Source organism: Apiospora kogelbergensis, assembly GCF_038363985.1.
Source record: "Apiospora kogelbergensis strain CBS 113332 chromosome Unknown utg000002l_segment0_segment0, whole genome shotgun sequence".
Taxonomy (NCBI): Eukaryota; Fungi; Ascomycota; class Sordariomycetes; order Amphisphaeriales; family Apiosporaceae; genus Apiospora; species Apiospora kogelbergensis.
The window spans coordinates 4,565,213-5,094,516 of NW_027117419.1; the positions used below are offsets into that span (position 1 = coordinate 4,565,213).

General features: G+C 53.0%; 200 protein-coding genes across 200 annotated transcripts; 91 read left to right on the forward strand and 109 right to left on the reverse strand.

Annotated features, from left to right (window-relative positions):
- Positions 1-10,164: 10,164 nt before the first annotated feature.
- On the reverse strand, positions 10,165-10,473 carry PG998_004401 (uncharacterized protein; the record flags this gene model as incomplete). The annotated part of the gene is made up of 1 exon (XM_066871219.1): positions 10,165-10,473. The coding sequence occupies one exon, from the start codon at positions 10,471-10,473 to the stop codon at positions 10,165-10,167; it is 309 nt and encodes a 102-aa protein (XP_066734969.1).
- Positions 10,474-11,613: 1,140 nt separating this feature from the next.
- On the forward strand, positions 11,614-13,051 carry PG998_004402 (Clavaminate synthase-like protein; the record flags this gene model as incomplete). Its single annotated transcript, XM_066871220.1, has 5 exons — positions 11,614-11,848; positions 11,907-12,137; positions 12,203-12,288; positions 12,361-12,524; positions 12,577-13,051. The coding sequence occupies 5 exons, from the start codon at positions 11,614-11,616 to the stop codon at positions 13,049-13,051; spliced, it is 1,191 nt and encodes a 396-aa protein (XP_066734970.1).
- Positions 13,052-13,182: 131 nt separating this feature from the next.
- On the reverse strand, positions 13,183-15,869 carry PG998_004403 (uncharacterized protein; the record flags this gene model as incomplete). The annotated part of the gene is made up of 5 exons (XM_066871221.1): positions 13,183-13,295; positions 13,361-13,580; positions 13,658-14,011; positions 14,084-14,259; positions 15,275-15,869. The coding sequence occupies 5 exons, from the start codon at positions 15,867-15,869 to the stop codon at positions 13,183-13,185; spliced, it is 1,458 nt and encodes a 485-aa protein (XP_066734971.1).
- Positions 15,870-16,411: 542 nt separating this feature from the next.
- Positions 16,412-17,839, forward strand: PG998_004404 (uncharacterized protein; the record flags this gene model as incomplete). The annotated part of the gene is made up of 2 exons (XM_066871222.1): positions 16,412-16,603; positions 16,664-17,839. 2 exons carry the CDS (start codon positions 16,412-16,414, stop codon positions 17,837-17,839), a joined length of 1,368 nt encoding a protein of 455 aa, XP_066734972.1.
- An 846-nt stretch (positions 17,840-18,685) lies between these two features.
- On the forward strand, positions 18,686-18,988 carry PG998_004405 (uncharacterized protein; the record flags this gene model as incomplete). Its single annotated transcript, XM_066871223.1, has 1 exon — positions 18,686-18,988. One exon carries the CDS (start codon positions 18,686-18,688, stop codon positions 18,986-18,988), a length of 303 nt encoding a protein of 100 aa, XP_066734973.1.
- Positions 18,989-19,813: 825 nt separating this feature from the next.
- On the reverse strand, positions 19,814-20,188 carry PG998_004406 (uncharacterized protein; the record flags this gene model as incomplete). The annotated part of the gene is made up of 1 exon (XM_066871224.1): positions 19,814-20,188. The coding sequence occupies one exon, from the start codon at positions 20,186-20,188 to the stop codon at positions 19,814-19,816; it is 375 nt and encodes a 124-aa protein (XP_066734974.1).
- A 648-nt stretch (positions 20,189-20,836) lies between these two features.
- On the reverse strand, positions 20,837-22,308 carry PG998_004407 (uncharacterized protein; the record flags this gene model as incomplete). Its single annotated transcript, XM_066871225.1, has 3 exons — positions 20,837-21,706; positions 21,782-21,912; positions 22,020-22,308. 3 exons carry the CDS (start codon positions 22,306-22,308, stop codon positions 20,837-20,839), a joined length of 1,290 nt encoding a protein of 429 aa, XP_066734975.1.
- A 690-nt stretch (positions 22,309-22,998) lies between these two features.
- PG998_004408 (uncharacterized protein) lies at positions 22,999-23,664 on the forward strand (the record flags this gene model as incomplete). Its single annotated transcript, XM_066871226.1, has 1 exon — positions 22,999-23,664. One exon carries the CDS (start codon positions 22,999-23,001, stop codon positions 23,662-23,664), a length of 666 nt encoding a protein of 221 aa, XP_066734976.1.
- Positions 23,665-23,837: 173 nt separating this feature from the next.
- Positions 23,838-26,298, forward strand: PG998_004409 (uncharacterized protein; the record flags this gene model as incomplete). The annotated part of the gene is made up of 2 exons (XM_066871227.1): positions 23,838-24,272; positions 24,367-26,298. 2 exons carry the CDS (start codon positions 23,838-23,840, stop codon positions 26,296-26,298), a joined length of 2,367 nt encoding a protein of 788 aa, XP_066734977.1.
- A 115-nt stretch (positions 26,299-26,413) lies between these two features.
- Positions 26,414-28,436, reverse strand: PG998_004410 (uncharacterized protein; the record flags this gene model as incomplete). The annotated part of the gene is made up of 2 exons (XM_066871228.1): positions 26,414-27,608; positions 28,030-28,436. The coding sequence occupies 2 exons, from the start codon at positions 28,434-28,436 to the stop codon at positions 26,414-26,416; spliced, it is 1,602 nt and encodes a 533-aa protein (XP_066734978.1).
- Positions 28,437-28,760: 324 nt separating this feature from the next.
- Positions 28,761-29,477, reverse strand: PG998_004411 (uncharacterized protein; the record flags this gene model as incomplete). The annotated part of the gene is made up of 1 exon (XM_066871229.1): positions 28,761-29,477. The coding sequence occupies one exon, from the start codon at positions 29,475-29,477 to the stop codon at positions 28,761-28,763; it is 717 nt and encodes a 238-aa protein (XP_066734979.1).
- Positions 29,478-30,170: 693 nt separating this feature from the next.
- PG998_004412 (uncharacterized protein) lies at positions 30,171-31,416 on the forward strand (the record flags this gene model as incomplete). The annotated part of the gene is made up of 3 exons (XM_066871230.1): positions 30,171-30,530; positions 30,606-30,662; positions 30,859-31,416. The coding sequence occupies 3 exons, from the start codon at positions 30,171-30,173 to the stop codon at positions 31,414-31,416; spliced, it is 975 nt and encodes a 324-aa protein (XP_066734980.1).
- A 315-nt stretch (positions 31,417-31,731) lies between these two features.
- On the reverse strand, positions 31,732-33,367 carry PG998_004413 (60S ribosomal export protein NMD3; the record flags this gene model as incomplete). The annotated part of the gene is given in 3 exon segments (XM_066871231.1): positions 31,732-33,084; positions 33,099-33,216; positions 33,291-33,367. The coding sequence occupies 3 exon segments, from the start codon at positions 33,365-33,367 to the stop codon at positions 31,732-31,734; spliced, it is 1,548 nt and encodes a 515-aa protein (XP_066734981.1).
- Positions 33,368-35,058: 1,691 nt separating this feature from the next.
- On the forward strand, positions 35,059-36,986 carry PG998_004414 (uncharacterized protein; the record flags this gene model as incomplete). The annotated part of the gene is made up of 6 exons (XM_066871232.1): positions 35,059-35,198; positions 35,272-35,411; positions 35,461-35,553; positions 35,651-35,893; positions 35,961-36,057; positions 36,125-36,986. 6 exons carry the CDS (start codon positions 35,059-35,061, stop codon positions 36,984-36,986), a joined length of 1,575 nt encoding a protein of 524 aa, XP_066734982.1.
- A 925-nt stretch (positions 36,987-37,911) lies between these two features.
- PG998_004415 (uncharacterized protein) lies at positions 37,912-38,640 on the forward strand (the record flags this gene model as incomplete). The annotated part of the gene is made up of 1 exon (XM_066871233.1): positions 37,912-38,640. The coding sequence occupies one exon, from the start codon at positions 37,912-37,914 to the stop codon at positions 38,638-38,640; it is 729 nt and encodes a 242-aa protein (XP_066734983.1).
- Positions 38,641-41,390: 2,750 nt separating this feature from the next.
- On the forward strand, positions 41,391-42,556 carry PG998_004416 (uncharacterized protein; the record flags this gene model as incomplete). The annotated part of the gene is made up of 2 exons (XM_066871234.1): positions 41,391-41,996; positions 42,074-42,556. 2 exons carry the CDS (start codon positions 41,391-41,393, stop codon positions 42,554-42,556), a joined length of 1,089 nt encoding a protein of 362 aa, XP_066734984.1.
- Positions 42,557-42,759: 203 nt separating this feature from the next.
- Positions 42,760-44,034, forward strand: PG998_004417 (uncharacterized protein; the record flags this gene model as incomplete). The annotated part of the gene is made up of 2 exons (XM_066871235.1): positions 42,760-43,173; positions 43,246-44,034. 2 exons carry the CDS (start codon positions 42,760-42,762, stop codon positions 44,032-44,034), a joined length of 1,203 nt encoding a protein of 400 aa, XP_066734985.1.
- Positions 44,035-44,060: 26 nt separating this feature from the next.
- PG998_004418 (uncharacterized protein) lies at positions 44,061-44,975 on the forward strand (the record flags this gene model as incomplete). Its single annotated transcript, XM_066871236.1, has 1 exon — positions 44,061-44,975. The coding sequence occupies one exon, from the start codon at positions 44,061-44,063 to the stop codon at positions 44,973-44,975; it is 915 nt and encodes a 304-aa protein (XP_066734986.1).
- A 674-nt stretch (positions 44,976-45,649) lies between these two features.
- Positions 45,650-46,731, forward strand: PG998_004419 (NAD(P)-binding protein; the record flags this gene model as incomplete). The annotated part of the gene is made up of 2 exons (XM_066871237.1): positions 45,650-46,105; positions 46,228-46,731. 2 exons carry the CDS (start codon positions 45,650-45,652, stop codon positions 46,729-46,731), a joined length of 960 nt encoding a protein of 319 aa, XP_066734987.1.
- Positions 46,732-47,278: 547 nt separating this feature from the next.
- PG998_004420 (FAD-dependent monooxygenase) lies at positions 47,279-49,010 on the reverse strand (the record flags this gene model as incomplete). Its single annotated transcript, XM_066871238.1, has 4 exons — positions 47,279-47,710; positions 47,786-48,161; positions 48,274-48,552; positions 48,679-49,010. The coding sequence occupies 4 exons, from the start codon at positions 49,008-49,010 to the stop codon at positions 47,279-47,281; spliced, it is 1,419 nt and encodes a 472-aa protein (XP_066734988.1).
- Positions 49,011-49,767: 757 nt separating this feature from the next.
- PG998_004421 (S-adenosyl-L-methionine-dependent methyltransferase) lies at positions 49,768-51,190 on the reverse strand (the record flags this gene model as incomplete). The annotated part of the gene is made up of 3 exons (XM_066871239.1): positions 49,768-50,292; positions 50,362-50,874; positions 50,927-51,190. The coding sequence occupies 3 exons, from the start codon at positions 51,188-51,190 to the stop codon at positions 49,768-49,770; spliced, it is 1,302 nt and encodes a 433-aa protein (XP_066734989.1).
- A 475-nt stretch (positions 51,191-51,665) lies between these two features.
- PG998_004422 (uncharacterized protein) lies at positions 51,666-58,329 on the forward strand (the record flags this gene model as incomplete). The annotated part of the gene is made up of 7 exons (XM_066871240.1): positions 51,666-51,952; positions 52,002-52,293; positions 52,359-53,636; positions 53,708-56,137; positions 56,181-57,434; positions 57,473-58,040; positions 58,103-58,329. The coding sequence occupies 7 exons, from the start codon at positions 51,666-51,668 to the stop codon at positions 58,327-58,329; spliced, it is 6,336 nt and encodes a 2,111-aa protein (XP_066734990.1).
- Positions 58,330-59,010: 681 nt separating this feature from the next.
- PG998_004423 (monocarboxylate permease) lies at positions 59,011-60,635 on the reverse strand (the record flags this gene model as incomplete). Its single annotated transcript, XM_066871241.1, has 5 exons — positions 59,011-59,531; positions 59,597-59,827; positions 59,895-59,984; positions 60,045-60,297; positions 60,438-60,635. 5 exons carry the CDS (start codon positions 60,633-60,635, stop codon positions 59,011-59,013), a joined length of 1,293 nt encoding a protein of 430 aa, XP_066734991.1.
- A 1,062-nt stretch (positions 60,636-61,697) lies between these two features.
- Positions 61,698-62,748, reverse strand: PG998_004424 (uncharacterized protein; the record flags this gene model as incomplete). The annotated part of the gene is made up of 2 exons (XM_066871242.1): positions 61,698-62,311; positions 62,370-62,748. Coding segments are annotated over 2 exons (993 nt in total), but the record flags the coding sequence as incomplete, so codon positions are not given.
- A 1,361-nt stretch (positions 62,749-64,109) lies between these two features.
- PG998_004425 (uncharacterized protein) lies at positions 64,110-64,634 on the forward strand (the record flags this gene model as incomplete). The annotated part of the gene is made up of 1 exon (XM_066871243.1): positions 64,110-64,634. One exon carries the CDS (start codon positions 64,110-64,112, stop codon positions 64,632-64,634), a length of 525 nt encoding a protein of 174 aa, XP_066734993.1.
- Positions 64,635-65,064: 430 nt separating this feature from the next.
- On the forward strand, positions 65,065-66,731 carry PG998_004426 (uncharacterized protein; the record flags this gene model as incomplete). Its single annotated transcript, XM_066871244.1, has 2 exons — positions 65,065-65,910; positions 65,988-66,731. The coding sequence occupies 2 exons, from the start codon at positions 65,065-65,067 to the stop codon at positions 66,729-66,731; spliced, it is 1,590 nt and encodes a 529-aa protein (XP_066734994.1).
- Positions 66,732-67,144: 413 nt separating this feature from the next.
- On the reverse strand, positions 67,145-70,600 carry PG998_004427 (uncharacterized protein; the record flags this gene model as incomplete). The annotated part of the gene is made up of 3 exons (XM_066871245.1): positions 67,145-69,448; positions 69,511-69,814; positions 69,873-70,600. The coding sequence occupies 3 exons, from the start codon at positions 70,598-70,600 to the stop codon at positions 67,145-67,147; spliced, it is 3,336 nt and encodes a 1,111-aa protein (XP_066734995.1).
- Positions 70,601-71,357: 757 nt separating this feature from the next.
- On the forward strand, positions 71,358-75,044 carry PG998_004428 (ankyrin; the record flags this gene model as incomplete). Its single annotated transcript, XM_066871246.1, is given in 3 exon segments — positions 71,358-73,632; positions 73,728-74,427; positions 74,444-75,044. 3 exon segments carry the CDS (start codon positions 71,358-71,360, stop codon positions 75,042-75,044), a joined length of 3,576 nt encoding a protein of 1,191 aa, XP_066734996.1.
- Positions 75,045-75,172: 128 nt separating this feature from the next.
- PG998_004429 (uncharacterized protein) lies at positions 75,173-76,108 on the reverse strand (the record flags this gene model as incomplete). The annotated part of the gene is made up of 1 exon (XM_066871247.1): positions 75,173-76,108. The coding sequence occupies one exon, from the start codon at positions 76,106-76,108 to the stop codon at positions 75,173-75,175; it is 936 nt and encodes a 311-aa protein (XP_066734997.1).
- Positions 76,109-76,915: 807 nt separating this feature from the next.
- PG998_004430 (uncharacterized protein) lies at positions 76,916-80,480 on the forward strand (the record flags this gene model as incomplete). The annotated part of the gene is made up of 7 exons (XM_066871248.1): positions 76,916-77,130; positions 77,193-77,485; positions 77,544-77,881; positions 77,948-78,128; positions 78,170-78,330; positions 78,575-79,094; positions 79,144-80,480. 7 exons carry the CDS (start codon positions 76,916-76,918, stop codon positions 80,478-80,480), a joined length of 3,045 nt encoding a protein of 1,014 aa, XP_066734998.1.
- A 290-nt stretch (positions 80,481-80,770) lies between these two features.
- Positions 80,771-81,544, forward strand: PG998_004431 (uncharacterized protein; the record flags this gene model as incomplete). Its single annotated transcript, XM_066871249.1, has 1 exon — positions 80,771-81,544. The coding sequence occupies one exon, from the start codon at positions 80,771-80,773 to the stop codon at positions 81,542-81,544; it is 774 nt and encodes a 257-aa protein (XP_066734999.1).
- Positions 81,545-83,150: 1,606 nt separating this feature from the next.
- PG998_004432 (uncharacterized protein) lies at positions 83,151-83,824 on the forward strand (the record flags this gene model as incomplete). Its single annotated transcript, XM_066871250.1, has 2 exons — positions 83,151-83,646; positions 83,712-83,824. The coding sequence occupies 2 exons, from the start codon at positions 83,151-83,153 to the stop codon at positions 83,822-83,824; spliced, it is 609 nt and encodes a 202-aa protein (XP_066735000.1).
- A 105-nt stretch (positions 83,825-83,929) lies between these two features.
- PG998_004433 (RNA recognition domain-containing protein) lies at positions 83,930-84,928 on the reverse strand (the record flags this gene model as incomplete). Its single annotated transcript, XM_066871251.1, has 1 exon — positions 83,930-84,928. One exon carries the CDS (start codon positions 84,926-84,928, stop codon positions 83,930-83,932), a length of 999 nt encoding a protein of 332 aa, XP_066735001.1.
- A 630-nt stretch (positions 84,929-85,558) lies between these two features.
- PG998_004434 (Succinate-semialdehyde dehydrogenase) lies at positions 85,559-87,091 on the forward strand (the record flags this gene model as incomplete). The annotated part of the gene is made up of 3 exons (XM_066871252.1): positions 85,559-85,963; positions 86,023-86,907; positions 86,978-87,091. The coding sequence occupies 3 exons, from the start codon at positions 85,559-85,561 to the stop codon at positions 87,089-87,091; spliced, it is 1,404 nt and encodes a 467-aa protein (XP_066735002.1).
- Positions 87,092-88,388: 1,297 nt separating this feature from the next.
- PG998_004435 (uncharacterized protein) lies at positions 88,389-90,615 on the reverse strand (the record flags this gene model as incomplete). Its single annotated transcript, XM_066871253.1, has 2 exons — positions 88,389-88,634; positions 88,732-90,615. The coding sequence occupies 2 exons, from the start codon at positions 90,613-90,615 to the stop codon at positions 88,389-88,391; spliced, it is 2,130 nt and encodes a 709-aa protein (XP_066735003.1).
- Positions 90,616-91,654: 1,039 nt separating this feature from the next.
- On the reverse strand, positions 91,655-93,295 carry PG998_004436 (phosphomevalonate kinase; the record flags this gene model as incomplete). Its single annotated transcript, XM_066871254.1, has 3 exons — positions 91,655-92,119; positions 92,170-92,737; positions 93,033-93,295. The coding sequence occupies 3 exons, from the start codon at positions 93,293-93,295 to the stop codon at positions 91,655-91,657; spliced, it is 1,296 nt and encodes a 431-aa protein (XP_066735004.1).
- Positions 93,296-94,120: 825 nt separating this feature from the next.
- Positions 94,121-96,854, reverse strand: PG998_004437 (uncharacterized protein; the record flags this gene model as incomplete). The annotated part of the gene is made up of 2 exons (XM_066871255.1): positions 94,121-96,673; positions 96,741-96,854. The coding sequence occupies 2 exons, from the start codon at positions 96,852-96,854 to the stop codon at positions 94,121-94,123; spliced, it is 2,667 nt and encodes an 888-aa protein (XP_066735005.1).
- Positions 96,855-105,534: 8,680 nt separating this feature from the next.
- On the forward strand, positions 105,535-108,306 carry PG998_004438 (uncharacterized protein; the record flags this gene model as incomplete). The annotated part of the gene is made up of 4 exons (XM_066871256.1): positions 105,535-105,583; positions 105,664-105,928; positions 106,316-106,468; positions 106,749-108,306. 4 exons carry the CDS (start codon positions 105,535-105,537, stop codon positions 108,304-108,306), a joined length of 2,025 nt encoding a protein of 674 aa, XP_066735006.1.
- Positions 108,307-109,249: 943 nt separating this feature from the next.
- PG998_004439 (uncharacterized protein) lies at positions 109,250-111,210 on the forward strand (the record flags this gene model as incomplete). Its single annotated transcript, XM_066871257.1, has 3 exons — positions 109,250-109,599; positions 109,676-109,799; positions 109,915-111,210. 3 exons carry the CDS (start codon positions 109,250-109,252, stop codon positions 111,208-111,210), a joined length of 1,770 nt encoding a protein of 589 aa, XP_066735007.1.
- A 395-nt stretch (positions 111,211-111,605) lies between these two features.
- Positions 111,606-112,172, reverse strand: PG998_004440 (uncharacterized protein; the record flags this gene model as incomplete). Its single annotated transcript, XM_066871258.1, has 3 exons — positions 111,606-111,687; positions 111,778-112,054; positions 112,112-112,172. 3 exons carry the CDS (start codon positions 112,170-112,172, stop codon positions 111,606-111,608), a joined length of 420 nt encoding a protein of 139 aa, XP_066735008.1.
- Positions 112,173-114,876: 2,704 nt separating this feature from the next.
- Positions 114,877-115,899, forward strand: PG998_004441 (uncharacterized protein; the record flags this gene model as incomplete). The annotated part of the gene is made up of 4 exons (XM_066871259.1): positions 114,877-114,916; positions 114,962-115,229; positions 115,368-115,534; positions 115,730-115,899. 4 exons carry the CDS (start codon positions 114,877-114,879, stop codon positions 115,897-115,899), a joined length of 645 nt encoding a protein of 214 aa, XP_066735009.1.
- A 1,957-nt stretch (positions 115,900-117,856) lies between these two features.
- PG998_004442 (Pleckstrin-like proteiny domain-containing family A member 8) lies at positions 117,857-118,557 on the reverse strand (the record flags this gene model as incomplete). Its single annotated transcript, XM_066871260.1, has 4 exons — positions 117,857-117,907; positions 117,946-118,150; positions 118,233-118,375; positions 118,396-118,557. The coding sequence occupies 4 exons, from the start codon at positions 118,555-118,557 to the stop codon at positions 117,857-117,859; spliced, it is 561 nt and encodes a 186-aa protein (XP_066735010.1).
- Positions 118,558-119,232: 675 nt separating this feature from the next.
- PG998_004443 (uncharacterized protein) lies at positions 119,233-120,850 on the reverse strand (the record flags this gene model as incomplete). Its single annotated transcript, XM_066871261.1, has 3 exons — positions 119,233-119,343; positions 119,406-119,661; positions 119,769-120,850. 3 exons carry the CDS (start codon positions 120,848-120,850, stop codon positions 119,233-119,235), a joined length of 1,449 nt encoding a protein of 482 aa, XP_066735011.1.
- Positions 120,851-122,752: 1,902 nt separating this feature from the next.
- On the forward strand, positions 122,753-123,380 carry PG998_004444 (uncharacterized protein; the record flags this gene model as incomplete). The annotated part of the gene is made up of 4 exons (XM_066871262.1): positions 122,753-122,891; positions 122,957-123,039; positions 123,081-123,257; positions 123,342-123,380. The coding sequence occupies 4 exons, from the start codon at positions 122,753-122,755 to the stop codon at positions 123,378-123,380; spliced, it is 438 nt and encodes a 145-aa protein (XP_066735012.1).
- A 457-nt stretch (positions 123,381-123,837) lies between these two features.
- On the forward strand, positions 123,838-125,352 carry PG998_004445 (uncharacterized protein; the record flags this gene model as incomplete). The annotated part of the gene is made up of 1 exon (XM_066871263.1): positions 123,838-125,352. One exon carries the CDS (start codon positions 123,838-123,840, stop codon positions 125,350-125,352), a length of 1,515 nt encoding a protein of 504 aa, XP_066735013.1.
- Positions 125,353-125,741: 389 nt separating this feature from the next.
- On the reverse strand, positions 125,742-127,205 carry PG998_004446 (PLP-dependent transferase; the record flags this gene model as incomplete). The annotated part of the gene is made up of 1 exon (XM_066871264.1): positions 125,742-127,205. The coding sequence occupies one exon, from the start codon at positions 127,203-127,205 to the stop codon at positions 125,742-125,744; it is 1,464 nt and encodes a 487-aa protein (XP_066735014.1).
- A 600-nt stretch (positions 127,206-127,805) lies between these two features.
- Positions 127,806-129,764, reverse strand: PG998_004447 (uncharacterized protein; the record flags this gene model as incomplete). Its single annotated transcript, XM_066871265.1, has 5 exons — positions 127,806-128,080; positions 128,285-129,103; positions 129,165-129,294; positions 129,379-129,535; positions 129,622-129,764. The coding sequence occupies 5 exons, from the start codon at positions 129,762-129,764 to the stop codon at positions 127,806-127,808; spliced, it is 1,524 nt and encodes a 507-aa protein (XP_066735015.1).
- A 4,732-nt stretch (positions 129,765-134,496) lies between these two features.
- On the forward strand, positions 134,497-134,724 carry PG998_004448 (uncharacterized protein; the record flags this gene model as incomplete). The annotated part of the gene is made up of 1 exon (XM_066871266.1): positions 134,497-134,724. The coding sequence occupies one exon, from the start codon at positions 134,497-134,499 to the stop codon at positions 134,722-134,724; it is 228 nt and encodes a 75-aa protein (XP_066735016.1).
- A 119-nt stretch (positions 134,725-134,843) lies between these two features.
- Positions 134,844-135,839, forward strand: PG998_004449 (uncharacterized protein; the record flags this gene model as incomplete). The annotated part of the gene is made up of 4 exons (XM_066871267.1): positions 134,844-134,886; positions 134,950-134,978; positions 135,037-135,416; positions 135,512-135,839. The coding sequence occupies 4 exons, from the start codon at positions 134,844-134,846 to the stop codon at positions 135,837-135,839; spliced, it is 780 nt and encodes a 259-aa protein (XP_066735017.1).
- Positions 135,840-135,868: 29 nt separating this feature from the next.
- Positions 135,869-136,582, forward strand: PG998_004450 (uncharacterized protein; the record flags this gene model as incomplete). The annotated part of the gene is made up of 1 exon (XM_066871268.1): positions 135,869-136,582. The coding sequence occupies one exon, from the start codon at positions 135,869-135,871 to the stop codon at positions 136,580-136,582; it is 714 nt and encodes a 237-aa protein (XP_066735018.1).
- A 739-nt stretch (positions 136,583-137,321) lies between these two features.
- PG998_004451 (uncharacterized protein) lies at positions 137,322-138,557 on the reverse strand (the record flags this gene model as incomplete). The annotated part of the gene is made up of 1 exon (XM_066871269.1): positions 137,322-138,557. One exon carries the CDS (start codon positions 138,555-138,557, stop codon positions 137,322-137,324), a length of 1,236 nt encoding a protein of 411 aa, XP_066735019.1.
- Positions 138,558-140,253: 1,696 nt separating this feature from the next.
- On the reverse strand, positions 140,254-141,066 carry PG998_004452 (HET-domain-containing protein; the record flags this gene model as incomplete). Its single annotated transcript, XM_066871270.1, has 2 exons — positions 140,254-140,964; positions 141,019-141,066. 2 exons carry the CDS (start codon positions 141,064-141,066, stop codon positions 140,254-140,256), a joined length of 759 nt encoding a protein of 252 aa, XP_066735020.1.
- A 951-nt stretch (positions 141,067-142,017) lies between these two features.
- Positions 142,018-143,612, reverse strand: PG998_004453 (uncharacterized protein; the record flags this gene model as incomplete). Its single annotated transcript, XM_066871271.1, has 2 exons — positions 142,018-142,938; positions 142,998-143,612. The coding sequence occupies 2 exons, from the start codon at positions 143,610-143,612 to the stop codon at positions 142,018-142,020; spliced, it is 1,536 nt and encodes a 511-aa protein (XP_066735021.1).
- Positions 143,613-145,199: 1,587 nt separating this feature from the next.
- Positions 145,200-147,073, forward strand: PG998_004454 (uncharacterized protein; the record flags this gene model as incomplete). Its single annotated transcript, XM_066871272.1, has 5 exons — positions 145,200-145,230; positions 145,289-145,351; positions 145,422-145,545; positions 145,608-145,757; positions 145,837-147,073. 5 exons carry the CDS (start codon positions 145,200-145,202, stop codon positions 147,071-147,073), a joined length of 1,605 nt encoding a protein of 534 aa, XP_066735022.1.
- Positions 147,074-147,216: 143 nt separating this feature from the next.
- Positions 147,217-149,120, reverse strand: PG998_004455 (uncharacterized protein; the record flags this gene model as incomplete). Its single annotated transcript, XM_066871273.1, has 5 exons — positions 147,217-148,040; positions 148,107-148,355; positions 148,419-148,629; positions 148,686-149,013; positions 149,092-149,120. 5 exons carry the CDS (start codon positions 149,118-149,120, stop codon positions 147,217-147,219), a joined length of 1,641 nt encoding a protein of 546 aa, XP_066735023.1.
- Positions 149,121-150,143: 1,023 nt separating this feature from the next.
- PG998_004456 (p-loop containing nucleoside triphosphate hydrolase protein) lies at positions 150,144-153,203 on the forward strand (the record flags this gene model as incomplete). The annotated part of the gene is made up of 9 exons (XM_066871274.1): positions 150,144-150,188; positions 150,244-150,406; positions 150,481-151,421; positions 151,506-151,619; positions 151,670-152,066; positions 152,169-152,312; positions 152,377-152,545; positions 152,606-152,685; positions 152,764-153,203. 9 exons carry the CDS (start codon positions 150,144-150,146, stop codon positions 153,201-153,203), a joined length of 2,493 nt encoding a protein of 830 aa, XP_066735024.1.
- A 1,047-nt stretch (positions 153,204-154,250) lies between these two features.
- PG998_004457 (uncharacterized protein) lies at positions 154,251-155,204 on the reverse strand (the record flags this gene model as incomplete). The annotated part of the gene is made up of 2 exons (XM_066871275.1): positions 154,251-154,730; positions 154,806-155,204. The coding sequence occupies 2 exons, from the start codon at positions 155,202-155,204 to the stop codon at positions 154,251-154,253; spliced, it is 879 nt and encodes a 292-aa protein (XP_066735025.1).
- Positions 155,205-155,630: 426 nt separating this feature from the next.
- On the reverse strand, positions 155,631-156,080 carry PG998_004458 (uncharacterized protein; the record flags this gene model as incomplete). The annotated part of the gene is made up of 1 exon (XM_066871276.1): positions 155,631-156,080. The coding sequence occupies one exon, from the start codon at positions 156,078-156,080 to the stop codon at positions 155,631-155,633; it is 450 nt and encodes a 149-aa protein (XP_066735026.1).
- Positions 156,081-157,453: 1,373 nt separating this feature from the next.
- PG998_004459 (uncharacterized protein) lies at positions 157,454-158,658 on the reverse strand (the record flags this gene model as incomplete). The annotated part of the gene is made up of 3 exons (XM_066871277.1): positions 157,454-157,994; positions 158,064-158,358; positions 158,409-158,658. 3 exons carry the CDS (start codon positions 158,656-158,658, stop codon positions 157,454-157,456), a joined length of 1,086 nt encoding a protein of 361 aa, XP_066735027.1.
- A 2,806-nt stretch (positions 158,659-161,464) lies between these two features.
- PG998_004460 (thioester reductase domain-containing protein) lies at positions 161,465-163,415 on the forward strand (the record flags this gene model as incomplete). The annotated part of the gene is made up of 4 exons (XM_066871278.1): positions 161,465-162,085; positions 162,183-162,510; positions 162,588-162,955; positions 163,011-163,415. The coding sequence occupies 4 exons, from the start codon at positions 161,465-161,467 to the stop codon at positions 163,413-163,415; spliced, it is 1,722 nt and encodes a 573-aa protein (XP_066735028.1).
- Positions 163,416-166,454: 3,039 nt separating this feature from the next.
- On the forward strand, positions 166,455-167,237 carry PG998_004461 (uncharacterized protein; the record flags this gene model as incomplete). Its single annotated transcript, XM_066871279.1, has 1 exon — positions 166,455-167,237. One exon carries the CDS (start codon positions 166,455-166,457, stop codon positions 167,235-167,237), a length of 783 nt encoding a protein of 260 aa, XP_066735029.1.
- Positions 167,238-167,872: 635 nt separating this feature from the next.
- PG998_004462 (uncharacterized protein) lies at positions 167,873-169,043 on the forward strand (the record flags this gene model as incomplete). Its single annotated transcript, XM_066871280.1, has 2 exons — positions 167,873-168,375; positions 168,557-169,043. 2 exons carry the CDS (start codon positions 167,873-167,875, stop codon positions 169,041-169,043), a joined length of 990 nt encoding a protein of 329 aa, XP_066735030.1.
- Positions 169,044-169,918: 875 nt separating this feature from the next.
- Positions 169,919-174,449, reverse strand: PG998_004463 (cytochrome b5-like Heme/Steroid binding domain-containing protein; the record flags this gene model as incomplete). The annotated part of the gene is made up of 12 exons (XM_066871281.1): positions 169,919-170,115; positions 170,252-170,476; positions 170,618-170,830; positions 170,938-171,147; positions 171,332-171,583; positions 171,739-172,396; positions 172,453-173,082; positions 173,164-173,226; positions 173,286-173,336; positions 173,393-173,410; positions 173,464-173,809; positions 173,866-174,449. The coding sequence occupies 12 exons, from the start codon at positions 174,447-174,449 to the stop codon at positions 169,919-169,921; spliced, it is 3,447 nt and encodes a 1,148-aa protein (XP_066735031.1).
- Positions 174,450-175,001: 552 nt separating this feature from the next.
- On the reverse strand, positions 175,002-175,926 carry PG998_004464 (uncharacterized protein; the record flags this gene model as incomplete). The annotated part of the gene is made up of 2 exons (XM_066871282.1): positions 175,002-175,796; positions 175,882-175,926. The coding sequence occupies 2 exons, from the start codon at positions 175,924-175,926 to the stop codon at positions 175,002-175,004; spliced, it is 840 nt and encodes a 279-aa protein (XP_066735032.1).
- A 911-nt stretch (positions 175,927-176,837) lies between these two features.
- PG998_004465 (uncharacterized protein) lies at positions 176,838-178,654 on the reverse strand (the record flags this gene model as incomplete). Its single annotated transcript, XM_066871283.1, is given in 5 exon segments — positions 176,838-177,017; positions 177,032-177,779; positions 177,858-178,285; positions 178,339-178,482; positions 178,535-178,654. The coding sequence occupies 5 exon segments, from the start codon at positions 178,652-178,654 to the stop codon at positions 176,838-176,840; spliced, it is 1,620 nt and encodes a 539-aa protein (XP_066735033.1).
- Positions 178,655-181,528: 2,874 nt separating this feature from the next.
- Positions 181,529-183,267, forward strand: PG998_004466 (glycosyltransferase family 1 protein; the record flags this gene model as incomplete). Its single annotated transcript, XM_066871284.1, has 4 exons — positions 181,529-181,692; positions 181,719-182,087; positions 182,152-182,898; positions 182,925-183,267. 4 exons carry the CDS (start codon positions 181,529-181,531, stop codon positions 183,265-183,267), a joined length of 1,623 nt encoding a protein of 540 aa, XP_066735034.1.
- A 66-nt stretch (positions 183,268-183,333) lies between these two features.
- On the reverse strand, positions 183,334-185,328 carry PG998_004467 (uncharacterized protein; the record flags this gene model as incomplete). The annotated part of the gene is made up of 1 exon (XM_066871285.1): positions 183,334-185,328. The coding sequence occupies one exon, from the start codon at positions 185,326-185,328 to the stop codon at positions 183,334-183,336; it is 1,995 nt and encodes a 664-aa protein (XP_066735035.1).
- Positions 185,329-185,706: 378 nt separating this feature from the next.
- PG998_004468 (uncharacterized protein) lies at positions 185,707-186,786 on the reverse strand (the record flags this gene model as incomplete). Its single annotated transcript, XM_066871286.1, has 1 exon — positions 185,707-186,786. The coding sequence occupies one exon, from the start codon at positions 186,784-186,786 to the stop codon at positions 185,707-185,709; it is 1,080 nt and encodes a 359-aa protein (XP_066735036.1).
- A 665-nt stretch (positions 186,787-187,451) lies between these two features.
- PG998_004469 (uncharacterized protein) lies at positions 187,452-188,735 on the forward strand (the record flags this gene model as incomplete). Its single annotated transcript, XM_066871287.1, has 2 exons — positions 187,452-188,243; positions 188,391-188,735. The coding sequence occupies 2 exons, from the start codon at positions 187,452-187,454 to the stop codon at positions 188,733-188,735; spliced, it is 1,137 nt and encodes a 378-aa protein (XP_066735037.1).
- Positions 188,736-188,937: 202 nt separating this feature from the next.
- On the reverse strand, positions 188,938-189,378 carry PG998_004470 (uncharacterized protein; the record flags this gene model as incomplete). Its single annotated transcript, XM_066871288.1, has 1 exon — positions 188,938-189,378. The coding sequence occupies one exon, from the start codon at positions 189,376-189,378 to the stop codon at positions 188,938-188,940; it is 441 nt and encodes a 146-aa protein (XP_066735038.1).
- A 2,401-nt stretch (positions 189,379-191,779) lies between these two features.
- On the reverse strand, positions 191,780-194,112 carry PG998_004471 (uncharacterized protein; the record flags this gene model as incomplete). The annotated part of the gene is made up of 4 exons (XM_066871289.1): positions 191,780-193,246; positions 193,311-193,394; positions 193,455-193,580; positions 193,651-194,112. 4 exons carry the CDS (start codon positions 194,110-194,112, stop codon positions 191,780-191,782), a joined length of 2,139 nt encoding a protein of 712 aa, XP_066735039.1.
- A 4,426-nt stretch (positions 194,113-198,538) lies between these two features.
- On the reverse strand, positions 198,539-199,775 carry PG998_004472 (SOR/SNZ family domain-containing protein; the record flags this gene model as incomplete). The annotated part of the gene is made up of 4 exons (XM_066871290.1): positions 198,539-198,741; positions 198,833-199,436; positions 199,565-199,597; positions 199,674-199,775. 4 exons carry the CDS (start codon positions 199,773-199,775, stop codon positions 198,539-198,541), a joined length of 942 nt encoding a protein of 313 aa, XP_066735040.1.
- A 1,279-nt stretch (positions 199,776-201,054) lies between these two features.
- Positions 201,055-201,975, forward strand: PG998_004473 (SNO glutamine amidotransferase; the record flags this gene model as incomplete). The annotated part of the gene is made up of 3 exons (XM_066871291.1): positions 201,055-201,287; positions 201,400-201,628; positions 201,658-201,975. 3 exons carry the CDS (start codon positions 201,055-201,057, stop codon positions 201,973-201,975), a joined length of 780 nt encoding a protein of 259 aa, XP_066735041.1.
- Positions 201,976-203,584: 1,609 nt separating this feature from the next.
- On the reverse strand, positions 203,585-205,295 carry PG998_004474 (uncharacterized protein; the record flags this gene model as incomplete). Its single annotated transcript, XM_066871292.1, has 3 exons — positions 203,585-204,383; positions 204,467-205,045; positions 205,135-205,295. The coding sequence occupies 3 exons, from the start codon at positions 205,293-205,295 to the stop codon at positions 203,585-203,587; spliced, it is 1,539 nt and encodes a 512-aa protein (XP_066735042.1).
- Positions 205,296-205,920: 625 nt separating this feature from the next.
- PG998_004475 (cleavage polyadenylation factor subunit fip1) lies at positions 205,921-207,040 on the forward strand (the record flags this gene model as incomplete). Its single annotated transcript, XM_066871293.1, has 2 exons — positions 205,921-206,097; positions 206,162-207,040. The coding sequence occupies 2 exons, from the start codon at positions 205,921-205,923 to the stop codon at positions 207,038-207,040; spliced, it is 1,056 nt and encodes a 351-aa protein (XP_066735043.1).
- Positions 207,041-208,425: 1,385 nt separating this feature from the next.
- Positions 208,426-211,508, reverse strand: PG998_004476 (uncharacterized protein; the record flags this gene model as incomplete). Its single annotated transcript, XM_066871294.1, has 9 exons — positions 208,426-208,907; positions 208,963-209,059; positions 209,124-209,958; positions 210,033-210,290; positions 210,350-210,498; positions 210,566-211,012; positions 211,073-211,225; positions 211,293-211,320; positions 211,384-211,508. The coding sequence occupies 9 exons, from the start codon at positions 211,506-211,508 to the stop codon at positions 208,426-208,428; spliced, it is 2,574 nt and encodes an 857-aa protein (XP_066735044.1).
- A 1,468-nt stretch (positions 211,509-212,976) lies between these two features.
- PG998_004477 (uncharacterized protein) lies at positions 212,977-214,863 on the reverse strand (the record flags this gene model as incomplete). Its single annotated transcript, XM_066871295.1, has 4 exons — positions 212,977-213,088; positions 213,146-213,615; positions 213,671-214,196; positions 214,262-214,863. The coding sequence occupies 4 exons, from the start codon at positions 214,861-214,863 to the stop codon at positions 212,977-212,979; spliced, it is 1,710 nt and encodes a 569-aa protein (XP_066735045.1).
- An 846-nt stretch (positions 214,864-215,709) lies between these two features.
- PG998_004478 (uncharacterized protein) lies at positions 215,710-217,314 on the reverse strand (the record flags this gene model as incomplete). The annotated part of the gene is made up of 1 exon (XM_066871296.1): positions 215,710-217,314. One exon carries the CDS (start codon positions 217,312-217,314, stop codon positions 215,710-215,712), a length of 1,605 nt encoding a protein of 534 aa, XP_066735046.1.
- A 344-nt stretch (positions 217,315-217,658) lies between these two features.
- Positions 217,659-218,873, forward strand: PG998_004479 (pyruvate kinase-like protein; the record flags this gene model as incomplete). The annotated part of the gene is made up of 3 exons (XM_066871297.1): positions 217,659-217,683; positions 217,908-218,290; positions 218,379-218,873. The coding sequence occupies 3 exons, from the start codon at positions 217,659-217,661 to the stop codon at positions 218,871-218,873; spliced, it is 903 nt and encodes a 300-aa protein (XP_066735047.1).
- A 540-nt stretch (positions 218,874-219,413) lies between these two features.
- PG998_004480 (uncharacterized protein) lies at positions 219,414-220,425 on the reverse strand (the record flags this gene model as incomplete). Its single annotated transcript, XM_066871298.1, has 3 exons — positions 219,414-219,518; positions 219,584-220,182; positions 220,302-220,425. The coding sequence occupies 3 exons, from the start codon at positions 220,423-220,425 to the stop codon at positions 219,414-219,416; spliced, it is 828 nt and encodes a 275-aa protein (XP_066735048.1).
- Positions 220,426-220,914: 489 nt separating this feature from the next.
- On the forward strand, positions 220,915-221,825 carry PG998_004481 (HAD-like protein; the record flags this gene model as incomplete). Its single annotated transcript, XM_066871299.1, is given in 2 exon segments — positions 220,915-221,489; positions 221,504-221,825. The coding sequence occupies 2 exon segments, from the start codon at positions 220,915-220,917 to the stop codon at positions 221,823-221,825; spliced, it is 897 nt and encodes a 298-aa protein (XP_066735049.1).
- A 356-nt stretch (positions 221,826-222,181) lies between these two features.
- On the reverse strand, positions 222,182-223,714 carry PG998_004482 (WD repeat-containing protein; the record flags this gene model as incomplete). The annotated part of the gene is given in 3 exon segments (XM_066871300.1): positions 222,182-223,147; positions 223,159-223,393; positions 223,491-223,714. The coding sequence occupies 3 exon segments, from the start codon at positions 223,712-223,714 to the stop codon at positions 222,182-222,184; spliced, it is 1,425 nt and encodes a 474-aa protein (XP_066735050.1).
- Positions 223,715-228,465: 4,751 nt separating this feature from the next.
- Positions 228,466-231,304, forward strand: PG998_004483 (uncharacterized protein; the record flags this gene model as incomplete). Its single annotated transcript, XM_066871301.1, has 5 exons — positions 228,466-228,515; positions 228,735-228,886; positions 228,957-230,430; positions 230,560-230,668; positions 230,693-231,304. 5 exons carry the CDS (start codon positions 228,466-228,468, stop codon positions 231,302-231,304), a joined length of 2,397 nt encoding a protein of 798 aa, XP_066735051.1.
- A 772-nt stretch (positions 231,305-232,076) lies between these two features.
- On the reverse strand, positions 232,077-234,740 carry PG998_004484 (acyltransferase; the record flags this gene model as incomplete). The annotated part of the gene is made up of 3 exons (XM_066871302.1): positions 232,077-232,544; positions 232,662-234,136; positions 234,203-234,740. The coding sequence occupies 3 exons, from the start codon at positions 234,738-234,740 to the stop codon at positions 232,077-232,079; spliced, it is 2,481 nt and encodes an 826-aa protein (XP_066735052.1).
- Positions 234,741-235,566: 826 nt separating this feature from the next.
- Positions 235,567-236,307, forward strand: PG998_004485 (ribonuclease P protein subunit p29; the record flags this gene model as incomplete). The annotated part of the gene is made up of 1 exon (XM_066871303.1): positions 235,567-236,307. One exon carries the CDS (start codon positions 235,567-235,569, stop codon positions 236,305-236,307), a length of 741 nt encoding a protein of 246 aa, XP_066735053.1.
- An 835-nt stretch (positions 236,308-237,142) lies between these two features.
- Positions 237,143-238,389, reverse strand: PG998_004486 (uncharacterized protein; the record flags this gene model as incomplete). The annotated part of the gene is made up of 2 exons (XM_066871304.1): positions 237,143-237,839; positions 238,010-238,389. 2 exons carry the CDS (start codon positions 238,387-238,389, stop codon positions 237,143-237,145), a joined length of 1,077 nt encoding a protein of 358 aa, XP_066735054.1.
- A 1,349-nt stretch (positions 238,390-239,738) lies between these two features.
- PG998_004487 (HET-domain-containing protein) lies at positions 239,739-241,807 on the reverse strand (the record flags this gene model as incomplete). The annotated part of the gene is made up of 2 exons (XM_066871305.1): positions 239,739-241,521; positions 241,593-241,807. 2 exons carry the CDS (start codon positions 241,805-241,807, stop codon positions 239,739-239,741), a joined length of 1,998 nt encoding a protein of 665 aa, XP_066735055.1.
- Positions 241,808-242,753: 946 nt separating this feature from the next.
- Positions 242,754-243,571, forward strand: PG998_004488 (uncharacterized protein; the record flags this gene model as incomplete). The annotated part of the gene is made up of 2 exons (XM_066871306.1): positions 242,754-243,006; positions 243,090-243,571. 2 exons carry the CDS (start codon positions 242,754-242,756, stop codon positions 243,569-243,571), a joined length of 735 nt encoding a protein of 244 aa, XP_066735056.1.
- Positions 243,572-244,056: 485 nt separating this feature from the next.
- PG998_004489 (uncharacterized protein) lies at positions 244,057-246,202 on the reverse strand (the record flags this gene model as incomplete). The annotated part of the gene is made up of 5 exons (XM_066871307.1): positions 244,057-244,061; positions 244,192-244,741; positions 244,802-245,000; positions 245,296-246,033; positions 246,090-246,202. The coding sequence occupies 5 exons, from the start codon at positions 246,200-246,202 to the stop codon at positions 244,057-244,059; spliced, it is 1,605 nt and encodes a 534-aa protein (XP_066735057.1).
- A 1,086-nt stretch (positions 246,203-247,288) lies between these two features.
- Positions 247,289-249,719, forward strand: PG998_004490 (PAF acetylhydrolase family protein; the record flags this gene model as incomplete). Its single annotated transcript, XM_066871308.1, has 2 exons — positions 247,289-247,517; positions 248,491-249,719. The coding sequence occupies 2 exons, from the start codon at positions 247,289-247,291 to the stop codon at positions 249,717-249,719; spliced, it is 1,458 nt and encodes a 485-aa protein (XP_066735058.1).
- Positions 249,720-249,851: 132 nt separating this feature from the next.
- PG998_004491 (uncharacterized protein) lies at positions 249,852-251,990 on the reverse strand (the record flags this gene model as incomplete). The annotated part of the gene is made up of 1 exon (XM_066871309.1): positions 249,852-251,990. The coding sequence occupies one exon, from the start codon at positions 251,988-251,990 to the stop codon at positions 249,852-249,854; it is 2,139 nt and encodes a 712-aa protein (XP_066735059.1).
- A 1,312-nt stretch (positions 251,991-253,302) lies between these two features.
- PG998_004492 (uncharacterized protein) lies at positions 253,303-255,489 on the forward strand (the record flags this gene model as incomplete). Its single annotated transcript, XM_066871310.1, is given in 4 exon segments — positions 253,303-253,363; positions 253,434-253,777; positions 253,884-254,752; positions 254,772-255,489. 4 exon segments carry the CDS (start codon positions 253,303-253,305, stop codon positions 255,487-255,489), a joined length of 1,992 nt encoding a protein of 663 aa, XP_066735060.1.
- Positions 255,490-256,255: 766 nt separating this feature from the next.
- On the reverse strand, positions 256,256-257,925 carry PG998_004493 (uncharacterized protein; the record flags this gene model as incomplete). The annotated part of the gene is made up of 10 exons (XM_066871311.1): positions 256,256-256,290; positions 256,339-256,483; positions 256,551-256,581; positions 256,635-256,720; positions 256,786-256,927; positions 257,005-257,219; positions 257,266-257,502; positions 257,588-257,642; positions 257,690-257,712; positions 257,770-257,925. The coding sequence occupies 10 exons, from the start codon at positions 257,923-257,925 to the stop codon at positions 256,256-256,258; spliced, it is 1,125 nt and encodes a 374-aa protein (XP_066735061.1).
- A 613-nt stretch (positions 257,926-258,538) lies between these two features.
- Positions 258,539-259,392, forward strand: PG998_004494 (uncharacterized protein; the record flags this gene model as incomplete). The annotated part of the gene is made up of 2 exons (XM_066871312.1): positions 258,539-259,004; positions 259,100-259,392. The coding sequence occupies 2 exons, from the start codon at positions 258,539-258,541 to the stop codon at positions 259,390-259,392; spliced, it is 759 nt and encodes a 252-aa protein (XP_066735062.1).
- Positions 259,393-259,545: 153 nt separating this feature from the next.
- Positions 259,546-261,118, reverse strand: PG998_004495 (uncharacterized protein; the record flags this gene model as incomplete). The annotated part of the gene is made up of 3 exons (XM_066871313.1): positions 259,546-260,368; positions 260,524-260,803; positions 260,929-261,118. 3 exons carry the CDS (start codon positions 261,116-261,118, stop codon positions 259,546-259,548), a joined length of 1,293 nt encoding a protein of 430 aa, XP_066735063.1.
- A 195-nt stretch (positions 261,119-261,313) lies between these two features.
- On the reverse strand, positions 261,314-262,400 carry PG998_004496 (NADP(+)-dependent dehydrogenase; the record flags this gene model as incomplete). Its single annotated transcript, XM_066871314.1, has 4 exons — positions 261,314-261,486; positions 261,569-261,854; positions 261,959-262,222; positions 262,284-262,400. The coding sequence occupies 4 exons, from the start codon at positions 262,398-262,400 to the stop codon at positions 261,314-261,316; spliced, it is 840 nt and encodes a 279-aa protein (XP_066735064.1).
- Positions 262,401-262,766: 366 nt separating this feature from the next.
- PG998_004497 (uncharacterized protein) lies at positions 262,767-263,488 on the reverse strand (the record flags this gene model as incomplete). The annotated part of the gene is made up of 2 exons (XM_066871315.1): positions 262,767-263,190; positions 263,340-263,488. The coding sequence occupies 2 exons, from the start codon at positions 263,486-263,488 to the stop codon at positions 262,767-262,769; spliced, it is 573 nt and encodes a 190-aa protein (XP_066735065.1).
- Positions 263,489-263,841: 353 nt separating this feature from the next.
- Positions 263,842-265,391, reverse strand: PG998_004498 (uncharacterized protein; the record flags this gene model as incomplete). The annotated part of the gene is made up of 4 exons (XM_066871316.1): positions 263,842-264,054; positions 264,141-264,609; positions 264,703-265,077; positions 265,135-265,391. 4 exons carry the CDS (start codon positions 265,389-265,391, stop codon positions 263,842-263,844), a joined length of 1,314 nt encoding a protein of 437 aa, XP_066735066.1.
- Positions 265,392-265,924: 533 nt separating this feature from the next.
- Positions 265,925-268,433, forward strand: PG998_004499 (Transketolase; the record flags this gene model as incomplete). Its single annotated transcript, XM_066871317.1, has 6 exons — positions 265,925-266,035; positions 266,175-266,295; positions 266,345-266,743; positions 266,827-267,425; positions 267,500-267,686; positions 267,751-268,433. 6 exons carry the CDS (start codon positions 265,925-265,927, stop codon positions 268,431-268,433), a joined length of 2,100 nt encoding a protein of 699 aa, XP_066735067.1.
- A 507-nt stretch (positions 268,434-268,940) lies between these two features.
- Positions 268,941-271,046, reverse strand: PG998_004500 (Arsenical pump membrane protein- ArsB; the record flags this gene model as incomplete). Its single annotated transcript, XM_066871318.1, has 5 exons — positions 268,941-269,291; positions 269,371-270,500; positions 270,568-270,699; positions 270,757-270,846; positions 270,908-271,046. The coding sequence occupies 5 exons, from the start codon at positions 271,044-271,046 to the stop codon at positions 268,941-268,943; spliced, it is 1,842 nt and encodes a 613-aa protein (XP_066735068.1).
- Positions 271,047-273,158: 2,112 nt separating this feature from the next.
- On the reverse strand, positions 273,159-275,822 carry PG998_004501 (MFS multidrug transporter; the record flags this gene model as incomplete). The annotated part of the gene is made up of 4 exons (XM_066871319.1): positions 273,159-273,762; positions 273,836-274,260; positions 274,337-274,726; positions 274,803-275,822. 4 exons carry the CDS (start codon positions 275,820-275,822, stop codon positions 273,159-273,161), a joined length of 2,439 nt encoding a protein of 812 aa, XP_066735069.1.
- A 1,395-nt stretch (positions 275,823-277,217) lies between these two features.
- Positions 277,218-278,281, reverse strand: PG998_004502 (uncharacterized protein; the record flags this gene model as incomplete). Its single annotated transcript, XM_066871320.1, has 2 exons — positions 277,218-277,689; positions 277,770-278,281. The coding sequence occupies 2 exons, from the start codon at positions 278,279-278,281 to the stop codon at positions 277,218-277,220; spliced, it is 984 nt and encodes a 327-aa protein (XP_066735070.1).
- A 1,039-nt stretch (positions 278,282-279,320) lies between these two features.
- PG998_004503 (GMC oxidoreductase) lies at positions 279,321-281,492 on the reverse strand (the record flags this gene model as incomplete). The annotated part of the gene is made up of 5 exons (XM_066871321.1): positions 279,321-279,350; positions 279,413-280,194; positions 280,273-280,623; positions 280,705-280,800; positions 280,856-281,492. The coding sequence occupies 5 exons, from the start codon at positions 281,490-281,492 to the stop codon at positions 279,321-279,323; spliced, it is 1,896 nt and encodes a 631-aa protein (XP_066735071.1).
- Positions 281,493-282,627: 1,135 nt separating this feature from the next.
- Positions 282,628-284,017, reverse strand: PG998_004504 (uncharacterized protein; the record flags this gene model as incomplete). The annotated part of the gene is made up of 4 exons (XM_066871322.1): positions 282,628-282,961; positions 283,047-283,164; positions 283,480-283,750; positions 283,793-284,017. 4 exons carry the CDS (start codon positions 284,015-284,017, stop codon positions 282,628-282,630), a joined length of 948 nt encoding a protein of 315 aa, XP_066735072.1.
- A 1,842-nt stretch (positions 284,018-285,859) lies between these two features.
- On the reverse strand, positions 285,860-286,843 carry PG998_004505 (uncharacterized protein; the record flags this gene model as incomplete). Its single annotated transcript, XM_066871323.1, has 2 exons — positions 285,860-286,401; positions 286,717-286,843. 2 exons carry the CDS (start codon positions 286,841-286,843, stop codon positions 285,860-285,862), a joined length of 669 nt encoding a protein of 222 aa, XP_066735073.1.
- An 879-nt stretch (positions 286,844-287,722) lies between these two features.
- On the reverse strand, positions 287,723-288,823 carry PG998_004506 (uncharacterized protein; the record flags this gene model as incomplete). The annotated part of the gene is made up of 1 exon (XM_066871324.1): positions 287,723-288,823. The coding sequence occupies one exon, from the start codon at positions 288,821-288,823 to the stop codon at positions 287,723-287,725; it is 1,101 nt and encodes a 366-aa protein (XP_066735074.1).
- Positions 288,824-289,456: 633 nt separating this feature from the next.
- Positions 289,457-291,710, forward strand: PG998_004507 (Hsp70 family chaperone; the record flags this gene model as incomplete). The annotated part of the gene is made up of 7 exons (XM_066871325.1): positions 289,457-289,514; positions 289,579-290,383; positions 290,486-290,783; positions 290,838-291,179; positions 291,235-291,329; positions 291,363-291,373; positions 291,454-291,710. 7 exons carry the CDS (start codon positions 289,457-289,459, stop codon positions 291,708-291,710), a joined length of 1,866 nt encoding a protein of 621 aa, XP_066735075.1.
- Positions 291,711-293,397: 1,687 nt separating this feature from the next.
- On the forward strand, positions 293,398-294,333 carry PG998_004508 (uncharacterized protein; the record flags this gene model as incomplete). The annotated part of the gene is made up of 2 exons (XM_066871326.1): positions 293,398-293,851; positions 293,939-294,333. The coding sequence occupies 2 exons, from the start codon at positions 293,398-293,400 to the stop codon at positions 294,331-294,333; spliced, it is 849 nt and encodes a 282-aa protein (XP_066735076.1).
- An 862-nt stretch (positions 294,334-295,195) lies between these two features.
- Positions 295,196-297,014, reverse strand: PG998_004509 (uncharacterized protein; the record flags this gene model as incomplete). Its single annotated transcript, XM_066871327.1, has 3 exons — positions 295,196-295,880; positions 296,205-296,779; positions 296,889-297,014. 3 exons carry the CDS (start codon positions 297,012-297,014, stop codon positions 295,196-295,198), a joined length of 1,386 nt encoding a protein of 461 aa, XP_066735077.1.
- A 491-nt stretch (positions 297,015-297,505) lies between these two features.
- PG998_004510 (uncharacterized protein) lies at positions 297,506-298,714 on the reverse strand (the record flags this gene model as incomplete). The annotated part of the gene is made up of 5 exons (XM_066871328.1): positions 297,506-297,806; positions 297,883-298,025; positions 298,085-298,312; positions 298,389-298,493; positions 298,550-298,714. 5 exons carry the CDS (start codon positions 298,712-298,714, stop codon positions 297,506-297,508), a joined length of 942 nt encoding a protein of 313 aa, XP_066735078.1.
- A 626-nt stretch (positions 298,715-299,340) lies between these two features.
- On the forward strand, positions 299,341-301,144 carry PG998_004511 (amino acid transporter; the record flags this gene model as incomplete). The annotated part of the gene is made up of 4 exons (XM_066871329.1): positions 299,341-299,543; positions 299,618-299,641; positions 299,703-300,279; positions 300,341-301,144. The coding sequence occupies 4 exons, from the start codon at positions 299,341-299,343 to the stop codon at positions 301,142-301,144; spliced, it is 1,608 nt and encodes a 535-aa protein (XP_066735079.1).
- Positions 301,145-302,068: 924 nt separating this feature from the next.
- Positions 302,069-305,840, forward strand: PG998_004512 (uncharacterized protein; the record flags this gene model as incomplete). Its single annotated transcript, XM_066871330.1, is given in 4 exon segments — positions 302,069-302,233; positions 302,256-302,537; positions 302,557-303,119; positions 303,176-305,840. 4 exon segments carry the CDS (start codon positions 302,069-302,071, stop codon positions 305,838-305,840), a joined length of 3,675 nt encoding a protein of 1,224 aa, XP_066735080.1.
- Positions 305,841-307,232: 1,392 nt separating this feature from the next.
- PG998_004513 (uncharacterized protein) lies at positions 307,233-308,097 on the forward strand (the record flags this gene model as incomplete). Its single annotated transcript, XM_066871331.1, has 2 exons — positions 307,233-307,255; positions 307,809-308,097. The coding sequence occupies 2 exons, from the start codon at positions 307,233-307,235 to the stop codon at positions 308,095-308,097; spliced, it is 312 nt and encodes a 103-aa protein (XP_066735081.1).
- Positions 308,098-310,418: 2,321 nt separating this feature from the next.
- PG998_004514 (carbohydrate esterase family 3 protein) lies at positions 310,419-311,102 on the reverse strand (the record flags this gene model as incomplete). The annotated part of the gene is made up of 1 exon (XM_066871332.1): positions 310,419-311,102. One exon carries the CDS (start codon positions 311,100-311,102, stop codon positions 310,419-310,421), a length of 684 nt encoding a protein of 227 aa, XP_066735082.1.
- A 23-nt stretch (positions 311,103-311,125) lies between these two features.
- Positions 311,126-311,575, reverse strand: PG998_004515 (carbohydrate esterase family 3 protein; the record flags this gene model as incomplete). Its single annotated transcript, XM_066871333.1, has 2 exons — positions 311,126-311,286; positions 311,353-311,575. 2 exons carry the CDS (start codon positions 311,573-311,575, stop codon positions 311,126-311,128), a joined length of 384 nt encoding a protein of 127 aa, XP_066735083.1.
- A 1,584-nt stretch (positions 311,576-313,159) lies between these two features.
- On the reverse strand, positions 313,160-314,718 carry PG998_004516 (GTP-binding protein; the record flags this gene model as incomplete). Its single annotated transcript, XM_066871334.1, has 7 exons — positions 313,160-313,179; positions 313,232-313,268; positions 313,324-313,529; positions 313,590-313,953; positions 314,019-314,161; positions 314,221-314,443; positions 314,506-314,718. The coding sequence occupies 7 exons, from the start codon at positions 314,716-314,718 to the stop codon at positions 313,160-313,162; spliced, it is 1,206 nt and encodes a 401-aa protein (XP_066735084.1).
- A 397-nt stretch (positions 314,719-315,115) lies between these two features.
- On the forward strand, positions 315,116-317,523 carry PG998_004517 (uncharacterized protein; the record flags this gene model as incomplete). Its single annotated transcript, XM_066871335.1, has 4 exons — positions 315,116-315,214; positions 315,278-316,659; positions 316,857-317,055; positions 317,137-317,523. 4 exons carry the CDS (start codon positions 315,116-315,118, stop codon positions 317,521-317,523), a joined length of 2,067 nt encoding a protein of 688 aa, XP_066735085.1.
- A 321-nt stretch (positions 317,524-317,844) lies between these two features.
- Positions 317,845-319,410, reverse strand: PG998_004518 (uncharacterized protein; the record flags this gene model as incomplete). Its single annotated transcript, XM_066871336.1, has 1 exon — positions 317,845-319,410. One exon carries the CDS (start codon positions 319,408-319,410, stop codon positions 317,845-317,847), a length of 1,566 nt encoding a protein of 521 aa, XP_066735086.1.
- Positions 319,411-320,350: 940 nt separating this feature from the next.
- Positions 320,351-323,000, reverse strand: PG998_004519 (uncharacterized protein; the record flags this gene model as incomplete). The annotated part of the gene is made up of 4 exons (XM_066871337.1): positions 320,351-320,881; positions 320,938-322,347; positions 322,398-322,874; positions 322,950-323,000. The coding sequence occupies 4 exons, from the start codon at positions 322,998-323,000 to the stop codon at positions 320,351-320,353; spliced, it is 2,469 nt and encodes an 822-aa protein (XP_066735087.1).
- Positions 323,001-324,540: 1,540 nt separating this feature from the next.
- Positions 324,541-326,391, reverse strand: PG998_004520 (lactose permease; the record flags this gene model as incomplete). Its single annotated transcript, XM_066871338.1, has 4 exons — positions 324,541-325,459; positions 325,550-325,695; positions 325,801-326,162; positions 326,229-326,391. 4 exons carry the CDS (start codon positions 326,389-326,391, stop codon positions 324,541-324,543), a joined length of 1,590 nt encoding a protein of 529 aa, XP_066735088.1.
- A 767-nt stretch (positions 326,392-327,158) lies between these two features.
- PG998_004521 (RmlC-like cupin domain-containing protein) lies at positions 327,159-328,273 on the reverse strand (the record flags this gene model as incomplete). Its single annotated transcript, XM_066871339.1, has 3 exons — positions 327,159-327,567; positions 327,657-327,969; positions 328,036-328,273. 3 exons carry the CDS (start codon positions 328,271-328,273, stop codon positions 327,159-327,161), a joined length of 960 nt encoding a protein of 319 aa, XP_066735089.1.
- A 437-nt stretch (positions 328,274-328,710) lies between these two features.
- PG998_004522 (fumarylacetoacetate hydrolase family protein) lies at positions 328,711-329,747 on the forward strand (the record flags this gene model as incomplete). Its single annotated transcript, XM_066871340.1, has 3 exons — positions 328,711-328,966; positions 329,040-329,176; positions 329,271-329,747. 3 exons carry the CDS (start codon positions 328,711-328,713, stop codon positions 329,745-329,747), a joined length of 870 nt encoding a protein of 289 aa, XP_066735090.1.
- Positions 329,748-331,449: 1,702 nt separating this feature from the next.
- On the reverse strand, positions 331,450-331,746 carry PG998_004523 (uncharacterized protein; the record flags this gene model as incomplete). The annotated part of the gene is made up of 1 exon (XM_066871341.1): positions 331,450-331,746. The coding sequence occupies one exon, from the start codon at positions 331,744-331,746 to the stop codon at positions 331,450-331,452; it is 297 nt and encodes a 98-aa protein (XP_066735091.1).
- Positions 331,747-332,260: 514 nt separating this feature from the next.
- PG998_004524 (uncharacterized protein) lies at positions 332,261-333,665 on the reverse strand (the record flags this gene model as incomplete). The annotated part of the gene is made up of 2 exons (XM_066871342.1): positions 332,261-333,152; positions 333,205-333,665. The coding sequence occupies 2 exons, from the start codon at positions 333,663-333,665 to the stop codon at positions 332,261-332,263; spliced, it is 1,353 nt and encodes a 450-aa protein (XP_066735092.1).
- A 1,072-nt stretch (positions 333,666-334,737) lies between these two features.
- On the forward strand, positions 334,738-335,812 carry PG998_004525 (uncharacterized protein; the record flags this gene model as incomplete). Its single annotated transcript, XM_066871343.1, has 2 exons — positions 334,738-334,807; positions 335,043-335,812. 2 exons carry the CDS (start codon positions 334,738-334,740, stop codon positions 335,810-335,812), a joined length of 840 nt encoding a protein of 279 aa, XP_066735093.1.
- A 673-nt stretch (positions 335,813-336,485) lies between these two features.
- On the reverse strand, positions 336,486-338,856 carry PG998_004526 (uncharacterized protein; the record flags this gene model as incomplete). The annotated part of the gene is made up of 5 exons (XM_066871344.1): positions 336,486-336,720; positions 336,744-338,006; positions 338,060-338,424; positions 338,479-338,554; positions 338,609-338,856. The coding sequence occupies 5 exons, from the start codon at positions 338,854-338,856 to the stop codon at positions 336,486-336,488; spliced, it is 2,187 nt and encodes a 728-aa protein (XP_066735094.1).
- Positions 338,857-340,322: 1,466 nt separating this feature from the next.
- PG998_004527 (RNA recognition domain-containing protein) lies at positions 340,323-341,240 on the forward strand (the record flags this gene model as incomplete). The annotated part of the gene is made up of 3 exons (XM_066871345.1): positions 340,323-340,348; positions 340,441-340,754; positions 340,843-341,240. The coding sequence occupies 3 exons, from the start codon at positions 340,323-340,325 to the stop codon at positions 341,238-341,240; spliced, it is 738 nt and encodes a 245-aa protein (XP_066735095.1).
- A 235-nt stretch (positions 341,241-341,475) lies between these two features.
- PG998_004528 (uncharacterized protein) lies at positions 341,476-343,320 on the reverse strand (the record flags this gene model as incomplete). The annotated part of the gene is made up of 2 exons (XM_066871346.1): positions 341,476-343,183; positions 343,259-343,320. The coding sequence occupies 2 exons, from the start codon at positions 343,318-343,320 to the stop codon at positions 341,476-341,478; spliced, it is 1,770 nt and encodes a 589-aa protein (XP_066735096.1).
- A 669-nt stretch (positions 343,321-343,989) lies between these two features.
- Positions 343,990-344,745, forward strand: PG998_004529 (uncharacterized protein; the record flags this gene model as incomplete). The annotated part of the gene is made up of 3 exons (XM_066871347.1): positions 343,990-344,112; positions 344,229-344,596; positions 344,673-344,745. The coding sequence occupies 3 exons, from the start codon at positions 343,990-343,992 to the stop codon at positions 344,743-344,745; spliced, it is 564 nt and encodes a 187-aa protein (XP_066735097.1).
- Positions 344,746-344,958: 213 nt separating this feature from the next.
- PG998_004530 (uncharacterized protein) lies at positions 344,959-345,645 on the reverse strand (the record flags this gene model as incomplete). Its single annotated transcript, XM_066871348.1, has 1 exon — positions 344,959-345,645. The coding sequence occupies one exon, from the start codon at positions 345,643-345,645 to the stop codon at positions 344,959-344,961; it is 687 nt and encodes a 228-aa protein (XP_066735098.1).
- A 1,683-nt stretch (positions 345,646-347,328) lies between these two features.
- On the reverse strand, positions 347,329-347,667 carry PG998_004531 (uncharacterized protein; the record flags this gene model as incomplete). The annotated part of the gene is made up of 1 exon (XM_066871349.1): positions 347,329-347,667. One exon carries the CDS (start codon positions 347,665-347,667, stop codon positions 347,329-347,331), a length of 339 nt encoding a protein of 112 aa, XP_066735099.1.
- A 46-nt stretch (positions 347,668-347,713) lies between these two features.
- On the reverse strand, positions 347,714-350,918 carry PG998_004532 (uncharacterized protein; the record flags this gene model as incomplete). The annotated part of the gene is made up of 7 exons (XM_066871350.1): positions 347,714-348,427; positions 348,589-349,099; positions 349,304-349,979; positions 350,033-350,302; positions 350,394-350,611; positions 350,664-350,701; positions 350,802-350,918. The coding sequence occupies 7 exons, from the start codon at positions 350,916-350,918 to the stop codon at positions 347,714-347,716; spliced, it is 2,544 nt and encodes an 847-aa protein (XP_066735100.1).
- A 1,477-nt stretch (positions 350,919-352,395) lies between these two features.
- On the forward strand, positions 352,396-352,781 carry PG998_004533 (uncharacterized protein; the record flags this gene model as incomplete). The annotated part of the gene is made up of 2 exons (XM_066871351.1): positions 352,396-352,623; positions 352,674-352,781. The coding sequence occupies 2 exons, from the start codon at positions 352,396-352,398 to the stop codon at positions 352,779-352,781; spliced, it is 336 nt and encodes a 111-aa protein (XP_066735101.1).
- Positions 352,782-354,356: 1,575 nt separating this feature from the next.
- On the reverse strand, positions 354,357-354,937 carry PG998_004534 (uncharacterized protein; the record flags this gene model as incomplete). Its single annotated transcript, XM_066871352.1, has 2 exons — positions 354,357-354,398; positions 354,437-354,937. 2 exons carry the CDS (start codon positions 354,935-354,937, stop codon positions 354,357-354,359), a joined length of 543 nt encoding a protein of 180 aa, XP_066735102.1.
- Positions 354,938-357,732: 2,795 nt separating this feature from the next.
- Positions 357,733-358,009, forward strand: PG998_004535 (uncharacterized protein; the record flags this gene model as incomplete). The annotated part of the gene is made up of 2 exons (XM_066871353.1): positions 357,733-357,916; positions 357,981-358,009. 2 exons carry the CDS (start codon positions 357,733-357,735, stop codon positions 358,007-358,009), a joined length of 213 nt encoding a protein of 70 aa, XP_066735103.1.
- A 337-nt stretch (positions 358,010-358,346) lies between these two features.
- Positions 358,347-359,403, forward strand: PG998_004536 (uncharacterized protein; the record flags this gene model as incomplete). The annotated part of the gene is made up of 2 exons (XM_066871354.1): positions 358,347-358,926; positions 358,994-359,403. The coding sequence occupies 2 exons, from the start codon at positions 358,347-358,349 to the stop codon at positions 359,401-359,403; spliced, it is 990 nt and encodes a 329-aa protein (XP_066735104.1).
- A 696-nt stretch (positions 359,404-360,099) lies between these two features.
- PG998_004537 (uncharacterized protein) lies at positions 360,100-360,651 on the reverse strand (the record flags this gene model as incomplete). Its single annotated transcript, XM_066871355.1, has 2 exons — positions 360,100-360,268; positions 360,329-360,651. The coding sequence occupies 2 exons, from the start codon at positions 360,649-360,651 to the stop codon at positions 360,100-360,102; spliced, it is 492 nt and encodes a 163-aa protein (XP_066735105.1).
- Positions 360,652-362,073: 1,422 nt separating this feature from the next.
- PG998_004538 (uncharacterized protein) lies at positions 362,074-362,835 on the reverse strand (the record flags this gene model as incomplete). The annotated part of the gene is made up of 2 exons (XM_066871356.1): positions 362,074-362,660; positions 362,793-362,835. The coding sequence occupies 2 exons, from the start codon at positions 362,833-362,835 to the stop codon at positions 362,074-362,076; spliced, it is 630 nt and encodes a 209-aa protein (XP_066735106.1).
- Positions 362,836-365,208: 2,373 nt separating this feature from the next.
- PG998_004539 (uncharacterized protein) lies at positions 365,209-365,643 on the reverse strand (the record flags this gene model as incomplete). The annotated part of the gene is made up of 2 exons (XM_066871357.1): positions 365,209-365,487; positions 365,536-365,643. The coding sequence occupies 2 exons, from the start codon at positions 365,641-365,643 to the stop codon at positions 365,209-365,211; spliced, it is 387 nt and encodes a 128-aa protein (XP_066735107.1).
- A 196-nt stretch (positions 365,644-365,839) lies between these two features.
- Positions 365,840-366,242, forward strand: PG998_004540 (uncharacterized protein; the record flags this gene model as incomplete). The annotated part of the gene is made up of 2 exons (XM_066871358.1): positions 365,840-366,044; positions 366,097-366,242. 2 exons carry the CDS (start codon positions 365,840-365,842, stop codon positions 366,240-366,242), a joined length of 351 nt encoding a protein of 116 aa, XP_066735108.1.
- Positions 366,243-367,537: 1,295 nt separating this feature from the next.
- On the reverse strand, positions 367,538-368,233 carry PG998_004541 (uncharacterized protein; the record flags this gene model as incomplete). The annotated part of the gene is made up of 2 exons (XM_066871359.1): positions 367,538-367,998; positions 368,125-368,233. The coding sequence occupies 2 exons, from the start codon at positions 368,231-368,233 to the stop codon at positions 367,538-367,540; spliced, it is 570 nt and encodes a 189-aa protein (XP_066735109.1).
- Positions 368,234-370,038: 1,805 nt separating this feature from the next.
- Positions 370,039-370,509, forward strand: PG998_004542 (uncharacterized protein; the record flags this gene model as incomplete). The annotated part of the gene is made up of 2 exons (XM_066871360.1): positions 370,039-370,154; positions 370,239-370,509. The coding sequence occupies 2 exons, from the start codon at positions 370,039-370,041 to the stop codon at positions 370,507-370,509; spliced, it is 387 nt and encodes a 128-aa protein (XP_066735110.1).
- A 1,529-nt stretch (positions 370,510-372,038) lies between these two features.
- PG998_004543 (uncharacterized protein) lies at positions 372,039-372,563 on the reverse strand (the record flags this gene model as incomplete). The annotated part of the gene is made up of 1 exon (XM_066871361.1): positions 372,039-372,563. The coding sequence occupies one exon, from the start codon at positions 372,561-372,563 to the stop codon at positions 372,039-372,041; it is 525 nt and encodes a 174-aa protein (XP_066735111.1).
- A 71-nt stretch (positions 372,564-372,634) lies between these two features.
- PG998_004544 (uncharacterized protein) lies at positions 372,635-372,913 on the reverse strand (the record flags this gene model as incomplete). Its single annotated transcript, XM_066871362.1, has 2 exons — positions 372,635-372,816; positions 372,877-372,913. 2 exons carry the CDS (start codon positions 372,911-372,913, stop codon positions 372,635-372,637), a joined length of 219 nt encoding a protein of 72 aa, XP_066735112.1.
- A 288-nt stretch (positions 372,914-373,201) lies between these two features.
- On the forward strand, positions 373,202-373,800 carry PG998_004545 (uncharacterized protein; the record flags this gene model as incomplete). Its single annotated transcript, XM_066871363.1, has 2 exons — positions 373,202-373,335; positions 373,602-373,800. 2 exons carry the CDS (start codon positions 373,202-373,204, stop codon positions 373,798-373,800), a joined length of 333 nt encoding a protein of 110 aa, XP_066735113.1.
- A 6,732-nt stretch (positions 373,801-380,532) lies between these two features.
- PG998_004546 (uncharacterized protein) lies at positions 380,533-380,961 on the reverse strand (the record flags this gene model as incomplete). The annotated part of the gene is made up of 3 exons (XM_066871364.1): positions 380,533-380,604; positions 380,669-380,837; positions 380,930-380,961. The coding sequence occupies 3 exons, from the start codon at positions 380,959-380,961 to the stop codon at positions 380,533-380,535; spliced, it is 273 nt and encodes a 90-aa protein (XP_066735114.1).
- A 4,178-nt stretch (positions 380,962-385,139) lies between these two features.
- Positions 385,140-385,352, reverse strand: PG998_004547 (uncharacterized protein; the record flags this gene model as incomplete). The annotated part of the gene is made up of 1 exon (XM_066871365.1): positions 385,140-385,352. The coding sequence occupies one exon, from the start codon at positions 385,350-385,352 to the stop codon at positions 385,140-385,142; it is 213 nt and encodes a 70-aa protein (XP_066735115.1).
- Positions 385,353-387,753: 2,401 nt separating this feature from the next.
- PG998_004548 (uncharacterized protein) lies at positions 387,754-387,960 on the reverse strand (the record flags this gene model as incomplete). The annotated part of the gene is made up of 1 exon (XM_066871366.1): positions 387,754-387,960. The coding sequence occupies one exon, from the start codon at positions 387,958-387,960 to the stop codon at positions 387,754-387,756; it is 207 nt and encodes a 68-aa protein (XP_066735116.1).
- Positions 387,961-388,914: 954 nt separating this feature from the next.
- Positions 388,915-389,843, forward strand: PG998_004549 (uncharacterized protein; the record flags this gene model as incomplete). The annotated part of the gene is made up of 2 exons (XM_066871367.1): positions 388,915-389,057; positions 389,108-389,843. The coding sequence occupies 2 exons, from the start codon at positions 388,915-388,917 to the stop codon at positions 389,841-389,843; spliced, it is 879 nt and encodes a 292-aa protein (XP_066735117.1).
- Positions 389,844-389,885: 42 nt separating this feature from the next.
- PG998_004550 (uncharacterized protein) lies at positions 389,886-391,570 on the reverse strand (the record flags this gene model as incomplete). The annotated part of the gene is made up of 5 exons (XM_066871368.1): positions 389,886-390,356; positions 390,714-390,905; positions 391,081-391,322; positions 391,402-391,480; positions 391,541-391,570. 5 exons carry the CDS (start codon positions 391,568-391,570, stop codon positions 389,886-389,888), a joined length of 1,014 nt encoding a protein of 337 aa, XP_066735118.1.
- Positions 391,571-392,597: 1,027 nt separating this feature from the next.
- Positions 392,598-393,118, forward strand: PG998_004551 (uncharacterized protein; the record flags this gene model as incomplete). The annotated part of the gene is made up of 2 exons (XM_066871369.1): positions 392,598-392,726; positions 392,777-393,118. The coding sequence occupies 2 exons, from the start codon at positions 392,598-392,600 to the stop codon at positions 393,116-393,118; spliced, it is 471 nt and encodes a 156-aa protein (XP_066735119.1).
- A 3,416-nt stretch (positions 393,119-396,534) lies between these two features.
- Positions 396,535-396,801, reverse strand: PG998_004552 (uncharacterized protein; the record flags this gene model as incomplete). Its single annotated transcript, XM_066871370.1, has 1 exon — positions 396,535-396,801. One exon carries the CDS (start codon positions 396,799-396,801, stop codon positions 396,535-396,537), a length of 267 nt encoding a protein of 88 aa, XP_066735120.1.
- Positions 396,802-397,999: 1,198 nt separating this feature from the next.
- PG998_004553 (uncharacterized protein) lies at positions 398,000-398,824 on the forward strand (the record flags this gene model as incomplete). Its single annotated transcript, XM_066871371.1, has 2 exons — positions 398,000-398,122; positions 398,600-398,824. 2 exons carry the CDS (start codon positions 398,000-398,002, stop codon positions 398,822-398,824), a joined length of 348 nt encoding a protein of 115 aa, XP_066735121.1.
- Positions 398,825-402,343: 3,519 nt separating this feature from the next.
- On the forward strand, positions 402,344-403,207 carry PG998_004554 (inositol phoshorylceramide synthase regulatory subunit kei1; the record flags this gene model as incomplete). Its single annotated transcript, XM_066871372.1, has 2 exons — positions 402,344-402,388; positions 402,506-403,207. The coding sequence occupies 2 exons, from the start codon at positions 402,344-402,346 to the stop codon at positions 403,205-403,207; spliced, it is 747 nt and encodes a 248-aa protein (XP_066735122.1).
- Positions 403,208-404,205: 998 nt separating this feature from the next.
- On the forward strand, positions 404,206-409,211 carry PG998_004555 (sulfite reductase (NADPH); the record flags this gene model as incomplete). Its single annotated transcript, XM_066871373.1, has 5 exons — positions 404,206-404,287; positions 404,516-404,664; positions 404,736-407,978; positions 408,121-409,113; positions 409,182-409,211. 5 exons carry the CDS (start codon positions 404,206-404,208, stop codon positions 409,209-409,211), a joined length of 4,497 nt encoding a protein of 1,498 aa, XP_066735123.1.
- Positions 409,212-411,271: 2,060 nt separating this feature from the next.
- On the reverse strand, positions 411,272-412,836 carry PG998_004556 (O-methyltransferase mpaG; the record flags this gene model as incomplete). Its single annotated transcript, XM_066871374.1, has 5 exons — positions 411,272-411,585; positions 411,659-411,907; positions 412,008-412,213; positions 412,287-412,410; positions 412,479-412,836. The coding sequence occupies 5 exons, from the start codon at positions 412,834-412,836 to the stop codon at positions 411,272-411,274; spliced, it is 1,251 nt and encodes a 416-aa protein (XP_066735124.1).
- A 1,293-nt stretch (positions 412,837-414,129) lies between these two features.
- PG998_004557 (uncharacterized protein) lies at positions 414,130-415,870 on the forward strand (the record flags this gene model as incomplete). Its single annotated transcript, XM_066871375.1, has 6 exons — positions 414,130-414,315; positions 414,393-414,768; positions 414,997-415,051; positions 415,105-415,169; positions 415,233-415,263; positions 415,318-415,870. The coding sequence occupies 6 exons, from the start codon at positions 414,130-414,132 to the stop codon at positions 415,868-415,870; spliced, it is 1,266 nt and encodes a 421-aa protein (XP_066735125.1).
- Positions 415,871-416,789: 919 nt separating this feature from the next.
- PG998_004558 (uncharacterized protein) lies at positions 416,790-420,208 on the reverse strand (the record flags this gene model as incomplete). Its single annotated transcript, XM_066871376.1, has 5 exons — positions 416,790-418,297; positions 418,353-418,553; positions 418,603-418,693; positions 418,748-419,699; positions 419,781-420,208. The coding sequence occupies 5 exons, from the start codon at positions 420,206-420,208 to the stop codon at positions 416,790-416,792; spliced, it is 3,180 nt and encodes a 1,059-aa protein (XP_066735126.1).
- A 2,137-nt stretch (positions 420,209-422,345) lies between these two features.
- Positions 422,346-424,188, forward strand: PG998_004559 (phosphoglycerate mutase-like protein; the record flags this gene model as incomplete). Its single annotated transcript, XM_066871377.1, has 4 exons — positions 422,346-422,460; positions 422,519-423,474; positions 423,530-423,909; positions 423,996-424,188. 4 exons carry the CDS (start codon positions 422,346-422,348, stop codon positions 424,186-424,188), a joined length of 1,644 nt encoding a protein of 547 aa, XP_066735127.1.
- Positions 424,189-427,310: 3,122 nt separating this feature from the next.
- Positions 427,311-428,996, forward strand: PG998_004560 (uncharacterized protein; the record flags this gene model as incomplete). Its single annotated transcript, XM_066871378.1, has 1 exon — positions 427,311-428,996. The coding sequence occupies one exon, from the start codon at positions 427,311-427,313 to the stop codon at positions 428,994-428,996; it is 1,686 nt and encodes a 561-aa protein (XP_066735128.1).
- Positions 428,997-429,519: 523 nt separating this feature from the next.
- On the reverse strand, positions 429,520-431,016 carry PG998_004561 (uncharacterized protein; the record flags this gene model as incomplete). The annotated part of the gene is made up of 4 exons (XM_066871379.1): positions 429,520-430,093; positions 430,207-430,583; positions 430,661-430,783; positions 430,855-431,016. 4 exons carry the CDS (start codon positions 431,014-431,016, stop codon positions 429,520-429,522), a joined length of 1,236 nt encoding a protein of 411 aa, XP_066735129.1.
- Positions 431,017-431,629: 613 nt separating this feature from the next.
- On the forward strand, positions 431,630-433,484 carry PG998_004562 (uncharacterized protein; the record flags this gene model as incomplete). Its single annotated transcript, XM_066871380.1, has 6 exons — positions 431,630-431,828; positions 431,908-432,023; positions 432,121-432,509; positions 432,577-432,953; positions 433,028-433,142; positions 433,223-433,484. 6 exons carry the CDS (start codon positions 431,630-431,632, stop codon positions 433,482-433,484), a joined length of 1,458 nt encoding a protein of 485 aa, XP_066735130.1.
- Positions 433,485-433,943: 459 nt separating this feature from the next.
- Positions 433,944-434,339, forward strand: PG998_004563 (uncharacterized protein; the record flags this gene model as incomplete). The annotated part of the gene is made up of 1 exon (XM_066871381.1): positions 433,944-434,339. One exon carries the CDS (start codon positions 433,944-433,946, stop codon positions 434,337-434,339), a length of 396 nt encoding a protein of 131 aa, XP_066735131.1.
- A 400-nt stretch (positions 434,340-434,739) lies between these two features.
- On the reverse strand, positions 434,740-435,810 carry PG998_004564 (Tyrosinase; the record flags this gene model as incomplete). The annotated part of the gene is made up of 2 exons (XM_066871382.1): positions 434,740-435,446; positions 435,528-435,810. The coding sequence occupies 2 exons, from the start codon at positions 435,808-435,810 to the stop codon at positions 434,740-434,742; spliced, it is 990 nt and encodes a 329-aa protein (XP_066735132.1).
- An 836-nt stretch (positions 435,811-436,646) lies between these two features.
- On the reverse strand, positions 436,647-437,389 carry PG998_004565 (uncharacterized protein; the record flags this gene model as incomplete). Its single annotated transcript, XM_066871383.1, has 2 exons — positions 436,647-436,667; positions 436,769-437,389. 2 exons carry the CDS (start codon positions 437,387-437,389, stop codon positions 436,647-436,649), a joined length of 642 nt encoding a protein of 213 aa, XP_066735133.1.
- A 1,342-nt stretch (positions 437,390-438,731) lies between these two features.
- PG998_004566 (Alkali-sensitive linkage protein 1) lies at positions 438,732-439,803 on the reverse strand (the record flags this gene model as incomplete). Its single annotated transcript, XM_066871384.1, has 2 exons — positions 438,732-439,071; positions 439,196-439,803. The coding sequence occupies 2 exons, from the start codon at positions 439,801-439,803 to the stop codon at positions 438,732-438,734; spliced, it is 948 nt and encodes a 315-aa protein (XP_066735134.1).
- A 1,186-nt stretch (positions 439,804-440,989) lies between these two features.
- Positions 440,990-443,644, reverse strand: PG998_004567 (uncharacterized protein; the record flags this gene model as incomplete). The annotated part of the gene is made up of 3 exons (XM_066871385.1): positions 440,990-441,131; positions 441,515-441,962; positions 442,483-443,644. 3 exons carry the CDS (start codon positions 443,642-443,644, stop codon positions 440,990-440,992), a joined length of 1,752 nt encoding a protein of 583 aa, XP_066735135.1.
- Positions 443,645-447,969: 4,325 nt separating this feature from the next.
- On the forward strand, positions 447,970-449,391 carry PG998_004568 (uncharacterized protein; the record flags this gene model as incomplete). Its single annotated transcript, XM_066871386.1, has 4 exons — positions 447,970-448,180; positions 448,271-448,430; positions 448,493-448,997; positions 449,125-449,391. 4 exons carry the CDS (start codon positions 447,970-447,972, stop codon positions 449,389-449,391), a joined length of 1,143 nt encoding a protein of 380 aa, XP_066735136.1.
- A 426-nt stretch (positions 449,392-449,817) lies between these two features.
- On the forward strand, positions 449,818-450,099 carry PG998_004569 (uncharacterized protein; the record flags this gene model as incomplete). Its single annotated transcript, XM_066871387.1, has 1 exon — positions 449,818-450,099. The coding sequence occupies one exon, from the start codon at positions 449,818-449,820 to the stop codon at positions 450,097-450,099; it is 282 nt and encodes a 93-aa protein (XP_066735137.1).
- Positions 450,100-450,211: 112 nt separating this feature from the next.
- PG998_004570 (O-methyltransferase-domain-containing protein) lies at positions 450,212-451,090 on the forward strand (the record flags this gene model as incomplete). The annotated part of the gene is made up of 1 exon (XM_066871388.1): positions 450,212-451,090. One exon carries the CDS (start codon positions 450,212-450,214, stop codon positions 451,088-451,090), a length of 879 nt encoding a protein of 292 aa, XP_066735138.1.
- A 338-nt stretch (positions 451,091-451,428) lies between these two features.
- Positions 451,429-451,864, forward strand: PG998_004571 (glutathione S-transferase; the record flags this gene model as incomplete). The annotated part of the gene is made up of 2 exons (XM_066871389.1): positions 451,429-451,495; positions 451,554-451,864. The coding sequence occupies 2 exons, from the start codon at positions 451,429-451,431 to the stop codon at positions 451,862-451,864; spliced, it is 378 nt and encodes a 125-aa protein (XP_066735139.1).
- An 876-nt stretch (positions 451,865-452,740) lies between these two features.
- Positions 452,741-454,229, forward strand: PG998_004572 (uncharacterized protein; the record flags this gene model as incomplete). The annotated part of the gene is made up of 2 exons (XM_066871390.1): positions 452,741-452,952; positions 453,011-454,229. Coding segments are annotated over 2 exons (1,431 nt in total), but the record flags the coding sequence as incomplete, so codon positions are not given.
- Positions 454,230-455,454: 1,225 nt separating this feature from the next.
- Positions 455,455-458,991, reverse strand: PG998_004573 (nonribosomal peptide synthase GliP-like protein; the record flags this gene model as incomplete). Its single annotated transcript, XM_066871391.1, has 1 exon — positions 455,455-458,991. One exon carries the CDS (start codon positions 458,989-458,991, stop codon positions 455,455-455,457), a length of 3,537 nt encoding a protein of 1,178 aa, XP_066735141.1.
- A 1,345-nt stretch (positions 458,992-460,336) lies between these two features.
- PG998_004574 (uncharacterized protein) lies at positions 460,337-461,526 on the forward strand (the record flags this gene model as incomplete). The annotated part of the gene is made up of 3 exons (XM_066871392.1): positions 460,337-460,723; positions 460,841-461,071; positions 461,191-461,526. The coding sequence occupies 3 exons, from the start codon at positions 460,337-460,339 to the stop codon at positions 461,524-461,526; spliced, it is 954 nt and encodes a 317-aa protein (XP_066735142.1).
- Positions 461,527-462,651: 1,125 nt separating this feature from the next.
- PG998_004575 (S-adenosyl-L-methionine-dependent methyltransferase) lies at positions 462,652-463,512 on the forward strand (the record flags this gene model as incomplete). Its single annotated transcript, XM_066871393.1, has 1 exon — positions 462,652-463,512. The coding sequence occupies one exon, from the start codon at positions 462,652-462,654 to the stop codon at positions 463,510-463,512; it is 861 nt and encodes a 286-aa protein (XP_066735143.1).
- Positions 463,513-463,616: 104 nt separating this feature from the next.
- Positions 463,617-464,507, reverse strand: PG998_004576 (uncharacterized protein; the record flags this gene model as incomplete). Its single annotated transcript, XM_066871394.1, has 1 exon — positions 463,617-464,507. The coding sequence occupies one exon, from the start codon at positions 464,505-464,507 to the stop codon at positions 463,617-463,619; it is 891 nt and encodes a 296-aa protein (XP_066735144.1).
- Positions 464,508-465,018: 511 nt separating this feature from the next.
- PG998_004577 (uncharacterized protein) lies at positions 465,019-466,072 on the forward strand (the record flags this gene model as incomplete). The annotated part of the gene is made up of 2 exons (XM_066871395.1): positions 465,019-465,416; positions 465,475-466,072. The coding sequence occupies 2 exons, from the start codon at positions 465,019-465,021 to the stop codon at positions 466,070-466,072; spliced, it is 996 nt and encodes a 331-aa protein (XP_066735145.1).
- Positions 466,073-466,149: 77 nt separating this feature from the next.
- On the reverse strand, positions 466,150-467,165 carry PG998_004578 (uncharacterized protein; the record flags this gene model as incomplete). Its single annotated transcript, XM_066871396.1, has 3 exons — positions 466,150-466,307; positions 466,366-466,905; positions 466,997-467,165. 3 exons carry the CDS (start codon positions 467,163-467,165, stop codon positions 466,150-466,152), a joined length of 867 nt encoding a protein of 288 aa, XP_066735146.1.
- Positions 467,166-467,524: 359 nt separating this feature from the next.
- Positions 467,525-468,936, forward strand: PG998_004579 (aminotransferase GliI; the record flags this gene model as incomplete). Its single annotated transcript, XM_066871397.1, has 3 exons — positions 467,525-468,247; positions 468,322-468,408; positions 468,496-468,936. The coding sequence occupies 3 exons, from the start codon at positions 467,525-467,527 to the stop codon at positions 468,934-468,936; spliced, it is 1,251 nt and encodes a 416-aa protein (XP_066735147.1).
- A 480-nt stretch (positions 468,937-469,416) lies between these two features.
- PG998_004580 (uncharacterized protein) lies at positions 469,417-469,818 on the forward strand (the record flags this gene model as incomplete). Its single annotated transcript, XM_066871398.1, has 1 exon — positions 469,417-469,818. One exon carries the CDS (start codon positions 469,417-469,419, stop codon positions 469,816-469,818), a length of 402 nt encoding a protein of 133 aa, XP_066735148.1.
- Positions 469,819-469,931: 113 nt separating this feature from the next.
- On the forward strand, positions 469,932-470,495 carry PG998_004581 (uncharacterized protein; the record flags this gene model as incomplete). Its single annotated transcript, XM_066871399.1, has 1 exon — positions 469,932-470,495. One exon carries the CDS (start codon positions 469,932-469,934, stop codon positions 470,493-470,495), a length of 564 nt encoding a protein of 187 aa, XP_066735149.1.
- A 333-nt stretch (positions 470,496-470,828) lies between these two features.
- Positions 470,829-471,554, reverse strand: PG998_004582 (uncharacterized protein; the record flags this gene model as incomplete). The annotated part of the gene is made up of 2 exons (XM_066871400.1): positions 470,829-471,367; positions 471,428-471,554. 2 exons carry the CDS (start codon positions 471,552-471,554, stop codon positions 470,829-470,831), a joined length of 666 nt encoding a protein of 221 aa, XP_066735150.1.
- A 2,410-nt stretch (positions 471,555-473,964) lies between these two features.
- Positions 473,965-474,319, reverse strand: PG998_004583 (uncharacterized protein; the record flags this gene model as incomplete). Its single annotated transcript, XM_066871401.1, has 2 exons — positions 473,965-474,129; positions 474,242-474,319. The coding sequence occupies 2 exons, from the start codon at positions 474,317-474,319 to the stop codon at positions 473,965-473,967; spliced, it is 243 nt and encodes an 80-aa protein (XP_066735151.1).
- Positions 474,320-475,263: 944 nt separating this feature from the next.
- PG998_004584 (uncharacterized protein) lies at positions 475,264-477,513 on the forward strand (the record flags this gene model as incomplete). Its single annotated transcript, XM_066871402.1, has 3 exons — positions 475,264-475,433; positions 475,495-477,281; positions 477,353-477,513. The coding sequence occupies 3 exons, from the start codon at positions 475,264-475,266 to the stop codon at positions 477,511-477,513; spliced, it is 2,118 nt and encodes a 705-aa protein (XP_066735152.1).
- A 297-nt stretch (positions 477,514-477,810) lies between these two features.
- PG998_004585 (thiolase) lies at positions 477,811-479,209 on the reverse strand (the record flags this gene model as incomplete). Its single annotated transcript, XM_066871403.1, has 3 exons — positions 477,811-478,812; positions 478,902-479,082; positions 479,148-479,209. The coding sequence occupies 3 exons, from the start codon at positions 479,207-479,209 to the stop codon at positions 477,811-477,813; spliced, it is 1,245 nt and encodes a 414-aa protein (XP_066735153.1).
- Positions 479,210-479,918: 709 nt separating this feature from the next.
- Positions 479,919-482,043, reverse strand: PG998_004586 (uncharacterized protein; the record flags this gene model as incomplete). Its single annotated transcript, XM_066871404.1, has 6 exons — positions 479,919-480,416; positions 480,495-480,580; positions 480,654-480,906; positions 480,959-481,151; positions 481,347-481,529; positions 481,697-482,043. 6 exons carry the CDS (start codon positions 482,041-482,043, stop codon positions 479,919-479,921), a joined length of 1,560 nt encoding a protein of 519 aa, XP_066735154.1.
- Positions 482,044-483,947: 1,904 nt separating this feature from the next.
- PG998_004587 (uncharacterized protein) lies at positions 483,948-485,813 on the forward strand (the record flags this gene model as incomplete). Its single annotated transcript, XM_066871405.1, has 8 exons — positions 483,948-484,043; positions 484,107-484,493; positions 484,564-484,600; positions 484,671-484,738; positions 484,816-485,198; positions 485,278-485,345; positions 485,444-485,600; positions 485,699-485,813. The coding sequence occupies 8 exons, from the start codon at positions 483,948-483,950 to the stop codon at positions 485,811-485,813; spliced, it is 1,311 nt and encodes a 436-aa protein (XP_066735155.1).
- Positions 485,814-486,483: 670 nt separating this feature from the next.
- On the forward strand, positions 486,484-487,403 carry PG998_004588 (uncharacterized protein; the record flags this gene model as incomplete). Its single annotated transcript, XM_066871406.1, has 2 exons — positions 486,484-487,012; positions 487,042-487,403. The coding sequence occupies 2 exons, from the start codon at positions 486,484-486,486 to the stop codon at positions 487,401-487,403; spliced, it is 891 nt and encodes a 296-aa protein (XP_066735156.1).
- An 872-nt stretch (positions 487,404-488,275) lies between these two features.
- Positions 488,276-489,784, reverse strand: PG998_004589 (penicillopepsin; the record flags this gene model as incomplete). Its single annotated transcript, XM_066871407.1, has 4 exons — positions 488,276-488,400; positions 488,465-488,699; positions 488,722-489,416; positions 489,469-489,784. 4 exons carry the CDS (start codon positions 489,782-489,784, stop codon positions 488,276-488,278), a joined length of 1,371 nt encoding a protein of 456 aa, XP_066735157.1.
- A 3,732-nt stretch (positions 489,785-493,516) lies between these two features.
- Positions 493,517-494,975, forward strand: PG998_004590 (uncharacterized protein; the record flags this gene model as incomplete). Its single annotated transcript, XM_066871408.1, has 2 exons — positions 493,517-493,882; positions 494,013-494,975. Coding segments are annotated over 2 exons (1,329 nt in total), but the record flags the coding sequence as incomplete, so codon positions are not given.
- Positions 494,976-496,456: 1,481 nt separating this feature from the next.
- PG998_004591 (uncharacterized protein) lies at positions 496,457-499,471 on the reverse strand (the record flags this gene model as incomplete). The annotated part of the gene is given in 4 exon segments (XM_066871409.1): positions 496,457-496,951; positions 496,965-497,711; positions 497,740-498,377; positions 498,535-499,471. The coding sequence occupies 4 exon segments, from the start codon at positions 499,469-499,471 to the stop codon at positions 496,457-496,459; spliced, it is 2,817 nt and encodes a 938-aa protein (XP_066735159.1).
- Positions 499,472-500,073: 602 nt separating this feature from the next.
- Positions 500,074-500,451, forward strand: PG998_004592 (uncharacterized protein; the record flags this gene model as incomplete). Its single annotated transcript, XM_066871410.1, has 3 exons — positions 500,074-500,097; positions 500,151-500,246; positions 500,332-500,451. The coding sequence occupies 3 exons, from the start codon at positions 500,074-500,076 to the stop codon at positions 500,449-500,451; spliced, it is 240 nt and encodes a 79-aa protein (XP_066735160.1).
- Positions 500,452-501,355: 904 nt separating this feature from the next.
- Positions 501,356-504,250, reverse strand: PG998_004593 (uncharacterized protein; the record flags this gene model as incomplete). Its single annotated transcript, XM_066871411.1, has 2 exons — positions 501,356-501,957; positions 502,912-504,250. 2 exons carry the CDS (start codon positions 504,248-504,250, stop codon positions 501,356-501,358), a joined length of 1,941 nt encoding a protein of 646 aa, XP_066735161.1.
- A 1,045-nt stretch (positions 504,251-505,295) lies between these two features.
- PG998_004594 (uncharacterized protein) lies at positions 505,296-505,967 on the reverse strand (the record flags this gene model as incomplete). Its single annotated transcript, XM_066871412.1, has 1 exon — positions 505,296-505,967. The coding sequence occupies one exon, from the start codon at positions 505,965-505,967 to the stop codon at positions 505,296-505,298; it is 672 nt and encodes a 223-aa protein (XP_066735162.1).
- Positions 505,968-507,288: 1,321 nt separating this feature from the next.
- On the forward strand, positions 507,289-508,111 carry PG998_004595 (uncharacterized protein; the record flags this gene model as incomplete). The annotated part of the gene is made up of 3 exons (XM_066871413.1): positions 507,289-507,473; positions 507,536-507,838; positions 508,060-508,111. 3 exons carry the CDS (start codon positions 507,289-507,291, stop codon positions 508,109-508,111), a joined length of 540 nt encoding a protein of 179 aa, XP_066735163.1.
- A 625-nt stretch (positions 508,112-508,736) lies between these two features.
- Positions 508,737-513,484, reverse strand: PG998_004596 (uncharacterized protein; the record flags this gene model as incomplete). The annotated part of the gene is made up of 5 exons (XM_066871414.1): positions 508,737-509,041; positions 509,102-510,410; positions 510,458-511,816; positions 511,924-513,100; positions 513,381-513,484. The coding sequence occupies 5 exons, from the start codon at positions 513,482-513,484 to the stop codon at positions 508,737-508,739; spliced, it is 4,254 nt and encodes a 1,417-aa protein (XP_066735164.1).
- A 2,985-nt stretch (positions 513,485-516,469) lies between these two features.
- PG998_004597 (uncharacterized protein) lies at positions 516,470-517,789 on the forward strand (the record flags this gene model as incomplete). Its single annotated transcript, XM_066871415.1, has 4 exons — positions 516,470-516,640; positions 516,701-517,550; positions 517,607-517,680; positions 517,760-517,789. The coding sequence occupies 4 exons, from the start codon at positions 516,470-516,472 to the stop codon at positions 517,787-517,789; spliced, it is 1,125 nt and encodes a 374-aa protein (XP_066735165.1).
- A 184-nt stretch (positions 517,790-517,973) lies between these two features.
- PG998_004598 (uncharacterized protein) lies at positions 517,974-519,517 on the reverse strand (the record flags this gene model as incomplete). The annotated part of the gene is made up of 2 exons (XM_066871416.1): positions 517,974-518,560; positions 518,656-519,517. The coding sequence occupies 2 exons, from the start codon at positions 519,515-519,517 to the stop codon at positions 517,974-517,976; spliced, it is 1,449 nt and encodes a 482-aa protein (XP_066735166.1).
- Positions 519,518-523,030: 3,513 nt separating this feature from the next.
- On the forward strand, positions 523,031-526,445 carry PG998_004599 (Non-canonical non-ribosomal peptide synthetase FUB8; the record flags this gene model as incomplete). Its single annotated transcript, XM_066871417.1, has 3 exons — positions 523,031-523,339; positions 523,495-523,891; positions 523,951-526,445. 3 exons carry the CDS (start codon positions 523,031-523,033, stop codon positions 526,443-526,445), a joined length of 3,201 nt encoding a protein of 1,066 aa, XP_066735167.1.
- A 452-nt stretch (positions 526,446-526,897) lies between these two features.
- On the reverse strand, positions 526,898-527,882 carry PG998_004600 (uncharacterized protein; the record flags this gene model as incomplete). The annotated part of the gene is made up of 5 exons (XM_066871418.1): positions 526,898-527,098; positions 527,173-527,305; positions 527,362-527,554; positions 527,627-527,717; positions 527,817-527,882. The coding sequence occupies 5 exons, from the start codon at positions 527,880-527,882 to the stop codon at positions 526,898-526,900; spliced, it is 684 nt and encodes a 227-aa protein (XP_066735168.1).
- Between the last annotated feature and the right edge of the window lie 1,422 nt (positions 527,883-529,304).

The following is a 529,304-nucleotide window of genomic DNA, read 5'->3' on the forward strand; positions in this document are numbered from 1 at the left end:
TTAAAATAAAAGAATTTATAAGTTATAAATAACTTATTAATATATTTATAAACGACTTTATTAAAGAAATCGTAAAGTTATAAGATTTAAAAAAGGACGGATAGTTTATTATTTTTAATACCCCGTCCCTTAACTTTAAGAAATTATAATAAACCTTTATTATATATAGGTTTAAATAAAGGATTAAAGGTAATTATGTAATAAGCGATAATTACCGAATAACTTTTTCTAACAAGATTTACTTTATCTTTTTATAAATTTTGTATATTTATAATATATATATAAAATACCTCGCGGAGAAATTTAAAAATAATTAATTTTTATAAAAAATTAATAAAAAATTAATCTTATAATTATATTTAAATTATTTAATTAAAAAAATTAAAATAATTATATTTAATAAACGATACGCGTACTTATTAATATAAGAAAATCCTTAATAATTACGATAGTATTATTTATAGGGTTAAAATTAAACCCTTTATAAAGAGGACCGATACCTCGTTTATATATAGAAAAAGTTTAAAGCTTTAAGAAAGTTATAGATTAATAACCCTTACGAATTATAATATACCTTAAGGATAATTACTATACCTTTTAACGTTTATAAAATATATAATTAGCGGTTTAATAAGATAAAGGATTTCCGGAACTATAATTTCTTTATTATTGATAAACGAACCGTTATAACCGACTGTTATATAAAGAGCCGAATTAACGATAATAAAGAGGTTACCCTTTTATATTAAAGGAAAAATAAGTTAAAGTTTATTTATAAATTTAAATTTTAAATATAAGGATTAATAAGAATTACCGGATTAAAACTTATATTATTATTAATATATTCGTTAATGCTTATGTTTACTTTAACTTAATGAGCGACTTTATGCCGATAATAAGGGATATAAAGAAACCTTAATTATAGAAAGTAATAATCGGGAAATGAGTACCGCCGGTTATAATAAAATAATATCCGACGGGATAAGATAAGTCCCTATATATTATAATGGATAGATAAGATATTTATAAATATATTATATTATTAATAAATATTAAAAGAGTTATTATTAAAGCGTTACTTAATAATAAAGTATAAAGAAATTATATTTTATTACGAATCGTTAATAACCTTAAATTAAAATAATAAAAGAAAAGCGCTTTATACCGATTTAGGACCGTTAATAAAGGATTTATATTTTATGAAAGTAAAGAAATATAAAGGGAAGTTATAAACTTTCTAATTAATATCGGAGGATAATATAAATAAATTATATATAATATTACGGATATTGTAAGATATAATATAATTTTAAAGATACTTTAATTACGGATAAATAATCCTAGAATTAATTAGAGAATAAGTTAATTCTAGTAAGATACGCTAAGAAGAGGTTTAATTAAAGGGTAATAATTTAAAAAGTAATTCCTTAATAAACTTAAAGTATTTCGAATATATATTATTATTAAAGAATTAAAGTTAAATATTATAACGATTATATTAGAAAAGTACCGGTAATTCGAAAGCTTTTTTTAATAGGAAATTAGAAATAGGTTTACCGCTTTATATATAATAGGATTATAAAATATCCTTTAAAGATAGGAAGGAACCTTTATTTATATTTATATATAAATTTAATTAAAAGTACGAAATAATTTTAAAGGAATATATTATAAATAACTTCGAGAAAGGAGTTATATAACCCTCGATATTACTAATAAGTTTCCCTATCCTCTTTAAATTAAAGAAGAATAAAGATAGGAAACTTAAATAATATATATATATTAATTATTATAAACTTAATAAAATTATTATTAAGAACCGGTACCCCTTACCTTTAATTAGCGATTTATGAGATAAGCTACTATATATTAAAATCTTTATAATACTTAATTTATTTAATATATATAACTTAATCTGTATAAAGGAAGGAGAAGAATAAAAAACTATATTTTAAATTAAATATAGTTATTTCGAGTATTAAGTAATACTATTCGGTTTAATAAACGCTTTAATTAGCTTTTTAAGTAATAATTAATTATGTTTTATAAAAATACTTTAATAAATTTATTGTAATTTACTTCGATAATATCTTAATTTATTTTAAGAATAAGGAATAATATTAAGAATATATAAAGTTAATACTTTAAAAGTTATAAAATATAGATTTATTAATTAATTTAAAAAAAAACGAGTTCTATAAAATAACGGTTATATTTATAGGATACGTTATATCCCTTGGTAAAATCCGAATAGAACTTTTAAAAAATCGTAATAGTTAAGGAATAATTTATACTTATAAATATTATTAAAATTAGATCCTTTTTAAAATTAATTAATTATTATCGGATATTTATCCCTGGATTTAATAAATTAGCGATACATTTAATAAATTTAATAAAGAAGGATAAATTATTTTAATAAATCGATAAAGAAATAAAAGCCTTTTAAATTATAAAAGAGCGGATTATTAATAAATTAATATTTTATATAATAGATCCCGTAAAACCCTTTAAAATCGAAACCGATGTATCGGATTATATAATCGGAGGCTAGTTAAATTAGCGAGATAATAATAGAAAATTATATCTTATTATATTTTTTTAAAGAAATTAAATAAATTAGAGCTTAATTATTAAATATATAATAAAGAGTTAATAATTATTATTAAATCCTTTAAAGAATAGAGATACTACTTTAGTGGAATTATAAAATTAATAAAGGTCTATATTAATTATAAAAACTTAATTACGTTTATTATTATTAAAGAGTTAAATAAATAATAAATATAATAATTTAAATTCGTATTAAAATTTAACTTCGTTATTATTTATTATAAAGGTAGTAATAACGGAAAGGCCGATACCTTTAACTAACGACCGGATTATTAGAAGGAAGTACTATTTAAAATGTATATTATCTTTAACTATATAAGATTAAAATAATAACTTAGTACTATCTCGATATTTAAATATTATTAATTGAGTTTAATATTATAATGAATAAATTATTAAATTTAAAAAATATACTTTAAAGACCCTTAACTTCGCCGATTAGATAAAGAATAGATTTAGTATTAAAAATAAAATTATATATTATTATAATAAGATTTATATCCCCGAATAATATTAAAAGGAATTTATTAAAGAATTCTATAAGTACCTTATATATAAATATTAAAAAGTATTTAAAACTTAAAAACGAATTACTAGGTAATTTAATTATAAAAACTTAAAGTTAATTATAACTAAAGTAGTCGGCGATTATAACTTATATAACAAAGTTAAATCTATAAAATATAAGCCCTATAAAGAATTATAGCCGATCCTATTGTTAAATAAAGTATAAAAAGTTATCGTATTTAACTTTATAATTAAGTTAGTATTATTAAAGGAACCGTTAACTAAAGTTAAATATAATAATATCCTAATAATTATTAATAAATTTATAAAGTATGCCTACTTCCTCTTATATATAAAGTTAAGTGATACTAGCGACTTAACTTATATATTCTTCTATACTATCGTTAGCTAGTATAAGTTATTAAAAATAATTATTTTAAATCGAGATAAGCTATTTATTATTAAATTCTAAAAGTTATTTATAACATAACTCGGTATTAAATATAAATTATTAACGGCTTATTACCGCTAGATAAATAAATAAACCGAGCGGATAAATTAAACTTTAAAATAATATTTATAATATTATATTAACTATAAGTAAAATAATTAAATATTATTATTACTTATAATATAATTTACTTATAATAATATAGATAACGAAGCTATATATATATTACTATTCCGAGTAAATTATAAGTATAACCCCGAAATTATTTAAATACCCTTAGAAAGAGAGTTAATACTAATTACGACTACTTAAATCGAAAAATTAAAAGAATTTTAAACTATATTATAATAAGATTTTACTTTCTTCTAAAAAAAAATAAAGAAATATACTAATTAATTAAAATTAAAAGGACTAACCTTTAAAAAGGGAGAAAAAGTTTACCTCCTCTAATAAAATATTAAAATTAAATAACTAAATAATAAATTAAACTTTAAAAAGATTAAACTATTTAAAATCGTAAAAGTTATTTTAGAAATTAATTATTAATTATTATTACTTAAAATAATATAGATATACCTTATATTTTATATCTTATTACTTAAACTAGCCTTTAAAAATATAAAAATCGATATATAATTAGAAATTAAAATAAATTAATATAAATATAAAATTAAATAAATTCTCGAAAAACGAAAAAAAGGACGAAAGAATTAATACCTTATTTAATAAAAAGATTACCTACCGGAGGATAATACTTAAGAATTTAAGAAATATCTAAAAAATACCGCGGAGGAATTTTAAAAGTTTAAAATAAAATAAAGTTAAATTTAATTAATAGTAACGGCTCTAACAGGATATCCGGATATACTTTACCTTAATTTAAAGTGAAGCCCGAGGGTAGCGAAAGAACCGTTATAAGAACCGGTTTAACCGCCGCTTTATAACGAGTTTCTTCTTTCGCCTCTTTACGCTTTACGCGCTTTAACTCCTTAATAATAGAGATCCCGCGTTAAACGGCCCGTATTATCTTCTTAAATTATATCTTCTTTTATATATATAAATACTAAACTTTCGCGTTTAATTTATAATAACGCTCTTCTACTTCCTCGATCTCCGCCTTTAATTTAAAATATTAAAACGCCGCCTTTAATAAAATTTTAATTAAAAACCCTATATCGTAATTTAATTAATAATTTATAACGTACTTCTTATAATATAAAGAATCTTTAGGAGAAACTTTATATAAAAAACTATAATAAATATAATAAAAATAATTATTAAATATTTTAATAAAGTTTTTAAAAATAATTTAAATAAGAAGGTTATAAATTTAAAACTTTTTAATTTTCGGTTTCTTTAATATATAATACTTTTTAATATAATCCGATATAATAAATATATATTATAATAAAAAAAAAAAGGAGGGGATTTACGGAATACCTTTATAACGACGGGATTAAGTACTTATAACGATTAATTACTTTAAGGATAAAGTAATAAAGAGGGGAGGGATAGTATTATAACTTAACCCGATTAAACAGCTAGTACCTACTACCGGTACGGAATTATAATAACCGATATACCTTTAAATAAAATATTAGAATTAATATTATAACGACGATTAACGTTAAATTAAATAAAAAAGGGATAATATTAAAGGGACGGTATAACTAGGATAGCGTAGCTAGGATAGTAGGTATAGGATAATATATAAATACTAATTAACTTTAAGAAAGGATTACGTAACAGCTCTTAAGATCTCGACGAGATTTAGAGATCCGGCTCGATAGGATCTCGCGAGAGCTATAAGATCCCCTCCAATTAATAAAGGAGGAACTAGATATATAATTATAAACGTTTCTTATATATTTTATATAGATACTCTTTACTTTAATAATTAATTTAAATATTAATTTTAACCTATTAATAAGGTATATTACTTTAATAATTTATTATACCCTTAATTAAGTTCTATTATTAATTAAGGGATATTACCTATTATATTAGGAGACGGAGTCTTTTATACGTTTAAGTACTCTCTCATCTAGCTAATATAAACCCTAGTACGTTTATTAAGTTTCTTTAGATACCCGATAGCCGTTCGTTATACTAGGGGAGTAAGCCGGTCGATATATAAGGGTTATATTTAAATCCAGCTTTAAATTAGATTTAAAAGTAGCTAGAATATTTAAATTTATTTTTAGCTATAAAGCGGGGTCCTATATTTTTAGAGATTAGGATATTCCTTAATTTATTAGCTGTTCGAAATTTAAAAAACGGTAATTTTACCTATTATATTAATAAAGTTATTAATTATTAAAAGTAAAATAAGTTTTTAAATTCTAATTAGAACTTAACGTAAATTTTAAAAGAAAAGATTTATAAAATTAAATTTAAAATAATTTAAAACATATATATTAATACCTTAATTATATATTAAATTGAAATGAAATAACCTCTAAATATGTATTAAACAATTATATTATTACCTTATTTAATAGTTAAATATTAAACTTTTTAAAAATATTTAACTTTTAAAAATCAAATTAAAGCTTAAAGTAACTTTTAAGAGAAAAGATTTAAAACGTTAAAATTAAAAAAGTTTAGAATATATATATTAAAACCTTAAATACATACTCTAATAAAGTAAAATAAACTTTAAATATATATTAAACATTTATATTATTACCTTATTTAATACTTTAAATATTAAAGATTTAAAAATATTTAACTTTTAGAAATCTAATTACAGCTTAAAGCAACTTTTAAAAGAAAAGATATAAAAAGTTAAATTTAAAAAGGTTTAAAATATATATATTAAGACTTTAATTATATATTATGATAAAGTAAAATAAACTCTAAATATATATTAAACAATTATATTATTACCTTATTAAATACTTTAAATATTAAAGATTTATAAAGATTTTACTTTTAGAAATCTAATTAAAGCTTAAAGTAGCTTTTAAGAGAAAAGATTTATAAAGTTAAATTTAAATATATATAATAAATATATATTAACAATAAAAATATAAATTTTAATAAAGTAAAACATATTCTAAATATATATTAAGTAACTACATAATCATTTAATTTATTAATTATAATATTTAGGATTTAAATAAATTTAACTTTTAAAAGAAAGTATTTATAAAGTCAAATTAATAATACTTTAAAATATATATATAATAGGTAAATAAAATATATTTATACTTTATATTAATATATTATACTAATAATTAATATATAATTTAAATTATATAAATTTTAAAAACTTTTATTAATTTTATAAATACTTTAAACTTATATATTTTAATATTTATAAGAGCTACAATTATAAAATAAATAGCTTTAAATAACTCTTTTAGATCTTAATTTTTTTAATTAAATAACTAAAAAGTGACTAATTTAATTGACTAAAACTCAGGCCCTTAATCTTAATCTTAGTTAGTGGACTAACTAAAGTTAGTAGAAATTAGTTAGTAACTAATTTAGTTAGACTAATTTAGTCAGTTAGCTAACTTTAATCTGACTTTAATTACTGACTAAACTTAGTTATTAGTCTTAATCATTAGTCTTAATTATTTTTTAACAAGCCTGAGTACCTCGTTATTTATTAAGGGTTAGAAGGTATTTAGGGGTTATAAATATTAGCCGTCTTTAGATATAATAGATTAGGTATAAGCGTTTAGAAACGTATATCTAGCTTATTAATTACCTTATCTAAGTTATAAAATATTAAATTAAATATATTAAATTTAGATTTAATATTATTTTCCGTAAAAATACCGAAATATATAACTTTAAAGGTAATAAAGAACTCGAGCTTTATAATGTAATTTATTAAAGCTTTTATAAATAGCTCGATTTCTTTTAAATATATATATTTTAATAATAAATAAAGTATAATATTTAATAGTTAGAGTAAATAAGATAAATAAGGAGGTATATTAAATATTATAATATTATTATCCTTATACTATATCTCGAATTCGGTTAAAATATAGTTCTTATAACGGTTCAGAATTAAAAGATAGTAATAACCCTTTATTCATATTTTAATATATTTATTAAAATACTTAACTTAATTTAAACCCGTCTTATTATTAATCTAGCCGTTAGAAGTCGGTTTAATTATTTAATTATTTAATAAATTATATTCGCGTAATTAATTCATAAAGTAATATTAGTCTTAAACGATTAAAAACGGTAGAATATATTAACTTTATAAATTAATATATTTTATCGTTATTAATTATTCTTAATTATTAAATTAAATTATTTTTATTTTTTATATTAATTAGTGTATATTATAATATATATTAAACCGATAATACCTATTATAAAGCCGGTCTTATCGAAATTCTATACGTTTTCGTCTATAATATTGTACTTAGCTTTTATATTTATAACTAATATAAACTAGCCGGAAATAACCTTTATATCCTTATAAAGAGCTTTTTAATAATCGTATTTCCAATTTATTTTAACCTTTAAATCTAAATTATAATCAATAAAATATTTAATTTAATACTTACCGACGCGATTATCGTTATACGCTTTTATAAAAAAATTATTTATATTTTTTATATTAATAATATTAAGAAGTATTTTTCGGGTATTTAAATCGATTATATATTTATATAGTACCTCCTCTTTAATTATAATTAATTTATATTATTATTATCGGCATTTACGTTATAAGGTTTAACCGTTAATTCGGTAATATAGAATTGTATAAAGGATGTCGTACACTTTCGTAATAGTTCTTTTATTTAAAGGATTTATTAAATTTTACGTTATTTAAATTATTAAAACGATTCGACTTTCTTTAAATTAATTAAGTATTATAGTTATAGAGCTATTATGTATTAAAGTTTAATTAAGTTATAGAATTAAAAGAGTAATCCGCGAAGTGATATAGTCCGCGAGGTAATAAACTATATTATCGAAAGTTATATATTTTATAATTTTTAATAATTTAATTATAATATTAAAGTATTATTTAAAAGTATATATTTTATTAATTAAATTTTGAAAATAAAGGAATATTTTTATAATATAATATAAAGTTTATTGTTTTTAAATAAATTTAATTAATTTTAGGAATTTATTATTAAATTAAATTAAAGTTTATTTTTTAAAAATATTTAAAAGAAGAATATAATTTATATAATTATATTATTAATTTTATTCCCTTTATTAAAATTATATATAGGATTCAAAAAATATAGTATTTATAAAATAATAATTTTATTATTTTAAATTATTCTTTAATCTTCTAAATTAAATTAATTTATATTATAGCTCTGGAGTTCGTATATTAGGACTCCAGTCCTGTTATACAATTCTTAAAATCTATAAGGGCGTACGAGCAGCTTAGATACCGCTCTTATGAAGCTTTCTCTCCTTACCTTAAAATAGATAGTATTTAGCTACCCTTTAGTAACGCTCTTAAAGCACGCTCATTACATAAACTTCTCTACAGTTTAATTAAAAGGAGCTTAAGCTTTTAATAAATATTAAAGAAATTTAAAAGTTTAAATAAATTAAAACTAACGTTATATTTTTTGTTTTAAATAGTTTTTTTAAAATAGTTTATATATATATTAATAGAGAATAATCCTGTTAAAGTAATTTATAATAAGTTATAAAAGTCTTTTAGAAATTAATTATATTAATATTTTAATAATCTTAAATAAGAATACTACCTTTTATATAAATAGATTATTAAAAGATTATAATAATTTATTACCTAGTCCATTTCCAGAATATTTAAAGGGAAAAACTATTAATGTTTTGAAATAAAAGTTTAAATGTAAATTACTTTAAATCAAAATATCCTGAAATTATTATTAAAAACTATAATATAAATTAAATTAAAAGAGTTAAAATCTTATTAATATTTAATATTTAACTTTAAATTTGTAAAAATATGATAATTATATTTAAATATAAAATATACTTTAAAATAAATTAATATTAATAACTGAAATTTAATTAATAAAATTAAAGATTTTAAAGTATGTTAATTAAATAATAAAATAAAATAAATATTTAAAGCTACCTTTATATTATTTAAAAGATATTAAATTCGAATCCCTTTAAATATTAACTTAATTTTTATAAACGGAATAATAATAATAATAGGTTAAATTACTTTAATCTTATTTATTATTATTAATAACCCGATTAAAGAGCTTACTTATACTTTTGATTTAGAATTATTTATAAAAAACTTAATTTTAAAAAAATATATACCTTTAATCCCTTTTATAATTCTTTTTATTCTTTAAATATTTAATATTATTTATTTTTAATTATTATTAGCTTAATTCTTATATTTATTAAATACTTTATATAATATTTAAAGACTTATAACACCCCTTTTTTATTATATAAAAACTTTTTAAATTATAAAGAATTTATAATTGTTTAAATAAATTTATTATCCTTATATATATTTAAACGTATATATTAAATACGTATATTAAAAATATATTAAAAATAACTTATAAATGCGGGGATAAGTTAATAAGGGGGGGTATAATCTTAGTTATTATACACTACTAGCCCTGCTATAATAGCCTTGCTTAGCTATATCCGTCCTTCTTCGTCCACTTCTGCTTGTCGTCTGCTCCATCTGGTTTCCAAAACGAGTCTGTCCACTCACCCTCATCAGCATCCGTTGGCTGCTTTCGAACTTCTTTTTCCTTATCCTTTGTACTTGCAGCTACTCTGTCCACTCGCTCTCGTATTTTGTTCTGGTCTTCACCAACCGCGCGGGGATCGTCTTTCCCTTTCCAGTCTGGGCGGCTCTCGCCATAGCGTTTCTCGTCTGGGGAAAACCCATTGTCATTTTGCATGCCGTCGTCTCTTTCATTGATGTTGTTGTTCGACATCTTTTGGGCGAGGTAAATTGATCTGAAATTCGTTTCTGGGGTGTCCTGGTGAGTGAAATTTAGTATATTGAACGAACCCGGGAAGTATGTGGCTTTACTTTTTGAAGTAAAATATGTAATTCGTTTGTGTAGTAGGTCTCGGCTGGTCTCTTGTGTGGTTGTGCAGAGCAGAGAAACCTTCTCAGTCCGACGACGGCTTGTCTTTTATATGCGATGTCTAATCTTCAAGACGGTAGATAGCTGTAAATCCTCGCTAATAGGGAGACTTTAGTAACCCTATCGGGACCAGGGTATTATTACACTTGGGCAGTTTTTGAAGCGCTCACGGACCGGCTCAAACACTGCTAACGAATGATATTCCTGACTGAACGCCTCATCACCATGTCCGGGCGTAGCTAAAACGCCCGAAAGCGAAGCTGTGTCAAATCCCGATGCGCAACACTTACCGAGATGAATACGGAACTGCCGTAATATTGTGTGTTACAGCTTCACCGAACGCCACTCGAGGGGGCTGCGATGCGTCAATGATATCGTGGACATTGATGTGTGGTGCAACGTAGCCGTGAGGCTCCGTGTCCGTGAACGAGGTGTGTAACACACACCAATTAGTGGCTTCCGATTGATGCAGCAACTTCAGTAATGTGACCATTTATCAGGATTTTTTTATCCGGCTGCATCAGAAGTAAGACTTGATAAGGCAGGCTACCTCGGGCACTTATTATATACAACAGCCTACATGAAAACCTGGCGATCTATCGTACGAGTTGTTCGCCTTGATTGAATGATTGGGTCACATCGATTAGGCTGTATGTATCCATAAAGTCGTACTTGCATCGCTCTTGCCAGTGGCATATCTCCACCAGTGATGAGGCTTGCACACCCACCATATAGGAGACACTCTATTGTTTTGGATGGTATGCTCCCGACATGAGTATACATGTGAAAGCGGGGAACGGTATTCATTCCATTCTGGTTAAGTAACTAACTTATGAGCTGGGCGAATCGATGCAGTTAGCATATGAAGATGTCTGCTTTCCCATAGCCAAACCAGACAAACGGTCTTGACCTCACTATCAATTCGAGTCCTTTTCCAATTACCACAGTTCTCGTGTCGCTTGAGTCTTACAACGTGCCGATACCATGGCGCCGTCTCGTGTCAATGACGACGACTGCTTCACTACCGAAACGGCAGTCCAGCGAAAGCTCCAGAGTCTCAACAATCCTGGTAAATCTGGGCCATGTGCATGGGATGGCGATGTCAAGAATTCCATGCCTCGAGCTTGGGTAGGAGCTGAAGTGAATGAATCACAGTACTTGGTAGTACTGACCCTCGAGGAGAGGGAAGAGGCTGAACAGGCAGCGAGAAGTTACATAGGTGAGTCAACCTTTAACTGTATGAGGCTCCCTTGCCTAATAGTGCCCTCTGTGTATAGAATCTAAGAACCGTTTCTGCCATCTTACTCCTTCTTCCTTCCCCTTACCGACATTGGGACCGCGTCTATACGAAGCGAGAACGCGCCTTGCACAAGATCTTGGCTTCTTCGTTCTTCGGGGCTTGGCACCAGAGCAGTACAGTAATGCTATGAACATTGTCCTCTATGTAGGGATTTCCAGCTACATCAGCACCACGCGGGCGATTCAGTACCCCGGTGGCCCCGTCTTGAGTGAGTATAAATCCTCGACCCTCAATCGCGCCCCAGAGGCAACTGGTTATCTAAATTTCGCTTAGCTCACGTCGTCGACTTGTCATCCTCTGAGGATCAAGAGACGCACTACGGCAAATGGATTGGATCAGGCAACCAGAACCTATCTCTAGTGAGTTTGCTTTTTCCTCTTTTATATTTCCCTTCAAGATTGCCATGAGACCAACTGAATTGACAAATTTAGCCATTCCATACCGACAATGGGCACGTACTCTGTCTCTACAGTATGCACTCGGTCCCTGTCGGCGGTCGTTCCCGATTGGCCTCGTCGCAAAAGATCATTGAGATCCTGCAAAAAGAGCGACCAGATATCATCAGCAACCTTCGTCAAGACTGGCAATGGGACAGGTAAGTTCCACTCAATCCATCTCGCGCCTCTACCATCTACCTTTCTTACCAGTACTGACGTGCCCGGGTGCAATAGCTTCTCCGAAGACGAACCCACAAGTACCGAACGTCCACTCCTACACGAACATAATGGGCACAACTTCCTCAATTACTCCAGGAGACCTCTCATCGGCCTTCCAGACTACCCTCGCCGTACTGGTCTCAAACCGCTTACGGACGCACAAATCGAGGCCTTAGATACACTGGAGAGTCTGGCGAACCAGCTTGCGCTATCGTTCGAGTTCAAGACGGGGGACATTCAGTATGTGAACAACTTGGCGTTGCTCCATGGCAGAGAAGCATTCCAATGTCAACAGCCGATGGGTTGTCGCAGACACCTCCTGCGTATGTTTCTGAAGAACGAGGGGGACGACTTGTCACTTCCCCGGGAGCTTGATGCTGTTATCCAGGGGTTATATGACCATGATGTTGAGGAGGAGTGTTTCCCATGGTCACTCGAGCCCCTCCCATATATCTTGAGCCCCTAGGCTTCTCTCTGTAGCCTACCATGAATGTCTATGCTTCAGTTGTTCATTTGTTATATTTTCTTCACCGGGAAGGTTGGACTCTCGGAAAGATTGAACTCTTAAGTCGAATACTTTCATTTGAAAACGCTCGTTTACACTGATCTGCCTGCCATAATTCCTGTGTGCGGTGTCTGAAATATAGTTGAGATCCAATAGAGAGGCTCAAGTCGAGCTCTAGAAAGTTCCATATTCTGAAACTCCGGCCCTTTATGGAGATATTAGTATATGCGTATTATCTGAATCGCTAGCTATGAATTCGGGGCTACTCACATGCCATAGAGTTCAGTTTTGTGACCAGGTCAACCATATACTGGGTGGATGTTGCGTCCAATCCAGCGGCAGTGCTATTGGCTTCGGTAGACCAGTTGAGTGTGAGAGGATGCTGACCTTGGCATATGACAGCGAAGTGGGCCACAAGATTTTCGGCCGAGAATCGCCACTTGTCCAGCATCTCTTCCGTAGGACCTGGAATAACAAGGTCCCCAGGCCCCTATTCATGATTAGATGGATTCAACGAATTTTTCCAGGCATATTTTTGGGGATACGTCTGTAGAGGTGAGGACTCACCGCCGCATCCTGGTGCAATTTTAGCTTCCGTACTTGGTGCTGGTAACAGAACTCCAGATTGCTCATAAGGACGAACACGGTTAGGAATATCTCGAACCAGAGCTCACGCTTCCTCAGCATAATCTTCCGCTTCAGCTGGGCCAGAACAACCTTCTGTTTCTTGTTCATCAAATATAGCCACGTGAGGAACATCTCCCTGTCCACCATCACAGGCACAGGCTTGCGACCCAAGTATGGGGAGAGTGGGTGTTCATCAGAGGGAATGCCGAGATCCTTTTCTCCTCGTATTGAGAAGGTCTTTGATGCCAGTCTTGATAGAACCGCAACCTGCAGCGCGTTCGATAACATCTCACTCTATAATGTGATCAGTCAACCTTGAAGGGTTTGACGCCAGTAGAGACTGGTTCAATAACAAAAAATACTCACGTCCTTGCTGAAGCGTTTCGCCTCGTCAAAGGTATCACCAAATACAGCCCCCACACTGCCAACCTTGAGTTCTGGAAAGAGGAACTCGAAATTTGCCGCGAAGAAGCTCTCCATTGTCTTCCGCGCAGTTTCCCCCTTCGAAAGGGTGTAGGGAGGCAACGCGAGTACACGCGGACCTTCAGGAGTAGGATAGGACTTTTTTCAAGACGTCCCCTGCAGAGGGACGGAATCTCCTATACTCGAGGAAGATTGATGGCGCTGAGCTGTAGTCAAGTCCATAGGAGGGAGGGAAGAACATCTCAATCCTAGGTCTATCTTTGCCATGCCATTGCGTTTGCTTTTTTCGAACCATTGGGAAACCGTATCGACACTTCGCTTTTTTAGAATCAATCTGAGGTATGATGGAGACAAAGGTTTGGTAAACTCACCATTTCTGAAAAACATGGACGATGTCAGCTGGCCACGAAAACATGGAGATACCCATAATCTTTCCTTTCCTTCTATTTGTAAGCACCGGTCGCAGGGGCCGGGCCCAATATCTTCGCTGCACTGGTATTGGTTAGTTCTCATCACAACGATCGGATCTCGGATACACTTATTAAGGGACAACGTACTGCTTCTCTCATTACCTGGCACCTTATGCATGCTGAACTGGCTCTGACACTATTCACTTTGTCCAGCTCTTCTGATGCGTATCGTCGCTTCCGTGCCTTGGTTTTCGTGGACGATGGTAGTAGGAGTTCTGGACTCTTTGTCTCGGTTGGGTAGGTTCCACTGAGTGTGTCCGAGCCCAAGACTTGTTGAGCATCACAATCTGGCGCGTTTTGACTAGAGGCTTCAGGAACGCCCCCAATGATGTGTCCCCGGATGGCGTGAGGATCCCGGGACGAGAACTTGATCCGCCGCTACTCTCTTGATGCCTGGAATGTGTATGAGTATCATGCAATGACGATGTCCCAGATGGTGTCATGATCCTGGGGTACGAGCCGGAGCTTTCTCTTCCTTCTAGAAACCCATGTTGCGCCCATAAGTTGTCCCCAAAAATGGGGTCCCCGAGAAGGCTTTCCATCAGGTGGCTTCGTGTGTTAGGGTTTACATCTGCCAAGATGCTAGACGCCGCCCCTGTGGATATTAGCATTCCCAAATCTTCATTCCAGGTATATTTATGGGTGTCGTCAACCCTTGTATTACCGTCCAAATGGCTTCCAAGGAACTGATTGTTGACTTCTGGCTGAATGTGGCCAGAAGGGGGACTGACAGAGTCGGTATTACTTGATGACCTTTCGGAGAGGTGGAGCTCCATGCGTCGCATCTTTTCAAGGTCAGAAGAGTCTAATCTGAGCTCCTCGCTGCCTCCCACGTATGCAATGGGACTGATGTTTCCAAACACATCACGCATGTCGTCTGTTTGGATGTTCATCAACATGGTAGCACTGTTCTCATTTTGAGTGGCGGAGTTGTTTTGAGCGACCAAATCATCTGGAAGGCGGCCAGGAGGCTGTGGTATAGTGTCTGGGTGATCATCTGATATTGCTCGAAACATGTTGGTTCCCTCCCCCAACGCGTGGTGTGGTATCTGGCCGTCAGGTGGGACAACCCCATCAACACTCTGGTCGCGCTGTTGTCGAAGTGTATCAGCTTCTGTGGGCTCGAAGGCGGCACAGGGGAAGTCTCGGAGGAGTTCTTCAAGAGAGAGGTCGACCTCTGGCTGGTTGCTCCAGTCTAGCCAGTCTTCAGCCGACGGAAACAGAGGGCCGGCGCCATCGTCATCTCCCAAATCGTACATCGGGTGATTGTGTGTGACTTTGGCGGCACCAGCGTCAGTTTTCGATCAGTAAGATCGAAATCCGTCAACTGCTGACTGGTCACAAGATGATGTGCGATAGCTGTAGAGGCTGCCCGTGGAGGGAGTGTGTTCCACGCCGCTGTCCCTAGCCGTATCCAAGTGTCACCAATGAGGGACATGGATGCACACTACCCAATGGCAAACAGGTGTGAGCCCCACTCCTAACCGGTGAGAATTGAGGGAATGCGGTTAAGAATCTTGCTTAGTAGAATATGAAGTTATTACATTAGCGGGGGCCGGGGGACTACGAAAGTCACCGGTTAGAGCTAGCGAATCCCACACATATAATTGGACGTGGCAATCACTCCTCATTCAGGCTATTCAATCGTCTGTCAGGTAAACGCTGAAATCCAAATTGTCTATAAGGTAGATGATAACCCCATGCTACTACTATATAAAACCCCTTCATGTAGTGTATGTACAGCTGTTGGGAAGACTTTACTACCGGTAGTACTTACCGCGCCCTACACTTGAGATCCGCCATGACTCCTTGGAATTGCGACAATCTCTCAAACCTCCTAAAAGGCATGAGTGCCGACTTGGAGGATTTAAAGAGTGGAAAGCTTGATAACACCGCCACCTTCGCTATTCAATCTGGATTCGTTTCCAAAGCCACAGATCTTCTTGTTGCCACCTCCGATCCATCCCAGTCAGTTAAGGACATTGCGCGAGGGGTGAGTGGCCGTGAGGTTCTGCATATCTTCTATAAGTAAAAGCTGACCTATGAACCTCAGTATACAGCCTCCGTTGCCTTGCGAATATGCTTGGATCTCAAGTTGGCACATCTCGTCCCTGTTGATGGGACATGTGTGCCTGTGTCTTCTCTAGCCGAGAGGAGCCATGCTAATGAAACTATTATTGGTAAGCTTGAAAACCGTATACAAATGACAGTTGGGTGGCTAACAGCTGCATTTCAAGGTGTGGTCTTGAACCTTCTAAGCAAACGGGGTATTTTCCAACAAAAGGAGCAACGAACCTGGGCCCATTCTGCCATGTCAAAAAGCCTTCTAAAGCCTTCGTTCAACGATCTGCTAGCATCTCTGTGGGTATCCCAAGCTACGGTTTTGATGAAATGCGCGTTGGCTTGCTTACATGACATTTCAACCTATAGACTCGATGAGAGCTTCAAGAGCTGCTTCACTTTGCCGGAGCTATTGCAGAAACGCGGCTACAGGCTTCCCACTCCCGGCCACACCGCTTTCAACGAATATTATGGCTGCGATCTCGACTTCTACCGCTATTGTGCCACGGTTGATACTCCTAGAGGATTGCGATTCTCCCGGGCCATGACACATGTTGCTGAAGCCAGTCTTCGTTTCTTTGAGGCCGCATATCCTTTGCAGCGACTCACAGCCTCCGATCTAATCATCGACGTTGCAGGGGGCATTGGCCACGCATCGGCTTTTATGGCAGAGCGGCTAAAGACACAAAGGTTTCTTGTTTGTGATTACCCGAGCGTGATCAGCCAAGGAAGAGCCCAATGCCCATCACACCTGAGTTCTCGCATTCGATTTGAAGCTCACGATATGTTTGAGCCCTACGATGATCTGGATACGGGTGTGAAGGGTGCTCGAACCTTCTTTCTGAAGCAGATCCTGCATGACTGGAGCGACGAAGAGTGTATACAGATCTTGTCTAATATCCTGGACATCCTTGGGCGATCCGAAACGCTGATCATTGTCGACTCAGTTAAGCCTGAGGCGGCAAAGACAACTATCAGTACGGCCATGTCGGATTTGTTAGTGATGAGTACATTTGGCGGTCACCATCGTACTTATGCGGAGTATGTGGCTTTGGTGGAAAATGCTTGTCCCGATGCCCATGTACAGTCGAAGTTTGCGAACACCGGCCAATACGATGACTTCCTAGTTCTGGAGGTCAGGAATCACAGAGGAACCGCCCAAGACTGAAAATTCAGAGGTGTACATAGGCTTCATGATGAGCTTCCATTTATATAGTTTAATCACTACAAAATCATGGCTGAATCTCAAATGTCTTCACCCTAGGGACACCTGACTCCAACATGATTATAGTAGACTTAAGCCTTCACGTTTGCCGGGCTGCCAACTCGCCGGGCTGTTGACTTTAGCAACCTGTCAAAAAGTAACGCTACAGTACGTCAACCCTGAAATGCACCAACCGGTCAAAACGATGCCATTCAGGCGGGCAGGTCGGGCCGTGCGTCAGCCTCGGGCCACCTATGTGATAGATCACCGCGCCACGTATGGGTTCGCCAACCGGTCAAGAATGCGCTCTCCAGGCGGACAATTAAGCCATACGCCGGTCTAAAACCACCTATACGACGGTTTACTGGACCTGGGGCGCTTCGCCAACCGGTCAAAACGATGCACTCCAGGCGTAGCCAGGAGCAGAACAGATGAAGCCAACCATTGGCCTTGTGCCAACTATGCTGCGCCTAGGACTGCTCGCCAACCGGGGAGAAATTGATTATTTTGGCCCACCAGCGAGAAGGGGACACGCCAGATCATCCACACCGACGACATGGAGCTATTGGCCTCACGAGAGCTGACCGGTGATAATTCTCGAAGAGCTGCGACGCAGCAGAATTGGTGGAATACAACACTATGAGGTCTTCTATAAAGCGCTCGATGCCGTCTCCTCTGTGAAGGCTAAAACAGATGAAACCGAATCTTCATTGAGTTCTCGACATAAACACAGAAAACCCACATCTTGTGACCTACCCAAGACCCAACGAACTATACTCAGCTATCCATTCACGACATCCTAACCACGACATGTCATCTAACACCACCGATGGGGCCTCGCAGCAGCACTTCGACGCCTATTGGGTTCAGGGCGCCGGCGCCTGGTGTGAACCGGACGTAGCAGATGAAGCCGCCTATCAAGCTGCTCAGAATACTGGGCATGATGAGGGGTTTGATGCCTGTGGCGAACATGTCTCGCTCTCTGAGCATGTGCAGGGAAATGGTTCGCCAGAGGCGTTGCCCGCGAACCAACAGCTGGCCACAGGCCATAGACAGCAGCGAAGACGCGGCAAGAAGTCTTCCCACAAGAATTCCTCGAAATCTAAGAAATAAGAGCTGTACTGTTTACAGTATATATCAGTACGTCTTATTTCTTATTATTCGTATCTCGATTGCTTACTAAAATAATTGTATCTAGGTTTTTTTATTCGCTCATTTTACTCTTATATTTTAACCCTTCATTTGTGTTTGCTAGAGTTATCACAGGTAGTGCTACCTATCATATCTAGCAATAGCTCCCCTTATCTAGAGGCTATAGTTGAAAGAAACTTATAAGGGGCAGCTGCACCCAACTTGGAACCCTCTCGTGTATTATGTGACCCGCAATTAATTGAGAGTGACCTTATAGGGGTTCTTATGTGACTTATGAAAGAGAGCTAAAGCGCCTTCCTCATCCGACCAGGGTGAAGGCAGAGGTGAAGAGGTGATATCTCTTTACAGTAGTCTAGAGGGGAACGTGAAAATCGAGACTCGACTGGGATGAATACGCTTATGATCATTACGACTAAGCCTGAGGTTTGTTATCTAGGCTCGAGGGCTCTCTGTTGACACATTGGGTACCGCCTTTACCCTGCTGCTCCTGCAGCTTCCTTCCGATGTCGTACCAGCCGATGTCCCCGGATGACGAGGTCCAAATACACTATGACTCAGATCAATGAATGGGCAATGACAGGAAATCTGGAGCCCTGTCAGCAGAGAATCGCAAACTATCGCAATGGACGGAATTGGGCACTGAAATAAAAGGCTGACCTCCGGCTCGTTGGCTCAGCGAGCAGGTGGACAGCTCTAGGTGTTTTGGACTGGAGCAAGTTATGCGTTCTCATCGCACCGGAGGCACACCCGTAAACCAGAAATAGTTTTTTTCCCAATAGTTTCTTTTCAGAATTGAGGGTTACGAACATTTGGATACGCGATGCTGTCCGGCCCGCCCAAGAAGTAAAAGACGGGCTTGTGCACCTCGGCGATGGTGGCGGGGCCCTCGTTGACGGTGCCGTTTGGGAGGTTGGGGTTGGACTTGCCGCTGGACAGGAAGTCTGAGTTGAAGATGCCTAGATGGCCAACGGGCGGGTTGTCGCGCTGGTATTGCGGGCTGGTTCGGCCCGTGCCGTTGGGTGGTCCGTTGGTAATGACCAGGAAGCCGTGCGACGCGATTTCGTTCAGCAAAGGCACGTACTTGGTGCCGTTATTCTGGCAGCCGCCCTCGGCGAATAGCAGGACTGGGAGCTGGAGGCTCGGTGGCGGGAACTTCGGCATGTAGATGGTGAAGTTGGTCAGGCTTGACTCAGTGAACCACGACTGCTCCGTTGATTGGTCAGTACTTGATTGCCTAATATGCATGGAGTGCGTGCTCGAGTGGTTGAGCATCATATAGCTGGATAGGGACCGGTCCCATCAGCCTCTGTGGTGTAGGCGAGAAGGGAGACGACGGCAAAAATGGACTTGATCATGATGGCGATGGTTTATGTGAGTTATAGAAGCATGTCTTTTCCATAAACAAGAGCGGGCGGCACCATTTATGTCCATTTAGTCTCACAACTTGCATAGACCGAGGCAATTGAACGATACGGCGGATTGCGTGATAATGGGTGACTGGATAAGCATTAAGCCCCTGAATGTCTTCTCTCAGTGAATGGGATCCGTGACGCTGTATCGTAAGCGGGAGGCCTCCTTGCATTCCACATCAGGTCGATCCGCATCGGATATTTGGATCAGGGAAGTTATCATTACCGCCAATCAGCTTCGTCCATTGCAATGCAATATTTTCCGAAAGGCGTCTTGGTCGTTGTCTCGCCGGCTTCCTCCCATCCTCCCAGCGTGCCTTGAGATCCGGATGCCTTTTCCCCCTGAGCTATAATAACATATGCCAGTTAACTTCAGTAGTAAGATCTACTTGTAAATTAATTACAATATTAATCCAGCCTTGCGAAACATCTCGAAAGCCTCAAGCCATCCGTCGATTGGATCTCTCCGTTCCTTGAACCCGGCGTCCCTCAGCCTATCCAGCGACAGCTGTCTATCAAAGGTCAACCACGAACCCACGCTGTCTAGCTGCTTCCTACCCGCACCCACGCCACCCCTGACGGCATTGCCCAGGCAGTGCTCTCCAAAGACAGCCTGGTACTGCTCGACGTACTCGCTGGGCAGCGGTTCCGTGTTCGACCTGGCCTCGGGCCCTGTGCCCACCAGGCCGAACCAGGCCGCTAGACGGGGCCATATGTCTCGCATTTTGGATGGCGCGTCTGAGTCGGCGATGTTGAACAGCCGCCCGTCTCCGCAACGTTCGGGGTTCTGGCCCGCGTAGATGGCAAGGTGCGCAATGGTGCTTGCGGAAACGGGGGAGCAGAGCGACTCATAGCCTGCAGTGACACCGGGAAAGGGCACCTCCACGGCTGCAGCCTTATCCTTAGCCGGGCCGCCTTCAGCCTGTGTACGGGGACCTATTCTGTGATTGTAGGCGTATAAGGAGAGGTATTGCGCCCAGTGCAGAGCAAGGCTGAACTGGGAGCCGTTTGGGGTGAACCCAATCTTTACAAGGAGGAAATCAGTCAGTACTTTGGGCCCGTTGTATCTTGTATAATGCTCGGGGAAACTTACGATAGCATCAGGGCAAATCTCGCACCACGTCCAACTTTTGCCTATGCAGGCCTCTGTCAATACGTTCCTGAATTGGGGATACGCCACGGTCTTTGCGTAGTCGGCAGGTAAGTTGTTCACCATATCTTCCTTAAGAGGCGCAGAGAATGTGCCTCCTGGGATGTAAATGCCGTAACCCTATGCTTCCCATTCTTTGGCTCAGCTTAATTTCCATCTGTGATGCGGGGTCAAGATAAGAGTGTTCTTTCTTACACGAGTGCCGCCAGGGAAGACGACGAACTTGAGGTTCTGGCTGAGGGAGGAGACTCCGTCGATCACATTCTGGAGCATCTTCTTGTTGACAGCGACCTCCTCTTCGAGATCTTGACCTATTGCAGTAAATACTAGACATAATTTACGTTTCGTGATTAGAAACGTCATTGCTTCGTCATACCAACCCAAACACCCACCTACGTGGAGGGAGGGAGGGGGGAATAATATGGTGGCGCACCGAAATAGTAGATATGCGTGATCTTGTCCGCACTCGGCGCCTGCTGTTTGAGCGTATCGGCAAGCGAGCCCACATCACCTCGGAGGTCGATGCCCGAGACGAGACGTAGATCCGGCCGGCCCGCTTCGGGCTTCGGCCAATGGGCCTCGGCGAGGTCGATGGGGCGGTTCGCCACGGCGGTGACGCTGGCAAAGGTGCCTGGAGTCGGGTAGGAGGCAAGCAGCTGGTCGACCATGGCCCAGCCAATGAGGCCGGATGCGCCAAAGACGATTGCGTGGTTTTCCGACATGGTGGGTTGGCCGTGTGCAGCAGGATTGTACTAGAGAATGTGTCTAATCGATTTGAACCGCCAAGTTACTGTCAAGACAGTTGTCACTGCTATATAGCTGGAATGGATCTTTATGTACTAGTGACGTCTGTTGTTGATGAGCCACGGTGAGCCACTATGATTCATCCAATAGCGGAGTAGGTATTAGTTGGCGGGGGAGAAACCCCTACGCCTGATAGAGTTTAGGGGCTGTCGCGCCAAAACAAGTACCCTGCTCCAAGTGATTTCCAACCTTGTTGGCGAAGCGCGGAGAGGTTTGTATATGCCAGTAGGTACCATCGTATGGTTCACGGAAAGGGTGTCTGTTACCCAACATGTCATGTTCCTGGCTCTAGCCTAGGTAAGGGACTGAACGATAGCATGCACGAAATGCCGTTCGATGTTGGATTTGATCACTGGCAGGTGCGACAGAGTTCCGTCGGTATGGGCCTCGACATCAACCAGGCATAACCCAAAGCTAGATAAGTAGGTAGACTCGGAATGAGTGAAAATACTTCCTCTCTGGCGGCCCCAGAGATGCACGATTGAAAGCTGATCTTACTTTTTCCCCTTCTTTACCAGCATCATCGTACACTGCATCCTATATTATTAATACCTTTCATTTCAAACTCGAACGCAAAGCAGCTATTCCACAGTCTTTCGGCCTCAACAATGGCTGCATCTACAGTCCAGCTCATCGACGCTAGTGGACGCCACGGTAGCCCGGGTGGTAAGTTTGGAGGCGACCCAGGTGTCGGGAATGGAGATGGTATACTGACCCCATTAGCTTGCGAGCGGCGTTGGTATCGTTTATCTACGCGGAGCGGCCAGGCCGGCGAGAACGGACATTCCGCTGGCCATCCATCCGCCGGCGCACCTGGCACGGATATTGCTGTTCGATTGTCCTGTTCCCAAGTAACCCCAACTGCCGTCCAACTTTTCGATCGCTCTACGAAAACATACTGGGAGATAGCCAAAGACCAGACAATGGTGCTCAAAGCCGACGGCGGAGACGGTGGCGATGGTGGTCGCGGCGAGGATGGTGAAGATGGTGGCCGTGGTCGAGATGGGACCGATGCCAGCCGTTTCTGCAGCGGGACCAGTGGCGGGCGTGGTGGCCGAGGAGGAGACGGGGGCCATGGAACGAGTGGAGCAGATGGAGGCCAAGCAGGCAACATAACCGTCGATGTGGACTATGACGACACGGATCTCCTGCTGCCCCTGTCTCTCAGTGTCAAGGGGGCAGCGGAGGGAAGAAAGGCGCACATGGATCAGCTGGTCTTGGTGGTCGAGGTGGCCGAGGGGGCTCTTCCTATTTTGACCCGGGGACTGGGATGATTTACTTGGGCGGATGGAGCGGATCGTCTGGCTCCGATGGATATCGACCATCCACACAACTCAGCGCTGGCAGACGCGGAGCTAATGGTAGTGTCCAAATCGCCGTCAACAAGCGTGGCCGCGTGAAGACGTACCCGGGTGTCTACAAACTTGAGGTGCTCAGGTTCGACATCATGGACGAGAACAACGACGGCATCAACGAACCTGGCGAGCACATACTTGTTCGCAACCTGGTCGTCCGGAACGTAGGGCGCATGCCAACCCCAGCCACCCAGCCTATCAATGTTTTGATCAAGAGCACCCGATATCTCAAGCCGGTTTCGTCAGAGTCTGTACAGTTGCCTTTCGGCATCCGCCCGGGACATACGGCGGAGGTGCCAGGGGTGCTGCGAGCTTTGATCCGAAGACCACCCGGTGCTGCGCCAGTGGGCTCAATCGCGGACATCGACGTCTGGGTGCAGCTCGTCGGGACGTTCGAGCGCCTCGACAGATCAATTTCCGACTTCTGTGACCCGCGTCGTGTCAAGATAAGCTACCCTCTGGTACTGGATCAACCCATCTCCCTCGGAAGTGTAGCGAAGGGAGACGTAGTTACTTTCAGATGGCTGGTACGTCACCCCTCGTTCATTCATGTTGTCTATGTATCTAACCACTGAGATATAAAAGCTTCGCAACGTATCCCGGACAACATACGGATACCAGACGGAAAGGCCTTGTGGGACAATGTTTAGCGAGACAAAGGCCGGCCAGGAGGCCTGCTTCCTGCTGGCAGACGAGTCTCAGGGCTCCAACCAGATCAACAACATAGGGCCTGGGTCAAGTTTGGCCATCGAGCAGGAGTTCATTGTCAGCAGCGAGGCTGAAGACTTCACCTACGTAGGCGTGGAGCTCAAGCTTCGTTTGAGCGATCCGCAGACAAAGGCGATGCGAACGGTGCAAGAGCACCACATGCAGGTCCAAGTTTCCTCCCACTACCAGAAGACAGAAAATCCGGGGTACCTTCTCGTTGTCAACAGCGACACGCCCAACTACGCCATTCGCCAGACCCTCAGTTACTTGAAGCACGGCCTGCTCGCCAACGTTGATATGTTCAATGTGAGCATCTACGGCTCGTACGACGTCCCTGGATCGAGTGAGTCGGTCTTGAGCAAGTACATGGGCAAAAGCATTATCATATTTGGGAATAATTACGACCATCCTGGGGTTGGCTTCAAGAGGCCGTGGGATCTCGTGGACCCTTGGGTTGCGACGGTGCTGCTGAAAGGCGGAACCTCGCTGCACTTTTCCAACGTAACGGATCCGGCGGCGTTGTCAAGCCTCAAAGCCTGGGCCGAATTGGTCGTTTTCCCTGCTCATCGCCTGATGGCCAACCGCCAAACGTATAGTGCCAAGAACGACAAGGCCCTTGCCACCAACCTACGAAACGAAAATGTGCGTCTTGCGCAAGAAACTATCCAGGAGAAGGAGAACCCAAAAGACAACAACGAGATACTATATGATTTACCCGTCAAGCAATCCAAGCTGAACCTCTTCGGAAGTCTTGACTCCACGTTAAGCCGGCGGACCGAGACGGCTGTCAACCTCCTGGATAAAAGCCTGCCGCTCAGACGGTTTGTGGTCGCACCCGCGCCCATAGCATCTCCTCGAGTTTTGGTCGTCGAGGGTGTTCCCAGGACTGCCAGATTCACAGCTACGACTGCAAAATTCAGGAGGATGCCGCTTAACGAATCAACAGAAAGTGTATCCGTTCATGATGCATTTCTGTTGGTCGCATCGCTCCCTTATACTTCGAGAGTTCGAATGTTTTGGAACGCCGTTCAACACGGACACGAAGATGGCAAGGGCATCCAGGACAATGCGTTGTTCGCAGGGGTCGAGGGTTTCGCATCACCATCGACTGAAAAGGCCTCCTCCAGTCGACCCACTGCCTTCACTGTACACCCGCAGGTCCTCCAAGCACTCAATCTTTTCCTGCAGTTCGATCTGTGCAATGAAATCCACTTAATAACGGGTGCCAGATCACGCTTTTCTGACCCTGTTTCCGCCAAAGAGAAACTGTCACAGATGCCACTTACAAGCTACTTCTTTGACCCCGCGCCACAATATGAGGATGACGTTCAACAGATCCAAACCGTCGAGGCGGCGCAACCCCTGATTCTAGTCCTGGGAACCGTCCATGCCGTCTCCAACTCGCTATCGTCATGGCATTGCCTCCGGGCCACTTTCGCCCCCATGGGCAACCACCAGGGGCAGTTGAAGTCGCAGATCAATAACCTTGTCTTCGGCGCCATTCAGCGCACGTGCGCCCCGAGCATCGCCGACGCCGTCAAGGAGAAGTTGATGGCACGCAGCGAGCAGGTCAAGCGCGGTATTCTATCGCAGCCGCGCTGGATGCCCCGATCATATCAATGGTTTGGGAACCAGGAGCTCGTAGCGCTGACCAACAACGCGAATGGCGAAGGCGCGGGGGCCGAAGGCTGGGGTTGGATCGACCTCGTGTATTCTCCCAGGACTGGTCTCGCGTTGACAAGCCAAACGTGGAAGGAATGGGTGGATGCTTATGAGGCGGGCGTGAATGCTCGGACTCGTTCCGTTAAGGCCTCACGTAGTTATATCGGGGACATGGTCAACTAAAAGGCTGATTGTCTGTATGGATGACAACTTTCCTATCTCAATTATAATACTACCACACCGAGCCGACTTCAGCTTTATTGGACATGTTTCCGAACTCTGTGCCTTCATCACTTGGCTAATCAGGTACGTGCCAGCTCTGGTCAGAGGAAACATTCAACGAGCCTCTCTGCAAAACCTGGAGAGGCTCACTGCTTTGAAATTGATCACCTCCTGGCGGTCGAAGCCGGAGTCCCTCAGGCCCATCCTTCAATCTGACAAAGACGTGTTTCTCCATCTTCTCTTTCACGTTGCTGTTCCTTAGCTGCGTACTGGTCTCTTCATCGAGGCCGTGAAGCATTGACTCGAGCATATTGGCCTTCATGATTCGAGTCTTGCCTTTGCCAGAGCCCAGCATGACGGTTATCGAGAAGACAGAGCCCAGTACGGCAGTCACGATGGGGAAGATCATGAACTGCCATCGTATATGGATGTAAATAGTCCATTTTTGAGTCACCCCAGACACTGTGCTTCCATTGAGCTCACGTATCTGGTAAGACATCAGTCGTGCTGCGTTTTCAAACGACGTGGGGAGACTGAAAGATTCGTTAAGTGCGTCAAATATTCGTTGGGGTCCATCCTTGACTATCTCATCGATGATTGTTGTGATAGAAGCCTGTGTGATATTGAATTCCCGCTGCACATCGTTTGGTGCAACAACGTCGCTAGGAATTCGAAGTTGAAGATTCGTTCTTCCCAGAATGGTGCAAGTGAATTCGACATAACGCGAATCCAGCGAATTGCCAAAATCGTCATTGATCCACCTCTTTAGGGTGTCATTGTCGACTGTACCGCTATCAAACTCAGGGCCCATAATGGGTTGATATGAGCCGGGGACCCTTTCAAATATATCGGATAGCAAGGTCTCTTCGGTCTCTCCATTAGTCACATTTGGCTGGAAAACTTTGATGCAGAGCCGAAGACCGCACTCGGTAGCAGTCATGGCGTCGTCCTCCCATGAGATTTCTCCTCGGAAATAGCCTTCGGACGGGTGTAGCAAAATGAAGGCAGCTATGAGAGTGTCCCAATTTTGCAGGTTGTATGTGCCTTTTGGGTTGACAAGTGTCTTTCCGATCACTGTCGAATTACCACAAAAAGTGCTTCTCGAACCTGACCCTTTCCCATCCAAGCCCCAGTAAGAAACATCGTTAGAGCCATACGGGATGGTGTAGTTGGTAATATTGCCACTTTCCACAGCATAGTTGCTGCCGCAGTCGATTACTGCGTTAGGCTGTCTTTGTTTCTTCAGGTGACTTGAGACATCGGAACAGGAACTACAGAAGGCCAATGTAGAGTAAGCCCCCAAGTACAGTTTCCAGTCTGGCACGTGACCAGGGGAGGTTTGGCCAAGTTGGAGGTTGAGCCATTGATGAAGCCTAGTATGGAGCTTGTCGACATGCCCACATTAGCGCTGGTCTCGTAGCATCCCACGATGTTGAAGACCTCATGGTACGAATATTGTTCTGTTAGAAAGTATCCCTGTGCTCCGATATGGAGACCCGCAGCTCGGCCGAACATTGCGTTTTTGGTGGGGCCCCCGAAGCAAGCTGTCCTTCATAATTGATGATTGCCTGGAGGAAGGGATCGATGGAGACAAGGGCTACCGTGGTTAGAGCACCGAAAGAGACCCAGTGGCTGCATTGAACGTCAGCAACCATGAAACGACATAATGAGACTTGTGCGATTGATACTAACCGAGCCTTCAGTCGCCACAGCAGCTGCAAGCTTCCCAGCGGTCCACGACTAGCCTCGTCGATGGCCGCGAAGACGGCGACGGGGCCTGAGCGCTTACTGAACCAGGACCACTTCCCTTGGCCAAGACAGGATCCCACTACGAACGCCAGTGGCGTCCTAAACAGCACCGAGAGGATAGCTGCAACTGTGTTGAGAGAAAAGGGGGCTTTCCAATCATCGAGACGCTTTTGATCTTCTTTTGCGAGAAGAATGACCAGCGCGATCAAGGCGACCATACTACAGAGTAGAGCGGCTATCTCTGGCGCCCAGCTGTGGCTCCTTGGGGCTGTACCCTTTCGATGTTCAGTAGGCGCCGAAGAAGGGTTCAGAAGTATGCCACTGTCGTTGTTGGCGCTGTAAGCGTCCATTGCCGTTAACTCTCTTCTCTGGTGAACTTGGTGGTCCAGTAAGTTACCAGTCGCGTTCTTGGCTGTCAGATTTTCCCTCTTAACACTCACTCTTTTGATCTCTCCTGGGTCTACTTGGAAATATCGGGGGGCCAGGGGGGGGAGTAAGTAAGACCTCAGTACGTGTTTCCCCGCACGCAGTCTTGCACGTAAGTCTCTCAAGGCAGCTCGTGAAACGCCAAGTACGCAGTGTCACACAATTCCATGGCATACGAAGCTGTTCTAGGCATATCTTCTTCTGTGCACCGTAACACCAAGGGCGCAGCTGAGGAGAGTGCGAGTTCATTACGAGACATGACGCAGACTTGGCATCCTAGTTGGCGGATGCAGCCTCAAAGCTGCTTGAACTCGAATAGTGTGTCCCCATTCATCCGCCGAACCAGCCCATCCCCATCCTCGTCGACGACATATAGCTTCAACTTGTGCCACCAATGCTGACTCAGTAGCTGATACCCCACCCTTCGGGTGAGGTCTGGCAATGATATACTCCCACTCTTTCATCAGACAAGCCGAGGCCACCGCATAGTCTTTGCCACTGTGCCCGAGGTAACAGCCAGACTGGGGATTCTGGAAGCCAATATGGTTGTTGTTCTCGACGCACAGCCAATGAAACCGGGCAGCAGCTGTGGATGTTTCCTCTGGCATCCCGAAATAGACTCCGTCATCATGGTGGCGGAAGAGAGGTCGGCGACTTTCTTTGTCGATTATGATGTAGGTGTTGCCCGGCCATGGCACAGCAGAGGAACAGTAGCCGCCCCAAGCATCGTCTCCGACGATAGTGGGCAGCTGGGAAGAGTCGCATTCACTACCAAAATCTGAGGTCGTTGGCGGCGTGAGGGTTGAGTCGCATTCACTACCAAAATCTGAGGTCGTTGGCGGCGTGAGGGTTGAGTCGCATTCACTACCAAAATCTGAGGTCGTTGGCGGCGTGAGGATTGAGTCGCATTCAACCGTTGATGAGAACGTATCGGAAATGCCATCTCGCTCCGTTTCGGGGACCATCTTATGCTGGTCAAAAGGTGATTATTGAATCAAGATGTGGACGAAAACGCCGATCAAAGTGACACCAGGTAAAAGGCACCAGTAGGTAGTGGAAAGAGAAATTTGAAGTTCTGGATATTAGGTATCGAAATAGCTGCGAGGAATACTTGCAAACAAAATCAAGTGTCGTATTGCACCGTTATTGAAGTCTTTCGGTGCCTGGGACAATGTGGCTATTGCGTCTTTTTGTGAAACGTTAGGGCATGATCTTTTTCTCTTGTGAAGGCCAGAAATGCGAGACATGGATATTCGAGTGGCCAGCATCAGCCTAAACACGGGTTGGTAGATCCCCTGAATGACCTCCCACGTTTGTACGAAGCAAACACGGGTAGGTGCATAGCAATTTCTGTGCAAACACCGACTGGGTCAAGTACAGGCCCAAGATATTTGAGTATCCACGGGTGTCACTGAGGAACTTCTGTTTGAGCCTTAGGTGCCGATTCGTCAGCGTTGGTATAGGAATAGAAGAGGTGAGGCAAAACCGTTATAACTAAGGCTTCATCAAGTAGGAAGTGTTTGGTATATAGTTGCCTGTCAAGCCTGCTATCCCGAGATCGAAGTTTTTATCATTATATATACCTGAACGTCAAGACATGCAACTCAACGGATCACTTACACACATACACACACATACATTAGAGCAGACCAACCGCAATGGCAGAGGGCCACGGTGGGACGTGGGCATTTTCGGCCAAGCTGCTCTCGTCTCATCCCCCTGTAAACCGCTCTGACGTATCCGATCCCGACTCCCAGCCATCTACCTTCCGTGCCCCATCGCCTATCCCATCCGAATCCGACGAGTCACTTACCAATGTGGCGGATGACGATGATGAAGCAGTACGAGGCTACGTGCTGCAGGACGTGGAGGGTGCGGATGATCTCGAGGATTTGGAGATGGAGAGGTTTGGTTTCGGCTTCATCGATGAAGACACAGAACAGTCTACCAATGCCACTACCAACAGCATGGGGCATATGGCGCCCAGTGAGGCAGACGAAAACAGCAATAGTAAAGAGGTCAGTAGGCCACTAACTTGTACCACACTTGGTGAGAACTTGTTTCATTGACTGGAAGAAAACAAAACGAACCAGATTTGGAACTGCGACCTTTTCGATATCCCTTACGCGACCCCGGAGGCCCTGCAAGATGTGAGTATCCAAAGACACAATGGGTTTTCACATAAATCAGTAATGATACTTACCCGTATTAGCATTGCATGGAAACTCATAACTGCGCCGGAAAGGACCAACTAGGGGCTCGAGGCATCGGCCTCATCCTTTTTGTAAATTGGAATCCATGGAGCGCGTCCACGAACGCTGCCTGAAGAAGCTACGCCGCCGACAGGATGCGTTGCTTGCGTTGAAAGCATACGTGCCCCGGGCCCATGCCTTGCTTCGCGGCATGGCCGATGTCGTGGACATGCTCCTTGCCGAAGATGTGAAGAACGTTGTTGACAGCCTCTTCCAATCCCGGCGATGGAAGGTCTTGAACAGCTACATCGTTGCTCGGGGTGTTTTCGTGCTATACAGGCTCAGGCTCGCTACGTCGCGGGGAAGATACCCATCATCGAGATCAGCTCGGGGCGGGCCCATGCCTGTGCCCTCAGGGTACGGACCCGAGAACAACTGGGCAAGAGACGACAGTCCGGAAGAGATGCAGAGGGAGGCCGAGATACACCGAGAGCTCTGGGAGCTCGACAGAAGCCGGGATCTCTTCCTCCAACACCAGAGCAAAAGAAGACAGGTGCTACAGCGAGCACCCTGGGGAAAAGCACACGGAGACCCGACCCATCTCAAAACGAACATACGCCGCCGCCGCCGCCACCGCCTGTGGCGAAAGTGCACACCTAGAACCGTCTGGCTTGGTCGACGTGGGACGAAGTGGGTGGCTGCCGATCAATGAGCAACAAATCAGATGGGCTGATGACTTTCGACCTGGGTGGTCGGAGAGGTTGCTATTGAGAAGACGCGATTACTCTGCAAAGGTGCCAGATGATTTCACGAACCAGCCACCGCTCCCTAGGACAGCGTTTAAGAAAGTAATGCGAATTGAATTGGAGAAGAATGGGTTAGATGCCTTAAGTCAAGAGTGTATGTAGCGACGTCTGGCAATAGCAAGTGGTACGATCTCAGCTTTTCTGTATCACGTAAGAGTTCTAAGAGCTTGTCTTCATGAAAAATTTATTCTGCAGTAATAGGGGCTCTTAGCTTGGAGCAACTATTGCTGATCTTGTATGTCAAGTTCATCAAAGTCATCAAGGAGTTCGTTCATGTCGACACCCGGCGCATCATCATCATCGCCCTCCGTCTCGGCTATGCTCATCTCATCTGCGGCCTTCTGCCTCTGCTTCTCCTTGTAGAGTTGCACACCATGACGGAACTCTTCATCCTCCTCAATATCGCGCATGAACTGCTCGAAATCACGGTCCATGCGCTCCTGATCAGCCTTCTTGGGCAACAGCTCGCCCTCGTCCTTGGCCATGCGCTTGACCTTCCACTGTCGCTTGCGGTTGCGGCGGCGGTTGGGGAAGTGCTTCTTGACGATCATGACATCGGGGATCCTCGACCCGTATGTGTTAGACGCCTCGATGGCATCGTACTCGGGGTTGTTGAAGTTGGTGCCCGTGAGCATGTAGCCCATACACGAGTCACCGGCATGGAGCATGTTGCCCATGTGTGTCCTGGCGAAGTAAACTTTGTCATTGACGCCCAGATCTGAGGCCCTGGCTACCTGTAAATCGGCCAAGATCCATTTGCCGTTCGTGGGACCGGATGGCTCAATGTCCATGACGATGAACTCGACCATTTCAGGGGCATCGGCCAGCGTACCGAAGGGGGCTCTCCAGTAGACGGGGGCGCTGATGTCGGCCGTTTGCAGGGTGTTGGGGTCCATGACGTTGATGGAGGTGCCAACACGATAGCACAGGGCCAAGGGCGAGATGTTACCGATCTGCTTGGCCAGCTTGATGGGCAGGGCGACCAGATCATCTTTGCAGATGGGGATCAATTCGACGGCGAATGTGAATTTGTAGGACTTGGCGCCCGTGTGGTTATCTTGGGAGATGAGCTCTTGCGACTTCTTGGTACGGCAGGGGACGACCGAGTTGAGGAAGTCGACAAATTTCTCGGCGCCATTTCGGGCTGAGAAGAAGAAGTCGATGCCGTCTTTGGCTTCCTTGATGTTGATGGAGTCCCGGTGGGCGCCATGCTTGAGAATCAGCTGCTCCAAGTACAGGAAGGTTCGCTTATGGAGAACCTTTTGCCGCACCTGGACGCAGGCGCGCCAGACGTTGGCTGTGTATGACTTTGCGCATTCGGGGCACTGCTGCCAGGCGACGACGTAGACGACCTCGAATGATTGTTGCAATATGACACCATCCGACACGGAGTCTTGGATGGTCAACTTGATCTTGATACGGCGGGAATGGGGCTCGGTCCAAATGAAACTGGCGTCTATTATTCGGACTTTCTGCAGGCCTCTAAGCTTCTTGAGACACATGGACAGGAGCTCGCGTGACTCGGGGGCGGCGGTTATCCATGAGGACGGGGGAGCAACCAGCGCTCGCAATCTCTGCAGAAATGGACGGTGGCTTCACGCTGAACGCCTTGGGAAACGTCGATGTTGGTTTTGATGCAGTCGTAGCAGAGGGCATTTGTGCTGTTCTGGCCGTCGATGGGGGCGGCGCATTCGCAACAGAAGATACTGTATTGCCGAAAATTGGTCAGTTGGGGTCTTTTAGAAGGTTGGGCGTTTGGAAAGGCGATGGATTGACCTACGTCGCAGCGCCGGTCGCGTTCACCTCGGAGGAGGGCGCAATGGAGATGGGGGTATCAATATCCATTGAAGACGACATGTTGGCGAATATGTCTTCGAAATGGACAAAATGCTTGGATTGCTGCAAAAAGCAGAAAGGAGATTTGCCGGAGATGAGTTGGGATTCTCGTCGCCCACTACTCGGAAATGGTTTGCAGCAGGATATGCAGCGGCGCCTGATTCTGCTTGATTATGGCGGGGAAACGTCACTTTCGCATTTCAAAAATTATTTGCCCCTCGATTTGATAAGGCGGATAAGTGAGAAAAGATTATGGGGCTGCTGGGGAGTCATCGGGAGCCACCACGCCCTGCCACATCTTGGAGGTCTTATCGCCGACGGGGCCAAGAGGGTGTGGCTGGAACGCAAGCAGGCCACCAGCAGGCTTCTGGGTGCCGAGCTGATTGTCGAGGTACCTGGACTGAGTCCAGTACTTCTCAGTTGCGCGCTAGACACAGGGCCCGCTTCCAATCTTCACAGGCCCCTGTCCGGACCCACCTCCCTTAAGCGCCGCGCGCCAAATGGAAGTACCTGTCTGTGTACTGCCTTTTTTCTGGAATTGAAACGCGCAGCAACTTGGGAGACCAATTTTCCTCACTCTTCTCTTGCTCCCAGCCACAAGCCACAAGCCACAAGCCACGAGCTAAGTCATCAGCCTCCCAGCCACACACATTTGTTGTTCGCTACGAGATTGAAGGACCCGAACACTCAATGGATGTTCGCCCACACGGGATGTATGCGGCTCGATGCCCTCCACCAGTGAGTGAGCCTATGACCTGTTTCGCCTAGGATGCCGGCCGATCCCCACTCCTTCCATCTCACGTCGCGGGCCTATTTTCAGCTTTGCTGTGCTGTGAGTATCCTTTCCCAAAGAACGCCCGGGATGCTGCTTCCTCCTTCTTCCGCGTTACCCGTATCAGTCCGCATTCCTCCCACCAGCCTGGATTGCAAAGCTGCCTTGCCACTTGCTGCCTCGACTGCAACCCTGGCGATGCAAAAGTCCTGCTTCCAGGCCAGCGCAGTGACCCGACGACCCCGCATCAGGCATCTTGGTTACATCGAGTCAGAGCCGGCAATTCTCTCAAGTGGAGATCGTCTAAATCGACCACACCGCAAGCCCTACATTATACCGTCTTGCTCCTGTTCTTCCACCTGAATAACCCCAGGCCGTCGCTCAGCAGACGCTGTTCAATTAATTGTTTGCACGTGATATGGGAGACTACGGGCTTCACCGTTGGCTCCTGTATTGCTCACATGATGTCACCCATGATGGAGTTCAGATGTGCAACATGCGCGACTTGGAAGATGACCAAAAAGGCGTTCTTCGGTAAAAGCCTCGCCCGCCCTTCCGTCGGCAGCATCTCGCTAAGGTCGCAGCACTAGATGCGGAGTTGGTCAGATCCGGCTGGGAAATGAGGTAGGTGATGCCTGCTGCCTGCATGAGCTTAGCTGCATGCATGCTGTGGTTTGCTAGACATGCCGCCCATGTGCACGCTTGCGGGTGAATCTACGTCCCTTCCCACGCCGGCAGCCCCGGATGAGGGGGGCGATCGGATCTGCGCGCATAGATTCTGGCTCTCTTTTCTTTTCCCGTAATCACTATATATATGCAAGGTCTTCCCCCTCATCCCATGGGAAGCCTGCCGTGATGTCCTGGTTGCGACGTTGTGACCATATCCTCAAAGCCCTGGTCAGTTTTGGGTATCTTGCCAGTCTTAGCCCCCCAAAACGCCATGTTATCACATCTTGCAACCCTTGCAGGGCTCCTTTGCCTATCTGTAGCACAGAGCACCCAGGCGCCGGTGGTAGACCTGGAATACTCACAGTACCAAGGCTACTACGATCCCGACTTTGACCTGAACATCTATAAGGGGTATATACCACTCACCTTCTCGAACTGAGTACCAAAAGCAACGTGACTTGGGCAGAGGCTGATCAACGGGTAGAATACGCTATGCAGCGGCACCCCTTGGAAAGCTGAGATGGCAACTTCCCCAGACGCCTACTACGAATCGGACCCAGGTGATCCAGGCTACAGAGAACCCCCGCAGTGCCCTCAATCGCGTCCTCGATCCAGCGGAAAAGGGTAAGCAAATGAAACACAAATTTTCTTGTACTTCTTGTGCTTACTAAAGGTTCTAGGGGGCCACTCAGCACCGAAGACTGTCTCTTCCTGAGTCTATACGCCCCAGAGAAGGCAACGAAGCTGCCAGTGCTGGTGTGGATACGTAAGTCTGAGCCCGTTCTTATATAACGGCAATGGCCCTCATGTACGCAGCTGACCGGGGCTGTTTGGGGGTGAAGACGGTGGTGGATATGGAGAAGGCAGCATTGGGGAATACGATTTCCGGCAACAGTTGCCGGCGAACAACAACTCGTACATCATCGTTGGTATACAGTACCGCCTGGGCGCGTTCGGGTTCCTGTCCTCGGGCGACGTGGCTCACAATGGCGTGCCCAACGCAGCCATCCACGATATGCGGTTTGCCCTGCAATGGGTGCAAAAGTACATCCACCTGTTCGGGGGTGATCCCTCCCAGGTCACCATCGCTGGGGAATCAGCTGGAGGTAAGCTACATCTTGAAGCCCCGGCACTCCTGGGTAGATATGGTAGCTAACGATCCGTTTTATATAGGTGGGGCCGTGATGCTGCTTGCAATGGCAGAGGGTGGCAGCGACGAGCCACTCTTCAACGGAGTGATTTCTGCAAGCCCTTACTTACCCACCCAATGGTCAGTTATTATCGTACAGTAAAGAAGTCAAATTGTTTACCGGCTCATTTATTGACGATCGTAACAGGGATTACTCGGATACGCAACCATCCGAGTCATACTATCGATTCGCACAAGAGGTTGGATGTCTCACCGACGAGATTGCCGCGAACGGGTCCGTTTTTGACTGTCTCGTATCCCAAGACTCGGCCACGCTCCAGACCGCCAGCGATGCTGTCAGTGCCTCTGGGCGCTACGGGCAATGGGCCTTCATCCCGGTCACCGACGGCACCCTGATCAAGGAGCGGCCTTCGGTGCAGTTGTTATCCGGCGAGGTCAATGGGATAAGGGTCCTAACCTCGAACAACCTGAACGAAGGGGCTGTTTTCACGCCCCAGAACGTGAAGAGTGAGGATGCGTTCAAAAACTTCCTACTGATCAACTACCCCCTCCTGAGCCCCGAGAACATGACCAGTATCCTGGATCTTTATGGCCTGCCCCACGACGCGACGGACGTCTTCGTCGACTCCAACGGCCTGTCGCCGCCCTTCTCCACGACCAACTCCGAGTACGGCGTCGGCTGGCAGCAGGTCGCCAACAACTTCTACGCCGAGGCCACCTTCGTGTGCCCCTCGTACTGGCTCGCCGACGCGTACACGAAAAGGTCTGGCTCTATCGGTAAGAAAGCCAAGGCGTGGCACTACCAGTACTCGGCCAGCCCAGCCTCGCACGGCAACGATGTCCCGCCCGTCTTCAACATGCAGATACCGGCCGTGGCCAACATGCCAAAGGACTTCCTCGACGGGCTCCAGCACACTTGGGGCAACTTTATCGTACACGGGGTCCCCAGCCTTTCCCCCGTGGAATCCTTCGTACCCCCGGGATCATGCCTCCCCCCGCCCTCAACGGCAGCGCCGCCGCCACGCTCGCTACTAATGCTACTGCCATGAATGGCGGGGCTTGGCCGCAGTGGTCCGGCAAGGAGGGGCGGGACTACATGTTGAACTTCAACCTGACGGGCGGCATCCCCGTGCCGATGCAGAACCAACTTGATGGCGTCAATGTCACAACGTATGCTTATGTGGATGGTAACGGGACGGGGACGCCGTTGGAGGCACTCTTTGAGGTTGTGGAGGGGTCGGCTTGGGAGGGGAATCGAGGCAGGAGATGCCAGTTACTGGCGGATTTGGGGCCTTACATGATGGCATAATAGAAACGGTTGTGACGGTGCCAGTAATTAGAATAATGTGTGCTTAGCAAAACTGTGAGAACGCAAATCCTATTCACAATTAGGTTCTCCTTGCAGAGAATCGATGTACCACAACCACGAATATACGTTTTCTTCAATAGTTTGGGTTGAAAAGTCAAGCGAGCCCCCCTATCCATACTATAATGACACTTTCCCGTAGAAAGAAATATATAAACTGCAGGGTGTGATAAGTGGGATTGTTTATAGCATTACATCGACTGTAGCTGGGTTCTTTTACATAAAGATTTGAACAAAACTACCTGGACACACTGCCTTGGTCAATTGAGTGGCCTGCACTTGAACTGGGTCGACATATCGGAGAAAACTTTGAAACCGTTGCTTTCTGGTCCAGATGGAGATATCCAGAGAGGCGACAAACTAAATTACAGCTGTAATATCTCCGACAGAAAACATAGAAGCCACAAGGTATTGTTTTATATATAAATTCTCGTCGAACTACTTTTTTTCGTTTTTTTCTTTTGATTCGATATAATATATCGAGCTGTCAACCCTCATCGAATTACTTACCTATGGATTCTCAGACAAGGAAACATTTATTTATGACATCAAGCACGGATATACTACCGTTCAACAGGAGGCCCAGCAAATACACTACCCAAATCAACATGGCGTCGTACCAGAAATGCAAACCCACATGGGAACATATCGAAGACGTTGCCCAGGCACCTACCTCTCCCACCTTATCACGTGAGGACAAGCCGATGCCGCCCTCGCCACCAGTTACCATTTCCCCTTCCGACGAGGAATCCCAAGAGGACGAAGTGCCACAACAGTTCTTCGTCCCTGCGCACCTGCACAGAGCCACCTCGCAACGCAGCCCCAGCCAGTGGCTGGCCCTGGCCGACGGCAACGAACACACCCTGTCGTCCGAGACGCGGCAGCTCATCGAGACCTTCGCGTCGATGCAGACGAACATGGACGCGCTTTCGCGGCTCCTACCACGCCCCGGGCGCCCACAGTCCGGACCCTCGTCGTCGGCGGATGTCGTCGTCCCCTCCCTGACCGCGGCGTCGGCGTCGGCGTCGGGGCTCCAGCAGGCGGCGGCGGAGACGGAGCGCAGCCTGCGCGTGCTCTGCGGCCGGCTCGGCGGCCACGTCGAGGAGGAGATCAAGCAGCGCGTGCTGCAGCGGGTGCAGCGGCGGCGCGCGGCGGACGGGGAGCGCGAGCGGCGCGAGCTGGCCAGGCGTCAGCTGAAGGCGCGGGAGGCCGTCGGCGACGGCAAGACGGAGGGGACGGAGAGGTGCAAGAGCTCCATGTCGGCGCAGGAGCAGCGGGAGCTGACTCTGGAGCGGTCCGCGGCGTTGGCCAAGGGGGAATGGCGAAAGAGCTGGTGACCAACTCATTGGCTGGTTAGATACATTTCTGCGGAACTTCATCCCCCAAGAGAGGGCCTCCCTCGGAGGCAGGCTATGTATATTAATCTGCTTTTGTGTCTATCATGCTATTAGATCTATTGATTTCCCTACCGCACGTCACTCACCGAAGTCTGAATACCATCTGAGTTGACGGTTCTGGGAAGTAATTATGTAATGCCAAGTTCTTTCCTCTCCAACGATTGGTTCGACCCCCTGATCTTAACCGCAGCCATTTGCACATAGCCGAAACCTGCCCTACTGCTCCGCAAGAATGTAACTCACTGGCCCTTTTAAACGAAAACTCCCGCATGCCAATGCCTCGATTCCTTCTCCCTTTCCTCCAATACCATGGGTTCCTGGATGCCGACTGGCACACCCCGACATCTCATCTGCTGCAAGTGCAGAGCAGCATCAAGTGAAAAAACCCTCTACGAACAGACGCATTGGAATGGGTGGGTTGATACACGACTGGTCAGTACTTTCCAATCTCCTTTGATGCGCCTGCAACGCGCACACCAAGCAAACACGCACCGTGTTTCTTGACCCTGCACACGAACCGGGATGATGATCCAACACTCAGGCCTGTTTTGGCTGATCACACTCGATGCTGATAATCGTTCACTACTCTAATTCAATCTGACCGGAATTCCCATCTCATTCCCCTCAATCGAGCCCCATTGTTAAGCCGGCCTCGCATCGCTAACCACGTCGGCGTCTTTCCTAGGTGATGAAACCGGGGTCGTATCGTCGCGTCCGCGTCGAGCAGCGACCGCCAAGACCACGGCCCGTCCCGCTCACTCAGGTAATTACACGAGCTGCGCATACATGCCGAGCCGCCAGGCTTGGTCAAGCACATGCCCGGTCCCGCGCACTCAGGTACACGAGCTGCACATATATGCCGAGCCATCAGGCTTGGTCAGGCACGTGCCCCCCACTGCTCGAGGCCCAGTTCGCTATAGCCGTCTAGCCGTCTAACGGATCGCCAGAGCAGTCTGCTGTGCGGTGCGCCTTGGCTTTGACGCAATATCAATTGCAACAGCAGCAGGCGTATACCTAAGATACTCAGCTAAAGGATCAGCATAGCAAGTTGGCCACTTACGATTCCAGCACCGGCAATGGGTATACCGGGCACTTTGGTCGAAGGTACATTATGAAGCTTATGGTGGAGAATAAAGTCTAATGAATAATTTTAAATAAAAACAATCAAACAACGTAGCTGCGTTTCGTTTAGATCATCTAAGTGGTATATAAATTGTAGTGCAGTGAAAGAGGAGGTATTCTAGATGGTCCAGAGGTTGAGCTGCACTTTTTATATCTTGACTTTGACCTTTATTATATATGCTGGATATATCAGCTCCGATTGTCACATGCTACAACAGCACCTCTGCTGTGATTAAGTTATACGTAAAAAGTTGGACACCCAATACTTTGTAGACGTTCCAACAGATAGGAGCCTTCGGATCGATCGATGTATTCAGTAGAACAGTGTCGTTAATCCGGATTAATCCGGGATTGTCCAGCTTAGCACAGTTAGTCCCAATCGATACCGAATCTGTCCGAGTAGCCCTCAAACGTCCTGTTTAGAGCCTGTCCTTTCTTGACAAGGTTCTGCTGGTTTCGTTCCTGTAAGCCTCTTTCAGTTCAGATTGGCATATATCGACTTGTTGGTACGCCTGTGCGGGGGAGCCAACTTCAGCAACTAAGGTACGTAAGCCCTGTAGCGGGACGTTATACATGGCAACTGTAGTCCCGACTTTTGTGCAGTGAACGTACACGGTATGTATAAAAGATATGATGCTAAGATGTAAAATGAGGCTATTGATGACCCGTCCTATCGCAATATACTACTGTGATATGTTTCCATGTAACGCATACCTGTGACGCTAACTCGTGTTGATTACTCCGTGGATGTAGATAACGGCCTAGTGTAACGGCTTGGTGTAACGGCCTCGCGTAACGGCCTGGTATAACGGCCTCGCGTAAACCTGCAGGCTTCCTTCCCATGTGCAAGGATCTCGTGGGCTGTCGGAGATCTGCAGCATTCAGGCTGTATCACTGACACATGTTGAAACGGGCTGCGTGGGGTTCACAGTGACGTAGTAATCGGGATAATACTCCAGTGCTCATGTAGCTAGCCACCTATCCCGAGCGCTTCGGTATACGGTGAGCAGGTGTCAGCATTACGTGTCATTGGCTAACGCAGGCATAAGAGTTCGATTATTGTACCCCGTTCCGTGTGCGTGGTCGAAAAGTGCAATGCATAGAGATGGCCTAGGTTATCGCCGGCGTGGGGGTGGCAGGGGGAGGGGGCAGGGGGGTAACACCAGCCAGTCTAGCCAGTCAAACCGGGGAATTGCGGCATGAGGCAAGAAGGCAAGGGATGATAAGGCCGTAAGATTATAGAGCTTATGTCCAAGCATAAGCTTCGATGAAGACCTATCAATTGCCGGGCCCTAGATCTCTTTCCTCCAATCAGTACACACGGCCACGAACACACCCACACTGTAGAGAGGTGGATGATAAGCTTCGGTGGATACGCACGCATCCTGCCTTTACCGTGCGATGACATGTAAACCTCTTAACGCATTAGGAAAGGGTGAGATGGAGGCGCTGAGAATGTCCTATGCATTCATATATAGCCTCGGAAGTCTAATGGCCGACCTTGGGGGAGCACAGACAGAGATCTATAGACTCCAGCTGAGTTGGGACTGATAAGTCGCCCGATCATCATGAACTCCACCGCCAGCACTGACGACGGCAAACCGCGGGGCCCAGGCATCTTCCCGAGCCGTCAAGATCTAAAAGTGACTTGCGACTTTTGCGCCCTGTCCAAGGTCAAGTGCGATCGTGGGCGACCTCGGTGCCAGAAGTGCATACGCAGCGACCTCGACTGCCATTACAGCAAGAAGCGACGGATAAGTAAAGCGCGCCAACTCTGTGCCGACCTCGGGTCTGACGGCGACTCCAAGAGAAGCGTCTCCTCGGTGCATCTGGAGACGACGCCGGAGCGCGAACCGCAAGGCCACGTGGTCGACTGGTCGAAGGAAGCGCCGTTGATGGCACACGGCGCCGAGGACAGCACGCCCGCCTCGTCGGATCTCGCCATGTTCTTGGGCCTGCTCGACGACCCAAGCCAGATGGAGATGGCCATGCCGATGGATGTGTCACAGATGCAGCAGCCGATGGCACCCGACGAAAAGAACATGCACATCCTGGACGAAGGACAATGTGCAGAGCGCGACGAGCTGGCGTACCCCAACATGGCTTGGGCCGAACCGGGGGAAGCGGCATGTCGTCCGGAGGAATGGGCCAAGAAACGCATGTGTGCCTTGGCGGTGCCAATGAGGGGCGGCATTGCATAAGGCGGTTGTGCGCGGCCATCGAGAGCTTGTTTCCGCGCTGCCCCCGACAGGGCGGTGGTGAGGCGCAGACGCTCATGCAGGAGCAGTCGCACGGCGTCGATACGACGTTGGAGATGGGGCGGGATGCGATCGACGTGGCGCTCGAGGTGCTGTCGTGCTCGTGCTCCAGCAACGGCCACATCTTCTCGCTGCTGGTGCTCATGGTGAAGCAGCTGATGGAGCTGTACTGGAACCTCTCGAGGCAGCAGTGCCTGTTCGCGCGCCCGGGCACGGGCAGCAAGTCGCGAAGGTCGCCAGCGTCGGCGCCCGCGTCAGCGTCAGCCAGTCCCGATCCGCTGCATATCGTCATCGGCTCTTACGTCCTGGATGGGGAAGCACAAAAGAAGATTCTCCTGCAGGTGCTGCAATTGGAGATGGCCCGAATGAACCCGTTTTTTAGGGCGATCCAATCTCGGGCCGGGCCTGAAGAAGCGTTGGATCTGGTCAAGTCCTTCTGGAGCTACAAGGAAGAGCTGGTGTGTTCGCTTGCGTGAGGGGTTCTGTAGGTACTTGCCTTAGTACCTGTACGTACCTACGCACTTGTTTTAGTACCTTTTAGCACCTATGGTTTCAGCGGTCTCAGCACTTGGCACCAACTTAGACCCCAGACCCCAGACTTCTGCCCAGACTCTCCCACTAGACTCCAGATTTTAGACTCTGTACCATCAACTCTTTCTCAGAACTTGTTACTTGAACTATGAATCACGGCCCTGACTCCGAGCGCCTTGAGATACAGCCACCTCTACGCAGCTGTATCTTTTGCCGCCAGCGCAAGAAGAAATGTGACCGCCAGGAACCATGCTCCAACTGCCAGAAACTCGGTCGTGCCGCCGACTGTGCTTATCCTCCTGGTCGCGGTCGGAGCGCCAAACGCCCTCGACAACCCGTAGACCCCAAGATCCTGAGCCGCCTGGGTCAGTTGGAATCCATCATCAGCCGCCTCGGTTCCCAACATGCTTCTTCGCCCTCGTCCGACGCTTCTTCTGCCCTGCCCACCGACGGCCCGGACCGACCCGACCCCACCATCGACCAGCAGCTGGGAAGGCTAGTCATCGACGACACGAGGAGCTACTATGTCGGCAATATCTCTTGGGCAAGTCTAGGCAACGAGGTATGAAAATCTTTTCCTAACCGCACTGCCATCGCACGGGTGTAGGGAAAGAGACTGAGTGAACCATGACAGGTCGAAGAATTGCGCAGCTTATTGGCGGATTCCACATCGGAAGATGACTTCTTGCTCGAGTACAATGCACATTCGTCGACACTGGACTCAGATTCAGCAATACTCGGCTTCGAGCCTGTCTCCGCCACCCTCCAGAGATATCATCCTCTACCCTCCGAAGCCATAGTCTTGCTGCAAGTCTTCAAAGAGAATGTCGCCCCCGTGGTTAGAATTCTGCACACACCGACCATGGATTCCATGTTTCATGATGCTATGACATCACCAGCTTCATTGGACAAGAATGTCGAGGCTCTCATGCTCGCTATTGATTACTCGGCTGTAATCAGTATGCAGCCTCAGCAATGCATGGAACTCCTCAGTATGCCTCGGGATGCCCTGCTGGACAAGTATCGTTCTGCTGTCAGGCAGGCTCTGACACGCGCCGACTTGCTCAGGACCGAAAGCATCATCGCCCTACAGGCTGCGGTGCTCTACATGGAAGCGCTCCGCAACGAAGACGATAGCCGTACAGTCTGGTCGCTGACGTCGCTCGTCGTCCACATCGCAAAATCCATGGGCTTGCACCGCGATGGCACTGCATTTGGGCTGAGGCCTTTTGAGACGGAGCTACGACGAAGGCTATGGTATCACATCTGCCTTCTAGACATCCGATCATCCGAGTATCACGGCTACGAACCCATCGTGAACGGATGCGCCTTCGACACCAAGCTGCCATTGCATATCAACGACAGCGACCTAACTCCTGAAATGGAGAGCCCCCACCTGAAAGGGAGGAAGCATGCGAAATGACCTTGTGTCTCGTCAGGTCCGAATACATGCGCCTAGCATGGAAGGTAAACTACGCGCCGTCTTGTTCGGCTGACCACCTTGGCGCCGCCAATGCAGGACTCGGCAGAGAGGCTGGTCATTTGCTCGTGGGGAAGTTCGAAAGCCGCATGCAAGAGCGCTACATTCGTCACTGTGATACAAGCGAGCCGTTCCAGTCTCTAACTTCGGCCATTGCTCGCTTAATGATAGCGCGCTCAAGGATCAGTGTCTACAAAAGCCCATACCGGAACAATGCTTCGAATAGCATGGAAGAAGAGGCCAGCACGCACGACGATCTGTTTCAGAAGGTAATCGAGGTGCTCGAGATATCTTCGTTCATATTGACCAATAAAGATCTTGCCATATGGAAGTGGCATACGGTGTGTACATTCTCGCCCCATTTTGGCCCCCAATGGGCACATTCCATGCCAACTCGTGCTAAGCCGCCCATCAACGTACAGATAACCCACGTGCAATGGAACGCAGTCGCTTTCGCGCTTTCGGAGATTTGCTCCCGCCCGCCAAGCCCGGACTGCGATCGGGCATGGTGCTATGTCTGCACTTTGTTCGATGAGTGGAAGGTCAAAAAAGATTCTCGGACAGGATCGCTATGGCGGCCCATCAAGCGACTCCTGGCGAAAGCCCGGTATATACGCGAGCTTCAAAAAGTATCCGGGTCGCGTGACGAGCACGATGGTTTGCCCATCTCAACAGCGCCGGAACTTCCAAATTCTTCTGAAGGAGTCTCGGACGATTCGGGATTGGCCGGCAGCGACTGGGGAAGCTCCTCGTCCGTAAATGACATGATCAACGCCTTTGGGACGAACCCAACATACAACACAGCAGATATGTGGTGCCCGAACATCGTGGCGCCTCCTTTTCCCGTTCCAGATTCAACGTGGTTGAATAATTACCAATTCTGAATTTCAGCAACAGTCGAATGGATTTCTAGAGCACAGTACCAATATTATGTTTGATTCTATCTCAGACTCGAGTATCTAAACGGGGAGGTTGAAGGCCATCAATGGAGCCGGTAAAGCAATAGATGTCTTCTCGGCCGCAGGGCCCGGGTCCATGATAGACGAGTACCTTTAGATATCAAATAGAACAACAACAACAACAACAACAACAATCCTCTCCAGCGGATTTGGTGAAAGAGTTATCCCACGATAAGGCCCAAGCTGACCCTGAACCCCTGCGTGGGGGTGTCGATCTGCGAAGGGCAACGCAATAGGGCAAGTGCTGACTTGACACCGTTAGTGCCCGATTCCGAAACCAGCCTAGGTAAGCCTGTCAGCCAGTGGCTAACCGGCACGCGAGATCTCGCGGATTCTTCTTATGCGCCTCCGACGCGCCTCCGACCCCGCCTCCGACCCCCCGCCTCCGACTCTCGATCGCTCATGGTGGCTTCGATGGGTTCCGCAGTACCCCGAGTTAGCCGAAGCCTCCTATAAGTAACTGATCGTTGCTTGCGTGGATTTATGCACAGGAGCTGCAGTCATCATCTTTCGCACGCTAACTTCAACGCCCTTGTTTCCCCGTACCCTGCCACCCCACGCATCCTTCCCGCAAGCCATTCGATAGGATATCACCGACGATGGCGCCAGGCTGGGACATGTCCGACCCGGACGTTTTCACGAAGCCGTTCCAAGTCACCCCCACATGCCACCGCGATATCTACCCGTTCCTCTCCCCTGAGAACCCGCAGAACGCGCAGCAGGGCAAGATCGTCGTCGTCATTGGCGGCGGCGACGGCATCGGCGCGGCTGCCGCCAAGGTCTGGGCGCGAGCGGGGGCCGAGGGCGTGGTCCTGGTCGCCCGGCGGGTCGAGACGCTCGAGAAGGTCGCAAGCGAGATCCAGGCCGAAAACGGCGAGGTGCAGGTCGTCGTGGCGCCCGCTGACGTCACCGATGGGCGCGCCGTCCAGGGGGTCTTCGACAAGGTACACAGCGCCTTCGGCCGCGCTGCTGACGTGATGCTCAACGTTGCCGGCTATTCCGCTGAGAACGAGATGATCGGGGACACGGACGTGGAGGATTGGTGGAAAAGCTGGGTAAGCAGTTCCCCATGGTGGAAACATGACGACGTTACACTGTTCTCCCTCTCCCTCTCCCTCTCTCTCTCGCCCGTAATGTAATCAGGCTCTCATTCACTGATACACCTGACCCCAAACAGACCATCAACCTCAAGGGCTCGTACGCCGCGATCCATCACTTCATCCAATCCCAGAAGGACCCCAAGGCCCCTACCGGCACCGTGATCCTCGTGTCGGGCAACCGCGCGGGGCTGACGGAGCCCGGGCACTCGGCGTACAACATCTCGAAGCTGGCGCAGCAGCGGCTGGTCGAGCACGTGCACGCCGAGTACCCGACGCTGCGGGCCTTCACGACGACGCCGGGCATCGTGCTGACCAAGATGATCACGCCCGCGTTCGCCAAGTACGCCGTCGACCACCCGGACCTGCTCGGGGCCCTGACCCTGTACCTGGCGCAGCCGCGCGCCGACTACCTGCGCGGCGACTACGTCAGCGTCAACTGGGACATGGAGGAGCTCGAGACGCGCTACCGCGACGACATCGTCGCTAAGAAGCTGCTCAAGACCTCGTGGCTGCCCGTCATGCCCGTCGGAGGCGGGAGCGGGCTGGGCAACTGTCTGGCTGTGGACCAAACTAGTGCCTGAGTAGCAGGTTCTTCATATATAGAGCCCTGGAGATGGAGGAATAGACATACATAACCGTCGAAGGTTGGGAAGCTCAATTTTACTCATATTTTCTCAGATATCGCTGCCTGATTGCAGAGAAAGCCTTCCTGTGTCATTGTATTATGTAGTGACTTCCCCCATACTTTTCCTACAATCTCATCTCACGTCATTAGACTTTAACAGGGCTCAAAAAACTCGGGTGTGGTTTTGATTGAGCTCTTTGTTAGTGTTCCATCCTGTTGCTTTATAGATCAGCCCCCGGTTTGCCTTCTAGATTTCTAAGGGCATTGGGTAGAATGGCCACCTGATCGTGTGCGCATATTTTGAGACTTCTATTTATTCTTTACTTTCTTAAACTGTTTTACCCATTCCACTTCTATTCGCTGCCGTCACCCACAGTATAAACTCGGGATTCTTCAATAGCAGATCACAGTAAAGTAGCAATTATTATATCTTCTCCAATAAGAAAACTACTCTATCTGCACTGCCTCCAATCCACTGATGGCATGCATCTAATACGCTTTCATCAGATCCCCACGAGTTCCTCTTTGCTAGAATACTTTTCCGTAGACAACCGCTGTTGGAATGACGCGAGCGTCTCATCAAACAGCTTACCCCTCTCGGTGAGCGGGATGCCGTTTAGGCAAGGGGCGCCCAGAAATCCCATCATACCCCTGAACAGCCAGTCCGCATCACTCAGCGTCGGCAGCTGCTGATAGGCCGCCGCCGTTTGTTCCCCGTGTGGGAACATCTGGGTCCGGCAGATCGTGCCCGCCAGGCTCTGGATTTTGGTCGTTCGTGCCCTTCGCTGTTCCGAGTAGCTGCACAGTGCCGCTCTAAGCGCGTCAGCCGGTGGAATCTTGAGAGCCCCGTCGCCACTGACGCTACCCAGTTCGTTGAGGAGAAGAGCGACGGATTCCATGGCTTGGTTGCCTCCCTGGGCAGCGTTGGGGACCATCTACATTGGATGGAACATTCCACGTCAGCAATTAGAACAATGTGCCAATATATTACAAAGATGCGTCATCGTTACCTTGTGCGCAGCGTCGCCGACAATGACGGCGCGGCCCGAGCTCCACCGCTCGGCTATGCCCTCCTCCAGGGCCGTCTTCATGCACGCGGTGCGGCGCGCGTAGATGTCGCCGAAGAGCACCGCGGGCGCGACGCGAAGGTGGGCGACGGAGCGGCAGACGGCCTCGGCGTCCTGCTCCGGGGCCCGGTAGCGCGGGCTCCGGGACAGGGGCAGGGTCTCGCCGAGGTCCTCGAAGACGAACCAGAACACCACGCCGCCCTTGCCCGTGAAGCTGAGCACCGCCGCCCCCTCGCGGTACACGGAGAAGCAGTCCCCCTCGGCGATGCCGTCCATGGGGGCGAGATGCCGTAGACGCACGCGAAACGTGTACTCATGTCTGTTGTTGGGGGGAAGACGATACCCATAACGTGGCGGTTAGTCAGTGGACGGACTGGCTCCCTCTCGTAGCTGTCGACACAGTGGGGAAAAAAACCAGCACCAGGGCTTACTTACAATCGTCTGCTTTTGGCGAGTGGCCGTCAACCGGTTGCGAATCTATGAACCTCCGGACCGAGCTGCGCACGCCGTCGGCGCCCACTACAAGATCGGCAGTCACGACGAGGCCGTCGGTGGTGGTAATCGTGACCTGTTTCTCGTCTTCCCGTAAAGAGGAAATGCGACAGGACAGCTTGATCAAGTCCTTGCTACCGTCATCGCTGCCTCGTAGCTGGCTCGACATGATTTCCAGAAGAATCTGGCGGTCGAGACAGGTACTAGCGTACCCAAACCTTGGGTGAGTGTCAGCATCACTGGAAAGGAGACCTGGCTAGAGAGGTAATGGAGATAATCATTGCAGAGTAACGATGAGAAGGAAAACGCAACGGCGGTATAACAGAGTCACTACAAATACTGACTTGGAACGGTAGTAGCTGAAGGCGTCCGTCTGGCAGAGCAGCTTGCCATCCGCGTCCCAGTGTGCCCATCTCCTCACGGGGGCCGTGCGTCGCTCAATCTCGTCGTAGACGCCGAGCTGGTCGAGAATGCGCAGCCCGTTGGCCTGGAGGCCGATGCTCGCGCCGTCGGCCGGGGCCAGGCTGTCGCGGGCCTCGAACAAGGCGTAACGGAGGCCGTACCTCTCGCAGGCAAGTGCCAGGGTCACGCCTGCGATGCCGCCGCCGACGATGGCGACCTGGAAGTGCTGCGGCACCTGTCCCTGCGTCGGTGGCTGGGATTCGATCGAGCCCATGGTTGCACGTGTTTTCGCAAGGCAATATGTAATTTTAAGTGAGTTATGTGACAAGCATAAAAAGTACTCTTCTCCTGTCAAAACAGAAGAGGAAGAAGGAAAGAAGAGAAATTTGGGTTGCACAGGATAATGGATTGGCGGCTATGGTCGATGTTCTTTCCAGTCAGAAATTGTCCTGTCAGGGTCGGGACTTGTCGCTTCATGAGTGATGTTACGAACATGGGGAAGAAACGTAACGTCTCCAATGCAGGGTATCTCTTCGTTTGGGAAGGGGCAACACATTTACTGGACGTTCCGGTAATACACGTCATGCACCATGCATTGGAAGAGAGTAATCCCGCTTTCTTCCATACTTGGTCGGAAGCGGTCGGATTTCGGCGGACATTCTCGGAGCTGGTCGAAGTGCTGTAACGTGAGATTCAGGAACTGTCCCACCAACAATTGTACAGATCACAATAAGCGCAATATTGGAAATGATCGATAAAATACCCATACTGGATTATACGGCCTAGTGTAATACTAAGGGGAAGAGGAAAGGGGCACATGGATTTTACGTCCAATACTGCGTTTCTGAGTCTCAGGCGATTAACAGATAGACAGCGATGGGAAAATCTATCTACTTGATAGAGAGACTTAAAATCGAGAGCTCATATTGTATGCAGATTCTAGCATTCTGAAATGACAAGCAATCACTAATCACTACCCTAGTCCGAGCCCGGGCGACAGGCGACACGCCATTTCCATTGTTCGTGCCTGCTTACTGAACCAGCTTGACCTCGATCAACGCCAAAACACTGCCAAACGGCTGAGAGACAGTGATAATCCTGAGCCTGGGGTCCACCTTCTCGAGAATAGCCTCCCAGTCTTCCACGGCGCGCTCCTGGCTGTTGAAGACCTGCGTCATGGTCAGGTCGCGCACCCGGATGATGCGCTCGCTGGAACGAGGCACGGATCCCGGCGCGGGCAGCACGCTGTCCATGATGACGATGCTCGAGTTCGCCTGCATGGCGGGGACGATGGCGCCCAGGATCTTGACGCAGTTCTCGAAGTTCCAGTCGTGCAGGATCATCCGGAGCAGGTAGGTGTCGGCCCCCGCAACCGGATTTGGCTCGAAGAAGCTGTGGCCCTGGTACTGGATCCGGTTGGCGATGCTGGCATTGCCGACACCCTCTAGGATTTTGGGCCCGCCCTCGACAACTTCGGGCAGGTCCTGAACAATGAAACGGAGCTTAGGATAGGCTTGGGCGAGGGCGATGCACGAATGTCCCGTGGAGCCACCGACCTGGTCATAGAAAGCGTCAGAGGGTCAGAACGGGATGCTGGGTGAGCGTAGCAGTAGGAAGAGACTTACATCAACAACAACGCCATTCGGCCGACGTCCCCATTCGAGCCCGTTGACAAGATGCTTCATGTGAGTGCCTTGGTTCGTGGCAACAGCCCTCATATAGCCAGCGAATTGCTTATGGAGACCAGGGTTCTGGCCCAGGCGGTCGAAGAAGGAGAGGTCGTGGTCGAAGGCCACGTTGTACGCCGTGTGCGTCTTCTCCGTGTCGTAGGGCCACCGCTCGTGGGCTTCGGTCATGCCTGCCGCGACGGGCGCTGAGATATCCGTGGCGTACATAGCCCAGTTGTGGTAGTCTTCGTTGGTCGCAAACAGAGCCGAGGTAGCCGAATGGGAGACTTGCTGCGGCACCTGTTCTTCGAAGAGCCCGGTCGTCATGGCCATGCGGACCACGCTCTTCAGTCGCGTCTCTGTACAGCCAGCCTGCTGAGCTAGCTCGGTGTACAGGATCTCACCCTTCACAGGTACCAGCCTGAATATGTTGAAATGGCAAAGCCATTGAAGGCATGCAATGTAGTGATACTAGGTCCATCGAGTAAGCTTGATTGAATCCCGTCTGGAGATATGAACATACGCCTGTTTGTATGTTGATCATATAATCACTGGGACCCGTTGCGAGCTGTAGGAGCTTCAAGCACTGGTCCATGATGCGTTCTCTGGCCTGTTGGGCCTCCAAAGGCGCATCCTGTGGGATAACAGAAGCAGGGCAGTCCCGGTCAAATGAAGGCTGAACACCCCCGGTTGACTGGATATACTCAGTAAGCATTTCAACATCGCTGGCAAGCTTCCGGGTCAAATCCTCCATGGGAGACAGTGTGTCCAAGGCGTGGGGTGACATGCTGACAGAAACGTTACAGGCTAATTGTGCAGTTAAAGGTTGCTGGCTATTCAAGCAAGGGGGATAGAAAGAGCAGTGCTGACTTTTACTCTCAGCTTTGCTCGCCCGTTCAGGCGTGGGCTTTAATATGGTAGAGATAAAGATCCCAGCTACCGTTATCATTATTCATCGGCCTCTTGCGGGCTTGAAATCCCGGGGTCGTCGGACTATCGCGGAAATGTAAGTTGATAAGCGGATGTGCGTTCGGTCCGGTTCGGTGTATTCGGGTTTCCAATCTAACTCTTGGCTGAGCTGCCACCCTAGGCCCCGTTTGGCCTCGGTTGCTGACACAGAATGGCGAAACACTTGCGTTTTTGTATATGCTCAGAGATATAACATGCATTGGTACCGTTCCGTGTTAATGAAGTCAACCATCTCAACGTCGACTGTCACAAGCAAAATCAGCAACTCAACTTCTGATCTTGCAGCTGCAATCATGCAGGACCCATCGAATATCTACGTGTTTGGTGACCAGACACTCGACGTCCTGAAGAACCTACAGGGCCTTCTTCTGTCTGAGTCTGCCTTGGTGACTGAGTTCTTGGATGGGTCATTTCGTATCTTACGACGAGAGATATCACAACTACCGTCGTCCAAGAAGCAGGAGTTTACTCTACCGGAGACTTTGGGCCTTCTGCTAGAAGCTGCTCAGGATAGGAAGCGGCGACACCCGGCACTCGACAGCGCATTCGTCATTATTTATGAGATTGCTTACTATGTCCAGTGAGTCCTATCTTCCCAGATAGCTGCTCCTATACTAATAGGAGGCTAGCCTACTCGTCTCCACAAATCGCCAACACCCTCCACCTGCACCGGTTTTCTTGGGATTCTGCACAGGCTCGTTTGCTGCTGCTTCCATAGCTTGCGCAAATACCTTGCTCGATATTCCAAGGCTTGGCATCCAAGCTGTTGCGGTTGCGTTCAGAGTTGGCTACCAGGTGCATCAGAGAGCAGGGGCCTCAGGGTACGTCGAAGGCGAGTCGTGGTCTGCAGTGGTCTCTAATATTCAACATATTAAGGAAGCAGGCTTAGAAGAGGCCGTGGATAGGTTTTGTAACGAAGAGGTAAGTAGCGTCGACTGTTATGAATGAACCTCGGACTTCATAGCTTACTTGCGTACTCCTTTTAGGCTCTCGCTCCGTTGTCAAAGCCATATATCAGCGCCATCGCTCCGAACTCTGCAACAATTACAGGACCACCTAGGGTGCTGGAAAGACTGCTTTTGTTCCCTGGCCTCTCTCAGTTGAAACCAACGCTCGTTCCTATCAAAGGACCTTACCACTGCTCACAGGCGTACTCGGAGTCCGACATCGAGCAAATCCTCGACTCAGTCCTCAGCGGACTCAAATTCCTTGACCATGTGGCTGTCTTGCCATGCTTATCCTGTGCTCCATCACAGACTGTCGCTGACAAGCCGACTCTGGAATGTCTTCTGCGGACATTTGCGAGCGAGGCCCTGACCAAGCAGATGCGCATAGACAACACCATCGAGGATTTGTCGAAGCTCCCAGCAGCAAAACTGATCCCAATCAACACCCAGATGCTGCCCACCTTAGTGTCTGGAATGCGCCACAGAGGGAAGGTTGTCGGGACTGAAGAAACAGTTCCCTTGCCTATTCAACCCAATCCCGACTCAGATGCACGAAAGATTGCCATCGTAGGCTACAGCGGACGTTTCCCGGAAGCCGACGGCGTTGCTGAGCTCTGGGATCTGCTCCAGAAGGGCCTCGATGTTGTGAAGCCAGTGCCCGCGGACCGGTTCGACGGGGAAGCCCATCACGACCCCACGGGGAAGCGCAAGAACACCAGCCGAGTCAACCATGGCTGCTGGATCCGCGAGCCCGGCCTATTCGACGCTCGGTTCTTCCAGGTCTCGCCCCGCGAGGCCAGCCAGATGGACCCAGCGCAGAGGCTTGCGCTTCTGACGGCCTATGAGGCGATGGAGATGGCCGGCTTTGTCGCGGACCGAACAACGTCGACGCGGCGGGATCGCGTTGGCGTCTATTTCGGCACGACGAGCGACGACTGGCGAGAAATCAACAACGGGCAGAACATCGATACGTACTTCATCCCGGGGGGCATCCGTGCCTTCATCCCAGGCCGGATCAACTACTTCTTCAAGCTCAGCGGACCCAGCATCTCGGTCGATACGGCATGCTCGTCGAGCCTGGCGGCCATCAACATCGCTGTGACCTCTCTCTTGAACGGAGATTGTGATAGTGCGATCGCTGGTGGTACCAATATACTGACCAACCCGGACAACTTTGCTGGTCTTGACCGAGGGCACTTCCTCTCCAGGACCGGAAACTGCAAGACCTTTGACAACGAAGCCGATGGATACTGTCGCGCCGATGGCGTCGGGACCGTCGTGCTCAAGCGACTGTCGGACGCCGTTGCCGATAAAGATGTTAGTGTTCCCTTCCCGAGCCTCTCAGGTCAGCACACATTGCTATGTTTACTAACCTCGTCTCTTCATAGCCCATCTTTGGAGTCATCATGGGTGCAGCCACCAATCATTCCGCCGAGGCTGTGTCCATTACCAGGCCTCTAGCCGATGCACAGGAATACATCCTAAAGCGACTGCTAAATAAGACGCACGTAAAGCCTCACGAAGTGTCGTACATAGAGATGCATGGTACTGGCACACAGGCTGGCGATGCAGTGGAGATGCAATCGATACTGAATACGTTTGCCTGGGATCACAGTAGGGGAGCCTCCGCAGACAAATCACTACACCTGGGATCCGTGAAGTCCAATCTGGGACACGGCGAGTCGGCGTCTGGCGTCACGGCTCTGATCAAGGTCTTGCTGATGATGCAGAAGAGCAAGATTCCCCCTCATTGCGGAATCAAGGGCATAATCAACCAGCGTTTCCCCAAGGACCTGAGCCAACGTGGGGTGCACATTGCACTGACCGAGACAGACTGGAAGCGCCCAAGGGGTGGAAGCCGCAAACGAAGAGCCTTTGTCAACAACTTCTCCGCCGCAGGAGGGAACACAGCCTTGCTGTTGGAAGATGCCCCGGACCTTGCAGCCGTGGACAGCACCGACAGAAGATCACACCATGTTGTCGTCGTCTCCGCGCGGTCCGCGAAGTCTCTGATGGCGAACCTGGCAGCTCTTTCCCGCTACACCGAAGACTCGGAGTCAACACAGCACCTGTCCCAGATCTCGTATACCACCACTGCGCGCCGGTTGCATCACCAACTCCGGCTTGCATTTGTAGCGAAGGATCTCCAGGATTTGAGACGTCAGCTATCAGAAGCTACCGCCAACAAGACCATGGACAGGCCGAAGCAGACCTCCGCCAAGACATCCAGAGTGGGCTTCCTCTTTACGGGCCAGGGCGCCCAAGAAACGGGCATGGCACGAGCACTGTTCCAGGACTTCAGCAGCTTCCGAAGCGACATTCTGAGTTTTGAGGCCGTCGTGATATCTCAGGGCTTTCCATCGATACTGCCTTTGATCAATGGCAGCATCTCCGTCGACGAGCTAAGCCCAACCGTCGTGCAGCTGGGAACATGCGTTATCCAGATGGCGTTGGCACTTCTTTGGATCAACTGGGGAGTGAAACCGCAGTACATCACGGGGCACAGCCTGGGAGAATACGCCGCCTTGCACATTGCTGGCGTCCTCAGTGTCAGTGATGCTATTTGGCTATGTGGCCGCCGTGCTATGCTCATGGAAGAGAAGTGCAATGCCGGGACTCACTGTATGCTGGCCGTCAAAGCATCGACCGAGGAGTTGAGCCCGGTGATTGCGGGCACGAAGATGGAAATCGCGTGCATCAACGGGCCTCAAGATACAGTTCTGAGCGGACCCAATCCAGATGTCGACGCCATCTCAACCAAGCTCGAAGACCTGAAATATAAATCCACGAGGCTCGCCTTGCCGTTTGCCTTCCATTCGTCGCAAGTCGTGCCTCTACTCGACGAGTTCGAACAGGTAGCCTCTCGCGTTACTTTCCATACGCCCAGGGTCCCGTTCGTGTCAACACTGCTGGGTAGGGCCGTTCATTCGGTTAATGACTTCGAGTCTGGGAAATACCTGGTGAGGCAATGCCGCGAGTCTGTCGACTTCCTCGGCGCTGTCCAGTCTGGTCAGGCGTCCGGCCTCATCAAGCCCGAAGACCTGTGCATCGAGATCGGAGCACACCCGCTGCTCTCAAGAATGATGACGGCGATCGTCGGAGACGCCCACGGCAAAATACACTGCTACCCATCTCTGCGCCGAGGCGAAGATGCCTTCAAGACCATCTCGGGGTCTCTCAGTGCCCTTTACTCCGCCGGCGTGGCCCTGGACTGGAACGAGTACCATCGCGACTTCCCTTTCTGCCAAAAGGTTGTAGATCTCCCCACCTACAGCTGGGACTTGGAGAGGTGTTGGATCCAGTACGAGAACAACTGGTGTTTGACCAAAGGGGATGCCACCTTGTCGACAGCCCCAACTTCAGCGCCCCCGGTTGCGACACCGAGGCTGAGCTCTTCAGTACAGAGAATACTGGAGCAGGTGGTAGACGACCACCATGCACGCATCGTCGTCCAGTCCGACCTGCACGATCCGGAGCTTGCGCAGGCTGCCCAAGAACACGTCGTGAGTGGCCTGGCGCTCTGCTCCTCTTCGCTCTATGCAGATATCGCACACACCCTGGCGACACACCTGGCAAAGGCTCGATACCCAGAGGAGGAGAAATTCATTGATCCAGACGTATGCAACATGGCCGCCACGAGGTCTTTGGTAGTCCGGGGCGATGAGGAACCACAGCTCATCGAAGCCGTCATGGCCATTGACTGGGCGTCTGGGCGTGGGAGCATGAGCATCGCCAGTGTCGACGATGCGGGGCAGCGGATCGCTTCACACGCCACCTGCGACATTGTCTTCCAAGATCGTCGAGATTGGATAGAGGGGGTGGGCGCGCAACTCGTATCTGATTCAAAGAAGCATTCAGCAGCTACGCCGAGGTGTCGATTTGTCTCTGGCTGACAGGTTTGGCCGCGGCATGGCGTACAAGCTGTTCTCGACGCTGATGAGGTACGGCCCGTCGTATCAGGGCATGCAGGAGGTGGCGTTCGACAGCTCCGGGCTCGAGGCCACGGCCCAAGTCCGCCTGCAGCCCACGAAGGGGACCTACGGGCTCAACCCCTGCTGGATTGACAGCTTCGGCCACCTGGCCGGTTTCGTCATGAATGCCAACAACAGTCTCGACCTTGCCGAGCACGTCTACGTCAACCATGGATGGGCTCATATGCGCTGCTCGGAGCCTTTCATGCCCGACGCCTCCTATCAGACGTACGTCAGGATGCAGAGATTGGAAGAGGACAAGGACACTGCCTACGCCGGAGACGTGTATGTGCTGCGCGATGGGAAGATCGTCACTGTCTACGAAAGAGTCCAGTTCAACAAGCTGCCACGCCGAGTCTTGAGCATGATGCAGCCTTCCAACCCCAACAAGTCAACGAGCCACTCTTCGCGTCCTGCAGCGATAAAGAAGTCTCAAGTTCCCAAGGTAGCCGAACAGGTGGTGGCAGCAACAACGGCGGCCGCCACGCAAAAGGGGTATTCTCAAGAGACTCCCATTTTTACGCAGGTCCTCCAAATCATCTCTGATGAAATGGGGACAAACTTCGAGAAGCTTCCCGACGATGCTTGCTTCATTGATTATGGGCTGGACTCTCTCATGGGTTTGACCGTCCTCGGCGCCTTCCGCGAGTCCCTCGCCTTAGACGTCCCCGCCTCTCTGTTTGAAGACTGTCCCTCGAAGAAAGAACTGCGCGATTTCCTGGCCCCAACCGCACCTGCGACAAGCTCGAGGAGCAGTGTTGGCGATTCGGACGAGGACGCGTCCGATGACAGCCAGAGCGGCAGCAACGGAACCACTAGCTCTTCAGTCGTCACCCCGGCCCGGACGCCCCCGCTGAACAAAACCGAAGACACCGCGAGAGTGCTGCTACAGATAGTAGCAGAAGAGATCGGCGTGAGCTTCAAAGACTTGCGAAGCGCCGAGGACATCGCCGATCTCGGCCTGGACTCTCTCATGTCGCTCGACATTCTGGGGCGAGTCCGAGAAGACATGGGTCTCGACTTGCCCCAAGACTTCTTGCAGCAGAACTCGAATGTCGCAAGCATCAAAGATGCCCTCCGTGCTATTTTGGGCGGGGAAGACGCGGACACAGACACAGACGCAGACGAAACCCATGCAGATGAGGTGACAGCACCAGACACTTCAGCGACGACCACTAGTAGCACTTACCCCCGGCCACCTCGGTCATCCTGCAAGCTGGTGGCGGAGGCAACAATAGCACCAAACAGTCAACGAAGACCCTCTTCATGCTGCCTGACGGCTCCGGGTCGTGTACCTCGTACACGGCTCTCCCAACCCTCTTCCCGGATCTCCGAGTCATCGGCCTGAACTGCCCGTTCTTGAAGAACCCGGAGGCGCTGACATGCAGCGTCCGGGACCTCGTGGGCCTGTACGTTGCCGAAATTCGGCGACGGCAGCCCGAGGGCCCTTATACGCTGGCCGGCTGGTCCGCAGGCGGGATCCTCGCGTACGAGGCGGCGCAGCGCCTTGTGGAGGAGGGGGCCGTGGTGGAGCGGCTGATCCTCGTCGACTCGCCGAACCCCATCGGCATCGAGAAGCTGCCGCCGCGGTTCTACGAGCTGCTGAGCGCCGCGGGCGTCTTCGGCGGCTACGACGGGGGCGACGGGAAGAAGAAGAACAACCACAACAACAAGAAGAAGATGGAGGCGCCGGCTTGGCTGGTCCGGCATTTCCTGGCGACGGTCGAGGTTCTGGACCAGTGGAGGCCGCGTCCGTTCCGCGGCCAGGCCCCTACGACAAGCATCATATGGGCCAAACGCGGCGTCGTGCAGGACGTGGCGGAGAGCAGCCAAAGGGGCCGCAGCCCGGCGACACGCGAGAGATGCGCTGGCTGCTGGAGGACCGCCCGGACGATGTCCTGGGCTGTTATGGCTGGGACCAGTTGCTGGGGGACAATATTGTTTCCGTGGCGCGCATGGACGAGGCGAACCATTTCAGCATGGTGAGAGCACCGCACGCCACTGTCTTGGCAAATCTGATGCGACAGGCGCTGAGATGAATCTTGTACTGAACAAGAATGAGGACGCAATCAAGACGGTTGGTTGTGTGAATAGTGTAGCAGGGTATTATAAAAGGTCGAATCAGCTGCTGTACAGCCATAGTCACATCGTAAAACAATACACTCCTTTTCACCTTCCTTCTTGAAGGCCGCGTCAGCTCAAGAGTTTCGCTCTTGATCTGGAGTGCCGGCACCTTTCCAGGGTTGGGTATTTTCAGTAGGTAGCTGGAGAAGCCTCAGTGTATGCAGCCATGTACCTCATAACAGTCCGAAACTCGCGTGTCGCACCAGGTAATACAATGCGATAATATTGAAGACAGGGTAGATCAGCGACTCTGTTAATTTACGATTAGTGACGGTATCAGCCCCCTTCGATTCATTCTAAAGTCGCAGCTGGTGGCACCTCGTCTAAACACAACGCAGGAATGCGACTCCTTCTATTCATCCTTCTGCCCTTTCAGAAGCCCAAATTCCAAGGTCTCGGCGTGATGACATAGACTAATTTGGCCAATCACCCCCTCCACATACAATACTGCCAGTGGGTAATTATTATTACATTTTGTGACGAATCAAAGATCCCATACTAACTAGTAATGGACCACAACCTTCTGATAACACAAATAACCGTTGATGTACCATTCAATGGCGTATCGATAGATCTATGTGCAAGATTCCTTTCCCTCAATGAGCGACATTGACACCTCCCTCGCCCTTCAGTACTCTAACAGCGACGAAGGAGCATGAAGCAACAAACAGCAAGACGCCCGAGTAGATCCAGGTATGCGTCCAGGAGTCTGTCCCCAGGATGGCACCTGCAACCGGAGTACTAATAAGCACGCCAAAACTGATGGTAGCAAATCCTTGCCCCAGGCGTGTACCGACCAGAGATCGGTCAGGCGTGAGAAACACCAGGATGGTTGGCGGCAGGGACACGTAGACGCCAGAGAAGAAGCCATAGAGGACAGCAGTAGCAATGATGCTGGCTTGGCTGTCCACACGGATGAGGCAGAAGGCGATAATAGAGGTGATGAAGGAGCAAGGAATTATGGTGTTGAGAACCCCAAGCTTGTCAGCGAATATGTTGGGCAGCAGTCGGCCAAATATCGACGCAGAATTGAGAATCGGTAGCATGTAGAACCCCAGGTTTTCGTCGGTAAATTTTTGCTGGATGGCGTAGTAGGATATATAGAAGAAGGGAACGACTGCCAAAAGAAAAAGACGGTTAGTTAGATCTAAGTAGATAGGAGGAAGAGTATGGTCAACTCACATAAGCCCATATATCCAACAAGGGTCCCCAAGACGTAGGTCATGTATGGCACATCAGAGAACGCAGACCAGTCAATGAGCTTCCGCGCCTTGGGCGGTAGAATGCGAACGCGCATGACAGCCAAAGGTATAAGGAGGGTGGCTAGCATCATGAAACCGATGACGCGGGTCGCCCATGCAAAGCCGATGGCTGGCTGAAGACGATGAAAGACGATGGGATATATGACACCGCCTGGAATGCGGGATGGTTTAGCATGACCTCACTCGGACATTTCGGGTTCTGTTCAGTCACAACTTACCCGATCCACTGCCCGACGCAGCAAAACCCATTGCGAGTGCGAGTTTCTTCGAGAAGTACGTCGAGATGATGGCCACGCTTGGTACGAATACTGCAATTCGGTTGATAAGAAGACCAGACAAATAGACTTTCAGGGCTCTCTGCAACTTACGCAATCCAGTCCCAATTCCGATGCAGATGCCCTGAGCTAGGACGACTTGCCAGAGCTCGGTACACAAACTGAGCATCATCTGACCGAAAACCACCAAGAAGGAACCGGCATAGAGCAGGGCGCGAAAGTAGCCGGCGTCAAAGACGGGCCCGGTCAAAGCACCGATAAAGAGAAGGCAGAAGGTCTGGACGGAGCCGATCCACGAGATTGTTGTGGATGACGTCTGGAAGAGCTCTCCGGACTCGTAGTAGGTCTGGTACACCCCGAACGTGTTCACGATGCCCCTGTGTCCGGCACGGTCAGCTTGTCGACAAACCGCTAAAAAGGAGGGGAGGGGCCGGCGTATGGGGATGTGTTACCATGTATTGAAAAGGAGAAGGTACCCCCCACCACTTGCATCCAGGCAGTAAAGCCTCCATCGGGAGCCGAATCAGTGTCGTGAGTCGATTTCGTTGCGTGTGCGACGTTGTGGTTGTCGTCGCCGGATTCGATCGCCATTTGTTCGGCAGAGGACGTGTCGCGGAAATGGTTGGCGTTGCGTTTGTCGTGCCGTGTGCGACCATCAAACTTCTGTAATTCCATGTCTGGCATGGCGTTCCAATGACAAAAGTAGTAAAGTGCAATGCAGGGATGCTGAATAATAGCAGCCAGGAATGATTTACTACCCCGAACAATGGACAACTCGATATATACCTAGGTTGCAAGTCGGAGCGAGTAGGTTGGAATCACTAATCATTTCACGGTCTCGAGTTTTCAGTCGGCCTTCGCTTCTCGCAGACGGACCATAGGCGGGTCTGCGTGAGAAGTGCGAAAACGAGAAGGGGGCGGGGGGAAGCGGGAAGCGGGAAGCGGAAGCGCATAGCTTATGCGACAGATAGCAACGGACATAACATAGCCCCGAACGTAAAATCTTCGGACATCGCTTCTGGTATGAGTAAGCTCTTCCGTGGTCTTTGCTGATGTTTCAATTTTCTCACCGTGTTTCGGAAAACTCGGTCGTTCTAGAAATGCTCCTGGGAGGGCAGACGACGCCTTGCCCCCGCGTTTTTACCACGAGAATTCCCATTCCGGCAATTTCGCTAGTCGGGCCCCCTCGGCGAGTGATATGCTTACGGCGTCGGAATAAAGTAGCCGACCTTCTGGCTTGGTAGACTGCTGAAGCAGGTAACGGACTGCCACCCGCGCCTCGATATCTTGAAAATCGGCGCCGGTACTGGAGCCGCGACCCGGAATATTTTAAAATCCGTGAGTCCGTTATCCAACTAATCCGAATACCGCGCAGAGAGTCCGGTTTGTTATATGGGCTGGCTCCACCTGATGGCCGATGTGTAGCTTCACGATGTCGGCTGTGCCAACCCTTGCAGGCTTGCCACGGCCCGCTTTATTGCCGACAATGGAGCCGATGCACGACGACGAGCCGGTGCTGCAGGATGCAGTACCCCAAGGGTAATTACTTGTCGGTCAAACAAGAAACTTTATATCAAGGGAGAAATATTTCTTTGGCCTAGACTTCATTATTGCTTCCCCTATTCGTATTTGATTCCATTGTTCAAAGTAGTGTTACATAAGCGCACTTCGATTGCTACGTTACCAAGTCCAAATAAGTGGTAGTTTGAGCCTCGTATACCCCTGGATATAGCTTCTCTCTTACATAGATGGCCCCTTGGACGTAGCGTCCATTTTCTCCATGGCTTCCTTGGCGATACGCTTCGTACTCTCCTCCAGCTGCTCCATGTTAGAGATCTCCTCAAACCGCTTCCTCCAGTACGCCCAGCGGTCGAGGCTCCAGCCTTTCTTGGTCCCAAAGTTGGTGCCGTTGTGGTCGTACTCTGAGTCCATCTCGCCACCCGCGACTGCCTTGTCATGCAGCTCATGAGGGCAGTGCAGGATCCATTGCGCAGCGGCGGGCACAAGGGCGTCTAGCACAGTGATCTCCGCGTTAGGATCCACTTCCTCTTCCTCCTCTCCCTCCTCATCTTCTTCTTCTTCCTCTTCTCCGCCATCTTCTTCCTCATCGTTGCCTTCATCGTCACTAAAGGTCATAGCGTCTTCCATCGGCTCATCAGGAGCCTGATAGGTCGGCGAGTTCTGATCCCATGGGGTTCGCTCCAAAGCCATACGGAGACAGACGCCTCCGCGCTGGCGCTCTTCGCGCAGCTTCTCCACGCCTCCAGCTTGCGCCGTGATCTTGGCCATGAACGCGTTCTGGTTCACCCAAGCCTGGCGATTCGCTAGACGGTCGGGGTCGCTCTCCTTGAGGTCCGAAACTACATCAATGTGAAGTCAGTACTTGTATTTCATGTCTATGTCAAAGCCACAACTCACAGCTCATAGCAACCCACTCAGTCCAATGGTTGTCAAACTCGGGCAAGTCACTGAACCAGGGTTCCGGGCCTAATATGCCCTTCCCGTCAGGCAATCGCTGCAAAGCAATCACCAGAGCAGCTAGCTTATCGTTCTGGGAAGGCAGCTTCTCTACTGCGTCTTGGATAGCAAACCAAAGCCCAGCTACGGGGCTTTCGCTGAATGGCTTAAGGCATGGCTCCGCGATACGGGACGCGACTTGAGAGATCTCTTCAGGAGTTTTGGCTGTGCCGCTGAAAAGGTCCTTGAACGCGGCCAGATGCTTGTCTGATAGGGGCCGGGAGACCTGCTTTTGGGAAGCGACCCACGAGTCAATTGTAGGCTCTGTGTGCGCAGACATGTTGGGGTCGGGGTCGATGGAGGGTTGTTTATTTGTTTCGCTAAGTCAAGTAGATTGAGATTGGAGAGAATGTGAAGAGGAACGGAAAGGCTTTGGAAATTTTGGCGCTGGCGGGCAATGAAGTTAAACACAATAGAAGGAAGCGTTGAGGCGACGATGTGTCAAGTCTGGGGATTTAGTCAAACTCCAGAGCTAGTACCAGGCCCGACTGGTCGTACAGGACTGGGGTTTGGGGGCTGAGCTGACAGTGACATCATATTGATCCAATGATATGAAGAGGAGGACGCACCGCCCCAGCACTCGTTGGTTGTCTATGTGAAACAATGTTTACGCTGCATGATATGTAATTAAGGATTTTCAGCTCTTTCGCTAAACAAATACGTAAATTGTCATATGATTGCCTATCTAACCAGCCTTGAGAGGCCTAGTAAGCCACGCAAGGTAAGACGGCGAGGGCAACACCACTCAGCCTATATGCATATTTCTATCCTGGGGTATTAATCTACCTACCATGCAGATGGATCACACTAGCTTAGGATTCCTAGCTGAGGATTGAAGTTGCAGGAAGTCCTAAGGCCTAGACCGTGACGAATCGCAATAGCCGGCCCCCCACCCCCTTTATCTATAGTTATAAGAGAGAAGTTACATAAAAAAATGTTTACGTGACGTCCCGCCAATCTTAAGAGGGAGCTGGCAGGTTAGTAGTTGCGAAGCGGCGAAGTATTGCCGGTTACATACAATGTACCAAGATCGGCGACGTGCCTTTCAGCAACCCCCGAATCAATGCTGGCAATTCCGCCGAATCCAGGAATGAGTTCCTGGTAAAAGTCCTAGCTGACTGACAGAACTGATCTAATATTGTTCAGCTACGACGTCACTCCTGTCACACGAAACTGGAATATATTCATTACCGACATAAGCTTGGCAGTAATTATATGCACTTCGAGTCGATCAAGCCCAGGAGAGTATTGATAGGCCGTCAGGAAATGACAGGACAATCCTCCCGCGAGGCAGAGGGCAAAGGGATCTGAGCCATGTCCTAAGAATAGCAACTGCAAGTAGATAGATCCCAAGAGTCGTGCGTGAGGCAGACCGTATGAAGCTACTGAGACGACATGAGCTGGATGAGGCCTGACAAGATAGCATCTCGACATGTACGATATTGTAGAGAGCCACGGAGGATAAATTAAAAGGCGACGTCCCCCGATGTCGTCTGTTATCTTTCAACTCATCACAGAAGCAAACACTCAAGCATCTCGATACTTCACTACCAATTCCAACCTTTGACAGTTCTTCGCGACTCTTCTCACTTTCCAAGCCACTTTACCATTCATCATTGAAACCCTTACTACTTCGTCAACATGATCTTCCCACGCACTTTCATCACCGCCGTCCTGGCCCTGGCCCCCGTCATCAGCGCCAACCCGGTCCCGGTCGCCGACGGCAGCGTCGACCTGCTCAGCGAGCGGGCCAACACGGACTACGCGTGCCCGGCGACCAACAACGGCGCCAACCGCGACTACGCGGAGCACACGTACACGGCGGGGCAGGCCAAGGCGGCGGTGGCCGAGGCCAAGAAGTACCAGGACAAGAAGGGCGAGAACTGGAAGCCGGCGCGCGACGAGTACCCGCACTTCTTCGGCAACGGCGAGCAGATCCCCTTCCCCTGCGGCGCCCAGAAGGCCGAGTTCCCCATCAAGACGGACGGCAAGGTCTTCCCGGCGCCCTCGGGCGACGTCGGCCAGATCCCCGACCGCGTCGTCTACGAGTACAAGTGGGTCAAGCCCAAGAAGGGCAAGGGCAAGAAGCTCGAGGTCGGCAAGATCTGCGGTGTCATGCGCCACGGCCCCGGCCGCGACTTCCTCAACTGCCCTGTCAAGAAATAAGTCGAGTTTGGGGGTCGCCACTCAATGGAGTGGACAGGTCTGGGCGATGATTTCTTCCCCCTGAGCGAGAGCTCGGTGGGTACTCGTTATTCGTTTCTGTATACTATAGTTGGTCGTTTTGGACAGTCTATTTGTAGCTGAGCTTTTGGTTATGAATGATAGCAATCTGGAGAAGTTGTATAAAAATGTGAATGTGAATGTGAATGTGACTGTGGTGCTCTTTCGCCGATCGGGAATCAAGGTCCCCCGCCGGCGTTATTCGACATCTGCTCCGGCTTGGGAATTGAATAGATAAGGTAAAATTCCCCTAAATTCCAGGCATCTTGAATTTGAATATTTAAACAAGGCAGTGTAACTTGCCCTGTGTAGATAATATTGCTTACCTATCCCAGACTGAGCGCCTTAATCACCTCTCATTAGCACTGTCAATATGTTTTCCTGCCTGTATCTTCTACTGGCCGTCATCCACACTGTTACCGGGCAGATCTCCGGCGGCGAGATAGGATGGGTTGGCGAGCCCACCGACCCCGGTCCAGCTTGGCCTCTCCAGACCTTTGTGACCGAGCCTATTTTGCGGCCGCCGGTGATCAAGACGGATCAGTCAGGCCCGGCCGGTGATAACCCCATCTTCTTGGACATCCAGGGCACAGACCAACAAGCAGGCATCATCGTCTCTCCTTCGGGTTCTTTGCTATGGAGTGGCGGAAACGGATCTCTGGTCAATCTCACCCCAGAAACCCTGAATGGACAACCGGTCATGTTGGCTTGGAACGGCACCACCATCGGCCATCTGGAAGCCTATGGTTCCATTCTCATCTTCGACGACTCCTACGAGCTGATATACGATGTCAAGCTACAGGATCCAGAGCTCGGAAACGAGTGGCCGTCCTATGCCAATACGCACGAGGTCTTCCTGACCGGTCGCGGAAGCGTTGTGGTGACGACTGCCGTCCGTAAGGGACCAACCGACCTGAGCTTCGTGGGTGGGCCAACCGAGGGTTACTTCTGGGACTGTCTCATTTACGAGATCGATGTTAAAACGAATCAAGTGCTGTTCAAGTGGTCAACCGCGGACCACAACAATACTGTGCCCTTGACCGACTCACGGGCTTTGCCTTTCGGCGTGGGATACGGCTGGGGCAATACCACTTTTCCGTGGAATCCCTACCACATGAACAGTGCCCAGGCAGTCGACGATGGTTACGTCTTCTCTCTTCGGCACACGTCGACTGTATACCATGTTGTCCCCAATGGCACCGTGACGTGGCAGATCCACGTACGTCCCAACCCAACCTCTCCCACCCTTCTCATTTCTGCACGAGCCTGTTTTTGCTAATCTTCAACTCACGACAGGGTAGTAACGAAACCCCCCAAATGATCCAGCAATTCCAGATGGGTGCGAACACGAGCTTCAGTTGGCAGCATGACGCTCGCGTAGCTTCCAAGTCCAACTCGTCCCTCGAGCTCCATCTCGTCGACAATAACAATGAGCTGCCGACGCAACACAACGAGACGTACGGGTTAATCCTGACTGTCGACCTGAACAACATGAGCGTCACGGAAATGGCACGCCTGACGGACGAGAAAGACCCCCAGGGCACCTTTGCGGGCGGCTCCTTCGCTAAGCTGGACGGCGACGCCGACAGCCATTGGTTCATAGACTACGGGTTCGTGCCCGTCGTCAAGGAGTTCGATGCCGCGGGCAACTGCATCCTCACCATGCAGTTCGGGCCCAAGGAAGGCTCCATATTGTCGTACCGCGCCTTCCGTGCCGAGTGGCACGGCTACCCCAAGACCAAGCCCAAGGTCGGCGCCTGCTGGACCACGGACCGCGTCCACGGCCCCGTCACGCGCGTTCATGCCAGCTGGAACGGCGCCACCGAGGTGGCTGGGTGGAATGTCCTGTTAGGGTCGTCTTCGAACAGCAACACGACCGGCCTGACGAAGATGGGCGCCGCGAACAGGACAGGCTTCGAAACGGTCACCGAGATTCAAGGCACGTACACCTTCGTACAAGTCGAGTCTATCGGCGGCGGCAGAGCGCCGCACACAAATGTGACGAGCGAGATCATCCCTGTCGATGGTACTTGCGTTTGAAGAAGAAGATAACTTAGCTAAGAAGAGGGAAAGAAATGCCATCTACACTAAGTCTGACGAGTAATGAGAAGTGAGGCTCATAGCATGTGTGTGAACGCCGCGCCGTCTAACCCGTAGTTATTAGCTGTGGGGATAATAATTGAAATTTCCTTGGGAGTAGGATTCGCGCTCGGGAATGATCCTGACCTCCACGACAACCCCCTTATACCGACCTTACATAGACTGGACCGACGGGGAGAGAGCGCGTTTTGTGCCTCTACTAATTATCTCCACTGCTACGATACTGGAGATAGTGGACGCATGATAAGGTTGTTATACCTACGCCATCCCTGCTTCAATCGCTACCATTTCTATGGTCGTAATAATATGAGGATAACTCCTTGCTTAACAGTACGCCTGAGTTCCTAACGCTATTACTGCCGTTGTTGAGTGTTCCATTCGTTGTCACTCGAGCTCTCCCCCGCGTTACTGCATCCATCTGTCTCTTCTAGCTCTTCTTCTTCTAGCTCTTCTTCTTCTTCTAGCTCTTCTTCTTCTAGCTCCTCTAGCTCTTCTCCATCCTCTCCATCGTCTGTATAGTCCCCGTCGTCCCCATCCTCTCCATAGTCCCCGTCATCCCCATCCTCTCCATCCTCTCCATCCTCTCCATCCTCTCCATCCTCTCCATCCTCTCCATCCTCTCCATCCTCTCCATCCTCTCCATCCTCTCCATCCTCTCCATCCTCTCCATCGTCCCCATCGTCCCCATCTTCCCCGTAATCCCTGTCGTCCCCGTAATCCCCATCCTCTCCGTAGCCCATATCCTCTCCGTCGTCTCCTTCATTCCCTTCTTCTCCCTCATATTCTTCATATCCTTCATATACGTCGTCCCCGTCGTCCCCGTCGTCTCCGTCGTCTCCGTCGTTTCCACCATATGGGTCGTCTGGGTCGTCTCCTTCATACCCTTCATACCCTTCATACCCTTTATACCCTTCATACCCTTCATATCTCTCGTCTCCCTCGTCTCCCTCGTCTCCCTCGTCTCCCTCGTCTCCCTCGTCTCCCTCGTCTCCCTCGTCTCCCTCGTCTCCCTCGTCTCCCTCGTCTCCCTCGTCTCCCTCGTCTCCCTCGTCTCCCTCATCTCCTTCATGTTCTTCATATCCTCCATCTTCTCCCTCTCCATACCCTTCCTCCCCTTCCTCTCCTGCTTCTTCTTCGTACCCTTCTTCATACCCTTCTTCTCCATATTCTCCCTCTCCATATCCTTCTCCCCCTTCCTCTCCTTCTCCCCATTCCTCTCCTTCTTCTCCTTCAAATCCTTCTTCATACTCTTCTACATACCCTTCTTCTCCGCCTTCTCCTTTTTCATAGCGTTCTCCTCCTTCTCCTCCTTCATACCATTCTTCACACCATTCTTCATACCATTCTTCATATCCTTCATATCCATCTTCTCCTCCTTCTTCATCTTCATACCTTTCTTCTACGTCATCTCCGTCGTCCCTATTGCCTTCGTCCTCTCCGTCCTCTCCGTCTTCTCTGTTATCTCCGTTCTCTCCATCCTTTGATCCCTCCTTTCCCTTATCCAAAGGCTCCCCCGTATGACGTTTGTTCCCTTGGTGACCATCCGGCCTGTGTTTTCCCTTGTCGCGCAAGGTCTGTTTGCTTAAGGGACGGATCTCAGGTGATGTGCCGACTTTAGGACGCCTTATCCTCTTGCTGGCCTTGCCGTCTGTTTTGTTAGCTAGCACTCTACTTCCGGCTGTATTGCGTAGAGACGCTCCGTCGGGCGTCTTGGTCTGCATTCTATTGCTAGCTTGATCGCGGTTCGAAGACGCGCTGCCGGATTTCTTAATCGGTGTTTCATTGCTGGCCTTGCCGTTCATTTTCTTGACCGGCACTCTATTTCTGTCTGGAGCGTGGGGTAGAGACACTCCGTCAAGTGTCCTGATCCTTAATTTATTGCTGGCCTTGCCGTCTGTGTTCTTGGCCGGTACTATATTTCTGTCTGTATTGCGGCGTGGAGATATTCCGTTGGGTTTCTTGGTCTGCATTATATTGCTAGCATTGTTGCTGTATGAAGACGCTTTGTCGGGCTTCTTGGGCGGTGGTTTTTTAATGGCCTTGTCGTGACGCATCGACGCTCTATTTATTTCCTTGGTATGCGGTTTATTGATAGCTTTGCCGTGGCGCAACGAAGGTCTCTCTGCTTCCTTGGGCGGTGGTTTATTGCTGGGCTTGTCGTGAAGCACCGACGGTCTGTCTGCTTCTTGAGCATGCGGTTTATCGATCGCCTTGCCGTGGTGCACACTGTCAGCCTTATTGGCCTGTATTTCTTCCCTACCCGTACTGTGGTGTAAAGGCACTTTGTCGGTTTTCTTGGAAGTAGCCGGGGCCTTTGGTTTGACTTTCACCATGGCCTCGATGAAATCAAGACTGTTTGTTGGGCCTGCTTTCTTCCCACGCCCAGCCTTTTCCGTCGGAACTACAAGATCCTCTTCGCTCTTGGGCGACTCTGGACCTCTCAGTATTAGATCCTTGCTCTTCTTGGCAGAAGCGTAATCTTTGCCGAGTATCTTCTTAAGGGGTAGTTGAGATGGAGAAGACTGTAGTCTGATTGCAGCCTCCACCCCGCGCTTATAGTTTTCCAAGCTTGCGTGATTGATTGGGCTGTCAAATGGAAGTGGTTCATAGCAATTGTAGTTTCTCGTGTGATTGAAAATGAGATCGATTGAATCCTCCTGTAGCAAATAAGTTTAGAGGTGAACCAATAACAACAAATAGTCTTCATATGTGTACTTACATGCTTGTCACTCCTGGGCTGAGGCTTTGTCAGTAGTTTGGCAGTCGCATTGGCAAATTTCTCTGCATCCTGGGTGTGTTCACTACTTGGTCTGAGCGGGCCAGGAGTCAACTTGTCTGTCTTGACGCTCTTTGTCGACGGTGTACTCTTCTCTATCGGGATTCGAATTGAAGGTAACTCTTGCTTGCTGAGATTCTTTGACAAGGAAAGGGGTGAATTCTTGGTCGTGTTGGATTCAGGGCGATGGCCAAGGAAGATGGGTGTTGTCGGGTTAGGGGCACCCAAATCAGGGGGGGTTCTTCTTCTGTGTAGTCTTGGTAGTTTTGGGATCTTTGGGGCCTTTGCTGTTGGTTCCGGTAGACATGGCTTTAATGTCGTCCAGCTTCGGATCCCTTATCATTCCGCTAGTCGACTTGCTCTTCCCGACGTGATCCCGTTGTGTAGCCGGGATAAAAGGTGTACCCGTTTGCTCGGCGATTGAGAGGTCGCGGGCAGCCATTCTCTCGGCTAGAGGCGTCCAACCCTTGATAAAATGGAGTCGGTCAGTGTAGAATGGCTCACGCTGGCTACTCAGCCATTTCCAGGCTTCGCTTGCCCATGTGACTCCAGGGATCGAGATTGTACTGGCTGTATCTGGGTCCTGGCTCACATCGGCTCTCGCAGTTGGCCTCTCTCTAGGTAGCGGCCCAGCCCTGGCCTGGAAAACTTGTAAATAAAGTGTTGCTGACAATGGGTCACGTTGTGGATAACCGAACTCATGGGTCGTCGTGGAGGTATTTTCCTTGCCGGTCTGATTGCGCGCAGATAAGACAGTCCAATAGTTATATCCCACCGGAACGACTAGATCAAGACAGTCCTTGCAAAGCTTTGCCGTGTCTAGGTAGCTGATCTTGGTTTCGGACTTGGACATATGGAAGAACCCAAGACGACTGGGGTACGCATGATGGCTTTTACTTGCCATGATGCGGTATTTGGGGAAATGTCCGCAGGCATGACCTGGGGCTTTCAGAAGGCTCGACAGAAATTCAGCTGACCCAGCTACTGGCAATTCAGACTGTAATTTGGTAGGGGGCACTTGTCCAGAGGCCATGGTGGGCAATAGCTTGGACAACTCAGAAGCTTGTTGCCTTTGGGGGTTGTCTTGAGATTGGAAACTAGGATGGGAGCGGCAGGGTGAGTTATGATGGGGAACGCGAAGTTGTACTATTGACTATGGCGGTAGATGATCGGTATTGTCCGCACAATACTCACTCTCCTTAGTAGCCTACTGTCATGGCCTATGTAGTTAATCACTAGTGCTATTTATAGAGTCAAATAGGCGACAAAGGTACATGTTGAGTAAGTACCTCGTAGAAGTCAGCCTAATATACGCGCCAAGAATATTGGATTTGTTGTACTACTACGGAGTAAGTTGCATAATATGCAGGGGCTAAGCCACTTCGTTTAGTGTAAGGACACAATGCACACACCGGTTCAGATGTTGAGACAAGCTTTGTCCACAGCCTCGTTGGTATGGTACAAGCAGTAGTGCTCGGGCGAAGTCTGCTATGCAGTTGCATCGGATGTTGTTTGTTCTTTTTTTCGGATCGAAGTCAGGCTGTTAACCGAACAGATCCGATATTGTTTCTTTGGGCGACTATGTTGGCATGTGACTTTAGCACATAACCACCTCCTGAGCATGTTGTCTACATGATTTACTTGCCAAACAGAGACGAGATTCATACGCTGCACCAACAAACACACGAAGGCCAATCGCTACGATGGTACCCACGGCATCAACATGGCGGTCGATGACTTCAAGCCCATCAGCTATCAACGAAAATGATTACTCTTGGGCCATGAAAGTCATGGCTGGTTTCGCCAAACCCAACTCTGACGGACCATTATCCTACAAGGAAGCCACTGCTGCCCTGCACCAAATCTGTCAGGGCGGGATCCCGAATGCAACCCCTGGCCTGGTACAGGTATTGCTAGACAACGATGCGGACGTCCTCCACCAGCGTCGCAAAAGTACCAACTTAATGAAGCGAATGTTGAACCAAAACCAAGAAGACATAAGGAGCAGTTTATTCGAAGACGCCACCCGCAATTGCTCCGCCGACATCTTAATGCTGATCGCCCGCCGCGCTGACGAGTTGGCCCTGAACCAAGCTTTACCTATTGCCCTCGATCAGCAAAATGCGGAAAAAGTCAGAATACTGCTCGATACGGGGGCCGACGCATCACAACTCTGCCATGGCTTCCGCCGGGCGGTGGAGTCCGGATCCGACGACCTAGTCGAAATCTTGTTACGGCAGGTCCGAGGAGCATGCCAGGCATGTCGTGATCTCGGATTAGTCGATGCGGCAAGACTTGGGTATGCAAACAAAGCTAAAAGCTTGTTGGCGTGCGGTGCCGCTCCGTCCTTCCAGCAAGGAGCCGCACTGGTGCGAGCCATCCAGGCCGGCCACGAGGATGCAGCCATCGCTATCGCATCGAGCGAGGGGATCCGGGCCCATACAGAATTGTTGGACTTTGCTGTTGGTGAAGCATATGCTGAAGCACAGTATGCTGTATTGCGAAGGTGTTTGCAGGCAGGTGCTCGTGGGATGACCACTGACAAAACCTTGGTCCACGCCATCCGACATCGCCACTGCAAGACAGCCCGTCTTCTTGTCCAGCACCAGGCTTCCGTCAACCGAGATTCTGGAGCTGCAGTTATCTGCGCGATCGAGAGTTGCGACCCGTCACTGCTTCAAATCGTCCTCGGCGGCGAGCCTTCTCTATCTACCTTATCAGCGGCAGTTTTGCGGACGGCCAAGATTACCAATGTAAAGGTGGCCTATCACATGATTGAGTTCCTCCTGGATGCAGGCGTCCATGGAGATTGCCTGAGCCAAGTGCTTGTGCGGTGTCTAGATCGTGGAAGCGACAGCAGAAATCACGAGACTACATGCCTGCCCCTCATCAGGCTCTTGCTGGAAAAGGGGCGCGCTAATGTCAACTTCGAGGACGGAAAAGCCCTGGTCCTAGCAGTGAAAAAGGCCTGGGTCGAAACACTCGATCTCCTCGTTCATTGCCAGCCTTCGGTCCCTTCTCTCAAGGCAGCATTGGACACCGCGATGGGGAGGTCGGATCCAGACGTGAAGAACCATGCCATCGGCTTGCTGCTCAAGGCTACTTCAAATGACCCGGCTGCTAATCGGTGCTTGAATTCCATTGCAATCAAATCTGCTGCCACATCCCTTGATTATCGCATACTTCAATTTCTGGCAGAAACAACCCTTTCAGAGGCTGACGTTCTGATTGGGTTCCATTCAGCAACATCGACAGTCCACTGGACTACCCCAACTGGTCTGCAAGTCATCCAATACCTGCTGGGCATGGGTGCGTCTGGCTCTCATGTCGACCAAGCCTTTTGCCAGGCGGTAGCTATGTTCAGTCAGGATGCTATCGACCTGCTGGCAGATTACGTCAGCCCGACAGCCTTTAGTAGTGCCTTGGAGTCAATCACGAAGAATTCCAAGAACTCCAACTGGTGCAAAATACAATGCGCCTCACTGGTCAACTCCTTTATCGAAAATGGTGCCAGCAAAGATGCAGTGAACAATGCTCTCATCAACGCAGTGGATGCTGCCGTCTCAGGGGGTGGCGCAGTGTTGGTGATTGAGACCCTCCTCGGAGCCAACTCGATTGATGTTAATTTCCAATCCGGCGCGGCCCTCAGAATCGCCATCCAAGCTGGCAACGCGGATGTCCTATCAATGCTGCTGGAGAGCGGCGCCGATCTTGACACTGCGACGCGCGCATTTTATCAGGCGATCACTTTCCCACTGGATGAAGACACAGTTCTGCGTCTTCTGGACGTCATGAATCCAAAGGGTGGCCCTAGCTGTTGCCCTGCTTACCAAACAGTCACCCCTGGTCACGCTCCGCCCATTCTCCGTTGTGTGGCTACTCATCCAACCTCGGCGAAGCTGGTGGAACGACTGGCTCAGCTGGGATGCAACATGGGAGTCGAGTTTCAAGCTAAACCCTATGACATCGAAGAGCCGGCTACGATGCTCGTTCGTGCCATGATGCCGTTTCCGGGTGGTAAAGTGGCGTCTACAGGGGTAGTAGAAGCGCTGATCAATGCTCAAGGTAAGCATGTGGTGACAGTCACGAGTCCGCATTCTTTCCTGCCAAATTCTTTTCTACCCAAAATGCCGCTGCCACGGTAACTAACCCAAGCTCAGTGAACGTGAATTATGTAACAAAATACTCAAAAACCACGCCCCTCATCTTGGCTGCATGGCAACGTCGGACGGACATGGTCAAACTGTTGATCAAGGCCGGCGCCAAAACCGATCACCGCGACTGCTATAACCGCTCTGCACTGTACTATGCATCTAGTGCGGGAGATCTGGATGCCGTCAACCTTCTTCTTAAGCCAAGGCATAAACTTAACGACGGGAGTCTTCACGAGGCAGCCAGGAATCTCCACAGTGACGTTGTAGCTGCGTTGATCAAGAAAAAGCACGACGTGAACTTTCCCAGCAGCTTGCCGGAACACCAGGGCCGCACCCCTCTCCAGGAACTTGCCTACCAGTGCGACTGCCAAGGGAAGGTGACAGAGGCCGAGGCCACCATACATGCTATCCAGGAGGGTCAAGTCAACCTCTTTGACCAATGGCGGGGCAAGAATGCGCTTTTCCTCGCCCTCGAAAACAGGCAGCCAGTACCTGTCACCCGAGCCCTCCTGGACACTATCTTTTGGCGTGAGATTGACAATGGGCGGAATGCCATTACCGTACCTGACCCAGAAACTGGTCTGTCCAGGTACATGTCGCCAACTTATTACCTCAAGGCGTCCATGGACAAGGGCAATTGGGATAGAAATCAACAGTTGCTTCAACTTCTACAAACCAAGAACGCCAGCGATCGATACTACGCGCCGTTCGGACACTTCCAGCCCGACGGTGCCATGGGTCTCCCCCGAGGATATCGCCCAAGAAGACAAACGTCTCCGAGACGAAGAGGAGAAGAGATACAACCGGGAGTTCGAACACGAGCAAAAGCTGCGTCGGCAGTGGGAAGAAGGCCAAAACAGCGCCCTCATCGAAGAGATGAAGGTGGCAAAGAAGCTTGAGGGCTCGCGCGCCATACACGGTAATGAGTTACAGAGGAAGGGAGAGCTGATGGCCCAGCAGCTTCACTTATCCAACCGAGTCCACAACAATCAAATGTGGCAGAGTTCACAAAACACTTCCCAGCAACAGGACGCTTTGAGGAAGCAGAATCTACTGCTCCAGCAGGACAGGCAGATTACTGCCAAGCAGCAACAAGAAGACTTAAGGCAGAAGAATCTACTGTCTCAACAGAGCAAGCAGAAAATTGCCGAAATAGAACAACGGGATATGATGAAGACTGCCCTAATTAGTGAGAGGTATCAGCGTGCCGAAATGGCAATGGAGCTTCAATTCACAAAGCAATCGAATCAAGAAAAGCTAAGAATGATGCAGGCTAAGAACAAGCTGAGCAAGGCACCAGCTCAACAACGTCAGGCAGGATAAGGATGTAGATAGACTAACTGGGTCAAGGCAGCAAACGATCAGCGCGGAACGGTGAACTAGCATTTGAACACCAGCATAGTGTGACTAGTACTAAATGAAATACTTCTAGGGCCATGGTTACGTCCCTTTCAAGTCAAGCCCCTATTCAAGAAGATGAAGTAGAACAGTTCTCTAAGCTGAAATGTGAGATACAAGATGGGAAAGGAGAAGATGCTGATGAAAGTCATATGCATGGCAACGGGGACCAGGAAAGTAGCACTCGTGGCTATGGGGCCATGGGGGTCCTGCTGTAACGCCACCTGGAGGCAACCCAGCACCACAGTCACAGCCGAGTAGACAAAGACATAAGGCGCAAAGAAGTGGCCAAAGTACGTGCCGTAGTTGTGCGTCGTATCGAAGTAGCTCTGGCCGCGGAGAAAGATCTTGCACCAGAAGTTGAGCCGCGTCAGGCGCAGCTCCCCGTAGTGGTAGCGAGGGGCCACCTGTCGGTCCTTTAGGTGAGCGAAGCCGCCAATAAAATGGCACCATGTGTTCCACTCGACGTTGCCGGGGACCAGGCCCAGAGTCTTAGCAAGATGCAGATCCGACGGGTGCTGGATCAGGCTGGCGTAGGTACGGATAAAGCCCTGGGCCTCCTGCCATGTCTTAACCGCCGAGGCTTGCCTGGACACATGATGCCCGACAGTGGCATGGTTGGCAAGGGGGGCCAAGAGGTGCGTCTGCCAAAACGCGTGACTGAGAAGGCAACGGGGGATGGGCTTGACAAAGATGCGGTCGTAGTTCCAAACGAGATGCAGGTCAGCCCGCTCAGTGATGATGGTTTGGCGCCCCTTGACGAGCTGGTGATGCAAGGGGCTGATGTTTCGTCGATTCGACACCAGGAATAGCATGCCGTAGAGGCGCTCCAAGCGCTCCGTCGACAACTCGGCCGTGATGAACTTGAGCACCGCAGTTCTGTCGTCAAACGCTATCAGCGGGCTAGGGGAGGCGTCAGCCAGGTCCAAGACAAGTTGATCCTTTTCCGAAAACAGCAGCTGAACTGTCTCGTCCGGAGGGGTCTGCATTGCAAGTGACATGATCCGAAAAAGCAAGCAGATGGGGGTCGGGTCGAAAAGCAGGCTGTACGCAATGGTCTATTGTTATCTTGGATGATCTGATCAGACTGATAGTGTAAGGTGGCACATACAAACAAGGAGGGCACTGGATGACAGGTTGCATATACAAAAAAGGGGGGCAGTGGGTGATTAAAATAGGCATAGTATCAGGCGCCAGAGGGCCAAAGCCTCATGGACTCATACTACATTCCAAGTCTAGAAATAGATGCATCGGCTTGGCCTGCGTTGTCCACCAATGAGCCACGTGTAGGCGGCCATTCACCGAGATTTCAATGGACACAGCAAGGCTTGTTTCGACTTGCATTGATATGGATGCAGTGTTACCCAGCAAGCCAGTATTGCACACGGGATAGCGTGCATGAATGTCGACGCCACCACCATTGAGGCTGGGCAATAGGCAACTGGGCTTCAACGCCGGCATGCATATGTTTTAGTTCTTTCTTATTTCGCCCAGCTTCAGCGATGGTGGCGTCCGTACGCAGGTCGCACCGTCCTGCACGGGGCCACCCTTCACTGTTCGCGCTTAATGGATCGGTACATTGGCAGCTTGTACCGCTAAATGGGACTCATTGGAGCCATGCGGAAGGCGTATCACAAGCGTATGTTTGCTCGCTCTATCAACTTCCAGTTGCTCATGGCCTGATATCTTATATAGACTGGGCTAGTTGATGACGCCGCCTACTTACTTTTATCTCCATCATTCAGGTTTAAGAGCTCTGCAAGTACTACAACACGATTTTCCACGAGATCTAAGCCATGTCTTTGAAACAGAAGGCAGAAAAAACGTCGCTTTCACCGTCGGCTAAGGTGGAAACTACCATTCCACCCCTACCCGGCGCTGAAGAGCCTCCTGTGACACCAAACCCTTCTACAAAGTCCAAGGCCCGTCCCAATCCGGTAAAGATCAGGCCACAGGATACGGGGCTTAAGATTATGTTCGAACCACCAATCCTAGACGATATCGAGTACGAGTAAGTTTCGAATGCACTCAACCATTACTCGATACCTGGAAGATTCACTGATATGTTCGCAGTGTCGTCGCTGTACACGGCATCGCGGCATACCCACCTACCGCTTGGGAGCATCGAGTGACGAAGGTCAACTGGCTTTCTGATCCGACCATGCTTCCGAGCTCACTCCCTAGAGCACGGATCATGACCTATGGTTACCACTCTTATTGGTTTGGGGACGACGCAAGGCGCATTTCTATCGAGAGTGTCGCTACTGAATTCCTCCAAGACCTTGAGATGAAGCGATCCAAGTGCCAGGACCGTCCACTGCTATTGGTGGGCCACTGCTTCGGTGGTCTCGTTATGCAGAAGGTAAGTGAGAGTCTGGGAAGCTTGGGTATTCACGTTGCGCTATGAGCTAATGATTACTCAAGGCCTACACACTGGCGGTTTTGCACCCGGGCGACCATCCTGGAATACTAGATTCAATAACCGGCATGGTATTCCTGGGTACCCCCACAAAGGAGTGAGCAACGGCTCTAAACATTTCACAATGTCGGAAGTATACAAGGCTATCCTCGCGGCAGAAGTCCACACACAGGATAATGTCCTTCACAGTATGTCGCAGGACAACGACGTGCTTCAAGAAACTGTGCACAACTTCACCAGAGCTGTGGGCAACTTACAGGCCAGAGCACCGAAGCTCTTCTGCTTCTACGAGTCAAAGGCGACCAATACTGGGTTGGTTGCCGGGCTGAAAAAACACCCCCTGGTAAGCCCTGAATCTGTCACCTAAAGGCAGCCTTTACTATACATCAGTGTTTGACCGTTTACTTAGGAATTTGTCGCAACCGAGTCCTCAGCTACATTGAGTGGCCACGAGAAGCGTTCATTAGCCCTGAACCACTTCGAACTGAACAAGTTTGAAGATCGCGAGGATCACGGATACCAAATGGTCGAGTACCAGATCGTGAAAATGGCGGAGGCTTCGCACGACATCATCCGCCGCCGGGAACAGGGTAATTAAGAGAATCTCCGCCACACACTCATTGACGGCAAGATTGCGGTCTGACGCCCGATGAAATCACAGATAAAGCCCCTGCGAATGCAATGGTTTCCAACTTTACAAACCGAAACCATCTGCCCTCCCCTTGCGGCGCCCATCGCGAGGGAAGAGCATTTTGCGCCAAGGGGCGGGGTGTTGAAGGAGCTGGAGGACAAGTTTAACAAAACCTATATGGTTGTGTTGCGTGGCGATTCTGGGCACGGGTAAGCGCTCGTTGGTCCGGCCCTCGTTCCAAGCGGGCGTGGTTGTGATTATCGAGAAGCTAAAAGTAGTGACATCTATAGCAAAACACACATCGCTGTCGAGTATGCAAGCTACTTCCAACGCGCCCACCCCGGCTCACATGTCCATTGGGTGAACAGTGACTGTCCGATCCAATTCGAAAATTCGTATAAACAGATAGCCGAGAAACTCCACCTCAGCAGGGCAGAGGTCAAGACTAGCGGAGTTCTTGCCGCGGTTCGCGATGCTCTCAGACAAGATGTCAGTGGCCAATGGCTGATGGTACTGGATGGCCTAGAAGACCTGGAGCTCAGGGAGAGCTCCGGGCTCGATTCTGGAAACCTTCTCCAGGAATACGTCCCGAAGTCGTCCCATCGTGCCCAGATCTTGGTCACCACCCGATCTAGAACTATAGCGTCTCACCTCGCTAGAGGGAGCGCTCATTCCATTATCACCGTACCCCAGCTGTCGGATAAAGACGCATCATTCCTGCTTCTTGGCCAGTCAACGTCGAATAAAAACACGCTAGAATCATCCATTTCCACGGCAAAGAAGCTGGGCGGCTCAGCAGGCACACTGACCCTGGCGCATCTATACAGGAAGAAGACGCGCGTTAGCAAGACTTCTTTTAGCTGGAAGGAGTACCTGGACAAGATGTGTTTGGAAAACGCTCCCCCTCAAAGGAAGCCAAATACCTGTGAGAGCTTGGCAACTGATGTTTGAACTACTGCATAAAGATCATGTAGATGCAGCAGAACTTCTACTCCTAGTTGCTTCGCTGGATGTGGGGACTATTTCGAGTGCCTTCTTCGACAGGAATGAACTTTCGGTCCTGAGTAAGAGACTGGTGGACTACGGCATGATTGAGCCTTCCGCTGATCGCAGATTGGTCAACTTGACTCCGGTGATTCGGCGATGTGTTCGGACATGGCTCCGGGAAAACGATAAACAGGACTCGCAGGAGGCCAAGACGCTTTCAGCCGTGGTTTACAGATTCGACGAAACTGACGCGGACACATCCAGCCACATCCTCCCATGTGCTTTGGCCGCCATAAAGTTCCAGCCGACAACGACCAAAGGTAAGAGTGATCTCGCCGCTCTCCTCTGGAAGGTCGCCATTTACTACAAAGACCACGGTCAGAACAAAGTGGCCCATGGCCACCTTGAGCGATGTCTCAAGCTTCGAGAAGGTCACTCCCATATAGACGAAGACGTAATCCAAGAAACAAAACGGATGATGGAGGAAATCAAAGGGTGGACTCAGGTAACATCGAGAGAGTCAACGAAAGGCACCAAAAATGTAATCAACGTCAGTCCGGCATCCATAGCAGAAGAGCAGCTCCGGGTGTTGGAAGAGATACAAGGCGGCGATCATGTCGGTACTATCAGGAAGGCGAGCGACTTTGCGAAACTGGTAATGATGCACGGGAACAAAGGCACGTCCAGCCAGGCAATATCGCAGTACCAACGGGTGCTAGACTGGTGCATCAAGCATCGCGGGCCCGACCACTTGGACACGGCGCGGCAGCAGCACAACCTGGCGCTCGCCTACGAAGACAGCGGCGACCACGGACGAGCGACGCAGCTGTACCTGCAGGCGGCCCAGACGACGGAGCAGAGCCTCGGCCCCGAGAACGCGGAACAGCACCGCATCCTCGCCAACATGGCGTGCATGTACGCCGAGCAGGGCCGGGTGGGCGAGGCGCAGGAGGCTTTCGAGCTGGCCCTGCGCGGCCAGCGGAGGGTCCTGGGCTTCGACCACCCCGACACCCTGGTCACGCGACAGAACATGGCCATCTTGCTGGGCGATGCTGGCCAGCTCGACACGGCGGGCACCTGGTTGCAGGAGATTCTGGTACTTCAGGACCGACTCTTGGGGCAGCATGATCGAAACACACTGTCAACGGCTTGCAGTTTGGCTCAGAACTTCGGCTTGCGCAAGCGGTACGAGGATTCCGCGACACTGTTCAAGAGTACCTGGGAGATTCAGAGAGAAGTCCTAGGGGAAACCTACCGGGATACCTTGAAGACGCGGGCAATGCTCGATCAACTGATGCAGGCCAAGGGGAAATCGAAGAACTAGCTGTTTATAGTTACGATAAAGACGCCGCATAAAAGAAATATTCATGTGTCGTAGTGCTCAGTCGCCCATCGGAAAGACAAGGTCCCCCGCCCCTCTAACCATCCGGGGTGGGGTAGGAGCCGGAAAGAGCTGAAAGGAGCTGGAGGCAGCTATTGGAGGGTCGGCTAAATAGGTAGCCTACCCCCAAATACATCAATTATCGCAACGATTTATTAGCAGAACGTAGCGGCGAAGCGTTGCTATCGTTTGAAAGAAATAAACACTCGAAATATTACACTCAATACCCTAATATGGCTGCATCCACGAACAAAGCTGCCCAAGCCCTCAAAAGCCTCGTCCAGCGGAAAGGACGGCCACTCGTCCTCACCAATGTCTACGACCGCCTCTCGGCCCAGGCTGTTGCCGAGCTACCCCAGACCGAGGCGCTCGCCACGGCCAGCCACGCCATCGCCAACGCGGCCGGCCTCCCGGACGAGGGTCTCGACTTCGAAACCAACATCGCCGCCGTGAGGGACATCGCCGCCGTCGCGAGGCAACACGGCAAGCCGCTGACGGTGGACATGCAAGACGGCTACGGCGCCAAGCTTGAGCGGAATGTCGGCCGCCTCATCGAGCTCGGCGTCGCCGGCGTGAACATCGAGGACACGGACCTGGCCACGGGGAAGCTCTACCCCGCCGTCGACGCCGCGCTGCGTATCCGACGCGCGCTGGAGGCCGCCGCCGACCTCGGCGTGCCGGGGTTCGTGGTGAATGCGCGGTGCGATGGGCTTCTTCTGGGGGGCGGGCTGGGAGAAGTGCTCGACCGGGGGAAACGGTACTTGGAGGCAGGGGCTACCACTATCTTCGTCATCGGCGGCTCGGAGCGGGGAGGAGTCAGCAGGGGAGAGGTGGAGGAGTTGGTGAGGGCCTTTGACGGGAGACTGAATGTCATTCTGAAGAGGTCGGCTGATGGGCTGTCGACCAAGGACCTGGCCGAGATGGGGGGTGGCTCGAATCAGCGTTGGGCCTACCCTTCAGGCTGTGGCAATGGCTGCGCTCAAAAAGGAGGCCGCGGCGATTCTTGATACAAATTAAGCGTCGTAGGAATGAATCATAGGCAGCGCTTGGCTAGGCTATGCATTGGGACTTGTTGAGATACCGGTAACGATCTATGCTTCTGGAGCATTGAAGTTGATGCTTCCATTGACATTGCGAAAAAGCCCAGATTGTACTTTGAATATAAGGTGTTGTGTGAGCTGAATCTAATACATACGACCACATCCTGCTGAATACTAGGGATCCCGTCCGCTCTCCCATATATAAGCAGCAGAGAGCCGAATTAGTACTAGGGTCGGTGACGACCTGGGAATCCTCGGTGTTGTATGTTTTGCATTTTTGCTTGTCAAGTCGAGCACCACTGGAACCTGTTGAGGATTTGCTATGTGTGTGCATGGTATGCATGGATCAGTTCATCAATCACCTCGATTGCTGGAGTTGGTTTTTACTGTTTGGATTGGGAGGAGCTCAAATACGGTCTGGGATTGGCTTCAACGAGTTGTGCCGCAACGCTTGGGTGATGAGTGGGTGCAGCAGCAGCCTAGCGGCCAACTGAATATCCCGTAGCGGGTTGGTTATCTACTGCTACTACACACCATCGTCATCTAGGTATGAGCTTGGATTGCCTTGTCCCGGGATCCCGTTCGGATTTTAAAATGTGACGGACGATGCCATTGGTTCCGATATTGGTGCGGCGCGGTGCGGAGCGGATAAATCCGCACTCAGCTTTGCAACCTTGTTCCCCTGTGGGTGGTTTGGCAAACTCGGCGCTGGCGTACTGCTGATCTCAATTCAACGCCTGCGCTACTGCAGCTGTCAGTCACCAAAAGGTCTTATCCAGACTGCTGGGTGCTGAAGGAGGTTTTGGCCCGGATACGAGAAGCCATCAAATGCCGACTGTCGTGGCCAATTCCATATTTCTTTTGCAGATGGAAGTTCTCGTTTCAGCTCAAGCGTCCTGCGCGTGTAGCGAATCGTTCACAGGTGACTGAGTAGCTGCCTTGCATCGCAAACGCCGAAAATGTTCAAGCGGGCGAAGAACAAAAGTCCGCACCCCACTAAATCGCGGCTTGTGCCTCTGCCGCCCACCGGGCCCAGATAGTCCTCAGATTAGCGTCGTGATCTGGGGCTCTTTCTATCCGTCTGAGCCTGATAGCCGGCGATCCTTTGCTTTTTCCCCTTACTCGTGGAAAGGCCGGGTTGGCGGCAGGCCTTGTCAGTCCATGACAAGCAAGCAGACAAGCTACGGGGGTGCGAACCCATGGGGGAAATGAGAGCCAAATGCCTAAGGAATCATTACCAATCGCCGGGCCGTAAACAGGGTTCTAGGTAGGTAGATAGCCAAGTAATTAGTTTATAACGATGATCATCCCGCTTCTCTCTATTCTGTGACATTTCAATATACAGCCTTGCTCGACAATACGTGCCCAAACCACCGTCATGCAGCTTCCCATTCTTTGCAGTCTCGTGGCCTTTCTCCCGTGGTGCGAGAGCAACAGGGAGCCGGAAGGCCATGGATGGCAAGCAGCCAGGGCCGGAGATAGTGAGTTATGCCTCAAAGACGTCTCCATTCACAGTACCAAGATAAGCTACTGACACCAGATTCACATCAACCAAGGCCGGTCGCCATGCCCCATGCTCAACTCGCTGGCCAACCACGGCTTCCTCCCCCGCGACGGCCAGAACATCGACTCCCAGACGGCGACCTCGGTCCTGCAGGACGCCCTCAACTTCGACCCGGCGCCCTTCGTCGGCCAGATCCGCGGCGTCATGGCCGTCTCCTCGACGGGGCGCAACGGCACCTTCAACCTCGTCGACCTGAACCAGAAGCCGTTCGAGCACGACGCGTCGCTGTCGCGCAACGAAGCCTCCTCCGGCGACTCGCTGCACTTCGACCCCAAGGTGTGGGCGCAGACCGCCAGCCACTTCCGCAACAGGGACGTCATCAGCATCGAAATGGCCGCGCGAGCCCGCGCGGACCGCGTCGCTACCGCCAGCAAAACCAACCCCGACTTCAACTTGACGGAGGCCCAGGTGTCCACGACGTATGCTGAGAGTGGCCTGTACTTACTGGCTTTTGGCGACAAGACCAATGGGAACGCGAGAACGGATTGGGTCAGAAGCTTCTTCGGTAGGTAGACCCCTCATTGGATGAGCCCCGTCCATGTAGAATGTTCGCAACTGACTCGATAATAGAACAGGAGAGATTGCCGTACAATCAAGGATGGAGTAAGCCTCGGGAAACAATCTCGGCGGCGGATATCGGGGCCATGGCCAAGAAGATTGCGGCCGTCCCCGTCGGAAAGTGATCGGTCGGATGACACGGATATGTCTGTTGGCGGGGTATCGCATGGGATCTGAATGTAGCGCTCAGGCAGTTGTCATTTTTAGGGGGTATCAATCGATCTATGCTATTACAGCAACATGCTCATCACTCTTTGCGTCTTCTCGGGTAGCTTGTCCTCCCTCTTCTTAGCCATGGACGATTGCTCGAATGTGCGCCTGACCTTGGCCTCGGGCGCTGGACCAGCACTTTCTTTCTTGGCCGCAGTTTCCTTCTTCGCTTTGGCGTCCGCCTTGGTCTGCTTGGTGTCCATAATCTTGGCCTTCTCGACGTTGCGGACGAACTCCTTGTTCTCCTTGTTGGTGCGGCTGATTTCGGCGCGCATCCTGCTGGCGCGCTCGGCGGTCTCGGCCGAGATCTGCTCCGTCAGGTTGTGCCACTTGAAGCCCTTGAGGTAGAGCAGGTTCCAGATGTCGTCGCGGTAGTAGGTTCCCTTCTTGCCGCCGATGGTCCGGGCGTTGAGCAGCTCGACGGCCGCCTTGGCGTCCTTCTTGTTGAGGAACTCGACCCAGCCGTCGGTGAAGGAGCGCTTCTTGTTGCCGCCGTTGCGCACTCTGCGCGAATGCGCGAGGGGGTCTTCGGGCGACAGGAAGATGCGGTTGATCTTTCCGTAGGGCTCCAACAGCGAACGCAGCTTCTGCGGCTTCATAAAGGGCGGGATGCGTGACAGGTAGACGACGCCGGACTTTTTGATGGCCTTTTCCGTGGCGACCAAGTTCTTCTTGGTCAAAGGTTTCGACAGTCCTGGAAGCTCGCCCGCCATACTGTCATCGTCCTCCTCATCGTCGCTGCCGGCATCATCCAGCTCTTCGTCGTCGGAGCCGGATGCCGACTTTTGGGGTTGCTGAATCTTGGCCGCCTTGGACTTTCCCTTGCCCTTCACCATTTGCTCATCCTCGTCCTGGCTGGCAATGTCGTCCTCATCATCAGATGGGTGGTCCTCTTCCACCTTCCTCCGTTTCGCGCTGCGGCTGGTTCCCTTTTGCAATTCCTCCTCGGATTCGTAACCACCAACGTCCTCGTCGCTTTCATCAGCGTCAAGGAACGCGTTCCTCTTTTGAGGGGCCATCTCGGTTGAGTTTTTTAAGTGCTCGCTTCCAGAATCCGGCAAATACCAGATCAGAATTGGACTGCAACTTTCTTGTTTGAAAACAGCTTGAATTTGGATATCTGTCGACTGGAGTGAGAGTCGAATCGAATGAACTGAGTTGAGAAAAAAGGTTGTAGTGGAGACCGGCGGTAGAAATTTAGTGGACCGCCCATCCCTTGATGCACCTGGAGCTTATCGCAGTGCATTATCAGTGCATTATCGATATCGATATGGCGATTAGCACCCCACGTTAGCGCTGCCTCTATCGTTATCGGACCTCAGTACTCAGCGCGTGCCTGTTCATGTTATGTCATTGCCCCTCCAGGCCCGCCAGCCTCCAATGATCGCGGGGTTCGAGTCACCTGAATCATGAACTGGCTAGACTGGGTGCCACTGATAGATAACATCCAGTGTTAACGTGTCCGATATCACTCCGATTACTTGCTTTGCTCTTTGGACACCCACTACAACATCCAACATATTCGTCTCATCGATTCTTTTTGATTGAGAACCAAGACTGATTGCGAAGCAAAATACCACATCCCCGTTGCCTTTCAATCTTTTATTTCCCATCCTCTGAGCCACTTGCCACTCCACAGACTCGCCATCATGTCGGTTGAGGTCATCACCACCATCTCGCCCACCACCAATGAGGCCATCATTACTCGTAATGGGCTCAGCGACTCCGAGATCCAGGAGCTTCCCAAGACTTCTGCCAAGGCATTCGAGTCGTGGCGGAAAACCTCACTCACAGACCGTCAGATCATCGTCAAGAAAGCCTTGAAGATTCTTGGCGAGAAGACGGATGAGCTGGCACAGGAAATCACCGTACAGATGGGAAGGCCCATCAAGTACACCGGCGTCGAGGTCACTACTGCCATCAAGCGTGGCGACTATCTGGTCAAGGTCAGCGAGGATGTCCTCAAGGACACCGAGGGTGAGGCCGAGAAGGGCTTCAAGCGTTTCATCCGCAAGACACCCGTGGGACCCGTTCTCATTCTCTTCCCGTGGAATGTAAGTCGCCGCGCTGACTTCGTTTACCAGTCCTTACTGTCAGCTAACCATCGCACCAGTACCCATACCTTACCCTGGTGAACTCGTTGATCCCGGCCCTGCTGTGTGGCAACACTGTCATCCTGAAGCCCTCCCCGCAAACCCCCACAATCGCTGAGCAAGTCGCCAAGGCCTTTACGGAAGCGGGTCTGCCTTCTGGCGTCCTGCAATATTTCCACTGTGGCTCACCGACCATGATCGAGTCTATCGTCAGAAACCCCAGCATTGCTCACATCTGCTTCACCGGCTCCGTCCCCGGTGGGTTGGCAGTGCAGAAGGCAGCCTCGGATCGATTTATCAATGTAGGTCTGGAACTCGGTGGTAAAGACCCTGCCTACGTCCGGGGCGACGTTGACCTGGACTGGGCTGCCGATGAGATTGTCGATGGATCCATCTTCAACTCTGGCCAGAGCTGTTGCGCTATCGAGCGTGTTTATGTGGATGAGAAGATATACGACGACTTTATCAAAGCTGCCAAGAAGGTCCTTGAAGGGTACAAGGTCGGAGACCCCTTGGACTCCGAGACCCAGATCGGCCCAGTCGTTTCCAAGCAATCGAAGGAGGCCATCGCCGCCCACATCAAGGATGCCCTCGATAAGGGCGCCAAGGACGAGACCCCGGATAATGCCACCTTCAAGGAGTTACCGCCCAAGGGCAACTTTGTCAAGCCCACACTCCTTGCTGGCGTTGACCACAGCATGCGAGTCATGACTGAGGAGACATTTGGTCCCGTCATCTCGGTTATGAAGGTGAAGTCGGATGAGGAGGCCGTCAAGCTTATGAACGACAGCGAGTTCGGGTTGACCGCCAGTATATGGACAAAGGATACCGAGAAGGGCTACGAGCTAGCCGACCAAGTCGAAGCCGGAACCGTGTTTGTCAACCGCGCTGACTTCCCGAGCCCAGTAAGTCGATCATGCTATTTTGACGTCCTGTTTGTACACACAAATCAATAGCCACTAACATGCTCAATAGGACCTCGCCTGGACAGGGCTGAAGAATTCGGGCAAGGGCGTTACCTTGAGCAGGTTTGGGTTTGACCAGTTTGTGCAGCTGAAGAGCTTCCACCTGAAGGATTACCCCAAATAAGTATTGTGCACCGAGTGGTTCCCATCTTTCGGAGGTACTAGCAACTCACGCAAGGCGAGACGTCTACCAGAGAAATCAGGATGCAAATACACGTTGAAAAAAGATAAGGCGCTGTTCTGGGGCCCGAATTTGGTACGCGTAGGATCCCTTTTATCATGGCATACCAGTGAGGCTATGCGATGGGTAGTGGTTCCCCTGGTGTTTTGAGTACTTGAGCCCAATATACCCTAACAACTGCACGTAGCCGCTCAGCTTCTTATTGTTTAGCACCTGCATTCCTGTAATGAAACGGACATGTATGTTGGCTGGTTCGAGGGTTGCATCTGAACAGTCCGATACCCGGCTGAAGAGTGCCGAGGCTGCCGCTAGGCGTATAGAGCCGTGGTCCTCCTAGAAGGCTGGAGGACCAGGGTTCAGTGAATGTGCACCCTTTCCGTCACGGACATCTCTTCACTCTGTCCCGATGACCTTGACTACGGTCGAAGCGAGAACCTCCCCGATGTTCCAAAATAGATGATACATGGACTAGCCCTATTGTTACTGCAGAACAATAGAAAGCAGCAAAGGTGGCATCGGACAATGAGTTAGGAGATTCAGTGCTGCAAAGTGCTACTCTTAAGAAAGGAAAGAAAAGACAACGGAAAGGTGTCCATGGTGGACTGCCACACGGAGCCAACCACAGCGGCTCTTACGACCACCCTATTCCTACGCGACAGTTGGCATGCAAAAGTCACGGCACCCTTCCACGAGTGCGTCTACTGTCTAGCTTGTTAAGATAGGCCAGATGGCACACTCGGTTTTGGCTTGTCATTTGGGAACAAGGACGAAGTGCCAAGCTGCTGTCCAGCATTTTGGAACAGACCAGACGACGTAGTCGATTTTGGCTTGGCACTTGGGAACAAGAACGAAGTGTTAGGCTGTTGTGCATGTGGTGCAGGCGGCGAAAATAACGAGCTTGACTGTTGCTTAGCAGATTGGGTTGCTGTCTTGACCACAGGATCGGCCTTTCCGCGTGCTGCAAAGTCAAAGTGGACAGGAGACGGCCTTTTCTCCAAGTTTTCAAAGATACTAGGGAATTTGGCGTCATTTGGCTGTCCCTTCTCTTTGTTTCGTGTTTTTGGAGGCGCATCTGGCGTTGTTGATTTCCTCGTCGCTGTCGATGGCGGCCGAATGATCCCAGCAACCCTAGGCGGTGGCGGCGAATCATCCAACTGCACGACGGCAGGAGCCATGACTGCCGGATAGTCGTCAGTGGTAGCTCCATATCACGGCGAGGCATTGGAAGGGGGAGGGGGGACTAACAGCATACGCCCCTCTCACGGTACTTGCTACATAGAGCCAGACCTTCTTTCAGGGCTTCATGATCCTTCTGCAATTGGGCGCGCTCTTCGCTGACCTCGTGTGGCTCTGCAGCGAACCGTTCAAGCTCATCAAGTTCCATCTGATTCACCATCTGGGTGGTGAAGATGAGAGGGACCTCTTGAATGAGACAGTTTTCGATGGCGAGAATTATGACATTGTCGGTGAATGTGCGCAAAGCCATCTACATATGTAAAGTCATTTAATGGTTCAATACCATTGACGGAGTAATACCTGGGGGTTGTGGCAGGTTCGGGAAAAAACTCATCCAGTGAACATACCTCGTAATACGCTTGGGACTTTTCAATAAGTCTTTCTACCCCAGATTCGCTGACAATAACCTCCACCTGCTCATTCGGACGCTTGCGGCACCGAGTTGTGAGAAGCTTTCTGAACTCGGCATCAAGCGGCTGCGGATGGCCATAGTGGTAGTGGCGAAGGAGCTCACGCAGTTTCTCCTTGAGAATCAGGGACTTCTCCTCGAAGAACGGATCCACCTTCTCCGTAAGGATCGCACTCCGGGTCCTTCCATCCGGGGTAGCGATGTAGTTCAGTAATAAACCCACGAAGTAACGGGACATTTCGAGTACGAGCTGAATGTGACGCTGGGCGATCCCTTCCCAGGGCTGGCACTGATCACGGAAGAGCTTCGTAGCGAGTTGGTCGTTTGGTGTACCAGGAAACTCGTTGCCCTGGTTTGCTGAGGACTGTATCTCCAGCTCAGCAACAACAGTTTCGAAGCTCACGTCTTCCGGCTCGTCGACCTGATAAAGATCTTCCAAGAAATTGAGAAACGAAGGAAGTTCTGGCATTTGGCCATCAACATCATTATCATCATCATTGTCATCGCCCTTTTCAGGCACTCCATCCGATTTGTTGATGTCTCTGGGAAGAATGGTGCGATGAGAACCCCTGGAGGCTAACAAATGGGTAAAGACCCGGTTCAGATCTCGTACCAAGGCCCTGTACTTCTTTGCTCTTCTCTCCCATCCCAGACTCTGTTCGTCCGATGCTGGGTACAAGCCTCCAAAGAACTCATCAATGTAGTTCCCATCCACGGCATGTGACGACAACATGTGAAATTGAGAGGCGATCTTGTCCAAATGGGAGCGAAGTTCCTTTGGCGTAGATCGGGGCTCACCGAGACGCTTGATTTCGTTATAGCGATTGTCGATTTCCACTTCGATCTGCTGAATAACATCGGGAAGGCTCTCCTTGATGTGCTGAAGTAAGATACTACTCAGCTTGTCTCTGAGGCGATCTACTCCGCGATTCTTTGGGGGAACGGTCCGCCATGGGCTAGATAGGAAGTATTCGGATTCCTTCCTGTCCCTCTCATCATCCGAATCGCCGTGCTCGAGCTCGCTGCGATTCCGAAGAACATGCCATCCCAACGGCAGCTGGTTTGACTGGTGCTGATTCTTCGCCAGGCGAATGTAGGTTTCCTCCGCCTGAGAATAGGGTGGTAACATATCTGGCTTGGTAATTACGCCCAGGGTCCGTTTTCTTCCCTTGTCGTGGACCTCCAACTTGGATAGAATCTCTTGCGAGCTCAGCTGATTTCGCGCCGAGATGACAGCGAGAATGATGCTGTTCTTTTTGCTCGCATATCGCTCTACGAGACGATCCACAATCGCGCGGTCAGCCGCTGATAGGTCCTTGTCCTCGGCGTGGCCCAAGCCAGGCAAGTCCACCAGAGTGAGAGAGGGTACGTCAGGCCCGGTAATCTCCACGCGAATGACGTCTTGGGAGAGTTCAGAGCCATCATCAGGAAACACCTGGAGGCTAGCCTTCTCGATGATGCTTGGCAGAGCCGTCTTGTCAAAGGCCGTAACGCTGAAGCTGAAGAGCGCGGGATTGCCGTCTACTCTCTGTGAGCACTGGGGCTGAATCTGGACGTCGATCCTTGTCCTCGCATCGGTTCTGAGAACCAGCTCCGTCGTACAACGCGTGCAGAGCCCGTCCTTGACGGGAAAGCGGATCCCCGAGATGGATTCCAAGACCGAGCTCTTGCCAGCAGATCGGTCGCCGACTACAATAATCTGCGGAAGATCGACAAGGGGCCCAATACCGTGCTTTCGTAGTCCATCTATAGTGCCGAGGAGGGTCTTCTGCTCCTTTTGTAGCTGCTTTAGCGCATCCGTGTCGAGAGATATTCCGGCCATTGGCGGCTAGAAATGACGCGGATTAGGAATGCACAGAGGACAGTAACGTAGATCACAAGTGATCTTGGTCCTCATAAGGTTATGGAGAAACGAAATGTTGAGATGGTCCACCAGAGTTAGGTTGGGTGTTCAGTAATGGGAATACGTTTGAATAGAAGTTCGACACACTGACCGGATTACCCGTTCTTCAGGCTGGGTTATGTATGTTCAAAATGAGGCTGACCCCAATTCATATCATTAAGGTTTTCCTGGGAACCAACTGCAGCCGAGCTGGCGGTTCGGGATGTCCTGTGATTGGCCAGCTTGATCGCGTATATGCAGCACCGAGTCTCAGCCACTCAGCCGGTCAGGGGTGTTCATCCTCTCGGAAAAGCCGATCTGACAAAAGACTGGAAACTCGAAACAGTTCCGACTTTAACTCTTCACCCATTCGTCAAAGATCAGACGTGTTTCAGCACATTCTGGCGTATATCCTGGGGGTTAAATGAGGTCTCAGGAGGAAGAGCAATCAAGGGCCTTTTCCTGTAACTGGTGGTTGGTTAAGACCCTGGCAAGAGCCTAGAGCATGGGTTCAAAATCCTATTCTAGTATAGGGCAGCCACATGTAGCTAGTGGGCTGCAGTCAAAACAACACCCACAAGATTGATGTGGGCTAGGGGGCAGGAGATAGGAAGGCAAGCAATTGTGAATGCTCTGGTGGGTGAGGGAATATTGGGGCAGTATATCTAAGAAGAAGGGGTAGTGAGACGAGGATCAGGTCACATATTTCGAGTACATCATAGTCACCTATCCAGTGGATGGTAAAACCTAGATATCAATCTGGAAAGCCGCATTGGGCTGTTGTAATCTAGGAGCACCCAGTCAAACAAGAGCAATAATAAAAGGGTCTTCGGCTGCAAAAACAAGTCGGTCTATATTCATTCGTGGTGTATCTCGTAAATTTGTCTCGCCTGCATCAAATCCATTGGATCCCATTTATATTAGTTCCAGGGGGACTCCCCTTGCATTTTCGACCGTTGCACCTTTTTCTTTCTCTCGTCTAGCTCAACCAGCCGCCGTATTGATCCAAGCTCTCCTTGCGGACCCCCTCCATCTCGCCCTTGACGTCGAGCAGACGCACCATACCGCCGTGCTCCTTGCCCCAGCCCTTGACGAAGTCCTTGACCTTGGCCTCGGTCTCGGCGTCGTCGCGCATCAGCAGGGCGAGGGCGTCGAAGCCGCCGGCGCCGGGGACCACGCCGTTGTAGACGCCGTCGACCTCGGTCACCAGGGCGTCGAGCAGCGCCGTCTGGCTCTCGGGCTCGATGGGCACGCCGCTCTCGACGCCCATGGCGCGGATCAGCTCGCGGATGGCATCGACGGCCGGCTTGATCTCGTCCTGGCGGTCTTCGGCCAGGATCTGCCCGAGCGCCTCATTCTTCGCCTGCAGCGAGTCCCAGAGCTGCTTGGACGCCTCGGGCGCCGATTCCTTCCAGGCCAGCACCTTCTTCACCATGCCGACCGTCTGCGAGCCGCAGTCGACGTCGCACATGCGGATGGCCATGCCGGGGGCACCCGGACGCCCTCCTTGGTGACCTCGGTGTCCCACGTTTCCTGTTTGGTGACCAGGTCAACGACGGCGGGCGCGAAGCCCTTGGCTCCGGGCTCGGGCATGTCTTTCAGGATGGAAGGGCTGAAGCGGCGGTAGCGGCAGCTACCGTAGACGGCGGCGGCGATGTCAAAACCAGAGCCAACCTTGCCCTGGGCGGCACAGTGGGCGGCCTGGGCCAGGTTGTGCAGGATGCGCTTGCCCTCCTGACTGCCTATGTCAAACAGCTCGGCGGGCAGATAATGAGTCAGTAGCGAGGCGGTCAGGGAGGTGACGAGGGCGGCCGAGGAGCCCAGGCCAGTCTTGTTGGCGTCCTTGAGGGGCGTAGGGAACTTGGAGAAGCGGGTGGGGTTCTTCTCGGTGTTGGGGATGGTGTGCGGCTGCGAGTAGTAGTCGTTGTCGGCCAGGACAGTGAGGTGAACGGGGTCCAGACTGAAGGCGGAGCGGTGCCGCGACGGCGACACCGAGGCAATGTAGGTGAGAGCATAGGTGAGGGTGGTCTCGACAAAGGGGTTGGGGTTTATGGAAGAGCCGCTAAGTACCGATGGTGAGCATGCGAAGATGGGGGGCATCAATCAATTGGGGGAAGATGTAGCCATCATGATGCATGCCGTGTCATAAAGGGAGAGCAGGCAGCGAGTACAAACGACGGACGGGTTTTGATATGAGAAGAAAACACCATTCGGGCGGGGTAGCAGCAGCAAGAGAAAGCCTGAAAAGCGTTGACGTAGGGGAAAGGTGGTGGAACGTAAGGTTGCGCCACCCGAAACGGCCGTGTCGCGACGGCGATGGCGACAGATGACAATGACAAGAAGGCACAAGAACTTACGCATGGAGCTGGATGACTTTGATGCCGCCGCCCTCGGCGGACAGATGGTAGCCGTAGCGCCATTGGCTGTCCTGGAATTGCGGGCTGATGACGACAATCTCCTGGAGCTGGACGCCCTGGCTGGTCTCGATTTCGCGGGCGACGACGCTGATGCGGGCGCTCAGGCCGAAGACCAGGGCAGTGTAGGCCCTGTCGAGGACCAGGTAGCCGCCGGCCAAGAAGACCTTGCCCGGGGCCGAGACGGCAGTGTGTGTCGGCGCCATTGTTTTTTTTCGGTTTGTTTTACTCCGGGACAGGGTGGTAGTGCCGAGTATAAAGTAATCGGGATCGGCGGGATGTCGATCAATGGACGGAGGAAAGGGGATAATAGCAGGAAGAGGTGAGAGAGATTGGCGGGCGCAAATGCAGTGCAAGTGCAATTTGACTGGCGAACTCGCTGCTTCCTTCTCCTGACAGCCTGACTGACGCCTGCAGGGGGGGGATGCGGGGAAAAACTCGGCAACCCCCGACTCGTCCATTATTTGACATTAAGTGGATCGTGCGTGTCACTTCACCCAACGTCGTCGGCCATCACCACGACTACCATGACACATGATGATGACGGCGATACAATAGCATGCTTGGAATTCCGTGGTCATGCAATCTCAACAATCCCCCATTCGTTGCTCGCCCGGCGCCCAGAAACCTTCTTGGTGACTTGTCTTCTAGTGCATCAGGATTAGGCAACGACCAGCACTTGGACGCGGATAATGCCGTCGCCGCTGTCGTCGTGGAAGCTGGCCAAGAACCAGAAGCGTGTTTGGGTGGAATAAGGATGGTTGGTGGTTTGTCAATGTGTCCATTGCTATCATATCTACCTAGTAATCTATCTAGACCTATGCATGCATACTGAATGAAGCATATCACCGTGGGGACTGTAAATGGTCCAGGAATTACCCCTTTCTCTTTCCCTTCCTTTGCCAGCATAACTTTCATCATATCATAACAGACACCCCTGCGCGCGACGCAGTCCATCCTCTCAAACGGTGGTGCTTAGACATCGCAACGGCGGGAAGGAGGAAATACAATAATAACAAGCACTGTCCAGCTCAGACGTTGACAGCATGGTCGCCTGTCGGGAAGGCGCACTGGTACTCGAGCCCCAGCTTGACCATGCGGCCCGCGTGGAGCGTGACGTCCCACGAGACCTCGCCGCCCTTCTTGAGCGTCGCGACCGCCTTGCCCCAGTCCTTCTCGTCCTTGCCCTCGCGCCCGGGCTGTCCGGCCGGCACGCCGGCACCAGCCAGGGCCAGGCCGCGCGGCTGCAGGACCTCGATGCGGAGCCGCTCGTCCTCGCTGACGGGGACCTGATCGAGCACCGTGACGCGGGCCGGCGGGGGCTGTTTCGGTTGCTGCTGCTTTGAGGTTTCTGTGCCTGTGCCCGAAGAGGCGAGGGATCGCGTGTTGGTCAACGAGATGGTGCGCGTGTAGACGGCGCTGTCCTCCTTGTTGAAGACGCCCGACTGGGACCGGCGCACGTCGGGCTTAGGGTAGGCGACCTGGATGGCCGGGTCGACGCCGAGGCTGAGCGTGAACGAGTCGCCGGGGCTGCAGCGGGGCATGTCGGTGCGGCCCAGGAAGCTGCCGTCGAGCGTGAGGCCCGCGGGGCCGGGCAGCAGCGTCAGCTTGTTGCCGTTGCGCAGCTTGGCCTGCAGGTAGGCCACGGGCTTGTACTTGGCCACGACCGTGTGGCTGAAGGCGACGTTGGCGAAGCCGATGCGCGCCACGCGCTGCTTGGACGCCGTCGACGCCGGCGCGAGCGTCTTGAGGCCCGGCAGGTCGTACGTCGTCGTGAAGCCCGTCTCCTCGAACGTCGACTCCTGGAAGGCCAGCTCCGCCGGCGCTTCGGGGAGGATGGTCTCCTCATCAAGGTCGAGTGATTGCGCTCGGTATAAAGATTGCTCGAGACGACGAGGACCAGGAGGAGGAGGAGGAGGAGGAGGAGGAGGACCACTGCCAATCTTGGGCATGCTGAGGCTGGCGGCGCGAGAGAAGATGCTGGCCTTGGATTTACGGGCATTTTGAATACCCGTATCGCTCACCACGTTAGCTTCGGCGGCGACCGGTGCACCGAAAAGGCTTGATGTAGCAGGTGCTGGGGCTGGATCCTCCTCACAACTCGAACTTTGAAGTCTGTCCATCCCAGATGCTGGCTTTGCACTCACAGCACCAAAAAGGCCACCTGCCGCAGGTGCTTGCTGGGCACTCGACGCACTAAAAAGACGACTTCCCGTAGGCAATTGGGCTGGAGTCACAATAGCATGAGCGGATCGCCTCTGCAATGATGAACTAGAAGGGGCATTCCCAAAGAGAGCCGCACCTTGTGGAGGCGCATATTCGTAGGTCTCCGACGCGTAATAACCAGGTGCACCTCCAACCCTTCCCTGGGAGGCTGCAGCTGCAAACGGATGAACATGATAACCGAACAGATCGGAACGGTGCGGTTTCGAGTTGCTGCGCCCCGTCTGCTTGTTGGCCCAGGCGGTCCGGTGCGACTTCTCGTCACTGGAGTACATGATGTCGTTGTGGGAAAACGCCGAGCCGCCGTTGGCTCGGTATATCAGCCGCACGCGCCAGGGGTTCAGGGTCGGGATGGTGTCGTGGAGCCCGGAGAAGTCGGCCTGGGGCGTCGACAGGGTGATTTTGCAGTTGGCCCAGGTTTCCGACGTCTGGTTGGTCAGCTGCGCGTCGAAGCAGACGTGGCCGGTGTTGGCCGTCGTCGAGAGGACCATGTCGTAGGCCGGCGACCAGTACGCGTCCGTCGTGACGTAGCTGATCGAGAGGTCGCACGTGCCCGATGCCGCATCGCTGCTTTCGCCCTTGCCCGTGTCTTTCGACAAGGAAACGAGGTCGACGTCGCCGCTGGCGATGGAGTTGCGACGCGATGAGCCGGGCGTGTAAGAGTTGGCGTCCAGACTGATGCGGATGGTGTAGACCTTCTTGGGCCAGAAGGACTCGCGTTCCCTGCGGAGGCGGGCTCGTTCCTTGAGGGCCTCTTGCTGTTTCCGGTTGGCCTTTTTCTGCTCCTTCTGCCGTGCCATGACCTCCTTGCGCTTGTGCTTGGCGGCCTTTTCCTTCTCCCTCTGCGCCTGTCTCTCCAAGCGCTTCAGTTCCTTCTTGAGGCGTTGTGTCGTGTCCGCGACCTCGCGCAGTTTGACGTTGCCGTCCATCAAGTCGCTAAAGACCTTCTCCCGCTCGGCCCGATACGTGACAAGAACCTCGTCGATTCTAACCTCAGGCGCGTGCTCACTATCTGTGGTAACGAGCGTGCCGTAGGCGTTCAGGATGCCGAGGCGATCGTTCGCGCTGTTAACGGTCTCCTGGGCGCTCTGTCCCTGGTCCTCGGCGAGGCGGATCTTTTCGCGGACTTCTACCAAGGCGGCGCTTTCGGGCTCCTCAGCCTTCTCCTCCTCGGACTCAGAGGACAGATCTGAATCACCATCTTCATCATATTCGGGATAGACTTCCTCGAATATCTCACGGTTAGGTAGCAGCTCTACTGCGATGTCTGTGATGATGGCGGAACCAGTGCCTTCTACTTTGATTGAGTCCTTGTCCACGGTGGGAGTTAAGCCCACAATGGTGATTTGGTTTTCTCCGGCCTTCCAAGTATGTTAGTTAGCTGGGCTTGTGTAGGCTTGTGGGAGGGGAGATTTCAATCAGACTTACCTTAAGAGGCACATCTTTGATTTGACGATATATTTGTGCGCGGCCAGGAAACAGGGTCACCGACCGGGTTTCGAGCTCCCGAATGCGGTACTCCTGCTTGTGAGTCGCATCCATCATAGGAGATGGGCGGGTTGGTTTGCTGGTCCTGGATTGACGATGCGTGCTTGTGTGTGAAGCCTGCCTGTGCAATTAAAGATAGCAAGCTACGAAGGAGCGAAGATGGGAAGGAAAAGCACTATGGCGATCTTGTATGATGAATCAAGATATATGAACCGTGTGCCTGAGCTGTCGGGGCAATTCCAGGCACCATGCATTCCAGGCAACATGTAATTTCAGGCAGCAGCCGCAGTCACACAAGGCCAGCCTGTTCTGCTGTCTTGCCAAGGCGTAAGCAGCCTAGGCGCCCCATTGAGAGCAAAGATAACAATGGAGAGCGCGGCGGCCTCCTTGGACGATGAAGGAGTAAGGCCATTCAGTTTTACTTGATCTGAAAAAAGGATGGTGTCGAGTGTGGCATTGGTGTTAGAGGCGGGGTGGTGAGAGAGCTAGCGTTGAGCCGCTGACTGTAGGCTCCTACTAACTTGACCAAATAAACGCTGTGCCTCCCCCTTTCAACTATTGATTGACGGCATGCGACTTGGCTGCGAATTCTTTGAGCCTTTGTTTCTCTACATATCTTGTGCTATCAAGCGAGCGGCCTTATGCAATCTAGCAAGCTCTGGAACCAGAACGGTACCGAATGCCTACAAACATGGTTCTAGGGCGGATTGATTCAAGCCCGACACCGAACCGAAATGTCCCCAGTTGGATATCATCATGAGAAGGGAGTGGCTTGAGTCTCTTGCATTCGACCTCGGCCCGCCAGCGAAGGGCACTTTCAGGGACACGGCACCGGAAGGCCACTTCCATTCGCCCAACATGTCAGAGCCACTCGTGTAAGGCCCACGGCGTGGCGTGTCTTGATACTCGGTGCCTGGTTGGAGGGATGGACTCACACGATTCGCGGATGGTAGTGTCCTTGGAGGTGCCAGCTCCTTTCTGGGTTAGAAGACAGGAGCGTACAGAGCCTGTGGCTTCTCAGGGAACGTGTGCGAGCTTGAAAAGCTACAGCTGTGACATGACCGGGTGCAGCGCACACCTGTCTGGCAGCGATGGAGCGCAATTGCCATACCACGAACACCACAGAGCCCGGCTTACTACTTACATTCGGCTGCCGTTCTGGACGGGCACAGAATGCGCATTCTACTCAAGCACACGTCCTTGATTATATGTCGCGTCAATTGGCTACGTACGAGTCTGGTGCGATTTCATTTTGTGTGTGTCGGCCACCGAAGGACATATCATCTTCCTACGTTGAACGTTGAGCATGCGAGAATCGGCAAGTGACCACAAACGCGCCCACGCAAGCTACTTTGGATCTACATGGAAATCGCAAGCCACGCCAGTGATATCTTGAGAGCAGGCAAGTCCTTCGCCCACTAACGGCGCTGATTGATCTGCTTGCAGCCGGAGGGGGTGCCAAGGCCGAGACTGATCGATCTGGTCCCGGAGCGGTGAGATACCGAGGTTTCCTAGGCCGTATGCATTTTCGCATTTGGCTCCGTTCGCGGGCTTGGTTGCTAGGCCCCATCACCCTTCCACCAGTGAACTGGGAGTGAACGCTTCATTCCCTTGGTAAGCATTCGAGACTGACATCACTGGGTTATCTATCATGGATTTGTTGCATCTCAAGTCTAGATGATACGCGTATAATGTATGCATCAATTGGCAAGCTGTCGCAATGCGCCCAGGCATTGGAAACCCCGTGTGTGTGCAAACGTCGGCCCAATCGGGATCATTTCAAATTCCACTTACCGCAATTTGCGGAAGCGAAGGCAGTATGTACATGCATCATACATTTGCTGGGGCCGCGCTGGCGGCGTTTCTTTTATTTGCTTCTTTCTGAAGCCCGTCCGCTCGCCATGGGAGGCAAGTTCCGATCGCCATGGTAGCGGCCCATCGGGGTCAGGATGGCCTTTCTAGAAGCGGTGAAGGGGAACGTTTAGCAGTACATAATATTCCGGAGGATGATGGTGAGGGGTTGGCGGCTTGACTGGGAAGTTGAATTGGCAGACGATGGGAGGAGTCGCATACTGTAGATGTGCGCTGGAGTGGAGTATTTACTGGCAGCAATGCCGGGCCAAATTCCCGGCACCGGCGCTTTCGCGATCGGAGAGTTTCGACAGAGAGGGAAATTCTCTGCCCCCAGAGAAACAAACCATCAGCCCACTTCACTCACTCGTTCTACCTAGCTGGAAGAAAGAACCAAATGGGCTGATCAGGCACACATGTGACCGCACTGGGCCAGACGGCAATGCGATTATCGTCACGGAGGAGTAAGCAATTATGTTATGTCGACACGCAGTGCTGGCAGGCAGGCAGCATACAAGAGGCCCGGTTGGGATAGACAGGCTTGTTTCAGATAGATCCAAATCAGACGGCTCCTCGCAATGCACGCTCGATTGCCCTTTCATTGTTTTTGGTCTACGAGGGGATGGTGGTACGGCCAGCTCCCAGATATTGCCCCGGACCGTCTTGCGAGTGGCTGCGGGAGCTGAGAGTTGGTTTCGGCTCTCGTTTGATGAGCTGCGAAAGGACCCAACCACAGGCTAGCGTCTGTCGTCCAACAAACAACACCGCTGGCCCCCAAAAAGCATGGGCACACACACACACCCTTTCTGTCTGTCCGTCTCCTCAGCCCGAGGATCCCGTCCGTTTATTTCCTATTTCTCGCTGTCCTCACCCCATGTCGGTTGAACTAGCGAAGAGCAAGGAGACCGGGGGTAATGGTGCGGGATGGGGGGGAACACGCACACGCGCGACATTGTTCGTTCGCGTAACCACACCTAGCCACCCCGTCTGTCGTCTTCGGACAAACTTGTCGGGGTCGTGCGATCAAGAGACTATTGTATAAAACCGTGCTGCACTTGTGAATTGAACGGATTTGACTTGGTTACGTCAGCCGGTCTGTTGTACTTGGTAATCCCGTCATCTAGGTCAATCTACACCCCTACTTGCCGAGATGAGATGAGATGACACGAGAGAGAAAAACCGGAGCCAATTTCGCCAGCCTAGGGACTCCGAAGGTCGAGTGTCCCGAAATTGCCTCGAAGTGGAGGCGACCAAGAAGCCGGGACTTACGGAGAAGAGCACATACAGCAGGGGGAATCCTACATACATGCGTTGTCGTCGTCCTCGCGCGTCAGCTGATTGGAGCCAGCCGTACATGAACAAAGTCATCTATATTTTTAGGGACGGTCCAGGGAGGAGGCAATGGTGCATCAATGAATCGAAGGAGTTGAAAGCATCACACCGGGTGCAGTATTGTGCGACCGCCTCGGGCGGGCAGTGTTTTCCAAAAAAAACGCTGTTGCTATTTTCGCTCTCACCCACCCTAGGACTCTTTCCCCGGGAGTCCGTGATTTGTTGCGGCGCTTACTTCGCCAGTCGGCCACGGGGTACCTGTACACTAGTATCTTTTTCTCTTTTGATGTCCGCGGCATAATATATATTTCACCGCCGGCTACAGACTTTACCTGAAGGTTGCACCTTGGAAATGTGAATACAGAAGAACCATCACCCGGCCATTCTTGTGCACCGGCACCATGAAGCCGTCCCGATGTGATTGAATCGCGTTTGCGCCCCGAGTCCAATCTATTGGAATCTGATGCGATAGCACCTGCGATCGGAGTAAAAAGGGGGTTTGGCTGCATCGAGTGACGCCGCATGTGCAGTAGCAAGTCAGGCTGTGAGAATGGGGGGCACTTGGTGGCTGAATCTGGAATGGGTGTTCATCCTTGGGGGCGCGTGGTCTCCGGAGCCAAACTTGAAAGGGACAGGGCTGCATTCTGCTTTGCTTCGGGCGGGTGCAGGTGCAGCAGCGGACGACAACACCGCCGTCCGTTTCCAGTCAATCGATGTCAATCTGAAGTCAGCATCAGCACCACGTACCCCCTTGTTTCTGGTCTGAACTGTGTAAAAACCTATGCTATATGCTTGCGGCTGGGTGTTTGCCCTAGGTTTGAAGTATTGCTTCATGCTATTCCCCTTTTTTTTCTTTCTTTTTTTCGTCGTCTCCTCATTTTGCTCCGGGCTCGCGGTGTGCGAATGGATACCTGTAGCAGGTAGTATGCAGCAACAGCGAGCTGAGGGATGACACCATCGGCGCCAGTGCACGCCGAAACTTGACCGGCGGATAGTTGGCAGGAAACCGGGATGGTATTAAGCTAGCGCATGGGATGGGCTACAGCGAACAATGGTTTTCCCTAGTAGTCAGAATCATGACATAATAAGTAAGACCGTAAGACGGCCGACCTTGCCACGGATTCTCGGCTTGTCGTGGTCGTCCATCGCCAACTTTAGGGCAAAAGGTGCCGGAGACCCAATTTTCCAGCTCGCCGAATGATGTTGGCGCCTGTGTTGGTCTGACCAGCGATTCGTCACGGGAAACGGGGTTCGAGCTTATATCATATGCCGATCCCCAAGGCATTGGCCACGAGAAAGTGCCGCCCATAAGCCAGTTCTTCACACTCTACCTACGACGGTGGCGGAAACCGGCAAACTACATGGGGGAGCCAGGGTGCGATGCCCTGCGATGGGGGGCGTTGTTTTACGGATGATCACGGACGTATTTGACACGGAGCTTGCCCGACCCATCTCCATTTAATTTAACCAGATGCGCCCATCTGACTGGTGGCTTGTGGGGAGACCAACACGCGATGCCGCGCCATGAGACTCCATGATACTCGAGAGAAACCGGAAGGGCTTCGTGGGATGGAAGTGGGATAGTGCTGTTGATTCACCCATCCGTTCCGTACCCATCATCACCAATGTGCACGAGCGCTGGCTTTCGGGACAGACGAGAAAGAGGATATTCGTATGAAATGAGAGACACGAACGAATGAAATGACCAAACGGCTGGAATCATCCATTGGTTGGATGGGGGGTGGGTGTGGCATGGAACCGATGGATGCATGAAGCCTTCCTCTAAAATTGGTACTTCGGGGAGGGTACTCGTGCGGTCCCCCGTCCGGCTGCCAGAGGGCACAAGGGCCTCAGAAACGGGAAAATGAGGAAAATGGAAAAGACGAAGCCCCCAAAGACTCCTCGCATGGCGGCTCCACCGACTTCCGATGCGATCCACCTGTTCTTCTGCGACACTCAGTAGATTTGAGCAATGCAATCCCGAACCTTTTCTGTCCGAGGGTTGGAGGGCAGCAGGCAATTTTGGAGGAGCTTTTACTTTGTCTTGGGCCGTTTCCGGGACACTGCCAAAAACGCTGGCCCAGTTTTATTTAAATAACACCGACAATAGTTGCCGGATCATCGGCAGGGGAGTTAGGGAGTCTCATTGCAATCAATCATTTGGAGGGCGGGAGAAAACAGAGACCAGAAATCAATCCGGTCGAGTCCAGGTATTGGCTCGGTCGGCCGGGCTGACTGAGGGCGTGATACAGACCAGACCAGACCAGCAGCGAGCAACCAACAACCAACTGGGGAAGTTGTCGGCCGGGGGGTTGGTGAGGCGCCTACGTGTAGGTAGTGTAGTGCGTCGCCCGCAGCCTATGCCAAGCTGAGACGGGCGGCAGCTTTTCCCTGCCAGTGTTTCCGGGTGCTGGAGTACAAGGGCTTCCGGTGTCTCCATTCTATGCTTTCTGGAGCTTTTGGGGCTTGCAAGAGAGCCTGGGGCCACCGACCACTGCACTCACTCATCCCAGAACCAAAACCGGCGACCACCATTCCCCCGCTTTCGGTAGAGATTTAGAGAGTGAGATAAAACATATTGATGCGGCAGTAAGCGGCAATAGTAGGGGAGATACTTTGCCCCCTGCCGGGTAGTGGCCAGCAGTCAACCGCCGCATGAGTGTTGGTTTCTTTTTCTGTTCTGACCCAGACCCGGTCCGACCGAGCCATTCCTGGGCGGACAAAACAGCAATAGAGTGGATCTTATAGGTAGAGACGGACATGCAAGGCACGCCCCGGGACCGCCCAGCGTCAGCCATCACACCCAAAAGGCGAGCCCGTTTTGCGCGTCATAAAAAAAGAACTCGCAACCCCCATGTGGGTGTAGCCATGTTGGTACACACATACAGAAAGGAGGGGGGGGATAGAAAAGAAAACGAGAAGTTATCTACTCGCTCCCGTACAGCCTCCTCGAGCGCCGTCCCACGCGACCGACCGATTTGAGGCGGCGGGCGGCCCTCTACCACGCGTTGCTGGGCGTGTGTGTGACTTTAGCACTGAACAAGTATGTAAGTTCTTTTTTGCCTCTCTCGCCAATCGCTGTTGCCACCTATGCCCGTCCGGAACCTCAGCTGGGCCAAATGGAGCTTGGCTGATTGGTCCGGTACCTCGATGAGTCTAGGCCCTCCGAACAGAGACCACACCCTGCCTGCCTGACTGACAGGCGACGGCGGGCGGCCCATGGCCTGCCAGGCCTATCACTCTCTCTGCTCCCCCCAATCCCAATCCAACCCAGCTTCGCTTGCCTGCTCGCTTGCGCTTCCAGCAATCGAGTCGGTAGTACACGCGCCAGGCAATCGTGCGTGACTCTACAAACAGCCCCGGGCGACCGGGATTGCGTACGACTGACCACCCACCACCCCCAAGACAGGCAACATCGGGCTGATCGGGACTCATTTTGAACGAACGAGAACTTTGCTTTTCATCCGTTGCAAGGTAGGACTACATGCCGTGATCACTTCCGAAGTTGGGATATCGCAGGTACGGCGTTTGAGAAGAGCCCGGGAGGATTCAGACTAGGAGGCAGCACCTGCCGAAGGTTTATGCGACCGACTGACTAACCTGCCAGAGCATATATCTAATACCTCCGTCTCTTATGTACGTGTTTCTTTGTCACCCAGCCTTACCTCCAAAACCTAGATCGATCCGGAAGAGTTAGACAAAAGGACCCTTTTCAGCCCTTGCTTGATGACAGTAAATGATAAGAACATCATCATCATCATCATCATCATCATCATCAAGATGCAAATGCAATCACAAAAGAATGGACAATCAATCGCCATGTGCATTTGCACTAGCACATGTAGTCATCCAATGATGGATTGCTCTGGCCTCTCTCTGTCAAATGTCTATGTCCCGTCGCATCGGCCCATTAGCGAGTGGGAATTTACGGTGGGAGGTAAGAGAAGATGTATTTATACTTTATGCCAGCCGGAAAGTGCGCCCCTCGCTCTCTCCGTACCGAATGCAACCTCAATCTTTCCTCCCGGCTTACACACAGAATTCTGGACAGCCGCCGCAAGTACTGGATGCTATTGATGTGAAAAAAACAGAGAATACGGAAACGGCTCTTGTTGAATGTGAGGGTTAGGGGTGGTTGGTCGAGGTGTTTCTATACATAGACTGCCTGCCCGAGAGTGAGTGAGTGAGTGAGCGAGTGACTGTTCAACTGTTCTCTTGGGCGAAACACCCCCGGCAGGCTTCAACCCCCGATCCGCCCGTGCCCGCCTTTCACTTCCACGTCCACTTCCACTTCTCAGCAGAGTTTCGCCCTCCCTCCCTTTCTGGCGCGCCTGGGTCTTGGCTCAGTCGATACCGCAACGCCCCATTTTATTTCTCATTTCCTTCAATTCCTCGCTCCCTATTTTGTTTCGGCCCCGACCGGTCGTCTTTTCGCCGCCTTGGGAGCTGGGGAAATACGCTGAATTCATGTTCGGAGCCAGTGGCCAGTTCGGGGGACTTGTTGGAATTCCCATATCCATGCATGGTCGGTGGAGGGGGTGTTGTGTGGACGGTGTGCACCAAGTACAAGGAAGCGTAGACGTTAGTTAGCCCGTAGCGCCATCGCATCACACGGAGAGACGGAGCTGCTGCTACGTGCTGCTACCGCTACCGCAGTCGCTGCTGCGGCGCTGCTCTGCTGCTGTTGGCCCAGGCTTTTTCACGAACGAAAGAACAGAAAGAAGAAAAAGCCCAAGCCCACACACAGCCCAGGCCAGCCAACCCAGCTCGCTCTGACCCCCGTTAATCCCATCCCACCCCTAAAAAGCTGGGAAAGCCGTGGAGCCCGCCGCAGGACCCGAGACGCCGCCGTTGGATTCCCAGGCATTTGCAGGAAGGCGTGGTAGAGCCGGGGCTGATCTCCTAGACAGACTCCTCTGCTTCCTAGACCTTTCCTAGACTTGCTGCCCGCCCTCGCGCTCTCTGGTTTGGAAGGACTTGTCCTAACCTTGCAGAGGTGTGCGTGTGTGTGCGTGGTGTCGGCCTGGAAAGACAGGCACAATAATCGACCGAATCCATAGCCAGCACGAGAGAGAGTCCATGCCGACCGGTCTCCTGGTCGAGTGTTCACTTCACTTCACTTCACTTCAAGTTTAGGTGTCCAAGCGTTCCACCCTCGTCCATCCCCCGACCGATCTTTCCTTCTCAATTTTACCTTTCATCCACCCCCCTCTCCCAAATCCATTTGACCCAAAGGCAAAAAAACCTCCACTCCCGACCGACTCGCACACAAAATTTCCCTGCTTCTCTTCCGGCGCACCGAAGCACCACCGTCTCGGCTTTTCCATCATCACCATCTTCACTTCCAACATTCCGGTCTATCTCCGGTGTGATTGATTCCTGTGCGGATTGAACTGCTGAGTCGCCGCCTGCGTTTTTCTTTCTATCTTTTTATTGTTATCCCTACTTGGCTTTGATCGTTGGCGTGTCGCGCGCCTTCGCCTATCTCTCTCTCCCTCCTACCTAGAGGAATCCTCCTTACCACCACACATCACCATAATCAACCATCGCCATGTCGAGCGTGGCTCGCGGAACCAGTCTTCGGGCTGGCGGTGCCTGTGGTATGTATTTGACCCCTAACACGTGTCGTGCATCTGACTGTCGGCGACCGGTCACTAATCTGTCGCGTCCACCCCCAAAGTGAGGTGCCGGAAGGGCAAGACCAAGTGCGTCTACGAGAATGGACGCGCTCCTTGCAAGAACTGCGCCAAGGGCATGCATGAGTGCTATCTCCCCTCGGAGAGCATGGCCCATCACCACGGGCAATCGCCAGCTCGCGTCACCGTCAGTCGACCCAGGGAGAGCCTGCCTGGTGGCGAGCGCAGCGTCTCTGCCTCGGCGAATGAGGGCCAGCCTACGCCTGCCGCGCCTCTGACCACGCAACCCGCCCGGACTACGGGCGAGAAGTAAGTCCCTTTTTTCTACACTCTCTTCTCTAGAACTTTCGCGTCATTTCGCGTATTATGTACCGGATCTGGTCTTTGGATTGCTTCAAGTCTATCTGCATTTCTGTTTGTTCTCATCGCTCCTCGTTTTTCTCGGTTGCTGTTGGGCGTCGCACGTCGCCGGGCTTTGACTTTGATTTTCTACGTCACGTCACGTCCTCGGGGGTTTCAAGGGCCCCAAAAGCGGCGCGCCCCCCAAGTCTGGCGTGGCTGCAATGCCGGGCTGCCTCGCCTCGGGTTGTCCTTGTGCCCCCCAAGCCCAGGCCTGTGACTCGCGCCAAGCCGTTTTTACCTCCGTGTCCCACCCTAGGCCAATCACGATGCACTGACACTCTGAACTCCTTACAGGCTGTCGCCAGATCTTCTCATCGAGTGTGAGCGAGTCATCAACAAGATGCTACCGGCCTGTGTAGCATTCCACAAGCCCTCCTTCTTGCAAAAACTGAAGAGCGGCACCTTGGATGCCAGCATCCTCAACGGCCTCCTGACCACCGCTGCTCGGTAAGTTGACAACCCAATTTCTGGAATTCCTCGCCTCTTTCCCTACCCCACAATCCGGACCTGCTTTCTCCATTCATTCTCCCTGGGTCACTCGACCCGACCCTATTCCGGGTGCGACGCCAGCCAACCCTGGTCAATCGCCTTCTTGCCAAGACACCTGCCACAATCTAATCCCGTCCCATTTTTGCCCCCTTCCGTAATAAACCATCGGCACTTGTCGGTCTTACGACACGGCAAGCATATCAGCATAATTCGGTGCTGACATTACCCCTACACTTAGGAGCTCGCCGCAGCTTGCGCGACGATATGGCGGCAATGGCGGTTCGATGGCTGCCGCCGAGCACTTCGCCATCAAGACCATCAACCTTATCATGCAGAACCTGGACAACCCCGGCCTGGCCGACATCCAAGCCTTGTGCCTTCTCATCATCCACGAATGGGGCAGTAGGAATGCCGTTCGCGCGTACATTTACCTTGGCCAAGCCGCTCGCATGGCCCAGATGTACCGTATCATCGACTCCCACCGCAGCCGGCCGGAGGCTGATCAGTTCATCCGGGAGGAGTCGTTCCGTCGCACCATGTGGCTGATCTACATCCTCGACTGCTTCCTTACCAGCAGCCCCGGCCGGCATCCCGCGCTGTCCGCTCATGACATTAAGGATGTTGCCCTGCCCTGTCCCGATATGAGCTTCAACTTCGGTACTCCCATCTACGTCCGTACCCTCGCCAACACGGCCCCCCGCGGCATGCCTGACACGCCGATGCCCCTGGGCGATGTGGGTGAGTTTGGACACATTGTGCTCGCCACTCAGGCGTGGCGCAACGTCATAGAGATGCTCACCACGGTTACCGTCGAGACCTTTTCGGAAACGCAGTGCCAGAACCTGGAGAGCGAGATCGAGGCTGTGCGCCAAGCACTTCCCCAGCACTTCATGGACAAGCCCAACCACATCAGCTTGCACATCACGATGGGCAGTGGTTTCACTTTCGCATTGCTGCACTCGCTCCTGCATTGTGCGACTATCATGGTGAACCGACGTCGCCTTCTTCAGGTCGTGACGATGGACGGTTTCAACCAAGAGACTTGGCGCATGCTTCCCCACGCCCATGCCCAGACCGTTGACCGTGTCTTCGCAGCCTGCCACAGCATTATCTCTCTGCTTAACGCTCTGGAGATGAACGGCGATAAGAACACACTCACCTGCTTCCCGCTGGTCATGCTGTTTGCTTGTTTCACATCGGCCTCCACAGTTGCCTGGTTTAGTTTGAAGGGCCTGACGCCGCTTGATGTGAACGAGACGGCAGAGCAGCTGGTGCGGGATTCGATGCACTTTTTGATGGACGGTGCCGAGTCCTGGACTCTGGCCATCCCCTGGTTCCGACACCTCTCCGTCATGGCTAAGGTCCTCCGAAACGGCGGTGTCCCGACCGCTCAGCCGGCCGGAGTTGCTCCGGCCCCCGGTTCGACTAAGGACGAAGTCGCAAGCCAGCCTGGCGACAAGCCGGAAGTGATGGATTATGAGCGACCGGGATCTGCTCCGCGGGAGCAACAACCCGAACCTGTGGACCCAACCAGCGAGCCTCGACGATCTGGCTTTACCACGATCAACGGCGGATCTGCCGAGAATGCTGCCTCGGCGAACGGAGGCAGCCCGCAGCCCGCTGCGCCGGCTCAGCCCGTGGTCGACTCGCCCAAGGCCCCCTCATCCGCAGAGGGCCAGAACGTCGAGGCGCCGGAACCAGGCAACGACATGACAGCAGCCGAGCTTTGCGGAGCGTTTGAGCGGCAGCTACTGGAGCTGGATGATCTGGCAGCCTTTATGGGCGGTGGTGTATGATCTCCCCCGTCGATACCTTTTGTTGTGTGGTGCTGCCTCTCTGGTTCTTTTCCTTTTCCCGAGATGCAACTCACAACCCGGAACAATCATACTGATACCGACGTAGATTGCACAGATACCGACATAACTGGCACAAGTGCTTGACTGTACATATACTACAGCATTGAGTACTCTGGGTCACGGAGTCCATGGCGTTTTGAACAGCAGGGGACCTCGGATGGGCCCTAGGATTGGAATTACAGGCGGCGGACTCGCGGTGACAGACAGTACCCGACTTGCATGGTCCCCATAGGGAGAAGAGGCGTTATTGCGGCATTTGTACTACTACTGCGACGGGTACTGAAAGTGTGTTATGCATTTGATTTTTTTTTTTTATCTCGAGAGGGGTTTCCGACATGATACCCCCAAATCTCTCTGCAGTTGCTTTTCTTCGGCAACGAGGCAGTCCGAGCAGGATGGATTGAGACTATGTTTTGCTACATGCCATTCTAATTAATAGAAGAATGAAATATCTACCCCTGGCGTGTTGAGCCTCGGCTGATCATTGTGACCCGGTATTATGGAATCTCGTGCCAATGTATGCTGTGATACAAGCGTTGAGACCTGATGCGCTGTCGTTACGGGCGGTTGGTATGGTAGTCACGTGCTCGTCAATCCACCCATGTTCCCAGGCAGCACTAGAGATTGAATTGAATCAACTCCCCTTCTTTCAACTCAGTCAGTCAGTCTCAACATGAAACCTCGCCGCTAGTTTCCGCTCTTTTACTGGGTTCAGTCAATAACTCCATTTGTCTAGGCTGCGGGTTGCGACAGCATGATTGTGGAATGAGGGCAAACTTCTTTCTCCCTCCGGCACGCAACAACATAGGGAAGAAATCTGGTCAACGAACAGGCAGGAACGGAACGTGGTCGTCACGTCACATATGCAGGCTGGGCCCAAACCATGGTATCGTCAGGAAGTGAGGCCTCCGGTCCCCGGGGACTCAAACGGAAGCAGAACGATAGCGGCGCGCCCAGATTGACGCCGTCGCAGCGCCTGGCGGCTGCGCGCAAGGCGGGGATTGCGACGAAGGTTGATCCCGCGCGACTGGAGTATGACGACGACCAAATAACTGGCAAGGCAGCCGTGGAGCCGGCCAAGGCTACTACGACTCGCGATGCGGATGACGCTGGAGCCGGGGCGGCTTCGCGGGAGGAGAAGGCGCGTCGGGACGACGAGGACTACGAGACGCTGTACGCTTCTGAGCTAGACTTTGAGGCTTTGGGGAAAGCGGATGGGGATTTTGGTGCTCTGTAGGTGGTGCCTGTGCTCTTTTCCCAGGCTCGGCATTTCCCATGTTTATTCCAGCTGACATCTGCGTGCGAGTAGCTTGACGGTGAGGAAGCATCTTGATTTCACAGATCCGGTGGCGGTGATGCAGCTCACCAAGTCGTTGCTGAAACGGGACTTCGAACTGCGAATTGAGCTTCCAGACGACCGGCTGTGTCCTCCCGTAGGTCTTTCTCTATGATGTATTGGATGGATGGACAGGAAAGCTCCGTCATCCACTATGATAGGTTTCGAGTTCAACCTGCTGACTTGACTGACTGTCTTGTCTGCCATTGCAGGTTCCCAATCGGCACAACTACATCCTATGGCTCAAGGCCCTCCTCGACACCTCATCCCCGACGTACGCCGACGCGTACGAGCCCGGGCGGCAGGTCACAGGCCTGGACGTCGGGACCGGCGCCAGCGCCATCTACCCTCTGCTAGGCTGCGCGCAGCGAAAGGGGTGGTCATTCCTCGCCACCGACATCGACGCCAAGTCGCTGGGCTGCGCGCGGCGGAACGTCGCGCGCAACCATCTGGAGTCCCGGATCCAAGTTGTCGAGCGCAGCAGCGGCGCGGCCGACGTGCCGCTCCTCCCTCTGGACGAACTGGACAGGCGGCACATCGACTTCGTCATGACGAACCCGCCCTTCTATGAGTCCGAGGCCGAGCTGCGCGACCTCGCGGCCAAGAAGGCGCTGCCGCCCACCAGCGCCTGCACGGGTGCGCCTCACGAGATGGTGTACAGCGTCGAGGGCGAGGGCGGCGAGGTGGGCTTCATCCAGCGCCTCCTCGACGAGTCGCTGGCGCTCCGCGAGCGCGTGCAGTGGTACACGGCCATGGTGGGGAAGCAGTCGAGCCTGGGGACCGTGGTGGACCGGCTGCGCGCCGCGGGCATCGACAACTACGCCGTCGCGCAGTTCGTGCAGGGCCGCAAGACGCGGCGGTGGGCGGTGGGCTGGAGCTTCGGGACGCGTCGGCCCGCGATGCGGGCGTGTCGCGGCGGGGGCCTCTGTAGCCTGTCCCTGGCCGATGATAATGGCAAGAGCTTATTGCCCGCGACGACGGAGATGACGGTCGCGTCGAAAAAGGCGAGGACACCGGGCCTGGCGCGGCAGCTCGAAAATACGTTCTGGACGCAGCTCGAGGACGTCACCGACGGCTTGGACCTGGTCGCGTGGAACCTGGACGAGGAGCGCCTCCGGGGCGTCGGGTTCGCGGACGGCAACGTATGGGGCCGGGCGTACCGGCGGCAGAAGCGGAGGGCGGCCACGACGTCTGCGGACGGCGAGAAGAAGAAGGATGGAGCGAGGGGAGGCCGTCAAGAGGACGGGTTTATCGTGGCTGCGAGCCAGGAGGGCAGTCAGGACAAGAAAAAGGAGAAGGAACAGGACCTATCAGGGTGTGCATTCGGATTCTCCATCTCGATCCAGACGAAGAGTATTAAGAAAGGCCCTGAAGGACCGGAGGCGGCCGCGGCAGCGGCGGGGCATGAAGTGGTGGCCGTGGTCCGGTGGTTGCAGGGTGTCGACTTTGGCTTGTTCGAGAGTTTTTGCGGTATGCTCCGGAATGGGTTTGTGGCGGTCACTAACTAGTCGGTGGTCCGCAGAACCAAGAGACGCCTTTGGTAAGAAGCTGATGTTACCAGGGAGAGAAAGGGAGCCCTACTGCCCCTTAGGATAGACGACCAATAAGCCATTGTCACGAGCGGGAAGGTCTTTTTGGCATGGAAAAGGGGTAAATCCAGGCAACCTCAAGCAATCATCTCCCCACCATCGCACTGAGTGCTTTGCCCCTCGAGCTTTTGCATGGAGAGCAAGATCAAAGCTTTTGGGCACCTTAGGAAGAATAACTCGAAGTCAAGTATATGTCGTCAATTCATAAAATATCTACCGCGTTTCGCTGCGTTCGACGCGCGAGCTATCCCATCGTGTCTATAACCAGTATATATTTATATTCGTGTCAGCTCGCCGCGCTCGTCATAATGGACTTAGCACTGAGCGACCACATCCTGGCCCGCCGAAGCCGCCTTCTGCAGCGAAGCCGCGGCCGAAGTCACGGCCTGATCCGATCTAACAGTAGCACACACCCATAAGTCAGCACCACTTCTTTCTCTCTCTCTCCCAAAGCAGTACGCGAAACGAGCCACGACGAAAACTTACTGGTCGCCGTTCTGCAGCGCCGCGCCCGCGGCCTGGATGCCGGCCTCGACCTCGTCGCGGGCGTCGGCGGGCGGGGCGCCGCCGCCGACGATGGCCTGGGCGATGGTGCGGATGCCGGCGCCGGCCTGGTCGAGGCCGGCCTCGGCGGCGCTCTGGGTGGCGGCGTCGGCGATGTCGCCGGCGCTGTTGCGCGTCTGCGCCAGGGCCGTCACGATGGCGAGGCGGGCTTGGTTGCAGGCGGCGCTGCTCTGCTGCTGGCGGGGGGCGATGAAGGAGCCTGTAGGGGGAGAGTGAGTTGGGGTGATGGAGGAGGAGGGGGGCTAGGTCTACTCACGGGCTTCGGTAAGGGTGGCGGCGGCGGCGGCCAGGACGATGAGGATCTGTTGGGCGTGCATTTTGATGGTTTGGTTGGGTTGGGGGCTTTGGATGGGTAATTGGTAATAGGCTGAGGTGGAAAAGAAGGTTCAGGACACCAGGTCGCGGATTAAATAGAAGAATGATAAGATGCGATGAATGGATATGAGCTTGGATGATTGATGGTCGAATACGGTTGAAAAAGGGCAGCGACCGTCTCGTCTTATGTACTCACTTCTTCTCTCTCCCAATGTCCCACTCGCGGTCTATACTGTTAGTTTTTCTCGCGCGATAAAGAGATGGAAACCTGAATCGCTGCGCAGGGAGACACTTGTTTCACCGGGCCGTCTCTCTCAGCATGCAGCACACATGAGGTCGACCCAGAGCCCAGATCTTCGGCGGAGGCAGGGGGCGCGGATCGACAGTCGGGGGGGACGGGTAGGAGCCTGGGGTGCGGAAACTCATTGCAGCCGACCAGGGAATCCGAATGCGACTGGCTGGAGACGTCCTTCGCCATGGCTATACCGAGTGCGACGCAAGGGATGGGGGTCGCGCGAAAACTAGCGGCCGGTATGATCTACGTCTCTGATTCCCACGCCCGACAGGGCACCCGGCATGGGGCAGCCTGGGCAAAACGCCGCCATGAAACTATCGGACCAGTCAGGTTAAGCTTAATTGCAACATCAGCCGCGGCCCCCGTTCGTTTGTTGTTGTGCTGGCTTCTAGAACTCCGAAGGGGGCGCTGGTCACGGAACGTCTTGTTGTCTTTGGGACTTGGCCCAATGGTTTCGTTCCCAGCTGGACTCCGCAGCCGTTGCCACACGGGGTTTATGTCGCGAGGAAACGTGAATATACCCCGGTTTCTGCGAGCCAATCGTACCACGGCAGGTATTTGAAATTCGGGGTCCTGGTAGGAATGCAGCATGTTCTAGAGGCCTGAAGCTCGCAGCTCGCAGCTCGCTTTCGCTCTTGTTCTTCCCTAATCCGCCGCGGGGCTTGGATCCAAACAGCTAGGTTGGTCCCCCATTGCCGCAACGCCCAGTGAAGTCAATGCGCAATGGCCTCAAAGGGATCAACGAACACAGCAGCAATCTTGACTCGTAGCACTCTGGTCTGGTCCCGAATAGTTGCGGTAAAGTCGTAGAGCTCCCACGACATTGATTTTACCTACTCATCGTCCGATCGCAGGCTGGGTTTGGTTCGAAGTACAGCCGTGGTGGCTCATCCTGTTTGAGTGGCAGGCAGCATCAGTGCCGTGGCCTAGTGAGACGTGCGGCGGTCCCAGTGTGCTCGAGCTGAAAACCATCGGTTTCCTGTTTGGGAACAACCGAAAGATCCGATTCGCTCAAGACCCTCCGACAGCTCTGGCACCAAACCTGATCGACCTGGTGTCTCGGTTAAAGAGGTAGTCGGTCGCACACCATCATCGGTGTATATTCTCGGCGCCTGCATGCTATGGGTTCTTCTCAATCAGTTGTGTCCATTGAGTATACGGAATCGACCGCCTGGCTTGGTGCCCTTCTGGAGAAGGAGCTTCCCGAAGAAAAGAAAACAAAATGCAACGGATGCGGAGGGCACCGCAGGATTATGAGCATGGACAGGGAAGCGAAGCATCCCCTCCGTACTCGGTGAACGCAGGTGGGGTAACTTGTTCAACGTCGTGATAGAACACCTCTGTCCAGCATATGTAATTTGATTCACGTAGGCATCTATACATATCACTTGCGAAGCAAACAGATCTAAGAAATATAGTCAAAATGAGGCCAAACGATTATGCACCGGGTTGTGTACATCGAGGGCCAAAAAAGGAGCGAGCGTGGATCGAACACGCGACCTTAGGATAATTGCGTATAACTGCAATCCCACGCTATACCACTTAGCTACCGCTCCTTGAACTAGTTCCAGGAATAGATATCAAAAATTTCCTGTATAGCCCATTATATTCAAAACCTATTCAAAATCAATTACAGGTAACATATAGACAGAATAGTTACTTCCACAGCCTAGACCTGACTCTAGAGGCAAGACTCTTTTAAACTAAAGGGACCAAAAGAAACAACATCTGCAAACGCGTTCCATGCCGGGATAAGAAGAGAAAGCAGCAGTGTAGTTGGCCCGCATACGAGAATGGCGAGGCGCTTCTGGCGATCGCACATGAGAGTCAGAACCGGCCTCCTAAGGAGAAGGAGAGGGAAATGAATACCGAGGGGTACCTAAATTCTACAACCCAACGTGGGGTTTCGACAGTGCTGCAGTAGACACCTGCGCTACAATTGCTGCTCATTGTGTTGCCAACGCCGGCAGGTCAAATATTTGGCCCAGGAACCGTAAGCAAAAGCCTGAAGCGTATACTTCGTAAGTGTCCCAGGACGGTAGTTCTTTCATTGTGGTGTTGATACCTATTGAGTAACTGGCCCGGGAGCTTTTACGTCGCTTTTGCCTGGCAACACACAATTTCTCAAGGTTCAAGGCACATGCGATCAATTCCTACCCGAATATTGCCTTTAATATGCTTGCTGTCGAGATCGTGGCCCCTTCAAGTAGGAAAACTTGAGCCCAGAGGTGAGTCTTGAAGAAATTCGGGATGGCGCGCAATTAACCCTCCCGGTCTTTTGTTGCCATAACTACTAAGACAAAATCTTAATGTTGCAATAACGATTATATATAAGTCGCGGCTCGTTCAATGCAAATGGCTATATTTTTGAGCCATCACCAGTTTACAAACCGTACAAGACTCATGACAACATGGATGATCATAACACAGGAGATTTTTACGACTCTGAAGGTTACTATCACGAATGAGGGAATTACTACGAATACTTTGACGAAGGGATGGATAATATATCATATGCCTCTTACACCCCTACGCAGCCGTCCTACTCCTCTTCAGCTCTACCGAACGTTACTAATTACGATCCGCAATATGGTAAATCCAATCCTTTCGAACAGTCAACTCCCTACGATCAAACCGTTCCCAGCGGTAGCGTTGCCGGTTACGATGAACAGATCGCAAGTGGTTTTACCGAACATCCCCAAACCGGAGGGGGGGAGGATTTGAGTAATGCCACACCCATGATTAACGAAACCAACGTTGAGTTGTATCGGGAAGCTATAGGAGGGCCGGATAGCATATCGTGCAACGGCTGTTATTATCTGGAGATAAGCTGCTCATTCAATACCGACCAGTGGCCATGCGCGAATTGTGTGAATGGAGATTGTCTATACACTCTTTACAGAGAAGCTTGGGTTAGGCCAGGAGATCAGGGAAGCGATCCTAGTGAGGCGCCCTATGGGAGTGCGACCGACGCTGTTGATGCACCGCCACATAATTTTGCTACTGGTGCCGGGGAGCGAACAGATCCGGGACCAGGGGAAGAAAGCAGTGCGATGAGCCACCCAGGAGGTGAGAAACGTCTTAGTAGGCGGAAATCAATGACGGCGGTGGAAAGGGAAAGAGAAAAAGAATACAGGCGGAACCTTCGCAAAAAGCACAATGAGACTCCAGAGGGCGTGGCAATGCTAAGTGAGCGGAATCGGAAAGGTAAAGAGGCATAGGGCAGGGTAAAGTTAAGAGAATCTCGCAAGAAATACTTCGCAGGACTACAGGACACTAAAGAGGGCAGAGAGAAGAAACGGATATACAATAAGAGAACTTCCGACAAAGAGAAGGAAAAGAATAAGCTTAAGTCTAGTAAGGAGGGAGCTAGTTCTGGAACCCATTCAGAAGGCCGGGTGTTACCTGCAGAAGAAGCATCTGAAGAGGAATGATCCTGAGGAAGACCCAGAGGGACTACAACTAAGTTATAGGAACGGTGATCTTGACCTCAACGAGGACATATACGGCGTCTCAGGAAAAGAGAGGTAACGCTGATGAGAATGAGAACGAACGCTAGAGAAAGTGGGCAACCGCAATCTCTCGGGGCTAACAGAGTATTACTCGCCAATATATGCTTTGGAGCGCCAACGGTAAACACAAGGTCGGCATAACGCGACACTCGATGAAGACGCGGCCAACTAAGCAAACCATACCCTACAAAGAGGGTGAAGAAGCCGAAGCAACCTGTTTAGCTCGGTCGGCTCAAATAGGTCTCGTTACTCCAGCTGGCTGTTTCCCCTATTCGTCCAGCCCTACCAACTCAATACGGACGATCTCATTCGTTAGAGGATCGCCTTCTTCATATCGTTTTAATGGTTATTGGTTTCATCCCATTCGTATGTCAGTTCCCATAAGTCTTTCACTACAGCTGGTTACATTAGTCGGCATCGGCCATGTGCGAGACGTGTATGGCATTCTCAGATTATCAGGCTATTAAAGGGATCCGGAAGGGATTTCAGAAGGACGCTCGCTATTTGCAATTGAATTAAGACTTGAGCTTCTCTATATAGCCACTCACTTATTTACATGTTGCAGATACATTTTAATACATCTCATTGTCAGAGTATGACTATCGTGTGTTCCTGCCCCCTATGAAGGAAAGGCAAGCTGCTTGTGCTTGACCTTGAGGGTACCAGTGACAAGAGATGAATAAAGAACCCGGCGAGTTTAAACATCATGAAAGCTAGTAATTGATATTGGGACTTGGGAGATGCTGGGGGCGGCTTTACTCAACTGCATCCTTGGTAAGAGGCTACCTAGAGCACACCACACCACTGCCACGGTACCTGTAAGCACCACACCTTCAATGAGCCATTGGCACCTGACAAGCAGCGTAGCTATCTCTGAAGGTGTTTCCGGCATTTTGGTCAATGCAGTATGAGGTGAGTTGGTAAGTACTGGACAGCATGTCCACCAGAGGTCGCCTACCAATATAGGAGGGTATACCTCTCTTTCCACCCTCATAGCATCCTGCTCGTGGACACACCATCGGCTGGAATGACTCAAGCACTACTCGCTAGCATCGTCCTACTACAGGCCGGTTGTAGTTTACGAATGTTGTTCATTGATGCGGGAGCCCTGGAGGCACAGACCGATGTCCCTCAGCCCCTTGCTGCCCTTGACGACGATGCTGGACGGTAGCCATTGGCCAAGTACACCGAGACTCAGCCCGCACAGAGTAGGCGTTCTGTGGTTCCTTTGGGACTAGGTAGCTCCGTAAGCAGTGAGCAGTACCCTGGGCGGGGAAGGTTGCGTGGATGTCGAAGAGTAAGCCAAGGCTGCCAACGCACCTGTCTCGACGCATCCCTATGGACCATTACCCTGCCCTGTTATCGATGTTGGCAACCCATCAAATGTCATGCCGCAACGACTTCACATGCTTGTGCCCGCGCACGTCAAAGGCATTGCACATGGTGCAAAGGGGAGCGACCGGACTTCTGGGATTGCTTTTGCGAGGTCGACCACGCCACGGAAGGAGCATCACACGTCATGGGGATCGATCATGTCACCCGGCACAAACTTGGGACCAGCATCGAGTCCTGCGTACCATGGCTTTTGCAGTCAATAGCCAAGGGCTCTAATAGAGTGTATTCTTCGTGAACTCGGCAATTTTATATCCGTTTTCCTCATGACATGACAGCGTTCCATCGTGATAAATTGGCTCTACCAAAGCCTCCCGGATCAGGTCCGTCGAGGCTTTTTGTATATAGTTCCAGTCAGGGCCTGACCACAAGCTAAATACTCCAAAGCCCCTTGGCCAAATGAAACCAACCCACGTGGACGTCCACTTTCATAATCGGTTTTTTTTCATGTTCTTCATGTTCTTGTTATGTCGGTCGAGCGGCGGGTTTACCACTTGGACTCCTTGCGGTCCTGGAAGCCCTTGAGGATGGCGACGATCTTGTCGAGGGCGGCGAGGTAGGGCGGAGCTCGGCGACGACCTTGGCGTCGTCGGAGCCCAGCTTGGAGTAGAAGTCCTTGCGGTAGGGGCAGGCGCTCATGGCGGCGCTGAAGACGGGCTTGATGAGGAAGCTGTGGTGGGGCTTCAGGGTGTTGCCGTAGGCGTTGCGGAACGACTCGGACAGCTCCTCGCCGTCCTTGGCCAGGTTCTGGCTCAGTGCAATGCACGTGAAGTCCAGGCCACTGTCAGGTTAGACAATCGGGTTAGCATAGGTGGATGGTATGAGTGGCGGGATGTCAGATTGGATTGGATCAGAAAACATACCGGACCAGCCAGACCAGACCCTCGGTGGCGACGTGCTTCTTGGTCTTGAGCTCGTTCATGACGAGCTCCTGCAGGGTGGCGCTCTCGGCGGGGGCGACCAGCTGGCGCTCGCGGATCTTCTTGACGTTGCCCATCATGTCGTTCTTGACGGGGAGAAGGCGACGGAGCCGAGGGCGTCGAAGATGGTGCACAGGGACTCGGCGGCGTCGAGGAAGTCGGTGGTGGCGATGGCATTGTCCTTCTCGGCATCGACGGGCACGTCGACGAAGGACTTCTTGAAGGTGTCGAGGAGGGTACCTCCGGCGGGGAAGGTAGGGACCGACATGTTGTTGATTGTTGGTTGGGGTTGGTGATAGAGGTTGGGTGTGGTTAAGCTAGTCGGGGAGATCAATGTTAGTATGATGGAGGCATGCGAGTGAGGGGAAATGCATGTGCACATACCGTTCTTCAGAGTGACCAGCACGACAATTGGATTGATGATGTATTGGGCAAGAAGAAGTGTTGTCGAGAACACTGGATATTTATTCGGATGGAGAGCAAGAGGAACCCGTGTCGAGAGGACAGCGAATAGAATGAGCGGTGTCTCGATCAGGGGGAGGCGTGTTCAATCTAGGTGCGTCAAAAGGGGAGCTCTGGATCGTGTCAACTTGAATGTGCTGTCGCTAGCCACGACCCCGCGCTTGCTAGCATTCCAATAGAGCGAAGGGGGCTTGTTCCGGATAGGCTGAAGAGGGGCTGGCCTGGTGGGGTCCTGCCTGCCACACTTACGTATGCGTGTTGCCCTGTAATCCCGTAGCAGTGGACAGTGGACGGTGGACAGAGGCAATGCACCCACGTACATCAATTGACATGAACATGGCATTGAATCATTCAATGCGGCTATATAGGGCGGTGCACGCTGCGCTATGCAAATGCAAACAAATATCACGGACCAAGAAAGAACTAAGCCAGGCACTGGTCCGAACCGTACCATGTGGCCGGGTCAGGGTCGAGGCCGGGTTCAGATGGGAATGTCCTCCATCAACTCCAGCGCGCCCTCTCGTCCCACCGTAATGATCACGTCACCCAAAGTCTTGGTGACGAAACCCGCCTCGCAGTAGGTAAAATAGTACTGTCGTTGGGTTTGCGTTCGTTAGCTCCGTCGTTCCATTATTGGGCAAGGGGATCACATACCTCCCATTTCCTCCGGAACACGTCGATTTCGGCGTCCGTCATGCGCGGGTGCTCCCGTCGCAGCGCCGGCGCAATCGTCGACTCGAAGTTCTGCATGAACTTCTCCTTCCACAGCCGCAGCGTCTTGGCGTAGTGCCCGCCGATGTTCTCGATCTTCTCCACGATCAGCGTCCCGCGGGACTCGGCGCTGATGTGGTGGAGCAGCTGCGTGATGGCCGGCAGATAGCCGCCGGGGAAGATGTACTTTGCGATGAAGCTGCGATCCCTTTTTGTCAGCAACCGTCTGTTTGGGACCTCTGCTTTTCACGGATGACAATAGTAGCAAATGAGGGGCGGAGATGACGAAATCCCAATACTACTCACTCTTCCTTCTTTCCCAGCGCCTCGTAGCGGTTCTCCGGCATCGTGATGCACTGGAACATGGCGATGCCCCCGTCCTTCTTGAGCAGCCGGTCCATGTGCGAGAAGTAGGTGGCCAGGAACTCCTTGCCGACGGCCTCGAGCATCTCGATCGAGACGATCTTGTCGTAGGGCCGCTCGGGCACCGCGAGGTTGCGGTAGTCCATGAGCTTGACCTGGATGCGGTCGGCGAGGCCGGCGGCGCGGATGCGCTCCTCGGCGAGCGCCTTCTGCTCCTTGGACAGGGTCAGGCTGGTGACGCGGCAGCCCGTCGTCCGGACGGCCTCGATGGCGAACGAGCCCCAGCCCGTCCCGATCTCGAGCACGTGGTCCGACGGCTTGATCCGGCACCCGTCGACGAACCGCCGCAGCTTCGTCATCTGCGCCGCCTCCAGCGTCTCCTCCTCCCCGGCCGAGCCCGCCGCCGCCAGCTTCCAGATCGGGCACGAGTACGTCATGTCGGGCGACAGGAAGGCCGCGAACATGTCGTTGCTGATGTCGTAGTGCGCCTGGATGTTCAGCAGGGCGTTGGACAGCGTGTTGGTGGTGCGGGCGACGCTGGCGAGGGCGCCCGAGACGGCCGAGAACCACGTGGTGCCGTTGCCCATCGGGTCGCGGTTGATGATGAAGAGCTGGAAGAAGGCCGTCAGGTCCGCGCAGTCGAACTCGCCGAGCATGTACGACTCGGCGAAGCCCATGTCGGCGAACAGGAACAGCCGCATCCAGAAGGCGTCGTCCTTGACCACGACCTCGACGCGCGGGATCGTGTCGGCCTTGCGGACGACGGCGGCCGGGGCCTGGCCGCTCGGCACCTCCGCCGTCTTGGGGCCCGCGCCCAGCTTCTGCCCGAAGACGAGGCGCGTCCCGGCCGGCTGGTCCACCAGGAGCAGCGTGCCGACCTCGATCTTGGACAGGACCGAGACGATGGCCGGCTTGGCCACCGCCAAGGCAGGACCCCAGGTCGAGCTGCCCAGCTTGGTCCCGATCAGGTCCGCCCCACGTGTAAGTGGCCGCGACACGAAATCCGGCAACAGGGATGGCGCCATTGTCTCCCTTTTGCTTGATATATATATGTTTTCGCTTTTCTGACAACAACTTCCCACAAGAAACGCACCGGTCAGAGAGAAGGAAGGAGATCCTTGGGCCGAAAAGTAGACTGAACCAACGTGATGATGCGAAGACCAGGCGAACAGACTCCAATCCTGTAAACAGTGGCGGACGCTAACTAGTCCAAGAAGGTTCCGAGCAGGTGGCTGGCTGGGCGACTTACTTAAGCTTATTCCGTTCGACTATTCTTTCCAGAATTGCAAGTCCAAGTAATGATCAGATATATTTAGAACCCTACAGAGTTGGCGGGACAAGTCTTTAAGAACGGGTGGTGGTCGCAAGTGCAGGACAAAACCCACCCCCTGGTCAGGCCTACTACCTATGTACTTACGCTGCTTGCTGGGGTTCCATCGAATCTGCCCGAACTCCTAGCTGAGCAAGCCGAATGCGCGCCTATCTACAGCCACCACAAAGAGCTACAGCTCGCTTCCTAGCAAAAATGTGTTTGGTAGCGTAGCCGGATCTAGCAAATATGAAGCAATCCTGGCCGCATGGTCGGGCTCCGCTGCGGAGAACTAGGGACGATGGACGGGGAACAGGGATGCTGAGAACGGCTTGTGTGAGAGCCGATAGCTGACCAGAGTGGCAGAAGTTTGTTTGACTGGCTTCGCAGTAACTCTGAGGCGTGCACAAATGTCTCACTCTTCTTCTTATCAGACCGTGTGTCATAGAAAGCATCGGCGAAGGAGTCCTCAGATGACTGATCGCATGGGATCACTGTTACGCGGAAATACGGACGAGACAGGAGCTATCGCGGTGTCAAGGGGTGCAAGCGACGAGAGTATTAGTATGGAGCGCTCTCTCTTCCGCTGGCAGCTGGCTTCCACAGTATCAAAGTATGTACATGCATTGTGCGTGTAAGGAGATGCATGACGCCGATGATCTTGAGTGAGGAAACAGATAAACCCAGCTAGCACAATCGCGGAAACACCAGTCGAAGAAGAGGAGGTGGAAACAAGGGCACACTCGATGAAGGGTGAAGGGGTTTAGTGACGTTAGTGACGAGGTTACCTGTTTCGTCCTGGGCCCGGTGGGATCGGCAAGGGGGCCCGAGAGATGCTAGCGTGGCGAACTGGCAGCACAAGTCGCATTTTGGATTAGTTTCAAGTCGAGAGCCAGGCCAAAGCACTGCGACTGTATGTACAGAAAAGGGACAAACGAGGGGTTTCGCCGTGACAGCGGCCGCAGCGCAGCAAAGAGCAAGTAGGGAAAAACGTGGATCTGCATACATGCGGTAAATATGACTGGGTTGCAGCACCATCGTCACCGCCGAACTCCCGAGAGTTCCGACGTTGTGTACTATCACGAAGTGAGTAGCATGATGTTTCTATGAGTCGAGAACTCTTCCGCCCTAGCAAACGTAATGCTGTGTAACCAATCCATCTGCGGGTAGAATCTAGGGCTTGCCATGGTACTACTGGTAGTATGCCACGGTGAAGGTTCAGCCCAGTGGTTTATTCTGCGGAATATTCCGAGACCAATCTTGAGCAGCCATGCATGGGTTTGGTGCCCTGAGGAACACTCGTGATGCAATTGACTTTTCATGTTTGCTGGTAGTAGATGTATAGTAGGCCGGGCCAAGAAAAGGCGATTGACAAGAGAAGCTGAGATCGATCGCAGAGCACAAGGCCAAAGCTTGAGATCTTGGCTGCCGAAGAAGGACAAGAAGGACGGAAGAAGAAGTGGAGACAGAAATCAATCAATTAACGCGGCTGCCATGCGTGCAGGGGGTTCGGCGAACTCAACGCGACTCTTCTTGGAGCGAAACGCGTCTCCAAAAGCCGACTTTGGTACTCTACAAGCATAAATTCACCAACATCTCAATACTCTCTTCGCTCAATATGTCGCAGCCTATGCTCACCATCGCTGGAGACAAGACAGAACCGAAGAAAGCCCAGCTCCATCTTCTGCCGTGTCGCATACACCACGACGGAAACGTCGCCCCGCTAGATTCTTTCTGGAGCCCAACAACCGCCGAAGGTATGTGAAATTATGTCATGAAGGTATGCCTACTTACGACCTATCTAACCTGCTACTGTTTCTAGATGGGCCGACCAAGACAGCGTACCTGAGAGGGCGCAAGCTGCAGGGGAAGACGGTGCCGCTGCCCGCGGGCTACTACGGCGCCGTCGCCGAAAAGGGGGACACCAAGCGCGAGATCCCCGGGAGGAGGACCTGGACCTGGACGCCGACGTGCAGGAGCTGCCCGACGCCATGGAGATCGCGCCGCTCCAGAGCAAGGCCCAGTTCGACGACTTTGTCGTCTGGGGCCACGAGTCGCTGGCGGATGCCGGTGCCGACCCCTATGTCAGGGGCATCGAGGAATGGGTGGCCTTCTCGGAACAGGTGAGTTGAGACTGGAAGCTGCCCAACAGCGGCTGGCGATGGACCTTTTAAAAGAACCCCCAAACTAACTGTAAACTAATACAGATACATTCTTACCCGGCTTTGGACAGCAGTGCGAAATAGCACATGAGGTGGTTTGATTTGTTATGTACATGGGATATGGATGCATGCATGGTCACGGCGTTTATGGTGAGCTGGACACAACAAACAGGGATTAATCTGTTTTTACGTTGTAAGGAATACACTCATCTAGAATTAATGATTCAATCGAATTCCCTGCTGCAAAACAATGATCTCGGCGGTACTCGTTGGTGGTCTGTCTACCCCAGCTCGCAAAGATCCAAAGTCCAGCTGAGCTGAGTTAGTGAAGTTACTGGTTGCCTCCAGTGCAAACCAGCCTTGCCCCGCCAATCGTTGCCAATCAATCAATTATTTCGACAACTTTCCGATTGCGCAATCAATTCCGCGACCAACAACTTTTTTTCCATCAAAACGCGCCCCCGTCACCAAAACTCATCACTGCGACCATATCGCCGCGCAAACCCAGCTGGGCCCAATCCCATCCCCATCACCAACAGCCATGACGCCCGGCGCTCCGAATGGCGAGGCCGCCGTCGGGCCCGAGGGGTCGCGCCAGAAGAGCAAGGCGACGCCCGACACGATCCGCGTGGGCTGCATCGCCATGGTCGAGAAGGACGGGCAGGCGCGCCGCGCCGAGATCCTGAGCATCAAGGACACCAAGAGCGGCCGCCAGCTGTACTGCAACTTCGACAACTTCAACAAGCGCCTCGACGAGTGGGTGCCCGTCCGGCGCATCGACTTCGACCAGGACGTCGAGTGGCCCAACCCGGACAAGAAGGACAAGCCCAAGGCCGGCAAGACCAACAAGAAGGGCGCCGTCGCCGCCGGCGGGCCCCGAAAAAACGCCGTCGGCAAGAAGAACGTCGCCCAGAAGCGCCCCGGGAAGCGCGAGCAGTCCGTCACCTCCGAGGCCGTCACGCCAAACCCCTGGACCGAGTTCGTCGACTCGCAGCCCAACAAGGTTCCCTCGACGCCGCGCGACCTCGATTCCAAAGCGGGCGATACCCCGGCCACTGGCGGTGGCGATGAGATGGACGTTGACGACGACGACAACAATGCCCCCGAGGTCAAGAAAGAAGAGTTTAGCAGAGAGGCCGAGATCGAGAAGCTACGGACGGGCGGCTCCATGACGCAGAACCCGACCGAGCTCGCGCGTATCCGAAACATCTCCAAGGTGCAGTTCGGCAGGTGGGATCTGTTTCCCTGGTACTTCTCGCCCTACCCCGAAGCCTTCACCCAGGAAGACGTCATTTTCATCTGCGAGTTCTGTCTCAGCTACTACGGCGACCAGAAGTCCTTCACGCGGCACCGGCACAAGTGCACGCTGCAGCACCCGCCCGGCAACGAGATCTACCGCGACGGCTACATATCCTTCTTCGAGATCGACGGCCGCCGGCAGCGCACCTGGTGCCGCAACCTGTGTCTGCTTTCCAAGATGTTCCTCGACCACAAGACGCTGTACTACGACGTGGACCCCTTTCTGTTCTACGTCATGACCCAGAAGGACGAGAAGGGCCACCACCTGGTCGGCTACTTCTCCAAGGAGAAGGAGTGCGCCGAGGGCTACAACCTGGCCTGCATCCTGACCATGCCGCAGTACCAGCGCAAGGGGTTCGGCCGCCTGCTGATCCAGTTCTCGTACGAGCTGTCCAAGATCGAGGGCAAGCTGGGCTCGCCCGAGAAGCCGCTCTCGGACTTGGGCCTGCTGAGCTACCGGCAGTACTGGTCCGAGCAGATCCTGGACAAGCTGCTGCTCTACAACGACCGCGACGAGAAGTGCAGCATCGAGCTCATCTCGTCGGAGCTGGCCATGACGACGCAGGATGTCGAGCACACGCTGCAGGCGCTCAAGATGCAGGTCTACCACAAGGGCGAGCACAAGCTCGTTGTCACCGAGAAGATGATGCAGCAGCGCGAAAAGGCAAAGTCCAAAAACATCCGCTCCATCGACCCGCACTGCCTCCAGTGGAAGCCGCCCGTCTTCACGGCCTCCTCGAGGACTTGGGGATGGTAGAGACGCGTTGCGGCACGGGAATGTGTAAAGTAGAAAACTTCGAACAAAGAGAGAAGGGATAAGCAGGGAGTTGGGTTTGCTTGTTTTTAGCCTGGGTATATTGGAATACGGCGTTGGTTTGCTTACCGCTTGACGAAAAAAGATACCCATAGGTAGATTGTATGGAAAACACTCAACACCCGCGCTACATGAGTTGCCATCATCATCATGTCTCGGAACACCTGCTACGTTGCAGATACGCAGACGTGTCCTTAACTTGTGTTCATAATTCAAGATCATACATATACGTAACATCGTGTGCTCTCCTCCCTTTACGTAGCAGTTAAACAGATAGGTGCTTTACTTCAACTCGTCAACCCCTTTCCCACCACCGCCGCCCGCCACGACCTTCATCGGCTCCCCCGCAGCATCCGCCCCACGACGCGCCCCAGCCGCGCGACCCCGTCCTCGAGGTCCGCCTCGTCCTCCCACGCGAAGCACAGCCGCACCTCGTGCTCGAACCGCAGGTCGCCCCCGTCGCCCTGCACGGCGAACAGCCCGCCCGCGCCGACGGCCAGGTTCTCCTCGGCCAGGCAGCGCGCGGCCACGGCGTCGGCGCGCAGCGCGCCGGGCAGCCGGAACCAGACGAAGTAGCCGCCGAAGACGTCGTCGCGGCCGGCGAGGGAGCGCGTCACATTCGTCGAAGCATTTTCGTCTTCTGCCACCCGCGCCGCCGCCGCCGCCACCAGCCCGTGCCGCCGCCGGTACGCGGGCCGCAGCACGTCGCGCAGGTGCGCGGCCAGCGCGCCCGACACCAGCAGCTCGTAGACGACGGCGGCGGCGAACTGCGAGGGCGCGCCGCCGGAGCGCGTCGACCCGGTCTGCGACAGGCCGTGCGCCAGGTCGGCGCTCGACTCGGTCCAGCCCGTGCGCAGCCCGGGGCCGGCCAGCTTGCTGAACGAGCCGTTGGACACGGCGTGGCCGAAGCGCTTGCCGGGCGGGTCGTGGGGCGAGGGCCCCAGGGCGCGCTCGAGGTCCGTGAGGCGCGGGAGGAGGGCTCGGTCCAGGTCCGGCGGCGGTTCGGTGGGGGATGATGCGGTGGTAGGTTGCCACTGCAGCATGTCGTACACGTCGTCGCAGACGACGAGGGCGTCGTGCCGGCGCGCGAGCTCGAGCAGGCCCTGCCGTCGGCGCAGGCTCATGGTCCTGCCCGACGGGTTGGAGAAGGAGGGGACGCAGTAGACGACGTGGCGATAGAGCTTGCGGTGGGGGCCGGGGTCCTTGAACCGCCTCTCCCCCTCGGGCTCGTCGCCGGCATCCACCTCGCGCAGCCCCGCCTCCAGCACCCCCAAGTCGATCCCCTCGGCGTCCTCGGGGACGGCGCGCAGCCGCCCGGGGCCGCCGAGCCCCGCGTCGGCGAAGATGGGGCACGCGAGGAAGTAGCAGGGCGCGACCATCCAGACGGCGCGCGTGCGGGCCGGGTCCGTGAAGGACTGCAGGACGCAGGCGAGGCTCTGGCTGGCGCCGCCGCTGACGGCGATGCGCGCCGCGTCGGGCTCCGTGTTATAAAAAGAGGCGAGCCACGCCGCTAGCGCCCCGCGCAGGGGCTCGAAACCCGGGTCGGGCCCGTACAGCAGCGCGGGCGCCGCGAGCGCGGGGTTGGCCAGCAGGCGGCGCGAGGCGGCGTCCAGGGCCGCCGTGGGGAGCAGGCCGGGCGAGGGCCAGCCGCGCATCAGGTTGATGGGCTTCTTGGGGTGGGCTGGGTTCGACGCCATGGCGGAGGCGTTGGCTGGACGGGGCGTGGAAGATGATTGGGCCGGAGGGGCTGATGCTGGGTTCGAGGGTGATGATGCTGCTGCTGCTGATGATGCCATCATGGATGTCTCATGGATATACCGTGGTTTGAGACGGGTCATTATCTGCTGGTGTGCAAATCTGGGATGTGGTAGCTGATGGGTCGATGCGCAGCGCAAGACACATCTGGACATCACCTGAGATTCATAGAGATTGTATGTGTTGTGGATTTATCAGGGTGCCGCTGGTTTGGTGGGCCTGCCATACAAGATCGGGACCGAAATCCGGAGCGGCGGGAATGCGGAGATGCATTTCCCCAACTTCCCCTTCCCGTCACAATCGCTCCGCATGTGACTTTGTATGACCCAAAATGGCAATGGCATCCCGGAGACTACTTGGGTACAGTTGTGTGCTCATGGTCAGACTATACGGTTCGGTCAAACGTGCAAACATGCCATTGAAAATCCTAAAAGAGCGCTATAACGGGGTATAATAATGATGCACCCAAAAACGACCCTGCCAATGCTCCCCTTCTGATGATGCTACACCCACTCATAAACACAAACGTCCCAAGCTCTGTGCCTGGTTGCCGGTTCCTAAGGATGCAAAAACTCTGCTTCTTTTCTTCTCGTCCCATCTCGTCTCATTTCGACTTTTTATTTATTTCTTTGCGTCTGTCATTAAATTTCATACGGCTTGTTGTTCTTGAAGATCAAATGCGGCTTCCGCTTCGCAATGTCCAAGATGGTCTCGGCGAAGACGCCGTTGGCCCACGCGAACCAGCTCCGCGTGTACGAGCCGACATTGTTCACGTCCACGCTCTCGTGGATCAGGCCCAGCTTGCTCGCCTTGAGCACGAGAGCTAAACACTCCTTGATTTCCGTGTCGCTGTTCGACGTCTGGGCCTGGACGAGCAAGCTCATGGGCCACGCGTTTGACAGACCGATATGAGGACCTATCGCAATGGGAGTTGTTAGCATATTACATTCGCACATGATGAAAATTCGAATTTTGAAGGACGGGGTATAAGAGACGGTAAAAGAAACTAACCTCCAATGCCAGCAAATTGGCTACCCTTTATGAAGTAGGGGGTTGGACTCCTTAGCCAACAACATCTTCCGGGTATTCAGGTAGATCGGATCATCGGCCTTGAGGAAACCCATCAGGGGCAGCGCCAGCAGCGACGGGTAGTTGGCGTCGTCCATGAAGAGGGCGGAGCCGTAGCCGTCGACCTCGTACGCGAAGACGTCGCCGAACTTCTTGTGGTGCACGACGCCGTGCTCCCAGACGCCCTCGGCGATGGTGCGGCTCCACTTGTCGGCGCGGCGCGCCCACGTCGACTCGCCGGCCTCCTTGAGGATGTTGGCGGCGCGCTTGAGCTCGACGGCCATCATGGCGTTGGCGGGGATGAAGAAGCCCAGCGTGGCGGCGTCGTCGCTGGGGCGGAAGGCGGACCGCACCAGGCCCGTGCCGTTGGCGAGCGGGTTGCCCACGCCGTTGAGGTTCAGCGTCTCGGTGCCCGAGTTGGTGTTGCGCTGGAACGTGTACTCGTTGCGCTCGTACCGACCCGTCTCCGCGTCGAACGTCGGCCGCGACTGCTGCTCCAGAACCGTGAAGACCGTCTCCAGCGCCAGGAACCAGCGCGTCGTCAGGTGGTCGCGCGAGCCCGTGTGGTCGTTGAAGTCGTTGCTCAGCGCCAGGAAGTGGGCCAGGGAGTCCAGCTCGTATTTGCACTCGAAGACGGCCGAGGGCTCGTAGGCGGGGTGGACCTGGTCTTCCTGCCCGTTGTGGCTGACGGGCAAGCCGCTGATGGGAGGCGGCTGGAAGGCGTTGCAGTAGGGCGACTCGATAACGAATTCGGACTGTGTGTTGATTGCGCCTAGGATAAGTTGATAGACGGCGGGGTCTTTCTTGGCCAATGGCTGGTACGGCGACAGCTGGTTCGTCGAATCTCGCAGCCATTCCGCAATAATGTCACCTGTGTCGGCGTGTCAGCGCTCTGTAGAAGAGCTCTTCTTAAGTCCGGGAGCTTGCCATACCTGTGATAATGAAGGATTGCGGGCCGTCCCACTTCCCGGAATCAGAGGGCGAATATGTGTTCGGCTTCTTCTTCTTCTTTTTCCCGTCTGCCCCCGTAGTATGAAATTTGACTGTCGTGTCCGTCGTTGACTGAGCGTCCAAAAGTAAATATCAGCACGTGTTCCCCAGGCATCTTCTTCAAAGGCGTGTTGTGCCTGCCGCGACTTGACTAACCGGAAAGGCGTTCTCGAACAAGCGCGCCAGGTCTGGGTCCTTCATGCGCGAGGTGACGTCCTCTATCACCTTCTCGATGGCGTCGGAGTGGAAAGTTCGACATCGCGGATGGGGTCGCTGGAAAGGCAGGGCAAGAGGGCCTTCGCTTAGGGGCCGGCTGCGCAACAGAAGCAGGGCATTGTCAGCATGTTACTGGGCTTGGCAGCTTGAGGAAGAGGTGCGGGGGAGGAGGGGTTGACGTACTGCGGGTAAGTCGAGTATGATTTGTAGTCGGGACAGGCGTCATCGGGGTTGAAGTCGGTCAATGGCTTTTGTTGGGCGGCAGCTTGGTCCGACAGTAGGCATGCCAGAGCCAGAGGGGCCAGCGAGCGAAGCGACCAAGTCATGATGTCGTGTGCGCGTGCCTTGTTCTTGGAGCTCGCGGAGCTCTGTTGGTGTAGTGTTTTGTCACCTGAAGAGGGTCATAGTCCAGTGGGAATGCACAGGTTTATAGGGAATCGAGTTCTGGTCGAGTTGGTGAGGAGTTGGGATGGAGGATTGCCATGGATGTGTCCTAACTTTTTGGTGCTGTCATCGTCGGAGGGTCAGCCCGCGCCGCTTCCCCACCTGCTTGCTGCTGCTGCTGCTGCTGCTGCATCCACTGAGGTGCTTGCTGCATCCACTGAAGCTGCACCTCTAAATGCCACATGAGCGGCGGCCGCTCCACCGAGTTTCTGCAACGGGCGCCCTCGGACAGGGAACCCCTTTGCTAAGCGATGAAGCTTTGATTGCTACAATGGTCCGAGAAATAAGCCTTTGCGGCCTCTCTCCCCCCCTTGCATCCCTTGCGCTATTACTGACCTAGAAAACTCCGGGGTACGTCGCACAATCCTTCGTCTCGAAACAGACACCCCCCACCGCTCAACCACTCAACTGATGATTTTCCTCAGGGATGAGCTTGTTCACTCGCCTTCTGTCCGCCTTCTGTCCACCTTCTTTCCACCCTTAGAGATACCTTTCCCCCTCTCCTGTAAACACTCGTCTCGAATATCGCCGTCTCATACGCAGTCGGCCTTGGCACATATGCATGCCTCGGTCTTAATAGCAGAAGCTTGTCTCGTAGGAACCAAGCTTCTTCGTTAATATAAGCCGATAGCCGGTGGATAGAGTGTTGGTAGCTTTTCATGGCCCCCTCTATCGCCGTGATTCTCCCGGTTCTCAATAATCGGCCGTCAGGTGCTGAGTGAGAGGCAGAGAGCTTCTTCCCATGGCCGGCTAATTCAATCAGCCTTTGCCTTTCCCTGGCAGCTCCTTGGCTCGAGATCGTCCAAAATGTCTACACGGCGGGACGAACTAATGAGTCGGCTCGAACAAGACTTGTGCGATCAAGCTAAAACGCCCGGCAGAAACGTCGGAAAGTTGTCACACCTTGGCCTTTCCTCCCAACCACTTTGTGTGGCTTAGTTGCTTTACGGGCGTTCTCCTCAAACTCTTGGTTCTCGTGTTCTTTATGCAATGCAGCAGCCCGCCGCCAACCCCCAATCGAGTCTATTCGCGACTTTCTCAAAACCTTCATATTTTGGATTCGACTTGATCTTCGACTTTGGTGCGGCAGGGTGGGCGCCAGAATCGTGGAGTTGGCATCATGTGCCGTCGCTTGTGTTTGCCGACAGTTTAATCCTGCCTCTTTCGTTATAGACCTGAGTAGCTGATCTAGTGGGGGATGACCATCGCTATATAGACGACTCAATAGGGTCTCAATGGCATTATCAATGTCCTGGGGGTGCCCTCCGTTACCGCCATCATGGCCCAGGCTTAGCTATTGATATATGCGTCCCAGGGCGAGTAGGTTGACAAATTGGTGCACCTCTATTATACAATGTGGAGACGAAGGGACCGTCAAAGGATCCATTGCTGTGGCCGCTACCTATCGCGGGTACGCTTCAAGGTGGCAGATACTGACGGCAGGGCGCGTGGATTATCACGGCGATGGAGGAGGTCCCCCATGTCAACCTTGACGATGGTTCTTGTCCGACGGTGGCAACTATTATCCTTTCCTTCATTGATTACGAGAGAAGGAATTTATCTTTGTTAGGTTACCATGAAAGCTGATTAGATCTGTCCGTGTGCCAATCTCATCAAGGACCAAGCCCAACGACGACTCAGACCCTGGATCATGAAGGAGCCAGCTTGGACCCGGGAGCAGCGATGAATAGACTTAAATGGCGAAATGGATCGTGGGCGTGCTACTGTAAATAGCCCCAATAGAGTATTCACGGGCCCAAAAACGCACAGAGGAAGAAAGAAATCCGTGCCTCTGCCAAAAGATTACGAGTTTATGCTGAGACTTCCTGTCAGAAGTACCCAGTCCACGATCAGGGCAATTAGGCTCATGGATTCGGGGGCAGTAAGGGTCACCATTGAACAATATGATACGGCTTCCTACCCGGTATTATCTGTCTCTTCTTTGTGGTAGCAATTGCTGATGTGCGTGAGGGCGGCGCGAGTGGCATGCTTCTCGCGGTTGGTAGAGAAGCCCCTGAGATGTACAGTTAGTAACAGATCGGGGAATCTGGTTCATAACACAAAATAAGGGACCACCAAGACTGTCGCCAAATATGCTCCTGGACTCAGCGCGCATGAGCTTCAACCAAGTTGGAAACGGCTATTGTGGGCAACTGGCCAGCGAGCCCAATGTCAAGATTTCCTGTCGTAATGAGGGTGGTTAGGTCGGTAGTTCTCTTGCCTCTCTTCACATACTAAGTCTTCGACACGAGTATGAGCACTTTCTGGAAACCGTATATTCTCGTGTGCGAATATCTCGTCCGACAACATTTGCAGACGCGCTCGCGTCCTGTAAAGTGTCCGAGAGGGAGAGACTCTTGTTCCTGCAGCAGCAAGACCACACACACGCACACGTAGTCGGCGGGGCTTCGTCTTTCCCTCTGCCAATTCACTTTATGGATGATGTCGATGGGCGCCGAGTGCTCATTAAAGAGTTCAATAAGTCTCTTCTCTGAGCCAGCGAGGAATTGGATGTATGAGAATTCGGGCTTGGGGGTCTGACTAAGACACTTGTCTTCTAGAGCCCTGATGGAAATTGGTTCGACAGGTGCCACTCCTGCCTGGCTCTACCAATCATGATGCCTCGCTTGGCTCCCAGACTGAAGTGCGGCTACTGCACGTCTTTGACAGCATGTTTGCTTTTGCGGCGGCGTGCTGATTAGGTGCATGATCGACAGTGTTGGCATCTCACTGGAAGTTTGCAGGGCTCTTTTGGCCCTTTCGATTCCGGCATCCATGTTGGCAATCGATGCATCTTTTCCCCTTCACCATTTACTCGCTCTAGCTTCAGTTGGATTAAAATCTGTCGGCGTGAGGAGTGAGTGCTATTGATGGCCTCATCACTTTGGTTCTCAAGATGGCCGATCCGCCGATCGACATGCCTGCCACGTTGTGTCTCACTACGCCCAGCCTCGGATGAAGAATACGAGTCCCTAGAGATGGTGGCTTTATCAGCATCTTCAAGCTTATCCATGCCTACGTACGCCGTTCGGCTCGTCGTCGAGAGTGACACCGCCGACATTACTTGTGGGAGAGTTTCTGGATCTTCTCATTTCAAGGTGGATTCGGCGGCTGTCCCTGCTAGAGCCGCAATAGCAATCACGGTTCGCAGTAGCGCGACTGGAGCGCCTGCCATGTCGGACCTGCATTCAAAAGCAAGGCGAAATGGCATGATGGGAGGTCGATCATCAAACTCAATGGACGACTGACGATAGTGTTGGCATTAGCTACTATTCGGCAGCTTGGTGCTCATGCCATGTGGGCTGCTGGGAAACAGAGAGGGGGAAAAAGAAAGGAGAAGACTGAGAAGAGGGAGGGGAGAATACGAAAAGCAAGCATGGCATGCTTTGATGCTGCTCAGACCTGCAGCTGCACGTATGAATGCTAAAGAGCATGCATGCGAATTGCCGAAGACCATCCCGGCGAGATTGGATGTGTGTGTGACGTTAAGCCAGCCAACCCTCTGTCGACATGGCTTCTCGTAATACCAACCCGTGATGACTTCTGCCGACAGCCAGCACTGGGCGGTACTCGTATCAGATGAACAAGAACTCGCCTACCCGATTCCATTGTCTTTTTCTTTTATGAATGAAATGGTCTTAACCGGAGGGAAGGAGCGGATGGCCCGTTTGGCCGTATGGACGGAGTCTCAGGATTGACGATATCCGGTTGCGCTGTAGTATAGGAGAATCTGGAACCAGTAGGCAATGGGCTGAACCACCATGATCCAGTACTCCATGAGGCTCAATCTCCGGCCCATAGGAGATGTCTGTATGGCAACCCCTCCATCATGTCACTTCACTACGACCCTAGTCGAGTCCGTCAGACTTGTCAGGCAGGTGTCGACTACTCTGGGGCTGTATCATGTCTAGCTGCCTATACGCCGTCTTCCGCGTCTAACGCCAACGGTTTTATTGCTCTGGATACTGCCCGTACACACAGACGCACAGACAGCTGTCTGGATAGCCGTCATCATCGATCACCGATGGGTTTCGATGGACCCTTTTGAGACTCTCCGGCCTTGACTATTTACTGCCCTGCAGCAGTCCTTATTCTTTTCTCTCTTTCGCGTTATTGTTATGAGACCAACCCATCGCCTACCCGCAACCCTCGCAAGATTACTGTCGCGTCAGATCACGTCCTCCATCGCCCGTCTGTGCGGCTACCCGCGCTCCGAAATAGCCATTCGCTTCACTTCGAGTGAGGGCCGTCAGTCGTATGCTCCGTCGTTGTTGATGAGCACTGCTTATAGAAAGAGGGCACAGTCCCTTCCTCTCAATCACGAAACCCCCTCCTCCATCCAAGCCATCACCGACCAGACCAGTCATTGGCAACTTACACTCGTTTAGGGGCCTTACCGGTTCTCCTTCAGACACTCCTTTACAGCTTGCTTGCTTGCTCTTCGTGCTTTTCGCTTATACCTAATACCAATAACAACAACAACAACAGCAACCACATTCGCTCTTTTGGTGGCTATTGCCTCGCTTTTCGAAACTGGAGCTCCTCGGGGAGATTAATAGTCGTCGTCGTCGGTGCTGTTTCCTTCTCGTCCTTATTACCATCATAATCATCGTCATGGCTTCGCAATCCGTCACCTCGCTCGACATGGCGTCGCAAGTCAAGGCGCCCCTGGCCATCAACTGCACCATCTTAGTCTTAGTTATAATCGTCGTGGGTATGCGTGTCTGGACGCGGGTACGGGGCGTCGGGCTCGGGCTCGACGACGGATTGGCCGCCGCTGCTACAGTATGGCCCTTCCCCTTTCCACTCTTCTCTGACGAGAAGACCCGGACGGCATGCTAACAGTATCGTCAGATTTTGGGCATCCTTTGCCTAGGCTTACAAGGGTTTTGTAAGTTTCCTCGAGTCCGTCTCAAAATGACTGAGTAAAGCCTAACCTCTCGATAGTCAGCACAATCGGTATGGGCTACGATGCGGTGCTATCATCACCTCATTACGAAGAACGTGGGTACTCACCTGAAGTCCCCCTTTGTTATCAACAATACTGACATGATATGTGCCGCCTAGTTATCACCAACTCAAATCTAATCCTAAAGGTAAGCCACCCCTCATCTTTCATATCCCAATGACCATCCAACTAACACTCTGTTTCAGATCCTCTTCGGCTTCGATATGCTCTACGTGCACGCCCTGGCCATCATCAAAACCAGCGTTCTCTGCTTCTACCTGCGCATCTTCGCCTCGCCGTCGGGTCTGCGGCGGGTGATCCAGGCGTTGCTGGGCCTCGTGGGCGGCTGGACCGTCGCCTTCTCGCTAGCCCTGGCCTTCGTCTGCCACCCCTTGCCGTTCCGCTGGGACCCCACCATCCGCGGCGGCAGCTGCGGCAGCCAGACGGCCATGTACGCCACCCTCATCATCACCAACGCCGTCATGGACCTCGTCATCATGATGCTGCCCATGTACACCATCTGGGGCCTCAAGATGCGAGGGCCCGAGAAGATCGGCCTGATGGCTTGTTTTTCCCTCGGCACGGCGTAAGCTTCCCCTTTCTCTTAACATTCTCACTCCTCTCTCCTGTATGCAATAGGAATATACGGAACAACAATCCTGACTGATACACATATAATAGCGTCGTCGTTGCCAGCTGCGTCCGCCTCACCACCGTCTTCAACAGCAACTACGACAACTCCAACCCGACCGGCGGCGCCCTGTCCACCAACATCTTCCTGTGCGTCTTCGAGGTGCTCCTGGGCCTCCTGTGCATCAGCCTGCCCACGCTGGGGCCGCTGTACATGCGGCTGACGTCGCGCTTCGTCTCGACCTCCTCGTCGCGCCTGGGCGGCGGGCGTCCACGGTGCCACGGCGGGCGGCGGCTCTACGGGTACGGCCACTCGAGCAGCGCCAGCGGGGCAGCGGCTCGACGTCGACGGCGCCGCCCTCGCCGCCGTCGGGCCTGAACCAGCACCCGCCGTCGACGCGCAGCGCCATGAGCATGCGCGAGGACCGCAGCAGCAGCCACCACCGGCGCACGTTCGGCACGGCGCCGTCGTCGCAGCACTACTACGGCCAGCAAAACCCGCGCGCCGCGGCCGCCACGACGCGCATGGGCTACAACCACAACAGCAGCAACAACAACAACTACCCCCAGAACACGGTGTCGTCGTACGCGACGACGGCCGTCAACTCGGCGACGGTGCCCGCGGCGTGGCAGCTGCCCAACGACCCGCTGACGTTCCCGCCGCTCACGCTGCAGACGCCGCCCCTGCTGCCGCCGTCGGCGTACGCCTCGGCGCAGCACCGCGGCCGCTACCACCACCACAACAACAAGGACCTGCTGAGCGCGGAGATGACGGCCACGGCCAAGCTGTTCGACGGCAGCACCTTCTACCACCCCGGCCAGAACGACGACGGCGTCTCCTCGGAAAGCTCGCGCTCGCAAGAAGAAGAAGAGGACCGCGACTCCCGCCGCAGCGACGAGCCCTTCTCGGACCGCTACCTCGCCGCGCGCGAGCGGGCGCGGCTGCTGCAGCAGGGCACCGACGTCGAGAACATGGCGCACCTGTTCCCGCTGCCGCCGTCGCGCAAGGGGCCGCTGGCCAACATGACGCCGCCCTCGTCGTCGCACGGGCGCCACCCCAGCGGGAGCCCCCACAAGAAGGGCGGCCCGCTCGAGACGAGCTGGCTCACCATGCACGATTGACTCGCGTGGTCGGTGCCCGACCTGCGCCTCTATCTCGACCAGAGGCGCTCGTCGCGGCACCTCGGGGGCAGCACGAGCCGTCGGTCGTCTTGGTTCCTGGGCGGTGGGGGAGATCGATCGTCGCGGCATCTGAGCACGCGGGGAGCGCATGGCCGAGCGCGTGGCCGGATGGTCTTGGGGCTTAGGGGGTCGGCAGTCAGGTTGAACGGAGTCGGGTCGACTGGCTGGCTGGCTGGCTAGTTGTGTGTGTGCATGGTGCACAAATCAAAAGAACGGAGAGAGAGAGAGCGAGAGAAAGACATTTAAGGCGTTGCTTGCTATTCGTCGGGTGTTGGGATTGGTTCAAGCAAGACTTGCCGAATGCGTGCATTACACTCCTTTTTTGTTTGAGAAAGCACTTGATTGAAGTGCCGCTCGTATGAGATACCATTGTCATTCCTTAACAATTCATGGGTGTACTTTATATACTAAACCTGGGCGGGGAAAACAAATACACATATATATCCCTTATATGACTATTTCTTACATGGACATTCCTTTCATGACTATCCCTAAAACCAGCTGTGGTCCTCGTAATCAACTTTCCACATGTTGGGGGCAATGCATTAGTGGCTTAGAAAAGATCTTGCAATTGATGTTATCGAGTCTAGATGGAATGGTCCATTGGTTGGGACTGGAATGATCTCTAATGAAAAGGGGTATTCGCATTGGAAATAGTCTAATTTTGCAGGCCAGCTTCTTACGCGGAAGGCTTCAAGATAATGTTGTCGATGAGTCGCACGGCAGGTCCTCCACTGTGTCCCAGATCCTCGCCCGGCCGGGGCGCCTCGACGGGCAGCATCTTGATAGCGCCGCTGAGAATGCCGCCCTTGGCGGGGTCAACCTGCGAGAGCTCCTCCATCGTCTCCGGGTCCGACAGTGACAAATAGTCCACCTCGTACGTAACCCTATCCTCGGGCGTCAAGGCCATCTGCTCTGCCAGCGTGTCGGCCGCGACCTTCTGCGCCGCACCCAAGATGGACTCGCGGTCCAGGGCGCCGTTCCCTTCCCCATACTGCGCCTCGGCGGCTTTCAGCGCGCAATTCAGCACGGTGGCGACGCGGCGCCGGCGCTCGCCCAGGTAGACGTTGCGGGAGCTGAGGGCGAGCCCGTCGGCCTCGCGCGTGGTGGGGCCGATCTGGACGTCGACGGGCATGAGGAAGTCGCGGACCATCTTGCGGATGACGACGGTCTGCTGCACGTCCTTCTGGCCGAAGTAGACGCGGTCGGGCTGCACGACGTTGAACAGCTTCATGCAAACGGTGGCGACGCCCCGGAAGAACGTCGGCCGGCTCGCGCCCTCGAGCACCTCGCCCACGGGCGTGACGGCGACGAAGCTGCCCTTGGAGTCGACGGCCTGCCCGGGGAAGCCCGAGGGGTACATGTCAGGGGTGGTGGGGGCGAAGACGGCGGCGATGCGGCCGAGGTTGGCGCCGTCGTCGGCGAGCTCGCGGTCGAGGCGGGCCAGGGCGGCGCAGTCGGTCGCCCAGGTCTGCGGGTACGAGTCCAGGTCCTCGTGCACGCCGAACTGGGCCGGGTTGACGTAGATGCTGACGACGACCTCGTGGGCCTCGCGCGCCGCCGCCCGGATCAGCGACAGGTGGCCCTCGTGCAGGGCGCCCATGGTCGGCACCAGGCCCACGATGCGCTGGTCGACCTGGTGCGGCCGGCGCCAGGCCCGCACCGAGTCGACGGTGCGCAGGATGCGGATTCGCGTCGAGGGGATCGTTTCGCGGGAGGAGAGCTTCGGGGGGCTTTTGTTTTTGCTGCCGCTGCTGCTGTTACCGCTGCTGCAGGCCGAAGCCATGGCTCGGATCGAAATCGTCGTAGGTTGGCTGCTGCGGTTGCACCGAGGCATCGTCATAGCTGTGGTGGGGGCGGCGGTAAAGGCAGTGGCACGCGAGCTCGCGGCGCGGCGGATTGTGCGCGCAAACATGGTGGGAGACGTTATTAGTTGACGATGGATGATATTCAGGGTTTAAGAGATAAAAGTGAAAGAGATTGGAAACACGTCAGCGCCATTGCGTTGGCTCAATGGGCAGATTTTGAGGCAGGCCTGTGATGATTTGTGCAGCGAAATTCCAGGTCCAGAGGAACGAGAAGCTACTTTGGCCGCCGCGCCCTTTTGACGCACGGACCTTCTTCTCTCTTCTTTACCCTTTCGGCCGTTCACCTCCTTATACGACAGACTTGGTGCTCTACTTTCCCTGTATTTTCCCTCCTTTCCTCTCTTGGGAGCTCATGGCTTTTCTTGCAGGGCCTGTCGTCTTCCGTCGCCCTTTTACTTCCACTGCGAGACTGAGCTTCCTCTTTCTCCGGCATTCGCCCCTCACCTCGGCCGAGCGGTACTGCCTATATCTGCTAGAGACCGCTCCTTGAGTTCGGATCCCGAGACGGTATAGCTCTGGACCTGGTCTCCTCGTCGCTTTCATGCAGCGTCGCCTACTGTGGCGAGGCCTACCGGAGGCAAGACTAGCCGGCTTATAAGGCCATCTGTAGCTTGTCTACGGGCTGCGCCGGCAGCGTCTGCGATGCCGTCGCTTACCATGGGCGAAGAGCAACCGGTTATTAGAACCAGAACGGCGAGGTTCTTGATAGGCAGGCACCGCGGTTGCTCTCTTTAGTAAGGTTGTAGCTATGGGTGTGTTCAGTGGTGTAGAGGCGGGGGCAGTCTGGTGGTATGAAAAGGTCAGTCACAAAGAAGTGCTCGGATATATATTACGAGACTGAGCTATACGCGGTATCTTCCACTGATGTAGCTAATTGCTACCAAAGTGCCGCGTCTTCATTCCTCCTCTCTCCATCGCTATTCTGGCAGGCCGGGTATGGCTAGGTCCGCAATCGCCTCCGACTGCAGGAGGACGACCAGCAATGGGATTTCCCTGTTCATTTCTCTCTCGCTCGTCCGTGGGTGAATGGCTATATCAATTTGATCTTTTGCACACTATGTGCCCTAATCCACTGAGCCAATTCAATATTTGCAAAGGCTGTTGGAGATGACAGGTAGTAGCCGACTCGGCGGAAAGTCGTTCCCAAAACCTTTTCTAGGATGAGCCCTTCTGAATGGCTCGGAATCAGCTGAACCACTTCCAAACAGTACAGTGACTGGCCCTCCAACCATTCTATCTCGAAATCCCACTTCACATTCATTTTCACGATCTGGTCCAAATCCCCTGGTTCTTTCCACATAAATGAAGAGCCTGCCCAGAGCACTTTCTCCATAAACCCTGCAACTACCAGGTACCCTGCCGTCACCATACCAAATGGCACACCCTCTGACTTGAGAGATACGCAGCATTCCTCCACACGTAAACTTCCCGAGCCCGTTAGCGGCGCACTGACGAACACCCCGTGTCTTATACCTTTGGGTGCCAATTGCCATGACCAGGTGGGGTATGTATTGTCTGCCGTTGGCTGTGAAGTACACGTACGGCTTTCTCCCTCTGTCGGGATATACCAGAGTAGCATTCGGGGCAGCAGAGGCTTCCATAATCCGGCAGCATAGTCAGTCGATTGGTAACCAAGTTTGTGCCGAAACTCTTCTGCTACGGCTGAAATAGCAGGGAGCCGGTCTTCCCAGTTCGAGATGCAACGCGAGGTATATTCCTGGATCAAATCTTTCCAGTCAAATACTATTTGGTTGTGAAGACCCCAGTTGTGATTATTGGGCGGCGCCGGGCTAGTACTCCCCCATCTACTTCAATGTATTTCCGTTGCTCACATCTCCAGGCTAATTGTCCTGAGCCAAATCTCAGAAGGCGTCGAGCAAGTCTGTGTTCCTGCATCGTCCATGCTCGCGCATCGATTGGGTCGATTTCGCAGTAATAATAAGGTAGCTCAGAACAAAATACATTTTGAGAATGTGATTGCTGTGAGCCCTCGCGCCATGTAAGTTGATATACATCGAGGTACTGCGCCTCAAGGTCACGTTTGTGGAGGAATCCCTCATCGCAGTGGGCAGCTCTGGATGCTGAGATAGTGAGGCTGGCACCTCTGTAAACCTGTGACATCCTCGCTATCTCTGTCGCCTTATCGTGATCATCATCCTGAATGATGCATAAAGCATCGATCCATAGGTACAGGAGGCCTAGATCTCGCGCGACCGTAATCGCGTCTTGCAGTGTCTTGGGGAGTTGGCGGTATTCGATTCCCCTCTGCCGCTCAGTTAACGTAGCTCGTGTTGTTTTGAGCTTGTTTCTTTCTTCGCCGCCCCAACAGTAGCTCAATGCAGCGTACGAGCGAACTTCGCGGTCGCTTGTATCCTTGAGGTAAACAGTATCGGTGATATCAGGAGGTATATGAATCACTCGAGTTGGGCCGAGTTCGGCTGGTGCGGGATTTGCCTGCCAGGTACAGCATCTATGGCAGTCTCGGCATCTTTGAAGCCACTTTCTCACTTTCGTGATATTGTCATATGACCATGGGTCTTGCTTCAGAGGCCGCATATTGATGAACTTCGCGGCGCAGCTCCCTAAAGAGAATCAGCTCTTCGTAAATCAATGCGTCCAACGACTAATCAATACCTTCCAGAGCAAAGACTTCTTTGTTTTGGGTGTAATTACGAAATTCACCACCTTCTTCATCAAGCCACCTAAATGCAAGGGAGCACTTGCCATCCCTAAGTGTTGTCTCAATCTCAAGTGTTTGCGGGAATCGTTCTAAATGCGCATCGCTAGAGATTATACAATGTGCGCAGTCGGAGCGCCTTCTAAACATGGGACATCCCTGGGACGCTGCCTCATCTACCTCTGCATATGTGAATGTGTTACACATATAGCCGGATTTCCCTGCCTCTCTGCATTTGTCTAGGTCGATGACAATACGCTCACAAAATTCGCAAGAATGAGGTGTGATCTCTCCAGGACTATCCGGCAGAGATTGCTTTCTGCGGTCCATGTTAAGTAGAGGACAACTGGCTTGAATAAACCGTTATTGATACTTCGAGATCGAGCTTTCGATTAATGTTTGTATAAACCGGCTGCAAGAGCTTGACTAAAAAGATGTAATGAGGATGGTTGAACTGAGTTCCTGGGACTTGCTGGGTTCTGCTTTGATCTGCTGTGTAAAAGCGGGGTAGTCCTAGTCCTCAAGGCCTAGAGGACCCTTCAGCTTGAGCTTCCCTACAATATTCCTCCTGCTGCTGACCTTCCAGCTTTGGAATGATTACAGCGAAAGTCTGGTATTGATTACATGAAGCGAGAAGAGTCACCATCATCATCATCATCATCATGGGAAAATGAAGAAATTACGTAGACTTTCATTCATGTCTACACCCAGGGCAAAACCATCTCAGGGAGCCGTGGGGATATGCCGCCGATAGAAAGCGGCTGTTCATTGCCAACTAATGTGTACTTTCAATTAAATGCAAATCCGGACTACACCTTTCTGTCCAGACACTACTGCCCCTTCTCACTGTGCCGCGTCTCCACCGTCGTGAGCCCCAGCGTCTTCTCCGTATTCCGGATGACCTCCTCCTCGAGCCTGCGCTCCCTGTCCTCCCCATCGAGCACGGCGGCCGTCTCCTCCAAGCTGAGCTTGCCCGTCTCGACGAACAAGAAGTAGACGACGAGGGCCTCGAACGCGAGCCAGACGTCGTAGGTGATGTAGTACTTCCAGCCCGAGTTGGTGACGCCGATGGGGTTGGCGTACTGGTTGAAGATGAGGGCGAGCGCCACGAAGAGGTTGTACAGGACGAGCCCGCGCGCCCGCAGGTTGAACGGCAGGATCTCCACCACGTACGTCACCTGCAGCACGCCCCAGCCGAGGGTGAAGACGACATTAAACAAGAAGATCATGGCCAGCACGCCCTTGGCCACGCCGTCGGGCCCGCCCTCGCCCTCGGAGCCGCCCGCCACGTCGACGGCCTTCTCGTACGTCGCCTCCAGCGCCGTCCACACGACGTACACGGCCAGGCTGCCGATCGTCGACACCAGGAACAGGGTGCGCCGCCCGAACCGGTTGACGATCAGCGAGAAGGCGAGGCTCCAAAGCGTGCCCCAGAGCGTGAGCAGGCCGTTGATCAGCGTCTGCGTCTCCTGATCCTTGTAGCCGATCGAGTTCAGGATCAGCGTCAGGTAGTACGAGATGAGCCCGTTGCCGCTCCACTGCGAGAAGAAGCCGACGGCCAGGATGATGAAGAACCGGCGCCGGTTGCCGGGGGTCCGGAAGAACGACAGGTACGAAGTCGACGCCAGCGCCTCGTTCTCGAGCCGGAGCGCCGTGCGGATCTCCTCCATCTCTAGCGGGACGAGGGGGTCCGCCGCGTCGCCGTTGGCGTGGTACTTGACGAGCAGCCGCTCGGCCTCGGCGTCGCGCTCCTTGGAGATGAGCCAGCGGGGGACTCCTCGATGAGGAAGCAGAGGGCCAGCTGCATGACGCTGGAAAAGGCCTGGAGCAGCGAGGGGATGCGCCAGGCCCACGTCGACTCGATGCGGAAGCTGCCGTAGGTCGCCCAGGCGGCGACGAGGGCGCCGACCCCCCACAGGCTGTTGTAGATGGAGACGAGCGGGGCGCGCTGGGTCGGGTAGGCCAGCTCCATGATGAGCAGGGGCGCCGCCGTGATGTTGAGCGCGAGGCCTAGGCCGATGATGCCGCGCGCCGCGATGAACATGGCCGTGTTCTGCGCGCCCGCCTGCAATGCGACGCCGACCAGCATGATGGCCGCGCTGATCAGGAGCGCCGGCTTGCGGCCGAAGCGGTCGCAAACGTAGGCGCAGAAGGGCAGCGCCACGAGCTGGCCCACGCTCTGGATCGCGTTCAGGAGCGCCAGGTCGTCGGCCTTGGGGTCGTTGAACGAGGCCTTCCAGCTATCGAGCGACTGCAGCCCGTTCATCATGGACCCGTCGAACCCGGTCGCGTAGGACGAGATCAGGGAGAGCAGCAGGATCGCGTTGAGCTTGACGATGCCGGCGTTGGAGAACCAGTCGAAGATTCCCGTCTTCTGGCCCTTGACGGCGGCATCCACCGTCACGGGGACGCCTTTGTCCTCCATGGCGACTAACACCTAGTTGTTAGGTTGGTCGACGCGGAAGAACGGGTGCGGGTGAATACGATGTCGTTGCCCAGGATTTCTGATGAGAGGGAATATATCGTAGACCTTGGTAAACCGAGCTCGCATACGGCAGCAAGGGTTCCGGCAGGCTGGGAGGTTACTCAAGAATATTTACTCCAGTAGGGCGATGCATGGATAACTTTCGCGACCTTATAAACGAGCTCCTCAAGTATCATAAGTTCTTTTGGTGATCGAACGACATCTCGCTTCCAACAGCTGGCTTTATCTGTGGGGATGCCGTATCACGAGGCAGGAACCAACAGCGACAAGCATGATTATCTGGACCATGTTCCGGGATCCCCTGTTGCTCACCTCACCTATCAATCTGGGGAAGCGGAGAAGGAAGCCTGGATAGGTCGCTAGCCCCGAGATAACGCGGGCAGCTAGCCGGCCAAGCCCGGCCATTTCGCCCGGCGAGCCAAATAGTGTCGGGAGCCAGTGGCATGCTCCCGAGGCACTGAATCGTTTGCCAGTTGCTAGGCAATCTTAGCGCCGTGTTCAGCTGAAAAGAGAGTTTGAACCATCTATTCGGGACGGCGTTTGTGCTGGAAATCTCGGCTGTCATGGCCGTAGCTCGTCTGGAGAAAGTCAATTCCCTCAAGCACGGCATGCTAGGGGCTCGCGTGGTGTGTCATGAGGCAGTTCATCCGGCATTTACCGCATTTCTCATTGTAACCCAAGTCGCAAGACTCCAATTGATTCGTGTTGCAATGTTCCAGAACCAAGCAGACCAGACGAACTCCGATTTAGGGTTCAACTCAGCTTGCTGAAGTGTTTAGCCTCACAAATCTAAAAGCTCTAATTTGACGACGTCCATACTCTATTCTGTTGGCCGCGATACCTAGAAAGTGTCGCCGTGAGGCATGATTGACGAATATAAACAGCCAACAGGGGGTTCAGCCCCCTTGCAGGTGAACCCCACCCCCAGATACTGTTGACTCGAGCAGAATCGGAGTTGCCCGACACCATCACCAAGTCATGTTATGGTCCAGATCACCTACGAAAATCCACTTGCTCATGTCAATCTCGTAACACGGTCTTCTCGAGCTTCTCTAAGCTGCTTTTTCTTCTTTGCATGTCGCGTGAGGGGATGGCTCAGGCGCACTAATTTCCCCAGCTTCCAACCCCAGGAATCAGCCGCGGGGACGAGGACGCGCCAGATGCCAGTTTCGGCCGTGACCGGTGCCAATACCGGTCGCTCAACCCACTGCAGCTTCTCCGCCCTGCCCACGGTACCAGGTGAACGGTTGGCGATGGGTCACTCTATTGTTTATCCTGTGGCACCGGGGAAGATAGCCTAAGATTAGCTCAATGCTGCGTGGCGGGCTTCTCGATAATCATGTCACGCGTCATGTCGCTTCTTGCCGGCAGTGGTATATCTTGAGTGCTACTGCCACCACCCATCGGCTTTGGAGTCGGAAAACAGCAGCAGCAGCAGCAGCAGTTCTCCCCTTCTGTCCAGTCACGATGGGTTGCTCAAGTATACTCGCAGCCGCCTTGGCTGTGTCGGCCTCCCTGGCCGCCGCAATGAAGTCGCCGTCTTCGCGCCTCTCTGCATGTAAGCAGCCTTCAAGATGTTTCCGACGCAGAGACAGCAACAACTAACCAGCCCGTAGCCGCGCAAGACCTGTTTGATTACTCGATGTCTGTAGGAGACTCGAGGTATGACGCGTCATACAGTACGTGCCCAGAAGAGAGAGTCCTCCCGCTCGCCGAATACACATATTGACCGTTCCTCTTTCTTTGCAGACTTCATTTGGTACCAAGATAATGGGCCGTGGTCCACGCGCTTCACGGCCTGGTACTTGCCCGGGCTGCTGTACCGCGCTGAGGGCGACGACATCAAGAACGCCATTGCGTCCATCGAGGGAATGTAAGGCTATCTCTCACCCTACATAGGTTTTCATCGACTGCGAAGCTAATCGTGCCTTGAAGTCTTGCTACACAGATGCTAGCGGACTACAACTCACCGTGGTATGGCACGTATAAGCTGTCTCCGGATGCGCCCGATCCGACCCCAGACTCACCCTTATACCCCCCTTCCATCTACGATACCTATGACCCAAATTGGCGTGAATTCATTGGGTAAGTTCATCTCGAAATTGGATTACTCCCTTCTCTCTGTTGGGGATATCGCCATGTTGCTTGCTGACACCTAGTACAGGACTCAATTGATCCAAGTGGTAGAGGAGTTCTCCGACAAGATTGGCCCCGAGCTTGTCGGACGCATCGAAGATTCCCTCGAAGCCGCGGCGGTCGGCGGCATGCGCCGAAACGGAACGTTCCCCAAGGGCGACAACCTGATCCTGGCCTACTCGAACCCGGGCCTGATGCGGGCCCTGACGGTGGGGTGGGCGGGCCAGCGCAAGAACAACCAGACGCTGCTGGACTTCGCGTGGAAACAGGGCGAGGACCTGTTGGCGCTGTTCCGGCGCGGCGGGCAGGATGTCCTGGGCGAGTACAACGCGCCCAACTACTACGGCGTCGACATCTGGGCGCTGGCGGCCAACGCCAAGTACGGGCCGCGGGACCTGCCCATGACGGCCGACTCCAGCGTTATGCTACGCGGCCTCTGGGACGACATCGCGCACCAGTACAACCCCTTCCTCGGCAACATGGTCGGGCCCTACGACCGCGCCTACAGCCGCGACGCCACCACGCACTCGCAGATCATCTCGCTGTTCTGGTGGGGCGTCTTCGGCCGCGAGTACGGGCCGCAGCCGCCGCGGGGCGAGGCGGACCTGCTGTACGACGTGGCGCAGGGCGCGGCCTTCGCGCTCGTCATGGACGTGGTCGAGGGCTGCGTCAGCCCCGACGCCCGGGCGCTGCTGACCGCCAAGGGCTGGTGGGAGGGCGAGCGCTTCATGAACAAGACGGTCTACGACGACCTGGACTCGGACCGGCACCGCGTCGCCACGTCCTGGCTCAGCGCCGGCCTCATGGCCGGCGGCCAGACGGTCACGGGCGAGACCAAGAACCGGGGCGACCAGTTCGTGCCCGCCATCGTGCACTGGGCGGCCGACCCGAAGCACGCCCCGTTCCCCTACAACGGCTTCTTCTCGCTGTACCCCTCGGCGACCACGATCCGCGCCGAGGCCGGGCCGGGGTCCCTGACGGTGGCGTACCCCAACCGGACGGATCCGGGCGCCGACATCTTTACGTTCGCGCTCTCGGGCATCCCGCCCTCCTGGACGACGGGGAAGAACGCGCGCACCATCACCGGTTTCGACGGTGGCCTGCCCTGTCTCGACGTCAACGTCTCGGCGCCGGGGCTGACCCCGCTACCTGTCAGCTACGGCAGCCAGCTGCGCGACCACTGGTTTTACAATATTTCGTATGCGGTCCCTGCTGACTTCCAGGGCACGCCGCAGGTTCACTTCGATCTCGCGTACACCTGCTGAGACGAGCAGTCACCATAGTACAGGTTGTAGTCGAGAACGCGCTATTGCACACTCCGGGCTTAGCCCCTTACTAGTTCAAACTAAATATAATACGATAAGAAAAAACCTTCCTGTAAAATCCCCTTGATATACATCTAAGGAAGTCAGTTGCTTTCTTCGAAAGTCCCTATAACAAGACTGTCGCTTTTCTTCTGGCCCAAGTCGTCAGCATGTTTCTCCACCTTCCATTCGGCGTTGTTAACAACCAGCAGCACCTTCAACACGAGCCCAGTCCTCTCTGCTGTGTGCACCAATGCCTTCACCAGGGCCTTGCGTTGTTGGTTTATTCGTCCCGGAGTGATTTGAGCTCGCGGTAGGTAGCATTGCTCTGCACGGTCGAGGATCATCCATACTGTCGTCTTGGGATCAAACAAGGCGAGGCTCTGGACGAGGATCTTGGTGAGCGCATCCTGCACCTGATACATCTCCGCCTCGGGGTTCGCAGCTAGGCTCGAGTATTCCTCCACCTCTCTGTCCACCGCCTCGACTTCTCTTCTGCCTAACCTGTGCTTGTTCTTAAGGAGTATCCGATCGATCAACGACCGGATAACATGGTCAAAGCTATTGTCCTCTACGCGGAGGTTCAGGATGTGAGAGATACAGATATCCGTAGCCCCCTGTGTCTTCTCTAAAGAACTCTTGTCCGCGATGAGCTTTAGCGCCACTGGGGAAAGCCAACAGTGTGTGGCTCGGTCGTCTGCATTGATTCCATTCAGGACGAATACCTGCGAACCTGCAGAGTCGAGCCACTGCCTGAACTTCGGATCGGCTTCGACATGTTCGAAAGCTGAGGTATCACCGTATTCATCTTCAACGCCATATTTCCTAAGGGCCAACTGCTCTTCTTGGTCATTTAGCCGGCGAGGATTCATTTTAAGAGCAGTCCGCAACCTGCTCAGCCTTTCTGAGCATTTCCCTTCTTGGAGTTCTGTGTTGCGAAGGTTAGCCATCCGTATGCTGCTGACGGTGTGCTGTAGTCAATGAAGTAACTCACCATTGATCGTTCCTGTCAGTTCCTCTAGTATTTTCATAAGCTCTGTTCCAACTTGTTTAGCATCAAGGGTATTGGCTCGGATATTGGGAAGGGTGGGTAGGGACTTACCCTGATTTTGAGCCTTGAGCTGATGCATATTTTGATCAACAAGCTCTTCGCAAACTTGTCTAACATCCACAAGCGCCTTTCTCACAGCTCTGGCTGCGCTGTCTAGCTTGCTTGGTCCCCCAATAGCCTTGAGCCACCGCACTATGAAACACCGTTAGTACGTCTATTCATCTTAATATGTTATAGATGCCTGGGGAGACTAACCAGCTCCTTTTTGAGAGTAAAACACAGAAGCCTCCATGCAGAAATCGATAAAGCTCTGGTAGGCATCAATGATTTTGGACTGCAAGTGGCAATCCAACCCCGTGTTTTCGGTCTGGATGTGTTGGTACATTTGAAACCCTGGCAAGCGGTTCTGGATGTCGAGTAGGGTAGCAGTGATCTGATTCTCACTTTCTGTCCGGTTCTTGGCAACCTGCGTAGTCTCGATTAGGTCCGGTCCCATGATCAACGCAGAGCTCGCGTACTTACCACGAGTACGAAGCATATTGTGCCCAAAGCCATGCTTCCACAAGGGGCACCAAAGTCGCTGACCAGCTCTACGAGTGGATTGAAATTTCTCACGATGCTGTGAGCCGATGCGGCGAAGTTGGTGGCACTCTTCGTTATTCGACCAATTCCTTTTTCGTGAGTTTGGTCAAAGCCAGCTTTCGTGGTGAGCATGTCTTCCCAAAATGCATTGAATGCCTCCTGGGTCTTGATACCGAGGGCATTGCGCTCAGCATCAGTAAATCTTCGCTTGTTCTGAGCCAATCTCCTCAGATGCTCTTGTCGAAGTTCACATTGCCGTATGCGTTCCCTATCAGCCTTGTTAATTACATGCACCAAAACGACATATATAATATATATAACAGAGGGTAAATCAATTTGCACGTACCTGTTACTCTCATTTAGACTATTCTCCATTTTGGGCGAGCTTCTCGGGTCCATGAATGTAGTTTGTGGAAGACCATCGACTAATACGTGTTATCTCCACATAATGTTAGCAGTGAGGCAAGAACGACCGTGGCTTTCCGATCAGCTGTGTTGCTTGGGGTATGCATCCTGAGGTATTTCTCTCTCGTCTTCAGCTCTTGATACCGATTACTGATCCTCAATAAATAGGATTGGGGTATTATGCAAGTGGCGTACAGAACTGCCAGCCTGATTCATGGGAGGCGCAAATCTGGATCGAGATTGCTGTGTGCCAAGACCGAACCTCGTATCTTGTGGTAGGCGATATGCAGCTGTTCTCGTCCAGACCGGTCCAGACCAGCGTCTATCGAAGCATTCTGATAGACAGATGCTGCATCTCCATGGTATGCGTTATATATATTGAGAGTAATATAGCTCGTATCGTATAGGTTTCCGACGCGCATGAAGCGGCAGCGCCCCTGCAAGTTATCAGGCTGAGACAAAATTACTTCGATAGCATCGGATAGGTAGCTGAGCTGCATGTGATATTTGGTGGTGGCACCGTCGCAAAGTACTGCCATGCAGATTCCAAGGGAAATCCTTTATGCGTTGGTGTCGGTCAGGCTGAAAATGCCTGAAGGTATTTCACCGGTCGATGCAATGCAAACGTTTACGGAAAAGGATCGACATCCCGCATGAGGCTCTGCCAGAGATAGATAATGGCTTCGGCGAATCTGGTCTTCGTGATCAAACTCAGAGCCCGGGTACATCCCAGGCAAGTTATCTATAATTATACCCCTCTTCTCTGTTCAAACGGTATTTCCCTGAATTCAGCATCTAGGGGCTTTTCAATCACTCTCAATTTGTCCTAACCTACCGGTGTTTGTACCTTTGCTCCTAAGACCTCTCAAATTGCCCGCCTAAACTTTGCGTTCGGTGGTGGAAGCCTCATTGAACCAGATATAGATCACTTGGTGACTGTGTGCGCCATCACACGGTCGAGAAGCCCAGCAAGCTACTAGGGAAAGGGCCACCATGGAGAATGACAAGACCGCCACGGATACAACGCCCTCGGTCACTGTATGTATCTACCTAACGTATTTATAGTGCAACAGAGCATGCTGACACTGAGCAGGACTTGCTCGCAAAGCTTGCAGCGGTCGAGAAAAGGCTCAACGATCTGGAGCTCAAGCACAACGGCACAACCTTGACCGAATCAGCATTATCGCCACTCACAGACAAGGCTCCTGGAACTGAGGAAGCCAATGGAAAGACAGGTATCGATGGTGAGAAGGCAAGTACTGCAATCCAAACATATTGTAGTCACCAGGTCGTTAACTTATCATCATTTCCCATGCGAAGGATGAACCAGAGAGCGAGAGCGACGACCCCCGAGTCAAAGTCATCATCAGCAGGCTAGACCGAGAGACTGGAGAGCCAATCGAAGAAGACATCAAGAAGAAGGCGCCCAAGGAGAACAAGGACCATTTTGCGTTCATACTACGAAGAAAGGTCTATGACAGCAATAGCAAGAAGGACGCCAACAGTTCGGAGATTGAGATCATCAGTCTTGGCCTATGGAACCTGCTAAAGGCAGAGTTGGGACATGTTCCATACCACTTGTTCCGAGGTGAAACCCCGGCGACATTGCATTCTCCTTACGACTACTTGGTATACAATTTCGACAAGCTTCAGGGAGCCGCAAAGCCGGACTCAGCAGCCAGCGATAAGGACAAGGAAGCACGCCAGGATCTTTCAAAACTGTTGAAAATCATATCGGACGGTTCATCTGGCGATATGAAACTCGACAATTATTTCAAAGAACGGCCGAGCTACAGAGAAATGATAGTGGAGGGCAAGCGATCACCCAAGTCAATCCATTTCATCAACCTTTGGACTGCCTTTCCACCAGGGACGCTGGTGTATGGGAAGCCGTTCCAGAACCAAGACCAAGTGTTCTTGGTCAGAGATAAGTTCAAGACGTGGCCATCCAAAGAAAACGGGACAGACTATGACCCTTGGAGGCTTTTGGCCTGGTCGTATGACTGGAAAGATGGCCGTTCCGTTCGTACCGATGTCGAACTTCTGTTTGAAGAGTTTGATGGTCTTCGTCCTCTTGAATTACTTCCTTTTGCTCCTTTGGACGCACTGGATGACGCCAGAGCCGAAGAGATTAAGGCGGGTCTTATCAGCCGGGGTAAGGAATTCCGCAAAATATGCGAATGCAAAGATGACGAGCGCCTGTTCGAATACAGTGGCCAGGCTATCCCAGAGAAAAAGGGCTTTTCAGGAATGAAGGTTGACGGTGAGGAGGTCGGTATTCTCCAAACAGCAAACATAGTTTGCATTCTTTTATGACCTACCAGCTATCATGAACGAATATTGACACATCTATAGAGCATTTACGGCACCGATACTGGGTCCAGCGACCCATTCAACGTGTTTCGGCGCATGATGCTGGAGTCTCGGCAAAACACGAGACCGATTGTCCCGGTTGCCAAGTCCATCACTGTACGAACTTCAACTCAAACTTTGGGTGTAGGTGCTGATCCCTAAGCCAGGTCAAGAGCAATAGCATGGTCATGGTGGACTACGATTCGTACTTCAAATACGGCCCGGCCGCAGGCCGCAACGGAGCTTTGGAACATCCAAACTTCGATCCGCCTTGCACTTGCGAAGACTGCCGAATTAATAACACCGCGCTAATCGAACGCTACTTATTCCGACTTGATGAACCCAATAATTCTAAAGAGAAGAATTGGGAAGATGAGCAGTATCTGCTATGTCCTCCGCGAGTCCTGGGTTACATTCTCAATGAAAAGCGCTGGGCCCAGCTTCAGGTGTCATGTCTTGGTGTTCTTAAGGCAAAGACCAAAGAGGAAGCAGACCAATTTTTCTCCGAACGACTGAAGCTTGCAGACGATCTCGTCAACAAGAAATTGAAAAAGGGGAAAAGAGGTAAGTGTGTCATTTCATGTGCTTCCTACCTACCTGTACACTCGCGTAGCTCCGTTACCGCGACTATTCAGACACACAATACTGAATAAGTTCTTTCCATAGACACGAGTACAAAGCGCCTTCTATACGACTTGGTCCGGACCCACAACTCTCTATCCAAAAACAGGAGTGACGCGGATGAAGACAAGCTCGAGGTCGATGATATAATTCCCGGAAAGGGTAAAGGGCTCATTATACTTCTGTACGGTAAGTCTGAGGAGTCAAGTCCCATATCGGCGATGCCGGGGTTAATCAATTCATGCTTGGACAGGCCCTCCTGGAGTTGGCAAGACGTCGACTGCTGAGGTAGTGGCTCTGGCGACTCGCAAACCACTATTCTCTATCAGCGTTGCCGACGTGGGTACCAAAGCCAAGAACGTAGAGGCAAATCTCTCTCGGATATTCGCCCTCGCTACCAGATGGAAGGCCATTCTGTTGCTGTAAGTAAATTGACAATACAAATCCCCATCACTCTACGTGGCGTGTCTCACGGTGCATAGAGACGAAGCCGATGTATTCCTCGAGGGTCGATCTACTGGCAAGCGGATCCAGTCAGAAGAGAAGAATGCTCTAGTTTCAGGTGCGTGCGATGTGTCAAGTCAAGACTAGAAAACGAATCCTGGGAAACCCTGACTGACACTTCATCCCCTCGGGCTAGTCTTTCTGCGCGTACTGGAGTACTACCAAGGCATCATGTTTCTGACCACAAACAACATTGCGACTTTTGATATTGCCATCCCGTCGCGTGTGCACGTTGCCATAAAGTACAACTCTCTCGAGAAGGGGCAGATGACTGCCATCTTCAAACGCTTCATCGATATGTTGAAAGAAAAAGATGCGGTGGAAAGTTATGACGAGATCATGGAAACATGGTTGGAAGAGACACTCTTGAAAACTCAGTTCGACGGTCGCCAGATCCGTAATACGGTCACTGTTGCACTAGGCTTGGCACGGGCTGACCGCAACGACGGCGAAGGCAAGGGTAGGCTTACCCAGGAGCATCTCAAAATGGCGTTTGAGAATGTCAACAACTTCCATAGCGACTTCAAGTTGAACATGGAGAAGTACAAGGAGGACCAGAAAGGTATGTTGAGATAGATGGCAGTGGCCATCCTTGAAAGGGGCACGGAATCCTCAAGTCAGTCCAGGTTAAGTACGGTATATTTCCTCTCTACATGGCCTTTTACTATCTCTTAAGTATGATTATCTCCTAAATAGTTACTTTGAGTCTACCGTAATAATCATGCCTGCTCGGATGTCTGAGCGTGACTTATGGTGAAGGCTTTTCCGTCCCGTCAATTAATACAAGTCTGGAAATAGTCACCAACTATATCACCAACATTGCTTTACTCGTAATTTACCATTCAATGACGTAGTTGTATAGCCGAGAAACCACTGTCGTACCTCCTGGGATTAGCCACCTTTTCCCCTGGGAGGCACGCGATCGTACCCCTTGGCGACTTAGGGCATAAACGCATCGCTAGAGCCAACCCCAACGAAGGCAATTCAACCATCGCACAGCGCCAACCGACGCGAAAGGTGGCTGATCGGCTGAACGCCCGGCAGAAAGCCGAGGCTTAGCCTTTTCACAGAAGTACGCTGCCTCCTTAAGGCTACCGAGCGATCCCAAGCCAGGCTCCAATATGGTGTAAACTCAGCCATCATGGCTGCTTTCGAGGTATTCCGAGTCCCGCCGAGTCACAAGCGAGGTATTTTCCTAGACTAGGGAATAGTTTGGCTCGGCCATGAGATCGATATTGGTCTTGCTGACAGATGGAAGCTGGTATCTCAAGTCGCGCAGGTCGTCCGTAGTATAGTGACTCGTTTGTTTATTATCCGATATGGAATCCTGCTCCGTTTTCTAGGGCTCTAATAGCACGCCAAACATGGTGCCTATTGTTGATGGGGTGGCCGCAATGTCTCCATTATTTTGGTAAAGGCGAAGAAAGAGCTCGTACCGGACGAGCGCCTGGGAGATACGTTGACACTCGTCGCGGGTGAAGGGCGCAGAGGCCATGGGCGAATCCGCGCGACAAGCCTGTTGCTGGCATCTTTCTCTAGGTAACTCTAGGTCGTAGATGTATGATAGAATCCAGTCGAAGGCCTGCAAAAGCGATAGTATAACAATCGCTTTTCTGGGCATCTTTAGCGGAAATACTGGTAGGGCCGGTTCTGCTCCCCTCTTGAAGGGTGCGACACCAACGGGAAGCTGCCACTTGCGTCCGCCTGATCACCAGCGAGGGCTCCGGTGCTACGTGAATGCTGCACGCTCCGGACGAGACGGTTGAGGACCAAGAACTCGACCTTGAGTTTGATGCCGTATACGCAGGGCTTGAACGCTCCCTGAAGGTAGAAGAGGCCAGCGTATTCGATGCCCAGGAGAGTGCCGTCCAACGCGATAATCAGTAAGTTCATGCATACGAGGTGGACGAACAGACCATCCCTTTGGGACCAGAGACCGCGCCCGGGGCTGTCGTCGACGAAACCAACCGTTTTCAGGTGCTTCCAGGTCTCGTAGATGTACAGGAGGCTCAGCAGGCTCTCCTGGGCTAGGAAGATGGTGACCTGGACTCGGTCCCATTTCATGTTCGTTTCTGCAAGAGATGCGCCCATGTCCGTGGCTTGCTACGGTCGTGTGTCAATTAGCTTCTGGGAATTTCTGGGTTTCCAATTGAGCCCCGATTGCCTGCTGAAACTTACAGCGAGTACCCCTATCACGATCGTGGGCACTGGCAAGACAAGCGAGGTAAACAACAGGACCCAGCGGATGTATCGGAGCAGACTCGTGTCTCGCGTCAGCAGGTGCAGGCGCGAAAACAGGGTCCAGCTCTGCGGCATCACCATGAGGAGGGCGGTCAGGTATATCATGACAATGGATCCGACCCGGTCGGTCCACACGCCAAAGTCGGCCAGGATGATAAAGAGCGGCTGCAGAATCACGCCCCAGGAGCCGAGAGCGCACGACCAGAAGTATAGCCCCCGACGGCGCTTAAAGAGCACGAACAGGGTAAAGTTAAGCTCAATGCCGATGTACCATGCGATACCGGAGAAGGCGGCGATGGTCATGGCCATTGGGAGGTCATGCTTGAGGGCGTCCATGGCGGTCTAACTGGGCGGGGTACGTGTAAGGGATACGTGCATTTGCTAAGCGAGGCGTCGCAGATGGTTGCCAAAGGTGTTTAGACCGGGCTGGGGTGCTCGCTTATGCGAATTGAAGAGAACATGCAAATGGAGAAGTAAGGGAACCGGAATCAATCATATCTACCCGTAGTGAGGGGTAGCAGCATGGTGACATGCAAAAGATCGGCCTTATGGGAGGATTTGGATTGAGACAAAAGCATTGCTTCTAATTTAAGAAACGCTCTCAGCCTGCAGATACGGGTGTAAGCCCGCAGCCATGAGCCCTTCTGGTAGGTCAGTCAGGGAAACAGTCTCAGCCTTTTGGCCGGGGTGCGGATGTGTCGGGCGGTAAGCCGCATCCCCCCGTCTGCTCCCTTCTGTGCCCCCCTTCCACCAACCCTCTACCTAGCCCTGTCGCGGCTCCCAGCCCTCCTTGGCCATCTCGAAGCTTTCCATAGTGAAGGCGGGCGCGACGGTGCAGCCGACGAGGGTCCAGGCGCCGAGGCTCTGGGCGTGCTGCCACTCCTTCACCTGCACGACGGCCTGGGGCCGCTGGCCGGCCCAGAGGTCCTTGCCCAGCACGACGTCGCGGACGGGCTGGCCGTCGTCCCGCGACAGCGACAGCCGCAGCGGCGCGCCGGCGTAGTGGTGCCACACCTCGACCGCGTCGAGCACGCGGTGCCAGTGCGACAGGCCTGACTCGCCCTCCAGCAGATAGTAGATGCAGGTGCTGTTGGATTGATGCTCGGTGCTGCCCTCGGCGTCACGGAACGTCTCGATGAAGTAGCCCTTTTCGGGGTGCGGGCTGAGGTTCAGTGCGGCGATGACTTCCTGCGCTGAGCGTGATTCGGCCATTTCGAAGATGGAAGTAGAAAGTTTCTGTTGCAAAGATAGGCTTAAGAGTTGTGAGCAAAATCGAAAATGTTTGGGTTGGATTGGTGTCGTGGTGGATGAGCGTTAGGTCGAAGAACACACGCGCTGAACGTTTCTTTGCTAGAACTCCCGTCGCCTTAAATGCCAGAACCAGCTGGAAGTGCGCAGACTTTATCGCAGGGAGGATCAGTGCCCTGAGTACAGAGAAGGGATCCGACTATCCGTGGTACATGTCGTGTAACCACATGTTGTGTAACCGGAACAGAACGAATCTCCAGAGCTCGGGGACTGGTGCAACTTCATCTAAGGGGAAGCTTACGTCATCATGAATGGGCTAAAACAGAACTAACATTATGCTATTGTTATGTTCTGGTTATACCGCGATATTCATACGAACATCATCTCGATGCCGCAGTAGGTCAGGGAAAATTCAGAGGCTATATGGGGTTGTCTCGTGCCTAAGCAAGGGGTTGATCGAGTGTTATTCCTGAACGTAAGTTGGATCAAATTCTATTCAAGTCTTTGACGCTAGTAGAGAGAGTATTGGGCCTCACAAGATATAGTTGACAAAGCTGGTGGGCTTCGATACCATGAAAACCGCCACTAAATGGGGGCGTCTTAGTCCACCACGTTGGGACCGGTGTTGTTACTGAAGTTGCGTTGCATCAAGGATTCCACTTGTATTCACCTTCCCGCTCATATGGAAGGTGCCGCTTTCTGCTCTCGAAGTCTTCCATGTGAATCAAGTGAATCTTATTACGGATAAAACAATATCAGACTAGTCAATGTTTGTTATTCCAAAAGAACGGGTGCCAATATAAATCATATGGATGTACGAGACCATTTCAGCCTCGAGCCCTGGAGATATTTATATTCATACATCCGAGGCCCGAACTCAGTTGAAGGGTGCCATCGTCATATGTCACTACTAGTAACCCAATCCGCCGAGACTGGCCTTAACACGGTGTGGCTGGCTCACGAATATAGTTAAAACACTGTTCGTAGTCTGTCCATGGACGATGTAGTTAGTAGCTTTAGTTGGTAGTATTTGCATATAAAGCTAGATGCTATCCTGGTTGACTTTTTTCAGTCTTGCGTGATTATAACGATGCATATATGATGATAAACAAACTATGGGTATCGCCCTCTCCCAATGCTGCGAGAAAACAAAAGAAAAATAACAACAAACAAACAGACAGACTCCGTCATCATTTTCGCTCGTTCCTCTTCTTGATTGCGTTTAGGTCGTCATGTCATATTCCTTCCCCATTTTCGAAATGGCTCATAACTGCACACGCTTCTCTAGGTAACGTCATACGCGGCCGTTACTCTTCGTTCTCATGAAACACCCCGCTTTAAGCGGTCGCAGCAGTCGTAGCAGCAGCCGGCTCCGCAGCCGTCTTGGCGCCGCCCTCCTTCTCCTTGGACGACAGGGCGTCCCGGACCCAAGCGAACAAGCTCGACTTGCGCTTGTGGGTGCGGGGCGTCGCCGACGCGTCGTCCTTGTTCGAGGAGGAGCGGCCGGAGCCGGCGGCGGCGGTCGTGTACGCGTCGCCGGAGCCGCGGGTGCTCGACGTGGGCGGCGTGGGCAGGGCGCCCTCGAGCGGCTCGCCGACGGCCGGCTTGCGGCCCCAGACCCAGCGGAACTCCTGCCCGACCAGCCCCGCGTCGAAGTCGATCTTGATCTGCCGGAACAGCTCGTGCACGCGCTCGCGCGTCGCCAGCCCGGGCGTGTCGCCCTGGTCCGCCACGCCCAGCGCCGACTGGTAGCACACGGTGTACAGCACGTCGGCGCCCAGGCGCTGGATCTTCTCGTCCTGCAGCACGTTGAAGACCTCCTTGCCGATGTCGCGCAGGCCGGCGTCCTTGAACCAGCCGGGGAGCTTGAAGACGGGGCTGTGAGAAAACAAGGTTAGCAGGGATGTGCGCCAAGGTTTATGGTTATTATGATATGAATCAACTTACATTGGCTCACGGCCCAGGGCCATGGTCCGCCTGATCTCGTGGCCCAGGTACTCGTCGAAGGCCAGGCTGGGCGGGATGGTCTGCCAGCCGTGCCAGCCGCCCTCGTGCCAGAGGATGTGGCCGCCGGGCTTGAGGAGGGCGACCATGGCGCGGACGACGGTGGGCCACTCGTCCTTGCGCCAGGAGAAGAACTGGAGGCGGGCGTGGACCAGGTCGTAGGAGCCCTCCATGTTCATCTCCTGGGGAAGGGCTTGGTGGCGTCGCCGCCCAGCAGGCGGACGTTGGCCGGCAGGTCCTTGGGGTCGATGAACTTGGACGTGTCCGGGTCGAAGCCGTCCAGCTGACGGATGCTGGGCACCTGCTCCGCGAGCGTCTTCAGGAAGACTCCCGTGCCCGTGCCCACGTCGATGACGCGCGCGCCGCCCTTCACGGACGCCAGGTACGTCTCGATGTGAGGAGGGACCGAGCGCCCGCCCTGCATGGGCAGGTACAGGTTGTAGTGGTTGCCGTCCAGTCGGTTGGTCTCGACCTCGTTAGTGTGGTTCAGGGTGTAAAGCGGCTTGCCGCTGCTGGAGTTGCCGTTTGTGACTGCCATGACTGCCGATTTCTCGTATAAATAGCCAATTGACGATATGGACGGGGATGTGCAATGCAACTCAGAATGTGAAGGTCGGTGCGTTGGGATCCCTGGCTTTGGCGGCGCACGGATGAGGAGAGGTGCACTGGGTGGTGGCAGCTTGAGTCGGGGAAGGAGGGATGAGTGCGGGAGCTAGACGATCCTTCGGATTATGGTGGTATTCTCGGGGCCTTAGTATCCTGATACACGGGCTTTTCAAGTGTAGTTGTAGGGATCAACCTTGAAGACTTTTGTTTTAGACAGAGGTTAGAGAATTATAATCCCGAAAGTTGATCGAACTTTAATAGAGCTTGGGCCTATACAGACTATTTATATATCTATTGAGCGCCTTCAACGTGAAGCGCTTGGCGCGTGAAGAGGGGGCGGCCGCTTGACGTTTCCCTCGGCGTCCAAATGCGGCAAAGCAAGTGTGTATTCGGCCCATGACTTGGCCCATAACCGAAGCTGCAAGGAGTTCGGTTTGTCTGGACCCTTTCCCCTTCGTTGGACGCTGGCTGGCTGGCTGGGCCTCTTCTTGCCTCGGCCGCACTCACCCAGGTGGCGCGGTCAGGCTTTCCTAACAGAGATTCGCGAAGGGCAGATCAACAGTTGGTTGCATCCATATCCATACGAGTTAGGTGTGGCAGGAAGGCAGGAGGCTGGCGGAGGAACCAATGCGACTCAAGGTATCAGGCGAATGCAATGCTGCCGGTCCACCTCTGTGCCGCTCTGGCAGAGCTAGCGCATGCTAGTCAGTCTATACATGCGCTGGTAATAGTATGACATATCCCAAGGATAAGAGGCAACACGAAGACGGAATAGCTCTACTTCACCGACAAAACGCCGTTATGGGGGGTGTTATGGCAGATGGATCCAAGATACGCGCAAGCTAGGAACAGGATGATCCGGATGGAACGATAGCATCGGCATTATACCTTTACTCTCTCCCTTGATCTGCACCGGCATGCCGGAGAGTTCAGGCTGGGAAGCCGTGATGGCTGCCTGCCTGTCTCGCTTCATGGCATGGACAACATTGCTGGCAGATGGGCAAGTAAGGGAGCGAAGGGGACTTTTGGTTGTTCCGAGGGGGGTGTCTGGATGGGAGGGAGAAACGAATCGACATGGGTAATGAATTAGCAGAACTTTAAGTTTTTCAATATCTGGTGGCACTCCATATTAATTGCTATCGGTACCTTGTGGAGAGGCCTCTTCTATTGGCTGCCTACTGCATACACATGTACATAGTCAGCTCATTTATCATCTTCCATGTTTGGCGGTTGGCGGCTGGCTATCGATCTGTGTTTTTGGGCCATAAGTCTCAGGCTATTGCTTCTCACCAAGCAGAAACCAAGTCACATCACATCTTCCACCCCAGCCATGCTGCCCAGCCGATCTCGGCGCAATGACTATGATAACGATAAGCTGCTGATCCTGATCCTGGAGTTTGCTAGAGGTTGGAGGATCATCAAGGCATTCGCACAAAGCCCGCATATTCGTGGCGTTACATTTGTCTGGAAGTGTGGAGTGTTTGTGTCGGACCCCTGATAGCCTCCCTGACCCCTGGTCGGCGCTATACCCTATGCAACAGCAACATCGCAACGCTCCTCAACGGCCCGCTTGTCAGCCAAGACTCGCTCCGACTTTTCGACCCTCTCGACCCTCTCTTCTGCCTCTCGACCCTCTCTCGCTCTCTGCTAACGTACCTCTGCGGCTTTATGTACATAGCCATGTGGCATGGATGGTCAGCACTTTAAAAGAAGTCACCCGACTTTCGGCTATCATGCAGTTGGCTTCTTTTCTTTCCAACACGCGGCCGGATGGCAGTGATTTACCCGGACTGAAAATCCTCATGTGCAGATTGCATATGCACGCATTACTCGTGCACCGTCTTGGTATTCGAATTACAGCCAGTTACTCGCAGTATCGGATCACTTCGAGTTAGATCACCCAGGGATGAATCCTTCCCAGCCTGCTCTCACATCGGGCTTTCGCCGCGGAGACTGCGGAAGCGCACCCGACCCCCTGTCGATGAACGCACCATATGAAGCCACTCGAGATTTCTATTGGCTGCTCCAAGACCCAGTCCCCAGTGGGGTTAATGAGGTGAGGAAAAGGGGGCAGCCCGGAGTCCAAGCTTGTTGCAACGTGGATTGGAATCTGTCAGTCATGGCGCCCTACAAAAATGCTGCTTAACTCAAAACGAACAACCCCCATGTCCTCGGGGAACTCCCGTTGGCGAGACCCGGACCAGACCCTTGCGTGAAGAATCTGCTCTCGCTAGGACTGATTGTCGCCAATACAATTTGACCACCGGCCTCTGGTAGTTCCTCCGGAATTACATAGTGCTCGCGAACCACTCCTTTCCATCTTGAGACGAAACGCATCAATTTGAGCATGGCTTGGCCAGGCATGGAAGCGAGACAGCCCCCCACGCTGCAACTGCAGCGAATGGAGCCGCCTGTCTGCCACTTTGCCCCTCTGCTCCTGATAACCTACTTGCTTCTTTCTGTCTACATGCATCAAACTACTGGTTTTTGCCCCGAAAAGAACCAACAAGAAGAAAACGCGCAAAGCAATCCATTCCCTCGGGACCATCTCAGATGCCTGCCAAACCTTGATCAGCCCGAGAAATAGTGACATGAAAAAGACGAGTCACATCCAAAGAGGTTACTGTACTGCACATCACTAAAGCTTATTATCGTTCGGTTGTTGTTATTTTCCCATCACATTAGGTAAAGAGAAGGGCCCAACCCATTATCATAGAAGACGCCTCCACCACAGCACTATGGCGAACGGTACCCAACCTTCCGTCCCGGGCGAGGTCGGCCGGCGCCTGCTCCCCGTCATCATCGACGAGGTCGCCCGCCAGGATCCGGACCGGGCCTGGGCGTCGCTGCCGATCGACGACTACGACCTGGAGCAAGGGTTCGAGGACATCAGCTACGCGGCCTTCGCCAACGGCATCAACAAGCTGGCGCACTGCATCACGAAGGCGCTGGGGGCCGCCCCGACCGACGGCGGCATCGAGCCCATCGTGTACTTGGGCGTGCCCGACATCCGCTACTACATGCTGATCCCCGCGGCGGCCAAGGCGGGCCGCAAGGTGCTCTTCAGCTCGCACCTCAACTCGCTGGAGCTGCACCTGGCGCTCATCAAGCAGTGCGCCTGCAAGGCCATGCTGCTGTCGCGCGGCGTCTACGCCGGCGACATCCTCGAGGAGCTGCCCATGCCCACCGTGGAGATCCCGGAGCTCGACGACCTGCTGGACCTGGCCGTCAAGGCCGAACCGTTCCCCTACACCAAGTCCTACGACGAAGCCGAGCTAGACCCCTTCGTCATCTGCCAGACCAGCGGTACCACGGGCGCGCCCCGGCCCATCACCTTTCGACATTCCACCATGAGCACAGTAAGTAATTGTCCCTTTTCTCCTGTTAGTGCTTGTGTGATGTTGTGCCATCTCAGCCGCCTGCGAGTTCGCTCACGTTGACATCTCATTCTCTCAGTTGGATATGCAAACAGAATTACCCGATGTAGAGGGGCGCAAACACATGGTGTGGCAAAGGGGCGTCGGGACACGCTTCCTGATGGTCGCGTCCCCATTTCACGCTATTGCATGTATCTTAGCCATGACGGTGTATGCTTTCGGCGGCTGCATATTAGTGCCCGGGTTCCGGAATCGACCAGTCGAAGGCATCAACGAAATGTGCGACATCATCAAGTACTCGAACGCGAAGGTCGGGTTCATGCCGAGTTTCCTCATGGAGCTCATTGCGCGCAGAGACGATGCGGAGGACTACATCAAGCAGATGGATACTGTGGTCTACGGAAATGGTATGTGCACCTACCCCTTTATAATTCTTTTCCTTTCATCCGCTGTAGTGCCTACGAAATCTAACATGTATGTCCAGGAATCCTCTCCGACTTTGCGGGCGACATGTGGTCCAAGACAACGAGGATATTCGACGTATGGGGCTCCGCCGAAGTCTGCACGCCGCCGCAGCTCGAGTCAGATCCGGAGGACTACCAGTACTGCTACTTCGACGTCGAGGCGGGCGGCTGCGTGTTCAAAGAGCGGGACGACCTGGAGTACTTTGGCGACGACGGGGCGCGCCTGGAGCTGTACGAGCTGGTCATGACGCTGACGCCGCAGTCGCAGAGGTACATCGGCTACTGGGAGAGCCTGGGCGAGGGCACCAAGGCGCCCCCCCGCCCCGCCGTACCCGGAGTACCCGACCAAGGAGGTGTGGACGCCGCACCCGGACCCGGCCAAGGCCGCGTACGCCTGGCGCTTCGTGAGCCGCGTCCAGGACCTGGTGGCGGACGCGGGTGAGTTCGCTCTCGCGTTCGAGAAGGCGCTCGGCAAGCACGGCATGGTGCAGCACGCCATCGTGCTGGGCGAGGTGGACGCGACGCCCGCCGTGCTCATCGAGCTGGCCGACGGCGTGACGCGGTTCGACGCCATCGGCCTGTGGCGCGAGGCCATCGCGCCCACCAACGCCGACGTGCCCGAGGGCTCGCGCGTCGCCGAGAACCACGTCATCCTCATCGAGAGCGGCGGCTTCGTCCGCTCCTCCGAGGGCCACATGCTGCGCACCCAGACCCAGCAGAAGTACCAGGCCAAGATCGACCGCGTCTACGGCCGCGCGGCTTCCGAGATCAGCGCGAGCATGCGGCCGCGGTATCAGTCCATCATAGAAACGGTCGAGGTTTCGCGTGTGGTCGAGGAGCAAGCGTAGCCTCCTAGAGCATAGAGAAAAACAAAACTGCAAGAAAGATACAAATTGTTTGTAAGATATTTGGAGCTACCAATATAATGTATAATAGATTGAATATCAATAACTGCCTAGGTCTCTACTGTACCTTCTTCTCAATATGAATGTGTTACAGTATCTTGAGCTGTCCAGCTATGGCTTCCAACCCAAGCTCATCCGGTGACAGCCGTTTTGGGAACCCATCAGAATTTGCCATTAAAATTTCAACTGAAAGATCCATTCTAGATTGTCCCAGAAACCCTTTCTTTTTGCTCCTTGCAGTGATGACATGCTTGGGATAGGCTTCTTCTACAACAAGCGTATCAATCGGACATTCGCCTTTATTGTCGTGATGGTAGCGAGGTGCCAACCACGTCGCGAAGTTTGACCCATTGAACAGAGCATTGACCTTAGGTCATCAGCAATAAACTTCCTGAGGTATCTTGACAACTCACTTCTAGACGATCCCAGCCTGTGGGATATGTTCTCGAATCAAATGCTACAGAAGATGCCTGATGGATCGCGTCAACTGTCCACAGCTTACACCATGGCGCATTAATATTTTTCGTCATGGCCCCCAGGTGATATAACAAGGGGCCCCCGAAATATCCTCCGGGATATTAACGCCTGGCTTTGGAGAAAGGGCGATGATTCCGGCAGCATCTCCGATTTGAGATGGCATTCTGTCTATAATACCATCCGAAACTCGGGGCATGGAGCTGACTACAGTATATGGGACTATGCCGCTTGTCTGCTCTGATATAGAAACCTTAATTGTTGGTAAAAGAGGTGTTGTTGGCAAGGGTGACTTGCGCAAGATGATTGTAACAAGCGTTCGTTCAGCTTTGTCAATCTCAAGAATGCCTAATACACGTGATTAATGGTTGGAGACTATAGGGCTTTCTACTATAACATTCAAGTCTTTCTCTTTCTTTCAATCCATGTTCAGAATTCGAACTAAACAAGAAATATTACATACCTGGGAGGAAGGGGCCGCATGGGGGCGACGCATCCGACTCCTGAATTCGATACACCTGCTGGTACCTGGTGCGCCTAAAAACGTTATCCTGTTTACTAATGCACCCGAGATGAAGAACGGCTCGAGAGAAAACGTCTCTGTTGAAGTATGAATCCAGTATAGCACCATAGTATGGTGATCCCCAGCCGAGTTTGAAGGGACATAAAAGTGCTTCAAATGTGACCTGCTGACTGGAGTACCTGACAATAGGAGACGATCCCAGATTGAGAGGTGAGAGCGAATGCCGGAAACATAACGGATGGGACGCCAAGAGCGACGAGTGAGATATGGACGGCCACTCGTACGCCAGTATCGAGGAGTCTGTGGTATCTTTGAGAATTTCTTGCTGTAGCCGTTGGAAGGCTTTATCCCCTTCACCATAAAGTAGGGGCATATGAACCCCAAAGATTCCCATCAAACAATACGCAATGTCCTCTCTCCTTTTTGTCTCTCGTCTGCTTGCCCAAGACATCTTGGTGGCAATGCCAATGGAAGCCAGACGTTTCTCAATGGAAAATGAATATGGTCCTTCAGAGATTTGGGAGAGCAGGTTCCAGTTGATTTTAGTCAAGGCCTCCAATCTGTTTGCCAGCGACTTTCGAGAACCTATATGATACCACTCCTTGCCGTAAAACTCGACACGGTTAGGCGCTATGAGTTCCTGTAATGTCCAACCTCTTGAAATCCACCTGCTGTGTTCCAGGTCTTTGATGTCGTGGAAGTCTGGCAGATAGGCATAGCAGATCCTTGCCATTCTGTACCAATTGAACATGGAGTTGATGGCCTCGGATAGCTCAGCACTGCTGCTTTTGTCAATGCAGATAGTGTCAATCCAGATGTAGGCGTGCCCATCATCGCGCGCTTGCTTGGAGCTTCTCATGGTCTTCTCCGCTGCTTCCCTGGTTGTCCACGCCTGATCTTCACCTTCCTTGATATTCACGTCGTTGAATAGGATCTCATCGTCACCCCAAGTATGCGATAGAATCGCATACGGAGGAGCTTCCTCTGCGTCTGCAAAGATCTCCAAAAGGTAAGTGGATGTGTTTAAAAGCCGCATCTCGCTATGTTCCGAGATTGAATGACGGACAGAATGGTGAAACGGAAGAGAAATGAGGGGAACCTGGAATTTACCGATGACAACGGGGAGAGAGATTGGGTAACCACATAATCGCAAGTGATTTATCGATCTGGTGAAACTTATCCATTGGTTCGCCTAAATGGCCAATGGACAAGTACGTGATCACAACCCGACTTGATCGGGCGATGGTTCTAGCCAGCAAGATGCATGCGGCGACGATATTATGGAAATGAAAACCTGACCACTTCCCGTACCGGGGGCACTCTTGGTGTTTCCCGGCCGGTCAACCTGCGAGATCAAGTGTGTACCGTTTGATGCAGACCAAGATTTGCCACGATGATTTCCGTAATGTCACTCGTATCACAGCAAGGCGGGAGCGGATGACAAACTTGCCCGGAAAGCCTTGATTCTTGACACACGTTGGTGGTAGAACTGGCATGATCCGACTAAGCAATATATGTATCCCGCCATCCTAGACTTTCCCAAGATCTTGACCTGTGGGATATTAATCCCCTTTTCGATCACAGCCTTAACATCTCATGTGAAAAGTGCTGATCCCAATGTCAACTATAAGCAGCTCAGGTGGTAGCCTGAATCCCGGAGTTGGTGGCAGTATCCCTAATCACAATAACCAAATGATATTGCACCCGTTTCAGGCCACTCCTGATCACGCCAGCCACCCATACAGCCAAAGCGCCCACCCGCAAGCCACTCCTCATGCTGGTATTCACTCGACGCATCCATCTCAGGGTCATCAAGGGGCATCACATCCTCTTCCACCAATCCCCCTTCTCGGCTCTAATACTCCAGGCCGCGGGGCCCGTCAAGTGCGTTTCGCCAGCCCGACCCCCGGACCCCCTTGAGTCCTGGCCCTGCTTTCCACCCGAATCCCGCGGCCGACCTACCTCCCGCCGGTTATGACTACGGCATGAACCCGCCGCCGGGCCAACCACCAAACCTCCCACCGATACAGCCTCCGCCGCCCTATCCTTCCTACCCCTATCAGCCATATTCCGGAGGTTATTACGGTAGCGCCGCCGCCACGCCCGCACCAAAGCCAGCGCGCTGGCAGGACCGCCCCGTCGAGGTTGTGCTCCCGGACAACGTCGTGTTCCACTGCTACCGAGAAGATATTCTCTTTCACTTTCCCGCGACGCGACAGGACCCCTTCGGACGGCGACTGTACCCAACAACATACCTAGCGCGCCCGAACAACAGCCCCGTCGCGCACGCGGGCCTGCGCCTCATCTTCCGGCTGTTCGAGCAGTGGCGTCTGCGCGGGACGCCGGTGCGGCTGTTCGACCGGGTCGCGGACCTGCTGGACCGGTCGGCGGACGCGCGGCGGGCGTACTACGATGCGTGCCGGGCGTTTATCGGGGTGTGCGCGGCGCTGGACAAGGAGTGGGGGCTGGGGTGCAGCGACGAGCTGCTGCGGCAGGTGGACGAGTTCGTGCTCGTGCTGATGCAGGGCTACGACCCGGCCTACAACTCGCCCGCCGTCCTCGTCGGCCTCATCAACGCCTACTCCCAGGTCTTCCAGCCCAGCACCCCGCGCCACGTCCAGACGGTCCGCGCCGTCTGGCGCGCCCTGCCCCTGTACGCCCGGTCCGCGACGGCGGCCGACTTGTGGGGGCGCACCGCCGCGGCGCCAAAGACGTCGAGCCGCTCGGCTTTCATGCGGATCCTGCGGGATATGAGTTTGATGGTTTGATCTGATTTGATTTGATTGGCTCGGAGGCTGAGTCACCCAGGGATTTGATGCCGTGATTGCTTTTTCTTGGTCGCAGTTGTGTTGAGTGTGTGGCGCATTATATTAGAGGGGTGTCTAGTTTGTCTTGCACAAAGCTATTCTCATTGCCGTTGTATAAAACGCTTCACAAAAGGGAGATTGGCAAAGTACTGCAATGATGGAAACCAATGGAGCGGCTGGTTTGATGTCAGCTTTCCCCGCATCAGCCGTGATAAGAAGCCCCCTTGTGCGCCAGCCAGCCACAAACAGCCAACAAGCAATTCCGTCCAACCAATGAAGAGTGAATCCTTCCACGTTTCCCGCTTTCCTTGCGTCGCGCATCATAACGTGTGACCTGTTTGCTTCTTCTCCCGCCTCACTTTCTTTCCATTGTCCCGTGTCACCACGTCGCATTTCCTGTCTGCCTCTTGTCTCACATCGTCAGACCACGGCGAAAGGCAAATATCGGTTTTCACCCTTATTTCCCCTGGGCCACCAACCTTCACTCCTCTTTCCCCTGTATCCCATAATCCGTGGAGCAAACTGCAACCCTTCCCCTCCTCCAAATAGCGGCTCGGCCCGGAACCCAAAACAGCCCCATCATGAACCCGCAAACAATGGAGTACCAGCCCGCCCCAACCTCCTCTTCCTACCCACCACCGCCATCGCGGCCAGGCCCGACGCCTCTAACCAACGTCGCGGCCACCGCCCCAGCGCTCTACGCCACCGCGTCGGGCGCGGCCGGGGCCGCAGGGCCCCCGTCGGGATACCAACCGGGGGCGAATGCGGGCTACTACGCAGACAGCGTCCAACAGCAGCAGCAGCAACAGCAGCAGCTGCCGCCGCGCGTCGACGGCAAGGCCGACCGGACCATCAAGTCGGCCCGCGCCACGAGCGAGTTCGCCGCCCGCGAGTACCTGAGCCTGCTCCGCAAGATCGGCCCGGCCGCGGGCCGCAGCTACAGCGTCAACGACCCGTCGGCCGCGGAGGCCTTCGCCCGCGCGAGGTCGCAGCAGATGCTCGTGCTGGACGAGTTGCAGACTTTGCGGCAGAGCGTGGCCGTCGTGATCCGGGAGGCTGAGGCGCATCGGTGGCGGAAGTGGGTTTTGGGCGGCGTCTTGTGAGTAACATGCTTTTCTGACACCCCCTTTTGGGTGTTTCTCCCTATATTGGGTAGACTCTGGCAAGGTTGATTCCTGAACTTGAAGTCTCGGCATGTGGATGTTGAGTAGTTCGAGAGTTTCAAACGATACAAATGATGTAAGAGTGAGATTGCACGATTAACCAGAACCAAACTACAGGGCTTCTGTCATCCCCTTAGTCAGGCGCATCTTCCGACGCCCTTCCAGCAAGGACGGCAAAAAGAAAGGAGAAGGCCAAAGCAGCACTACAACTACCACAGTATCTACGAGCAAGACCAGCGGCGGCAGCGACAACAGCAACGCCATCATGAACGCGACCGAGTACGCCTTCTCCAAGTCGCGGTCGCTCATCAAGCGGATCCGCGAGTCGGTGCGGGGCAGCGGCTGGTTCCTGGGCGGGGTGGCGACCGTGGCCTTCTTCGTGCTGTCGGTGCTGTACGTGTTCGAGAACGAGGTGTCGCTGCGGGTGGCCAAGACGGTCTCGAAGCGGCTGAAGCGGCTCACGGCCAAGATCGAGCGAGGCGGGGCGGCGGCCGGCGGCAATAGCGGCGGCACTTCGCGACCCGCGGACGCGCTGCTCGATGAGAAGGATCTCGCGGTGCTGCAGCAGGGGTGGCGGTGGAGGGTCCTGACGTGGAGCGGGTGAGCCGGTGGGCGAGTCAGTGTGCGAGGGGATTCGCATCAGGGTGGTATATAGTTCATGTCAACTCTGTTATTTTTGAAACTCTCTTGCAGTATTGGTTAAGGCCAGGTATCAAATTGGAAGCATGCTGCGGCAGTCCCATTATTACCGATAGCATAGACCGACAACATCAAGTCAATTAGATGTACACTCCGTAGTATAGAGTATACTTGACACTCTGACTTGTTCTTTCTTTTTAGGTCCGAAGTCGAGCTGTCAACCCAATAAAACCGTCCCCCTTCATAACAGGAATGATTCATATGGTGTTATTTTAAGAAGTTCTATATCCGAGCTGACACGTCTCTTCTTCTTTGGAAGTACAGTGTTACCCTAAGCCTCTCACAGCGGTCTACTACGCGTTTACTATCCCTGATACCTATAATAAGTCCGGGTTCTTGGCCACTCCTTCGCGCTCTGTTAAAATGTAGAATGGAGTAAGAACATGGAAATTCCTGGGGGTGGCAGATATTGCCTAGCGACGATTCAAGTTTCCTGTTACGATTGAACAGACCTGTTTGCTACATAGCCTATAATTAAGCAGAGCTTAATGATTTTCGTTTTGGTGTTTTCATTTGTGTACAAAAATGAAAGCGGAAGAGAAGTCAAGGATATGTAAAGGGGCTGCGCGAGGCTGCGGTTGTGTATATGTATGTAAGTGCCACTAAAAAAGAGTACAACCGTGCGATAGTAAATTAGAAAGAGGGACTAAGCCCGAGAGGTGGGATACCACTCTGTTAACCACAGTTCTTCTGAGAGATGCATGTTTTATCTACTTATCCCTTAATATCTAGATATGAGCCCTTCTTGTGATCATACATTCCCGTCTATCTATATACATGCTATGATAATTCCATGTCCTCGACCTGCTCACTGAGCCTACCTGAGAGCTTGGCCACTAAAAGATGGGGGTATTTATCCTTGAGCAAGGCTTCATCATCGCTGGCATCATCCGTACTTATGACCTTGCCAGCGTAGTCAGTGATGACCACAAGCGTGACACCCATGCCACGATACCACTCGGGCTGCTGCATCATTGCTATCCAGCGCCAACAGAATTAGTTAACCATACCTAAAGCGCGTACAAACACATGCATACACGTATTTGTATGAGGTAATATGTATCCGAGACCCGGTTAAGGGGGAAGGGGAGTGGTAAAAAGACGTTTGCTTACACGCCATGTCCCAGACATTATCCCCAATGGCGACCCAGGCACCGCCGTCTGCGGGGTCGCTATGCTCGGCCAAATCCGCAAGCGAGACATTGGGCAAGGGCATCTCCACCCTCGCCACGACGCGGCTCTGGTGCTGGGTTTTCAGAGCCTCCAAAGCCATCTTGGCGGGGCGGGGGTTGGACTCGTCGTCTACTTTACTCAAGATATCAGTGGCATCTTGGCCTCCTAGTGCTTGCAGAGCGTCGAAGATCCCGCTAGTATCCCCGTCGGCTGGCGGTTTGGACTCGTATGTCAGTTTCAATACCCAATAAAGAGGCACGAAGGAGGAACTAAAAAAGAAGCAAATAAAGGAACGAGTAGACTTACGACTGATGTTGTAAACCCAAGAGTCCAAAACAACTTGGTTCGCTTGGATTTGCTCGGAAGGGATCTCGTCCACCATCCTGCCGATGCGTAGACTATCGTACGGACTCGCGAGGAGCGGGTTCGTTGCGTGTGCTTCGTTGAACGGTTGAGAAGCATCCTTTCCAGCAAATTGTTTGAGCGAATCCAGACCGCCGGGATGCGATTCAAGGTAATCTGTGACAAGGAATTTTGCGTTAATACAGTTATGTCTAAAGGGGGTAAATCGTGGAATAGCCAGCAGTGACATGTGCTTTTTGTGTTTTGGTTTTTATTGTACGTACTGCTCATATCATACACGAACCCTTCGACAGCGAAGTACACGCCCAAAGTCGGGTTGTCGTACCACCGGAGGCAACGCGCGGTAAAGGTCCTGAGGTCGGCATCCGGCCGCGGCACGCTGGGCAGGTCCATGATGGTGCCGCAGCGGTAGTTCGAGAGGACCGCCACCATCGCGGGGTAGTATCCCGGCAAGGTCTCGTCGATAGGGCCGCCTGGGGTGCTGAGGAGTATCGGTCTCCAATGTGGTGGGCAGTTGAACTCTGTTGCCGGACGTCATGAATCCCTATGTTAGTTTCTAATCATCTATAGGCAGTAGGTGAAATCTGCCTCTTCCATGGCTCTCACGACACGGATTGGGGTCAAAATAACAGAAATAATGGGGTGGAATAGACTCACGGGTTAAATCATACACCTCTTTTCCGTAGGTCTTGTACAATGGCAGCCCATTAGTCCCATCATTTTCCCGCACAGCAGCTTCGGTCTGAGGTATCGCCAATTTGCCGATCATCCTCCAACTCAGTGACGAACTATAAAACGCAGTCACTAGATCATCGTCTTGATTAACTGCTCGCGGCTGGAGGCCAATGTTGGTCATTCTCGTCACGCTTCGAAATTGAGCAGTGGTCCATTGCAGCTGATTAAGCGCCTCTGTTAACATTGGAGATTCTTTTGGTTAGCACCAGCTCGTTTCTCTTGGGATCATCCCTGATATAGCAAGCAAGCAAAGGAAGTCAGGTGGCGGACTCGGAGGAGAATAAACAGGAAACGAAAGAACGGAAGAAACAAGTGGGCGTATAACTCACCAGTCACGTCCCAGACATTTGGCAAGGAGTTTTTGTTCAGCATCACAATCCACGCGTCGCCCGCCTCGCGATGCGACCCGACCTCCGTCAGGGTGAAGTAAGGCACCGGACTGCCCTGCGGGTCCGTCAGCCCGAACCACCGCAGCGCGTCGACGTCGAGGCGGTCGCGGAGCTGCGTTTCGCGGTCGAGGTTCGTTCTATTACCCTCGGGGGTGTTCTTGAATGAAACCGGCGGGTCCTTATCTACAAGCATCTGCCGCATGCCGCCGCGCCCGTCCGAGGCTCGGTCCCAGGTCTGCCACTGGGGGTCGTAGGGGGGACCTTGAAGTCGAAGGGCGCCCAATCCTCGAAGCGGCCGCAGGCAGGGTTGCTCTGCCGGCTCTGCAGGAGCTGCGTGTGCGTCTCGAACAGGCTTTGGTGCCACCCGCGCGGCAGGGGGTCCAGACGCGCGTGGACCTTGCAGAAGCTCATGAAGGCGTTCAGCCAGTCCGTGTGCCTGTTGACGGGGGTTGCTTCTGCTTTGCGATCGAGAGGGTTCTTGTATATGGTCCTTGGCATATTGAAGATGAAACGTCTCCTTCTGTCTGTTGGGTGTGGTCTTAGGTTTGGCTCCTCTATCCTTTGGTGTTTGCTGGGGTTCTTCTTTGCCGCTTCGCTTCTGTATAGGGAATCGTTTATTTCTTTTAGTAGGTTTTCGTCTGGTGGACTATTCACTCTTCGGAGTGGCACGGAGGCACTCATGAGCAGCCCGAGCGCGTGATACAGCCACGTCCGTTTGTTCCCGCTTTGGTACAGATCCATGACATTATTGATTTCTCGAAAGCATTCCCGCTCATCCTGTCTCGCATGAGCCACCTTGAAGTTGCTAAGTGCCGAGCGCCAGGCATCCACTCCCCATGGGGAGATAAACCATTTGAACCCTTCCTCTTGGTACCACGGCCGCAGCTGAATCCACTTGAGGTGCCGGTTGTTGAAATCGAGCGTAGTGGTCCTCAGCCTATCCCTGAGCGTGTCGAGGGGCGTGTCCACGTCGAGAGTCTCTGGGCTGTTAAATGTCGTACCGTTTTTAAACCTACGCGTCGTTTTGACATATTGTGGCATCTTCAACGCCCTGGAGCCGTATTTGGCGACTTCGGTTTCCCAGAACTTTTCGCTGAGCAAGGCCGACACCCAAAGTACAGGTACAATATTTGTGTCCTCCATCTCCGGTAGGTCGGCTGGCTTGCCGCCATACCTCAAGCTGCCGCGGCCTGGGAAAGGCTCCGACAACAACGTCAGCATGTTACCTTCTGTCCATGACTCTGCTGTCCTGGAGTGGCGGCTGGTAGGTGCGGTATGAATATGCTACGTTTTGACCCCTATTAGTAATAGCTTCTTCGCCTTGATTGATATACGATCACCCTGAGCCGGAATGCGCTTACTTACCCCGCCAAATATCATATTCTCGAAAGAGCGTCCGATTTCCCTAGAGATCTCGTCGTTGATGAACTTGGTGCATTTGTCAGCCGCTAAACGGATGCCCAGTGGGTTCAGAGCCCAACACATACCGGGTCTCTCAGTAACTGGCCGTATTCGGTATGCCAGGAAAATAGAGCGTGCTAGATACAGGTCAAAGGCGATTCGAATTGGAAGCGGGCCTAGATCAGTTACTCACCATGCTTTCGTGGCAAATCTGGGTACGATAGTTAGTAGAGAGATCTTCTATGGCTTGTCGATATTACTCACTGTTTTGGCATAGGAGAACTGGACCATGCATTTTTCGGCCGGAGTTAAAGCACCCTCAACAAGGGCTCTAAGGCGATATACCGCCATTCCAAGGACTCCAACACGTTCTTCATTGCTGCCGATTTGAGGATTGTTGAGAGACCACAAGCCCATGAGGGTGTTGCCGTTACTTATGTTCCATCGGTCCGGTAGGAAACTGGAAATTATCCAGTCTTCGCCCATTCTTGTTATTTGGTCTCGGAGCTCCTCCGTCGACATCTTCTGGCTGTCCTCAGGGTCGAGGCGAATTCGTCTTTCTTCCGGTGGCGCATTCGGGTCAACATCATTAAGAACAGCGGCAACCATCCTGTATTATGAGAATTAGCATGCCGACGGGTAAAGGACGAGTAGTAATAGACATACAATGGATGGCGCTCGTCTATGAGGGTGTTCATAATGCGATTGGCCAGTTCGAGGCAGACACGAAGCTCGTTCCAGATTCCGTCGTCATCCACGCTGAAGTATTTACGTCCTCCGAGTTTACGGATATCATCTGGTATCTTGTTTTCCCACCAATTATCCCGTCGGAACCAAGGCAGCCATTTGCTCTCATCAATCACGAGTCTGCCTTCGTCGAAAGCTATCTCGTTATACACTTCATCCTCCATGCTGCGTGGCATTTGATGTCCACCAAAGTAGCCCCCGTAGAGGGTGTTGTTCAGTGGCCCAAACTCCCACGTCTTGAAACCTCCAAGCCCAAGGGTCTGTTCCTGCTCGCCCATGAACAACCTGTCGAGCTCCGCAAGTGTTGGCATGGGAAAGGGCGTCTGATCACCGGCGGGTAGAAAGTCGTCGGCATGGTATGTTTCATTCAGGTTCGGCATTTCGGGCGCTAGGCCAGAATGATCAAGGCCATCCATCCCAACCCAGGCACCACTGCTCGATTGTCCAAATCTCTGTGCCCATGGTGACAGCTGAAACTGGAACTCTTGTCTTGGATTCGCCATGGCGTCTTAGATACAGTCGGAAAACTTTGAACCTTCAGGCAACGTCTTGTGGGTGAATGAGCGAAGCTCATATCCTGTGGGTGCCAATTCGTCCACCAGGAACGAAAGATAAGCTGTAAAATGAAACGGGGACCTCGTATTTCCCTGGGGTCAGAACCGAGACAAAGGATGCATGGTATAACCTCTTCATTTGCCCAGGCGCGGAATGCGTTAATGGACAAAACAAAGACTCAATGCCAATGTCATCCATTGTGTAGATACGCAAACAGTCGCTACGAGCGTGGTAATTGGAAGTGTTCCCAAAAAGAGTAGAAGGTGTAAACTAAAAGAGCCTTATTATCCAAATACCCAATATTGGCTCTGATGAGTAGCTGCCGGCCTACTTTGTCAAACACTGATTCTATGTTCTGCCCCTTTTTCTCATCGCCTGCTATAGGGTATAAGGGCCTATATTCATATACACACATTCGATAGCTATACGTTGTGAAAGAATATTGAATCTATTAAGCTAGTGACTCGATTTCGAATCGAACAAAAGAACAAAACCAAAAACTAATTGTCTCCCCGTTCGACCTCGTCAACCGCGGCAACAATGACAGCCAAGACCGCATCACGTGCCCCCGCCAGACTGTGCGCATCCTCCTTACCGGGGACATGGCAGAACAAGACGTTAGGCCGGCGCCCGCGTACGTAGCATCCGGCGAGGCTCTCGTAGTAGATGAACCCGCAGCCGTAGAAGCCGGCCTCCATGTGCGGTCGGATTCCCAACGGGGTCGCGACCTTCCCACCAAGCTCCCTATCGGTGCTGCTACCTTTGCTACCCCTGAAAAGCGCGCCAGTCTTCAAGATCCCCCGCGCCTTGTCAGCGACAGCGTCGACATCCAGCACCGTCTGCAGGCCTACCGGCACATCCGCGCCCCAAGGACAAGGCCCCAAGTCGTCCGCCACCTCCCCGACCGCGTCGGGAACGGCGTAGTACCTCTGGTTCCGGGGCACGCCCACGGCGTCCCAGAAGTTGCTCGTCATGCCCTGCTTGAAGGCGCAGCGCTCGACCGTGACGTGGCTGTCCCAGAGGCCCCGTGCCTCGCCCAGGTGGACGATCAGCGCCGCCGCCGCAGCTTTGCCCTCCTTGTTCTCGTTCTCGTCCCGGCGTCGGTGCAGGTCGTGGCAGAACTGCCGGATGGCCCGGTACTCGGTCGGGACGTAGCCCGTCGGGGGCCGGACGATGCGGATGCGCGTTGCCGACGGGTTCTGCGCGGTGCGCGGCTCTAGGACGGGCGGCATCATCTGCGTGAGCGTGTAGCTCGTGTTGGGGTCGATCTGGCCGCCGTGTCCATCAGGATATGGCTGTTTAAAGATACAGCATTCATCAGCGTCTTGAGACCACGTTAGACCCCAAGGGAAGGCCAGAAACATATTTGCTTTTACGTACACCGAAGCCGGTCACCAGAACCTCTACTTCTTGAACCATTGTCATTTTTCCGCCTGCAAGTTTAAAACCTCAAAGACTATTTTGTACATGATAATGCCATAGAGGCTCGTATTGTGTCAGGCTGACAAGGCCCGAGTTGTCTCTATCTGTTGCTTGCTGACATGGTGTGATAATGCGGGGAAGCAATTTGCTTCTTCGCTTTGTGCTACCTCTTGAGGCATCATCCTGAGAGCATCTTTCTCAAATTGGCTTAGCTTGTTGATAGTAAATTTGGAGGGTTATGATATAGTCTATGTCTTAGATTCAGTAGCTGTGCTGACATCAGCTTTAATAGCAACATCTGTCCCTTTTCATTTCTATCGACCAATAATGCAGGGCCAGAGCAAATCCATTTCCAATACTCTTGTCTGGCCTACCAGTTGATAACTGAATGTGTTTAAGCAATTGAATAGTATTATTGTCAACGTTCAAGGGATATTGACGACTTTTCACATATTATCCTAGACCTTGAGGAGTGGCAATCTGTATTCAGCATATAGGAGAAGCACAATTATGTAGCCAGAACGTAGTCCGCCGTGTCGACGCTAATCCCTTCAATACATCGCAAAGACTAATAGACCTCCGGGGCTGAATGAAGGCGGATCCATAGGTGCTATTTCATAACATCTGAAGCGCCCCTTATCGTAATCCCGGAGTCATTCCCATTCCACCGCCACCAATTTTAAGCCTTCCGAATTCTGCAAACTCATCCCCGATCCCTGTTGACATAGTATACTAGGCTCGGGATTTCAATTTCAGTGGGGGAAAAGAAGAAAGAAGCCATTCTCGAATGACACCAAGAAATTGTTATAAAGGGAAGTTAGAGCCAAAATGGATGACATGACAGTCCTCGGTTGCACCATGAGTGAGCCTGTGCCATACCAAAGCGATGGCGAGTAATAAAAAGAGATTGAGACTTAATTCAGGCGATCAGGAAAGTCAATGCCATCGATCCAGCGGACGCTGGGCGTAAGCTTTTCGTTGCTGTCGAGATGCAAATTGCCCCATTCGGTATTGGTAAACTTGCAGCCAGGGCCTCGTGTGCACCTCGGATCTTTGAGACAGTGGTGGCTCAAGTAACAATCATAATCAAAACACTCGATCGGCCCACGGGGACAGACACTAGTGCGTGCTTTGTAACGATGTATGGCCACCTCCGGGGGGTCAGTTCGACATTATGGATGCGTTCGCAATTGGGGCGTTTGCATTTGCCCACTAGATAGTGATCGTTGCAGAAGGCGTTAGGGGCAACCTTCTCGAGCTTGGTTTGATACGTATTCTGAGCTGGAGTATTAGAGGGATGCTTGGTCGGGGGATCAATCCTGTGACCGTCCGCGTTGAAGTGTATGGTCTTGGTTGCCTTCTTCGGCTTGGCTGCGATGTCAATATTTTGGAGACTTTCAGAACCACCGGCTTTAGCGTAGCTGATAGAGACTCCTCCATTGCCCGAGCTAACGACACTCCCATTACGCGTAAGCTGAGGCTCGGCCTCTGCGTGCGTAGTGGCTGGGGTTGAGGCGGTCGAATTCGTGAACGGGGGAGTGGCTGCCGCAGGTCTGGGGGGCATCTGCTTCTCAGGAGATACGACAGGCGGGCCTCGCTGGCTTCCGAATTCCGGCTGGACTGCAGGAGCAGGGAAGGGATGAATAGGAAGACTGCTGGACGGAGAGAAGGCAGCAGGAGCAGAGAAGGGAGCAGGCGCTCTCTTGCTTTCGTTCAACAGGGGATTGGACCGAAAGACCTTGTTAAAGCTGGTAAGATCAAATGGGAGTTGTTTAAAACCCTGTTCGGCTGGGGTGGTCTCAACCAAGACAATCCTATTACGGAGTTCGGGATAGTCACTATAATCTCGTAGGTCACTGCAATGGGTCAAGTCAGCAACTGATTGTTTTTGATGCTCTGGGAAACATCGGGATGCCCAGGATTCGGATACGTACTGGAGATAGCCGTTGTCATGGCAGCATGCAACAAAGATCTTCTTACAGTGAAGATTTCTCAAATAATGGTTGAGCATTTTGCGTAGTTTGGAGTCTGCGTTCTCCTTGCCTCTGCCCACGTTCACAAAATCGACCTCGGCTCTGCTATTGGTGAACTGTTCGGCAAAGGTTCGCATATCATCGTCACGCTCGATGACGTTGGATAGGCGGAGAGACTTTGCCAAGTCGTTGAGGTTGGCGTAAGCACGCACAATGATGGATATCTCCTCAGTGTTGAAATCATGGTTATCGGTCTGGAGGTAGTCCCGGACAGCCTGTTTGATCGCCTGTGCAGCGGCCGGGCCGCCTTCTAAGGGATTCCGAAGATACGGGTCGGCAAACTTGGCTCCGTCGCCGTCTATAAGAATGGCAATAAAAGAGCCGTCGTTCTGCAGAGGAGGTCAGATTCATGGTCATAACGAATAGGTAGGAGACTCCGAACAATCTTCTGCTCCAACCGCCTCATAGTTTGGTTGGATTTGTCTGATTCCATTTGATAATCACGACGGGATTTCCGCTCGGCAGCCAGGTCACCTCTAAGCTGGTTCATTGTGTCCTCAGTGTCCTCTAATCTGCGAAGAAGTTCCTGTCACGGCAAGTTAGTCAATTGAGCCTCGTGAGGTGCGATGGTGGCCTACTTGGATAATCTTATCCTTGCGCTGGTCGGAAGCGATAAAGGAACCCATCCAAGCGGTAGCAGCTTGGAGGACCTCTTGGGTGTCCCCAATGGCCATTTCGGCCTCATTGCGCATGTCCATGGTGGCGTGGCGGATGGGAAGTGCCGAGAGAGGCTGAGGCTGAAGGAAGTCGGTGGTGCGGGTTAGCTTGCTTTACTGCCCCAGTTCTGGCCTCTCCAATTCAAGTGTCTCCCCCGGAAGTAGTGGACCACGAACTAGGCACTCGGGCTACGAGGAGGAGGCGTCGCTCGACAGTCGAAGTGAAACCCCTGACGCAGGAATTGCAGAAGTCTTGGCCCTCGAAAGCGGTGCTGTCTCTTATGGAAACGCGAGGCAAACGGGAAACGAAGCGAGAGAGTTGTTTGCTGAGTGAGGTCAATCAAGCAAAGCCCGGAAGTGGGGATGGGTTGAAAGTTCACAAAAGTGCCTGCCCGAATTCCGTTTTTTTTGGTTGGTCCAGCTTGAAGCGCCAAGCGCAAGGCAGACGTGATCGCTCAAGCCCCACGTGACCAAATACCGCTACCAATTCCACCAATTCCACGTGTTGAATACCTTGTTACAACAGTAAACCAACCAACCAACCAAAGCTGAATATAATCAGTAAGAACAGCATAGGTACCGAAGTGACTGGATTCTTCTATGCTATCTTTCCTTTCATATCCGTTTTCTCAACGCGTGAACAAAGAAGGGCACTTGCCAGAGATTGGGATCGTCGTGTCTTGGCCTGCTTGTAATCATGTACGTGGCCGCGTAAGCTTGCTACACGCCCAGACCTAGACCCGGACAGCTTTTATGGACGACACAAAACCAACATAGGAACACTAGCTGAGCCTCGATATCGTCTAGACACGTCTAGCAGCCATGGCTGTCAATCCTACAAGTTTCAAACCGCAGTCTATCGTGGCTAGATATATGTGTCAACAGTTCACGGGACTAGCTACATGGGCTAGGCAATCTAACAACAAGTGGCCAGCTTGTATAGTGACAAGCTTATGTTTCATTCTAAGACATTCGATAATACATAATCGAAACTAGCTACTTAGTAATAGTAGAAACATAGATGATATCCGCCGTAACGGCTTCAAATGCCCAGCCCCAGCAAACCTACAATCTTATGGTCATCATGTTTTCCTCTATGTGGAAGACACTTTCCCCGTGTCTATGCATTTTAGTACCACCCCGCCAATTATACTAGACTGCTCATAACTGACTGCTCGCAAATGATTGTTCACATATTGTGGCTCACAAATGGCTGCTCTTGTTGCTTCCAAATTGTTGCTCCTCTCTTTAAGTTACCGTATGCATCGCTGGGAAGTAGCAGGACTAGATCTCCGGACGCCAGATTACTGAATAGTCTTGAGCAAAGCAGTAAACAGTCATGCCAATGAAACCATCTTTCCTCACAGATAGGATTTGTTTGATGTTAGAAGCACTGACGAGAGCTTCTGGCAAGTGATCAGAAGAGCTCTGGAAATACCGCATTGGGGACCAAAGCAACGCATTGCGATGCCATAAGAGACATTTTGGCCATATGATTGTTGAGAAAGGATATGTGGAATCTGAGCAATGAGTTGATTTTAGAGAGGAAGAAGCGAAACTTAAGGAGCAGCTCTGAGATGTGACTATATATATTACAGGTGAGACACGTGGATGACATCTCGACAGTGAGTACTTTCTAAATCTGCCCCCGCACCAACTGTCACAGGGCTTTCGTGTGTTACCACCGTGCCTAATCTTTTGCGATCATCGATACGGACCAATCCCAACCTTCATTTTCACGGAACCGATATGAATCCCCGCGTTCATACGCCGGAGTGTGCCACCGCTTCCCGGAGCATGTGCACCCCTCTGAGAAAACATGTGATGATGCACCGAGCGAAACGCAATACAGTACGGTATTGCTCATCTCGTTTCTTTGCTGATCCCTTTGCACTAAATTGCGATAGGTATACGACGGAATGTTGAACCATTGATGTTTATTTGTGATTAATAAGAAACGAATCCAATGAATGCATGATCAGCTGTGTATAGTACGTGATTCTCGGTATAATCGCCGCAAAGGGTGGATGCATCTGTCGACCCCATCTCCCCACTGCGGAAAGGGGTTCACATGGTAATATTCGCCAATTTATTAACGAAAAAAGCATTCAGAGTCGCTTCGACGGTCCTGATTCTCTGCATCATATCCTGGACACGGTCCAAATAGGCAGTCCGAAGCATGATGCGAGAGAGGGGATATCGATCGGTCTAGTGGGGGAAGACAATCTTTCCCCGGAGGGGTAATCCATCAAGACCCGGAGGAGAATGGACCGCATCCTGTCACTGTCGTGCCATGTGGCGTCGCGGGTAGATATTACATGATCATCCAGAAACCCCTCTCCTAGCAAACCCTGGCTTTCCCACCCCGGATCCCTCATTCTCCTCCATTGTCAGGCTGCCTCTGGCGAGCCATGGGCTGTGTGGTAATATATATCTGGCCTTCAGTCTTGGCATTACCCGCTAACCGGGTACGGAGGCGTCGAATGGCGACATCCGCGGATGACCTGGCGTGAATCCGGGTAAATGCCAAGGCCCTGCGCCGGCCAATCGTTTGCTGTTCGATGGTTTCATTGCCGCAAAGCATAATAAATGATTTGGCCCGGTCAGCGGGAGGTTGCAGCACCAGGCGTCGCAAGATGATCCTGAAATGTTATTACTGCTGCGGAATACCTCAGGAGCGGGAAGGGCCGTGATAAACTTATGGTGTCAAAGCAAGGGTAGAATCTGCCGTCAAAGCAGGATAGAACAGCATAAATAGCCATGGCAAGCCGGAAAGGACGGCACTTTCTACCAATGCATCTCAACACCAGGAAGTCTTGGCTCGCAGTTCTTGTCCCATACTCTGTCTAATGCGGAAAGCGGCTCGTATACTACTTTACGTTGAAGACTGAGTATACCCACCCACACAACGAACCAATGGGCACCCCGAAACGCATCCTCCTCCTCACCAACTCCGAATATGGCCAAGCCAGCGTGCACCTGGCCGTCGCCCACACCCTGGCGGAGCTGTACCGGGGCGACGTGGAAGTGCATGTAGCCTCCTTCGGCCCGCTCGCCGAGCTAGTGCGCTCGGCGTCCGAGTACGCAACGAAGCAGAACCCGGGAGCTCTCCCTTCGTGTTCCACCGGATCAAGGGCACCGACATGTCGGCGGCCTGGGGCCGGCCCGAGCTGCGGCTCGAAGAGTACAACGGGCTACGCCCGGGCTTCTTCAACACGCCCAAGTTCCTGCGGCTGCTGCTGCGGCTGACGTCGCCCTGGGACGGCCCCGAGTTCGTCGCCATCTTCGAGGCGGTCCGCGCTCTCCTCCTGCACACAGTGAAGCCCGACGTGGCGGCCGTCGACCCCGCGTTCTCGCCCGCGGTCACGGCGTGTGCGCACGCCCAGGTTAAGTTTTGCATCTTGGCCCCCAACACTATCAAGGACTTCTCCATGCCGTTCCAGCCCTGGGGGCAGGCGTTGTGGAAATACCCCGCGTAAGTGCAGTCACTTTCAATATTCAAGCATGGAGATGATTACTGACGAAGTCGCTATAACCAGCCTGGCATCCGGCTTACCATACCCCTTGCCCTGGTACCTCGTCCCCCTCAACATCTACTTCATGCTCTACATCGTCCTGTACATACTGATCACCCAACCAACCCGGAACCTGACCAAGTACGTGCGCCAGCACACCGACAAGCCCGCCGCGACTCCCCTTACTCTCAACCTCCTGAACCGGTTCCCGCCCCGCGGGGTCAAGTACCTAGTAGCCAACCTCCCAGATCTTGAGTTCCCTCACATAAGGATCCCCCCGCACCTCGTCCCCTGCGGTCCCATGATCCGCCCCGCGCCATCCGTGTCCGAGGTCGATCCCGACCTAGCGTCCTGGCTTGCCCGGGGCCCTACCGTGTACATCAACACGGGCACACTGCACCAGATAACCGAATGGGACGCGCTGGAGATCGCGCGGTCCTTGCGCGCGCTGTTTGACCATGCCAGCGCAGCCCCAGCCGTACCTTACTCGGACGACGAGCCAAAGGAGGGGACAGAAAGAGAGAAGACCCGGCCGGAAGTTCTCGCCAGCGGACAAAGCCTGCAGGTCCTCTGGAAGCTGACGAAGCGCGGTGCCTATGCCGCCGCCGAGAAGGGCAGCCGCATCCACGGCGTCCTGGAGGAAGAGATCGAGGACGGGCGGGTGCGCATCGTGCCCTGGCTGCACCCAGAGCCTTCCGCCATCTTGGCCGAGCCCACGATCGTGTGCTCGGTGCACCACGGCGGCGCCAACTCGTTCTTGGAAGCGGTCAGGTGAGTTCATGCTGGGGACCAATCAGCTACATACCCCATCCTCCTGCTCCCCGCTCGTTCGGATTGCGTTTCACTGACTGCTTTCTCTACATAAACAGCGTCGGCGTCCCTCACATCGTCCTCCCCGTCTGGATCGACTGCTTCGACTTCGCGAACCGGGCCGAGCTGCTGGGCATCGGCCGCTGGGCGAACCGACGGACCTTGCCGCTCAACTCGGCGCGCGAGTTGGGCCCCGCGCTGGTCGACGTGGTCCTTGGTGAACAGAATTCCCAACACATGCGGCGGAGGGCCAAGGAGCTTGCCGCGATCTGCGGGCGCGACGGTGGTGGTAGAGTCGTGGCAGCGAGAACCATCATGGGTGAGATATAATTGGATCATGATACTAGCATACGTTTACCGAAGACTCTTGTTGGGCATTCAATCCATGAGGACTAATTAGTTGATTGCATTCCATACATCTTTTATCTCCTTTATGAGCTGTTGCTCCTCTTTACGGCGTGTACTTGCAATTATGTCCTTCATGAACTTCTCTAGTGCGTCACTGTCTGTGCTCGTTGCCAAAAGATCATTGCGACTGCTGTTGCGACTTGCAGAAACATCTTCCCCGGCGGATAATACCATGCGCACATTCTCCGCAGTCACACGGCTATCTAGCAACACATCCGCCAGCGCCAGGCCGACACGACTTCCATGAAGCCTCTGAAGGCGCTGGATCCCCGACCTCGCGCGCTTGTAAACCTCTTGGCGAAACCGTGCGATGGAGAGAAACTCCTCGATGGACTCGTTTCTGCACGCTTCGGCCCATTTGCGCCGCATCCGCGGAGAGGATAAGCTGCATACCACAGCTGCCGGTGGCTGGCTCACTCGCTGTATGACGAACCGACGCGCGAACGCCGTGTCGGCCACCACGGTCTTGAAGCACTCGGGGCAGACGGTGCAGCCGTCCGCGCAACACCACAGACGCGTGTCGCTCGTACTTCCGCGGGGGCAAGGCGACCTCACGAGGATCTGGCGAACGAAGCGGTCGAACACGCTGAAGTCGCCGACGTCGACGACTTGCGCGAGCTTCTCGACGAAGGACGCGAAGCGCGGTGCTGCCGGGTTCAGATCGCAGAGTCTCACCGCCGAGTCCGAGTTCGTCTCGGCATCCGCGAGGTCGAAGAAGGGCCCCAGCTCGCACGGCGCGATGATGCCGCAGTAGCAGGCGTGGCAGATCTGGAAGCCCCTGCAGCCGCCCTGGAGCGTATACCACGGCCCGCCCCGGATGCCTTCGCGGCTGCAGAACTTGCTGTTGGTGATGGCCTGGATCGCGTTGGTGAAGACGGCGTAGTCGTCCCTGGCCCGGGCGGCTTCCAAGGCTACCATGACAGACCCCACTGCCAACGAGCATCTGAAATTGCCGTTCGCGTTGTGGGCGTTGTCTCCAGCCTGGGTAAAATAGTCACGAAACGTCGTCATGGCCACCTTGTCCAGGAAGCAAGCCTCGCAGATCAAAAAGGGGCCTGTTTCCAGTCGGATAAACCAATCAGTGCTAGAAGTTGGCACCATCTCACCCTTGCAGTCAGGGGCTCGTAGTCGCTGCCTCGCTGCTACGAGGAAGGACGTCCAATCGCCGCACTTGGCATAGCTCTCTAATGAATAATGAATGTTAGGAATGCTCAAGATGCATTTCTTGGATTCAGTATCTTCGGAAAGTTCAGGAGTTGCCTCGAATTTACTTGCAAAAGCGGTGCCCACGACACGGTCTTCGTAGCAGGCCTCGCAGCACTCCAATCTCCCTATCTCCTCATCGACGTAACAGAGCCAACGTCGTTTCTTTTCAGGGGGTTCTAACTCGCTTCCATCATTGGGGCAGTCCGGTATTACATCTCGGCGTTTTGCGTACCCGAGGATGCCCCGAACACTCTGGCATCTCAGGGCTTGGGGCCAAAGGATCGATACTACACGTGGCACCCAGAACCGGCAACGCGACGGGGCACCTGTTGGGGGCGTGAAGCGAACAAATGAGTGCGTGAGAGATGTTCCCTTGATGTGTGTCAAGTAGCATCGAGAGCAGGCGAGGAAATCTGCTTGCGCCAGGAGTTTGTACCAGACAGTAGAGTAATAGAGGGTCTTTTGCTCCGGACACTGGAATAGGATGTCTCTTGGCGGGCCTTTCTCTAGTATTATTGGTATTCTACCTGCTGTTGATGAATCCTCTGTGCGGAAGGGACGTTGTATCTCGATCTCAGGAGATTCGTTACGTTTTCTTCTCTTGTTCACTGGAGTCGGACTCCATGTTCGTCTCCTCGAGGCGGACGCAGAACATGACGAGTCCTTGGTGGAGTGTTCTAAGACCGAAGGGATATGGTATTTATCATGCGGCCCTGCGCTTGATCTTGCTGAGACATAGTCTTCTCCCCGTGTCTTGATGGAGTCGGATCGGGACATGGTTTTCTTATTGGGGATTGGAATAATTGTCGAGTGAAATGCCGAGAGCAGAATCTGTATCTGGACCTAAACACGATTTTTATACTTGCATGTCTGCTGTGACTTCAATTGAACACAAGTAAAGGTATGGTAGACAGGTCTGTGAGCATCGTGAAGTCGCGGGAGGTGTAAAACATGCTGCTCAGTGATACACAGACAAGAGTTGGGCAACTAGATAGTGACTATCACAAAACAGAGTTAGCCATTCTCTAAAGACTTCTTCTTCCCATTGCTAGGTCGAATTGGTTGCCCTTCTACTTACCTCTCGTATATATTGAGTCTCAAAGTGCGTTCCGTTTCTCGCGACATCTTCTTCCTTCCTTCAATGAACTCGTTGCCTTATGTTGTGTCGTCTTCAGCAGAAACCGTCATGCCATTCTGCGCTCGATAGAGAGCAAGCTTTCGCTCCTCTCCCTCAGTCCCTCTCCAAGTTCGGCCATGTAGATGCCGAACGCAGAGCTGTTTGCCATCATCGGGATAGTAAAGCCAGGTAGCCCATCTAGCCCACTGCCCTTCCTTCATCTGGGTGCGCGCGCGCTGGCCAATCTTATCCTCGATGAAGTCGCCCCGCAGCATCGCAAGACGAGACGGGAAGACCCGAGAGAGATAGTGTGCCGTGCTGCAGATGTGTGGCTTATCGTGCCAGAAGAACATGGGTGTCAAGGGCACGTTGATGTTGACGCTAGTCGTTCCCGGCTCCAAAGTGGACGTGGTAACAGGAAAGTCCCGTTTCAACGTTGAGGTCAACTCTCGCAAGGCGCGGTGCTTAATAACGTCGGCGTGAACTGCGTAAGAAAGCGTACGGACGGCAGGCAGACACACGTACTTTACTGGGACTGCCGGGTCGCTCTCGGACGCTTGCATAACATGTAGCATGTTCTCAATGGGGATGTCAGTAACAATGGACCAGTCATGCTGGGCCACAAACACATAGGGTGTTTCGGTAAGACGTAGTGCTTCGCGTACAGCCAAGCCGAAGCCCAGACGCCTGGAGGGCTCTATAAAAGTGACCTGCTTATCGGACGTCTGTCGAGCTTCGAAAAGCACGCTGTTCGTAACTATGCAAGGGGAGCCAAATTCGGCCTCGCCATTTATAACCGAAGTAGGCACTTCATCCTGGCCTGGAAAATACTGCTCTAGCACCAGTTTCTTGACGTTGACCTTGTACAGATCAAAGTTGCTCGCTTGCTCTGCGGTCACTTGGCCCCTTTTGAGGCGCGCTTGCGGGACGATCTGGTCGTAGCTGTCGAAGACGACTATCAGTCGACAAGAGGTCAAGCTGAGACAGTGACGGTGGAAAGATCGGAATATGGCCTCGATGAGCTCAGAAGAGGGTGCAGATGGTGTGACAGATGTAGTGAGAATGACTGTGAGCAGATCGGACACAGATTGTGAAGCAGCCTCGGAGGATTTGGTCATTATGGCAATGCCTCTAACCAGACTCGGCGTGACTTGTTCGTATCATAATAGGACGTTGTTCAATGTCAAAGGTCAAAGCCTCCTTGATTGGGAAGCAGCAGATTTTGGATAGCGCGCAAAGAGAACTGGTCATCTAGAGGTTTGGCGGGTTCACAATGCGAAAATTGTGAGTGATGACTGAAGCTTGCGGGCGGCTTGCTGTCCAGGCGGTGTCAGATGCCAAAATCAGAGGTTTGTCTACCATTTACTGTTCACCGTATCTGGGCATCACCATGCCCATGAAGTTTCAGAAGGGAATGCCCCCTTTATTCTCTCTATAAACGTATCGCCGAGTAGCCATATATCTGAAATGGATGAGGTCTCAATCGTGTCTTGACAGAGTCTCCAATCCAGAAGAGCTGCTGGCTACTTGCATGGTTTAATCCAGCCAGTCCACTGCAGTCCAAGCGTTGTTTGCTCCCGACCCCAGGCGCACGCCGCCAGTGCTTTTTACCAGGGTCCCTGAAAAACATAACGTCACCGCCTAAAGTTGAGCCACCTTCTGCATCTTGCGACAGACATTCACATTGCGACACTCACATTCACCAGTCGCGGACCACTGCTACACACACACACACACACACACACATTGTCTTCTTAACAACACCGTTCTGAATCGCTACACCATGTCGACCCCCGACTCGCGCTTCCAAGCGCAAAACAAGACGACGCAGCAGCGCGTCTCGGATCAGACCGTCGGCCTCGTCAAGCTCTCCGACTTCCGCAAGCGGCGCGCCGAGGTCCTCGAGCAGCAGGAGCGCGAGGTGCGCGAGGCCGCCGTCGCCGCCACCAGCGGCGGCAACAACAGCGGCATCGACCGCTCGCAGACCAACACCCCCGACCCCCATGCGACCAACAGCGACGCCTCCAACGGCAACGAACAGCAGCCGGCCAAGGACCGCCAGAAGAAGAAGCTCCTGGGCAACAAGAAGCGCAAGGTCGGCGGCCGTGCGAAGTCGAAACTGAGCTTTGGCGACGACGACGAAGAGGACGGCGGCGGCGAAGACACGGGCAAAGAAGAGAAGACAGCCACCGATGGCGACAAAACTGCACCGACAACCAAGAAGTCCAAGTTCAAAGCCAACGCGAACGTGTCCATCGTGCCCCGCGCCGTGACGAAATCGGCACTCCAGCGCGAAGCTGCCGAGCGCGACGTGCTGCGCCGCGAGTTCCTGCTCAAGCAAGAAGCCGTCAAGGCCACCGAGATCGCGATCCCCTTTGTCTTCTACGATGGCACGAACCTGCCCGGCGGCGTCGCGCGCGTTAAGAAGGGCGACTTCACCTGGATCTTCCTGGACAAGAGTCGCAAGGTCGGGGCCGAGCTGGGCGTTGGGGAAAAGACCAATGCTCGCCGCGAATGGGCCCGCATCGGCGTCGACGACTTGATGCTTGTCCGGGGAGGTCTAATCATACCACACGTACGTTTGTTTGAACTGTTTCTCTCTTTCATTATGGAAATACCTAGGGTTGGAGACATTATATCTATTCTACCTATCCCGACAAGCCCCCATCGAGCATTTGCTCAAGTGGTGATCTATGATGTACGTCTGCTAACGTTCTCCCAGCACTACGAGTTCCTCTACTTCATAATGAATAAGACTCTAGGTCTCAATAACCAGATTCTGTTTGATTATAGCACCGATCCCCCCGCGTTGAGCGCTCCGACCGATGATGCTCCGGCAGAACCCATTTCCACAGCGGACAAGCGCGCCGCCAAGGTCCTGCCCGATATAGCCACCCTCGAGGGAGCTTCGGACGATCCGACCTTCACCAAGGTGGTGGATCGTCGTTGGTATGAGAGAAATAAGCATATATATCCCGCCAGCACTTGGCAGGACTTTGACCCGGAGCATGACTACCAGAGCCAGATACGCAAGGACCCACGCAGTGGCAACACGTTCTTCTATTGACCTGTTCGTTCGTAGCAAGGCTTATTGCGTCTTCATCGTCCGGGCTTGGCAGATTCTTGGGCCAATGAATGATATCGAATGGTAAATTTTGCTTGGTTTTGTTTCTTTGTTTCCCTGCGTATCAGTCAAGTGTCAGCGCTACTTCTAAATTAGAAAAGAATGCCTAATATGGAGCCACTAACTGTATCTTGTGGTGGTGCTCTCAGCCGACACATGACCATATGGCCAGGGTGACGAAGCCCATTAGCCACCACCCTGGCCAGAACATCATGCAGAACAGGTTGTTGCCGCCGGCGCCGAGGATGAAGGTGTAGAACTCGTACTCGCACTTCTTGCGGAGCCGCCTCGCGGACTTGCAGTTCCAGGCGGCCTGGCTGGCGATGCCGGAGGCGACGGCGGTCTTGAACAGCACGAAGCGGGACGCAAGGAGCGCCTGCCAGGCGACGACCTTGCTGACGAAGAGAAGGTGGGACGCAAGGAAGTAGGTGCGCAGGAGCACCGAAAGCGACACGACGCTCAGGATGCGCTGGAACTGCAGGGCCACCTGCACGGCCGGGCCCAAGCGGGAGATGACCTCGGATCGCTGGTGGCCGCCGCGCACCGAGACGTTGGGCTCCTTGGTGGAGGCGGCGATAATGCCCATCTTGGAAAAGTCCATTGCGTTGAAAACGAAGGTGTGTAAAGTGCGTATATACAAGCGCGAGAGAGCGTACTACTACTGCCTCAGGAAACAAGGAGATTTCCGACAACAACTTAGTAATATATAGATGGACACTGTCCAGGAAGGAGCAACTCGCCAACTCCCCCGCTTCAACGATGGGGGAAACATGAAGCAGATATATATGTGACTTGCTTGCTGATAGATGCCTGCTGCTCCATGGTGGGTAGAGCTTAACCGGCAGTCGAGCAAGTCATGGGTATCCATGGATTAGACGTGATGATGGCCGGGAATGGGGCTGGAATGTCGGCAGACCACAAAAAGGGCCGACCAATCGTCTTGCACGCATTCCCATGCGCCTGGCAACGACGGGCAGCTATGGGTCGCCGCGAAACCCCGCGAACATTCCAAACGGGGCAGCGAGTGAGAGAAAAAGAGGAAAAGCATAAGAAAAACAGCCCCGCGTATGGCGCCGACGCTGATACCACCATGTAGATCACACACATGCATAGACTTGATAGCGGATTCGAGCCTCACTCCATCCATCCATCCATCCATTCATCCACCGTCCTGCATGGAGTGGTTGCGCAATCCACCTGCATAATATATATAACCTACATACATGAGGTATGCATCACGTTCTGCACCACAGGCGTTTACAAGCAGCCGCAAGTCCATCACGCTCTAATGCGCTCTAGGCCCAGAATAAAGCCTATATGGTACAGTGATGTGCCATTGACTGTCTGCCCTCGAGTGTCGCACGTGGGCTGGCTTGCTTCCTCTGTCTCGCCATGGGAATAAGATCGCTCTGCTGCCAGTCCGGCTACCGACTTGCATCGGTGGAAGTCTAGATGGAGCCCACTTCCCTGTAGCGACTGGCCCACAAGATAAGATCCTTTCCTTGCCCATCAAATCATCTCGAGAATCTTCCCGAAGTGAAAGCTCACAGGCCAATGCTGTGCTTGGCAAGCAACTCTCGTGATCTCGCCCTCTCGCAATCTCTTACTGTTGGTAACTGACTTTGGTGTCCAATCCGTTATCACACTTCGCCGAAAAGCCCATAGCTCTAGTATGGCGAATGATTCCGTATTGCGCCCAGCCCATGGCTGGCTAGCCATTACCCCTCGTGTTCCATCTAGATCCCTACGCTCGCCTGTGTCCAAGCACGTATCAGGCATTGGCCAGTTCCCGCCTCGCTGCCAGCCCGGATTAGGCGTGATGCGCGCACGTTGTTGCATGCATGTGCGCAGGCCGCAAGCCCTGCTGGCGTCCCGATGGGCTCTCTCGTCGAAGGTTCCAGGAACGTGTGTCCCTGCCGCGCCCCTGATTGGCTGCGTCTTCGACAGAGCCCCAGCCTAACCGAACCTTGTTACCCAAATGGAAAGAAAATCACCCGCCGCCGTCGTCTCCGACTTTGCCCCCCGTGTCTCGGCCGGTGTGTACATTGCGTGTAAGGTTCGGGTTTCCTGATTCGGTGTTTCCTGCTGCGGCGGCCGTTTTCGGGTGGTTGAGGGGCTTCGGAGGCAAGGAAGATTGGTCGGTCGAGTCAGACGCTGCGGAGTTCCTTGCTTCAGGCTTGGGATCGTTACTGTGTCGTCTGCTAGACTCGTTGATCGTATTCTTGTGCGTCGGTCGATTGGGTTATGTCGGTTCGCTCTCCAGGCTTTGCAAGAAGGGTTGTGTGTTTTGTGAAGTGTTCTCCTCGACCATATTGATAAAGCTTGGCACACGCTCTCCTTTCGGCGATCTTCCGGCAGTTGTAAGAGGGCCTATGTGAACTCCGCTTATGTTAATGCCAATGCAGTAAGGCATCCCGGGAAATGGTTGCCGGCGAAGAGCCAATACCCTCTTTTCGTAGTAAGTTAGCTCATTTGAATACATACTTGTCCCCGGCTCGAAGTCTGCTTGATCAGTCAGATCTGGCCCGTATATGCCCATATATATCATATGAAAGACCACAGATACTCAGATCATATCACCATTACCATTATCATTACCCCCATAAATCCGTACAAATCCCCTTACCAGGGCAGGCACCAACCCAGTCACGGGAGTGTGAGTTAGAAGCACAAAACCTGAGTACTCAGCGCCGTATAAGACCACAAATGCAAGCAAAATAGAACAAATCAGAACAAGATGAGAAAAAAGTAAAACAACCGCAAATAATAGCAAATCTAAAGTGTAACTGGGCGAGACCATTTCTCGCGTAATGATGGGGGCGCAACCGTATCCGTCTATAACAATTCCCGCGTCGATGTAGCCATCTGTCGCGAGCTTCGGCTTCCCCATTCGTTGCCATATCCCATCGTGAGTCGTAAAAGTGTCTAATCACCGTCGCCAAAAGTGTGTATCGGTCGAAACTAAAGTCTGGTTTGTTTCGCAACCATTAGTCAAGTGTCTTGCAAGCAGCCAACGAGCAATTATTGCTGAGGACCTTGATCTTTGTTGGGGGAGGCCAGATGGCCATCGCCCGATAGAGATGCATCGGGCATTCCTGTTCCGAAGCAGGAGCGGCAGTACTACTGCCCTGCGCACCAGCCTGCACTGCAGGGCTGGGGTGATATTCGTTAGGATTGAAAGGTTGGTTGTGGGATGTTGGATAAGAATATGCGTCATTACCGTTGCTTGCCACCTGCCCATGCTGTGGCTGGTGGCGGGTCCAATGGGGGTCGGGCATCGGGGGTGCCGGATAGTCCCTTAGCTCTCGTGCTACCTGAAGCAATCCACCCGAACGCGTCGACCGCTGCGATCGTGGGCGCTGCCCGTATCGGCGTCGCCCGGGGTTCTGGGCTACGGCAGGACCGGGGGCACGAGCAAGCATCCGAGGATCAAGGTTCTGATGCTGGGGAATCTGCTGGGCAGCTATGGCGGCATTATACATTCCTTGGCCCGCGTTGAAGCCGTAATCTGGCATCTGGAGATGGTCTGCCTGGTTGCCGACACTCATATGGTTAACGTCGCCTAAATTCTGGGCAATAGGGGCCTGTAATTCCGGGAACGCAGGCTGCTCTTGATCGAGAAACGATAAATCATAATCCTGTTCGGCGTGATCCATGATATCAGGCTCCTCCTGGTAGGGGTAAGGAACAGCTTGCTCCTGCTGGACGGGATCCATGATAGCTTGCTCCTCCTGGTAGGGATAAGGAACAGCTTGCTCCTGCTGGACGGGATCCATGATAGCTTGCTCCTGCTGGAAAATATAAGGGACAGTATGCTCCTGCTGGGCGTAATCCATGATATTAGGCTCCTCCTGGTAGGGATAAGGGACAGCATTATCCGTCTGAGCGGCATGAGGGACAGCATGCTCCTGCTGGGCGTGATCCATGATATTAGGCTCCTGCTGGACGGGATAAGGGACAGCTTGCTCCTGCTGGGCGGCGTTGGGGACAGCATGCTCCTGCTGGACGGGATAAGGGACAGCTTGCTCCTGCTGGGAGGCGTTGGGGACAGCATGCTCCTGATGGGCGGGATAAGGGATAGCAGGCATTTGTTGAGCCGGTGCGTCTGATCCAGCAGCTTCGGCTCGAGCACGCTTTGAGGGGCGCTTTCTCTGTTTGCCAGCGTCGTTTACGCGTTTGCGCTGGATGCCCATCTCCTTTTGGCACTTTGTGGTGTCACTCTTGCTCTCTCTGATAGGCACATTTTCTAACTCCTCCTGGAGGAGCTTCGATTGCCGCGGCAATGCCATTTTACCCAAGACGATCTGGGTTCCGCCGCTCGACGTGATCTTGTCGGCATGGGCCGTAACATTTCCCTCCTTGGATAGCTGTACTATACCGGCTTTCGTGAGGGCGGTGGTTGTTTGGTTCTGGAAATTTCGACGGCGGTTGCCGGCCGCGTTATTGATCTTGCGCTATAACACATCAAGTCAGTCGTAGACGTTACTAGCAAGTTCAAACCAGGGAAAGGCTTCTTACCCGATATTCTAGTTGGGGATTCCAGGATAGCCGGGCCATATATTCGTCGCTGTCGAGGATGTTCTTGCAGATTTGCTTCGATTTCTGCGCAAATATTAGTGAGAAATCGGACGAAAAGCCTTCCCGTTAAGAGCTTGAACTCACTGTGAGGCACTCAACAACGGCGTTGAATCGCTCCATGAAGCTATCGAACTTCTGATGCTTCACCCTCGATCCCGAGTATGTCGGTCGGAGGCTTGTCTCGCCAGCCTGGGCCTTGTACACGAAGTCCTATAGCGACTCAGTAACCCATCATCGCAGCGATATTCCTTGATCGCGGGAATCCGTGGGGAGCACTTACCACCAGACGCCAGCCAATTAGCTGCAAGTCGACGTCCTGGATGTCACCTGGTGAGAGATTGCTCTCCAGCGTATTGGTTGTATCCCAATAGCCGTAGTAAATCCTCTCGACGAGGGCGTTGTCGTTCGGAGTGCGCGTGTTTCTGAGGCGATCATTCGTGCCTGGTTCGACGGCCTCATTGCCTGACGATACCCACGTTACGTACGCGTCCGAGGCATGATCCATGTTCTGGAACAGCGGCTGGAAGGCCCGTTGGGCCTGCTGTAACGGTCCTGGGATCTCGTCATCGTCGTTATCTTCATTCTGCTCCTCCGGCTGCTGGGAGTGGGCATCCGGGACATCCAAACTGGCAGACTCGAGCTCGCGGGCAAGCTCGGCTTCAAGCTCGTTATCTTCTCCAAAGAGCGAGGCCATGTCTGCCTCCTGCTCTTCCAAACTGCCCAAAGACTGATCGGGGGCCATAATGCTAATAGCTCAGCCAGAAGGAGCAAGTTGTAAGTCGAGTGGTTGGTGTATGTGAGTTCGTTTGGTTCTGCTTAAAAGGTACACTGGGTCAGGCCTAGAATTGGACGAATAATTGTGAATCAGACGAACGAACAAGCGAAAAAAGAGACGAAAGAAGAGACGAAAGAAGAGACGAAAGAAGAGACGAAGGAAGAGACGAAAGAAGAGGCGAAAGAAGAGGCGAAAGAAGAGCGGAAAGAAGAGCGGAAAGAAGAGACGAAAGAAGAGACGAATATGGAAGGTGTGAAGAGTGGTAGATGGATGGGTTAAAGAAGGAAGTTAGTAGTGGGAGGCAAAATAGTTGTTAGCTATTACTTTTGCTGGAGATTGCTGGAGATGCGGTACACTTGAATCGGACGACGATGCTTATCAGACGGAAGAAGAGACGAATATGAGAGGTGTGAAGGGTGGTAGGTGGGAGATGTATAGGGGGGAGTTTTTTATAGTGGTGTGAATACGGTTTACCTACCTGTAGTGTTTTGCTGGGAAATTTCCGTGTGAGTCGGATGAAGAAGAGAGATGGATGGGGGGAGAGATGAAGAAATAAGTTGGTAGGAGTGGGGGGAGAAAGATGGCTTATCTTTTTTTGCTGTGTTTGGGAATTTTCTGTCTGAATTAGACGAAGAATAGAGATGGATAGGGGAGAGATGAAGAAGGAAGCTGGTAGGAGTGGGAGAAGAAAGATCGCTTACCTGGACCGAGTACCTCGTCTATTCTGTCTAAGTAGACGTACCGGTTAGACGAAGGAAGGAAAGGGGGTTGTAGGGAGCATGGAGGGAAAGGAACGGCTCGGGGAGGTGCTGTGCTATAGGGAGTTGATATTTATATGGATAGTGTTGCCCATATCTCGAATCACATCGATGTAGCATATCGTCGCATTGCGTTCAAGCGAACCTAGCAGGTCGAGCCTTACCTCTTGCGTTCAATGACGACAACAACGGATGAAGAGTAGCCCAGAGAGACGTATAGGTTGGTACTTACCTTCTCCGTTCAATGACAAGAACGGAAAAACGGGGCTGGGAAAGGTGTATAGGATGAAATACACCTTCAGCGTTCAATGGCAGCATGGGACGAAGAATGGTGTATGGGAGAGTTGCAGAAGGAATTCAATGCTGTCGAGGGGTATGGGAGGAAGTCGATGACGGCAAATACGATGTTGCTTACCTGGTATGCCTGCTAAGTTTGTTCATTAGCACGAGCCCCGTATCGGACGTGGTAAGGGAAACTGGCGAGTTTGAGAGGTGTACGAGAGAGGTAGATGACGAAGGCAACGATGTGGAAGGGAAATGATGATGGCAAATGCAGTGCTGCTTGCCTGTGGCGTGTTGTTGGCCAGTAGGCTCTGGCTACTAAGTTCGCTTGCTGTGATGAGCCCCGTATCGACAGACAAAGGGAACTGGCGAAGTGGGAAGATGGAAGAGAGAGGTGCGTCACGAAAAGGGCAGTGTGGGAGGAAGTTGACGATGGAGAATGCAATGATGCTTACCTCTTCGGCTGCCGTGTTGCTGGCCAGCCGGTTCTGGTTGTTGAGTTAGCTTGTTGTGACAAGCCCCGTATCGTGACGTTCAAGAGAAGTTGAAGGAGTTGGCAGGCGGAAGAGAGAGGCGCATCACGAAATTTATAGTGTGGAGGAAATCGACAATGGAAAATGCAATGATGCTTACCTCTTTGGCTGCTGCTGGCCAGCCGGTTTTAGTTGTTGGGTTTGGTTGTTGGGATGAGCCCCGTATCGTGATGTTTAAGAGAAGTTGAAGGAGTTGGAAGGCGGAAGAGAGAGGCGCATCATGAAATTTATAGTGTGGGGGAAATCGACAATGGCAAATGCAATGCCGCTTAGCTCAGGCGTGTCTTGCTGCTCGCCGTGCAGTTCTGGTTGCTAAGTTCGCTTGTGGTGGTGAGCCCCGTATTGCCGGTCAAGGGTAGCTATCGCGGTTCGGGGGCGGGCACAAGAGACGCATAAGCAAAACCACAGTGTGTAGGGATATGAAGCAATTTGACAGCGGCAGATACGATACGGCTTGCCTCTTACGTTACGCAGACAGTCCAGGTCTGATTATTATTACGTGTGTCTACTCTGATGAAGCCCGAGGCAAGTGTGTGATGCTGTGACAAAAGAAACACGAAATTAACATGGGAAGTCTCCGTGAGGAGAGCAGGCTCAAGTCGTTAAGGATGGGAACCTGGATACGGGAAGCTGGGATACGGAGGTGTGGTCATTCAATGTGTGAACGTGTAATGTGGAAACCGGAATATTATCGTCGGTGAAGATCAGGGCTCAAGGGCGCCGTTAGGGCTGTGGAGGTGAATATAAAGAGAACCACGTTGAATTCAAAGTGTCCATCGGCGTGTGGCATTCAATGTTGCCGGCGATGTACGGGGTGGTGACTTTCTAAGGTACCGGATGAGTCGTCTTAGTTGTAGTGACGAAATCAGCGACGTGGGATGAACACGGTGAAGCCGCAGTGGAAAACACGAAAAGGAAAGCACGTAAGGAAGGCACACGCGAAGGAAGGTACGCAAAGGAAGGCGCGCAACGTGTGGGTTTGGCGCAGAAGGCGCAGAAGCAATGGAAGTTCGAGACGCGCAGAAGTTCGGACCGTCGAGGATGTGAGACGCGGGGGTTGCTAGGGGCGCCGACGAGGGTAGGCGGCCCACCGGCTTATTCGGACGATTCTTTGTTGCTAGCCCTGATACCACTGGCCGGGCTTGAAGGAGGTACAGTACGCGACTGGGCTCCCAGCTGTTCAAGAAAACAGGGGAAGAGAAGGTATGACGGCTATCTATCAAGCTAACATGCCACAGAAGTCTTGGTGGTCTCAGCCCTTCTGTACGCCGAGTTCTTAGAATGCCATGTAGCCTGGGTTCTTCAAATTATCTGTAGATCGAGGTGGCTAAGTCTTGCTGGCTAGGCTGGTAAGGGGAAATGTTCTCGTGATCAGGGCTTGCTATAAATCTTTGCTGACTTCTCTTATATATAGGTAATTCCCCGAGACGGTGTATGTGGAATGTGGTTTATCCATCTACAGCATTGATGCCGAGTAAGGAGTATCAATTACATTCTAAATCCCTTCCTCCGGCATCGACTTGTTAATATCGAGCGAGCAAACATAGAATAAGAAACGATACGCAGTCGACCGATGGATGTGGGACGGATAGTTGCTGGGATATCTTGGGACGAAGCGTCGTCTTGATACTCTAGGAGTGACAGTCGTCCAGATTCTTTGGGACGGGAAGTCGTCCGAATGTTGTGCTGTTCAAGGGCTCCAAAGGGGTAACTGAACGCCCTGAGCACTGTCAACTCCTTGACGCTACACCGAACTTGGTTTTCCACTCGGAAATCACTTGCCTTATAGGACCTTCAAGTAGCCAGGAACAACTGTTTCGGCAGTGGCTGTTTGCCCAAGATAAGCAAGCTTTGCTCAGCTTTAGAATCCATCAAATACCCATGGTTTCTGGGAGAGTGGTGTTTGATCATAACTGATAAGAACGGTTTCCTGCTTGCGGCTAGGAGACTACCTTTGGGACTTCAAGGGCGGGCATTCCAATCCATATGTAGAGCAGAAAGGGAGGGGATTTGTCTATCTGGCGCAGTATGACTTGCGGCAAGTGACGACGATGGTTCGATACAGAACTTCTGTTGTCAGGTACTGAGTAGCGAATTTACTCACAAGGGTTGACTTATTGCTCCTGGCAAAGGAGCCTGGATGATTCAGCAACTGATCCCTTATGATTCTGGTATTTCTTTCTTTGCGGGATCTGGCTGTATGACAGTGGACTAGATGACTAGCAGTAAACAGAGGTGGCATCGACGATGTAAGGACTAGGTCAGCAGAAGCAAGCTTGATGGGCTGTGACCAATACAGGCAAACAGAGAAAGTGGTCAGCTCAGATGATTGCGTGAAAAGGGCCAGAGTGTTTGACTTGGCCTAGAGAAAAGGAGGAGTACCAAATGTTTATAGGCGAAAGGCTTCCGAGCCCTGCTTGTCATCCATGATGGAAACGCCGCAGTAGTCACCAAAGGTACAGGTGAGTTAGGACCTTATCAATGGTGGCAAATCATGTGTCGTTGAGATTGGCTCTGATGCGGAGTCGAATGTGAAGATTGGGTCCTCAACGTTTGCTGGAACTGGATTGCAAAACTTCTATAACGGGGAGTCATAACAGGTAGTGACTGTGGCCAATGATACTACGACTTGCCTGGCAGCTATGGACGGTAGCTACCTAGGATGCCTTGCATCTCTGCTGGGTCCTCTATGTTTATCAATGCTAATGGGCATAATCATCAAGATGACTACGGGTATGGCAGAAGACGAGTTTCATTTTACCAGGTATCCAATTCTCCATGGGCTACTTACTACATACTGACTGACAACTAGGTATCCTATTACCATCCCCGTCCAGCCATCTTCTGGTCCGCCCGCATACTGCTGACCGAGATACCAACCATGGCCTCTCCCAGTCCTGTGCTGCACTCAGCAAGGACCTTCGCGTCGCGGAAGTGAGTCGTGGCCTTGACAATAGCTTGCGCTCGCTTGGCGGCATCGCCGGACTTGAAGATTCCACTACCGACGAAGACACCATCGCAGCCTGTGAGAGAAAGAAGAGCACGAAGTTAGCCAAGGAATTTAACGCCATAAACATGAGAGAGACAGAAGAGAAGGAAAGGAAAGAGGCATACCAAGTTGCATCATCAAAGCAGCATCCGCAGGCGTAGCCACGCCGCCCGCCGCGAAGTTGACGACGGGCAAGCGGCCGAGCTCGGCGCACTCCTTGAGCAGGGCGGCGTCGCACTCGAACTCGCGGGCGAGCTGGCGGATGGCGAGGTCGCCGCCCTCCTGGAGGGCGGCCTTGGCGCGGGCGATGTCGTGGTTGAGCTGGCGCATGTGCTTGACGGCCTCGACGACGTCGCCGGTGCCGGCCTCGCCCTTGGTGCGGATCATGGCGGCGCCCTCGGCGATGCGGCGCAGGGCCTCGGGCAGGCCGCGGCAGCCGCAGACGAAGGGGCTCTTGAAGCCCGACTTCTCGACGTGGAAGGCGTCGTCGGCCGGCGTCAGCACCTCGCTCTCGTCGATGAAGTCGATGTCCAGCGCCTCGAGGATCTGGCACTCGACGAAGTGCCCGATGCGCGCCTTGGCCATGACCGGGATCGTCACCGCCGCTTGGATCTCCTTGATCATCCCCGGGTCCGACATGCGCGCCACGCCGCCCTCGGCGCGGATGTCGGCGGGCACTCGCTCCAGGGCCATGACGGCGACGGCTCCTGCTTCTTCGGCGATGCGTGCCTAGTAGTGGTCATCAGTATTGGTCATTTGACCGTACAGCAGTCTTCGACGCCTTGGATATCGTGGCAGAATAGCTCTAGATAAACATGTTAGCTAGAGGTCGTAGTGGGGGATAAGATATGACGTACTACCTGTTTAGCATCTGTGACATCCATGATCACCTGTCCACAGCGTTAGCAACAAGCAGGAAATGGCTGGCTGGCAGTGGAATAGCAGGCATAACAAGTGTATACGTACTCCTCCTTTCAGCATCTGGGCCAAGCCAGACTTGAGCTTGAACGAGTTGTCATCTTTGGCGGCGGCAACGCCGCTGCTTCCAGTGGCGGTGTTGTTGGTCATTGTGGTATATGAAGAGGTATCAGGTATCGTGAGTGCAACGGAGAATGGAGCGTAGAGTAGCTGCGGGAGACGATGGAATAGCTAGAAAAGCAAGGAAGAGAGAGAGAAAAAGAGAAGATGGCGAATTGATGAACGGCAGTATGATCAGTGCGATAGAATGGAAGGGCGTGAGTTGATGAGTCAATGCAGCACGGCCCGAATCCTCGGCTTTGGTTGGTAATGAGTCGACGTCTTGTTAGTGGCCGAGGGCGAGGTCGAGGTGTGTTGCAATCGGGTAGATAGTAGTGCAGGGTTGCAAAGAGTCGCAGTTGTCAGTCCCGATGGAGCAGGAGAGGGAAGATCAACTGCTGATTTTAATCAGGGTATGCAGCCAGGTTCATCCGCGTTTTGCCTACTGGACGCGTTGGACCCCCAAAGTGGTAGAAAGAGAGAGAAAGCAAAAGGCAGAGTGTGTGGAAGTGTGGAGGGAGCTCGGCAGAGGGTTCCAGGGTCCAGACCAGTATCGACGACGGTTGGTATTAGCATTGGCAGGAAGATAACAACATGCGGCTACACGACGGATGAAAGTACTGTCTACATGTCTACTTGGGAATCTGCTCAAGATGCTCTGGGTATTTGGCCGGAATGGACCCTTGATTTGGAGATAGTATAGGTTCATGGTACGGACGGATGGCTCTAAAAAAACCTTATATTCCCACCGATGTGCTCAAGCGACACCCGGCTTGGCGGGTGCACGTAATAGATATTCGTCCGGTGCCTCGACTGACGGAGTGACTGACACATCATCGATATCTGTCGCCGATTCCGGCTCACCAACATTGGTCCCGAATTACCTACACCACACTGTCTGGAGCTCGGGGGGCTGCTGGCTTTAAAACCCTTCCCCGTTGCCGAGTCCATGACCTCACACCCGAGAGAGCATTTCCCAGAAGCCAAGTCCTCGCTTGGATGCAACCGACAAAAGCCGCATGTCCAACAAAACCACCCTTCCGACCATTTTCGCTAATGCACATCGGCCGCGACCATCTCCACAAACGGCAACTACAACGTGGGTACCATAATACCATACCACCCTCCTCCTACCTCCCGTCGTCTCCTGGTCTCCTGGGGGCGGGCCGCGGATCCTTACAAGCAGAGGCAGGCAAGTCAAGGGGGAGAGGGAAACCACGTTTTTACTATATCCATCTCTTGCGTACCTACCTACTTACTGGAACCCATCATTGGCAGTTAGGAAACATAGACCGATAGAGAGACAGAAACACGGCGACACTAAGTAAGAATGGCTCCTACCGTGGGCGTTCTCGCATTCCAGGGCGGTGTCATCGAGCACGTGACAGCCCTGAAGAAAGCCGCCGCCGCATTGCAGAAAGATATCGCCGTCATCGAAGTACGCTCGGTCGAAGAGCTCGAGTCCTGCGACGCCGGCCTGCTCATCCCGGGCGGCGAGTCGACTCACCTGTCGCGCGCCGCCCAGGGGGCCGGACTACTAGAGCCATTACGGGACTACGTCAAGTGAGCTACTACTATCTTTTCTTTTTCCCTTGCCTTCTCCTTCTTCTTCTACTACTGCCGCTTCTGCATCATCTATTCCGGTATCCATGTGCTGACTCGATGGGAAACCCAGGGTCAAGAGGCGCCACGTCTGGGGCACCTGCGCCGGCCTGATCATGCTGTCGGAAGAAGCGAGCGCGGCCAAGCAGGGCGGCCAGGAGCTCATCGGCGGGCTCGACGTGCGCGTGCACCGGAACCACTTTGGGCGGCAGAACGAGAGCTTCATCGGGAAGCTGGACCTAGGCTTTCTGCGTCGCAACCAAAGAAGGACGACGGCGGAACCAGCGCCGCAGCCAATGGTGGTGATGAATCATCATCGTCACCGTTCGAGGCCGTCTTCATCCGAGCACCCGTGGTGGACAAGCTACTGACAGCCAATGTGGTGGACCACGATGCCGAAGCAACGCCGCAGGACCCCGCACAGCAGAAACAGACCAGCAGCGCCCCAGTCGAGGTCCTCGCCATCCTGCCGGGACGGCACGCGTCCAACAAGGCAGCCGCGGCTGGGGAGCTGGGCCCTGTGTCGCCCGAGGGCGCCGGCGACATCATTGCGTTGCGCCAGGGAAACGTCTTTGGCACGTCGTTCCACCCGGAGCTGACTGACGATGTCCGGATACACGTGTGGTGGCTGGAACAGATCCTCGCGTAGAAGCACTACCCATAATGACTAGAGAAGACAATGATGCAACGATATCATGGCTGCATAGTTACCTCGGCCCCCATGGCTGAGAGAATTTTTGTATGTTTGGTGTTAGGTAATCGACGCCGCACATGCATGCGCAGCAGCCAAGCAGCTTCAGATGAGTCAAGTCGAACGAAGCTCCAGATCCCGAACAACAGGGCGTAGCGGGGGTTCCCAGCTTCTGCCCAGGGTCCCTAGCGGGATTTGAACCCGCCGAACTCCCTTGGCGCGGGGCTGCGGGAGCCAGTCAAGACCTCGTCTCTCGTCTCTCTCTGATCGCAGTCTCTCGACCTTCCTGTAGGAATCGACGAGGCCAGGGCCAGCAGCAGGAGATGTGAATAACAACGTCGCGAAAAGACATGAATCCGATGTTTCCAACTGCACAACATAAGGCTAGCTCCCAAGCCAAGCGATGGATCGACTCAAGAGTGCTCCTTTGGGTAACTGTAGCCGCCGCATTCGCCAGAATCTCCAGTCAGCCAGCGATGCCGACTTCATCTCTAGCTCTGCTCAAGCGCTGGCACTTGTACCCCCTAAAACCTAGTCCCCTTTCCCCCGGTTTTGCTTTTCTACCAATATGCTAGCATGACGAATGCTTTCTCAAGAGCTCTGGATATCTGATGTCTACGTATGTTTCTGCTGTGTGTACAATTCAGACGCCAATCGCCAAGATGGGCCTGAGTTGGGTTCGGATCCTGACGCCATCCACTATTGGTGCACTTGATATTTGCCAAGCAGCCGGTGTTTTTTACACTTCTTCATTGCGGCTCTCGGCGCCCGTAAAACAGCGCAATGTTCCTTGTTCGTGGATGTATCTCACTCAAATGCTTGCACCCAGGCTGTCGGGCTCACATATTGGCAATTGGATCCTTGCCATTGATCTAGGGGCTCTGCACTCTGCAGGTTGCGGGTGCGAGTGCGTGAAGACGGAATGGTGAATTCATTGTTGTGCCGTGATTACACGCTTCCAATCCCAAGCACAGATAATTCTTTCGAACGGGGCTGTCGCTATATATCTAGATACCCCTTTTCACTCCGTCGCCGACAACATTTAAACCTAGATTGCCCCTTTTCACTGTCGGCGACGACGTCCAGGTCTAAATGACCCCTTTTCTCCTTGTCGCTGACGACGTTCAGGGGGTATCGAGTCTTAAACAGTTCTTATTCTGATAGTGGTACACTGCTATGGGCAGTGTACTGTTCCCGTCTTGGACTACTTGGAATGCACTAAATGTGTTTTACGGTGTTCGTATCCTAAACATGGCATCGTTCTCACAATCTAGATCAAGGTGAAAGACCTGGAAACCGAATCACACAAATCGCTTGTTCCCTAGTTTCAGGCATATTGAGATTGAGATTGGGAAAACATGGAGATTCAAATCATTAAGTTCAGTAAGACTCCAAAATCCAACAAGCAAATCCATTTGTCCATTGCTAAGCAAAGATGCATACCTATACAGACCCATCCAACTAAGCCAGCCGGGTATCAACGCCAGAAATGAACACCTGGGAGAAGAAGAAAAACCCATGGCCCTCCGCTTCTATCATCTTCGCATGACTCCGTAATTCACCTCTTTCAATACATGCCGTTCTGCTGGCCGTCCGTCATGAACTCGCCCAGCTGCAACCGCGTCATTCCTTCCCTGGCATTACCAATGACCCCAGCCGACCGCAAGATGCCCATCTCGAACTCTCGCAGAACGGCGCCGAGGTTTGCAATCTCTTCGTCCATGGCAGTGACCCCGCCGTTCTTGGATGCCATCATGCGCTGCAGGCGCGCCATGACATTGTCCTGGACACCATGCATGTGCATCTCGATCTCGGTCAAGTTTCGCTCGTAGCCGTTCAGCTGGGACTGCATTTCGTCGGCCGTCTTGGAGAAGAAGTTGACGAGGTCTTGGCCATCGGATTCGGTGTTGGCGGTCCCAGAGCTTTGTTGCCGGCCAGACCAAAGACCGCCCGTGTGGTACTGCTGGGGGAGCTTGAGGTTGTCGACGGCGCGGAAGCTGAGTTTCGCGCTGTCCGTATCGTGTTGTATCGTGTTGCGGACGCTCTCAATGACCTCGGCGTCGGCTTCGAGCGCGCTTCGGACACCTCCGTATTTGCGCTCCACGAACTTGACATCGTTAGGGATGTGCTGCAGCATCTCGCCGTGTCCGGGCATAAAGGCGTCAAGCTCGTCTTTCTGCGTCATGAAATTCTGAATCATGCGGTCGACCTCGGTGATCTGCTTTTGTAAATCTTCATGTAGGTCGTTGAAGCGCGTCGTTCCTCGGACCATGCTGACATCGATCCTAGTACCGGGCACCGTCTGCTGGGACTGGCTCTGACCCATAGTCAGTCCAGGCATGGCAGGTTGTTGCATGGCAGAAGCGCTAGAATTTGTTAGCCAATACATCAAAACCATATGGAAAAAGAAGGTATCGCATACCCAAAACCTGGCCTCGCTTGGGATGACTGATTCATGAATGATGACGCTGGTTTGGCAAAGGCACTACCACCAAACAAGCCACCACTAGCTTGCTGCTGAGGCTGCTGTTGTTGCTGTTGCTGAGGCTGTTGTTGCTGTGTGTTTCCTCCTAAAGCTCCAAACAGGCCGCCGCCTCCGCCACCACCAAGTGTATTCGACGCTGGCTGCTGCTGCTGTTGGGTTGCGCCTAGACCACCAAACAATCCGCCGCCGCCCGTTTGCTGTTGTTGTGCCGGCTGGGCAGCATTGCCATTGGTAGATCCGAAGAGGCCACCCGACGGTTGTTGTTGTTGTGGCTGGGTGTTGTTTGCTGGGGCCGTGCCAAAGAGGCCACCGCTCGGCTTGGGTGTCGAGCTGGCAGCGTTGCCAAAGAGGCCGCCGCCCGTCGTCGATGTCTGGTTCGCCTGCGTGTTGCCGAAAAGACTGCTGCCGGCAGCGGGTGCTGGGGTAGTGTTCTGGCCGCTTTTGGGGATTGTACGAATTAGCACCGGCTGTAGACCTGGGGTAGGCTGTAAAATTGGCGGATCATCATCAACAGTAGGTTGCAGAGCAGTTAGGCTTTCTACGCTTGCAGGATCATAACGACGCAGAGCAACCATTCCTTCCATCCTTGCTCGCACCGCTTCCGCAATCTTTTCTGCTCTTCGCAGCTTTACTGCCTCGCTTTCCTCGGCCGGTATCTCGGACCGATGCTTGTACGGCTCCATGATGAAACGAAAGTATGGGCGATGAAAGGCATACTTACAACAGGCTGTTGGCCGAACCAGTGTTTATACTGAGCCCCCCCAGGACCGCTGGCTGACCTTGCGAGGGCCATACCAAGTAAGGGATGGAAGAAGGCGTTGAATCAAGGGATCGATGATTCAGGCGTTCGTCGCGGGATTCCAGAGGTCGAATGTGGTGTTGGCGGCGGATGTGGTGGGTGGCTGCGTTGAGGGAATGTTGATGGTTCGGAGGGTTGCAGGTAAACAAATAATTGTTTCTTGCCCGACTTTCCCATGCATCACCAAAAAAAGACGATTTGGGGACCTGCAGCAGCTCGGGTCGCGTTGGAACTTTTAGTAGCTGGCAGCCGCTTTAGTGGAAACAAGGAAACGACAAGGAACCAGAAGCTTCAGCCTCAATGTGATGTGGCAGCTCTCCACTGTAATGCCACAGCACCCGGAATTGGAGCTTCATGATTGGCCTGCTCTGCAAAATAAGGTTGTCAATCCCCTTGCTTCCACTAGCCACTTTTCGCTATCGATGTACCTCTGATTGATTGATCTCGCTAGAAACATTGGTACTGCTGAGACCTGAAGGCAGGCAAGGCAAAGCAAGCAACCAGCAACAACAACTGATACTCTCTCTACCAACCATTTTCTACAAGGCAAACGACTCGTCGTCTATTTCAAACAGCACACCCATATCATTCCATTTCGCACACACACGAACCCGCCAACATGGACATCGACGACGAAGATGATTTCTACGCCCCCGACGAGCCGGAAACCACCCAAGCAACGCAACCCGTAGCCGGGACCAATGCGACGGCAGAGGAGCAGCAAACCCACAATGAAGACCTTGAAGAAGGGGAGGAGGAGGACGAAGGTGCCGAGATGGACGAGGATGACGACTCGGTACGGCCAATACTGCACGCGGCGCATCTTGTTACATTGAAGCTAATAATCGTGATTCCAACAGGACGTAGACATCATTACTGAGCGCAAAGACGGCACGAAAGCCCCTCCCCCTCCATCCGCCAGATACAGCGACATCCGCAACATACCTCAACGGACAACGTCAACCGACGGCGCGTCCAAACCCGCCGCGAAGAAGGAAGACACCACCAGGTCCGCCTCCGGCGCCGATCTGCCCGCCGTCGCCACATCCAAGATTGACGTCAACGCCATACCCATACACAAAGCCACAGGCAAGCCGATCACACAGGTGAATATCGACGAAGGTAAGCACCCGCAAGTAAAAGGGCTACATGGAAAAGATGCGCCGGATAAGAAAGATCGCTTGCTAACTGAAACTCCCAACAACACAGACCTGCCAGAGAACGACAAGCCGTGGCGGAAACCGGGCACCGATCTCAGCGACTACTTCAACTACGGCTTCGACGAGTTCACGTGGGCCATGTACGCCGCCAAGCAGGAGAACGTGCGGGGCGAGTACAGCCAGGACGTCATGGCCGCCAACAACAAGAAGATGATGGAGGACATGCAGTTGATGATGATGGGCGGCATGCCCGGGCCCGGCCCGTCGATGCCCGGCATGGACGGCGGCGGCGGCATGACGCCCGACATGCAGCAGATGATGCAACAGATGATGGCCTCGGGCATGGACCCCAGCCAGATGGACGCGGCCACCATGTCGGCCATGTTCACGGGCATGCAGCCGGGCGCTGGGGGCAACGCCGCCGGCGGCCAGGGCCAGGGCCAGAACTTCGGCGGCGCGGGGCAGGGCTTCGACGGCGGCCAGAACCAGAACTTCGGCGGCGGCTACAACCAGGGGATGGGCGGCCGCGGCGGCGGAGGCGGCGGCTTTGGTCGCGGTCGTGGCGGCAGGCGGTGGTAGAAGCACTGCCCATCTTGCACTTGTGCTTATTACCAGGCACTATGTGCTATATATCCATATTGCCTGTGCTCTCTTTGACGCTTAGGCTACCCAGAACCAAGAGGGGAGAGAGAGACTATTACCCAATACACCAGATGTGGTGTTTGCAGCATTGACAACGACTAGTAATACACGAGGATGAGACCGTTCTGTTTCGGTCTTTGATGACAAAGTCACAATCATTATGACTGTTGTGGCGCCTTTAGTGACATGTCGCCGAGTACAATTGATAGCATGTCTGCATCTTCAGATCTGCATGCCCGTATGAATGGCATTGCCTGGATCTCCCCGTACTTGTCAGAACCAAGTTTGTTTTCGTGCCGCAAAGTGTGATAAGTAATATATAATGAACCTAGCCAAAGATTTCTTGTGACATAAAGGTTAGTATGGATGTTGTAAACTACGGCCGCTTCATCTCCTGGACATGGCTCGCCGACCCCCTTTTTGGGCAGCCCCTTTGATTTGATATAGAGCCACAACACCCTAGAAGCCTCGGCGATATAGCAGAACATGTGATTTGGATAAGTGCAGGTATAAGGTCCTTAAGTTTCTTAAGTGGCCATGTTACCTGGAAACGGATGCCATTGTACTCAACGAGTCCATGGCTGAGGAGATGAACTCCAACACAGGCGGCGTCCTCCCGGAAACTTGACACCGTCTCTTTGTCCTACTGTCGATTAGCAAACAGAGTCTCTCGCTTTACGCCAGTAATAACGGCTTCCCATAACACTCTCACATGTACGCAAACTTTGATGTGAATCTCGTTTGGTAAATAACACTTTCCACCATTCCCAAAGAATGAAGCAGCGGCGAAAGTGACGGCTGCTCAGCTGACCATGGGGAACAGTCTGGGCAAACATCTCTAATCCGGATAGCTTTCTCAGGACTATTCCTCAACCAAGGTGCAATAAACAGCCTCGCAGGTTTGTAACTGGTACGTAGGAATAAAAGCGCTGATCTGGCTGAGATAGGCTACCTTGCAGCGCGAATCGGGCAACTACATACATACTTGATGAGTCTCATTCGTTGGATCACCGCGACTTCTTCCCCCTCAGATGCCATACACAATATTCTATCTAATGTTTAGGCATTGCAAAATCTCCGGCGTAAAACTCATGAATTGAAATTCAACATTCATTACTATTCAATACCTCATAAGATGAACCACCCCTGAGCCTAGAAACGAAGAAAGGGAATATATCGTAAACCAAACACATAACCATCATGACCAGCCCTTTTTGCGAAAGAAGAGGAAAAGCAACACCCCGCCAACACTGAACACCTCCGCCAACCCGATCGACCGCGAACCCAAGACCCATTGGTGCGTAAGTAAGCAAGCCACCTCCTCAAGTGTACACACTCTCCGTGATCTGGTTGACCTGCAACCCCGTCTCGGCCATGTTGTCGTCCCGCAGGAAATCGAGCGGCATCCAGACGAGGTGCCCCTTGATCTGGTCGAGCTTGGCCCGCACGTCCTCGGGCGGCAGGAAGCGGTCGAAGATGTGGCCCGACTTGACGCCCTTGGGCGGCAGGAACGTGTCGTAGTCCTTGAAGGTCTTGACGTGGTCGTCCGGGTCGGCGTGGAACAGGTGGCGGAAGATCTCGGTGTTGCGCGTCGCGTTGCCCGTCCACATGTCCCACAGCTCCTCGCTCAGCGGGTCCTCGACGAACTTGTACGTCTCGTCCCGGTCGTGCGCGTCGTTGGGCGCGTCGTCCCCCGGCGGCTGCGCGTTGACGTCGTTCGTCGCGTCCAGGTCTTGCGGCGGCAGCAGGCCCAGGTGCTCGCGCCAGAGGTACCGGCGGAGCGTGGCGGCGTGGCGGCCGACCTCTGTTTTGGTCGTTAGTGTCGGCACGGGACGAATACTCCTTGGAGGATAACTTACTGGTCTGTTGTCCATCCATGACACTGGGAATGAGGTCCGTGTCCTCCATGACGATACTGAGCTCACTGTCGTGATCGCCCTGTTGCGAACGATCGTTCTAGATCATAGTTAGCGTTCTGTAGTTTCACCCCAGGTTGGCTTGTGTGTATGTGAATGCTTACCAAGTTACTAGAACCGCACACGACGATGCGGTCGTCCACGATGAGCAGCTTGGCGTGGATGTAGAGCTCCTCCTGGATCCAGTTCTCGACCTCCTCCTCGGGCTTGCCCTCCCACTCCTCGGCGCTGACGGGGCCCTGGCCAGCCATGGCGTGGTGGGCGACGCTGGGCGACGTGTTGGCGTGTTGGGAGTCGGCGGCGTTGCCGGCGGCCTCGAACTTGCGCTTGGCGTCGGTGAGCTTCTGCTGCTCCTCGGAGCTGGTGCTGTCGTGGTCGCCCTTGGACCGCGTCTTGCCCATGTGCTCGTCGGCCCCGCCCTCGACGTCGCGCACCCCGTGAATCCCCGAGCCCATGATCTCCTCCGCCTCGGCCCGCTGCACGTCCTGGTAGCTGACCCCGGACTCCTCCTCCTTCTTCTTCATCGCGGGCGTCTTGTTCAGCCGGTCGTACGACCGCAGGTTGAAGACGAAGACGTGCTGCGTCGGGTCCACGCCCTCCTTGCGGATCTGCTCGAAGATGGAGTGCTCGCCGCGGCAGATCGACTTGAACTGGTAGTCCATGATGGCTCGCGTGCCCGTGGCGGCGTCGTCGCGGAGATCGCCTGCAAATCCGGGAATAGCCGGGATGAGAATGATGACCCTAAATTTACGACCTTCCTTGCCGGCCCTGACGCAAGCCTCGACGATAGAGCGGCCTATTGTGTTGTGGATGGGCGACTGCTGATCTCCCGTGGCGGTGATGAAGAACTGGTTCTCGATATACACGAAGTGCTCTGCTTTCCGAATGATCTCGGAATAAGCGTTCTGAATGCTGTGATCCACCAAGATACCGCTCGACCTATATTATTATTCACAGGTTAGCTTATTCTCTTCTCAAATACAAGGCAAGCTGCCCCGGTTCAGAAATCGTACCAGTCAGCACTGGATCGGACGATCTGGGCATGAATCGTTCCTCGGTTGGCGAGATTCTTCGTCTCCAGCGGCGATAGCGGATGCGTAATGTACTCTCCAACAGGGTGTTTGGGTCGCTGTACACCGACCAAGTCTTCGTCCTCCCCAAGTCTGCCCTGGAGTTGCATCCAGTCGAACCTCGCGTCGCGCTTGTACTTGTCTCTCTTGACGAAGTTCCAGCGTAACACGAAGTGCTCGGCGATGTCGTAAACACAGGGTCTGTCAAGCACAGTCAGTCAAATAATTCTTCGTAGGTTTTTGGCGACAGGGGAACCAACCCGATGACGCCCATCGCCACATCGTGCCACGGCATGCGGCCAAAATCGGCTTTGCTTAGTTCGTTTGCCTTCCAGTCGTCCACCTTCTGGAAATCCATAATACGGTTGTTGTTGAAGTCCTGGCCAGGCCATACCTCGTTCGCGACACCCTACCAAAGCAGTCAGTCAGATCAGCGAGTTTTCCCAGAGATCTCCATAGTGTCGTGGAAAACCTACCTCGGGGTGCGCGTCGGCGAGGTTGTGCTGGTGAGCATCCCATCGGCCAAAGCACAGGTCCAGACCGCCGATGAAAGCCATTTCGTAGTCGATGACGATGAACTTCTCGTGGTGGGCCCAGTAAAAGGTCATGTCGGCCGCGTTCTCCAGGACGTTGTGGTCGGGATGGCGCATCACCTTGATGTTGCCGTAGCCGGGGGTGCCCTCGGGGCACAGGGCCTGCAGCGCGTGCTTGGTGTGCTCAGAGTTGCACGTCAGGGCCGCCTCGACCTCGCGGTACACGATCACGTAAATCTTGACGCCGGCCTCGGCGCGCCTCTTCAGGACCTGGTCCAGACGCCATTCTTGGTTAAAGTAGGGCGGGCGCCGGAGGAACAGCTCGGGCGATAACCACCAATCCGCAATGTAGATAGTTTCCTTGGCTGCCTCCAGAGCTATTGACACGGCCTGTGGCGTTTTGTCAGTAATGGGAACAGTTGCAATCATGCTGTAGGAAATTCCGCTTACCCAGTAGTAGTTCAGTCCATCAACATACCACTTAATCATGTTCCCGTCGTGCTCGGGGAAATATGACTTGAAGCGGTGTTGCTCGCGCATGTTGTCCCGCTTGGCGTCGGTGGCCTTCTCATGTTCCTCATCGTGGCGATGTTCAGGATTGAACTGCGCAAGAGGATCATGAGTATGGGGGACGCATTACACAAGTTCAGCAGAATCAGTTCCAACTTACGAGATTTCCAAATTTGCCGATTTGATGCCTGGCAAACCGCTGTTAGCAGTTTATACATGTCATTCCTGGTGGGGGTGGCTGGGGATCGAACTTCTTGTGAATGAGCGCGACCTTGGCGTCGTGCAGATGGCTATCCTTGAGTTTCTCCTTCAGGTGCTTCATCTTGTCGCCGAAGCTGCTCTTTTTCTCGCCATTGGAATCCTCCGGTTTAGTCATGGCGCCGTATGATGACGAGGCCACCACGAGCTATGTTTGTAGGTGCGGTATGCAAATACGATATCCAATCCAGGAATTGGAAGAGGGGGATTGGCCGCGGGCGGCTTCCGTAGGGGGTGGTGAATGCGCAACCGTCGAAAAACACACAGTCAAAGCAAACAGTTCGCTGGGTAGGTGATGGCAGGAGCAACGTGTATTGATGTACGGTACGGACTTGATAGGGGGTGAGGCAAGTTAAAAGCACATGGTCCACCGCGGTGTGAATGCAACTATATGTACGAAATCCTATCTCAGGGCAAGGAAAACATGAGTTGTCAACGATGCGTGGACAATCCCGGTAAAGCTTGCTTGCTCTGCTTGCTTGCATGTACCACCCAAAATTGCGCTGAGAGAGAGAGCGTCGTCATAGCTGCTCGCCCAGCAGGTTTGCGACGGCTGGACTTCTCGTGGAGGAGAAAGTGCCAAGCCAGGTGCCGGCAAGCCGGTGGGTACAGCCTGGAGAAAGAAAGCGAATTGTCAGACCACGCTCTCGGTGATATAGATCAGGCCCGTATTGGTGGCAGTTCATCCAGTCGTGGCCTGTCGCTTCGCCGTCCGCCAATGCACGTCGAGACTCGGCCAACAGCTGATATACATATGTACTGCTTTCGCGGGATGCAAGGCGGCACGAGATGCTTTTCCGGAACTGACTTTCTCGAGAGGGGTTGTTTTCCCGCTACCACGATTGATCTGCAGGTCTCTTCTTAGGGGCTATTCTTAGGGGGTAAAACACTAGACCAGCCCCCACCACGTAGCCATTGTCGGTGCTGAATTGTCCGTATCTTGGGTTCGTCCCTTGCGGGGTCATCACGTCTTATTTGCACCGATTGGATCCTCCAGGTGCCAGGTCTCGTTTTCAGCTTGCAACTGTCTTCGTTATGTGACCTACCAGTATATACTATACAGACATATATCACGAGAGTCGCAATCCAACCAAGCTTGAATGTGGGCTTTGGAGCGATAGTGAGGCCGTGGCTGGTGTCGGACCTTGGAAGAAAGCTTTCTCCAGGGGGTGCGCATGCAAGCGGCATGTTGTGATGAAAGTGGGCTGAGACTCGCTGACGTCACTGAAAGGAATCTAGGTTGTTGAGAACTGCATACACATACACGCGCTTAGCCAGTAATGGCACCATCCGAGGCTACATGCGTTTCAAAACAAACGAGCAGACGGAACCTACTCAATTTCTCCATCAAGTACCTTGCAACGATCGAAAATATATCAGTAGCCAAGGTTTTTGGTGTCTCTAGCTACGGTGGAGAATAACATGACAGGATTAACTCAATGGCACGCGACATGGCATTTCACCAAAACATGGGCTTTGACTATCTATATGAATGCTATAAGCTCAAGCCATTTAACTATGCTACAAGCTCAACCCGCCTACACAACCCATCGCAGTTGTGTGCACAAATGATGCCATTCCATCCATCATACTATAAAGGGCGAGGCGTTGGCGGATGGAGTCAGAGGAACGGCGGTTGGTAAGTCTGCCTCTTTCAAGACGATCTCTAAAGCAGCCAGCAACTTCTCGTCGTCGAATCTACATTGAAGTATGTTAGCCGGGAGCAGTCACCGTCATCGCCTCGATGGGACTTACCTGCGGCCAACAAGTTGGAGAGAGATGGGAGCACCTTCATATCCTTGGGTCCCATGCTGCTCCCATTGCTCCCAATTGTATTTGTCGTCGTCGTTTCTGGGTGTGTAAGTCACGTTGAACTGCTTCTGCCTATCGGTCGTGATGTGTTCGTTGAAGGGAAACACGACAGCGGGATAGTCGAGCAGGTTCCACTGAGCAGTATAACCCCAATACCTTGCCGTGTTGAGCTTGGGGGCGACCGAAGGCCCAACGGGACAGAGGATAACATCGACGTCTCGCTCATTCCACAGTTCGGCGTATGCCCTCCTGTACTCGTCTCTTTCGGCGCAGGCATCCCATAGAGATTGCACGTCGTGCTTTTTGACGTGAGTGCTGTCGAGAATCCACTTGGACAGCGGCAACATGGGTTCGCCGGACTCCTTGATGGCTTGGAACTCCTGGTCCCCTCCATCGGCAAAGTACAGTCCTGCCTGCGCATTGTCAGATAGAAAAAACTAGAAAGAAAGAACGTGGGAGAATGCGTACAATGATAGACCAAGCTCGGTCGTGGTTTTGAGGCTCCCAATGGACGACGTTGACCTTGCCGCTCTTCGACAACTTATGGGCGACCTTTCTAAGAGCCCTGGTGATTGGCGGATGAGGCAAGACGACTTTGTCATTCCACATGACCCCAACCTTGAGTGGCCTCTGGTTGAACAGACCAGACATGTCTCTCCATTCCAAGGGCACCATGTTGGGCGATCTGAGCCAGGGCTGACCGGCGATGGCTGTCCTCATGAACAGCTTGATTCCCTCCAGACTGGTCGAAAGCGGACCAATTGTACCCAGGATCGACTCGGATCCCGCCATAGTTGCAGCCCATCCCTGAACGGGTAATTTGCCTGAGGTGGGCTTGAAGCCGAAGACGCCGTTGTTGGCCGCAGGTGAACGTATGGAGCCGCCAATGTCGGTACCGATGCCGAGGATAGATCCTCTCACGCCAACCAAAGCTCCTTCGCCGCCCGAGGAGCCTCCTGACGTGAGCGTCTCATTGAAGGGGTTAGTCGTGACACTGTCAGTCTAGTTAGCAGCTATTCAGCTGTAGATGTTTGGCTTGTGCAATGCAAGACGACTAACCCATATAGGTTGCTGCTGGTCTCCAAGTGCATGAGGGTCTGCGGCTCTGTGCTCCGCACATAGAACACAGCTCCGGCGTCCCAGAGTATCTGCAACAACAGGGCATCCTCCTCGGCAACCCGGCCGACCCAGGCGACGAAACCGGCGTTCAGATCGAGGCCCTTCATGGCCATGTGCTCTTTGACACTGATGGGGATACCGTGCAGAGGACCCACGGGCTCCTTGTACTTGGCCCAGTGTTCATCCAGCTCCTCGGCCCGCTTCAAGGCTCGTTCGGGGAGCAGCTCAGTGACACAGTTGGTCATCCACTTCTGCGCCAGGCCAGCACGGCGCAGGAACGCCTTGATGACGGCGGTGGCGGTCAACTCACCGGTTGCGAGGAGCCCAGCCAGTACCTCGACGTCTATGTTAGTGACGGCGAGCTCCTCCGCAGCAAGCATGTTCGGGGAGGTCGCCAAGTTCCCAGTCGTGGCGGCCGCGGTCACGACGGCATTGCCAAGCGGGAGAACCTTAGCAATGGTAGCATCCCGGTGTCGGCGGCGATCCTCGGCGACTTCCTGCCAGGTAGCCCCGCCTTTGATGGTCTTTTTGACGTCCGACATGATCGATCGGAAGTGAGGGTTGGAATCTTGAAGAAATGGTAGACCCGGCCAGGCAGAACGTGTTTCTGCGAAAAGGACGAGTTGGTTCGAACGAACCTACCCAGAGCCTAGGTAAGTAATCGTCCTACCCCTCAGTTGTGGGAGGAAGGCGTGGCACAAACACCTTCGTTCCTTTCCTTATCAATGTTTCTTTCCCTACATCGACAGATCCCAACGCAGTTACTTACCTAAGCACGCGGCGAGCGGGGGATGTTTGCACCTGCCCCCTTACCTGCGTTATCTCCAATAATCTGCCTCTGTTGCACGGTGAATCTTATCATACTGGATGGAGTTGCTCATAGATCATGATCAAAACAGGAAGTAGATGCGGGCTCATCATGTGTGATACTACACTTATCTATGCAAGTGCGCATATAGTGGACCTCGTCCCTGGTATCTACATCCCTTGCCCCGGTTTGTGTAGTATCAGGAAAGCCACCGACACCTTCTCGGCAACTCAAGGGATGCTAACTACCAAGGTCTACTGAGTCCCTTGTACTCTATGGATGGGATGAAAGTAACACAGCGAACACACCCCAGGGAACACGGCATTCGCTTGGTGTTGAAAGTGCTGCTTCCATCAAGATGTGCGCCATTTGTGTTTGGATCGTATTGTACTGGCCATGGATACTGGTACGAATGGGATAACCGCATTCCAACTGATGAATACATTGAGTCAGATAAGCAATGATGACAAGTCGAACAAACTGTCCATATAAATTCATGCATTCCCCCTTTCTCTCCTCGAACCATGGAGTCCTACCACAACTGTCTATCTCCCCACGCAGCTGATTGGATATGGAAAGTTTACATCCCGAGTTTTTCAGCCTCTTGCGTCGCCTCTTTATCCGATCCTATGCAATGAAAGCGCGTCACACCAGAATCGTCCACCTCTCGCTTATATATGCCGTAGTTCGTATGGCTCCACGGTACCAAGTCTTTCGGCCATATCCGGAGGAGTGAGCGGGCCTTGGGCGCCAACTTCCACTCAATGGTTTCCGACAAGGTCAGCTGTCGGCCCTCGTGCTCTGGATGGACGCCATGATCGGCCAAAACCGCGATGAACGGCGAGGTATCGCTGCTATCCCCAGCGCTCTCGCAAAAAGAGCGGAACGCCTCTGCTAGGCCAACAGTAGGCGTGGAATCATGGCCCGAGACGGACTCGCACTTTTCCCTTTCGATGAGAACCGCCTCGTCCGAGTACTTGATCCTCCTTACCCCGACAAGCCGCGCGATAAGCGTCTCCAGCAGCCCCAACGCCTCCGCCTGACAAAGCGCACCATCCGAGTGCAGCCCATCCCTCTTCCCCGCGGCGACCGCGAGCGCCTTCTGCGCCGTCCAAGCGTCGAGCGCCGCGTAGACGCCCGACCCCAGCACGGTGGGCTCGACCTCGGTGCTTCCCGTCAGGAACAGCCACAGGCGCAGCCGCGAAGGCGGCGCCGCGTGCAGCGTGGACCGGGTCGCGCCGAGGTCGAACTTCCAGCGGCGCCGGTCCTCGCCGCCGTGGCGCGCCGCCAGCAGCAGCTTGGCCTCGCGCTTCTCGCTCGCGAACGGCCACAGCGGCTTGAAGTACTCGAACAGGCCCGGGTGCCACGCGCCCCGGCCCGTGCGGTGCGGCGCCGCGCACGGCCAGACTCGGCTGCTGGCGCGCGGGTCGGCGCCGTGCTCGAGCAGGAGCTGCAGGGCGGCGACGGGGACGTGGTCGCAGCCGGCGAAGTGGACTGGGTGCAGGGGCTCGGTGTGGGTGACGCTCGCCTCGTCGTCCGGGGATCGGCGCGGGCCCGCGACGGTGGGCTGGTCTGGGTTGGCGCCGTGGTGGAGCAGGAGTGCGACGATGGCTAGGTCCGGCGGGTTCAGATGGGCGGCAGCACTACTGTTCTGTATGGGAATAGGAGTAGAGGTAGCAGTAATATCGCAGTGTCGTTTTCGTTGCATCGTCTGGCACGTCATGGCCCAGTGGATGGGGTACCAAACATGGCCGTTGTACGTCAGCGCCGCTGCGTCGTTTTGGTTTGGATCCGCGCCCTCCTCCAGCAGAAACCGGACCATGGCGGCGTGGCGGTATTGGACGGCGATGGCCAGCGGATGTCCGGCGAGGCAGGACACATCTGTATCGCGCTTGACACAGGGCGCCCAGTCCGACGGATCCATGCCGAAAGTCGGCAACGCCTCGAAGAAGAGGTGATCGACCGAGGTGCCGGCTTCTAGGCTGCGCCGAGCAGTAGCTATATTGCCGCGCTGGCAGGCCCATAGCAGGGCGGAGGAGTTCCAGTTCTGTACATCGCGGGTAAACAGCTCATCCAGAAAAAGGGGTAACAGTTGCCGACAGGTCTGCCCCAGATGAAGTAGGTCGCTGAGACTGTCCACGCGTGTTGTGATGTCGAGCACCAACTCAGTGGGTAATTGCAGCATTGTTTCCTCGTTACTAGATATGTGAAGAGAGAAGAAACTACAATACTTTAGTAATTAGTAAACAAACCATTTTGTTGAATCCGGTATTAAGTCGTCAGAGTAAGCCAGTGGTCGGTCAGTTATAAGAGATCGCTAATCCCGATTCTGATGAACCCGATTTGGCCTAATTGCGTCTGCCTACAGGCCTCCTCAGATGCTACACAAACTGCACTCGAGGGCAGTTGCCTGCTCCTGTTCTGACTAAGTATGTAGTTGCCTAGTATCCCGGACGCATATGCGAGTTGTAACTCGTTGCTCATTCATCTCAGATTCGAGTATCAAGCACGGATGGCAATGGAAAAGACATGCGATCAACCCCCTGGAGGAATCGTTATTTATATAGACGGGATGCGATCTTACTAGTGAGCTTCTAGCTCTCTAGGTTCCATGTAGTTTGTAACCCCCGCCTTGTAAGCTCCTCTAAATGCTGCCTAGCACACGATTCAATAACACCATTTTAGCAATGTCCTACACATATACTTAATAAATCTTGGATATATCTATTTCAAACAAGTACGATGACAACTTCGTCGCCGCCCCGCTCCCGCCCAAAGACGGCCTCAGTAGCGTGCGGACGGGCAAGATCCGGTCGGCCATCCACAAGCAGCCGCGGTCGGGCCCCGTGCCCGTCGGCGTCACAGGCCTAGCCGGCGACGAGCAGGAGTACGGCCCGCACGGCGGCTGCGAGAAGGCGCTGCACCAGTACAGCGCGGGGCACTACGCGGCATGGAACGCGGAGCTGCCAGGGCGGGCGCACCCGTTCCAGCCCGGCGGCTTCGGCGAGAACCTGTCCACAAGTTTGGTCCACGAGGAAAACGTGTGCATCGGCGACCGCTTCCGCATCGGCCCCGAGGGCGGTGTCGAGGTCGTCGTCGGCGAGCCCCGCCAGCCCTGCTTCAAGCTCAACCACCGCTTCGCCCACGGGCAAGTCCAGGCGGTTCGAGCTGGGAGTTGCGCGAGATGACAACTCGAGAGGTGGTTCGGTATGTTTACATGATAGCCTTGACGTCGGCGATGCCATCAAGATCGCCAAGGACCATCAAGCGGTACTACCCCGTGCCGAAGAAACAGATGAAAAGGACTGCACCAAACCCTTCACGGACGTAAAGCACATTTACATTGTCGGCGGCATCGACATCACCGCCTTCCTGCATTCTATACACCGACACGAGCCCTCGACCAATTTCGAAGTGCACTACGCCGTACGCAGCAGAAAGGACGCCGCATACCTAGACCGTCTCTCCGAAAGCAAGACTACGCTCTACGCCAAGGAGGACGGAAACCGCCTGAGCCTCGCCAGCATCATACCCGCCGCCGATGCCGAGCCTCGCGCGTCGGTATACTGCTGTGGCCCCTCCTCGCTCTTTGTCGAATGCCGCCGACTGACCGAGGACACCGGCTACCCCCGCGCCCGGACCTACTTCGAGGAATTCGGCGGCGCCGCCTCGACGGCTGGGACGGGCGATCCCTTCGAGGTCCGAGATCCAACGCACGAAGCAGGTGCTGCCGGTGGCGGGTGACAAGTCCCTGCTGGACGTCCTCAACGAGGCCGGGTTCGAGATCGAGTCGTCCTGCCTCGTGGGCAACTGTGGGACGTGCATGGTGAGCTACTGGAACGGGGGAGGGAGGTGAGGTGGTGCACCAGGGCTTCGCGCTGAGTGAGGGCCTGAAGGAGGATTCCATGTTAAGTTGTGTCAGCAGGGCAAGGGGGAGGATTACTATTGATTGTTAGACCCGGTAAGGGGCCTCATCTCACCTTTCAGATGTGGCGTTTTGGTTAGGTTTTAGGGATAGGCAGGCACCTTTGACAGTAAGTATATATTTTCTAGGTAATTTATATCTTTTGATGCATATACAAGAAGGATAACATCAAGGCCTAAGGCTATCACTTGTACACGCTGTGAGATAATATTTTTTCCAGCGAAGAAAAGTATGTAACCTTGCCCACTCATCAGCCATTGCGTAAATAGTCGGTACCAGTCAATTAATACTAATTTCATATGTGCTATACATAAGTGTTCTGTACTAGTCCAAATGCTGAGTGCAATATTTTGTTAACTCTAGCCCTGCTTGAAGTTCATACTGTAGCCTCCGGTCTTCTCGTCTTTGTCCATTTTGAAGTTCTCAGTGCTCAAACCGAACGGCTTCAGAATACCATTTCCAAGCTGTTAAAAAGTATTAGCGATACGGGTCGATTCCATGCAGTCAATCATCGAGAAGAGAAACTCACGTCCTTAAGCTTCCCCCACATCTCGGCCATTTCCTTCTCCTGCGCAGCCTTTGATCTCGGTGGGAGTACCCGAAGTTGCGTCGTGACGATCCTGCGATCAGCAGGACTTAGGTTCTCCATCGCAGACAAGAGCTTGTAGTCCTCCTCGGCGCCCGACAGATTCGCCCAGCCGCCCAGCTCGCTGCGCGCCCGCGCCCGGCGCATGAGCGCCTTGGCGCGGATGCGGGCGACGTCGTCCTTGCGTTTCTGCCGCGCCTGCTCCGCCTCGGACTCCTCCTTGGCCGCGGGCGCGCTGCTCTGGGCGCCGGAGCTGACGATCTCCTCCTCGACCTCGTCCTCCTCGTTCTGGGCCTGCTTCTCCCGCTCGGCCTCCGCGGCCAGCTCCTCGGCCGCCGCCTTGTCCAGCCGGCCCAGCCCGTCGAGGGCCTTGCTCGCGCTGCCGATGGCGTCTTTCCATTGCTCCAGCTTCAGGTGGCACGCGGCGACGTTGGATTGCAGCACGGCGAGCTCGTAGTCGAGGTAGTGGGGGCATACGGAGGCGGCCTCTTCGTACTTGTTGATGGCGTTTTCGTACTTGGCCGAGGAGAAGAGCGCGTTCGCTTGCGTCTTCTTTTCGTTTGACTCGCTCAGTAGCTCCTATACCCAGGCGATATCATGTTAGCATTTAATGTGAAGCCATATTGCAAGGGATAAGCTGCTAGGTAGGGTGTCTGTTTACATGCCGCTTCTTCCTCTGGCGCGAATCTCTCGATGGGGGTGGCTACGTCATCCTCGGGGTCGGGCGAAGGGTCCTTGACTGCGCCGTCCTTGCTTTGAGCGGGCGCTTGAGCGTCGGAAGACATGTTGTGCGAGTTTGCACAAAGTAGAATGGCAAAGTGAATGTCGGTAACAGAACCCAATAATTTCGGATTCACCTTGGGCGATCGGCGTCTAGCGGGCAGCAACCAGCGACCGTGGCAGCGTGGACAGGGGGTTTTGGAGCTACCCCTCTATCGGACGAGGCGCCGGGATAAGGAGGGGCAATGAATTCAATGCCCCGCCAGTTGACTTTCTACTGACAGCCCACTGCGAAACATGGTGTGACGACGGGTATCTACAACCAAATAAATATAAAACCTTTGGCCTTTTTTTTCTTCTTGAAGTCGTTTAGATTTCTATACACAATTGCACAGAAAAAGGAAAACTCGCTCCCCTAGATTCCTCTCGCTAATCCGACGATGGCGCCACGTACAGAGTAAGTTTGCTCCTCAACGCCCTCACAACTGCCCGAATGGCTAACACACGCCTCTCCCGCCGTCTAGCTTCCCCCGGTGCGAGCCTGTCTCTTCGACATGGACGGCCTGCTGCTCGACACCGAAGACCTCTACACGCTCTGCATCAACATCGTGCTCGCCAAGTACGGCCGCCCGAGCCTGCCCTGGAGCATCAAGGCCAAGCTCCAGGGCCGCCCGTTCCCCCAGTCCAGCGCCATCTTCAGCGAGTGGGCCAAGCTGCCCGTGTCCGACGCCGAGTACCAAGCCGAGGTCGCCGCCCTGCAGCAGAAGCACTTCCCGACGACCCAGCCGCTGCCGGGCGTCGTGCAGCTGCTCGCCGACCTGGGGCGCACGCGGTACTGGGACACCTCCGCGGCGGCGGCGGCGGCGGCGGCTTCCCCCGAAAACAAGAAGAAGAACCGAGTGCACATCGCGCTCGCGACGAGCAGCCACGCCAACAACTTCCGCATCAAGACGGCGCACCTGACGGACCTGTTCTCCGTGTTCCCGTCGGAACGCCGGGTGCTGGGCGACGACCAGCGCGTGGCGCCCGGCCGCGGCAAGCCCATGCCCGACATCTACCACCTGGCGCTGTCGACCATCAACGCGGGGCTCGCGCCGGGGAGCCGCCCATCACGCCCGAGGAGTGCCTGGTGTTCGAGGACAGCGTGCCGGGCGTCGAGTCCGGGCGCCGCGCGGGGATGCGCGTCGTGTGGGTGCCGCACCCCATGCTGAAGCAGGAGTACGCCGGGCGCGAGCCCGAGGTGCTGGCCGGCCGCATGAACGAGGCCGCCGCCGAGGGCAACGGGGACGTGGACCCGGACCAGCTGGGCCAGGTCGACGACGGCTGGGCCGAGTACCTCGAGAGCCTCGTCGACTTCCCCTACGAGAGGTACGGCATGGCCATCCCGCCGCCTGAGGTCGAGGCGGGGCCCGAGATGCAGCAGGCTTCGAAAGAAGCTGTCGCCGCTGAAAACGCCCAGAGCTAGTTACTTGGCTATCTAGGCATCAAGACAAATGACAGAGCGTGATTTAGACTGGGAAGCAACGGGCACATAGAGAGAAGGGAGAGCACTAGACTAGAAATGAATATAGACATTAGACCAGTCTCATTAGCACTGAGTCCATCCATGTTCTCTTGGTTTGTCCTTTGTTTTCGAGAAGCTTCGGGGTCTATGATTTACCCAATCTTCCGTTGGTATGAAATCACACTGGTTCTTAATTCGTTACATATATTCGTGGGTTGTTCATTTCACTTATGGACTTGTGACCAGATGCCAGAGCTATCACGATTATTATGGATGGATGGGCAGCGATTAACATGTGAGGTCACTGAATTTGTAGCTCAGTAAATATCCCATAGACTAATCTTCCCATCCTTGCTCCCAGCAGCCAGCCAATGTGTCTCTTTGGCTTGTTTAATTCGCCGATCCTTGACCGTCACATCCACGAGTTTGGGAACAACGGTCTTGGCAACGGCTGCCGACTGATCATTGGCAAGCCCACTGCCTTTGTCATTTTGCGTTTTACCATCATCGGCAGCAGTTGGTGGGCGATCAAGGCTCGCAAAGGCGATGGTGTAACATCCGACCTGGTGCCATTTCAAGACGGCCAGTTCCTGCAGCGTCTTGGCCGAGTAGACGCGGATCTTGGAGTCCCAGCCCGCCGTCGCGAAGATTTTGCCGTCAGAGCGCACCTGGAGCCCCTGCTGGCCCGAGTGCTTGGTGTTGACGACCTTGGAGGGCTGCGTCCTGACCTCGACGCTCTGCTTCTGGGGCACGGGCGCGGGCCTGGGTGCGGAGGCCAGGGCAGCAGACAAGAGCGAGACTGGCTTGGCCGGTTTGCTGTTGTCGTCGTTGTTCAAACCGTTCGTCGGCACGTTGGGCTCCGCAGAGGCTGGTGATGATGTTGGCGTTTCGGGTATCGAGTAAGCGGATGCCTGCTGGGGGATCGGGTGTTTCACCACGTTGGCGTCGGCGCCAGACGTGTAGAAGAAGTCGCGGCTGGGCGACACGTCGAGTGAGAGAATCGGCTGCCCGTGGGCTTGCGACCGGTAAGACACGTCCCAGGTGGTGGTGGTGGTGCCGCCCTCCTCGCCGCTCTGCTGGGTGACCATGGCCAGGCCGTTTTCGTACCCGGTCACCAGGGTCAAAGCGCCGCTCTTGACGCGGCAGAGCACCAGGGACATGACCATGCCTGTCTTCTCGTCTTTCGGGCTCGATGCCACAGTATGGAGCCTCTTCTGGCTGGGGAAATGATATATGTCGACCTGCCCACACAGCATTAACAAGGGAGTTCTTGGCAGTCTGGCCTTCAACCTACAGATTCAGATGCTAAGGTGTTTGGCACGGCGACCAACAGCTCTTCAGTCGTTCCATCGTCGTTAGCTGGGCAGAGTCCAAATGAACAGAAGTTCATAGTGTTGACTGGAAGTATGAACAGGACCCATGGTTGGGGTCTGGGCGATGGCGAGGGGTCCAGCGGGAGCGTAGTGCTTAAAGAGGCCTCGTCTTCCTCTGCAAGTTTCCAGATGATCAACTGGTTGTCTCTACCGTGCCTAACGATAAAAATAAAGGGACTCCTCTTAGCATTTCCGTGTATTGACTGATATATCTAGATACATAGGTCGATGTAACGATTTGTCCAGAACTCACGTGATAATCTTGTCGGCACCCCAGGAGGCAATGCCGAGGATGGCATTGGTGTGCGCGCGCCACACAGCTCTCGGGCGCACGATGGTCAAATCCCACAGCACGACATATCCCTCCGCATCACCGGACGCCAGCCGCTGGTTCTCTCTCACGAAAGCGGCAGCGTGGACTTGGGCGTGGTGGCCTCTTAGCACCGCCTTAGGCTGCGGCGGGAGCTGTGAAGACATGGATGTGGCTGCCAGCGACGAAGCAGGAAATACAGTATCGTCACATTCACCTGATATCCATTGCTAGGATCGTTTCACGCGGGTCGAAAATGCCAATCGGCCGGACCGACGAAAAGTCGCGAACTCAACGCTTGGTGGTTTTTTGTTTTGTGAATTGTAAGCGGTGCGCAATGGGAAGGTCGATTTAAACATTGGAAGGCGCCGTCAAAAGTTGCCCGAGGAGATTTTGGCAGCAGCAGCCCACTAATTAACCTACTGTCCATGTCAGAGGAATTCCGAACCCCAAAATCTGATTGCCGACTGCAACCAGGCTTATTCTTCCAATGTCGGATTCCAACATCACCACCTTTGATTGATCTACTACTACATTGGATGGCCTCCCATGATTCATGCAGGTGTGGTGTCGTTACACAAATTCCAGCGCATACTCATACTGTCAGCTTTTGAATTTGCCTGCGACCGAATCTGAGCGGCATGCTGCTACCACCAATGTCCTGTCCAACTGGGCGCCACAGAACCATCCAACATATGTTCAGCAAAGGAAGCATCTGAGACGTGTCATACCAAGATGCCCGAAGTCAACTGTCGTACCACGCTAGATCCACGCGGCTGCCGTGGTGCATCAAATACTTATGTGGCCATGCGGCCTGCGAAAACAGTGTCTCGGTCGCTACATGCAAGACTTCAAGACTTCGGATGGCCATTAATAGCTGCCCGAGCGATACCAGCTACGCCATTTTGGCTCGTCCTAACTCAGCTGAGAAATTGTCATTTCCGCTGCCATCTCGTGTGCGGCTAGCTGTATGTACGTCAATTTATTCCCATGGCAATCCAATCAGACCAGCCGGATGCTGCTCCTAGAAGAAGCATACATACATAGTCTGCCCACTTCTCCAGCCAACATCAGATTGAGACAAGAGCGCCACAATACAGATCTGAGAAGAATATTTCCTGGTGATTGTACGGATCCAGAGCAGATATCGGTGCTGCTGCATCTGTCTCACCACAGACCGCATGCCTTGTTTATTTCTCTCGATGACCTTCTAATCAGCAGGTTCCCCACTAGTCGACCTGGAGAAAAAAGAGACCCCTTGCATTCCCGTTAATCGATCTACAGGGACTGAGATTTTAGCATTCAAGACCCCTGATCCTGCGTTTGGAGGGTGAACCTAAGCGAATAGCGAGCTCGGATGAAGAATCCGTGACAGACACACCTTCCTCCCTTCTTTCTTCCATTGCACCACTCGGGACCTGGCTTGAAGACGATGATGACGAAGAGCAAAGTTTACAATCGCTGCAATGACCTGCCATCGCTTGGCATCTGTTCGGTGGCTGCCCTTATTGTCGCACGCATGACAAATTGGACACTGGAGAGAATATAGGGTCGGGTCCGCTAAATTTGGGTCAAGCCATCGGCTCACGAATGTGCCGGTAGGGGATTCGCTTGATCCACCCATGTTCTTCCTCTCACAACAAGGGGTGCTTCTTTGGCTTGGCGGAGCAGCTTTGGAAGGATTCTGGGGCAATGAGGCTCTGGATTGCTAGGGATTACATCCTCTCGAAACGAAACTTGACATGGTAACTTTTAGCTGCAATTTCGTCATATCTGGATGCACTCTAGCCGGATGCCACCGATGCCACCCACCACTCTCGGTTTGTTTATGCTTCTGACAACGCTACTGGTGACCCCCATGCACCATGTTTGCTGCAGAACCCCAGCGGGATCTTGGCGGGGACGCCAGTGCTTCAAAAATCGGAGGTTTTCTCTGCTTCCACTAAATTCGATTCAGGGCTGAGAATAAGAATGTTGCGATGATGAACCACCATCATGGAAGCGGATTGACTAGTTACTGGGGCCTCGAGAGTGACACGGCAAAGCCGATGAACAAACCAGTGGTCGACGTCGTATGCGAACCAAAGACTGCATACAAACAATAGCAACGACCCAATCTCATGGGCATTCGGCAGTGGGCAAGCGCAACACCCTCGGCGGATACCGCACGCGTAACCGCTAGATGATCAAACAAGCGCATCACCACCTCGCAATTTACGTAGCTAGGTAGGTACAAACACAGCCCACCCCTAGCCCCCTAGCCCCAAAAACAATGGCATGCAGTGTACGTAGGTTGGTTGGCACTGCCAAGCTAAGAACCGTCTGCCTCCGGGAGTCGGCTGCTGTGTAGACAAAACCAGACCATCGCACGGAACCGAGAGTCGAGATACGCGATTCCGATCACTAACGGTTACAGATCATGACGCCGTGGACAGAACCGGCATAGTCTCGTATGCGCAGTGTCGTTGGCCAAAGGCACGCTATGCCAAAGGCAAACAGGCGCAATGCAGATGCAATCTATCAACTGACAAATATCTGTCTACTTATCCCATAGTTGAGACGAGACGACTTACTTTCGCATCTGGGTTGAGGCGAAAGGGCTCTCAGTACTTTGGGAGGCTTGGCAGGTACCGTTGAAACCGACGATGGGTGTTTGCGACTCTCGGCAGCACCAGGAGCAAGTCAAGCCGATGCACTTCTCTGACAAAGAGCTATTCGACACGGACCGGGAGCGCCCCGTTATTTAAACCCATTCAAGCATAACAGGGGGCCAGGGTCAAATCGAGGACCAGGAGCAGGAGTCAAAAACAACGCCTCTGGAGGCCGCTGGTTGGTCGGGAATGGTTCAATTGATCTGCATTAACTTGGGGGTCGCCCGTCTGCCCCCTCCTGGTCCACGGGGGATGCAGCGAGGGCGGGTGACAATTTACGCAGCAGTCGTAACGGATAGCGCAAGCCGCTATTGAATTGAATCCAGCAGACGGACGGCCTGACGGTGTTTTTTTTCTTTCTTTCCTGCTTCAAGCTAGACAAGCTCATGGGGCATATACTACATCATACACACTATCTGGACATTGACAGATCAGATCCAGGCCCTCCTGGCCAGGCATTGAAGCTTCTTCTTCGGCTGCCGTCTCATCCAGCACAGTCCCAAAATACCATACCAACCAAAACACGAACGGCACGGCACACGACTTCCCCGTAGTCTGTCGTCTGCCTTACATAACACACCCCTACAGTCTAGTCCAACCGATATACCACAAGCGACCAAAAAAAAAGCTTGGTAGGGAGCTTGCATGTTTCCCTTGCTACTGGGGCGTCAGACGACCGACTGCACTGACTTCATACCTGACATTTCACCTGTTTGACCAGGCAGCTCGAGGCATACCCGTCCTCTTGTATCGGTGCTAATACACACAACACAAGACTGGGAAGAAAGACGCCAGTATAGCCGGGCGCTAGGAACGAAGCTATCCCTTTCTTTCTCACACTCGCTCTCACCACCCACAGAAGAGTATCGTCATTGCGGGAAGAAAAGCAAAGATTTCTTTCCTCGGCCCCAAAACTAGCAAAATCTCTTTCAGCTTGCCTTGCGCCTTATACCCAGGACGAGTCCGATCTTGCCGATACGCCACCCCATACGTCCATATTTACTTTCCCATTCCCCCTTTTGCTTCCCACACCAGATTGAGTCCAGCCCTCTCGCAGCTGGTTTAGCTAGCTCCTCCCGTCTTCCGGCACACTGGGGCCAGCTTGTGGTACCGCACCTAGTACAAGTACTTTATGCGGGCGCTCACCTGCCTGATCGATCGGGAAGACGAATGAGAGCAGTCCATCGGAATTAATAAAGATTTAGATTGCCTACAGCAGAGACCAGAGCCCACCTAGGCCTTGGCTCGATTACTACTACTACCCATCTCCCTCCCACTTGCCTGCCAGCTTCCGTCGGGGAAGACGGACAGGCGCACTACAGCTTTTTTGTTTGACACGCTTGTTCCAATCAACTAGCGCTTCCCTCGCACGAAGTCCAAGACATTGGAGTGTATCCCCAAGTTCTAGCTTGTTCAGAGGAGCAGCAGCAGCACCAGCGGCAGCAACCAGCAACAGCTCCCAAGGAAAAAGCAAAAGGAAAAGAAGAATAATAGAAACGTGCGAAGCGGCCGCCCGTCAACAGAGACATAGTACATCATACTAGCCCCCCACACTCACACTCTACTTGTACTCGACTCCACGCTTCCCTTGGGTTTCTTCGACAATTCTTGCCTTTTCTTTTATCTCATCACTTTCCGCTTCTGGGAGACTATTCTGCGATCTTCGCTACTACTAATCGACATCGAACGTCTTGTGGCTCATCACCATCTACCCAACGGTTCCTGGCAATCACAAGATACACGTCTATCGTCTGCAGCCCTCGACCTAGTCTCGGGAACGCAACCGGTCGACCGCAGCAAGCAGCAACAGTAACCGAATTGCTATCGACGGGGCTAACAAAGCCATAATTCCTGTTTGTTAGCTAGAGCCGAAAGCCACCCAATTTCGCTTTCTCTTCGCCCTCTCTCTCTCACTCTTAGCCCAGCCAGTCCCTTTCTTCGGGACCGACCACGCCGTCTCTGCGGAGGCGTCGCCCGCGGCCCTGGCTACCTACAACACCGCGCCGAACGTTGTCCACCCGGGCTTCGGACTCGGCGCCCCTGCGCCGCATGGTGCGCACTACGCTGAGCATCCCTCTCCGCCCTACGCCGTCAGGAACAACGGTTATGTACCCGCAGCAGCAGTAGCAAACGATCCTCAGTTTGAAATACCGCCTCCAAAGCGGCAGAGGCTGTCCGTATCGGGCCCAAGCAAACTAGGCCCATCACGAAACAACCCCAACAGCAGCCCAGGAAAGGCTGCGAAGGTAGCACCACCGGGAAGTGGCATGACCATCTCGGAGGCAGTCCCGGCCAAGAGCAGGCGAGTTAGGACAGGGTAAGAACCTTTTCTCTTGTCACGTTTCTCCCCCCAGATCTCAGCTCGTCCATCTGGATTTCTTCTCCCCCCTTCACTCTCTCGCTTATCTTGTGGACACAAACATATGCTGACAGCCGGAACCTGTTGAGAACGAGGCAACGGGGCAGGCTCACTCACCCTCTGAGCCCCACATGCCTCGTTCGGCAGGTTTGCTCTATACAGATGTCTTACTTGCAGAGAACGTCATTTGAAGTGCGATGAGGCGACACCCGATTGTCTGAATTGCCGGAAGAGTAACCGGGAATGCAAACGTGGCGTGCGATTGAACTTTATCGATCTCACCTGCAAGGAGCCGCCTATCCTTCTCCCGCCCACAGACGAGTGGTCAGGTAGGTGCCTTATTGGGCCTCTTTGCACCCCTTGGTTTGAACCACGGCTTACACCTGCTCTCCTGTGTAGTTCAATTTCAAGATGAATCCAGACAAATCGCCTCGGAATACCGAGGCGGGCTTGGTCGGTATGCCAAACTAGAACAGCAAGTGGCTACACCGCCACGGGAACCTGACCAGATTCCAGACCTCAGGCGGCAGTCCTTCAACATTGCCCGCTTGGAGCAACACCATGGACCACCCATAGACCGGAGGTACTCCACCACGAACCTAGCCTCTTTACAGCAGTCGACACATTACAGAGAAAAGTCATACCCGCAATCCGACGCCTACTCTGACGGATACCAATCGAGAAGGAACAGCGATGCATCTTTCCTTGCGCTCCCCAATCCATCCACCAATAGGGGCTATGAGAGCTTGTTATTAGCCGACCCGTTCGGAGCCGGAAAGGAGGAACATCATCGCAGCCAGTCCCGGCACACGTACCGAGGCAGCGATGTGTCGACGGCGGCATCGGTAGCCGGCATGACGGTGGGCAACCCGCCCCAGTCCTTCCGCGGCGGCCACGGGCCGGGCCAGAGCCCCATCGTGCCGCCCGACACGGGCATGATGACGCCGACGAGTGACAAGGCTGGGGAGCGCGAGTACCTCAACTCGCCCGAGGAGCTGCACTTCATGCAGGTGTTCGTGGAGGAGGTCGGGGTGTGGATGGACAGCCTGGACGAGAAGAAGCACTTCTCGCGGCTGGTGCCGTACCACGCGCTCAAGTGCCCGATGCTGCTGAACGCGCTGCTGGCGTGCGGCGTCAAGCAGCTGACGGTGACGCAGCAGTTCAACGACGACAAGGCCCTGTTTTATTACGACACGGCCACGACGCAGCTGCTCCGCAGCCTGCAGAACCCCGAGCGCAACACGGCGGAGTGCGCCACCACGGCCGTCGTTTTGAACGTCTACGAGATCATGAGCGAGAAGCCGACGCAGCGCATGAGCCACATCGCCGGCGCCCGTGCCCTCATCCGCGAGTGCGGCTGGAACGCCAAGAGCACGGGGCTGGGCGCCGCCTGCTTCTGGCTCAACGTCGGCATGGAGCTGCTCAGCTGCCTCGCCTTCAACTGGCAGACGGCGTGGGAGCCGGACCAGTGGGGCGTCGACATGGACTTTTTCTCCTCGTCCTCCGAGTCGTCCAACTCGAACAACCATAACAAGGCGGACAACAACAGCAATAACAGCAACAACAATGACGGAGTCCAGGGGCTGGGCCACGGCACCGAGGAGATGTGGGTCCACCGCATGTTCTTCATCGTCGCCAAGATCTGCAACTTCCGCGCCAACATCCCCAAGTTCGAAAAGGCCAGCCCCCACGACGAGCAGATGCGCCTCCAGGAGCGCTACGCCGAGTGGCAGCGTCTCAAGGGCATGTGCGACACGTGGAACGACGCCTGTCCGCGGCCGATGCATCCGTTTGGGTACCTGTACCCTTCACAATCACGGGGCAGCAGCAGCAGCAGTGGTGGTAGACCTACTTCGCTATTCCCCAACGTCTGGTATGTCGCTTTCATATTGCCTTTTTCATCCCCAGTTATCACCATCCTCGTTGTTTTTCAGGAATGAAGCATACAATGCGAAACCAAGATTTCACGTGCCTAAACCAAAACTAACAAGCCACCTTCCAGGCTCATCAAGCGCGCCGCCATTGTCGGTCGCCTCTTCTACCACACGGCGCAGTGCCTGCTGGCGCAGATCAACCCGATCCTGGGCAAGGACAGCGAGGAGGCGCGGGCGGTGCAGCAGCACCACGCGCACCAGGTGTGCGGCATCGTGGCGCACACGCGGGACCGGGGCGTGGCCTCGGTCTCGATCCGGAGCCTCGCCATCGTCGCCGAGGTCCTGACGGACCGCGCCGAGCAGCGCGAGTGCGTCGACATCCTCGAGTGCATCGACAAGGCCACCGGCTGGAAGCTCGCCGCCGTCGTCAAGAACCTCAAGCGCGTCTGGGGCTGGGAGAAGCAGAACAGCATCGCCGGGCTCGCCGCCCAGTTCCTGCCGGGGCCCAACAGCAGCAGCACCGCCGCGGCGGCCGCGGCGCCTCCCCTGTCCGCGGCCGCGACCGGCGCCAGCCTCGCGGCGAGGGTCCCGTCGCCGCCCCTCACGGCGCCGGCGGATCGCGCCAACTCCGTGTCGGGGCAGGGCTCGGTCGGCGGCGCGGGCCAGATGATGCCCGGTCTCGCCCAGGCGCAGGCCCACGGGCCCGCGCACGCGCAGGGCCAGCCGCCGCCCGTCGCGGCGCCGCGGCCGGTGCGGTTGAGCGTGAACCCGCTCAGCTTTGCGGACTTCAGCCTGCCCAACCACCCCTACCAGAACTGGTACGAGCCGCCCAGCCGGTCGAGCTCGTACAAGCCGTCTCAGGGGTTGTTGTGAGCAGCGTCTACTGGGCTGGGCGGATAAGTCCATCCTCACCTTCCAATCCACAAACACCCTCCGTCTTCTTATTCGATACAAAGACCCTTTCCCACTTGTTGGGGGCGAGTCTTTGGACCTAATTCATCTCCCTTGTCCTCTGGGGGCTTGAATGTTTATTATCTGTTTTGTTCTTCTCTGGCGAGTGTCATGAGTGTGTGGTGGGAATGGATGTGGATTTGCATATGAATGGCTACTTCCACGGGCATCCATTGTGTTGCCTATTTAGTTGGCTTATGATTTTATGTTGTCATATCATGTTATAAACAGAGGTACGGCTGCTACCAGGCATAGGGAACGGTGTCAAGATACCATGGGGCTTTTTGCATTCCATTGATTGCTGGTTACTGAGCGGCCAAATAGTCTTTTTGCGTGTCATTTACGATATGATCACGCGGTCGAGGCGGGATCATATTTTGATCCCTTTGATTTTCACGGCGGCATAGCTATATGTTATATACCATAATAAAAACACAATAATTAAATTTGTTATCTTCTATGCAGTTGTCATGTCCGTTGCAAGATAGGATATGGCCATCCGGGTTGGTTGACGTCGGAAAGTCCTTAGTACGTGTGTTCTCCAATGTATTAATTGATAACCGTGTCTTGAATACGAAACTCCAACCAGCGCCAGGTTACCATGTAAACAATGCCAATTTCGTGAATGCACTTTGAGCTAGCTCGTGACAATCGACACAACGAGTACTATATACACACTCGCCCGACGCCCTCTTCACAACTGCGCCCTCCCCTCCAACCGCCTCCGCCTTCTCTCCTCCCTGACCGCCTTCTTGACCTGCGCGGCCTCCTCCTCCGAGAGCTTTGACAGCTTTTTCGACCCGTCGGGCGCCGTCGTGGCCTCGGCGAAGAGCCGGCGACCCAGCAGGTCCGAGAGTCGCAGCACGCGCGTGCTGACGGTGGCGCCGTCGCGGCGGTTCTTGCCCTCGCGCCGGCTCGACGCGATCTTCTCGGTGAACTGCCACAGGCGGCCCTCGGGCAGCAGGTCGCCCGTCGCCGCGTCGCGCTTCGGCATCCACTCGTGCGAGATGCGCAGCCGCGCCGGCTGCGTCTTGGCGTCCTTGGACTTCACCACGTACAGGATCCCTTCCTCCTCGAACCGGCTGTAGGCGTTCTTGAGCGTCTCCTTGTTCACGGCCTCGAAGTAGGAGAGGTCGCCTTGGTGGTAGAGGGTTTTGCCGAACTGGGAATGGACTGTTAGCAAACACTGTCGATCAAGATCTACGAGAGCGAAATTGGACAGGTACAGAAAAAGAGGGCTAGAAAAACAAAAATGTCATAGGAAGGGTTTGATACTTACCAACTGGGCGCTGTTCTGGGCCTTCGCAACCTCGATCCATACATCCTCCCTCTGATCCAGCGGCGGCGTCAGGCCGATCAGCGAGGTAGCAGCCAGCCAACTGGCCTCGATAAACGGCCAGATGAGGAAACAGTAGAAATCGTAGTTTTCGCGACCCGCCGTCCTCTCTTCGTCTGCAAGCCCCACCGTAACGATCTTGCCAGCCGGGTCGCGCGCCAGATGGATGATGCGGTCCGTCTCGAGCCCCACGAGGGTCTTTTCGAGGTTGGCGGCCAGCCCGTCGGCCGGGAAGATGAACTCGCCGCGGAACAGGGACGACAGGAACAAAACCTGGCTGCGCAGGTCGTCGTAGCCGATGTCCTGGACGGCGGGCCCGCCGCCGCGCTTGACGCGCGTGTACATGGCGGCGCTGACGAGGGCCTCGGAGATGAAGAGGTGGATCGTCATGTTGCGGTAGAAGGACAGTTGGAAGCGGTCGACGGCGTAGTACGTCGGCTCCGCCAGCCCGGACACGACGCCCACCAGGTCCTTGCCCAGCACCTCGAGCCCGCGCTCCACCACGTCCGACAGCGGCGCCGTGCCGAAGTGCGCGACGCGCCCGCCCTTGGCCCGCACCCGGTTCGACAGCCACTCGACGCGGCGCATCAACTCGGCCTTGCCGACGCCGCGGCCGCGCAGCGTCAACAGCACGGTCCCGATGAGGGCCGTCGGCATCACCACCGACACGTCGTTGATCTCGGACAGCACCTTGTAGCTCATGGTGCGCAGGAGCTTCTGCTTGATGCGGACCGTCTCGGGCGTGCGCGTCGCCATGTCGCGCGGGACGCCGCCGCCGAACTTCTTGAGCTGGTCGTCGATGTAGCCGCGCAGGCTCCAGGGCTCGTGGAAGCGCACGTCGACGCGGCCGAGCTTGAGGGACAGCACCGAGGAGCCGCCACTCAGAAAGTCGGCCAGGTTCTCCTTCTTCTTGGGCACGCCCAGCAGCTCCGTGACGTAGCCCTCGGTCTCGATGACCTTGTCGTACTGCGTGCTCACGGGGCAGATGATGGCGTCCTCGACGCGGCCGGACAGCAGGCTGTCGAGGATGAAGCTGAGGATGCCGAACTTGGGCGAGAGCAGCTTGCCCGTCCGCGAACGTCCGCCCTCGATGAAGCACTCGAAGTTGTACCCGTTTTGTAGCAATGTGTCGATATAGGCTTGGACCAGAGTCGTATACATCGAGTCGTTGCCAAAGGAGCGTCGGATCCACATGGCTCCGGCGTGCTGCAGGAAGGCACCCACGACGGGGAAGTTCAGGTTGTCGCCAGCCACCACTACAGGTAGAGCGAGGCCAAGCCGGTAGCAGATCAGTTGCATAGAGACATAATCCACATGGGATCTATGCGAGGGGAGGAAGATGATGGATTGCTTCTTCCGTTCGGCCTCCTCTGCCACTTTTCGTAACCTTAAGACTTCCTCGCTTGAGACATGAATGCCTTCATATATACCGTATTAGCGAATTGACCAAGTCATAAACATGGCCGATTACACAGTTTACGTACCTTGATGGTACGCTCTCGTCAGAAGCTGTGTTACCAAATAGTATGCCCCCCTGATGAACGTCTTGCTCTCAAACTTGCAGATCATGTCGTTGGTCAGCTTGTCGGCGACCTCTTGCAGCCCCTCGTGAATGACGGTACGACGATGTGCCCTCTTCCCCGCAAAGTCCGGGTCGTCTTTGCGCAGCCAGCCGTCCTTCTCCTCGACCTCGAGGCGCATGTCGGCCAGCTGCCGTATGCGGTCCTGTAGTAAAGGGGCCGACACGACGGCATTCTTCATCTGCTCCGAGAAGCCCGAGTAGAACAACGGCTGGCCAATGACCTTGTCGTAGGCCCGCCACCCCGTGCCCGACACATACAAGGAGACCTCGCGGAGGAACTGCAAGGGTTCGGATCGGAAGCGTGCCATGTGGTGCATCAACGCCTCCTCCTTTTCTTGCTGAGCGGGCTCGACATAGCTTCGTGGCTGTAGGGTAATCTGGTCGCCGAGTATCTGTAGGTCGGGCGCCGAGTCGCGCGTGGGATCGTCGTCTTGTGCCATTGTCGCGTTTCCGATGCCGTCTGTCTATTTCCACCTCTTATCCCATTTATAGGTTCAGAGCCCCGAGTCTCTCCCGGTGATAATGTTCGTCTATGCGGTCGAGGATACGCAGGATGCACAGTCGGTAGCCAGGATTACTGAATATAGCGTTTGTCAATGCTGAGCAGGTACGGGACTTCGGTGGCGTCACTGTCTACGAGTTGCCAGCAATATCGTAGGTTAGGCTACAGTTGTCTGGCAGAGGGCGATGCGCACATGGAACGATCTGCAGGGAAGGAATTGAGAGGCGAGACAACAAAGCCGATGGGCAATTGGTTATACGAAGAACCAGGAGAAGATGAATTGGAAAGGCTCGTTGCAATTAGAACAGGTATTATCAAACATTAGGTAGGAGGAAGTCGTTCGTGGTCAGTCATCCAAAAGCAAGTGCCAAAGGGGAACTCTCGTGATGAGTGACCCGAGAGAAAGAGAGATCGGCGAGGTGCACAGCTTCATGCCGAGGCTATCTGGACATGTGAACCACAAGCGGCGATACCTGATGCCTGAAGTGCCTGAAGTGCCTAAAGTGCTTACAATGCACAGCTAAGCTGCACCCTGCCTGTCCCCGCGTCGCTAAATTCTTGGGCCTTCTATCGTAGATCCACCCCACTACAGGTACCTGGCTGCCCCCAAACTTTATCGAGCCCAGGCCCATTGAAAGAAACATTCAATCAAGATCTTTTTTTTCCTTCTATTCCTTCTCTGAGCAATCCAACCCAACTCAACACACCAAGTCCCGCCTTCACGGCAACCAAACTCCTCTTATGCCAAAGGAGATGACAACAACATGGCTTCTTCCAACGCCCAACCCTTGACGCAAGAGCTCCTAGCTCGCGGCCACAGCCCCGACAGCGCCTCGCGCATCTACAGCGACAAGATCCAGTACCGACCCCTCTACCTGCGCGCCAACTCGCCGCCGCCGTCGACGAACGCGCGCGCCGCCCGCCGCAAAGCCCGCGACGACAAGAACCGCAAGCGCAAGTCGCAGAAGCCGAAGCCGCTGTCGGCGTCGCAGCGCCGGAAGCTGGGCTTCTACGACATCCCCAAACACAAGCAGCAGTACGCCGTCTTCGCGCCCTTGAAGCAGCTGTGGATCGGCTACATGCGCGAGGTGCTCGGCAGCAACCTGCACACGGGCGGTCTCGCCTGTGCCGCCAAGCTGTGCGCCGCCGAGTACCACGGCGCCGAGGTCGAGGTCACGCGTAGCAGCTGCCCCAGCCGCGTTGGCCTGAAGGGCATCGTCGTCAAGGACTCCCGCTTCGCCTTCGAGATCGTCACGCCCAAGAACGAGCGGAAGCTCGTCCCCAAGGAGGGTACCATGTTTCGACTGCACATACCCGCCGCTGAGCAGCAGCAAGACGCACCCGACCCAACCAACACGGACACCGCCGTTTCCGATGCCGACAAGAAAGACGAGGCGACGACAAAGAACGGCTTCACGTTCGAGATACTAGGCGACCAATTTCAGTACCGAGCGGCGGATCGTGCCAACAGGAAGTTCAAGGCTCATTTCCTTGACAAGCTCTGATATAACTCGAGCGAATCGTACGCCACATATCTACACACCTATCTACACACCGGTTTTGTCCAAGCAAAATTGAGCAGTCATACCTATCGCCCAGTCAATTTATCGGTCTCAAAACTCAAATTTGACGAGCGACTGGAACACTAGAGGGTTTTCATAGGATTCCATGGGACCTGGGACCTGGGACCTGGGCCATTGACTGCCTAGTTTTAGGCCCGCCAGTAGTGCTGCTTTGCTAGCTCTCTGTTTGCACATCAAGCGGCGGAATTGACAGGCCGTGCGTGCACGGAGGCAAATGCTCCCAATTATGTCGGAGGCACCAGCACTTGGCGGGAAAGGGGGAAAATATCCAGACGTCAATTCTGCTACGTTTCCACGCCATTAGAGTGGTACGCAATGGGATGTATAGGTGGCCAGTCTTGATGCCCGCTACTCATGTGGCAGACATGATGTCTTTGGACCGCATGGAGTATGTGCCGAACCGACGACACCATCCCATATGTTCAATCGCGCTTGCAAACTACTGTCACTTGGCTAATGGCCGGACGTCCTTGCCGCTTAAGCTCTATATGTTGCATGACAGTAGAGCGATAGCAACGCATTGTAGCAAGTGTATTGACGGCGATGCTTAAATAATAGGAATATCGAACTGGTATCTCCAAAATGAACAAAGAAATATATACGAAGATGCTGCGAAATCATCACCGAGTCCCACCCACACAATTATCATGCTCCTCTCTCTCTGACACATGGCAAAGGGGTTGGACAACAGTACCAAGAACCCAAAAAGAAACCCCAGACGCGGGGATTACATGCATCGTCCGCCTGGAATGCCTGCTTACTGCCCGTAATAAGTATCGTACTGCCGAGTATGCGCCCGTTGCGCCCGGACGAGCTCGAGGCGGATATCGGCCCGCCTCTCGCTCATCCGCCTGCCCTTCCTCCAGAACCCGCACACGGAGACGAAGAAGCCGATGGAGACGAAGCACAGCAGGATGACGGACACGGTGCCCGTCGACCCGTACTTGGGCGTCACGGGCCACGGCGCGTGCGTCGGCTTGCTGTTGCTTAGGCCGTACAAGCCGCCGCTACCCCACATGGGCGCGGGCGTCTGGCACCGGCCGCCCCCGCCCGGGAAGCACGTCGACAAGTCCCAGACGGTCATCGAGATGCCCACGGGCTTGGCCGAGACCCAGTCGACGCCCGGCGTCAGCGTGGCCGTCGACGTCGCCGTCGACTGCTCCGTCGTCCACGATCGGCCCGACACGGTCTCGCCGCGGTAGTTCGTCCAGGTGGTCGGCGCCATCTCCACGCGCATTATGCTCGCGCTCAGGACCTCGACGGTGACGGCGGCGGCGTCGGGCGCGGACCCCGCCGCCGCTGCCGTCACGGGCGCGACGCAGCCGTTGATCGCGGTGTTCAGGCTCGTTTCCCAGGCGAAGTAGTCGTCGTAGGTGGGTGAGGAAGATGAAGTGCTGGCGGCTGTGGCACCCGACGCTGGCAAACCCTCGCAGGTGAATGTGTACACCGAATGTCTAGAGTGGGGAAGGGAGATTCCCCGTCGTTTCAGCAAAACCCGGCTTTCCATGCGCCCGGGGCGGTTGGGGTCAATAGGAGATGTAGTTTGCGGAACGATGTCATACACATCATCCGAGGGTGGGGTGGAGCGGGCAGGTTGAAGAAAAATAAGACGATGATGACTTACGTAGGGCAGCATATCGCTTTTATTTCCGTACTGGGCCAGTAGGGGGTATTCACGGACTTTCGCGAACTCGTCGCCGCGCACGCCGTGGTGTACCCCACGGGACAGCCGGAATAGGACGCCGAGGACATGAGGGAGTTCGGCGCGCAAGTTCTGGCCCCGTAGTAGTCATAGCCCAAGTTGTAGTAGGCGCACGACGACCTCGTGGCAAGCGGTGTGCAAATCTGAGCCGTCCTCGTGGATGATGAACATGTGGATGAATACCTGGTGTTGCACGAAGTGCTGTACACCGGCAGGGTCACCCGGTACAGGTGCGAGAGGGATTCCATGCAATCCGGCGCCGGGGTGAAGGCCGGCGGCGTCGTGGCCGCCCCCGTCGTCATGGTGTAAGCCATCGCTCGCGCTTGGGGATATGGGTGGCTAGCAGGGATTATCTTCTATTCATTGATGGCGACCAATACCACCGTTTAACCGACAACGAAACGCATGAGGCAGCACAGCAGGCGGAATAACAGACAGATTCGCACTCATGTTGATGATTGAATGATTGATTTTTGAAATGGGAATTTCTGCGTATTCCACATGCAAAGGTTGATTCACTGAGCCGCTCCATGGGTGGTAGTATGCGGCACAGCAGGCAGGGTAGTCAGAAATTAGGCTGGCGACCAACTCAGCCTTGGCCATGAGATCTAAACGGCGTATGGAACCAAGGCAATGCCGAGCCCGTGATTTCGGTTCCGAGGCGTTTAAAAATACTTTGGCCATGGAGGCTTACTCTTGTCTCCTTTTGCCGCTTACTATAACAACCGATGGAATCAGCCTCTTGTAAGTCAAGCTCACTGGTACAGCCGCTTTTTGGAATGGGCATATACAGGTAGCCGCTGACAATCGAATGATGTTTCTTTTCGGCCCGCCAAGCATCCAATTACGCCTATTTCACTTGGGCAACAAGGGTGCTCATGTTCGGTATGGGCCGTTATACCCGGCTTGGCTCTGCCCTGTCGCATGCCGCGCGAAGCCGAAATGCCCCTTGCTGAGCGTGGCATATATATTTCGAGATCGCATTCAACATGTAGCAAGCCATACGCGATTCTATGCCCTATCGTGAAGTACTTCTGAAACTCATGTGAGCTATTAAATAAACAAAGGCATGAGATGAGCTTTACTTGCGCCGCATCTCTCAGTGATCGCGCCTTAACTTTGCTGCTCCGACATTGGCCACACTTGAACGCAAAGATTCAAATACCTGTCAGAATGCCATAGTAGCCCCTTCGTCGCCTGAGGGTGATGCTGTGTCTGTTGCAAGCTTCACTTGGGCGTTTGCGCTGGTAGGAAAAGATGACCCAGCACATCGGGTAATGCTCGCTCGGGTCTTGTTGTAGAGCAGAGAAGCGGTCTGGGGCAAGTACAAATTGATACCCTCGCGAAACTTGGTAGCTCATGTGCAGACTGGTAGCTAGGGTATGCTCTCCGTGCTTAGGTCGACAGCAACGTGTTGGTTCTGATTCTGCTTATCATCGTCGTCCTCCTCAACCAACGCCACATTATCGCCCCTCCTCTACGTTTCTGTATAAAGGCACGGAGTCAAGAGACTGGTATATATGGGTTTACCTTAAATTATACGTGACGGGGTTATACTTGGGTGGCTAAACGTCATGAACCACTGTGAGTATAAGAGTCAATAGGAAAACCAATAGTGAGAGATATCAAACATTTAGGAATGTAACCTCGTCTACCCAAGTACAATTCTTTCAGGCTTCTCGCAATTCTGCTCCCAGACCTCTTTCAGTACACGTCCAACAGCCTGTCTATACATGATACCGTCTGTTACTTTCACCCACAAGACGTTGTAGAAGTACACCTCCGGGATGCGTCGTCCATCCATCGGACCCGGGAGATCTAGGAATCTTCCCTGCGGCTGTAGACACTCTGGGTTGGATATGAAAGACACCAAGTACGGAGGTTTCCGTCCATATACCCAGTTCCCTGTACAGTCTACAGATTCCTCATAGGCCCTGTCGACCACGTAGCCAGGCGCACTGGCTGTTGAGACCGCGATCAATTCTAATTCGTCTTGCGGTTGAATTGATGCCTCATTGTCCATAACGCGTAAGGTCCCTGCCCACCTGCCCTGGCCGTCTTCTAGGCTAACAACCGGACAGCATTTTTCCGGATCGGGTTTGAACTTATAGAGTTCTGTTTGGACGACCGGGACTCTCATCATACTTAATGGGGTAGGCCTCTTTCGAACAATCGTGGCCGTTAGAATCCGTCGAGCCCGTAACGTAGCCTTAGTTGTGATGCAAGACAGTCGTACATGGTTTCTTACTGTCATTCCAGCACAACTTGCTTCGGATAACGGTAGAGGGTATTGATAAAAGGTCTCAGGCTGACTGTCATGAACAAACCCCTCTGCTTCTGGCCAGCTTGTTACGTTTCCGCAGTATCCGGAGTAAAGAGTCTTCGCGGCAGTCTTGCGGGTCCAACTGGAGGGTAGAGGTTTATTGCAGGATGTTGTGCGGTAGTCTTGAAAGCCTTCCAGCACGCTTGGCTCAGTGATCGGTTGAAGCACCCCATCATGGGAATAAGTGCACCAGTCAACAAGTTTCTTCGTGGTCCACAGATTCTTCTGCGCGATGAACCAAGAATAACTCTCTCCACTTGCAAGGCTTCCAGGGTCCAGAAGGCATTGCCAGCCAACCCAAGACCACGAAGGAAGTGAGGCCATTGGGGCGAATTTGCTTACTCCGTTGACAGGGGAGCGCCGACGTGCTTTAAAGAGAGGTTGCCAGATGAGACTTGCATCGAGAAAGAGGGAAGGTAGACCACTGATGAAACCGCCGCGGAAGCTGCTTTGGGCAAACGCATCTAGTACGCCAGAAAAGGCTGGGAGAGTATCTTGGTCATACGTCAGATTTCGATTGCTGTATCGACACACCAGCTCGACGAAGAGCCTGAAATCGGGAATTGGCGACAAAGGTCCCAGGGTTCGCCATTTGGGTTCGTCTTCAACTGAGGCGACCGCCATTCGATAGTCGGGATGGCCATCTAGCGGGGAGTGTTCTCCGCCGGGCCCGGTGAAGCATGTTTTACTTTGGCAGTCCCAGAAAAACAAATCGTCCAGGAATATCAGAGAACGCTTAGCCAGAAGCTGCTCTTGGAAGGTCCATCCACGCGAGGCCCATCGAGAGCGAAGAAGACTACTGTGCAACCTTTCCAGACTGGGGTAGCCCTTCGGTGAGTACGAGTTGTAGCCATCCAATACGTACTGGTCGTAGTTGTGCTGCAAGCCCTGGAGACCTTCGTTGTGACCAGCTGCCATGATAGTCAAGTAGGCCCCTGAGTAGATTTCGCCCATATGACTAACACGGTCCTGGGTGGTTTCGTCATACTGGACAATACACAGACAGTCAACCCATAGGTACCGGATCTTTGAAAGCCTGACAAGGTTGATAGAGTCCTTGACGACAGCTGGAATATTCTCCAAGACGCCAGTGGTAAGGTAGCCGTGCCGCCTGAAGGCGTTCAAGTTGTCTTTTTCAGCATCAGCCGTTCCACATCCGGCCCTTGCGAGCTAATAGGAGACTGCCAGGTATAGCTGAGAGCCGCATATTTCTGGTCACTGCTCCCAGGCACGATGCAGTGGTTTTCGGTGACGATGACCCAGTCCGGCACGCTATGCTGTGGTCTTTCGGAGATTGGCTCCGCGTGGCATTCACTGCCGTGGCACTCGTCGCAAACTCGAATCCATTCTTTCAAAATAGAGATATCAAAAGTGTCGGTGGAAGCCTCAGTAGCCATGTTGTGATGATTGTTATGCAAAAAGCAGCAATTGAGCCAAGGCTTGGCGGAGATCAAGAAACCGACGGTAAAGTGCTTGCGGAACAAGGTGCTTAAGTTGGGGCGTGCCAAATGCTAAGTTCAAGAAATGAAATATTTGAAAGAAGAATCACTTATTCATTTTGAGATTCGACATGTAAGGCCTTTCATGGCAGCTAGAATTGGGAATGAATGAATGAAGAATATGGCTTCTCATGATGCAGAATTGTCGATTACCTTTTCGCAGCCGTAGCTGCTCCAACTCCTCACAGGCACCTCCAATAGCAACAGCACTTCATGCAGGATCCTTGAACACATGTAGCTCAGAAGACGCACAACGGATAAAACTTTCTGCGAGCCCACCATTAGCCTTTGGGGATTCAGATGCATTATCAGAACAGTCAAGTGATTTTGGGATAGCATGCAAAGTCTAAGGTAGCATCTACACAGCCGCATGCGAGGTCAGAATCAACATGCCATCGAATTCCAGTGGCATGTTGCAATTGCTGATGTTAGGGAAAGGCCAGTCGAAAAGGCGACAGAGATATGGATACGAGGACCGGAGCCCATGTCGTGCCCTATCAGACTACGTCATCCATATTGCTATGCATTAGTACGGGGGCTGCATTCCATAAAAATGCACCTTGCTGACAAAACTAGTCGATCTCCTCGTATCCAGTAGCACGACATGCCGCCAAAACAGCCCGGGTGGACTAGGGCGGCTTACTGAGAGCCAGCCAGGCGCGCAGATCTGCATACTAGAACACGAGACTACATCACGAGGTGCTACAAGTCGGTTACTAGTTTCGCGACTATATAAAGTAATGCCATCCCCCCTAACGACGGTCGAAATACCCCATACTCAGACATCGCATCATCACTGCACTGCATCCCAGCTCACGCATTTCACTCGCTCATATCCATAATCATGCTCGGCACAGTTCTCTCGCTTGGCGCTCTCGGCCTCGCCGCCGCAGTCCCCCTCGAAAGCCGGCAAGTCGTGCCTCACTACCCGGAAACCAAACAATCCAAGGGCTTCAGCCTGGTTGCCAATGTCACAGACCCATCCAAGGACTTGAATCCTCCCATCAACCACTGGCGTCTCGCCAGCCTCCATGTAGGCGCGGGCCTGGGCGACGCCGTGCTGGAAAGTGACTTTGCGTGGACTTTCTACCTCAACGGTAAGTTTTTAGTCGATTCACTTGAAATAGTACGAAAACGACAAGCGAACAACGTGTCTAATAGTCCATCGTGCAATATCCAGGTACCGCGGAAGACGTTCGCTACGGCCGCGCCCACACCTTGGCCGACGGCGGCACCCCGCCCTTCCCGTGGGGCATCGCCGTGGACGAGGCGGGGACCTCGTACCCGGACATGGGCGCGCTGCACGGCATCAGCATCAACGCGGGGAGCGGGGAGGCGGGGATCGAGCCGGCGCGGTTCCCGGAGCACTACCCGACGCTGCTGACGACGCACGCGGGCACCTACGTGGCCTGCAACCGGACGGAGCCCTACTACCGGCAGAACTTCATCACGGTCCGCGCCGTCTTCGACACCGTCGACCCCGCCACGGGGCTGGACGTCCGCCCGCCCCTGCCGGACCAGTGCGTCGCCATCACCCTCGTGCCCCAGTGCGCGGACCTGCCCGACCTCCCGGAGGGCAGCCAGTCGAGCCACCAGTTTGCCAACACGATCAACTGCTACGAGGATGTCGCGTCTATCAAGTGGTCTGAGTACGGCCCCTGAAAAGGGGTAAAAGGTGGACTTACCCCCTTTTACGGGATTTAATGGAATCTGATGTTATGAATGGAAACCGGGGCGGAAATCACTGTGTTGTTAGCCAGTTCTTATTTATTCTCTCCATATAGAAATAGCTCATGTTAATATTACTAACAAGTAATTCTTAATACTCCGCTTTCGGACTCGGAGTGTCTGCAGTATTGCTTTTGATGAGACAAGCCCTTACAACTGGTGGACAGTTTCAGCCCGTATATACTGGATTTGCGTCACTGAGATCCCACCAACATTAGGAATATTTCAAACCAAATCTGCAATTTGATTCAGCCCCTTTATCTTTCGTCAGATAGAAATTCTGCTTTTAATCCTAGTCTCGAGTAGCTCTAATCTACATACTGCTATCATCTCGTTGGTTTCAGTACGTAATGAGTACAGATCCGCGACGAATCTAATCAAGATATTCAATAACTGTAGGTGAAACGGAAAGCAAGGCTTCACCCTAATACCAGTACTTGTGAGAATGACAAGTAACCAAGCAGGTTTCGAAATGACAGACAAGCTGTACCAATCACGATCATGCCCAACTAGCCATGAGAGACTCGAACAAGTTGCCCGGTATCTTGACGTACGCGTCGGAATCGAGGCGCTGTTGGACATAGGACGAGCTGCCATCCTGGTTCTTGTCAGGATGGTGGTAGCACTTCTTCCCCCGATCCAGTTGGCGCCGCCACAGCTCGTCTCCGCCGCACATAGCTCGACGCACTGAGCATGGTCTTTCGCCGGGACTTCTTTGAACGGGTGACTGTTGATGGCGTGTTCGCAGGCGATCACGAAGTCGATGCCCTTCACGGTAATGGACCGGCCTCGGTGCTCGTTGCAAGTGTACTTCTCTGGCCCCAGGGGCCCCTTGTCCAGACCGGCGCAGCTGCTCGCGTTGCAGCTCGCGCAGGCGCCGGAGCAGCCGGCAGAATGGGCGCTGACGAAAGAGGCCGCGTTGACGGTGGGGTGTTTCGAGTTGGTGCTGAAGTAGCAGTTCTTCGTCTTCATGTGGTAGTCGACGCTGAGGCAAGCAGGGAGGGCGCCGCATGCTTTCATGCAGGCTGCAAACGTCGGGTAGCGGTCGGGCGTTTCTTTTAGATACGTGGTACCGTGGCGCTTCTTGCAGGACATCACGAAGTTCTACCTCACCCATTAGAAGGCGGCACTTCGGGAATGGGGTGTACGTTGCTATGTACTTACCTCCCCTGTGGGACTAGCAAAGATCTGACCATCGGCGTCTGGGCACTCAGTCGAGCAACGCTTGGATTCGAACAAGTTGGGTGCCGTAGTTGGGGGGTCAGTGGCGTAGTGGTAATGAATTCCTGGCTTGTGTACAGTTGAGAAGTTACCAAAACCGAGGAACTTGCAGTTGTCGTCGGTGGATGTATCAAATGCTACACTGCGCAACCATGTCAGCCTTTTTGCTGCAGAGTATTGATCACCTCTCCGACGGGTTAGGGTGATGATATACCTGGAGCAGTTCGGTGCTAGAGAGCATTGATTGACGCAATCTTGAGGGTCTTTTGCTTTCGCAAAGCCGGTAATAATGGAACTAGCCGCATCCGAGCAGCACTGGATGTAATACCACGTTCCATCCGATCCCTCATAAGTCTTGCCATCGCCTTGAGAGCCTTTTAGCAGTGTCGGGTCTCTAAAATCTCAGTAAGGAGAACAAAAACTCACTCATTGGGCACGTAAGGTCAGTAGTCTGCTGAGGCTTGGCATTAGGCTTCTGGGCACGAGGCGGATCAGGACACATTTTCGGGACCCAGAGATGATATCCAGCGAAGGCTATGGGGTTGTGATCGGGCTCGAGCTCGCAGACGCCATCACTGGTGTGGTACTCGGCGTTCTTACATCGGGGCTCCTGGGCACATCGTTTGGCACACTCCCCTATAGAGTTGACATTGGGTATGTTCTGAAATCCAGTGGATGGGTTGCCATGGTCGCATAACAGCTCGAAGGTTCTCCCAGAAAAGGAGAATAGCTTCTTGTGATCCTTCGGGCATTCGTACGACGGTTGGTTTCCAGTCCAGCCCGAGCCGCTTCCAGTATCGCCGCTAGGGGCTCCAGTGTTTCCAGGAGGGGGAGGATTACCTGTGTTGCCTGGAGGGGTAGGATCGGGAGTGTTACCGCCAGGAGGCTTGTCTGAGGTGGGAGGTGGTGGAGGTGGGACATCACGGTCGTATACCCAAGCCCAGCTATTTCCGATGGAGCCGACACTGCCGGCTAGCGAGCGGTCGTCGTAGGATGTTGGCTTCGGTCTAAGGATGCATCTGCTATACTTCTGGTTGAAATTGGAATGGCCACACCCAGCCTTCTTGGCACAAAGATCTGCGCATTCCTCGGGCACATTCAGCTTGACGCTCTCTAGAACGGGTTCCTTGGGCTGGATTTCAGTATTGCAATGCAGCTTGAAGATCTTCCCGTTGCTGGGGACGGAAGGTTAATAGCTTTTCGGAGCTCTATTCAGGCGGGAGGAACTCACGTCGTATACTCCTTCTTGTGGTCTGCTTCATTCTTGCATTCAAGGCCAGCCGATACCAAGGCCACAACCCCGGCAAGTGCCGCGCATCGCACGACGGAGTAGAGCAGGCGCATCGTGAAAGGAATAATGGTTATAGATGGATAGTAATGCTTTGAGTGGTATTGTCTGCTTGCTGAGAGTCACCAAGGCCTGTTTTCATAGATTGTCATCTACTTATAGACGAGTTGCTGATCGCTGAATGAGCCTTCCATAGCAGAAAGCTGCAGCTGCTCCGTCTGGTTCAACCTCATCTGAAAGGGGCTATTACCTGCAGCATATGCACCTGCAATCTTGATTTTAGGGAATTGTGTTGCGGACATAGTTGCACTGAATGACCTCCCTGGTCACTGCCGAGCTCCCCAGGCACGGCATGATGGCGATAGGCCGAGTCATTCATGGCTATTCCTAAGGCCACCTATAATCCAATTGCGATGTTACCACCGTAATTACTAAACGTGTACCTCGGTTAAGACCCTTTCTCAACATCGTTGTTGCACGTGTGATAGACAGCCACCCGTTCGAGACTCGAATCTGGGGCACAATCTCCGAGACATTGCACAACAGTGATTCCTTTCACCAAACGCTGTAGGGGTTCCTGATGGAAACGTGTAGTGTCTATACGCCCGCGTTTATCCGGCATGGCTCCACATCAACGTTGAACAAAGTAGGGACCTTCCAAGGTGACACCATAAAGTAGCACATACCCTGAGAAGCACCATGTACTACCAAGAAGACCCTGACTTTCAGATGTAAGGCATGGATGATTATGTGTTTCTATCCAACCAATGACCCACATTCAACACAGCATATTACCGTCCAACCAAAGCAGTGACCACTGAGTCGCTGCGGTGTTCAAACAAGAAGAGGCTGCCTGCGCATAGTATCCCATCACCCAATACCAACAACCTCGGCATAACACCAGTCAACCCCTCTTGTGTGAGTCAACATTACCGTTCTCCATAGATCACTGTGACACATACTCGTGAGGACCTCGCGGCGGTCAAGCGGCACTATCCCGGTGAGGAGCACGGAATTTTCCAAGCCACAAAAGGGAGTACGTTTCTCTACCGTATTAAGCCTTCTCCCCCTTCGAATCCATCATTCCGCCCGCCACAGCACCCCTACAACTATCACAAACAGACGTACTTTCCTCTATTGCCATGAGACCCAGTATCCTTGTGATCTCCACGGGCCTGCTGGCCAGCCAGGCCAACGCCTTCTGGTTCATCCTGCCCTGGATCCCGCTGCCCCTCCTCTCCGTCCCCGGCCGACAGACCCAGAGCAGCGCGCCGCCGTGCCCCGCGTGCGACTGCTGGAAAACCATGGCCGACCTCGCCAAGGAGAACCGACAGTGTCGCGCCGCGACGGGCAAAGACTTCGCTTGCGGCTGTTCCAATTAAAAGCCAATTGCGCTGCTGCTGCCGGGCAAACTCGGACCAGGGATTGTTGCTTCGCACACGCCATCACCAACTAACTACAACCCAGGGCGTTTCGATACAGACGCGGAACGCGGAGAGGCCCTACAGCAACCTAATCGTCACGGCCAAACGAACTGCGGGCGGGGTGCTCCTCTCCCGAAACCTATGCCCTATTCCCCATTGTCGCGAAGAAGGGATACCCAGCTACGTCGGTGAGCTATGACGAGGCGGAAACCGAGGTGGAAGCCAGCCACTTTGGCTCTCACTCGGAGGGGGCTTAACGGAGACGAGTTGGACTAGAGAGAGCATGCTCCTTGTACCGAGGTGGTTTGGATATTGTTCACACTCTCTTTTGTTGTTGCATGCTTGAATGTACCCTAGACTTGCCAATTCTGGAGGCTAGGGAGCAACATGACTGTCTATTTTCATAATGTTAAGACCACTCTTCGCACTCACCTAGTCCAGGACATTCCTCGTGCATGGAACAGCTCGTTCAAATCTGGGTTGGGTCGCTTCAGCTCGTTGCGAGCCTTCCCAGTTCGACGCCGATATTGTCCTTGACGCCTACAAGAGGCTCTGGTCTCGTTGGGCTTCTGGGGGCGATTACCGGCTTGCGCGAATATAAGCAGCATTGCCCACGTACTATCGTGGATAGTCCACATGCAGTACAATGTAAGCACTTCATTCATGACGGAATCTGATGACGGACCTTCCGCTTTGGCACCAGTGCTTATGTCGCATCCGTCTCTCGGCGCCGAGATGCGCCGATTGCAGGGATTATGAAGCGATCAGACGTGATATATTATAGATCCCATCCCCTCTCTATTCTTTACGAGTCTTTGAAGCTAGTTGAAATCCCTTCGATACACTCCAGTAGTCTACCAGTATCAAACATGCGTGCTTTCAAGCTTTACACTGCGACCGCAGCACTGGTGTGGTACCAGCCCGCTTCAAGCGGTGCCCTCCCCCTGCGACCGGTCCCTATCATGTCGGGCTGCAGAAACACGTCGTGCCCGTCCTCAACGAAGCGGACCCTTTCTGGCCCAACAACGTCAGCACCTCGTTTCTCGTCAACGTCTTTTACCCCACGCAGCAAGAGCCGGAACCCCGCGACTGGGAGAGGCCCTACCTGGACCCCGTGACCGCGCGTCTGTATGAGCAGCAGTTCAACCTGACCGCCGGGAGCCTCTCAACCATCAAGTCCCCCGGGTTGATCCCGGACGCGAAGCCCCTAGACTACTACCACCACTACCCCGACTCCGGATCTTCCCCCCTGTCGGTAGCGCCACTGCCCACGCTCTTCTTCGGGCCCGGCGGGGGCGGTCCCATGACCGAGTGTTATACCACTCTTTTGTCGGACTTGGCCAGCTACGGCTACACCGTGCTGGCCATGGACCACCCCTACGAGCAGCCCTTCGTGCGGTACCCCAACGGGACCGGCATTCTCGGGATGCCCATCTCGTACGCGTGGGACGAACCGACGGCACTGGCCGTGCAGTCGGCGCGTGTCAACGACTCCATAGCCCTGCTCGGCTACCTACCCAAGCTGGAGGCGAATATGGCAGCGAGAAGCAAAAGCCCCTCCCCATTCAAGCTTAACCAGACGCACATCGGCATCTTCGGCCACTCCCTAGGCGGGTCCGCCGCCGCCGCGGCGTTGCTAGAGCAGGCCAAGCAGCAGCGCCGCGGCGCCGGCGACGAGCGAGCGCCGTCGTTCCGCGCGGGGATGAACATCGACGGCACCTTCTTCGGGCCCGCGGGCGCCGACGACGACGCGGAGCCCGCCGACGTGCGGCAGCCCTTCCTGATGCTGGGCTTCGACGGACACGGCACCCGGGACAGCGCCTCGGGCAACGTGTCCGACTCGACGTGGCCCGCGTTCGCGTCGCGCCAAAAGACGGCCTACTGGCGCTGGCTCAACGTGCGGGGCGCGCGGCACCACGACTTCAGCGACATCACCTACTGGAAAACGCTCGTGCCCGAGCTCCAGGATAGGGGCTTGGGTCCCATCGGCGGGGCCCGGCTGGTCGTGGTCTGGCGCGCCTTTGTGCGGGCATTCTTTGACGTCGTGCTTTTGGGGCAGACCGGGTCGCGGGCGTTGCTGGATGCCGGGGTGGATGCGGCTTGGCCTGAGAAGATCTGGGTTGGCGGCGGGGATGGCGTAAACGCATAGCTCATGTTGGAGCTCCTTTAGATGCTTCGTGCTTTTGGTAGAGGAGTCTTCTGAATCCCATAATGTGGCTGTCTTATCGTCTGATGTTTGCATGCATTCAGGCTCTGTGTCGGAACCTAGATTGTGCATTCATCACCTATTCCTCAGAAGTAAATCCATACCAATGCCTTGCTGCTGTGCGCCAGAAGTTGTGGCACTCCCCACATCCACGAACCCAGCATCGTGACCTTTTCTGAACTTGGCCAGTTTAGTCGAAGCCTCGTCGCGCATCTCGTCCAGGTTCATGACGGGTCTCGGGCCTGCCGCCGACACCGCGACCGACGACGACGGCTGGCTAGCGTGAAAGCCGTGGAACAGCAGCGGGAACAGGGAGCTCTTCCAAACGGGCTGGCGGCCCGCCTCGTGGTAGGTCTGCAGGACCATGAGGGACAGGACGGCCGCCGTGGCGCCGACGAGGGCGACGGGCAGCAGCAGCCAGCGCCAGTCGAAGCTGGTGCAGACCGTGGTGCGGACGACGTCGCCCCGGATGGTTTCCACGTCGAGCACGTCGTAGTTGCTGCCGCCCACGGCGCGGAACTTGTGGGTGATGGCCGTGGCGTAGTCGCGGAACCGGTGGTCGATGCTGGCCAGGGTTGCGTTGCCGTTGTCGTAGAGCGGGGCCAGCCACCATAGCTCGTCGCACCACAGCTCCTCGCCCTGTCGTCGATCGTGAGAACACGTCCCTCCTAGCAGCTTTTTCATGAAGGAGGTCATGGCCATGCCATAGACACTCTGTAACTTGTAGAGACACTCGTTGGGCGCCGTGTAGTTGGTTCCGCCAACGTTGACGCCGACAAACTCGCGGCCGGGGATGCGCGGGATATCGGTCCAGTTCGACTTCAGTTCATACGTGGAACCATCGATGACACATGGTGTTTTCAGCGCCGTGTGGTTTACATATGGTGAAAAGTCATGTGGGGGAGTGCCGGCCTCGACCCAGTTCTTGGGAGCTGGCACAGAGGAAACGACGTGCTCCATTAGTTTTCCACCGGTTAGCTTGGCGTGATAATTCTGCATGCATGGGTAGAAGGCGCACGTAGTTGCGATGTAGTCGGTAACTTGATTCGCGCCTCTAATATTTGCCGCGGCGTTGTGCGGACAGTCGAGGATGTTCGAGTTGTTGGCGCATGGAGCATCGGTGAAGGACATGACTGTCAAGTTTAGCAGCGCGTCTTGAGCTATGCTGCGATACTCGTCCGTAAATGCGGAAGAGGCCCACGAGAGATTCGAGTCCGTGCGGGTATTCAGGTAGATGGCCTCGTTCCATTGAGACACCCACTGCCCATTGGGTAGGGTGTAATTCACGGGCTTTTCATCCTTTGAGGTGTCCACACTCGCCTTGATCAGTGGAGTGGTGTCGAAGCACGTACTGCACATGGCCACGGACGAATGTGTAATGTTGTCGGCAAAAGCAGGAAATGTGCAATTGCCTGTGTCGCACGAGGCCAGGATCTTGGAATCGTTGCTGCTGGGATTGGTCAGAGCCTGGATCATAGCTCCCTTCATGTCAACATCGACCTCCCACTGACCGGCCGCGATGCGGTAATACTTGGCTCTGCCCGGCATGAAGTGGGCGATCGGAATGGATGCATTTGCTTCCTCCAGGATCTGGGGGCAGGCCACCGTCTTGATGGCTTGCTGGGTGAAAGGTCCAATGGCCAAAGACGAGATGGTCACCAGGGCGGCAACGGTGGCCAGAGAGGCCTGCGGGGCGTTGAAGAGCAGCTTGAAGGAGCCCGTCACGCTTCTACTGGCGCTTTCAAAGTCTTGAAGATGGCTCAAGGGGCGCGGCTCGCTGAACCAGATCCATTTGGCCTGACTGATGACCTCGGCAGCAGACACAAGCATCGTGGTGCGCAGGATGGTGGACAGCAAGGCGATCAGGGTATTGAGGTTGATGCTGAAAGGCCATCGCGGGACTTGCTGGCCTTCGTAGTGGCACAGTAGAGCGATGATGGCGGCGAGCAGCATCACCGTGATGGCAAGAGAAACAATCTCCCACAGCCAATAGCGAAAGACGTGGTGTCGCCGCGAGGGCAATTGCTGCGGCGAGTCCAGGGGGCCGCCATATTTGCCGGGTTCGTATTGCGTAGATGAGGAATTCAGGTCGCCGTCGGCTGTCGCGAAGTGAAAGTGCGATTTAGTGGTGCTGGTAGGTGTGGTCGGGTAGTCGGAGTCTAGGGAATTGTACCGATGAAATGCTGGAGCGGGCGCGGCATGCTGTTCGGCCATCCTTTCTTCAAAACCGTGCCGTCTGGCTCGAATTTTCGGCTTCAACTTTCCACACACTCCATAAAGAAAGCAAGTCAAAAGGAGTTAATGGAAAGAAACAACAGACGCGACGAGTTACTTGAGGAATTAATTCTAGAATTACATAAAGAGGGACGATCATTGAGTGGGACAGAGGAGACAGTGGACAGTCAACAGGGTCCTACAATACCACAACAACAACAAGAAGCCCAGATTTTAGGCACTAGGGGTGGCATCGGGCGCTGTAAGCTGTCCACCCGTCCGATCCACTGTCAATCGCATTGCAGAGGCGAAATCGTATTTACGAAATCAAAAAAACACATTCTGGCTGTCTGGCTGCTGGTCTGAAGCAAATGCCCGAGGAAGCTACCGACCTAAAGACCCTGGATCCATGCCTTTCTCCACTGGTACCTGGACGCCAAAAGCCCGCCCTGCACGCTGCTGAGTCGTCGCCCATCGATTGTCGATTGGGATGAACTCCTAAACCAAGTGCCCTCGTTATTTGACCCACAAGGGACTGCAATTTGTCAATGTTACCACCAACTTTTGAGTCTTCATCTTAAACGCATTGCTAGCTGCAAGCAGATCGCCTTCAACATCGAGACGGGTGCTCCGTAGTTCGCAACTGGACCCCGGCTCAGCACCCGGCTCGGCCGAACAGCCAGCCAGCCAGTGCAGCAACGTGGTTATCCTCGCTACTTACTCACCTCATGTGTGTAGCTATGACGTCAGGCACCATACCAATTTCAAAACCCGGATCACAACAATAGCGCCTACACACGCTCTCGCAGCAATGCACTTTCTCGTGGCCAGTTAGTCTGTGGGTTCGATACTTGGGCCAGGTAACCCAAAACCAAAGTTCCGGGTCGAGCACCGACCAATGAACCAAAAGACCGGCTGTGCAACCTCCATTGGCCACGTTACGGACGGCGCAGCGAGACTCCATGCTTAAGGCGACTCGCTATAGGGCAATTGCTCTGGAGGCATGCAGCTTATGCGGTGAGATCAGTTCCTCCGACGGCAACGTCGCCTAGCTATGTCGGGTAAAAGTGCCAATGCCAACAACGCTCAGCTGCGAGTGCCACGCAGCAATGGGATGCAGTTGGTTCTTCGCAGTCGTATATACATGCAATGGAGAGAGGGGTATATATGTATTGAATTTCCTTCCAGGGCGCGCCTGTGAGATCAACTTGACGTTTTGTGTTCAGCAGATACCCCGCCATTGCCTCGGAGATATCTTGACTTTCTGTATTCTTGAGAGGGTATTATTCTATCGCAGTGGGAAATTGTCAGAATGCCGTTATACACGCAACTTCCCGACGAGATCCAGAAGGTGGACGTGGTCGTAGCCGGAGGTAAGCTGCCAAAGCTCTCTAGCGTCTACAATCTCCTACGCATTTCCACTGACTTTTTCCAACCAACCAGGCGGAACGGCCGGCTGCATCGTCGCCGCCCGGCTGAGCGAGGCTGACCCGGCCCTCTCGGTGCTGGTGATCGAGGGCGGCCGCAACAACGCGGACGACCCCGAGGTGACGCACCCGCTCTTCTTCGTCGGCCACATCGCGCCGACGAGCGACCGCACCCTGTTCCACACGGGCGCGCCCGAGGCCCAGGTCGGGGGCCGCGCGCTCACCGTGCCGGTGGGCGGCGTGCTGGGCGGCGGGTCCTCGATCAACATGATGCAGTACACGCGGGCGCAGCGCCACGACTGGGACTCGTGGAAGACCGAGGGCTGGTCCGCGGACGAGATGATCCCTTACTTAAAGAAGGTACGTAATGGTTTGCTTGTTTAAACAAACGGAAGAGAACTTGGAAAGTCCGTGGCGCTCCAAAAACCGACATTGTGTTAACCATACCTCCTTTTGGGAGTAACAGCTCGAGACTTACCACGGACCTGGTAAGGCGGATGTGCACGGAGACAGTGGTCCGATCTCCGTCTCCGAGGGCAACTACACCGCCAAGCTCTCTCAAGACGAGTTCATCCGCGCTGCGGCCCAGATGGGCTACCCGGAGAAAGTCGATCTCCAGGACTTGGACAGCAACAACGGCGTCCAGCGAGCCCTGCGCTTCGTCAGCCCCGAGGGCGTGCGGTCCGACACGGCGCACGCTTATCTGCACCCGAAGCTGAAGGAGGGAAACGAAACCGGCGGCACGGGATACCCGAACTTGCATGTGCTGGTGCAGAGCCAAGTGGTGCGGGTCCTGTTTGAGGGCCAGAAAGCGGTCGGCGTCGAGTACCGTGCCAACCCCAAGTTCCAAAAGAAGAACGACGAAGACGGCAAAGACGATGGCGACAATGTCACCACTTCCGAGACTCGAAGCGTGAGAGCCGAGAAAATGGTCGTGCTGTCCGCCGGCACGTTCGGCACGCCGTTGATCCTGGAGCGGTCGGGCGTGGGCAACTCGGCCATCCTCGCGGCTGCCCAAGTGAAGGCGCCCGTCGTGGCGCACATCCCGGGCGTCGGACGCAACTACCAGGACCACCACGTGATGGTGTACACCTACAAGACGGCCCTGCCGCCGGACGAGACGGGCGACGCCCTTATGGCCGGACGACTGGACGTGGGCGAGCTGCTGCGGACCAAGGCCGACATCTTGGGGTGGAACATGCAGGATATTACTTGCAGGCTGCGGCCCACGGATAAGGACGTGGCCGCGATGGGACCTGAGTTCCAGGCAGCTTGGGACCGGGACTTCAAGCACAACGAGAACAAGCCCTTGGCGATGATGGCTAGCATTAACTTGTAAGCAAACCTGCCCCAGCTTCGCCTTGCCCCCTCAATCTTTTTCACTCGCACCCCCAGTGCATCACGAATGCTTTCCAATGCTAACCCGTTCTCACCGCCAGGTTCCCCGCCGTTCCACCCCCGACCTCAAGCCGGGCCAGTACTACAGCATCAGCACCTTCAGCGTGTACCCGTACTCGCGCGGCCACGTGCACATCCAGCACCCCACGGACCCGGACGCGCCCATCGACTTTGCGACGGGCTTCCTGACGGACGCGCGCGACGTGCAGAAGCTCGTCTGGGCCTACAAAAAGCAGCGCGAGATCCTGCGGCGCATGCCGACCGTGTACCGCGGCGAGCTGGCGGGGACGCACCCGCCGTTCGCCGCGGGCTCGGCGGCCGCGCTGCTCTCGGACGAGGCAGAAGAGCGGCTCAGAAGTTCCGACGGCGGCGGCAAGGACGTAATAGTAACGGACATTGTCTACTCGGCCGAGGACGACGCCGTGATTGAGCGGTGGGTGCGCGAGAAGGTTCAGACGACCTGGCACTCGCTGGGAACTTGCGCCATGGCCCCGCTGGAGAAGGGCGGCGTCGTCGATGCGACGCTCGGCGTTCACGGGCTCGGGAATCTGAAGCTGGCGGATCTTAGTATCGTGCCGGAGAACGTGGCGGCCAATACGGCCAATACGGCCATGGCTATTGGCGAAAAGGCGGCAGATATCATCATTCGGGAGTTAAGTCTCGGGACACAGTAGTTTAAAAAATTTGCAGAGTGCAATTGCTACAAGCAACGGCCGTCTGCTTTCCATCTAGCATGTTACAGTTTGCCTCTCAGTGCCCCTTTCGCAATCGCGAGACATCTAGGTCGCCTGCGCAGAACTTTGGCTACTACACCAATTGTCTCATAACGGGAGGCTAACAGTTTCTTAACTGCAGCATCTTATACGATGGGTGCCGCTGATTGTGGGGTGTTTCTCGCATCTAGACGACGAGAACTGTGGCCAGACAGGGGGTTTGCACAACACATAATAAAAATATTCGAAGCGCATAAAGAATTTTGAATATAGTTTGTGATAATTAGCAGAAAGTTCATTCAGCAAGTCTCTCTTCTCAATCCTCTTCTGAGCATGGTCGGAGACGAGGACCGGTGGCGCAGCGGTAGCGCGTCTGATTCCAGTCCAGAAGGTCATCCGTTCAAATCGGGTCCGGTTCATCCCTTTTTGCCCTTTCCATATACAACGCTATATCCAGTCCTCGCTTATTCATGTTTGCCTTATCGAATTCCATATTTTGGACCGGAAATCACTCAGCTTAGTGTGGCAAGATGACTCGGCTCATTCGCTAGGGGTTGGCGATTTATTTATATTTAGTTAGCGTAAGTATTACAGTAAACGAACTCGCCCCCTGACGATGGTTGAAGAACTATATGCACTATATACTAATTTACTACATGCGATCCTGATGAGGTAAGATAACCGGAAAAGTGCCATCAAAATTCGAATTACATAAAGACGTCGCAGATTATCCCATGTTACCTCCTGGAAGCACATCCATCCCTGATCGCCAGTTAGCAACGTAAACACAAGCATAGTTCAGTTACTCACATCCATCTATATTCTCCGGGGCAGTAACGGGAACGCTGCACCTGTTCTTGTCGGGTGGCATCTGCGACGGAAGACGTGAACAGTTACGAAGGTAGCATTGGTTGTCCATGGCAAGCTGTAGTGAGTCGTCTTGCCACCCGAAGACCTAAAAGTTTCTGTTAGAGAACTTCCTTTTTTCTTCAATGTAAATACAATGTTGAAACAATGCTCACATAATCTCCATGCTGACCATATCCGGTGCTTCTAATAGTTAGCATGCCCATTCCGGTTTTTGAAGCGGTATATAGTCCACTTACTCGTCTCCGGTGGAGAGGACGAACGGCTGACTCCCGTCCTCAGGCCATTCACTCTCATCATTGAAGTCCCGGGTGTCCCAATTGACCTGTTTTGGATCCAAAATATCAGCGTAACTACCCCTGTCGCCAAATTCTGACATTGGGGACATACCTCGAGCATAACTTGTGGGATCTTGACTGGATGACTTTCCGGGCATGTGCCAGTGACAACAGAGAAAGACGGGGGTCCGCCAACCGGGTAAGCAACGTGCTCCCGATGGTCGGGACTGTCGAGGCTCTTGCCATCCCAGCATCTAGATATTGGTCGTATTAGCCTCCAATATGTTACTTGCAATTAACTGATGAGTAAGGTTAATGTTGGTTGGCATACAAGGGGAAAATGATATTCGAACGGATGCCACCAGGACAAGCCTGCATCGGGAGATGGTCCGTATCCCACTTCGGATCGAAACACGGCGAATACATGCTACCGCCGAAGTTGGACTCCGAGAAGCACCGATAGCACTGTTGCATGTTCTTCCCCAGGTTCTCCGAGGTTCGTCGCGTCGAGTCGCCCGTCAGCATTCGGAAGCCCTGAGGGCGAAACTGTCAGTGGCAGGGTTCAATGCAGATGATATGGTGGAAAACCTACCGGTTTGAAAGCCGTCGTTGCGTTGGGCCCCGGCGAGGTATAGTAAATGGTAATGCCGCCCTGGTCCCCGTCGTTGAACTGGTTCGCCATCTGCGGGACGCGCTTGTAGGTGCCGTTTCGGGCTCGGAAATACAGGTTCGCCGTCCAGTAGTTGGAGAGGTCCTGGGTGAAGTGGCACGTCGTACACGTTGCGAGCTGTGAGATGTCCTCCAACGGCATCGAGGCGTTGAACGCATTCTGCTCCGAAAGCAAAATCACGAGGTCGTCAATAACATCAACACAGGAAACAAGGGAGCCGGATGAGGGATGGAAATGTACTCACACCTCCGACTATCTGGTGCATGTGTGCCGAAGGGTTCATATGGGGGTTTACGAGGCTGATCTAATCAGTGTACATCCTGTATGCTGACTTGGGATAACGCACGGGTCGAGACGTTCAATGACAACCTGGCAAAAGCAAAAGTCAGTATGGTGGGCAGCACTATAGCTATGGCATGGGCGTACCTGGGAGCATCCGAATCGCAGCATGGCCCCTTGCCCTCCTCTAGGCCCGCCCGCCAACATAGGCGCATCCAGATCGCTGCCATTATAGCTCCCGTCGCTTTGAGAGTATGCGCCGCTGGCATGCGCCGCCAAAATCAATACCGCATACCAGAACATCGTGAACAGGGTTTTATGAAGCTTCTTAAATCAATGTTTGCACAAGATGTCTTTGGCGCTTGCGAGTCAAGGGATTATGTGGAAAAGAAAATCAACAAATATTCACTTGAGGACAGCGATGATAAAGTCCTGGAGAGTATCAACCAACCTGCACATCTATTTGTCGCGAGATTATCTTGCTTTATCTATGCAAGATAACAATTTTAATTAATTGTTGAATTAGCCGTTCAAAACATGTTCGGGTATTGGACTGCGTCGACGGTACTTCAACCACTTTATCCGGCGTAGAAGGCGAATCTTCAGGTAGATCTTTCACATTCAATCGGCATTTGATATGTTCCTCTTGGCAAAAGTAAGTTGCAGTGGCAAATAGGTCGACTGCTGTTGAATTCAATGGTCTAAGAAAGATGCATTGGCCTTGATCGAAAGATGTATATCAGTCGCTGTAAACGCTGGGAAGCGAGGATAGGGGCTGACAGTGGAGTGTAACATCAACATCGTGGGCCACAGCCACAACCCGACAAGCCACATCACCAGCCATCGTCAAACAAATCCTCAGCGGATCACCTCAACCCAAAGCTCTCTTCTCACCACCACCCGCCAATCCACGACCATGTCGTCATCCGCGTATATTACCCGCCTCCCACCCGAGATCCGTCTCATGATATTCGTAGAGCTCGTCCAGTCTCTCCTTTCCTGGGACTGTGCCCCCCACTTCGAGATCACCAGCCCCTTCTACCACCTGGTCCTGCACGGCACCTCGCCGTTTGTGGGGTACGAGCCAGTCCAGAAGCAGGGCCCCAACCCGTGGGCCCTGCTGCGCGTATGCAAGCTGTTCCACCGAGAGGTCCGGCCTCTTCTCGATGACTTGGCGCCGCACATGGTGTATGACTTTCGCTACTTCCTGCCCGAGGACATGGAGGCGTGGACCAAGGCTGCCGGGGAGAAGCGCATCAGGCAGATGCGCAGATGGGTCGTGGGCGGCGTCCGGAACTGCATGTGTCAAGACAACGACGACGTGGAGGGGACGTGGAGCGACGGCGACCACGACGAGGGGAGGACGAGGAGCAAAAAGAGGCGTACGATTCTGCGTACCAGGAGGATAGCATGTTCCATGGGTACTCTATCTCGGCGGATCTCATTAAGTGGATGCCTGATCGCACCAACCACCAAGGTGAGGCCGTAGACGAAGAGTATAGGGTATTTGCCCCGTGGGAATGGGATGTCTGGGGCACTGGCCACGATTCGTGCTTCCAGAATGTCGAAGAGCCCTTAATATTGCAGATAACGCCTGGGTATATGGAACAGTGGGAGGAGCTCGGCGATCCGTTCACTACAGCAGAAATGTTGACGGATATGCAGAGCTTCATCTTCTTGGATCTTTGTCCTACCAGGCAAGCTCGAAAGGATTGGACAGCATTTGTGCGAAGGCTGAACAGCGAGAGATCCAGTACACCTAGTGATTAACATTTTCTTCTTTTCACTGCGATACAAATATTGTGGTGCTACTATATTTCTGAGAGTCTTTTAAGATGCATACCTTATCCTACCACCCCCTACCGCCCACGGGAAGTGAAGAAGGGGGTGACAAATCATGCGTCCCTGAATGCCCCCGTCTCTCTACTCAGGTCTCTCTAGTAGCTGGAATGGAGGAATCACTCTATCCTCAGTGGGAATCGGAGGAGGCTGGTCGAAGGTGTTGAGGTAAGGTCTGCCATCGACTTCAGTCGGCGGGGGCGTAGTGTGCATATCCACGGCGAGGGCAGTTGGTTTGATGGAGTTGTAGTACAGCTTGCCGTCGACATCGCCGATGAGCACACTGATCGGAGGGTATGTGAACGACTGAGGCACGACCCACAGGAAAGGCTCGGCCACCGCCAGCGTCAGGGTCCGGGCGTCGTCGGCGTTCAGGGCCCGCGGCGAGTCCGGGCACCAGAGCTTTTGCCAGGGGCCGGGCTCCCGCGCGCCGATCTGGTAGACGCAACCGGTGGAAGTGCGCGAGAAGATGCGGTCCCCCGTGTGGGTCTGCGCGTGCGTGAGGTGGTGGAGATTGTCGGGACCGTCTCCGAGGGGGGTCCATTGCTGCGACCAACAATCGGCCGGGTTCCAGTCCCGGGCGCGGGGCCTTGCACAACGGGTACGCGGCTCGTACCTGTTCATCTTGTACCAGATCTTCCCACCACAGGTGACAAGGATCAAGGTCTGGTCATAGTACTTGCTCACAACCATCGGCCAGCCCAGGTCTGCTTCTCCGCGACACTGGTCTGGAACGCCCAGGGGGTGCCAGTCGTCTCGCGCAGCAGCAAAAGTCGAGTACTGGTACTCGCCGTCTTTCAGGCCTATTAAATAGAGCTCCTCAAAGTGCGCCGCCGCCACCGCGCCAGTAAAACCATGAGCCACCATCTCCCACTCGCTCGCGAGGGAGTTATCATCACGACTCGACCTGTTCAAAAAAGGGATCCGTTTGCAGCCACGGCGTAGATTATGCGGTCCTGGTCGATATCCCCTTCAATCATAGAGGGTGGGTAGGCGAACTGGTGACTGCCGACATTGGACCACGCGCTATCGGGCACCCATTGGACCCCTCCCTGGCCGTACAATTCCCTGAACGGGGATTGCATCATATGGCCGGTCTCCGCATCGATAGCTAAGGAGAGATGACCACTCAATAGGGAAAGGATTTTGGGGGCGCTCAGGAACTTAGGCGCATTGCAATCCTCCCAGCCGGCCCCTGGCCTTCCCATATCCTTTCGCAGTAGCGAACCGTTGCTGGCCAGGCTCCAGATCCAGGCTGCGGACGTGCCGATTGCGCGGTCAGTCAACACCATGGATTCGCGGTGCCAGGGGCCATGATGGGGCACAGCGACAGCCTGATGCGCTGGGTCACCTAGTGTCGTGCCACTGTAGCTGTTGTGGTTCAGATGAGTAAAGATGGTTCCGTATACGCCCCTTCCGACATAGAAAGTCATAATGAGAGCCAGTAAGAACAAAGCCCACTGGTACCATGCGCGCTCTTGCGGCGGCGGTCTTCTCCCCGGCCAGGAAGGGCATGTTCAGGCTTAGTCGGCCCTCGCGGCGATATGCGACTGGCTTCAATAGCGGCCTTTTCAATGTCGACGGCGTTTGACTTGGTCGGTGCCCGGTCGTGGTCGCCGGCAAGTGGTTCCGGCCGTCGCCTTATTTCGTGAGACATGTTGGGTGTTTTGGTTTTCGAAGAACCACGGAAAATTCAAGTGAAGAGAAAAGAAATCGTGTTCTGCAGTTCCAGGCAGCGACGCAATCGCTCCACTCAAATTTATTCTACACGGGCTTGGCGGGGAGGGCTTCGGCGTTAGTGCACCGTCATCGAGAACTGAACAGATTACATGAACTGCCATCATGATTATTCCTAAGCAGTAAACGGCCACCCAGCGAGCCCGATGTTGAGCTTGTTCGTAGTCGTGATGGACTCCTTCATAGCTTTCAGCTCCGTGACATCCCAATTCACCCAAACCGTCTTGCCGTTCAGGAACTTCGCCTCAGGTTTGGTGATCCACAGCATGAACCCAGCCGGTAGTTGAGCTGCATGTAAACTCAGCTTAGTGTTTTGCCTATAAGGTAGCCGAGTGAAGCGTAGGATGTAGGATGTATTAAATATACTCACGTGTATCAGTTGGCACCATCTCGGGCGTAGCGCCGCTGGCTCGAAAGATCTTGGTATCGACCATACCGGGATGGACCGAAGCAAAGAAGATGTTGGTGTTCTCTGCAGCCAGGAACTCGGTGGTCTTGGACAGAGCTAGCTTGGAAACGAGATAGGCCGAGTTGCCAACGAGCATTTCGGTCGGGAACTGGATCCCTCCGGCCGCCATGGTTAGGAACGAAGCGTTTGACTGACTGGCCTTGGGGAGCAGGTGTTTCGCCAGTAGAATAGTCGATTTGACGTTGGTCTTTGTTTTCGAGATTTAGTCACCTTGCCCTTCATCCAGAAAGGCAGATTGGGGAACTATGATGATGTTACTTACTTCATAGCATTTCCAGTACTCATCGATACCCCCTGGCCTGCCGGCACAGGCGTGGTGATATACCCTGCGCAATGGACCAAGACGTTCCACGTGCCAGTCTTGGTCGCGGCGTCTGCCACAGCGGCATCGTCCGTGACGTCAACCTCGAGTACAGTTACTTGTACGCCATCTTTGGCCTTGTTGATAAGAGAGGCGGTCTCATTCAAGGTAGCCGAGGTTCTGCCTATAAGCACAACCTGCTTTGCACCAGCGGCGGCAAAGGCGAGGGCAGTTTCGCGGCCGATCCCGGAGCCCTGGGATTGCATATTTGGTCAGCGCAAGGCACATGACGTCGAGGCGATTGTAGTGACTTACCGCTCCGGTAATAATGATCGTCTCGCCTTTGTGGGTAACGCCTGCGGACGTATACTCTATCTCTGGGTAGATGTCGTTATGCCAAGTTGGCGTTAGACTAGGAAACGGAGGCTGCATTGTGACTTATGTTGCCTGGCAGTTGGGGTTCTTAGATGAGATTGAATTCAAGAAATATTTCCAAGCTGAAGAAGTGGTAAACAAGGAATAAGATGGGCAATCAGGGAGGTTCACAGACGCAGGATGGTCGTTGGTTTTGAACAGCGGGGTGATGCGGCGCAGTACAGTAGAATTCCTCCGTTCAGGTCAATTGCTCCGGTTAACTTCTTCGTTGGTTTCACACTCGGTTATCCAAGGCTTAACGTCATTATGTCTCTGACGCCAAGAAAGCTGGGTCTTAGACGTGTTTGGCTACCAGCCCGAATGCAAACAGAGGCACTGTATAGTTCTACTGCCTTGTAGCCCTGCCTATATATGTATATATGTTTAAAGGGCACAAGCTTTTAGACCCAGAGCAAACATAATCCCAGCGAACGCGCTCTTCTTTGATGCACCATTGGTCTCGCTGGGGCTAGTGGAGGTTGACGTCTCGTCCACGCCGTCGATCGAATCAACCCGCTTGGTGTCGACGTCGAAAGCGGCGCCATTCCGATACAACCAGTGCGCGTAATCAGACGGCGTGTAGGTGGTCCCGCCCTCCGTGGCCACCTCCTCAGACGTCACCAGCTTCAGCTCGTCGCGCTGGATGGTGAAATGGCCCCTCAAGTCCTTGATTCGGTGGTCGACGGTCACGTCAAAGGACTCGCCGTCCCCGACCTTGGTGACCGTGAAGGCGTAGGCGCCCGTGTTGGTCCTGGCGACCGAGGGGAGCTTGCCGTTCGTGGTCTTTGCGCTATCATAGCACTCCTGGCTGGAAAAGAGATCGTCATTTATCGTGATGTGAAAGTGGTAATTATATGAGACGCAGCCCCGCCAATGTCAGTATCCGTGTGAATGTTATGTCTTGTATGTATATGATGGGGTGTCTGGAGCAGGGGAGGTCCTTGGGTTGGAACGAACCAGCACCACTTTTCTCCATTTGCATCGTTGCACGAGGCCTCGAAGTGGCTAATCTTGAATTTTATGTCGCTATCGTAGACACCACGGGCGTTGATACTGGAGGTCCGGGCCAAGGGTAGAAGAGCGGCGAAGGCAGTCGTGTATTTCATCTTCTTGGTTGAGCGAAGGCGTAATTGTGTGATTCAATGATTATTAGTCAAAGAGCGACTAAGTTGGAGATGTTAGATAAACGAGTGAGAATATAATCTACTGATTTCAACAGAGAGAACTCGAGCAAGGGTATATCGACTTGTTATTTAAGCAAGAACGCCGGTTCAAGAAGACGGGCTTCAGTCGACTGAAGCGGTCCAATCGACATGTGATGATATACCCATCTCAGCGGCACAGGCGGGACTCGGCACACCAATAAGAATCATGGGAATAGAGCCGAGAGAATGGACCAGGTCCATCTTCGAGGTGACAATATCGAGAGGGTCGAGAACATGCATGCCCTGCTTGGTAATCACTCAGCACATATGCTTGCTTCGACTTCGTCCAGAATTTGCACCTTGATGCTCCCATTGCTGAGGTCCGAGCATATATTCATCGCCTCCATCGCCTGCTCCAACGGAAACGTGTGGGAGACGAGCTTCTTCACATCCAGGATCCCACCGCTCAGACAAGCCAGTCCAGCAGGCCATGTATCTCGATATCGGTTGATGAAGCGGAGGTCAATCTTGGGACGTTAGCCTAGCGCAACTACTGATATGGCACCAATGACTGGCGATGGTCAGACGTCCATCAAATTGGTTCGGTACTTACCTCGGCGAGAGAGATGTGCATAAAAGGCAAGTTGTTCATAACTGCCTTGCCCACCCCGATCACACAGACGACACCACCCCTTCTGACCGCAAAGGTGGCCAGGACAACACTGCTCTCCACTCCGGTGCACTCCAATACCGTCTGGGGCGCAGAGTATTCGTCAACCCCAAACAGCTTCCTCACAGCGGCGGCGTTCTCTTCAGAAGAAATACTGCGGTCAACCTGGTAGGTGATACAGCTCGGTACGTAGTCCTGGGCAAACGCCAGCCTTTTGGGTTCGAGATCGGTAATGACGATGGGATGGGCGCCCGATGCCCTCGCAGCCGCCAGCGCAAGGAGGCCAATGGGGCCCGCGCCGCAGATGAGCGCCGGCCTGCCGAGACTGAGCCCTCCGGTCTTTACGCCGTGGAGGACTACGCTCAGGGGCTCCAGGAGGGCCGCCTCCGCGTAGCTGACATTTTCAGGGATCCTACGGCGATGGTGTTGTGGCCAATGTTAGTCTTTCTTGTAATTATATCACGCTCATGAGAGGGGCTTCCCTTGGCTGAACGACGAGACGTACTTGTAAAGCCACTTTGCCGGGTGCACCTTGTATCTCTGCAGCGTGCCGTGATAGGGGTAAACCCCCGCGAACTGGACGTCGTCGCAGAGATTGTATCGGCCTTCTCGGCACAGGAAGCACTTCTCGCACGGAACGCCTGGTTCGACTGCCACTCTGTCGCCTACGAATGTGTGAAACTCGGTCAGTATAGTTCTCGGATGGAAGATATACATCGTTCTCTTCTCTTCCTTATCTCGTAGCCACATACCCACGCTCAAGTCGGTAACACCTTCACCGCATTCCAAAACCACACCGGCTGCTTCGTGCCCCAAGATGCAGTCGCCCTCCACTACCAACGACCCTATCCGGCCCGTCTTCCAGAAGTGTATGTCGGATCTAGACAGCACATAAGCAGCGCGCCTCGGCAGTATATTGGGCGTTTCGATGTCCTACCCACATATCCCCGTCGTTTTGATGTGTAACAAGACATGCCCGGGCCTGGGCTTCTCTACCGGTGCTTCCACCATCTTGATCTGGTTATCCGCCGTCACTTGCAACGACGGGTTTGGATGCGACGTCTTGGTGACATAACGGGCGCTGTTGGGAACGGCCATGGTGCAGGGGTTGTTGATCGCAATCGTAGGCGTATGAATAATCAATTGAAAGGTAAACGTGCTACTCCCGTCATAGAAGATCTGGCCTATGCCCATTGGGAAAGAAAGAGAATGATACCCCCGCGGGATACCTGCTATAGCCGTTGTTGTCCATGACCCGCAGACGATGGTCGGGATATCCCGATGTGGCAAGCCGAGCGCCGCCTCTCCGCACCTCCGCATTGGTTGTTAAACCTTCCCCCTTTTCCCTTCTGACCCCAAACGTCTCCGCCATTTGTGGTTCATCGTGACAATTGTGCGGGGAGCTCTCCCCCGCATTCCGATCATTTCCACCTCCAGATGCGACGCATGCGCTTCACATTGTGGATGCTACACCCGCATCTATCGGGCAAAATCCGACGTGTACCATGGCAGACAAATAAGGCCATATGAAGCGTACAAATCTGGCTGAAAGATTTGCCGGACTAGTTAGTTACGTAAACTTTCTAAGCCTGAAAAGCCCAAGATCGCGTGTCCTACTGTCCTGAACCCCTCTCCTATAGATGTGTGTTTTGTGCTTTTGATCCTCATGATCACACTCACTTTTGAGGAGCCATCCAACAGACGCCACATTAGGGAATTTGTCCATCATGTCTCCTGGTGTTTTGAAGGAGATAGGCGCCGCAGCCGGTTTGCCGGCCCAGAAGAATATTCCCGGTTCCCAAGAGCTGGTGAAGGCGGAGAAGAAAACGCATGACATGGTGCTGAAGACGTTTCGACTTCTCATCTCGGACTTATGCCAACAGTTCAAGGGAGGACATCCGGGGTGAGTCATGGGCTCGTTTAAAACAGAAACAGGGGATAGTGGAAGCAGAACAAGTGCTAACATCAGTTATTTAGGGGGCCATCGGCATGGCCGCCATAGGTGTGGCACTCTGGAAATATGTCATGCGCTACGCACCACACAACCCGACCTACTTCAACAGGGATCGTTTCGTACTTTCCAACGGCAAGTCGCAAAGTGCAAACGGAGATCTCTAGGGATGAAAATAGCTGATGGTGCCGAGCAGGGCATACGTGCATCTTCCAATACGCCTTTTTACATTTGACGGGCTACAAGAACATGACCTTTGACCAGCTCAAATCGTACCACTCCGAAAGATACGACGCGCTGTGTCCTGGACACCCAGAGATAGAACATGAAGGGATTGAAGTGACTACAGGGCCGCTGGGTCAGGGAATCGCCAACGCGGTAGGCTTGGCCATGGCCTCCAAGCATCTGGGGGCCACCTTCAACCGACCCGGGTTTGACGTGGTTTCCAACCACACCTGGTGCATGGTCGGCGATGCGTGTCTGCAAGAAGGCGTCGGTCTCGAAGCCATCTCGCTCGCCGGGCACTTTAAGCTAAACAACCTGACAGTTATTTACGACAACAACCAAATAACCTGCGACGGATCCGTTGATGTGAGTTCTTCAGAACATGCTACGCTCTTCCGTTGTGTATATCGACAGCCTATGTGATTGGGTTCCACCACTAACCGAATCCTCCAGATGACCAACACCGAAAACATCAACGAGAAGATGAAGCCTGCGGCTGGCACGTCGTCGACATCGAGGACGGCTGCTACGACATCGCCGGCATCGTCGAAGCCCTGGAGCAGGCCAAGCAGTCGGCGGAAAAGCCGACCTTCATTAACGTCCGCACCGTCATCGGCCTCGGCAGCAAAGTCGCCGGCACGGCCGTCGCCCACGGCGCCGCGTTCGGGGACGACGACGTCGCGGCGCAGAAGCGGGCGTACGGGTTCGATCCGGATGCGCATTTCGTCGTGGGCCCGGAGACGCGGGACTTCTTTGCGGGCCTGCCGGCGAGGGGCGAGGGGTTCGTCCGGGACTGGGAGGGGCTGGTGGGACGGTACGAGGAGGCGCATCCTGATCTCGCCAAGAGGTTCCGGAAGAGGATGAGCGGCGACTTGACGGGGTGGGAGGAACTCATCCCAAAGAGCTTCCCGGAGAAGCCGACGGCGTCGCGGGCGTCCTCGGGGCTGGTGATGAATCCCATTGCCAAGGGGTTGGATAGCTTCATGGTGGGCACGGCGGATTTGTCGCCGTCGGTGAATATGATATGGCCGGGGAAAGTGGACTTCCAACATGTGAGTTTTGAAATGTGGTTTACTTGCATCGACATAACCAAGTCGCAGACTAACGCCAATCTTTCCCTGCGAAGCCCGAGTTACGGACCAGCTGCGGCATTAACGGTAACTATGGCGGCCGTTATATCCACTACGGTGTAAGAGAGCATGCGATGTGCGCCATCTCGAACGGTCTAGCCGCGTTCTCCCCCGGCGCCATCGTCCCCGTGACCTCCTCCTTTTTCATGTTCTACCTCTACGCCGCGCCGGCAGTACGAATGGGTGAGCCGTCCGAAACCCAGCCCCATGGCTGTCCCAGGGAGGTTTTACTAACAACCATCCACAGGCGCCCTCATGCGGCTCCAAGTCATCCACCACGCCACCCACGACTCCATCGGCATGGGCGAGGACGGCCCCACCCACCAGCCCATCGAGCTGGCGGCCCTGTACCGCGCCATGCCGAACCTGCTCTACATCCGCCCCGGCGACAGCGAGGAGACCGCCGGCGCGTGGACGGCCGCGCTCTCGGCCCGGGAGCAGCCGACCATCGTGTCCACGAGCCGGCACGCGCTCCCGCAGCTCGCGAGCACGAGCCGCGCCGGCGTGCTGCGCGGCGCGTACGTGCTGCAGGAGAACGCGGCCGCGGTCCTGACGCTGATCGGCGTCGGCGCCGAGCTCGCGCACGCGGTCGGGGTGGCGCAGAAACTGAAAGAAACGCACCGCGTCGAGGCGCGCGCCGTCAGCTTCCCGTGCCAGCGGCTGTTCGACGCGCAGCCGCTGGAGTACAAGCGGGCGACGCTGCGGCGCCACGAGATGCCCGCCGTCGTGCTCGAGCCGTACGCGCCGAACGGGTGGGAGCGGTACGCCGACGCCGCGGCTTGCGTCAAGACGTTTGGACATAGCCTGCCGGGCACCGCGGCGTACAGATACTTCGGGTTCGACGTGGATACGCTTACGACTAGGGTATTGGGGTACTTGCAGCAGATTGAGTCGGACACGCTGCTGAGGCGTGAGTTTTTGGAGATTTAAAACGAGGACTTTTGACTGTCAGTAAAGGAGACCTGTAAATATGTTTTTTGCCCATGAATAACCGTTTAATACCAGATGTTCCTTTATGGAGAGCGAGACAGGGATGAAAAAGGGGCAGCGTTGTCGCGACTGCTTAAGTCAGCAAAGCTGGAAATAATCTCAAGGTCCCCTACTAGGTACATGAGTTTCGTAGTCAGTGTAGAAGGCGGTTGTAGGAAAAGGGCAGATCGATGAAGTTGATTGAAGTGTCTGGTCAAATATCTTCCGTACCTCGTCTTTGTCAGGTCTATGTGCATTAAGTATTGAAATCTATATCGCTGTACCATCTATTACTTTTAGTCTAGAAACCCCTCACCCCTGTGCTGTAATTCCATCTCATTACCCCCACCATTCCACGAGGCCTCGTCATCCCCTCCCCTGGCCCAGGTATTGACATACCTATCATCCAAGCCGCGATGAGCCGCACATTCACAACCCGTGCTGCTCTATGGAATAAAGAATTCCTCCTCACGACAGCAAAACAAACGGCGCCTCGGTCCGCATGATGTAGATCTCCCCCACGAGCACGGCGCAGCCGACCGCGGTTGCGATGGCGATGATGGGCGCGTTGACGCGGAGGAACTCAAGGCGGCGGACGACAACGCCCTTGGACAGCAGGATGTCGCGCCAGAGCAGGCCGGCCAGCGACGCGCAGAGCGCCGAGCTGAAGGCGCCGTAGTTGACGCCCAGGGCCATGCCGTAGACAGCGCCCCAGAAGCTGCGGTCCGTCGCGGCGCGGCCCCCGCTGGCCAGGATCTGCTGCCACGACTGCATGATGCGGCAGAGGAGGATGGTGGTGCCGATGTTGGTGCCCGTGAACTGGGGTGTGCTGCCGTGTTAGCGAGTGGAAGACGAGAGAAATGAGGATCGGAAAAGGGGGAAAAGGGAGACAACATACGTTACTCAACACAACGCCAAGGAAGCCCATGCCTCCAATGGCGCCTACGACACCCGTTCGCTTGATCCACGCGTCCCAGCCGTAGGCGAACACGGGCACCCAACCCCTGGTCACGAGACCCTGCACCAGGATGAACATGGCGAAGGCGAACGGCACCAGCTCGAAGGGCAGGCGGGACATGACGATGGACGCGGCAGGGAACGTCTCGCGCCACCAGGTATACGCGTTCCGGGCCAGCGAGACCAGCGTCTTTGGTTGTTCCGCCTCCTGCTTCCTGCGCCGCTCCAGCTCGCGCGTCACAGCGTCGGCATCCCACGGCAGCGACGGCTTCTTCTCGGACATGGTTCCGGCCCCAGTTCCGTCGCCCCGGGCATCTGCGGATGGCGGGGTGGTCTCCGACGACGAGTGGTCCAGCGTGGTGGTGGGCGTGTCGGCGGCGGCGGCGTTGGCGGTGGTGGCGGCCGACAGGGGCGAAGACGACGCCGACTCGCGCAGCTCTTGCTCGATGGCGGCGCGTTCCTCGGCGGCGCGGCCCTTTTCGGCGATGGCGCGCGTCGTGTGCCGGTGGCGCCAGCCGAAGAACAGGTCGGCGCAGAAGCAGAGGACGGCCGCGGGCGCCGTCACGTACATGACCGGGGTGGGGTGCCCGCCGCCGCCCGCCGTGACGGCGTTGATGACCAGAACCGTGATAAGAGTGGCAGCCATGATGCCGACGCTGATGGAGGCGTGGCGGCGGTCCAGATAGGGGTTGAGAATCTCGCCGATGCCGGGACTGCGATCCTCGCCCGCGCCCGCGTGGGGAATGTTGGGGTTCACGGCGTCCATCTCTTTCTCACCATCGGGCAACGTGTGCATGTCGATGACATGGGGCACGAGCTTCTCGTTGCGGAAGACGAGGTACAGCAGACAGGGGAAGAGGAGCGCCGCCGTGAAGAGCACTGGGACGATGATGTTGGCGGTGTAGTCAATGAATTTGATCTGGAAGGCGCCGGCCAAAACAAGATTCGTCGGGTTGGATGAGACCAAGATGGCCGAGCTGATGTTGGCAATGGCAAACTGGGAGAACACCCACGCTCGTGCCGACTCGATGTTGCTGGACGCGCGGATCATGTATGCGAGGAAAGCAGTGCCTTTGATGATGTCAGCGAGTCATGTCTGTGGATCAAGGGGGCTAAGGGAGAAGAGAAGTTGAATTACCAGATAGGACAATAGGGTCATTCCCGATTGCCGTACCCAAAGTGAAGAAGAAGCAGTAAAGGTAGAGGAAGAGCCGATGGCCTTTCGCTCCACCCTTCTGGAGCACCTTGAACGCCAGGAATCTCAGCAGACCTGAGGGGTGCAAGTTAGCAAAAATAGAGTCATGATCAGTGACCTCCGTTCACTTGCCTGAAGCATCGATCGAGATGGCAATATATGCCAGTGTGATGAAGAAGATCATGACGTCGTAGGGCTCAATGTTGTCAGAGCCAATGGTGCCTATAGAGGTAGTTGTCAGCCTGGTAACCAGTTAAGTGCCACGGAGTTTAGCGATACTTACCATCGTAGACTTCGGTCCGACCAATGGCCAGAATAGCCAACAGGAAAAGGCAGGCATACACGGGGGCCGTGATGGTGCTGATGGAGAGGTGCAACTTCACCCAGTGCCCCCTGAGCCTCACCTTCTGGTCGTGTGGCATGATGGCGAGGTGGAATGATGCGCAATTTGCTCAGCGCGCCGAGAAAGGCCTCCCATAGTATCCGCGGTACCGGTATGGGGATGTGAAACGGAAAGCTCACAATCACGTCTAGTTCGAAGCTGTTAGCCTGGCTGAAAATGGATATTCACTCATGCAGGACGGGCCAACTTGCTTGTTACGACGAAGACGACGAGGGTGATGATGGATCGCCAGCCACTGATCTGGCTGATATCGGGCGGCGGCGGTCGTTGATCGTTCATGTCCATCGGATGGTGGATGCAGTCTCCAGCCCAGCAGGCCCGGCGGGTGATCTGGTGGAGAGAGCCAAAGCCAAGCTTTTCGAAAAAGAGGGGATGCGATTCCCGTGGGGAACTTGCTGCAGCACCAACTTGTCTCTCCTTCGACCGACAGTGAGACACAGTGACACCCTATCGATGCGCCGTGATGGGTGAATGACTTATGTCTTGGCACAGCCTTGTGTTGCTTCTGGGCCGACGGAGACGGTCACCGCTGTTCTGTCCAGATGGCCGAGCCCTTCACGCTTCGCGCACGGCTGCCGCGTAAGCCTTGCAATTGAACGCACACGATGCCAATCCTGGCCGATGCGCACTTCACGATCGCATTATCGTCGCAAGAGGTGATGCCGTTTTTCGAAAAGAAGGCTGATGATATCGTAATCAAATGACAAGAAGCAACTCGCGAGGCAAGGCAGAGGTACAATCAGGGAGTAGATGTAGGGCCGCCACAGAGAGGGAATGCCGTGCCGGGTTTTGTTTGGTGCAAAATTCACCTTGGTGAGGTGATCCACCCTGGCAGGTGCGGTTCCCACACTGGGCCAGCGCCATTCATCGGCTAGCGTTGCAAAAACCTGCCCTGGGGGGCGGGGCTTCAGCTGGTAGTCTGGATCGAGGATTCTTAGGGGAGCTGAGCCGGGGCTGGGCCCAATGGAAACAGGGATAGGGCATTCGGCAGGTTGCACTGGGGGCCACAGGGGGCCACTGGGAGCCCAACTACCAGGCTATATCTTCATCCCTTGGCACTTTCGGCACTTCATTAAACTCTATTTGACTCGGCCTGGGCCATGAAGAAAGGGGGATGATGACGCTCTACGTCATTGTCCGCAGCCACAGCCATCATTCAGCCGCGTCGGCGGTGGTCGAAATAAGCCTGCAGACAGTACGCTAGAAGGAATATCCTCGCTAGATCGTACCCGCTATGGAGTTCAGTTGTACTTATTATAGGTGTCGAATGGACTTCAAAATAAATGAGCTGGACGTCACTTGCCTCTACTGAGTCTACTGAGTAGCTGGCTTGGTACATGGCTCCGATAATAGATTTGATTCCACTCCTATCTGGCCAATGCTATAGCTCTTGCATCCGTTTCAGTTAATTGCCAAGAAACTTGGCCAATAGGGGAACAACCCTTCTAGTCAATACACTACCCATGTCCAGGGAGGCTAGGGTACCACCGTCTTTGTGTGAATCTCGGCATCTGCTTAGCCCACAGCTAGTCAAGGGTCAGCCCATCGAAATGCAGATGCCTGTGTTGCTACCATGCGCTGCAAATATAGATTGTAGACCAAATCTACTGGCATGTGACTGTTCAGTAGTCAGAGTAAAGATTGGTGACACATGTTGACAAAATAAATAATACATAGTACTGGGATAATGTTAAGCCTCTGGAGACTAAAAGTAGCTTAAGTAGTGAGAATTACAGATCAAGTGGGATAAGTGGTAAGGTATAATAGGTTATATTTTCTATGTGTCCTCAGTTTGTTAAAAGGGATACTTGTTGAATAAGCCATATCGTTTGCTTTGGTGGTAGAAGTTAATGAGTGACAGATAGATGTGATATCATGAAGGTTAGTGAGAAAAACAATATACAGATGGCTCGCTCTAGCATAACAACAATAAGAGAAACACGGGAATAGGTTATGTTTCTTGGTTCGGCTCCAGGCACGCCCGCGGGATGACTGCACAGCAGGAACAAAACGCGTGGGGTGGGGGAATTGTGGCCGTGAGAAAAATTGCCGAAGCCCACACCGCTCAACAAACACTGCGCGGCCACCTCCCCTCTCCCCCTTTTCTCCATTCCGGTCTCCACCCGTGTTTTTACCTGCGAGCCGACGACTGCACCGGCAACCCCTTGCTGCTGATGCGCCGCAGTGCCGGGCCAAAGTGCCACAGCACTAGCGGCATGAGGATGGCGATGGACAGCGTGACGACGGCGACGAGGGTGTTGCCCCAGCCCTGGCCGAGGTCGGCGAAGATGGGCGGCCCGAAGAGCGGGAACGCGAACTCGGCCAGGTGCTGCATGAAGGTACCCGCGGCGTGGGCGCTGGCGGCGTACTCGGCGCCGTAGGACTCGGTCACATAGGGCTGCAGGCTGAAAAAGCCCAGGATCAGCCCGATGGCGAGGAAGAAGGCCGCGACGTCGGGCACCACGTAGTGCCACTCGTTCTGCAGCGCCCAGCCGTACAGGATCAGCGCCGGCGGGATCAGGATGGCGGCGCCGCTGTTGACGGGCAGCCGCCACTCCGGCCGGTGGCCCGTCGTGTTGTGCTTGCGCCGGAAGTAGGCCGACCAGCCGTCGATGGCGTAGCGGCTGATGTGCAGGCCGAGGACGAAGCCGGCGCCGAGCGACAGGATGTTCAGGCTGGCGCCGAACTTGTCCATGCCGTAGCGGGTGACGAAGTTCTTGTCGAACGTGGAGATGCTGACATCGTGATTCCGTTAGTATTGTCATTACTTATATGCAATATGATGCAGGAAGGGAAGAAAGTGCTTACAAGAGATACATAATACCAAAGAGATAAGCCCTGTACCCGAAGGCGAGCTGTATCGTCGGGTGGCACAGCAGCATGACGTAGGGCAGCGCGATCTTCTTCATCATCCACTCCTTCTTGGTCTGGCCTGGGACCTGGTAGGGCGTGTGCAGGGCCTGGTTTCCCGTCGACGCCTTGAGTCGCTCACACTTTTGCGACAGCAGCAAGGGGTGCAGGGTCTCCTCGAGGAACAGGAAGGCCAAGGCGATGGCCACAGTGCTGAAGATGGACGTGCCCCAGAAAATCCACCTCCAGTCGCCGTACTCGGCGATGGCGGCGCCGAAGATGGGCGCGATGGCGCTGCCCAGGAACGGCAGGTAGGCGTGCACGGCATCGCCGCGGCCGCCGATGGGCGCGGGGTACACGTCAGCCGTGAGACCAGGGGCGATCTAGATGGGTATCGGTTAGTTCTTGAATATCGAAATACCAATGGCGGCGATACGAGTAGGTGAAAGTGGGACTTACAATTTGAGGAGCCGAGGCCCCGAGACCACCGATGAAACGGAACGCCAGCAGCTGGGGCCCCGTAGTGGCGAAGCCGCAAGCCGTGTTCCAGATCATGTGCCAGAGGTGGGCGTAGCGGATGATGGGGGCGCGCCCGAAGTTCTCGAGCAGGGGCGCGATGAAGGCCGGACCGATGCCGGCGGCGAGGACTTGCATGCCCATGATGAGGCGCTGGTCGGTGCCGGGGGCGAGGTCGAGCTCGGCGCCGATGACGTCGATGGCGGGCCCGACCATGGTGGCCGAAAAGGGCGCGATGAAGCTGAACATGGACAGGATCAGGGACGTCTTGTACTTCTTCATCATGGGCCAGTTGCTGGGGCAGGCGGGGTCGTCAGGGCCGTCCCAATCGACCTGTTAAAGAAACATGTCTGTTAGTTGTTGCCTGAGGTCGTCTCAACGTTGGCTCATGGGTGGTTCCGCCACTTACTATATTCTTGTCGAACTCCGACGGCTTCTCGCTGATCTGCGTGTGCCCCTCCGCCTCGCTAAACCAAGCATCCTCGGCTTTCTCGTTGGGCGTGAAGCCGCGCTCCGCGTGGCTGTTGTCGCGGGTGCGCGTGCCGATGTGGGTGGACCCGCGGACGGTCTCGGGGGCCTGGGTCGCGCTCTCCTGGGCCGTGGTGATGCGCAGGGCCTCGAGCAGGACGCGGACGCGGGGGTCGTCGAGGTCCTCCTCGGCCGGGCTCAGGGTCATGCGGTGGTCGAGGGGCACGGGCGGGAACGGCTCGACGCCGCTGCTGCCGGCGCGGATCGAGGCGCGGGCCGTCCGGGGCGTCCGGGGCGTCCGCGGCGCGGCCCCGATCTGGGCTTCGTAGGCTTCCTCGTAGTTCTCCGACAGCCGCCGCAGCTGCTGGGCGCGCGACTGGCTGTGGCTGTGGGCGTAGCGCGGCGGGCCCCGCGAGGTGTTGGACGTGTTAGACGTGATGGACCTCGAGTGCCGCCGGTTGCGGGACCGCGAGCGGGCCCTCCTGGGCTCGTCCCGCGGCTCGACGTCTCCCCTGTACGTGCTGTCGCGCGTATTACGCCGGGTGCGGTACACGGGCTCTGGGGGCGGTGCTGCTCTGCTGTCCTCCGGGTCCACGAAGGGGTCGTGGGGGCTGTTAACGTCCCGCGCATCGGAAATGTCCATGTCCTCATCCGGGACGTCGCCGCCGCTGCCATGGCGGGCGTGCCCGCGTGGGAACAGAGGGGGTAGCTGGTGCGCCGAGGACACTCGCCGTCCTTCGCGGTGCCAGTCACGGCTCTGTCGGTCCCGCGGCGAGGTGTTGGTGCTGACCACCAGAGGGGGCCCTATGTCGCCCTCGATATCCTCGGGATAGCTCCTCTGCGCCCGCTGCAGCTGCGGTCGGCTGCGGCCGGCCCGTGAGGAAGCTCCGCTTCCAATGTCGTCGGGGCTGTCACGGAGTTGGGGAGAATCATACAAGGTGGGAGAAGATGAGAGCACCATCGTGAGGGAGGGGGATGGCTAGTAGTGAGTGTGTGGTACCAGTGCAGTCATCCGTTGGATGGGTTGATGATACTTGGACAAGAATATTCCCCAGATTAAATCCAAGCAGAGAAGACGGAATCTATGTATATATCCTAAGACGACCCAAATGACCGAAACCCCTACCCCTCCTCCTCAGGCGCAGCACCATGCCATCATCAACAATGGTCAGACGCTGTTTTGTGCTGGGGATGCATCGCCACGCGCCGAAGTCAGATTGAGCGTTTCCGAGTTTCTTCGGACCATGCTGAGGTTTGTTCTCGACACGAGATGCCGACGGCCCTAAGTGCGCGAGAACATGAGGCAGGCTAAGCTTCTTGGGCCTTCTTGGTTGATGTCACAGGATTTGTCTTTCCGGGCTCCATGGGCCGGCCATGCAATGGGCGTATTGTAAATAGTGACAGAATGCTGCTACATGTACTGTCCCGACTGAGTCGCCATGCCTGCTGGGGATTTGCCAAGTGGTCGGCAACATCCCTGCCATGCGTCGCACCAGTATTAGTCATTAGGGGCAACAAGGTAGATGCGCCAACCTTAATCAAACTGCCAGGGGCCAATCAACCGCACTAATTCTCCGATCTATATCGATTTGGCTACTGACGTATGGGGTAAAAGCCAAAGTTTGACGTTTATTGGTCTTTCCCCTAATACAGAAGTGGCTATATTGTATACTCTATCATTAACAACATGGACAATATTTATCTCCCATACGCTTGAGTCTTTGTCTCTCTTTCGATTGATTCGGTCAGTACCGTCGTAACATTGGCAGTGTCGGCGGCATCTTGTGAGAACAGCGGCAGACGGGGCGATCGGGTTGGCGTGTGTGATCGGCGGATCAGCCCAGGGGTGAGCGTGCAGGCGCCACACATTTCGGATCTCCAGCGGCCCCTCACAACCGCTGCAGTCCGTGGGGAAAGAGAGTTGTTACAAGGGGGGGACGATGACGCCAAGTCGCCACTAGACTCCGGGAGTAAATCGGGCACGCCGCGGGGGGGGATCAGATCGAGGTCACGCAAAGCCACAAGAGGAAAAGAGAGAACATCGGATGGAAAGTATCGATCGGTTGAGCTTGGCGAGGGGTATCTTGATTTCTTCTTTCGACTGCAACAGCACCACCATCTCATGAGTTGGGTGTATTAGAAATTCTGGAAATTCTTGGCTCAGTAGCTGATCTTCAGCCCAAGCAGGGCACTGGTTCTTGATTCATTGGGCCAATGCTGTCCAGAACCTCCCAACATACCGGAACCGTACTTGGCAAACGTACCACATCTTCATGACGGTGGTTTGCGGCGGCAGCAAACCTACCGTCCGTTCCGACGTATTACAATTTCGGACGAAGACCGAACTAGACCAGATTCACGCGAGCACTAATGCAAATCCAGCAGCCACACCCACCAGCGTAGTCAAAACCCACGTTGACACCTCCCCAAGACGTGCCATCTGAAAAGGAGGTCTACCTGCCATCGCAGCGCTGTTTGGCGAGTTTGAAGGGGACGACGATGAACCTCCCTCTCCGCCTGTCTTCGTGCCGTCCCCAGCCGCCGTGGCATCCGAAGCGCGGTGCACCAGCGCGACCATGGGCATGACGGTGTAGGCGATGAGACCGGCCTGCGACTCGGTGGGCAAGGGCATCGTCTTGACGGAAAACTGGCCCGTCGTTGCCGTGGGCTTTAGTTCAACGGCGCTGACGGTGGTGCCGAAGAGGCTGGCCTGAGTATACACTTGGGAATACTCTGATGCGGAGTGTGCATAACACACCGACGTTCGCACTGGGGCCGAAGGCAGAGCCTCATAGCACGGGGCATTCAGGGCATGAGCCGTCATGGAGCTGTGGCACCCGAGTCAGCATTCCTCCCCTCCCTTTTCACGATGTCTCAAGAACGACAGCATCTTAACACATTATCTTACCTAGGACAGCACATGATCACCGTTTCACCCCGGTCCATTGCACCCAGCAGTGCATGCCGCGCGGGATAACCGAAGAATGACACATCCTCAAGGCGTGCGGTTTTTGTCGTGTGGAGGGTACTTGTGGTACGATCTATTTCCAGCGTCTGCGTGGTGCTGGGGAAGGTGAAGGCGGGACCGGAACTTGTGATGACACCCTCTGCATTCTTCGTGGCCGCGCCCACGGTGGTCCAACCGTGCGGGCAGTGCAGGCCCGGGGAGAAGTAGTCGAGCCTGGCGTCGGCCTGGAGACTGTCTTTCGCGTTCAGTGCGTCAATGGCGCTCCCAGAAGGGTAGCAGTCCCCTTTTTCGGTCGCGCACACGCCGTACTGAAAGTTTCCCGGCAAATAACGTGGCCCCATCATCATATGGTCTGGGTCGGCGCTAGCACATGATGCTGGCGCTGTGTAGGTCGTGGTCAATGGCCCGGCATTGTGAAAAGAGAGATTGGATAGGGTTGTGGCAGAGGGCATTTTGTCTCTTTGCTTTTGCCTAATTGCTTGAAATTCGGTACGTCTTGGTAGATGGAAAACAAATGCTGTGCTACGTTGTCTGCCTCAGAACTTGTGGTTGGATTGTTTTGACCTTGGCGGAATACGACATGGACACGCCGCGCTGTTTATAAGGCCCTTGCTCTTCAGACCAGCACACCCTCAGGCCCTCACAGCGAATTTCAATCCAATTCGGAGCGCAAGGCCCGCGTTCCAGTCTGCAATGCACCGCTATCGTCCGGGGTAGATCTCATCGGGCCAATTGAATTGGAGAGAAATCGGCGGTTAGCCAACTATTGGCTTGGCAACAGGGGAGTGTAAGAATTTCGGGCAGGAGCAACAACATCTCGTGGCTTTCGTTGGTAAGAAAACTGCCAAGCACTTCCCAAAGCGACAAACTATTATACGAGCAGTTAGCTCGTCTGCATGCATCGTATACGTATAGCGGCGAAACCAGTCGATATAATTGACTCCCTGCCAATAGGGGCTGGGCTACCTGCCCCTCATATCATCATTTGTTATCGCAAGTGTAACCAGGCTTCGCTTGAATCTGACCCAAGTCCAAGTCATTTCATTCAATCGATGAGACCTGAAATATAGAACGAGACAATATTCTTCTGCGAAACCAGGAATATCGTATTTCGAGCACCGGGCTTTGAAAAGAAATATCGGGCTATGCAATCTCTGTGACACCTTGGGTTTTGCTAAATATCGGTTCGATACTACACGTCACCCGCACAAGAGAAACGGAAGACGCGCACCAAATTGCCGTCACAGTATCGGCAGGGGTTGTTTGGAATCGTACTTCTATCTCGCTCACTTGCCACCAGCTGCCGACACGAACGATTTGGCCAAGCAAGTTTTGAACTGGACTCTATTCGTCTGTATTTCCCTTTAACCGCCAGTGCAGAGCGCATGTGCATGGTTAGAGGAACCAGCCAACGGGACTTCAGACATATTATCCCCGTTAAAGGAGGTACCAAGGTCCATATGGTGTATTCCTTCAACAGAATCCCTGTTCTCAAACATTGGATTTGATCATGTCCGCGGCCTGAACGCACCATCAGTAAGCTTAGGAAACAGTAGAGAAACAAGAAAAAGAAAGGAACACACCTTCTCCGCAATAGCATAGACCGGCTGGCACGTGTTCGCGCCCGGCAGATTCGGCATAATGCTCGCATCAACGACGCGCAGCCGCCTGACCCCGTAGACCCGCAAAGTCTGATCCACGACGCCGCCGAGCGCGAGCGGCATCATGGCCGCGGTGCCGGCGGGGTGGTAGTCGCTCGGCAGCACGGAGCTAGCGTCGAGCCACGCGGCGATCTGGTCGTCCGAAACCACACCCGGGCCGGGCGCGCTGTCGAGCGGCCGCAGGTCTTTCAGCGATGTCTCGAAGCTGTAGCGGCGCAGCCACTTGACCATCTCGACGAGGACGCGCCGCTCGAGCGGGTTGCTGAGGGTGCGGTAGTCGACGAGCGGGGGCGCGCCGAACGGGTCCCGCGCGTCGATGTTGATCGTGCCCCGGCTGAGCGGCTGGTTCATGATCGGGTTCGTGCCGCCCAGCGTCGCGTTGACGGCGAAGCGCGCGAAGACGGTGTCCCGCGACCGCATGGCGACGGCCAGCTGCTGCATCTGCATCCTGTAGCCGGCGGCGACGGTGGGGTCCGTGCCTTCGGGCAGATACGAGGCGTGGTCTTGGGCCTCGAGCTCCTGGGAGAAGGACTCGAAGAGGTGGGGCGTGATGGCCGACAGAGGCAGCCAGCCGGCGATGTTATTGAAAGCAATGGAATAGGGGCCGGATCTGTCGGTTTCCCAAGCGTTCTCGACCCACTCCCGGAATGTGGCGTTGGTGACAAGGTCAAAGCCATTGGGGTGAATGTTTCTCAACCCCTCGACTAAGTGTCCTTAGAATCAGCATTCGAAAAAAAGCCGACAATGCGGCCATGCTGGTGTAACAGTTGAGGGGTACTTACTCGTGATGTTGGTCGCGATACCGACATGTTCCATAAAGTTCTGGCCCACGCCAGGAAGATCGACGAGCGTCTTGATACCCGCAGCCTCGAGCACTTTTCTTGGCCCAATGCCACTGAGCTGCAGTACTTTGGGGGTATGAACAGCACCCGCCGAGACAATGACCTCTTTCGTGGCATCCACAGTGAATGTTTGGTTCTTGGTGATAAACTCAACGCCTTTGGCCGCAGAGGCATCATCATCCAGCAGCACTCTGCGCACTGGTGTATCAGCCATAAGGTGGTAGTTGGGCCGTCGGACGTTTTCGTAATGCCCGTTCAGGGCGAATGACCGCTCATGCTTGACTGGGTCCACTGGTGCAGTTGATGCGAAAGTTAGAGATCGGATTCTTAACATCGGCAGCGGGCAGAAGTCAAGAGAGAAAGAAGACTTACTCAATGTAGGGAACCAGTAGACACCGGCGCGGCCGGCACCACTATCAGCGGCGTACTCCACACCTGGCATCTCACCAAAGGCGGTAACTAAGGGGTCTGGAGTTGTCCAAGTCAGTAAGTTGCTATCAGCTGTAGATGTTGGGGAACATACCTAGGCCCGGATACTGGAACGGCGGCCAGCTCGTGTAGATAGAAGCATCTGTTCCCCAGTACGACGTGTCGTACGTGATGTTGAAGCGCTCCGCGACATCCGCGGGCGGCGGCACGAAGTTGGTCGCCTTCTTGAAGTAGGGCAAGAGCCCTTCCCAGTCCCAGCCGAGCTCGTTGGCCTCGAACAGGCGGCCCCAGCGGTCGTAGTCCTCGGCCGTCCCGCGCAGGGCCGCCATGCCATTGCCGCCCGAGCCGCCGCCGACCATCCTGCCCAGGAGCACGGGGAAGGACTGGCCGCCGAGCCGCGCCTGGGGCACCGAGCTGAAGTTCCAGAAGGGCTGCCGCTGCGTGCCGCCGGCGTTGACGGGCAGCGTCGTGGCGGGGTCGGCGAACGGGCCCGCCTCGAGCACCAGCACGGTCGTGTCGGGATCCTCGGTCAGCCGGTCGGCCACCGTCAGGGCCGCCGTGCCGCCGCCCACGAAGACGTAGTCGTACGTCGGCAGCAGCTCTGACGCGTCACGGACTTGGTGGGCTTGGTAGGCTGAGCGGGGGATCGCGAAGCCAGTCGATGTGGCCACCAAGGCCGACGCCGTGGCCAGTGTCCACAACAGGGACGAGCGGGAGATAGTCATCGTCATCCTGAACTTGAATCTGATCAGCAACGAGTGCGGAAAACGGAACGGAATCAGACCGAAAGCTAGGCTGTGCCCTACAGTTATAATCGCAAGGAGAGAATCAGGAGCAATCCGTCAAGGTATTTATGTTTTCACGTCAACATTGTTTAATTTGCGGCCAAGCAACTTGTACCGGTGCACCCCCAATATGGAAAGACCCCTCATCAAACTTGACATGCATCGGCGACGTTGTGGTGCATTGGTATGCTGACATCTTGGCGAACACGGGAGTCGTTTCCTGACTTGTCTGCTACAGATGCAGATCTATTATTGCCAAGAGTTCTGCTTCTTGAAACGTCCTTCAAATTCGGCACTTCAGGTTTGACATACTCCCCTTTTCATTCAACGTCAGCAGGACGGTAGCATGTCGACGCGCTTGCCCACCCTTGGCTCATCAATTGGAGGAAAGAAATGCAGAGTCGTATGACTTAATACCCTTCCTCGCAGTGAGCTTTTGTGAAGTGAAGTAGGAGAATTCGATAGAATTGGGGTGACTTGAAGTAGGTGTTGCTTTTGGTCATTTTCTTTCCCTCTATTTTCTTTCCCCACAAGTCACTGAAGCCACGCCGGGAACCCGGAAACAGATTGCCCGGAGCAGTTCCAGCATCTTACATGCAGAAGTAAATGTCATGATTCGTCAGGACGGAGCAAAAGCCGCAGGAGATTTCTCGCTAATCAGCAAAAGCCGTGAACCAAGACGGAAAAAGCCCCGAAAGTGGAGATCAGGGTCTCCGGTTCCGTGCATGGCGGATGAGATTGGAGAACTTGGCATCGTATGCGCTGGCTGCACCAAACACATACATGCATTGGTCGGGAAGATTCTCGGATGGCGAGAATCAAATGCTACGGTGCACTTGAGAACACGTGTTGAATGAGGTGGATGAGGTTCTTGGTTATGGCTTGCATTTGTGTCATCGGAAAGGCTACCCATCAGAGACGATACTGTGTGGATCGAAAACGCAGATGATGTTCAAAAGAAGATGCAATACAGACAATATTATTCCAGCCAAACATATTGTACAACCCACGGAACCCCTAATAGCAGTGCTCTTGAAACAAGCCATATCATTCAAAACGAAGAGGGTCAATGAAAGATACGTTAGGCCGACACTTCGCTGTTCGCTTTGGACATAGTGCCCCCGCCAATGGTCCGGAGCACAATCCGTTCCTTGCTGCTGCTGCCACCGCCACTGCCTCCGCTGGCCTTGTCGCCCGACTGCTTCAGATAGCCGCTCCGCCTGCTTCGGTATCGGAGTTTGCCGTTCGAGATGACCGCGCGGAACAAGGGCAGCACCACGGGGATCGCGATGCACAGCATGGTCAGGTCGGCCTCGACCGTCGACCACACGACGGTCTGGACTGAGCCCTGGAGGATCTCGTCGCCCCAGAAGCCACTTAGCTCGAGCGTTCTCTTGATGCCGGAGGCGCCGGCGCTGTGATTTTGTTAGTAAAACATTTTCCATCTTTCTTTCTTTTGGACTGTATGCATCCTCCTTTCTTGTGGCGGAGGGGACCTACAGAATACCGAGGCTCATGGTGCCGGCAACCAAGTATTTTTCGCCGCGGGGCATCTGGAGCTGCGGGATGAAGGTCCATGGGAGGATGGCAAAGGCCACGTCGACAACCACGGTGTAAGCTAACAATCGAAGACGAGGGTGTCATTAGTTAGACGCTTCACACGACCTCTTCTGACGTATATGCAGAATACGAGGGGGACAGGGATACACTCACGGTACAGTATGTACGGATACACTTGAATAACACCACTGCAATAACCAGCTTGTTGCTTATTCCAAAGAAAAGACGTTGGCCTGCACGCCAGCCAAAACACCAAAACTTGGGCTTGAAGTGGATATATCGAGTTAATCAAATTTTCCGATGCTAAGAAGAAAGGCCCTGGTTGGTAGGCAAAACAGCTGGTTGAAACGAGGCAAAGAGTAAAAGAGCATACCAAAAGACATGACGACCATGAGGGCCATGATGACCCAAACGATAACTCGCCGCCAGACCATAGTAACCGCCATAAGCCGCAGCAACAGATGACCCAACGAAAGTTTCGCCAGCGCCATAGTGACCGTCGACACGGTGCTCGCGGTGATCAGCCACAGCACGGCCGTCGAGATGTCGGCGGCACGCCCCGCCATGATGAGAGCTTCGAAAGTCTGGCCCCATCCGTACTCGGCGGAGATTTGCAGGAGGGCGGCGGAGAGGGCGGCGAATATCTATGCGTAAAGCATCATCGTGGTTAGCTATATTTGAGAAACGAGCGCAGGAAGCGGGATGTCTGTCTTCTCTTCATCTGCAAGGGCGTGGTATCGTGATGTAACTTGAACATACAAAGGCAGAGATGTACAGGTAGTCGTCAACTCCCAGGGCGGCGAGGAGGACGACGCGCGTGTAGAGGCGTAGGAGAAGAAACAAAAGAGGACGCCCAGCATGATCCAGACAAAACTCATGGCCATTGGCGCGTCGCCACCCATGGCAAACATCTTTGCTAATTGGAAGTGGGTAAGTTGCAAAGGTTCGCTAATCGATGGCCGGAAGCAACAAATTATAGTATTAAAGGATGTTTGGTCCTGTGTTCACTCAAAAGCAATCACAGATCGCCAAGATGACCAAATCGGAGGTTCGTCCGGAGTCTTTATGAGGAGAGAAGACCGCGGGGAAAACATCGGGGCTACAGTGAAACCCATTCTGTTTTGATAAAGTACCTGTCGCCTCGGGGGAATCCCTGGCAGCCGGATACCATGATCCGTGATCTCGCCAGATTTTGAGGTGATATCGGCCTCGTTAGCCAGTAATGCACCACCTTGTTGGATCAACTACAGGGATCACCATTGCCGGGCTAGGCGCAAGGAATGTGGAGTTAACGATCTCATATTGTTCCCATATGAGTACGTGGAGACAACTTGAAAGGGGGATCTCGAGTAGTGTTCCCTGCCGTATGGGTCCCGATGGCCTCAACGAGCAGGGCTCCTCCCGGGCCGACCAGGCAATATCGAGTTTTAGCAGACTGGCGTTGCACCCTCGCGCTACAACCCCGATGAAGCCCGGAGCAGCTTCCGGCTGGGTCTATGTGACTGTGGTATTGTACTAGACAGAGTAAAGAGATTTACAACATCGGGCCGGTGAAGTTTGAGCTCATCTCATAGATGGGATTTCAGTGTCCCAGTGTCGCACGGGGAGACGGCGAGTTTCTCAGAACACAGGGCAATTGTGAATCCCAAGTATATCGGTCGTCCCGGAACCTATCGCGGAGTGAATATAAGATCCGATCTCCGATCTCTTTACTACATCAAGCCTTTCCCAGGCGAGAATTGGTTCGGATGGCTGCATGACTATCAGGGGGATCCGGGGTTATGCACAGATGGGACAAACACCTGGTAATAGATAGGAACCATAAAGTATGCTTCCTTGCTAATCCTAAAGTAGATGTATAGTTACAAAACTATACACACGCTTGCCTCAGGATTAACTACCTTGCTAAAATAAACTTTTCCTGATTTTGCATGGCTATCCCTGGTAACCGATCTTCCTCCCTGCCGATCCGGGCTTGATAAGCGAGGACGCAATTCCTGGAAAATGTGACCCATAATGCAATGGATACCGTGTCCTATATCGATAGAAAATATAGAAGCTGGATAAAAAGGGCTTTATCCCCCCTAGTGCTCCGGTCGACGGGTTTCGTACCCTGGGTGGATGTCCTCAGAGTTAGAATCCCACCGTGCCGACTCCCGCGTAGTTCTGCTATGTTGCATCGCATTACTCAGTTGTTGTAAAGCTTATTAGCGAATGCTCAGCGATGGTATCTCATACACTTGCTGTTTCCTGTAATGATACCATACCTTTTCTCAGGGGCCCGATCGGAACAAGCGCTCCCACCCCAGGAACAACAAACATTACCACCAAAGATAGCAATGCTACCAACTGTTAGGCTGGATGGCTCTCTATATGCTCCTCGGCTCTACTCTAATCGAAATGGGCCGGAACTCTGATCATTCGTCAGCCAATGTCGGAAAAGAAACAACACCCCATGATTAGACTTTTGAATATCCGCGAGAGAAAGGCACCAATGGTTCAAGCCAATGCATCTTATGACTTTCAAGATATATAGTCTACATAATTTAATTGTTATCTCTCAGAGAAAGTACGTATTAAACACCCCAGTACATAACCCCCTGAGTATTGTCGAAAGCAGGCTAGAGGCTGAAGGTAATGGAACATCAAGAGCTGACATTAAGAGAAGACGCATGGAACGGGTGCAATCAAGGGGGTAACCAAAAACCTACCACATAGCCGTCTCCCACCCTGCCCATGTCTACTCCCGCTTACTACCTAACGCGCACCGGCTGGTCAAAGTCGTACACGCTTCCGGCTGTAATCTGGTCATGGCCATGCGAAGCTCTCCCTCCTGCTTTCCCGCCGCTTTGCATCGTGCCGTCACTGTAGACGACTGGTTCATGACCGCTGATAGCCACCATTTGGTCGTTCTCGTAAGAGTATTCTCCCTGGAGCCCTCTTGCAGATGGTTTCTCTTGGTATCTCCTCTTGACCAAGAAGAACACAATAGCACCCACCAGAACGCAGGCGGCGATTGGGCCGAGGACTGCCCCCACGATCCAAACTTGAGAAGGGGCAGGTGGGTCAGGAGATCCTGGCTCGCTAAAACTGCCCGTCGCAGAAGCAATCCCGGTCGAGCTCGCTACTGTGCTTGATGATGCTGCCCTGAGCGGTATCGACGCTACATCTCGCCATAGAATAGTCTCGACAGGTGTTGGTTGGTTCTGAGAGACCGAGTCTGCGCACCAGAAATATGTGGTGGCGTTTGCAGAAGTCGTGTCAGAACTCTGATAGATGGAGAGTTTCACAACGTCTTGAGCACTGTATATAGGACGTTCATCAGTTTCTGGGGGCTATCACAACACACAGGATGCTTTGGATTCGTACCATTTGTAGCTAGTAATTCCTGTCCCATATAAATACGTTATCCATGAGCCTTGCGCGGCAAAGTATTGCCAGGCACAGGGAGATGACGTGCAACATCGTCCGACTGTCGCGGAGTTTATCGCTGTGACGACAAAGGTGGAGGCCTTATCGCAAGTGGCGATAACAACTGGTGTTGCATAACATGTCAGCTTTTATTTCTCAAATGAAGTCCACGATATGTATGGAACAAGGCCATTCATACCCGATGACTGCCCTTCAGGATAGTAGCCTATAAACTCCGACGTGCTGGCTATGGAAGAAAGGGCTGCCGTATCCGACACAGCGAAATGCTTGAAGGGAGTGGTGACGAAAGATGAGTTGGTCGACATGATTGAGCCTTAGACTGTAGAATGTTGTACCTATATGGTAATAGTTGTTCTCGCGTAGTATCGGAATGGATCGGAATATGCAAGGAACGCGGTTTCAATCTTGTGTCATCGTATTATACCTCGACGGAAGATTACTAAAACTTCTGGGAGTTCAGAATGAAATTTTCGATGGGATGTTCATGTTGTTAGCGATATTGAAACTTCTCGGACTGACAGGAAAACAAGCTAAGTATCAGGAAACAAAGCACAAAGCGTTTGTAGACATCATGCGTGGATGCTCGAGGAACCCGGCAAGGGTTTGGGTAGTTAGTCTTCTCTAGAAGGCAATACTTGTCCTAGCCCGGTCATTCAGCGAAGCCACTCGCACAGTAAGGGTCACCAAGTCACACAACACTGTACACGGGCAATCTTTGCCAAGCTCGCATCTTACCATATTTAGACGTAGCGGATGGGTGCTTGCCTTTCCACCCGACACCTTGTCGATCCCAAACGTGCCGAGTCCCCATTGGCTCGCTGTTTCAAGTACGTATTTCTATCTGTGACACCACACCTGCACTCTGTGTACTACATAAAGAATCTTAGGGGAACACCCGGCTGAAATGGCCACAGGTAACAGGGGGGCGAGCCTGGCCAATTTGAACCAGAAACCCGCCCCCCATTATCTATCTAAGCCTGCCATGCATTGTTGCAATTGTACCTGATTGTCAACGCCCTCGAATCTTACAAGGGAAAGAGGTGCTGTGGCTGGAGACTCAACAATCGTAGCTTGTCATCGTTCACGATGGGTGGCAACTAGGACTCTCTATTCAAATGATTGATATATGCATGCTTGATTTCATATCCTGTATCAGTGAACTAACGGCCTTGCTGTGGAGTCTATTATCTCTCAAGAAATTCGGTATGAGCCGGCCTATCCTCAAATAGCGCACTTAGATTAGTCCCTGTCTTCGGGAGCTCTGATGAGTTTTGTCCGTCCGCGTCCATGGCGCTCAAGTCAGAGGTTTCCCCGGCGATGAAAGGCTTTCCTGTAGTCGCGCCATTTTGAGTGTATCCGGATTCTTCATTCAATGGATTCGTCTGTATTTCTGGTTTGTCGATTGTTTGTTTCTCCGATTCGGTACCGAGTTCAGCGGGTCGGATGACCGGTTCATTTACATCAAGCTCAGTAGGCATGAAGACTAGATCTGAGCCGTCGAGCTCAGCCATAACTGTGTGCCCTGATATATGCTGGGTGATAGCTGGAATTTCCGTGATTTCCGAAGGTTGTGAAATTGTCGTGGGACCTTTGATGGTTTGTTTAGATTGTGGAGTGAGAGAGTTAAGTTCCCTGACTGCCGCGTCCTGTTCCGAGCTAGCCGGCGCTCTCCGAGACACTATGCTGCGTTCATGACTTGATACAGACCCGGCGTAAACTGTTACTGCGCTTGATGCACGCCTGCCTTTTGTGCTTGTTGAGGTAGGGACGTGAAACAGGGCTTTCAATCCGTTTCGGAGCTGTTCCGGGACAACATCGTCACAACCCGATGAGGGCGGCTTGGAGTCAGAATAGCTCTCGAAAATTGGTAGAATCGTGGTCGAAAGTCGATTGACTATGTGTGTTGTAGAGTAGCTTGGGCTATGACTATCGGTGGAGAGCGGTCGATCTGTCGAAGGCAGGTTCGAGGCTACCGGCGACACGTGAAGTTCGTAAGGCGGAGGGGGGTGCGAAGGCGAAATCGCACACGATATACCATCAGTAGCTAGCTCTGTCGTTGCTGTAGGCTTCAAGTCCAGGCAAGGTGCAGGGCCGAATCCAGCAAACTCCAAAGAACCAAGGTCTAAGCCTGGGGTTGGTGTTCGAGTCACATTTTCCGGATGTGAGTTTGCTAGAGAAATGAGCCTAGGTCGGTTGATGGTAAAAATAGCCTTACCTGAGCTTTCTTTCTTCTTCCCGCGTATCAATGACTTCAGCAAATCGACATTCTGAAATCTTGACTCCATAATATGAGTTTGTGCTTTAGGTACGATACGGCAAGTGAGAATTGGTAAATTTCCCTCTCCACTGGTGTATGACTACAGGCGTGGCTAGTTCTATATCAAGTCAATCAAATGCATGCGCCGGGTGGTCGGCCAGAGAGACGACCCCTGGGTTGCAAAGAGAATAAATGCGGGGGCTGCGTCGTGGCGTATTGGAGGCTATATTTACCCCTTTTCTATGTAGTCACACAGCGCTAGTGATCGAGCTGCATTTTTGCCGCCGTGGCTTTCATGCAATGCAAAAACTTCCTTGTAGTTCTCACAGCCTGGTGGAATACGAAGTTTCTGTCAGCCCCCATCTTTCGTGCACCACTTGGCAAGATGCCAAGGCTACAGCCTGCTTCTTGTTTCGGCTGACTACCTTGTAAGATACATGCATGCTGCACGGCAAAGGGTCAGCAAGCCACTAGGATGCTAGGGTATCACAGCTTACATGGGATGTATGAGCACCATCTTTGCTTCCACTTTGTGCTCAATTTGGTCCGGCAAGAAATTCCCCAAGGACTTTGGAAACAATCCTCAAGGCCTATCCTTTGGTACATGGCATTGGCGACTGTCGTTTAATCACTACCTTTTACGTTCGAGAGAGAATTCGGTATGGACTCCAGACGGCCAGACATTATCGTGGCAGTCGACTTAGGAACGACTTACACTGGTACGTTATCACCTCAAGCTTCAAGGGTAGATGGCAATTCATTTAACCACTCAGTCACTGATAGGTGTTGCTTGGGCACGCCCTCAAAAGAACCATGCGCTCCAAACACCAATACAGGTCATCCACGACTGGCCAGGCGTCGCGACCAGGAATGAACAAAAGGTCCACACAGCGCTGGTTTACAATTCGGACAAATCTCTCTCCTCGTGGGGTCCGCTGTGCGAAGACGATGATTGGAACAAGGAAAGATGTGAGTTCTTCAAGATCTTCCTGGATAAGCCAACTCTCGATGCCGCACACCAGGTCGGGATCAGCCAAGCACCCAGTTCTGTGCGAGACGCGCAGAAGTTGGTGAGCGACTTCCTCCGCCAAGTCTACTCGCACGTCAAGTACACCGTGGAACTTCACACCGGAATCAGTCATATCGGATGGGCGAGCCTGGCAGTCGAGTTCGTCTTCAGCGCTCCCACGACATGGAGATCTCAGCAGACGATCAATAACTTCAAGGAGGCTATTCGCGATTCTGGATTTGGAGTGGAGGGGCCAAGACATTCTGCCACTGTGGAGCTCACCGAGTCTGAAGCAGCCGCTGTCGGAACTATCAAGGGCACCACTGTCAACTTTCGGAAAGATGACGTCTTTTTGTCCATAGATGCAGGGGGCGGGACCACCGACTTCGCATTGATGCGTGTCGTCGAGGAACGAGAACCTTTCCCGCTGCTATCTCAAATTACCCAGGTTGATGGCATTGGAATCGGGGCGAGCCTCATCGACCAAGCCTTCGTATCCCTTATCAATAGCCGCTTCAGCCAATTCCCCGACCTAGTTGACATTCTTCCCCACGATTGTGCCGAAAGACTGGTCAAGAGGTAAGCACCAAGGAACGTTTCCTTTCTCTTCAGTACCGCTTGATGACGATACTCCGTCTTACCTTACCCCGTGGAAAACACTATTGACATTGGTTTATCCAGTGAACGATTCCGGATCACGAAGTATAAATTTGGGGAACATGTTTACAAGTCCTCAATGTACAAGCTCCCACTGGAAGGTGTACCATTCGACTTTGACCACCAATCGGCGCGGATAGAGTCGGGGAAGGTAGTCCTGAGCTGGTCAGACTTATCATCACTCTCTACTCACATGACTTCCTGGCTGACCTATATCAGGGGAGAGATCCAATCCCTCTTTGATCCACACATCGATCGTATCTTAGAGAAGATCCATGAACAGCTGGAATGGTTGCAATTGAATAAAATTACCAAGCCGATGGTATATCCGCCCATGGCCCTTACGCTCGGAATATACAACTGATTCTTGATGCAGAGCTACATGATCCTCTCGGGAGGATTGGGAAGTTCCAAATATGTACGAGATCGGCTACAGGAGTATCTTGTAGCAAAACCTCATCCATATGCTCGGAACGTCAAGATACTGCAGGCGATGGAGCCCCAGCTAGTCGTCGTTAAAGGACTTCTTCTAGACAGGATGCAGAGATTGGAATCGGGCTCCGTACCTGTCATTGTGTCTAGGATTGCTCGTTCCAGCTACGGTGTTGTATGCAAAACCAGGTATGATCCAAACATACACGTCAATGAGGTTGTTGTGAAAGATCCAATGGACGGTGAAAGATATGCTATTGGACAGATCGACTGGTTGATCAAGAAGGTGACCTACAGCCCTTGTACCCTCTTTGATACTATGCTAATAGTGCTCATCCTAGGGTGATTCCGTGAACACAACGAAGGCAATCACTGCGACCTTTACGAGGAAAGTCGATCCTGAGGGTGCGAGATGTTGGGATGTCAATATTTATACGTCTGACGTCGACTCTGACTTTCTTCCGAGTAGCGTTAACCATGGTAAGTGCAACCAGTTTATAGCCAAGCATCATCTGTTTCTGGGGGCCTGAGCACCGAATCCTAACCACGTTGTCATCCAGGCGCCGCAACTTTGCTTTGTACGGTTCGCAGTAACCTCACTAATGTCAATGATAACGAGTTGATCATGAAGCGGAAAGCTCGACGTTTGTTATTCATCAAAGGGAAGAAGTACTACACTTGTTGTTTTGACGTTCATGCAATTGTGGCGCCAGCCGATCTGCGATTCGAGCTGTGGTTTGCCGGAAAGAAGTTTTCTGGCAACCATGAACCCATCAAGGTCACCTGGAATGAGGAGGGGACCAATGTTCGGTTTTGAACATGCATTACTGCCATGTAACAACGGACGAAGAGAAGGGGGCATTGCTGGCTTTCTGTGATCTCAGGTTCTCCAAGTAACACCACATCCAATACATTTTGTCACACACCTGACCAGGCACACTCCGGCAGCCTTATGTAAGATCACAATACAATACCTAGTACATATTCTACAAATACAGGGGTTGCAATGCCGATAGTGCGGTGACGGGCAAGAGATGTATCAACTTCGGTCAGGCAAGTACCCTATTTGCCCATAAGGCTGCAACCTGGGAGCGCTCTGGCTTGATCAGGGAATCACAAAAGCCATCAATGAACTAAAATGCAGCTGATGGCCCAGCTGAAACCGACATACGCCACCATCACACTCCGGAAATGCCCTCGAAACCCCTGCATCAGGCTTACAGTCGCACAAGTTGCACACGATCGGGACAGCGCGTTTCTCGCGCGGCGGCCGGCGGGCTGGCTAATTCCAATAATAGATTGGTCTTAGCGTCAGGCGTTTTGTGTACAACACAACCTGTAGGTTGCTTGTTTCCGCGTGGCTCTGCCATTCCGATACTGCCTCGTCTTGTGCCACCGCCATCAAATCACCTCAACTTGATTGGAGCCCGTTCAACCTTTCGGTGACAAGGACTACAAATGTGGATCGCACTGTGACGCCCATGCCAGGTGGCGGCTGACTGAATGTTGCATCTCAGTCCGAGCCTGATGCTGTCGCTGTTGTTGAGATTTCAAGCTGAGCGATAGATTGTGGTGAATAATCTACGCCGGCAAAATCTACTTACGCGAGGCCACATTCGCAAGTGTGAAATTGCAACTGATCCATCTTCCCCTTTCGTTACCACCCATGATTTGACAGGTTGCCAAATACAACACCGTAACCATAATATCTACACTGCATTGTGCATTATCGTCCTCGTACTTTTCCATACTCTCTTGCACATCATTTTCTGCCCAAGTTCCACAGGGCTTTCTTTCGTGATTTGTCAGCATGGACAGCGAGAGCGTCGAGCGCGCCGAGTCCAGGAGTGTTGCAGTCGACCTGCCTCCCAGTATCGGGGCTAAATGTTTGGGTGACGGGGTTTTTTACATTTGCAAAAACGACAATGATTTTGCAAAAACCTTCGTTGGATGTTGTTCATCTCATCCGTGTTCCGCGGATTTGCCTTTCGGTTGTCCCGACAGCAATTTACGTGATGCCGTCTACAACGACACCACCTCAGGAACGACAAAAATGCCAAAAATAGCCTGCAATAATAAGCAAAATCAGTCTAAGGACATTTGGCAAAATTGCGCGACCACAAGCTCTCAGTATTTTGGCTGCTGCGAGGGTTTCACATGCCAGGCCTCAAAGTGTGAAGCAACTCAAAGGGGTCATGCTGTATTTTCCAACGCCACGAACCAAAATGATTTCCTCAGGTTCTTCGGAATTGAAGGCTCGGCAACCGCCAATCCCACGGCGCCGACCCAACCTAACACACCAACGTCTTCAACTGGATCTGCGAATACAACATTACCAAGTTCAGGCCCACCCAGTTCAACAGATACTTCTCAAGATACGAATATACCTCCAGGGAGCGTGGCGGGTATCGCCATCGGCTGCACTCTAGCTGGGTTACTTCTCGGGGCTCTGGTATCCTTCCTCCTCCTTCGGAGACAGAAACGCCGGACAGCGCAGCCTGAACATGTTCAGGTGCCCTACGCCCCAGGGAAAGGGGGCGGACCTTCCCCCGTCGGTGGCGGTAGGAGACGACGTGCGACTTGACCAATTCCTGCTGCAGCCCAGAGCCGACAACGAGATTGTCTCGGACCTCCGGGCCCTGGACGCCTTGATCCGACAACACGTCGAGAACAATTACCATCTGAAGCCCGTCCACCAGAGTCCAAAGTCCCTGGCACAGGCACTGCTTGCCTTGGGATTCTCTGGACACGGGCAACGCAGCCCAGATGATATTGTGCGGCTCGCCATCGAAGCGCGCACCCGATACGCGACTCTTCAGCATATCATCACACGTGTTGCGCTCCAGAGCTCTACCATGTCCATGGGTTCAGGGACATCTGTGTCGATGCTGCCGTCGTCTGTTGCTGCGTTCGCCCGCAGTGTACCCGCCACGGAACGCCATCGCGGAAACGCCGAGGGTGAGTTGGGTCTCCGATCACTGTCCCCCTTTTCTACCTTTATTGACTGAACATTGTACTGATTATATGCCTCTTCTTTACCCGCAGCCATGTCTACAGCCATGACCAAGTGGCGACAGTTGTCAGCCTTCCTGCTCCACCCCAACCGAAGCGACCGAACCCCGCTCCCTCCCCCTGAAGAGGCCGTGGCGCAGCAAGCACAGCAGCTCGCCAAAGAGCTGAACCGGTTTTTGCAGGCGTTCGTGGTGTCCGGCCGCGAGATCAACTACGAGCAGGAAGACCATTTGCGCCAGGTACTGGCTGAATGCGCACGGTTCGGCTATCTCTTGTTCTCGCAGCCCGCCGAGTACCGGTTCAACTACGACGGTCAGGGCCGACGTGGTGGGATTGTGGTATGTCCTGGGCTGGAGAGGGTTAGCGACGGCGAGGGCCGACCGTTCTCGAAGCCACAGGTTTTGTCTGCGCCTGTTGAGGATGTCTAAGATGGGAGCTGAGACTGGAGGTGTTGTCACATTTCTTGATTCGGTCACGACATATAAAGGAGGGCCTGGTGTGGGATAGGTTATGTACCTATATTTGAGGATTCCAATTGAAATTAGTTTGATTAGCTACATGCATTGGCCTCTGATGACGGTTTTGTTGGCCTACTTTGCCTAAAGGGGATGAGCTCCTACCTAGCCACCACAGTTGACAATCACTAGCCATGTGAGCCCTACCGGCACAGTCTCCGACAATTCACCATCACTCACAGTTGTTTCCGTCTGATCAAAAAAGCAGGCGTAGATGAGCCTGAGGTGAACAGCTGAGCCTGACTCAACCAAGCGGCTGTTCGAGACTCGAGATGACACATCTCAAAATCCGAATACGGATTTTCGTATTCGTTCGGTTGGTAAAGCGGGGAAATGCAATTAAGGTAAAAGGACTGTCAGGGGGCAGCCCTGAGACTTGAAACATCAACAAGGTCGGTGAGAAAAGCTTATCTTGGTAGGCAATGGTAAACGTGGCAAGTATACACAAAAAGAGCTTGAGTAGAGAATCTGCTCTTCATCAGTAGGATTATCGACGAGACGTGAATACTATCCAAGTAGTAAAAGTTCGGTTTAGATTATTGGCTTGAGACCTTTGCCCTTTGATCGCTAACTGTCATTTAAACATGGAATAGGTAGAATACTCTCGAAGAAGGAAAGCCTGATAATTCAGACTGTGTAAACTCTCGATGCCCGATAACCTAGTGCCTAGTGAATGCGAATGGCCGTCCCATGATCTATCAAAATTATTAGCTATGACAGTAACTACATAACGTAAATCCACCTCCTTTTCTGTAATGGGGAGCGTGTGTTCTGTCTAGGGGAGGACCCGGCCTCTGTAAATCGGATCTGTACTTCTAATTGATGAACTCGGCCGTCCCAAACTTATTGGGGATAGACGGTAGTTACCAATGGAAGGAACACCATCACCCGCTTTAGCTCTCTTCTTCTCCTCTCCTTCTTCGGTACTCTCACTGGTCCTCAACCCCCTCTGCGAACTCGTCTCTTCCTCCACAGCACCATCCTCCCTGACCTTTATCCTCCTCCGCGCCCCCGCAAACGACTTCCTCCAGCTCCCGACCTCGTCCGCCGGCCTCCTCATCTTGACCCACACCTCTCTCCGCAAGTACACGAACCAATAGAGGTCCCAGAAGGCCGCCGTCGCGAGGCTCAAGAACCAGGAGAACCAAAGCAGGACGAGGGCGCCGGCGCCCAGCCCCGCCCGCACCGACAGCGCCTTGCCGACGTCGTTGGCCAGGTCGCGCACCACGGCCATGGCCAGCGTGCTGGCGACGGCGCCCGTCAGCAGCGACCCGGGCGTCAGCGACGCGACGGCGATGTTGGCCAGGACCAGCGCCCGCGAGTCCGGTCGGAAGAAGACGGCGGGCGCCAGCGCGAAGTTGAGCACCGACGTCCCCAGGCTGATGTACAGCGACGCCAGGTTCAGCGTCGACACGGAAGTCCAGGGCGCCCGTCGCGGTGCGCAGGTCGACGGCGCCGGGCTCGAGGAATGGGAAGGTGATGTTCGTCGTGCCGATCACGAAGAAGCTGGTTCGGTTTTGGGGAGCCTCGTTACTTGCTGCCGACGTTGAACGGTCATCAGTTTTATCCCCCTTTTTCACGTTCTCGACGACGACCAGAGATTATCAGGAGTAACAACTTACGTTTTGTCAAATCCTTGATGCTGCCGCAGGACGTGTACTGGATTGAATTGGGATCGCCCTTGTTCACCAAGTTGCCTTGGCAGATGTTGGAATAGTAGACATCGTAACGGTCCTTAATTCCAGCCGCCTCTCTCCCCCTTTTGGACGCCTTCCAGGATGAACTGCTGGATCTGGCCGTTAACCTCCGCGGTCAAACCACCGATTAGACCGGTGATGAATTTGTCGATTCCCGGCGCCAACTTGGTCAGGCTGTCGACGAACCTGTTTTCCAGTTTGTTGATGAGACCGTTGAAGAACTGATCGATGCCATTTCTCAAGTTGCCGAAGAAACGTTTGACACCCGTGTCGGCATCGCCGGTGGCGTCATTTGTAGCAGCCGATTGCTGCAGATTCGGCAAGAGATTGCCGATCCCGCCTAAGAGACCACCGCCACTCTGACTGCCACTGCCTTGACCCGAATCTGACCCATTAAAGAGATCTGGTATGAGGTCTGGGATCAGATTTCCGATGCCGTCCAGGAGTCCGCTGGTGGTAGTGCTAGTAGCAGTGCCCGTAGTCGTGACTGTAGGTGTGACTGTAGGTGTGACTATAGGTGTGACTATAGGTGTGGCTGTAGGCGCACCGGTAGGAAGGCCCGTCGGAGTGGCAGTAGAGGTACCGTTGTTATCTCCTACTGCTTGTGCATTGTTGGCGTTTTTTACTACGATTATTCTTTCAAATATATGGGATGTATCTATCTGCGGGAGTGCCATTCAGTTAACTAAGGCGACAATTTAAACTCCAAAATAAAACATCGTCCGTACATACTCACCCCTCTTCGTTCGTTCATGGGGCACATTGACTTACACTGAGGAGGAAATAACCTGAGCTTTGCGCAACGGTCGCCCCAGAGTTGAGTAGGATGAGATGAAGCGCGAAGGCGATTGCAGAGGTGACGAGTGGGATGATGGTGATGAAGCGGAACCTTGCCATGTTCCTCGAGTTATCATCTTTTGTTGATGCGCTGCATATACTCATATACCCCTTTTCTGTGATTCTCTATGCGATACTGAAAAGGATTAAAGAATGAAAACAATCCACACGAGAGGATACCGAGGGGTTAAATATTAGCCGCGTGAGAGCTGAAGAGTCACAACCCAGTTTACTGCTTGCTGGCCCCGTAATGTTAGAAGAGAAGGGATTACCGATGCTGGCGCGAAACTCTGCCTGACGTGCTTGACAAGAAGCGGGCCACTACCCGAGCTTGGCATTGGCTTCCAAACCCTGTCTCAACGAGTCATACAGTGCATTCTGTAAGATCCGAAACAAGAACACTCAGTCAATATGTGGCGTGCAAAAACAAGCAGCACACACGTACACTAGAAGTTGGATATGTGTTGTCCTAGGGCTCAAAATCCGTGGATAATCGATGATATTATTCCTAGCTCATTCCGCCAAAATGAATCCAGAGCCATTTATTCCATTCAGCTGCTATGAGCAGAAACACAGGTTGTGGAATTGCTAGGTCCTGGCGTATGACAACTTTCTGTCGTCAGCCTACCGAGGCTCAATTCCTCTTCGGACCTTACGAGGCTTGGCACTCGAACAACCCCTGCCTCAAGACTCTCCATAAATGGTTTGAGATAAGGCACACACGCCGTTATCACACTGATGGAAAGTGTAGTTTCGTTCAAAATTACCGGGATTTTGTATCTTCGAGTCACGTCAGGGCTTGGGAAAGCTCTGAAGAAGATGACCAACTGGGCGATAGCTGCTGCGACAACCCTAAAGAGCCATAAGAATCAGCTTGTGGTGCAGAATATTCAGGGGGGGTCTGGATATCACCATAAGTATATCTTACAAGAGTCGACTGAGGAAAAGGGACAGCACAATCGCCTTTCTCTTACGGGATATCTGGACCTTCAATAGGACGAGAAGATACAGGGCAGCAATGAAGAGCTCTGACAGCATGTTGATGACAGAAACATAAGACCACCATGCCCTCTTCGAAGGTTAGCAAGTGCATTGGTGTGATTGTGAAGACATGTTGATTAAGAACGTACCCGATCAATGCAACGACGGCCGTTGACGTGGTCCCACGGCCTGGGTATCTCGCATTGGAACAACGAGATGATCGTGGACGACACGAACCAAACTCCAATGAGTCCAGATAGGCTCTGGTGTATGCAGCGAGACAGAGTGCCTCCGCTTAGTCGTTGGATGAAGACGAGAACAGACCATTTGATTATGGCAAGAGAGAGGACGAGCAGGACAGTGCTGGCGTACTCCGTCTGGTAGATTGAGCCATCATATCAGTTTAACTCGACTACGATGCCAGAGGCAAGACCAAGATAGGGGATTCCATACTTTGAGATAGTTGTCCTTCAACTCTTCACTCAAGGAAGCCCAAGGTTTCCCAAGTCCTGCAGAAACACCGAGTGCAGTCGATATACATTCCGCAAGGTATACGTTCTAGAAGATGCATTAGTTCCGCCTCCAATCAGCACTATGTAATGTGGAGATCGAACCTGTGCCAGGATTATGAGCCAATCCTCTTGAACCAATTTCCGCATAATGATATACTTCATCCCCAGCCCTACCACAGCACTGAGGGTTGCGGCCGTAAAGATGAACCATATCAAGAATTGCAGGAACTTCTCTTGATAGTCTGCTGTGTTTGTTGGGGGGATCATGTTTGCCGTGGTTGACAGGAGGCAAGGTATTGTGGAACAGTTCTGGAAAAGGAAAAAGAAAACGTGGTGATAAGGGGTTTGGTCAAACACCCCATTGAGCTGCATGTCGCAGGGAGTCGAAAGAGCCCAACCCGAAGGCCGAGGTCGTTAAACAAACTGCAGATCGTGTATGCACCTGCTCGGACCGGCTCAATTTCTTCTGCCGCAATTCGGTTACCAACCAACCGCATGGAAAGCGGTTTGCCCCCGTCAACCCCCTGTCGCTTCGACACGACCCAATCACACGGGTCTCCAATTTGTTTGCTGCAACGGTCGACCGTCATGTCATTTAGCTTGCATGGCCGTGCTGTACCTCCTTGCATGAGGCCTGTTACATGGCGCGTCTCCGATTTTTCTCGCTACGCAGCAGCCGAACTGGCTCTCTGCTCGAGAGACTAGGCTCTGAGATTTCCCATTTCCCCAAATCTCTCGGCGCCAACAACCAACATAGATATCTGCCAAGTCGCCCTATAGGCCCGACCAAGTAAATATTGGTCGCTTCCATATCATATCACCTTTGAGAAACACAAAGACATCGATATACCGAGAGACCTTTGCGACCGCCCAATTCGATTACGATCAGCACCATGACGAGCGACTTGGAAACGAAGGCGGGGCCGTATGTCAACGGACCGACTTTGGTTCGCCAATATTCGCCTACCGAACATTCTCGTGACGATGCGGCCCTGGCGCGATTGGGCAAGAAGGCCGTTCTCAAGAGAAACTTTGGTTTCCTGACTATCATGGGTTTTAGCTGTACAGTTCTGGTCACTTGGGAAGGGTGCTTGATGTACGAATCCCCTCTCCTCCCAATTCCTTCCCCTCTTTCCACGCAATTGGCACTGGCGGCTAACTGTTATACAGAACATTCCTGACGGGACTACAAAAGTAACACTCTTTATATCCCCTCTCTCTGTCAGTTAAGTCGAAGTTTACTGACCTCCAAAAGTGGCGGCCCTTCTGGCCTTGTCTACGGCTTCTTGGTTGTATGGTTCGGCACGTTCTCCGTCTTTGTGGTCATTTCAGAACTCGTGTCCATGGCACCCACATCCGGTGGACAATACCATTGGGTGTCCATGCTGGCGCCGCCCTACTGGCGACAGTTCTTCGGATACATGACGGGTTGGCTGACCATTGCCGGCTGGCAGGCTGCGGTGGCCTCCGGGATGCTCATGAACGGCACCATGATCCAAGGCCTGGTCTTACTCACTCGTCCGGAATACGCCGACCACATGCAGAACTGGCACGGGACACTCATTTCCTGGGCAGTGGTGATGTGCGCCTTTGCCGTCAACGCCGTCATCGGGTCCGTCTTGGCTAAGTTCGAGGGGTTCGTCCTGATTATCCACCTTCTGGGATTCTTCGCCATTCTGCTTCCCCTTATCCTTCTTGGGGAACACACTTCCGCCGCTGAGGTGTTCGACACTTTTTTGAATTCGGGCAATTGGCCGACTCAGGGGCTTTCCCTCAGCGTTGGTATCACCGGCGTCGTATTTGCCTTTCTCGGGGGCGACGCTGCGATTCACGTGAGTCTATATCGCCATTGCTATCGTCCAGTGTTACTCTTTGCTAATGCCCACGCTGCAGATGTCCGAAGAAATCGAAAACGCCCCGGTCGTCGTACCTCGCTCGCTCTTGTCAGGACTCATGCTCAACGGGTGCCTGGGTTTCGGCATGGTGGTGACGGCGTTGTTCTGCATGGGTGACATTGACGCGGCGCTGGCCGAGAACCCGGTCTACCCCTATATGGCCATATTCCACCGTGCCGTTGGCTCAAGCTCGGGCGCCGCTGCCATGGCGTCCATCATACTGGTCATGAGCTTCAGCGGCATGACTGGCGCCGTGGCGTCCACTTCCCGCGTCTATTGGGCCTTTGCTCGTGATCGCGGCCTCCCGGGTTGGAGAGTCTTGAAACGGGTCAACCGTCGGACCCATATCCCGTTCAACTCGGTCCTTCTGACTACCTGCGTCGCCATCCTTCTATCCCTGATCAATATTGGGAACCAGACTGCCTTCAACGCCGTCATGTCCATCTCCATCGCCGCGCTTTTCGGCTCCTACTTCTTCGCCTCCTCGTTGCTATTGTATAACCGACTCACGGGCAAGATCCAGGAGCCACTCAATGACGGTAGCCTCACCAATACCATAGGGGAAACCATTACTTGGGGTCCATGGCGTCTTCGCGGGCTCCTAGGGATTGCAAACAATACCTTTGCTTGCATTTATTTAATCTACGTTTTCTTCTTCAGTTTCTGGCCACCTATCGCTCAGGTCACCCTAGAAAACTTCAACTGGGCGGTCGTGGTGTTTACGGCGGCGATTTCATTTAGTCTCTTGTACTACGCAATCTGGGCGAGGAGGACCTACCTGGGACCAATCATTGAATTTTGATTGGAGATAAGCCCAAAGCTTTGAGGTCTTCCTTGTAGATGACACAGATTCATGGAGCCTTACCGCAAGTTTCTCGGCTGAGAAGCCCCTTTCGTCAGAGCTGAACAACGAACAGGGGTATCACAGCTATTAGGAAGCGGGACGGCATTGGCAACGTTTTAATCGAGGGGTAAGATATTCCCTCTTCATTGGTGGCCTTCTCAAGAGCCTTGTTGGCTTGTGGCTTGGTTCGGACGCCATGGTGTAGTTCATAGCCTGTTTTCGGCACGTAATATACTATGACTGCGTCCTACTCGACAAGGGTGCGCTATTTTAAGTAAAGCACTTACTGATGCCCCCAAACGCCAAAAATGACTGCTACCTTGCCGCCCCCAGTACCCCAGCCCCCATATGTAACAATATAGACGGGCCGAAGATCAGCACACAGCCGCCCGCTACGCCTGGGTGGGCAATGTGCGATGAAAGTGCACTTTGCTGTCTCTTTATCATTCCCTTCTTCGAAGTCAAATTCTCGCCAATGGTTGACCTTACAGATCATGCCACCTCCCACTTTTTGAAATACTCTTTTGCAATATGAACAACTCAATTCCTATGAGCCAGTCCACAGGACAGCATGACGAAAGACCGACTCGGGGCTCTATAGCGTACAGCGCAGTCTCATCATTACAAAGTCGCGATGCACCAACACCTACCAATGATCACGCACAGGTGTTGGACGATGTAGCTCAACTTGGGTCTATATCACTCAATTCTGGATCGATCCAGAACAGGCCTGAAGATGTTGATTCACTGCAAGACTTTCCAGACGACTGGGAAGACACAAACGATACTACATACAATAACAACAATGATCCGTCAGATCGCCTTGAACGTCTTCCAGAGCCGTGGCTGCCCCTTTGGCTCCGTCAACCTACCTTGATCAGCATGGCAGTATCACTGTTCATTTTGGCGGCTGCCATACTTGGGCTATATATAGCATCGACCAGAAACCAGGGTCTTGGATCTGCCTCTCCCAATGATAGTATTGTATATTTATGGAGGTATTTGCCAACAACGGGTCAGTTTGACAGCACCTCTACACCTCAGTTTGTAAGACACCAAAGTCTGGCAGATTCTAACGCAATTTTTCGCAATAGTGACAGTCGTACTACTTGCTGTATGGAACGGAATTGACTTCTCTACTCGACTACTTCAACCCTGGGCCAACCTCCAGAATGGCCCAGCACCGGCGGAAAGCACGCTGCTCCTGGATCTGTTGACTCCGATGCTACCAGTTATGCTTTGGACTGCGTCTAAACTCAAGACCTGGCCGTCTCTATTGACTCTATCAGCTGTACTTTCACTGGACGTCATTGCAAGTACCCAATCAAGCTCGCTGCTGACAAATACACAAGTTCTCTAACATCCAATAGCGGGTTTTATCTACTGGTCTGTTTCAGATCAATACGGTGCCTATAGTCAGACATGACTTCCCGCTACTGAAAGACGCAAATTTCGACGTTTCGGGATGGAACGCCAACGTGAACGACAACGTGACTGCGATGGTCTACTATGGCATATGGACTCAAAGGCTACCCTTGCCCGAGTGGACTTTCGACAACGTAACGCTCGAACCGCTTCGCCCGTTGTCCGATACGGCCAAAACGCCGGGGAACAGTTTATACAGGGGCACAACTAAAGGCTTCATTTCGAACATGGAGTGCGAGGAGGCGCACATCGACAGCGGCGGGGTTCGAATCACCAACGATTACACCAATATGGCTAACATCACGTTCGAGTCGCCATCGTGTAAAGCCGAGGTCGCTTTACCCCTGATAGACCCCACGACTGGCATAAAAACGTGGAAAGCCGCAGGAAGAAATCCCAACAGAAGCTTTGTCGGTACCTCTCAATTTGTCACCTGCCCGGATCGTTCTCGCAGGTTTCTAGCTTCGGTCACTTTGGTTGACAGCAACATGAGGCTTCTCCAGTCCAGGTTAGCACACGAAAGACAGCATTCCCTCTGTAGTTCTTTTTGCTAACCGTTGTCAGTTCCCTTTTCTGCCGTCCCTCGTACTCTGTGCAGAACGTCAACGTTGAGGTGGCGCTGCCGGGAAACCGGCCGAGGGTAGATTGGACTACCTTTAAGGCCGGGACCGTTCAACTGGAACATCTGGACCCGGTGGACTTGTTGTCAAACATCGTGAGTTCTGCCAGAAGCGCAGGATTTCCAACGGTGAAGCAGCCTTCCAATACGTCGGTGTACAATGACCCATTTCTCCGGGCCGCTTCGGTTTCCCTTCTGAGGGACAACCTGGATACAATTTACCTGGAACCATTTCTCGACCCCAAAGTGATGATGGAACACATTCGCAATGCTTTTTCGGGCATGGCGTCCATTCTCGTCCACAATCGAGTGCTTAGCGCGACAGAGCAATCTTTACTAGGCACATCATCCCACGACGAAGCTCGAGTCCATATGCCACCTGGCACCGCGCTTCCCATTTTCGGGTTGCTGGTGCTGTGCGCGCTGTTCTCGATTCTGCTATTAGTCCTACGTCCTCGCGGGATTGTCCCTCGCGACCCTAGGAGTATCGGTGGGATAGGCATCATATTACGCAACAGCCGCGATTTGCGGCGGCGATGCGGGCATGGCTTATTCCAACTTCGGCAATCCATCCGTGACGCTGAGTTTTACAGTTACGTCTTGCCAGGAAACAGGGCCAAGTTCGTCGTGGCCGAGATCGCTGCTAATGATCGTGAGGAGAAGCGCACGTGTCCTAAGATGGCTGCGCCTAACCAGAATCAAGAACTTTGGCAACCAATAGTGTTGGCCAATTGGTGCCGAATCTTGTCCATCGCCGTACCGCTGCTTCTTGTTGCTGCCCTCGAGTATATTCAACGCGCTTCAGACAGATCCAATGGGTTTGTTGCGATTCCCAATGCAGCCGCGGCGCATTACTCGGTCAACATCGTACCGGCGATGGTCATGTGGGCTACAGGTGCCCTTTTCTCTTCTATCAACTTCAATATATTGCTACTATCACCTTACAAGTCCATGGTCGGAGGCAAAGCGTCAATGGGCCAGGGTATTTTGAGCCACAACCTCGGACGCCTTCCCCTGGTCTCTCTTTTAGTGTCTATCCGTGATAAGCACACTTCTGCCTGCTTTTCCGCCATAGGGACAATCATGGGTACTTTTCTAACGATCGTGGTGGCTGGCCTCTACAGCGTTACGAGTATCGATGTCGAAACACAGGCGTCAGTACGACGCACCGACAGCTTCGGCATGAAATGGGACGGGAGTGCGTTCGAAGATGGCGGCGCTGCACAAGCGCTTAGCCTCATCACATGGCAGAACCTGACGTATCCGCAGTGGACATACGACGACCTCGTCTTTCCCATTTTGTCCATGGAAGGCGTGGAAGCCGGTAGCACCGAAACCGGCGGCGGGGTAAACGTGTCAGTCCCGGCGAGGAGAGCTTTCTTGCAGTGTGACGCGAGCGAGCCGGAGAAAGTGACGGTTGGTGTCCTCAGCAACCTCAGCTCGTCTTTCACCATCTTTACAGAACTTCGAAGCCGGTGTCCGGGGAGCACTGGCAGGCCCATCCCCACCAGAATCGGTTCGACTATTTCCAACCTGACTGGTGTGGGTGGGCAGCTAGGCCATCTCTGGGAGACTGCAACGATTGCCCAGGGTGGCCCATTCTCCGGCAAGCCCCCACCAATCAACAAACCAGGGTGTCACTCCTTGATCGCCTACTATGGCTCATTCCCCTCCGAGTTCACGCACAGACAAGCACCGTTTAATCTGTCTTCCAGCGAGGCCCGCGTGACGACCCTTGCATGTACTCAGCTCGTCCAGGAAGTAGACGTCACGCTGTCTCTGCAAATTCTCGCAGGCGGATCACTCGGTGTCGACCTCAACCGAGCACCGATCCCAGACGAGGGAACTGCCCGACTCGTCAACGCCGGGACGCCCGACGCTTCCAACGTGCAGGAGTACCAGGTTGCGTTTCCTATTTCCTACTATTTCCGCCCCGTGACCAGCGATGCCGGGGTGCTGCGGCGTCTGCAAACCCTGCGCGGCCTGGACGGCTTCTACCAGGCCGTCGTTCTCGGGGGAAGGGGCCGGGATCCCGACGACATGGTGGGGCGCGAGAACGTGACCCGCTTGATCGAAGCCACAAGCAAGATGTACGGCCGGTACATGGCCCAGGTGATGCATCGAATCATGCGCTCTCCGAACACGACGGGCGGGGAATCCTCGGCTTCGCAGCGGACTTTTACCGCCGCAGCTACCCACTCGCAGACCCGGCTTCGCCAGAACGTGGGGCCCAAAGTGGCGCTCCAAGTTCTCCTCGGACTCATGTCGGCGTGTGCCGTGGCGACGTGGCTGGCCATGCGCAACACCAAGTTCCTGCCGCATGAGCCCGGCAGCATCGCCGCCGCCGCGGTCCTGGTGGCTGGTAGCGATCTATGGGGCTGCGATTACTACGGGGGCCGTCAGAGTAATAGTGGCCGGGAATCGCCAGTCGTGCCTGAAGGGGCCGAGTGGATGGACGATAAGGAGCTGGCAAGGGCGGGTTGCTGGGGGAAAATGAGATCTCATGTAGATTCGGAACTCGGGACGATGGGTCGGTGGGCATTGACATTATACGTAGACGCCGGACCTAGGAAAGTTCATGTTGAGAGATTCTCTGGATGGCGGTGTTGAAGGGATGACCAGAAAGTCACTGAACCCCTAGAAAAAAGGCCCTTGACAACCAGTAGGTCATGTATTCGATGTAGCTACGTTGGAAACAATAACATGCTGTCGTCTTCTTCGTTCCTATATCATTGCGTATAAGAAACTAGGCTCACAAAGCATGGGACATACATCAGGTATTGAGTTCTGTCCAGTGTGAAATTCTAAGGTACTTGGATAATACAGCCCTCCAACCCATAAATAGAACTTAGTTTTTGACTGCCAACCTAGCAAATTTATACCTTATGTCTGTTCGATCAGCCTCGCCTCAGTCGAACCGTATGATTTCGAAAGCACTAAGTCGATTCGAGCGGTCGGCAAGGCGTTCCGCCAATTCGGCGACAGGCTGTAAATTCTCTTCTGCCCTTCCTTTTTTAGTACAACGTCAAGCTGTCAACACAACAGAAATGAAACGTGGTATAATAACGGACTCCCAAAAGATGGGCACGCGAACCAGAGCTATTAAACTTAATGGCCTTAAAATGTCTCAACGACATAAACATCTACCATATGGACCCGGATGGATTGAACTAACCTTGATGGCAGCTTCCATCCGGTGACTCAGGGCTTCCTGTACAAAGAGGCCTGCCTCACCCCCTCTCTTGTCTAGTCAAACTGTCACAATCACCAACACCACTTTCATCATTTCCTCTCATATCTGGCAATTACCATCCCCAGATCCGCACCCGAAAGCACCCCTTCCATTGCCTCTTCTGTCGTGGCAGTCACGCCAGTGCCATCTTCAATGACACCAACGCCGACAACGACACCGGTGCCAGAACCGCCGATGACATGGGCGTGTCGCTTTAATATTTATTCTCTCTGGGCCACCCTGGTGATTTTCTTCTTCATCTACATCATCCTCTACGTGATGGGCGGTTGGGAGGGGTCATACCATCGACAAGACAGCGAGAATCGACCCGAGCAAGTCGAACTACCAGTCTATCAGCCTAAAGAATGACATAAAACATGCTCTACAAGCCTTTGAAACTTCTCAGCTGGTGGCAGTCGATGGGAGGGTTTCAACAAAATAGAGCTCCCGGGAAATGAACCAACCAGGGGGTGGGAGCTCGGTGACCATGAGGGTGCTTGTTCGACTAGAAAAGTGCTCACTATTCCAAACGAAATGACTTCTGAGTCAGTCTTAAATTTGCTATGCTACACTAGATTTGTTGTATCTATAAAAAACATAATAGTTACTGGTGACTCAGGCGCTGATGGTGTTTGTATTCGAAAGTTTGTATGGATCTGGGACGCTGTGTGCTTGACATAAAGCATGCCTAAAAGCGAGCAGGAGCCTCTATATGCAATCTCATACTGCCCGCTGTGTTAATTAGATGTCATCCAGATAGAAATCCAAGAATGAAGACGGAGATCCCGACGACGTCCGTGTTGGTATCTTATATACAGATTGTGCTTCGGTCACCAAGTTTCGTTGTTGAGACCGCGGCTCTGTCAATTTCCATAATTTTCACACCGAGGGACGTGTGGCAATCACGATACCCCTTCTATTGCTGGATGGGATATCAGTAGCTTGGCTTTACCCTGGAACGACGTGCCTCAACCCACGCACACATGTCTTTGAGCACCAGAGAACCTTCAATCCACATTTTGGGCACTTCTGGGCCCTAAGAGGAAATCATTGCTTATGCCTCACAAATCATATTTTTGATTTTCTTATAAGAAGGGCCTTACCTCAGCAGAACTCCCTAAGCGTAAATAACACCCTTCTCTTTTTTCTATCGAGAAAGATCCCTTAATACCTGTTAAATTCAGTCTTCCACCCATCACTGGAAAAGACAATCGCTTGAAGACAAACATACAACGCACACCACATATCAGCCAGCATTCCTGACGCTGCTTAAGGTCATCTTGATATTCCCAGTAAGCGAAGTCAAAACAAATTGGATCGATGGTGACATCTAGCTAACATTGCAGAAGTGTAGCCTATCCCCATGATGGACGCCCAAGGACCGATGACTCCCAAGACAATGCGAAGACCCCCGGGTCTGGCAAGCCCAAGTCCAACGATTCGAAGGAGCCCTGGAAGATAACGAACCCCGCCAAATGGCGTCTCCTCCCTCACCTTCGCAAGGAGAAGACAAAGGAGCAGCTGGAAGACGAGCGAGCTCAAGCTCTATACGACGAAGCCCAGATGCACAAGCGGGCTTTCGACGCGGAGGAGCAATGCCGCGAACTTGCCAAGGACTTGGAAGAGGCCCTTTAATGAAGCTGCCGAGACCATATCGGAGCTTCAAGACGAGAACCAAGTTTTAGAGAGGGACTTAGATGAGACATATAACCTCTTGACAAAGGCAGAAGAAGACAACGATGAGCTTCACAACCAGGTGGTCAACTTGTTGCTAGTCTACCAGCGGCTTCTCAACGGACACCCTGGGCTGTTGAGAAGAATCCGTGACTAGCAATAAGGTGGCCACCTAGTTCTCAAAGGAAATTGTTGAATACAATGGAAGTCCACTTGGTGGTATATACACTTCACCCATGTCTTTACTGTCGATTCTCTATGTATGGATCTTGTGTCATAATATGGGAGAATATTCGACAACAGATGCCAATTGATGATTCCTCCTGGCGTCCCCCGTATAATACATACCCTACCTTTGACGAACCAAGCTTCTGCAATGAATAACTCTATTACCAACGCGGCAACCGCCGCGGCTAAGGTCACCAGACTTGTTTGTGGTCATCGCCTTGTTAGAGCAAAACCAGTGATTCCAGACCACACAGCCGGTGCTTGTTTCGCAGAATCCGAAACAGCGGCGATAATTACAGAGTAGCTCACGAAGTTGATTGGACCACTCTACATATGTTGGACAACCGCAAATAATTGGTATTGTCGCCGCCGTTTGACTGGTTAGGAAGCACTTTGAGGAAGAAAGTCTCCGATCAGAACTACGCTACCGCCGGCCATTCCGATGAGACGGTCCGCCAGCTCGAAGACGAGCTGGACGATTTGACGAAGACTAACAACGAGAACTATCATGAGGCCGAGGAGGCTGCCGAACTGGCCAAAACCCTAGGGAGAGACAACGACATGCTACACAATGCGTTGGAGGATACAAACAACCACCTAGTCCAGGCAGAGGAGGAAAATGAGGGGCTTCGCCATGTTGTGATAGCTTTGTTGATTCAGAACCGGCAACTGCGGAACATGCAGCCGGGCTTGTTCCGCAGAATTCGGGATAAGTGAAGCTATTATTGCTGGCATAGAACGTGTAGAGTTTAAGCACTGAGTTGATTAAATAAGAAAGGAAGAGAGCTCTGAGAAGCTGTTCTGGGATGTAACCATATTTATGTACAAGCATGGCATGTGACTGCTCTCCCAACAATTGTACTGCCAAACTCCCTTTCCTTCATCGTGGATTTTCCGTCTCAACTTTGAGTCAATGCATTTGATAACCCCCCAACAATTCATTGAGGGTAGCTCCTATCCCTGTGGGATCATGAATATGCCTTAATCATCACCAGTAACGAAATTGTGTCAGCTCAAGAGTATTTCAAAACGAAAAGTCTCAGATGTAAATTCTCAACCAGACTGGATGCTTGTGTATCACTTCCAGCCCATACCAGAGGTACACGGCCCGTAGCAAAATCCCTGGCCGAGTCTTCAACGAGAAAAGACTCCGGGAAGTGGCCATTCAAGCTGGTCCAAACGCCACGGCGTGTGAGAGTGAGGACCGGTTTACGTTTGTGCTCAATCTGAAGCATCGTGTGACTAGAACAGCAAATCTTTGGATACCAGGCCGTTCCGTGGCATGTTTTAAAGTAGCAGTAGAATGAGAAAGCGAAGGATGGAAAATGGTAGGACTCTAGCGCTGCGTGCGCTGTATGCCTCACGACGTTTATTAAGCCAGCCTTTGGCAGTCCTTTTGTTGGGGTTTCGTGACATTATACCAACATTAGAAGAGAAACCTAGAGAAAAGTTTTACTATATTTTCATTGAATTTGCTACCAATATCCCGAGACCCCGCGTCGTCTCCTTCGTCCGACAAGTGTCTGCGGTGTTGGGCCAAGTAAGACCCGTCGCAATAGATTTCATTGCTCCTCGACGAGCCCGTGCTTGACAATTGGATAAAACATCATCCGAGCGTCAGGTTTGCATGTATGACTGCCACAGAAATGATTTGCCGATAAAGATGGCGATAGTACATTGCTCGGTCGAGGTGAATAGGTGTGTCTGGATGTCGATGTTGGACAGTGCCGTAACGCAAAATCTCTCACATGTCGCAAACCAGGCTGATGAAGATGGAGACCGGCATATCTTACCCATGTCCCTGAAGATATAGATCCAGCTTCCAGATGAGTACTGTAGACAAATCCTGCGTTGCGAATGCATGCACGCAATCTGTTGGGGACCAGCCGCAAGAGCTGGGCGCCGGACTTTCCATCCCCCTCCATTAGCCCACGGCTATTCTCTCAATATTATGTTGCTGGCCGTATGGAATGTTTCAACTTGACGGGTCGAAATCGATAGCTTTCAACAGCCAGGCTGGTATTAAAGTGAAGCCGATGAGAGCATGCCCTTGCTTATTTGCCCCACAAGTTCGGATTCGATGTGATGCACAGCTCGCGCTTCATGTGCAAGAACCGCCGCCTCTGTTCGTGGGCTGCCGAGTGCCTGGCCGTCTTGGACGTAGACCCAGCACCGCCCTTGGGGGCCGCACCATCGTCAGGGACACCGGCGAGAGGCTCGGGAACCTGCAAAAAGTCCAACGAGTCGGTGTGCTGAACGGCCTTGGTGTAGATGCGGGCCATCTGCAAGTACCCATCGTGGGTGGGGTGGGTTCCGTCGTCGGTGATGTCGGACAGCTGGAGGGCGTCGGGCTCCTGGCCGGAGTAGTGCACGTCGGCCACGACGATGGGCAGGCTCTCGGCTTTCAACCGGTTGTACAGGTCCCAGTACTGCTTGTTGATGTCCAGGATCAGGGGCTCGCAGTGGGGGATGCGGCTGGGGGTCAGGGTGCTGAGGACGAACGCGGCGCGCGGCGACATGGCGAGTAGGTCCCGGATGTAGCTCTCCATGTCCTTGCCGGCCGTGTCGAGCTCGTAGTTCATCAGGGCGTTGTTGATGCCGGCGTTGATGATGAAGACGTTGGGTTTGTACTTCTTGACGGCGGGCCTGGAGCGCTCGTGGAGCTGGGACACGCGCACGCCCAGGTAGGCCTCGACGTCGTTGTCGGGGAAGTCGCCGACCTTTTGCGACCCCACCATGTTGACGGACACGTTGAGGGCGACTAGGGCGTCGCGCAGGGGCTTGCGGAAGCCCGTGTTGCCGGGGAGTTTTCGCCGCGGACGCTCGACGCCCCGAGGGGCATAATGCGGAGTGCGGTGCCATTGGCGATGCTGCCGGGGAATTGACGTCGGTCCGCTGCGCTAGTGGGTTTGGGTTTGGCTGCTGCCACGGGCGTTAGGTCAGTCCCTGTCTCGGGGGTCAATGGTGCAATGGGGCCGAGAAACTCACCGACGGCTGCTGCTTTGTCGTCGTGATGGCCTGCAAAAACGCCGGTCGCACCAAGAGCTTTGCGAAGACCATGTAAGCTTGTGTCGTCAGTCTCGAGACGCGAAAGAAACAAACCAATTAAGATGATGGCGACGACGAGGAGAAGAGACAGCGTCGCGAGCACCCGCTTGGTGCGAAGAAAGCCGAACCGCCCACCCGACGACTTGGCGCCGTCTTTTGCCATTTTGTGGTTGTTGCGAACGGATCGGATGAGGGACAGGAATGAAGAAAGGATGGTCCTCGTTCGGTCGCCAGAAATCTGGATAGATGAAATAAGTACGATGATCCCCCTTAGCCGCTTGAAACGTACGCGTACGTGGATAATCTTGGGGGCAAGCGGGTAGATGCCGCAATGCCGATCCTTGGTTATTTGTTGGTTGCCTTGCTCAGCTAGGTCGCTGGATGCCTTGGCTTGGTCTTGGCCTTGGGAGATTCAAGAAACTGAGATGGGCAGAGGGACTGACGCAATTGATCAACCCATTCGATGACTTGAGGCAGAAGGAAAACATGTCGGCAATTCGGCTTCATATCGATCATGGTTTGCTTATCATCCGTCAATTGATTGCGATGCACACAGCAGAATCATTGGACAAGACGGTGTGAGCAGTTTGAATGCACCCACCAAGCGTTGCACGGCATGTCTTTCACTGCTGAAATGTATCATTTCTTCCAATGATGTCCGACGCGAATTAGATAAGATAATGAGAAATGCGCATCAATGGATCCGAGCATGTCATCGGCTGGCGCGTCTGCCCCCCCGGGTTTATTACCCCACGGCCAGGAGTAGCTAGCGACTACTTCTGCTCCTACCACTGCAACCACCTAATTATCTGTTTTCGGTTGTGCGCCGCACTCAATCATTTAATCCAGGCCTTGCAACTTACTTTCAACACCCCCGTAATTCTACAACGATACTTAATAGCCTTAGGTTATAGCTTAATTACATAAGGTATAGAATAGTTGGAACTAAACGTACTACAACGCAGTCTAGCACACCTCACCACCACCAACTGGGTTCTAATGTTAGGAGGCCTTTTCCCACCCGAGAACGGAAGCCGGAGTAGGTACGGGGCCTGCCATCGCTGCTCGCGGTTGCGCCTGGGCGTTGGCGAGTGCAACTGGCTTGGTGGAAACCATTGTAGTGGCTTTGCCGAGTATCCAGGCCCGGGCCGGCGGCAGCTTCTATCGTACAATAGTTGCAAGCAAGCTACTACGAGCGATGCAGCATCCGGTCAAAGATTTCGAGGCTTATCGAGGATGTTAGTCCCATCAAGGTTCTTAACCTTAAGAGCCATTCCGGACTGACACAAATGGCACATCTATTCCTTGAAACGTTACAATTAGATTGCTGACCATTAAACCCTGATCAACAAACTTCATTTCGAGCCAAATATGCGGTCTGTTAGGATTAGATAACGCTTGCTAGTAATAGATATCTATAGTTAAATCGAAACTCTAGTAACCCTGGTCTACCAAACGCCTCCCAGGCGGTCGACTTGTAGGGTCGACGCCCTATCCTGCTCCCAAGCTCTTTCGTACTCTTTTGCTACCTTGTTTATCCTAGTACTTACTCAAGCTCTCGGTATCTCTCAATAATGGCGTCGATTGTGATGGCAGTTCCCATATCATGGAACGTAATGCCACAGATTTTGGCGGTCGAGGTGTTCCCGACGCGTATTCGTGGTTGATATAAGTTGGGTCGAATGGGCTAGTAGTAATACTGCTCACTATCCGCCCTTATAAGGCTGCCAACCTCAAGACGCTATGTCTATTTCTTGTTCGAAACGTCTGAAGCAGGTGGTCAGCAGGGTCTTGTATCAGACATGGCTTTGAAACTTACTGAACTGGAAGTGGATGATATCTCCGTCTTGGACAACCTGGAGAAAACAATAATCAGCTACTGCAACCTTCGGGGAGAGGATGGGTACCTACATAAGACTTTCCTTCTTGTCGGTACTTGCCGGCAGCCTTGATTGGGGCCATGGACTTGGCACCTTCACATAGATCGTGGAAGTCCTGGTAGGCGACCACTTCGGCCTTGATGAATCCCCTCTCAAAGTCGCTGTGGATAGCTCCAGCAGCCTGCGGTGCCAGGCAGCCCCTTGGGACCGTCCAGCATCTGATCTCTTTCTCGCCAGCTATATGCACAAGTCAGCAGGGTGGAGTCCACCAAAGGGCTTGGCAAAGTATGAGCATACCGGTGAAGTAGTATTGCAGGCCGAGCTTTGTGAATCCCTCAGTGATGATCTTTTGCAGCTTGGAGCCAACCTTGCTCTCCTTGAGGAACGCGGCCTGCGCGTCTGGGTCATCCTTCATGCTGTGGATCTTCTCTTCGAACTCGACGGAGAAGGGGATGATGTCTCGGGGAATGCCACCGTGCTCGGTGACCCACTTGGCAATGGACGGCAGGTACTTGCTCTTCTGCCTCAGGTAGTCCTTCATCGTCAGGTTGACGAGGTAGATGACGGGCTTGGTGGTGATGAGCTGGATCTTCTCGTTGATGAGCGCGATCTCGGCCGGCGTCCAGGTTCCATCCCTGACAGGCTTATCTTGTTCCAGCATCTATCTCACGAGCGTGAGCATACAAAAACGGGCTGAACCTATGAGGCTGAGAATTCTGGGCTTACAGCTCGGATCTTGGTCGTCGTCTCTGTGAAGAGAGGGAGCATCTTGTACTTGCCACCTGCCTTCCTGACGAGTGCTTCCTCGGCAACGATTTGCTTGTCCAGAATGTCTAGATCCTTCTTGCAAAGCTCGCTTTGGATGGTAGCTATAAGAAAAAGTACTAGATTAGCTCCGTCAGTTTGGGAGGCTTGGCTCTGAACTGACCCAGGTCCCGGACGGGATCGATCGAGTCATCGACGTGTAGTACTTGATCGTTGTCAAAGGCTCTGACAATGTGGAACATGCCGTCAACGGCCTGGATGTGGGACAGGAAGGCATTTCCAAGTCCTTCTCCTTGGGAGGCACCCTTGATCAGGCCGGCAATGTCGGTGACCTGCAGATAGGCCGGGTACGAAGATGGCGGCTTCCAGAGATCACAGAGAAAATCCTACATGTATTGGCTATTCTCAGCCATCTATTAGGAGGTTTCTACCGAGTATCTCGACTTACGTATCGAGCGTCGGGAACAGCACATCTCGCCTCGTTGGGCTCAATGGTACAAAATGGGTAGTTTTCCGCGGCGGCGCTCTGCTCGGTCAAGAGATTGAAAAGACTCGACTTCCCCACGTTGGGCAGACCAACGCATCCCATCTTCAGGTTCTTGCGAACCCTTCCGAAAGCAACAACATTGTCCGTGACGGCTTCGACCTTCTTGGGCGGCATGGTGACTGTTATCGGTCAAGCGCAAAACGAACGTGTTACTATGAAGCTTCAGATCTTGAAGTCTTGGAATCTCGGAGGGGTTGAAGGTCGAAGGAAGAAATCTATCTTTAGAGAGGGGTCGCTGTTTTGAAAACATCCACCCGCAGACTTTTAGGAAATGGCCTGACAAGAAATGGCCTGACAATTCACTTCTAGGCCCACCTAGGCGCATGGATAGAAGAATTTCAGGGTCTTGGTGGGGTTCAGTGGGAGGCCAGACAGAAGCCAGAGCCTAGACCACAGCGGTTGCTTAGCTTACTTCTTACTCGCCCGATATCCATTTCGGGGGTGCTGGGTACGTCTCACTCAGCTTCATCTTCAGCAACCCCGCAACTCCACTGCGAGGCATTGCCGACACATGCAGCGCGAACAACTAGGATCCAATGATAGCCGGCAAGCAACATCTGCGCCCCCAGCACCCAAGCAGCAGGCTTGCCGGCAATGTCGACTACGCAAGGTACGAGAACGCTATATCCCGAACGACTTGCCAAGCAGCTAACCATGCACCACGTGGCGGCAGGTCAAATGTGATCGGAACACATCCGGCAATGGCTGTGGCCCATGCCAGCGCCTCCGTCTCGCCTGCGCCTTTCCTGACATTGTCGGTGGCGGCGGGTATGATGGCTCATCTGGGACAGATGGCCTGACGCAGGCGGGATTGAGGAGACGGCGGACGACAAGGGCGTGCAACTCTTGCAAGGCCGACAAGACCAAATGCTCAGGGGCCCAGCCGTGCGCCCGCTGCCAGTCGTACGGTAGACCTTGCAGATACCCCCATGCCGCCCGAAGCACTGCGCCGCCCTCCCGGGATAGGAGGCGATATTCAGGCGATACTTTGACTTGGTCTGAGTCAGGCTTGTCAGTGCTGGAGTCGCCCACGGCAACGGATACTGCATCCGTGCCATTGTCGACCAGAGTTGACGGCGGCAACACGCGCGTGGACCGACGAATACCAGTTCCTTCATCTTCTGCACAGCGCTCTGCCATTGCCCCATCAACTCAGGCAACCACGCCTGGTTCAGTGACGAACGAAGGTGCGCTTGATAGGGAGACTATCCGCACATTCTTAGATGCCTTCTTTGATGGCCCCACTGACGCCAGCTCGCTGCCTTTCTTGCACAAGGCTACCATTCTATCACACTGGCTAGACAGCACCCTCGACGAGACACTTTTGCTAGCAATCACAGCTTCAGGAATGCATCTAGCACCGGAATTGATGGCCGAAAGTGCGACAACGGCTGAGAAGCTTATGGCACGTGTACATACGACGTTACTACGCAACATCGGCTCGCAATCGACGGCGCAGCTACAGACGCTGATGCTTTTGGTACGATATCGTTTCGCCGTCGGTGCCGTGACCGACGTATGGGTTTTGTTGTCCATTGCAGCACGAATCGCCTTCACGCGCCGCCTTAACCACGAGAACCAATCAATCGATCCAACGGAGCAGGAAGGATTGCGACGGCTGGTATGGTCAATTTTCTATCTCGACAAGGTGCTATCAGGAGGAGTGGACGACCTCGTCGTCTGTCCGCAGGAACGCATGCATATCCGCCTGCCAAGTAGTGATCATGCCTTCCAGTACGGTTTGCCATCGCAAGCGGGGTATCTCTGCGACGGCCAGATCCCTAGTCGGAGCCAAGGCATTCCCGGCAGGCAGGTAGATGAACTTGCAGGGGGCATGGATGCCGTGTCTTACACCATTCGCCTACAAGCCCTACGCGAGCGCGTCCTGTGTTACACCCAGCGCGTACTTCAATTGGGCGCCTCACCGGTCGACAGTGAGCATGAGGCGGCGGCCATCGATCAAGCACTCGAAGGCTTCCGTGCAGATCTGCCAACGGTGCTGCAGCTGACGCCGCGGCAGTTGGCAACCATGGTCCACACGCGAGAGGCCACCGGGTTCGTTATACTGCACACCAAGAGGCTGCTTTGCCGCAGCGACTTGTATCGCCTCCTAGTGCCGGGTCTGCGCGAGGCGGTTTCGACAGCCGCCCTTGAGGCCACTCCCCCGCATTCGTTGAGGCTTATCAGCGGGAATGCTTTCGCTCCGCCTTGGAGCTGTGCGAGATGTTGGCAGCCGTGCACCGCCTCGACAGCCGGCGGCCCATCCGAGATCCGGCTCTCGCCGTCGCCATTTATCAACTTGCCGCGCGCATGCACAAGCTCCGCCACCTGATGTCAATGGACAGTAGTGAACCTGGGGCCGCCGCCGAACATGTCGCCACGTTGCTCGCTGATGCCCTCAGATTGACGGGGCCGGTGCGCAAAAAAGGGGTAGTGTGGATTGACCATTGTGTAAGTTGAGACTCTCACAAGAACTATTAGCATCCCTCATCGCTACCTACTTGTTAATATGGTTAACCTTTTCTGACTCAGCTTGACAATGCCGAGCGCTATATTGCTTCCCTCAAACGGGCACAGCACAGCCAGCCTATCACCAGGCAGTCTTCACAATCCCGAGAGCAAACACCACAGGGGCCTGACCTCTCACACCAGGCGCTGCGGCAGAACACTAACAATGCTGCGGTCAATGCCGGCAGCAGCTTTTCTTACTCTGCGCAAGCGCCGCAAGCTTCACGAACAGGAGACCCTGCAATACTCGATGGTCGCCAGCGCTCCCAAGATGCCACAACCAGTTATAATATATCGTTTAACGACCAGTCATTCGTAGGAACAGCGATGTGGGATGATGTTGTGGACTACGTGGATCTGGATTTAGTCCCCCCGTCCGACCAAAATTTGCTAGCATATTTCTCCATGTAGTCGAGAAAGTTCTGTCGCACCTCTATTGCGCTGCGCTGCCCCCTGTCAGGGCCACCTACATATATATAACAACGTACTCAAATTTACGATCCGGGCCATTGATACTGCAAATGGAGGAGAAACCAAGCTCCGTATCAAACATCCAGCGCCTATTATTATCGACACATCCAAAAAATAACCAGCAAAGGAGAGGTGGCCACAAGAGAGAGTAGTAACTGTCTGATCTTACTATCCATAAAACTATGGAAGACTATTAAATATACTTACTGCATGGTTTGTAACGCCCAAAAGCTCAGAACTGGGTTTCCACCTCAATTTAGCCTAATCAGTGGCATCAACCCGGAAAGATGCGTTGATAGATAACAAAAAGCTCAGGACAACTCCCCGAAATGCGGCACAATCCTTCGTCCTGTCATTGGCCGTAAAAACAGCATCCCATTCGTTTGTAACCTCTTCGGACGTCTTATCCAGGACCGTCAAACACGATTTCACCAGCTCTGCATACCGCGTGCCCATCTTCACCGGCAACTCCTCAGATGCGATTTCGATGAGAGCGTTCTTGAGACGCTCCGGGCCAGCCCCAGTGGCCAGGAGTTCCTCGGCCCTCTCGGAGCGCCTTCTTAAGGAGGCGTAGTCTCTGAAACCTAGCTTGCGGCTCAGCATGAGGGACAGTGTTGCCCTTTCGCGGTTGGCATCGTTGTCCCGGAACCTGTAGACCAACGTCTCCCAGAGCCCAATTTCCAGCAGGCACACGCCTAAGCTGTAGATGTCATGCCCCATATTCCGCAAATGGTTGGCCGTCCTCATCCCTTGCTGTTCCGGGTGGCGGTATACGTCGTTGTACCACTTGTAGTCCATCGCGGGACGGTGGCTTGCTCGTTTGACGATGGAGTCCGAGTGGAAGAGGAAAACCCGCCCGAACCCCGGTGGGAGCTGCGCCACCTCTTCTGGGGCCCCGTTGCGATCCGCGTGCAGCCTTTCTGACTCACGTCTCTCCTGCGGCGAGCGTGTGGGGTCTTGAGGTTTATCCTCCTCCCCTGGCTTGCGCGACCTCGACCCGAACACTAGCCAGTTCCTTCTGCCAACCTGAGAAGCACCGCTGGGGATCCTTCTGATGCTGTGGTTGCTTGGCTTCTGGCGAAGATCATGCTTGGGCGCATACGAGGGCAGGTTTTTGGAGTTCGATTGCGCCTTTGAGCTTCGGGAAGTCAAAGTCCGTATGATTCCGCTTGGGCGCCAACTGGAGCGTCTTTTTAAATTCTCCGTCTCAAATGGTTCCGGCTCAGGAACGGTCGCTTTCGTTATGGGGGCTTCCGACACCTTTTCCGACACCTTTTCCGGCTTAATAAATAGCAGCGTGTCGGTGCGGATCGAACGGTGCGATAGACCGGCAGTATGGAGCTTGAGCAGTGCATCTGCCACGTCCATCGCCAGCGCGTAACGAGCCTCGATAGGTGCAGACCTTCTGGGGGACGCATTCGAATCCTCGAACAACAAATCTCGGAGTATTCTGATGCTCTTTATCTTGCTGGGGAGGAGGAACAGGGCCCGGTGCCCTTGAAAGCCTATGCACGGAAGTAGAGACGAAGGAAATGGCGCGGGCTGTTCTCGGCTTCCCTTGAGGGGCTCGAACGTCCACCAAAGGAGTTGGGGTATGTCCTTCACTTTTTCTTTCAAATCCGCGCTAGACATCCCTTTTTGAAATGACTCGACAAAAACGTTCACCTTGGTTGTTCTTTGGGCGTCGCCTTGCGTCCAGCTCGCCTCAACTTTGTAATAGCCGACAGGATAAGAGCCGCTGGGACTGTGTCCAAAGAACTCCCGGCGTTGAGGCTCAGTGAGGAAGACGAAATCTCTCTGCTGAAGCTCCTGAATATTCGGCGCCATCTCAGCCAGCGCAATGATGCCATGAATCGTGTTGAGATTCCCTCTTATCTCTTTAAACATCTCCGTCGCATCCTTCTCTCGCCAGATGGACCAAAACAGCCTCGGAAACAGATTGTCTGGATTTCGGCTCCTGATGTACTCTATCGCTTCGCCTAGGCTTGTCTTCAACTCTTCTGCTGCATCATGAAGGGCGTCTGCAACCCTTTTCTTCAGCACCCCAGACTCTTGGGAGCGCTTGACGGCCGTCTGGATGAGATGCAGCTTGGTTTCTAGGAGCTGCCCCCGAAGGTTTGGAGCGTAGAGTGCGCCTGATGAGCCATGTCGAAGCGATTTATCAACTCCCGTAGCTGGTATGCAAGGCCAATGGAGGCGTCAATTGACCCGAGGATATCCATTCTACCGACAGATTTGTATCTTGAGGCGAGAAGCTGAAGTTTTCGTGCGTTATTTGGTATGATATCCTTTTACAGGGAATGAGTAAGGCTCAAACAGTGAAAGGTTCTCTGGAAATGAGAATTGAGTTGATCCAGGGTTCCCGGTCTATTAAATCCCCTTTCATAACGGTTTCAAACTCTAGCCTGATGGGTGCTTAAGGCACGCGTAGGCATGGGCAGGGACGCAGCGTCCCCAGGCAATATTCCTGCGGTGTAACCTCCTTTCTTTGCGTTAGAAATCAGCTGCAAACATCGTGTTGAGACTCAATTGGCCTTACCCCGCTCTGATATCATTCCCATGGCTGCATGGTGGTATAAGACTGCAGCTGAATAGGACAGGCATGCACCGTGTCTGCCGGTAGTCTCCGAATTGATAGGTCACAGGTGATTTGTGAGCAACCCGCTCTCTATTCAGTTTGTCTGTTTACCGTGTTTGTACTGTACAAATGTTCTCTGTATAGTTTAGTATACAGTCAAGTACTCATTGAAACCCCTTATCGCAACCTTTACGGCTTCCACACCAGATCCCTGTCTAGTGTTGCTCTCACTTCCTGCACAATATTCTCTGCAGAGAACCCCATTAGGAATCTGTATTCTCCACTATCCACAGCCCATTTGTTGCCCACCTCCTCGTAATATGCAAAGTCTCTCGCGGAAGCGACTAGTTCGATTTCCTTCTTCTCACCGGGCTCCAGACGAACCTTTTCGAACGCGACAAGCGTCTTGACTGGGTGGTCAGCACTCTCTGCAACTCTTCCCACATAGAGCTGCACCGCGGTAGCTCCAGCGAGGGAGCCCGTGTTGGTGATAGAAGCAGTCAAAATGAACTTGTTTTGTTCCCCACCCTCTCCCTTATCTCTTTCAGCAGTCCTTCCAACAGTCTTGACTTGCAGCCCAGCCAGGTCAAAGGTAGTGTACGACAGGCCGTGCCCAAAGGGGAAATTGACCTTATCGCGCGGGATGCGGTCGTAGTGACGATACCCCACGAAGACGCCCTCCGCATAGTTGACCCGCAGCTTCCCGTCCTGCGGTCCGTACTCCCCGGGAAGTTCCCGTGCGCGGGCGCGTCCTCGATGCGCCGCGGGAAGCTGACGGGCAGATGGCCCTCGGGGTTGACGCGGCCCGTCAGCACGTCGACGACGGCGGCGCCGGCCTCCTGGCCGGGGAACCAAGCCTGCAGCACGGCGGCCACGTCGCCGAGCCACGGCATGGCGACGGCGACGCCCGTCGCGTTGACGACGACGGTCGCCCCCGGCCGGGCGCGCGCCACGGCCGCCACCAGCGCGTCCTGCCGCGGCAGGTGGAACGACGCCTGGTCGCGGCCCTCGGTCTCCCACGCCGGCGTGTGGCCCGTGAAGACGAGGGTGACGTCGGCCGCCGCCGCCGCCCGCACCGCGTCGGCTTGCAGGTCGGCGTCGCGCGCCGACGCCAGGGCGAAGCCCAGCCGCGCCCCCGTCTTGCCCTCGAGGATCTCCAGGCCGACGGCGGCCGGCGGCCGGCTGCGCACGACGACGCGGTACGCTCGCCCGGCCTCGAAGCGGTGGCGGACCTCGTCCTGCGCGACGGCGCCGAAGAGCGCGCCCATGGGGTCGCGGCAGTTGCGCGGCTGGTCGATGACGACTTGGTCGTCGACCAGGACTTGTGTCGGACCGATGCCGGTGCACGACAGGTAGTGCTGCCCGCTCTCGCGCGGCACGAAGTCGCACACCAGCTCCAGCGTCTTCCACAGCGACTCCAGCGTGCCGAGCGGCGAGTAGGTAGAATCGGGCTGCCCGTGCGCCGTCGAGCTCGGCGCCGTTGCGTCTTCTTCGTAGAATACGCGGCTGAACCCGGGGTTGCCGTCGAGACCAGTCACCGTGCCGGCGCTGCCGTCGTTCTGTAGCGCCGGCAGATAGCGGTCGGTGTGTGCCCCTTTTGCGTAGGTCAGCTCGACGCTATCGCCTAGGGCTGCCTGCAGCGCCTCCCATGGGGTGACGGAGTAATGGGCGTTCACGCTGGCGCTGCCACCGCCGTGGATCAGGGCCTCTTGGGCGAACCCGATGCACGCAATCTTGAGCTTCGTCTTCTCCCCCTCATCGTTACTCGGATCGCCAAGCGTCCGCAAAGGTAGAATGTTCCCCTCATTCTTGAGAAGGACAATGCCTCGCGCGCCGGCCTCACGCACCAGTGCGCCGTGCTCGCGAATCTCGTCCTCCTTGGACTGCGGAGTATAAGAGATGGCACTGCGGGCGTCTTCGATGGTTTTCGCGAGCTCCAGCACGTTCCGCGCACGTCGCGTGATGACCTCCTCCGACACCTCCCCGTTCCGCACCGCGTCGAGTACCCGCGGCCCCTTGCGCACGCGCGCCGGGCCGGGCATCTCGAGGTCGAGCCCCGCGTCGAGCGAGGCGGCGACCGAGTTGGTGCCGCCCCAGTCGCTCATGACGAGCCCGCGCCAGCCCCAGTCGCCGCGCAGCACGCCGTCGAGCAGCCAGCGGCTGGCGTCGCAGTGCGTGCCGTTGATCTTATTGTACGCCGTCATGACGGCCCACGGCGGCGCGCCCCGCCGGCGACGACCATCTCGAAGGGCCTCAGGTAGATCTCGCGCAGCGCCCGGGCGCCGATGGCCTCGTCCACCGTCATGCGCTCCGTCTCCTGCTCGTTGGCGACGAAGTGCTTCAGCGTCGCCGCCACGCCCGCGCCCGACTGCAGGCCCCGCACCATGCTCGCCGCCATCCGGCCCGTCAGCAGCGGGTCCTCGCTGTAGCTCTCGAAGTTGCGCCCGCCTAGCGGGTGCCGGTGGATGCACACTGTCGGGCCCAGAACGCAGGCGCCGCCCCGGTTCCGGGCCTCGCGCCCCAAGGCCCGGCCCAGCTGCGCCGCGAGCTTGGGGTCAAAGGTCGCAGCGACGCTCGTGGCTGCTGGAAAACAGGTCGCGGTGGTGTCCCTGGTCCGAACCCCGTTGGGTCCGTCACAGGTCTGGATGGATGGAACGCCCTTGCTTGGGATAGTACGGGTTGCCCAGAATGTGTCGCCCGCAAGAAGAGAGATCTGTAATAAAACTCAGTACTGTCCCCATTAAGTCATAAGTTCCGGGCCGGACTCAGGCGTTGCTTTCTTACTCACCTTCTCTTCCAGCGTCAGGCTCTGGAGCACGGTATCAACATCCATCGTCATGTCGAGCCCAGCGGTCCTTGCAACACTGGTGGGATGGGTAGGGATATTGCGTATATGACACGCCTGTGTGGGACTGATCGGGTCACGATGCGTAGAGCTTGGTGATTGGGGGCTAAGATGAGGAAGATAAGAACCACCTACCAAAGGAGAAACACTAAAACAGCGGCTTATCAATATCCTTCGGCTACCTACCTACCGATGTGACCTCTCCAGTGACACTCCACATGTCTATCTTGTGATCAAGGCTAATTGCTGTGCGTTATCGATTTAATGGATATGAGTACCCATATTGAACCGAGCCGGTTCGCGGAAGTCGGCCGGTTTCCGACGGATCCACAGCCACCACCGACGGAAAGGGGAGACTAGAAGACGAGAACACTAGGATACATATTGTAACCAATCATCGGTGACTTTAGCCCCAGCAGGCTCAAATAGCAACTTATATCCAAAATGGCCGGCCATAAACAAGTAATTGTGCCTCGAAATTCTGTCCCATTCAGACCAAACATACGATTATGGCGGCTCCGAGCATAGCGAAATGCCTTTGCGGCGCGGTGCAGTTCACTGTTGCGCCCAAACCTGATTCTGTCATCTCATGCTTTTGCCGAGACTGCAGCACTGGATCCGGTGGGACTCACCAGGTGGTATGCTTTTTATACTCTTCAGCCCCTTTTAACGATAGACTGTTGATTATATTTGTTGTCTCCCTAGATCGCAAGGTTCGCGGCGCAAGACGTGCGAGTTCTCCAAGGGGAAGACGTCATTTCACGATACGACATCCAGCGAACGTCAAGCGGGCTACCTAAGGAAAAGGCCTTTTGCTCCATATGCGGGTGCACGCTTTGGACGATCCCAGGTGCGGTCAGAGGCAAGGACGTAATGGTGAGGGCGGCGTTGTTTGAGTACGGGTGAGTCACTGACCTCTTAACATACGTTTGGAAGTTCCTCTGCAAGTCGTAATTCCATAGGAGTAACTTGGGGCTAAGCGTTATTAACCAGATGCGACACCAAGCCTACTTCCGAGATATTCGTTGCCAATCGTCCTTCCTGGGCGGTCCCATTGGAGAGCGTGGCTCAGTTTCAGGGAGCAAGGCATTAGGTAGTGACGTTATTGACTTAGATTTATTCTCGATGACAATCCCACAAGGGGAGAATCAGAAGCTATCTAACAAAGTACACGGGACTCTCAAATGCATTAACTTTCAAAGGTAGAGATGAAAACGACCGGCGGTGAAAGCCGTCTGTGGGAAGCATACATACGAAAATAAGGCCTTTAAAGGGGCATACGGAGAAAAGAAACACTTCTAAGAAACACTTCTAAGAAACACTTCTAAGTATTAATATTTCAATTCGAAGATAGATAAGAGTACACTAGGTCAACGCTACCTATTACCTATAAAGGAATTAACTGTTCTCATATTCGAAAGCACTTCTGAATCATTACTTTCATAATGGCTTATACCATCTTTGAAACCCCCAAACCTGCCAGCCCTGTATTTCATGCCACCTATCGCACGGATTAACTCCAATGAGTTGCGGGTTATGTTGTAACCTCAAGATGTTTGGACTGAGCCACTTTGGTCTGACCAGATGCAGGAGCGCCGTCTTGATGGTGGCCAGTCTCTTCAACCTTGGCATCGGTGGACTCTGTCTTTCCCTCGAAGATCTCCCGAATCTCTTCCAGCGAGTGGCCCTTAGTCTCGGGGAACAAGAAGTAGATGAGGACGAAGAGCACGGCCAGAAGGCAGCAAAAGACAATGTAGTACTTCCAACCAATGGCGCCCATGGCGATGGGGTTGACCTGGTTCCCCACGATGAGACCGGTGAAGGAGGTGATCAAGGTGACGGACAGGCCGCGGCTGCGGAGGGTGTACGGGTAGATCTCGACGGGGTACGCCTGGAGCAGCGGGGTCCAGGCGATGTCGTAGAAGAAGTAGTAGATGAAAATGAAGGCGACGACGGCGCGCCCGACGCCGGGGTCCCTGTGCGCCACGAACGCCGACGTCAGCCCCGTCCAGCAGACGTAGCTGGCGAGCATGCCCGCCGTCGACACGAGGAACAGGGTGCGGCGGCCGAGCCGGTCCACCATCATGGCGCCGCCGAAGGTGGCGACGAACCAGTTGAAGATCTGCAGCAGCCCGTTGATCAGCGTCTGGTCCTTGGGGTCGGTGATGCCGATGGTCGTCAGCACGAGCACCAGGTAGTAGCTGACGACGCCGACGCCGTTCCACTGGCTGAACCAGCCCACGATGACGGCGATCAGCGTGCGCCGCCGGTTCGCGGCGCCCCGCACCAGGTCCAGCCACGAGTTGCTCGAGTAGGCTTCGGTTTCGAGCGCGATGGCCTGCTCGATCTCGCGCATCTCGAACGCCACGAGCGGGGACTCGACGTCGCCGCCGGCGTGAAACTTGGCCAGGAGCCGGCGCGCTTCGTCGATCCGGCCGCGGGACACAAGATATCTGCCGCGGGAAATGTGTTAGAGGGAGAGCCTTTCATTTTTTGTACCTCTGGTGTAAGGGCCCGAGGTTCGAGGTTGGTCATGAACTCACCTTGGCGATTCGGGAACAAAGTAGAGCCCGCAGAGTTGAATGAGTGGAATCGCCCCCTGAATAATGGAAGGGATCCTCCAACTCCATGTGGAGGGAATTTTGAATGTCCCGAATGTCAACCAAGCGGCGAAGATGGCGCCAAAGTACTATGAGGCTGGTCAGACGGATTGTCCAAGGAACGATAGTATTGTGCCATGAAAGCAAAGAGAGAGCTTTGACTGCGGGGGAATTGGACGGTTGGTGAGACTCACAAAGAAGGTGTTATAAAGCGAGGTCAACTTTCCCCTCTGGGTGGGGTAGGCCATCTCGGTGATCAGGACCGGGCTGGGCTGAGCGACAAAGGACGTCATGAAGCCCAAAAAGGCTCTGGCAATGACGAACGAGGTGAAGTTGGGCGACAGCCCCTGCAGGATGGCGAAGCCGACGCAGCCCACCAATCCGAACGCCATGGGGATCTTGCGCCCAAACCGATCGGCGACGGGGGTGACGACGAACAAGGCCACCACTTTGCCGAGAGGATAGACAGCGTTCATCAGGCCGAGGATGGCCCCGGCCGGGTTGTTGAAGTCCTTTTTGAAGAAGGTGAGAATTTGAAGGCCGTTCATCATCGAGCCTATCATGCATCATCTCATTAGCAAGGTATAACAACAAAGTCATAATGATGACCGGTCCGTCTCACCATCATAGCCAATCGTTGCCGAGGAGAGGAGCGGCACCAGTAGAACCAGGTTCAGGTAGATGAGATGGGGTGTTCGATACCATGGCTTGGCGTCTCTGGGGAGGATCTGAGCAAGCTCGTAGCCGACAGCCAACTCGCTCTCTTTCTTGCCGAGGAGCCCCATTTTGGAGGGTGCCTGGAATACAGATAGTATTTCTGCAAGGGCAGAAAGAAGAGCAGCGGTACGATGGAGGTGCAGTCCTTTATGAATGCAGCTCGCCCAACAGCAACCAGAGAATAGGGGTTGGGGTTAAGAGCAACCCCAGACGGATACATGTGGGGAATTATGCATCCGGGGTAACAACAAAACCCTTGCACTCCACTAGCCGCTGCTCCCCGCCAGGCTCTTGACGGCTTGTAATTGCTTGCTAATCACTAAATACCGCGAACGTGCGTGTGGAGCTCTCCCGTCTTCCCCAGGCTCCAGTATCACCATTTGCGCTTTGGCTCTCCTCGTCAAACTTGGGGCCTTCTCGTCGTACGACAGCCGAGTGCAAGTCTTACCGACTTCCGAGTGTCAATGACTCGCCAGTCCCCAACATAGTGAGTTACTGGAGTTAGCACGTCACGCTCCGTTGCCGATAGGCTTCCCCAGGCCCCGTAGTGCTACTTAGTCAGTATTGGGGAAGCTTGATCAATTCGCGGACTACTTACCTAATTCACAAACTCGGTGACTCCAATAATAGTGCTAGTATAAAACAGTCCATGAAAGATTGTGCACATCGAAGGCAGTAGATGAGTAGTATACGAGTAATTCCTTTTTTCTCTTTCTTTTTCGCTCTTCGGTTCAGTATCAAAGTATGAGTTATACGAGTAATCACATTTAATAACGCTGCCTGAGCTAATAGCATGTATACTGGGTCAGCTTCCGGTTCCACGGCAACCGCTTTATCAAGGCTCGGGTCGCAACAGGCCCAGGTTTACCAACAGCGGGCGATCGCTGACGGCCACGAGATACGCCGTCTCTGCGTTGTCCTCGTTTACGTGGCGGATGCGCGACCACGCCGGCACAGCAAAGGTATCACGACTAGCCCAGTGAAAGACCATCGTCTTGCCTGACGGTGGCTCGATCGTAGTCTTGCCCCTTCCGCGGTAGCAGTGGTAGATGAAGGAGCAGCTTTCTCTTGATGGCTCAGTCGTGTGTCCCGGCGCGATGCGCTCAGCCTGTCCACCAAGAGTTTTGGATAGCGGCTGCCCATCCTCGCCGCAATAGTGATGAATGGCATGAGGCTTGTTGGTCGAGTCTAGAGCCGCGGCGACTGGACCCCAAGGGAAACGCCACGGCGTCGCATCGCGTGGTCTGTACGGGGAAGTCGTCATGTTAGTGTTTCGAGGGACAGTGGAGATAGTTGACTTCTAGTAACACAGCAATTGTCTGTAAGAACATACTCGCTCGGATATCGGCTTTCACCGTACCCCTCCGCAAAATGGGCGCGGATAAAGGTGAACACGGGCAGGTTGAGCACGTCGAGCCATATGACGGGTGCGTTGCTCTCGTTGCCGTGGTCGTGCCAGTGCCACGTAGGCGTCACAACGAGATCGCCCTGCTCGAGCGGCATCTTGGTGCCTTCGACGGCCGTGAAGCCCGAGCCCTCGATGATGAAGCGGATAGCGAAGGCGATGTGGCGATGTGCCGGCGCCGTCTCGTCCGGATTGACGAGCTGCAGACCGGCGTAGATGGTATCTGTCGTGTGTGGGGATTCTGTTTCGATTGTGCTTCGTTAGCAGTAGCCCTCGGCAGAGGCAAAGTCGGGAAACGGGCACCCACGCATGGTGGGGTTCACGAGCATCAGAACACGTCGTTCGGCGTCTTCGGCCGGCACAATCTCGCCTGCCTTGCGTAGGTGCGGTAGCGTATCGGCATACTTCCACATGTGTGGTATGGCTATGGGGTTGGGGCTTGGGGGCACCATGGCGCTCATCTTGGGCCAAAGTGGCTCGAGGTGCTGTGATGGCAGCGCCTCGAGCATGCTTTGCATTTGTTCGCCCTTGCCATTTGAGCCCATTTTGTTGGTGTTAGTAAAAAGGGCTGTGACGTGATGTAACGGGCTTTTTTCGAGTAGGACTGATCATCAAAGTTTGGTTAAAGGCAGACTCTAGGAAATTATAGGTAAGCCAGGTTCACTAGTAGTAATTAAATACAGCAGCCAAAAAGATAACCCCAGGCATCACGGCATTTGTTGATCTGGCCAAGCTGCTCACGAGGGCATCCCCACTTTCGGATTGCCCCCTGTTGGTGCTCGTCGGATCTCGGTCGGATAGACGGTTCGGTCTCTGAGGGCTCCACCGTCGCAGATGCTCCGCTCGATTCATGATAGTCACGCTCAGAAATTTATATGTCGACACTGATCTGAAGGACATGCCCAGAGTCACTCCTAAAATCACAGAATTAATAAACGTCCGAATCTACACTATACATCCTGCCCTGTAAGTTTACGTCACAATGACTTGGACACGCCTCATTCGATTTGCCGATGACAGTGGCAGGGAGACGTTCGGCGAGCCCTGCATCGAGAATGAGCAGCAGCTGATGGAGCAACTCGAGGCCAACACCCTCTACGCCACTGAATACAAGGGCGAAAGCATTACCTCGGCATTGGTCAAGGGCGAGAAGGTGCATGTGAAGTCGCTCCTCGACATCCTGCGACCGGCAGATGTGCCCATCATCCGGTGCATCGGTCTGAACTATATTAAGCATAGTAAGGCCGCTCCAGACGGAGAGAACTCTCTCCTGTATCTGGCGATGCTATACTAATGCCTCCCCGCTTCTAGTCCAAGAGGGTGGTCGCAAGCCCCCGCCGTACCCGTCCGTATTCATCAAGCCAGCCACGTCTGTGGCAGGCTACAAAGAGGAAATCCCGATTCCGAAGATTGCCCAGGACGGCACCCTCGACTACGAAGGAGAGCTCGTAAGTCCCTGTGCTATCTGTTTTACCCTTAGTTTTCGGGTCTTCGTCACGAAGACTAGATTGTGTTCGCCCTGTCTAATCAAACACCGGCCAGGCAATCGTGATCGGCAAGTCGGGAAAGAACATCCCCAAGGCGGAGTCGCTGTCGCACGTCGCCGGCTACCTAGCGAGCAACGACGTGTCGGCGCGCGGGTGGCAGCGCGACCCGGCCAAGGCGGGCGGGGTGCCGCAGTGGTGCTTCAGCAAGGGCTTCGACAAGTTCGCGCCGCTGAGCGCGATGCTGGTGGCGCCGGCCGTCGTGGGCAACGCGGGCGCGCTGCGCCTGCGCACGCTCGTCAACGGCGAGGAGCGCCAGAACGAGACGACGGGCGACCTCCTCTTCGGCGTCGAGGACATCGTCGCCTTCTGCAGCCAGGGCACCACGCTCGAGGCCGGCACCGTTATCCTCACGGGCACGCCGTCTGGCGTCGCTATGGGCATGAAGGAGCCGCGGTACCTGGCGGATGGTGACGTTGTCGAGGTGACCATTAGCGGGTTGGGTGCGGTTCGCAACAGGATGGTGTTCGACTGAGCGAGGCTGGAGCTCCGAGGGCTGCCCTAAGAGAATCGTACTAATCGAACAACTGTTCTATCTTAAAAAAACAAAAAGCTCAGCGCAGGGACTTGTCGATCCCCCCCGGGTAGGAATCGAACTGTCAACCTGCGCCTACGAAAAACCCCCGTGCCCGGGTCACGGGGGTTTTCATCCTTCCCCCTTCGACTTACCATTCGACCAACGCGGACATGCCAGCCTAATTTGATCGGGTATGGTAAGTTCCCGGTTCGGTGAAAGAATAAGCTGTAATTATGCCTTATGATCTCCAGCTGAAATGGTTACTCCTCCCAGGCTAAGCAATAGTATTTTCAGACTTGTACTTTCTAGGTTTTACAGCGGTAAACCCCTATCAATGCCATTTCCATTCAGTTACCATCATAGCGAGATAGCTGCTCGTTGAGGATGCCGCGGTGCCGAAAGTAAACAATGATGCTACAAACCTTGACCGATGACGTTGATACGGCGTCGTCCGCGATCCTGCTCTGCCCCAACAGCCGGCAGGGCATCATCACAAACTCGTCAACTACCACGGGCAAACAGACGTTTGCACCATCCAAGGCAGTCTGAGGTTTGTGGGGATTGAAGGCTTCACGTCGGCACCACGCTTCTTCACACTGCACTTGTCCGCACACGGGTCCCCTGAGCAGGCGACCTGGCAGGGCATTCTCCTGCAAGGCTGGCGCTGTCACCTTGGATATCACAGCCAGAAGTGTCGAGAACGAAATCATGCCATGGATGGAGACAATCGGGGTTCTCGATCTGCTAGATACCATCAGGGGACATAGAGGCCCAAAGTTCCCACAAGATAGCTGATATAGAGACCACATCAAAGCTAAACTTGTACAGTATCAGTGCAAGACCCAACTTATTACTTGAGTTTGTTTTGGAATCTTGTGTTCTATCAAGGCATGTGTTTCCGTGATTCACTGCCAATGTTTATAAACAATGCCATTGACCTACGGTGATCCCCCCACCTATAAGTAAGGGGATCAGCCCGCCCAACTTTGGCAGATAAGTCCCCCCCAAGGCATTTCATTGTCACCAACTGCAGTCACAAAGAAATCAAAGACCGTCCGCAAAGGATAAAGCACTCTTCCTTCTCACCATGTCTTCGTCATCCATTGCCAACAACGGTAACCTAGAGGTCGTCCCTCTTAACGGCGATGGAGCCTCTCAACCCGACAAGCAAAATCCGACCTGGTTTCTGGCACCGCCTATACCGCCCTTCAGTTCAGGCGCCACCGAAAGTCCCCTTCCTGTACAGAGGCCATTTCCAGAGCAGGTGGCGGGCGACGAGTCTAAATCATTCCCTGGTATAGGTTCATCCGCCATCTCTGCCCCGGCAGCCGTGTCTCCTCAAAAGCCAGTTCTAAGCCCCAAATCAGAAGGACTTGTGCAGGAAAGGGATATACCGTCCTTTCTTGATCTACCTCCACCGGCGACCCTTGCTTCGGCAATGGACAACAACAACGAAGATGACGAGCTTGACTTGGAGGAGCTCGGGCTGCCCCCTGGTATAGGGTCACTGTTTCGGCGTAACAGAGGGCCCGTCGACCCGAATTATTGGGCGAAGAGGACAGCCGACATGGAGAAAAGATCCGAACCTGACCCTCCGCACGAGCCTGAGCCACTCTTCGAACACGCCTTTCAGCGAGGCAGTAATGAGCGAGTGCCACGCCTACCATCCCAGCCCGATTCCTCGGAGCGCCAACGCCAGCTCGTAGATATCTGGCAGCACCTGGTCGACGAGCTCGAGTCTGAGACGCCGCACGTCTTCATGGGCCGCAGCGGTGGGTGGCACACGCTCGAGGAGTTCATGGCAGGCCAGAAGGCAGACCTGCCGTGGTGGAAATGCTGTTGTACGAGGGTCTTGTGCCCGCGCCGCATTCTCACCCTGCTCCTCCTGTTCCTCTTGCTGGCTTGCTTCTGGATGTTGACTCGGATTGCGCTGTCTGTCACAGGACCCGATATGCATACTGGCATTGATTCCCCTTACATCGCCGTGGTTAGGTCGATACAACCGATGCCTTTGCCCTCGCAAACTCCGACGACGCAGTGAGGGGGAAATTTCTTAGTTCCATGAGCCAGCCAACCTCCACTGCCTAGGTAAGATGACTCCATCTGACAGATCTGGCCTGTAAGATACTCTCATGGTTACCAGGTGAGCACGCCCTTAGCCCTCCAAATTTGTGAAAAGAAAAAAAAGAAAGAAAAGAAGGAAAACCTAAATGAACACTTGAGAATACTTGTGTATTGTCCTGGATTTCCTTAGCGTTATTATGCGAGCTTTTGTTTCCCTGTTTTAGCGAAGAGTAAAAACCGATAATACGATATCTTCGGGTATCTTGCACACGTAGTCAGAAAATAATATAATTGCAGAGTATTTACCTCATCTCGAGCCCACAGATTCCATTCAATGTTACCAACTCATAAGCAATGCTTGGTGAATGCTTTACTATATATAGATGACATGACCTAGTAACGGCTTATCACTCGATCTCGAAGTCGGGGAAATACCATCCCGTACTCCACCACTCGTCGTTTCTCTTTTTCATTCCCAACGTAGGACCTGACCTTCTAAGAAAAGATCGGAAGTGCGGGATCACTGACACCCAATCCTTCCCGAAGCAGTGGAAGGCCTCGATTGTAAACTGCTCGGGTTGTGCCGGTAAGACTCTCCATTTTGTGGGACACTTGTCACACTTGAAGGTGAACCCATTTCCGCCAGCTATGATGTCCATGTCCATCTGCTTCTGTTCTCGTGAGGTTGGTGGGCGATACAGAGACCGATTATACGACCATGACCTCTTACTGCCTGCCATACCGGTCTCTATGCTGTAAAGAAGCAGAGGACCGATCCCCCTCTGATCCGGAAGATAGCGGCTCTTTGGGGGCACCTGGTCTGTGGTGGCCTGATGCGGGCACAGTCTGAATGGCATACGCGTAATCGACGAAGAATGCATATCAGCTTCGGGTAGGCGACTGAATTGATACTTATGGCGTAGTATCAAATTACCGTTGACCCAGTCTGCGGTAGTAGAGAAGTGGTACCGCAGCTGGGGATGCGGTATCTGGAGATTTCCTGCTAGATATTCGGTGGAGGATTTACCATCGATTGGTGTCCGCTCAAAGTCACTCCGCTCAAAGTCTCTCCGCTCAAATGCTGAGACGATATGAGCCAGCAAAATATTGTACCCGCCACCCATACTGTGAGGAAGATAGTCGATGAAATTACCCTCGCAGCCCTTTGTCCACTTGGTCACTGTATGCTCAGCGGGTGGCTTCAGGGGCGGATGAATAACTTCGCAGCGATTGCACAATTTGTGACCGGGTTCTCGTAGATCACGGAGTAGAAGCTCCAGGAATGGCACCCGGCCCTGGCTGAACAAATGGTCAGTGATGTGTCTTTTGGAAAACGTTCAAAAAGACGTACAGTGCATGGTCCGTTTCGAAGTCTGTTGCCTGGAGGTCGTGCCAGGATACATCAGTACGCCCCCGTCCCTTCACATATCCCCGATGTAGGGTCAACCATTGAGTTCCCAAGAGGGCGAGAGCGAGTTTGCACGTCAGCGCAAGGCATACTGCTGCATCGATAGTTGAGTGCTTCGAAATCTCGGTCAGAATCTCGGGCGGCATCCTCCCGAGAAAAGTGTGTCGATTCTGGTCTGACTGGGCTTCATCGTCGCTGCGACGAAGGTATGAAGGCAGCTCCTTCTTCCGTCGCTTTGGGGCCGGAGGCTTGTCCACCGCATCTTGGGATGTTGTGTGTCGGGCAGCTCTCGCGGGACCCCTTCTGGTTGAAATTCTGGAAGTACTTGTGTCGGTGTTGCTGGCGGCGTTGGTGTCAGTGCGCAGCGATGAGCCACGCAGTCGTGCAGAGGCCCGTGTAGCCATGATAGGCCTGTCTTTATATCCCAGTCGACAGGTGGTAAAGAACCACACTGATTGCGTGAAAGTGATGGTGAAAGTCAAGCTTTGTTCAGTCAAACCGTGTCCTTTTATTGTGTACGCAGATGCGAACAATTTCACGGGCAATGAAGCACTCTGCTGGGTGTGCCGTGCCGCTTGGACGCTTGCTGCCTGGAGATGCCTGGAATTTAGTGTGTTTGACCTAACCTAGGAGCTCACTGGTGGGCAAGCCACTTCTCAAGCCGCATCTGACTTCAACCTCCAAACAGCGATAATCACATCGCAGGTTTTATTCACCAATTAAAATGCATTAAATTGTGGGCAAACTAGTACTTGATATAGAATAAACCATTGAAGCTCAGGCCTATATGCTGACTATTTGTGCTGGTAAAGCAAACACACACCTGCTAACAACCTGGTCTTCCCTTGTTAGGCGCACTGAGGGAACTCGTTTGGCCAATTGAATGGCTTGCGCTTTCCAAGCTAGCAGCCCTACGCGTGGGGTACTGAATATCAGATCTCCATCCCCAAGCTGGCTATGATTTGAGGATAGGTAATCCACGTATTCCCTATTTATGAAGGGGATATCTAAGGAAATAAAAGACCCACGTAAAGAAAAGCATACGTGACATGGTGTGATTTATGTTATGTTCGCTGTAATCCACATTAGGTACCAAAACATCAACAATGGGTGGTTGGGTGCAGCGCCAGTGACCGCTCTCCTCCAAACACCACCACGCCGATCATCCAGTACTGTGTCACTCCCCAGTTGAGCTTCGTCTTTCCCCATCTCACTACAGCACGCATTCAATTGTCCGAAAAGGGAAAGCACCACTGTTGGACTTGATCTGACTGCTTGCCCTGTACTGAAACAAGTTCAATCCCAAACACCAACTACAACACGTCTACACAATAAATTGGTTTCCTCCAACTCGTTCAACTCCCTCTCCAAAACAAAAACACAAGTATCAAACCATCTTTTCTGTCAAGCAAGTGACTCTAGAACTACATACTGCAGAAAATCTCCATCAGTCAAAAACCTGGCAACCGATTCACAATGAAGAACATCAAGATGCTTGTTGCTTCTCTGGCCATGAACCTCACTGGCGTCAGCGCCGTCGTCTTGGGTAAGTCGGGCTCCCCTTTCACCTTGTCCAAAACTTGCACCTCTTTTATCCCATTGTGGATGTCCTTGTCGTCTTTTGCACAATTTGTGCGGATGTTTTGGGAAAAGTGTACAACTTAAAGCCACTTGATATGCCTCTTCACAAACTTGATGAAACATTTGTCCATGAGGGATGAATAAAGCACAAGACAAAAGTTGTTTCCCTAATATTGTACTAATTCTTTCTCACTCTCCAGATAACCGCAGCGTCCCTGGCTTCATCGGCTACGTTGAGCATCTTGAGGTCCCGACCAGCACCGTTGTCTCCGAGCCGCCCGTCATGGGAGGCCATCCCCAGGGCAAACCCGACGAGCACCCCGTCGGCAACATCAAGCCCTTGCAGGAGAAGGCTATCGTCACCACCATTATGGTCACCGTCACCACTTCTGGTCCCGTCACCCTTCTGGATCCTGCCGGCTCGACTACTACCATCCTTGGCACTTATGCTGCTGAGTCGGCTGTCGTCACCACCCTGACTCCGGATGTCAGCAGCAGCGATACCACTGTCGGCGTCACGGTTACCGTCACCACTGATTCAGTCACCGCCGCTGAGGACTACTCTTCCACCGGTTCATCGTCGTCAACTGATGCTACCTCCACCAGCTCAACTGCCTCCGAGACCTCTGCCTCCTCTGCCAGTACCCAGAGCAGCGTATCATCATCCTCGTCTGCTAGCAATATCGCCACCTCCTCAACTGCTGTTTCATCCTCGACTGCCAGCGCTGCCTCTGCCACCACTTCTAGCAGCAGCTCGGGCGATACCTCTGCCAATGAGGCGACCAGCACTCCCAGTGCTAGCGATGACGGCAGCAGCACCCCTGACGCCACTCAGAGCGCCTCTCCTACCGAATCGAGCAGCTCGGGTGCTTCATCGAACTGCGTGTTCATGAACGCACTACACACGGCCATGATCTTCTACGCCATGTTCCACCTCTGGGACATGGCCTGCTTCGACCGCGTCTTTTAGGCGGGAGTTCCTGTTGTTCTTGTTTTCTTCGTTGCCATCTGGGTGAAGATGAGTGATTCGATTCATGGCTCATAGGGAAAGCAGAGAAAAGCATGGGGAAGGGGAGGAAGTCATCTGCACGAAGGTGTTGTCGGAGGAAAAGATTTGGTTTTCGGTTTAGGGAAACAAATGCATAACGCCAACACACGATTGGTGTTGTTGCAAACGGATGGACATAGCATGCATGGAGGGATTTGCATTTACTGGCGTTCACTTGGCATTATGAGTGGAACATCCTGGACAGCAAAAGGGATTTCTTTTGCCCAAGTTGCATTTCTTGCTGGGCAAACGAATTGAGATGAATAATGATTCTGATAAAATAAACTACTCAAACTGTAATATGTGCATGAGAAACTGACCTACTACTCTTACAAGTTGGCAATGAGAAGGCGACACGCTCGTAGCTTAACAGTCTGTCCAAGCACAACGATGAGAGAAATCAGATGTCATGCTCTGGATCACCAACCGTCACCATCTGTATTATTGTAGTATATATCCCATCTCATGACACCTCTTGATCTCCTCGCACCAGCTCGCTCCCCAAAGTCATCAACAGCAAATGCACCTCCATCCACACTTTGCCCCCTCGCGCCGTCACCCGACACTTCTGCCCCGTGGACGTACTCTAATCCCATCACAGCATCAACAAATCGCCATTGCTCCCCCCACCCTGCGCCGGCCTGAACACCTGCTGCGGCGCATACTGGTTGACCACGTATCCCGCCTCGTTCCCGCCCCCACCAAACGCCGAATCACCGTTATCGTCGTTGACGCCCATAGCGGCCATCTGCTGGGATCCTATCCCGGCAAAGTAGGCATCGGCGTCGTTGATGACGGACTGGTCCGTGATCCCTGCCGCCCCCGCCCCCCTTGCTGCGCATAGCCGTCGGACCCCGCCAGCCCGCCCTGGTTCGAGGTGCGGACGACGGCCGGTTGGCCGCCCATGCCGAGCATCGAGAGGTGCTTCTGGGACTCGAAGGTCGGCAGGTTCTGCGACGTCGGGAGGCGGTCCTTCTGGAGGGCGGGCGAGTCGGGCAGGCGGCGCGGGCGCGCCGAGCGGAACACGGTCTGCACGGGCTTGAGGTAGATGGTGGCGAGGGTGCCCACGTTGAGACACATCTCCTCGAGCGTCTGGGGGTCGAGCTTCTCCGACTCGGCCGTGATGGCCGGCTTCTCACCCATGACGATCTGCTTGGCCACGCTCATGTCCGTCGACAGCAGGCGCCAGTACATGTAGGCGCGGTCGCGCAGGTCCGGGTTGTCCGTCTCCTCGGTGGCCCACTTGAGCACCTTGGGCACCAGGTCCTGGCCCTTGGTCGGCCGCTGGATAAACAGCTTCACCGTCGCCGTCAGCAGCGCGAGCTGCACCTCGACCGGCTCCTCGGCGAACGAGTACAGGAAGTCCTCAAGCAACACGTCCGAGTTCTCGATGCGCGCCGCGTACTGGCCGATCACCCACACCATGGCCGCCTTGGCCTCGGGCTCGTCCAGGCTGTCGAGGTTCTCGCAGAGCGTGCCGATGATAGATTCGTACTGATTCGGGTACTTGCGGAAAATGTTGCGGATCACCACCGTGGCCTCCTGCACGATGTAGGGGACCTTAGTGGCGACGAGCTCTAGCAGTAAGTTGATGCAGCGCCGGGCAGCGGGCTCAATCTTAATGGCCAGCTTGCCGATGGCGCGAACCGCTTTGCGAACGAAGTGCACATCCACCTCGGTAGCGTACTCGCGCAGTTCTGTGAGGACCTCGTCGATGTTCTTCTCGTTGGCCAACATGAAAATCAACTCGAGTTTGGTAACCTTGACGTAAATGGGGTCGTTGTATTTGCAGAAGAAAACACGGATGTCGTTTCGTAATACCTCGGGTCGTCGCTGCAGGATGAGCAAAGCATTGCGAAGTGCCAGATACTGTACTTCAGGACCTTTAGCCAGCAGAGTCACCAGGGGTGGTGATAACTTTCGACATAAAGCCGAGATTTGCTTTTCGTCGGCAATGTAGTTCATGAGGTAAAGCACAACACGTATGCACGTCAATACTACCGCTGAGTTAGAATGTGACAGACGCGGTGCTATGCGCTCAGCCAAGAGAGTGGCTTCTCCTGCTTCTTGTGGTACATAAGACATCAAAGCCTCGAGGATATATGTTTGGCCCCATCTACAGAAGGTTAGCATTCGTTCATGGTTTCGGGATATCGAAAGAGTACTCACTCTGAACAATCAGGCAGAATAGCCACCATTTTGGACGCATTGCTGTAATCAATAGTAAGCTTGATAGCGTCGCTTCTTTCCCAGATATCCATCAGGCCTGCTAACGCACTCGCGACCACGGTTGGGTTGTCATCTCGCAGCAGCGAGTTGAGGCGCTCGATCAGGTCCGAGTGTTCTACCATGTGCCTATCATGGTCGTACAACTTGGCTACGCAGAAAGCCGCTGTCTTTCGGACGTAAGGATCTGAGTCGCGCAGCATCTGCTTGACAATCGGGACTGTGGCCTCGACAAACTCTTTGACGTGTACGTAGGACATAGTTCGGAGAGTAAGAGCTCGGACAAGGGGGTTCGAGTCTTCCATATCCTATGCGGTCATCAGCGCCTGTTGCCTTTGCTTCTGTCAAGATATGCGCCTTACCTGTTCCAAAACCGGGATGGCTTTCACAGCCAGCTCTGGCTTCATCCTCGCATAGTTTACTAGAAACAAGAAGCACCTGTCGATTTCAGTCAGCGCATGCCTCCTTCCCTGTCTCGTGCATGTAGCTCACATCTTCTTGATCTCGAGATTCGGTATGTTCATGCATTGTATTATGTCGGGGAAGAGCTGGACCATTTCGTTGTTGCTCATGGTCATATTCGCGACGATCTTCTTGAGGGCAATCTTCTTCTGCGAGAAGTTCTTGTCCTTCTTGCCACCGCTGTTCAACTCGAGGCGCAGCTCGGCCACCTTGCCCTGCATAGTCATAGGTCGTGAGCCATAGTAGGACGGGGGTACATATGCGAGAAACATGGCCATGGGAGTCGCAAGGGATTGGGCAGTGAGGAGTGTTTCATAGCGCGCGGGATGGAGGGTTGCGATCGCTTTGGGCAGCAGTGAAGCTCACGCTCCCGGACCCAGAAAGAAGACTTGGTGGTGGTGAACTGGACTCGCGAAGTGGTGTATGCAAAGTGCGATGATGGAGGGGGAGATAGCAGTTCAGCTACAAAGAGGTACAAGATCTTGCGATCGGCTTGGGGCTGAGGAAGGAATTCGCGTGGGGTCCAAATCAATTGGTTTCAGTGTGATTCATGACAATCAATATGACATTCAAGGCGCCATCGTGTGTCTCGGGAAGTAGAAAAGAGAGATTGGCTTACCCGAGCGAACAGCTTCGAGTCTCCTCCACCTTGAGCGCTCGACATTATGAGGGTGTATGGGCAGAAAACTGAAGTCTTTTCTTCCTTCCTCGGTATCTGCTATGGTACAGACGGGTGTCCTCGTTCTCTCTACCGCGTGTCTCGGCTAGCAAAGGGATATAGATGGCCGGGTCGAGGAGCTGACAGCTATCGACGGAGGGATGCGAGGGATGCGATGGGGGTCGTTTTCCAAGGATGCGACCGCTGATCCCCACGGATGCAGGAGGCTGGGTAGGAGTGGCACAGGTTGTCTAGACGTTGTGTGTGTGCGACAACCCAATAGAAGCTGAGATAGACGGGCGGCGGGATGCGACAGGGAGGTTTCGTGGAGGGTAGTCGCGCAGCGTCACGTCACATGCGCATCGTCCGCGTCGTGGATTCGTCGGTTCGTCGAAGGGCTGATCAGATCAACGGGAGCTGCTCGGTCGGAGATTCGGTCGTCAGGGGTTGCCGCTGCAGGCAATCGGCATCGTCGAAGGGCTTCGAGAGGGAATATGGAGTTGTAGATTGCTAAATCGGATTGCTCCTTTCCCGGTTCTCGACGTCGAAATTCCGGCCGGGCCATTCTCCACCAAATCCGCCCGAGCAACATGCAGGTCTAGGGGGATGCACCGTTCAACGCTATCGACATGGGGGATCCGCTACATTACTTGCTTGCATATGGCCGTTGTGCCTTGCTTTGACAGGACACCCTCCGACTTCTCCCTCCCGGTCTACATGATGAGTTGTGCATATTACCTGTATCAAGTTCAGTTGTGTGTAGATGAGTCGCTGTGATATGGTGAGCATTTGTGTTGTATCAGTCCAACCTGAAAGTTGACCCTGGACTGGCCCGCCCTTTCCTTGTCCTTGTCCCTGGGAAGAAACAAAGGAGACGAGCAAGACGAGCACAGGGATTGGACTAAAATGCCGCTAACATTTTGGTTCCCCACTACGCCGCAAGGCTGCTACAGGCGCATTTGAGAGCTCCAATTCCACTGCTCTTTTCCTCGACAGCTTCGACATCTTTGATCGCAAATCGTCAAACCCATCAAAGGCTACCTACCAGTCGCATCATTAATATTGCTTGGATAAACCATATCGGAAATGGCGTCAAATACACCCATTGCCACGTATGTGTCATTGCACTCCGACACATACACACCCTGGCTTGGTTAGTGGATTTTGCTTTGCTAACGTGAACCGCGATTTTGCTGGAATACAGTGTCTACGTGCGCAACCTCGAGGAGCGCGTCAAGCCGGAGCCTCTGAAGGCCGCCCTCGACGCCATCTTCTCCGAGTACGGCACCATCATCGACATCGTCGCCAAGACCAACCTGAAGGCTAAGGGCCAGGCCTTCATCGTCTTCGAGAAGCCCGAGTCCGCCCTGCAGGCCATAGAGGAAGTCCAGGGCTTCGACCTCTTCGACAAGCCCATGCAGCTCGCCCTCGCCCGCACCCGAAGCGACGCCACGGTCCAAAAGACAGGCAACGACGAGGAGTTCGAGCTCCACAAGCGCAGACGTGTGGCCGAGAAGGGTATGCTTACATTCCGTAAGCTGGCTACACTCGCCACAAGATCCCCTTCAGAACATCAGGAGAAACTGACAGGTCATCCCCGTCACAGACAAGAAGAAGGCCGCCGAAGCCGCCGAAGAACAGAAACGCCTCAAGCGCCCCGGCCCCGCGGCGCCCGCCGACGCGAACCGCCCCGCGAAGACCGCGCGCGGCGGTCTCAAGTCGACGGGACCCACGGCCAACACGGTCGTGCCCGACGAGTACCTGCCGCCCAACAAGATCCTGTTCGTGCAGAACCTGCCGGACGACTACGACATCGACTCGCTTACGGACATCTTCGCCCGCTTCGAGGGCTTCCGCGAAGTGCGTCTGGTGCCCGGCCGCCGCGGCATCGCCTTCGTCGAGTACGAGGCCGAGGCGGGCGCCATCTCGGCCAAGGAGCAGACGGCAGGCATGGCGCTGGGCGAGAGCAACAAGCTCATGAAGGTTACTTACCAGCGACAGTAGACGTAAGAGTCGTAGCTACACAGCGATGCCTCAATAATGATACCCACGTTTCTCACTTAGGCTTTGCTAGAAATGGGATATTTACCAAGCGTCTTTTCGACACTACAATATTATTTTGTGACAAGCAAAAGCAAAGAATATTCTACATCATTATTGTAATTTTTTTCCCTCGTTATTATGGGTAGTAGGCAGTCGCCCTCTTTATGCCAACAATCTACCAAGGTCTACTTAAGTTTCACGTAGCGCGCTGTATCCTGGACTGCCAATCCCTTTCTTCGCTCCAGCTATCCTCCCATACATTCTTAACCAGGTCGTACTCCCTAGCACAAAGCGGCGTACCACTACTCCTAGGACCCTGGCGGTACGTAATAACAATTTTCCCCGCCAAATTATCCGGTAGCCTTAACTGGAAATCGTGCAACCTCCGCGAAACCGGCACCGTCAACATGGCCATAACCTCTTCCTCCGTCGGGACCTCAACCGGCACGGAAGGGTCCGTGATAATCGCCATATCACCTTGATCAACCCCCTCTTCGAGATGAATGACCTCGCGCGCCACAATCCCCGTCAACTCAGTATCCCAGATGCCCTCCTTATGGGGCTTGAACTCCAAGAACCGCAGCGCGTGGAGCCGCACCCGTCGCACGCGGCACCTGAGCGCCGCGTAGTACAGCGGCGGGATCCAGCCCATGTCGGCCGTCGACTGCGAGATCTTGCTCGTGTACTGCACCAGCGGGTTGTAGTGCACCTCGTGGCGCGCCAGCCGGCGGAGCTCGTTGGAGTGCCGCACAATAGCCAGGAAGTGCGCCGTGTGCGCGTCGTAGATCGCCTCGGTGTGGTCGTCGGGGGCTAGGCACACCGCGGCCATGATCTGCGCCATGTAGTACATGCTGAGCAGCAGCAGGTAGCCGTAGTGTGTGAAAGGGCTCAGGGTGCTTTTCATAAGGGTTTGCGACGCTTTGTAGGTGCTGTGCCAGGTGTGGAGACTTGTCAAGATCTCGGCTTGCCGCCGTGCCATGTTCCTCTCGCGCTTGTTGCTCTGGCTGACGCCTAGCCGCCGGCTGTCTTCGGCCAGGTACAGGATGTCGTTCACCAGCTGATCGAGATGCTGTCGAGCGTCAGTGACGGAGTGGAACGTAAAGCTCGGCAGCGGCGCCGACGTGATCCGCACCACCAGGCGGGGGTATGGCATGCCCTGTACGCCGTGCAAGTTGGCTTGGACGAGCAGCTTGGTGAGGGTGTCGACGATCCACTCATCGACGAAATCGCGCGGCGGTTTCAGCACCAAGACGGGGTCAGCGGTGTCGTCACCTAAGAGAGAGTACCCTCGGAACTCCCCGAGAAGTTTGAGTCCGCTGTGCAGGTGGGCGATGCCAATGTTATATCGCCCGTTAAGGTACTCTAGATTGGCGAATACCAGACAGGCGATCAGAGCCACACGTATGGAGGCGGCAGTGTTGTTGCTCCTGGGTGTAAGATGGGGCTTAAGCTGCTGTATGGCTTTGCTGTAGTGCACGAGTGTGAACTCGTCGCTCTTGTCTAATGTATTAGATGCCGAATAAGGGGCATACTCGCTGCTGATGACGTTCTTCTGGTGGGTTGAGCTAAGCGCCAAGGCTGCGTGCATGATGGCTGGCTCATTGATGCAGGCTTGGGGCAGCAGCTGTGACCAGAAAGTAATGCAGAAGATCCCTTGCAGCTTGGTCGTGGCCTTGCACGAAAACCACTCAAAGCAGTTCTGTTCCGCGGCGCTGTACTTGCGGCCGATAGGGGACAGCCCCTGGTATTGTGGAAACAGTGCCTCTCTGGGCCGTGGCCCCTCGGGACGAGACCCGAAGCTGTTACCGCCGCCGCCCCATACACCATAGCCGTCACACACGCGGCCGGTAGATAGACAGCGGTCACATACGGGTCTCCCTTCGTCGCATTTGACTTTCCGTATTCTGTCGCGCGGGGTAATGAGTAAGGGGTAGGTTTCGTTTTACCCGAATGGTCCTTGTAAGGGAGTAGATACTCACTTGCACGTCCGACAACCTGATTTGACCTTCAGCCTGCGCGGCTTGGAAGCTGCAGGTGGCATGTTACCTTCAGATCTGACAGATGCTTGCTATATAAACGACACCACCCACTAAACCGCACGATTGGTCGCCGGCGCAGCGCGAGTTGCCGGTTTCGGTCGTTAGACGAGTCGAGCAATGTTGTACCAGTAGCCAGCAGAATATTCAGCCGAATTGATTTTAGCATTTATGAGACCGATGCGCTTCGGGAAATGCATTCTCTGCTCTTCTATTCCATCCCTGAGTAAGCTGACTTGAGGCCATTGGTCTGCTCGGGAACGCCGTCATCTGACTGGCTCCTGTCGAATATGAGCGGCGGCTCCCCTAAATCTAGTGCATTTTGGCTATTAAGGCAGGCCCCTCCCTCATCGTAGCCGGCAACAGATCATGCAACAGAGGAAACAATGTTTAACACAGATACAAGAAGAAGAAAAGACTGTAATCAAAATCCCGTTCGATGCCGTTTTTGAAAAGCCGCTTCCCCCAAATGATGTTGAAAGAATGTCAGTAGGCGAGGGATGGAAGCGCACAGCCCCACGTGGCAAACACCCACTGTGGCTAGTGTAGCTCTCGAGCTGAGGTGGGTTCATTGACTACGACATCCATCTTCAATCTATCTATCTACCTGTTCGATTGAGCCCATGCAGCCTTGCACTCAACCTCAGCTCCACGACGATCTTGCCAGCACCAAAATGTCGACAACCACCACCATACCGACATGGGTCGCCGACCTCCAGTCGCCGCCGGCGGCCAAATCCAAGAACGGCAGCATTCCTGATCCCCCGGGTTACCCGTCGCAATTGGCCGGGTCCAAGGTAAGTGCTACATCGGGTCACCAAACTACCCCATTGCTCTTCACGCCCACCACCAGAGCTACTTCTCAAAAGGATCCCTCTTGAGGCGCCTTTGGCTAACATGTCACCCCCTCTAGGACAAGAAAGCCAAGTCGACGACCGCCGCCGCCGCCGCCCCGCGCAAGCAGCCGACGACGGACGAGATGGACACGCTCAAGCTCAAGAAGGCGTGGGAAGTGGCGCTGGGCCCGCTCAAGAACCTGCCGATGACGGCCATCATGATGTACATGTCGGGAAACTCGCTGCAGATCTTCAGCATCATGATGGTCTTCATGGCCTTCAAGAACCCCATCATGGGCATCCTCCAGACCCAGCAGGCCTTCGAGCGCTTCGAGAGCGAGACCAACAAGAGCGGCCTGCTGCAGGTCAAGCTGGCCTACGTCGCGGCCCAGCTGGTCGCCCTGGCGCTGGGTGTGTGGAAGGTAAACGGGATGGGCTTGTTACCGTACGTTGATTTCTGTTGTTCTTGCTTCACTCGCTCAACTTCCCGGACTGTTACTAACGAAATTGCCCCTTCACAGCACGACGAGGTCAGATTGGTTAGCATGGGAAGCTCAGAGGGATCCCATAGAATTTGCGGTCCCCGGCCTATGATGGAACGAATGTATTGGTCTACCACAGACGCTAAATAAAAGAACAAAAAGTCATTGCCCAAGTCAATCAATTTACCGCCCAATGCCCCGCGGACTCTTTTTGCCTTTTCAAACATGTTCTACCTACCCTGGATCCGTCGCGTACTTTTTGAACGCCGTTTCGACTTGCTTCTCTTCTTGTCTTTCGTCATACCCAACATGTTGCGAGCGAATGTCAGTCAGCCTGTTCCGGACTGCGCGGACTGGACCCGGCGACAGCGCCGATGTCACTCCCAGGACTCCCGTTCGTGGCGGAGTGGTTGAATACCGGTGACGGCCCTAGATGGTCAATTTCCCCAATGATCAAGTACGGCTCGTCGCTCGGCTGCGCGTCGTGCCAGCTGGAGAGGGTCGTACGGTCTTGTTGGTTTTGACCACCGGTCGTGCTCATGATGCCATGCGGCCAGTTGCTGAGAGCCACTCTCGAATTGCGACGGCTCATCCACTCCTGCCGGCTCAGCACGACAGGGGGTGGGTGTGGTGCTGTCATGTCTCGCAATAAAGGCGCGCTCGTCACGAACTGTTGCATGTCAGGTTCGGCAACCATGGGGGTCCGAGCCACGTATTCAGGCGGGACATTGGCCGCGTCACTTTCGTGAGGCACATCGATTAGCGCGTTGAGAATAGTGGCCGGCGTGTTCACGGGAGGCCCTTGTCGAGGGACAGCGGTATCTCCGTTGATTCGATGGGTTCCATTCAATTGTCTCGGGATGACTTGAGGCATGGTTGTGTCAGTGGAATCGTCAGACTCTTCTAGTGCAGATACCTGGGAATCCTGTGTGGCCTGGCCCTCTTGGTCAGCGATGGTTGGGCAGCCCCCGTAATCAAGATGGTTGCTACTCACCTGGGGAATCTCGTCCATGATCTCGTCAATGCCCTACAAGGGTATTTGGATTGAGGATAGGTTGCTGTAGGGAGTCGCAGGGGCTGACACTCTGTGCATTATGGGTGTTACGAGACTTGATCTTTGATGTGATAGGGGGTCTGATTGAAAACTGACAGGAGGTATTCTCTGGTCCCAGACGTGATTGCCCATCAAGCTATTGGAGTGCTCTTATATACAATGGCCACTATCACTGAAGCCGACGCCGGCGCGCATGATAGCAATGTCATGAACCACCTGACTACCTGATAACCTGATACCGGTTGCTTGCAGATGATCTGCCAGTCATTTGCATTCCTGTCGTCGATCCCAGTCATGTCTGCACTGCCGTCTGAAGATATATATCATATATCACCGTGGCAATAGCAACACGCTGCTTACGGCCTAGTTCAGCGATAAGATGAGAAAGCAACGACCATGACGCCCTGGATTTGGTGATGTCAATCGACGACCGTTATTTTGGCAAGCGTCCTGCGAGTGAGTGCCCGTGTAACGTGGCCACCAACGCTCAGTGGGCGGGGAAGGCCCCGTGGATGCTGCTCGACCATCCCCGCGGGTCCAAGAAGCGCCAGATCATTGGCAGGCCTTCAGCCACAGGGCGACACCAGAACGTCATTATGCGCGCAGAGTATGATTAATGGTCACTACACCGAAATAGAACCCGCAAACGGCAATCATCTCGGGAGCGGATACCAGAAGCGAGGAGGGCGGGCGGGGGAAGCAAAGTCGGGCGACACAATGCGTTCTGCCGTCTTCAGCATCACGCAGAACCATCTAGACCACAGCCAAGATGGGAACCGCCACGAAGATCATCTTTCGCTTCGCGTGGCACGTGGCTCCTGACGGAGCTCTTTCCGCTTGAACCGCCCGGGATCCAACTACCCTCCTGAGAAGGATCGTCGCGCGCTATCCGACGACTGCCCTGTCCCCACGCACCGCTCTCCGGGTCGGCACGTCCGAATCGGCACAGAGGGAATGATTTTCAGACGTCATACATAACATGAGGAACTTGGGGGAAAGCAGGAATATGTACTCACGTGACCTGGGCCATTTGCGGTCTCGTGGCACTAAGATAGCCAGTTGGTAGCAGGATCTTTGCAGCTATTTGACTATAGGTAATAAAAGTGTTTAGGTAGACGTGGGAAGTAATAACGCCTATTTATATTCAGAAGACTTGTGGATTCATCGTAGACGAGCTCCATGCTATGCCCTTGAATGCCAGAAACCGCCTGCCATTTCGCCTTTCAAATTCGGGTTTCTTAAAGCCCAGGCAGAGCGGTGTTTCGTCTCTTACATCAAGTCATACTTACCAGATGACTTCAAGATAGGCCGATGGTATCTTTGCTCGTGGAGCTACCCTCATTAACCGAACATCCTCAATATTGAATATCGTACATTGCATGCTATTAATTCACCGTTTCCACAATATGTTGGTGGTTTCTGCGCTTGAAGGAAGAGATCTTTGGCAATCGGTGAGAATACACTTCAAGTTCCTCTTAGCGGATCCGTTGTCAGTCTTTATTCCACGGTGGCCCACCGAGTGTCAAACTATGTCGGAATACCATCTCGGTTTAACAACGGTGGTTTATACACCATGGTCTTCTGAACAGTGATATATAATAGCCAACGCTGATCGTGCTAATAGCCAAGTTATACAACCAGTCACTCGCCATCAGGCCCCAGTAAATCATCAACCCAACGAAGCTCCTTTCGCTTAGCCTTTAGGGACGCAACCACTGCAGTAGTGGAAAATCCGGTGTGCTGCTCCAAAAACATCAAGGTGCCGGAATGGCAAGATTTGTAGGCTTCCAGAAACGCAAGGTCAAACCCGCTCATCCCCGGGTGCATACTCTCACCTCCGATCTCAATCAAAAACTTCAGGATGTCTAGTCGTCCAAAGGCTGCGGCGGTATCAACAACATATCCATAATTTAGCCCATAAGAAACCCTTCCTTGGTTGATATTGAGCCCATGTGCGAGGAGAATGACGAGAACGTCCATTGTGTTGCATTCAATCGCATATCTCACAGGTGAGAAGGACATTTCTTCAGATGGGGGGGTCGACACCCGCCCCTTTCTCAATGAGAAGTCGGATAAAAGGTGGCTCTGAAAACAGCACCCGGCAAGCCATGGCCAGTATAGAGGTACGATAGCCGTATATAGTATCCCAGGTGATATTAGTGTCTGCGCCTTGTTCAATAAGCCACTCCGCAATTTCCAGTTGTTCTGTTTCCACGGCAGCGGCTAATGGCGAAGCGGTGCAAGTACCGCTCCGTTCATTAATATCAGCCCCAGCGGCGACGATTCGCTTAATTACAGATAGATCTGCGTCACACTCGACCAGGAGGACGAGCAAGGGCTTCGTGCGTGTCCTCAGGCTCGCTGAATCGCTGTTAATTGGCGTGCCCAGCTCGAGAAAGTCGTTGACCAGGTCTAAAGTGACTTCGCGATCCTTGTCGTCATCTGTTCGCCCCGTCGCCGGGCAGGCGGTATAATGGAGCATCCTCAATCGTACTTGTAGACAGTCCGAGGACTGTAGGGTCGTATTCCAAAGAGTGGCCTCCAGGACGCTCATGTTCAGACCACTCATTGCACAAACATCCGACCCGCACTGGAGTAAGAAATGTACCACCTGGTACCTGTCCCTGGATTGTGCAAGGAGTGCGTCGACCAGTAGGGAGTTTCCTTCATCGTCCTTCTCTGAATGTACTTTCTCGCCATTAGCAACCAGGGACTTAACTGCGTTAAGGCTAAACCCATACTGTATGACTTTCCTAAGTGTACCGTGCGGGAATAACGTGTGCAGCATAGTGCATGTCTCTGCTGATGGAACCCCTTGTAAATCGATCTGCCGCTGACAATGGGCCAAGATAAGATTTTGACACGGTATGACCTTCAACGCTGATACCTCGTCCCATATACCCCCATATCAGCCCCCAAAAGGTAGGCTACCGTGGCGGCATGTTCCTCGTTGTCGAGTATTGGTGGGCTAACCACTCGGTAAGGTGGGCTCCAAGCAAGCCATGCAGCCACCAGTGCGTCGATTATATGTCGACGTACATAAACACCGTAGTGTAGAAGGAAGTCAAGCATTTGCAAGTCGCCTTTAGCAGCTGCTCGACTTACCGGATCCAAGTAGCAGATCATCTCTCCGTCCCTATTCTGCTGAGATCTGTGATCAGTTGCAATCTGAGCACTCCATTTTACCCGTGGCAAAAGTCCCACCTCGGGATCCACGCCAAAGTCCAAGAAAATTTGTGTCGTCCTGATGTCGCCTTGTCCCACGACTCCCAATAGAGCCAACTGTTGTATTTGGCATTTCTCCTGTGGTGTATAGTAGTCCAAGGAGTACAAAAAGTGCTCCAAAGCTTCCACGCCTGTCTTTGCAGACGCAACACAGCCACAAACGGGCACCAATGTCTTCATAAGTACACTGCATGAAGGATATAAGCCATTTCCAGTGTTCCAAAAGAACCGGTTTAGATCATCTTTATGAAATGACGACTTCCCGCAGAGCAAAGCCCAATCTGGGGGCAACGTATTGGCGCATGCGGGAATCCAGTGAGATATTGTAGGATATAATTTCGTTCCTACTTGCAAAATCCACTGTAATACGTCGGTATTGGACACATGATACGTAGAGACCAAAAAGCCCAGAGCGTTATTCAGGTCTTGAGATAAAACGTTGTGGTGAGCAGATTCTCGCAACATCAGGTCCATGCAGGCGAGGAGGCCTTGACAGGTAGGAATGGGTACATCGGCGCTGGGCCATCTGAACCGCGACAGTTTTGGTGGTGTCCTATGCCCAATGCTTGTCTGCCATGACGCCATCAGAAGCCGTACGGTATGCTTGTCTCCTCTGAGAAGGGCGTGATAAAGATTCCTTTCGGAATTACCACGTAGCCAGGCCCCGCGGTCAATCTTCAGAGCCACTTCCATCAGAATCTTCATAGCGTTATTCCATCGGTAGATCGAGTCACGAAATATGTTATCCCAGATAGCCGCTACAGCTGGCTTTGGCAATGAGAAAAAGCGCTGTAGTAGTGTAAGGTCGGCAATCTCACCGATCCATTGCTCAATCGGGCCCTTGCATCGATCAATATCATGGCCATTTACAAGCGTAATACAGGCGGTCTCGAGTATAGCAATGGAATCATTGACGCCGAACATCCGAGGTCGCGGGAGTGTCTGGTCATTGATGTGCGGTCGCTGCTTACTCCATAGCAGCATATAGTTACTGATCACATAGACCAGATCATGCAAAACACCGGCGAGTCGGAACATTTCGTCTGGGGATAGCGTGCCACATTGCCCTTTAGTACAATCAGTACGCAATAGTATAATACTGATATCGCCGAAGACTCACAGAGGTTACAGAGAAATCGCACAAGCTCTTTGGAGGGCACATTCTCACAAAGCTCCTGGTACACTCGAATCATGGGATTGGAAATGATTTGCTCCAGGAGGGTGTCGTTCAGAGTAGTCCCGTAGCTCGATAAGGATTCCGGGGGTAATGCCGAGGATGGGTAAGCCTCTGTGTCGCCAGTGGAGACTAGAGGCACTGTCTGAGTAGAAATGAATTCGTCGGTAGCCATCGGAGCAATGCTAATGTAGCTGGGGAGTTCCTGACATTTGTCTACTATCGAAATCAGTATAAACCGCCTATTTACTAGCCTTAGGTACTGAGCAAGTGCCCACCCTCTGATTGGGTATAGGTTGCAACTCACTTCGTTTAAGTCTCCGACGATCGGCATCTCTGTGCTCCCTTCGGATGTTCTTTGACACAAGTCTCGGGTCCACTGGCTGTCCGGACAAATACACGATGCATTCGCGTCCTTGCTGCTTCATTCTTTCGAGTTCTCGGCCGACGAGAAGCCATTGCCCAGCCTCGAGGTTTTTACGAAACTTAAAGTGTTCTCGAAGAACCACTTCATAGGTCTTGACACTAATGTAAGGTCAGAATTTGCAACTTTTATGACAACAGTAGGATAACTTACTTCGTCACAGGAAATCCAAAATCAGCCTCCATTCTGGCCTTTACATCAGCCAGACTTAATCTCTCAGTCAGGAACAGTTGTTGAAATGTATCTTTGTATGCATCCCATAGGCTAAAGTCTTTAGGATCGTTGGCGCACCGGATCGGCAATGAGGATGTCATAATGAACAATCGTCTCGCTGGGCAGCTGCGGAGGCGCAATGACGAAGAAGATGGCAGGGGTAGGTGATGAGAGTGCAGTGATTTGGGAAGGCATGTTGCAGTCTCACGCTGGGTGGGAGCTCAAGCTATATAACCATTTGTTCCTGCCCATAAGCACCGGGGAAAGGACTCAACCTCCTTCGAATTTCCGGGAGGTAGCCTCACAGCCTGCTTTGAATGCCTAGATTCTGGCCAATGGCACACTGACCAAAACGGACATGTCGGCTGAAGAAGAGCCTGCAGCACTTTGGGCTAATATCTAGCCTATATGAGTTGCAGTTGGATCGCGGATGCGTCTGCGAATGACGTCCAATATCTGACCAATCATGTCTAAAAGTGGCATGCCACAGCATTTTGGTTGGCGATGCCGATACCATGGACTAGGAGATTCTACTGCATGAGGCGTTTCGAATCTGGCCAATCGATTTTGGCCGGTGGTCAGTGGTTATTTTCAGGAATCTATCCAATTGACAACAAATGCAATTCGAGTAATAGTTATCTAAGGTACACCGCCCGTAACGGCCCAATGCAGAAGCCCCAAATGCATGTATGGCAACAATATCTACTCAATGACTAAGAATGCATCTTCACCAAAATCAAGCAGAGGTTATCTTTGAACGGCACTCTGGACCGATCTCCAATTTCATGCAATATGGATGTGGCTTTACAGTAACGCGTGGAGATTTGTAAGTGCAAATAAGGCTGAGCTGGTAGCCAAGGCAGAGCAACGTGAAGAGGTCGCATGAGGAAGAGACGGCCGAGAAGCTTCTTGCGGAAGACTCACTGGAGGCTGGTTGGCTTCTGAAGTCGAAATCCTCGGTGTAAAGCTGACGCGGAACAATACGGGCTGTTGCTGCTATTCAGGTTCTGGATGCAGATGTGCTGGATGCAGTTGCGCACCTCAGCTGCTCAGCCACACATACCGCCACTTCCACCCTCAGCTTAGAACTATCGCCCCGACTAAGGGGGTAGGCACCATCCCGTGGTTGCTACACATGCTCGTGTAGAAGCCTTGTCGGTTCACAGTTGAATTACCCGCGGTTGGGGTTAACGTTGAATATTCTCTCCTATTGGGCTGACCACATTAATATGGAGCCGGCTGTTGAGCACCAACTCGACCCATCACACCCTCAATTTTAGTCGCTTCAGAACTCTGCCCAATCATCGTACGAAATATCCTATAATGGTCTCTAGTGTACCCAACCACCAGCGCTGATCTTTCGCAGCTGGCAATGCATCGAGAAACTGACGATGTATGAATTTCGGTCAGGAGGAGGTCGCGTCTGCCTGAAGAGCCCGAATAATATTCGGGGTGTGAGCTAGACACAGCTGTGTAACAACTAATACTTGTTGCACGTGTGTAGATATAAAATGAGCCGCTGCCAACCCCATTCTCGGTCACATAGCGACCATGCTATCATTAAGTTTCCTCAGAACACAGTATTGCCATACGCCCAATATCTATCTTTGTAATCAAATCTTGAATATCTGCTATTACAATGTACGATCTCGTGGAATGAGTGGCAGAGCCGATGTTGACTATCTACAGGCCTTCCGTCAACTCCAACGACGCCGTCTACGGCTCCAACTCGTGCCAGGACGCATCCTCCTCCAAGTACCGCCAAAGTAGGAGCGGGCACAACGGGCACCATGGGTCATCCAAGCTTTCGAGCAAGACTAAGAACAAGTCGAAGAAGGGACGCAAGTCCACCAAATCCGAGGCCGACAAGAAGCAGCAACAGGCCAAAGACCTCGCCGAGGTTGGCGCCCAGTTTGACAAGCGAGTTGACCACATTGCTCATGACCGAAGATTTCGACCAACATGGCCAGCAGCGACGACTATCAGTACGCTATGGCGGATGATGGCACCTTCTATGATGACATTGATCTTTCCCCTGACAATGCTACTGGGGCTTAAGGAGGGTTCTGTATCGTCGAGCAGGTTAGCTATCTGAGTTTTGTGTTGTCATGTTACATGATTGTCGTTTCTCTCGGGGTTCTATTGCAATAGCTGGTTATCTGGGTGTTAGTCGAATACGAAAGAGAACACTATACAACCTCCCCGTATTCTTCGAGTTGCGTGAACTAGGGTCTACACATTCTGACTGTGGTGTATCACGAAACGTAGGTCTATCATGTCTGACGGTCTTATCATTCAACCATATAGCTATCGGCCTCCCTTTCTCACACCATCTATCCAGTATAACGTTGGATAGTCAAGGGTTTTGCTATTATGACTGGGTTTAATTGGGGTCAATGCAGTAGAAGTTGAACCATTGAACAATTGCCAAACCACGAATACTGTCACACTCTACAATAATGAGAGTAGAGCTGAAGCATGCACCATGAATATGAGTTTGTTCATTTGAATTGTCATTGATGTATAAATGAGTAATTCTGAAATGAAAGGCCTGAGATTCGCCGATCCCTGAACCAAATAATGTATGACGATAATCCTCCAAGCAAACTCGGAATTCTCATTTCCCTTGCATTACCATGGCTATATATAAACCCTAAGTTCTCTGCCCAGAACGTACCAAAATCTGTCGTATACATCATATCCAAAAAGAAGGATATCATCCAAAATAGCAACGCTTATTGAAGCTTGATCGCTGAACCGATGATTTGAAGCACATGATGCTGATCATCCGCAGAAAATAATTAGGGATTCATCTTTCCCTCGATTGCCCCTGGCAAAATAAAATTCCAGATCCTTCAACTAAAATGTCCGAAAATCCAACACCTGCGCCATGTGCGTCATAAAATAGGGTATCTTCCGAGATAGCAACGCCGGCTGAAGATCCCCAAGAGCTCTGCAGTACAAGTAAAGAAGTTGAGTGTATATTCCGAGGAGTAATGCCAGTGTGCCAAGAAATGCCATATGCCATGAGGTTGTACGCTTTGTAGAAGCCAAATTGAACAAAGAGCCAGATGAGTGGGCTAAATAGTTGTGTAGAAGTGCCAATGTGAAGAAGTACAGGCCTGCAGAAAAGCAGGCGATTAGTCATCAAGAGTTTTGATGTGAATGTCGACATTGAGCTGGTTAGGCTCGAGCAACGGTCTTCCACCCCTGCGGTCGACATCCAGTGGTGGTTGTTGGGCTTTGGGTTGTTGACTGGAGATAGCTTGTGCGTATGAAAGGGGCGTGTTCTTATGTGTAACAGGATTGGCAGGAGCAGATGGTCGTTTCCTCCAGGCACCTTGTGCTGGCATCGAAGAAGAAGAAGCCGTCACCTTTGCCCAAGTAATCTTCGTAGCATTGAGATTGACGTTCGTGGCTGGCTTGCTGATGGGCTGAACTTGATTGACCTTGGGGCGGTGGAGTTGCGAGGCAGAGGAAGTAGAATAAGCAGAAGAGCAGTGTTGTGGCTGATCATGCATGTTGCAACCCGGAGATGCGTATTGGCGTTCCAACCTGAAGTGGTTGAGTTTGTTCATCCGTTGCTCGAATACAGAGCAATCCCTTCGAATATGTGCAAGCAGGATAGCCAAGCTAGCTTCTGTGAGCTGACGTGGCTGCCTTGGTTCCGATCCTCTATGGCCAGGCTTGTGGAAGGGGATGAGAAGATGCACAGGCACGACGTAGATGTGCTGGATGTAGATCCATGATGCCTTGGGCTTGGGCATGGTTCGGCCATTCCGGAGCTCCAATAGCTGACAGGTCTCGTCAGTGCTACTGTCCGAGTCCGAGTCCGAGCTGCTGCTTTCCGAGCCCCGGAAAGACCGGAAATCCTCGGCTTTCTTGAAGCGGTGGCACCGCTGTTTCCATGGCGGTAGAAAGCTGGTCTCCTCGCTTGCGCTGAATGCCGAGACGGGAGTGATCAGGCAGTGGTCCGAATCCTGGAATCGCTTGAGGATGACACAGGGGTGGTTGGTGGCCTTGGGATGCAATTCCTTCGAATCGATGAGGTTGTAATGGTCTTCCTCGTTCCATTTCTCATGAGATGTGAGAAATGCAAGGTGGCCGGATTCCCAGTGAACTTGAGATTGTCTGGTTCGTCTTGTCTGTTGATAGCTGGCCGAGGAGCAAGAGCTCCGCCAATCGGCCCTGTGGTTGTAGGTTTGAGAAGCCATCTTGTAAAGCTGTGAAAGCGATGAAAAAGTAGAGAAAGTGAGACTCTGGCAAATGATATAGCTGGAGCTATAAAGAAAGAGCTTGGAGTTGGTGAATGAAATAGATGAAGACGGTGACGATATTTCGAAGATATATGGAAATGTCTTGATGAGCCCAGGAGGAAATTTTGTAATCGATCTTTGAGTGATGTTCGAAAAGAAAGAGGAAATTCAACGGAAATGAAACTTGATGGAAAAGCAGCTGTTCTATACCAACCCGAGAGAAGCAGTCCAAGGAAGCCGTAGTTGAAACTTTGATTATAGTTTGGGTTAATTCTGGTTTGCAGGTGAACTCAAGACGGCGAGGAGTGTCAGCCGGTTGGCAACCCCAAAGAGCGAAGGGGGTGTTGGTATTCATGATTCGGGCCAGCCAAGGGTGAGGGTATATCATCTGCCAACTATCTGCTTTGCTTCAGCTGGGCAAAGAAGTTGAGTGGCTCGTCGGAAAACCATATTAACATGCCCAGGATACCTGAACAGTTCGCAATGGTGCGTTCCCTGACATTCGTTCGAAAGATGAGATGCTTGTAGGGCGACGACGGTTGACGGATATGCGGCGTCGAACGAAACCCAAGTGCTTGGGAATTCCATGCGTTACTCAACGTATGGTGGACCCGCATGTCATGATGCATATCTGAATCGAATGACTCATGAGCAGTAATTCTATGAATAGTTGGAAGTTGAAACTCAAAAGTATAGGTGATCGAGCAAGAATTGCACCGGTGGATATTGATTTGATCTGGCTGTACGTATCTGTTCTTCCCTCGTACGCTCAGAGATTCCGAAAGAAAGGGGCAGTGTATCGACATATGTGCCCTCCAATGCAGAATAGCGTCCAATCCACCTCAATTTTCCATGGCAATCGTGGGTAAAGCAACGGGTGATGCGTTTGCCCGAGTATGGACACATCGTAGCGCTCGTCGTTGGGGGGTCAACGCCAAGCTTTGCGGCGAAAGGCGGGCGACCCGAGAAGCAGAGAGCTTGGAGCCAAGGAAAATGTAAACCGCCGCACCAGGGAGTTGCCAAACTTTAAAGAACTAGTGAGCCACAATTCCACCTGTAGGCAAATGGCATAGAGTCATTTGGGGTTGGAATTGTAATTTCCAATGTTGGTCTCGAGATGTCATATGGGACGCTCGGTCATTATGTCCTAACCGGAGGGCCGCGATATGGATGTGAGAAGAGTTTTCCCGTTCGCACCCTGGCAAATGTCAGCGATATCCAGACAGTACGTAGAAGCCTCCATCGTATTGAATATGGAGAAACGGAGAATGGCGCCGCCTGCTAAGAAACAGGCCGGATGGCGCAGAGAATTGACCAATTGATCGTCGCCGTGAGCTCCCTTTTTGTCGTAACTCTGGCACCGGGATCTAAGTCCAGAGGGACGGACCGGCACGGGTTCTGACTCGGGGTGACCTTACCCTCGCGGCAAGTGGGTTGGTTGTGTTGTTGGGCAACGTGGGGAAGCACTGAAAGCCTGCGGGGTGTTTGGCGTGGGGGCGATCACGAAGACAGACTGTCATTGAACATGGAGCATTGAATCAATCAAAAGTTCAACGAAGTTCTTCAGTAGACTTTGGGAGTAGTCATCTTCATTGCCAAACCAGGATTGGATTCAAGTGACAAAGGGAAATGTCAATGGTCTGGTTGGTAAGCGATTACATAGTAGTAGTGCCTGCTGCTCAGTGTAGATTGGTCAGGTAGAATAGCTGGCCGGCCGCCTGCTGTCTGTCCTAGCCCGGAGTCAGATGATGTCAGATTTGTACCTTGGACTAAATTTGCTGATTGGCAGCGCCAGATACATTGGACACTATATTTCGGTCGCTTGACATCTCCAAGTGCCAAACGAGTCAGGATTGCATCCTGCAGGATTGAACATTACTTGCGCAGCAGACGGTTTTGGCAGCCACGACCATCCCTTCATGTTGCAGTCATGTTGGCATAGATTGCCAATTAGCGAGGGGCGGCAGTGTTATCCGCACCTGCTGGACTACTGGGCACTGCATCTGGGCGCTGCGTTTCTTCAGGTCTAATTGCTTGGCATTCGATTGAATTAGTTAGCAAACGAACATCGTGCAACCTTAGGTAAGTGAATCTTCAAAGGCACAGCAGAAGGATTAGAAGGATCGCCACGTTCGACTATTACCATGTTGCATGGTGGCTTATCAGTCAGTGCCTTGTTCAGTACCCCGATGCCACTGCCTCGATTAGGTACTCAATTACGCTGCCCCTGACAAAAACAAGGGACCCCAAGTTCAAGTCTAGGGCCAAAAGGGCCTAAACTAGCGCTCAGGCGCCTAATAAGCCTTCACGCCTCAGGACTGCATGCAGTTTGCAGGTAGGATTGGCTGAGGAAGGCACACACCACTTCAGACGAACGGCAGTGGGGGGTCGTTTCCATCCCCCTGAATCCTTCCTCCAAACCTGCAGTACATGTTTGACCAATCCCTTTGGCCAAACTCCGAAGTACGAGGCATTAATCGGTTTCGCACCATCAGGCAATCCATTCCTACGGATTACTTAACTTGCATACTGGATCGAATCAATAGCGACCACCAGTGGGACATAGTCTATGATGTACACGCCGTTGGCGATTGATAACGAGTCCAACGATCGCATCGATGCTAGCCGCGACACTAAACTCCTCCCTCCTCTGGGCACTTGGTACTTTTACTACACCTCGCCCAACACCCAGTCAGGTAGCTCTCCTACCGTCACTGCTGACTGCTGGATGATGAAAACCACCCAACAACACCATGGCTACTCTGCGCCTCGTTTTGATGGTCCCAAGTGACCTGAGCTCTCCCATGAGAGAAATCGATCGCGCCTCCCCTTACAAGAACCTCGTGCTTGCTAATGATGACACCGAAGACTGGTCGGCATGCGACGATGCGAAACTGCGCAGGAGGGTGCAGAACAGGCTCAACCAGAGAGCCAAGAGTAAGCAAATCCATCCACCCATCCGCAATTCAAACCCACTTCCTATTTCACATCTTATCCCCAGATAGCACTTTCTTATACATTTATTTTTAGGGAAGCGAAAAGGCTCAGATAAACTCGATGAGCCCACTGGAGCGAAGACAGTGACATTGACAAACAAGGCACCAACATCAATTGCACCAGCTGCTTCAGAGAAGAATGGCGCCTTTGAAATCCCTCGAAGCGTTGACCAGCTTCGAGGTCTCTCGCCCTCACTAGAGTCGGCTATTTGCCGGAAAATGTTTTACACAGGTATGATACCTGATAAACGACTCCATTGCAACACAGCACCAACTCATGTCTTTGTCAAGCCTATACAACCGTATGGCCATCCATTTTACCAGGTGGTGGAAAGGCCTTGCTCCAAAGCTGCCTCCAGGATCCCCTAATTATGGATTCGACACTGGCGCGACTGGCCAAGGTCCTCATGGCCCGCACACAGCACCAACATGAAAACGTACAGCTCCTGTGCGAGACGCAATCGCGCATCATACCCTGGATACGGGAAGAAGTGGCCCAAAAGCGCTTCTCGGACACGGTGCTCACGACAATGATGACCATCAGTGCCGAAACCGCCTACGACCCGTCGGCTCCCGAGAACCTGAGGCTATTCGAGACGGGCCTCATCGTCAAGCTCGGCGCTTTGGAAGTCCACGGTTGCCTAACCTACGAGACCAAGCAGTACGACCTCTACAAGCGACTCCTGATCGGCCGCGGCGGCATCGACTCGTTCGCAACCCCAAGCAACCGGGAGTTCGTACTCATGATGGACTTGCTGCACGTCAGTCGAACACTCTCGAGACCCAGCTTCGAACTGCCCCGGCTATACCGTGACGCCATCCGCCACAAGCTCACCGAGTCGCGTCCGCCCGACCTCGAGATCGATGAGTTCGGCGTTGCCGCCCCCAACGAATTAAAGGAGGCGCTGCTGGACACGAAGCTGACCTGCAGCCTTTTCGACCGGTTCGTCAGTAAGCCGGACGCTACCCTGGGCGCCATCGTCTCGTACCGCAACCTCCTGCTCCACCGCCTGCTGAGCCTCCCCGCGCGACGTCCCCGCCAACGAGATCTGCCGCCTCGCCATGCTCGTCGTGACCTTCGGCTCGACGTACCCGATGCCCATACTCGAACCCAGCCGCACCGCGGCGCACGAACTCATCGCGCGCGTCGTCGACCCTGCCTGCGTGGTGGGCAAAGAAGACGCCTTCCTGTTCTGGGCCTGCCTCCTTGGCATGATGGCGGTCGCGACGCGGGGTGGTGTCAGTCCCGCCGAGTTGGCGTACCATCACATATTGACATCCCTGATCACCCGCCTCGAGATCGCGTCTTGGGAGGATGCCAGGACGTTGCTGCGGCGTTATATCTGGCCCGAACGCATATGCGATAACGGAGGTTTCACGGTCTGGCTGCGATGCGTCGCGAGAGTACCATCGGCTTTCATTGCATGATACACCATCATTCTATCACTTGCTCATTTCAACCAAATACCCCCAGCTCTATTGCATCAATTCATAAAGATCTTACCATCAACTTAGAACTCAACTGAACATTGCTGCCTAAAACTTCCAATGTTACATGTCACAAGTACCTATGCCATGGCCAAATTCAACATCATACTCATGTCCTATATTGGCTATCTGTCTTTTGCCCCCTTGACCGAGGGGAATGCAAGACCGCTGTATCTTTCTCATCCCGGAACGGATATTCAGTTAACCCAAAGGGGAGGTCAGACCTGCAGCCTCCGCTCATGTCACGAGCCCTCATCAATGGCTCTTATCTTGCTTGCTTGGCCTGCGCTCTATGCCGCTCGAGCTCGGTCTTTCTGCTGCCTTCAGCTCACGCCAGAATCACGGCAGTGCATGCTCTATGACGACCAATCAATCAAACGTGGCGGATATGCATGATTAACCACCGGTACGTAATGCCAAAGAGCATAATACCTCAAACAGGTTGGTCATTTAAGACAGTGTCGAGCACGGCAGTATCATCGTGAAACATCGTCTCCTGACAGAATCAGATCATGGGACGAGGCAAATCCATCGTCGGCTTCGAGCTGATTCATGAGAACCTTCTCGACCTCTGGCTGGCTGGCCATCAATGAACCGCTGTGGTGGCAGTGCTTGAGGCTGGTCCGCCACGTGGCTCTATCTCGACTTGAAATGTTCGCCCGCAAAGGTTGAGCTGGCTGCAGCATCGCCGCCAAATACAGTCCCCTTTGTCATGTTACCCGGCAGCTTGACACATACTTCATGGTTCTTGTTGGATGGCAGGGCAGTATCGGCAGTTACCTTGCCCCAGTTGGGAAACCACTCGCTTTGATGCTGAATCATGCAGCTTCGTCAGCTGCTCTCCCGAATCGTCTACACCTGTGACTACGCGATAGCCCATCCAGGCGCGTTGTCCTCAGCGAGCCCAAAGGCGTATTTGATTCCAATATCCGGGTTTGCCGAACGGATTCGTGCCATCAAGGCCGTCATCAACCGGAGTGCTCCGAGTTTGATGGTAATCAAGTATCCCTGTGCCTCTCTTCTCAGCACACCGGTCGCCGGAGTTGGTGACTGATTGTTATGCATAACTGGAGCTTCCGCCTCCTGCTTCATGTTCTCCAGAATAAATGGGAGCTTCTCCGAATCTTCTCTATCGGAGAGCTGACATGTCGATTCCATCAACCGGGATAGGCCGTCGGCAATGCGCATTATTCTGGTGGTGTTCGCTCGACGCGGGACCTTGAACTGGTACCTTGCTTTTGGGACTTCGGTGGCTTTTCCTTGAACGAAGGAGCGGGTGCTCACTGTTCAAAGAACGAACACAAAAGCCCCACCCATCAAGATTTGGGACCTTCGTCCAGGTTCAATATTGGGCATATGTCCCAACATCGGGATTGTTCGGGTCCGGACGGGATCGGTCACAAATCGGTCGGGTCCATACAGGAATCGTTTCGTGGTCCCAGCCATGGCTCAAGCCTTGTTACGCGAAGGAAAACTTTTGTTTTTACTTCTTCAATGAATGAGCAGGCGAGTGTCGTGACCCTGCACCCCGTCCAGGCTGAAAACTCATCCTGCCGTGGGTGGTCAATCGCTGCTTGGCATTAATTACGCTCGATGCGATTTTGAGGCTGTAGGTCGGAGCGGGGGGGCTTTGCGGGAGCTTTCTTCAGCGAGGGGAACTTGCTTTCGCTTGATCTTTTCCTTCTCCTTGTCTTTTGATGAGCATCCCTCCTCGTTGGAAGGTGTTCTGGATTGTCCCCGAGGATACAAGACGGGCATTGGCGGATCTGATGTAAATCATGCTGAAACCCTTGACAGTGTTTGCTGTTGTGATGGGTGGCAGCTTGTAAGGGGACCCCGCACCCCGCTGGTCAGTGACACAGCTCCCATACCCATCAATTCCTGCCAAGAGCAAGAATACGCTCTTCGCGAAGCCGCCCGTGTCGTGATCAGGTTTGCGTTGAGTTGTCCCTTATGCTTCGTAACCTCATTCTTGGCTTCGAGTGAAAAGGCAGAGCTTGGCCATTCCCGTTCAACTTGTCCGTATCTTCATTTTCCACATGTGCGACAGGTGGGCGCGCTGTTGCGCTGGCCACGGCGGGCGGAACAGTAAGCTGCCGGCGTGCGCATCTCTCTGTTGAGATGGCGCCCTTCGCTGTGGGCATTCGAACGCACCCAATCATCATGTAGTCATCGTTGAAACTTAAAGCGGAAATTCTCGTACTCGACTCTGCCCGAATTGCACATAGTCAAATCGCGCCTACCGCTATGAGCCGTTTTGATGCACCACGGGCAGCAGCATGTACTTGTCCTCTTCGTCCTTATTGCTATGAATGGACTCAAGAGAATGGTGAAAAGGTGTTCTCCATGGCTCGTGTACGGTTGGCGCGAACATCGTGGCTGATCTTGTCCAGATACCTCTGAGAGAACAGGAAACTGCCATCAGGTGACCCAAAAAGCTGACGCTTGTTGACCTTTCCACCTCTGCCTCGAACCTCAATTTCTCAAGAGTAGGGGATGATCAGACAACTGGTCCGCTAGAGTAGTCTTCGGCCACAAGGAGTACACATCTCCCCCTGCAGTTGAAGGCCCTCACGCTACCCCATCCGTACGACATCGAGGTGGTGCGATTTAATAGAGACACCCAAAAGGAACGGGAAAACTCCTAAAGGCGATTTCTGAGCTGCTGGGAGTCTCAGGGCCTGACTGGATAGCGTGTAATCCCAACACAAGGGACATCCAGGGTTCTCTGCGGCGTGAAATGTATTTCTCATGAGCTTCTCGGCCGATCGTATTCCAATCGAATCGAGTTTGACACTGCTTCTTGTACTGCTTTACTCCTTGTCTACAGCGAACAATGGTGTGCTTCTTCTGAAGAGAAGCACGACGACTCAATTCAGATGTGACCCTCGCACTTAGACGTGTGACAGCACTCCCCGTGTGAATCAACAGGCCTTTGGAAGGCAGCAGCGTCACGTCCTTTCCGCCAGGAGGTTGGACGAATGCCCACAGTGTTCTCCAAATTGTCTGAACCTGAACATTGACCACAATGAATTCCGTGATGGCGTCTGATTTTCCGGAGGAGTTAATCAGCACGACTTGCTTCAAGCCGATGGTTCCCAATGAGCGGCGGGGAATTCCCAGTCGGTCTACAAGCGAGGGAGCCACAATGTTGACCTCGCTACCCTGATCAGCGTGACCGCTGTCCTTATCCAAGGCTACAGTAGTCACATCTGTACTCTGAAGTTGACCAAGAAGTTGTCAATGGCTTCAGACATGGACGTGCCGGTTGAGTTCACGAAGCCGGGCTGCGTCTCCTTGAACTGCGGGGAAGGAGTGGTCGAAAATACTCGTAGTATAGGGTATGGCCAGGGTAGCCAACATGGCAATCATTGCGATGACACCCGTGGCAGGGGCAGGGAAGGCGACAGGACGGGGGCCTTGATTGAGAGTTGTGGCCCGTCGCCGAGAGCTTCACTTTGCTTAAGATTGATAATGGCTTCTTGCACCAGGCCTTCTAACATGTATCAAGTCAGCATCTGTAACAAACAAGCACTTTGATAGGAGTAAAGCTAACCTCTGGAACCGACAATGTAGGTTAAAAGATGGCAACCGCTCACAAAGGTCATATCATCAACAATGTAACGTTATCTTGACCATTCTCTGCCTTGTAGAGGCCAGCCCCACCGTGGATAGGGGCTATGGCCCCTGTAGACGCAGCGCCGTGATAGCTACACTTGGACCCCTCGAGGTATCCAAGGGCCAGAAGCTTGTGCGAATCGAGCGCCCGATAACGGACTCGTCCAGGCACCCTTTGAGTCTTTGTCAAGACTCATTAACAAATCCAGACAATTGAGGGTTCATGTGACACCACACACCAACAGTGGGGTCTGTGAGCGAACTTGTACAGACAGATCCGATCAATGAGGCTAATGTGCTACCTCCTTCATTGTTCCCGGGAAGATCCAGCGAGGGTTTAACTTCTTTTGACGAGAATATTACCTCTCGGTGACTTGTCAGGCGATTCCGTTTTCACTATCCCTTTCCGCATATCGTTTTCTTCTCGTCCTGGGGAGGAATTGGTTGGAATTCGGTCAGAATTTGTTCGACACATTCTTTACACGATTTTAGGCGCTACTAGGACTGGAAGAAAAAGCCGGCTTAGTCACGTCCCAGAGGAGGCTTCTCAACTTGCAAACGAGCGAGAAGAAGTTAAGCAGCCAGCCGAGCAAGCCGCCGAGATCGGTTTGGCGATTCTTTTCCCAGAGGAAATAGATGTAGCAGAGGCAGAAGGTGATGAAGGCGGCAGAGCTTGGGAGGGGGCTTAGTGCAAGTAGGCAACCCCTTTCCGACTACCAAATCAATAGCCATCTGTATTGACGCCCAAAGGTTTGAATGAGCAGTAGGTAGGCAGCGCCATGCAGACGAAGATAGCGACAGCTATTTGTACCGAAGCCCATATTCAGAGCCCTGTGACCCTGTGGTCTAAACCCCGGTCGCGGGCGTAAGTTGCTGTTTGACTGTTAGAAGGCTTGCAAAGCCCAGGCTCTCTTGAGGAGCTTGAGTGAGCCATAGGTAGGCCGCACGACGCCAACGGGAGTTAAAAACGATACTCACGCCTGGAAAGGCAGCGTCCTACCTGTGGAAGTGGTGGCATTTACCTATGACGGTAATCAAGTGTCGCACAAGGTTTGGATCGACATTAATCACCACCACCCAGGTAAGGGTAACTAACAACGTGTACATCCCTTGAGGTGGCGATCTCTCTACGCCTTTGCCGAGGTCGAATTCCGGAAACATGGTGTGAACATAGTGCGATGATTGCCAGCGCTTAGTGGCAAACCCAAGCGGCATGGCAGAACCAGGACCATCTAGAAGACTTGTGATCTTCAGGTCCTTGGTATTCCAACCCAGGCTGGTGACATTGCCAATTGTGGGAGTTAGACAGATTGTAAAGAGGCTTTTTTCAGTTGAATCGTGATGATGATTGGTCTAAATGAACTGTGCGAGTTGGCTGTCAATATTGTGAGTGCCAACTAAGGACAGTTGCGTGCTCTCGAGTTTCATGGCTCTTGGTGAAGATGAACCCGAGCCATATGGTGTCATTGCGATCAAATGTATTGTGATTCAGGTGCGAACTCGGCTTGAGTCTTGTAGCTTGGCGGGTTCGAATTCTGGGTATGTCTTTTCTCGAGCGACAGGTAGGACAATCCTTGGGTTCGGCATCTGACGGAAGTGTTAGCAGACCAACATATAGTACAAGACTCATGACAGATTGACATATGAAGTGAGGGGGACTTACAGAAGGCTCTGAGACTGCCGGTTTCATAACCTATAATGCACCAAAGACGCTCACATATCACGGGCGAATGGATGCAGTTTAGCCTCATGCCCAGGAGGATTGATCGACTTTTGCTCTAAGGTTTCAAAATCGGATTTGAGTTCTCTTATACCTACTCGTCCCTAGGTCTTCTACTGATTGCTCTGTTCCCACTCTTCCATGCTGATGTTGTGGCTCTTTCGAGTTTGATGATCAACAATCGAGCGAGGGCCAGTCTCCAAATCATCCAGTTCAGCGGATCATTGGACCATTCAACGTTTATTTCGGGCATATATCCTGATGGTGATGTCTCGATTGATGTAATGTGCACCTTCTCGGTGTTCTAGTAATAGGTGATTGCGCCATAGCCAGTGTGTCCGTCGTCTGTGTCGTCTTCGTGCCCAGAGCTACTCCGGTAGGCAATATATCGCACAGTTTCAATCCTGTCAAGATAACTCTGAGTAGAAAGGCAAACACCCACTGCGCGACTGGACGACCTTGCTATCCTTAGTCTCCTTCTTCTCTTGCTTGCACCAGAACACATCAACGGTTGAATGGGAGGCGATATAATCTTCATTCAAGTCAATGCTCCGCTCGGATCTGTCAGAGGGAATATGAACATCAAAATCACAGCTGTCGTGGTAGGTCATGTTGTCGAAAGGGGGCGTAGAGTTGGACAAGGATGTCTTTAAGTGGTATTGGGGAGATTTGTAGTTCACTGAGTCCTGGCGGCGGTAAGTATGCTATCGTTCATGGGCTAATCGGTGACCTACCCCATTGTAATGAGTTTCGTGATTCTTCAGGTCCAGAAAAGACCGCATGGCTTGCTGAGGGTGTCCAAGGCTTGGCTGCCAGCAATGCCCCAGCAAAAACTTGGTCATTGTGTTGTTTTGACGATTATCCTTCTCTAGGTAGGGAAGCTCAGCATCCGGTCATCCTCGGCAGTCTTGTGCCTAAACTCCCCAATGGTAGAGTCCTCTGTGGCGTCATCCCTATTCCGAGTCGTTGTCTTACTGAGGGGGGCGCACTTGGTAGCACATCACATTTGACCCTCCACACGTCAAGTGAAGCCACAAGATGTTGCCGGTGATTCCAATTAATGCTGTCCAGGCTTGGGATTGGGATTCGGAGCCGGAGCCCTTTGGCCATGTTCGCAAAGATAGTGGGCGAACATGCAATGCTCGTGGCTCTTATTGCACCCTCTTCGGAGGTAGCGCGGGCGCTGGTGCGGTCACGGTAAGGACAGATGAGCGGTTCTTCGAACATACCGGGGGGCCCGACTGTGCGAGGAGTTGCAAAGGCCCTTGCCTCAACGCTCAGAAGTTGATCACCAGGGGCACACGAGCTGGCGGGCTCGTTCCGCGTCGAGTTCCACCTGCGTGCGCTGGATTCCGGCGGGGGCGTCGGCGCCAGTGAAGCCATCAAGACCGACATTCTGGTGACCCGGAATAGGGGAGATCAGGTGACGTCGGCATTGTAGTGGTTTTTGTTGCTGTTGGTATTAGGATCGGAGTTCGTATTGTAATTGTTTCCAGTGGAAGACCAGTGTCACCTAGGAGGACCGAAACTGCTGGTCGCCAAGGGAGGAGAGTTGAAACCTGAATCGAGAGTAGGACTCCCGCTGGAACGGCCAGCATGAGACATGGCGAAGCTAGTAATTGTATCTCCTCACTTGCTCTCTCATGTCGATTGCTTCCATTCTACCATTGTCGTACCGCTGCCTTTATCAAGGAATACTGGTCTCGTTACGCCACACGAGTGTTGCTTGAAGTAGCTTGGATGAGTGGCAATAGCGATGTTGGAATAAAAATAGATGGTTGCACTAAAGAGATCGGACGATTCCAAAAACATCGGACGAAAGATCGGACGAAAGGAAGCAAGCGATGATAGAGTGTGATTCTCACACCTGAAGTTCAAATCTTGCATGTGAGGTAACGCCATAAAGCGCACAATAAATTTTGCGCTGCCAGACATAGCTTTGCATCAGGGCTTCGTGGCGATCAAGTAAAACAACTGGACCTCCGTGAGGCTGAGGCGAAGGCCTTGCCTAGGATATCCAAGACCTGGCGGCGGGGGTGTTCAATGTTTTGTCTTCCATGAAGAGACCTTGCTTGGTTGCCACGGATCCTGGCTTGACGACCTTCTCTGCCCTTTGAAGGGCAAAGATCGTAGTCGCTGAACTCCGTCCTAGTCTAGACGGATCACCAACGGCCACTTTTGTCCGCAAGCCCTCCCAAGTCGATCATTTGGAGGAAGTCAAAGTCGTAACAAGGTATCTAGGGGCTCGTCTCATGAGGTCTTATCGCTTGGGTTTGCGCTCGAAAGGGATAGCACTGATCACCTCTAAATTGGTACTTTGATCCTTTTGGTTGTTCTGTCTGGTAAGGTGGACCCAATCCTCGAAGTCCTACTCGCCACATACACTGCCGTCGAGTTAGTTTTGGTTCCTGAAGATTTATGAGAAAGGTAGTACAGCAGAAAGAAGGAAATAAACGAAACATCTTTGCTTGCCCTCATACTTGAGATAGCTGCTACTGCACTCCAATTTGATCGGAACACCAACAATATTGTTGTTGCGAAGTAGCGAAGTAGCACTCACCTTCTATTCCAGCTTCAGCTGCACTTGCTCAGCTCCTTCATGTGTGATAGGACACGAGCGAATCGGAGAGTTGGATGATTTGACCCTCTGGATTGTTCCATGACGAAACGGTGTAATCACTGTCTTACAATTCAGGCCGTTCTTTGAACTAGAACGATAGCTCTTTTTCAACAGGATTAAAGCTCGATCTGTTCTATTGTGTACGGGGAATAGGGGTCCGGCTGTAGGTCCGGGAGCTGCGGCAACTCAAACCTTGGAGCGTTGTTCTGCTGGTCGATCGGCCGCGGGAGCTCGGGATGCGGGAGCTTGGGATGTTGTTCGATCGGCTGTGGGAAGTTGACATTCGGGATATGATTCGGCTGCTCGATTGATTGCGCGATTGCGTCTTCGGACAAATTGCCATGGGATTCCTCAACGTTGTTGTTGTTTCTCAGCTCGGAAAGCTCGAGCCATTGCGATTGGGCTCCAGGTCCTCTATGGCCTCGTATGAAGCCTCCTGAAATGAACAGGTTAGATCGTCGCAGGAACGTTATTTGTTGAATATCCGATCCGGGCTTACGCTCACGCATCTCCTTGAGCGTGATCTTCCCACGACACTCCGATGAGAGTGATATCGGGTGTGCAGTCGTGCCGTTGACTTGTGCGGTAAGTTTCTTACAAGGTGTTCCATGACAACAACCGACTGCGCTCCGAGTTTCGTAGTACTAGGTTGCATTGGATTTGTCTCGGCATATTGTGAGCAGGTAACCTGGTGGCAGGTTACCTCCGGTCCTGTTGATACTGCTCAAGGCCGAGGTCACATTGTCCACGGCTCTCCCTTGCATGGCCTTGTCACTCCGCAGACGACAGGCTTTCTCATATTTTCCCATCATGGCGAATCTTTTTCCTTTCTCAGATGACCCACACTAGACAATCATGCTTCGACTAGATCTCTCATATGTGTGCCTCTCTGGGACCGATACGAGGTGCTAGGATACCATCCCAGAGACCAAGCCATCCGCTATCGTCGGACCATCTCGTAATCGATCGAGGTGACGTCCTCATCTCACTGAGTACCCGTCATATTCATGACCGCTGGTCCCGTACCTGGTAGTTACACCATCCACTGAAGACTGGCCAGAGAAAGAGACGTGTGCATGCTCCTACCCTGACTAGCTATTTATGTTAGCAAAATGAAGAGGAAAGCGAGGGCAGCAAATAAGCCACTCATTCTGAGATCCAATCTTCCGTGGTGCAATTGGCTAGCAACGTAGACTTTCCCACAAAGCAGGAAACAAGTCTGATTAATATCCAGGCTCGTGCTGTGCTGGCCACCCTGAGAGGGGAGAAACTGCAGCGGCGGAAGTAGGGGGCAGTTGTTTGCTGGGGACGTGCAGTTCGACAGGCACTCTCAGTTGACCCCTCAGTGGACCTAAGCACTGGAAATCCCCCGCTGGAGCTTGGGCCTTTGGCGGCATCCCTTAGTTACCCATCAACCTGTTAACCCAGTGTTGAACAACCCCTTATTACGCGGGTCTAAGTTAGTGAACTTGGAACCAGAGATCGTCGAACGAGGGCACGACGTCTCGGCCCAACAGGTACGAAGCCCAGTACCAAACAAGTAGTCTCTTCCAGCCATTGCTATACTTTAGCAGGAACTCGACGGCCTGGTACTTGTGGGATCATGCGTGAAGCAACATCAACCACGGAACTTAATGATCTTCACACAAGTCCGCGAAGGTCAGTGTCGCCGGAGCTGGGGTCATCCCAGCCGACACTCGATCTGCCAAGCGCCACATGCTGGTTGGGCCGGCCTCTGCTTCTCTCAACTGTTCCATATTTGACTGCTCTCTACTGCGTGCTCTCCCTTATGAGCATAGTAGTTAGCGACCCCCATAGGTGGCACACAAGCAACCTGATCATGCGGGTCAAAGTTAGTAAACTTCGGGTCGTGCGTGAAGCGACGGCAACCATAGAACTTAATAACCTTCACTCCAAGTCCGTGAAGATCGGCGTCGCCAAAGCTGGGATCATTCAAGAGATTACTTGAAGACCCGCGGATTTCGGGAGCAGTACTGCCGCTAGCCTCTGCACTTGGGGAGCTAGGGAGCTAAGCTGCGGCACTGCTGCTGGGTCCAACGCTTGAAGGAACCATCTCATCTGGTTCATCTCGGATCAGGTAGGAATGCCCGCTGAACTTGAGCATATCAATAAGCGGAGGAAAGAAAACCAACAGTAGTCTCCCTACCAGCGGCGGTTGAAGCAGTAACAGATCAAGTTTGAAATCTGGCCCTTGAGTCCGAGTTGTAATTTGCATAGGTTGCCTTTGGTGTGGTGCCTTCCGTGTTCCCTGGAACGGGACGGCGTATGTGGTGAGAGGCCAGTACGGTTGGCTTCGATTCCGCGAACACACTGTGATGGGCCCGAGCATCGGCGGACATCTCTTCAAGCTGGCTCTGAAACAATTGTTGGCCGCCGTCTAAGTATTGATCGGCCTTGATGACTTATTGTGACGCCTGGGGTTCTGTTCGTTCTACCGAATCTCAGGTGGCGGCTAAGCGTCAATCGATGTCAGTCTCGTCGGGCCTCCGAGCTATATGTTGACAGGCCAACCAGTTTGATCTTCACGTCTCTGAATAGTTTAGCCATCTCTGGAATGACTAGATTCCAACTGAAGCTGCTGCACCTAATGGCAGCCATGACCGCTGTCACCACGTACAGGAGAATGACTCCTATACATAAGATTGGCCAAGAGCGCGGAGACGAGCGATGGAACCCACGACAGCAAGACCCTGCGCAAATCCATGCTCACCAGTGACTTGGGGAACGTCAAAAATAGATTGGTAAAGCATGTGCATCTGACAGTTCACTCTCGGTACTGCGACACTAAACTATCAGCGTGACACCAGTGCCAGATACTGACATGACACAGTTTCCAGGTATCCAGATTGTTAACCGTGTCATCATCGCCATTGATGCTCTGGTCGAATTATCTACCAACCGTCTGACGCGAGAATGTGTAATGACGATCCGAGCATTCAATAGCGATGGACCACGACGCTTGGTGATGCAGGAGAAGAAGCCCCCAAAGCTGTTCTGCTCCGATGACTGGAATGTCCGAATTCACAGTGGTCAGATCATGATCACGTGTGTCGAGATTGACATTTAATTCAATGGATTTGAATGGCGTGGCCAATCCCATAAATCACTGTAAGTGCAGTGATGCTTTTGGGCGTACCATCTGTGGCCAGGCTCCAGGGGAGACGAGGGAGACAAGAACAGGGACAAGGACCAAGAGTTGGAATAGGCAGGCGGGGCATGGATTGGGGCGGTCGGATCCAGTCTGGGGCTCGGTCTGTCTTTCGTCTTCTTGCCAACCACTAGAGGCAACTTCTCTAGAAGTTGTCCATGGCTCCTCGGCTTAGCTCTGCAAAAACCGAAGAATCGCAAGTAACGCCCATGGTCGACGCGTGTCGCATGATGTGAGTCGTCATCATCTCTTTGGCCCTTGCATCCAATGGTTGAGACCCTGACAAGAACAACATTAGCAGGGAACTTCACCACAAGTAATAAAAATGAAAACCACGAACTCACAGTCTGGTGAAAGGGAGACAAAAGCAGGAACGCGAAGGGTTCAGGCCTGCTATCCATGCTCCTGGTGATGTCCATCTACATAGTAGATTGGTAGGTCTTTGAGATCTTTCAACGCTTTTGGGTACAATAGCCTCTTATTCGAGTGCGCACATTTTGGGAGTCAGATAGCGTACAAGGTTTCGCTTCCGTTGGGTTGACAGCTTGACATCGAACCATAGAAAGGAAAGAACATGCTCATGATGGTAACGGTGACCGCCGCAGTAGCCATGACCTCCGTCGCCACGACCGCCGCCGTTGCCACGAACAGGCAAACGACTGCGGTATGAGGGACCGCGATCGCGAGAACTGCCGACATAGCCGACGAAGCGCTGCTCATATCCATGTTCGGTAATGATGCGAATATTGCCAGAGGAAAGGAAGTGGTGATCTCCGGCGGAAGCGATGCGACAATCTCCAGCGGCACTAATCCATTGAGAGATCGGACGACGCCAATGACCAAAGGAAGTAACCGGTCTGGCCATCATACTGTTACTTGGCCTCCTGTTGCTACATCATTCGCTGCTGGTGAACTTCATTGAAGCAGCGATTGCAACAAAGCATCAGCCATGCTGCTGCACATCTCCGACTGCAGAACATGTCGCCGATGTTTCCAGTTGAGGAATTCCATGCTTGGACTCGGGTTCGGGCAGGGGACGCTCGCCTAAATCATCATGCTCAATATCAATAAGCTTCATGAGCAGTGACGAGTCATATCCTAGGGTTGAGTCGTTGCCCTCAACAGGCGAAGAAGTACCAATAAGCGACGGAGTTGAATCTTCCTGTCGACGTGCATCATGCGTCATGTCCATGCTTAAACAGGCAATGAGCGAACCTGCAATGCTCATGGCCCTTGTGGCAGCCCATCTCAGAGGTGCATGCGTAGGTGGTTAGTCAACCTCTTGGTTCACTTGCATGGTAGTAGCCAGTCAGGCTTCAAGAAGCGCCCTTCTCTCTCTGAATCTCTCACCACATACAGGCGCGGGCGCAGGCCTATGGCGATCGTCTGTTGCAATAGGTCGCTCTCAAGTCCTGTGTTGGTTGCCCATGAAGCTGTCTGGTGACGACCTAACAAAAGCCATAAATTCGGTAGGCTTCTGCGCCTGCCTGGAGGCAACCGGCTGTGGTTACCCGCGGCCAGCCCCTCTCATTCTCGACGGGGTTTAGATTGTTGCTGCTGCTGTCTACTCCATCTCCCACCTGCTCGTCTAAATCTGCCCACTTGGTCGTCTTGAGAATGATGCGCTCCCACCTCTGACCCCGACCAGGAACCGCACGCTGGACTCCCCAGGGGACGGGGTCGGCGCCCTCGCTGATGGGCCTTCGCGCTGGAACCTTCGACGAGAGCCGTTCTCGAAGGAGCCACGAAGCACCACTCGCATATCCCTGGGAGGCTCCCGACTTGTTGGCCGAGAAGAACAAAACGACGTTCTTGCTATTCTCAAAGGCGTTGGCCAAGGCATCGCCCTTCTCCACGGACGAGGTCGCCCAGATGCATTCCTCGTGGCAGGTCCAGATGTTGCCGACGTCATTACTCTTGACCACAAAAAAGGTTTGTGTACGTCTCCCAGAGAGCTTCGTCCTCATGGCCATCGGGCGCGACTTCTGCAGCACTTATAACAGCGCGCTCTTGGCGAGCTCGGTCGAGGAGCTCTTTGAGGGTGTCAGTCTCCGACGAGGCGTTCTTCGATGGCCGTGACAACCTTCTTTTTCAACTCCATGCCCTCGTCCATCTCCTCGCCCATGGCCTGGAGTGTCTTGGCCAAAAGATATCGGGCGCGAGGGACGCATGTTGGTGGCCAGTATTGTGTCTTCGGACTTGCGTAGTACGTCGCGTAGGTTGCGTCTGCAATCCAACATCGTCAGCAATGGTCATCACACGCTCTGGCAGAAGAAGGACACTTACTCGGCCTCGAGGAAGCTCTCCTGGCGGTTTGCTGCATGGGCGGCCCAAAAGAGCGCACTCAAAACACTCGATGATCGTGCGCCTCTCATTCATTGTCGCGGGAGGTCTTGGGGGTGCATGCGGTCATGTGCACCCGAGACTTGGAAGAGTTGACCATGTTACGGCGGCGTTCCTCGTAGGCTGATCGGGTATGGAGTAAGGCAGCCTATACAAAAGAGGAAAGTCAGGATTGGTAGGAAAACGTTGGTGGGAAGGTACACGGACAACATACCACTATTTAACTCCGCGAATGCCGATCCTGGCCTTGTTGGCGGGCCTACACCACATGGCAAAACGAAGCGGCGGAGGCTACCAGGACGTCGCCAGCAGTCATGCGGGTTTCCAAGTCGCAGGTGCGATTCACTTCATTGTCCACCTTCCAAAGCTCGGCCACGACGTTGCTGAAGAGGATGCTGAAGCGTGAGTGATTAGCATCCAGCATTCCAGGGGGCTAACTTGTCCAAGTTCCCAACGACGCCACCACCTGTTACTCGGACGTAGCGAACGTCTCCGATTAGTGCGGGGATAGTCAGCAGCTTCTGGAGCATGCGGTTGGGCGACTCGAAGTTCAGAGTAACATACTTGATCCAGGAGGTGCCAATTTCGCTTCGGATTCGGCTACAAACGATGGGTGCGGCGATAGTCAGCACCTCCTGGAGCATGCGGTCGAGTGACTTAAAATCCAGGGTGGCATACTTTACCCAGGAAGTGCCGATCGACGCTACCACCTTTGACATGGACGTAGCGAATGTCACCGATGGGTGCGGCGATAGTCAGCACCTCCTGGAGCATGCGGTTGGGCGACTCGAAGTCCAGAGTGGCATATTTTACCCAGTAGGTGCCGGTTTTGCTTCGGGTTCTGCTGCAGACGGCAAGTTTAGCTAGCGACCGATTCCAGCCGCGAAGCAAGACGTCAATGGCCTCGAGCCGCTACAAGATATAATCAGTATAATTCGCCCGAAACATGCGGACAACTATAAGGACATCACCATACCGCATCGCAAGTGCCACCTTTGGCGCGACCGCCCGACCTGGGCTTCTCAGCACCACAACGGGTCAAGTCGGGGCCAACGAAGAACAGCCCAAGTCGGGCCTGCCTCCCATCTGTTTTGGGGGTTCATGAGTGGGCCCATCGCCGCCACCTCGGTCATCGAAGCCTGTGGCATGAAACCCAAGGGTAAAGTCGGGAACTAAATGCAACCAATCGAAACCGCGAGTCGCCTGGAGCGCTCAGCAGTGGTTTCGAGCTGCCTCGCGATAACCCTTTGTTCATAGGCACCGCAGTATTGACAGCGTCTATGAACAGGTATGGGGTGCAGTAGGGCCGGTACAAAGACCAAAGCCGATCGAACCGTAAAGACGCTTCGTCGTTAATGCCGCAACGCATCCAGTATTGCCTTGCGACGTTGGTGTGCCAAGGCCAGTACGCTGCGTCCTTGGTTCCTGGCTCTTAGTCACAAGACTGTTCTTCATTCTAACTTCGGCTTCCTTTCCGTCTAAAATGTCGTCATTGTCATCACACCCATTGCTGGTTTTGGTACCATGCATGCTTTTATCCAAGTCGGAATCTAAGGAGCCTCGCTGTTGGGCTCACTACCTTCTTCTTCTCCCGGGATGTTGGAGTAGTGCCAGGCGTGGGGCTATCAGCGACGACAGGGGCCTGTGGGATCTTGAGCGTCTTTGTCGTAGTCACGTCTGCGGGTACTAAAGATTCAGACGGCTCTATGAAGGGCGCCCGGTCGACTTTGGCCGAGGCCTGGCCGGGCCTTCGCTGCAGAGACAGTGAGTGCTGAGAACCTCGTGGGGGGTTGGTGTGCGCGGAAAGAGGAGGCGAGTCCGGATTCCTAGCTGTCGCACCCAAAGCTGGACCTCCACTATATGATATAGTGGTATGTATACCCCAATACGGCAAATCAGGCTTCCCCTGAGCTCCAGTGGTGGCAACAGTTAATGAAGGGTTGGGGCTCGAATTCTGGGGGATGCCTCCCGGGTGACAGGTGTAGAGTTTGTCAGCGTCATTGCTCTTAATGATAAAGAAGGGTGTGACTAAAGAGCAAAAGCAGAACAGTTAGCTGGGTTTCGAAGCACTGAAAGTAACCAGAAAGATGGGCATCACTGAAAGCAGAGTACAACATACCGTCGTCGTCATCACGATTAAAACTCGTGATCTTCAGAGGAGGTGACTGGTTTTGTGTGACGCTGTGTATCTCCACAGTCTCCGTCATGCGTGCTGTTTCTGACGGCATGTATGTTCAAGGGCGAACCCCTGATGAAAGCAGTTGTCCGGAGAGTGGAAATCCTCTTAGGCGCACTGCTCATACCCCTTGTTACGAACTTCTCCCGGAAGCTTTCGAGAAACGGTTTGACCGCACTTGAGTCAGCATCGGAGTTGACGACAGTATCTCTCTGTATGGGACAGACAAAACGGACGCGTTATTATTTTGTCGCTCAAATCTAACATTCAGCAATCGTGGCTTAAAAGGCTCATTTTCCGTCTCTCCCTATAAAAAGCACATTATTATTAGCTTATTTATAATATGTAAAACGGCATAAGAAGCGACTCCAAACGAGAAATAGTCCTATTTCGATCGGCCGAGAAACTTACGAGAAGTACATGGGGTTGCGTCCCGTAATTCCTTGCCAGGCGTCATCCCAGTACGGGTTAAAGGCTCGCAGTCTAGGGGCTGGCCACTGTCGGTCTTGGCCAGTCGCGGATCCTCCTTGCAGGGGTAAACATCTGGGAGGCTAAGTCCTCAGGGTGTGGCATCTAAGGGGCGGCTATGGCGGCATTGTGCATCCCGGTGCCTAAGTTGAAGTCATAGTTGGCACCTGAAGACGGTTTGTCGGGTTGCCAGTACCCATAGGGTTAACGGCGGTTGCGTCGTGGGCAATAGGGGCCTGTAAGTGAAGAAACACTTGTGATGACAGTGCTCGAGTCTGGTTCACCACTCGTTCTGCCTAGACTTGAATTCGCCATCGGCAAAGGTCGGTTGAGCTGCTTGTAGCAGGGCGAGATAGACGTTAGCTGATACTCAAAGCCACGTTCGTGGGAGAAGAAAGATGATGCAGTTGCTTACTACTGCACTTGATTCCCTTGGGTCGAAGCCCATCAAGGGTACCAACAATATCGAGATGTGTCGTTCTGGACAAGAGCTGGGGCGACAAGGGAGACCCCCTGAACTCGACGTATGCGTATTTACTTTCAAACAAAGTCAGTAACCACTCTGCTTGCAAGTTGCGAACGTGAGAAGCGCCAGAGACGTACCCTTTCCACTGGCCAGTGTACTCAACAAACCAGGGGTATAGTCACGGATGGACTTTGTAACCCCTTTGAGCCGAATTCGATTCCCCTAGCTTCGCTGAGGCTCGGAATGGTTAAGCCTCGATGGCCTATAGTTAGTGGGCACCGGTTTCTCACGGAGCCACTTGCTTAGGACAAATTCTAACGTGGTGCTGAGTTGTGTTCCAAGAAAGCTTATTCTTCTCTGCGGTGGTTGAACATTTCATCCAAGCCATTGACGGCGCCTTGACCATTGCGTCCAAGACACTGGCAGCGCCTTGGCAGACCTCAGGTTCCGGAACAGGGTGTAACTGGATCTGTACGTATTGCAAGTTCGGCATACCGTAGGCGCCGTCGATCTGTGCAGGCAGCTTGCCTAGCCCTCGGTTGAGAGCAAATACCGACTGACCTCAGCCCTTTCAGACTGTTGGCCATAACGTCTACCACGTTTCTTGTGCTTCCCCTTTGAAAGAGTAGAAACCTTCCACTCCTGACCAGAAACAAGGATGGCACATTATCGCCGAAGTTACTTCGTCGATGAAGTGAGAATAGAAGCGCTCAAGCTCGCCCCAGTATCCGGAGACGTTCCAGGCCACGTTTCGGTTATATACCCGCTTGTCCAAAACGTTTCTCAAAGACTGATAGGAAGTCTTAATCGCACGAAGAGGTGAGTTACCACTCGTCTTTCCTTTCTGAAACTTCTGCCACGGGTGCAATGGCTTGCAAATATATCTCATTCCGAGATTGGGCCCCAAGATGATTTCCTTTACGTCGTCGGAAATAGTACAATGTACCGCTTGGTCTAGCAGTCCTAAATTCTTTCCGGGGTCAGACATGTTCATTTCGCAGGTCGATATGATTGGGTACTTACTCATTTTGACCCGGGCGTCATCCAAGCATATTTTCGTCATTCTTCTCGTCGCCCTTCTTGTCCTAGACCAAGTCCCGGTCGTTGCCATTCTTGTCTAGGGGACGACAAAAGAGACATCTTCTCAGCCCTTCAGCTTGGTGAGACACAGATACTTGGCCTTGGGGAACTCGGCCTTCATCTTCTTCTGGTCCATAAGCACCCCAGTGGCGAAGTAGTAGCACTTCTTGATCTCCAGTTCCTGCTCTTGCTCCGATTTCCGCTGCCCGGACTGCTCTTAGGCGATAAAAGCTTTGGCCAGCGACTGAAATTTGTTCCTCAGCTCAATTGGTTCGAGTCAGTCTATACAAGACGTAGAGAGACTTGTCCAACCTTCAGTATAGGTGGCGTCACTATAGTAGTAGCGGCCCATGCCAGATTTTACCAGACAACCAGGCCCCTTCGTCGTCTCGTTAATAAGGCCGGTGTAGTCGAGGTGGAGGACATCGATGAAGTCGGCTGCCACACGAATCCTTTCACATTCGAACGAATCATCATGGGTTGGCTCTGGTTCGTTGGGGTCGACGAGATTGGCGATAGCAAGGCCTACGCTCTGATCATGCCTGAATCGGACCCAACGCGAGCCTGTATTCTTCTTCTGGGGATAGTACAGTCGAGAGACATGCTTTTCCAAGATTGCACCCATCTCTCCTTTGACGCGACGGCACACATGGAGCTTGTTTAGCTCCCGAGCAAGATCGAATAACGACTGGCGCCAAAGTCGGACTTCTCCAGTCGGACCATGTACGTGCTGTGATCAAATCCATGGTTTGCCTCGAGTATATCAAGCTGGTTCAACAAAAAGGCTGCAAGGTGAAGCGCCTCGCCCGTTTGTCGGCCAGCTCTTCTCGGGGGGGCCAGCGTCCGGCAAGCATGGAGGTGGAGTAGGTGGGATGCCTCCTCACCTTTTCTGTCAACCCGGGCACGCCCAAAACGTACCACGCTCGAAGCCTGCTCCCTCAGCATTGGTATCCATCCTAGCCGGCCGTCTGTCAGCGCCCGTCGGGCGACCGACGACCGGCAAGCAAGGAGGGGGGTAGGTGTGGGTCTCCTATACGGCCTCCTCCTGTTTCGCTGCCAGGCCTCATACTTCCAAACTGCAAAATACTCAAAGCCATCTTGCTCGCCATTTGTGTCCATCATGGCCTGCTGTTGGTGAAGTACAGCGAGGCAGCGATTGCAACGAAGCACCAGCCGCACTGATACGCATCTAAGCGGGATCGGTTTGTCGGTTCTTGTCCCATAGGAAGTACAAGAACCAAATGCAGAAGGCAATGGATCCGGCACAGCTAACAAGTGCGCCGCACACCTTGCGATCCAGGTCATACCAGCTTGGAAAGCCGACAGTCCCGATTTCTTGCTTTATAGGAGCACTCGGTATCCATGTACTTCTTCAAGTCGCTATCCAGGAACCCGAATACCAGCATCTTCTTCTTCAAGCCCCCGGGCAAGATCTGTAAAGAGACCCAGCTCAGGAACGCTTGAGAAGAAGATGTTGGCCTGTGTTAGATCGCCGCCAGACAAGCTCGAAGTCTCAACAGGTAGCGTTGAAAAGGCGTTAGGCGGGCGCTCCGGTGAGAATGGTAAGGGAAAATTGAAACGGCGGGAAGAAAGCCCGGGGCGGGTAAGACCTCTCTGCTATCTCTAGTTTCTTTTCTCGTGCAATTCTTGTTAACTCCAACGTCCTTCAGCCCGAGAATAACAGGAACGGACTCGGTACGAGATTTAAGCGCCGTCGTTTCATTAGAGTTCCAACGAGAATAGGATGGAATGAACGAAATAACGGAAAGAAGGGTTCGAGAAGGGTAATACTACTCTACCGTCCGATCTCCTGTTCCCTGTCTCGTGTGTTTCTTATCGTTTCGATAATCGTTTTGCGTGACGCCAGTGGTAACGGAACCAATACGCAATTGAGGGCCTGCATCTTGTGTTTTCAGAACGGCCGTGCTGTGGGTTGAGGTGGACATTCCAACCCAGGTTTTCTGGGCTATCGTTCAATGTTCAGACCGGTGCACCTTCCCAGGTTGAGTATAGGCGGAAGGTACCACCAGTGAACAATATAGTCAATGGTGGGAGAAAGCAAAGACAAATAGCACCACACCAAGACACTGGCTTGGCAAGATGTCAAAACAATAGTCCCTCCTTCTCTGTTCTGGCCTCGCCCATTCGAGTTTGTTATTCCCGACAGTTGTCGTGCTGGCGGCAGGCACTTAACCGTGCCTAAAAATCTGCGTTAGCTCTGTACTTTGAAAGACTAGGACACATACAATGGGTTTCAACTTACAGCTTCCAAACAAAAGGGGTCTCAGGCATTGGTGCGCCTCCTTCTCTCATATCATCTCAAAGGGGTTCAGCAGGAACATACCACTGGCGACTCTTTGACAAACCGGTCGCTCGCATATGTCTTCAGCAAGTTGCCAATATTAGCCTTGAAATTGTCCTTGTTTCTGGACTTATTGTAGGTTCGGCATACCAACATGGGTGTCGACCTGTAAAAGGAGCTTACTTAGCTCTCGGTTAAGAGCAAAGAATGACTGGCGCCAGAGGGAGAAGAACCTCATCAGTAGTGTGTCCTCCAAATCAAGTGAACAGCCATAGCCTGGACCAGCACACGGCCTCTCCGCCGAGCAAGTGCGAGGCCCAGTACCGATCGCCCGTTCTCTTCCAGCCATTGCTGTACTTGAGCAGGAACCCGATGGCCTGGTACTCATGGGCGTACCGGCCACTACAGGCCATGATGGTGAGCTCTTTGAGGCGAAGGGCCCATGCCTCCTTCGGAAATGAGGCTCAAAGGCCACGGCCCTCACTCTTGCAGGTTATTGGGTTGCGTCAGATCGGGCCAAAGCTTGCTTGAGAGTGCTTGTTTGGGAACCAAACTTACCTGGCGAGAGGTTTCCGAGACTGTTGCCGAGACGAGAGCTTCACTCTGCTCGGGAGTGATGATGGCTTTTTCCTTTTTTCTTTCCATCGTCTTCTTTCTTCTTCTTTTTTTCATTTTCTTTCCTCTTTGATTTTCGTTTTCTCCATTTCCTCTTCCTCCTCTCGTTATTTGAGTGTTCTCAATCCTGTTAGAACGGGACACCGTCTCCTGGACTTCCACATGCATCTCTGGCGCTCTAACGCCAGGAGATCTGGGCCCGTGTATGCCACGCCCCTATCTGATGGAAGAGTGACTTTCATCATTTCTCTATCATATCGGACCTTATAGAATCATACTGCGACCACGTTAGATTCTATGTCTGAGACATCGGCTGCATTGGAGCTCGCACTGCAGTGGTTTGCTCCACGGAAGTCTGCGCTGCACCAGTTGGCAGCCCAGGAGCCGGTACCGCAAGGGCAAGTACGACTGAAATCGACACGGCCGTCCTCTGAAATCTCATCTGACTTGGCAAGGAACTTCACGTCTTTCGACAGCTGCAAGATCCCTGCTTTACTCGATATAGCCGCGGTCGGGTTTTTGGGAGTTTCGTCGGGCGTTGTCGCTATTGTTTTGTACCTTGGGCTACAGCAAATGAAATCAGTTTTTGGCGCCACCTACAAGCGAAAAGCAGAGACGGGCTACTTACCTTTGGTTCTAGCCTCGGTTTCACGCTGTCGAGCACGATTTTGTATATCAGTAATACGAGCGGACCGGCGGTCGCGCGGGGTGCTGCCCTCCGCTGAAACGATGACGCATATGTCAATTCAAGTAAATGCCAGAACTTCGGTCCTGTTTCTGACAGCACTGTGTTTGACCTATACACAGGTCAGAATGTGCTGGGGTATGAGATAACAAAGTGTAAGAAAGAGTATGGATAAGCAGGTAAGTATAGGACATTTCCACTTACAAGTTGGTGTCCCAGGCCCCTTGGTCTGCCATCGAAAATGACAGGAGATGTGTTGCTGCGATGGAGTAGTTTCATACGACGCCTTCAAGTGGAGAGCACCCACCCAACTTGAGTGCGTAGGCGGTGCGACACTTACAACTCTCGTCGGGTAGGTTGATGTGGAAATGCATACAAGGCGAGTCTAATTCCGGCACCTGCACTAATACAGCCACAGAAAGTCAGTTTTGAATGAGGATAATCATTTCGAAAGAACGTTTGTTGCTTACAAGCTGCAGTTTGGTTCGTGATAAACCCCTTCAAAGCGCCGAGGAGATTCACAGAGGATATGGTTCCGGCTGCGACCTCGGTAGCTGCGGGAACTCGACATTCTGAACATATTTCCGATGTTCGATTGGCTGCTGAAGCCCTATGTCCAACTTTACGTATCATGGGACCGTTTGAGTACGTGGAGTACACCATGGACAAAAGTGCATAGGTCTTGCGCACTCGTAGGTCATGACTGAGTCGGACAAACGGGTTGGTGTTCGGAAGATATCTGTGCCAGCCATGCGACTATATCGGCCCTGCGGCACAGTAGTGGGCGAAGCAGAAACTGAACTCTGTTGAGACTGAAGCTGCTGCCGTTTTTGCTGCTGGTGTCCTTGTTGCTGGTGCATCCAAGAGTGCTCGCTGGGAGAAGATCGCCCCTAGCTGGACAACCGGCCGGCTGCTTTCAGCAACTGAAATGTAGCGAATTTGGGAGAGGTCATAGTTGGAATACTCTGTCTTCGTTTGTGGTGATCTATAACGAAGATGTTGCTGGGCTTCAGTTTAAGATCCGGATCGGGCAAACCCCTGCTCAAATTAGTTTTCCAGAGAATGGAAAACTTCTACCCCTGTGTCGCAAGGAGCCACCGAGACCTTTCTCCAGTTTCGTCAAGACGTAGCCGAGAGGTCGCCGGGAGCGTCGTCTAACCTTGCCGAGAGGTCGATGAGATCGTCGCCGAGAACCCATACACCTTGTTCTGCACCATGCCGGTGCGAATGAATGGGGAAGCTATCAAAGAGGGAAGCAACAGCACAGAATATCGAGCAAATAGTATTGGGGAGCGTCCACGACAAATATGCTGTCCAGTAATGCGTGGTCGTTGGTGAGAGAATGCCGTGGTCGAAAGTCCCTATCAAGTGTTAGCATTTTGTACCTAGCACATTGATGGTGAGTGATACATACCATGGGAAGTGATATCTGGTCCAACGTGAAAAAGATGATACCGCCAGATATCCTCAAATGTCACTGACGATCGGATGCAGTTTAACCTCGTGCCCTAGGAGGATCGGCTTCAGCCTTCTGGGGTTGAATTCTTTTCAATTTCTTTTTAGCTACTGTGATTTAGATTCACTGTTAATCCCCATAAAGACTACCTTATCCTCCATTCAGGACTGGGATTCCCATCTTCAAGTCTCAACAGAGACATCGTCCTCCAGTTGGGGATTCCACCTCTTGCCCGTGTGACTCTACTCGTTCCTTGATAGCAGTTCTTGGTGCTGATAAATGAACCAAGAGACATCTTGCTTTCTTTGATAGACATCTCTGTGAGTTTCCGATCTAACCAAGGAGTGCTGCTAGTTTTGGGGAAGCGTGCAGTTGCACGTCTAAGTGCAAGATTCAGGGCTGAGAGAGGTCCCTGTGCTACTCTCTCACTAAGAAGTATATCATTATTAGCTTTTCGGAAATGAGCAAAATGGTATAAGAAGCGACGCCGATCACAATTAGGTCGGCGTTCTGTCGGACGAGAAACTTACGAGAAATATAACACCCAAGGCGTACTGTTCGTATATCTTATTACGAACTTCTCCCGGAAGCTTCGAGGAGAGGGCCGGCTACTCTTGGACCATCATATTGGCTGTCGACATTATGTTTCTCTGTGGGCACCAGACGAATCGAAACATCTGGGATCTTTGGCAAAGGTCATTCCGAAATAGTCGTGAAGGAACCGGTGCATCCATTGGAGCCTATCATTGTCCTCCATGTTGTTGGTTTCTCAACAAGCCAGCGGGATAATTGCGTTACTTGAAGTTTCCGTCCCCAACTTCTACAACGGGCGCAATGCTTGGAAATATGTTGCCTCGTTGAGATTGGGTTCCAAGACGGTCTGTTTGAACCTGTAGTTGACGTGGCCCAGCTGGCCGTGAGGAGGGGGAACGCCGCTCCTCAGGGGACCAGCCGGGGTTCAGGAGGGGGAACGCCGCTCCTGAAACACCACGCCTAGCACAGGGACAATACACCCACCATCTCAACTCCTGCTGTATCCTCTTCGTCTTTGAAACCACAACGCATCCAGTATTGCCTGGCGACGTTGCCTGCCAGCAAGCGCGAGCCCTGTGGCCCTGGAACCGAGACTAAATGTTCCGTTAGCTATAAGTTGTTGAAGATTCGGTCTCAGAAATTGTACTTACGACATCGACCCCATGGCTTCTCAGGCGCTGGTGCGCCTACTCTCTTGGCTGCTTTGTATCATCATTGCCTCACTGGGAGGCACAGGAGCGATGGCGGCGGCATTGGGAGGGGCGATAGCATTTGTTTGTCAAAAAGGGGACCTGCAGCCTGCTATCACCAAGGGTCGCCAAGAGCGTCGTCCAACCTCGCCGAGAAGTCGCCGAGAGCGTCATTCAACCTCGCCGAGAGGTCGCCGAGAGGTCGCCGAGAGGTCGCCGAGATAGTCGCCATATGAAAGCACCAAAGGCACCAACAGCACTACCGAGCATGGACTTGTAAGCTACCAGGAAGAAGTGCCAGCGCTCCGACTGAGACTTCACAAGTTCCAGCTGTGCATGAAGTTACATAACATGCCAAGAATCTGCCAAGTATGCCATGTGCCCAACACGACACTCAACGACGACTTGTTCAAGTGAGCAGCAGTGTCCGATCTTCTTGTTCCAGTATTTGACATTTTGCCATCCAGCGATATGGAGCCAGTCCCCAAGTTCATGGTCGCGGTTACTATACTCAGGTAGCTTGTTGTACGATGCCATGTTGAAGGGTTGCAGTGAGGGCGAAGAAGTGGCAGTGAATGTTCTGACAGGGCTGCGAGTAATGCTGCGGCATGGGGGCACCATCAAATTTGGGGTTGATGTTGCTCATCACGACTGGTTTTGCATGTGCGCTCGTGGTGACATCAGCTGCACGGTTGTGTAAAGTGCTTTGCGTCGTAGTCTTGGCCTTGGTGACTGCATCGCCATGTGCCTCTTCAGAGTAAGCACTGCAGCGACGGCGACGGCGACAGAGGTGGCACAGATAACGAGGGCTGAGAGTACCGCTCTGGCTGCGAGTGACGTCCAATCACTGCAAGGCACACAAAACAGAGCATCTCGTCAATGTCGATGTCTTTGATCGGGTAGGCAGTGGGATAGTGCTTATACCCATGCTCGGTCTGCTGCTCTTGGTCATAGGAATGATCACCATCGCCCCGGATGGGAGAAAGACTGCGGTACGATCGGTCGTGGACTGGGATTATCGATGTGCCCTTCGCCAACAAAAGGCTCTTTCTTGGTCAAAGCATCGGCCTGCTCCCGAATGATGAATGTGGCTTGAATAAGAAACCTTTGATACATCACACGTTAGCATTTCTAACAACACAGTGCTACCGTGAATAGTAACACTTACCATATTTTAGAGCAGCTGGTCCTTTGCTGTATTCCTCCAATTTATCATCCGCGGTGGCTTCAGGGAGGAGCAGGGGACGACAAAGTGGCTTCGGCATTATCTCTGTAGTCGATTCCAATGGAAGAAGGGCCGGCGGAAAAAAGCCCAATCATGAAGAGCTCGCCCTCGTGTTAGGAGAAGAATTGCTGGTTGTCATGAGTGGAGGGTTGAGACCTGCTTTAAAGGCAAGAGGACCACTACTGGAAGGACCAGTCAGATCAGGAGTCGTGCTAAATCCTGTTGTGGTGTTGGCGTGAGCACTGGCAGAGCCGTCAGAGTTGGAAGGGGTATGGGTTCTCCAAGACCGAGTAGAGGTACACCATTGGAACTTGAGGCAATGTCGTTTCTACCATTGGCATCCGACTGGTCCAGTGTCTTTGGGCTCGTATAGTCGTCCTTGAATAAGGAACTCAAGGCGGTCGATATGGTAGCCTGAAGGCAGCAGGTACCATCACTACAATGGAGAGAGACGATAAGTTAGCTCATGGAGTCTTCTTGGGAGGGAAAAGGAAGGTTGGAAGACACAGCCTAACTCACGATGTGCAAGCTGGGGAAATCCTTCAAGAAATCGTCCTGCGTGGTACGGTACTCGTGGGTCTTCTGGTTCTCACGACACTGACCCCTGTCGTAGACCAGCTGGCCATTGGGAGGGGAACGCCGCTCCCCAGTGGACCAACCGGTTGCAGACATGGGGGCCATGTCCCGTCGCAGGCGGGCGAACTCTGGCACCGACAGTAGCATCTCGCTCCCCGTCGCCGAGAGCTTCACTCTGCTCGTGGGTGATGATCCCTTCATGCACTAGGCCCTCTAACATATAAGTGGTCAGCATCTGAGACAATCGAGCACGTTTTGAAGTGTAACTAACCTCTGAATTGGTACGAGAATCGGTAGATTGCAACCGGGCCATCGTCACATACCAACCGCTTTACGTTGCGGAATCGGTGTGAATGGGCAACGCCAGAAGACGAGGCGCCGCGAAGGTAAGGTGGGTACCCCCGACCTCTGAGCACAACTCGAGTACTAAGACCAAGTCCAAGTACTGAACCCGAATATCACAATGATCTTTCCACAGCAGGTACCCCTAGTATACCAGTTAGCCATTGGGAGGGGGGAACGCCGCTTCCCAGTGGACCAACCAGTTACACGAGGTGGCTTCGCTTGTTATATTCCGCATTCTTCATCATCGAGAGGCAGAGAGCATTTGACTTCTTGCTTGTCTCTTTGTCGACGTCTCCATTTGAGACCATGAGCAAAGCACTTAGCCAGAAACCACATGTACACCAACCGGCCGTTGGGAGGGGAACGCCGCCCCCAGTGGACCAGTTGGGTACAGGTGTTGCCAGCCAAGACTCTCTGTGCATGGGCTCAGGCTTATTGCTGAGCACGGGGCCCTTCGTCCACGCTTGCAAAGGTAGTGGGCGAACTTGCAATGCCCATGGCCCTTGTTGCAACTCTCCTGGAAACGCACAGGCACAGTAAGGGCAGACTCAGTGGCTGCTCGAGCATACCGGGGGCACGCCTGTGCGAGAAGTCGCAGTGTCTCTTGCCGCAACCGTGATAAGTTGACCATCAGGGGCCCATCTTCCGTATCGGAGGCCATCAGACAAGCAGTGACCCGGAAGATGACATGAGTCCGACATCACTTCACAATCGCTTCCACGATGAACCCAGAGCCATGAACTCGATCGGGAACCCCTCGTACACCGGCTGGCCATTGGGAGGGGGAACGCCGCTCCCTAGTGGACCAACCGGCTACTGACAGGGGGTAGCCCTGGTCGCAGAGCAGAATGGGAGTTCCGAGACCAAAGGTCGACCTGGTCGGCAGGATGTTGAGAGCAATGTCGTTGAACAAACCGCATAGGTTGATCCGCGATGATCTGCGTCAAGGACCTAACCTGGAAGATGGCGATTGGATCAGTGTCGGTTGCCAAACGAGCCAGGGCCAAGCACTTGACCGGAAACCCCTCGTAAACCAGCCGGCCATTGGGAGGGGAACGCCGCTCCCCAGTGGACCAGCTGGCTACAGGCAGGGGTAGCCCTGGTCCCGGAGCAAGATGAGAGCAAAGCAACGAGACCAGCGTCCGGCCAAGCACTTGGCCCAGAAGATGGCGAGAGGCACAATGTCAGTTGCCAACCGCCTTGTCGGGCGAGTGAAACATTCAGAGAACGTCACGTTGGAAAGGCATCAACTCGAGGGCCCTCGAGAATTCTCAGGAATTCTTGGATAAAGAATTCCGGCCAGGTGTGGTAACTGGTAGGCGCTCAAACCTATTGCTGCAGAGAGATGGGAAAGTCAGTAATGCGACCTTGAAACCTCCATCGATCAGGGATGGACCTACCCGCAACGAACATGGGATAGTGTCGATTTCCGGACTTCAACTCGGCGGTCTGGCTTGTGAGAGCTTCCTTGAGGATGGCAAGGATGACGCTTTCGGTCTTCTGGTTTGTGAGAGTAGATGAAGCTCCGTAGTTCATACCCTTAGAAGGAAGGAGAAAGATGAGGTTCTCCCGAAAAGGGCACTTGTACTTCTCGAAGTAAGGTTCGTAGAAGGCGGTCGCGCAGCAAGTCTCCAAAGTGAACAGCCTCTGGGATACCCCTGTTACTTACGCGAAGTCAGTAATGAATAATACATTCAACAACAAAGCAAATGTGAATTTACTTACCTCATCATCGAAACACTTGCAGTTTCCTGTCAAGTGATGTTCCCATTGGAGAAGAATCTCATGACCAAGGTATCTTCCTAAATCAGATGAACAGCCATAGCCTGTCCTTTGTCAAGCTCGGTAGAACCACGCTGTATGCCGGTCAACTTGAAGGCGTTCTTCTTCTGGGGATAATAAATCCGAGTGACATCCTTTTCCAGGATAGCATCCATCCCTCCTTTGATGCGGCGGCAGTTTCAACTATGAACTGGATGTCGAATTTCCAGTCCAGGCAGCGCATAAAGACACAACCTTTCCTTTCTTCTGCAAGCTCGGGCCAGCCTGACAAAAGATTCTGCGCTGTTGACTTCAATATCGAAGCAGTGCTTGGCCTTCTTGCCCTCACTCGATGTGTCACATAGAAACTCGTATGTATCGACCTTTTGTGATGTCTGCCTCGACCCATCATCATACCAAAACCAAAGGTCGTCCCTTTCGTTCACTGAAGTCTCAACTTCAATCCCGAATCAGGCTCCTTCGTCGTCTCCGTCTGGGCGCGCACATCGGCGTCGAGAGCGGCGTTGCTCGGGAACCAGGTGATCTCTACGATCAGGTTCTTTGACTTGATGTCAGGCAGGGAAACGTTGCTGTCCGTACTTCCGAGGACCTTGATCATGCGCTCTCGGTGATGACGTTTTCCTTTCATCTCCCCTCATCATTGAGTGTTCACCATCTAACACCGTCGTCCAGGAGGTGCTCGTCGATGCCCTTTCAAGGAAACACCAAATTCCCCTTTGGTACGACGGCATGTATTTTCATCGGCAAAGCCCTGCCGAAAGTAGCTTTCCGGGGAGTGGAAGACCTCCAACCCTATGTCGCGAGGAGCGTCGCCGAGAGGTCGCCAAGAGGTCGCCGAGAGTGTCGTTTAACCTCGCCGAGAGTGTCGTTTAACCTCGCCGAGGCGTCGCCGAGACGTCACCAAGAACGTCGACAAGAGTGTCGCCAAGAACACACCCTTTGAAGCCCCACCAGTTGGAGGCACTGCCATCATCTTGATCTCGGGCGGCCAGCGTCCGGTAAGCTGGGAGGTGGGTAGGTATCTGCACCCTATAATACCTCCTCCCCCATCGGTATCAGACGGGCGGCCAGCGTCCGGCGAAGATGGAGGGAGGAGTAGGTGTAGGCCCCTATAAGGCAGGCCTCCTCCCCCATAGCTGTCAAACCGGCCATGTCCAAAGTGCCATGCTCAAGTCTTCTCGCTCGTCATGGGTACCCATCATGACCTGCTGTCGTCCGGTCGTCCCTTGTAGCGACCAAGGTGATCGCTTCCGATGGCGACTTGACAAATCCAGAGCTGCATGTTTTGGCAGGTTCACTTGTCCAAGTTCTGGACGAAGCCACCACGCTTTCAGCCGCGAAGTAAAGTATCAATGACCCCGAGAAGCTGCACCTCCTCGTCAACTAGGTATGCAGGGAAGCGCTCAGGGCCATCCCAGCACCCGGGAACGACAAAGGCCGCGATTTGGTTATGTACACCTCTGCCCAGGACGTTTAGGCGTTGGCGCATAAGCACCTCCCATCTTGAATGTTTGACCTCGGACCAAGTAGGAATACCCGCTGAACTTGAGCATATCCGATATCCACTTGCCGACTTGAAAAAATGTCGGGTGGTGTTGCTGCCACCGACAATTGGTCAAGTTTTGCAAACTCATGGAAAGAACGAGCTGGGCACATGGCTGTTTTCCAGCTTACCGGCCATCGGTGTCATGACTGCCGACAAAGCCGAGCCCCCATACTCAAGCTGTATGTGGCCCGGACATAGCCAGCATTGCTCAGGCTCGATCACATTGAAGATGTATGGCGTCGGCCTTGGGCGGTGCTCAAAGGGTAGGTGGTAGCGCGTATAAAGGCGGACAAGCAGTCACCCGCTTGACACCTGCTGTTCCCGGTTCGTCTCCTGCCGGTTCTGGTACGACTGTGTTATCGACTCAGAAACCGGCAGGGCTGCTGTATCAATCACCATCGCCCCAGTTGGATCATGTTCTTCACCCGAATATACATGACATGGTGTGCTCTGCTCTTCTTCAAATGCTTCAGGGTGTAGTTGACGCCCTGGCCTCTTTCGGCGATGATGACCAGCTACCGATGGTAGTCCTGCAGCGCGATGGGCGCCTTTTCAGGCCCGCACCGGCTGCTCCTGGTATTCATGCCCCTGGTGATAGCCATTGCCGCCGTCGGAGCGATGATCATCGTGCTCCCCATAACCACCACTGTTGTGATGAAGGTCGTCGTCGCCATGTGGGTCACCTTGTCATGACCACAGCCTTTGCCATCACCGTCGCGCTCGCGATGACGGCCGCCATCGCCATGATCGTCGCCATGTGCGTCGCCTTCACCATGTGCGTTACACTTGTCATAAGTGTCGCGCTCGCCACGAACAAGCGAACTACTGCAATGGGCCAGGATCTGCGGCGTCATGTACATCCGTTGCAACGGATGAATGTTCGCGGTAGCAGCAAGTCTGTGATCCCCTTAGATGTTCTGGGTCGCACGCTTGTGAGACTGGCGGGGCCAAAGAGTAGCTCATAGGTAGAGATATCTGGGTAATATTGCTAAAACCCGTCGTGCAGATCAACGTCGAGCGAAAGTTTCTCGCTCTCGCCGCCAGAGTGAAGTCACGCATCCTGCACCCGCGTCACCTAATGCCTCGGCATCTGTTACCTGCACATCTGACGAGGAGGAGATGGATTCAGAAGGGATCACAATGGAGTTTTCCAAGTCAGTGCCAACCGTTGTAGCACGTCCATTGTAGCGACAGGGTGGTTCGGATCCTGACTCTGATGACACCACAATGCAATCCAGAATGGTCTTCGAGGTCTTTGATGCTGGTCTGGTGCTCATTGATCCAGATCTCGTGAGTGTTCCGAATGAGATGTAAAGCAATAATGCTGTCTTCAGATCATGACCTTCAGCAATGATGATCATGTTTCGATCTGAATCAGAATCAGAATCGCCCTCTTCGATATTGACAATGGCCAATATCTCTTGGTGACGAGTTGTACCTCGGCTTCCCGAAACGTTCTTGTCCACTCCATCAACTTCCTTGCGTGAGTGAAGTTCAAGCCGCCGTGAAAGATATGGGCAAGCAAGAAAAAATAAGAAGCACAAAAAGGACAACGAACAGGACAGTATCGACAGTGAGGCAGGAGGTTGCTGGGATCAGATTGTTGGATCTGCAATGCAGCCAGCCAAGAGGTGTTGAGCGACTCCTTCGCTCAGGGGAGGTCAGTGTTGCTCACTTCGATACTCTCATGCCGACCGCAACCTCTGCTGCCGAGCTCAGGCTATGGTCAAGATAGCCATGATGACTGAGGCTGAATTCTTTGCAGACGCCTTAGCTGTGAGAAAGGGACCTGCAGGAAGTGGCCGTTGTTGCACACATGGTACTCAATCACATACATATTGAGGAAGGTGGAAGGAGACAGCACTAGTGTCTGTAATGATGTGTTGGCGACCAGTGGGTGAAATCGTGGCACCATTGCCAGAAACTGGAGGGGAGGGCACTGAGTGCTCGAGCGACTGGCAGCTTGGGTGTGCAGTGAAGAGTCGTCCCTTCTTGAACTTGTGAACCTTGAAGATCCCCCGGGCCTCCTTTAAATGCAATGTCAGTTAGTATCATGATACACACATACATAAGTGGATGGGTAGAAAAGTCACTGAATGAGAGCCTTCGCTTTTCTTCTCTCGTTGCCGATCCGATAAAAGAAGAAATGAGCAATTTGTGATGTGAACTTTGAGAGGTCCACGAGGGATTTCAGTAACATACCAGGAAGATAGGCGTCGCGCCAGGTTCGGCGACAGGTGAAACGACAACTTGATGGATGTACCAGATCTTCTGGGTCCTCCTGCAGGTCTTCTTTGCCATGCGTCGAAGTCGTGGCTTTGTCTCCTTGGACATTGGCTCCTCGGGGAGCCCCTTCAGCCCATGGTTGTGATCACCGCGTTGGTTGATGCACGAATCCACATTGCCTCTTAGCGGTATCTTGAGGTTGCTGCTGGGTGAATGAGCTGTTGGTGGATTATGGGCGGACGCGCGCTGTCAATAGACTCTGGGCGGACGCGCGCTGTCAATAGACTCTGGGCGGACGCGTGCTGTCAATCGACTCTGGGCGGGCGAAGCTGGCTATTAAATCAAAGCAACGCTTGCCGCCCAGAGTCACTTCGTGCTATTTTGATGTCAGTATACTGCGGTATAGTAGGTTCAGACTCAGAGATGAGCAACTTACCTCATAGTCGCGGTGGATGTCATTGGTCATATCGATGACTCAAAATCCGCCGCAGTCATTGAAGCTCATCCTTCTCATTTGAGCCCGATGGTCGTGGGCATTCGGCGTTCTCCTATACTGCTCTCAGGACGCCCACATGTCAGAAAGGTGCTCAACCTCTTGTCCCATGACTCGAAGATGGGTCCATACACAAAGGTTGTGTCGGACATAATGGCACAGCCAGGCTTCAAAGCAAAAGCAAAGCTTGTCGCTGGTCGTCACTTAATGCTAACAATGCCGTTAGTACCACTGGCTATAGCAGATGCAGAGTCAAACAAACACAACTAACCTCATATCCCCAATCATAAAGAGTGGTTCCCTGAGGTTCGGGTTAGTATGACCAGGTGACGACAGTAAACTGAGACTCTCGTGTGATTGACATAAACTTGTTGGACCGATGAAAGGCTCGGTGAGAGTCGTAGTGACTGTACCGGCAACTGCCGTAGCAACAGGATCGACGAGAGGGTCGCCGAGAGGACATCAAGAGGTCGCCAAGAGGACGGCAAGAAGTCGCCGAGAGGTCAGTAAGAAGTCGCCGAGAGGTCGCCGAGAGGATTGATGGGACGAAAGAGATGAGTAATGATTGATACGGCGGTAGACCTGGCCATACTTTGGACGATAATCCTAGTGATAGGACTAGCGACAGGAGGTGAATAGTCACAGGCCAGAACGACCAAAGGGGAAAGACAACAAGAATAATCCATTCACTGAGGTCATCATACCACTGTTTCCTTGCATGGCACAAGATGTTAGCAAATGCTTTCTCATGGTGTACATATGTGCGGGTGTGAGTTGATGGGGGACATGATATGTGATTTTACTTACGTTGTCAGCGAATGCAGTCAACCTTCATCTCTGGGACAGAGCCGCATGTCGACCATTGCCGGATAGTTCCTTTGGAACTTTGAGTGTTGGCCCCTCGTGAAACTTGCTGCGGTGGCTCCTCCTGTTGCAGCCCAGCTGACTTTTGGGAGGGGGAACGCCGCTCCTAGTTACCAGCTGGGCCTCGTGAGGAGGAATGCTGCCCCGAAACCACAACGTTAAGGTAAGTATGGGGAAGGAACTTGACCGTGCTTGGTACGCCAAATTAGCAAGATGTGGCGGGGGCGACGGCGGCGGTGCCCTTGGTGTTGGCAGCGCTCTTGTTGTTGGTGGCGCTATTGGTGTCAGCCGTGTCCGGTAGCAACGATGTTCTAGGTAGCAGTGGCGACGGTGGGAATTGCGCTCTTGGTTACATTTGATGCATACGGTATTCTTGGTGCCGACGGCGGCGCTCTTGATATCGACGGCGCTTTTGGTATCAGCGGCCGTTGTGCTCTTGGTGGCGGCGGCGTGGCCGGGACCGAGGAAGTGGATGGGGAATCGGAAGTGACTTTGACTTCGGACAGGACTTGGGTCGTCGGCTACAGCATCGGTTGCAGGAAGCTTCTGTTCAGCTCGGTCCCCGTTTCTGTTGGAGGTCCCAGTCATGCTGTCGGTAGTGTTGGTAGTGGCAGTCGGGACGGCAATACCACTCTTTGTGAAGTACACGCCCGATAATATACTATCTCGGCTGTTCTTGAACTCACTCCACTAGAGAGTTGGAGAGTGTAGCTGGTTGATGGGGAGTAAAATCTCTTTCACCCAATGAGTAATGGTCATGTGACCCCTTAGGGATGATCGTTCGGGGCAAAGCTATGTTCGTATCTAATGGTGACTCATGGAGGTTGAAGCATGCCGCCTGGTGGAAAACCTAGGCGGCATGCTTCAACCCTCCATTAGTAGTCCTCGGGCGCTGTGTTAGTCATATTGCTCGGCAAGATCATCATGACGGTGCGGCGTTGGATAATGGGCTGCCCCAGCTACATACCTGTCCAATCGATGGTGTTGGTCGAGCTGCGGAACTTCTTCTGGTTCTCGACTCCGGTCAGAATAGCTGAATAAATCTTGCCGTTGAGCCTGGCTGCTGCAGTCGTTGGTGCTGAGAGGTTCTTCGTCATTGGGCCCCATGGGCAAAGTCTGTAGTCAACTCGACACGACGCTTTCCACAAGGGGTCGCATCGTGTTGTTGGCGTTAGTACAATGGGCTATATCATGTATATTAAAGAGACAGCAATGAAATGAGAAGGAAGTACATACCATTGTCCCGGTCAGGGGTGTTCCAGGGTCTTATAGTGAGCTGAGACAACCGTGCAACGATGTTAGTTAGTAAGTTTACTGGGACGGTCTGGTTCAATACCAGGTTTGGAAAAGGGAAATGAAGTGTGTGGAGGAGAGCAGGACGTGAATGTATGACGATGTGGGTACAAAACCGCGTGAATGCAAGACGGTGTGAATACAAGACGACGTCACTGCAGGATGCATAAGTTCCGATAATGGGTTACAAAGAAGAGAGCAGCAGTGACCAGTAAGAGGTATAAGGTAGACGATGATGATAAGAAAGCGAAACTGTAGAGACTGGCTGGATCACATGCTGGCAAGCAGAACAGACAGATGCGATATCTCACAATCTTCCCTTTTGATTCTAAACCTGTCAACTGTCAGCACGTCCTGGGAAAATGGAAGAGCATTCATTCCATGTATCACTTACTAATACAATACGAAGCTGTGGCGTGTACAGAACTTTCGAAGAGAACTTGATGCAGGTGGAAGCCATAGGTAGATGGAGAGCAAAGTCAGGGAGTGAGGCATGGACTTCTTGGGAGGAATTTAGTGGATACGAAGACATATTCTTGTATATCATCGCGGATCTCTTGGGGAGCCGGAGTGCTGAAATCGAGGCAGACAGTGGTTGGGCATACCACCTGGAGCTGTCAAGGGTACAACAACAGGACCGACTTCGCTGTTCGAGGAGTTAGTATTGAAATGTATGGAACACCGATACGAAAGACAGAGTGTACTTACGCCCATTGCACTGGCGAGCTGGCCTGCGACTGGTAGTGGTTCTGCTGCATGAAGTCGTTGCCGGCTTGTTGGTAACCTCCACCATACTGCTGCTGGCCTTGGGCTCTCTGAGGCTCCGGGGCAACAACAGCATTTTCAGCGGCTCGAGTACGCTTTGAAGCGCGCTTTCTCTGTTTGCCCCCGTCACTCACGCGTTTACGCTGGATGCCAATGTCCTTTGGCACCTAGTCGTCTCGCTCTTGCTCTCTCTGGTTGGAACATTTTCTAATTCCTCCTGGAGGAGCTTGGATTGGCGCGGCAATGCCATCTGGCTGAAGTGTCAGTAGGCGATTTCTGAAAAGTGGGAAAGCTGACGAAGCAGCAGAGCTGATGCTGTCGTTGCCATGGATTGAACATGTACTCACCCTTTGTCGATTCTGACAACGAGGACTCATCTTCTGACCACGAACCCTGACGTGGCCCAGCTGGCCATGAGGAGGGGGAACGCCGCTCCACAGAGGACCAGCCGGGGTTCAGGAGGGAGAACGCCGCTCCTGAAGCCACCACGCCAAGGTGAGCATTGAGAAGAATGATGACTGGGCTTGTGTCGGTCTCGGACATCGTGCCAACCAGTGAGGTCTAGCCAGTCCTCAAGATCGGGTTCAACATCGGGGATGACGATGTGATACCAAACCTTAACGTGACCCAACTGGCCTTTGGGAGGGGGAACGCCGCTCCCTAGTTACCAGTCGGGGTTCAGGAGGGGGAACGCCGCTCCTGAAACTACCACGTCAAGGTCGGTCTCGCGGAGGAGCTTGACTACCTTCGTTGTAGTCGCCAACGTCGTGTCAACCAGTCAAGTGAAGTCAGTCTTGAAGAGGTTGTCCAACTCCAGGAGTGACGATGTGATACCAAACCTTGACGTCGCCCAGCTAGCCTTTGGGAGGGGGAACGCCGCTCCCTAGATACCAGCCGGGGTCGGTCAGGCAGGCACAAGATGTTCTCTTCTTTGGCTCTGTTGATAAACCCGGGCAGGGATATCCAAAATGTTCACAACATCTCGGGGGGTGACGATCTCGCAAACCTTGACGTGGCCCCAGCTGGCCTTTGGGAGGGGGAACGCCGCTCCCTAGATACCAGCCGGGGGTTCAGGAGGGGGAACGCCGCTCCTGAAACACCACGCCAAGGCGAGCATCGAGAAGAATGATGACTGCCCTTGGTTTGCATGAGCTTCTGTTAGAGCCTTGTGATGCTCCAGGTGATGACATCCACAGGCGACTTGAGAAACCCAGAGCTGGACGTTCTGGAGAAGTCCACTTGTCCAGATTCTGGGCAACGCCGCCATTTTTGCAGAGTCGCTAAGGGGGAGCAAGAGCAAATGGCTGTTGGGGAGCAAAGCAAGCAAATGTTCAAAATTTCCGCTCTCTGGGGACAAGCTCTCTGGGGACAAATCAATTCTCTCTCGAGAATGGGCTGGATAGTCGTCCAGACAATGGCGGCAGCATTGCAAGAAGCAAACCAAGACACGGTTTGCAACACAAAGTTTGCCGCCCGCAGCCATCGTCTGCTGAGTTTACATCAGTATGACCGGCCAAAGTAGGAAACAGAATCCTGAAGCAAACAAGGATGACTTACCTCACTCTTTCTGTAGTGTCTATCTCACACATGAGCATAACAAACGAACTTTGCTCCTCAGAACTGCCTCAAGCTGTTCTTTCGTTAGTATAACAGGGTATGGTCAGGTGATCCAACATCAGACGAAAGTGACTTACCTCAGATCCCCTATGGATATCTGTTCCATGCATAATGAAGATGACACTATGCTTGAGAACAGAACAAGATCCCATTCTTGGTCTCAGCCACCACCAAGAAGGACTGCCACGACCACTACCTCGTGAGAAGTGGCCGTCGTCGCCCTCGGGGCAGCAGCCATGAGGGAATGGTGTAAGTCGCTGTGTTCGAGTTCAAGTCAGCAAGAAGTGGCCAAACGTGGACTTTCACCCAATACTCACCTCCAGAGAAGTCATCAACAGTACAATAGCCAGTTGATCTCATCCAATCCATCCCAGTCAGCCATTCTGCCAATTCGCTGCTCAAACCATTTGACCAAGGTCGTCCCTCCGCAGGATCTGGATCATGGCGCGGCCACAATCGGCGTCGATCTCCTGGCAGTTACGCGATCGAGTAGGAGGCAAGTAGATGCCGGTTTGCTCGTCGCGGTTGAGCCGATTGTGTAGGCTCTTCGTGCGGGTGTCGGGGCACACGTCCTTGGAGAGCCACTCGATCCGAGGGCTTGGACGTTCGGTGAAAGCCGGTGAACTGGCGGTACCAGTGCGGCTTGGTCGCCATAAAACCCCCATCTTTTAGTGGTTGACCTCGGGTCAGGCAGGAAGACGGAACCGCGCGAGGGAGGACCAGGGAGGGTCGATGCCTGAGATATAGGCGGCGACACTGATATCATGAGTGTATCCTGTGAAACCCCCATGACCAACACACCGGGCAGGCCCCAGTCACCTGGAAAAACCCCTGGGTCTCCCCAGTCACCTGGAAAAACCCCTGGGCCTCCATACCCATCTCCCGAGACGTCACTGCGGCTGCCCGAGATTTTGGCGGCAATCTGGAAAAGAACCTTGCCAAGGATATGGTAATCAGCGTCACTGTGACCCATAGTCATGACAAATGACCATCCAAAATCCGACGAGAACACTTATCAGACCAGCCTCTCTGAGCCAAATCGGAAACAGAAAGAATACAAGAAGAACAGTACAAGAACACAAAACAAACAATGACAAATGAGCAAAGTCTTGCGACAGTTGACAAGGCTGAATATCCCATCTTACCCAAACCCAACCCAGTAAGATCAGGTTTAAGGCGTACTCAGCGCCGGTCAAACTGAAGGCAGGCCCTTCTGGGGATGATACAGCCAAACGATGTGCTAGTCCAAAAGGAAACTGATCTCTCTTTGGAGGCAGCTTCACGTCTTGGCAAGGGCTCATCAGGACAGAGTAGAGATACCAGAATGAAAACCGAAGTCGTTGTTGTTGTTACGATTGGCATAGCTACCTGGGCTCTTGCACTGAGAAGATGGGGTGCGTCTTAGCAAGTGATAGGCGTTGTACAAAGGCCTGCTCAAAGCACCTCTCTGGTGAGAGGAAGAAGTCCAGAGGGAGGGTGGCCTCATGTCAGGCAAACGAACATGACCTGCGCCTTGGTCAGTTGAGATGAAGAGGCCAAGGTTGTTCTTGTGCTTACCGTCTTTTTATGATTGTTTTCACTTTTCTTTACTCATCGTTGGCAAGAGAGCAGAAACCAAATACTTCGTGAGACGCAAGTTAGTCTGACATATGCCAACTGAGATGAGATAGAAGTCACAACACCTGATGACTTTGGATTGCTGAGAACTTACCAAGGCAATGGTGGCCCAGAAGACCCAGTCGCAGATCAGATGGGTGGTGACAATGTGTCCATCCTCTCACCGGAGAGTCTTGTCCTTGGCGTTCTTGCCGTCAACGTGTCTTTCTCGCTTCATTCTTGCTCGATCAGCGTACTGATCCCAAAATGATCGGCGGAGAAAGCAGAAGAACCCTTCTCAGCGATGGGAAGGTTAGCTTCAAGTGCGTCAAGGTAGCAGTCACCGTAGTTTGTGAGCGACTTCGTGATGGAAAGACTTACCAAGGTGCTGTTCGTCTGCTTCACCTGTGACGGCAGACGTTTTGTTCTGGTGCGATTGCGGACCCAATGTCGCCTTCGCCCCAACTCATCTGTTGATGAGAAACCAACATGATGTCACTGTTGGCCGCCAAAACTGCCATCAACGGGATGAGTTCGAGAAGAACCCATGATAGCGCCAAATGTGACGTTTCATCTGTTCCTGCGATGGAAATATCCCGTCACACGTCGAAAATGGGCATGATACTGGATTGTTCTGCTGACTCGGCTGAACAAAGCCGCTTCTGGTGGGCGATACCAGCTCGCCATATACTTGCCATCGGTGACTTCGCAAATTTGCGGCGGTTGCGAAGCGACCACCACAGTTCTTGCACATGAAGTTGGCGGAAGAGGCAGTGAGAGCGGGATCTATGTTGGAGGAGGGGACGGGAGGATTGGTAGTAGATGCTCTCGCAACACTGCGGCCTGTAGCTTGACCTTGTATTGTAGGGATCTTCCGAGTGGGAGCTGGAAGAAGTCGCCGAGGAGCAGCAACTTGGGAACGGACTGGGTGGTCGTTCACCGCAGTGGGAGCAGGAAGAAGTCGCCGAGGAGCAGCAACTTGGGAACCGCCTGGGTGGTTGTTCACCGCAGTGGGAGCAGGAAGAAGTCGCCGAGGAACAGCAACTTGGGAACGGACTGGGCGGTTGTTCACCGCAGTGGGGGCAAGAGTGATGCGTCTTGGGCCAACTGCCTGACCTGACGAAACGGATGGGTTGGTTGGTCCGTCCGAACTTGCTGCTGAGGCAGGTTAGTAACGGAAGAGGATGGAAGGAGCGAGAGACGTACCTGTAGGCCATGAAGGATATGGCATGACGAAGTTCATGATGGGTTGGCCGTCATCACCAAGCTCCGGGTATGGAGATGGACGGTGACAATAATCACATCCATGACAGTATGGATGCGTGGATGGGGCAGGTATGGGTTGACCATACGCACCAAGTCGGTCGTGGTTTGCCATGATGATGGTGGATGGTGGATGGTATGAGGTGATGGAAGGGCAGAGAGGAAGAAGTCTTGAGTGAAGGAAGAGCGATGGGTGGACAAAACGCTCTTTGCAGAGGAAGACTGATGAGTGGAAGAGAAGAGCTTGACCAAACCAAGAGCGAAAGATGGACAAAAGCAAAAGCGAAGGATGAACCAAAGCATATGCAGAAGAGCGTTGATGGATGAAAGAAGAGTGGTGTTGACGGTCGAGCGAGAGGAAAAGAGAAAGAAGAGGAGGATGCGTGTGTATGTGGGTGTGTGAGAGTCGGTTTGCGGAAAAGATGCCCCAGAACCGAGAGATGAGGAAGGAAGAGAAGGTATGGTTGGGCTCCGGCGAGAGGACAATGAACTTATACCTCTCCAGATGAGAAGGAACGAACTTTCAAGGTGGGAGAGTGAGGGCTATAACGAGGAGAAGTCCGCTTTTTATCGACTGTCGACAGCCGAAAGGGCTAGACTACTGCTGCGGCTATGTGAACAAGCCGCTTTGATGGTGAGTGGCCTGGGGACCAGTCGCCGACGTGGTCAGTTCATACCTCTGAGAGTTGGTCGGGGGACGGCAGGGGGGGAAGGCGAACCCGGAAGTATCGTGGAGCACCGGGGGCATCGAGGAGCACGGGGCGGCATCGTGGACTACGGGGCACCACCGTGGACTACGGGGCACCACCGTGGACTACGGGGCACCATCGTGGACTACGGGGAGCCATCGTGGAGCAGAGGGCGGCATCGTGGAGCATAGAGCGACATCGTGGCCTTGGGGGGTGTAGAAAGAGAGAGGCTCCGGCAGCAAAACGTCCAAGGCTCCAACATATATATATGTTGTAGATTACACAGCTTCGAAAATTTATTCGTTATGCTCAGCAACATATTTCTACAGTGCAATTATCTGTCCAAATCCCAAACTGCCGGGTGGTGTTGCTCTCCGACCACCGAAGAGTCTGCCCTAGGCTTTCCTTTTGTGATTTCCTCTATTCGGTGTGTGAAGCAGCCTTCGTGTTCATATCAAGGACGAAATCTACCATTATCCCCGTTACATCGGACGGAGGCAACACTATCCATGTTCAGGCAACTGCCAGATCTTTCGAATCTTGTGACATATATCGATATATTTATGAAATATTGAGATCCTGAGAAATCTTAGGATATGTATATACTAAGAGAGTATTGTGGTATAGTTTCATAGATAAAACTTGCTCTCTGAGCTTTAGTCCAGCAGAGTGGAAGGACTTTCGTTACTGAAAGAGTCTTTGGGAGAATCTCTTCAAACTCGTACTTTGCAAACTTGATCTGCTTGTCTGTGACTGTTCGCTATTTCAAATATTGAGCTTGAAGTATTCTTTACTGCAGGCACTTCAGTGAACCTCAGCAGTACGTTTTCCCAATGCAATTTCAGCCATGTTCTTTGGGAACAGCTTATTGAAGTAGGCGGAGACCGCACCCCTTGTTAGACATGAAAGCTGGATATACAACAAAAGCAAGTGCATGCCTCATCATGGCTAACTGTGTATTCTCACCACACGCTCTTTTTCAAGAGCCACAGATGCATATTGTGACCTAGGTTCAGTTTCCCAGGGATATAACAGATCCTGTGAAATGTGTGTGTAGGCCGTCACCGACATGGAGTCAGATGATGTGAAATGTTAGCAAGTCTACCAGCGTATAAGTAATCTCAAGGAGGTATGGCATTCAATTACCAGCCTCAACGTTTGTTCTCACATTGAATGCGTATGTTGACTTGGGATCACAGACACAATCCTCCGATCTATGGCTGACAATGATCCGACTCAGTGAATGCTTAAAGAAGACAGACATTTCGGTATGAATGTACTGAGCAAAAGTGCTGCATATGCCATGCCTGTAGTTGAAAGGTGCCGCACCAGCGTGACCTTCATTTGGCTCAACTATGAGATATCTTATGTAAACGATCGGAATGAGTTACGATTAGCAGACAGGTCGAATTCAGCTTATTGGAGCTCGGATTATCAATTTCCCTATCGCCTAATTAAACGACAGTGGAAGGCGATTGAGTGCGACCATTGTACGCCATCATACACTATAGCAAGCCTATGGCCCATTGGTTTTGCTGGCCACAGTGGGACCCCACCAGCAGCTGCTGCCCGCCGTCCCAGCCTTCCAATCCCTCGCGATACAGACCTTCCATGCTCTTTTACTACTACAGACAGTGGTGCATGTTGTCAGCTCTCTGGCGAGTCGATCGGCGTTCCATCCTGGCTATTGATTCTCTGATTGTGGTCTCCAGTTGTTCGCCTACATGTCCAATAGCTTCTTCCTCAGCTGTGGCCATATCGATCGGGCTTCCTCTGGCAGGCATCCGGCTAGTGATGCCGTGAATCTGTAGGTCGTCTAGGATGGCGATGGGGCCTCTCTTGATTCGGAACGCTAGGTTTGCATACGTGGTGCCTTTCCTGGCTTTTCCATCTGCGCATCTTCTTTGACATGCTTATCGAAATCATTCATACCTGGATATAACTCGCTGGCTCCGAGACTCGTACCGACTTTGTGCATCACAGTTTATTGGCTTTCTAATCCCTACTGAGCTAGCCCAGCAAGAAGAGCAGGAGCCTCGAAAAGGATACACTGCCCATCAATGCAATGGGAAAACTGCAATCCAGCATAGTAAATCGCATTAAGATTTGAGCTCTAGTCCATCGATGTTGCGGTAGAACCAATATGCTTTTTTGGTACTATGGTCGGGACCATCCCGGAAAAGCCCATCTCACCCCAAGCGGTCATGGACATGTGGTGTTCCTTTGCATGGATGTAAATTGCTGCGCTCAACCGGTTCATGGCAAGTCATTTGATTGCTTGCAATTTCGATGTCTAGGAGAATCCTCACACTAAGTTGGCCAATCCAAGACTTTGCCATATACTCTTTTGAGTCGAATCAACTTCAAACCCGCAAGATTGTGATAGGTAGGATCAAAACCCATCATGTGGCAGAGTTGCATGTGAATCTTGAAGGTGACATAGCGCTAAAATGCATGAGTAACCAATCAGTCGTGGTGGAGGGCGCTAAAGTCCGTGGGGCCGAGTGAGCCGGCGTCATCGTTTCGAAAGGAATCTGCAATCAGGGTCAATTCTCGAAGCCTTCAAACCCCCTACTGCGAACCGCCAAAAGCCACCGCTAGCAACGGCCAGAAACAGACTTCGAGATTACAACGGTTTTGTTAAGAACTATTCACAAACATGTTGCTACCGGCCGGCGTGCAGCTCCAGATGCCTCGTCCCAAGGTTAGTCAATTCTCTGGCGTTGGCGGGCGGCGGTCGCGTGCCCCCAACAACGCCTCCCAGCCGCCCGTTAGCCAACCACCGAAGCAGCAGCATCACAACTGACCACTATCGTCGCAGACCTTCCTCGGGCTCATGAGCCTCGAGAGCGGCACCGAACTGATTGCGCTCCTGTTCCTATTCAACAAAGCGACCGGACTCTACGGATTGCTCGCCATCCTAACTGGCTTCCACCTGTCCGGCCTGCAGCTGTCCATGTACCTCTACTCGGTCGTCTCGCTCGGCATCCTCGCATACTGCCTCCCGCACATCCGAAAGCAGACGCCATTCCAGAACCTCGCCTTCGCGTGGCTCTACGTTATCGACACCGTCGTCAACACCAGCTACACGACCGTCTTCGCCGTCAGCTGGTACCTGGCCAGCAGCAAAACGGGCGGCCCGACGCCGCCTGAAGACGCCGACACGGGCGTGCCCCTGACGGCTTTCATGAAGGCCATCGACACGACGGCGAGCACGAGCTTCATCGTCGCCTTCAGCCTGATCCGCGTCTACTTCGCCCTGGTCATCATGGCCCACGCGCAGGCCGTCATCGCGCAACACCGCGACGGAAAGCAGCAGGGCTGGACGGGCAGCGAGACCCCCGAGCAGGCGGGCACCCTCTTCGCCGAGGGCACGCCCGATGGCGAGGGCTACAAGGGAAAGATCGGCCGAGCGATGATCTCGGTGGGCAGAGGTTTCTGGCTCGGCGGACAGAAGCAGGACGACGAGTGGGCCAAGAATGTCCGATCCAAGTTCCGAAGCAACAAGATTGCATCCGCTTGAGAAGTTACACGATCGACACCTGCATTATGTATTACCAATCTTCAGAGTTTATCTCTGTCGAGAGACGGGCCATTTCTCTGCTCATGAATGGCCTGTTGGATATCCACATCGGCATGACGCCATACTTGGGTTCTGGGGTATGAGCGGCTTTTGGAGGCGGCTGTCGGGAGCCGGTGTTTGTTGCAATCACCGTCTTACGCATGGCGGGATTTGTAGAATTAGCGTATATCTAGACATTGTAATGATAGCGATGAGTCTAGTTAGTAGTTTGCATGTGGGGGTCCAAATTGAGCCTGTATTTCAAAGCAAATGCATTCGTTGACAGCTGCGGAAATGGCTTCTCTTGTTCGAAATATAAACGAACTGCAGCGGCTGTCGGGGTGGTCAATTCAGCTCTCAGCCGCCCGGCAAGGCTAAATCCAGGCGACCGATTGCCGTCTTAGTGCAGGCAGGGTGCAGGGTCTACGTGCGTCTACAGGGGTAAATGGCGATTTAGGCGGAGGAGGCTCGGTCTTTTGGGATGCAAATGGCTTTGTAACGGTTCGAGGGGACGGCGAGGGAGGGGCCAGATGGTTCTCTGTTTCTGACCATAGCGAGCTCCAGGATTGGGCGGTTTCGGTGCTTAGGGGTGGCACCATGGGGGACTAGTCGCGATCACGCCATCGATCAATTGCAGCGGATGACAATTGCACCATAGCAGCGACGAAAAGTCACGTTCGGGGGGTCAGAAAACGACCGCTTTCCCGCTATCAGGGCAGATTGCGGGGCAGAGACTGGGTGAATACAGACTGTTTCTCCCCCTTGAAAGCACGCAAGACCGACTTGGAGGGAAAAAAGTGTTGTGCTCAGTGTTAAGCCGGATAAGTGTGTCCAGAAAATAATTTCCCTGACGCCGAGCCCCTCAAGACCCTCAAGTCATGCTGCCGCCATCGCTCGACTCCCCATTAAACTCGCTTTCTAGATAAAAACCTGGGGAGGAGACCGTGACATCCATCATCATGTCTTTTCTTTTCGGTTCGTCTTCAGCTCAGACGTCGGCAAAGATGGCGGACACTCAGATTCGCACGCCGGAAGAGGCAGGTACGTTGTTGCAATAAGACAGAAGCCGCCCTGTCACCACCGCTGCCCACCAACCATGTCTACAGCCCATGGCGGGGCAGTTGCTGCTGCAAGCCGAGCACAGCAAACGTCCATGTCCATGTCTATACCACCTCAGCATTCACTCCCTCAATTCTGATTTCCCAATGCATGGAGAATACCTCGCTTGAGAACTGGGCAAGCTAACACGATATACTTGCTGCCGTATAGTTGCGAGAATCGCCTACCTTTCCAGCGATGTAATTGTCTCAGTCCAGCCTTCGTTGGCCCAGGACTCTGCTTTTTCCTCCCACCTTAAGCGATACGCGGAACGAAAGGATCCCAGCCTTGTCGCAAAGGACCAAACTGCGGTCCCCGAGGTGAATACTACTCCTGCCACAACTGAACCTACATTGAAGATTCGCATTGGTTGACCCTTATTCTGCTCCAGATCCAAGCCGTCAGGCACAACAACGATCCCCTCCTCTCCGTCTTTGCGCCCATCCGATCCGGTCGCATCGTCTCCGTCACCACGACCTCCGACATCCTGATCGCATCCATTGCTCATCTCTACAAACTCGCCAACTACCCGGTTGTGCTCCACGTCTCCCTCCAGCCTTCCCAGTCGCCCGACTACTCCTCTATAACAGCCATCCGAAACTCGGGATGGACGTTTTTGCAGTCGGACTCCTTACAGGAGGCCCAAGACATGGCCATTTCGGCGCATGCTCTGGCTGTTCGCTCCGGAAAGGGTGTCATCCACTTCTTCGACTCGGGTGCTTGCGCGCACGATAAGCCCATTGAGATTGAAGACCCGGAGTTCGTACGACAGGTGCTGAACATCGACGATGTTCGCCGCTTCCAGGCCGCACCCGTCTCGGGCTCTGGCATCTACGCCGATGACGGAAGAGTCGCAGTTGCTTCTGAGCGCCGCGAGGCCCCCGCCAACGGTGCCCCCTCGGCCTCCAACGGTCTGTCAGATTCTACACTGTTGGGCGCCGCCTCCAAGGCGACGTCTTCAGCTGCGTCCGAGAAGTCGGCGAGCCAAGAGAGTGGCTCCCCGGCGACAGCAGGTGTTTCTACAGCGACTACCATTGAGCCCGAGGCTCCCATCGTCAGCTCCGAAGATATCTACAAGTACGTTACAGATATCTGGGCACAGTTCAAGCAGGCAAACGGCCGTGAATACAACCCCTTCGAGTGGTCTGGACCGGCCACTGCTGACAAGGCCATTTTCGTTTTTGGCTCCGATGCCGGACTCTTTGCCGAGGCTCTTGACTCGGCCAAGTCCACCGACGAATACGCCAAGTCTGGCATGATCACAGCAAGACTATACCGGCCCTGGTTGGCATCCAAGCTTGTTGAGACGATTCCCAAGTCGGTCAAGCGGGTGGCTGTCATCGAGCAGATTTCACGAAAGACAACAAAGTGGGGCCCCCTTCTGATCGATATCCTCACATCGGTAAAGAGTGGCTTCGGTGGCGTCGAACATGTTGTTGGCTATCAACTGGGCTACATCACCAGTGATACCATCTCTCAGGCTCTTCGCGGCGTTTTCCAGAACCTCGTTTCAGAGAAGCCTCTCCAGAACCTCGAGGTTGGTCAGCGAGATACTCCCGTATCCACTGCCGTTCAACTAGAGCAGCCCAAGCTTGAGACAGCATACACCAAAATCCTCAACCAGCTGTTCGGCAGCCGGGTCTACATGGCCAATGCCCTGAACTCCAAGACTGCCGGTATCTCTTCGACAGTTGCCACAAGCCCCGAGTTCGGTTTTGGTTCTCTCCTTGCCCGTAAGGAGCACCGCCAGAGATTTGTCAAGGAAGCAAAGAACGCCGCCACATCAAATGAGTTCATCACTGAAGCACCCAAGAACTGGCTCGCCAAGTGGGCTGCTGTAGCTGAGGATGCGCAGAAGGCTAGCGATGTTGCCGACGATGTCATTGCCCGCCTCGAAACCGATGGTTCCCAGGTTGCTCGCGATCTGCTTTCAAGCAAGGGTCTTTTCCGCAAGGAGTCACTCTGGCTTGTGGGCTCAGATGCCTGGTCATATGATCTGGGCAACTCAGGTGTCCACCATGTCCTGGAGTCAGGCGAAAATGTCAACATGTTGATCATTGATTCCACGCCTTACTCCGAGAGAGCCGCTGCCGATGCCGAGAGGCGCAAGAAGGATATTGGTCTCTACGCCATGAACTTCGGCAACGCTTATGTTGCATCAACTGCCGTCTACAGCTCCTACACCCAAGTTCTCCAGGCAATGCTTGAGGCTGATCAATTCAACGGCCCCTCTATTGTTCTGGCTTATCTCCCTTACTTCGGCGAGGCTGACTCCGCTTTGACTGTCCTACAAGAGACCAAGAAGGCTGTTGACGTTGGTTACTGGCCCCTGTACCGCTGGAACCCCAACAACGACGACAAGGGCGAGCCCAACTTCTCTCTGGATTCGGAGCGCATCAAGAAGGAGCTCAAGCAGTTCCTTGACCGCGACAACCACCTTACTCAGCTGATGCGCAAAGAACCCACTTTCGCCGCTAGCTTGGCCCAGGACTTCGGTACAGAGGTTCGGGCACAGCAGAAGCGAAAGGCCAAGGATGCGTACGCCCAGCTTTTGGAAGGCCTCTTTGGTGCCCCGCTTACCATTCTGTTCGCCTCTGATAACGGAAACGCCCAAGGCCTGGCAAAGCGACTCGGCAACCGAGGTCGCGCGCGCGGACTCAAGACCACTGTCATGGCCATGGAGGACTACCCCGTGGAAGACTTGTCTACTGAGGAAAACATTATTTTCGTCACGGCAACGGCTGGACAGGGAGAGTTCCCCCAGAATGGCTTGTCGTTCTGGCATGCTGTGAAGGATAGCACGGATCTTGATCTGGCTAACGTCAACTACTCCGTCTTCGGTCTGGGCGACAAGCACTACTGGCCCCGCAAGCAAGATCGCGTTTACTACAACAAGCCTGCTAAGGACCTTGACCGCGTTCTGGGCAACTTTGGCGGCAAGCGTCTTGCTGATGTCGGTCTTGGTGACGATCAGGATCCCGATGGTTACCAGACTGGTTACTCGGAGTGGGAGCCCAAGATCTGGTCGGCTCTTGGCGTTGCCAATGTCGACGGTCTTCCCGAGGAACCCCCACCAATCACCAACGAAGATATCAAGCTCGCCTCCAACTACCTCCGTGGTACCATCGTCGAGGGTCTGAACGACCCTACGACGGCTGCCATCTCTGCTTCCGACCAGCAACTCACCAAGTTCCACGGTACCTACATGCAAGACGATCGCGATGTCCGAGATGAGCGCAAGGCACAGGGTCTGGAGCCCGCTTACTCCTTCATGATTCGATGCAGACTGCCAGGTGGTGTTTCCACTCCCAAGCAGTGGGTGCAAATGGACGACATCAGCAACAGCCTGGGCAACGAGACGATGAAGCTTACCACTCGACAGACCTTCCAATTCCACGGAGTTGTGAAGGGCAAGCTCAAGCCCGCTATGCAGGCGATCAACCGCTCGCTCATGACCACCATTGCTGCTTGTGGTGATGTTAACCGAAACGTCATGTGCAGCTCTCTTCCCACCCAATCTAAGTACCACAGGCAAGTGTTCGCCTGCTCTCAGAAGATCAGCGACCATTTGCTGCCTGCCACAACGGCGTATCACGAGATCTGGCTCACGGATGACAACAATGAGAAGAAGCAGGTTGCGGGTGAAGCTGTCCAGGACTTCGAGCCCCTTTATGGACCTACCTACCTGCCGCGAAAGTTCAAGATCACCATCGCTATCCCCCCCTCACAACGACACTGATGTGTATGCTCACGATGTCGGCCTGATTGCAATCAAGGGCGATGATGGCAACCTTGTTGGTTTCAACCTCCTCGCCGGTGGTGGTATGGGTACCACACACAACAACAAGAAGACCTACCCTCAGACCGGTCGCATGATGGGTTTCGTCAAGGCCGACGAGGTCCACATTGCCTGCGAGAAGGTCATGTTGGTACAGCGCGACCACGGTGATCGCAAGAACCGCAAGCACGCCCGTCTCAAGTACACCATTGACGACCTCGGCGTCGATGTCTTCCGCGGCAAGGTGGAAGCCATGTGGGGCAAGACCTTCGAGCCCGAGCGTGCCTTCCACTTCCAGAGCAACGTCGATACCTTCGGGTGGCAGAAGGATGAGAACGGCCTCAACCACTTCACCTTCTTCATCGAGAACGGCCGTATCGAGAACACGGCTGAGTTCCAGATGAAGACTGGTCTCCGCGAGATTGCCAAGGTCCACAAGGGCGAGTTCCGCCTGACTGGTAACCAACATCTTATCCTCTCGAATGTAGCAGATGAGGATATGCCGGCGATGAAGGAGCTCATGAAGAAGTACAAGCTCGACAACTACCAGTTCTCTGGTCTCCGTCTCAGCTCTTCTGCCTGCGTTGCTTTCCCCACCTGCGGTCTGGCCATGGCCGAGAGTGAGCGCTACCTGCCAGTCCTGATCTCGAAGCTCGAAGACTGCCTCGAGGAGAACGGCCTGCGCCAAGACTCCATCGTCATGCGCATGACGGGCTGCCCCAACGGCTGCGCCCGCCCCTGGCTGGCCGAGGTCGCCTTCGTCGGCAAGGCTTTCGGCGCCTACAACATGTACCTCGGTGGCGGCTACCACGGCCAGCGCCTGAACAAGCTCTACCGCTCCAGCATCAAGGAAGACGAGATCCTCGCCATCATGAAGCCGCTGCTGAAGCAGTACGCCACGGAACGGCAGGAGGGCGAGCGGTTCGGTGACTTCTGCATTCGTGTCGGCGTCATCAACGAGACTACGGACGGACAGAACTTCCACGACAACGTAAGTGACCTCGTCTTTGGTCTTTGACTTTTGTTTCTACGATGCATTTGCTAACTTTCGATATGCAGGTCGCAGAGGAAGAATCTGATGAGGAATAAGCGAGTTGATGAGAGAGGATATGTGGCTTACCATCTTGACTTGAGAATGAATTGCGGCATCTATGATATCAAGACCGGCGTTCGGGACGGGGGACTTATCACATCACGCCTTAGCATAGGGAGATAGTGTATCTTGATTTATGAAATATTATATACATTCTTTCACATGATCATCTTTGTGCCTTGGTCGCAGCGACAGTTGCCATCTCATAATACTGCTTTGGTTATTAGGTTGTTACCACTTGTGACCTTGCTCTCTCCTATCCTGGTCCATATCCACCGCGTATAGCTCTCTTTCTGATTCGTGCAGGAATGCCAGGCAAGTACTGAGTGCCGCGCATCGGCGGGACGGGAGGCGTAAGCTATCTAGCCTCCTACTCGGGGATGGCCTCGTACCAAGCCTTCATTGGGCTTGTCTCGTTCTGCTCCGCAGAAGGATGTTGAGAATGAGGCATGTGGGTGGTTACTGAGAGAAAGCTGGCAATCAGTAGCGAGCGATGGTGCTCTGCAGCAAGCCCGCCAAGAAAGATACGTGTGCCATCGAGGGATACGTATGAAAGTCGCGTGTGGAGTCGCCTTGATATTTGCTACATGTCGTCGATGTGCTCCAGCGTTGATGATGGGTGTCTCCGAGTCTTTCTTTGTCTTTCTCTTCTTTCGGCCCCTCATTCGGCCAGCGGCCCCTTTTACTGCGGCTGCCGTGCGCTTCAACGTGTGATGGCAATCGCCTGGAACAGCCGCAACTGGGCAGTATGGGGTCGATTTGATTCAAGTGTATAAAAGCGAATAGAGAACGAGTTTCCAGTGAAATTGACCTTTCGAGCGGCTCTTTTGAAATGTCTTGGCAAGGCGGGATCATAGGTTCAACCTGATCATTCGTCGACATAGTCCTAATAGCCGACGTCGCACAGCCGCTTGTGCTTGATTTCGATCTATAGCTTGTAGAATACCGCCACGTCCGTCCATGCGTGGATTGTCTTCAACAGCAGCGGTGTCCCAGACTGCCTGTCTGTTCTTTGCGTATTATGAGTCGGTTCCCTCAGTCTGGGCCATCTCGAAAGTCAAGAAGCCCCAGACAGAACATGTCCACGATATCATCTGAGGGCTTGCTGTCCGCCACAACGCCGAAGCCGGCCCGTTTTCTACGGTGCCGGCTGCTGTCGCCCTCGTGGATTTATTTACCGAGCGAAGATCTGCTTCGATCAATATCGTCATCGTCGGCTCTTCCTTTTGAGGTTTTGATGTTGTTGATGCGTTCGAAGTGACGGGTCGACCGCCGTTGTCCCAAGACCATGCAGCGATGGTAGGTGACAGTCAATTGAACGATGCCCAACAAAAGTCCAAGCCGATAGTGGATATGGGAAGAAAGGCAGATGCTCCCTTGGGTTATTCACAGTTCACACAAGACGGGCACTTTTCTGTGAGGGGAAAGGGGGGAGGACCTAGAGGTGCGACTTATGGATTATGGGATTATACTGTACTTTTCGTGCTGTATAATCTCATTGCAGAATCATAAATCGCGGAGATCCTGGGCTATTTAATGTTATGGCTTGTCAAAATGTCGAGGTACAATTTTCTACGCTTCATCAAACTTCCCCCTTATCTGTGACTCCAACACCATGCGGCAAGCATGACACCTGAATTGATTGCTTATTTGACACATTAAAGCACTATTGGTCGGTTGATATACAAGCGGTGACAATAGAGGCAAGCGGAGTCCTGTTTGATGTCGGCTGCCGGGAATTGAACCCTTTGCGAGACACCTACTGCAACAGTCTCGCTGGTTCTCCTCCCAGCGGAAGTCATTGCTCGAGTTGACACCCAGCTTTCCAACCCCCAAAATCATGTATCTTATGTCGGTGAGTTAATCATTCTTGTCCATGGTAGATCGGGGGACCTTGCCGTCGTTGGCCATTGAGTTCAAGTAAAGTTTGTCTTTGTGACCAAGTTTAGACTCTTCTATAGAAGCATCACTAACCCAGGAAAATGACTTGCCCCCAACCAAGACCCTTGAGTCATCTTTTGAGTCATCACTTGTTTTCATATCAACAATCCGAGCTTCAAGCCAGCTCACACTCAATCAAGCTCTCCGTCCCATGGCCACCGCCCCAGACCTGGATGATCCGCAGGCCCGCGGGCTCCAGCAGCCGCGTCCAGTCGGCCAAGGTCCGCTCGGCCGACGAGAACTCGATCATGATCATGACGTCCAGCGCCGTAGCCTGCCAGTCGGCGCCCCGGTCCGGGATCACCTCCTCGTTGATCAGCAGCCGGCTGTAGCCGGGCGCCATGGCCGCGACCACGTTCTTCAGGATGTCGGCGCAGATGTTGTCGGGCCAGTCGTGCAGGACGGAGTGCATGTAGTATGCGCGAGCACCTAGAGTGAAGAAGAAAAGGACAAAAGGTTAGAATCCGAACGGCTGGAGTCGGATTGAGAAGGTACTACTTACCTTGGTAGGGCTGCGTCGTGTGGAAGTCGTAGGGCACTCGCTCTATCCGTGGATCTAACTCCTGGATGTGATTGATGACCACTGGCAGATCCTCCAATATCAGCTTTCCCGGGTGCCCGGGGTGTTTGGACAGGAACTCGGCAAGATCATGCCCAGTGCTGCCCCCAATATCCACCAGGAATGGAGCATCCTCGCTGGTATCTGCGCCCTTGATAAGTCGGTCCTCCACGGGGTAGATATTCGAGTCCACTGGAATGAAGAAAATGAAGATGGACAAGTCAGTGACCGGCTGCTTTTGCGAGACCCAACAACAAGTGTAGTGACAAAAGGTGTGCTCAAAAGGACCTACTCCAGCTAGGTCGGCCTTGGTGGTAGCCGGCCATGTGGTTGTTCAAGTGTGAGCCGAGGCCCAACGATTGTAACCACGTAAACACGTTCATGTCCGTCTTCTCGGTGTACCGGAGGGGTGTATCCGTATGGCTCAGTACCATCTTGTTGTCGTGGGCTTTGGTGAAGTCGCCGAACTTGCCCAAGGTGTTGAAGAGACCGTTGACGCTGACACGGTGTGTTAGCTAGCTGTGTAGTTTCTGCATGCAGCATCTTCTAGGTTATGCGCGTGGTGACTCACACGCAAGGATATCCGTCACCGATGATGCGCAGAGACATGGCTTTGCTGAAGTTGGTCGGGGCGTACTCGTCCACGCCGGTTTCGATTATGTAGCCCATGGCGCCTAGGTGTCTCATCAAGCGGGCTACGAGACATGAAAAGATCATGTTAGCAAATTCGGAACTCGAGAATAGAGTAAATATGGTATCTTACCAAGAAGCTTTGGGTCCATTTTGGTGGCTTCGGCACACTCATCGATCGTCACGGGCCCATCCTTCTCGGCCATGAAATGAAAGACGCCGGCATTGTATAGCATGGTGATGCCAACCTGAACCGAGGGCTGGGCCCAGATGTGCTTCAACATGGTCTCTCTCGGTGTTTCCAAGGCCTGAACCAGGGCTCTCGCACTGGCGAGTAGCTTGAGTCGGCCCTCATAGTCCAGTGTCGTCGTCGAGAAATGAGCCCCCTGCTCAGACATCTGTTTCAAGATGGCAGGAACGCTGGTCGGGTCGTTGGGGGATGTAGCGATGGACACGTCAGGCACGCGGGAGCCGCCATTGGAGAATGTCATGGTGGTTAGCTACTTGCGAGAAAGAGGACTAATGATTTATCGGAGCAAGTGACAAGCAATGCAAGCATGATAATGGAATTATTGAGGGGAGATGGGAAAGCAAAGCTGGCATCCAGAGTGCCTTTTACCATTTCGCTGGCTATCCCGAAGGGACCCATGGTATTGCATCTGTAGTGGATGTCTCACGGATTTGAAGCTCGAAATGGAGTTGGGTTGATGGAAAAAGTGGTGTTGCGCGATGGTGGGGGAGACGCTTGGGATGCCAATTAAGGTACTAATATGTCACTGTACCTGGTGCCTGGTGCCTTGTGATTCTAGGCCGCAATGGTCATGCCACATATGACTGGTACCTGGGAACGCGATAGGGAGTGAATTCCAATAGGATTTTGCTAGAATTGTGATGGACAGCCACGAAAGCAATTGATCATTGAGTTTATTACTGCTTTAAACAATTTCGTTTTGCTGTGCCTCCCTCGTGTGCCGAGATGACTTGATGATGGTGTGAATCACATGTTGTCGAAGCAGTGATCAGCCCACACTGCTTCCCCGGACGCGTCCTTCTCTGGGCGGGCCTTTTACAGGGGAAATATCGAGAAATCCCACTGTCACGGCACCGCACACCATGGGTCTCGTGCTTTCATCGCAATCATTCCGAATAATGTGGTTCCTGCGAATTTTGTGGCCCTTCAGCATTGACGCCGTTGCACCAGTCCGATCCTACCCAACAGTCGGCATTCGGGTGCAACCCTATTTATCTGTATTAAGCGTTTCGCCTCTGCATGCCAACGCTGTCTTGCAAGCGACCTACCTTCGCTGGCATAGACTATCTGCAAGGACTTGTAATGGGATGCTTACGGGGAATCCCCCATGCCCCTTGCCGTCAACCGGGAGCCTTGGAGACTGTGGTTGGAACATTGTCCGCTCAAAGGGGCAATTCTACCACCACCTCGCGATACAATCAATGATACAGGATGTCCTGCAAGCCCTCGGCAATGGTGGAGTGTATCCTATCTAATTGGATAGACTAGCTAGAGCCATCATGAATTGCCGGGTTGAATCCTGGGATGCGTCGAGCGGCTTGACTCTTTGGTAGACTCTCCGGAACGTCGTACATGATATAACCAATTCATGCACCCACCCTTGCACAACTCACTGTTTCTATTGGTATAAGAGTCAATTGGTCTTCATAATTGCCTTTTGTTCAAATGAGCCGCCGCTCTACCTATTTGATTACATATGTAGGCGGAAAACGTGAATGAGTACTGTATGTTTCTCGTCTCAGCATCCGACAACATGTCTTTACCCAGCGCACCACAGCCACCAGAATGGTATCTCGAGCAGGACAAGGGCCCGAGCATCTTGGCCGCCATCATCACGGTCACCGTAATCGGAACCATCTTCACGGTAACCAGGCTGTATGTGCGACAGTTTATCCGCGGCAAGTTGATGGCCGACGACTACCTCATCCTTATTTCCATGGTAGGTACTCCCTAAACTCCTGATCTAGTAACGCCGGTAAAGACCCAGTTCGGAGGCTAATGTATGTCGTCTTGAAGCTATGCGGATATGTCTCGGTCGCATTTGGTGTTTTGGCTGTTAAGTCCGGCAATGGCAAGCACTTCATCGTCCTCAGCACCGAGCAGAAAGAAGGCGTCATCTTCTGGACCATGGTCGGATTCGTCCCCGGCATCTTCTCCTTTGCGATCCCAAAGTTCGCTGTGGTCGTCTTACTCTGCCGCCTACTAGAGCCCAGCCGGCTGCATCGTATAGTCCTATGGGCAATGACGGGGCTGTGTGTAACGGTTCTGACCTCCTGCATCTTCACCTTGTTCTTTCAATGCTCGCCACCCTCATCGCAGTGGAACTTCTCAATAACAGAAAAATCGTGTATGGATAAATGGATTCATATTGATTACTCCATTGCTGTCGGAGGTAAGCGTCACTTGTAACCTAAAGCACCTGCTATCTCAACCGAACGCTGACCATGAACATCGCCAGCTTACTCTGCATTTGTGGATTTATACTTGGCCCTTTATCCGACCATCGTTCTTTTTCAGCTGCAGATGTCGAGTACGTCACCCACCATTCTTCTCTGTCTGGCCGATTCACTGCTTAGACCCCTCGGCCCTAACAATATAATATGACCTGCAACTAATACAGTGGGAACAGTGAGAAAGAAGATTGGTCTCAGTGTGGCACTGGGTATCGGTTCAATGTAGATAGCCCACCCGCGAACATTCAATGGAATGCGTGCTAACTTGAAAATAGTGCGTCAATTATCGCCATTTACAAGTGTACCCGAATCTCGACATTTACCAGCCCGGACTTTTCCTGTACGTCGGAACTCCTGCGCAGTTGAAGCCACGCATTGGGAACAGCTATCTAACTCATACCAGATGACTGTCCAGACCTCATAATATGGACCGTGTAAGTATCCCCTCCTCCCCCACGTGGCAAAACACCGCGCACTGCATGAAGAAGTGCCACTCCAGCTAACAAATCACCTGCCGACAGCGTCGAGGGCAACTCCCTGATCACGGCCACCTGCATCCCCATCCTCAAGCCGCTGGGCGACAAGCTCATGGGCTCCCGCGTGTTCTCCAGCAACGACTCGAAACGCCGACACTACGACCCCGACAACAAACCCCCAAGCCAGGGCCCGGTGGGGTCCAAGGATATGGAGTTATCAACCCAGTCACGCTGGCGCCGGCGCAAAGGGGGTGGAATCAAGGATCCCGACGCCGACCTTCTGGTGACGACGTTCCACGACCGCGCCGAGACGGAAAGCCAGGAGAACATCCTTGCTGCCCAAAAGGGCTCGCGTCAGCAAAATAACAGAGACAGCGCTATGAAAGAGGAGAAGCAAGGCGTCTTGGACGATGCCAACGGCCGCGCCTCTAGCTCGGCTGCAGATGGCATCTCCAAGACCAATGTCGTCGTCGTCACCTATGGCGAGGGACAGACCGGCGACTCTTGGAGGAAGGGGGAAGAGTTCACGTCCCTTGAGCAACGTCCATGTATAGATAAAGGTTAAAACGATGAGAGCGTTTCGCCGCCGACTTTTCATTCCTAAATAACTCTTCCGGCCCACTCTCTAAAACCCTGGTCAGTGCAGCGCATATGCAGGCAAAGGATTCACTTTTCTGATGGCCGACTCGTCCTCGTCGTCAGAGTTCTCGGCTCCGTTCTCTGCAGCCTGCCTGTACTGCTCGTATCCAAATTTCGTCGATGAGGGGGGCCACAGTCCTCCGGGCCAACCCTGTTTGTTAAGAAGAGTCGTAGTACCGAAGGATTCCATGTCTTGTTCTATCGGGTGTTGTATCCTAATGGGCGGAATTCGACCATTGAACTTTTTAAAGGGGTGATGCAGAGGTGCTCTCTCCACATACTGGGAAGTTGTTTACTAATTTGCTAGGCCGGTCGCGCTGCTCTCTGTCTTCGAGCGCCCTCCGAGAATTCATCTCAGTTCGCCACGGGTCATAGTCGTCCAGCGTAGAATTCCCTGGGCGTTTTTGCTTGACGATCTCTGGACCTGGGAGAGCTCCATTGTATGTGCATGATGTTTTCGGAAAGCCAATCATTCGTAGTCTTGAAACTTTAGTGTTTAGGTGAAATGTGTATATAGTGAACCTTGGCTCATCTTTAGGGGAGGGTGTAACAGACAGGAGGCGGCTCATTGCCTTCGACGGCGGCTTCGAGCGGCTCCTGGTGTTTGTAGCCCGGTACCTTGTAGTCATGCCAGTCTCTGAGCTCCTTGGCCTTTCAGATGTACTTCAGAAAGCGCTGTGACATCTTCCGAGTACATCCACGCACGGTGCGGCTGTTTGATCCCGTTGCTAAAGACCAGTTTCTACATATTGTAACTCCGTAGTTCCAATAGATAATGAAGTGTACATCATCTAGAAAACTCTTTTGTCTTATCCAACTCGGCTCCTAGCCGGAGTTCTCGCTAATCAGTCGAGACAGATTTGATCCAACTCAAAGAAATACCACTCTATAGACCCCCCGGCGTATGGGTTTCTTCCATCCACCTCTTCGATCGGCGGTGGACTGCACCACCGGACGCCAATCTCTTCGGCGCCCCGTATCTCAGCATCGCTCAAATTGCAACCGTCAAGCTTTTCCAGCACTTCCTCAATCCTCCCCATCCATATACTGCGCCAAAAGTCTGAAAAGGTTTCGGTCTCAAGATACTCCCGTGCCACCTCAGTAAGCTCTGTAACCAACGTTTCGTGCAATTCGAGAAGGTGTGCTTGCTCATCGTTGATAGTGGCCATCTGGTCTTCTTCTACCCTCGGAGTCCAACCGTAGTCTCTGACCAGGGCCTCCGCGTTGCAGCAGGTGTGAGTAAGACCTAAAGCCTGAAAGGTGAGAAATCTGATCGCGGCTTCGTATGTTAATACCGTCAGCTCCCCGCCACATATCCGGTAGTATTCCTCCATGTCCGACACGACTCGCTTAGGTCTGATCAGATTCCACGCTTTCATCATCCATAGAAAAGGGGTGCACCCTTCAGTTGAGCAGTAGCATTTGCAACCGTCTGCGAGATCGTGGTGCGTGAGAGTTGTGCTGAGCTTCTTAAAGCTCGTCAGGTCGTCCAATTTTGGTGGAAAGGGCCTCCTCCTTAGCGAAGCCCCAACCATGAAAAAGGCGTAGTGCGCGATGGAGATATAATTCTCTGAGCCGTCTTCGCGAGTGGAAGTTCCAGCCAAAAACTTGGAAAACAAATCCGCACCATGTTCCACTAGCCAGCAAATGTAAGCCAAATCTAATTTGTCTTGGAGACGCGCATTTCTCAGCCTCGGTACCAAATGCAAGAAGATATTCGGGCTAGGTCGGAATCCATTACGGTAGAATAGATTAGCCAGGCCGGTGTCACAGATCTCGTTATACACCCAGCCACATTGTTCAGCTTCATCATAGTTCCCGCGAGAACCATCACTGTCGACGGAAGACGTTACTCTTCCGTTCTGTGAGTTAGAAACGGCTGATTGGGGAAACACTTGCCGCGCTCGTTGCATTTCAAAGATGTACCGGCGTCTGGCGAGCTCAGATGCTGGTGACAATATGTCGCTTAAGCTGATTTCGTTGTGAGCATATCCCAAATTGCGCGCCCTCAGGCCGCAACCGGCTTCGAGCAGAATATTAACACAATCGGTGCAACCACAATTTCGACATCTTTGGTTGCTTCCGCCGTGAATACACCGATCTCCGCTGCGCATCATAGCAAGATCGATGGCGCTCCTGTCGCCAAACCTATCGAGCCGATTTAGGGTATTGTCATCTGCAACTTGCGCTAGAAGAGAGAGGACTTCAGGCTTTTCTGTTGCTAAATGGAGTGGTGTTTGCCCGAAGATATCAACCTCGAAGAGAGAGTCCGGAAAACGATTCACGATACGGGCCACCTCGTCGGGGTCGTCGCGGATCACTGCCATACTCAAAGGGCCGCAGTCGCAAGCTCCTTAATGTTAGCTTGAGCCTACAATAGAACTGATTAGCTTGCAGGTAAAACATACTTTCTGCAAAACCGTTGGAAACATTATACAACGTTGGAGTGTCGCGAAACCAAAAACATCTACTTTTAGCTTCATGCAGTGCATCTGGGGTTTCAGCAACTGAAATAGTTTCCGAGTTTGCGAGTACTAATTGTTTAACGGCCTCTTCTGTGTGCTTAGTTGGAAGGCCAACGCCGTATAGTAGAAGCAAAGGTGAAACTCCTATACTAGACGGTTAGTAATGTTTTTATAGTTACAACGGGGCACTAACCATCCTCGTCATAGGTGAAGGCTGGTACGCCATACTGAAGAAGTGTTATAATGAGTTGAGAAAAGAGTCTAGCAGCAGGTCCATCATAGTACTAGACCCAGTCAGCTTATTGTAACATCACATAACTTTATGTATAATAACATACCGCGCCAGTGGCATAATGCATTAAGCTGTCACCTCGGCTGGTGATCGCAGTTGGACAAGCTTTTTTATCGTCAAAGGACCTCGCTAGTTTCTTGATACAAGCGTTCACGAACCGGGCTCCGACCTCGTCATCTGACTTCGAACAACTAAAGGATGTGATAAGATTTATAATACGAAATGAAGGGTATGAATCGCCGTCAACAGTTGGAGAGTATGTGATATTAGCGCCGATGCTGGAACCGCCGGCCCCTGATGTCCTTGTGAACGAGGCGCCAACGACTGCGTAAAGGAGTTTTGAAAGCCCAGTGTACTTAAAAGCCACTGTTCGCTGGCTCTTCCTCGTAGACTGTATCCTGGACAGGGGGCAACTTGGCCAATGCGCTTGGCTTTCCATCTCCTCGGTGATATAAAGATGACCCCACTGTAGTGTTTTTCGGGCTGTCGATCGATGAGAGCGAGGGCATATGCATATGCGTTCCGTTGTCGAAGTGAATTTTCGCCCACGGATATGAATAGAAGAGCTGTCCCGTAGCTTGGATGGGGAAACGCCCGGGTATAGACGCTGGTAGGAATCTTGCTCTGAGGCATAAATACCGTCGCATAGCTCTCTGAGTGCAGCTGGCTTGCCTGCTACCCTATGTGCCAGGGTTTGGACCGAATGTTTGGGTACATCTGGTGGCTGAAGACTCTCGAGAAGCTTCTCAAATCGTTCAATCTTCTCTGACTGCAGTCCGAGGGTCAGCTGTAGCGAGTCGTGCGAGCGCTCGAACATTCCCTGCATAGCTCGACTACTTTCTTTTAGGTGATCCGCAGTCACAACTCGGTCGCGAATATCTGCCAGTGGAGTGATGGCGGCCGACACTTCGGACCGCAGATCAAACAGTTCGGAGCCATGCCCACGGAAACTTGACTCAATCGTAGTAAGCTTCTCGATGTTCGAACCAGCCATTTCCCTGAAATCAGATTCGTTAATACAATCTTCGTGTTCGGATCTGATGGGAACATGAATATTGTGTTATTACATCCATACTTACAGGTTTAGCCCAGTGAGAGTTAGTTGTAGGACCTGGTTGGCATTGTGCAAGCGCTGGACGACCAGCTGTACTGTCGATCGGTCGAACACATAGCTGAGTTTCTTCTTCTTACCCCGCAATCGCTGTCGCCATGTAGAAGTGTCGCAATTCGCGAGATCAGCGAGCAGAGCCTCCACAGACTGAAGCTCAGTCTCGCACGCTTGGATGCTCGCCATTATGGCATAGCTATGCTGGTTATGGAAACGAGAAGAGGCGGCCCTGACGATATCAAGACTGGCTGCGAGCGCATCGCTCTGCCGCTTCACCGATGCTAGCTCGGCTTGGCGGTTCTCGAGGGCGTCGAGCAAAGTCGCGATGCCGCCGGTGACCTGAAGTCCCAGCGACACGAGGCCAGCGACCGAGGCAGCTAAGCCTACAGCCTCGGCCATGCTTGGCAATGGAGGAACGTCTAACTGTGATATCTGCAAAGTAGATGACGATTATCAGGAGAGAACAATGTAGGGGCGGGATCGGAATGTCTATGTGCGCTGATGCTGGCATGCTGACGTGCTCAAAGGAAACTGGACGAATGTTCAACCGACTTCGGATCATGCGGGGATATGTAACGGTGAGGCTTTTCATTCTGCAGGAGTACGGCGCAGTCGGGCTGTGTATGCAGCTCAGCCTAACATCGAAATTTCCAGATAGACTTGATTTAATAGGCTGCGTCACCATCTGAGAATGGACCTTCACGCTCTCTCGCTTTCTCAAATGTGGTCTTTGAGGCTGGGCAAAGAACGCCGCTTCCTAGACTGGGAATTGCATTGCAATACGAGCGTACCATTTGGCATAGCCTCATTCCTGCTCAGTGCAGGACGGACCCGAGCTTTGGAGAAGTTGTAGTAGGGAAAGAACTAATAAGTGGGAGTTGCGATTAATTTCGTCATGGATCTTAATAATGCATAAACAAGGAAGGGTGTTGATCGTTCCTGCCATATTAATTCAGTCGATGTGATAGCCATGTTTCTGCTGAATCATGACGTTCCTCTTCTGGAAGGCATATACATATATCCTCTGAATGGGTATATGCTGATCAGCTTTCATCTAGTTCGAACAATATGTAGTAGTATCGAACATGTGAATATGGTGCAGGAGGAGCTCCTCGCAGACGAAAAGCAGCGCCCTGATTACTGTTCAAATACTATAGGTGGGCTGAATGTCTCTGATTTTGAATACCCGAGCTTGCCCCTTTACAAATAACAATTCTAATGACCTGTATCAGTGACACTTTGTAGGATGAATGAGTAATTCCTATTTGCTTCAGTTACTAGGAGCGAGTGTGAACTGCAGGTTGTGTACGTTAGGAGCTTGCTGCTCATTATCCTGAGAGGAATTTTGAGATAATCTACTCCATGACCGCAATCATGACAGCTTGACATCAGACCAAAAAAGGAGAAAGAATGACCAGGAAAAACCAAACCCTGGGCGAGGGTTGGCTCACCCATTGGTTTGCTGCGGCAAATTGCATGTCCTCCCAACACACACAAGAAAGCGTAGATGACTATGCGCAAAACTCATTTCATACTGACATTGTAATGAAGTGTTGGGACTTTGTCTTACGATGATTAATGGGTGGTAATGATTGGCGCCAGGATAAGATTTCCAACGACGCTTGCACAGGCCTTCCGGGCGTTTGATTAAGCTCTGGCCCCTTGCATCCAGCACACGGCCGATCAAAACGTGTTTCGCAGGGGGAGAACAAACTCAAACACCCTGCATGGTAGATGCTCGGAGTACTTTTATTGCCTGTTGAAGACTCGTGATCGGCTCCGTCATCGCATGCGCGTATGCGTAGAGTCTCTGGATTCTCTTTGCCGTGAGTCGTGCAATGAGGGGTCGACGTTGGCTTGAATGCGACGCCGGCCAAACAGTGCGCCAAAACAACCCCGCCTTGATCCTTCGTGGCTGCATCTCTTACGACCCAACAGTTCGCTGTCCGTCCCCATTGATCTCACGTAAGGGGGTTCTTGTTTATTTCCAATAGTCAGTATCCATGACGATCACTTCGGCTACGTTGCCGGGCTGCCTGTCCACTTACCACCCCGGAAACGGCCATAAGCGCACACGACCACCTGCGCGAAGGATACTAGCAACTGCACACTAGGATGATGTGTGCATGGAGCTTCAAATGCAGGCAGCCCCGAAAGGCCCCCAACCACCCTGCACCCAATGCAGATCAGCAGTTATCTGACTGCGATGTGAGGGGTTACACAGGAAATTGGGGAGGTGCGGCCGAGTGCCATGGATTACGGATCAGAACGGCGCCCCCGATCTTGCCGCGTCGTGCTGAACTGTCGTAAATATAAGCTGTCGCACACATGCTTCCTCAAGTAAACACAACTTCCTCAATCCTGGAAGTCGCGATTGGTTCTGGGCCACCCGAGCACTGGCACTCCGAAGATTCGTCTGAAAGATCAGCGTGGAACAGCCGTATCTTTGCTGTTGACAGTCTCCGGTCGCATCCCTCGAGCCAATCGTCGTCAATCGGTCCCTGCCAAGACACGATCTGAACCGCCAACCATCGCAATGCAGAACGTCTTGTCTCTCTCATTGGCACTGACTGCCAGAGTCAGTGCCATGGCTGTCCCAGCATCTTCTTTCGCTGGCGCTCCCACCTCGGATCTCTACCCGCCCGCAAGCAGTAGGTCGTCGATCATCCAAGCCAGACGGCGGGCTTCCCAACTGACGTACCTGTGTAGCTTCTGTCAATTCCCAGCTCTTCCCTCCCGAGTCTGTCGTCGGATTTGCCGGGCCCACACCCACCGGCATAGAGCCTGCCGCCATCAACACCGCACCCGTGTATCCATTCAACAATGAAGACTCCTCCTCCTTTCCACTGGTTGCGCCACACGCCCACGGCTCGGGTGTCGATTCGACGTTCAATATGAAGCGGTCCTGGGGCAATCTATCACCGTGGTACTCGGTGCCGTCCGCCGACTATGGCCTGCCCGACGCCAACCCGCTCATCCCCGACGGCTGTAGCATCACACAGCTCCACCTTCTGTACCGCCACGGCGCCCGCTACCCCACCAGCGACGCCGCCCCGGCGCAGTTCGCCGCGAAGATCGCCAACGCCACCAAAAAGGGTTTCGAGACCAAGGGTGACCTGAGCTTCCTGAGCACTTGGACCTACAAACTCGGCGCCGAGCTCCTGACGCCCTTCGGCCGCAGCCAGGAGTTCCTCCTAGGCCTCGAGCACCGCCAGCTGTACGGTGGGCTCCTCAACAACTTCACCGAGCAGGGCGCCATCCCCGTCTTCCGCACCGAGTCACAAGACCGCATGGTCAAGACGGCCGTCAACTTCGCCGCCGGCTTCTTCGGCGTGCCCGAGTACATGGACGAGGTCAGCATCGAAATCCTGGTCGAGGCGCCGCACGTCAACAGCTCAGGGTCGCCGTACTACGTATGCCCCAACGCCGGCGTGAAGGACAAGGGCTTCATCGGGACGGCCGTGTCCAAAGCGTACGCCGCACTCGCTTTCAATGCGACGCAGGCGCGGCTGAACTCCCAGATCTCCGGTATGAAGTTCGACGCTAAGGATGTCATTTCAATGCTGGAGCTCTGCTCCTATGAGACGGTTGCTCTGGGGTACTCTGCTTTCTGCGGGCTGTTCAGCGAAGAAGACTTTTTGAACTACGAGTACTACTATGACCTTGTAAGTAGCGTCACATCCTACGTCCGAAGAGGGCTGGACTAACATCTGGTCACAGAGATTCTACTACGAGAACGGCCCCGGTTCCCCCGTGGCAGCAGCCCAGGGCAAAGGATATCTGCAGGAATTCGTCGCCCGCTTCACGCAAGAGTACCCGACGCCCTCGTCGGCGCTGAACGAGACGTTTGATAACTCGTCGACCTACTTCCCCTTGAACCAGTCCATTTACGCCGACGCCACCCACGAGGTGGTGGTCCTGGACACGCTCACGGCCTTCAACCTGTCGGCTCTCTTCAAGGGCCCACCGCTCAGCCTGACGCAGAACGAGCGGCGTAACAGCTTTTCAACCAGCAAGGTTATCCCCTTCGCCACCCATTTCACCGCGCAGGTGCTCGAGTGCCCGACCTACCAGCCCACTAAGCAGATCCGATTCATTGTGTAAGTTCCTTCTTCATTCTCTCCCTCCCGCTACCCCTCAATACTACCATTTTCTTCCTTCCGCTAACATGTTGGTCTTCTACCAGAAACGATGCTGTTCTGCCGATCAACGAGTCGTACGCCGGGTGCGAGGCCAACCCTCACGGGCTCTGCTCGTTCGATAACGTGGTCGAGGTGCTGAAGAAGCGGATCGACGAGATCGACTTCGATCACGATTGCTACGGCAACTACACGACCAAGGCGGGTGTGGATTACAACGGCAGAGCGCCTCGGGACTAGTGCTCCTAGATGATATCTCCCACAGATCTACATAGAAACTTCATATAATGTAATACGAGTAATATTTCGACGTTCCTTCGAAGTGTCGTGACATCTCAAGCCTACGTGGTCTGACGTTACCTTCGAACCTCCTGAGAAAATATCCAAAGGCAGATGAAAACCATGCACAGTGTGACCATAAAGCAAGGCATCAACTTCGTGGTCCGCAGTAGTAACCGAGCAAGTAACTCGAGAGACCCATGTGCCTCTTTGCGATCCTCAGCTTGGCTGTCATGATCCTCCCATGGCAGCAAATGTCTTCGCCTTGCAAGTTGATTATGTGTATTGCCTTCCATCTGGTTCAGGCCGGGGTGACTTACAGCGAGCAGCGAGATAAGGCAAGACATCTGGAGAATGCCCAGAGAGGGCTCCATCCATCCACTATTTTGAGTTGTGTCTTCAGGCCGGCAGGCAGCTTGGGGTGGATGGTCGTAGTTAATGCAATAATTTATGAACACGTCAAACTCTATGTGATTGGGGATACGACGAGTGACGGTAAGTGGTAATATGATAATACGCCTGGTGATACCATCTCTGTCAAATACAAGACTCGAGTACGGGCAGTTATGCCAGTGTTGCTTCAAATTACGGTGGCTGCAAGTCAACGTTGGGTCAAGTCAGTGGCATGTGTGGTGGGCTGACAAATGAACAAACATATCACGTAGCAATGTATCTTGAAGTCAATAGGATGTGTTGTGGCAGGATGGTGTGAGGCAGGCTGTTGAATAAAATCAAACGTGTCAAGTAACAAAGAGTGCAAGGAACACATCAGGCAAGTTCATCGTCATTGAAGGCGGAAACGGGTTGTGGAAGAATCGGGTCAATTTGATGTACGTGATGGTCTCAAACCAAAGTTGCAATATAAGACAACATCGTGGAAAACACAATAAGACTGGAGGCATGGGACAGGTACTGCCATAAGCCAGACGTCGGGCAGAAGAGGGCAAGCCTCAACACCCACAAAGGTTATCGTGAAAAACACGTGAGGACGAAACTCAGATGAGAGAGGGCAACAACAAAGAAAGCACAAGCAGGAAAAGTTTTTCTTCTTCATAACCCCGCCGAAGCAAGAGATAGGATGAAAAAAAGTGAGGTCGCCGCGAAGGCAAATGTTAAGACAAACCCAGCCCGGTTTGAATTTCCTGGTGAGAAGGGAGACCATCCCCTTCACCACCGTATTCTGTTGCTCCAAGCCCGACCGGTGCTTCATATCCCATGTGTTGTCGATCCAAGCCCGCCGGTGCTTCATATCCTCGGGCAGTTTCCGAACTCCTCATACCCAGGAGTCTAAGGCGCAGTTCCCGTCCCCCTCTTGCCCAGGAGTACAGGCAGTTTACCCTCATGCCCAGGAGATCGGGCAGTTTAACCTCGTGCCCGGGAGGTCGATGAAGGTTCCCGATGGCATTGTTGAAAGACCGATGGGTGGCGTTGTTGAGAACACCCCTTCATCTGCGGATGAGATTCCGAGAAGCTAAAGCAACTCGGTCCAAGAAACTAAGGCAACTCGGTCCAAGAGCTAAAGCAACTCGGTCCAAGAAGCTAAGGCAACTCGGTCCAAGAGCCAAAGCAACTCGGTCCAAGAGCCAAAGCAACTCGGTCCAAGAGCCAAAGCAACTCGGTCCGAGAAGCCAAAGCAACTCGGTCCAAGAAGCCAAGGCAACTCGGTCCAAGAGCTAAAGCAACTCGGTCCGAGAAGCCAAAGCAACTCGGTCCAAGAAGCCAAGGCAACTCGGTCCAAGAGCTAAAGCAACTCGGTCCAAGAAGCCAAGGCAACTCGGTCCAAGAAGCCAAGGCAACTCGGTCTAAGAAGCCAAAGCAACTTGGTCCAAGAAGCCAAAGCAACTTGGTCCGAGATGCTAGAGCAACTTGGGTCTGAAGAGAAGAAGAAAAGAAAGTTGGCAAGTCTGGGAGGGAAGGCCTGTATTTATAGGTTTCTGGCGGGCCAGAATCCGTGGCTACTGATCTGATTGTGCCCTTCCGTCCCAATCGGGACAATAACTGCACTGTAAATGTTGATTTACCTGTCGGTATTCCAACAGCTGCCCAAATCCCTGATTTCTGATTGGCCGGCACAGCTATTTTCGAGTGGGGCCCCGCTTCTTTGCCCATATTCTAGGTTTAGCTGTGCCAGTGCTGCTACTGATCCTATCTGGCAGCCTTCAGAGGCCCGCAATTGGAAACAGTGTAGGTACTCATTGATTGTACCTATTCAGATCAACCTTTTCAGTTCTACTGATCTGATCTGATCTGATCTGGCTGTTTCTGTGTGTGGGCACGCAGCCCTTGTGTGATCCCAGCAACTGCCTGATGTCAGCCTCAAGGGTGCACGTGACTTGTGGATTAACCAACCACACCTGCTTGCACCCACTGCACCTCATGCAAGCACATGCAGCCAAATGGCATCTTGATTACTGCAGCATTCCAATTTCCAATTGATACGATCATGAGCCCCATCCCCCTCTCCATGGATTCACTTGTGTATGCAGTAATTGATATGTCTGTTCCCTTCCCACCCCATGGGAAGGACCCGACAATACCGACGCCAAGAGAGCATGAATCTCAACGTCGTATAACCGGGGACCCCGAAGCGTCTAGTGACCGTTGAGCTAGAACATATCAATTGCCGTGCTTGTTGGCCGTACTTGCGCAGAACTTTAACTGCAAGCTCCCAATGGTGGTGACCCCAACATGTTGCCAATTAGGCCCGTTGGTGTGCGGGTTGAAAGCCCACATGACGACAGCAGATTTGTATTGCTTTATTGCTGGCCTTCGCGAATCGCCTATCGACTCCCGATAATTGCCTGTCTGGTCCAGTCACATGGAGTAGATATCACTATTGTGCGATGGATCACTCACAGCTATGGCTGTATATTGGGGCTTCCCGCCAGCCCATGATAGGTTACATATGTCATCACTGAAGTGCTTAATTGGGGAAGGCGGGGGGAACGCAGGGGGGAGGCACAGGGGTCCAACTAATACCCACTATCATCAATGTGCGACAACTCCATTTATTAAGAGACTATCGCCCTCCTTCTTCTTACCGACAATCCTATTCACACTCTCTTACGTCCTTACTCATCGCCATGTCAGATAATTCAACACCCTTTTTATTTCGCCTGCCAGTCGAGGTTCTATACCTCGTTCTTGCGCAGTTCTGTGAGCATTGCCGCTGGAAGGCTTCAACGTGTGTACCTGTCACCCGCTTCCATCGCAAAAGCCACTGGATGCTCGAGGATCGGTACTGGGCCGACAAACAAGACCTACGGTCCCTTTCTCTGGTCTCGACCGCCTTGCGCGGGCCCGCACAAGCTGTTCTACACCATCTGTGTATGAATGGCTTCTACAATCTCCGATATACACCCTTCTTCCGCTTCGTGGGATCCGTCACCACGAACACGCCTCATCTGATTCGCAACGTCAAAGCACTCGCACTCGGCCATGGCCACGTACAGAGAATGCCCAAGATCTGGCGCCGGAACCTGGATGAGCCCGAGGCGTCTTACCTGAGAGCTTTCCTGCTGTCCGAGCCAGGCGGGATTACCAAGATCAACTTCATCGCGAAGCTGCTCGCCACTTTTCCTTCCCTTACACACTTCAGCCTGGGTGAATGCGTGGACGATTCGACCGACTATGTACCCGCCTCTCTAGAACAACTCGAGGAGTTAGCACTTACATGCATCCATGTGTGTGCAAATCCCAGGATGCGACGGGATGGGTCGGCAACGCCAACTGGCTTAGGGAAGTTGATTGCGAAAGTCCTCGCGCTCTCCCGAGGCTTACGGGTACTGATTGTCGACTCTTGCTTCGAAACCACCGCCGTATTTGGGCGCCTCGATTCACCGCCGCAGCTGCGGCTTTGCCTGGCCCAACTTCGAGTGCTCCACCTCAAGAGCGCCTGGCTCGATGCGAAAGAGCTGGAGCAAGTCATCGCCACCTGCCCCGCTCTTTGCGAACTCAAGTACTTCGAAAATTACGATGGTCCCAGTGGAGGACGAGCAAAGAAAGCGCCGCTCGGACCGCTCGAGGCTGTACAAGCCCTAGCTCCTTGCAGACAGCACCTTTGGTCCCTCGAGCTTGAACTCTGTCAACAGGCACCGACAGGCAACAGTACAAGGCCAGCGGCATCTTTTGCCTGCTTCACCGCCCTGCGGGATCTAACCGTGCAGTGGCCCACCGTCTGCTGCCCCAGCTCCAACGAAGAAGAGGAAGAGCGTGGTGACGAGTGGCAGCAGCTGCTGGTGCGGGCCCTGCCCGACAGCATCCGGTCGCTCTCCATCATCGGCTGCGCGTGCGAAACACTCCCCAAGCGGTTCGCGGCCGCCCTGAGCGGGCTCGCCGCCTCCAAGGCCAGCGGCGGCCGGTTCCTCCACCTCACGTACGTGGGCTGCGACGTGGACGCTATGATGGACAGCATGAGGTGCGACGGCAGCGGCGACGAGGACGCTTACGTGCCGCCTGAGTATCCTGTGGTGAGGAGAGGAGCCCCACGCGGCTTTCAATCGTACGATGAGGCCCGGGACAAATACGAGTCTTATAGGCTGTTCGATCGGGAGGACAGCATCCGGACGGCGCTGACCGCCGCGGGGGTGCAGAGGGTGGAGTATAGCATGGCGTGGCGGACGGGGTTTCGCTCTCGCTCATACCGTCGAGCTCAACGCCGGGAAGAAGAGATAGCTGGTTGTATGTATCGTGGCTACGAATATCAAAAGTATGGGCCGCAATTCTTTTTCCCCGAATCGGACGACTCTGACTGGGATGATGATCTTTAGGATAGCCGGCTGTAAATAAGTAGCAAACCCTGATGGTGGATTGCTGCTCTGGTTACATCTAGACGAAACGTCGATGGCATGAATTCATTGACTGATCTACTCCTATAATTACATTTCCTAGACGTCCTGGGTAGTAGTAACTGGCCATGGTATTCGAAAGATCGCTACAGCGCTTATTATTCGCGGTGCCGATGTCGATTTCGCCAGTACTCGATCGCCTAGCCCATGTTCATGTCAAAACATGGGAAGAAGAGACTAGCCAGTATCTAGCCCAGATATGCAGGAATATTGGGATTTCTCAATTGTGTACCACTCATGTCTCCGCCGAGGGCCTTGAAGATAGGTAAGCTTGATCGAGACAATCTCGGGCACGCCACAATGCAATAAGTTGATGAGGAGGTTTTGGAGACCCCCACAATCACATGTATTTTGTAACATCCCCGAGGGAACCTCTTCATGTGAAAAGTATGCAGTTGGCAATCCGCGCATTTTGCTTTTTAAATAGCATCAAACCGTCTGTAGATTATTGTTTGGTTACATCCCATTCATGCCGCATCGTGATCCCCGCCCGGCTACGATGAGGTTGTGTATCGCCCCGCTGCTGGCCCTTATTTTGTTCTTCCAAGTCCCCACCGCCGTCATTCTCGACGAAAGACTCGGCAATCATCATACTGCTCCCGCCATTGCTCCCACTGCTGCTATGCGGCGGACGGCCCGTGGCCACGGCCGTGTGTTTGTACAAGTCCTCCTCGGGACGCAAACGACACTCCGAGGAGCCGTCGTCGTGGCTGTTGGTATTCTTGCTCACACGCTCCAGGGGGATGTGTCTGCTGTCGAAGCCCCCCTTGGCGGCGTGGCTGCTCTCGGAATTCTTGGAGGCGTACGACGAGGTCGCCTTGGCGCCGAGCGCGGTGCCGGTGTGGCTGTAGCCGCCGGACCAGCGGAAGAGCGGGCGCAGCAGCGGGATGCAGGCGAGGGTGATGGCGGCGCTGGGCTCGAGGCCGCTGAAGATGTTGGGGTGCTTCATGGAGAGGGTGAGGTCGGTGTAGTCCATGCTCTTGAGGTAGTGGATGCGCACGGCGCTGACGACGCAGGTTCTGGAGAGGTAAGAAGAGGGTCATTAGCGTCTTGTGAGCGAACACGACTCCGGGGATATTGAGAAAGGAAACGGGGGGAACGAGGTTGGCTAAACGTTGTTGTTCGCACTTACAAGAACCCAAGACTGAATACCCCCACCAAGACCATCCGTTGTTGCATGGGCACCTGCAGCTTGTAGAGATTCGGAAGAGGCAGGACGAGAACCATTATGTCGGTGACGAGGTTGATGGCTCCTGTGATGGTGAAAGAAAGGACCTGGTTGCCGCAGTATCCATCCGTCATGAGTAGATCCCAGTTCTTGGAGATGGGCTGGCAAATTAGACAGCCAGCCAGGATGGTCGCCACCGCCCACGTCGCTATCAGAGCGCTCGTAGCCAAAGAAGCCAGATGAATGAAGGGTGTTGGGAACAGCTTTCGATAGAGGATCAGGATGGAGATCTTGCAGAGAGACAGACTGATGACCCAAGTGAATTGAAGACCGATGAGGAGCTGTTCGACCTCGAATGTTAGTCGCAATGGGATTCCACCACCAGTAATGGTGCATCCACGAAACGCATCCTACGCACCTTTAGCAGCAAAGAGATTGGCTCCAGTCCGTAAACTTGCAGGATATTGGCCATGTGGTCGTACCCCAATCCACAACGCACGACGCCAGTAATGCTGAGGGAGCTCAGGCTGGCTGAAACGCACTGAATTTTCAAGTTTTAGTTGACATAAAAAACGCGAATGGGCTTGAGAACGAAGGGGAGCTTTGACGTACCACAGCTGCGACCATCAAATAATCACTGAGATGGAACGCTCGTTTCGCGATTCGACGCGACAAAAGGCGCAGGGACACAGCAACCATGGGGACTGCGATCATGAGGATGTTGGCGGCCAGGATGACCCGCTGGTCGTCCTTCTCAATTGGAAACCTCGCCATTTTCCCTGACGACTAAGAGATAGGATTCGTGGAAAGCACCGACTTGGAAGTCATTGGGGCCAGCGATTTGTTATTTCAAGTCGAATACGACCCTCTTTGGAGATCTTTCTCGGGGATCTTGGGTCCTCAGGCCGGGCAGCCGGCAAACCCACCCCCGCACTTCCCAAGGCCGCTTGGCCAGGCCCATGATGGTTGAATCGCGCGATAGATCAGACGTTTGCGCCTTTTATGCCAGCGGCCGTGCGAGCGTTTGGGCAATTGGTCCGTTCCAGGGCTAGGGGGCCGTTCCGTGCCAGGCTTGGCCGTTGGAGAAGGGAAGCCATCCCCGGTCCCGACGGCACGGGTCGACCAATCAGCGCGAAGCTGCGCCGTTGACGTGCAGCCGGGCGTAACATAGCCCATACTCGATGCGGGAGTCGATGCATGCGGATGGGCCTTTCATTTCGGGGCACACTTCTCAACGCAGTGATATAGGTGGAGGCCCAATGGAGAGGCGCGGCTACAAGTAGATGCAATGGCTCGCCTTACGAAGCCGACATATTTGTCAGAACTGTGACTATGCAGCCCAAGTGAGAGACACACGACCAACCAACGGATAGAGCCGCTTTCCACTATGATCTTACTTGCATTGGGTACCGTTTTGGTCGGTCTGGGGACTCTCATTGCCAGCGTCGCATTCTTCCGACGATTCCTCTCGCCCTTAAGCGATGTGCCAGGCCCGGCTCTCGCGTCCGTCACCCGGTTCTGGCATGTGAGACATGTCATCAAAGGGGACCAGAACCGAGTGTTAGTACGTGCGCACGACAAGTATGGTATGCATGCCTCGAGTCTTCCCGTCCCCTGTTCGTTCATTATGTTATGCGTGGCCTCGCGATGCTAACACCAGTCCAGGGCATTTTGTACGCATCGCCCCTGGAGAGGTGAGCGTGAGCCATCCGGACGGCCCCAGAAAGATACTCCTGGCCACCCTCCACAAGGCAGACTGGTACAAAATAGCCACCTTCCCTGTAAGTCCTGTTTCACTCCCGGCTCTACCCTTGCTCTCATGCCCCTGCCCAACATGTGTCATAGTATCGACGCTGACAACGAGTACGGCCACAACAGGACGGGCGCTTCATCAACCCCTTCGCGGCAACGGACCCCAAGATCAAGAACGAGCTGTCGCGGCACGTGGCGCCGGCCTACACGCTGAGCAACGTGCTGCAGTCGGAGGAGGCCATCGACAGCACCATCGCCCTGCTGCTGGGCTGGCTCGACAAGTTCGCCCGCAGCGGCGACCCCGTCCGCCTCGACGAGTTCGTCTCCTTCACCACGTCCGACGTCGTCGGCGAGGTCGTCTTCTCCCGGCCCTTCGGCTTCCTGAACAAGGGCGCCGACATCGCCGGCGCCTTCGCCGCCTCCGAGGCCCAGAGCGCCTACGTCTCGGCCGTCGGCTTCTTCCGCTGGGTCCATGTTCTGCTGCTAGCCAACCCCGTCATGACGGGGCTCGGGATGTAAGTTTCCGACTCAATTACTATGTCTCGCATGTTGCTTACCTACGCTTCGACCGCTTTGATCAAGTGTTCCTTGGGGTCATATCGTCGACACGGCCATGGCCGCTATCAAGGAAAGACAGGCTAACCCCGACGGACGCTTCGACGCGTCGTCGCACTGGTTCCGCATGCTGCAGCAGAATCCGGATCGCATGCATCGGCACGAGATCGACTCGGCCGCCTTCAACGCCGTGGCCGCCGGGTCCGACACGGTGTCTTCCGGTGTGCAGGCCTTCTTGTATTTCATGATGCGACACCCGGACGCGTGGCACCGAGCACGCCAGGAGATGCTGGACGCCGGTCTCGGAGAACGGCAAGGAGTGGTCTCCTTCGCCGACACTCAGGGATTGCCTTTCTTGCAGGCTTGCCTCAAGGAATCCTTGCGGATATTTGGTCCAGGTGCTAGTAAGTAGTGGTCCCGAGGCAAAACGAGCCAATACTATGTTATAGGCAAACATACTAATCTGAATTCCTTTCAGTGGGCCTGGCACGTCGGGCCCCTCCAGGGGGCCTCGAGATAGGGGGCCAGACTTTCCCAGAAGGCACCATCCTCTCCGTCCACCCTTGGGTCATCCACCACTCCAAAGAGATATGGTACGTTGCATTTACCTCAGACCTAGTCAACGGAACGACTCGTTCACTTTGCATTGCAAGCTAACTTCGGTGGGGGAAAGGGGCGATGATGCCAGGGAGTTCAACCCGGACCGTTGGCTGAGCGGTGAAGCCGCCAAGCTCGACAAGGACTACATGCCGTTCGGGCTGGGTTACGCGTCGTGTCCGGGGCAGAACCTCGCCCGGCTGGAGATGGCCAAGATCGGCGCCACTCTGGTGCTGAACTACAACTTCCGACAGGTCGAGCCGAAGCAGGAGATGCAGTACAAGGCCTTCTTCTCGCTCATTGCACACATGCCGCCGTGCTACGTAGATAGAGTGTGAAAATGTTGTTGAGTGTGTTATAAGTTCGAGCTTAGGGTCGTGTATAATTAATGGGCCTACATAGGATTTTGTTCATAGATCGGGGCACAGCCTGATTACTACGGGCGCCTTTCGAGCAGTTCCTTGGACTCTAATAACTCTTTTCTTTCTCAACTCGGGTTCCAGCCACACAGCCCTACCCCAAATGAAACAGGCCAATACCACTTCGGCGATAGCAGCCTCTTGCTTGATATAGGCAAGCGACGAATTCCTCAACTTGCTCCTCGAGATGATTCAGTCTTACAGATGGCCACTTCAAACTACGAAAGCCCGAAATTTACTCAGAATCGTTGAATTTCTCAACATACACTCTGCGCCTAGAGAGCCAGCCGTGATGTCCGTGCAAACGGCCAATGTCCAGCAGTCCACATTGATGGTATGCTAGCTTATTTCTGCACATGTCGTGGGATGCCACCCTAAATGGGAACGCCGTGGCTAATGTTCCTTGTCATATTGAAGGGCATCCTCTGGTCCGGAGTCGCTTTCTCCATCATCGTGGTAGTCGTCAGACTGGGTGTCCGAATCCGCCTTTTCGGGCGCCTCAAGGTGGACGACTACCTCGTGGTGTGCGCTATCGCCTTCAACATCGCATCCGCGCTTGTATTGGCCGTCTTGGGCGACGTCCTATACGTATCGATTAACCCACCGACCGACCAAGATCGGTCGACCATCGCGAAAGACATTGCCGTGGCTACCCACGACACCCTGGCTAGCTACCTCTGCTACTATTTATGCCTGTGGTCTTTCAAGCTTTCTTTTATGGCGTTCTTCTACGGGCTCGGAAGGCAAATCCGCGCCCTGGGGATTCTCTGGTGATGTGTCACCATCTTCATCGTGGCCACAAATGTAGTGTGTATAGGCTTGCCGGACTTGGTTCTCCCGCGCCTTTCATTCCTCTCTTCAATTCGTTTCGACGCGGTCCTCAGCGCAGAGAAAGATTGCTGGATGGACCAGCCATCTTCCGCGGGTGGGAGCGTAGATGCCTTACGCCTGTCAAGTCAGCAAAGGTTAAGGACTTGACATTGTCTACCGGGACCTACGTACATGTAGCTGATAAAGGTATAGATATCTTACGGACCGGCCTTTCTATAGACTTGTGGCGTATTATTAGGTTGATTCATGGTCCGTTTAATGTGGGCCCATTGATAATTATAATGTACTATGAAACTGGATAGAAATAGGATTTGATATCTTAACTATATAATTAGGTTGTGTTTCACACGTAGGTATAGCAAAGTACATCATTCTGAGTCGTCATGACCTTGTCAATCGCCATGTCCGGGCCAAGACCCATGTAAGGCAAGACATCCTGGAGCGTCGCCGGCGACTTGTCGAACCGCTTGCCGCCAAATTCGACGTCGCGCGCGGCGCCACCGGCCTGCTGCCAGCGCGCCCACAGCCGGTCGACCTGGGCGTGGTGCAGCATGAAGAGCGGGTCGTTGGGCGACGAGCTGGGCACCAGGTCGCCGCCGACGGCGTTGTGGATGGCGCCGTGGGGCCCGTTCTCGAGGCGGTCGGCGAAGGCCGCGAAGTCGGGCGAGCCGTCGACGATGCGCGCGATGTTGGCCGGCGCGTAGTCCGCCGCGCCCCACAGCGCCTCCTTGGCGCCGCCCGTGCCGTTGTTGAGCTGCCGGTTCAGGCAGTGCGCGCGCTCGGCGCCGGCGTAGTAGGTCAGCGTCGTGCCCGCCAGCGGGCCCGCCGTCACGCACGACGTCAGCGGGTTCGGCCGCGCGGGCGAGCTCCAGCCGCCGCCCGCGCCGTTGCCGCCGAACTCTTGCACCACCGCCGACGCGGGCAGCGCGCCCGCGTCCTGCGTCCAGTCCCAGTACGGCATGGGGCTGGCGTAGCCGCACTCGTGCAGGGCGGCCTCGTACATGTTGAGGAAGAGGCGGTGCCACGGCAGGAACTGGGCGACGAAATGGACTGGGGGTGGTGGGCAGGGTTAGTCGGGGGCTCTGGCCGGTGCGTGGCGGGGATATGGATGTAGGGACAGGGCCAACTCACTCTCCGTGTTCAACTTCGAATGGATGTAGGGGAAGTCCTCATAGAGACTTGTCTTGAGGCCGATGCGCGACGGTTTGGTAAACAAGCATTTTACAGCGCCCATGTACTCGGCTCTTGTCTCGGAGCTCAAGCTGCGCCATTCTTGTCGCTTGGCCGGGCTCGTGCACGCGCTCTGAGCTTGGTTGTCTTTGCTTGCCAGGCTTCCGAGGTGGGCTGGGACGACGGCGGCGTTGGCGGTCGAGGCCAGCGAGGCCAGTGCCAAGATGGGTGTGGCGAAATGCATAACGGGGTGCGGTAGAGACTGCAATACGGTATTTGGTGATATTAGACGAAGGAAACGAACGTGGACTGACCGACCAAGTTGGGAAGCTGTGAGGTATAGAACGAGCGGTGTTGTGGCATTATATGTGAATATTATCCCATATAAACGACCCCGGGAGTTGTCATTTAAGAATCTCGTATTGCCTCCCTCTTTACAATGGGGCATTGAGTAGACATTGACTAGACCCCTGTATAACAACGGGTTTCCCGGCGCTTAAAAATAGATCACGACAAAATAGGTGGATACTGACCTGTTGAGCTAGAACAATAGACGTCGACGTGTGTTAGATCTGACTCGAGTGGTCGAAACATGACTATCAACAATGCTATTCCGGCTTGCAAGTGCCTCAATTGGTGAGGCCTACTGGACGCCCAACTGTACCTGTTCCATTGGGGCCGCGATATAGACGTTAGGAACACTTGAAAAGGCCAAAACAAAAGAGCTCTTATTAGTTCTTGGCAACCCCTACTCCACGGAAAGCTGTTCCATCGAACCCATGTCTCGGCCAAAAACCTGGGCATCTTCTCAGCCAACAAGGTCTTCTTGGCTAGACCACGGTCCCAATGTTGGCGATCCGATGCCGCCCTCATGGCGAAGTTTTGTAAGTCGACTGGGTGGTAAAAGCACGAATAACCACCTTCCACCTTCTTACCTGGCTGGTATGCCATCAGAAAATGGAAAGTAGGTAAGTATCCCCGATGCAGTAGGGTATTCGAGCGTAGGAATAGGAATGGATATCTTGGCTCGGATCGCATTCGTCCAGAACGATTGATCCCTTGATACTAACCTCCCATCAATCAAGTAAATTGACCTTTCCTCTATGAAGATTGATGAACAGAAGTCAGCATTACTAGAAGCATAACCCATGATTGCCGTACTCTCACTTAAGTTAGGCACGAAAGGAGCAACAAAAACGTACCAGGTCGTAACCCGCGTTAACCCAATGCTCTTTGGAAGAGGGCAGCAGACTGATAAACGTGTGCACAAAGGCCATGGTCGCGCGCGGGACCTCGTCGCCAGTCGGGCGGGCCCCGTTGCGTTGACACCAGCCGAGCAGGAACACAATATCCATCGCCTCGGCCCGCCGCCCCTCCTCGGTGCGCTGTTCCTGGACGGTTCTGCACTTGACGTTGAGCAGCACCGTCGGCTTCAGCACCCGGATCTTGCTGTCTCGGACCAAGACGACCGGCGTCGCCTCGTCGTACCCGTCCCGGAACATGCCCGGCGGCGCGAGCAGCTCGACCCGGATGCGCACCTGCCCGCTCTTGAAGTAGGTGTGCAGCGTCCGCGGCTCGACATCGAAGGAGCCTGGACGCTGCTTGAGCAGGGTCCGCGCCTCTGCGGTGCGGCCCTTCGGGACCACGATCTCGAGGGCCTCGGGCACGCGCGGGGATCCCAGCACGGCGCAGGCCGCGCCGCCGACGAGGGCGTACTGGATCTTGCCGTCCAGGGCCGCGGCGACGGCCGCGGCGGCGGTTGAGATGTCCTGGGTGGATGGCGTTGGCCGAAGGGGCTCGTTTTGTTCGGATGTGGTGGACATTTTGGTGGCGAATGGGGAGAGAGTTGGCGGTGTTTTCAAATGAGGGAACCAAGTAGCACGCTGGCGCAACAAAGCTTCATGAGATTATCCTCAAGCGTTGTGCTTCAATGATCCTCTTATCGTCTATGAAGTTTTGCCTGTTGGGGGATTAGGCAGCAAGTTAGTCGAGAGCTCACGTAGACATGTGGAACTGATATAACTCGCCGCGCGGTCGTGACGCAGGCTGAGTGATGATAACCACCAAGAAGCCCCGTTGTCAGCATCTCAATCGAAACACGTTGCAGCCACGATAGGATTGGGTGGTCCATAATTCCAATGGTCTTCATTCTTCTTTGCCGCAAGCCTTGCGATCTCACAAGCTCATTGGACTATTTTTAGAAACAATTTGTAGGCTATGTGCGGATATGGAATGGGGAGATCTAATTACTTACTGAACCTCGAAAAACATATCGGGGGGAACCTAGGGACATACTGAAATCGTGTTGATTGAATCAAAGCCTCCAAAGCGCTGGCGACTAAACGTTTTCGACTGTTTGGTCGGCTTGCCGCTGGGAGGGTCCTGGAAAACGCCAGTTGGAGGGGCAGAAGTTATGGGATGAAGGAACCGGCTGCCAGGAGCAGGCGGCCGGCCCATGCTGAACTCGGGCAACTACAGGGGTCGTCTACCGACTTCAAATCGGCCGGGATCTTCCCTGAGTTCAGTTCATCAACGGCACTCCGATTGTCAGGTCATTCGATGAGAACCCTGAGATAGATACTGGACATCACCGCTGTTTAGTAGAGAAAGGTCGGTTGTGGTCTGAAGGGTAACAGAATCAGTTATACTGGAATGGATACGTATCCACTTGAGCGCTCTTTAGGCATCTGCTTGAGAGGGCAGCGGTCTCCTCTTGTTTCAACCGACCTGTTTCGATTTGAAAATCGGCGTATGAATGGATTCATAGCGTATCCGCCGTTGTCGAAGATGATGTATGTCCCTAGACATTGGGGAGATGAAACGACACATTCAGGTATTTGCAGAAATAAAATGTGACCTTGTAGCAGAGCAGGAGTACCCCCATGCCATCACAATGATGCGATAATGAATAATGAATGCAATTAGATTTTTAGGTGTGACATCTCGGTGTCTAGATCAACCGATTGAACTCCTGTACAGGTGATTTCCTGTGTGAACGCCAATCCCATCTATTTCCATATCCCCCATATATTTACGCAAATAGCCAATCAGTTCTAGAACTGGAAACAGTGACGCAACTAAACGATATATGACTATATGGCTGCGTCGCCATAGATATATCCAAGAAAATCCGAGTTGTACGTGCTCAGGTCATTCTTCCGTCCGTTAGAACGAAGCCAGAACGGCACCTGCAATACCAGCGGCGGCGACAGCAGCCAAAACAGAAGCGCCGCTTTTGCCAGCCGCCGACTGGGGGTTCACGCCCGTAGCGGAACCACCCAGGTACCAGGAGCCGATATCCGTCAGATCTCCGTTGTTGTTCAGCATGACGGCGTTGGGTCCAACGTTGCTAACCTTGGACCGGAACGAGCCGAAGTAGCTGTAGCGGGAGACGCTGGTGAGGCGGTCGAAGTAGTCGCACGTCGTGTTGAAGAAGCTCTGCGTGGTCGACAGGTCCTGGTTGTCCCAGTTGTATTCGGTGATCCATTGCGTTACGTTGGGGAAGCTGCAGGAAACATACACAGTCAGCAAGTCTGCCATCACGATAAGGGTTCGAGCGAAGCGGATAGTGGTGAGTAGAAACGAAAGAGGGAAAGGGAGTGGAAGTGGGCGAAGAGAAGAAGACTTACGCAGCAGACATGGAGCCCATGTGGCTAGCCAGTCCCTCGAAGCTGCCGTAGAAGTGGATGGGCAAGAAGTCGAAGGTGCAGTTCTTGTTGCCGCCGTCGGCACTGATGGCCTTGGCGCACTCGGTCGCGAAGTTCTTGGTCCATTTGACGCCGCGGTCGCTGCCCGTGACGGCGGGCATGCCGAGCTTGACACCGCGCTTGGCCAGGGGCTCCATGTTCTTGACCCAGATCAGGGCGGCCGACTCCGGGTCGAGGTTGCTGCCGCCACTGACGGCGCCGTCGGGCTCGTTGAAGCCCAGCACGTGGGAGATGTTGCGGCCGCCGTCGATCTGACTGTTGACCGAGTCGAGAAACTGGGTGTCGGGCGTCTTGCCCCACATCATGGGCACGAACTCGAACTTGTCCTGCGTCGTGTCGGCGAACGAGGGCGAGGGCGTCATCTTGTAGTTGTAGTACCACGTCAGGTCGGTGCCGGGCTTGGTCCAGATCTGGCTATCCTGGGGCCATTGGTCGTTGGGCACGAAGACGAGGCCGCGTTTGGTCGAGGCGACCGCCGCGGCTATCGATGAGCCCAGGGCCAGGACGAGGAGCTGTGCTGTTTGCCGCATCTTGGAAGAGAAAGGTTTGTGCGAAACCCGCCGGAATGTCGAGGCCGATGTTACTCTTTGGCCCGGGGGACTGGGGAGTCGTGGGAAGGAGGGGGTCCCTGCCGCAGATCGACCAATTGCGTGGTGGTGATCGGTGTCGCGATTCTTCGACTGTGTTCGGCTTTCAACGAGTGATATTGTGACGAATCACTAAACGATAGGAATGGATACAGAATCAATGTAATCCGAAGAGCGAGAGTACGAGATGTGAACTGCCGAACATGCCGGACAAGAAGAAGAGGCGCGCCATGGTGTTTTGTTGGTCAATAGAGCGGCTGCAGAACCTGCTCGTCCGTACTCGATCGACTGCATCTAGCCTCTGGCTTCAGGGCGCCCGCAGACCAACCAGCTGAAGACTGGGGGCCGCTTGGATAGTTAGCTTAGGCCGCCCATTAGTCAGGTACAGGCGGTTCGGGTGCGGAAGTAAGAGGATACGGGCTGGGACGCAAGGGTGGTGGGAAGACGAAGATGGATGGTATGATGGGTGGTGTTGAGTGGTGTTGGTAGGCTCACTGAGCTTTTTTTTCTTACTTGTCACTGCAGCTAGCACCTTGGCCCCAGAGAAATACGACGCCGGTTAGCGCCACATCATTTCCACTTGCCCATTCTGTCCGCTGGGTTCCACCGGTTTGCGCACTAAAGGCCTAGGCTATCTAGATTCTTCAGTGGATGGACATGAAGACACGGCAAGATAAGACCAGTTCGTCTGGACTCGCATCAATAAATGGTTCTAACAATAGAAACGACTGCAAATGTCTGCAGATAGTTGACTGAATCGGCCAATTACATATATCTCCCTATGACCACCCGTATGGTAGAAGGCCTGTGTCTGATGTTTGTTTCGAACCGGTTTGGTTACCTGCGGTCACTAGAACACTAGCCTTTTAACGTTTCCGCCCAGCGTTCTGGCCGGCGTTATTGATTCAGGTTCAGCCGTCAGAGTGCGATCCACTGATCAACCGCGCCAAATCTATGTGCCATTGACTCGGCACAAGTGCCGATCTGGCCCAGATGTCTACGTGGGTAATACAATACATATGTACGTCAACTCCTCGGTTAGATAAAAAAAAATCTCGGCGTTGAAGATATTTCATCCAGGAAATCACGTGCTTGTCTCAACGAAGGTAGATGGCAACGCCTGTCCCTGTTACGGGGTAAGAACGATACTCCAAGAAGCATAGGAGCCTCTATCGCTGTTAGCGCCACTGCCCTCTTCAGGGGGCTCTTCTTCAGCCCCTTGGCTCTGTTTTATAGCGGTCTGAGAACGAGCCAGTTCATTGTTGCCAGCACTGATGAATTACTTCTGTTGTACCGCACGTTCAACCTCGCCTTAATTAACAGTCATTTCTAAATAAGTATGAATCTGTATGGAAATACCATGGATTAGATAATGCATATGGGACCTGATTTCCCACACAAACCAGACCTTAAATTTTCACCGTAGTCTGACAGCAACGTGCTGGGAGGCCTGAAAATGCCAATTCTTTTGTACCGGTATCTGCGTTGGTCAATACAATGCAGCACCAGGAAGACGTGTGTGAGAACTTCCAACAGGAAAACCGTGGAATGATTGGGAATGTGTCCTGTACCTGGTTGGCTCAAGATATAGTCTGCGTAAAAAGGAAAACTCAGATAACCCAGTCGCTGCGCGTGATTTATGCTCAGGTCGTACCTGAACTGGTTTTCTTCCATCGCTTGAGTCTCCCCTCGCCTATCATACGCGTACTCGACCGTCGCAATTGATAGACTGCCATTCTTGATGCCGAGCCGGCCGTTGGTAACCTCACCAAAGGGATTTCGCCCCTTCAGATCCACAGCGCCTCTCCATGGTATTCTCCCAGGGTTAACCACCTGTGGCTTGACTGACAAAATCGATCCATTCACGATTGCGTACACCTCTGAGTCCCCCGAGTTCCTGTCGTAGGCCTCTGACCACGTAGGCAATTCCAGGTGCACTTTCAAGTCGGCCATGTCCCAGTATTTCACTGGCGATGTTACGCATACCCAGGACCACGAAGGTCCGCGATAGGTGGTGGGTACGACAGCGCCATCCTCGAGTTTATCCACTCGCCAGAGAATATCGTAGCCAATCGTATTTGCCCAAAGACCTGCCAAATAGCCTATGGACGTAAATCCATACCGTTGGGCAAGCCCGGAAAGTGCGGGTAAACAGTCCGATTGCCTGGTCAGCTTCAACATTGAGTACTGCTCAACCACCTTATACCAATTCTCGTTGTCTTTCTGGTCTTTAATGGAACGTTTGAGAAGGGGTATATGGTCATACGCAGAGAGCTTATCGTGATCCAGTTGCCTTTCCAACGTGAACTGCTCATTGCCTGACTGTGTGTCCCTGTGGGTAGTTTCTCTCCGGGCCCAACTTCTCAGGGTTCTCCAAACTATGTGTCGCTGTGGATGGTGGTTTTTATTGCCCTGAAACCAAGAATATATTGTTAGATTGTTCATAATCCGGTTTGTCAGGTATAACACTAACATCAAGGTTTTGGTCCCTGGAATTCACCGTAGAGCTTGTGGCAGTATCTACCTCAGTTGGCTCTGCAATGGCTTCGGTAAAAGAAAGTGTTTTTGGTAAAGCAAATTGCTGCTTCCAGCCGTTTCTTGTTTCGAGGGAACCACACTCACATGCCGTCACATGGCGGCATTCCCAAATGAGCTCCGTTTCGCAAAAGTGTATAACTCGACGAGCCAAAAGTCTCTCCTGGAACACCCACCCACGACTCAGCAACGGGGCCGCATCGGCGACTGTGTGACTTCTGTCTATTACGTGCGGTAGCTTTTGGCGCACATACGTTGTAGAGAAGTAAGAAGGGCCGCTGAGTGTTGCACGCAGCGGGGACGCCAAAGCTCCAGGATTCTTCTGGCTGAACAAACCTGTAGCGTCATTATTCGCTCTCGTAGCCGCTATCGTGAAGTGAGAGCTTTCGTATATGTCTGCCATCTTGGCAGACTCGACCTCCCAGTCTTCTTGATCATCCTGTATGATACAGAGTGCATCGATCCAGAGGTAGTTTATACCCAGCTCAAGGCAAATCTGAATGCTTTGTTGGAATGTCTTTGGTATAATGTCCCATGGGATATCCTGAATTCGTTCGTCGATATCTTTAGAAGTCGTCACCAAGGTTTGATGCGATCCCCAGCAGTGGCTTAACGTAGCGTAACGTTCGTGAGGTCGATCGACATCCTGTTCAAGCTTCACTGTGGTTGTCTCATTGCCAGGGTCACAGTAGAATACCAGAAGTCTCCGTGGAAAGTTAACAGTCTCCAACTGCACACAAGTCTTGTGGTTCCGAATGCAGTTATGAATATGTGACTTGGTCCATCTCGATGATGACGAAAGGTTAAGATTGACAAAGGACCGGGTCTTGATTGCTGATGAGCAACACAGACGAGAATTGTCTGGGCTGGTGATCACCCCATTTTCAGAAGCTCGTTGGGGAGTAGGATCATAATGGAATATCTCTAGCGACAACCTGGGCCTCTCGTCGTAAAAATAAAGCTCCAAATGCAAGGTCGCATCTGGGTCGGCGTCGGAGAGACCATAGGCCAATACACGCCTAACATTGGTAGAGAAAACCCCAAATGAAGATTCGAAGACCATGATACCCTCGAGTAGTAGTACGCAGTGAGGGCACTGCGTTGACTCAACTGAAGATGTCAATTGATTTGGACTGAAATCAAGGGCAAGGCGAGTGTAGCTAGGATCGTCGTCTCTTGTAAGGTTTCTACAGAGCTTGCAGCGCGGCGTCGTCATGTCTGTCGCTTCTGGTCGTGAGTGCTGTTTCATATGGAAGCGGCCGTCTTTGGGTTTCGTGTGGTGGTAAGTGAGTCAATTTTTCGTCGCAACGGATGTGAAATAAAATGGCTGTTAGTTGATAGATGAAAAGCAGAAGAACACTTGGGCTGCCCACCCTGGCGGCCTCTGGACAACACCTCGAATTATGTGTGTGTGGCGGTGATTCGAGATGTATATGACGTGTAATCACAGAAGAATATGGCTGGATCGGCGCTTTCACTTTACACGCAGCTCGGCTGTATGAACAGTGGAAGGTCGAAAGATGGCTGTGCTGTCAGGCATATCTACGTGCTTGTGTATGATTGGTTGACCCCCACCCCAAGGGATGGGTAGTCAGCGAAAGTCTCATCATCCAATTGAGAAGAGATAGAAAAGATAACTCTGATATGTGATAGGTTGGGGTTATTATACATTATTAGGTAAAAGGTCGAAATTATATAATAGAGTAGATCTACCCTTCTATAGTTATTAATTATAATAGTAAAATTATAAAAGTTAATCTATATAATCTTATATATAGCCCGTATACTATTAATATCACCTTCCCTTCTCTTTATGTTATACCTCGTTAATCTAGACGCTAGTAATTACATAACCTCTCGCTACTTTTACTCAGGCTTCACTCAGGCCGGCTCAGGTTCGGCTTGGACAGCCTTGGTATTGCTTACTCCTGCTTAGGACCCTCCGGTTTATTTATTATAATAACGGAGTTACTAAAAGTGAATTATTAAAGTGTATTATAATTTATAAAATACTTAGATAGATATAGATATAAATAAAGTATTACCTTTAGACTTAAGTAGAAAATAAAGTTAGGGGTAATCCTATATAAAATAGAAGTTCTATATATAGCTATATAAAGTTAAAGATAGATATTTATAAAACCCTTCTTTTAATAAACTTTCTTAATTTTTCCTCTTTAAAAAGCTTTTAACTTAGTTATTAAATAGTCTTTTTATAATTAAAACTTCTTATTCTTATTCTATTATAAGGTATTATTCTCCTATAATTCCTATAAAAGTTTAAATAGTTTATTTAATATAAATAAATATAACTTCTTTAAATCATTATAATTAATTCGATATTAAAGCTACTTTAGACTTTATTATTTAAAATAGATTATTAGAGCGATTTACTATTAATAAATATATTATTTATAAAAAGCTTTAATTAAAAAGTAAAGAGGCTTATAAATAAAAGATAAAACTTTAGAAGTTATAAATTAATAATTATTAAGGAGAATATAAGCTTTTAACTTAAATAAATATATAATCCTATATTTATTAAATTTAGGCCTTAGAATACTACCTTCTCTTTTAAATCTTTATATAGATCTACCTATTCCATTATAAGCTTAGTTAATATCTAGTTTATCTAGGGTATTAATAAATATATAATATCTTAGTTAAAAATAAGGTCGATTATCTAGCTTAATAAAGTAACTAAATTACTAAGAAGTATTATAATTATTCTAGAACCTCTCGCTTTAATATAAACCCTATTAATATTTATAATTAATAACCGCCTTAGGTTTTATTTAAATTAATATTAAAACTTATAGAGATTTAATAAGTTATAGTATAGTTTTATATATATAGAGGTTTAAGCTAATTACTATACTAAGTAAAATAATATAGATATATATTAAAAGCTTATATTATTCTTTATAACCTAAAACTAAAGATTTAATAAATAATATAGTTTATTATTAAGTCGGTTATATTACTTCGCTAGTTATTCTTTCTACTTCTTAACACTTTTATATAAGTTAATTTAATTATAATACTTTAAATTAATTAAAATTATTTATTATTTAATTTATTACTCGATTTTATATCTTTTTTATAAATTTATATATTATAACTAATCTCGCTATAAGTATTATAGCGCTTACTATTTATTACGTGCTATTTCGATAAATCCTTATTTTTATCTTTATTAAGTATTAAATACTTCCCTTTTACTTTCTTATTCTATAGATATTAAGATTCCTTAATAATAAAGGTTCTTTTAAGTTAGACTTATATATTTTTAACCCTTTAATACTTTAAAAGGGTTAAATTAGTATTTTAAAAGGTACGGACTTATTTATATATAATAGTTATTTTATAAATTATTCGGTTTATACTTTTCGTTATTTAGTTTATAATATTTAAAATTAATATTAAAGAGTTTCTTTAATAATTAAAAATTCTATTTTTAATAAAAGTAGAGTATTTCGTTATTTATTAAGGGTTAGATAGTATTTAAGGGTTATAGTTATTAATTGTCCCCGGATATAATAGGTTAGGTATAGGCGTCCGGAAATATATATTTAATTTATTAATTACTTTATTTAGATTATAAAGTATTAAATTAAATACGTTAAATTTAAATTTAATATTATTTTCCGTAAAAATAATAAAATATATAGTTTTAAAGGTAATAAAGAACTTAAGCTTTATAATATAATTTATCGAGGCCTTTATAAATAACTTAATTTCTTTCGAATATATATACTTTAACGGTAAATAAAGTATAATATTTAATAATTAGAGTAAATAAAATAAATAAAGAAGTATATTAAATATAATAATACTATTATCTTTATAATATATCTTAAATTTAATTAAAATATAATTTTTATAATTATTTAGAATTAAGAAGTAATAATAACCTTTTATTTATACTTTAATATATTTATTAAAGTATTTAATTTAATTTAAACCTGTTTCGTTATCGGTCTAGTTATTAGAAATTAATTTAATTATTTAGTTATTTAATAAGTTAATTTTATATAATTAGTTTATAAAGTAATATTAGTTTTAAATAATTAAGAATAGTAGAATATATTAGCTTTATAAATTAATATATTTTATTATTATCGATTATTTTCGATTATTAAACTAAATTATTTTTACCTTTTTAAATTGATCGGTATATATTATAACGAATATCGAGTTAATAATATTTATTATAAAACTAATTTCGTTAAAATTTTATACGTTATTTTTTAAGATATTATATTTAACTTTTATATTTATAATTAATTTAAATTAATTAGAAATAATTTTTAGATTTTTATAAAGAGCCCTTTAATAATTATATTTCCGATTTATTTTAATCTTTAAATTTAGATTATAATCGATAAAGCGTTTAATTTAATATTTATCGACGTACTCGTTACCGCGTATTCCCGTAAAAAGATTAGTTATATCTTTTATATTAGCGATTTTAGGAGGTATTCCTCGGGTATTTAGGTCGATTATATACTTATATAATACCTCCTTTTTAATTAATATTAATTTCTATTATAAATGTCGGATTTTATATTATAGAGTTCAGTTACGGAGTTAGTCGTTAATTATAGATTATAGGATACCGAAAGCTTTTATAATAACCTTTTAATTAATAAGCTTTATAAGATCTTATATCGCTTAAATTATTAATTTTAACTTTCGTTTTAATAAAGAATTTAGTATTATAATTATAGAAATAAAATATATTAAAGTTTAATAAGGAAGGTTAGTTAAGTTAATAACCGGCGAAGTAATATAACCGACTTAATGGTAAACTATATTATAGTATATTATAATTACTACTTATAATAACCTTTTAATAATAACTATTTTCCCTATATTAAGTTTACTAAGGTAATTATTAATTTCTTAATTTAAGATATTTATTTATATATTATTGTAATATAAAACCGGCTTATTATTATAATTACTCTATACTTAAAACTTAATCACTTCTATAAAAAGAGTATTTTATATAATCGACTATAGCTGTAATAACGTAGTTATAGAACCTAATAGATTTAACTAATTATTAAGTTTCTACTTAACTATATAGCTTTAATAGATAAGGAACCTTATTACGAGGTTGTTTTAATTAAAGATAGCGACCTAGCTATTAGGGTAGCTAATACCAGAGACTGTGACATAAGTGAAGAGTTAAGATAATAGTAGTTTTTTTAGATTTCCCCGGTATCTGAATGAAGAAGACGGATAATTAGAATTGATTACATGTCACATCGCAATTCAGATTAGAAACTAGATCACAAGGCTAATTATAGTGGTTTTCGTGCTTGAATATCGAAACATAGTGCCATCGGGGGTATCGGATTACGGCCGCGCATGAAAAGAGTCGGGCTCCGGTGTAGTACACTCAAGGCAACGGCCCGAAATAGCCCGGTATTATAGATAGGTCCCACCCAGAAACCCAAACCACGACTGCATTTAAATGAAGCCTCAAACGCGATCTACTAGGACAACCTATGAGGGTTCTCTGATACAGGACAGGATCGTACTAATCTTGTTGTTAGACTCGACAAGATGGGTTCCACCGACACCAGTTCTGCTATGAAGCCCAAGGCAGATCTTTCGAGGACAGCATCGATGAAAGAACCGCGCACGTCACTGCATGTATATCGCAAAGCGATTGGAGTAGTTCTTCTGCTTCCGCTGCTGGTTTATATTACATGGTACCGCCAAATCCATTCAACCCTTTTCATCCTGGACCCATTTCAACTTTCGCCGTTGATTGGTAAGCATTTTTGAGTCATTGCATCGTATTATTAGGGCAAATGATGACGTTGTATAGCTAATCAGATTATGGGGTCTTAAACATATCCAGATGGACACAATGACTTTCTAATATGGATTCGTGCCTTCTATCAGAACCACATTTATCAAAAGAACTTTACCCAAGACAATCCACTTTACGGGCAGGTAGATTTCCCACGCCTTCGCGAAGGTCGCCTTGGGGCACAATTCTGGAGCGCCTATGTCGAATGGTAACAGAGAACGCGAATGTAACATATTCAGATATGAACTCCAACTAACGCAAGAGCGGCAGCCCCAGAGAAGACGGAGACCATTCCGACTCGGCATATAGAGAGATTGTCCACGATACGCTGCAGCAGATCGATCTAATCCACCGGCTAGTCCGCGCATATCCCTCCTACTTGACCCACGCGTACTCCGCAGCCGACGTGCGCCGCGAGTTTCTCCAGTCCGGGCCCCGGCGGCGGATCAGCTCGCTGCTCGGAATCGAGGGGCTGCACCAGATCGGCAACAGCGCAAGCATACTTCGCATGTACTATGCGCTGGGCGTTCGGTACGCCACGCTCACGCACACCTGCCACAACGCCTACGCGGACAGTGAAGAGCCGGCCGAGCCCCTCAATCACGGTCTCTCGCTGCCGGGCCGGGCCATGGTGAAGGAGATGAACCGTCTGGGGATGATGGTGGACCTATCCCACACCAGCTTCGAGACGCAGCGGGACGTCCTCCGGGTCACCGAGGCCCCCGTCATCTTCTCCCATTCCAACGCCTATTCTCGATGTAATCATAGTCGTAATGTACCTGACGATATACTCTTGGCACTGAGAGAAAATGGGGGGTCTTGTGATGATTACCTTCTATGCCTCGTTTCTCGAAAACGATCCTTCGACTGCATCGCTCGGCTCTGTTGCCGATCATATCCAGGCAGTTGGCGAAACAATTGGTTATCGTCATGTGGGTATCGGATCGGACTTTGACGGAATGGAATCGGGGCCTCGGGGCCTTGAAGATGTTTCCAAGTATCCAGATCTGGTCCGAGAGCTCCAACGGAGAGGAATCGATATCGCTGATATTGCCGGCATCATGGGATCCAACGTTCTCCGAGTCATGGAGGACGTCGAGAATATTGCTACCTCCATGCGGCATATCCTACCACTCGAAGATGACGTCAAATCATTCTTCGAGAACTAAGGGAGAAGGGAAACCTGTATGTGACGCCTGCTTGGAGGGCGCGTTACTGGCATTGCATGCGATCAAAGTGCGTCTCAAGGAGTCAAATTGAAATTTTCATGCTACAACTAGAAATCGCAGACTTTATTTGCTCAATGGTCAATTCAAGTAAATACTCACATGGGAAAATTTTCGTCCATGATACCGGATCGGGGCTATAGCCATTCGTGGGAGTGGATGCGTGGCCAACTCGGCACCCGAAAACGACCGATAACTAGTGAAATACTATATAGTACGCCCGCATCATGGCAACACCATACAAGGTGAAGGTCGACAAAGGTTCCATTGGATAAGTTCTTATCGACTCCTTGAATGTCTCGCAGTCCCTGGCAATCAATTAGGACACATATATCAGCATTAGCGACAGAGAACTGCGTCCCAAAGAATATGGACTCTAGAGATCATGAGACATCCGGGATAGATTTGGATCTCACAGACATTTTGTCGGAAGTCGGCAAGAGCCTAGAGAGCTGCTTGAAGACGTTGAAGTCACTGGGGCCTCGTCTGGAAGAGGCCATTCACCATGATGAACGACTCCCAGATGCCCAGGTTCTGGAAAAGGCGGCCCAAGCCGTCGATCTTGCCAACCAGGTCCAACAGCTCCTCGACCCCAGTGAACTTATACTGGCCGACCATTTCTTAGGTAATCACTTCATCCCTCCGGCCTAATGTTAAGCCACCGAACTGATGTCATTTGTACATGTCAGGATATGTCAGGGCCAAGTCTTTGGTCGCTACGGTACAGCAGCGCGTGCCAGATACTCTCAAGGAGTGTGGTCCAATGGCCCTCGAGGCACTGGCAGAGGCGACAGGGTCGGACGCCGACATCCTCGGGCAGGTCCTGCACATTCTGTGCGCCCAGGGCATCTTCCGCTACGAAGATGGGACGGGTCGGTACGCGAACAGCACCGCATCCTCCCTGTTGTGCTCGGACCACTGGACGCAGTGGCACAACTGGGCAACCATGTATGGGACGCAGTTCTACGACATAGCGCGCGGAATCCCGGCCGTGGTCGTCCGAAAGGGTGACGATGACACTACCAACAAGCACCACCGTTCGGCCGCACAGGTCAACTACGACACAGACGAGGACATGTTCTCCTACTTCCGGACGCGGGGGTGGGTGCCGGAGCTGCACCGCACGCTAAGCGGCGGGGCCGCGGCCCAGATGCCGGGTATCTTGGCCGACTATCCGTGGGGAGAAGTGGGCGAGGGGCTCGTGATGGATATCGGGGGCGGCCAGGGTCAGTTCCTGGCGGGTCTCTTGCGAACATTCCCCCGGATGCGGGGCGGGCTTTTCGACCGTCCACACATTATAGAACACGCTCGCCCGTTCTTCAGCCCAGGGGGCCAGTACTCGGACGTCGGGGAGCGCATCGCGGATGTGGACATGGTCGGCGGCGACTTCTTCCAGTTTGTGCCACCGGCCGCTGTATACACCATGAAGTGGTGCCTCCATGACTGGAAAGACGAGCAGGCGGTCGATATTCTCCGGAAGATCCACCAGAGCATGACACCGGGCCCAAATAGCAGACTAATCTTGCTTGAATCCTTTCTTGCCGACAGCCACTCGGGGCGTCTAAGTCAGTACGGGAACATTAACATGATGATGACGATCGGGGGCAAGAGAGAACGGAGAAGCAATGGCGTGATTTGGTAGCCAAGGCGGGCTGGAGAATTGAACGTGTTTATAACTTGCGACGTGCTTGGGTGAAAGCCATTGATCTCCGCCAGATTTGAGGAGCCAAATGGCAAGTTTTGAAGCTGCTCTCTTCCCGTCAACATATCTCAATTTCAGACCGTCTGAAGAAGTTGCATGCATTTCAGTAGAAGGGACGTAACGTCGGGGCCCGACCCCCGCACGGCACTCCGGAAGAGGTCGCAGTCCCAAGTATTGCGTCAAGAAGCATATTATATAGCAACGAAAGATCATATGTTACTGTCCTTTGACTGATTTACTCCTCGTTCACTCTCAACTCGACCAATTCTTTAGCAAGGATGACAGAAACAGTGGTTGAAGGTGACGTGGCCTACGATGGTAGAGTCATCTTCTACATCTTGAAAGGTAGGCAGGACATGCGTCAAACCTGTGCACGTCAGGTTCACATCTAACGGACCTGCAGCGGACCAGACGAACTATATCAACTACATCAAGCCATTGATACTAGCCGAGGAACTGCAACTTGCCCCCGTCCTGTCCATCATCGACACGAGATCTACATGGTACTACAAGGTTCATCCCGAGCGGTACGTCCCGGCGCTCAAGGACTGGTGTCCAGACACGAAGCAGGAAATTTACGTTTTTGAGGGCACGGCGTGCCTTCAGTACCTCGCAGAGCAGTACGATCCGGATGGGTCGTGGACAGGGAAGAACAAAGCTGAGAAGGCGCAAGTCTTATCATGGACTGCCTATCAGACAGCTGGCCTCGGGTGAGTGCATGGGACCCTAACTCTGAGAAGGGTGCCATAGTTTCCCGCCAGGTCAAATTTTTAACCATCGTTTAGAGCGACAGCCAAATACTGGCTATACTTCCTGAAGGGGTATCCAAACCGTCAAAACCCTGAGTCATTGCCTAGGACCGTGGCAAAGTAAGTGCATTCACCACTGAACAACCTTTTATCAGGCTAAATGGACTTCTAGACTTCACGAGAATTGTGTCAAACAGTGGGATATCCTAGAGCAACGTCTTGGTATTCCCGGGCAGAAGTACATTGCGTTGGGAGACAGACCGACCATCGCCGACTTATCCTACTTCCTCTTTTCTATGCCCTGGATGTTCAAGTTCTTGGCAGTTGATCTGGATAAGTATCCCCAAATCAAGGCATGGGGAGAGACAATGATGTCAAGGCCAGCGGTCAAGTCAGTACTGAGCCGGGCCCCTACATATGGGCACGATTCCATGGAGGGTTAGAATCAGTTGCTTGAAGATGAATACTCAATACTACCAGCCAAGCTGACACACCTAAATGCTGAACATACCGGGGCCCGTGACTTCCATTGTCGGGAACCGGCAACGGAATTCCGACTCTCACGATATGTTAAGTCACTGGGGCCATCGCATTTCGCGGTTATAATGGCTTATCACGACATATGTATTAGTATTGCGTGCTTATTCTACGTAGCAAGTATGCATCCATATATCCTATCAAAAATGCATATGCCTGTGGTCGAATCATTGTGTCTCTTTCTACTGATTTCCCTTGTCTTAATAAATAGGACCGGAATATATCAAACTGTCACGCATCAGTTCAAAGTCGTATTATCTTCGATCATCAATGTACGTTATGTATTCAATACTTCCGATGAAGCTGCTCTAACTGTTTTCAGAGATTCTTGTTGTTTAAATACCCCATCCTCAGCCATGGCGACGCCGAGAGTAGACCAATACCCACTTGCCCTTATGAATTCCCCAATGGGCAGGGTGATGTTGCCAAGTTTCTGGAGGGTGAGAAGAAGAGCAAGGAGTGGATAAGAGAGCACGGAAAGACATATCGTATCTGGAGTGGCATGACATCTGAAATGTCAGTCTGTCCAGCCGCCTTCCCAGTTGCCGCTTTGCTAATCGATGTCAAACCGCAGAGTTCTGACTCGACCAGAAGACGTCAAGACCGTATTCAGAGACTCTGATTCCCATTCCAAGGCCAAAAACAACGATGCAGGCTGGCTAATGGGTGAGCTCCTTGGGAAATGTTTAGGACTAGTTACCGGATCCGAGTGGAGGCAGACTCGTCTTTGCATGGGTGACTTGTTCACCCAGTCAAAAGTCGCCGCGCAGATTCCTCGCATCAGAGAGGTTGTGCAGATATACTTCGACGAGCTTCATACGACAGGAAGGTTAGCGGTGCGCCAGATGAACCCTGGCAAAGATCTGAGGCTCCTTCCCCTGTGGATTGTGGCAGACTATATCTATGGGCCGCTCACCCCGGCTCTACGATCTCAGTTGGAAAATCTTATCCCCTTGCGGGACTCGTTATTCAGCCGTGTGATTCAAGGCGGGGTAACGCGCTTCCACTGGAGCAGATTTCTACTCTCGCAAACGAATCATGACCTAAAGGACTTCAAGATGCGTTGGCAACAGTTCAACTGCGACGTCTATGCAATATGCCAGGGGGCAGGCAGAAACCCTCCAATAGTTCATATGTATGAGGCATACAAAAGTGGTCGTATGACGCTTGAAACCCTTTTACAGACATTGGACGAGATGCTGTTTGGGAACCTGGACGTCACGATAGGTGGCCTATCATGGAACCCATTGTTCCTGGCAGCGCACCAGGATACACAAAACGAGCTACGAAACGAGATACAAACAGCAAATGAGGAATGGAGCCAATACATCGCCAGAGGCGATACGTTGCTGGCGGCTTCTATCTCGGAGTCCGCGCGGTTGAAGCCCATCGCCGCCTTTTCCATCCCGCAAGCGGCGCCAACGGTGCGCGCGACGGGGGGTTACTTGGTGCCGGCGCAGACGAATTTCGTCGTCGACACCAAGGCACTCAACATCGACAACCCCTACTGGGGACCCGACCGGGCAGCATACCGGCCCTCCCGGTTCCTGGAGCGCAGGGTGGCGGGAGACATGCGCTACCAGTACTGGCGGTTCGGGTTCGGTCCGAGGCAGTGCTTGGGCAAGTACCTTGCGGATATCATCATCCGTGTCGTCGTCGCCCACATGGTTCAGAAGTACCAACTGACGCTGGATGCGACGAGCACGTGGGACAAGAAGTCGGGCGTGTGGATTTCACAGGCTGATTGCGATATTCGTTGCGATGACATTGAGCTGGAGAATGCAGGAAAGTGATCATTACATGTTGGAAACATATGGAGTGTATTCAAAGACATGGGTTTAACTATTGATCCAAAATACTAGTTTAGCTCACCGTATACATCTAGGAGACAGCATAAAACAGCAAGTTCTTTCATATGCTACGAGGTCTACAAATGAGATACTAATGAGTGGAGCACATTCAAAGAGATGATAATATTCCCCATTTCCTTACTCAAACACCTTTAGAGCTAGGTCCTCCCAAAATGAGGCCATGGACCTAATTCAGCTAATGAGACCTTAGAAAGAGGCAGTGAGCGGCGAGTGTGTCAGAGGGTGTGATTGCTTTCCCTATGCGGGGGTCTGCTGTCTGGTCTCCCCGTGTGATGCGACCCAGAAAAAATACTTGCGATTTCATTCGTCGCTCGGCAATCGAAACTGATTTCGGTAGCCGAAACTGAGCTGACCGGATACCGGATTGATGGGTCACGTGGGACTGGGACCAGCTCGACCTTTTGCCCCTAATGTGTCGGAGTAATCGGAGTTAAGGTGCGGATTAGTTAAGCAGCCCCCTTTTTCAGCCAAAAAGGGGGTGAATTACGTAAGCCTTCCTTCCACCATATTCGCAAGTTATCAACTCGTCTTGCGACGCCGAATTCAACCAACCAATTGCTATTGGGTTCACGATGTGTTTAAAACAAGAATACGTAGCTTAGGGACGCCTTTATATCACTTGGAGATCGCTGGATGCCTTGTTAATAGGACCACTGAACGAGGACTTCGAGGATGGTCTCCACAGGCAATAAATAAAATTGAGGATTTTAAACAAATTAATCGAAAATAGTAGTGTATTTTAAGATCAGTCAGTACAGACCTGAGTTCCGTGCTTCTATCAGTTAGTAACCCACATGGAACTTGTTTGATTACTGTCGACCCCATTGCCCTTTCTAGATTCTCAACAAATAGAGACAACCTCGTGAAATACGCCAAGATAGAAACATGTTTTCTCCGTAATCCAACATAAGAATTGAGCTCTTCAGAGACCATCAGAGGTCTTCAAACTTCATACCAAAAAGGTCGTCCGCCTCAGATGATGTGACATTGTCTTTGGGAACTACCCCATCCCGAACCTGACCGAGAGAGCCCCGGATCTCTTCAAACGACCGATCTTCCACGGTGAGAACAAAGGTTGTCGCAATCAACCTTGCCACCACCAGTATGGACATCGCATCAAAACACTCGTGGCTGTATTCCAACCTCATCAGTAGACAGTCGTCGTTCGCCTCCGAGAACTCGACCATAAGTTTGAATTTCGACCCGCCGGTCCACATGCAGATTGGCACCGCGTCGGTCCCAGCCATGTGCGTGTTTCCCATGCCTTCGTGGTAGGAGACCATGACGTCGAAAGGGGCCAGTCCGGCAGCTTCGTTTCCGCCCCTACCGCGTCCAGGATCTGATGCCAGGGCATGGAGTGCCCCAGGGCGCGCTGGCTGGCCTCTTGTACGACCTTGGTAAAGTCTTTGATGTTCTCCTTTAGGGATGGGGGCAATGCCCCCGTCGTAGAAGACGAAGGCAAAGAGGGCGGTGGCGGGTAGCGTATTCGAACAGGCATAGGCTCTAGGAAAAGTCCCACCCTTTCCTGTTCCAAGCAGCTCCGTCGTCCCAGGTGCGGGACCCCGAGGATTATATCAAATGTTTCGGCGTGGTACTGGAGCGCCATGGATACTGCGGCCAAGGCCACCTGGTGCGGTGTCATTCGCTTGCGTCGCACATACCGGCGCAGCTTCGCGCAGACCTCGCGGGGCAGGCGGGTAACGTACGACGTGCCGTCGCAAGAGTCTCTTGACTTCCAGGAGCCGATACTGTGGTTCGGGGTTGGCACATCCCGCAGGTATTCCTTCCAGAATGCTGCCTGCACAGGAGTCGCTCGTGCTCCGGTTGCTGCGCGTTGGGCCAATGATAGGGGCGGGGGCAACTGTACCCCCGTATATGTGTGGCTCACCTCCTGCAACATGAGTTTCAGAGAGGTGTAGTCATAGATAATGTGACTTGCGACCAACACGAGAGCATCAGGTGCGAGAAGGACGCGGATAAGAGAGTCGCGCTCCAGATCAAACGTTTCGTTAATCTCCTGTTCAATGTTGATCGTGTCCATTCTACGAACATGGGGAGGCTCCCGAGCCAATTCCTTCTGCACAGAGGAATCCGAGGTCCACTTGAAGCTAGACTTTAGGATCTCATGACGATCCAAAACAAAATTCCAGGCATCTTCCAGCTTTGTTATCTCCGTGATAGGCCCAAGAGCGAAACCGAAGGCCACGTTGAACGATGATGTACTACTGCCTGCGAACCGGTACCGAGAACACCACTCCAGCTCGATAGGAGATAATGGCGACTCTTTTAGGACCTCAGGGGTCGATAGTCTCCCAGGTGCGGAAAGGTGTCGCTGCAATGCGTCCACAAGTTCTCCGAGCGTAGCCGACTGCATGACGAATACGGGTGATATAGAGCATGAAAATAGCTTCGACAGCCTATTCGCCAGTTGTAGTTGTGATATAGAGTGTCCACCTAGTTCCAAGAAGTCGGAATCAGCGTCCAAAGTCACACCCGATAGCCCAAGTATATCGTTCCATATTTTAGCAACATCTTGCAGTAATCTCTGACTGATGAATGTGGATGGGGGCCCAGGAGAGCTGATGACAGTGTGTTTGACTTCATTGTAATCAAGCTTCCCAGCATTGGTCCGTGGAAACGCCGATACGGGCACAATGTGACGGGGTACCATGTAGCTGGGCAGCACCCCAGACAGGAGTTGTTGTACTTCCGCCCCATCAAGGTCGCGGGGTTGCACTTGGGCCAAGAGAGATCCATCGTCGCGACAGGCCACTGCCACGCCCGTACAGCCGTGGACGGCGTTCTGGATACGGACTTCGATATCGTCGAGATCAACGCGGAATCCACGCAGGTTGAGCTCTCTGTCGCTCCTTCCGCAAAAGCAGAGTTCTCCTTGCTCATTCCAGTATCCGCGGTCTCCGGTCAGGTACATGCGCTCATCAGGTCCGTACCCGAGGCAGTCGGGTAGGAAACGCTCCGCCGTCTCTCGTGGCTTATTGATATATCCCTGAGATATCTGAACGCCGGCAAGATATATTGTGCCAATAACACCCTTTGGGACCAATTGCCTTTGGCTGTCAAGCACGTATACCCGAGTGGATGGGTTCGGCTTCCCGAGTGTTGGGAGCTGATGCGGCTGCAGCTTCTTGATCGTGGCTCCGCATGTCGCCTCTGTCGGCCCGTACATGTTGTAGGTGGCCACCTCGCCCGCCCACTTGTCGCACAGGGCCTGAGACACCGCCTCTCCTACCAGGTACAGGACTCGTAGCGAGGGATAGTCCTGCGGGCGAAGTAAGATCGCCACAGACGGCACCAATATTGCCGCGTCTACGCTGGAGAGGTTCTCCAGCGGATCTGCCGAGGCTCGCAAGACCAACGTGGCCCCATAGCTCAGGGCAGAGAATATTTCATGAATACTTCCATCAAAGCCCGGGGACATGACCTGTCCGACCCGCCATCCGGGACGTGATCGCAGGCGTACGTCGAAGTCCTGTTGAAAGGCTACCAGGCTTTGGTGGGAACATAGGACACCTTTTGGGGAACCACTCGAACCACTAGTGAAACAAACGTATGCTCCAGCCTTAGGCCCTATCGATACGATACCACCTTTTACAGTCTTGACCGCTTCTTGGTTGTTGGATCTCCCCAAAAGCTCTTCAAGTGGGAGGGTCCAGCCGTTGGGCCTTTGTGTCTTGGGAGATGACTTATTAGGCCCGATGAAAACGCGGCTTCCGGATTGTGAGAAGATTTGATCTCGCACAGCACCCGGAAGATCGGCATCAAGGGGACAATATATGCCCCCGGCTTCTAGCACTGCATATATCGCAACGATCCAGCTCACAGTACGGTCGGCATGGACGCATACCACGTCTCCCGGTTTGATATAAAGAGCAAGGTGGGCGCTAGCCCGGCCTGATAAAGAGAGAAGATCGGAGTATGTGAGGGTTTCAGTGCCCTTCTCTACTGCGATGGCCTCGAGATTTGCTTGCGCCGCTCGATGGAACAGGTCGACCAAAGTACAATTATATGCACTAAACGTGGCTGTCGAGACCGAAAAGAAGTTGCCAATCCCCAAAAGAGAATGCGACTCGTAGGTGGCCAACTGCTTTTGGCACTGTTCAACTGTCAGGCCAGGGTTCGTGACGGCTGATACCGCTCGGGCGAACGTCCTGCCAAGCCGTTTGATGTCATCCCCGTAGAACCGATGCTCGTGGTAATACAGCCTGACGGATCCGCCGAGCTGTATATCTACCCTGAGCGGTATCTCAGAGACTACACTGGTCTCGGGTTCTTTAAGCAGATTAAGGGGGCTGTTGCGTAACAATGGTGCCTCGAAGTGAATATCCAGTGTGGAGGCAAACATTTGCTTAGCGTAGCAACTGGGGACGTTCCATTGGAAGGTGTCGAGCTCTATGGAGCGTTTAAAGACCGATTTTAGTAAATCCGCGCTGTTGAGGCAAGATGGAAGCGAAATAGAAAAGGGCACAAGGTTGATCAGGGGCCCGATCACTTGCTCGACGCCGGCGATAGGTATAGTACGGCCGGAAAGGACGACTCCAAAGGAGACATGGTTGGAGTCGACATATCTGCTGAGGGTGAGAGCCCAGGCAGTATAGAAAATAGTCGCGGCTGTCACACCAGCGGCCCTGGCATGCCGGGACAGGTCAGCCGCGGAGATCTCCATCATGACGTCTTCCCTGGCATACAAGGGCGTAACTGGAGAGATCGGACTTCGAAGTAGTAAGTCGCAGTTTGCAGCACGCAAGCTATCTCTTTGTGAGTCCCAAAAGATATGCGATGTGTCATTCTGAGTTTGTCGAAATGCGGTGACCTCCCCGAGAAAGGATACAAACGACGGGCTGGGGTTGGGTCTTTCTCCAGCTAAAATCGCCCTGTGTTTGTTCAGGACCAACATAGCAGAATAACCATCCATTAGAGCATGGTGAACATTCCAAATGACTTTGCTCTCCACTGCTTCACCGCTCGTCGACTGTAGGTGAATCACCTGGAATGCAACATGCATGAAGTCTGTGTCGAGATCGTCGAGTGCTGGGGGTGATTCGTAAATTGTAGGATCCGTCACAGTCATATTCTTCCATATGAACGGAGCATTTTCAGTCTCCTTGACACGGTAGGTGTTGTCCTGGTCTTCGAATATCGTGCGAAAGATGGGCTCGGTCATTACAATGGCTCTCCAAGCTCGTTTGATTTCGGGTATATCATGTGTCTGGTAGGTCTCAGAGTACCGTATAACGTTATGTCCCGTTCGAGTCCTACTACCATGAATGAGAGAGAGTTGGATGTCTGTCGCTTCCGTGACCACCCCATTGTGATGATTGATAGGGGTAGCAGTGTGTGACAATTCTCCGGCAACCCAGCCTGTTCAGGAAGGGGCTTGGGGTAGGCTTGGTTTCGGAAGCCAAGGCTTGTAGACGTCTTCTCTAGCTCATGTACGATGCATTCTATCGAGTCGAGACCCATAAGCATGGCTACCGTTACCAGCAGCTGCTTGTCCCGGCAGGATGAGGCAATCATAATGGCTGATAGGGAGTCTCCGCCATTTCGAACAAAACTAATTGAACTGTCGATATGTTGCGGTTTTGTCTTCAAGACGGGAGCTATCTCTTGAAGCAAAGATACGCGAATATTTTGCATCATGTTCTGGTCAATAGTAGTATGATGCTAATGATGGAGTAAACTAAAAGCGGCTGATGGCTTAGACGGACAATTTCTCACGGAGGCTAGCCAAATACAATATGCAGTTCACCATGCACGCGGGCGGCACCTAAGATCATCCAAGTGTTGTGCGACGTGACCGAACAATATGCTAGATGCGTACACCCCTTGGTTGTTGTATTCACTTCCCGCCAGTCTGGGCCCGGCTGCCGAAAGGCTGACCCGGCCGTAGCCTTTACCAACCACGCTTTCTGATTCAAATAACATCTGGGACTCGGATATATCCACCGTAGCGGGCCGTGTGAGTTGTTGTGTTGGCAAAGCCGGATCCTGTTCTCCTACAGCCAAGCAAAATGCCCGTTCTTCAAACCCTGTCCCCACCCAAAACCAACGTCTGGTACCTCGCCTACGGATCCAATCTGAGTACAGCAAAGTTCATCCATGATCGTGGCATCACACCCATCGCTACGGCGGTCGTTAATGTGCCAGGATGGAGACTGTCAATGGACAGTGCCGGGGTCCCTTATTCAGAACCGTCGTTTGCAAGTATCACTCCGATGCGCAGTGACAACGGGGACGAAAAGGCCATAGAGCTGATTGGAACAGCGTACTATCTCAGCCCTTTCATGTACTCCAAGGTCATTGCTTCAGAGGGTGGAGGCATAGCGTACGCGGAGGTGATGATCTGGACCGAGCGTCTCGATGGGGCTGACAAAGGAACTGATGGGGGTGCAATCCAAGTTCGCTCACTGGTAACGATGTTGCGGAGAGTGGCCAGGCCGAGTTTACGATATATGGTAACGCCATAAGCCCATTGAGTGCAGAAGTCCCTCAGTTTCTGACCATATGTTATTCAGACACTTCTCCGGACGGGAGCTGAGGAAGCCCGCGTGCCTCCTGCTTACCAGAATTTCCTAGCCAGAATCCTAATTTACCATCCGCCGACGCAGCCTTTCCCCAAGCTGGGCGCTGCCTTGTTTCTAGCTTTCTGGGGCCGCGTCATGTCGCTCATGGAGAAGATCACTAAGATGAGCCTGAAAGGTAGCAAGACGGGCAATGCACCAGCCTGGGTCATCGCTATGGTTAGAGTCGTAGTAGTCACCATGTGGCTATACCATGACTTCATTCATGCCGGCTCTTCGTCTTCCTGCTCCTCGCCGGCGTCCCCAATGGGTTCGCCAAGCTCTCGATCCTGCTGCTGCTGCAGAACATCTTCCCCCGACGAGCCCGCCCGCGGACGGCCTGGTGTATCTGGGCGGGCATCACTATCGTGGTGCTCCTCTACGTCATCCAGGTGCTCTACATCGGCATCCACTGCGGCCCCAAAGCCTGCACGGTCGTTGAGCAGGTGAACATCGCCAAGGCCACAGCATCGGTCAATCTGGTCCTCGACATCTTTATCCTGGTTCTCGCCGTGGTCAACGTATGGACGCTGCAAATGTCCAGACGACACAAGATTGGTGTCATAGGTGTCTTCATGACGGGTATCTTGTCAGTTCATTGCTATGCTGCTTTCGGTCACCGGTTCGATACAATTATCTAACACATTACGCAGGGCGATTGCATGCAGTATCATCGTTCTCTATTACCGCGTGGTCACGACCCTAAATCCTGACGCCGTGTGGGTTCAGGTTCTCATACCACTTGTTCTTGTGTAAGGACCCTTTAACCTCCTATCTCTTCTAATAACCGAGTCTCATCCACGTAACCCATTTCCGATCCGATCCGATTGCTGTCGCTGACTATTCATGTCTCCCGGACCTGCAGCATTTACGAGCCTTCCATCGCTCTGATCACGGCATCACTTCCTGCCGCGCCCGCCGCCTGGGCACGGTTCCGACAGAGCAGAGCCTTCACATCGGTGCGCTCCCTCCTCAGCACGCTTAGTCCCCGTCGGAGCCCGGCGAGCACCGGCTATGAACTGGAACGGATCTCGTCGCGGAGGCGTCTTGACTCTCACGATTCGATCCCTGAGGCAATGCCGGCGAAGCAATCGACAGGGGAGGACACAGAGGCCGGAACATACACGGTTCGGGTGGAAGGAGATGGGCGTACGGCAAGGTGAAGATTGAAAGCACGGGTGTGACAAGGACCACCATCTGTGACTGTGCTACGTGTGCAATTGGTCTAATACGTATATTTCTACATACCTCTTTGTCCTTACCTATTCAATTTCAAATCCAGCGCTAGTATTTATATGAAGTAACACACTTCTTGGAACTGGCAGTTTGGGGAATCGAGGTGTGTGTGGTAGGCACGGGTTGCCCCACGCCCGCGGGTACCGATCTTTTATCAAGCTGCAACTGTTTTCATGGTAGTCATCCCTTGCGTGCGGCAATGGAAATTCATGTTACACGTAAATGCTCATACCTTGAGAACGCCTTCCGGCTTGGCTGGTGGCTGTACAACCATTCGGTAGCTAAATACGCCCGAAGGCAGGTACCAAAGTACTTGACTTGGCCCGGCTCCCCGGATGGGGTGGGTGGGTGCCTAAAGCTGTAACGCTGCTCTTTGTTTGTTCATGTCGACACAACAACTTGTCTCCAAACGACAAATAAAACCCATCTCTCCAACCCAACAATACCTCTTACTAGATTCATATCATTTCCTGCAAACAACAAAACTCTCTAGTTCTCTGCTTGCCCTTTCCCTAATTATTTCATTCACCATGAACGCACCCGAAGGCGAAGTCCGCTTTGTGCCTAAGCAGGCCATTGCCCCGACACCCCAGCTCTACGATGAGCTCGTGTCAGACAGCATGGAGAACCTCGCCCGGGCATCTCTGGTCGTCGCCGGGCCCATCAAAGACGGTGACGTCATCAACGACAACGGCTGCGGCACGGGCGCCGGCACCGCCGCCGTCGTCGAGGCCGTCGATGGCGATATCTCCATCTCTATCAAGGGCAACGACATCAACGACGACGCCCTGGCCGTCTACCGCAAGAACGCCGCCGACGACGCCTGGCCCGCCGTGGGGGTCCATGACGACTCCAACGCCCTCCACTTCGGCGACGGCACCTTCGACCTGACCATCGGCAACGCCCTGCTGTTCGTGCTCCCCGACGACGGCGTCGGCGCCATCAAGGAGGTCCATCGCACCCTCAAGCCCGGCGGCTCGGCTGTCTTCAACTCGTGGAAGTACGTGCCCAATATGCCCCCTCTCGAGGCTGCCGCGAAGGCCACCCGGCCCGAGGGCACGCCGCTGCCTCGTGCGGGTTTGGACAAATGGTCCAGCGCCGAATTCCTCCAGGGCATCGTGGAGGAAGGCGGCTTCAAGACCGAAAACATCACCATGCACCAGGCACCAGTGTCGGTCACGACGTCCGAGGTCAACCGCTACGCCAATATGCTCTGGAGCTTCATCGGCGGCACTACGCCGGTCGGCTGGCTGAAGTCAGATGAGGACAACTGGGACAAGGCCATTCAAGTCATCAAGGATGAGCTGAAGAAGACGGAAGGATATAAGGAGATCGAGGGCGGCAGACTTCAGCTCCAGTTCGTCGCGAACATTGTTGTTGCCAAGAAGTAACTGTGCAGTTCCGACATCTCGTTGCCCATAGCTTAGATCTGAAATCATTATTGCATTTATATGTGAAAACGCGCATTTGCGATTGAGAACTATTTGACCGTGCATCACTTGCGTGCCACTACGACGCTTGCCGTTAGGGTCAGCCATCCTGCCCCCTCAACGTCCATATCCCGCCTATACCAGGGCCCGGTCACCAAAGCTTGCTGGGCGTATTCTATGACCTGCTCCCAACTGTCCTCGTCATGCTGTATCCACTTCCCTCCCGTAGTCCCGCAAATGGACCAGCCGATCTCACACCACCTCCGGGCGTTGGCCACCCTGATCTCGGTCGAATGACGCTCAACGCGCATCCCGTCCGAGGGGAAGCCCGCCTTCAGTAAAGCCTGTTCGACCTGCCGGCCCCCGTATGCGTGCATCTGCAGCATATCTGGCAGCGCGCCCTCAGGCCTGCCACCCTCGACACCACGCAGCTCCTCGACGGCTTGTCGAAAGACAGCCATGGACGGCAGGTCCTCCCACGTCGCGACCACCGCCAGCCCGCCGGGCCGCAGTGTGCGATGGATCTCGCGGGCGCTCACCACGTCCCCGCCCTCTCCCAGCTGCAGGAAGACGAACCCCGTCAAGCTGTGCGAGAAACTCCCGTCGGGGAACGACAGGGCCGTGCTGTCCATCGACCGGGCGTCTACCCCTGTCCAATTCTCCGACGTGGCCATGGACTGCAGCTGTTTCACCGCAGCCGGGCTCCTGTCTGTCGCTGAGACCCGGATATCCTGTCTGTCGGGGTCCGCGTTCTTCAGAGGCGGCTGCAGCGAAAACAGGGCCTTGGTAATGGCGCCGGAACCGCAGCCGTTGTCGTGGACGTGCGATCCGACGGGGAGCGGAACTAACGGACGTAGAAATTCATGAGCTACTGCTTCCGTGGCCGATCCCAGGAACTCCTGTAGGGCTGTTTCGTCAATTAGCACGATCTGTTTGGGTTTGAATGAAACACTCATGTTGAATGGTCCCCTAATTCACGAGGGCCTGGATTATAAAGTACAGGTGGGAGGTTAGGCTTGTGACTTGCTGTATCTGCTACAGGTGATAATGCAGCGATGACCTCCTTTTGAGGTGCACCAAGGCCGTCGGACTTGGTACAAGTTCCCAACAACGGTATGACAGCAGGTTGGTAAGCAGCCCGTTACCCCCGCTCGCTCTCCATTTCGGCAGATAAGCCTCTGGCAACCTCACTAAAGACTACATAAAAGTACTTAACCAGCCGGGTACTGAGCTATGCCCATTTCGTATGTTGTACAACAGAACGGCCAAAATGTAGAAGAGGGCAGAGTCTCCCAAGCATGCCATCAAAATTCAACGCTCAAGTACTTACTTGAACTCCATGCTATTCATGATATCTCTTGCAAAGAGTAAGCTCGTCATTACGTATTCTCAATTACTGGATAAATCATTACGTTACGCCAAACGTCTTACATCTTAGCCTAGGGCGGTAGACCTCGAACTGCCATCATGTCAAACCCTGTCATTGTTGACGTCCTCATCGTCGGCGGCGGCCCTGCAGGCCTCACCGCTGCCACCACCCTGGCCCGCCAACTCCACACAGCGGTTCTGTTTGACTCCGGAAGCTACCGGAATGCTCGAAGCAAACATATGCACATGATGCCAACTTGGGAACACAAAGACCCCGCAGACTTTCGAGCGGCGACCCGTGAGGACCTCAAGCGATACGACACGGTACAAGTCGAGCAAACTGAAATCACCAGCATCATCAAACGAGATGACGGGGTGTTCGTAGCAAAAGATGCAACTGGCCGCCAGTGGTATGGTTTCAAGGTCATCTTAGCAAGTGGTGTGGACGACATCTTCCCAGATGTGAAAGGGTATGACGAATGCTGGGCTCACGCTATGTAGGCACCTAAAATCCATATCCCTACACGAACGAGGTACTGACAGGACGCGCTGCAGATATCACTGCCTCTTCTGCCATGGCTACGAGCAGCGCGGTGCTGAATCCGCCGGTGTTCTGGCGGTGGACTGGATCGCATCGGCCAAGATGGCGATGCACATGGCGCACATGGCGGCCTCGCTGGCCAAGGTCGTGACCATCTACACCAACGGCGACGAGGCCCTGGCAGCAGAGATGACCCAGGCGTTATCCACCGCGGGCTACGAAGACGGGAAGAAGTACCGAACGGACAGCCGCGCCATCGCCGCGATCGAGCTGGCCGCGAACGCGGATGGCGACGCCGCCGACGGGAACTTGATCCGCCTCCGGTTTCAGGACGGCTCCGAGGCCAAGGGCGAGGCGTTCCTGGCGCACAGCCCGCGCACGCGCGTCAAGGGGCCCTTCGTCGAGCAGCTGGGGCTCGAGCTCACGCCGACGGGCGACTACGTGGTCCAGCCGCCGTTCAACGCGACCAGCGTCGACGGCGTCTTCGCCGCGGGCGACTGCACCTCCATGTTCAAGGTGGGGACCAGGGCCGTGGCCGACGGCGCCATGACGGGGGCCGGGGTTTCGGCGAGGTTACAGGAGGAGCACATGGGGACGAAAGCTGTCTTTTGATTCATATCCTCCATAGCCACACATGATTGCTTTGATGCAATTAACCAGACCAATAACTACTAGCTTGCGTCTACTGCTCATGTTTTCTCTGCTCCTTCACTCCCGTCGAGTGGCTTCTGGCCCCAGACAACACGCATAGGGTAGCTCCCGCCGCGCTCTGAGAGCTCAGTCCTCAAACGGGACTCTAATGTGTCTAGATCGTGGCGGCTCATACACGAGACTCCACCTGGGTGATCTACTGGCCGTCGCCTTGTTAGCCACTGCTGTTGTCACAAATTTCGTTGGGTGCTTACCATTTGCCCAGGCCACTAGCCCGCTTGCCGCTATACAAGATACTTGGGTGCTCTTGACTTGCAGATCTGGATCCTTTGCCTTTGCCCCAATGTCGTAGGGAATCATGCGAGATTCAACATTGGCAAAGCCAGCTTCGCTGATCCACGTGCTCATGTCCGCGGAGAAGGTGTTCCCTGTACCCAATGCATCGAACAACTCCATCATGAGGCGTTGGAACTGTTTCATGACGGGGCCGTGGTCGTCGGAAACACGGTTGATCCCTTCCATCAGCTGCACCCAGCCTCCCGGCGCGACGGTCTCTAAGAGCCCATGCAGCACCCCGGAAACATCGGGTCCCGCGCCAGCGAGCACCAGCCGCTGGTGGACGAGGTCAAAGCTGCCCTTCCACTCCGGTGGCCACGGGTTGCGAATGTCGTGGACGGCAAAAGTGACACCTGCGGGGGAGGGGACGGGAAAGCGAGCGGCGCTGGCGTCGGTACCGATCAGGGTAGCGGCGTCGGGGAGAGCGACCTGGCCGCGGACGTCCGACAGCCATACGCCTGCCAGGTAATGTTTCCATCAATCAGATTTCTAGCTTCGCCATTTGCGAATCATAGGCTAAAACACGGCAAGCTGATGGAGCTTACTTACCGTTCGAAGTTCCCGAATCCAATATGCGTAATCCGCGCCGCGAGAGATCGACCGGAGCAACTACCAACTGGCCTCCCATCGAGGCTTTCAGAATAGTGTGCTGGTACGCCAGCCGTTCGGCTTCGGCGTCATTCTCCATCACATACCCTGGTTGGTCTTCGTCAGGCATCGTAAATCTAACACGCAGTACTAGGGAGCCGCGCAAAGGATGATGACTCTCCAACCGAGGCTATTGCTTGTGCGTCGACTGTAAGCCAATTTCTAACCTGCTTTCAACCTATCGGTTTGCGACCCGATCTAGGTGAGCCTGAAGCAAACGCCGTATCATTGTGCCGAAGTATCTTCCTGTCTGTCACCCGGGGCCCGGAGAAACTGAATCGGCTCCCGAGTAGTGAGCCCCTTGAGTGCTGATACTATAGCTTCGAGGTTGCAAACAACTACTTTGGTTCACTTCGTAGTGTCAAATCCTTAGCATAATGCCTGGTGAAGTAGATCCTTCTGAGCATCCCATCCAGAGCACCAGCCGCCATGGTCCAATCATCTACTACGCCGCCGGCCTCGCCCAGACTCAGGGACCCGTCTTCCTCCATTATCCCCCACGTTGCACTGTACGTTGTCCAGGTCCTGGCACTAGCGTCACCCCCGTCTCGTAGTCGCAACTATGTCTTCGCCGCTCTGATCGCAGGGCTGTGCTTGTACACCCAGTTCCACCCGCACTTCTCCAACGACCCCGGCCTGGTGCAGCCCTTCACCATTGCCTGGTCCTACTACCTCGACACCCTTTCCAAACTTCTCTTCTCCGGCCCCCGAGGGCCCGAGGCGGCCTTTTGGCGCCTCGATCGCTCACGCCAGGAAGCCGTAGGTTACAAAGCCTTCGGGTGGAAGAAGCTCCGGTGGGCCCTTTCCCTGATCCTGAACCAACGCGGGGCCCGCTGGAACTACCAGGTGAAGAATGTGCATCCCGTCCAAAGCAAGAAGAGGGCCGCGTTCCTAGCACTGCAGGCTTGGAACTTTGCCAAGTGCATCCTGATATCGGATCTTCTATTCAGCCTCTCTCGGCGGCTATTCTACACCACACCTGATGGCCTCGTCGGTGCGGTCAACAGCCATGACCTCACCCTGAGGCATCCGGATTGGCGGTGGAGTTTTGCTCGGGCGCTGGTCTTCGGCGCTTTACCGTACTTCATGCTCACGATGCAATATTCTTTGCTTGCCTTCGTCGGTGTGGTGACTGGTCTTACTAGACCCATGGTAAGGCCCTCCCTGTGTAGCGTTTACTGTCCCAAATCCCTCTCTATGCAGCACTGAGCTGACAAAGCCACTAGGACTGGCCACCGATCTTTGGGCCCATTTCCGAAGTAACCACTGTGCGATCCTTCTGGGGCAAGTATTGGCACCAACAACTTCGTCGTGTGAGTATCCTCTCTCTTTATCCATCAGAAGCATACATTTCCTTTTTCATGAATCAAGTATTACTCACCAATCGCTTTCCCTATTAGATGTTGACATCGTACACGGACGCCTTCGTAGAATGGCTGGGCATCCCCCGGGGGACCAACTGGTCGTCCTACACGACCCTGTACCTAGCCTTCCTGATCTCGGGCACCTTCCACGCCCTGTCGCAGCGCCAGATGCCGCGGCGCGCCGATGTCTCCGACGGCGACGTCGTCGCCGGCTTCTTCGGCTTCTTCGTGTGGCAGGCCCTTGCCATCACGCTGGAAGACGCCGTGGGCTGGTGTTGGAGAGGCCTGGGGCTGCGGTCCACGGGGCATGAGCGGTGGCGGCGCCTGGTCGGGTACGTCTGGGTGACGTGCTGCATATGGGCGAGCCTGCCCCTGGCCGGAGACACGTTTCTGCGCATGCGCATGGGCGAGGAGAGTTTTCTGCCCTTCACACTGTTCGGGCCGTGGGTCGAAAGTCTCGTACCGATACCGCCGTAGTTCCAATGAGGAGACAGCCCGGCGCTGGAAGTAATGCCCAGCCAAGGGCATTTCACTGGTATTAAGAAGCAACAAATATTGGTCAAATGAATTGTTCTTGTATGCTCGATAGCTATATAGAACTGGATGGTCAATTAGTAGAAGGGGCTGAGCCGTTGAACCCCAGCCCCTTATCAAAATATAGAACACAAACAATGACAGCAACAACATCTTCACTTTGTTCTCCTCGTCTTTCCAACGTTAACTGACTTGTTTAATCAAAAGCTACCTCCGACCTTGTCAACGAATTAACCAATAATCTAATTATGGAAATTAGAGAAAGCCTGACCTGATAGGGGATTACGATAACGAGAAACACTATCCCGGGAAATGAAATCACGTGTCTATTTGCGCCGGGCACCGGGACGGCGCTATTTAATCTTTCCCACCTCCCTTGGCGCCTGCTAGCTATTTTCACACTGATCAACATATGAAGAGACTATGTCAAATCCGACCAAATACGACGTGATCATCATCGGCGGCGGCCACGCGGGCATGTCCGCCGCATTGACGCTGTACCGACATCTGCACACTTGTTTAATCCTGGACACGGCCAAGCCACGGAATGCCTGGCCTCTGCCCTGCCACGCTGTTTCCGGATGGGAGGGGCGGAAGCCGGAAGAGTTGCGCGCCGCGTCCAGGGCGGAGCTCCTGGCGACAGGTCTGGTGACATTCGTCGACAGCGAGGCAGTGTCGTTCACCCGAGAGTCTGACGGAGATTTGGAAATCACCGACAGTCGAGGACATAATTGGACCGGGCGAAAGCTGCTGATTGCGTCGGGAAAGCGCAACGTCTTCCCGGACATACCGGGGTATGCGGAGAACTATCCCGAGAGGATGTAAGATCAATCGCTGAGGAACCCCTTGTCATGATCATTATTGCCACCATTATCGAAACCACGATTGTCATATAGGGGCAAAACAGATGGGCTAATTATGCCAATAGATTTCATTGCATGTTTACTTTTGGCTACGAACACCGTGGCGCCCAGCATGCCGGTCTACTGGCAGATGGTGCCCTGAGCAGTCCGTTCCACGCCTCTATGGTTGTCGGCGACACGAAGAAGTTCGCGGAGCGAGTCACCGTTTATACCAACGGAGACGCCGCCCTCCACGACACCATGGCTGCACAGATCAAGCATTCTGGCGTCTCCTTCGACCGCCGCCGTATCGCGCGGATCCAGCGTTCGGACAAGGGCCTCACGCTCGACTTTGAAGAGGGCAGCCCGGGAGAGATAGAGTTCCTCGTCCACCAACCGAGCACCCATGTCGATCTCCCGTTCTTCGCGCAGCTGGGCGTCTCGGTGGACGAGCGTGGCGACATCAGGACCACCCCGCCCTTCTACCAGACGGAGATTACGGGGGTATTCGCCGCGGGCGATTGCGCGTCGCCCTTCAAGATCATTCCAAATGCCATGTTGATGGGGGCCAACGCTGGCGCTGGGATTGCCCGTTCTCTCGCTGCAGATAATCTCACTAGAGATGTTTCACTTGGTACGACCAGCAATCTTGGAGGCTGAGTTTCATATAAAATAAGTAAAGATGGGTTATCCTGACGACTACCGAGATTATGTAGATCGTGTCTTTCTTCCTACATCAATTGATCCAACGTCTCCTATTCTTTTGCAAGTGGCACACGTCCGTAAATCACGCGTAAGGGGTAGAACCCGCCACGTTCCAGAAGCTCTTCGTGGAGGCGTGGCACCAAGGTTTGCAGGTCCTCTCGAGGTATTGGTATAGGGCCGTCATGGCCTGGCAGCGAGTAAGATTTTCCACACGTTAGTACCAGCATGAAGAGTAAGCACCACTGGGCCAAAGGGGTATGTTACCTTCAGTGTACTTCAGAAGCGGCATCATGGCATCCGCCGTCCAGCGGGCGGTGCGCCGCGCGAGATCGGCATCCGGCACCCGGGCCCCCAGATAGTTGGGGACGGATCGCTCCTCCACGTCCACCACGCCGGCGTCCAGCAGCCACCGGCGTCCAGCAGCCACCGCTTGACGTCGTAGGCGTACCGCGCGTGGCCGCCCATGCGCTCGAAGACCCAGGTGACTAACTTGATGAAGTCGCGCATGGCCGGGCCATCCTGGATCCCGCACGTCTGGTCCGGTTCGATGAGCTGGATCCAGCCGCCCGGCTTGACCAGCTCGGCCAGGTTCCGCACCGCCGTGGCGTGCGGGAAGCTGCCGCAGGCGCCGAGCACGAGGCGCTGGTGCACGAGGTCGAAGCTGTGCTTCCACTCGGAGGGCCACGGTTGCGTAATGGACTGGATCTGTAGGGAGATGGGCTGTGGCGCCCCGTGCTTGGGAAACTTGGCGGCGGTCACATCGGTACCCACCAAGGTCCCATCTACAAGACGCGGGTAGGTGCCCAACAAGTCTTGCAACCAGTACCCTACGGCATATTAGTATCTCGGGTACATTGGGGCGTTGCGTGGTCATGGGATCAACTTGCCATCCCCTGTCCCGGAGTCCAGTACTCTCATGCCAGGCCGGTCGAGATCTACGGGGCATACGATGAGCCCTCCCATAGCGGCCTTGGACCCTTCATGCTGTGCTGTTTGGTCGCTGGTAGTGCCCATGATGGTACGAAGTAGCTGGAGTCACGGGGGATTAGTCTCTGGGCTACCCTTGAATTTGATATGTTGAGCATCAGACGCCTGTTTCAATTGATCTGTTACATAAAGACATCGGAAAATGTCCGGTTCCGGTTTGTCAAAAGTCCGGAAACCGGTAGTATGCAATCTGACGCGCATGTACATGCGTTGGATACCGACAATCGACATAACCAATTCAACAACCATGCACATCTTTCTAATTTCAATGATTGCAAGTTCACTATACCGTCCAAATATTTCGGCTTTACAGATGTAAAAGGCAGTATTGAACTGACCAGGTACAATCTCAAGTGGGCTAAATATGTTACTTATGGGCATGTGACGGCCACACACGTTGTTCAGGGGGCCTTGTCCCAGCTCGGATTGATGCTCGCCGTGACAGGGCATACCTATTATGCGAGCGCCAGATATAGCTTTCGTACCCTAGCTTTAGTGGACCGCCAAACCCTTAACAGCAAGAGATAACAGGGATTAGTTCTGCAAGCGCTAGATATAGCTCCTGTACCCTGGTGCAAGTGGCTTGTGGAGATCTTGTCGAAAAAATCGTTACGAAATTTACGCCAGTTATAGCTCTCTAAATTGCTAAGTGCGCATCTACAAGAATTCAGTGAATAATGGCGCTATAGATTTGAAAGTCGCATCCAGAATTGGCTCTTACAGAAGGGACTCTGGCTCAGAATGCCTTCCCCCGACCTTGGCGGGAATAGGACACTGGCGTCCATCATGCAAGCTGTCAGGCAGAAAGAAGTAAGGGTACATTGGGGGAACCTGGCCAAAGATGTTCCGACCGGCCTCACAGGTGCCAAATATGTATTGGTTCAGTCAGCCACCAGCAGAGAGATGAAGTTACACACAATCAAGCATGCGCGCGTCTAACACAAGCAAGAGTTAGACATGGCTCTTATATCTAGCACGGACCGCTGGTACAGTAGAAAGGTTATTAAGGGAACTTTATATGAATTAGTAAAGGCCAGATACGGCTCCGTATCCCTGAATTATTAACAATACAGTATATCTATATACAGTGTACTATATGGAATAGATTAATTCTGTCTAAAATGGCCCCCTTTAGAAAAAGGTAGGAGGGCTGGTATTTTTATATAGTCGTATACAATATACTTAAATTAGAACACCGTATATAGCTGAACTATATAACACGAATTAGATTATATGAACAGCTATATGAATGATCGAAAGCTCGGTCTATTATTAGCCAGGAGTCTACCTTTACTAGTAACCATTTTCTGACATACTAACGCGTACTACTGATAGATAGATAAATGCTCCGAAGGATTTCTATACAGTAACGTGCAATATCAGATCTGCTTAAAGCAGGTCATAGTTTTATTAGAGAAACAGGGTTCTCTAGAGACTAGGTTCTATAAGTATATATAAAAACTTAATAGATTATTTACTATATTAAAAGTAGTATAACGTGGTTTACTATTAAGTCGGTCATATTATTGAGTCGGTTACTTTTTCCTTACCTATTTCCCGTCTATACGTTACCGTGTACTTTAATCGGTTTTAATTAAATTTAACTAGAGTTTTTTAATTTATTCTCTAATTTATATAATTTAATTAAAAATGAATTTTCTAATTTTATACCTATTTTATTTAAAGAGTTATATAAAATACGCTAAAATAATCCCTGTAATTTAATCTTTCTTTAATAACGTTTTAAATAAATTATATATAAAATTACAAAATTCATTTTTAATTAATTTATATAAAATAGATACTAAATTTTCAAACTCTAATTAAATTTAATTAAAAATAACTAAAGTATACGGTTATGTACGGACGGGAAATAGGTAAGGAAAAAGTGACCGACTCAATGATATGACCGACTTAATGGTAAACTACGTTACTGAGTTTAAGGTAAAAACCTTAAAACTCTAATTAAAGGATAATAAAAGGTAAGGAGGAAACCTCTTTTATAGAAGATAGAACGAATATATATATAACACGAATTTTATACCTAGTTAATACACGTGATATTTAACAGGTTTATACGGATTGCCCGAGAGGAGCCAGTTAAGCTACCAAGTAATTCTGGCTCCTCCATCCACTCGGCATGCTGCCTAGATTGGCTGCCTACAGGCGAATATGAAATCCGGAGTTGGATGCTAGAGTATTATCTCCGGTCTCGGAGGGCCGCTCAGTCGACTCAGGCTCAGCTTAAGCTCAGCTCAGGTTCGCTCAGCCGGCTTTGTTATGAGCTCCCTTAAAGCAGCGCGCTACTTAGATCTAATGACGGAAACGGAAGTGGAGAAATCCAGATTGACATGGTATAATGGTCTGTTATACTCATCATAGTAGCTCCAAGCTATACAGGATATGTCGATGTAGTTGTTCAACTACTTCGGCATGTTCACTTTGGCATGTTCTGTCCCCGAGGGGTCCAAGGGTCATCCTTTCCACTCTCCTGTAGCCATCGAGACATCTGGTAGCCCTGGGTCCCAGCCTGGGCTGTGGATGTGGCATGTTGCTGGGTCTGTGAAGGCGGATTTTTAGCAAAGGAGGCGGTAGTGGGGCCCTTGCTGTTCGTTAGTTACTGCTCTGCTTGGTTTTGTTATTATATATTAACTTGCATTTTCTGAAGGCTTATCTGCCGGGACGTGGACCCAAGACCCTACATGTGCAAGTACCTGGTCTTGAGAAGTAGTTGTAGCGGCATTACTGTGAGCTTTGTCCTTCTCGCGTTGAGTGGGGGTCTGGGAAGACATGATAGCAGGTTGTATGGTGGATAGTCGTTGATGTAATTTGTATTGAAAGATGAGTTGGTGATAAAGCCGAGGTGGTTTTCAAGGGGAAACAGAGCGTTGTGTAATGATATCAAGATAATTGTAGACTGATCAGTGACATAGATGCTGCTTCTTATAGGAAGGAGGTGGAATGACGGGGCCAACTGTAGCGAGCGCAAGAGACAGGACTGTCTCACTCAAAGTCGGTTACTATTTGCATCTTTGCAGGCAGCATCTAAACTCTCAAACCAAGTAAACATTACAATTGCCCCATATGGCCATTCATTGTCACACAACTAGCAACAAACAATATGATTCACCGCTTAGTTTGTTGGCAGATGTGACAGCCCTATGTATTTGCAGCAGTGCTGTCATTTCCAATTCCCTAAAATGGCACAGTTGTCGGGGAGGAGAGGGTATTGTAAGATATGCTATGCATGATGGGTAGAGCCGTCGGAATGGCTACGCGTTGCGGGTGCTTCACAAGTGATCATACCGAACTTCCAAATCCCTTATTCAGGAAGCTGCGACGTCAATTGGATGGCAGCCGCTCGTATCGTCTTGGCATTCAACACCAATCGACAGGAGCTAACCCATTTGAGATTTTGGAAATTCAGCCCCTGGATGCTGATCGCCAGTCGATGGGGGATAGGGACTAGCCTCTTTAGGGTTTTGTAAATTCAGCCCCCCCCTCTGAGTGAGCGACCATGCGTATGCATGCAGTATACATTCTATGATTGGTGGCCAAAAGGCGTATTTCGAGATCAGGCTGTCACCTAAAGATTTCCCAACAATTGTTGTCTTGTCATCATCGAGCTCTGATGAAAGACTGCTTAATCGTTTACCATCACTGCTCCATTGACCACCCTCTAAGTCAATACAATATTGTGGAAGTTTTCAGATGATATTCGTCATTTGGCCTAGCCATGGCAGACATTACATTCATTCAGTTCACCGGCGAGCCCCTACCACGTCAGTCAGCACGTATTCCCCGTGCCGTGTGGGAGGAGAAGAAGCCCCAAATCATCAACTTGTATGAGAATCATACGTTAGACGAGGTCGTTGAGAAAATGGCAGAAACTGGCTTCATAGCAAAGTACGTCACATTTTTTTGGATATATGACATGGCAGCCAATGGTCGCTAACTTTATTCAAAGCCGTCGCCAGTACATATACCAGCTTGAACAATGGGGGATTACAAAGTATAACGTCGCTTCCGCCAATGCGTGTGACTCAGGAGGTGCTTTCAGCAAAAAGCGCAAACACTCTGTCGCTGCAACAGAATATGGCGATGATGATCATGGCACACCATCATTACAAGCGAGATCTTCTCATAAGAGACCAATGATGGAGGCGCAACATACTGCCCCCGGTGAGGAGGCAGAGGGACACCAAGCTGCGGCCGATGATCACGAGCGAGTAAACCCTGTCCTCGCCGAAGGATATGATGCCACAGCCAATAGTATCTCACAAACCGCCACAAACCCCGACTTAATGGGCCTTGGTCTTATCACCACTGCCTTCGATGACCTCTTGTGGCTTCTATGCAGTTCCAAAGACGACTGGTATGCCAGCCGAGAAAATCTCAAGATAGCCCATGAAGTCTTTCGGTCTGCTAGGCAGGTTCGATCGCGGCCATATGAGAACCCCGGGGACGTGGACAAGTTTTGGTCTTTTCAGGTTTACCTCCAAGATATTGGGGAATATCTTTGGGGAATCAAAGAGTGTGACAAGACGTACGAAATTTATGCGCTGATGCTGGAGAGTTCCAACCAAGACACATACATGAAAGCATTAGTGTCTTGCGCGCGCTCGGCAAACAGTCACGAGGCCTACATATGGCTGGCATCATTCTTGCAGGAAAAAACGCCTACCAAAGAAGCCCCCTTGGAGACTTGGGACGCCTTTATACTAGCACACCTGATATTAGCAAGGAAGCTTTTGGAGTGCGGCCAGCAGAACGCCGGAAAGCTAAACGCAAAGAATGCGCTTCGCCTGAGGAGACTAGCCTGCTCTTCGCTCAGTGACAGACCAGTGGCTATGTGGTCCACTATACACGCGGTTCAAGACTGGTATTTTCTCGAAGTCGGCTACACATGCGACCTGGATTTCGAAGCACCTGCTATACTGCCTGAAATGTCATGGGGCTATCATAAACGGTCGGATTTCGGAGCACCAGGTATAAAACCTGGAATGCTATGGGGTTATCATACATGGACATATTCACGACTGGCTATGGAGATGAGTTTGCTGAGGTCGCTGCTACTAGATTTCTGCAACCTGATCATGGCACAGGACGAAGAGGTGTTGTGGGGGGGGATTGAAGGATATGACGAGGTCCCAGCTACTGTCATCCTTTTCAAATTCCTTTGGGGTGCAGGGTTTGGCAGTCCACGGGGCTCTCTTCTAAGCCGGGCTGTCCTGCCAGCGCGGGCTCTCTTGCCGTCGCGGCCTCATGTGTCGATGCAGTCTCGCTGGTCGGCATGGATGGAGACAGCCCGTGCTTTGGGGACCACGATACCACACTTTCTCGGAGCATGCTGTGACCTTATTACCTATTTGGTCTCCCAGCACACTGGCACTCCATGGGCGAGGATTGATCACTTCCACAGCGTTGACCTGGTTAGGATGGTGTCAGACACTAATGCTCATGAACTCTATTTGGAGTTTGTGAGAGTATATTGCAGCCGGGACTCAGGATCTCAATCTGGAGAGATGAGCGAGCTGCTGCTATCCTACTATTACCGGTGCAATCCACAACGCGATTTGATATGCAGGATGGAAATACCACGCCCTCGCAGTCCTGAGTTTTATCGATCGTTCTTGCAGGATGATAGTATGAGCAGTGCTACAGCTGACGTTGCCGATGATGATTCGGTATCGGATGTGGTCGTCTCTGCCTCATCACATGAGTTCTTGGAGCCGCCTCGTGGTAGCGTGGACAGTATGTACCTCAATCCGACATGGGTGTCATCATGCCGATCTTCGCTTGCGTCTTATAAGGCTATTATCAAGGCGCGCGCGGCCATGCAGAGAAATTTGAAGGAGATCGGGAAGGACAGGCCGACCAGCAATGCGAGCGCCAACCTGCCATCGGCTGCGATGGATCTGGACCAGCTAAGCATCTCTATGAGAAGTCTCTCTATGAGAAGCCTCTCTATGAGAAGCCTCTCTAGGAGAAGTCTCAGTTTATTCGGTGCACGCGACACATAGAGTTGGGGGAAAGGGGAGAACGTGACAGGGTCTTTACATTTACAACTAGATATTCTCGGGCTCAATCAATCATTGCGATTTCTTAAAAGTAGCGAAACGTTTCCTCTTAGTTGCGTGTTAAGTGCTCCGGCCGTGCTGTCAATGAACAGTATGGTAAATTATACTAGTAAAGAAAGCATCGCTCTAATCAATTTTCATATATGTAACAGCACTGGGTACAGTAAGATAGGCAGTTATACAGCTATCCATCCATCAAATCATCATTGCTCGTTGACAAACAGACCAGCCATGCCCATTCCGGTACCAATGCACATGCTCGTCAGCAGAATCTTCTTCTTCTGGCGGCGGCACTCGCTGAGCCCCGTGACGATCTGGCGCGTACCCGTGGTGCCGAGGGGGTGGCCGAGGGCGATGGCGCCGCCGCGGGGGTTCATCTTGGCCCAGTCGAGGCCGAGCTTGTCGCGGCAGTAGACGGCCATGGTGCCGAAGGCCTCGTTGAGCTCGACGACGTCGCAGTCGGCGAGGCTGAGGTTGTGCTGGGCCAGCAGCTTGGGGATGGCGACGGCGGGGCCGATGCCCATGATGCGCGGCGGCAGGCCCGCCACCGTCGAGCCGACGTACTTGGCCAGCACGGGCACGCCCAGGCGCACGGCCTTGGAGCGCTTCATCAGCACGACGGCGGCGGCGCCGTCGGTGACCTGGCTGGCGTTGCCGCCCGTCGTGACGGGGCCCCACTGCGGGAAGGCGACGCGGATCTTGGACAGGCCCTCGGCCGTGGTGCCGGGGCGGATGCCCTCGTCGCGCGTGAGCGTGACCTCCTTGGCCTCGCCGTCGGCGCCCTTGACGCGCGTCGTGATGGGCACGATCTCGTCGGCGAACCAGCCCGCGTTCTGGGCGGCCTCGGCGCGGCGGAACGACTCGGCGGCGTAGGCGTCGACCTGCTCGCGCGTGATGCCGAAGTCGCGCGCCACGTTCTCGCTCGTCCAGCCCATGGCCATCATGGCGTCGCGCGCCTGCTCGCTGTGCTTGGTCATCTCGGCGTCGAAGGGCTGGTCGAGGCTGTCGCCGCCGATCGTCATCGACTCGGCGCCGATGGCCACGCCCACCTCGATCGAGCCCGCCATGATGGCGTGCGCGATGTCGGCCGTCGCCTTCAGGCCGGAGCTGCAGAAGCGGTTCACCGACGAGGCGCCCGCCGTGTCGGGGAAGCCGGCCGACAGGGCGGCGGCGCGGACTTTGTAGGCGGCCTTGCTGTCGGAGACCTGTGGAGAGAAGGAGGGCTGTGTTAGTCTTCTGCTCATTGCGCAATCGAGAGGAAAGGATTCCCAGATATTCTAGGTGCAGCACGTACATTGCCAAAGCAGATGTCCTCAACCAGAGAAGCGTCGAATCCGGCGCGGTCCTTAACCTCCTTCAAGAGAGCATATGTCATGTACTCTAATGTTGTGTCCTTGAAGCCACCCTTCTTTCCCTTGCAAAGCGGCGTTCGGATGGCTAATGTGATGACAATATCGTCGGGGTTCTTGGAGGTTCTGCGGGAATCGGTAGGTCAGCTCAAGCTTCTGTCGGGGTTCGCGGAGGGGATCTGTCAACTTACATTTGGGAGAGTCCCGAGCCCGGAGACAGGTGCTTCAGGATGGAACCAATGCGTTCGGCCATTTTGATGTGTGGTATGATTAGTCTGTCGATTCAATTGGAAGGAGAATGATGGCTGGAGCGATTAGAAGGCCGGCGACTGGGCTTGACTCTGGGAAAGGGTATGTATGAAGAAGAAGAAGTTAGTGAAGGGATGAACGAATGGCAGTGATAGCAAATGGCTGGAGGATCGCAATGGTCCCTTGAGTCTCGACTCGACTTGTGTGGGGCGATTGGGGAAATCAGCCGAGGCTTCGGTCAACTTCGGTTTTAAAGGCTGTGCCGCCAGTGCCCAAGCAACCAAAGCCCCGGCAGATCGATTCGGGCCACCCCCAATCTGGTCAATCTGGTCACTAATCAACTAAAAACCACCGCTAACAGTCTGGGGAAGTCTGGGGAGGCGAAAACGAACCTCGGACTTTCATCTACACGCGAGCTTTTGTCTTCGAAGCTGGGGAGTTGAATAAGCCGTGATACTGACATTTGCTGGGGGCAATGCCAGGTGTTTCTTCAGTATTTCCTTTGTGAGACCAGTAAAATGACAACTACCTTACCACCCAGAACACCAATCGTCTCGCATAAGCATGTGCCAGATTGGTTCGTCCATAGCGATGGCAACAATACAATCCAACAATCCAACAATAGCTTGAAGTCAAATTGAACCTAGGACGCTACCGTTTGTTGTCCCAAATGCAACCGCTTGTTCACCTGCCATGCCGAGATCTACGTACTCTCACTCCTTCCCAATCGTAACCCTCCGCTCCCTCCCCGCCTGATCCAAGATGGCAACGTGGTCCTCCCCATGCGTATCGCACTGCGCCGCCACAATATCGCGCACCCAGTCGCCGCGCGGCCGGAAGCTCGCGCGGAACGGCTTGGGCATGGTGACGAAGCCCTCGGTGCAGTCCATGTCGTCGACGACGACCCTCTTTCCCGTCGTCTCCGACACGCCGGCCTCGATGTCGAAGGCCCACAGCAGCCGCGCCATCTGGATGAACAGCCCGTTGCGCGCGATGTTGCGGCCCGTGCAGATGCGCCGCCCGAACCCGAACCCGGTCTGCGGCAGGTCTCTGAGCGTGCACTGCTCGTGGTCGATGGCGGCGGGGCTCTCGTGGCCGTCGGGGTATTGCAGCCAGCGCTCGGGCTGGAAGGCGTCGACGTCGGCGCCGAATACGGACTCGTCCCGCGTGATGGCGTAGTGGTTGCCCATGACGAGGGACCCTGCGGGGATCTGGGTGGGAGAGTAAGTAACACGATGTCAAGATGGTGCTAGCACGCTTCAATGTAATGCAATAACTTGACGACTTACGCGGTATCCCATGTAGGTGTTTTCCTTCTTAGTGGCATGAGGGACACCACCCACGACCACCGGCCGCCATCGTAAGACCTCGTTGACTACAAGATCAAACCGTCAGTATTCATTCCTACAGCATAAAGTAAGGCATGGAGTTGGATAAGTAACACATACCAATGGCATCAATATAGGGCAAACGTGCGCGATCCTCAAACGTCGGCAGCCGGCCCCGCCCCACGACGCGATCCAGATCCGCTTGCGCCTTGGCCACGAACCCGCCCGCGCCGGCGCCCGCCGTGATGCAGGCGACGACGAGCCAGTCCATGGCGACGGTCGACGTGTCGAGGGCGGCGTCGGCGACGATGCCGAGGTCGAAGGCGAGCTCCTCGGTGGCCATGCCGCGCGCCTCGGCGCTGTCGGCCATGTGCTTGGCGAAGTTCCAGCCGGGGGTTGCGCAGGCCGCGCTCCAGGTTGCCGACGTGCAGGTCGCGCTCCAGCTCGTACAGCTGCGCGCCCTCCCGCTTCCACGGCGCCAGGAACCCCGGCAGCTTGTTCAGGACCGGGAACGAGTCGACCAGGTACGCGCCCACCTGGCCCGTTCGCGCGAACTCGGCTTGCACGCGCTTCGCGGCTTGCAGGGACGGCTCGTGGCCGGTGCGCAGGCGGTAGCCGCTGTTTGGGTCGAGGTTAGTAGATAGTACGGGAGTAGGGGTGGCAGCGGTTCGATTGGCACGCCACGGACGCGCACAAGGATCGGCTTACTATAGGGTTGTGGTCAGTAAGATGCTAAAGGAGCTCAAGGGTGCATGCGTATGGTTACACGGCCGGAAGTGTGACCGAGTATGGGTCGAACTCACCTATAGTAACGAATAGATAATGCTCGCCAGACCTCGCTCGAAGTGGTGGTGGAAGTCCACACCCTTGTCCCCGTGGGTCTTGGTATCCTCGATGATGTCGAACAGAAGCTGCCTCGACTCCATCTCCTGGATGGGGCGATAGCAGCTGGAAGCTCTGACATTGAGCAGAGGCGCCTCCATGCGTTGATGCAGCCTAGGCAAAACGGAGTATTAGGTTCAGCTTTGAGGCCACAGTAATGGCATGGATACTCGCAGAGACCCTTGACGCCATCTATACCATATAGGCAAGGGTTGTCATCACACCACTCACTTATACTGTGCGTCGTACTGTCGCAGCAACATGTGCATGCCCTTGGTCACGAGCTCCCCGACATGACCATCCGGGGCCGGTCCGAGTACTGCGCGCTCCGGCGCGACAGCAGGTCCTGGGCCGCCTGGTTGGTCGAGAGCAGGATCAGGGGCTGGCCGGCCATGCTCAGGTGCATGACGGGCCCGTACTCGCGGCTCCAGCGGTAGAACTGCAGCCATTGCAGGCTCTTGGGCACCTGGTGCAGGTTGCCGATGAGGGGCAGCGGCCTGGGGCCCGGCGGCAGGCTGAGCCTGGAGGTCTTCGTCCAGAGGCTCTTGGACAGCAGCAGCAGGAGAAGTGCAATGATGGGGCCCGCGATCCCCAGGGGCAGGTCGGCGAAAACGGACGACGTCATCATCGATTTCAGGATGCCGAGAAATCAAATTTTGAAGGAATATACAGGGCTGGGAAGAGTACTCCGACCAAGTCGAGTTGCCGTGGCTTGGGAGGGTGCGACGTAGCACATGTTCCTGGCCTTATGTACAAATGCCTGCCAGCCCGCATGAGATATAGGCGCTGCCCCGACCTGATAAAGCAGGGTCAAAGAGGGGCAGCAGCTGGAGTCTCTGCAGAGTCTCTGGAGCAGTTCACATGGCCGAACGATATGACAGGTTTCATATGTGGGCTGCCGCCACGCTCCTCCCATGCATACACGACTCGCCTTCAAACTTGGTTCCAAAAACACCCAAACTCCCCGGCTGTCGGCGCCCAATCAGATGATGCGAGAAATCGGCGAGTTTTTGATTGGAAGAGTCGGGGCACAGCCAGCTCTTGTCATATCATATCTGATATGATCTGTGATAAATCTTTCCAGCTGTGCATAAAGTCATAGCTCTTGTGCCGTCTACTAATGAAGCGACTAGTACAGCCACACCGGCAGCCATCACAACAGCTCCCTGGGGATGTCACTGAAGACTGAGATATCTGACCTTCGGAGTTGGGAGCTTCCCTTATCAAAAAGGTAGCTCCGCCTATGCATGGGTAAACAAAGCCTCTGATAGGCGGGAGAAATCCGCAAGACATGAGTGCTAGTGGGGCGCCGAAGACGTTGACCAGGGGTTGTGAAGAGGGGGGCTAGGGGGAAGCCGACTGTGGGTTGGCGAGTGGTTGGGATGCGGTTTGCTACTTTGCTACTCTCCCTTCGCCGGACGTCTAGATCATGTCCGCATCGTGTCCGTCCGTGGGGGCCAACGGGCCGCTCCCGCATCTAGAATATGGATGAAAAGCGGTGCACCTCGGTTGCTTATGCCTCCAGAAGAGCCAGTCTTTCTAGGATCATCAAAATAGAACAGGGTCCGGTGCCGCCTACTGGCCAACTCTCTTTGCTTATGCCTCATTCTCAAACCGCCAGCGCCCTGAGGCTGATTTGAGGCGCCTCTTTTACGTACTCGCAGCTCCCAACCATCATGAGCAGTTCAGCTGAACTCGGGTATTAATGCTTTTTCTCTGCTGCTCTCAGGTCCCACAAAGACTAATGTCGCTGCCCTGATTGGGCCGTGACCGTCAGGGGGCATTAGTCAAGCCTACATTAAGCCGGAACCCCGGTCTATACCTCCCCATGGTGTCACCCAACCACATGGAGGACCAGCGGCCTACTACATAAGAAGTTGCTGAAATCACGGCCCCAGAAGAAACGATGGTGTGATGATGAGACCCGTTCGCATCGTGGCTTCATTAGAGCTCCTGCAATGCAGGTGAACGGCGGCTCGTCAATTCCCTTTCCGAATGGTCGAGCCAAACCCGGCCGGAGGGAGGACACGCACTTGAGCAAAGTGATGAGTGGCGCAACTACCTTTTTCTCTCCGCCGTGGCTTGCTAAAAAGAAACTATACCAACGTCGGAACTGCGATTGGAGGCGGCCGCAAAGAGCTGAACGTGGTCTTGCCTCCCTGAGAATAGGAATGAGCTGTCATAAACTGGCGATCTCTTCCGGCGTCTATCACAAATGGGCTTTCCATACCTCCACTGTGAGGCTGGCTCTGGGGAAGCGATGATTTGATCGTGCGTTTTGAGGCTTTCGTACTGTGGGAAAGGTAGTGATCGGCAAGAGATTATTATTTGATGAAAGGGAAGCGCATTGCAACATGAACATTATAATCGGACTCATCGAATGTATGTTTGAGATTGGCCATTTTGCCAAAATATATCTTGAATATTCTATCTTTGCATAATCCTCCTAATCGCAGATCATAACTCGGTCTCATGTTGCTCCATTGCCTTTCCCCTTTAGTCAGAACACCACTTTCGATACTGCAAATCATCATGGCGCGGATCACGATAAATATCTTTAGGAGCCTATTGGCTCTTCTCTGTCTTATCCAACTTGCCCAAGGTCAACAGGCCATGCCTGTGTGTGCGGTACGTTTTAAAATCGACAGAGCTTGGGAGGTGAGCAAACCCGCTGACTTGTAATCATTACAGAGTCGATGTCTAGAGACGTACTTAAAGCAGTCAACATGTTCAGCTACGGACTTTGGCTGCATCTGTGCAGACCAGCAGCTGCAAGCAAATGTAGGGACTTGCACGCTGGGGAACTGCACACTCGTGGAAGCACTGGGTACGTCATCTATCTCTAACACGCACGAGAGGGTTCCGCGATGTCGTGTACTCACCTCGTTCACTGTAACAGCGGCGAAGAACGTAACTGCAACACTATGCAATGAGCCTGTTCGGGATAACAGCACAACCACTCCCGTGGTGACCGCCATCTCGGGCGCTTTGGCGATCATATTTGTGGTGATCCGGCTTCTAAACAACCACCTCCGCGGCTCGTTGCACATGGCCGATCTGTGTGCGGTTCTCGCATTGGTGGGCTACTTTTTCTTTTCTTCTTTTTCAAAGACGTCACTCGGTTTTGATCTAACATTTTGTATACTAGGCATCCTCCATTCCCATGGACGTCTTTGAGTTTTACAGTATGTCTTTACCCCTGAGCGATGCAACATGCGAGATATTGTTTCAAAGTCTGACAAGTACGACTTAAAGTGGTGGCCAATGGATTCGGCAAAGACATCTGGACGCTGGACCAGCCCCGCATCAACAACGTCGTAAAGGTGAGTAACCCCTAATACATAGCACCCGTCCAACTAGCCTGACTTGTTTACTGACACCGTCATTCCCCTTCTAATAGTACACCTGGATCACCGAGATCACCTACGTGCCCGCCATCGGCTTCACCAAGATCTGCCTGCTGTGCTTCTTCCTGCGCGTGTTCCCCTCGCGGCGCTTTCGCCATGCCTGCTTCGCCACTATCGCCTTCGTCGTCGCCTTCACCCTCGCCACCGTCGTCGTCACCATCTTCAGCTGCGCCCCCGTCGAGTTTTTCTATCTTGGCTGGGCCGGCGACACCAAGGGGACGTGTATCAACATCAACGCCTTCTGGTTCACCCAGGCTACCATCAATATCACCACCGACTTGTGGATCATGGCGCTGCCCATCCCCCAGATCTTCAAGCTCGATCTGGAGCGCAGGAAGAAGATTTTCTTGTGCCTTATGTTCTGTGTTGGGTTGTTGTACGTTATCCTCCAGTAACATCTGCACGTACAACTCAAGGGTACAACACCTGAATACCTGTTAACACTCGATACATAGGGTTACAATCTTCAGCATCATCCGCTTTACGGGTCTTGTCTCGTACTCCAGCACCACAAATCCAACTTGTGAGTTTTATTTATTCACATTCCCCCTTTTTTTCTACCTTCCACCTTATAGCTGTGCGAGCTTATCTGGAAACCAACACCCGCTGACACGACCCCAGACAACAACGTAGGCGCCGCGACGTGGAGCGTGCTCGAGTGCAACGTGGGCATCGTGTGCTGCTGCATGCCGTACGTGCGCTCGCTGCTGAACCGCGTGTTCCCCAACTGCTTCGGCGGCACCTTTTTCTCCTCGGGCGGTGGGAAGAAGGGGCAGAAGTACCACACAATGACGTCGACGACGGCCGACGGGGAACGCAGCAGAAGCAGCTGCAACAGGAGACGACGAATGCGACGGCGACTACTACTACTACTAGTACTTCTGAGGGACCTCTTGGAGACGAAGATGACGTGCAGAAGGTGCCAAAGGTTACAAAGAGCGTGGCGAACCCGACGGGTCCGCGCAAGGCTCGTTCGAACACCTTGAGTTGATGCCGATCGAGGAGGGGGCACTGGCTAAATACCCCGAGTGGTGAGATGACGGGACTGCTCACACAACCTTTCAGCGTTGAAACCATCGACCGGGTTTCTCGTTATCTTCGTGGAGATATTCGACGGCTTACCCGTGGTCGTGTGAGCGCTACACATATCGCGAGGGGAAACCAATTACGTTCTCTTGATGAGGATACCGGAGGCCGAATTGCGAAGGACTACCATTGTATATATACATATATATATGTATCATGGATCCGTATATCAGAAACCTTACTATATTTAAGTATCGTAATCCATTCTTTCGAGGTTCAGGTCGGTCGCCGAACGAAGGCCGTGCTTGTGATCTCGATTTACTGGCTTATCGAAGAGGTGGAGTGTGAAGACTAGTATAGTCAGATGTTCAGGTTTCAAACGTAAATCGCGATATCTAAAGCTGGTTTAGAAGCTGTCCGCAGAGTTCCGCAGCGAACATTTGCAAGGAAATAACTTACAGAAGCATTCCCCTCTAAAAGTGGGCTGTCGAGGCACCCAACTACGCTGTGCCGCCGTCAACTGTCGCCTGCAAGGCAGCAACGCCACCACGTACATCGCCTGAACAATCCTGTTCTGCACAAGTGTTTTCCATCAAGACTCCGCTGATGGCGTTGCATGATTCACACTCGCCATCATGATTAGAGCAAAACCAACAACTTGCATTTTCCTGTTCTTTGCCCTTCTCGTTGGAACATGCAGCGCATACGGATATGACCAAGACTCGCGCCCGTGTGAGGAAGACGCCTGCTTCGTCGAAATCCATTCAGATGCCCCGCGATGCTGGATGTCAGGCAACAACCAGAACATTGCCTACATGAGCCCCATGGACGGCGGCTCTCATAGGATCCCCAACGCTTGTAGGAGATCCAACATATTCGGCGGCGACGGATACCTTGTCGCCTATCCCTCGATAGACGGCGTCGTGTTGATCAAAAACCCGTCGGCCGTGGACCTTCAACATCTCCGGCTGCCGAACACGCATGATACTGAGCGGTCGCCGGATCAAGACGATGGCCTGGCCACTCGCATGGTCCAGCTTGGCGCGCACTGGTGGCCGAACTGGGATTTGTACTTCAGGCACTCCAGCAGAGTCGACGGCGGAATCTTCTACGACTATCATTTCCCCCTAACGTCGACGTCGCCTTCCCGACGACAGGCGGCGCGTGGGTAGCGAATTTCACACGAGATGCAGTACGGCACCAGTATGAGGACAAAGTCTGTCGGTCTTGGCTCCCGCACGCGCCAGATCTATGGGGTGTCAAGATGCGATACGCCTTGACCATGGACGACAAGTCCGAGATGATAAAGGATCTGGGCGGTACTTTCTACGCCTCTATCGACGAGATTCCTGGCCGCGCAAAGACTGTTGGTGAGGCTGTTGGCTTGTTTGAGCCGTTCAAGCAGCGATTGAGTAATATGGAGGATGATAGCTATAGAAATCGGTTCTGTACGATTGACGAAGGCGAGGATGAGGACAATGACAAGGGCACGGCCAATGAGAAGCCTTTCAAGCAACGATGGGGGATAGGGTCACTGTTTAATGAATTGCGTTAATTCCAGGGTCCCAATATAAGCATCGGCATGATAACTCGACACACCTGACCACTTTACTCACCATATGAGACAATATTGAGATACAGGATAGGGAAAGGTCTATGAAACACTGTACTCGCAGCACCAGCTTCGTCAATCTTGTCTTGCATTGGAAACAATGGCATCCAGGAGAACCTCTGTAACATCAAGCACAAGGAAGGCAGTAGGACAGTCCATGGTGGCGGTATATCCGGTGAAGAAGGACCCGATCAGCTTGATCAGTCTTTCCCTGCCCCAGGGGACTTCTACTCAGTTCAGCCCAGCCAGAAAGAACCATTGTTAATATCATATGCTGTTGTTACTTATTGTCGTTGATTTGTGGACTCTCTGATCTGACCCTAAGGATCCCTGACTTGAAGAGAAACGAGAGAGAAGAGTACTGTACCCGTTTGTATGTGCGATGTAAACGCCAATTGCCTTTACTGAGCCATGAATGACTTTCTTGGCATCCCAAATCCTTGAAGATCTGTTTTTTGTTTGGCAAAAGAACCGCCAAGAGATCACGGGCAACTCATCCTGAGATCAATTCTTCTGGCAGGCCCAGCATGTACAAGGGTTGGCCAATATCAATCGTGGATAGGTATGCATTAAGTCACAGGACTTTGGAAATTCAAGCTCTGGCTCAGTTTTGGTCTTTATTCGTGTGTTTGTAAGAGTTGGTATGTACAGGCGTCGTAATCCAAAAGCGCCATGCCATGCCATACCACATATGGCACCGCAACAACATCCCTCATGCTAGTAAAAAGCAAGCATTAACGTAACGGGCCCGCTGCGGCCCTCCATCTATATGCATGAAACCGAAGGGATCTTCTCAATCTCCTCCGTTCTTTCTCTTAGACGTGCTTGGCGAAGCCCAAAGTGTTGTTGCCGCCGTTGAAAGCGACGAAGTTGCTCTTGAAGAAGATGTCACCATAGATGAACATGTTGGCGGGGCTGGCCTGAACACCACCGAAGCAAGCTGTTGATAACATGTTAGTATTGTATTAAACCGACTGGTGTCAAGACGAAAATGAAAAACTTACTGGTCTGGTCGACCTTGGCAAAGTTGATGTCCTTGCCAGAGACGGTAGCCATGGTGCCGCCGACATCGAGCTGCAGATCGGGCAGCTTGGCGTTGCAGGGGAAGGTGACGCCGCCGGCCTGCTCATCGTTCTTGGCGCCCTGGACCTGGGAGTAGTAGGCCTGGACGGCCTTGGGGTCGGCGAGGATGAGGGTAGTGCCGGTGTCGGCGATGGCCTGGGCGCCGGCGGTGCCGGCCTCCGGGCGCGCCGCCGTTGACGGCGAACTTCTCGCTGGTGAACTGCCAGAAGCCCTGCGCCGTGTTGACGGGGACCCAGGTCATCTCGCCCGTGAACTTGGTGTTGTCGATGCGGCCGAACTCGTAGGCGCCCGCGGCCTGCGGGCGCAGGTCCGCCGTGAAGACGGGCTCGGCCAGCGAGGGCATGACGTTGTCGAAGAAGGTCTTCTGCTGCTGGGGCTTGACCGTGTTGAGCTTGGAGAAGGCGAGGCCCAAGAGGCCGTTGTTGTTGGTGTCCTGCACGAAGGACTTGGACACGGCCGTCGCCAACTCGATGGCCTGATTCGGCACGACGGCGCCGCCGAGGTCGACCGTGTCGGTGCCGACGTTGCCGGCGGCGCCCGAGCCGTCGCCGTAGCTGATCTGGAAGCTGGCGCCCTGCATCATCTTGAACGACTTGGACTTGGTCGGGTCGTAGATCTGGTGGCCTTGGGTCGCGGCGGCGCTGAGCTGGCTGTTGAAGACCCAGAGGTCCGAGCTGCCGGAGTCGAAGTCCAGGTTCACCGTCTGGCCGCCGATCTTGACGGGCGATAGGTACTCGACATCGTTGGCTTCGGGCGTGGCGGCGACGAGACCGGTGCCGTTGGTGGCCGCCTTGGCGGCGCCGCCGGCGGTACCGTTACCGGCCTTGGCTCCAGCGGCAGCTCCAGCTCCAGCGGCGGCACCGACTCCGGCACCTGCAGCAGCACCGGCACCGGCACCGGCAGCAGCTCCACCCCTGGCCCTTGCCCTTGCCCTTCTTGCCGCGCTTGGGCTGTCGCTTCGTGATCATCTCGGCATTGACCTTGTCGACACCCTCGAGGTACTCAACGGGAACACGGCGCTTGCTGATCATTTCGATGCTCTGGGCGTTGACGGTGTCCATCAGGCTGGCGGGGACGGGCATGCGGTATTTCCGGAGGGTCTTGAGGAGGGCTCTGGGGCCGTTCCGGCCGGTATAGTTGGGGTTGGCTACCCGCTCCACCTTGTAGACTCCACGCTTCCGGATGGGGGCCGGGGAAGCGCAAGCCAGGGCCACGAGGCCCAGCAGGAAGAGGACCTTCATGATGGACTGCATTTTTCACAACACAAACACCACTCAAGAAGATAAAAGAGCCTCTCAAGAAAAGAAAACACCACACCTGGTGGACAAGGGAAAGAAGAGAAGGGGGGATCGACAAGTCGAGAATCCAATGAAAGACCTCTCACACACGTCGCTATGGAAAAGAATATGGTACACCGAAGAGAAACTGGACCTGCCCAGATGGAGAAAAAAGAAGAAGAATGAATGGGGAACAAACAGCGAAAGGAAGGGATGGAGATGGAAGGGAAACAAAAGGGCTTTACATGATCGGATCTTGGCGACCTTTAAAGACAGAAAGCGACACCGAGACAAACCTACCTTTCAAGAAGGATTTGGTCCACTTGGAACGAGCTCAGGGGTTTCGGGAACGAGACGGGACGAAGAGGATCGAAACGCAGGACAGGCAAGTCGAGCGCAAGCCTATCCCGGTTGCTCGATTACTTGGAGGCATGATCCGCAGGACGAACAGCAGGCTGGGCTAGAGTCGAGCTGTGTGTGACACGGGCATTGATAGGCAGGCTGTACAGCCAGCACGTTACGTATGTCGTGTTGGTGCGTGGTGGTAGTGAAGGCGGCTCTGCCTGCATCCCCCAATCCCTGTGCAGCCCAAGACACGCCATGCAACAGGATAGTGGGGTGGGCACCACTAAAAGTCCCGATCGATAGGGGAGGGCCGTTTGGGTTGGTGGATTGCCGTAGGCACTGATTGGCGGGCTTGGCAGGCCAGACAAGCTTCTCTAGCTTCTGAACCCCGGACCGGTGCGCATTTGAGACATGGCCCTGGGAGAGAGGCCATGGAACCCTCCCCCGGAAACGTCCTGATGGACTGATTTACCTGCGGCTGTCTAGCTAGATGCGTGTCACGAGTCGCGAGCCAGGGCAATCCAGCCGGCCAGGGCAGCCTGTCCCGCCTCGACGACGGACGGTATCCCCCTTTGGGGACTAGCGATTGGCGACTGGCCTCGAAGGCCTGGCTGTCGGGAATGACGGCTGATGCTGCAGCGAATCATCTTCCGTGCCCTGGGTCGGTAAACACCACTTCTTGGCACCAAATGTTTGAGCTCCTCCGTGCTCCTTCTCCGTGTCTCTTACGTAGCACCAGGTGCCAGGGCTTGCGTGGGTGGAAAAAGATGGCCCGTCCGACGTGGGCATTTCTCCATCCTGCTCATCTCGCCAAGGGCAATGTTTCCACTAGACAGCCAGTCCATCGGAGAGGCGGTGCGGTACGTCCAAGAAGGGAATAAAGTATTGGCTATAGCAGCGGCAGGGCAGACCTCGGGTTCAGCGGCAATAGCAAACAAAACCATCATCGATTGCTCTCGGGGCCAATGCTGCAACCGGATGAGGCGACACAAAACCATGGCGTGGAAACGGGAAGTCCTGGCGTCTGGCGTGTTCCTGCCAGTATCAAAGCGCCTGCCTATTTGGGGTGTCAACGCTGTTTCATGAGCAGCACAAGGTCTGAACATGCCGCTGACATTGTTCCTGTGCAGATCACGCCTGTCAACTTCTTAGCTTTTAGAAATTGACTGCGAGCATTCTCAAGACGGTATTCCATCTACGTAGGACATACCAATCATCTGGTTACTAGATGAAATCGATTTGCATGCCTCACCAATTGGGAAGACAAAACATCAAGTGCAAGATGAGACTGTCCAATAATGGTATCAAACTGAACTGTGTAGCCAGCTCTCAGACGTGTGAGCGCTATGGATTTTCGACCAAGAAAGGACGCAATTGGAAGCCTCATTGCGCATGGTACTTGAAGTCGGCATCCCGGCACCATCGTCATGAATGCAATATATTTCCCCGGAAAACAAAGGCCATCTCCAGTTCATCCATAACATCGCGGATGCGCAAGCCAAGAAAGCTTGGCTTCAATTAAGCTCGCGATGGAGAGATCGCAGAGGGTCGCCAAGACGCCCGCCCATTGCTCGCATGTCGCTCTCGGATGGCTCTACCGCCAGTTTCCCATTTCCGAGCAAACCCCCAGGTGACGCGTACAGGGGCTTCCGGGGTTGCGATTGGAGGGTCGCCCGTGGTTTGCAGTTGCAGTCTCAATCGTGCTGAAACCAAACTGCTGTCATACCCCCACTGCAAAAAACATGAAACGGGCCTCGGATTCCCTGCTGCTGTTCAACAGCGGTTGGACCCGGCTCCCATCCTCGTCTTCAATGCTCAACCACCAAATTCGACACTGAGCGGCAATTATTTCTTCCTGGAAGTCCCTGCCATGGCTCATGGTGTCGAACTTATTAGTCTTTCCGCCCTGCCGACTACCGACTTCAGGATTGAACCTGGTTTCTTTGCGTGCGGCTTTCACTTGTCCTGCCTAACACGCATCGCGCCGCCACCAGCCGCCCATGGAACCCATCATCTAAACCTTCTATACCCCCAAAATATCTGCTCTGCATCTCCCGGCTACGTCTTCCGGCGGCAAGTTTATTTGCCGGGAGGTTGCGTCTGAGCATATATGGCATGTGAGTTTCTAATAATGATAAAAAGGGACTGCCAACCCTGAGTTGAATATATCGCTACCTTTCAAGTTCTGTCCACTGCCAGGGCCTGCGTGTTAGGGAGATCCCGCTCAAGATGATAAAGAAAGAGAGCGCATTTCTCTTATATTTATAAATCAGGATGGATAACTCACAGTAACGCAAGTTTTGACCCGCTGGCACTTGTTACGAAAGGCACGTTACGGTCGCAAGTGCTCACAAGTGCAATGTACATGAACGTTGCCAATCTGACCAGAGCTAATATTCGTGTCTCGAGTGAGATCATACACATTGTACCGAGTATGTCCCAGGTTCATTATGGCCGACTCAAATAGTCCACAGAGCACTTAGTATTTTACTTGACACTCGTCAATCGATGCTCATAATTGATACAGCCTGATTAATGTCCAATGCAACATGGAGGGTGTTTGGTTTCGCGGCAGGAGCACCACCTGACCGTTGCGTCGAATGGACCTTGGCTGGCAGGCATGCTGGCATACTGCATCAAGCGAACCCTGAACTGACTAGCTAGTACAGAGTATGACGAAAATGCATCTATTACTTCGATTGAATTTCGAGTATAACTAGAACTTAGCAATCGTATAGCAATGTCAACTCGAGATACAGGAAACAATTGCAAGTGGTGTTGCTCAGATTAGTGAACAATCAGATTTGATGTCACGTGAACTAAACGGAGGGGTTCTGGGAGGGGACCGTCCGTGGGCCCTGCAGTTTTGCTCACCGTTTAAACAGGGGGAATAGGAATCGTCCATTTCCCGCCATTTCCCGCCATTTCCCACCACGATTCTCCGTCCTGGCTGCCGTTATCCATCAACCCCAAGCAAAACGGACTTTTGCCAGCCTCCTCCCCATATTCGTTCTGCTCCACTCTCCTTCATACATAACATCCCGGCCCAACGGACGAGTCTAGAACGACCGATTAGCGAAGCTGGAAGGGTAGCTAGCTGACTGTCGATCACTAACTACCTTTCCTCAATCAAATCCACCCCATCCGCCACCGAGATACCTTCATTGCAGGATCGCGCGACCCAATCAGGTCCATCCCGGATTGAATCAATTTTATGACCCTCGAGCGGTAAGAAGCCGCCATCAAACCCGGTCGCCGACCGCCACACGAGCCAATGGCGGATGGAGGAGCCCAGTTCGCCGCTGCCGCTGCCACCGCCGCCGCCATGTCGGACGACGAGAACGAGAACAGCCACGCGGGCGGCGCCAGCAACAACAACAGCCCTCGTCGTCGCGGCGCAACCCCGACCGCCGGCCGCCGCGCTTCAGCTGGAACTCGGCGTTCGAGGCCACCTTCTTCCGGTCGCTGTGCGAGTCTATGCAGCTCGGATTCAAGGAGAACCACAGCTTCAAGTCGGGCGCCTGGGAACGCGCCGCCATCGCCCTGCGCGACAAGCACAGCGCCTTCCCCGAGAAGTCCCACCTGATCAACAAGGCCGACAATGCGCGTAAGAGGTTCCGCATGTGGCGTGGCCTGCGCGAGGACCCCGAGTTTCTGTACAACCCCAACTCCCGCATGGTCACGGCGAGCGAGGAGGCTTGGAAGCGGCATTTCGAGGTACGCAACGAGCTCTATCCTATCTCTGTATTTTGAAACCTTCGTCTTCCTCGACGGATGGACCTGTCAAATGCAGAGACTGGGGTTCGCTCGCAGGAACATGCGTTGCTAACGAGTTTTTCTCTCACAGAAAGAACCGCTTTCCAGAGCATTACGCGGTCGGGCTTTCGACCATGAAGAGTTTATGGAGATTCTGTTCCCCGATGTTATCGGCTCGGGCGGCGCACCTAAAAGGGTCATGAAGGGCAAACGGAAGGATACGGATGGAACCCCGATACCTGCCACGGTAGACCTGACCGGCACACCCAGCTCGGCCACCGGAGCGCCAACCATAGATCCCAGCTTATACTCGCAAACGCCGACACAAACACCGATCCAGCCGCAGCCGCCTCAAGTCTCCCAAGTGCCAGTCCCGACGCCACCTTCCATACAACCAGTCCAAAGACCCACCTCGGCCCTCCTACCTCCCCGAACATCCATCACTTCCACGAGCGCCCTCACACCCCCGGACGAGAACGTGCCGAGCACGGCCGCGATGGCAGCAGCAAATGCTAAGAAGCGTAATGCGCCTGAGCCCCTGGACCTGCCCCATCGGAGAAACGGCGCGGTCGGCCTTCGCTTCGCGGCGAACTTGTACAACAGCACGCCCTCGAATGCGACACCCACCACCACGTCCATGTTCGCGCCGCCACCCCAGACTCCCGCCAATACTGCCGCCGTGGCCGCCATTGCGACGCCCTCACTAGGCGGCGCGCGAGCCCAGCCGATCCACCCGTCGTTCAACGCCAGCGGGCTGCTCGAGGAAGGGCTGCTCGCCCTGGCCGACGCGCTTAAGGGCAGCAGCCGGGACCGCCACCCGCCCAAGTGGTCCGAACAGGCCATGGAGATCTTCTTCCGCGACTTCGCCGACGAGGACCCGGACCTGCAGCTTAAGATCGCGGAGAAGGCCCTCACGGACGAGAACAAGGCCCTCGTCTTCGCCAAGTCAACGCCCGAGCTCCGCCGGCATTGGGTCGGCCGGCTCCGGGAGGTGCACATGCGCAACCTCGGCGGCGGCTTGGGGTTGGGCCGTGTGGGCGAGGAGGCATCATAGGTCTACCATCATCCATTCATTCATTCACCACATAGGAGGTATATTTCGCCCAGAGCCTTCTCGTAGCGTTTGTTGTATTTTGCCACAGGAAAGAAAGAAAGAAAGAAGTATAGGGGTGGAAAGCACATAAGGGCCTTTTCGTAGCACGCGGATACGGCCGTCTTGCGTTTGCTTTTTATATATTACCAAGTTTCATATATCCTTCAGCGTGTGTGGGGTGGGAAGGGCAGGAAGAGCGGCTGATAGAGGGGGGACTTTCCCTAGCGAGATTGGATTGGGGCGTGCAGTTCACAGTTAAGGGAAGGGGGAGGGACATTTTTGTTTTATTTTTCGTTTCTGAATATCCCGAAAATCACATGGTTGGCTGGGCGTTGGCGGTCTGGATGATGAGTACGTGAGGTTTTCACTGTTGAAGATGAAAGTGATTTTTTTTTCTTTCTTGTTAGCACTGTGATTCTATTTTCGGAAAACGACATGTTTGTTATCTGAGCTGAAGACATGGCTTTTCTGGTTGTAGCTTTTACTGGCAAGCCTTTGCGAGCAAGCAAGCGAGCAAGCGAATTGCAGATTTCACTCCTGTAACGGAGAAGAGAAGTCGGGACACTGGCTTCTGCGTCTTTCACCTCATTTCCTTCTGGCTGGTCTGTCTTATTGCGATTGAACGGACGAGAGTGCTGTGTCTGGTGATGTCGGGTGCTCTTTTTGGGCGAACCCGTTGGGTCTCTACTCTTTGCCTACTTGGCTACACATTGGGATACCTTCACGACATGTCTGTGTAAGTGTCGGATTGCCATTATGAGAACTGACTGATATATATGGTCCAATTGATTACCTGAACACATTGAAAAAGCGCCCTGTCATCAGTCCAATTGCGAATATTGTCCCGACATCCCGCATTAGTCGGTACGAGCACTCACTCAATCCCTAACATTCACCATCCAGTGTAATAGTTTCTAGACTGTTGACTTGCACCGTCGCATTCTTTTCATGAACTGTTTTTGTCCCATCACGATGCGAGTTCGAGATGAGTATCATAACACCCCATGCCTGTCTGTCGCTCATGCATCATCACGGTTGGTGGTCGTTGGTTTTGCTTCCATTCCTATCCGTTTCATCTACTTACAGCTGTGTCGGCGCAACGGTAAATGGGGTTTAGACAAGCAATTGGTTTCCCAAACGAACATACTCTATGTCAGTTTCTACTCTTTCCTTCCGTTTGACTTTAACAACGAGACTAGAATATCCAAGGAATGGGGGGAGGACGAAAGCAGCTATGGCGGTTGACAATAGCATTGGTGCCCGCTAGCCTGCGGTCTAGCGAAGATCATCGGTTGCATATATGTAGGTGCAATTGCCAAACTCAACCTCATTCACCCTTAGGGAGTTTATTAGTCATCGGACATGATAAAGCTTTCAATGTATCTCGTTCTACTTTATTTGACCTAGTGGCAATATATCTACCATCCCCCAGCCCTGCCGCCCTAAATCTTCAACCCCTCCATCGTATCCTCCAGCGTCTTCCACCCCTCACTGCCCTCCCAATTCTCCCTCCCCTTGCTCATGACACTGCGCACCGCGCTCCGCGCCTTGCCGCGCCACTTATCCCCTATGCTCTCCACCCGGCCGCCCCAGTTCTCGTAGGCGGCCACGAGCTCGCCCGTGCGGCTGACGACCGTATCCCAAGCCTCGACGTCGTTGAGCCAGTCGTTTCGGGCTTTGGCGCCGTCCGCCCCCGTCGACGCCGACAGCGCGCTGCCCGACCCGGCGCCCGCCGTCGCCGCGCGCCAGGCCTTCTCGGCCGCGTCCAGGGCGCCCGCGTAGTCCCGGCGCCAGGCCCGCAGGCGCGAGATCAGCGACCACGCCTCCGAGTCGGCCGTGATGAGCGGCACGATGTCGTCCTCGAAGAGCGAGATGACCTTGCTCTGGATCGTGGCCCGCGGTGCGACGTAGACTTCGGCACTCTCCCCGGTCGCGGGCTCTTTTGCTTACCTCGCGGACCAGCAGGCTCAGGATCTTGTGGTCCAGGGCGTCCTCGGTCTTCCGGATTTGGAGCACGCTGCGGGTTCCCAGTACGACATCATCTAGAGCCGGCGATGGCTTCAGGCTGGCTGCCAGGGTCACGACGTTGTCCCAAATGCGCCAGTTGGAGTGGGCCGTAGTAGCGCCACGCTTGAAAGCCGCCAAAGAATCCAGGAGTAAGTTGCGAGCCGTTTTGTTCAGGTCAGCGGCTCGGGATGTGGCCGGGAACCGGTTTTCCAGGTCTTTCACTTGCTCCTCTGAAGGCTCTTCATCTTCACTAGGCTTCTTCTCAGACCTTATAATCTGGCTTTCTGCAACCACCTCGCGGTACCAGCTGAGCAGTGCACCACCCAAGTTGCTCCAAGTTCGAGCATCCTCGCCGCCTTCTTCACCGTTGCTAGTATAGATAGCCCTTTGGAAGGCTTCCGCGGCGTCCGGGAAGTGGGCAAGACGAAGCTCAATATCTCCCAATCGGCTCCAGAGTTCGGGACTCAGTCTGTTAACACCCACAGCAAGACGGTAGGACTCCAATGCCGCTTCCCAATTCTGCTTTCGTAGCCACAACTCGCCCAAAGACTTCTGAGCTCTCGCGAATCTGCGGTTTGATATCTCCCAGGCGCGTTGATAATGAGCTGGTTCCTCTTCAAGGTCTCCTAAGATGCAGAATAATCTCGGTGCGTTTGGAGGAGGCGGATCGCGCTCTTCGCCGTAAAAAGTCTTTTAGGTTTAGGTCGTCAGTGTTCACATTTTCTGTATCTTCGGCTTGGGCCGACGCTTTGGTCTCTCCAGTCCTGTGGTACAATCTCCATCGTACCAAAGCCCTCGCTTTTGCTACTCCGCCATCGCCACGACCGCTTCCGTCATCATGAGCCTCGCTGCTAGCCAAACACAGAGCGACTTCGGGCCACATGCGCAAGCGCTTGAAAATCTCCAAGGCTGAGATCAGTGATCCTACAGAGGCCCAGGCATAACCAAGCTCCGACTCCAGATGCCACCTCGGCGGCGATGACAGTGCGTTCACATATCTGAGTCGCTCATGGGCAGGTGCTGATTCGGTAGCTTTTGCTGCTGGTAGGAAGGAGGTCGGTTTGCTTTGGTTGGACTTGACGGGCGCTTGTTCATTCGGCTGTGAGACCTCAATAGACGGCACTGATGAATCCTCGTGAGACTCTCCATTGGTAGCCGATGTATGAGGGGGTGCAGTGCTGGCATCTGTGTCGATGATAACTTGATCAACGACCGCCTGCATTTGCAAGACACCACGCTCAAGTGTCCTGCTGCGGTTCAGCTCAATTCTGGACCGCACGAGCAGAGCTTGGGTGTAGATTTGCCAATTGGTAGACTTATCTCCAATCACACGCTCGGCGAATGGTAGAATTTCCTCTGCGGTCAGGGAGTCGGAGGGGGGAAAATGTATCCTTCAACATGGCTTCCGTGAGAAGGATGATTTTGTCTTCGGGTTTCAATTGGGGTTGGTCATCGGGTGCAATCCCTTGCAGAGATTCAGGCAGCTGAGATGAGGTAACATCCTCAATAGTACTGTCCTTGAATGAGATCTTCTCCAGTAGAGTATCATCGTTGAGAGCCAGGGCTTGTGGCGCTGTTGCCCCTGACGAGGTCTCTTCGTTTGTCGAGTTGTCATCTGCACTTTTGGCCAGGACGACAAGCTGACTGGTGCTTTTCTCTTGCCACTTTGTCCTTTTTCCGAGGGCGCCAGAAAGAGCGTAGGTGAAGGCGCTTTTTTGTGTAGCGAGCTGTAATGCGTCTTTGGCCTTGGCATCATTTCCAAGCATAACATGGGCGTTGGATTTCTCAAGTAGAAACTGCGTCTTGGTGTCGTTGCTCTTCTCAGACGACGCTAGCACTATGGTCTCGGCATCTTCAAGACTCTTTTCAACAAGTTCCTGCAGAGTCGCCACATCGGTGAATCGTCCAGTTTTGGTAAACAACGATCCGGGACCCAGAGACGGTTGAGAAAGTAGCTTGTAGTGCCATAGATGAATGCGGAAACGAGTCCAGGCCTGATCGCTGCTGAGCGGGACAACGTCGCCCGATGTCAGTACCCATTTCGCGAAACAGAACAGTTCGATATGGGGTATGTATGCGTAGACCGAGACACCATCAATGTCCAAGCTTCTCAGGCAAATCTGTCTCAAGGCCTCAATTGGAGATTTTGTTGTTGCTGCGGCCCCTTGGGTTGTTGTTTGGTTGAAGGCATTGACGAATAGCGAGTCGCATTCTTCGGACTGAAGAACGGGGCCGGTCACATTGGCTTGTAAGAAGGCGTTCAGCGCGGATGAACCAATCTGAACTGCCTCCTGTAATGCGTCTGCGGAACTAGACTGCGGCTCTTGTGTCTTGGATTCAGATGAGGCCACGTGCTTTACGAAGCGCCCAACCAAAGATTTTGCGACATCTGAACGGAAGGCCGAGAGATAGGGCACATCTTCACCAACCGAGTTAGTCGAAGACTGCATGGCGGCGCACTTTGGTTATGAGTGGCACACCACCAGACCCGGGACGGAAAGACGGAGGTTGAGGTTTGACGATGGAGGGGCAGTCCTGGGGAGTTTGGCCAAAGGGAGAGCAAAGCTGGTTTAACTTTCGGGCCTCGATCCTATGATGTTGGGATACGGAAGGCTGTTGGTATCCCCTTTTCCAAAGCCAGACAGAAAAAATAAAGCCGGTACCTAAGGACAGTATTCACATAAAAATTCCATCGACTCTCTGAAATTAGTCAGAGTGAGTCAGGCTTCAGCGCTCTAGATGCCTCGATGCAACAACATTTGTCGCCGCAGTTGCAGCTTTTGGTGGGGGAGGGGGAGGGGCAACGGATTGATAGCGATAGCGATAAGAGTCATTAGCACGTGCAGAAAATCTTTGATAAGCGCGTTTGGGTTGGGCGGCTCGCCTCGTATGTTGCCCATTAAAAGAATTTCCCCTCCATCCCGTAGCGACGCTTTTTTACTTCCATTTCTTCGATCCAGTGCCAAACTCAAGAGAGCAGGTTACCCCTAAACGTAAAAATCTCAAAAAGAAGCCATCGCACGCATTCCGTTGACCGCCATCCACCGTCATCATGCCTATCAGCAAGAAAGCTAGAGTGAGTGAAAATGCATCCCCAGGTGCCCCTCGGAGCTAACCGCTGTTCAACAGGTGCAACGCGAGCACAAGGCCGCCGAGAAGGCTGGCACTCGTGCGCCCGTCAAGGCCAACGGCCTGCCCGTCAAGCCCCCCAAGCCCACATCCATCGTGAGCTTGATTCCCCGTCCAACTTTACTGATTTTGGCATGTTCATGACCGCTGATCCTTATTGCCCCACCTCCCCTGTTATCAGTGCCAGAACTGCCGCAAGGAGATCGTGAACACCAACAAGCTGCAGCTGGAGGTGCACGCTCAGACTCACGACGCCAAGAACTGGCCCAAGGAGAAGTGCTGGCCCAACGACTTCCAGTAGATTGAGAGTGTGTGAGAGAGAGATACCCCGTTTTGGTTTTTGGTGCTCCTCGTTGTTGAGGATTCGGGCGTTGGACGCTAGTGGCACCGGACAGCCGGGCGGGACAGCAAGGGGTGCACTTCTGTCCTCGTCCTTGAGAAGGTCGCTCGCAAAGGCTTTAGATCAAATTGCACTACATGATAATGATTTTCTGACCTAAGTTTGGTTTCCTAACTTTGTTGCCGTGAGCGCTGGTTGGGTCGTATTGAAACTCCTCGTTGCTGCCTACCATTTGAATCCCGATCCATATTTATAAGGTATTGTTTCTATTGGGCTCATACCTGGATATTGAGCCGAAGAGCCAAAAAGAAATAAAAAAATAAAAAATAAGAACAAGAAAAAAAAAATATTAAAAAGGTTTTTTTGAATCCCGATCACTCGCAACTGCATCTCGTTTTTCAACTGCGTGAGAACCCAAAAACCCGCTTTCTTCTCTTGGACCTACAAATATTGAATCGGAGCATTCCTTGGTACTCTCAGTCGCCGCCACTCAATCGATATTCCCAGATCAACTGGCCGTCACACCCAATGTATTAGATTGGCTCTTGCGGACTAAGGTAAATATTCATCAATCGCTGGTAAACTAAAAAATTGTTGTAGGAAAACCCATCTCAATGTACACGCTCGAATAACATTGCATGTAATGGTACATCTTCCCCGGATAGCCAACGCTCCCAGGGTCTCGGTCTGGCAGAGCGTTTTCCTATGGCAGACTCCTTGTGGACAACCTGGCTGAAGCTGCAAAACCCCATTCACGCTTTGGTATAATAACGTAGGGCTGATAAGCAACACGTGCTCAAAATAGGGGTGACCGCAAGTGAATTGCCTGGGAAATCTCGGCTTAGGAGAAGCCGAACAACATCGATCAGATCACCGGAAAGTTGACACATCGGAGGTACCAACTGAGCCGACTCACCGGCTCCATTCGGTACCACGGCTTTTCATTTCCAAAGAGCCGGTATCCATACGACTTCAGGTGCGGAAACAATTCGAGCAAGCGCTTTGGATCCATTGGCTTGAAGATTTCCGCCATGCCGTGCACTCGAATCCGGACAGGAAACCACTGTCCGGTGATGACCTCCCGAACGAGGCTGGCGTTGTACGAGCCGATGCGCTGCGCGAAAAAGGCTGGGAAGTTGTATGGAATTGGGGGCCGCATGTCCATGTCCATGGAGTAACACTCAACCAAACCAAAGCGGTTATGCGCGTAAAGAAACCCGCTTCCTTCCCACTTGGTCTGCCGGTTCAGCCGGAGTATTGCAGGCTCAAGAGTCGAGGGTGGCGGCGTGATACGATTCCAAGCCAATTCCATAGGCACATCAAATGAGGCGCTCGGCTCATTAGAAGGTGCGCTTTCCTGTTCGCTTTCCTGTTCGCTTTCCTGCTCGCCTTCTTTTTGGGCTTCTTGTTCGCCTTCTTGTTCGCCTTCTTGTTCCCCACGTGCCCGAAAGAGGTGAATAGGGCCGTCTGTATGCACGAGAAGGTATTCGTAGATCATGTTGCGGATTTCAGGAGGAAAGCGCAAGAAGTCTATCTTGAATTGGTCCGGGACACTCCGATCAGGTTTACGTGTTGACCTGATAGAATCTTTTCGATATGGGCGGATCACCATAGTATGGTGCTCGTTACCGCGCAATTCTCCTCAGGTAGTTAGGTGGGGGAGCCTTGTCTGCCTTCGTGTTGAGGATGTGACCGTGGAGAACTATAGATCGAGAGAACAAGACTTATCGTCGGACACTTTGCCGGTGGTGGTGGTAGTGTGAGTTGCGAAGTCTGACATACATCTAGGTGTTTGGTGTATGAGTTGCAAAGTCTGATGTATATTGAGGTAATTGGTGCATGGTTTGTTCTTGTCAAAAGACTCTGTTTTGAGGGTTAAAGAAAATCGTGAGAAGAGCCTCTTATACGCTTCGCTCTGTGTTGTTCTGTAATCGGAAAAACGGGAAGAAGGTTTTCGTATTCTCCATCACATGAACAATCGCGCAGAAGCTACTATCACTGGTTTTCCTGTATCAACCGAAATAAATTTAAGTTTTCAAAAGGTTTGCTAACGCCTTTGTTATCTCCGAACATATAATGGTGCACGTAAGTATATCAGAGACGTGGAGAACCGCATCTTACAGAGCCAAGAGCAAGGAGTTGAAGTGAGGCACCAACTCCATCAACGGATCAGGAACATCCTTTCCAGAAGTCCTGGCTCCTTCAGAATTGAGCCGTCCATGCAACCGTCAAGAAAACATTCCCCCACAAATAAAAACCCATTGTCCCCTGCTCCATCTCGCAAGAGAACAGGCACGCTACATCCATACAAGACACAGATCAGATCCCCCTTCATTGCCTTCTGCGGGACCATGCCGATACGTCCATCGCGGCTGACCATCAAACGCAGCGACATTCTGATCACAGTGTCGTAGAACCTACCGAAAAATGTATCATCGAAATATTCGTCTTGATTCGGAGCGGGGCCTGCAGAGTCATAAGATGTGTCTGCCCGTAGACCTTCGCGTAGGATGTCTTCGAAGGTATTCCCGTAGATTTGTAGAGCCTTGGCACCATGATACCATTCCTGTAGCTCCGTTGGTATGCTCTGGGATTGTGGTTCTGGTGTCTTGATCATCGGCGCACACAGAGCTGCAAAATCTCTGAAGAACTCATCGCCAGGGGCAGGGGAGCGTAGGAACCGATCACGCCGGCCCAGTACCAAGCTATTGCAGACATGCCTCAGAACTCCAATTGCTGATTGGCGGCATTCCGGGTTAAGATAGTGCTCCGACTGTTGCTCGATTGTCGAGTTCCGTGACGATGAGCTTTGGACTATTCCGGAATCTTTGAACCCGGCCAATCCGTCAACCTCGCCAACAACGACGCCTTGAGCAAGGAGTGACGAGCCTTTGAACTCATAGATAGCGTCCCTGTTCCCAGACGCCGTATAACGGACAGACGCTTCATCTTCACGATACCTCGCCGGCCGCATATTCCCGACGTGGACGGAGGCGCTCTGACTGGCCATGACCGGCATCGACAGGAACGCATCCTGCCTATGCCAGTCAGGTACCCACGATGGAGATGGCCTCTGGTTTGCAGGATCAGGTGGCGGCGCGCTGTGTACGGTGGCAAAACACATGATGTCGAGGGACTTGTGGCGCTCAATAAAAGCCTGTGCGAACCGTAGATAGACCTCCTGGACGCTGAGGGAGTAATCGACGTCCAGGTGATCCCCGTCCGTGGCCAACGCTCGAAGACCATACAGTCGGTCGCGATCGTTGGTTGCATCCATGCAGGAAAAGTAGGCGACGAGCGGTACAAGTGGTAGGCTCAGACCGGCCTTTCTCCCTTTCCCTCTCTTCGCAGCCTCTACATACAAATCCCAAACCCTCTTGCGGTTGAATGCGCAACGGAAGGCTCGAGTCTCCTTGATGCCAACCGACGTGCACCGGTCCGCTGCGCTAAGACTGCGGAACACAGCCATCCGGCTAACGTCGCGATTGCCACAACAGAACGAGAGAGTTGGTGGAATGACAAATTCCTGTATGGTCCAGATCCTGGACCACCACCGTCGAGAGAGAAAACTTGTAAGTGCCGTCCAGTGCGGACAGTATTGATCATCTTGTAGCCTAGAGCGAATCTCGTCGACAGTGTACTTCTCTTGTCGCATTGTTTGGTCGAGAATCTCAATAAAGTCAATCGCAAGGTCGCTATCATCGGATTCCGCCCCAAGCCAGACGACGACCTGGTCAGCTTGGGTATATATGTACCGCATGAGCTGTACCTGTTGGGACCTCTCCTCCAGATTGGCCTGATCGATACATATTGAGTCAATCCACCACCAAGTCTGATTCAGAATCTTTCCTTTGGAAACCAAAGCCTCAACGAAGGGTCTCAAAGTGTCGAGGGCGGGAAGCAAACCCTCCTCTATATGGATAGCCCATTCCTTGGTAGATTCAGACTTCTCGGACGCCCACGTGTAGGAGAGCGCCTGGAACGATGGAAGCGGTCCCGCCACTGGAAAGGTATTGAGAATAGCACATGTTCTATGCTGTTCATGGTGAGTGAATCTCACCAGCCGAATCTGGTCTTGCCGTATCGGGCAATGTGAGTAAGGATTGCTAAAAGCCATGAAGGGGGCGACACACAAGTAAATATGGGACCTAAGAAGCCGTGCCAAAATGTGGAATATATATTGTGAATTCAAGACTGAGAAGAGAAATGTTGATGGGGCTACGACGGGCTGAAGCTGAATGTATTGAAAGAGGGGGTGGCTGCCTAGCAATCACATATGCATCTAGCCAGCTGACCAGCGCCTTTTGGCCAATAGATGTTGACTAATAGATATAGCCGTCTCACTTCCGCATTCATGCATATTGAAACAAGGATATAAGAGTCCTAGGTAACGGATACATGCCCATCGCAGGGCTGTTCTACTTCACCGCACTGCAGGTCTTGCTGCACCTCAACACCAAACTGACGTCGCAGGAAGCACCTATCTGTACATAAGCCATCTTGGGATAGTATACCCCCGTAATTCCTCATCGACCGCCGGCGATTTCCTGTAATCAAAATTTACACAGGCTTTAGTCGAACGTTCTGATCGGTGACGGAACAGGAATTCCCTTGAGTTTTATCGGCCCAGGGGCTCGAGCTATTTCACACAGCGTATACTCCTTTAGTATTAGGAATGGCATTTCTAAGACCGGTCCAAGCTAGATATACTGCTGTTTTCGGATGCTTTCAATGTTCAATACTGTCATCATCCCTTGTTATTCACCATCCTACCTAGCCCCCCTTTCCCTAACATCTGCCTCCTCCTAGGCATCCGTACAAGAAACATGGTACACGCTAATTCCCTTCAACCCGTCCAACCCGCGGATCATCCCGATGCTCTCGCGAAACGTGTCCGTGTCGCGGTACTGCATGTGCGCCTCGACGCTCTTCCAGCCGATCGCGACCACCAGTACGCGCACCTTCTCGTCCTTCGCCTCCCGCTCCTCGGCCACCCAGCCAACCGCCGGCGTGCCGACCAAGAGATCCGTACCGCCCTCGCCGGCCGCTTTCTGCGCAATCGCGAAGAACTCCCCGATGGTCTTTAAAGTGGCCTGCTCCCTCTGCAGATCGTAGTCCACCGGGAAGTTCAGATGCAGCACCTCGACGGCGGGGGCGACGTCCAGGACGCCCGCGGCGGGCGGGTCAAAGGCGACGTGGTACGGCGTCAGCGGGGCCTCGGCGGTGTGGAAGGGCGCGAGGGAGGCGTAAAAGGGGTCGTAGACGAGGGTGTTGGCGCAGAAGGCCTCGTGCGCGCTGATGGAGTCCCAGTCGATGAAGAAGGTCAGCTTGGCCGCGTCCTCGTGGTGGCGCGAGTAGCGGGCGGCGCGGCACCCGGACTGCTGCTTCAGGGTCTTGCAGACGGCGGGGAAGGCCGTGGTGAGGTCCGCCGAAGGCGGAAGGGCGAATTCGACGAGCTCTGTAACGGGGGCGGCCATGATGGGTTTGTGTGATGATGATGATTATGAGAGGAGATGCAGAGGAGAGGAGATGCAGAGGAGAGGAGATGAGGCTGAGAGGGGTGAGGTGGGGGTTTCATGGAGAGATCGCCATATCTTATTAAGCCGGTGCGGGGCTCGGAGGCAGCGGTTAGACAAGCAATACTATATTCCAACGTCAATCTTAATAATTACTCTATTAGATCTCCACTACAATTCCTATACAAGCAGTCGTCTGCTCACGGATATATCTAGGCCGACTATGATTCCTCTGAAGTTCACCTGCTTCTACTAGGCGACCCTAGTCTGAATCGGGAAGGAACAGGCAAATACACAAGGAATATAATTTCGACGATGCAGTCAGCTTGCACCACGTCAGAAACCCCCTCGGTCTCAATCCTTCAGCTGATCCACACGCAACCTGATCCCCGTCTCCCCCACCTCATCTCCCTGCTCCATTGGCTGGCTTCTGCATCGCGGCATCATGCATCTGATCAACATTGACACATTCGAGCTGGAGAGATTCGACACCAATGCGCCGCCCTACGCTATACTGTCTCATCGATGGAGAGACGGCGAGGTCTCTTTCGTCGAATTCCAGGACCCCAACAAGCGTCAGGGCAAAGCCGGGTTTTCTAAGATTTCAGACACATGCGCCCAGGCCCGGCGAAATGGCCTGAAGTACGCATGGGTCGACACGTGCTGCATAGACAAGTCTAGCAGTGCCGAACTCAGCGAGGCCATCAACTCCATGTTCAAGTGGTACCAAGACTCCGCTGTCTGCTTTGCCTTTCTGGACGACGTGACTGGCATCTACGACGAGGAACGCCCGTTGGCCAAGAGCGAATGGTTCCAAAGAGGCTGGACGCTGCAGGAGCTGATCGCCCCAGCGGACATGATGTTCTTCCACAAATCCGAAGGCCCGGACTCGATGTGGAAGTGCTTAGGGTCCAAACGTCAACTCAGCTACAGCATTGAGGAGATAACGGGAATCCCTCAAACTGCGTTGGGAGGGGCATACAAGCATCGATCCTTCACAGTCCTGCAGCGGATGAGCTGGGCGGCGGAGCGCAAGACGACCCGTGAAGAAGACGCCGCGTATTGCCTCATGGGGTTGTTTGGCGTCAACATGCCGTTGCTGTACGGAGAAGGCAAAAAGGCGTTCCTCCGACTCCAGGAGGAAATCATGAGAAACGTCGACGACGATACCCTCTTCGCCTGGCGAGAGCTTGCGCCGGATAACAGTCTACGGACAAGAGGGATACTCGCACCGTCGCCTGCCTCTTTTGCTTCGCCCGCTCGTGTGGAACTCAGACCAAACATGGCACCTGACAGACAGCTCGAGATTACCTCCAAGGGGTTGCGTACCAACGTGCTTGTCTTCCCGACCCGGGAGATGCTCGAGGAAATGGGCGTCGCCGACCCCGACAGCAGCAGCTATGTCCTACTCCCCCTCAATGCGCATGTGGTGTCGGAAGAGGGGGAGCACAAGCGGCCATCTTATTGGTGTGGCAGACGGACAGAACATACTCCCGCGCTTCGTGCGACGTCTTGTTTACGCTGAATAGTGTCGTGAGCAGGGACACCACTCTGTTCGTCATGAAATCAAACGGAGACGTCTGGTTCCCCGAGAGGGATATATCTGCAGCTGAGCTACTTTTTCAGCTTCCAGATAAGGGCATCAGGTTTCTCCAAGAGTATCCGGTCCAAATGGGCAAGTACTTTCACACGCAGTCAATCTTCTACGTGGACATGGATCGAGGAGATGTTCGAAGTTCCCATCCCATGAGCCTAGTGTTTGCCTTTCACCTTGAGGGCAAGAGCAAAATGCTCCTTGTCGCCATCGCGATCTATAGAAAGTTCTCCGAAGCGTATGCACAGCCATGTTCCCCCTCATCTGTACCTGACCCTATTCGGCATAGAATGGTAGCCGAGATAAGATCGACGATGCCACCGGGCGAGACGTTGACAGGATCTCTTGCGGCGGCACGGGATCGACTTTTATCGAGAGACGATGCGGCATCAACATCTCATAGCAATGACCACTCAACAAATAGGCTGGTAACCCAAGACTTTGACTTTTATGACACAGATGGTATGAGCTTGGAGGTGTTACGAGTGTCTCTGATGAAAGAGTGGCGTAGTATCTGGATTTTGAGAGTTACATTCCTTGACTGAAGTCAAGAAGCGCCAAATCCTGCGAAGACAATTTTATGAATATTATCGGCATCATCGGTTATCGATATAACACCAAGGCAAACAAACTTCTTCCCATAGTACGACTACCCTCACCGTCTTTCTGCTTGGCATGTCTTTGTTTACCTGAAAACTGACGTAGGTTTATCGAAGAGCTGGCAACAGCATCAGCCCAAGCCGACCTACATACCAACATTATCACACATTGCAACTTAGCTTGGAGTCATAAGGACGGTGACATAACACACACGGTAGTTTTTTTCTGATATATCAAGAGTTATGTGTGCACATTGTGTCTAGGTTAATCGTCCATCTCAATTCTTAGCATCATTCATACATACATACGTACACCATACATTTCCAGCTAGAAACTCGCTCACCCAACCAGCTGTCACAAACACACCCGCAACTCTGTACTCTGACGCATCCTCCGCTGTCGATCTTGACAGGAAAACAACGCCCCGTAACTGTACACCAGCTGCCAGACTTGCTGGTCAGCCTATCGTGAAATATCATCGGGTGTATGTAAATAACATCCACATGTGTCCAGTCGAAATCCTCGAGGCAGCCCATCTATTTCTTGCCCTTCTTGCGGCCAGGGACAACCTTGAAACCAGCCGGGAGAGCAGCGGCCTCGCCGGCAGGCTCCTTGTTGGTGCTCTTCTTGGCCACCTCGTTCCAGCCACCGGTGTTGCCAGATTGGGCAGGGACATCAATGGTCTGCTTCTCGACGACGCCCTTCTCGGCAAGCTTCTTGCGGCGAATGAATTCGGCAGCAAAGTATTGGCCGTTCATGGTCTTGGAGTTGCCGTAGATGATTTCGGCGATGATGTCGGCCTCGAGAGGCATCTCGAGAAGTGTCTTGATGAACTCGTTCACTATAACACGGGTTAGTTTCAATTACTACACATCTTGCTCGGGGATATGAAGTAACTTACTGTCCAGAATGCCAGTCGTACCCCGGGTCAGCTGGATGTTGAGCCATTTCTTGAACTCCTCCATAGCCTCGTTACGACCAGACGAAGGCGTTACACCAACAGACTTCATGACTGGCTTGGGGGCAGCAGCAGCAGCAGCAGCAACAGAGACAGGGGCAACGACGGGTTTCACGTTAGTGGCGCTAGCAGTTCGCGAAGCAGCAGGGCCAGTGGGAATCTTGACCTTGCCTCCGGCGCCCACAGTAGCCCATCCAGCGGCGGGTGACGATGCAGCTGAGGCAGCCGCCGAAGCCGGCAAGGAAGTAGCGTTGGGCTTGCTTGCGAGATCAGCGTAACGCTTTCCTCCTGCTGCAGGTACGCCCACCTGAACGGCAGTATCCTTAGCCTTTTGCTTCCGTAGCTCCTCCTCACGCTGGATTTCTGCGAGCGTCTTCTTCTTGTCGGAGCCCTGCTGAGGGGTAGCCAGACCAGGCGCCGGTCCCTTGGGAGCAGCGGCAGGCTTGGCCCATGGGGTACCAGTGGACGATGTGTTCACAGGCGACGCGGTGCCCCAAGTGCTAGTGGTGGGCAAGCCCGTAGCCAGAGCAGCAGCCTTCTCGCGCTCACGGGCGGCTTCCTGCTCGGCCATGGCGCGGCGGGACGCGGCAAGGGCCTCTTCAGCCTTGGCGGCCTTCTTGGCCTCGGCTTCTTGAATCTCTTTCAAACTAGGTCCGCGATGAGACTCCGAGGTTTCCTTGGCCCAAGGGGCCAAAGGCGGGGGCTGAGCTGCAGCAGAAGACGGGGTAATGTCTGGGGTCTCAGACCGGGAGCTGGTGGCGTAGAACTCCGGGAGATTGGACTTGATGCGCTGGGGTGCTGGTGCGGGCAGGGGTGTGCCAGACTGGGGAGGAGGGAATGGCATAGGGAGGCCACTGTTCTTCATAGCCTCAGCTGCCTGTGCTTGCTGGAATTGTTTGTTCATAGCAGCAGACTCTGCTTCGTGGGAAAACTGCTCGTCATCCTGTGATGCCATCATTTCTTCCATAGCGGCGGATTGAGATTCGGTCAATTGAGCTGTTGCTTCTTCATCGGCCGACCCTGAGGGATGATCTGCGCCATGGGACTGTTCCATCTGGCCGTTCTCTGCCTGGTATTGTTCGAACTCCTGGAGCCGGGCACGGAACCCCTCATCATCCTCGAGGAGATCGCTGCTCCGCGGGAGCCGGTCCCGAAAGGATTCTTGTGATTGCTCGCCAATGGGAGGCTGGGACTGTTGCCCAGTCAAAACCTCGTTTGACCTCTGCTGGAGGTTGGCCAAGAGATCACGTTCCTGAGTTGAGAGCCCGTCCTCTCGAAACATGTCAAGACCCGTACTACCGTGGCCGATGGGCTGGTGGGCCGGGTGCCCGCCAAAAAAGCATTCGTAGCGCCGATGGGACCAATGGGGGCTTGGGGTGGGAGTGTGACGGGCGAGGCAATGCTTCCGAAACTAGGCTGGCTTTGCAGGCTGTGAGCACTGGAGTGATGGTGAAGGTTGGGGTGGCCTCCCAGTTGCGCGCGGGCAAGTCGCTGCTGGTTAGAAAGAATATCACGCTGTTGGGCCATCAGATACTGCTCTTCCTGCTTGCGACGCTCAAGGTCGTTTTGTTCCTGGGCGGTTAAAGTTCGCCCAAAGCTAGGAAAGGCGCCGACGAGAGGGGGTTGAACAACACCCGAGGTAGATGAGAACGGCCCGGGGACCGTGGCAGGTCCGTGAGGAATGCCGATCTGCGGTACCAAGAAAGGCTCGCGGGAGTTCCCAATGCGCCGGATGAGCTGACCAAGGGGCTCAAACTCGGGATCTTCCACTTTCTTCACGCGAAGATCGGGGGTAAAGAAGTTAGCTTTGTACCAATCATTCATCTCGAGACCAGTGAAGGGACCCTGCTGTTGCCCCTGGGGATCCAAGTAAACCCAGCGCATGCGGTCGGGCATGACCATGGTTCGGGCCTGGGCCGAAGGTGGTTCGGAAGGCTGAGCACCACTGAAAGGGGTACCGGAGGCTTGTGGGAAGCCTTGACCTTGGGAGGTGGCTGCGGCGGCAGCCTGGAGGGGCTCCGATGTAGCAGGAGTTCGCGACGCTTCGGTATTGAACATGTCAGCGAAGAATCCCCTACCTCCTCTCATGGGACTTTCGGTGTCGCGGCTGTGGTCGCCAAAAGCGTTGCGGCCAATGGCGCCAAGTGGGTTGACTTGGCGGAGATCGGGTACGGAATCCGAAAGACTCTCGTTGTCATGAGCCTGCATTTGCGATTGCATAGCGGCAGGGAATAGCGAGCCCAGCTTGCTGCCACGACCTATGGAACCGGATCCGGCAAGTCCAGTAGCGCTGGGCGGCCCGAAAACTCCATTGAGATTACCCAGGCTCGGGGAATGGAGGTCGCCCATAGGGTTGAAGAGCGAACCCCCAAGCGAACCGCCAAAGGCAGAGCCGAAGGGGTTTCGCTCGCGATCTGGAGTGGCAGCCGATGTAGGCCATCCGCCCATACCACTCAGGTTGCCTAGAGAAGGATAACCCTTGGCACCAACACTGGAAGTCTGACTGCGATCGCTGCCGTCGAAGCCTCCGCCTGGGGCAAAGCCGCGAGGCAAGCCGCTGCCAAATGGTCCCGCAATATGTTCGTTGCCGCCAAGTCCTAAACCGTGGCCATGGTGCCTATCGCCTGCATCGTCGTGCTCCCCACGCTCTCCGGGGGGCTGCGATAAGGGTTCGTCTCGGATGGGCTTAGGGGCTCGTGGTCTTGATCAGGGTGGCTGCCGATGTTGAGGCCGGCCATGCCAAAATCGCCAGCGGATCCTTTTACTGGAGTGTCGAATGTTGAACCACGATGGCCCTGAGGCGGAGGGCTGGTGTCCTGAGCTCCTCCCAGGGAAGCACTACCAGAAAGGTTGTCGTCTCCACCAAAGGGATCGGTATCGGTGCGAGGTCGGGCACGCCAAGAACTGGCGCCGGCTCCTTCAGCGGCACGGGCATTGATGCTGTCAGAGCTGTCCTTGGGTATCAGGTGGGCTAGACGCGATTCGCCACGAGTGTTTCCGGGCCGCTTCTCGCCAATAGCCGATGTGGCGCCGGGCAGGGCGAAATTACCAAAACCTCCGCCGCCGATGGTGGCAGATGGGGTCGAGGCCCCCGGAGTCGTCGCGGTCTGCGGCGCCTGTCCCCAAATAGCAGACGTAGCGCCGAGAGCTGGATTGGCTGCTGTCGAATTGTTTCGCATCAACCCAAAGGGCATCATAGGGTTAGGCTTGGCGCCGCTGGCCGCACGTTCCTCGGGTTCCTCGAACGTAGTGGTCTCCTTAACATCCGTATTCTTTCTTCCCCAGAAAGGGCCTCCTTCGTCTCGGGGCGGGCGCGCAGACAGAGGCGAGTTAAGTCCGCCGCCACCGGAGAAGGGGTTCGTGTCGGTCGTCTCACGTCGGCGGGTACCAGGCCTCGATGCGGAAGTGGGAGAGGCCAGCGAGAAGTTGCCCCCGGTGCCTTGAGACACAGAGGTCTTCCGTCCGTTAAGTGCCAATCCTCCTCCGCCCACCTGGTTGCCACCGTCCTTAGCATTCTGCTGGGGTGGCTTGGCGGCAGCATTGATATCGGAACCCAGTAAGTCGCTCTCTTCGGCGGTTAGGTCGCGTAAATTGCTCGCTATTGTAGACGCAGAAGCATCCCAGCAAAGATCCGGCTCTTGGGGTAGAACATGAGTATCGTTACGATTGCCCCAGCCCCGGGTCGCGGTGCTGTTGCCGTTCACGTGTCCGGGGTTCCAACCGGAGACGAAAAGACTTGAAGCATCGCCGGACGGTTCAAGATGATCGTAAACGGCTAGCATCTGTTCTCTGCTATACTGTGACGGTACATGGCTCTCCGGCGGCGCTGTGGAGGAGGGAACGGCTTCGGAAGGAACATTGCTCTGGCTCATGGACTGGCTAGGAGTGGTCGAGGATCTTCGGAAGGTGAGGGTTCCATTGATTGATCTGCCCTGTCTCGACCTGGACAAACCAAGTCAGTTATACAAAACTAGAATTGATTAGGCGGGCATGTCCCGTCCGATTTGCAAGAACGCCGAGCTTGGAGGATTTGAGAAGCGTGCAAAGCGACATGGATTCATTGAACATTCGCAGGTCGGCCGCGAGGAGCGCATGGAACGGCAGTACCAGACGTCATTTTGGCCTTCATAGAGCCAGTTATCGAGCATAGGGCTTTGGCAGACTAAAAGGAACCGACGCATCGAGCAAAAGGGGAGAAGGGGGCTTGGAGAGAACAACCTACCATTCACCACTGTTGCTTCCACGTCCGTCTGCTCTCGTGCCATTTCGTGAGTCGCGGTTCTGGCCTGCAGCAGCCGAAGCAAAACTGAGATTTGTTGCCGGCATTTTCAATGTGAAAAAAGGACAGACAGTACTCGGGTAAGAGCGCTGAATTGGATCGCTATGCTGTACTTTGTCGCAAAATGGGGATTTGGACAAATATCGAGATGCGGAATGGGTCGCGTCTCGGGTGGCGTGTCTCGTAAATCGGAGGTCGTGGAGGGGCGAACGGTGTCTGTCTGGCTGTCCGACCTGGAGTAGGGGAAGAGCAGAGCAGATGGAAGGGGATTAGTGCGATGCGAAGGCAAGGCTCAAGATGATGCGCAGAGGCAAGCGAGTATTCTCTGGAGTTTGGGATGGGATGTGGATGGGTGGTTGTTGCTTGTGGTTTGGGTAGCTGCGGATGGTGGTTGTACAGTTTTTTTCAACCTAAAGTTATGTGCACGTCAAACCTTGGGGGAGGTGAGTTTTGGGATTTTGAGATTTTACCTTCGCCTTCCGTTAAGGCAAGGCTGGGCGAGCTCCGGGGTGGGTTTTTGGTTTTTTTCCTGGCTTCTAGCTCCGCCATTTTGTTGCTGGAGGTTGCCTGACTGCAACAGTAGGAAACCACAGTACTTGCTTTTTGGTATTGAGTAGGATAACATGCAACTAAGGACAGCGGACGAGAACAATAACATGCAAATTATCTCTCGCGGCATACGCTCTAATCTCCCTCACTTCACAGGCTATCGGCTGTAGGGGGCGTTCACCAGTCCATGCTTTCTTCCAGGTGCTGGCTGGCCCTATGCAGGTCAACAACCAGCTCTGCAGGTAACGGTCAATTTACGCGTACAGCCCCTAGAAAAAACAGTGCCCACACACTGTGACGGTCCCCCGGCATGCGAAGGCTACAGCTCTCCCGAACCCAGATCTTGGTTGACGACAACGGGCATATGTCATCGGCAATCTCGCAATTCTAGTGGAATCCGATATGGCAGGGAGTAAGTGGTGGGAGTGCGCTGGTTTACCTGTGGCAAACGAGAGCTACGTTTACCAGACTGCAGAATTAATTGTAACAAAAAGGAGCTCCATTGATTGAAAATGGGGGAGTTTGGTAACAAACGGACAGCTGTTTGTTACTTGGCTCTCTCCCACACGCCACGTCAAAATTGAACAACAGACCGGCCTGAAAGAAACCCGCCCGTTGCTGCCCTCGTCACTCGCTGTTGCCCTGAAGTGAAAGGCCAAAACCCGGCCTGTGCCCAAGTGCCAAGGAGCCTCTGGAGGGGGCACTCTTCAAGGGAAAGCGTTTGGTGGGGGGTGACAGCCGGGACTAGCCCTTGTCTGCTGCTAGCCTCCTTGCCTCAACGTCACGGACCACATTAAAATCGAAACACGTCACAACTTATCATCAGGCATTGAATTAAACCCTCCGTCGTTGTTCCTGGCGATGATATACAGGAGGACAAAGGTTGCGGGAGACGGCCAGGCATGTCTAAACTATCATGTCGTGCAGCAGCCAGGACCGGCATCTTCGCATTCCCGTTCATTGTTAAGATGGGGTTTCTTTCATGGTGCATGCTAGAAACACCGATATCCGTATCCCGGTACAGTATGGGGCTTTCTGATCAATCTGTGAATGAGAAAATGAAAACTGAACCTGCCACATGACTTGAAAAAGATACATAGTATGTATGTGATCTAGGAAGATACTCTGGCAAAGCCATGTCTTTCTCTACGGCTGTTTATCATGTGGATAGCATGCAGCCAGTAGAGGCTCTATCCTATATCTGGTGTTTAACTGTAAAAATTGTCCTGTGCTAGAATGCTGGATTGAGGGAATCATATGGAGCATTCGAAATTGAAATTAACTCCCAGCACTAAAGCTCGCACAGAGGGTCAGTCGTGCAAGCAACAACTTCAAATATGAGTAGCCATAAGCAACCTTTTTTCAACAAGCAATAAGCCACTCAATCTGAGATTGAATCCTCCGTGGCGCAATTGGCTAGCGCGTTCGACTGTTATGATTGCAATCGAGAGGTTCACAGTTCAAGCCTGTGCGGGGAGTTCTTCTTTTTGCATATTCCGCCTATTATATGTTAGTCTGTTGGAGTAGAACTTCGCAGCTCACATTTTTGTACTCATTACGAAGTACCATTTTGGTCATCTATCTTGACTGGCTCGGAGCTTAAAGCTCTCCAATTGACTCTATTATGTATCCCGTGCAGGCTACGAACTATTTCCCTCGATCACCTTGGCGTGTGAGGGCTGGGACAGAACACAGTCGCTTCTCCCTCTGTTCCTGGATTTGAGCACACCAACTGCAAACATAAATGAGGCCGAGCCCGAGCCCGCCGGGAACTGGGAAGCTGCTCGTGCACATGCTTGACCTCGTTCACACATTGTTTTCAGCTGGTGCAGATCCGGGGGGCTGCACATAATATATTTGCCGATCACTGTTACCGGCAGCCCTTGGTTGACCTCCGCGCCGGCCTGGCGGAGGAAGGAGCGATAGCCCAAGTCGCATCGTACCGGAGGCTCGTGTTGGCCGCATGACGCGAGCGCCGGATAGGGAAAGAGTACGGATCCCGACTTGCATTTTGACCCAATGCGGCCGTATGGCAATATATTCTCCGAAGTCCTACCTGCTTGGTCCACCAATCGGCATCCAACGCCGTGGAACGACCCCGGCTGCCAATGCCGCTAGTTTGCGGGTCTTGCAGCTTGACATGCTGCCTGTGCAACTAATGCTGGAATGGCTTCGAGATGTGAAAGACGCTGATTGGATCGTTGGACCCGGGGCTTTGCACTTCCTGTCCAACGTCATGGTCGGCCTCTTATCGCGAGTTGCTTCACGAGAGTGGGCTGTTCGACCATGCGGACCGAACTTCCACACGCAACGGTGATTCGACCAAAGGCAACGCTTCAAGTGATAGCGGGGACTAACATGAGGGAGACGAAACCCGAATACAGGTATTTATAGGTGTCTCGGCGACGCATAATGGAGTAAGTAGTAGTTTTCCCTCACCATCGATTGCCGCACATCCAATCTTCTAGATCAAAGTCACGACCATGATCTCGACGACAACCTTGCAGCATGGCCTGGTTGGCATCTTTGCTGCCTCGCTGGCCTCGGCTGCCAACTTGGTGCAAGTGACCAACTTTGGCGCCAACCCGTCCGGGATTCAGATGTACGTCGCAGCGCCTGCCAACCTGCCCGCCAAGCCCGCCATCATCGTAGCCGTAAGAGCCGAGCCCCCTTTCCCGATCATGACTTAGGAAGCGCTAACTCTAGCGTACCAGATGCACCCCTGCGGTGGCAGCGCCCAGCAATACTACAACGAGAACAAGTTCGGCCGGCAGCTGGCGGACCAGTACGGCTTCGTCGCCATCTACCCGGGCACGACGAAGGACTTCAACTGCTGGGACGCGGCGACGAGCGCCTCGCTGACGCACAACGGCGGGTCCGACTCACAGGGCATCGTCAACATGGTCAAGTACGCCATCGACAAGTACGGCGCCGACCCGTCGCGCGTCTACATGACGGGCTCCTCGTCGGGCGCCATCATGACCAACGTGCTGGCCGGCGCGTACCCGGACGTCTTCGCCGCGGGCGCCGCCTTCTCCGGCATGCCGTACGGCTGCCTCGCGGGCAGCCCTGGCTCGAGCCCCATCTCGGCGGACCCGGCCTGCGCCAACGGGCAGAAGATCAAGTCGGGCGCCGAGTGGGCTGCGCAGGTCAAGGCCGCGTACCCGGGCTACTCGGGCAAGTACCCGCGCATGCAGCTGTGGCACGGCACCGCCGACACCGTCATCCGCTACCAGGACCTCGACGAGGAGGTGAAGCAGTGGTCGACCGTGCACAGCGTTACCTTCACCCGCAATGTGACTAATAGCCCGACCAACGGTTACACCCAGATGGTCTACGGCGACGGCACCCAGGTCGTTGCCTACAGCGGTGCGAACGTGGGTCACTACGTCCCGACCAACGAGCAAGTCGTCTTGGACTGGTTTGGCATAACGGGCGGCGGTTCTGGCGGCTCTCCTGGAACTCCAACGAGCACAGCCGGCAACCCCCTCAGCCGACAACCTCGGCTCCGCCTGTCACTACGAATCCACCCACTGGTGGCCCAACCCAAACCCAGTACGGACAGTAAGTTGATAACCTGGTACTACTTATGCCCCAGAGCGTTTGCTAACACTTTCAAGATGCGGTGGAAGTGGTTACTCGGGGCCTACCGTCTGTGCTGCTCCCTATACTTGCTCAACGGCCAACGCATGGTGTAAGTGAACCTACCCCTCATATATCCAGTTCTACTTCCCCTTTAAATGATGCAATCCCGCTAATCACCCCCTTTTTAGATGCCCAATGCCTTTAGCCGTAAAAGATAGAACTTATGGAACTCTAGATCTAAAGACTATCAGAGCTATATCTTAGGAGCAAACTAGCTACAATATATATAATTTGCGCAAATACTCATGGTGGGCATTAAAAGAATCACACTCCTAACGTACAGGACAGTTGCCTCATTGTCGGTTTATACAGTAACTAGTGATTCGATAGTAGTTCCTCGTTCTACAGATATAGCTCATGTTTCACCTCATTATCACCACTGCTTCGCAAGCTTGCCGCCTTGCGCTCATGCCAGATGATCAGAGCGTAGGCCGCGCAAGAAACGAAACAGAGGGCGCCCATGGACAAGACCAGGGAGTAGCCCGTATGGTACAGGGGCGCGTCCTTCTTCTGGAACGCGAAGGTGGCCACAATGCCCCCAATATTCCCGAAGCAGATCATCCAGGCGGTCCCGATAGCCCGCTCCGTGTGTCCACGGAGATTCATTACGTACCAACAGATGATGTTACCGCCCACGCCCAGCGAGCCCATGCCGGCGAGGCAGAGGCCTGCGTACTCAGCCGAGAAGTTCTCCACGCCGTGGATCTTCATGCACATGACGGTACCGGCGATCAACAGGCAAATATTGAAGAAGATGAACGGGGATCTCACGCGCATCCGGTCTGAAAATATCGCTAGGATCACGGTTAGGCCAAAGGCGGCGGCGAAAGGGGGCACAGAATGCAGTTGTGTCTGAATGGAACTATATCCTAGGCCTTGGACGATAGTTGGCGTGAAATACACAAGCGAGTACGCTGGTATTAGGTTTGCTATGGAGAGGTAGAATCAGCATAGGAATCGTTGTCAGGATGCATTGAATGTAGCTGAACAGGATCGCTGAGTTCCAGGATATGTGGCAGCTTACAAAAATACATGATAGCCCCAATCCAATGTTTTGGTCTCGTCAGAAACGACAGAACGTCTCGGATGGTAACAGGCTGTGATGATGATTCGTTTTCTTTGGTTTTATTGACGACGAATACCCTCTCGTCTTCAGTTAACCACTTGGCCTCCAGGGGAAAATCAGAGATGGTAAAGAACGCGAGAGCTGCAACAACTACGGTTGCGACTCCCTCGAGAATAAAGACCCATCTCCAGCCTGATAAGCCTTGGATACCGTCCATATTAGCGATCGCGCTCGCGAGCAGACTACCGAAGGCGCTCGCGAACATGGTGCTGCACCAGTACACGGTGAAGCGCGTCTGCGACTCGGCTTGTTTGTACCAGAAGCTGATGAGGTAGAAGCTTCCAGGGAATATACCGGATTCGGCCAGCCCGAGGAAGAAGCGGGTAGCCAATATGCCACTGTAGCTCCTGACGAAGCCCTGCGCGATGCATATAACCCCGAAGACCAAGATAGACCCTGAAAGCCATACGTGGGGAGAGAATCTCTTCATCAGGATGTTGGACGGGATCTCAAAGAGTATGTAGGGCACGAAGAAGATCGTGAGGGAGATGTTAGGCTGCTGCCCCATGAGACTGAGCTCTGCCGGTAGGCCCAGCGTCAGGGCATTGGATATATTCACTCTGTCCAGGAACGCCACGACGTAGACGAGGAAGAGGATGGGCAAGACATGGAAGTCGATCTTACGTAGAAGCCGAGACTCGTGTACTTGTGGGATCGAGATCGATGCTCCAGGGATGGTTGGCAATGGACCTGACGCGGGAGCAAAGCTGCCTTCCATGCCAACGTCCAGTGCAACATCCTGGTCTTTAATAGCTGTCATACTCACGCACACTGCCTGGAGTGAATATCGAAGTGAGAACTGTAGAATGTATTGAGTGCTGTTGAAAACAAGGTTGCAAATGTGATGTCTCAAAGGTATTTGGCTGAATTAGGGAAGAGGGGCTGGTCAATTGATATTTGGAGAAATGTCCGAGACGATTGGAGAAAGACACCAACAGCAGACATACGAACGAACGTAAGCAAACCTCTTTGCATTTCTCCAATCTAACAGGGACCACGGAACGAATGAGAGCCGTCTGCGAATTGAAAGTCGCACAAGTCACCAATCACTAGTTTACTAACTGCATATAGATGTGCCTTGCTTACCTCCGTCCAGCTGTTTCTGAATATCGATGCTACAGTGTTTGCGGTTCAGCTTCGCGGTAATTTTATCTGCTTGAAAGAGTTCATCTTGCAGTCACCATATGGGCGTGAGTTGCTACCCCCTCTTCGCATTAAATGAGGATTCTATAACTTCCTATTCTAGTCCCGGTTATCTAGGCTAGGCAAACTGACGGCACGTGTGCTCTACCCCAGCTTTCTGGTACCTGAGCTTAAACTTCAACACGAGATATGCCCCAGACCGAAAATACCGAAATCATCTCACAAAGACATCGCAGGACGGAGATTTGGCCTACTTTAAAGGGTATGGTAGCCCACCTGGGTTGCCATGAGAGATTACCGGGCAATCATTCAACAAGTCTTGTATCACACCCAAAGCTTTCTTCGCATGTTATTCGCCCTACTCACCTTGGTAGTTATTCCTATCGTGCCGACAGTGTTTATCTTATCCATGATCCTTCAACCACACGGGAATAAAGTAGAATTGGATTGTCAGTGCCTCAAATGAGTAGCCACGATTGCGAGTCAGTACGACAGCTCTTCTCGTCACCCGAGGCGGCAGTCCTGCGTTCCTTGTCCGTGCCGGAGGGCAACGAAGCGCGTTGGATGGGCGGAGGACTGGACGACTGCGTTTCTGAGCTTGGGTGGGTGACGGGGAAGGCAAGGCCTCGTATATCTTGTGCTAGGACAGTTTCATTGCTCGGTCTGCATCAATTCGCGCGTGTGGATCAGCTCCCGCCAGATGTCTTTTGCTTCAGGTACGCGTCCAGGCATTGTGGGTTGGTTGGTGTTGTAAAGTTGCCAAGCTATGGCATGGCGGGGTCCACTTCGCAGAGGGCAGAAGAAAGCCAAGAGATTTCACGATGCGGCATAGCTCAGGGGTAATGAGGGGCATTTCTGGCATGCGTACTGATGTAATATGATAGATGGATTGAGCGAAATAATGTATCGACAATTTCTACCTATTAGTATTCAACTGAACTTCAGTCAATGTTGGTTGCGTGCAGGGCACTATCCTAGAAAATCACCTGCATGGTAACGATTAATTGTTCCATGAATTATATGCCTGCTAGAATACCTACCAAACCAAAGGGAGCCATGTCGAGAAGGAAGAGTCAAAATTCGAAACATTTCTATGCAAGTATGAGCGATGCCCTCCACAATTGTCCTCGAATGGGGTTGGCTCCAGTCGTAAAAAATAGGAGGAACAGGTCCGGCTTCGGCAACGGAAGTGTTCACTGCACACGGCGGTAGTGATGAGTGGGAGAGTCTGAGAACTGGATAATTCGTCAACATGGACGGGGGAATCGACTGCTTTTCGAGTGAGTAGGCGTCGGAGGTACCGTAAGAGTCGGAGACGAGATATCGGGGTTTGGGGGCCGATGGCGACGCGAAAGCGATGAATGACGACGGTTGGCGGTGTGGTGGTGATGGTGGTGGTGTCGCGTTTCTTTTCTACAGCGGTGTTTCGTCCACTGTTGTGCTGACCTGTCCAATCACTATGGCTCAATTGACCCCTCAACAACCGAGCCCCCGAAATTCCGAAAATCCCTGTAGTGTAGCGATCCACAGCGGAATTTCCAAGCAACGCACACACACCATTGAACTCACAATGTGGCATCTATGGCATTTGCCGACTGTCATCACAGCCATTCGAAAGCCCAAGAGATTTTGTTATATTGTTTTGAACCTTCTGACCATCTGGTTTTTGAATTGACTCAGCATCCTTGGCTGCTGATTGAAATGTGCTTAATAAGAGTTGCTGCGCCTAGCTTGCCAAGTCGCAGATTGCGTGCGCCAAGAAAAGGTAGGAACAATGGAAAATACAGGCGACAAAACACTGACACCGCTGCAGCTTCCAGAAGACGACGATGTTCAGATCAGAATCGATTAATAACAGATCGATACATCTTAAGATGCTCTTACCTGGCTCGTACGTCAACCATGGGTAGGGGATCCATCGCGTGCCCCATACATAGCCTAGCAATGCGGGCTTTAGCAACCGTTAGCTGCCAGGCCTGCCAGGCCCAAGGTGGCCAAGACGACAAGGCAAAGCTTGTTTCCACTCATCACGGCATTTGCTTGCTTATATCCTGATTATATCCCTCTAACCCAGCACGGCCCACCATGTCATGTCCACTTGCTGGCACTTTTCTTGTCCTGAACTGCCGTTGCCATGTGTGCAATCGTGCTGGAACATCGAGCAAACCACCAAAACCGCCAATCGCCAAGTATTGCCCGTCCACTTTTGACATCTAGAGGCCGTCGTAAGCGTCACGGCCCACGCAGCCACGAGTCTGTCACTTGGACATAGCTCGGACCGGGAGAACGAGGAGGTTTTCCCGAGGCAAATTCCCGATCGCACTTTGCCATCTTCGTCCGAACAAGCTTCGCCTTCTGCCTTGTCTGCTCTGCTCCCACTCGCCCTGCCTTACGTGTTCTATTCTCGAAGCAACAAAGCCATGACGTCTTTTGGCGAAACAGGGGCTGCCTCCACCTTTCAGCAGTTAAGACAATCCCCGACTGAGGCGAGATCGGTCCAATATGGACGGGTCGATGGATGGCCCTAGCAGATGCATTGGCACGCCCCTTGTCGGCCATTCGCGACTACGGGCCAAGCGACTTTCCGCGATGGGGAAGCTCGCAAGCCACCCGCTGAAGTACCGCGCCAATATCGGAATCCCGAACCTTCAGGACTAAGAGCAACCCTAATGCTTGACCACTTCCCCTGACCCCCCTTGGTTCGAGTGGACTCGATATCCCGGCCGGCAAGGGCGGCAGATCACCACCTGCTTGCTAGGGAGGCATGTACACGCTTCGATAGTTCCGAAGCAACGGGTCCAATCCGTTACCTCGACGCACCAGAAAACATCAGCAATCACCAACGTTTCCTCATATTTCATCTCCTGTTCAGCTTGGCTGGGTCCCCATGCATGTACCATCCTATTGAGCTGCGCTGGACCGGACCATGGCGTAATACTTGGCGATGCGTAGAGACGGTTCTCCCCATTCCCCACCATGGACCTGACTGGAGAAAGGGGAGATATAAGAACCTACAACCTCCCTGATCAAACCTTGAGTCTCATGAATTAGCATATCAGTTAACATTTTTCTTTTGCATATTGACGATACCCCTGCTGTACTGCAATTGTTTTTCAACCAGTTCAACGCGATGGCTTCAGCAACCCAGACCGCGAGCAACCCCTATGGGCAACGACTTCTCCCTCACATCATCGACGAGAATGCCCGTGTGAAACCAGACGCCGAGTGGATCTCGATCCCGAACTCCTCTAACCCCAAGGACGGCTGGCGCATAGTTACATGGAAGGATTTCGCCAACTCGGTCAACTGGTGCTGTCAAAATATCATCGAACAATGTGGCGAAGCGTCCAAGAACGAGTTTCCTACCATCACCTACATCGGCCCCAACGATGCGCGATACTTTGTGATGATGATTGCCGCTGTGAAGACAGGATACAAAGTAAGTTGAGTCAAAGATCACTGGATCGTTATACGGTGTCATGCAACAGGCAGTATGTACTAAATGAGACCATCCTGCCTGGTCGATACGACCTGCCAACGAGCCAGACATCCTGTAGGGTTTGTCGATGTGCAGCGATTCTAACAGATCCTTAGTGCCTGTTCATATCACCCCGAAACACCCCAGAAGGACAACTCAACCTCTTTGAAAAGACGGATTGCCACATCATTGCCTACCCCGCGTCTCATCGGACCATGGTTGAGCCATGGCTGAAGAAGCGCCACATGCACACCATGGAAGTGGCATCATACGACGATTGGTTCCCCAAGGAGCAAGCGCCATATCAATCATATGAAAAGACCTGGGAAGAGGGCAGGTGGGAGCCCATCTGTGTTTTGCACACGAGTGGAAGTACTGGTTTACCTAAGCCCATTGTCGTCAAGGCTGGTTTGCTGGCGGTCGGCGATGCTTTCCATGACTACCCCGAGTGGCAGGGCACCAATTTCTTCCTTAAGCAGTTCAATATGCTTATGGACAGACAGTTCCATCCAAGTATGTTTTCTCACTCATCATTGCGATATATCCTCCAATAATGCTAACAATTACACCAGTGCCTTTATTCCATGCCGCCGGTCTCTATATCGGTAGTCTGAACAGCATATACTGGGACACGCCGGTGGCCCTGGGTATACCAGATCGCCCCTTGACTACGGAGCTTGCCAAAGAGTGCCTCGAACATGCAAATGTGCAAGGTACTCTATTGCCACCTGCAATCGTCGAAGAGATGAGTCAGTACGACGAGTGCATCAAGGTTATGCAGAAGTTGAACTTCGTCGCATGGGGAGGTGGTCAACTTCCACGAGAGGCTGGAAATCGCCTTGTTAAGAACGGAATCCATTTGGCCAACCTTATCGCGGCAACCGAATGCTGCCCCTTCCCAATCTACTGGAACAAAGACCCCAACCAGTGGCAATACTTCATTTACAACTCAGAGATCTTCGGGTGCGAGTGGCGCAAGCAGGAGGGGTACGACGATGTCTACGAGCAAGTTATTGTGCGCAAGGGAGAAGACCCAGGCCTGCAGGGTTACTTCTACACATTCCCCGAGGAGAAGGAGGTCTCGACCAAGGACCTTTACAAGCCGCATCCGACGCTGCCTAACCACTGGATCTACTATGGACGCGCCGACAACATCATCGTCTTCTCGAACGGTGAGAAGCTCAACCCCGTCGACATCGAGGACACTGTCTCGGACCACGCCCAGCTTAAGGGCGCCGTCGTCGTCGGCTCCGAGCGCTTCCAGGCCGGCATCATTCTCGAGCCTTATACGCACCCCCGAAATGACCGGGAACGCAAAGAGTTGATCGATAGCGTCTGGCCTCTCATTGAACAGGCTAACATGGGGACCGTCGCCCACGGCCATATCGGCCGCGACTTCGTCACTCTTTCCAACCCAGACAAGCCGTTCCCGCGCGCCGGCAAGGGCACTATCCAGAGGGCTGCGGCCGTCAAGGAGCACGCCGAGGAGATCGAGAAGCTCTACGAGACGGCTGGACAAGCCGCCGCCGCGGAAGCCCCGCCCCTGGATGTCAGTTCCGAAGAGGACCTGGCCACCTCCATTGTGGCACTGTTCTCCACCAAGCAGGGAGCATCTCAACTGGAGCTGGATGCGGACTTCTTTTCGGCAGGAATCGACTCCATGCAGGTCATCGGCGCATCTCGTCTTCTCCGCGCCGGCCTCGAGAATGCCGGATACAAGCCAGAGCCCAAAGCGCTCCTTCCCCGTGTCATTTACAACAACCCCACGCCCAGGAAGCTGGCCAAGTACGTCATGGAAGCTGTTCTGAGCAACGGTACCGATGGCATGCAGGAAGACGCAAATTCCGCCCAGGCTATGGAGGCTTTGTGGAAGAAATACACCGAGAACCTACCGTCGCCTCAGCACCCAGGTCGTCCCGAAGCCAACACGACTGGCCAGACGGTGCTCCTGACAGGATCCACGGGTATGTTGGGCTCGTACATGCTGGAAGCCATGGCCCGTGACCATAAGGTCGCCCGCGTCGTTTGTCTCAACCGCGCCGAGGATGGCGGTGTCGCCCAACAGGCCCGCAGCATGCGCGAGCGCGGCCTGGATACGGGTTACCACGGTGGCAAGGCCGAGTTTTACCGCGTCGACGTTTCGAAGCCGGACCTGGGCCTGTCGCCCGCAGTCTACGAGGGCCTGGCCCGCGACGTCGACCGCATGATCCTTAACGCCTGGCCCGTCAACTTCAACATGCCCGTCGAGTCGTTCGAGCCCCACCTGGCCGGCGTGCGCTACTTCGGCGACCTGGCGGCCCGCGCCGCCAAGCGCGCCGCCGTCGTCTTCATCTCGTCCATCGGCTCGATCCAGGGCTGGAGCATGAATGAGCGCGGCCGCGAGCTGCCCGAGGAGCGTTTCGAGGACTGGACCCTGCCGTCGGGCGGCTACGGATGCAGCAAGTTGGTCGGCGGCCTCATCATCGAGGACGCGGCGAAGGTCGGGGACTTCCCCGCCGCCGTGATCCGGGTCGGCCAGATCGCCGGGTCCGAGTGCGGCTCGGGCGTCTGGAACCGCCACGAGTGGCTGCCCAGCATCGTGCACAGCAGCCTGTACCTGAAGGCGCTGCCGTCGGACCTGGGGTCCTTCGACCGCGTCGACTGGACGCCCGCGGAGCGCATCGCGGGCCTCGTGCTCGAGGTGGGCGGCGTCACGGTCACGACGCCACCCGCCAACATCAGCGGCTACTACCACGGCGTCAACCCGCAGGTGACGTCGTGGTCGGGCGAGCTGGCGGGCGCTGTGCGGGACTACTACGGCGCCGACAAGCTGCCCGAGACGATCCCCTTCAAGGAGTGGGTGGCGCGGCTCGAGAGGAGCGCCGACGAGGGCGGCGACGTGGCGGCGCGCAACCCGGGCGTCAAGCTCGTCGACTCGTACCGCGACATGGCGACGGCCTTGGATAAGGGGCTCAGGCCCGTCGAGCTCGAGACGCGGCGCACGGTGGGGCAGAGCCCGACGATGGCTCGGAGCGGGAGGGTGACGCCCGAGTTGATGAGGCAGTGGTGCGAGCAGTGGGACTTTTGAAGCGGCGGCATTGGATTAGGGGTTTGGTTTGGGTATAGATAGATATGGGTATGGGGATCGGAGTGTTGGGCGGCGAGATTTTATATATAATATTAGACTTAGAATTATGATGAGAATATAGAAGCAACTATATTTTAAACGAATCAATCAATGTCAATACGTTAGAAGTATTTGGCATGTGTGATTTAAAACTGGAGTCACGCCTCAAGCCTAAAATCTACCTCTTTTTCTGATGGTGTGGCCAGAGCGTAGCAGATTCGGGGGACTTCACACATTGCAGTGACAAATTTCAATCTGCCAGTCTCAATTCATCGGACACGGATACATTCTAAAGAGTGCATCCACTTTCGGTAAACTAGTATTTGACAGTCTTAACTTCACATATGGCTGTAGACAACCGTCAATCCCTAAAAGCACCAAATGGGCAAGTAGCTACCAATAAAGCCGAAACCTCATCGATCACCCTCTTTATCGCTTGGGCACCGCGACCATGGCAATGACGTTCCGGTCCAGCCACGCCACGTCCGGGGGTTCTTGTAGTCGCCGCCGCGCGAGAATATGCTGCCGCCCTGCTGCTTGTTGTTGATGCCGCACATGCCCTTGGCGTGCCACCAGTTGGCGCCTTGGCACTTGGGATCCGCGGCGCAGATGTCCTTTGGGTTCGGCAAGCATCAATAACCAGTGGCTGGTTCGAGTGGGTGAGTAGGTGGCGAATGGGTTTACTCACAAGGCAGTTCTGGAACGTGGCCGTGCCGCGCTTGTTCATGTTCATGATGGCCGCGATTTTGCCGGTCCAGTCCAAGGGGTCGGTATACTCGATGATGTTGCGCTGGCACCAGACCTGGAAATTAATTCCATTCCTTGTGTTGATAGTTACAGTCAGTGATTGTAGTGAGAGGTATGGATTCGTACTCACTTCTGCACAATTTGCTGGTTGGACCCGGGGCAGCTGATGGCCGGTGGCGGGTCGACGCAGGCTCGGTTGCTGTAGACCTTGCCCTTGGGGCAGCAATCGGCCTCATTGGTGGCCGCGTCGACGGCCATGACGCTGCCGCCGTGGCAGCAGAGCGTACCGCCCAGGGGCTTGTTGAACTCGTCGCCGGTGCAGACTGTCGTGGTTGGTCCCCGGAATTAGTATCTAGCTGGCTGGAGTTGGACGATAAAAGAATGATGTTTCTTACCTGACGAGTTGTCTCTGACGCAGTTGCCATTGAATGTGCCATCGGCCTCCATGACAGGCTTCAGATCGCCGCCCTGCTGCTTGCAGAAGTCCTGTGCATTTCCATGTCATTCAGTCGTCTGCGTACCATGTGTGTGCCTGTGTTTGTATATATGGGAGACAGATAGATGCTGACGCGTGGGGTAACTCACTTCGGGGCTCAGGTTCTGGGCCGAGGTGGCCTGGGCCAAGGCCCATGCTGCGAACAGCGTCTTCATCGCGTGGGGTTGCATTTTAGGATATGGTGTGTTTTGGTCTTCTGACTTCTGATTGATAGAGTCCAATACCAAAGGATGACTTGGCTGATCAGTATCGAGGGAAAGGGGGGTTAAGCCTCTTATGTTAGCTGCTGAACTGATAGAGCGGAAGCCACTGACCCGGATCGTAAAAGAGGGTGCGGACTGGAGCTGCGGGAATAGAAGTTGGCTAGGCCAGTCTAAGCATCATCGTGCTTCGGACTAGCGAAGTTCTCAGTTGGGACGGAGATCTCGGGATGGAATGGACGGCTGGCTGCCGTATGTGTCTTGCTGAACCAATGCATCACGTAATTAAGGGAGCTGTCTGGTGACTATTGTCTTTGGTAGCTGCGCCTTGACGCCTAGTGATCGCTCCGCGGAATCAGTATGTTGGTTTAGGGTCGTAGGACGATCGTCCATGAAACCGTCAGGTCACGTCACACAAGATCTCTGTCTCACGATGAACCGTCGTTTGTGTGATATGGTGTCCCGGTGCTAGTGGCGTCTCCCCCTTTTCGTGTCTCGAGCCAGACCCCGGAATGTATGTGACATCATGATTCGGCGTGCAAATAGCGCCCAGGGGGCTGGCTACTTGAGACCTACCATCCTCAATGCACGATCGACCATTTTGCAGTGACTTACCGACCTGATCGTGCATTGCATAATTGTCGCAGATGATCTATGTTATGGTGTGTCTAAGTAGAGACGCGTAGTTGGTGTACCGTGGCGCCGTAGAAAGGCGGCGCCCGTCTTGTTGGACCGTCCCGTGTCCTTGTGCCGAAACACGGGACTAGTCTCTCTACTAGTGTTACTGACAGCCAGCCATCTCCGCTGTCGCAAAGCGGTGATCTGCCTGAAATGGGCGAATGTGGCGTACGCTGCATGAGAGGGTCCAACTTTGGGGGCGGTTGGGATATATGTAGGGGCTAACCCGAGACTTGCATGTCTCATCGTTTCTTTTTCTTCGATGGCGGGGCGGCCCGTTATGTCGGTAACCCCTGACTAGTGCTGCCGTCATATCGCCTGTTCTAGCCTCTGTTGATCGCCGAGGTCTTGACGGCGCTAGTGGGAGATTCGTTTCAAAGGCCGGTTACGAGGTTTGTCTGAAGAGATATCTGGCTTGGCTAACGTTGGTTGTACTATAGGAATAAGGGATGTGATGTCACGGATGCCAGAAGTTCAGTGGTCCAGGTATGTGTAACATTGTTGTAGTTGGCTAAGCGTAATGTTACATCTGACCAACATAGCTTTCGATATCACTATACAGACTGATTTTGACCTCCATTTCTTTCTTCAGTACAATCCCCTTAACCCCTTCCCCTTTACAATATCCGAGTCACAGACTCCAACCCGTCATGTGTAATGCTACAGTACTTCCAAGCCAAGGTGGGACCTTTCTGTACC